The sequence below is a fragment of the Scaptodrosophila lebanonensis genome, unplaced genomic scaffold (genome assembly GCF_003285725.1).
Source record: "Scaptodrosophila lebanonensis strain 11010-0011.00,11010-0021.00 unplaced genomic scaffold, SlebRS2 tig00000024-arrow-pilon, whole genome shotgun sequence".
Lineage (NCBI taxonomy): Eukaryota > Metazoa > Arthropoda > Insecta > Diptera > Drosophilidae > Scaptodrosophila > Scaptodrosophila lebanonensis.
Genome location: NW_022060538.1, coordinates 3,152,848 through 3,725,856, shown reverse-complemented (window position 1 = coordinate 3,725,856; position 573,009 = coordinate 3,152,848). Strand labels below are relative to the sequence as shown.

Sequence of the window (573,009 nt, the reverse complement as noted above, 5' to 3'; positions counted from 1 at the left end):
TAATTAAATTAATTTAGTTAATTAATTAAATTAAATTAATTAATTAATTAAATTAAATTAATTAATTAAATTAAATTAATTAATTAAATTAATTAAATTACTTTTTTGTGGGGTGGTACAGGGTATTTAAGAGTTGAGCCTGCTCGACTTTAGCATTCCTTTCTTGTTTGTATTGAAATTGCTATAAAACTTGATTTTATGTCACAATTAAGAAATGTTTTTGGAATGGTGTAATCATTGGAGACAATTAGATGATGTCAGAAATATAATTAATTAATTAAATTAATCTAATCAATAAACATTTAGGGTTTGTTAAAATATTAAATGTCTGCATCTATAACTTAATAAAACAAATAGAGTTCCCAATAGAGAAATGATTATTATCTCTGATAAATAACTTGACCAGATACACCAAATATATATATATATATATATATATATATATATATATATATATATATATATATATATATATATATATATATATATATATATATATATATATATATCTATCTATCTATATCTATATATATATATCTATCTATATATATATATAGATATATATATATATATATATATATATATATATATACTAATAATCACAATCAATATATAATAATAATCCAACCTCTACAATCCGGTCAGTCTGCAGTATTGAGACCCAAAACAGAATTAAAAGAAAACAATATTTACAACTATTTTCAATAAATAAATCATTACTTTCATTCAACAACTAAAAATAGGAGTTGTAATCAAAGCAGATATAACCTGGGGTCGTAAATATTTTAATTTCCATCTTAATCATCTCATCAACATCGATTTAATTTTGTTTATAGCGTTTACTTGTACTTCTCTTTTAATGGGAGAATAGACTGCTTAATAATTTTGAATCAAAATCAAATTTAATGGAACTTTTCTCAAAGTGTACGTGTATATGCAGGTAGTAATAAATTATACAGTTTATGGCAAGCCTTGCGTCCGAGCAATTCCCAATGATTTACGCAATACAATTTGAGGCCAGAGGCTCTCGAAAGCTGAACGAGGATGAGGACCGTGGTGTGCGCATTCGCTGCATTTATCGATAAACAACTTGAAATGCAATTGAAAATGAAATGCAAAAGGGAAGCAGTACGGGTGAGAGAGAATGGGAGAGAGGGAGTGGGAGTAGGAGTGGGAGAGTAGCGCGTTGCGGGAAGCGGGCAGCGGGCAAGGCAGCAGGAAGTACGAAGCATGAAGCACTCAGCAAGTGCCAGGCACCGGGCAGACGTTTATCCTGACGCTTATCGCAAGTACCGCAGGACTAAAAGGGCTGCACGGGGCTGACTTGCACGGCTGTCTGTACTTCGATGAAATTCATGGGATGGCACAGGATACCATCCCTTTCAGTCAGACAGTACAGGGTCTGCCATCCATCCATCTATCTGTGTGAATCGATATTGAAATCTGATTTTATGATTTCTTCTTTCTTATTTTTTACCCGGTCGACTTTGCATTATTACTGTCGCTCCCTCCTTTCTTCCTTCTATGTTCGCGTTGGGTCATTTTTAATAATAAATCCAGCGCAGGCTCGTATAACAATGGAAGAAGAAGAAAGGCACTATCTCTGCAATGTTTCATATTCCTGACCAAGTCAGCTCGGCATTCCAATTGTTTGTTTTCATTCTGTCTGCTTGTGTGCATATACTGTACATATGCACTTATGTATACATGTATGTGTGTGCTCTCAGTCTGACAATATTCAATATATGAAAAATTATTGCCTGTCTATGGTCAACATTGAAATTGATTTTCTATAGCCGCCATATACCCCTTCATTTATTCTGACTCCTAAGTGGCAATCCAAATATTTATCACCAAATTACACTACCCACCCCATTGAGTCTGTCAACGCGCCCAAGTTATTTGCGCCACGCCTCCACACCTTGGTCAATAGACATTAATATTTCATCACTAGTATAAACAAGGCATTTCATTAACTTTTAAATGTCACTGTTATGTTGCAGTTGCTTTTAACTTGTTGGTTGAATACCTTTTCATGCACACTATACATACACACATTTTTTAATTAATTGCTTGTAAATACTCGCCGTGTCTGCCCAACACCTTCCCTCATCCGGAATTGATCAACGAGCAGTCCTGTCCCAGACAGGTCCTTTGTGTAAAATTATGTGCATTTAAGCGCCATTTTTGCTGTAAGCGGCCATAAATGCACGATGTGGCGGAACAAAAATGCAATTCAGTCATTAAATGCTTTGACTAAAGAGCCTTTCATATTACGGACAGAAAAAAATGTACATAAAGCGACCTCGCGCCCACCGACAATTATATTAATTGAGTGCTCTATAAAAACTGAATATGTAATAATAATTATTATAATATTCATGACAAAATCGGCCAGCAATGCTTTTAACACACTAGAATTTATTATATCGAGTGCTGTACAAACGAGTATGTGCGAATGCCCTCGATAAAGTTTTTACCAATTAATTTTCATAATTGCTATGCATTGCCGACTTTACATCGCGCATATATAATTTTAATTAACTGCATTCGGTAAAGAGCGTGCGCTTAATGATGCTGCTGCGAGCCACAAAAAATATAGGGCTAGCTTTACGCTAATGGCAAAACGAAATCAGCGCTAACTGTCGAAAAAGCCACAAAGCCAGGTCTATACATTTTTGAGATCATTAACATTATTTCTGAAGCTATTACTTTTGTTTTAGTTTTAATGAAAAATAATTTTGTAAAAGCCTTAGCCCCAAGCCAAAAAACTAGACCAGCAATTCTGCTGGGTTGTGATAAAGAAAAAATGATTCTAATGTATTCTATTCTAATTTTTGAATTTATTAAAATTAACACCGTTTTCAATAACAGCTTACGAACATTGATTTAAGAGTAATCTTTGGGAGATAAATTAAAAAGTAATCCCTACTTTATAATCGTTTACCTATAGTATCTGATAGTCCTGGGTTCATGCGTGTTTGCAGAAAAATGTTTCTTCTATTCACGGACCCAGTCAAGTTTTGATACCAGACGAAACGAATATTCTATTTCATTTCTTATAATTGCTGGTTGATCTTCTACAAGTATGTACATTTTTAATTTAAAAAGGCAATCATTGACTTGTAACTAGGAGTAATACGAAAGTTAACATATTCAAAAACTAACTTAAAACAATAATTTGATCGCCTCCTTTTAGGTTCGATCTAAGCTAAGCCATAAACTATTCTTTAAATATTGTCTATATAGGACTCGCACCATTTGCCAGCAAGACAATCATGCTAATAAAAACTGTATAGTCGACCTCTTGCAAATTTCATTACATGCTTGAATTCGCAGTTAATAAATTCAGAACTTGACACTTTTCACACACACAGACGGACTGAGAGACAGGCGGACAGACAGATGGAGACAGACAAACTGAGACAGAGCCAGAACCAGAAGACCTCGAGATGTGGTGTGAAGCGACGTGTTAAAACTGTGCCACTTGGTCACAGTCGCGTGCTGTCAGACTTACATATTATGAAAATCATTTTTCATTGGCAACAAAAACGACATCCAGCACGCACACACACACTGAAGTAAACACATACACAAACACAAATACATACTTATGTATATACGCTTCCCTATATCTATACGCGAGCATAGTCAGCACGGCACGACATTCATCAGTCAGTTGGTTAACTCGAGGAGCGGCATTTAAGTGTTTGTTTGAGGTTTACGCGCAGTATGACCATAATCTGCCTCAGACAAGCACACACACACACAAACACATATATATATAAGCATATCCATATATATACCTAGAATAACGGCAGTTAACAGTAAAGGCGGAAGCAGCGGCAGTAGCAGACGACAACAGCACACACACACGCACACTCAGATACGCTTATAAATAAACAGGCAACAGAGACAGAGACGCAATGTCCTTGCGTAGTCTGATAAATGATGTTGCGACAATAATTAATTATATACACCATACAGCAGCAGCATTAAATGGGGCGTGAGGAGCACGAGGAGGAGCCGGAGGATGGAAGGAGCAGAGTGCGCGTGTAGTTTTCGCCGCAAGTATTTCATTTTATTTGCACGCCATTTTACAGCCGAGGCCGCAGACGTCAATGGCGGTGCCGACATTTCTTGTAGCAACCAACACAAGCACCACAAAAGCCGCTAAATGTCTCTACGATTTAGAAACTTTAATGCTTTAAAGCGCGATTTGTTAAACCGTCATCCATGTTGCCGTTGTTTTTGTTTCTCTTCCTGTTCCAATCATTCAACGTCAAAGCGAATCAGACATCAACTCCACACAGCTCTTCTCAACTGAACTGAACTCAACTCAACTGAACTGAACTGAGCTGAACTCGAATGCAATCGCACTCTCTTTCTGCATAGTTCAGAGGCCTGCGGGCGAGCAATTAAAATGCAATTTGAGTTATTTGTGCAATGTGGCGCCACACTCTCTATACTGCACACTCAATACTTTTTCAACTGCCACCCACAATGCCAGCGCTCTTTTTTTCCGCTATCCACGAAGTGTTGGTGTGTGTGCGTGTGTATGTGCATGATTTAGACATTTCAATTTGCATGTGTTAACATGCAATGCAAAAAGGATTCGATTCTTATCGCTAAACAACGCTCCAACTTATTCGCTTCGCTGGGGGCGACGCGACTTGACTTGGCCGCCTCCAACTTCGCAAACGATAAATGGCAGCTTGCTTCATAGAAAAAGTGCTTTGCAACATTGTTTCTCTTTTTTCCTTTTTTTCTTATATTTTTTTTGTCTTCATGCTCCTTTCACTTTGCCTGCAAGTTGAGGTTTATTAGTGCAGTGGCACGGCGTTGGCGCGCTTCGCATGCATTGTGTAGCTTAAGCCACCCATTCAAAAAAATACACCCAAACACAACTACAAAAACAATCGAAACAGTGGAGTAAATAGTAGTAATTACTGTCAACAAATTAGTTGAGTTATACACCCATAAGATTGTTCAAAAAAGCGGTTTATTTGAATTTATAAGGCGTTGCTTTAAATATCGATTACAAGTAAAGTACCAGTGGTTGGCTCAGGATTTAAATATTCATTTGGCTGTCTCGTAGACAGTAAAGATAGTAGAGTGTCTATATATGGACTAGAAGATGGAAATAACTAGAGCTGTCACACAACCATATTTTAGTACAACTTCTAAAATCGAACACTAACTTAAAAACCAACTGCTTTATTAGTTAATATTTTAAACAGCGATAGTGTAGCTTCCCAACAGTGAAGGAATCCATTAAATCACAAAATACACAAGCAACCAAATCTTTTCTCTTTATAATATTAGTATAGATTAGATGGACTTATTTATAATCTCAAGTATATAAGAAACAAATTTCGTTATTTTAAATGCCATCTGTCGAACTTGTTTTTGTCGCTATTGTATGATGAGACAATATTTGTATATCGTTTCATTTTAATCGGTTAGGGATTTAATTTAGCTTTTATAAAATGTTCAGTATCGGTCCGACCTCTTAAGATGTACATTTGAACTCCCACTGTAAAATACGACAAACTGCTTACCGCGCGTCGGCACACTACCATGCGCTTTATATGGAAATTTGAATATCCTGCGGTAATTTCCACCATTTTTAGTACTTTGTTGCCCTTTTGAACTGTCATTACTGCGGATTTTGCTGCATGCTTATGCAGGCATGTTCATACGAGTATGTGTGTTTGGTTTGATGACTGTGGGTGCTTATGCATGAGTTTGTGTGAATATTTGTATGTGCATGTGTGCGTGTGTGTATGGGTAACTTAGTTGGTTTGTATTTGCGTGTGGGCAAGTGACTGGCACTTGAAGCACCGCAGTACTGAACATTGGCTGGCACATCCTAGTGAGTGCTTAAGTGTGTAGCTTTTATGTGATGGGTTCTTAACTTTGACACACCATGGTTGTGTACAGTGAAGGTTTGGATCAGTGAAATAAATGAATAACTGATATACATTTTTTGGTCAATATATTCTTCCTTCGATATTCTATATGCGACATAAAAAGTTTATTTTGCTTTAAGAAGCTATAGAATCGTCCAAAACTTTTTTCTGCCTATAGCAAGAATTTGGTGAACTTGAATTTATAAACTCAATCCTAATACTTTCAAGTTTCTTTTCGTGTCAAAACCAAACTCTCCCTACTTTAGATACCGATCGTTATTTTTACAGGCTATTTCATTCAATTGTTAGAATAACGACTTGACTGAATAGTTAATTCTTCTTTTCTCATTATATTTTTAATTCAAATGCCTGCACGCATTAAGTCTCCACAAAAGAATATCTATAAATCATAAACCACCCACTACTATTTTAATTTCACTTGCATGAGAAGACATTGCATTATCTTTTCCCTATTTGAAATATTTACTGTAATATTTTTACTGTCAACAATTCATTTGCCTGCCACCAGAGTTACACTTCTTTGTATTTGTATTTTACGGCATTTTTGCATAAGCACTAAGAAAACAATCCTCGAAATCCAAAAATTCACAAGCATATGTAGTTCAGCCACCCGCAACATTTGCCAGACGTTCATAACTTGAATGATGGGTATTCGGCAGCAAATATACTCGTAGATATATGCATGTATGTGGATGTAAGTATACGAGTATGTGGAACGCGATGACACGTTTTTCTTGGCAGGGTATGGCCCAAAGCCACGCACACTTGCACATACAGATACAGATACAGATACACCCGTTTGGTCACACATACACGCACGCGTGCAATTAGAACGTTTTCTGCTGGCATTTTGCCGCAACTCGTTGATTGAGAAATTAGGCAAGTTTGGCTTTTAAACCCGACCCAACCCACTGACAAGAGTACGGCTTGGCACGAACGCCGGACTAGCAACGACTTATGTGGCATTAAAACGCTCAGAATCATGCTTCATTATGCCGTGGTCGCTGCCATTGCCATTGCCGTTGCAGATGAGGCATCCAATGCCCAGACGCAGACTGGAGGCCATTGCGTGTGGCAGTCGACTCATTTGCTCTTTTCAAGCCAGGCCCGTTGTCTGGACCCTCGACCAGCCTATTTCTCAAATGTATCTGCATGTGAACACATCTATATGTGTGTGTGTGCGTGTGTGTGTGTGTGTGGCTTTGTGCCTGTGCGTGACAGTTATACGTAGTTTGCGAAGTTTTGTTTGGCCGGCAGCCAGCAGCTATAACGTTACAACTTTGTTGCGAAAGCATAGCTGCTGTTGCTTTCCTTACTCCTCTTACTGCACTCAGAGAAACTGCGAATAGAATTTAGCAAACGAAATCGAAAAGAATAAGCGGGAACTTTTAGTATCCAAGACAATACTCGTACTCCTGCTATACGAGTATTTAAAGCTTGTCACTTATATTTAAAGATTTATTGGAATAATTAAGCTAAAATTTGAAGAAAAAAAACAATTTTGATAAGGATAAGCACCCTAATCCTACTTCTTATTTACTTCTTATTATTCAACAAAGAACGGTATTACTTTAAATTAAAACTGCACTTGAGAAGTTTTTAATTTTTGTATATATATTTACTCCCCATTTATTAAAAGCTCCTCACTATTCCTTAGTGTACTTACTGCCTCAGTTCGCAGCTCATTTTGCGTGTTCCTCGACTCCTAATTTCACGAGCTTGTGCTGGCCTTTGCCTGCCTGCCTTATAGCTCTCATCTCATTATAGCCAGGCTGTTTATGGTTAGGCCAGTCAATGGGCCAACAAACAACTAGAGCTTCAATTTCCCCACTAATCGACACTTTGACTAACAAATTTCATCGCTTTTTTCTTGTTCTTGTTGGAAGCTCAAGCGTCTTACGCAATTTTGGCACATTGATGAAGTTTTCTTTTTGGCTAAATGCTTGTGGTTTATGTGGAAAGTGCGTGCCTTGAATTAAAGTGGATATTGTGAGGGAAATTAGTGGAGGAAATTTGAGCTTGAAGTGCAGATATTGCTACTTCATAACTCATACTATATCGTATACAATACCAACACACATTGCTGCAGTCTGCTGTTTGTGTGTGTGTGTGCGTATGTTTGCCTCATTAACCTCAAAGCGAATGGGTTTCAATGCAGCAAACGCCACACAAAATTGACACGTTAAAGCGGCCATAAAATGCATGTGTAAACAAGACACAAACTCATGTCCAATTATGGCCAATAATACAGACACACCACCCACAAACAGACATGGGTCGTTACGCGCCCAAAGTTTTGACTCCGCTGCTCGCTTATTGCTTGTCCAGCAGTCATGGACATTCACACACACACACACAGACACTTATATCTATGTATATCCTACATACTTGTATATATCGCTGGAGAGGAGCGGCATGCTAAAAATAAATGAAGACATTAGCGACGCTCAAATGACATGTTATCGACTTTAGGTCAACAGCAACAACAAGAACAACAATGGCAGCTTTCGCAATTACTGTTATGCGCTGCTTTATAAAGCCGCACACACACACGCACGCACACATACCCACAAATAACTGAGCCGATTGTAGATCATAAACAAACAGCAATAAAGCGCACGACCTTTGGCGCGGCCGCAATATGACTTGGCTGGGGGATTGGCTGCCTTTGCCGGTTTTGCTGCCTTGCTGCCTTGCTGCTTTTTTAAGCGCTCATTTTAGCGCGCTTTAGATTTTTCAAATGATAGAGAAACATGCAAGCTTCCGGCGGAAGTGCAGGAGTAAGAGAGACAGAGCCAGGTCAGAAGTGAATGCTCGTCATATTCCCAAATAGACACACACAAAAGCCATTAACATACACGTACACATACCCGCCCATATGTTGGGTCATACATAGATGAGAATATACGGTATTTACAGTAGAAACTCTGCGAATAATCACTGTCCATATGAATAATTCAAACTTATTCGAATGTGCTGTCTCTTTGCATTACTAATTCTCAATTTACTTATTTTTCAGATCATCACCGTTTATGAAATTTATTGGTAAGACTAAATATTCGCAAATAACATATAAAATATTTAACAAAAAAACAACAGAAATTAGGGAGTTTAATTATAATTAATAAATAATAATTAAACGCAAAGTTTTTATATTTTTCCCTGAAACTTTTTTCCACTGTAACTTGTATTTGTGTGTTGTGGTGTTTCTTCCAATGTTTTTTATGCACACGATAAATTTTCATTTTGCCACACGGTTTTGCGCTTTTTTTTTACAATGATCCATTTGCTAGACGAACGCCTCACCCATGCCTGTACTTCCCAGCCAGTTCTCCTCCTCCTCCTCCAGCGCTGCCACACATATCGACAAGGCTCATCGGCAATCGCTTACATTCGCAGACATGCACATAAATATTTTAACAGCCGGCCGTTCGTGATAACAAAATGGCAGCAAACTTCACATGCCGTAAATTCTGCCATTTTGCAAATGAAAATTACCCTTTCGCTGTAGTTAAGTGCAAATATATGTAAAGTATATATATACTTGTATTATATATAGAGATTCGAGTATATATATACATATATGCATGCATAAGTGGAATTGCTTGTAAGTCAGAGATTTGGACGAGCCGAGGCACTTCATCATTGGCACACCGCTCGACCATCAACCTGCAACGGGCTGCCATCAATTAAAGGTCATTTACATGTCAATGCCGGGCAGACCACTACCCCAAACATGCAGCTAGCAATTTGTGCCATTCGAGTTGACTATTCCAGCCCCCTACTCCGCCCTCCACTGACTGCGTAATTGAAGCGTTTTGCCCAACGTCATTCTCCAGATGTTTATCGCCAACACACATGCGAAATGCGAAATCCAAATCCTTGCGACTTCCACCGAGCTTTGGTGCAAAATACTTTTGTTACCGAAATTGCATTTGTTACCCAAAAATACTTTGCAGTTTGTTATTTGAGCTCTCCCTCCGCCTTCGCCTCCGCCTCCGCCTCCGCCCCCGCTCTCCCTCCTTCGCTCTCCCGCTTTGTCTTTCTCTCGTTCTATAGTCGCTCTATAATTTGTAAAATTCCAACGAAATGCAAGTAAATGCGCCTGCAGTAGGACTTTATTTAACTTTTGTGGTGTGCGTTTTATTTAAAGTTGTAACTTCTGGCCTTTTTCCTCTTTTTTTGTGTTCTGGCTCAACATTTCAAATTAAGTCATTAAAAGGAAAAGGTGGCATGTTGTTGCGTTGAAATTGGTTGAAGTTGAAGAACTGTAATTGGCAGCAACTCATTTTTTCAGTAGCAGATGATGTTAATGCTCAACACTTGCACATTTTTGTAAAGCTGAGAAGTCGGAAAAGGGATTTAAGATCCCTTATTAATTTGCTGCCTTTTAAGTTGTCTAGCATTAATTACTTAGATTAAAATGTGTACAGGAGGAAAATAATATATAATAAGCTGTAGTTGAAAACATTATTAAAAAATATTCGCTTTAACTGAAAATGACTGAAATATGGGTAAATAATTAGATTATATGCCTCTGCAATAAGACTATATTTCATTATTATCTGCTTTCGTCTTAAGTATAAAGCTTCCCAAAATTGTATACAATTGTATGTATTACTCGTATTACTAACCAAACCAAAGGATTAAGATTACAGCTCTTTATCTGCTTCCTGGAGCAATATTATCAAGCCTATGTTTGGAGCAGAGGCGACTACAATATAAGCTTAAAGAAGAAGCGTAGATATACTATATACTATATAAGATACTATATCAAGGTGCCTATATTATTCATTCCTATTTAATTTCTTATAGCTATTCTCAAATTTAGTATTATTTATTTGTATTACCCCTTTAATTGTTAATTGTCTTCAAGAATTTCACGTTTCGTTCAAATATTTTTGTTTTATTTAATCGCTTTTTATTGCAAAACGCGAATGTATAACTATTTACAAGTATATTTCCCGCCAGTCACTCCATAGCTCTTCACAAATACATTTTAAGGCCAATAATGACGATGATGTGTATATTTTCTTCAGATTTTGTGCCTACACTTAAGATTTAATTTTGAACATAATTTTTAATTTTTAACAGTTAGTTATTATTATACCCTTTTACCATTTCTCTAACATTGTTGAACTGCATTGACAAACAGTCTATTGTCGCATCTTACACGCTATTTGATGCCAAAGCTTGTACATTTGCCAACAAGTCACGGAACTAAGACAATCTGCATAGCCTTTACAGATACATATGCATGAATGTGCTAATTTATTTATTACGCCTAAGGCGGTGCAAAAACCACAGCTCTCTGTCTGACTTGGCTTTCATACATGTGTCGGGGTCTGAAACTGTGTCTGGCCAATGGGAGGGTGCTCATAAAAAAAACAACTTGGCGCAATGAAAGTGCACAAATTTGGCATGGCATTAACGCCAAATGTCACAAGCATCCATACACACACACACCCATATGCACACACATACAAACATCTGTGCACATACAAAGGGAACAAACAGCGAAACGGCAAACAAACAAATGAGCTTTTTGTATCGCGCACGCGGCGGGGCGCGCTTCTCCAGCACTTTTGTTGCAGGCTGCCTGGCAGCCAGCCTGATTTGCATTCTGGCCATTGTTTGCTCACGACGCTAACGCTGAGGACGCTGACGACGCTAACGCTGAGGACGAGGACGAGGACGGCGACGACAACGGAGGCGGCAATTTATGTGTGTTGCATTGTTTATGACAGATTTATCGCGAGTTAATGACATGCACTGTGATTTATGAAGCGCACACAAATATGCCAGCCAACTGTCGCCGACGGACGATGGACGATGGACGGGACGTTGAACGACCGAGGAACGGATGACGGACGAGAAGCGGACAACTAAGTGACGGATATGAGCGTGGAGGTGGCCGTTAGGTGGCGCTAATGAGCTTTCTCATAAGCTCCAGTGCAAATGCAAAAGTTGGCATATACTTGTAAAATAAAACTACTTGAGAATTCCATTTAAACTTAATAATTTGACAACTTTGTCTTTTGTTGTTTACACTGTCACCATCGCCCCCTCTGCCTCCCTTCATGCAGCACCCCCTGCTGATGGTTGTTGGTCCACTTATTTGCCCATTTTCGTCGTTGCTTTCGTTGTTGCCAGAAAACAAATTTCCAACGATGACGGCTGACATTTATACAGACTTGTTTGTCATGACGTTGTCGCTTGTTGGTTGGTTGATTCTCCTCGTTCGCCCGCTCCCTCTTCTTTAACTATGAAAGTTACCGCTGCTGCTGCAGCTTTTGTTTGTCCTTCGTTCTGTTTGCTGTTATTTTTTGTTGTTGTCCTGCCGATGCCGCGCACTGTAATTTTTATAATGAGAAATTGTCAGCGCATAAAATGAAGTTCAGCCAAAGACAGCTGACGCTGATGGTTGGCCAAAACGACCAGCCCACAATACCCTTAGTGCTCAATACGCGTACAGAGACCACCCAACTACCCATTCGCCCATCCGCCCAGCCGCCCATCCACCCCCACCACCCAACCGCCCATTGTTGTTAATTTAAAGCTTTTGCAAATTTCCGTTAAGTCTGCGTCTGGGGCATCTGTCCATTGTGTTATTGTTGTTGTTGCTGCTGCTGCTGCCACTGGTGCCGCTGCTCTACATAATGAACGCGTTCAGAACTTTTCCTTCTTTTACAAACGGGCAAATATTTATGCACGATGTTGTTGATTACAAAAAAATAAGAAAAAAAAAAACCAACGAAAAAAGTTTTTTTTGCTTTTACTCACTTTTTTCTCCATATTGTGCCACGCCGTTATTTTCTTTTTGGTCCTCTTTTCCGTGCGTCCTCTTCATCTAGAGAGTGTTGCAAGTAGGTTAAAATAAAAATTTTCAAGGTTCAATGCTCAGCAAAAGAAATAAACTTGGCTTTTGTTCGAGCGCTGTGGCATAAGTATGTACCTTTCTACTTATGTACAAGTGTGTGTATGTATATATGTACATAGAATATATATGGGACACAAACTTTGCAGCTCCTTGACCTTACCTGCGAAACTTGTTTGCCATATAAAGTGGATGAAAAAGACAGCCAGACACATTGAGACGGAGCGAAAGAGAGATAGAGACCTACATTTTACCTTTGCGTGTGGCACATGCGAAATAATATCCATATATTTATGTATAGGTATACCTTTGTTTGAAAAATGGCACCACTTTTAGCAACGCTTTTACTTTCTTTAGGTCAGTCATATATTTCAATTAAAGCTGAACATGCAAAGCGTCAACTTGTAAATATATGCCGAAATATAAAGCAATACAAAGGAATTTGTTGCCGACATTAACTGTTTATTATATTTTATGTGAAACGACATGCGTGTGCTCATAAAAAGCAACAAAATGATTTATGCATGACAACATAATGTGCACCAAAAAAAAAGCAAACGAAATTCCAAAAATAGAAATTTAGAATTACGTATATGATAAAAAATTAGTTAGGTAAAGAGTTGACTTAAGTAACTTAAGTATCTTTGTATCAATAGATAATTAATAATATCTTAATTTTTACAACGTTTTAAATAACGGCACTCAAAACGAAAATTATTAATATAATTAATATAATATGTATTAATTATTGGAGTTGAAGTCTGCAAGTTGAATGCCTTTAGTCGTTATTTCAAATCGTTATTTTTCAATTTCTTTAGTTCAGTCCTTCGCAAGACTCTCACAGGAATAAAGTTATATTTTTATCAAATACATATTACGAATCACACATTTTGAAACTCCTTTTTAAACAATTTTAAACTAATTTTTAAAACAAATTCATACTTTATTCTTCCAAACAACTTTTAGTTTAGTTAGAAACGGTAGTTTTTATTCATTTCTACGGTTCTTACAATAAAATAATTTTCTATTTATTTCGATTTTCAATTTCGCACAAGAAATAATTGTTAACTAATTAACATATTATCTATACATACATACATAATCTATAAGGCGCTTAACAATTTGTTTACTAAATTCTTATTTAGCATAACTACGAGATGTTATTTTTTCAGTGTACTTTCATACATCAATATACATACATACACACACACACGTACATCGTGCTTATGCCAGTAAATTCTTAGGCGCAGAATTTTCTCAGGCAACTACAGGTTGCGGTTTATGCGTTCGACTAACTTCCTGGCATGGCTTCCAGCCGCAAAAGCAACAGCAACAGAAACAAGAACAACAGTAACTTTCTAACGAAGCCCACACAAAAGGTAATTAACACGCTGCTCAAACGCAAACTCAACGGCTATAACAGCGACAAAGGTAGTTCTTGCAACGCCACCAGATTACAGAAGAACAGCAGTACAATGATGATGATGATGATGATGATGTATTACAACAAGCAAAACAACTGGAACAATGCATAAATCAGCTTTGCTGGTTCAATGTGGCAACTGTGGTTGCAAGTTCATTAGAAAAGAGATCCAACCGCAAATATATTAATGTATCGGCAGCAACATGGTGACCAAAAGGGAACAACAATTCCAAGTAACATTTCTGTTATTCCTATGGCGCGACGCGTCGTCACGTTTAATGAGAAATCGAAGCAAAATAATAGTAAACAAACAACAACAACATAAAATATTGAAATTGTAATGAGAACAAGCAGAAGCTTAGAAAGTGCCACAAACAAGAGAACAAAAGCACAAAAGCCTCGACGCACAAAGCGTGTCATTTAACAATATTTTGCAATAGTTAAGGAGGCTTTTGTGTGGCAGTTTAATTTCGTTTAAAAGTTGGAAAAAAGCGCATACGGAAAAGCAACAACAACAACAATACTATGTGCACAACTGTTCCATACGAATATACTGTAGACACACAATATAAATATCGTTTGCTATTTTAAATTACCGGTTAATTGCTGTTAAGTTGTTTGGCTTTTATTTGTTATTGTTTTAAGAAATTCTCCAAAACAGATATTCTATTTTCAGTTTATATTCAAAGTGAATGCAAGGAAATAATAAATAATGCCTTTAAACTTACATAAAATGACAATAAAAGCATTGTCAACGGTGCTTGCTTTGTTGAACATTTTTCTAACCCATAAATACATGCATGTATTTGGACGGTAAAAGAGCTGGCAGGTGTCTATCACCGGAAATAGAAGGATCTATCATAAAAGCCAGTGTCGATTACTTTCTTTTCTAACTTCCAATGAGAGGAGGCGGTCTGAAGTAAGATTTCCTAAAACACATAGAAACTTAACACGATTCGTCTCTACTTTATTTACCATTATAAATTTATACATATGTATGTGCATACATAAAGGATCAATAAGCATAATGGTTTGTTAACATTTCATTTTCATTTCATCATCAAAACAAAACCAAACAGTAAAATTGCTTCGGAAAGTAGAATTAACGTTTAATAACTTTTTAAGCTAATACAAAATACTCAAATACAGAAAGTTTATTTCTGTATTAAAATTATAGCTGATATTAGTTAAGTTATATAATTCATTGTGCAACTAAGTATTTTATTGCTGATTCTAAAGGTCTATAAAATTATCTAAGCAGCTTGCATGACAAACCTTAGCTCTCTTTCCTGCCCTGATGGTTTTCTCTCCTTAATGTTAAATGTGATCTATAATACGAAGAAATGAAAGCATTTCTTAATTCAAAAACATAGGTTTTTATATGTTTACATAGGGATTACATGGATTAAAGCTTAATCCAACCTTGCTAAGTGTGCTCATAGAAAGTGAGATTATTACTGTTGAAATTCGTTTTAATTGATAAACGCCTTCGTCCCACTTAATAAGTGTATACTGTGCGCAGAAAACAATTCAACTATAGACTTCGCCCCAAATTACAACAAAGCATGCAATGAAGCTAGTGGGATGTATTCCACTTTTTTTTTTTGGCGGGGGAATGAAAGCATTAGGGGGTGGGGGTGCTACTGCTAACAGCACAATTGAAGTAATTACAATTTTGCACTTTATAAATATCCAAGCGGAAAAAATGCGGGATGTATGCGAATAGAGGGAGAGCTGTGAGATATGCGTTCATTTGAACATGTAAACAAAAGACGACTACGCGGTGGCGGTGGCAGTGGCAGTGGCAGCAAATGGCAATACAAAGCGGCGGCAGAAAGCAGAGCTTAAAACAGAGCACAAGTTGCATGAAAGCGGACAACAGGCAACAAATAACACACCACAACAAAAGCAACAATAACAACAACAATGCAGTACATAGAATGCAGCAGCAACCCAAATGCATATTCAAATAAATTAGCAACTAAACAAAAACAAAACATGTTGCCCAAAAACGGGAGAGGGCTGTGTTATTTGTGTATAAATAGCAAAGTGTACGCGCATTTCGCCTGAAATGTAATTATGTAAAAATGCAAGCAAGTGAGTGTGCCTGAGTGTGTGTGTGTGTGTGTTTGTGTGAGTGTTTTTGTATTTGTGTATAATATTCAAAAGATACACAAAAACATGAACGAAGGAAGGGAGAACTTGCGGTGAGTGTGTTGGCAAGCAGCAGATAACAGGCACCCAAGGATGCACTAAAGCATGGCAAATACGAGTATAACTCTCTTTCATTTCTTTTTTCTGTTATTTGTTCTGCAATGCAAATGGCTGAAATGTGAACGTCAATAGCCCCCTACTCCCTAATCCCTCCAACCAGACTCACACATTTACAAAACATTTACACATTACTCGGTTATTATTAAAAGAGTGGAGCAGGCAATAAAAATTATGCTACACATGCCTGCATACAGACTTTGCATTTATTAACGTCTATTGAGAGTTGTAGCTGCAGCTAAACAGCGCTCATTATGATGAACAGCTTGTGTGTTTGTGTGTGTACTTGTATATGTGTTCTGCTATTAAAATTAACATGCCCTGCTTTTGTTTTGCTGCAAAAAGAAGCCAAAATGTAGTCCGCTAGAAGGGGTGAAAAGGCATAAAAAGCAGCGGTCTCTGCCACTTCAGTGATTTTCAATATGAAAATGGCGAGCAGACAAACATACAGACAGACAGACAGACAGACAGACATATGCATCTACATATTACTAGAAACGCAGACAGTCATAAAAGGGGAATGCATGTGGATTGTGTGTTATGTGCAGCAGGTTGCATGCTTGGCTGAGCCTGCAGCAGAGACACAGGCCGAAACAGAGGCGGAGACTGAGGCAGCCACATAATGTGGCAACAAAGAGCCGCCGCTGTTGCTGCGGTTAGGATACTCGTATGCCTATGCAAATTAGAAGATACAAACATGTATGCAATGGTTAGCAATCTGCTATTATATCTGTGTATGTGATACACATAATGTGCAGAGTCAGGTAGTTATGAATATTTGAAATATACAGAGTGCGGAAAGAGCTTTTAAAATTAGATAAAACATATCTCATTCACACCATATTCTTGTATACATACAAGTAGATAGCATTATTTAAGAAAGTAAAGTAAAACAAAAGATACTAGATGGATAGACTAGATGGACTACAAATTGTCGCTTTTTTTTAATCTACTACTTCACTGACACCTTGGCAGAGTATTGCAAACACGAAATCAAATCATTTTTCAATTTCTTGAAAAATATAACTTTTCTGCTAAATGGCTGGAAGCACGCGATGCTTATAAGTTCAATAACAGTCAGACAGACGGACCTGGCTATATCCACTCGTCGTGTCATCCTCATTCAAAATGTACACTTTGTAGAGTCTGTGTGTTCCATACATTCGCATAAACTAGTATACCCTCTTACCCTTTGCGTACAGGGTATAAGAAATACATAAATTTTCAGGTACAGAATTCCAAAACGTTTGAAATATATGTACACGTATGAATGTATTGGATTGAATTCAAACATGAAACTCATTTCAATAGTTCTCGCCTTTGAACAATTTGCTATAAATGTTTGGCTTGGCAATGTAATTCGGATTTTTAGAATCCAACTACATAAAATGATAACTAGCAATTAAAAATGTTTGACCCAGCTTGCATCTGAAGTAGTGCACAAGTAAAATATGTAAATAAACAACACAAATACAGATTGCATATTCATATTTTCGTAGAAATTTTTAAATATTCATTTGTTGCCGAGTTACACATTTTGCGAATCAAATGCCAACAAAATATGGCAAAGAGCCATAAGCAAGCCAAGCTGCGTAGCCTGACCTTTGGTCAAAAGATCTACTCAATTTGATTACACATTTTCAAAATAAATTGTTGTACAGTGTGAATTGTTTACACGAAACGAGCATCACCATCGTTAAAAGTTAAACTATAATGTGTGAAGTCAAAGGCAGTATTAAAAGTAACATATTTTTGAGCCTTTACCTGTTTCATTGTTTTCAGAGAAACCTATCAGTTACTTGTAAGAAAATATAAAGCTAAGCATAACAATGCAGTATTTTCAGCTGTGAGCATAAATCTGATTATTGAAAAGCTGTAATCGGCCAGTTGAAAAAAAAAACAGAAATGAAAAACTTAATTCTATATTACAAACACATCTAACAACATTGTTGTTATTTACCTTCTCTCTTAAAATAAGCACAAGCTTTTAGATATGAATATAAAACTAAAATTCAAACAAACATTCACTCTAAAATAAATACATTTACATGAAGTTTGTGTTCAGCAGTTGGAAGCACAAATAAAACTCAAAATACAAGTAGCATAGAATTTTTGGCCTTAAATGGAAAGAGCTAAAGCAAAGTTGAAGCTTAATAAACAAAAGTTCTGTACTTTTGTTTGTGCTTCATTCAATTCTGGTTTATGGATACACTCCTGTAGTTTATCTATTCATTGATTTCCATCTTACGGAGAAGCAACGCAATTATTTTTCTTGCATAAATTGAAAATAGAAATCATAAATTTACATTTTGCAGTAATTCAAATGTTGTGCTATCTTATGGTTTTGTAACTTAATTGGCATTTGAGATACAAATTTGGTATTTCTGATTGAGTTGCAAGCAAAGTTTAAGGCAAAAATCGTCCATATTAGTATGTGCTCGAGTATTTGAAAGTCTCGGATAAGTGGGACGGCCATTAAGTCAAATATTTACTTGCTGGTCCTACAAACGTGTTTTTATTTACAAGTATTGCCGGGTGTGCGCTTCTGCACTTGCAAATTGTTTTTAATGTAGTACGTATGAATCGCAATGCAGCTAAGTAGCAGTGTGCTTAATTAAATTAGCACACACACGCACATACGAGTACACACACCTATCTACATACATGTGTATAAGGAAAGCAGTCCACACTTGACGCTCTCAACCCTTTTGCCTGTCGCGCTCATAAATACGGTACAATTTAAGTGGCTTACACACGCGTGTCATGCACTTCAGCAGGACCTGACAAACAGACATACATACATACATACATGCTCGTATATTCATAGACAGATACACAGCTTGTTTGCTACTTTTGCATATGTATGACATAATTAGTATTATAATAGCACAGACACTCATACATTCACACACAAACTCACACACACATGAGTTTTTATACATAATGGGCGTAACTTGCAGCCACTTCTCTCTCCGGTCTCACCTTCATCCTTGTGCTCAACCCCTGCACTGTCGCTAAAAGTTGTCAAGTTAAAAAGTCGCTGAAGAAATGACGACGAAGCTCATTTGAAATGTTAATCGTATGCGTCGCTTTCTATTCCATGCATATACTTTTTATACCCTTGCCAAGGGCGTCCTTCGTTCGTCTGTGATTTAAAACAAATAAAATGTCTAATGTTAATTTCTTAGGTGTCTTTAACACCTAAGTAGTAAGTCTCCTTAGTTTCAGGACGTTAATTAAAATCCTTTTCTCCCAATTGAAACAACAATCAATTTTAGCTCAATCAACATACCTCAATTGAAGTGCTTTCTCGAACTATATGCTCCACAAATATCTAAGTCTACCGCCTACTAAAACACCTGAATTTTAAGAAATTTGTCAGCTCACTATATACAACTTTAACGATCTTCCCACATTTCGTAAGAGTATAGCATATTCCTTAGACTAGAAGAGATTCATATTTCTCGCTTTTGAACTTGCCCCCTTTCGCAAATTTGCATATTTTTCACGCTTTTTCTATTTTTTATGTTTCTCTTTGCAGTAAATTACTTAAAAATACATTAAAAATGTACAACAAGCTACAGCATTTGTAGAAAGGAGAGGAAAGAACGCAAGGACTCTATTATTTTTTCCAGCTACGAGAAAAAGCACACAAAAAAGAAAGAAGAAAGGTGAGTTAACATAAACATTGCTGCGCCTTTCCTTATTAATATTAATTATGAATTCAAAGTGTTAACGTTCGGTGCGCATGTGTGCGCGCGCTCGGCAAATATTTATTATTAATTTAATAATACAATAATCATTTGTTACTGCGGTTGGTGGTTCAGTTGCATGGAATACTTAAACGAATTGCATTAACTTGAAAAAACCAGAATTGGGAAACATAGACGCGAAATGAAGCAGTAACCGCAATTATTTTTAATAAATCGACCAGCAAAAAAACAGAAAAAACTAAACTATGCAACATGAAAAATAAGCGCACAACGCTCTTTTATATTCAGCAACAACAAAATGACTGCGAATTCCCAAAGAGTTCATAAGTTTTATCAGTCACTGTCATGCACACAGACACAGTCACACAACCGATATATAAACCCTGCCAACATTTTAAAACGCAGCAGTAGCGCAGGCGTTTTTTATGCTATATAGTAGGACTATATAAATGAAAAAGAAACGGTTCTAAATGTTGGCAGGGTATGTTTTTTAGTCATGCGGGTGTTATGCGTTTGCTATTCTTTTTTTTTAACCCTACCATATGCAAAATGCATTGTGGCAGCCATTTTTTAAATGTCAACGAGAAAAGCGCAAAAAATAACACTTGTGGCAAGCGTAAGAAAAACACTTTCAAAACTTTGAAGTATGAGGCATGGCCGACAATAACAACAAAAAGGAAAAGTAGGAAAGCAAAATGTTGCATAAAAGTGCTCGCTAACAAACGAAACGCAGCAAGCTGCGGAAACTTGTAATATTTACATGCATTCATATATACATACCCGTACATACACAGAAACAAGCATACATCCATACATTCGTACAAACAATAGAGAGACAAGCATAAGTATCACAATCCACACAGCATTTGCGAGTTTTCATATCGTTCGCTGCGACCAGTCCCTGGCCCCCTGCAGTATGCAACACTTTGTGTGTGACTGTAAAATTCTGCCGTTTTCGCTTAGATTTTATTTTTGCTACTCCAGCATTTTCGTTTGCAAAAACGAAAGTCCGCCTCAACGTGGTCAAAATGTCACAAAGAGTTGATGAATTTAAATGAGTTTCTACAGAACCTCAAGAATGAAAGGAAATAAAGCATTCTTGATATATTGAAAACTTTTTGAAATCCAGTGATAGTTACGGAAAGAAGTGGAATATGAATAGTATGATAATAATAAGTTTAATGAAAATCTCAGGATTGATAATTTTATATCTCGAAGAAAAAAACCAATGTGAATCTGTCGTTAAAAGATAAAAAATATATTTTATTGTGTGTGTCCCCATCATCCAATGGCAAATGAAAAACATAACAATGTTGGCTAACCTACTTTTCGGACTTTAATATGATGAAGAATATTTTGGACATGCTAGTTAGATGAGTTTAAGCAAATAATCGACAATATCGAGTATATTGTCTGAAGAACTCAAGACTGCAATTATTGATAACCTTGATGTCCACCTTTTGATAAAATTATATGGATCAACGGCTAAATCCAGATTTGGTTCTACTGATTAGTTACTCAATAAGTTGAACCAATAATAATAGCCATCGTACAATTATAAATGAACACCTTAATTTATGTAAATTAAGTTTATTTTTGTTCTAAAACCAATTCTTATGCATATCCTTTTAATCCCATTTCAAATAGATCCAGTTTCGTATAAGGTTGTACAATAAGTGCATAAAGCAAAGTTCAAACATTCTCTTTGCTAGTGTTTCTCTGCAGCAACTATTTCTGTTAACAGAAAAATTGTATTTGTGTGTTATAGGGTTGTGGCTTAGAAAAACTTTTAAAAATAACTGCCTCTCGCATGTACACGTATACAAGTATTCTCGTGTACTATACAAATACACGTATATTGCCTTCACGTCCACGTGAATCTGTTCGGTTTAGTCTCACTTAATTGGTTTTTACGCACAGACACAGACACACACACGCACATGCACTCAAAGCCAAAGGGATGTGAAACATTTAAATTGCAAACTCTAGCGTCAGATACTTGATATATTTCAGTCTTTTTTTTGGCCAACTCAACTTGGTCGTCGCTTTGATGGCCGCAAATTAAGCTGAAGCGCGCCATTAGCACAAAATATAAAACCTGTACGGCAGACACTCAAATGCTCGTACGAACATTGCCATGGAAACGTTATTTAAATTGAATTTGAAGCCATTTTAAGCTACGTAACCAATTTGTGAACAATGTGATGTTGAAATGAAGACTGACAAATGCATTTATTTCATTTCATGTAAATTTATTGTATAAATAATTTATAATTGCAAAACAAACACAAATGGGCGGCCAAAATCCTCACGCTCGCACACATATAGAATAATTTTCCAATTCAAATGCACAATTAGTCTAATTGTGTGCGTACCCAATGAGCAGATGAGTAGGAAATTTACCCATAATGCATTGTAATTTATTGTTATTGTTTACGCTGCCAAAGTTGCATTTACTGTCGACAGACAGTGACGCGCGCGTTAGTTAAAACATACTAAAGGCCACGCCCAGTTCGCATATAACTATGCAAACATTTTACAAACAAGCGACAACAATTAAAATTAAAAATTTGTGAAATATTGGACGCGCAAATTATGTAAAAGAGCGCACACACATACAGGCACTCTATTGCACTCAAAACTAACACTCGCCACCCGCACAATCATGTGCATGTACATATAAAGAGATATAGCAATGCAAAGCTCATTAAATTTGAATTTGCATACGAAATAATTTCAACACCAATGAGGGAATCTAGATGACCAAAAAACACATATATAACACATATATATTCGTTCATGCGCACACGTGTACACTGGCGAGTATTTAATTACTATTTTCATTTATCAGCAAATATTCCTGTACATTTTGCGAAGGAAACATATACTTTCCCCAACCATTAACCAATAAATTCAAAGAGTATAGCAATTATTAATGAAGTATTATACAAGGTGTTTCTCAAAGAATCAAAATCAACAACATTTTAGGGTAATCGGACGAATAGAGCCCAAAAAATAACTCTGTGCCCAAAAATGTTGACTGAACAATGACAAAATATTGAGTGTTAAGCTCGGTAAATCCCATTAATCAAACAATTAATTTTTTTTTTTATTTACTATATACTCACCTATTTTATACGTTTGCATTCTATTCTCACTTAACTTGATTCGGAAATCAATTCGAGACACTTCTAGCCAAAGCTCAGCTCTTGTTACTGGATATGTCTGAATAATAGCTGCCTAATCAAGTGCTCGTCAGTGTATTTAATATACAGATTTAATATAATTCACAAAGTCGAATTAATCTAGTTGTTTGCAGTGGAGCATTGAGTATTGCTCTCCGATTCTGCATATGAAATGTTTCGCATTTGAAATATGTACCTACAATAATACATATGCAGTGCGGAGTGGGGGCATGTATATTTTGTTTATAACCAATTCATAGCATTTCCTGTATTTTACCACAAAATTATTTTAATTGGGTTCCATGTGTCGCCAGCAGCAGCCAGCGTGGCTGCCATGGCGGCATTTTTCTGGCATTTCCAGTGGCAGCTCGTGGTTGCAAATTAGGTGACAATGCTAACTGCTTATTGTTACACTTACAGTGAAGAGAACAACAAACAATTGGAATGTATATTTATAAATTATATAAGTATTATAAACTGAACACCTAATGATTTAATGCACATTGTTGCAGGTAATGGCAGGTGACATAAAACATGAAAACCATAACACGTATGATGGAATAAAAATTTTTCAGTATTATTCGAATTGGTTGCTGGCTATCTGTTCTTGTTGTTAGTCGACAAATCAACGTAAACGAGTTTTTGCATACCGATTAGCATTAAATATCGCAAAAGGTCTTCCAGGAGGACTGTTTGTCCAGAAAATCATCTCCTCCTACTTTAAATTTATTAGAAGATATTTCTTTATTAAATAAAATTGTAAGATGATCATGAATTTCAATATTATATTATTTTTTATATCTTTTTTCGAGCTGCATTTATATTTATATTATATTAGTCAGCACGGACGAATATTTTCTGAAGCTTATTCGGAAGAGAACAAATTTGTTGCTCGACAATCGTTGTGTCGGTATTCACGTGATTGGTTGAGACTTGTTGGTTCAGATTTTGAGGATGAAATTGTTAAGGAGTAAGGTTCCTGAAACGTATAATTATTGGGGACAAAAAGTGTGTTTTAAGACAATATTAGAGCAAGTTAACATCGTGTGAATAAGATGAAAAAAAGGAACAAAACTGAAAAGAGTTGTGACTTAATCCTATCATTAAATCCTTTGAATCTGATGCATTTTAAATTCTGGCATTGCAGCATTTGATCACATATTGGCATTTCAACAGTCGCCTTAAATTTTCTGTCGCTATGCACTTAATCAATGCACCCATGTCTGTCGTATTTATGGTTTCACACTCTACAGAACTCTGTGCTTGTATGTGGACGCTATTCAATTTGCAATTCGTGTGGTGCCCTCTGTCGTTCGTTCGGAAGCGGGCGAGCGTGCTTGTTTGAGTGCTGTTTGGTAACAAACGTCGAGCATGAAATGCACTTAACGAATTTCCGCATTTTTATGACAGCATTTCAACATTTCATTTGAAACGAAAGCCAAGAACAAAAAGCTCAGCCCGCACTTTACAGTGAGGCGTCAAAGCCCACTCCAAAGTCGGCCCGCATTTCGTTATTACTTCTTTTATTTACTTTCTTTTATTTGTACTTTGATTTAATGGCCATAAAAAAGTGTAAGCGCCAAAAGTAAACGCGCGTGCATAAAAATCACAACTCACGCTGTGAATTTTAATACCACTGTGCGTATACGTAACGCGCTTGATTTTGCTTCATTTTTTTGTTACAGTCAATGCTAGCGTAGCCATTTTGATTTTTCACGTTATTCTCTCAGCTTGGTGGCTTTAATTTTGTGCAATTGAAACATGGGATTGCGTTGCTTTCACTGCAGAGCCAACAATGCAAACAAGCGTAGTTCTGGTGAAGGCCCGAGTTGCGTTTGTGGTCCCCATCTAGCCAGAGCAGACAGGCCCATCGCCAATATTGGCGCTTTATGGCGCTCAAAAAAGTATGCAACGATGTTTGATTTATAACTCATAGGCGCATTTACATCACAAAGGTGCATGTGTGTGTGTGAGCGCGCGAATAAATATATGCGTGCGTATAAATAAATTGAAATGAAGTGCCAGCCACTTTTGCACAGTGCAGCGATTTTAATCTTTATTTATCGACATTGCTGCTGGCGGTCGTCTAGAGCCACAAACAACGCGCCGCGCGATGTTGACGTCCAGTGACCAAAATTTATGTTAAGCAGCCAATCATGATAAATGTTAATATCTATATAAATACAATGCGCACATTTCAACACATATTTTCAAGCCTGGTCTGGTGTCTCTATGTATCGATATTTAATGCTCAAAGAGAAATGATGATGAAAATTTGTGTTAAATAATAAATTCTGTATGAGCATATAAACTTAAATATGCATTGGCTAGTGATATGCCACACTTCCGCAACCAGGGCCAGAAAAAAATGTTCACCCATTGGCACCCAACTACGTTGGCCATTTTTTTCCCACTCGTATAGTACAGATTTTAACGATCGCTTATTTGTTTGTGTTAGTGTGCGCAAATAGCCGGAAGTGGTTGCTGTTTGCATGTATGATGGCTTACACATCCGCTACGCGCCCTCAACAAATATATACACATATGTCTGTATATATATACACGTACACGTATATGCGGTCGATTTTTATGCAAGTAAATTAATATTGCATGGCATTAAAAATAACGCATACGCCGCATTGCCCAAGGAAAGATATTAAACGAAATGTGCGTCGGTCTTTAGATTGTAAAAAACTACGTGCGCGAGTAAAAGCCAATGAAATGAACAACAAATTAACATAATGTTTCACATTTGACGAACGATTCAAATTATTATGATTATTATTTATTATTATTATTTACAGGCAAGTAAGTCTACTTCAAGTTTGGTTTCAAAAGCGAAAACAAATATTGTATGTTTAATTAGAAAATATACTGTGTGCTTTTAATTTAAAACAAATGTACTATTATTTCTGAATTTACAATTGAAGTTTATGAGAATCACTCAATATTTGTTCTGCTTATTTGCAATATTGGCTATTCTATCATTATTCTTTCTACAAAGCAATTAAATATTGACAGAAAATGGTGAAAGCTCAAAAGTACAATTAATGAATAGTTAGCTATACACTTAATATAGTGATTGAAAATAATAAAGTTTCTGTAAAATATGTCATACTCGTTATAGGATAGGGGTCTACCACTAAGTGATATTTCAATCAGCTTTGTTTACTACAAGTATTAACAAAATAAAGGCTTCTTGCAATTGCTGGCCAACTATGTTAAAGCCACTTAATTACAAAACTAGACGCAATTATTCGCTGTTTGAGGCGTTTACCCTGCTTCAAGGCTGGCTAAAATTGTATCAAAACTAGATGTCGATATCGAAGCCCAGCCACAATTCTCAACAACAACAACAATAGTTAAAACAACGACCACAAGAAAGTCGTGCGCATTTATAAACAACAAGCGCAAAATGTGAACAATTAGAGCCATAAATGGCAACAGAGCCATTTTCAGCCCAAAGGGGCTGCCACGAAGAAGTTACAACTGCGACTAAGCAGTGGAAACAAACCCAGACCTCAGACTTAAACTCAAACGAAAACCATTTAAGGCCAAATGCAGGCTGGGTGCAGAACTAAAACAGAACGCACAAAACTTTAAACGTGACTCACATTTCAACCAAAGGCCGAGCCAGAGACTGAGACAGAGGAAGCAGAAGCAGCAGTTGCTACAAAGGGCCGAAATAAACTGCATACAATAAAACAAAGCGCAAATTATGAGGGCCGTCGACAGACAACAGCAACAACAACAGCCACATAATTCAAGCAGACACAAGCAGAGGTAGTTGGGCAGTAAGGCAGGGATGGAAGCAACGCGACAACAAAACAAACAGAACAAAAATCAAGAAAGCATAAAAATATACGCAACACGAAGGAAGGAACGAACGAACGAACGTGCAAACGAGTGAGAAGAGTAAGAGGAATGGGATCGGGGCAGACACGAAAAAAAAATTAAGTAGTTGTAGAACCTGTCCCTGAAGATTGAAGACAGCGCTAAGCTATGGCCGGGCTTCAGTCGGAGCTGAGTTCGTCAGAAGCGCTAAAGGCAGCAGCAACCAGCGTCTTTGGTAATTGAAGTGTACGCGCGTGCGTCCCTTGACAATCAGGCCAACAGCAACAGAAAACCCACACGCACCTTCTGGGCGGTCGGGGGGAGTGGGAGGAGCGGGAGGAGCGACCGGAGCAGGGGAGTAGATGTGGATGTAGATGGAGCAGAGGGTGGGCAGAGCAGTGTAGGGAGTTGTCATTTTGCTGTATTATTTACAATATGAGTTGCTGGTTTCTAGTGGCTACACTTGTATAATAAAATGTTGTATAAATGGGCTCCGAAGCGTGCAATAGCGACATTTTCATTTACGATGCCCCTGGCTAGTTGCTCCACATCGGAGCGAAGAGCTGGTCGAGAAGGTAGCGGCGACAGCGGAGAGCGGAGTGGAGAGTGTGCGGTCTATTATTTTATTTCTATTTCGCTGCGCCCTGTGGCCGCTTGTTTATTTATGTAAGTGAGTCTAAGGAAATGTGTGTGTGTGTGTGTGTGTGTGTGTGTGTGTGTGTGTGTGTGTGTGTGTGTGTGTGTGTGTGTGTGTGTGTGTGTGTGTGTGTGTGTGTGTGTGTGTGTGTGTGTGTGTGTGTGTGTGTGTGTGTGTGTATTCTTTAATATGAATTAAATAAGAAAGTTGACAGAGCAAAAATATAGATAGAAAATATATATACATAAATAAATAGATAGATATACATATACGCAGGTTGTAGACCGGGCGGTACGGCTGTTAGGCATTGCTTCGCCCGGATGAACAGCCCGCCTATATGGTGCTCCTCTCACGCTCCAGCTTTCTGAGCTTGCCCATTATTGAAGCAGCAAAGCTTGCACTCGCCGCCCAAGCGTCCTCGTTAGCGAGCATGTTCGCCACAAAATTCGTCGCCGAGGGAGGGGTTCCAGTAGTCGCCTCCCATCTCAGTCTTTCCGCTTCAAAACGAGGGCATTCGAAGGCTGCGTGGTTAGCATCTTCAATTACTCCTCGGCAGGCGGGACACTCCGCACTGGAGTCGTGCCCGAATCTCTGGAGGTAACTTCTGTGTGTGTGTGTGTGTGTGTGTGTGTGTGTGTGTGTGTGTGTGTGTGTGTGTGTGTGTGTGTGTGTGTGCATGTGTGTAAGTTGTAGATACATTTTGCTGCTTAGGTAGGATATTCAAGAGTTCATAAGCAGGTCTGAATGCCTACTTCAGTCCAACGACTTAATGCCATGTGAGAGTGCAGAAAAGTGCGACAGAATGAACTAAAGGAAGTTACTTGACTAGGAACGGAATTACATGAGGAAGGTTGGGACATGGCAGGTGGGAGATGAGAACGATACAGAAATGTTTAACAAGTGACAGCAACATAAGGAAAGGAAATTGGATGAGGAGCGATTTAATAACCATTAAATGCGTAACTGAAAGAAGATATCCACATAAGTTGATGAGGGAAATGCTTAGGTTGGGGAAGATTTGCATCGGAAACTCTCGGCAATATACACATATCCTTAAATGATATTAAATTCTGTGCAAGGTATCTTTAATATAAATAGTTCTTTCAGCTGAGTATCAATGTTATACGACACAATTTTGATTTTGCCATTAAGTATTCGTTAAACTCCATTATTACTTATCTAAATGAAACACATCTTTGATTAAAAATTTAATAGGAATGCCCATTAAGGCAAGATTAGTTATTTAACTGAAATCTAAATCAAGCATACCCATTTACACATGGAGGAACAGGAGGCGTTAATTAGATAATTTTGTAATTTGATCACATTTCTCCTTCGGCTTTTCTTGCTTATAAAATGCTTTCTATAATTTTTATATATTTTCCTCCTATAAATAAATAAATAAAAACTGTTTGCAGAAAAATTTGATAACGCTCCTAGCATTCAATACTAAACAAATTAACATTGATAGTTTGCTCATTTTTATTTATTCATTTCATTTATTTCATGGCACATAAGCATTCAAATACTCTCTACATTTATGTACAGTCTCATTCGATAATTTGTAAACTAATTACATATATTAATTATAGTAGTTACTTCTGAGCAGTATTCTTTCCTATTAATTGCATCCAAGAGTAACTTATAAACATAGCTAGTCTACATTTTGTACATTTAAATTAGCCTTAGTAAATGAATGTATACATTAACTTAAGTTGGTATCTCTCTATAATTGAGCTTGAAGAAAGCAAACAAAAGAATTGTTTTGCACTTGTAATTCGTTTCCACGCAATTATTCACACAGATAGGATGGACACCTAAAACCTGCTTACACACAGCACTATAGATATTTGTAAGCTTACCTTACAACGTATTTATTTGCTTTTTATTTATTGTTTATGTTAAATCAACAAATAGAAACAGAAATCAAGGGTAATACGCCAATGTACAAGTATATATTTTTTATAAAGTTATTTATTTAAAAAAAAAAAAATCATAAGCGATCAGGTTTACAATCAGCACAACTTTTTAAATTTCACGTTGAATTTTCGTCTTCTTAACATTTTGTTTATATTTTCCCTAGGAAGAGAGTAAATAAAAATATTTCCTAAATGAATGAGTTTTCAAAGGTAAAGCAACTTAAAGAAAAGTTCTAGAGCCAATAGATTTTTTTTATATTAACAAGTTCAGCAAAGTTTGCTAAGAAAATTAGAGTAGATTCTCTTCAAAAGTTTGATAAATTGAAACAGCTTGTCAACTTTAATCAAACCACCGCCCAGGTCATCAATATAAATGCTATTCAACGTTGAGCCCCCTCGGCAGTGAGTGCAAAACAATTTATGTTAAAAGTGTGTGTGTGTCTTAACAAGACGGAGCACTGAGCAAGCAACTCCAACTGGTTCAGGAAGTGCGTCATGTGGCACGTAGCTAAATGCGCAGAGGCACGAGCTGACCAGGCGACCAAGCGACCGCAGAGTATCTGTTTGAGTGCCTTTGGTTAGCAGCAAGGTAAACAGACACCAAGTGGTCTTTGCTCATGGCCAACCGCGTGTGGACGCGTGCGACACGTCACTAACAGCAACAGCAACAAAAACAACAAAAACAACAAAAACAACAACAACAACTACAACAGCAGCAACTGCAAACTCTTCAGCAATGCCTAACGATGACTGACGACGTACTGTTTGTATATACAACTACAGTATACCTAAGTATATATAGCATAACAATATAAGCCCATTAAACTTGAATGCGTCACGCATGCTTCGCTTTGGCGGGTCTCATTTGGCTGCATGATTCCACACTTCAGATGCTCAACAAGTTTTTCGCTAGAAAGAACAACAACGGCAGCAACTTCATTTCTTTTGGACATTATGCAAAAGATAGGTATTCGAAGGAGAAGCGGCAGATGAAGATGGAGAGAAAGAGAAAGAAAGAGGGTGAATGAATAAAAAGTTTGCCAAGTTGGCAAAACTTATAGACGACAACATGATTAACAGACAAATGACATTACGGCAAGCTGCATGTGGACAAAGCCTTTCACTTTACTTTCGCAAAAGTACAATGAGCTGGTAGGATGGGTGGCCGGGTGGCCGAGAAGAGCCCAAGAGTTTGCTTCCAGCAGCTCATGCCAGCCTTTCTATTCGAGCAGCAGACAATGCTTCGGCATTCAGCGCCCTGCGAAATGTGCGCGCCATACGCAAATCAGGTCTTAACCCCTTTTTCTTTTTCTCTTTCTTTTACTGCCGCTGTTCCATCCGCTTGCCCCGCTAAGCTGCTTCCTTCAGTTTCAGCTTCAGCTGCCTGCCAGCCAGCCTGCCTGCAACTTGAACTCTGCTCAGAACTGCTGCTGCTACTGCTGCCTCTGCTTTCAACAAGTTTCTTTTGTGCTGCTAAAGAATAATGAGCGCATGAGTATCTCATGGATTTGTCGCTGGCTTTGAAGTTGATGCTGTCTCTGGCTTTGCACAACTCATTAGTTTGGCGACTTCAAGAGTCCATATTTATATACTCGTGTATATATATACCGACATATTTGCATAGCATCAGTTTTCATTATCAATTAGTAGTACAGCAAAAAATATTAATAATTGTATATATGTATAGAAAGAATGTTTAAGCTTTAATATTGCACTAAAACAAGAAACCCACACTTGAGCATGTCTGCCTCACTTTTTACACTACATCTTCGCTGCCTTTGCACTTCAACACCTCGACTCTGCCGCAGGGCTAAACCAACAGCACCCGAGCATCCAACGCCTTGCAACACCAAAGGCACGCGCATCACGCATTGCAACATAAGCAGCTTCGAGTTATTTTTAGTACACTTTTGCTTGCCTCTTCTAATAGTCGACGCCTCCCGTCGTCCCAGCGTCCCAACCACCTCTTCCTGGAGCCTGACTGCGCCAAGATAAGTAAAATTATCTGCAGAAATAATAAGGCACCTCTCTACTTTTGCCTTTTGCAATAAATAATTAAAGCAGATTTAATGTCTTCGTGTTTGCCTTTTTCTGCCTGTTAGCCTCGCATAATTAGCTGGCATTTATTTCACTTGGCTCAACAATCTCAAGTGTGCGCTTCATAGGAAATGCCTTACAACATTCTAAGTGAAAATGATAAAGCAATTGCCTGCGTTCTTGTTGCTGCACGTAGATTGCTGAAAAATCAAAGTCAAATTGATTGTTAATTTGTTTTAATGCTGACGCACCTTCATTTAAGAGCCCCAACTGCTTCATTATACTTCATTAAGGGCGTTAACAACAGCAAAGCAGCTCGCTGATTAAATTGAAAGCATCAGCAACAAATTAGTTATTTCAATAGGGCCAATAGCTCTACAACAGTTCAAGTACGGCAGAAAAGTGCTGTAATAAAAATAACAGCTTCTTTTTTAAATTATAAGTGGTTGCGGGATATTAAAAAGTCGTGGTTTTGATTGAACAGCGCTTAAAAATGTGAGAAAGAAGGGAATTCTAGGGACGAGCGAGCTGAACTATTTTTTAATTTAAAAAAATATCCAATTTCTATTATTTATCTACTACAGTAGTGCTGAAACAACACTCCTATTTTTGCAAATCATAATTTTCAATATACATATATACTTGTATAACTAGCTTGCCCGTCTTTGCCAGGCTCAGTATTTTTGCTTACAATTAAAAAGTTTATTTACAATATGGTATTGTTCTTCCGACACTCTCTAAAGTTTCTAAAGGAACTGCCAATAGCAAATTGTATATTTTTGAAAAATAAAAATTATAATATTTAGGAATTAAATTGTCAAATTTCTGAAAAATTAAATAAAAATATTGTGGGCGCCCTCCTCTGCGATTCTCATACCAAGTACCTAAGTGCTGGCAATTCGAGAATTAAATTATGGAATTTCTGAACAATTAAATAATACATTTGTGGAAAATCTGATAATTAAATAAAAATAGTAGCGAAAAGAAAAACATTAATTTAAATACATTAAACATTACAATACTTAAAGTGTTTATTTAAAACATATTTTGTATTAAAATTTCAAATTATTTTCTACACTATACCTGAAGTTTTCGCACTTGAGCGTGATTAAGTTTGTTTGTCTGTTTGTTGTTGTTCATGCTATAATCTGAATGGTTTGCTGTTTTATGTGCAATTATGGGAGCAGTACTTAGTTAAGGAGACAATGAAATAAATGAATGACCAGGTAGACAAAGAAGTAAGCAGATTGCAAACTGCTTTTATGGCTGCCCATTCGTCAGCTATTAAGTCAATTAATTTGATAAGCAACCATTTAAACTATCCACCTATCCATCCGTCCATTCAACTTGGAGCATAGAGGGAATCTTTTCGTTTAGATTTTGCTCATCTCTGATTGCCAGTCAAGCTCTTTTTGTCAGAGTTCGGGCACTAAATGCTCGCCTGTTTGACTTGGCTGCAACACTCGCATCAACATTTCATAATCTGCTGGAACTTTAAGAGCAGCCAAGCGCTGCCAATGTGTAGACCGAGAGCAACAGTATTGAGCAATAACTTGGTCCATTTGCCAATATATGCCAATATTGAGTTGTGTGTATGTGTTTGTTTGTGGGTGTGTGGGTGGCAAAACTTTGGGCATGACGTTCAAATTGCAAAAATGTTCACTATCAATGGTAACGCTTGCAATCCACTTCAGAGGCAAGCAGCTGTTTACACAAGACTTCAAATGCTTCAAATGCCTGTGGCTGCTCTGGCTGTTTCGTCAATATATTGGCGAGCTCGTAAGCTGTGGTATATAAACATGTCCCAGCTGTCTGCTGAGCAGGACGAACCAGGAACATAACGTCGCACCCCCCTCCTCGGCGTCTATTTCTTCAACAGACAGCATTTTGGGCCATGTGTTTCCCGACTTGTATATTGCGGTGGTTGTAAAATGCGTTTGGCGCCATAAACATTTGGACGAACCTACACACATCTACTCACATGCACTTGAGAAAGTTTTGGGCCATCGAAATCACACTCCCAAACTCACAGATATACTCGAATAGAACATACAAATGGTAGGAAGGAAAAAAGAAAACAACATTTGCGACGAAATAAGAAACGAAACCACAGCAAGGCAAAGAAAACTTGGCAAAAGTACAAACTCGCAACGCCACTCAATACACATACGATACATATGAGTACAGTACGCGCACCCACTGATGCACCCACACATGGGTTGTATAACGAGTTCCTCAAATTTTAGCGACACTCCAAGGAACGAACTAGCAAAATGTAACAATATTTTAATTGGATTGTAAAGCATATTTATTTTTAGCTCATTTACTTAGACGCAAATTCTGCCTACAGAATATAGATTTCTTATTTTCATTAACAGATTTCGGCTTAAAAAGTAATAGCTTTATGAACTATACTGAAATATTTAAGTACCTTCATGACTAAATGATTGTACTTGTGAATCACTTAGTGTTTAGATTCTATTCATATTTTTTCAAGATTAAAACATTAGATACTACAGTATGTTGCTGATTAAGGATATTTTATAAAAATTAAGAACACATTGAATTTTATTAAAGGATGGAACTAAATAACTTTTTCTTGTTTTAACTCATAAATAATCATAAAAGGAGGCCAATATATTGCTATGCTATTGATTCGCAATGAATAATAACTTACATATGTGAAGTATAGAAAAAGATGTTGAATAGCAACTTCTTCAGAAATTCTATTACTTCTCGGATGAATTTAATTTGAAACTTTCAAGCAACATAATTTAAGATCTGATACGAACAATGTCATATAGTAGCATCATTTATTTGTTTATAAAAAGTGTCTAAATCAATTTACAAAACGAAGGTGTACATTGTAACAAAATACATAATTATTTGTTATTAGTTTTCAAAAAATCTGGCTTGAAAATGAACAACCGTTTAAAATTCCACTTGAATCAACTTAAACTTGATTTCAGTTTAATTTTTAACTTATAACCAGTTTATTACATATTTATTAATATAATTGGTTATAAGTATCTTTGAAGAGTTTTCTCACAGGGTTTATTAACAATGCAGCCCTCGTATAGAGCCAAACGACTGCCTTGTTGTGGCAATGAGAAGTGGAAATGTTGCGGGGGGATTAGTTGGATGTTGGGGAATAGTGTCAGCTTCCCCATCGTAAGTTTCGCACAATGCCGCACTTCAGCATGTATGTAAGAACTTTCTGAAGCGTTTGTAAGTTTTTAATAAGAAATTGTTAAACAACTTGTAGATTTTTCAATTTTTTTGTTTGTTTTCTTTCCCTCAGCGCTATTTTGTTCTGTTGCTCTGGGCGTGTCTCTTGCCAAGCTCGTCTTGTGTGTGTGTGTGTGCGTATATGTTGTTCACCCAGCAATTTTCTCTTGTAATTAGTCAAGTTGATTGATGAATGCGTGGACGTCGAAATCGCAAAATAAACAGACGCATGAAAAAACTGTAGTCTGCTTTTTTGCGATCTGTTTTGTGAAATAAATTAAATTTTTGCGCCGCTGACATTTGAAACGTATGCACGATACCAACAACAATAGCAGCAGCAGCAGCAGCAACAACAACTACAACAGCATTAATGGGCACAATGGAAAAAAATGTCAACGCGCCATTAAAATGCTAAAAAACACTTTGTTTAATCCAACTGTCAGCCATTAAGAAATTTCAGCGTTTAATAGCGTGGCAGGCAAGTTCTTATTGTTGTTGTTGCTGTTGTTGTGGGCGCTGCTGTTTTTGTTGTTTTCTGCTGCTGCAGTAATAAAGCGCACCACAGGTATGCGAAAGCCAATTTTCCAAAGCGCGCTGCGGGTGGTGCGACTATTAAATAGCAAGCGCGCAAACAAACACACCTAGGCATATGTACACACATACCTATGTCTATATCTACCGTGCATATCTATGTGTGCGTGTGGGTGTACAAATACTTACATTGGAGCACTTTGTATGCGCACGGGGCAATAAAAATCCCGCCGTGACTCTGAAACACCAACGCAGGCACCTGGCAAGCCACCTCCGTCGCAGCCGACGTAAACGTCTACGTCTACGTCACCATCTCCGTCACCGTCTCGGTCTCCGTCACCTTCACCGTCGTCAGCACCTCATGCCTGTGGTTGTAATTTAGTGTGCCTAATGAATTTAGTAGCGTTACATACCGGAAGAAAGCACGTGAGTGCAAAAATGCGCACTCAGCCGGAATGTGTGTGAATGTGTGAAAAATCTGCGCTCTGCTTTGGCGGCAGCAACGATGGCGACAACAAGGAGGCGGCCGAATATGCTGCCAAGTTGGCAAAAGGAGTAATAAGGGTCTGTAGCTGAAGCTGGAGAAACTTCGTTAACCTTTATTAACGATACAGCGCTATGTGTTGTGTAATTAAAACTGACAAGCGTTTCGCCGTGTTAGCGAGCAGGCAGTCAAATTTACTCGTCTATGGATATGTGTGTACACAGAGAGAATATTAGAGCTTCTTTGATCCTTTTTTATTGGGTGTGTAAATGAGGTTTTTGTTTTCTTTGAAAGCTCAACCTTTTACTTAATCGCCATCTTCTGCTCCTACAATCAGAATCAGTCTGACAATGACGAGTCGCCTAGGCTATTTGTTTAAAAACAATTTAAATGGGTCAACAAATAATCTCTTTACACAACTCCTTAGATTTCAAAATTATTCGTTGTTATGTACAAAAATTATTTCAATTGTTATATGACCAGAATTTGTTGTTATTTCTTAATGATTTACTTGTACTATACTTAATAATACAAATTATTTTAAGTTCATTAAAACACAATTTGATACATTTTTTGACCGAACTACATTTTTGAGAAAGCACTACTATTATTTTGAGCACAGCTGCACGTGTATACAGAATTCACCAGTTTTTCTCTCAGTGCATGCATGTAGCACCTTTAACCCTCTGTATGACTTAATAATTTCATGCGCGTGTGTGCCATTTAAAATTAACAATTACTTTTAATTGGCAGCCAGGCTTAAAATTAGTTCAGTCAGAAATAGACGTTAAAGGGTAACGTTCGCCTGCTTCAGTTAATTGCCAGCCATCGTCTGCCAAACGCCATACACGTACACACACACACACACATACACATATACGCATAAATATCTTGCCGCCTCTCATTGTGCCACATTTCAGTCAACACTTCAAGCTTCATTGGCGACCAATGTTGTGTCAAGTCAAATGGGCAAGAGTTTTCTGATTATATTGCGACATTTTCTTTGCGCCTCACCACCTCGCACCACCTCGCACCACCTCGCACCACCGCGCACCACCAGTCCACCAGAGCACATCAAAGTTGTCAACAGCATTGCGCTTAGATTAGATTGCTGCATAAACAAACGCGAGGATATCAATGGTTGGCTGCCCAAGTTCCGCGTATCCTGCGCATCCTGTCCCGGCCGAGACTAACGTCTAACGTAGTTGCCTCGTTTGATATTTAGACGAGCAGCGTAGCGCGCAAAAGCGAAAAGTAATTTTCTTAAGTGAATATAAATGTTTAAAATCTTTGCCCAATAACAACAACGACAACAACTGGATGGGCTCTTTGCCAGACCAGCAACCAAAACAACAACAACAACAACAACAACATTGAAATTTAAAAAGCAAAGCAGCCAAGGCTGGCGCTCAGTCAACAGCAAATATACTTAAAGTTTTATGCGAAATTTCAAGTTAGCAACATAAATAGGTGACTTGTTGGCCAACTCGCCCAACCTGCCCGTTCCCATTAAATATAAACGGTGCAAGTTTTTCCAAAAAGGTGTTAAGATTTGAGCACAAGATTTGGCACAGTTCGTCGCGTATTGATTGAGGGGTTGCTGAAAGCTGAACTTGTGGCTGGCTCAAAGCAAAGAGTGGGAGGGGAACTTTAACGACTTCTGTTTAATCCTATAACACTAATCTTAATTTATTTACAACAACCTCCAAGACCTCCAACTGTGATTCAAGCTGTATTTAAATAAATTTAAAGAAAAAATCCCTATTCTCTGACCATTTATGGAAGAGCTTTTATCAGTAAGTTAAAAATAACTTACTAACTGACTTATACATCTTATCTACTATTAAAGGCTATTCCTTTCTTATTTTGACATTCAACAACTTAATTCTTAGGGCTTGTACAACGATCTTTCCATAAATTGAGAGTTGAGAGTATGTTGTTTAATATGTAACAGTTTTTACAACAGCATTTGCTATTGTTAAATTTATAATAATATAATTTTTTTCATATTTGATGAGTTTGTATAAATGAACCAAATATATGAAAAGCGCTTAATAAATTAATCATTTCAATCCCTCATCGCCATAATTAGTCGCTCGTTTTTGAAAAACAATCACTACTGCAATGATTAATAATATTCTTACCAAAATAAAAACTGTTTAAAATTCAAATTACCACTCAATTATGTAGAATAGGAAATGAGCGGAACAATTGGCTTGTTGTCAATTATTAACTACTTCTAATGGAATTGGCGCAGCTTTTCATCTTTATGCTAACTAATTGTTATTAATATACTTTAAAAATTATCATTCGGGTACATGCATACATTTTCACTTTAAAATAAACGCTTTAAACAAAAACTATGCCCCCAACTGTAAAAGTATCCACTCTTAAACAACAGATTATCTGCAGTTAGGAATTGTGAGCAACAATGGCATGAGGGTCAGCTGTGAAAACACGAATTTACACAAATATGTGTCACAAGTGAAATGCTTGTTAAAATTGCAGAGAATTGTAGAACATGTGAATGAATGTGACGGTAATTTAATATAAACATTGCCAAGGCTGTCCTTTTGACACAATTGGACGCCTGTGGCAGCTGTTCAAAGCGCAAATGAAATTTTCTCGCTAATTAATAGCAAACCAAAAGTCAATTTTTGGCCCCCGGCCTTGCGTAAAGTCACCAATTTGGAAATCAAATTACAGTGCATAATTAAATTGTGCTGTCAAAATTTTGTGAAAAGCGCCTGTCAAAAGCAATATTTATGTGGGCCGCTCCAGTTAGATGGCCGACGTAGGTTTGGGGGCTCGCCAGGGCTGCACCGAATGCTGAATGGCTCGGCTTGTTGCAGCAACTGCCGCCAAGTAGAAGAAGAGGGAGCGCAAAGTTTTAATTGAATTCCTTTGAAAATGCCTCGTAATGGGCACAATCTAATTGTCAGCACAGACCTTACAACGGCGACTAGTTACAGAATATTGTTAAAGCTTTAAATGCTGTCTGCCGCTTGTTGCTTGCTGCTTGTTGCCTGTCGCTTGCTGCCACTGCCACATTATGCAGCCTGCGCTCAAGTGCTTGACAAATTCATTAAATGCACAAAGCGCGTAAAGTGCTGTTAAAATACACACACACACACACACACACACACACACTCACTCACTCACTCACACACACGCACAAACACACACACTCAACTACACAGAAGCACGCGTTCACAAAAACGTTGCAAGCAGGAACATTTTATATGTGCGAGCTCTGACCGTAATTACGCCCCACAGAGCAGGTACGGAAGCAGACAGGGGGCGGGCGCAATGTGGATTCTGGACTCTGAAAATGCAACATTGCTTTTGTGGCAGCTTACATGGACAAGCACGCACTACTCTCACTCTCTCTCTCTCTCTCTCTCTCTCACTCTCTCTCTCTATCTCTCTCTCTCTTCACACACACACACTGTCACACGTGCAAGCCTTATTTATACATGAGTTGTCGCCACTAGGTGTCGCTTTTGGGGGACAGGACGTGCTCGCCCGTAATGTTGGCCGTGTTTGCTTCGTTTTCGCGTATTTTTCAGTGCCTTTTTGTTTTCAAGGCGTAATCAAAAGCGCCCAGGCCGCCAAAATCAGTGACAAATGGCAGTTTTTCCCCCAACTTTCCCGCCCCAACCGCGGCCTGCACCCAGCATTTCGTGTAATATGCAAACAAATTGAAAATCTCCTCAACACTGTCACACACGGCGAATGCGTGTTAATTAAAAAGCCCGCTCGCGTATGTCTGCCGCGTCGTAATTTTTGGGTGTCGTTTAATTAACCGTCATTCATAAAATTTTGACACACACACATTTTAAAATGGTCATAAATGTGCTAATTAAATGGTCTTGTTTGCATTTTCTGCCTGTGCGCTGTTATTAGCTTTTTTGCGAGCGTGTCAAAAGTTATCGCCGAAAATATTAATTAACTTTACATTACGGTCCTTCATCATAATGGCCCATAATTAGGCAGCCAAAAGCACCAAAAAGGCATACTTTTTTACGCTCAGCCAAAACTTTGCTCATTACATTTGTCATTCAGCCGTTAATAATTATCTTTGATCTTACTTTATTAAGTGCCTGTAAATGGACGAAAAAAAACCGGTATCCATTAAACCAAACCATAAGAGTGTCGCTAAAGTATTAACAAAGTTGGACCTGTTAACAAAACTTATAAATAAAATAGGAAATGTAATGAAAAAATTATGAAATTAATCAATATTATTAAAATAAAACTTCTAAAAAACTTCTTAAATATATAGACCGAAAATAAGCGGCACACTTTTTAACTGTTTACGAGATAAATAAATAAATAAATGCGTTGATCCATAATAGAGCAAAGAAAAATGAATTATTTAAGGATATTAATATGGTTACCACACAGACACTCCTTGGTGTAATATTTATAAAATACATTAAAGCGAATTTTTTTTTAAATCTGAATAAAAGAAAATTACAGATTTTTGACACATACTCCGTCGTATTCGCGGCCCGTTGTGGACACCGCATTCGCTTTAATTTTGCACGTCATTGTAAAAATGACAAATGATAATTAAGACAACGTTGGCCGCACAAGAGCCAGATATTTAATTAAAGTTTATAAAAATGAAAATGCAGGAGTTATTAATTTAAAGCGCGGGAAAATGACAACACAAGGCAGCAGCAACAGTAGCAGCAGTAGCAGCAGCGTAAGGTTCAGTTATTGTTTAGCAGCTTAGCTGCTAAGCGCATTTATCACTGCCTTGTCTGCTCCTGTTGTCGCATTACTTACGCGCTGCTGTACGAGTGGTGTGTGTGTGTATATGTGAACATTTGCATTTCCTGCTGTGGCTGTCGTTACTCTTTTGTTGGACACATGCAGGTCGCATTACATCGGGGTGTGTGTATGTGTGTGTGTGTGTATGGATATGCGGAAAAAACAAGAGATAAATCAAGCAGGCAAAAGTTGTTTTGCGGCGGCGGCATCTTCTTGGCAAAGATTCGTTTCATTTTTTTTTTTGTAGGCGACGCCTGTTGGTATGCAACATATTTTTCAAATCCGCCTTTCCCTCTTTCATTGCAGGCCAACACCACAAAGGAGTCGACAAGAGTCCATTCAAGATGTTAGCCAAAGTAGCCGCACCCACGCTGCTGCGGCTGCTGCTTCAGCTGATCTGCCTGCATATGAGCATCGCCGCCTTTGGACGGGACGAATGCAATGAGCTGAACGGCAACTCGTTCTGTCTCTGTTCCCGTTCGATGTCGGAATACGAGATCTATTGTCCGCCGAACACATACAATCCAAAATTCAAGCTGACCATACGCTCCGGCTCAAATGTGCAGATCGAGTGCAATCTGACAGACGCCTCGGAATACAAATCGCTGCCCAAGCTGAGCATCGGCCAGATCGATGGAGTGCAGATCCAACGCTGTCCACTGCCTGGTTACACGCCCATTGCCGGCATACTCGATCATCTAGGCATTGAGAGTCCCAAGATGTTGATATTCGAGAGCAATAATCTGGGCGTGAATCTAACTCGCAAACACTTGGATCGCTTGCACAATCTGAAGCGTCTGCGTTTCACCTCCCGTCGGTTGACTTACATACCCTTCGACTTTCTCAGCGACTTGCGCAATCTCAGTTGGCTGGACCTACGATCCAATATTGTGGAGCTGCCGGCACATTTGTTTGATAATCTGACAAGCCTGGAATTTCTCGAGCTGGGCAGCAACAACTTGCAGCAATTGCCGCACGGCTTGTTCCGGAATTTGCACAAACTTCAGCATTTGAATCTGTGGAGCAATCAGTTGCGCAATCTAACTCGGCACGACTTTGAGGGCGCCGCTTCGGTCCTGGATGTGGATCTTAGTGCCAACGGCATTGAGCATTTGCCAAGGGATGTCTTTGCACAGTTCACTGAACTGAATGTGATCAATTTAAGCGCTAATCGCTTCCACTCGCTGCCCGAGGGCCTTTTCGAGCACAACAAAAAGCTGAAGCAGGTGCGTTTGCTCAACAATCGCGTCTCGATGCCAACGCTGCCGCCACGTCTCTTCGCAAATCTTCCCGAGCTTCACACTCTGTCGCTGCGCTCCGATCTCGAAACTCTGCCGGCCGATTTATTGGATCATTCCACACAGCTTGTGAATTTATCGCTGACCAACAACTATCTGAACATGCTGCCAGCCGGACTATTCAAGCACCAGGTCAACATGCTCAGCCTCAATTTGCGTCGCAATAGGCTCACTCATCTCCCCGACATGCTGTTCGATCATACGGAAAACCTGGTGGATTTGAATTTGGCCGACAATCTGCTAACAGAGATAAGCAAGTGAGTATCCAAATCTTAGTCTTATGAATCAGTATTCAATGAGACCTTCAGAAAATAGTGTGTATATCATTAAGTATACAAGTAGTATTCAAAAAGTAGCCCACTAGTATTCCTTATATTAAAGAGGGGGGTGGATATGCATAGGATGTAGTATTTCAGAAAAGGGCTCAATATACTAACTGGGCTTTTCAAAAAAATGAGCAAATCAATGTGAAAATCAGAAGAGCTGGGAACTTTTGTGCCTTTGAGCTTTGGAAAAACGTGTATTATCGCTGATTGCATTGCAGTTTGAGCATTTTTTTTTATCTTCCCACTGTTTAATCTAAAAGTAGCCCAATACCAAAAGTTATTCACGAGAACGATGTATCAGAAATTCATTTCATGAAGACTAGGTCGAGAAATAAACATTCCAGAAAATAATCTTACGATTGTAAACCGGCATATTTATAGCGCATCTACTTTTTTCGCAGGGATCTGTTTGGCAAACTGACGCGATTGGAACGATTGACGCTGAACAACAATCAACTGAAAATAGTTCATCCAGAGGCTTTCGCAGCCACCACACAGCTACGCTTCATCAATCTGGAGAACAACATGATCGATCTGATGGGCGGCGACATGCAATCGGAGACAGCCACTCCCTTCTCACATCTGGAGCAATTGGAAGTTCTCAACCTGCGCAATAACTCCATCATGTTCATCTATAACGACTGGAAATACAATCTGCTCAGTCTTCAGGAACTGGATCTCGCCTACAACAAACTGAGCCTGCTTGACTACACAGACCTGCAGTTCCTCTCCCGTCGTGATGTCTCAATCAACATCACTCACAATCAGCTCCACAGCATCAACTTCTTCGCCAATCTGGATGTCTCACCCACGAATACTGTAGTGAGTGTGGACCTCAATGATAACCCCCTCTCCTGTGACTGCGGTCTGATGAGATTCGTGCAGTTCATACGCCGCGATATTAATCCGGACTACAGGAATCAGATTGACTTGCAGACCGAGCAACTGAAGTGTGCCGGACCCAGCGCGCTAGCCGACCGTTTCGTAGGGGACGTGGATCCACGAGAGCTGCTTTGTCCATTCGATCAGTCGGTGGATCCGCGCGAACGTCGCTGTCCCCTAGGCTGTGACTGCATGGTCCGAACCTTTGACAAGGCGCTCATTGTCAACTGTTCCTTTGGCAATCTGTCTGCGATGCCTCAGTTGCCAGAGTTGCCACCAAGTCTACACATCATGGAGCTGTATCTGGAGAACAACAGCTTGCAGCAGCTGCCTGCCGGCAACAAGTCGGGCTATGCGAATGTCACCCATCTTTATCTGGCCGGCAACAGTCTAAGCGAAGTGGAAGTCCACCAACTGCCTTCACATCTGCGTAAGCTCGACCTGCGTAACAATCGCCTCCGTTCACTCAACTCTGGAGTGCTCGAGTTCCTCAATCGCACCATGACCAAAAAGTCGCTTTATCTGTCCAACAATCCATGGGTTTGCAACTGTACGGCGAAGGAACTGTTGATCTTCACACAGAACAACTACGACCGGATTGCCGATCGCAGCGACATGCTGTGCGTGGACGCGGAACAACCCACACCCATGGAGGATCTGTCGGTGAACGACATATGCTCCGAGTCCCAGAGAGTGGTCTATGCATTGATTATTGTTGTCGCACTGACCGCCTTTCTGGTCAGTCTCACAGCCGCCTTCTACTACAAATACGAGCTAGAGATCAAGATCTGGCTCTACGCGCACAATCTATGCATGTGGTTTGTCACCGAGGAAGAGGTGGACAAGAACAAGAAGTTCGACGCCTTTATTTCGTTCTCGCAGAAAGACTACAGCTTTGTCGAGAACCATCTGGTTCCGCAGCTGGAGCACGGTCCCATCAAATTCCAGCTGTGCGTGCACGATCGTGACTGGAAGGTCGGCTGTTTCATACCCGAGAACATTGTGCGCTCCGTATCGGACTCGCGACGCACCATCATCGTGCTCTCCCACAACTTCATCCAGTCGGAGTGGGCCAAGTTGGAGTTCCGCGCCGCACATCGCTCGGCGCTGAACGAGGGTCGCTCTCGCGTCATTGTCATTATCTACTCAGACATTGGGGATGTGGAGAAACTGGATGACGAGCTAAAGGCCTATCTGAAGATGAACACCTATTTGAAGTGGGGCGATCCTCTGTTCTGGGACAAGCTGCGCTATGCCATGCCACATCGTGCGCCTTACAGAAATGGCGTCCTAGCCAAGTCAAAGCTAATGGGCTCCACGGATGACAGTCTGCAGCTGACCAAGTCTTCGCCAGGAACGCCACCGCTGACAACGCCGCCGGCAGAGGCAACCAAAAATCCACTGGTGGCTCAACTAAACGGTGGCACCGCCCACACAGCCATCATGATTGCCAATGGTAGGAACGCTCTGACGAATCTATATGCCCCCAACGGCAGGACGCATGGAAATGGGCATATCAATGGTGCCTTCATCATAAACACAAATGCCAGACAGAGCGATGTATAGGACTGGGAGAAGGCGGAACTATATCAGTTCGAGCCAGACGATCTGCAGTTGTTCCGTTAAAAGCCGCAGCCAACTGCCAGCCCCTCGCCCCGCAAAATCCCGCTGAGAACACCAACAAGATTGCGAGAAAGAATACCAGAGCGTGCTTCGGGATATACGACCAATTCCAAATTCCACTTTCGAATGTAGAAGCTGATTTGGAGAGTGTAAATAATCTAGAGAAGAGAGCAATTCACCACCAACTGATGATATTTCAAGTTAAATGTTCAAATTTCATTTGCATCAGTTTTAATTCTCGAATAGTTTTTAAAACTCCAAACTTCCCGGCCCCATCCCTCCCTCTAACTAGTAAAGAAAAGCATTCGCCCAATTTGGAAACACAATTTTAAATATTCAATATTTCATGTGGCCTTTGTTGACATAAATGAAAAGAAAAAACACGTTGATAACAACATTTAAACTAGTTTTAGCGCATTACTCGGTTCGTTTATAAGCAACTATCCTTAGTCCTAATTAGGCGCTTAGCTTAGCTATAAGTAAGGCATTCATCTGTAAATCAGTTTCCGCTATTTTTCTCCTTTTTTTTTTGTAAATGTATTCATTTGTATTGTACATTGAAGACAAGCAGCTGCACGCAAGGCAAGCGAGAGCTTAGTTAGACTGAGTTGTTGGTCACACTGCACAGCAAACAATTTGATAGTGTCGTCCGAAATTTATTTGGAAACTCTGCAACACCTTAAGAACATCCGTAGTTTTAAGTAACTTTGACACGAATCTCGAGTTTATGTTTTGAACAAATAGAGCTTTATTTCCTTATATTTATTTTACTTATTGCTTTGGTCCACAAACCATAATTATACGCAATTACATAGCGGCATAAAAGTTATGCCGAGTACTCAATGTATTCGTGAACAAAACAAAATGCCTTCTTCGTATGTATGTATGTATGCTAGAAATAAACAAAGCTAAGAAAATATGTATATGTACCATATATATATACACAACTATTATATACCATGCCACATGCCACTACATACCCCAGAAGAATAGATGTAAAGAACAACAAAACAAAATTATGCAACAACAAAAAAAACAGCAATGAAATGAAAACAAAAACCACTTTCTGTCATCTTAAATATCATAAATTTCAAAATATCTTACATGTAGTTCCCATAGGCATTCATTAAGACGCTATAAATAGAATTCATATGCATACATAAATACCCAACATCAACATCTCAACATTATACATCATTATGAAATGTATGTCCTTTATTTTTAATTATACAATACGATCAACATAATTAGCATAAAAGTATCGTGTAAGTAGATATATCATGTCTCTTAAATGTATTGCCTAAGGTACCTACGTAAATATGCAGACACACCACTCATTTACTTATACATACACACATAACTGTAATTGTATATGAAAAGTGCATAATTATACAAAATAAATAAAATATATTTTAAAATTAGCTAAGCTGCCTGGACTTTATTTGCCAACTGAATGTTCCACACAATTTTCGCGCTGCTATAATCTTCTGGTACTGAATTGAAACATCATGCCAAAGAAGAAGATGTCTGTTACCATGCCCGTTTATCCAGAAATGTGATTTCTTAGCGATTATGATCATTTTATTTAAAAACGGTGCACCACCAAAAGAAAAGCATCGTACAACCTGGTATGCCTGAACAGAAATCGGCAGAAAGCTGACTGGTTTTCATGAAGCTCCCACAAACATGCCACGGATATTTCCAAACAATTTTATATTGCACATAATTTGTTGCATACCACACAGGAGGTAAGTAAAAAACATTTTCGCAACAATGTAAGCAGACTTTTGGGGATAAGCAAAAAACTGTGCCACTTGCTTCTAATTTCTGTTCGCCTGGTATGCCATTTTAACTAAACATCTTTTTGTATGAAAAAGTGCCACAACGGTATGTAAAAAATTCATCCGGTTGCGACGTGATTTTAAATGCCTAAAAAACAAACTCATTCTTTCCCAGCCTACTACTTCAATATACCTTGTGCCAAAAGGGTAAGAGGAACACATGCAGCACGACAAGACGAGTTGATATAGAAATGTTCGTCTTTTCGTATAAACGCAAGCTCGAATAACCAAAATTGTAATCCATATACTTCTTAGTTTGTTTAATTTTGGATACACCCCCCAATCATCCGCCTTTTAGTGATTTTCCACAACTTCCGCAATTCTTGGAATTTCAACTCAATTTAGTACTTTTATTACATTTTTGAAATCTATTTTTAAAATGTTGCTGTTGTTATTTGGGAGTGGATACAAGGTATTTAACTCGTCCTTTGCCTTCCTTTCTTGTTTAAAATAAAAAGCAGGTACCAACCATTTCAATATACAATTTGTTTTATTAGTTCTTAAACAAATGAATTATAATTATTATGGTTATAGTATAAACAACTCAAAAATTATGAACAATGAAAAAAAAAATAAAAAATTAAGTACATTTTTCAAAGAGTCATGTCTCTCAAATAATACAAATCGTCGCCGTTTAGGAACAAAAGAGAAAAATTTATAATTAGTTGTTAAGTTTGAAAATCACATACATGGAAAGCAATTAGTTCGCTTGTTAAAAGATCTTTCTTACATAAAGCAGGCCGCGTTCACATATATCACCCAACAATACTATCTTTCCATCCAAATGACCAAATGCCGTTGATGAACGCGCGCCAAATTTCAAAGAAATTGTCTTGTGCAATTCTTTGGATTATACGGGTATATATTATTAAGCTATAGCTATAAGGTTTGCAGGTATATAAAATATACATTTATGTAGCTCCATTAATTAGTTTTGTCTGTATGTTCGTTTGTATAGTATAACCTACGCGGCATATGGTACAATAAGCATCAGCATCAGCATCATTATTATCAAAACAACATCAATTTTCATTTTGTAGCTCTCCTCCTCGCGTTTTAGTAGTAGTTATTCCTCACAATCAGTTCCATTTCTTTGGTGTTCAACATACTTATTTAAACTTTGGGTTTTCGACTTTTGTCTTTTGTTTGCGTCTTTTGCATAAAAATCAGTTCTCACGCCAATAATACTCACAGACGAATCGAAAATGGTGACGCCTATATCTCTAAAGTAGCATATCATCGTCGCTCTCAGTGAACTCCCCATTGGGCTCGAGCAGCAGATTAGCCTCCTCATTCGATTGTACCTGCAAACGAGACAAAAAGGATAATTCCAGCATCAGTTCAGCATCCCAGCAAGCACCGCTCAGCATTCTTCAAGAAAAAACGGCGCGTGTGCAAACAAAAAATGTTCGTGTTAACAAGTACCCTTGAATATCTTACAGCGGAGCCGCTGCGTCTGAAGAGGCGACGCACCCGCTGCCGACGCGCCGGCGAGAAGGCGAACAGACCCAAGCACACCACACAGGCCGTCACGGACAGTATGGCGGCCAGAATGGCTGAAAATGGCAGCATTGATTAAAGCAATTGCGGGCAATGGCTACCATTGGCTTTTCAGCAAGAACTTACTGCCCACCGATCCCTTTGGCCCCACTGTAGCAGCTGGAGTTGTTGCTTGCGTTGTCGTTGTTATTGTTGATGCAGCTGGTGCTCCTCCTGTTGGTGGCACGCTCGGTGTTGCTGTTGTTGCCGCTGACTGCGAACCATCCGCATCGGCCAGCACTGGCACGTCCAGGCCCAGAAAATTGCAAATGCTTGCAGTGCGCTGCTCAAAGAGCAAATTGCATTGCTTGCCCTGAAAGGGATCAGAAGTTTAAGAATTTTGAAAGAGAAAAAAGGAAACAGGAGAACATCTACACAGTTGCTTATAATTAGAAACTTTCTTCATTAAGTGCAAGGCAAATAGATAAATAAATTGATATACAAAAACACATAAATTCCCACAGCGAAATACTTTTCAGCCGCCGGCAACAAAAGACAGCAAATTGTGCCACGCACACACGCATACACACACACATCGCATATACACTTAAATATACAGAAAAGTTAGTGCTGCGTACAACACTTACGCCCTATAGACCATTTCCGGCGCGACAACCAACTAGCAACAACAGGAGCAGCTACAACATGCAACGAAAATGGAGCAACGTGAATGTGCGCATAATTTAAAAAGTTTTGCGGTAGCAGAAGCGGAGTCGAAGGCGGAGGCAGAAGCAGAGGCAGCAACAGCAGCGGTATCGGCGGCTGAAGCTGCAAGTGGCAACTGCAAGTGGCAGAAACGCGCACGAGCGCATAAAACTTTGAAGCCACCATCGGCGACCACTCTCAACCTGCTAGTTGGAACGATTCGTGCTGCCCTGCTATCAGAAGGATGGGGGATGGCAGGAGAGTAGACGACACATTAAAAAGTTTGCAGCCATTTAAAATCCCATTTCATTGAATCGCTAATTTTCCGACGCCGTCGTCATCGTTGTTTTTCCCGCACAGCTAACCCAAAAATTGTCGTCGTCATGTTTAGTCTTTTTCCGCTTTGCAATTCAAAAAAAAAAACCCAAGCCGTGATGTTTTCCCCATTTTCCTCTTTTCTGTTATTGTGCAGTGAACTGCCGCATGTTGAATAAGTAGTCGAGCATGTCGCAAAGGATGTTGCACGTTGATAGTGAATAAGTGATAGTCTGTGTAACTCAGCGAGGTCAGCAACATGAAGATACTGAGAGTTGAAATGCATTTAAAATAGATAAGCAATTACAAAAATGTCACAACATTTTGAAACTGTGTTATTATTTTTACAGCCTGCACTCGACGACGTAGACTATATGTATGGAATATTTTTAATCAGCTTGACGAGACATGTGTTGCCGAGAGATTGAATAAATAATATCAAATAATAACAAGACTGAACTGCTAATGTAAGTTCTATACGGGTATGTTTAATAAAGGTTGTTCTAAAAATCAAAAACATAAACTAATAGTTTTTTAGAGAAATGTCCTGTTTTTGTCACAATTAAAATAATAATTACAATCGAATCTTTATAAGGTATTGCCCAAATTAATGTTTCGTTCTTCGAAAGATACGAACATACTTGTACATATATAAATATAATCATTTAAGAAATAAATTCTTACAAATTTTCAACACTTCAATTGCAATTTGATTTTATTTGATCTACAAAACATCGACTCTCAATGGAGAAATATTAATTCTCACTAAAAACTGCTACGAAAAGTGCGATTAAATAAAGATTATAAATATAATTGTGAGATCTCAATAATATTTGTTGTCTTAGACTTGCCAGTAGGCGAATGCATTTGTAGGTTGAGTTGTAAACACAACTAATGATTTATCAGTACGAATGGACAGCAAAGGATTTAAAGCGGCACCAAACTCGTTTTAATTATTTTGATGCATTTTGGGGGTTAATAACACCACCATAATTATCCACACAAATAGCTACGCATATGCTTTCCGCCTCCGTGCATACCCCACACCTGCTGGGAATACAAGTGCAATGGCCGACATAGGCTGCAGGCATTTAACAAATTAAGCGTAAAAATGTGTCAACCAGCAATCGAAAATGTTCAAAAAGGAGAGGCACGATTTAATTAATCCTGTGTGTGGTGGGACATGCAATTAATGGAAGTCAAATATACGAAAGCTAACTCCGCCCACTTCACCCACACTACACTTGCATATGCGTCTACCAGCAAGCAGACGACTGTGGCAGAGGCAGTTCATGACTGCCTCAACCATCGCCCGTCACCATCTGCGTGCCACACCTTCTACACCGGCGCCTCTGCTGGGCTCTGGCAGCTCCATTTCGGCTTGTTTATTGTAGGAGGTAAATAGCTAGCAGCTATTTGTCAACTGGTTTAAATTTGGGTCAATTGGTTTGCGCCACATAGAAATATGCGCAAGTAAGTAGGCAACAGTTTTGCGTGTGCCTGCGTGTTTTTCTGTGTGTGTGTGTGTACGTGAGGGACCCCAGGGCTTGTGCCATTAGTTGTTTGCGTTGGGCAAACGCATTGCCCGCCTCTCGCTCGGCTGATTGCAGCCGCCCGTCATTATAATCGTCGGTTTCCTTCTGTAAATCGCCTAAAATTCAATCACATGGTGACGATGGGACGACGGAACGAGCGGGAAGGGGGAAGGGGGAAGTGGCTTTGGTTTTGGGGCAACTACAAAAAATTTGTTAGCCTACAAAATGGTTGAGCAAATATTTTCAAAAGCTTCCAGACTAGTGCCAATTTGTGCGTAATGGAGTACAATGCTTGCTATGCTGTGTGTGCACCTCAGGGCTCTAATTGCAACAATTTCGAAATATTGCGCTAATAAATTTGCCACAGCAACATTTTAGTTAACGGCACAAATTGGCGCTACTAATTGGTAAATGCTGTTACTGCTGTTAACGATTTCAGCTCAAAGTCAGAGTCAGTCATACACTCAAATAACCAATAACATTTACAACAACAATTGTTTAATAATAATAAAAATATACTTTAAAAACTAAAACTCAACATCTACTCTCGCCAGAGAGTTACACCCGACCTAGTTAGCTCAATAAAGCGATAACTGAGCTTCACATCATATCGACTTTAATTCGCATAAAATATGTTTAAGTTTTTGATTTATAATAATTTGTTTCTCAATTTTATTACTAAGCGAATTATTATTATTATTACTTGTCGAAAGCCGCCATTGCTTTGCTCGACCATAGTTCAATAATTCGCGCAATAAATGAATGGGAAAGTAAAATTGTAAAAAAAAGCTTGTCGTATTTTGTATTTTATTTAATTTTCTATAATTGTGTAAGTGATATGAAATTACTTAAAGGGTATACGAAAGCGCATATTTTCTCTTTCAAAACTGTTGATATTTTCAAGCCGCATAAGCTAACCGCATTCGAACAGTTAAAAAAAATTTTTTTAAAAAAAATGTATTGTTTATTTATTTATTAATGACATTTTTGACAAACAAAGCAATAATAAAGAGAAATCCCCTCCATCTCAATAGGTCAAGAAGGCTTCCGATGAACGTTTTATGTTACAAGCCAACAACTTTTATTATTTGTTAGCTCATTTATTGTATTAGTACATATAGCACTTATTTTTTATAACTTTACCAATAATGTGTCAGAAATATAGCTGGTCAACATGTTTTCCTAGCTCTACTTCAAACTATATTTCAGATTTGTGGAAGTGTCACTGGCTGAAGTAAAGTGTCCTATTTGTAGAAAAACTGGGGGTTTAAATAAAGGGAAGGGCCGCATCAGTAATAGTCATAACATGTGTTTTGGCATGCCTCACATGCTTTTCGGAGATAATTGCAAACGGATGTCTGATCCTTACCTTAGCTTGTAATATGAAGCAACAGCAGCGCTAACCCATCTCTGAACTCTCTCTGGCCCAAAATGCATGCTAATGGCATGCTAATGATATGGGGCGAGTCGAACAATGGGCAACCGAAATAGATGCAGATGTTGCTGCTGAGCTAAGCAGTTGGAAAAACTGTCTAATTGTCCGAATTGAAGACGAGATATGCAAGACCAAGCAACATAAATTAGACTACAAATTGCGCAACTCTGGTTGCTATTACGACCACAAAACAACTTATAACAAAAGGCAGTGTGATACTTTGGCGATCTAACTGAATAAAATGATGACTGAGAACATTCAACAATTAATTTTAATGTATTGAAATTGAAGGGAACTACCGAAAATGCTTAAAGATGTTGTCTTTAAACGCAAAACGCACAAATTGTATATCAATTACTAACGACAGAAATTCTACCATTACGGACATTTTATTTTAAATTGGTAATACGCATTAATTTGTTCAAATAGTGCCAACTTATTTATTTTAAATAAACGATTCTTTTATGCAGTTAAAAAAGTTTTCATAAGTAGTAACAGTATTTTATTTTGTACATATTACATTGTTCTCACTGACTGACACATTGATTCATTTATTCAATATGGGAAAGCAAGGCAACAAGATTAGAGGAACACTCTGTAGCATGGCATCGGCATCGGAAGTCAATACTCCAATTTATTTATTTATTTAATGTTTTAACAAACTCAGTCTTAAACGTACTTAGTAGTTAGTTGTCAGCCGTTAAGACAGGGTTCAGTCATAAAAAGAGCGCGAATCTAAATCGTCTACACCATTCCTACATTACAATCCTAATACGTTAAGTAATATTACTTGGAAAAATTGTTAAAATAAACAACCTGCTTTTAAAATCCAATAACACAGTTATTTAAGCTTTTTTGGTGAAAATCTTACACAAAAAGGAGGAAAATTGAGTGCAAAATGGATTTGCATATTCAGTTTCTGAATCTATGATGGCAGCAAAGCCAATTAGCATATCCCTATTTATTAAATTTACATAAAATTACTTTATGCTAAGCAGAAAAATAATGTAAAATTACGATTACATTCAGATTATTAACCATCTATGCATCTAATTTCCACTGTTCCATCACTAAATAGCAGTCATACATACATATTAACATTTACTTTTAGAATAAATACCAGAAGCAAGCAAAATAAAATCGTATTAGGAATTACAATTTTATAATGAAATTAAAACGCCTAAATGGATTTTATGTGTATTTACTGCAAACTTGTTATGCTTTTTCAAAAGCAGCAAAGCATAACTTTGTTAGATTAAAACTACCAAAATATCATACTGTGCGAAACTAGTTTAATTAATTGAACAGATATGGAAAATGTTCAGTGCAGCCACAAAATGCACTTAACCGCAGGACAGGCAAGACAAAGACTGATAATTAAATTTACATGGCAGGGATCCAATGAATAAGTAGCAGCTGCTAAGGTCACATGTGCATGACAATTATTTACTAATAACAACAAGAACAGCAGCAAGGAGTAACAGGGAGGACAAATGATATGAATAATTTTCAGGCCAAGCCAATGGCGAATGGTGTCAAGGGTGTCAGTTGCAAGGCAACGATACAAAAGCGGAGAGAAATTGCAAAAAAGAAGATGCTGAGATCTCTGATCTAAAGCAAAGGTCACCCAGAGGGCAACTACAAAGCATGTAGCAGCAACAACAAGTCAGGCACCTGCATTTTTAGGTCGATTGTTAAAACAACAAAGGCTTAAGCCAAAACACACACACTCACACCCACACAAACAGTAATGCAAAAAACAAAAGAAAGGCTACGCAAAAGGAGAGCAACTATGCGAAAACAACGAACAGACAGACAAAACATGCGGACAGGTGGACGGAGTTGAAAGGCAAGTTGCATAAAAGAAACGGGGCACAAAGCACCTGAAAGCCACAAGCCAGGCAACATTTTTGCTAAGTAACGCAGCCCAGTGAGCCCAGCTCAGCAAAAAGTGTTGAGCATAGGAAACACAAAAAAAGGGTAAGAAACTTGGCGAAGCAACAATAAAGTGAAACACCAACAACAACTAGAGCAGCACAAGAGGAGCAGCAACAGCAGCAGCAGGCAAAGCGGATTGCCAAGTGGTAAGCATAACAAAGGACACCTGTTTTGTGCCCGAGAGCCGAATGGGTTGCCTTTTTGCAAACACGCACACACACAAATATTCCTTACATTTTTACTTTGAGCAAGGCCTGAGGCGGGAATTTGTAAAAGAAACCCACACACAAATACAAAAGTAACGTGAAATTCAAAATACATGCAAAGAAATCAACAAAATTATGCAAAATTCTTGGAAAAGCAGTTCCTCTTTAGCTACAAACCGACTATTGTCGCGTTAGTCGTGCGACTTATTTGCAACTTCTGGTTCAATGAAAAATGCCGCACAAATGTATGCTACATTTTTAGGCAATCGTAACTAATTTTGAGAGCACACATACACATCGCAAAGTTTGCCTCTTCATTTTTTTGGATGAACGAGGGAGCCCGAAAAGTATTTCAAAGAAGAATTTCAAGTTCATATTAAAACTGATTTTAATTTTAAAACAATTTAAATCATCATTAAAGCTGATTTTAATTTTAAAACAATTTAAATCATCATTAAAGCTGATTATAATTCAAAAACAATTTAAAGCATCATTAAAGCTGATTATAATTCAAAAACAATTTAAAGCATCATTAAAGCTGATTTTAAATCAAAAACAATTGTAAATACTTATTTAAAAAAAATAAACCGAAGTTGCATTTAAGAACTAGCGATCTACTTTGTAAAAAATTTTTCTTCAATTAATAAATAAGGTACGCTTTCCTAAAGTGTGCTTTAAGGGAGTTTAATCAAATTAAGCTAAACGAAAAACAAAGCTTTCTTAAATAATTCGAAACTGTGGGAAATTAAAGCCTACATTTTCAGGATTATATTGTCGACTATTTGTATTTCAATGTACATAGCTTTTCTTTCATTTTGAAATTTAGAAATGCATCTGTCTGATTGATTAGGGAACGTTGCTTGACTGCTAGGCTGAAGCAATATGTATGGAAACACCTCAATGAATTTAATCTATTTAAAAACTTCAATAAAGAAGCTGGCCATTTGTTACGATAATTATAATGATCATGCCTGCGGGATAAGACAAAGATGTGTGTATATTAACAATGCTTATTCGTAGACTGTACACAAGAACAATTGCGTACATATACAACAATTGGAGCGTATCTTATCTGTCAGTGTCTGTCGAATACAAAGCTATGAAAGCAATTATTTTATGTAAAATAAACTTTTGCTTCATACTTGGACAGTTTCTAAACTTAAAGCAGCCTTAATAATAGGTAATTAAATAATAGTCAGATACATCGTCTACGACTTGAAAAGAAAAAGGATTATCTGTTGGCAATAGTCAGGCTAATTCCAATTTCATTCATTTCATTTCTATTCAACGCGCAAAACTACTTTTGCAACACAGGAATTATTAAAAGCCAACTCGTCGAATATTACAAACTTTTCACTAAGTTCTTTTAGGCCAAAAACAATAACAATTGGTTCTTTTTTTTACAAAAACAAACCGGTTTTAGTTGTCATTTTTGAACAACTGGCAGGTATTGTATGAAAATGTTTTGTCAGTCCGGCTCTTATAAAAATTGTTTTTTTTATCTAGCCTTGCATTGACACTCTAACTGCCAAAGAAAATCCGCATATCGATATTATAATCTTAATAATAACAATCTTAATTCTTCATTATCAGAACATAGGGAATGAAACTATACTTACACCAGAGACCTTGCTGACATTCTCCGTTCTATTGCTGCAAATCAAACGTATGTGGACGTCCATTTGGCCTGCAAGGAGATAAGGAGTTCGAGTTAAAGCGGATATTATTGTTAGAAAAGTTTCGACCAAACAAGCAATTTAATTAGTTAAAATGAGCCGACATTCAAAATGAACTTAACCCTAATAAAAAATTATGCTAAAGCCCAGCCATGACCGCCACAACAACACCAACAGCAGCAATAACAACAATGAGAGCCAGTGGCAGCAACAACCACAAACAAAACAAAGCGGCGGCATTTTATTTTAATTGCCTGGCAGACAACAAAGGATAAGCAGAAGCAGCAATAGCACGGGTAAGCGCATCATTCCACTAAATCCTTATCAAATTTCGAATGTTTGGAACGACAGACAGGCAGGCAGACAGAGATGGGAGTACCAACCAGCAGCACATGCCAAAGTTATCGCATAAAAGCCAAAAATAATTATCACTAGAGCACAACAAAAGCCTCGACTACCCACCAGACAACGGGGGAACAGAACCAAGACCAAACAGAATGGGAAGGTAGACAGCCGCTAGCTGTTCAAATGCGCAGTGACAGCTTTGTGACTGTCTGTTCAGACCATGTATAGAATAGTATATATACTTGTACAACTTGCGAACACACATTCATAACTACATACGAGCATGTGCCCACCCGGCAAAGACAGTCATTTTGTTCAAACGTCCACTATAGCCAGGTATTTGCATACCAAATAGGCACTGTTTGCCAAACTTGGTAACCAAATTATCCCAAGCACGAGAAAGGACACGTTTAGTTTTTTCTGATGCACCCCCTGCACTCGCCTTCCTTTATTTAATTGCAAAGAATTATTTATTATTTTCCAATTATGCAACTTGTTTTGTTTTTTTTTTGTGGCTACAGGCTATTTAAGAGTTGACCGCACTCGACTCGAGCATTCCTTTCCTGCTTAACAAATCATTTCTGTGACTGATTTAACTGAAACTATAGAATATCTGATAGTATGAGCTCTTTGAGCAGCTTCTTAAAATAATAAGCTATCTATGTACATGGTATATGGTTTGCAATTAACTTACTGCCAAGCTATGTCCGGTTCAAAATTTCTCGTTATATATAAGAACGAACGAACAGACGGATATAGACATCGATTAGTTTCGTCATGCTGGCTATGTATGTTATGAACCAATAATATAACCTGAACCAATACTCTGCCTGCTACGTACACTTGGTGTTTTGGATTCTCTAGTATACCCTTCAGGTATAATGATGTTCTTTCTATTGATGGATGGATGGTTTTTTTTATGTAGTCGGGATTAAATTTGTTTACTGCATTAAGTTAAATATGAAAAATATGAAAATCGTAAATTCCAGCCATGTATTGCAAATCAAATCAACGTTTAATGTAACTTATTCTCATCAGTACCTGCCATAAAAATCTAATTAAAAAACCAGCCACATGCTTCTCTCAGTACAAAATGGATAAATAAACTTGAAAGCCATTGGAAAACTAATCCGTTGTCTTTGGCGTTTGTCGGGTGGGTATGAGTGTGTGCATGTGTGCCTCAAGTCGCACAGCCAAACACAATCTGCACGGCAACAACTTTGCTGACTCGAATTTAGGCACTTTTAGTCGTCTGCCCATCGCAGGCTGTCCGTCTGACATTTGTTGTTGCTGCTTCGAGTATTATTGTTGCTGCGGCTGCTCTGGCAAACATTTTCATTGCACGCTCGGTTGCTGTCACTGTGCATATTAAAATTGTCTGATTGCCGCCGTAACCCCTTTTCAAGCCTCTTGACCTTTATATGAATAGTTTCCAGATCACACAATAAAGGCAGAAATGTGTTTCACGACAAACGCAAATATTCGGCATTAAACCAGTTTTTAAATAATTGTATTTGTTGTCTGCCGTCTGCCACGTGGGGCAAGTTTTGTCTCACTTGCCTGTCATAATTAATGCATCAGCATCTGTTTTATTACAGCGTTTTATTGTCTACCCGCACATCAAAGTCAAGCGATAAGTGCAAAGGGTTTAGTGAGACAAGTCCTATTCAGTTTAGTTTCGTCTAGAAAACATAAGGCTTTGGCCCAAATAAAGTTTTTCACTTTAACCACTTTACCCACACATTGTCAGCTTGTCCGCTTCTGCACGCGCTATTAAATATTCATGGGCTTTGAATGCAACACAAGAGGAAAAATAAGTGGCAAGCAAGTACAGCTAGATTATTTTACTGCATTATCTGGTAGACATTTTTCGCTGTTTTTCTGTCTGCTGCCTTTTTATAAGCTTGCCACACTACTATACATACCTAAGAAGTATTCTGATTGCTTGCAACAAAAGGGCATTGCATTTAAAATGTGTCCAAGGTCTGACTAGGCTTACGATGTAATTTCAATCTTATTAATGGTATTCAATTCGCTAAAGCAATACAGATAGTTTTTTGTGGAGTCACGGAAACATACACGTATTTAATTCTAAACAATCTGTAAGTCTCCCTGAGAAGATCGAAAAGGACCTAGTCGTACCCAAAGTTTGTGACGTCTACAATGACAAGGCTTCGAACCCGCAAAAATCTCTAAGCATCTCTGAGTATTGAAGCAAAAAAAGATAGTAAGACTTGCCGAAAGATTTATATAAATAATACTAAATAAAATAAGATTAAGCTCCTACTTTAATTTATAATTGTAATTATTTATAAATTTAATTTAAGTTGTTCCAAATAATAAGAATAATCAATTTATATATTCCGAGATAATATATATGGGGAGGATATTCAGAAAATTTTATTATTTTGAAGCTTATTGGCCAACCAATCGCACATAATATTTCGAGGGTACAACATATTCGCTTCGCCGAAAACGAACAATTCTTTCATTTTTTCTTATATTTTAAAGAGTTTTTGCATTTTTCAGCAACAAAAAGCACGCTGCAGACATAAAAGAATGTTAGTTAAAAGCAAAGCAACAAAATGGGTGCAAAAAAAAATCAACAACAACGAGACGCAGGCTTAAAAACGCAAACAAAAATGTCGCAGTGACAACGCCAGCACCTAAAAGTATGCAGCAAAAAATCGCAGCAACAAAAATGGTGCGATAATATGCAGCAGGAGCAGGAAGGCGTCGACGGCTAGGCGGGGGCACGAAACGCGAACAAGTGCAGATAAGAAATACAAGCGCATTGGGCTATGCGCCAATTCTAATGCGATTCTCTATTTAAAAAACGCTGTCGACACAGAAAAAAATATCTTCTACAATGGCCGGATATGCGCGTGTTACACCACGGGAAACGGAAGCGACAAACGACAAGGGGATAGGGAATAAAAACAAGAGCACGGATATGGAAATTGAATTAGGCAACGGCCAAGTGCTTGCTACTCACCCTCCGTGCCGCAGCCAGGCGCCTCATGTGAAAAGAAAATGTTAACCGAATCCTGTGAGTAGTCCGTAAGTGCCTTGCGATGCTGACCACATATGTTGATCGTTAGTTTTGTGCTGTTGTATACAATCTGTTTGAAGAAATCAGTAAATTCAAGTTGGTCCGATAAATATAAGTATAACCAAAATATTATGAAATATTAGATGATAACTATTTTTATTGTTTGGCCGGCTCGAGGTCAGAGTAAGAAAAACCAATTTATTTAATTTTCTTTTCTTTTTCCGATATATTTCGGTTACGCCACGGTAACCGTCTTCAGGGCAACTACAAAACATATAACATAATTAACATATTAAAACTATAACACAAGAATTTTTATATAATTACTTATTTAAGCAAGTCTGCTCTGTTTGACTTGGAGTTACTAACTAACAGGTGTCTGTAAATATGCGCGCAATTTTCGGTGTCTGCTTTGTAGTTAATTCTGTATTTGTTAGGTGTGTTGATAATGTGTAGCGTTTCGAGAGTGAATCGCTTACTGTAGTGTCGTTCTTGTTGCAGTACTTTCGTTTCTTCAAAGTTGGGGGTGTGTCCAGTCTCTATGCAGTGGGTTGTTAGAGCAGTTTTTTGTGTCAATGTTTGATGCCTTAGTTTGTAGTCTGACTTGTGTTGTGATATCCGTGTTTTTAGTTTCGACTTAGTGGTTCCAATGTAAAATCTCCTACATGGGTTGTCGCTGTCTCCGTCACATGGAATTTTATAGACTACGTTATTCAGGTCCATTTCTGCAATTTTTGCCTTAGTCCTATTAAAAATGTTCCTAAGTGTATTCTCCGGTCTGTGCGCAATTTGTATATCCTCTTTTTGATAGCAGTCTGACTGGGTGAAGCGTTCTGAGAACCCAGATACGTATGTCAGAGATTTGTAGATTTTTGGTGCTCTTGGTTCTTTTTTCTTTGGGTTCTTATGGTTCTTGATTAGGGAATACGTCAATTTGATAGGGAAGTCGTTTTGTGTCAGTATCCGTTTAATTTCTTCCTCTATTTGTTTATGGTAAAATTTGTCACTTGTCTCGAACATCCGTCTTATACAGTTCTTGGCTGTATTTATTATCATATTTTTCGGATGTTTCGAGTGATAGTTAATCAGCCTACCCGATGCCGTCGGTTTCTGGTACCATTTTGTTTTTAGCGTATTCCCACATCTATTTATAGTCAAATCCAAATAATTAAGTTTCTCGTCATTTTCTGTCTCTAATGTAAATTGGATGTCTTTGTGGTATATGTTGAGGGCGTCTAATGTCTTTTGCACCTGTTCCTTGTCAATAATTGCGAACAAGTCGTCAACATATTTGGTCAGGAGTCTTGGTCTATGGATCAATTTCGATGTTGTGTTTTCCAGAAGCTCCTCCATGACTATGTCCGCTATTACAGGGGACGCCGGGGATCCCATCGGTAGTCCCTTAAGTTGTATATACATTCTGTCCGTATACTTAAAATACCTTGTTTCACGGATGCAGAAATGTACGATGTCCATAAACATTCTCTTTGGGATTTTAGTGAAGCTTTCTATCCTGGTCCAGTTTTTACTGATGACATCCATCGCTAAGTCGATTGGGATGCTCGGGAACAGAGACACCACGTCGAACGAAACTAAAATCTCATCGTCTACTATATAAGTGTTGTTGACCTTGTCTTTAAACTCTGAGGAATTTTTAACGTTATATGGTGAGGTATTGGTCAGGTTCTTTAATATCCCAGCGATGTATCTACTAAGTTCGTGACAAGGGGAACCGACTGACGAACAAATCGGTCTCAGGGGTGTTCCTTTTTTGTGTATTTTCGGTAGTCCATAGATCCTGGGTGGGACACCTGTTAGTTAGTAACTCCAAGTCAAACAGAGCAGACTTGCTTAAATAAGTAATTATATAAAAATTCTTGTGTTATAGTTTTAATATGTTAATTATGTTATATGTTTTGTAGTTGCCCTGAAGACGGTTACCGTGGCGTAACCGAAATATATCGGAAAAAGAAAAGAAAATTAAATAAATTGGTTTTTCTTACTCTGACCTCGAGCCGGCCAAACAATAAAAATAACTATGAGGAAGGTCACCAAAATACTCAACAATATTCAAACGGAAGGCACGCCGTATGCAGCAACCAGTAAAATGGAATATGCAAAAATAAAGAACAACTACAAAAACTCCAAACACGTAATTAACAAATATCAGCAAATATCCAAAAAATTAGTTAAGTTACAGTCTAGTATAAAATTTTTATTACAATGCCGAAAGTACAAACTTGTCCCCAACTTCATAAACAATACCACAAACTGCACCAATATATTTAAAAATAATTCAAACTCACTCATTCCCACAAACATAAGCCAAAGATTAGAAAAGCATAGCCATATATTTCACATGAAAATTCTTAGTATATTGATCGCACATAAACATAATATTATTGACGAGAAGAGGAAACAATTACAAAAAACAAAAACAACCATAGAGGAAATAATGAGAGCGGACGATACAAAAGCATTTTTTGAGAGTGAAGAGAGCATAATGAACAAACTGACAACAACTCTCAAAGAACGACAACTACGAAAACTGGAGAACCTAAGAAACGATCGTAACGAACGGCACACAGACAACAACAAATAACAGGCAGAGTGGTTTGCAAACCAATCACACACAACATTCCCACCAAACATCACAGCATTACTTGCTATGGGTCCAAAGTACGCTTTACCAACTGACCGAAAAAGCTTTCCGCTCTTTAAATGCATAGCGGACGGAGAGGAGTTGGTACAAACAATAAAAAACAAAGAGAACCAAGAAACAGCTCGCATAAAACTCTCTTTACTAATAAAGAACATGATGACAAACAACCGAACTAACACAAGAGATCGCGCAATATTAGACACAGTGGAACAAACCAAAAAATTTCTGAAAACTAATGACAACATTTTAATATTAACTTCGGACAAAGGAAATAAGACGGTAGCCATGGACAAGGAGGAATATAATATCAAAATGACGGATATACTAGGAGACGCAAACACATACAGAACACTCAGACAAGACCCCACGCTTAGGCTACAGAATAAAAACAACAACTTCGTTGACAAACTACTCCAATTGAACATAATCACAAAGACTGAAAGGAATAAATTAGTTACAAGCACTGCACTACCACCCAGGATCTATGGACTACCGAAAATACACAAAAAAGGAACACCCCTGAGACCGATTTGTTCGTCAGTCGGTTCCCCTTGTCACGAACTTAGTAGATACATCGCTGGGATATTAAAGAACCTGACCAATACCTCACCATATAACGTTAAAAATTCCTCAGAGTTTAAAGACAAGGTCAACAACACTTATATAGTAGACGATGAGATTTTAGTTTCGTTCGACGTGGTGTCTCTGTTCCCGAGCATCCCAATCGACTTAGCGATGGATGTCATCAGTAAAAACTGGACCAGGATAGAAAGCTTCACTAAAATCCCAAAGAGAATGTTTATGGACATCGTACAGTTCTGCATCCGTGAAACAAGGTATTTTAAGTATACGGACAGAATGTATATACAACTTAAGGGACTACCGATGGGATCCCCGGCGTCCCCTGTAATAGCGGACATAGTCATGGAGGAGCTTCTGGAAAACACAACATCGAAATTGATCCATAGACCAAGACTCCTGACCAAATATGTTGACGACTTGTTCGCAATTATTGACAAGGAACAGGTGCAAAAGACATTAGACGCCCTCAACATATACCACAAAGACATCCAATTTACATTAGAGACAGAAAATGACGAGAAACTTAATTATTTGGATTTGACTATAAATAGATGTGGGAATACGCTAAAAACAAAATGGTACCAGAAACCGACGGCATCGGGTAGGCTGATTAACTATCACTCGAAACATCCGAAAAATATGATAATAAATACAGCCAAGAACTGTATAAGACGGATGTTCGAGACAAGTGACAAATTTTACCATAAACAAATAGAGGAAGAAATTAAACGGATACTGACACAAAACGACTTCCCTATCAAATTGACGTATTCCCTAATCAAGAACCATAAGAACCCAAAGAAAAAAGAACCAAGAGCACCAAAAATCTACAAATCTCTGACATACGTATCTGGGTTCTCAGAACGCTTCACCCAGTCAGACTGCTATCAAAAAGAGGATATACAAATTGCGCACAGACCGGAGAATACACTTAGGAACATTTTTAATAGGACTAAGGCAAAAATTGCAGAAATGGACCTGAATAACGTAGTCTATAAAATTCCATGTGACGGAGACAGCGACAACCCATGTAGGAGATTTTACATTGGAACCACTAAGTCGAAACTAAAAACACGGATATCACAACACAAGTCAGACTACAAACTAAGGCATCAAACATTGACACAAAAAACTGCTCTAACAACCCACTGCATAGAGACTGGACACACCCCCAACTTTGAAGAAACGAAAGTACTGCAACAAGAACGACACTACAGTAAGCGATTCACTCTCGAAACGCTACACATTATCAACACACCTAACAAATACAGAATTAACTACAAAGCAGACACCGAAAATTGCGCGCATATTTACAGACACCTGTTAGTTAGTAACTCCAAGTCAAACAGAGCAGACTTGCTTAAATAAGTAATTATATAAAAATTCTTGTGTTATAGTTTTAATATGTTAATTATGTTATATGTTTTGTAGTTGCCCTGAAGACGGTTACCGTGGCGTAACCGAAATATATCGGAAAAAGAAAAGAAAATTAAATAAATTGGTTTTTCTTACTCTGACCTCGAGCCGGCCAAACAATAAAAATAACTATGAGGAAGGTCACCAAAATACAACAACATTAGATGATAACGTTAAACATTTAAGCTCTTATGTACATTGAATAAATACTTAATTATTTCAATTTGAACAAGAAAGGAATGCTAAAGTCGAGCAGGCTCAAATCTCAAATACCCTGTACCACCCCACAAAAAAGAAATTAACTAAATTAATTTAGTTAATTAATTAAATTAATTTAGTTAATTAATTAACTAAATTAATTTAATTAATTAACTAAATTATATATAAAATATTCCATGCATGCATACATACATTTACATCAGAATCGTGCCTTATGCGTGTTTGTGTACTTGTACATATGTATGTATGTGTGCATTGAGCCTGGTTATATGGCTATAACTTTTTCTCTGATCAACCTATAATGAAACTTGGTATACGGATATATAATTACTAACTGGATGTGTCTACCAAATTTTAGTTTAAAATTCCAAGAATTACGGGAGTTATAGAAAATCGTTAATAGGGGGGGAGTGGGGGGTGGATCAGAAAAAATGAACAAACTCGTCCTTTCTCGGGCTCAGGAGAATCTGCATACCAAGTTTTGTTATTCTAGCTCTTATACTTTCGGAGATCCTTGCGTTCATACAGACAGACAGACGGACAGACAGACGGACATGGCTTTACCGATTCGGCTTGTCCTGCTGATCAAGAATATATATACTTTGTGGGGTCTACAAAGCCTCCTTCTGTGTGTTCCATGTGCACTCGCACAAAACTAATATACCTTTGTACCCTTTTTTTTCCAAATTCTACACCACGCTCCAAACAGACCAAAAATCGATTGTTGAATGCTCAAAAGTAATAAAAACTTGTTGAATCAATTAAAACTGGAATAATTATGTTTCTAGATTTTTTAGAACTCTGCAAGAGCTGCAGCAGAAATATTGAAATTACTCTAAAATGTACATGAAATGTACAAGAGTATATTAGGTTTGCGTGAGCTGAAAAATGTAACAGGCAGAAGGAGGCGTGGCAGACCCCACAAAGACGAGTCGATTTAGCCCTGTCTATCTGTCTGTCCGTCTGTCCGTCCGTGTGATCACCTAGATCTCAGAGGCTATAAGAGCTAGAGACACCAAATTTTGCACAAAGATGCCTTATGTGTGTACGCTATACGAGTTTGTTATATTTTTTTGATTCCCCCCCCCCCCCCTTCCGCCCTATGGGGGTTTTCCCGATTTTCCATTCGTATAATCGCCACCAAATTTTAGTCCAAGATGCCTTTCTCTAACTCCGGTAATTCTTGGAATTTCGAACTTAAACTTGACAAATACCTTCAGTTAGTTATAATGTGTCCGTACGCCAAGTTTTACCATGATAGACCGATTTAACAAGAAGTTATAGCCAATGTGCAATTATACACCATTTACGTGAGTTCGAATACCGAGAAAGGTAAAATGGATAAAAAAAATTTTTTTTTTGTTTATTTTTTTTTTATTTTTTTTTTTTTTTTCTATAATTATTGTAAACATATGTACAGAGTATTTCCAAGTCCGACTTTAGCTTTTTTACTTGTTTATCTTAATGATAGCGATAAAACAACATAATCATTCGTTTGGAGAAATATTTAAACACCCGTTGTCGGGTTTTTTAGATTTTCCACATATGTATATGCGTTTAGTCTAATTTAAAATCGAAGCTCACCTCAATTTTGCCATCGTTGGTAAAGTCTGCTCGCTTCAAGTTATACTTCATTTTCACCTCGTCCTGCACAATGTCGCAGCTGTCCGCGTTGAAAATGCACTCGTGTGGCGGGCAAATGACGCTCGTCTCCCAATCGAATCCATATTGGCAGTCTCCTATGGAGCGCAGCACCGGTTTGCCCTGTAGGTGGGCAAAAAGGAAAGAGTTCATGGCAGGAACGAGGTTAACAATCATTGCGGCATAAAATCAATTTGCTCGGCACTGGTCGCTACTCTGAACACTTCATGCCCCACCCTTTCCGTCTGCTCATGAACGCTAATGAATTTTGTGGCACGTAAACGTAAACCGCAACAAACTGCAACAACTGAATGGCAGCAGCACAAACAGCAACAATTTGCAATGACTGCAATGCCACAGCAGGCGGCGCAACAATGTCATGCCACAAGAGATGGCCATACACGTATATATGTAAATATAGTATATACATACATATGCATGGTGCTCTCTGGCATCGGGCCAAGAAGAAGTTGTGCTGCTGTCAATACAAATTGCCGACTAAATGTCAACCAAGTGGCCAAGTGTGCCCGCTCGCTGGCAATCTTTTATTAATGCGCTTAAGCATGGATCAATGTACCGGAAGAGGAGGCGGCAGCAGAGGCGGACGGGAGGACAAGTGTTTGCATTTTACTTACGCGACCCGCCCGCATATTGCAGCTGAACTCAATGCGCGTCGACAGATTCATGCTCTTGTCCTCGGGACACGGATCGCCATTCATGTAGAGAAGTTCGGCTCTTTTGCGATTACTGGCGGTCAGTGCGACCAGGGGGAAGCCCAGGCTCTGTAAAGACAAAGAGTGCAAAAATTATACACTAATCAAAATTTTGCATTTCAAATCCTTTTAATAATAAGTAAAAGCTATACTTTACACGTTATTCAATTTTATGAATATTTTAATTTAACATTATTTGAATTTAGATTTAATCCTAATTGTAATGTTCAATTATAGCCAGGACAACTAAGTGCTTCAGGCAGATTTACAGAATTATTATTGAGATTACTATCAAGAATAAAAGAAAACGATTGGGAGAATAATAAAAAATTAGATTTTTAGATTTCATCATAAAGCAAACATTCGGTTTTATTCAAAAATGTAGGTCACGCCAGGACGACTTTTCTATACTCAATACTCCTGTAATTTTAATTCGCTTACCAATTGAAACAACAAACAAGAGAGAACGCTACAGTCGAGCAAGCCCGACAGTGTAATACCCTGTACCCAGGTAAACTTCCGTCACTGAGTTATATGCGCCCATAGCAGCAGCAAAAAGAGGAAGAAGAAGAGCGAACTTGCTGCTGCAGTTTGGGGGGGTTGTACTGGCGAGGATTTGTTTTGCTAATAACTTCTTCTTAGAACTGACCGAATTGAATAAAATTTTGAACAACAGTAGACAATTATATATAAATTATGTGTGTAAAGTTTGGTTTAGGTAGCATTTGAAATGTGGACGCTATTGACGAAATTCTGTAGCGGGGGAAGGGGGGGAAAATTAAAAAAAAAAACATAAACTCGTCCTTACTCGGACCTAGGAGAATCTGGATGCCAACTTTGGTTATTCTAGCTTTTATAGTTTCTGAGATCCTCGCGTTCATCCAGACGGACGGACAGACGGACGGACAGACGGACGGACATGTCTAGATCGATTTCTCTCGTCATGCTGATCAAGAATATATATACTTTATGGGGTCGGAGATGCTTCCTTCTATATGTTACATACTTTGCACAAACCTAATATACCCTTTTTACCCTACGGGTACAGGGTATAAAAATTCCACAACACAGTAGGCATGATGTATATATAGCTGTTTCGGAATATACATATATTTTCTTTATCATCAAACCTCCTCGAGTCAGAAATATCAACTTAAAACTGATTTAGACACACATATAGCTCACATCTATGGGGGAATGCTTGTGCCAGCAATCTGGTTATTATTTAACGAACCCAATTATAAACTCTAAGAACCCTCACTGGAGCTCTTTGATATATTTGCAACGAATGCATTTACAGCAACATTATAACAGTTTAACACTTTATAACTTAAATATTTGATTTTATGTCGCCTACAACCAATAACAAACCTTTTATATACAAAATGCCATTCTTCTTAAATGTTTCTATAAAGTTTAAAACAAGCTTATTTTAAATTCTGCGTGAATCAAACGCACCAAACTTGTAAAACCTTCCCTGCTGACCCTACACCAACAAGATTATTATTGAAAGGATCTCAAATACAATTTGAATGAAAAAAGTTTCGCATAGTTTTAATTTATATGCACAATTCCCGTTTGCTTTTTTCCAGTGTGCATATGTATTCGTAGATATATATTGTATATATACATTTATAGTGAAAGTTATGAGTGCGGGGCCACAAGCACGCAAGTACAAAATGTTTTACTCAATGACTGTGATTGCAACGAATAACTAGAAAACTCTGCCTGGCTGTGAGTTACGCATGTATGTACACATACATACATACATGTATGTATAGAGAACTTTGTTGAGTGTGTGTGTTGTTGTTGCCGCACAGTCAAACGGCCAACAACGACACAACAAACAACAACCGTTTGAGTGGCCAACATATCGATGATGATAACTGGTAGACAGAGCGGCCAGGCAGCGAGCTCTTCAAATACTCAGACGTTATGCCATTCAGCCGACAATCCAGTAACCCAGCAACCAATACGGCACAAACGATGTTTTAATGGTGGCCAAGACAACCGACAACAAAGCCAAGGCATCAAAAGTGCTTCGAACAACAGACAGAAAGATACAAATATTGTTTACGAGGAGATTCCATGAAAATGTTCGTCCCATTTACGCGAAAGTTAAAAAAGCCGGAGCTTTAGTATTCGATAATCTTTTATCCTGCCACTTGGCATTTGTCTAATTTAAAGCGTTTTCACACAAACTCATCCATTGTTAGGAAGATTTCTCTAGAAGTTGGGTTGGTTTCCATATTAATTAATAAACATTTTCTCTTAAAAGAAAGCTACTTTTCAGATGCGCCTGTTTAAGTTTTAATACTTTTTAAAATATGGTACTATCGCTATATACATTTTAGTGTATTAGTATTTACTTGACGACTTGTTCACATAAATTTCTATTAGTTCAATCCCACACGCCAAATCGTATCCAAACTTATTGTCGCCTGTGCTTGTGGCTGCAGTTTCCGGCAGTCCACAGCACGGCTTGCCATCGTCCTTTCAATGCAACCGCTGCTATTGGCAGCCAAGCTTAAAGACAGTGGGGCAGCCAACTAGCCAGCCAGCCAGCCAGCGAACCAGCCAGAGAGCCAGTCAGCCATCCAGCTATCGAGCGACGTGAGCTTAATCCCCAAAAAGCATCGCGTTGGACAGCGACAGTGCAGCAAGTGCAACAGTCGTTGGCCTCCAAGATTTATGCCCGGGTCAGCGACAACATCAGGATCAGCATCGGCATCGGCATCAGGATGAGCATGAGAATAAGGGTAGGGGGAGGGGGAGGGCCAACACTGCACATGTTGTCGTCTCATCTTAAACGTATTAGTAACAAGCTTCGACTGCTCATTTCGCATGCAGCTCATGCAATGTTTTAGCAGTTTGTTCCGTTATTTATGGCCAAGCTGTCCGCTTGCTGGCACATTTCTTTAATCAATGTTGAATATATGTTTGTACGTATCGCAGTCCGAAAGTGCATTGAAACTTCAAATCTCGGCTAATTCGGCATTAGCAAAGAACTGACCAAACTGTTGACCTTCAACGCATTGCGCGCTCATTAGCAAAATGCTGTTAGGTGGGGGCCTGTGGGTTGTTGGGTGGTTTGTTGGTGGCACTGTGGCGCCAGCTTAACGGTTTAGCCAAATGCTCCGGCAAGTTACTAAAAACTTGCTGTGCTAAATTTATTGAAAAACTTTCTTATCGCATTTGAACAAGCTGAAAAAATATATGTATGATTGTACATAAGTATAAGTATATGTGTACGAGTATGTATCCCTTTGTTAGTGTGTTTCTTAATGCTGCTGCTAATGTTTTTTTTAGGTTCTGTAAACTTTTCTCTTAAGGCAGTTGAGGAAAGCAAAAAAAAAAAATAAACACTAAATAGAAACGGCAGAAGAGCGGAAAACAAAAAGTAACTTAATTGTTTGCAGATACAAATAAATAAGTAGGGCAACAACAAAAAACGCAGGAAAGTAAAATAAAACAGAGCTAACAACGTAAAAGCCAAAAGAAAAAACTGTATTTGTTGTAGAAGAGCTGTAAAAGCACGAGCTCGAGCAAATAAAGTGAATCTTAAGATGCAGCAGAATAGTATAAGGATTAAGCGCTAATTGGAAACCCTACACGCAAACAGATTTCCTTTTATCAAAGGGCAGAAGAAACTTAAACTTAATAGCATTGCAATCGAAAACATTCAGTTGTCATTTGAACTTTTTCTCGTAAGTATTGTGAAGGGAAATTTAAATAGCAGCGCCACAATAAGAAAATATATTAATTAACACATTACTTTGCATACTCATACGTTAACTTAAATATTAAAAAGTGAATGAGTCTGTAACATGAGAAATCAATTATTATATACATTTTAGTTTTAAAGAAAGAAGATGTTGCCTTGCAGGCAAACCACTTCATTCTTTCCAAACTGTAATGCTTGACCAACTGCTCAGCTCAGACGGTCACTGATACCTTAAATCAAAGCTTCTCATGTTGTACGAGTATTTGTATAAAAAGTTTTTAGAAAGAAAACAAAAAGCGAAAGCTTAAGTTCAAAAGCAATAAAGATTTGTGCAAGTTCAGCGTTTGGCTTGGGAGAGTTTAACTCTGCAAAGGACAGATAGGCCAGCGATGGCTACACTTTACTCTTGAGCATCAAATGTCCTGCGGCGACATTCACAACACGAGTCCTACGAATTGAAGAGTGCTGAAGGGCAGGACAATCGGCAGTTTGAAACAGTTCGGCAGACAGATGAGTATACACTGAACAACTTCTGCTTGGATGTTGCGCCCGGCATCTGATAAAACAGACGCTCAGGAATGCGTACAGCAACAAAGGCAACAAACGACATTAACTAGGATAATAATAAGCACAATGGCGCATATAACTACTCTCCCCACATAATGGGCTGTACAGAGGTTTGGAAAAGATGCCACACAATAGAGCGGGGAACAGACAAGTGGGGGGTTTGCCATTGAGCAGTCACTCAAAGGAATTGCTGTTTACACAGCAATTTTATCAATTTCATTATTAATATATATGTTCCACATCCTGCCCGGCAGCTGACAGACAGGCAGCAGGAAGGCAGGCATTTCCAAATAATTTCATTCTGTTATTCTGCTTGTGCAGGCATAGACTCCGTTGCTTCAATTAAAGGGGCGCAAATGTGTCGCACATTAACACGACGCGAATTGGCATGCCAAGCACACGGTACACGGCACCCGGCACATGCCAGAATCATGAGGCATCATGCCACTCCACATTTTCAGCTGCACAAGTCAAACGGTGCAGGCAACCATCCAGCGAGGCATGACAATGAGCAGCAACGAATTTTGACACTGCCACTAGTCACACGATAATCAAAAATCAAACGTGCCAAGCCGAAAAGTCGCGTCGTATTGCCGTGTCAGGCCATTCAAGTGGCAGCTAAAGAAATTCTACAAGACGCTGCATTCGGAAATCGCAAAAGGATGTGCAGCGACAGCATAAGCAGAAACTTCCAGCTGCTGAAGTTCAAGCGACAGCATATTAAAATATACGCAAAACGACTTCGGCGTGCAAATCAAACAAACAAAATGCCAAGTTTCTGCGCAACCAGGGAGTGGGAATATGGCAATGGCATTTCTAGGAGTGGGATGGGCGTTCGACAACTGTCAATGAGAGAGTAGGCGGATAGACGAGAGCTCCAAGTATACGACAATAGGGTACAGTGACGCGGAAACAAAATCCATGAATTGTTCAATTGCAGAAAAGACAGAGTTTAAATAATTCATCTCAGCAGCTCAACTAAACACAAACATTTTTCTCCCAAACATACAACTAAGGAACCATTAACGAAAGCTTACACATAACAAAAGATAAATTATTTCTTGTAAACTGAAATAGTGCAGGAAAAGAATCCATGGAAAATGAATCCATATCAATAATATAAAAAATCGCACAGTTTTTATCCTGCAGCAAACCTCCCAATTTTGACAAAAATATTACACATTTCTCAAGCACTGGAAAAATGAAGCCACTGTTCGGCTTAGCAGCGCCGCGATTGCCAACACCAGTAGCTAGCAGCTAGCACATTTCCGTTTCCGCACACGAAATGCGCACAAGACTGAACAATTTCAAAATGCAAAACGTGGTACAAATGTCAACAGGAGTTCGCTGTCTGTGTTGCATGTGTATCTGCATCTGTTTGTGTGACTCTGCCGTGGAAATAAAGCAAAAATAAATTTTATAAAAATATAAAACGCATGCTACGGCCGCGGTATTTTCAGGCTAGCGGCATGCAAACAACGCCAATGGCACTTTCCTCACGGTCGGTCACCCATGCCCCATGCCCAACCACCCATTCACCAGGCTCTACATACGATGCCGCGGCACTTGCAACCACCTACAGCCCCCCACAATTCGGAAATGTTTTGCACAGCACGTCGTAGTCAACACATACTCGATTCACACACACACACACACACACACACACACAACCGAATGCCTGGCATGAGGGCTGGCCGCTAAAAGCTGCTTTTAGCCACCGCCATTTTGCCATATCCTTCCGTTCCGTTTCGTTACGTCGCGTCGCATCGCATCGCATCGCGCTGCGTTACGTTAGTTGGGGTTACGACATTACGTTAGACGACACATGGATATAAATATATTTCTCTCGCATGCGGCTGGTACCCCTGCACTTGCTGGTACCGCCTCCCCAAGCCCGCACGTACGTGCTTATTTTTATCAACTTCAACAATGTTTCGCTCAAGGGAAATTTGTGCAGAATGTGATAAAATTGCCGGCGAGGCAGCAAAACAATGCACGGCTGACATATGGCTAAAGATTTGCCTATATAGCATAGTTGCAGTGCCGCTTTCGTGAATTGGGTTGCTTACGTTGGCATTATAATTCATATGACTATTCTTGCCTTCCACTTAACGTGAAGGCGAAAATAAATTTTGAATGTTAACAGAAGACCACGAGGGGGGAAATTGAAAAAATTTTGTCTCGAACGGAAAATCAAAGCAGCCCCAGAATAAGAAATAATAATAATAAGAAACACACGATAGACAAGCAATGGCTTATAGATTAATGTTTTTAATTTGTTATTAGACATATCATTAAAAACTGTTTTGAAGAAGCATTGTAAAAACTCTTATTGAAATACAGATGCTTTAAATCTGAATGTTTGGATTCAATGCCATGTGACCATAATATTATTAATTATAATTATTAATATTCATGATTATTAACAAATGAAAAACACATGGAAAATTGAAATACATTTGGAATTTAAAATATAAGTTATATATTTCTCTCGTCATGATGATCGGAGTCGGAGATGCTTCTATTTGCCTAACAAACTAACCTAAAAGAAAAAAATGTTTCGTTTTTAATCTGATGTGGAAATATCTCTTTGGTCCGATCGAGCTTAAACAAAAACATTTACTTAATCTCAATTAGAAACATTTCGTTTCCGTTATGTTGCTTTCGTCTGCTGGTTGCCAGTCAAAAAAAAAAAAAAAAAAAAAAAAAAACAGGAATGCCATATCAAGCAAATTTCATAGCATACTTTTGAGGGCTTAAGTATTTAGACACTGTGCCAGCAGCCTTAAACCCATAAAAACACACACTGAAAGAGAGAATGCGCCTGGGTAAGGGCGTGGTAGAAATTTTTGTCGTTTAGCAACTCTCAACTGCCTGCCGACTGAACAAGTCGGCTTTTCAACTGTCAACAGCAGTCAAGCTGTCGAGCAGAGAAAGCAACAACAGCAGGGGGTGCATAATGAAGTAACAAAATCTACTGACCAGCCAGCACGACAAATTGTGAACGTGAGTGGGGTTTGGCAATTAGAATCCAGCATATTTAATGCATGAATTAGTAGAGGCCACAATGTTGAGCATTTGACACGAGGGGCAACTGGCGATATTAAAGCATTTATAGCCGACAACGCGAAAACCGACCGTAATGGTCAAGTTGGGGCGGCGAAAATGGCGCAAATTACGTGAACTCACACACACACGCACATACACAGCGACTAGCTCACATGGACATCCACCTCTAAGCACTTAAGCCTTGTTGGACGTTCGAGCATAAGCCGCTTTCTTTTTAGGCCACTACATACTATTATCCCGTTCCCCCCCATCTCCCCAGAACTACGAGTATACTTACACGCTCCTCCTCGGGCGCACCGGACGCAGTCACTTTGGCCATGCATGCGCTCGAGCCTCCAGCGCAGCCTAATTGGTATTTCGGCACTAATGGACGGCACACATTTAGAAAGAACTGTGGAATAGCAGAAAAGACAAAAGGCATGAAATTAGTAAGGAGACAGAAGCGACAAAATGCCAAGCAGATCGCGTCTGGGGAAATCAGCGTGCTCTCCAATCTCTACAAACCAAATTACACTTGAAAAATTAAATAAGCTTTCAAGTTACTGGATTTCTCAATATTAAAGAAGCCAAATCATATAAATATACTTAGCATTTATTATAAAGGAATTATTTCTTATAAGAATGAAAATAATGAGGAACTTCTCCTGTCTGAAAAGAACCTTATAATAGTTCTCATTAATAGCTCTCATAGCAGAAATATAATGATGGAAATTGAAAGCATACATTTCTTTCCTTTTATTCTATAACTCTGTAATCTGATATTTTGATTTGAATAGATTACGTTTCTGAGATCTAAGTATCTAATTAATATTATGGAATTCCAATTTTAAAATTGAATATTACATTTCTTTAATACATGTACATTTACTTTTTTTTAATCCATTGAAAAACTATTGCAAGCAGAAGAAGCAACCAAGTATATAAGTAGCTGCACTTTGTTTATAATTTTTTTAAGTGTACTTACCTTAGTATCCTTGGACAGCTTTTCGGTCATATTTTCAGGAACTACAGCTTCATAGTTCATGCTGGCACTAATCAAAGGCGTCAAATCGACATTCTCCATACCGCCACTTCCAGTGCCATCTGCCGTATTCTGCACAAAGACCGGGACACTGCATGTAATCTGCTTATGGCAGGCGTAGGGTGTCTGATATTGAATTAACAACTGGCAATTGGAGTCCTCAATTATTTTCACAGCATCTACACCGCCTTTGTCCTTGGTGGCATTGTTCGCACAGACAAATTCAATTTTCGTAGTCCAGGGCGTAGTGCCTGACGATATGCGACAATTGGCGCCGCCCTCGTACAGCAAATAGGGCGAGCCGCTCTGATTGAAACGCAAATTCGAATTGACGTTGCCCAAGCTGGTGGTCTGAGCGTTTTGTTCGAAGCAGGCGCCTGTAAAAAACGAAGCAATCAAACAAGCGCATGAGTGTGTATGTTTGAATTTTTGTTCAACACAAAAAACAAGAAGCGGGCTAAGTGATGTCAGACAAAAAAAAAAGAGAGAGTCAAAGCCAAAGCAAAAATCTAGCCACCACGCCTGCAGTTGCAGTCCGGTTGGTCGACTGTGCTAATGGCTGCCAAACAAAAGCGCCTTTTGTGGCCCAACTGGCGCCCAAGCTCGGACAAGGAGCGCGCATTGTGCGTCAGATGCTGCCAAATGGAGCACTTGTCGACGTTCATCAAGGCAGAAATTAATTGGTGTTTCAGCCATGCACAGGTTTATCCTAGATGCCCCCAACAGGTGCAGGATTTGTTCACGTTTGTGTCGATCAACATGCAACATCCACTTGCATGAGAACCTAATTTCCCATTACGACAACTGAAGTATGTTCAGTCAGCGTTCAGTACACAGAAGGTAGCATCAGATAAGTCAGTACCTATTTCCATTTTCAAACTATGTAGTTATCAATTAGTTCAGATGTCCTAGAATGGCAATTCTTTAGCAGCTTTTATTCTTATTCAATTCTTATGCAAGCCTTTCAGACTACAAATCTCATATCAAAAGTTATTCAGCTATAAACGTATGTGTTGCAGAACGGGAAATAATCGTTGATCAAATTTGAAAAAACTAATCAAAAATCGCGTAATCATGCAGACTGACACAGTATTTAATTGATTTGAAAAAATGACAAAAATAAAAAAAAATTGAAACAATGAAAGCTGTGTGAATTTTAAAATATTCAAAAACTAATTGATAGTCTCCTTTTATTAAAATCAAAAAATATATAAAAATGTAAAATGAAAAAAACATTTTAAAATATGTAAATTGGTTTTTAAACGATTCGGTTTTTATTATTCAATATTTTCTGAGGCTCTTTACTTTTAACACATTTTTGTATACCCTGAAGAGTCGTATGAAATCGTGCTGAGTTATGTTTCAACAAAAAGAACATTTTCGAAGTAAGCTAAGTTGAAATAATTTAACTTTTAAGCTCATTTGTAAATAAAAAACACTAGTTAGTAATGGATTTTATAAATTCGTATTATAGTTTCAAATGCAAATACTACTTACGTCTAGATTAAAAATAATTGAAAACATTTCGATTAATACTTGACTCACATTTTTTTAAAAATTTCTTCATTTATAAGTAACCTTGGTTTTTTAGATTCGTTTCAATGTATTTTAATTAGTCATCCACATTCAAATTAGGGAAATGATGAATAACTCTATAAAATCCCTACCTTCAAATTAGTTTCAGAAGCAACCGAACATTCCATTTCTCGATCAGCAATTGAATTTTATATTTAAAATACCTGTGCTGGAGCCCAAATGCTTTATCCATAAGCTCGCCCAGCACACAATCAATTGGATGCCTGATTTTGATTGAGTATCCTATAGGAGACAGCATGGCGATTGTGATTTGACTAGAATATGGTAATTTCCCACACCCTAATGCGCCCTCTCTGACTTGTCTCTTTTCGTACTTTATTGCACATGCCAGACAGCATCAGACAACAACAAACAAGCATTCATTTCGTTCGCTTTTTGATATGCGTCAGCTCGCACAGGACGCACAGGTTAACATCACTGTGGCAGGACCAAGCCAAAAAATGAGGACAAAAATAACGACATAGAATCCCAGCCAGCTAACGAGAAAACGACTACAAAACGAAAAAGGCGAATTGAAGTGGCTTTTCAAATCGAAAAGAAATCGACTGTCCACTAAATTGATAAATGACGTTGTATAGAGCTGCGTGACAATATATTCTATGCTGCAGTCTGAATCTACATACATATAGTGTGTATAAATACTCTTTTGTATATATAATGTATATATGTTTTACTATGTCTGCAGTTCTTCTTTGAAAAGTTTATAGTAACTTTTCTGACTGTTCAAGTTAAGCCTGTTTTGCTATTAAAATTCAGATGTTACGATCGAATAGACGAATAGGACGCCATGATTTGAAACAAACAATACATTGATTGATATCTTTTCGCATTTGCATCGGTTTTGTGTTTATGCTTAGTGCACAGTACAAAAGTCCCAAGAATTACTTAAGGTTTGGAAAATCGCTTATACCTATGGATCAGGGGTAAAGGAGAGAATTCTAGATTTAAAAAATGGAAATTTAGAGGTCATGATTTTTTTTTTTTTTTTTTTTTTTTTTTTTTTTTTTTTTTTACATATATACAATTTATTAAACTAGTTTTCTACTACCAATATGGCAGCTTAAGCTAGTTGAAAGTTAGGGAATACAAAAGTTGTCTATAGTAAGCATCTATAGGACGCACTTATATCTATGTACATATATACAATATTTACAATGTTTTACATTAGAAATGAAATTATATTTTATGATATATATTATATATTTTATACAAGGGATCTTGTGGGGAGATCCTTTGGATGGCACTTCTTCAATCTTCTCTTCTTAGGTTTGGACAGGAGCCGCCTCGCTAGTGCGTTGGGGTGACTGCCGAGTCGCTTCTCGTAATTGCTTGCGTGCATTTGAATGACATCGCCAACCTTGGGGACACATAAGTCTCTTTCGATGTCCCTAGTGCGCATATACCAGGGAGCGTTGCATATTTTTCTGAGTATTTTAGCTTGCGCAACTCTTATTTTATTTAGGTTCGATGCAGCGGCAATGCCATAAATTGGTAGCGCATACTTCCATATTGGACTTAATATGGACTTATATACTGTCACCTTACTGTGCAGAGACAGCTTGTTGCAGGGTGCAAGCAGCCATGCCATCTTTCCGGCTTTTGCCATGACCGATCGCTTGACCATTGTTGTATGCTTGCTGAAGTTGAGCCTTCTGTCCAGAATGACACCAAGATATTTGTGCGAATTTGTATGACTGAGCGTGGACCCCAACATTGTGATATCTCCGCATGACGACGGCCTTGTTGTAAATGTGACATTCGCACACTTGCTGGCGTTGATACCAATGTTCCAATTCAGAGCCCACTTCTCGAAACTACTTACATACTGCTGTAAGGCTTCCGAAGCTACATCGATATCTCTGCTTCTGGTAAGCACCGCAGTGTCGTCTGCGTAAGTAGCTATTAGTGCGTCATCCTCGTATACTCCAAGGATCTCTTGCGGTGCAGGCATATCAGCAGTAAATAATGTATACAGGGTAGGACCCAGAACACTGCCTTGGGGCACTCCTGCACAAATTGAGCGCCTCGTGGATTTCACTCCATCAACAGCAACTCTGAAGCTTCTGTCCCTTAGAAAGCTTTCGATGAGTTGAAACAATTGAGGAGTTAGTATGCCTTTCAATTTGCAGAGGAGACCATCATGCCACACTCTATCAAAAGCTTGTTTAATATCCATAAACACAGCCACTGAGTACATCTTTTGCTCCATGGCTTCCAGGGCGAAGTTGACCACACGGTGGAGCTGTTCCGGTGTTCCGTGACTTCTTCGAAATCCAAATTGCCATTTTGGAATTCTGCGCGTCACGGCTTCGAGCTGGAGAATCCGGTCCAGAATCACGCGTTCCATCATCTTCCCGAGGGCAGGTAGCAGACTAATCGGCCTATATCCATCTACTTCAGTATGCTGTTTCTCTGGCTTTGGAATCATCGTAATTAGCGCCATTTTCCAGCAGTTTGGAAAGTGCCTCAGCCTGAGTATGTTATTCATGAGCAAAACAATATACAGCAGAGCCCTTGTGGGGAGCAGTTTCAGCGTCCTGTTGTCTAAAAGGTCTTCTCCAGGCGCTTTTTTGACCTTTAGATTTTTTATCTGCTGTACCACTTCTTGCAGTGTAACTGGGCTTGCAGGCAAGGCCATTTGGAATGGCATCTCCAGCCTAAGCTCGACTACCCTTCGCCTATCTGCTGATGTAAAGTCAAAAGGCTTAAATCTTTCCTCTAGGCTGTTTGCAAAGATTTCAGCTTTCTGCTGACTGGAATAGCTCCATCCACCTGAAGGATCCTTAATTGGAGTCTTAGGGATGACCAGCCTCTTGAATCGCCTCGTAAGCTTCCAGAGCGAGTAATTAAATGATGCATCTGGACCAGCACTTTCCAATATGTCATCAATTCTGCCTTGTCTGATTTTAGCAAGCTCTTTTTGCAGTCGATTGGACAGTCTTTTGTAGATTTGATGAATGCGAGTATCTCCAGTTCTTGCATATTCTTTCCTGACTCTTCTTTTCAGGCTTAAGAGCGCAGCAGCCGTTGGTGGTAGACTAGCTTGACTATGTTGGGTTGGCAAGCGTAAAGTTTTCGGTGCAGCAGAAGACGCAGCCAGTGAAATGTTCTTCATGAGGATTGATATCGCGTCTTCGATATCCTCTGGGCTGTTAATTTCGACGTTCAGGTTAATTCTTCTTTCGAGATCGGCTTTAAAAACATCAATACGGGAGCCAGGTGGTAGAATATATTCCCTCTTGGGATTATATTGCGGTGCATGATGTAGCGTCGCTACTACTGGAAGGTGATCCGATGCGAGCTCATATTTTGTTTCAACGGTGAGTCTGTTTAGGGCAATCCTGTTGACAATAAAGAAGTCTAGTGCAGAGGGGTTAAGCCGTGTGTTGTAAGAGTAGAAAGTTGGCTCTCCAGTAGCAAGAACTTGGCAAGTAGTACTAGCTATGGCCTCTTGCAAACACCTTCCTCGCCTGCAAGATCTGGAATTACCCCACCATTGGTGTTTTGCATTAAAATCACCGCCTACAATAAACTTATCTCCTAAGGTTGCAAGCAATAGATCAAAGTCGGCCCTGCACCAAGCTTCATTGGGAGGAAGATATAGGGAGGAGACTTTGATGCTTCCACCATTCGTCGGTATAGTTACGCTGGCCGCTTGGATGCTTGTTTTTAGAATTGGCTCATTCTGTGAATGAGCGATACTTGATCTAATGATGACTGCAGAACCACTTTTAGCGGTGCCACTGGGATGATTAGCGTAGTACTGGTCGTATCCTGGCAAATATGCGTTCAAGCCAGGACGCATATGCGTTTCGGTTATTAACATGATATCGATCGAGTTTGAACTTAGGAAAAGCCTGAGTTCATCATTGTTTTTGACCAGGCCCCGTGCGTTCCATAATCCGATTTTTAACAGCGGATTTAACATTTGGATATTAGTTTTTGTACCAAGTCACGGAAGGCTCTATTGGAATCCATATTTTCCTGAATGAGCTTATACATTTGATCCATTCTTGCGTTTAGATCAAAAATCGCCTTTTCCAGCATACTAAATTTATTGTTTAGATGCCAATCTTCAGCGGAAATGTGTGCCCGGGGCGAGTTTTGGTTTGTTGGCGCGATGGTACGCTTTCCTTCAATTGGCCTTGCTGCATCAGCGTAAGAGAAGCCACTCTTAACAGCAGAGCTTGAGATGAACTGTACTTTATTGCCTTGGTTGTTTGGGTAACTCCTATTGCTACCGATGACTAGACCATCTCTCGGCAACCTCACAGCTGGCTTAAGTTTTTTGGCTAGATCAATTCTTACCTTGCAGCCTCTGAAGCTCGACATGTGGTCTTCGCCGCAATTAGCGCATATAAATTCCCCATTATCATTCAGGTTACATGATTTTGAGCCAGTATCATGGTCCCCCGAGCATTTACCGCAAACCGGCTTTTTAAGGCAATAGTTCCTCGTGTGCCCGAAATCTTGGCATCTGAAGCATTGTACCAGCTCTTTACTCTGTTTGGCCTTTGATATTGTAACCCTGTGTCTACCAATTTGAGTTATTTTTAGTGCCTCAGCAACGTTGGGTGCGTTCTGGAGGTTAACGTAAAACATATTTTGTCTTGTTTTGACATTATTTATGTCCTCACCATCCTCCTCATTAATTTGAATGTTACGCCAGTCCGGTTTTCTGGGGCAATATATATTCAAAACTGTAAAGCCCTTGTCGGTAAAGGTGCGCTCTATTAATTGCCTGGGTACATTGGGATGAATATCTCTGAGCACCAATCTGCAGGGTTTGTTCTCCTTCAACTGGTGGTGCCAGAATTGACAATTTTGATTGGACAATAATTTGATTATTGCACGAAACGCATTCGAATTCTTCGTATAAATACGCGAGATCCCAGATTTCGATGTGCGTATGTCGTAATCGTCAGGGGAGACAGCAGAATTGAGCGCCACCTCCAGCTTATCCAATTTGTTAACTTGTGGCACACATATAGCAGGAGGCTTAGGAATACTACTTCCCTGCTGGAAACGGCTGGCTTCATTTTGCTGGCTCGATGGATCTTCGGAATCTGGCTCTTCCATTTCCATAATGGAATCAGCTTCTTCCGAAAGGGCTGCAAATCTATTATTTTGAAGCGCTGCCGGAGAGGAGGACGCAGTTCGTTGTCCCTGGGTTGTATTGACAGGAGTTGGCTTATTTTTTTGAGCCGATTTTAGTGACTCGACGGCTCCTTTCCGCTTCCTATTAATACCGGGTACTGACATTTGAAACGAGCAAAATTTGTCCAGAGTTGGATTTGCAACTAAGTTTGTGATTGAAGCCGGTGTACTCACAACGGCGGGTGTGGAGCACAAACTGCCATTTGATGTCGCTACTGTAGTATACATTGATTGAGAGTTCACCACAGAGAACGTTAGGGTACTTGTAGTCGATGTACAAGTGGTTGAGGCAATCCAGTTACTGGTTGAGCTTGACGGCTTTAAGTATGGTTTTCCCATTGACATATGCAAGTCCTTGGTTATTTTTGCTCTCAGCTCCGAAGGTGATTTACCAGAAATTTTTCTCATCTCCACGTACTTCGGCAGCTTATTGACTACTTCCTCAGCTGCTCCGAGAGCGGCCGAGTCTTCATCAGCATTCATTTACGTGAGATAAGATGACTTGCAAAAACAAGCAAAGAAGAAAAATTCTGGGCTGTCTCTGCTTCGATGACGTGTATACGTCAGCAGAGCAGCCCCATACAGCAGATTAATTGTTGATTGGAATCCAAGAAAATAAGGATACTAAACGATTGCCAAAAAGCCAAGGTGAAACTAGGTTTCCGGGTGATTTTTTTTTTTTTTTTTTTTTTTTAACGCACTATACGCGAAATAATTGAAAAAGAGGAATTTACTACAATTTTTCACGGAGCGCACAATAAAAAGTCGACTAGTCACTTTGACAGCTACCAGGGTTGAGAGGTCATGATAGAAAAAAAAAATTTTTATTTTATTTATTTAGAATTTATTGAACTAGTGTTCTGGCAGCTAAAGCTATTTGCAACTTAATATGGAATACAAATATTGTCCATAGTATGCATCTATAGGACACACTTACATACAACTATATATACAATGTATGTAGATACATAGAAAATTTGAAAACACAATTAAGGGTTGGTCCGACCCAGATAGAAAAACATTTCCTTGGAAAATATGTGGCATACTTTTCAGCGAAATTTTCACTTCAAAATCCAAAAATTCCCAACCAGTTAAGGCAAGTTTAAGGTGGTGTTCTAGTCCAGAAGCAGCATTAAGCATACTTACCTGGCGTAGAGGTTAACCGTGATCACGAAGGCGGTTCCTCCGGAGTGAGGCTTGGCCATTGCACATTCGGCTGAGTTGACCTCTGCGATTATTCCTAATGTGAATAACTCGTGCGTGTAATTTTTGGTAGCCGGGAATGGCGTACGCGCCGTCCCGACATTTTAAATACATTTCAAAACTCAAGTTTAACAAGGTTAATTTGATTTTCCGAATGCAGTTGATAAGGCATTGTTTGGTTTTCAAAATCACTTCCTTATGTAATGTAACATTCTACATCTGTATAAATAACGATGGTTAAACGAACTATTATAAGTCAGCCTAAATCCAAAAGCCTGAAATTGTGTAAATTGTTAGAACCTCATGTGAAAAGTGACTGTCAAGCCACCTTTGTTTCTCTGCGTCAAGTGCATATCACTTCCGTGTAGAGGTTAGGTAATAAAACCGATGGGCAGAGATTACTGTGCACCCAACATGAAGTGGTTAGACCAAAATTTAATTTCACTGCAATCCTTGCTGTCTGTAGCCTGCAGGCAAAATACTTTTGCGGTCAGGATGGCGCAAAAACAATAAATTGTATACATTTCAAGCTGGGGTGAAATACAAATCGTTCAACGCACACATAAAATCAAAGGAAGGACTAAATAAAATAAAAAAGATGAGTAACTTGACTTTGCGGCGTTGATAGGACAAAAAGTATATATAGGGCGGCAAGAAAAATTCTGGTAAATTGAATTTCAATAAGAAAACAGCAAAAAATATAAAAATATATATATGTATAACAAAAAAAGGACAGACCACTCAGAAGCTCAGAGGCCAGCATAAAACGAGAAAAACAAATATAAACGATTTAGTAGCAGAAAAATAAAAAGCAGAACAGCACATCCCCAACCCGGCACATCCTGTCATTGGCAAAATAGCTGCCGGCAAGTGTGCGGACCAAGCATCCGAGCAGGCGGCGTCTAAATTGAATCTGCCCGGTCTAAGAAAAACAAAAAAGTGCAACACATAAAAAGGAGTAAAATACAAAATGTGGAAATACAGAAACAAAATTGAAAATTATAAACATTGGAGTGTAGCACTTGCTCGGCTATAGATAAACACAGACACAAGACCGAAGCTACACTGACGGCCAGAGAATATGGTAACAAAGATTTATAATACAACACGCTCTCATGAACTTTAATTAAAAAATTACATTTGCGATTTTGCACTCGAATATGTCTACCTAATCTATATCTACCTATACCTAACGCTCTCATTAATTACTCAAACAAAAACCAAACAGCTCATACTACAATAGCTCTTTATGGTATATCAAAAGAAAATGGATAAGTCTTTAATAAGAAATAGTTCTTATCGTAAAAAAGTATATAGAAGAAGGAAACTATCTTCAAATTAAAAGATTGTTATATTTCTCAACACAAAAAGTTAAATTCAAAATTAGAGTTCTACTCCACTTCACCTTTCAATTCATGAAGATAGACAAAACTGAAGACAGTTCTAAGCAAACGCATGATCAGTATTTCAGCACAGAACAGGACAGGCAAATAATTTAGTTATTCTTTCTACCCCATGTTAAAATTTCATTAAAAGTTTCAATGTGTTTAGGGACAAACCGTTTTTATTCGCAAGGAAAATAAAGGAGCAACTCAACTTAGGCGTTAAATGGCTCAACTCTTTGATAAATGCAGTCATATGTAAATTTCGAATAGTTTATGGTGTTTTCAGCAGTACGGGCTAGCTGTTATTGTTAAGCAAAAATTGCAGAGCTAACCATTAATTATGAACCCCAGTGTAGACACAGCTGACCGAATCGAAGCGACCAGACAGACCAACTAGCAGACAGGAACAAGAAATAGCAAAAGTTGCAAACCTATTAAAAGTGCCGACAGGCTTAATGCCAGTTGCATGTGTATGTGTATGTGTACGTGTGTGTGTGTGTGTGTGTATGCTTGTGTGTGACAGTTTAATAGCACCGAACTGCTCCACTATATCTTTTTTTTGTGCATCGGGCAATTTAACAAAACACATTTGACTGCGCCTCCGGCTTATTGGTTTATCTTACGCCCTGTTGCACAAAATGAAGTATGTGGGTTGAAAACTTCTGCTTCCTTCAACACGAGGTGTTGCTGCAGACAACGCTCGCAGCGAGTTCAGGGAGGTAGGACGGGGTCAAACAAATTGATGGGGAAACGCTTTAAAATGATGAGCTGCCAAATGGGTGTGGAAGCATAAAATGCGTTGCAATTTGCTTGCCCGGCCACAAAAGGCCGTGCCTGAAAATTGATATTGACAAAAAAATAACAATACATATAACACAGACCAAACTGAGACAACAAAGCAGATTGCCAGCGAGGATAGAAGGAGGGAGAGATGCGATGGGAAGTGGGACGGACGTTAGCAAGAAAACTTGCAAACACAAAAAAGTATATTGACATTGATATGATTGATACAGCATGCGTCAATATTTTGCATTGAAGCATAAAAAACAAAATAACGATGACAGATATGCCATGAGCGTGTGTATGCGCAGCAAACAGTGGAGCTTCAATAAAAAGAAGTGTTTGAAAGATATATACAAGTATGTATATGCAATCTCCTTAATACTCCTTAACGACATTAATGAAAGACGACAGGGTTCTACCAGGAACAAAAAAACAAACTGCTAATGCTTAGGGTTTAGGGGGATATGAACACAAGGTTCGGTTATTATAGCTCTTGTACTTTCTGAGATCCGGCAAATAGGAATCGAAAATATATGGGGTTCCTCATATCTCTATACTCTGCGAGTCAAAACCAAATACAGAATATTAAAATGTCAAACTTCACATAAATTATTTTAATTTATAAATAGAATTAAATTTATAAATCATCTACTTAATTAAATGGGAATTAAAATCGAAGAAAACCTAGGGGTTTGTGTAGCGTGAAATTTCAGTGGAAACTCTCTACAGTTTTGAAAGAAACCACCAGTAATATCGAATAATAACAACATTTGCAACTCCTTAAAGTATAAATATTCTTGATCAGCATTTACAGCCAAGTCGTTTTTGCCTTGTCTGTTTGCCAATCTATAAAAAATTACACTTTTTGGGTTTAAAAATGCAAAAGAAGGGGCATTCTTAGCCCATAAATTTACATCCATTTGCACATCTACGATTATGTACCAAGTATTTCGTTTTGGTTCAGGCAAAATTCTTGAGGCAGATTTAACAATTCAGCCCTACTATTCAAAGATAGTTAACATTAAATAGAACAATCGATACAATGGATAGTGCCATCGTGGATAGCTCTATTGTAAATAGGAACCAATTCGATGCATATTTAATATACGAATTACTGTTTCAATTACGGAAACTTAGCTATAAATTTCATTAAACACAAATTCCTCTTTTTTAAAATTTTATTACGCAGCTTAAGAAACAGTTCAAAAAGAAGCGGCTACATGTAGAATGAAATACACCTCAATATAAGTTTTTCTATAAGTTTTTGAGTTACAAACAAAACTAGCAGTCGGATTCGCTCAAATTTCGACCCTTCTCTCCCATATTATTTTATACATGCACGGTTCTTACATTTTGCAAGAACATATACAAACTGACATTGTTTAATGTTTTGCACTCATTTTGTTGTACTGGTCAAGAATATAATATGTAGTGTAGATAGTTTTCCAAGCCTCCTGCTGGGTGTTACATACATTCGGAATATAACAATTTCATAAAAAACTAATTTGGTATAGAGATGTTTTCCTGTATAAACGCCTCCCCAAAATGTAGGCAACAATTGCACACTCACATGTACGCATTTGTATGCGAATAACTCAAACAGAGATCCCAATGCCATAAATAAATACAAATGCAGAATGAAAACACACACGCGCGCAGATAAAATGACACAACGACGTGTGTGGCATAAGCAATTAACAACATTTTATCGTGGCACTCACAACGCGTGGGCGGGTAGGAATAACTCAACGGCAGGGCGTGGCACTGCCTAGCCAAAAGGGGGTAAGGTCTGAGGGATCCTGCTGTACAGTGAAATGCTGAAAAATATTGAATAAAATAAAACAAAAAAAAACCAACTGCAGGGCCAAAACAATAACTAGAACGACGAGCGCGTGATTTCAATGACCACGTCCAACCAAAAACTATGTATTGTACAAAGGCTCTACAGGCATCAGCAACAGTACAGTGTAGCAACAACAAAAACAACGACCGCAATATGGCGGCTGCCAGTGTCAGCTGGGCGCCAGATAACAAAGTTGCATTAGAAAGGAATGCGAATGTGAACGCGAGTATATAAGGCTCGTGTGTGTGTGTGCACTGAGAAAAATAATCATCACCATCCACTATATATCTCCTTGTTGCAAAATGTATTTTACAAAAGCCATATTTTAGTGGGAAAAGAGAGCTTTTCTAACGAAATGTTTCATTTTAATTATGAACACTTTTAAGCCTAATTGATTAGAATTTTATTTGAAACAATGGAGTAAAATCACCACAGAATCAGCTATAAAACTGATACATAACATGCAAAGTGGACTGAAAACTATAATATCCCAATTGAGCTGTCGCATAAAAGTATAACAATTAATCACACACGTAAAATAATGCTTATTTAAGTTTAAATTAATGCAGCAAGAAAGCGGCTACCCTTGCACTACGTTCGCTTATTTTTTTGAAACTTATCCATTTAGAAGAGAAATTTACATTGCCATGGAATTAGTTGAAATGTTTTTTTAGTGTTCGATTTTTCGAGTGTGTGGCCGGGTAGGTACGTGTTTACAGAAACGCGTTGTGTAGTGCGAGTTCGTTGTGCATGCTATTTGCCTAACAAATGAAATTTTCGTGTAGGCGCTATTTGCGAGTGCAGCAGGAAGCATCACGGAGTAATAGCCGCAGCAGAAGCTGCCGCCGCCGCTATAACTATAGCTATAGTCGGTAGAGCCGCGCAATAGCCGCCATGTCAGTGCCAAAAGTGCGCTTATTTATTTGCTGAGGCACAGCGGCGGTCGCCTTTTTTATTGTTGTTGTTGTTGTTGTTATCGCTAGCGAGTAACGAGCCAAAGCACGCCAACAGATATCCGCCTGCAGTCAACTATGAATGCCTGCCGAGCTGTTATCTGGTGTGTGGGAGTTCCAGCACATATGTACATACAAACATATATGTATGTGAGCGTGTTTGTGCTTGCGAGTACCCTTACCAAAACTTAAATTGATATTCAAAGGACAGTTAAAAATATACCGCAAATTGCATGTACGGTGGCTGGCTCTAGGGATGTCGATGTACATCGCTGCATCCAAATAAACATAAAATCGATGAAGCGCCGATTAATCAGATGTAACCATATATGTATGCTTGCAAATGCACTTTTCAGCTTGCAAATGCACTTTTCAGCTAACATAACATATAGTCATATACTATATACATATAGTATTTTACAGTATGTATGTATGATACACTATTTCAGCCAGAGAGATTTTGTTGGTTTTAACTACTTGCTGGCGCTAGCTTTAAAACTGTTTTTAAAACTAGTTTACCAGGCGTTCTTAAATATTTTATGTTATAACCATACATCGATGCATCGTACGTACATATATCGTGAACATAAAAAGTTTGAAAATAATGATTATCGTACATTTAAAACAACATCAACAACAATGGTAGAGTTGAACGGAATTTAAAAATACCACAAACTGGCAGAGCAAGTGTTAAGGGGAATACGATTCTTATGTGTTTCAGTTTCTAGCAATTTTGAAATTGCTATAAATTATTTATGCACGTACGGATACTTGCTTGCCTTGAAATCATCTAACAATCAAAAATAGTAGTAATCATCCCTGTATTTTTTAAACCGACCCACACACGCATAGACACAGAACATATCCGCACTTATAGTGAGTGTTATTCGCAATAAATGGCACACACATGAGTGCATTAATGTAAAACGGACAAAACAACATTAGGCTCGTTACTCGAGCTCAAGCATCCGCTTGAATGTCCCAAGCTTTAATTCTAGTGGCTGTTGCTATGCTGATTATTGGCTTACGCGTAGTTCGAGCGTAAAGACTATAAAAATCATGTATGCCACCATGCATGCGGTCCGCATGCGATTCGGAGGGTTGTCCCCAGCATACATATGAGTACATTTTATTGAGACTGTGTGTGAGTTGAAGGAGACGATTTATAACAGTGCTTTATCATTCTTAAAGTGCCGCAACAAACAATCCTGTTTTGGGCTTTAAGCAAAATATGAGCCATGAGGCAAAATTTTAATTAAATTTTTTCTACCGTGCAACTTGCAACATGCATCGCAGCGTCGTGGCAACTAGCACACGGCGACAGCTGCTGCAACACTTAAAATCTTCATTAATATTTCAACCAACAAATGACCGACTTACCGTTATTCGCCAGGCAAGGCTTACCGGCGCTGGCGCACACAGCAAACGTGTAATTCTTGTCATCCTTGCTCAGTATGTGAGGCGCCACACTGCTTAACGGACTCAAATCCAGACTATGTGGAGGAGACAAAATATGAGTGACGCATAGACTAACAGAAATTGTAGTATATATAAACTTACAGCTCATTTCCACGTATGATGCCAGTGCAGGGTTTCAGATCATTACAGGCCAACGGTGTTACAAAATTAAACTGATAGTGGCAGTCCGCCATGCCCGCAAACTCTGGATGTGCATTCTGAAAGAAAAATAAACAAACAAATACCTTGCGTTATTCATTTATAAATTATGATTCAAGCCTTAAATAATATACCCATTTTGTTTATTTGCTTTCCCTTACAAGTTTCATAAACATTTCACATTTCATTTGAAAATGCTCAATCACAAGTAAACATTCTAACGCATTCTTATATTTTAAATTGTAAAATTCTTAGTTTACCAGATCATGTTAGCAATAAAGTAAAAATAAAAATGTTTTATTTAAAATGAACAATTGCTGCTGTCACTTCTAAGTCCACTAAGCACCAATTCGTCAAATTATTTATATACAATTATTTTTTCAATTTAACACAGACCTCCACCGAATGTCTCTTATAATTCAAGAAGCTGATTAAATCTTATTTGTTGGAAATTTACGAGCTGAACCCGCTCGACTCTAGCATCCTTTTTTTGTTTATAAATGTTGTACGTATCTTAGGGGGATATATATAACAAAGCGGATCTAATCTACCTTAATACATGTAAATCAGCGAAAAATTACTAACTTTTAGAGTCCCGCATCGCGCGGGATCTACTGAACACCACCGACGAGCCAGAGTTGTCCACTCTCACCCATGTCAAACTCCTGTTCAGTCCGTTGTGTGGCATAACCGCTACATTAATAATTTATTAAGTATAATAAGCGTCAAAACTAATCGTCGTATGTTCAGTAGCACTCACAAAAATATTTGGGGCCTGCCTATTATTCAATGATGAGGAAAAATTTTATACGGAATACTCCTATACTGGATTAATCCAGCTACGCTACATTTGCAAAAATCTGTAAATTGTGCCGCATAATAATAAATAAAATCACGACTTTCGAGTTAATCAGAAAAATCGTTAAATTGTAGAGTAAATGCCCGCATGTTCAACGCACCTTCACATCCTTATCGCAGTAGAAGAAAACAACACTCGAATAGTTGGCACTTGGGTTGCTGGCACAGCGCGTGGTGGACTCGTGACGAAGCAGCAGTTGACCGTTCTCAATTGTGGGCTTCGGCTGCACAGTGCCGTAATTGGTAAAGCTAGAATGGGGGTATATGGGTATTAAACTATTAATAACTAGGTTCACATTTGGTTTGAAACACATGACTCACCGCTCTTTAATGTTCTCAATTTTGGGTGAGTAACGACAAATGCTGCTGCCTACGGGGCACATGGAATTCTCGCCATACAATACGGGTTTGCACACATTGATTACAAAGAAGGTTCCCTGGCGATCGCTTGTTCTGTAGATGAGACGTTAAATAAAAGCTTTTCTTGATTTCATTGATATTTTTGGATCCTCACCTGTAGTTCATGTCGCTTAGTGGCAGCAGATCGAAGGTGTGACCCGTTTGTTGGTCGTGCACACTGCAACTATTGGACTGAACGGCGTCAGGTATACGCAAACAGGCCAGAGGGGTCTCATAGTTAATGTAAAAGGAGCAAGCCTCCTGACTCTGCAAGTAAATTCAATCGTTAGATAGATTTTCGCATTTAAAATTAGGCCGTAAATGTACACACGTAGGGCGTAATGTACAGCTGTGTGGCATCCAGGGTGTAGTCACAACTTAGAGTTACATGCAGCTGGTAATTGGGTTGGTCGTTCGTTCCGTTCTCACATTTAACGCCACTTAAATACTTCAAGAACATCTTCCCATTACGATAATGTAGCTCATGCTGGCGTCCTGGGAAATATAGGATGATACAAAATTAGAGAAAGAATGTGCTTATATGTATATCCAATTTTTTACTTACCTAGGACATATTCCTTGCCCTGCCTCCTTAGGCAGGCGGCTGCATTGCTTTCATTGTTGCAGTTACGTGTTAAATTGCCACAGACATTAAACTCAAAAATATCGTTGCTTACGCTGCTAATCACATGTCCCAACTCCGAGTGCAAGCCACTAAAATTAAAAATCTCGCCATAGATGGGTTCCTTCAGCGAACATTCGCTCGTCGAGAACTCCTGAAAAATTAGCAAAAAATTCAAATCTTACAGCTCCATTTAACAGTCACTTAACAGCAGTACGAACAGCGATGCCTTTGTCACTGTTATCTATTTGTTATTGCAAGCAATTTATGGCCAACAATTAAGTACTCATTTACAATACGAGTGTATGCGTGAATATTTGTGAATATATATGAATGTGTGTATATTCATAGCAATGTGTGAGGGTATATCCATACCAAATGGCGCATTACACACAATATTGGTAGGGGCAACAAGTGCAGGGGCTTGTTGGCCCCACTGTTAAAGCCCAGCTGTAAACAAGCAACACGATTCGCCGTTACCCTCCAGTATTGGGTAGTTAGCCAAAGATAGATAATTCACTAGTTTCTTGGAACTATTTTTCTATATATGTATTTGACATACATATGTACATATCTAGCTTAAAGTAGGCAATTATGTCGCTTGTGTTTACTTCGGCTGAAAGTAAATTCCTTTCTTTTTGCCATCAGTCAGTCGATAAGTTTTGTAAAATAAGATGAATATACATATGTATATTTCTTAAATGTAACTAATTACTTTGGTACCTAAATTCGCATATCCAGCTGCCAGAATGCAAACAGGTACAATAAACCACATGCACATTTTGTTTATTTTTATACCCTGTACCCGTAGGGTAAAAAGGGTATATTAGGTTTGTGCAAAGTATGTAACATACAGAAGGAAGCATCTCCGACCCCATAAAGTATATATATTCTTGATCAGCATGACGAGAGAAATCGATCTAGACATGTCCGTCCGTCTGTCCGTCTGGATGAACGCGAGGATCTCAGAAACTATAAAAGCTAGAATAACCAAAGTTGGCATCCAGATTCTCCTAGGTCCGAGTAAGGACGAGTTTATTATTTTTTTTTTAATTTTCCCCCCCTTCCCCCGCTACAGAATTTCGTCAATAGCGTCCACATTTCAAATACTACCTAAACCAAACTTTGCACACATAATTTTTAAATAATTATCTACTATTGTTTAAAATTTTATTGAATTCTGTCAATTCTAAGAAAAGTTATTAGCGAAACAAATTCTCGCCAGTACAACCCCCCCCAAACTGCAGCAACAAGTTCGCTCTTCTTCTTCCTCTTTTTGCTGCTGCTTTGGGCGCATATAACTCAGTGACGGAAGTTTACCTGGGTACAGGGTATTACACTGTCGGGCTTGCTCGACTGTAGCTTGTTTTATGCTTTACATTTTTAATTAGCTTTTGTGTAACTAACGAATTTACTAGCGAAAAAAAGGCTACCGTACGAACTGAAAGGTAACCTCCACATACATACATAACAAAAACAAACAACTCACCCCAATCCCCTACACAACGGTTTAACGGGTACTTACCAGTTGATCGGAATCTGAAGTCACAAATGCAAGCGGAATGACAAGTAGAACAACAAGCGCTGTTATTTTGGCGCTTATATTACGCATTTTGCAGTTGATATACACACGAATTGGCGTTTGATAGATGATACTAATAATGCATACGATAGTTATTTGTTATACTATTTATAACATCAAACTCAACACTATTTCCAATAAACAGCACTAGACAAAGGAATTGTTGTTTATTTTAATGCGGTTCACCGCGCACTGAACGCTGGCTGATTTTGGCTTATCAATGAGCTCGTTAACTCTGTTTATTTAGACAGCAAAGTCTTATTTTATTCTTATTGCCGCTTCGATTTTTCAAACCGTTCGGCCTTATCTAACACCGCGTCTAAGCACAAAGCACGATAACTCACAATCTTAACGACACACACAACCACTAATGACTCATTTAAGGAAACAATGAAGGAGTTTAATTACAATGCACTTTAAGATTTACTTCGCTCAATGAAATTGGTCAAAATACTGCCGCGGTCGTCACTAACGTCTTGCTATTGTGTGGGTGCAAAACATAGCAAAAGCAACAGAACGAAAACATGCGGCATTGCTAAATAGTGGCAGCACTGTTAGGGAAGCCCTGGTTGCCGCAACAGCTGTTTTGCGTCTCACTTAATTGTTGATGCCGGTGGTAGGCGTTTTTTATATTTATATTGAAAATCAACCGAAATCGAGGTAGAAATGTCAGCCAACATTGCTGCTGCAGCTGCAGCCGCACAGGAAGTGGACCCCGTGCTTAAAAAGGCCGTAAAGCTGCTGCATTCCAGCAATCCGACGTCTGCAGCGGAACTGCGACTCCTCCTGGACGAGGCGCTAAAGCTGCGCTTTGGACCAGAGAAGCTTATATCGAACAACTTGACCCAACGAATGATGGAGGATGAGACCAACTTTCCGGGACGTGCGACCACACCACAGCCTCAGCAACCGATATTGGGTAGCGACGAGATTATCAATCTGACCAACTCACCGGACAAACCGCCCTCAGACTCGCCCGACACTATAATGGACTCAGATGATGGCATGAGTGGTGCCGGAGTAGCCATCACTGGAGTAGTCAACACCGGCGATACGGGCGACTTTGGCGATTTGAATTGTTGTGTCTGCGGTGAAATAGTGTTCACTGCCAACAACCGACTCATAGAGTGTTCCAAGTGCGGAGCACTTTATCACCAGGATTGCCACAAGCCGCCCATTACCAATGAAGAGGCTGCCGACGATCAAGAGCACAACTGGCAGTGCGACACGTGCTGCGACAAGCCTACAACGAGCAAGGCGGCACTGACATGTTCAGCCCCCACGGTCATCATTCCCGACGAGCCGATGCCCCTTGTCAGCAAATCTAAATCATCGGTGGCTTCATCACGTTCATCTAACTCTTCCAATTCCTCATCCCCCTTCTATAAGCCAGAGGCGGGCAGCTCAACGAATGCAAGCAGTAGTAGCAGCAGTAAGCATGGACATAAGACCTCGTCCTCCTCATCCTCATCAAAGTCGCACAAGGAGGAACGTGTCGGAAAATCAGTGGCGCCAGCTTTGAGTGTTATTAGTGTGCCTGAAAAACATACCAGCTCATCCTCTCGACGCACTTCTTCCACCAGCAACAAAACGAGCTCCGCCAAAACAAGCTCCTCCACATCCAAGCACCACGAGAGCAGCAGCAAACGCAGATCGAAGCAGTAACACGCGTTAAAATTTTATAAATAAACGAAATTAATTGTATGAAAAACTTTATTTTATTAACTTAAAGAAAGTAAATAAGTAGAAATGTAAAAATAAACGATTTGGTCCTTGGCAATGGAATCCAACCAACCGTATATGTGTATATAATGGAAAGGCAAGGAATGTGCCTAATGTTTGTACTTGCGTACTGTGACGGCAGGCGTTCGAGGACTGCGTCCTGATGATGACGATGCAGAAGTGCCAGTCTCCCCATCTACCTTTCGTAAATTTACCCGGGTGACGGGCGTATCGCCTTCATTGGAAGCAGCTGCATGTTTAGGCGTTCTAGCGTCACCAGAGCCTCCTCCAATGCTTCCACTACTCCCCTGGCTTTTGGCAGTTGTTGTGGGGGGTACTTTCTTCTTACGCTTCACATTAACAATCACATTTGCGTCCATGCTGACGTCTAACTCAAAATTAAATTCGTAGGTTTTGTTTGAGCGAGGATTTGGCGTCAGATCATCGTTGACCACAGTTTTACCAGGCCTGCCGCGAACCGAAACTGATGGGCTAAAATTAATTTTGGCATTTAGCCCATTGGCTGTGCCTGGAGTCTGCCGCTTGTCTGACAGTGCGCTTGAAGTCGGTTTGGGGGTGGAGGGTCCATTGGTTCTAGAACGCTTCTGTGTGGGACTGCGCTGACTAGGCGATGCCACCGATGCCCGTTTTCTGGGCGAAGGTGACGAAACACCTGGAGAAACTGCGGGCAGGCGTTTTCTCGGCGATGGCGATGCAATATGTACCGCTTGTCGCTTTCTGGGCGAAGTCGGTGAAGGCTTCATGCGTTCTACTTTGATCGCTGGTCTGCGCGTAGGAGAAATCTTTTTTTGTTTCGCGCGTATAGCAGGGGATGGTTTTGCGGGCTTTTTACGTGGTTCAGGTTCAAACATGTTATCGCCGTCATCATCCTCATCGCTGGCTTCAATCACTTCTTCGACCGAGGAATCAGCCGTCAAGGCTGCAGCTTTGGAGCGCCCACCCTTAGAAGCTGCTGCTCCTTTGCTCTTTTCTGGCGAACTGTTGTTATTGCTGCTCGTCGGCTTTAGCTTGAACTCTAGATCACCAGCATTCGATATCTTCATTTGCTTTAGAGCATTCAAAAAGATATTGCGACACTTTCCATAATCTGGCGCCTCATTGTGCGCCAATTTTGAAACATACTTCAAATAATCAGCAATAGCTGCAGGTACGCCTTTCGGGAAGAGAGATTTCAGTACAGAGCTTACATCGAGCATAAAAGATTCCTTAGCTTTTTGCACCTTGGTCGGCACCGCAAGTAATTTCTCCTTAACCCACGGCAGCTCCACGCCCAACCATTCGATGAGATTGTAACCTAAAATTTCTAGATCCGCACGCCGAGTAGCAACACCCATATGAGCGTCGCGTGATGTGTACTCGATTGTGCCATTGTGCATTTTCTTTGGATCTGGTTTGAATTCGCCCGTAACATAATGCGACGCCAGCCCGAAGTCTACCAAATAGGCCTGCGCACCACCTCCTTTTCCTGTACCCAATAGAATATTAGCCGCCTTGAGGTCTGCATGTACATATCCAGTGCTATGCATAAACTCATACACGTCTAGCATCTGTATAGCCAGTCGATAGACAGTACCCTCGGGTAGGCGTTTTCCGTTCTCTACATAGAATTTTGATATATCGCTGCCGTAGCGCGGCATAACAATGAAGCGGTGCTTTATACCATTAATATCCGCCGAACCGTTAGCTAGTATATATGGCATGCCCAGTGATTTTAGGCCATGCTTCTGCTTGAACTCTTTTATGTCATCCAGCTTCGCATTGCGCAAGTAAAAATGCATTTCGACAAAAAGCGGCCCATTACCATGTGGCTCCTGAAAAATCAAAGCCGTAAGTTCAAATCTCCATCTGTAAAGCCAACCTTTAACTCACACATTTAACAACTGCGTCGTAGTTCTTCTCACCCACTCGACACGCAGCATATATTTCGCCGAAGCCACCAATGCCTATCGAAGCGCCAATACGCCACTGTCCTTTGATCAGATCGGTTAGAACTGTGCCTTCCTTAAGCTTTTCTGGCATGGCATAAAGCTTGCTTTTCTTGCCGGCGGCCTTTTTAGCCGGCACTGCGGCAGCGCCTGGCGCCTTTGTCTTGACAGCACGCGGCATTTTTTATTTATTTCAATTTCATATATATTTGTTCAATTCTTGGCTGTTTAAATTCCGACGAGAATGAAAAGCAAATGCCGCCTAGGAGATAAGTCGCGCGCACATTCCCTTACAAAAAATACATACACACACACACGCTAACAATTAGCCAGTCACACGAAACGTAGCGTCGAACAATGTTGCCACACGACCGGACTAAATATGGGCCAAATAGCTTGCAATTTAATTATATCAATTGAAACCGTATTGTAGCGTATAGATCCAAACTTATTACACCGTTACCCCCAGGGAACGAAAACCAATGCCTTGAGTACATATAATTCGCGCAAATTAAGTTAGTCCTATGTGTACATTGTTGATGTACGGCAACATCATACAAGAATGCAACTCTGGCTCTGTGTGTTGATGGCGTCTTTTTTCGGACATTCATTCGCATAAAATTTTGACTACTGTGCAGACGCGTTCAATACGTGAAGAAGAAAATTCATAAAATTAGCACAGATATAATTTCGATTTACTTGTAACGCGCATTCCACGCATATTTAACGTCTCATTCGCGCTTTGTGCATTTAATAACCACGCATTCTACAAAAGAAAAATCGATTTGATAAAATGGTAATTACAACAATACGAGAAAGTGCCAGCCACAGCAGCGGCCTTAGTTACTTGACAGTTTGTGTTTTAATGCGCGTGCCTCACACAGAGCATCACTATAAAATATTAACACGACGACGACAAGCATAGCGCGAAAATTTAAATCCGCTAAATGCTTATTGTAGCATTTAAGGGATATACTCCAGTCCGTGTGTGTTTCTTTTTGGCACGGCGGTAAAGTGTTCAGCTTTAACCTCACAATATTGCTGGTTTCGTTTTGCCGCCACCATTTTTGTTTTTTTGACTTCTACGCTGTACTCTTCTAATTCTGTGTTCAACTTATATATTTATTTTGTACGGCAGGCTGGAGGCAAAGCAGGCAAAGATTCTGGCAAGGCAAAAGCAAAGGCTGTATCGCGTTCAGCTCGCGCGGGTCTTCAGGTGAGTGTTTTACAGTTAGTCTGTACATTTTGGCGCCTTTTTTAGTCGCTCGCATACAGGGTGCTGCTGTACACAAATACATACATACACAGACACGAATGTTTGTTGTGAACGTTTCGTGCGCGCGCTGCAATGTTTTGTATGTATGTATGCGTGTATCGGCTTTTAAAGAACGCCTTAGGGGTAGCAAAACATAAACACAAGTGTTGATTGCGGAACTTTTGGTTATTTTTTTGTGCGTACGCACTTTTCTTTGCAAACAGTTCCCCGTTGGTCGTATCCATCGCCATCTGAAGAGTCGTACCACATCCCATGGTCGTGTCGGTGCCACTGCAGCTGTGTACTCTGCAGCCATTTTGGAATACCTGACCGCCGAGGTAAGCGCAACTTACAGAGATTTTCCCGCCCAATTTCCCGCTACTTTATGGCTCTTCCTCTATTCACATTGCTTGTGTTTGCATGAGCTAGTTTAGTGTGTGTGGCAATTTGTGCTAAAAATGCTAGATACTGAAGTAGACCATTCTTTCATCGTTTTATTTTCCAGGTTCTGGAATTGGCAGGCAATGCATCGAAAGACTTGAAAGTCAAGCGTATCACACCCCGTCATTTGCAGCTCGCCATTCGCGGTGACGAGGAACTGGACAGTCTAATTAAGGCAACTATTGCTGGCGGTGGCGTCATTCCGCACATACACAAGTCTCTCATTGGCAAGAAAGAAGACACTGTGCAGGATCCGCAGCGAAAGGGCAATGCCATTATTTCGCAGGCTTATTAAATAATTAATTACCAACTATTTTTGACATTTTCGAAAACGTTGCATTATAACAATTAGGCGTGAAGCAGAATTCATTGATCTAAGCATCCGCCCCGATCCCCACTCTGCCCACAAACACACGCATTCACCATACATTAAAAAACTAAACGTTACAAGGAAGCATACATATAAACTTAATTGTCAGTGAGAAATCGTTTTACACTTATGCAAAAGAGAAGAAAACAAATCTTAATTTAGAGCAAAATAAATTACACAAATAAATTTAATAAAAATAAAAACAAACAACTATTTATTATTGTACAAAATTTATTGAAGCAATCATTAAAATGTAATTTACATCATTAAGCAGAAAATATTGTAAAGATTGATTATACAAATTGGAGTATTGTTCGAAAGTTATGACGACGGCTCTCGAAATCTCCGCTTAGCCCAAAAGGTGAGGGACAGCGTTCTGCACATCATCACAGCGTTCCTTCAGTACCTCTTCCTTCAGCTCCAGACAGGCACCCCACTCCACGAGTGTGATGCGGTGATCCTTGTTCGCATCGCACGACTCTAGGAAGGGCGCAATGCAGTGCTCCAGACTGACTAATGGCGCCCGAATGGGGAACAACTCGTGGCGTGAGACCGAACGGTCGGTATCACCATCTAAATCGCACCATTTCCAGACAGCAGCGTTGGCCCAGCGACGCGTATTGTCAGTCTCGGCCTCCAGTTCCATTTGCATATAATGTTCGGTGAGCTCGTCGCGCTCGGCCAGATCGCGCATCACGTTAAACAACCAGTCGCGCATGCGGCGTGGGAAGTCCTTCATGTCCTCTTCGGGACAATCGCGCGCCTCGTGGCAGGTGCCGTAGTAATCAATGTGTAAATGGGTGTTGTCCGGATCGCGGCAACCGGCAGCCTTGGTGTCGCACAGACAACGCTGCTGGTAGACTGCACAATCGGACGGCCAGGTCTCGTTCTTGTTGGTGCATACATGGCGGCGTACGTCCGACTCTTCTGGGCACTCGGGAATGCAGACACACTCGGGCTTGTCATCGGCCATCTGGCAAACGCGACCAGCTCCGCAGTGCATGCGATCGCACGGATCGACTTCAATGACTGGGTTGTTCAGCTGATTCTGCTGGTTTTCAGCCACTTCGGCCAATTTGCTAATCAGCTCATTCTCACGTTCCACATCCTTAGCCTGTATTGAAATGTAATAATTTTGTATTGTTATTGCAAACATTTTCATGGCATACATTTTAATTATCAATTCAATTTGATATCAATAATAAGCATCAATTGAAATATTCCATTATATTTGTTGTTTATTAGTTCTTATATTTGGATATTTATATGTTAAGAGATCTTAAGGGGATGTTTAAACTTTAAAAGCAAGTGAACGTTATCTGAAGCTTGTAAATTTTTGTCAACCAACATCAAAGTTTGCTTTCATTTTACCTGGTTCTTCTCCTCCAGCAAACGCAAGAACTCCTCGTCGTCCTCATCAAAATTGGCTATATCCTCGAGGCCAAATATGTCATCAGACGTGTCGTCGGCACGTACTTGGGACAGTGCCAGCAGCCCCAAGCAGAGCAGCAGCCAAAGGGAACGCATTGCTAAACTGAAAGTAGTAGATCATTTTCAAATTGTAATACCGCCTAATCTACACGGAAAATGGGTCGCCAAAGTTCGTGCTCTCGTTTTCGTAACCGATTAGACATGGCCTTCAGTCGTTCATAAAATCATTCTGGTAATTTCGGTTCTTATCATCCAAAACGGGCTTGTGTTTGTTTTCCTTCAGGTATATTCGTATTGGCATACGAAGCAGCTGTCGTCTGTAACTGTACTCCTTCAGACTAGCGTACAGTTACAAACGAGTAACGGTCGACGCTGTAACCAACCCCTAATGGACAGCATTAGCGCCTTGCTGCCACCCAGACAATCGAAGACGCATAAATTACGGATGTAATCGAGTTCAAAAGGTCACACAACATTTTCCAACGTAACTCCAAAGCGAAACTACGCAAAAATTCATGGAAATTCATGGCAAGCAAACAAAGTCGCCTCAATGTCTCAATCAGGAAAAGAAAGAGGGAATCAGAATCACTACACAAATGTGTAGTTTTAATTAAATGGGGTGAGCTGCCTTGGTGTTGAATAGAAAGCGCTGTGGCTTTTCCAATGTGGCTGGAAAAATGCCACCAAATATATAATTGAGGCTGCAGTTTTGTTCTTCTAACACATTTGCGGGCAATTTGTTTCCCTAAACTTCTTAATATTTGTTTTCTTAACCATTAATGCCTAAAAAACATTTGAAAATATAAATCTTTTGAAAAATAAGTATAGAGTATTTTTTATTGTTAAATAATTTAGGCAGTTAGGCGAATCAAATTATGTGTGTAGAAATTATGAAGAATTTTTCATTGCTAAAGCAAAAAGCGAACTTTTTGCAGGTCAATTGTTTTGAAAATAAATATAATCTTTAGCATTATTCACAATTGTTCATTTTGCCAACAAGTTTCAAACTAAATTATTTAGATTTAAATCCAAAAAGAACTTTCCGTGGTTTATATCGAAAAAGATTCTAATAGGTAGAGTAAAATTTATAAAGTCAGAAGAAACTTATGAGGTTATTTGAGAAAAGAGGGCCTGTCCGACTCTTAAATGCCCTGATTTCAAGAATATCCTGTAAAATAAACTCTGTATGTAGTATGAGAACTATTTGAAGGCATCAGGTTATACTTAGGCCCCAAATTTTTAAAAGATATCCGCATAAACAACAATCGTTTAATGTTTCTATAAGATGAGGCTTGCCATGCCCTAAACTAGTTTAAAAGCGCTGGAAAACCCTCTCTAATAAAGCATATTTCGTTCGAATTTCGAATAATATTTACATACATACATCATCGGAATTTTTGAGTTCAGCGAATGTTTTTTCTTTTTTTTTTGGCTCACCACAAATTGGCGGCATGTCGAACACATGGCATATGTTTTGCAGATCAAAGCTATTTTGCCTCAGTATAGGAATTATTATACAGACGGGTAGAAGTATATACAATACATATATGTGTATGTAGTTGTCGTTCTATTCCTGATTAGAAGTGACCTTAATGCTGCCATACATATGTACAAGTGTAGTTTCATAAGTCCATATACTCCTATCAAAATGTCGCCACATTCCGGCGCCTTTACACATATAGTATAAGATCACATCCAAACGCGCACCATGCAGCGACAAATGTGGCTTATCGCTGACTCCCAGCTTATCAGGGTCTTCCGTTTTGGGGCCTGTATTGGCGACAGCGTCTTGAGATTTGCTCAATCGTTGGGCAAATGAGACATATGTATGTATGTACAATTATTATTTTGGAACGAGCACAGATTTTTTACAAACATACATACACATGCATATACTTCTGTATATAATAGATAGATATGTATACTATATGATGTATGCATATATAGTTTGCCTTTCTTGTGCACTTAATATGTGAGCATTGCAACAATTTCCAGGAACGCGCAAAGGCATTTCGCTGCGATGCGATGCTGCTGTATGTAGATTTAAGTATACGAGTATGTACATATCTATGTTTGTCTGTGTTGAGTGTGCGATTTGTTATAGCTGCACTTTAATTACATGAATGTATCTACTATACATGCACAAAAAACCGACTAAGAATGACGTGATGCGGCGCATATAGACGCAGATATTGTGGAATATGCTAGCAGAATATTTGTGGGGAACTGCACTCAATTGGATATGGGGATCGCTCGAGATACATACATACATATTATAAGTATAAACAATGTACAGTAATATAGAGAACGAAAACACTGAGAGAAATGTGGAGAAGTTTTGAAAAAGTGTAAGCCAAGGTAATAGTGGAGGGGTAATAGTGAAGAGATTGGTCACGATAGAGTCGACGGCTAAAGACATGTGTAAAATATCATCAAATTATTCACTAGACTCTTTACAACTTCTTTATAACCTTGGCTGAAAATCCTTGCTGGAAAACAATAATTGGATACTTTTAAAACTACGTATCAGATCACAATCACTTTCGGGTTATTGCACCAAGAGAAGACACATTTTGGTGATGAAAACTGACTATTTTAATAAACAAGTGTTAGTTAGACCAGATTTATTAATAACGCACTATTTTATCTTTAAATTCCTATAGGAAATTCGAGAAATTGTCTAAATTAATTGACGTTGTGCGAAATAATTGAGTTCAATTAACTTGAAATTGGGCTTTTTAAATTGATTTATACTCGTTATGGATAGAACACATATAGACAGATCCTTAGCACTTTGTTGTTATTGAACACTGATTCGTAATAATACTCACTATAAAATTTAATTTCCTGTTCTATTTAATTTTTAAAATCGTATTAGACTAATGTGTAAACGCGGCGACTGCTGACGAGCGACTATATGTCAGACTGTGCGCTTCTCAACGATTTTGGATCGTTTGTGGATGGGCCTCCGATCTCAGATATGTTTGGTCGCCAACATGTTGGCTGCCCCCAAAACATTGCAACATGTTCGATTGGGAGGGCTTACATGGAGAAAAGCGGCGAGTAAATAAAAAACATTTGTGTTTAGGTTTTCAATTAATTCACTTTTATTGGCTTGCTTTAATTTTTTTAAATATACATATATTTGAACATAACATGCATATAGGAAGAGAATTGACTTACCACATACGGTCTTCAGAGAGGTTCTTCTAGTTTCTTCGTCTTTGATTCAGCCTTGTTTTTTAATTATTGTGAAAAAGAGATATTTGAATATTTTAATAATTGGAGCGTATCAGCGTATCAGTATCAGCAATTTAAAGAAGCATTGACCCTGCGAACTTACCTTAAGACCCAGCTTTAAATTGAAATAATTTCATTACACATAAACACATAAAATGAAATGAAAATTGGACGATAATGCACCCTAACTAAAATCATTGCAAATGTAAGGCTGGTTGTATTTTTCTTTTGCTATTTTTAAAGAAAACGTTAGACTTCGACCTTTCCCAACCTCAGACCCATTTCATCTTTGTAGCAAATAATAATAATGGTGGACGTACTTGGTGGATTCTTTGTTCGTCTAGTTATGGTTTCAGATATTTGCTTCAAAGATAGTATGTTTAAGCCTACAGGGGACGATACTGATATATGTATGTAGTACGTATATTTAGAGCTTCATAAAATTAACTAGATTCATGGCTCATAATTAAAATTATATATTTATATAAAATAAATGTTATGTTACCACTACTTAGAATTTTTCCATATTTAGAGACTTACATCGTAACTTGGTCCTGGTGGAATAGTTTAATAAAATGTTTAGATACGTATGTAGCATTATTGTTTTGCTCAGTTTTTATTTATTTAAAATAAATGTAGTGCTTTGAATAACATAAGTAGATTGTAAATAGTAATTTCGTTATGTAGAATAAGCTTAAATAGGCTGGCAATTTAGGGGCTAAGCTTTGCTCTTACATTATCCATACATATGCGATAAAAGTAAGTTTTAAGATTTTGGTATGTGCTAGAACTTAAGGATGTCTACAAAGCAAATCATTTCTGTACAATCTAAGCCTAAGAGTTTATGTCATGGCTGCTAATTGTATTGTATTTTATAATGATCATATACACTCAATATCTTTTTTCGTTTTTCAATCACACTCCAAGCAGTTGCGCATGCGCTGGTTAGAGCTTTATTCAAAATGTATTCTATATGAACATATAATATATTGTTTTCATTATTTTTTCATGTATTTATGAATTAGTCCATTATTTTTTTTACATTCGATTTGTGGTAATCAAAATTGAAATCTGCATTGAGTTATTATTAATTGGTATTAGACCTAGTTGATTATTTAAATTCGTGACTATCTTATATATTCCTTTGCTGTTTATTTTATTATATTGGAAAATCTTTACTATTATAGAAATAATTAGGTAGAGAATTATTACAAGGATCAAATATTATTCCATGTTGATAGCATTGAAACCCTATCTTGAGTAAGACTTTTACAATGTGAGCTCACAAAGCTAACAAAAATTGCGAAAGGCTTCATTGTAATAAAAAAAAGCAACTGAAATAGTTTATTGAAACATGCTTATAATATACATAAAATAATAATAGTGGTGCTCTTTAATTCCTGCGACCATTAATTCATTTTACTTCCTCTTAATAGACTATTATTTAAACAGATATTTCGTCTGTGTGAGCTCACTTAAGTATTACAAAATACGTTGGTATTCATATCTGTTACATCGAATTTATCTTTTGTTTATAAAATTGACGCTTATTTGGTTTTGTGTGACACCCACCCTTGCGATGCCCGCCAGCTCGAATCTTGGCTCATGGACGTATTTAAGATTTCTAACGCCGACAACAGCAACATTTCATGTGAAATGCAATAAAAGGCATTTATTACTCAGCACTTGACCAATAAGCTTATTAAGCCATAATGCTATACGGCATATATATAATTCTTAATTCATTTTACGAAGTAATAATACTCTTTAATTATACAAAAATACATTAATTACTTGAGCTTTCGTGTATCGCAAAAGTGGGAGCTGAGTTACATTTTCACAAAGGATAGAGAACGCTAGATGTTGTCTTAAAGAAATTCCAATAACCTGTTGTTAAAAAATAAATTAAAACACCTTTTCGCTTCTTCGCTCTCAGAGTTGTGCGAAGTATAGTTTATAAAACGTTTGTATATAGTATGTACTCGTGGGCTATTTGTGTATAATGTATGTATGTATACTAAATAGATATTTTCATAAAATGTACTGATACCTTAGGCTTATAATTAAAAATCGTATATAGACGTGGCTTAGATATCCATATATATATTTATATATATAAAGAGAGAGGGAGAGAGACAATGCGGTATATGTCCTGTTTTAAGTTACTAAGCTTATAACGAGCCTATAATTTTTTTTGTTTAGCTTTTGTGTAGCACAAAATGCACGTGTGTATGTATCTAAATTAAAGAGAATTTTAAATATTAGTATTTTAAACTGGCATATATTTAGATCAGACATACTTAAGGAATTTAATAGAGACTGAGACAAGGACGTTTATTATCGGTTGGTTTTTTGCTGAGTAGTGTTGGATAAATGCTTATGGCGGAAAGCAGCACGAATAGTAATTCAAACTTACCCAAAGTTATCGTCGATATTTGCTATTAGCGCTAGCTCCAGTGGCCACCGAACCATTGGAGACATTCTTGGGCACAGGTCCCGAGGGAGCTGCAGTGCCATTTGGTGGGACTGCAGAACTGTAAGGTCCGTAACCGGGGGTAGGAGGTTGCGCATTGTCTATTGGTTAAGGGGAAGAACAAATTAAAAAATTGCTTTAGAGACCACATAGTACGTTCATACGAAGCTCTCAAATGATAAGTTTTGACATTCGAATGGGCTACATTTATGTCAAATAATATTCGAGGTATTTAAAAAATATGCAAATCATATTTGTACAAAAATATTTTATAAATATTGATATTTGATTCAATATTTGCTCCAAAGCTGGAGGAAAAAGTTTGTTGACTGAATTTGTGTATAACAGAAATTATTGGAAAACAAATGAAGAATATGATGTCAAATATCTTATCTTACTTTTACGGCGTTTAGCTTCATTGAACGGCTGCATGAAAGAAATATAGATGAAAAGTTCGATGTCAAAGCGCGGATTGTAGGCTTCGTATAAACATAGCTGGATTCAAACTTACAGTAGTTATTGGCCGGCGGTGCAACGGGGTACGGATTCATGCGATTTGTATTCATGTTGTTATGTTTAGTCGGTCCTCCGCCATAGTTTTGTTGATAGCCACTGCCGAAATTAGGTGGTTGTTGTTGTTGTTGCGGTGGTGGTGCCTGATTAGCCGGTATGGCGCCATTGGGTTGCGCACCAGAAACAGGTGCAGCCGCACCTGGTGGCATGTTCCAATTTCCTGAAGGTGGTGGTCCGTTGCGATAATGATCTGCTGGTGGTACACCTGCCGGCGGCGGTTGTACAGGCGGCGGACCCCACTGATTGGCATTCCACTGAGCACCCGGTGGTGGTGGTGGCGCATTCCAGCCATTCTGTGGTGGCGGATATGCGTTCCAGGCATTCATTGGTGGCGGCCCCTGTGGGTAATACTGTTGCATTGGGGGTGGTGGGCCCCAGTAGCTATAGTTTGGCGGCGGCGCACTCATAGGCGGAGGCGGTGGCCCCTGATAGGGTTGGATTGGTTGTGAAGGTGCTGGCGGACGATAGCCGGGCGCAGACTTTTTGTTATTCGGAGGCGCTTGTAGTTGCTTTGTACCACCATTTGCAACCACACCATGTCCCGACTTGTCATTCTTTTCGATATTGTAAATAGATTTTTTGACATCTACCAGCACATACTTAATGCAGTGCTCTCTTTTTACTGCAAAAGGACATAAGAAAAAAATACTGCATTTAGAACACCAAATTTGAAACCGTAGTACTCAACACCTACATATGGCTTTGTCTACAGCATCGTAATCATCGAACTCGACGAAGGCAAATCCTCTGCGTTTCCCAGTGGTTCGGTCTACGAGCAGCTTCACGGAGATAACACGGCCGAATTGTGCGAAATACTCATTCAGGCATTCCTCGTCATGATTGTCTTTTAGTCCGCCGACAAAAAGCTTCTTTACGGAAATATTTGTTTCACGTGCCTCACGCTCTGGTCGAGGCAGCGCCCTCTTCGCTTCTACGGCTCTATTTACAAAAAGACAACACACTCTTTTACCAAACACAATTCATATAAGAAGGTCCACTTTACTTACTTTCCGTCTATAATATGAGGTCGATTTTCTTGAGCTTTGTCAACCATTGCCGACTTTGTGTATGTAATAAAGCCGAAGCCACGCGAACGCTTTGTAGCAGAGTCCCGCATCACCACAACATCAACGACTTTTCCCCATTGTCCATAGTACACCTTGAGGTTCTCCTCTGTAGTGTAAGGGGCCAGTCCGCCGATAAATAGCTTACGTAAGTGCTCCAATTCACAAATGTCCTGTTTATAAGGGATGACGCATTGCATGCATTGTGGGTTGGGGTATGTAAAAAAAAATGGCATACATAATTTTCATTGAAACTCACATCAGTGTCCGGTATCTCGATTACCTCGCTAGTATCGTCTGCAATAACCTCTTCTTTAATGCGCATGGGGTTCGCCATGTCTATTATTTTTTCTCTTAGCTGCAACTAAATTAATAAACCAAGAATTTGATTGACTTCAATCGAACTTCAATCCGGAAAAGAATATTCATGTAAAAGAAGAAAAATCTATATTTGACATTCGCTGGAATACGAACACCATTTTGATTGTCATTCACCACGAAGTTACGTAGCAGTCAGCTTGTGCGCGCGACTTCAGCACTTAGTGCTGCCAATTACGCAGGCTATAGTGTTTGTTTTGGTTTAGTTTATGTACATTGGTTTAGTTGATGTACACAACGCTTATATAAACAAATATAAGTGCGGTTCATGGTGTTTAAGTGCTTAATGCAATCCATTGGGGTAAGTAATTTAGTATTTGGTTGTTGGCCGCCCAATGGGTGAACTTACCAAACATTCCGATATGTAGAATATAACAGTGAAAAGACTTGCAATATTCTCGTTATAATGCCGTTATATTTGTTTTTTACTTAAACTACACACGCGCTTAATACAATCTGCAACTTAGGTGGTAAATAATTTAAAGCTCTATTAAAATTATCAACGCATAATTGCTAACATGTATTTATCAGCGTTGGCGTCTGTGCTGGCGTTGGCAGCGCGCTGTTGTTGTTATTGTTATTGCCGACGATGCCATTGCTACCATTATGCCGCCGCTTTTCGTGGCCATCAATGTCAATATAATTAACATCCGCATTGCGCATATTATTTACGACGACCTGCCGATGCGTGTTCTCCTTTTGCAGCATTGGCGACGCATGCAGGCCCGATCCATTGTAGTAGCCACTGGCTTGCCCGGCTGTCTGTAGATTCGTGAGTATAGTCGCCGGGTTGCTCGCACTCCCCACAGCCGTCCCATAACTCGATTGTCCCATAATACTGCTCATAAAACCATTGGCCACGACAAAGTTCCTGCAAATTGATTATATCGTAGGTACATCAAAAGATATCCCAATTCAAATGTGCTCCGTGGGCAGGGGCTAGGTACGGCTAGTGCCAGTGCCTGTCTAATTGGGTTTGTGTGCGCGTAAATGTCGTAAAATTAATTTCGTGTTAATTTTATGTGAGTACATCAATTAAACTTGTGACATTTCCTTGAATTACTTCCGTTGCAAAAGGCCCTTTCAGGGGTGTCTATTTTTATAGCTCATACCCTTCCTCCACTCCATTTTGGTCACTCACCTGTAGTGCTGATCAATTTGCGCCTTCTCTATACGTTTGTCCTTCGCACGGCGGTTTTGAAACCAGATTTTGATTTGTGTCTCGGTCAGCCTCAAGGTCTCAGCTAGTTCAAAGCGCCGGCTCCGAGAGATATATTCGTTGCGATGGAACTCTACCTCCAATCGCAGCGTTTGCTCGGTGCTGAAAGTGGTGCGTTGGCGACGCTGACGTCCCTCCTTCCGACGACGACGGGCCACTAAAATATTTAAAGCAATTGGATAGATTTAAGATCAAAATGAAATAAAAAAATTTAAAATAAGAAAGGAATGCGAAAGTCGGGCAGGCTCAACTCTTAAATACCCTGTACCACCCCACAAAAAAGAAATTAATTAATTAAATTAATTTAATTAAAGTAATTAATTTATTAATTAAATAAATTAAATATAAAATATTCCATACATGCATGCATACATTTACATCAGAATCTATGCGTGTTTGTGTACTTGTACATATGTATGTATGTATGTGTGCATTGAGCCTGGTTATATGGCTATAACTTTCTTTCTGCATCGGGAAAAATGAACAAACTCGTCCTTTCTCGGGCTCAGGAGAATCTGTATACCAAGTTAGGTTATTCTAGCTTTTATAGTTTCTGAGATCCTTGCGTTCATACAGAAAGACAGACCCTTTGGGTACAGGGTATAAAAATTAAAAATACGGTGGAACGTTTTTAGTGGTGAAATGGATTGATTGCTGGTATTTGCAATTTCAAATCACGAACTCTTACATTCACGAAATAAATGTAATCTGCCTTACTAATTGTTGTTAAAAAAAGAACAAGCTAATACTTTCGTATTTTACTTTTAATAATGTTGATGTCCTTTAGTTACTTAAGAAACGATCTGTTTTTTTCAAATTCATTGTGATTTTTTTTTTGCAATAAGATATTTTTGTTCTCAAATATCGTTGAAATTATTATCAAGTTTTTAATCCTTGTCAACTATTAAAATGTTTGTTTTATTATTTTTTTACTCGCGAAGCTTTAGAAAGTTAAGGTAATATGCAATATTATATTTCGATCAGAACGGACATTTTCAATGAAAACTTTGCATTACAAAGAAAATCTTGCATTAAGTTGCGGTAACAAATGCCCAGAAAATATTCATGAATTAACATAATCCCAAGCCTTCTGATATGTGTAACTTAATGTCTCCATCCACCTTATCTTGTTTTCTATTTTAATTTCAATTGACGTTGATTATTATGGAACTCGCACCACTCTAATCCCTTTTTCTGCAATCATAGTTCTGTTGCATCAATCAACAATTCATCTGCCATAATGGAGATGTTAGAGCGAAATTAATCTCGCATTAACAAGCTATTAGGGACCATCAAGCTATGCACCCAACCCCCTCTACCAAAACACCCACATAAACCATTCCGAGCGAGCTCGCGTGCCGGCAAGTTAAACAAATAATTAACCGCCTTCCACCCATTTCGTACGGCAATGTTTGCGTTTTCGCAGCACATTAAAATGCATTTTACACGTGTTTTTTGCAGCTCGCTTTTTACCGTGCCCACCATTTACCAACCCCCAACACCCTCCGGCCCACACTCGGACAATCTGTACTGATCCGGGAAACTTTGAACAATGCCAGCAGCTGCTGTCTTTCGTTTTTTTATTTTGAGGCGCTATTCTTGATGTTCTTGTTCTTGTAGCATTTATCATTGTTTGTTTGCATTTGTAGTGTCGCTTCACTCAGTGTTCAAGGCTCAACCAACCGCGAATTATGCTGCACGGCCTCCACTCCATCCACACCCCTGCCAACCCTACATGTCTGCGGTCCGCTCCTTAGCGGTTAATTGATGTGTGCCAATCCTGGCGCGACCAAAGCTAGAAGGTGCCGTCGGCATATGTAGAATATGAAATGATTTGTGGTGGTTCCGTAATCCCTCTTCTTAACCCTCGTTGGACTGACTCCGGACTGTCTTAAGCTTCGCTTTTGCTTTTCGAAATCACGTGTGTAATCCGATAGGGTTAAGTATCCAAGTGTTCTTTGAACAAGCCCAAGTGTCCGCCAAAGTTGTTTGTGTTGTTTTGGTTGTCGTTGTGAGTGTTGGATGTGTGTTTTTTAGGTTTCCTGTTAAGCTCAATTACAATGTTCACGTTTTTTTTCTTTGCACTAATGATCTTTACAATGGCTTTTTTTTTTGGTCAAGTGCCTTTCTTTTAGGCGTGCAAGCTAGTTTAACAAATTGTTGAAAAGGTTTTATTTACTTTCGTTTGCTTTTAAAAGTTTCCACCTTTACTAATTGGGAAACAGTGCTATGATATCATGGCGAGTAAAAAGTATCTAGTTTAATGAAAAGTTTGGTTGAAAACTTAAATTTCCAGTTCGGCAGAAAACAAATATTTTTCACTCCTTTCACCTATTGGAGCTATGGAGGTATAATATTGTTGTAGCCTGGATAAGACTTGAAAGCCTTCGAGTCCCAAAGATATTATTGTACATGATACATACTACACATATTTCATCTCTAGATTTTGTAATACATATTTAAATGGATATTTAATATTTCATAGGCCGATTAACAGCAGTCTACATACAAGTAGTACATACAAAAGAAAATATTGTCTTCTATATAATTGTGGAAAGTCGTACCATAATACCGTGAGAGGGTGAACTAGCATTTTAGAAACCCCAACCCTTTTAAGCATATTAGAAAGTTTTTGTCAACTCTTTATTTAAAAGGCACAAGAGTATATTAGGTTGTAGCAGGCAGAAGGAGTGGCAGACCCCACAAAATATATACTTGTATATTATTAATCAGCATGATAAGACGGATGGATCTAATGAATAATCTCCCATCAGTTGTAAGAGTATTCCTCCTACGCCAATGTAATGAACATATAAAATAGTTTTTATATTTATGGAAAATTAGAGCTCCGTAAGCAAGTTGCTATCTAAAACTTCTCGACATGTTGGACAATGTGTTACTAACTAACTAACCTTTTTACGCCACCAGGGAGTGTTTGAACACGCAAAGTGATTTTAAATCGAACCGAAAAACTTTAGACATATTAGACATTGCTGAACTACTTGTTTCTACTGTGTTATCTTTAGAGTTGATTGAATGCTGGCTTTAAAAGCTGTATGCATATGTTGAGCCCCCATTTCAGCATTCAGTTAAAATACACCTTCTATTCTCAGTACCCCCTGTCCTCTCCCTAATTATGGACGGACCGCAACCACCTTTAAGCGAAATTACCACAAGTAAATGCAAAATTTTTACGGCTGAATGCATTTTAATTTTTTTTCGCAAACGCAAAAAATCCTTTGCGCCCCTGCTTCTTATTGTTTTCCTCTGCTTCGCTTTTTGTTGCTCTTTAAGTATTTTTTCTTCAGTGATTTTACATAATCCGGCCGTGTGCAATGATATTCTATAGCTTGGCTGTTTTTCTGCAGCCATTCAAATTTTTTCTGCGCTTGCTGCTCTTTTTTGTAGTTCCTGCGGAACTAATTTCTGTTCGGTATAGGTTTCTGCACCTGTTTGCGCAGGCGTGTGAAACTCTGGCCACTTCCTTTAAGTAGTATACAAGTAGTATTAATCATGAACACCTTAACTTTGCACTTTCAGTGAGAAGAACAATGCTGGCAGCATTGTGCTTCAGCTGCCCCCGTTGTCTGCTTCTAAGGCGGGGCGGGGCGCGTCTGCCTGGCACTCCGTTGCCGAGAGGACTGGCAGACCAGACGGCTGAAGAAATTGTGGTAAGCTGGCTAGCACCTTTAACCAAAAACGGTAATCATAATCCGGCTGACTTGCCACAGATACCACCAGAGCCCACAACATGCTGCATGTCAGGATGCGCGAATTGCGTCTGGCTGGACTACGCACAAACACTGTCCAAGATTCTGGACAATAACGACGAGCGTGCTCGGGAAATTGTGCTCAGCAGGATAACAGATCCAAACCTTAAAATGTTTCTAAGCTTGGAGCTGAGAAATCTGAAGCTAATGCGTGAGACTGCGGCTGCAGCCGAGGAGCCAAAAGCACCAAATTAGTACAAAATGCTGGACTCTAATTTAAATTTTAGTTTAAATTCTATGTAGATAGATTTTATTGCTTATGTAGCACAAACCGATCAGACCTCTAATACAAATTAAAAGTTCAACATGGTTCATACAAATAAGGAAACTACGTCTATAATTAAAAAACTTCGAAGGATTAAAGAAGTATCAGGGAGGTGGGGGGCTTACCTAAACCTTGCTTTAAAACTTGCTGGTTTATTCGGTTTTTTTTTTATTATTAAAATTAAGACTAACACTTCGAATATATAGGGAAGAGGATTATTATGCTATTAGGCTGAACTTGATATTAGGATCAATTGTTAAATTTAACGAAGACATGCATCTATACTTTGCAATTAAATTTACAATTCTATTTGTTTATTCGTAAGTTCTTAATTCATAGAATTTGATTAATCAGTCTTTTAATAATTACTTTTGCCAATCTACTTGTATTTTAAATGTCGATCCATTCATGTTGAATCATAGATTCTTCAAAAAAGCCGCTCCCTCTTTTCCCCTTATTACGCTGTCTACAGGAAAGATATCGGTTAAAATTCTGTAAGTTTGCCTTTTGGGTATAAACGCAAGATATGAGACTATCGGATGCGGCTTTATTGACCAGTTTCGTCTTAATAGAAATAGAAATGATTGATTAAGCATGGATGACTGAATTATGACACTCTATTAGAATATCATAATCTGATTAGTGGACAGGTAATTATGGACAGCTCTCCATGTATTTCACGTCATACTTTTGTGTTGCGGACCTAATCAAGTTCCCAGTTGATGGTTTCTCGGCCACCGTCATTAGTGTGTCATACTTGTTGGGGTTTTTCACTGAACGCTTTTAATAAAATCCAAAAATTAAAACTGTGCACAATTTCAAACATCATTTTGATGGAATTATCTTTTCCAGTTCGTTATCAGTACAGTTGGCAAAAAATTGACTTTATATGGTTAAGATAAGTGCCAAATCATATCACATATTTTTCAGAGGTGCATGATAAGATAAATTAGATAGATAGATGTGTTAAATTTCGGAAAATTTTACAGTGATTTCGTATCACTATTAATTTAAAGAAAAAAAAAAAAAATACGCCCTATTTTTTAAAAATATATAGTCTGATTGAATTCAGAAACGGAAAATTGTTTACAAGTCTGTGCAAACTTAAAGGACTAGTATATACGAATAGTAATTCGTTGTAGAATTCGTCCCCTTACTGATATCAAGCACCATTTTATAGTATATATGTACATATATAGAGATGCATTCAATATATTTTCTAAGGGTATAGCTTTTTCGCTCCTCATTTCACACTTACAAAATGCCGAAAATCCTGCACTGAAATGTGGGTCCCCCGGGAAGCCGGCGAAGGGCAGAGTCGGTATTGCAGCGGCACTCGGAGTTGAGGCTGTTATTTGGGTCGTTGAGCTGACGAAACTGTGCTTGTGGATATCCGTTGAAGGCGTTGCATATATATCATAGCTGGGGAAGCCGACTATGGAGACGCGTTCGTCACTGATCGAAATATCGGGCGAGGACACACTGCCACCGTCACTCTGGTAGGGCGTATCACAGGTGGGCGGTTTGTGGGTCCCCACATCGATGTCAACATTTTCACTGTTACGCGTCTCAAGATGCCCGTAGAGGCGTTCGAAGAACTGGCGCGGCGACGAGGGGCGTTGGGGCGTAGGCACGATCGTGGTTGTTGGGGACTTGGCAACAGGGCCTATTTGTGTTAGGCATTGCGCGGATTGTTGTTGTTGCTGTTGCTGTTGTTGCAAGTGCAGCATTTTGTGAACTAAGCCGCGAGCACTTGGATGAACCGTTATTTATGCTTGAGCTGAGACTAATAACTGGACTAATCACTTGTGTAATCGACGAGCAACTAAAATTTGCGTTACTTCCGATGCAGCCCAAAAGCGGCTGACAGTTTTCTGTTGGTCAAGCAGCGCTACCTTATCCTGCAGTAGCAGCAAAAAAAAACTATGTTCAAATTATGCGCCACATTAAATTAACAGCCAAAGCGCTTAAAAAATGTGATGAGAAAAAAACACTGGGCGCCACACCTGCAGGAAACTCTTAGCTTGCCGTTGATTGGTTGTCGCTGCAAAGCAACCCTTAAACAACTCGTTTGGGGTGCGAAGGATACTATAAAAATAAGCACCGCCCCTTTGAAATGCTAACAACTGTTGCCTACACCATCATACCAGAGCTTCTGTACCGCAGTTGTGTAGCAGGCAGAACTCAAGCGACTGCACTAACTAAGCAGCTGATGTAAAAGCTCAAAAACAATAATATTGGCCTTCTTCCGAGGAAGTGGCAGCATTGGCATTGCATGGCCAATTGGGGACCAGTTAAAAACGCGATGGTCCCCAGGTAAGACGCGTCACCTGATTGTGCGGCTTCGAAACTCAGTGTGAGGGTTTGCAAATCGTTATGAGCGCGTGCGTTCGCATTTATATACATATGCGTGTGTGTGCGAACTGTGAAAGTAAAAATTAAAATAAATTAAATTAGCAACAAACACAATAACCAAACCCAAACCAGCCGCTGAACCGCACCAAAGTGTGCGCTATTTTGTTGCCCTGTGAGTGTATGTGTGTGTGTGTTAGCCTATAGTGAGAAATTCCAAGAACAAACTGCTCCAAAGATGTCAAACAATCAGCGTAGAGTGCGTACCATTGATTACGTCGCACTACAAGGCAGACGACTGCCGCCATCGTCGCCAACATCGCCGCCGCTATCTATAAATCAGCAACAAGAAGACCCCACAACAGCTCCGGTGACGACGACAGTAACAGCAGAAGCAGCAGCAGCAGCAGCAAAACCAACAACAACAAACACGCAGCTGCCTGTGCTGTGTCGCGAGCTTAGTGTAGACGATGATGTTGCAAGGTTTGTTTAAATATTTAATGATAAAATAATTATAAATTCATCAAGCAATCTCAACAACACAGCAGCCGGCATTGTGAAATGTTCAAAAAGGGTTTCTTCAAAACCACCACCCCCATCATGGTTTAAAAGCAGCCATTGATAAGTTAGTGTGTTAGTGTTGGTGTTTTAGTTCCACCGTGTGTTTGTAGTTGTATCTGTGTGTGTGGTGTGTGTTTATAAGTGAGAGCACTAATGCCTTGGCTGCTTTCCTCTCGCGCATTTCACAATTTTATTGTAAAAACGTAAACAACGTGTTTTTAATTTATTTCTTTTTGTTGCATTGGCGTTTTCCCTTTTTGGTCGTTTGCTTTCGTGCCCAACGAACCCGGCTCCCATTTGCTCCCCCCTTTACGAAATTGCAAGGCAGCAGCAAAAATTGAAAAACGTTACCTGAAATTTAACACTTTCGGGCACAACAGAAAAAATGGCAATCAAGAAATTAAAGCACAGATAGTTACACACATACATACATACGCTGCAGCGCAATTATGTTCCTACATATGTTTCCATACATATCTACACAAGTTTGTCTGTATACAGTGGTACACGACCCATTGGCTGCAGCTTAAAATTGTGATGAAATCCGCAAGTCAATCATTCAATCAAAATTGTGCTGAAGCCTAAGTGAAGTGTATCAATCAGTCAATCATTCCACCAGTCTATAAGTCAATCACTTGCCAACTCGAACAGCCAATCAAAATGGTGATGAAATCCGTCAGAGTATCTGTACATCATGCCATCAGTCCACAAATCTATTTAACAATCAATTCTAATTCAATCGCACCATTTTTCTATTCGTTTTTCAATACATTGATCAATCAGTCAATCATTTTATGAATCTCTTAGTATACTAATTTAGTAATACATACGCTGTCAATAAATTACTAAATGAACCTGCCTATCTATCATGCACTATAATATTCATTTTTTGTGCTATCTAGGTACAACGAATCCGATCTCTATTATAAATTATATGTTTTAGCTTTAATATATTTCACAGATATCAAGTAACTAGCCGATGTATTTTTGTCAAAAACTGAGCTTAAATCCAAGTCGTTACTTTCCGTTTCTGTGCGCTTAGCATTGATCGTTCACTAAAATCCTTAAGTATAAAAAAAGGAGAGAGCTCTGACATGTTAACATGTAATTGAAATCCTGTAGCTTTTCTCTTATGTGAAAAAATTTGTTAACAGCTTTATTTGTGAATTGTAATCGTCTGTCACATGAATGGCCACAATGGGATTATGTTGAAAGCTCAGTGAAATGAGATCGAACCTACTGTACGTATTTGATGTGTCTGTGTAGAGTCGTTCAACATTTATCATAGCGTTTTCAGTTTACTTTTTTGTTATTTTGGCTGCGCGCGTTCCTTTCAAGATATGGCTGATAACGCCGACTTTTGCCTGATAAGACATAAGGTATACTCACACCCGTACACACATGGCTAATATACTTACATATGGATGTATGTATGTAGGTATACCGTTCATTTGTGACTTTTGGCATTGATTCGCATGGTGTGCTTATTCATGCATTTCCTCTTTTTGCTTTTGCGTGTATCTAAAAATTTTCCGAATTGTGTGTTGCGTGAGGCATGTTTCCATAGAAATTTTCGCACGGCTAATTCAAATATTCGCATGAAACTGTGCTCGGATATAATCGTAAATTTTAGTGCTTTGACAGTTTTAGTCAGTCTCGTCAGTATCGCCACCTGCCCACCACCCATTGAATCTTAAGTGAAATTAATTTGCTTGATTTGTTCTTCTTTTCTGTTGTCGCCATCGTCGTCGTTGTTTTTTCAGTCTCAGTCGCGTTGTCATCGCATTCTGGGGCTTTTTGATACCAGTTTGTTATGGATCGCGGGGCCAATGGCGGGAGCTATTGAAATGCCTCTTCAAGTTAAAACGCGTTTAATACGTGCGCTCGTACATTCCGTTTTGTAACCTCTTTCGTTATTCGTTATACATGCGGCAACAACGTCAACGTCAACATCAACATGAACGCCAACGAAAGCACCGACAACAAATTTTGTTTTGAAATCAAATTCGCTTTCTTCTCAAATTTCCAGCTACGCGACTAACTGCTACTTTACTCACAGCTTTTCACGTTGTCAAAGAACCAAATGAATGAAATTCCTTCCCGAAGGTCTTGGGTTGTCACAAACAGACAGACAAAGTGAGGCCATGCGGCATCGGTGTGGCCGCTCACGTAGACCTCACTCGCAAGTGTGAAAGATTGAGTTTGCCGCATTTCTCTGCTGCTCAAGAGCTTGTAAACAAGCGCCGAAACTACGCTGAACAATCAAACTTTAAATTCGACCTTTACGAATGAAACTAAGTTTAAAATAAAATTAAATGCAGTACCTTAAAAGTTTGCAACGAGCTATTGTTATTTGGGTATTTTTTTGTGCACACGAAGAGCCACTTTTTTGAATGACTCAGCAAAAAGGCTCAAATTACAAATCAACAGAAGGGGCGTAGAACTTTAGCTACAAGTATAAAAGTTGAAAAGTAAATGTAGTGATTTAATTACTTACTTGAAAATGTCTGTTCAGCTGAAGCCCTAATGCCTGAGATAGAAAGTTTTGGTCAAGCGATATTTTGACTTTAATTTTTAATTTATTTCTACTGGATATTTATATTGCTATCCATAATTTAAAAATTTCAGTGCATCCTTTTCCACAATATTCTATCTGACGCAAATAAGCTCCTTAGGTGCTTATACAAGCCTGTCAATGGCTGCTGAAATTTTAGTGCAATGAAATATTCATTCAATATTCAATGTGAGGGCGCATTATTTGCCAAAGATTATTTATCGATTCGATTAACATCCGGGTAAAATTTGATCAGACTATTTTTGGTTCTATTGTATGAACATACATATATTATATCGGCCAATTCAATTGAGATTTTCATTTAAGTAAAAGATTGCCTGCTCAAGTAAATAATAAATACAGTTTATTGAAAAGTATTTTTCAAGCATAATGGTTGATTCTAAATGTATAGTATTACAAATAATATTTTTGAAGTTTTAAAATAGTAAATAGTCGCTAATAATAAACGTTTCGTCGAAGAAGAAGATATACTAGATCATGAATCAGATTAAGTTGAAGATATCAAATTAAAGTGCATAATGAAATCATATTGATGTGGACCCAAAGGCACTGTTTGTTCTGTAAGTCAGTCAATAAATGGATAGATAATTATAATGTTAATACAGAAATATAGAAAAATTGATTTATTTGCGTTTCTTTATCAACTTGATGTTAGGTCGATTGATAGATTTCATATAAAGGAAGCAGGGAAAGCGGAAGCTGTAAATACTCGCTCATCGATTTTTTTAACCGCACACTTTTTGGCTAATCAGGCAGGGACCCAATAATTGATAAGCAGCGGAATGTCAGGCGGCCAAATAATCGCAAATACATATGTATATACATATATACATTTATAGCCAAATATATTTCCGCGTGTGTTTGTCCACTAACACATGCAAATAAAGCGCAAACACACGCTTATTAATGCCAACTATATAGAAATTCTCATTGGGGTACGTACTATACTCGTACATATATTTCCATCCATCGCGCCGTAGACATTAAACAGAGAATTATGATTTTTTAAAAATACGAACTCAGATGTTTACAAACACATCGGAATGTGAACAAGTGCGTACGGATGTATATAATTGTATAAATAGTTGAAATTTAAGAATGTTTTTCTTCGACTAGTTTGTCGGAACTGAATATGAAACATACGTTTTTTTGTAAATTATTTGGATAGATAAATGACTTATTAGCTTTCGGTAAATTGAAAATCATGGCATACTCGTGCTTCTGAATATAAATAATCATGTTCAAATGATTAATAATTCATTGTTCTTAAAAGGGCGTGCAAGAGCTCTTTCGCTATTTGTCTGAAAGACAAAACATATGACAAAACCCTTTACATCAAAACCGAAATGTTTGCTGAGTTCTGTCGAATATCATAAAAGAATCGAGTACCATTTAATGTTTTTAAATTTCCACTGCTCCTAAATGCATTTGAAAACCAAACGTATTGATTTGCATATTATGTGATTTATTTTATTGCAATTGCAATTTCAATTGCAAACATTTAATGGAACCTTCAAAAGGTTTATTTATTGGTGACGTTTATAGAATATAGAACAATTACTCAAACGCCCTATTAATAAATCTTGTGTGCGTCAATATCACATTTTCGTACTTCTGCAGGGCTTTGCATAGCCACATTCAAACTGTTTGCTACTCTACCTTAGGAATACAAGTATTTCCCACGTCAACAAGTCGCAGTAATCCTCGCATTTCTTCACTATAGTATTATGATTCATACGGCATGTGCACGTGAGCTGTTTTTTGCGGCACTTTGTTCCTAAAGTGGTTGAGTAGCAATATTTACTTTAGTGCTTTGCATTTAGCGCCACTTCTTATTTATCGTCTTCCGCTATAAAATTATCTATTACCTCTCTTCAGCGTTGTTTGCATTTCTCCAAAACTAAAGATAAAAACAACGAGTTAAGCAAATGTGTTGAAAATTGCATACACTAAGATGGAAAAATGGTGAAAAGATGATCGAAGTGATGCTAGAGCAATATAAATAGATCTATTCAGATAAGGGATAAGCCAGCATAAGAAATTTTAAATAACATATTTTGAATGAATTAGTGTTAGAGATCGACAGTGCCTTTAGTGTGCTTTGGCACAAACAGACATCTAATTAAATATTTCAAATTTAAAATATTTAACGCTCGTTTTTTAAAAATATGAATTAATAATAACTATTGAATAACTAGAAGGCAGCATTATAAATGTTGCGTTGCAAAGATTGCTATTGAAAAGATTCGGTATTACATTTGGAATCAAGGTCATTGTAAACCAAACTTCTATTCCAATTATATTGCTTAATAACATAAATTAACTAAAAATGCGTATACGCTTCGTTGGCCATAAACTTTTATTAGTTATAAATATCCCTCTGCCCACTAGGCTTAACTTATGTACGTGTGATAAACGGACCACCACGTTGTGGTGTTTTTGCAGCATCCGCACATATATACATACATTTGAGTAGTATATACACCTGCATATACTGGCAGTTGCTTAGCGGTATTACTTGTATTAATATCAGCGACACACATAATAAAATGTAATATTTTAAATGAACTGTTGCTGTAATTATAGTAGAGAGCACAAACAGCAGAAAACGAGAGAGAAGGTTACCGTCAAGCAGGCATGACTGTAAAATACCCTGCACGTGGAAAAACACTTCCACCGCTGCGTGACTGTATGTGCATCAGAAGAAGAAGAATGGAACTGCTTAAATTAAATAGGACAGATTACATACCAAGATTACATTGTATTTCTCTGGTCACGCAGTTGAAAAATATATTTAGTTATGGAGTCGGATATGCTTCCATTTGACGGTTACATTTAAAACATTTGTACAAACATAATAATACATTGGATTTACCCGTCGGCTGCAGGGTATGAAAAGCAATGAATCGTTAACATTAACGTTAACATCATTACGTTCCACAAAAACGCCACAGCCGGCGATGAAACGTTTCTCTGCTCTGCGCCACCCACTGTAAGTGGGATCTGTGCGCTCACCATACGCCGCTCTCTGTTTGCTCTCTTGCTCTCTCCTGGAGCACGCAATTGTGTGTGCGTGTGGGGGACAATTTGTTGGCATTTTTTGCGCTCCACTCAACAATTAGTTGGTCGCGCTTGGCTGTGCGCTGCAGTCGACTGTTGTCGGCATTTCGACATCGTGTTTATAGTATATATAGTATAGGTATCGGCTGACTATATAGTATTCGCAGTTCAGTTGCCCGCTACTGCTAGGGGTACACTTTTCTTGTCATATTTTTGTTGAAGTGCTAATAAATTGAATAGCAGTCACCGCGTTTCGATTCGCACGACAATAGCCGCGTCAAGTGTTTGGAGCTCTGGCTTGAATTCCATTTCGCGTTCAATCGCGTCTGTTTGCATTACGAAATTATGAAAGTGGGGAGCGATTTAGAAGCCTTTGAACCTTGGGTAGCTATCCAACAATAGCCCAACTAAGTCAATAGATAAAGAAATAAATTCAAAATTAATAGCCAGTGTCCGTGTCCGACTCATCGCTCGTTCGCTTGCGCGCCTCCCGTCTAAAGTTCTACATTATTATAATTATTTGTCTGCTGTTGCCGATGCCGCTTCTTCTTCTTGCTCGTCATTTCGTATTATTTATTGTCGCAGTCTCAACGTGCAACATGTGGGGCTCTCTGGGCGTGTGTTTTCCTTCTATTTATTTGTACTTAAAATGTGCATAAATTTTGCCAGTGTTACACGCATTTATAATGTAAATTGTATCAGTGAAATATGTATCTCGTGTTTTTTAAAGTGCATATACGTATGTGACGATTTGAAATCGTAAAACCCCTTGCTGGCGCATAAAGTACAGTTCAATTATCAGCAGCAAGCAATAGAATTTTATCGTTCAGTTACTGTGCCGCGCTCAACAGTTTTAAAGCCATAGTTCAACTGTGATGCTTGGACCGTCTGTTTTCTAAAAACAGATAAAAAATTGCTAAAATTCAATACAACAGAATGCGACGCAAAAAGTAAGTTTATTATGGATTAACCCATTAATTAGCAAATAAATAATTCGGTAATTTAGGTACCAATTCAAAATGGTTTCATAAAAGGCCTCATAAAATAATAGATAATGTTATTAATCCATATTATACGTATCCATATGGCCTCAACTACAATTCTATTTAGACCGTATTGTTGAGTATCGAGAGTAGGGGCTGGTTTTCATAGCTAGAGCGCTATTGCCCATTTTAACATTTTGTGGATTTCAATACGTTTGCTGAAATTACGATTTTTCAAAATTTAATATGAAATATCCACTCTCAAAAAATATATATATAGTAACTGCATGACAATATATCTGATGAATAGGAAATAATTTTTGATGCTGTTTCTAATTAATAAACAATAATAATTAAGTTGATATCGCTTTTATCATGAATATTGATTCAGGAATTCATTTCAAACTTACTTAAAATGCAGTCTAATATTTAATCTTCTCTTATTATATCTTCTGTGAATGTTTATATCTTATCTTCTTACATAAATCGCACTTATGGGTGGAGGGCTATCCAACCTCTTAGGACTTTGTATATGAGAAATCCAAGTGTTAGTTGGTTGAAATTCCAATAGAGTCTGATGAAATAGCTGATGAACACAAAATTTAATGGGCGGGGGTGTAGTGTTGGTCGGCACACGCGTCAATCACATTACAGTTGTCAATTATTATTTTATTTAGTATCATAATGCCGTGATCTGCAGCTGTATAAATCAAATCTGGGCAGAAATTAAAGCATAATTATAGGCGTGACAGCCGGCTGTCTGAGGCAAATAGGCGAAACGAGATAAGATAGGATAGCACCATGAGTTAAAGGGCCGTTATCGGCTGCACGCCCACCGCCAGTCCACCTGCCCGCCCACCACCTGCACCGACGGGCATTAGAGTGAGTTTTTTTATTGTTTGCATAGCTTATCGGCGATTAATGAAACAATTAGGGCAGACCCATGGACTATCACGTTCGAATGCATGCTGTCTGCTGACCGAAATGAATAGATATAGAGCCATATAAAAACGATGCATATTATTTTTACTTGCAGAGTGGAGTTTCGCGTCAAGCAGACGCCCTCGCGACCCGTGCAGATGTCCAATTATCGCACTGCAGCAGTTGATGAGGACATTGATACGCTGCACCCGGACGATGAGTTGGCCGCACACTATGAGGAGCTTGGCACAACGCCCCCTCGTACACGACTCAAGATCAAGAATCGCGACTGGAATCGTTCGCAGAAGGCCCACGGATCGGCCGCTGTATCTGTGTAAGTATCATTATAGATTTATAACTAGGAACAGAAACCAAAGCTCCAAAAGATATCGTCGAATTCAAAGGCAAAACAAATGCCTCTGTTGGTTTGATAATGTAACAAGTGATTAGATTTCAACTCAGTCCAACCCCAACAATGTTATCTGTATCTATGTAAGCTTACAAAAGTAAGATATAGTTAATATCAAAGTATTTTGTGAGGGTTTTTCAAAAAGATTGAGAGGTGTATAAGTAGTGATATCTTTTCCAACGATCTTTCAAAGTCCTCGAATTACGTGTTTATTGAGATCGAATTTACGTCCGTAGCCTTGTTAGAGAGCAGGAATAAGTCGAGCAAGTACAGTAGATTCAGCAGCAATTCGACATTTTTTTGGGCTTGCGACAGTTACTTATTGATATAGTGATTGGTGGCCAAGCATAGAACCAATTGGGCCCACACCCTTCTCGCACTTAAGCTAGTGTTAATTGGCGTTTCGTACGACACGCTCCAGCCTCTGTTACTTTGCGAATTTTAGTTTGGCAATAGGCGAGAAAAATTTACTCGACAACCACATCTACCGGTTCCCTTTTTATTGACCCCGCCAAAAGTTAAACAAGTTAATAAAATAGAATAAACAAAAATGGAAAAAAATCGTAGATTCATGATGCAGTCCTAAAACAATGCTGTAAGAGTGGTCATAAAAAAATGTCAAACTGTCTTATGGCCAAAGGTGCAAGGCGATTTACAATAAAATAATAATAAATAAAACGTATGTACATTGAGGATTCGTCTGTATTGCTTAAGATCCCTTTACAATTGGCCTAAGACAGTTAAACTCGTCGTGAGGACTCCGAAGCACTAACCGAATGTAATTGCAAAATTGCAGTAACAAATTCAAAGAATTACGGGATTTATGGAGAATGGTTTGAGTCTATATAAGAGTCGAGCCCACTCTATTATAAGTAGAATTCCTTTCTTGCTTTAAACCTGGCTTTGGTTTACTGTTTTGACATTTTGTTTGTCGTTTCAATTGCAGGGAGTGGGTTTTCGCTATGGTTATGTATGTAGAATCTAATGCTTCGCCTTTTATAGCTCAACGGATGTGGGAGGCACTGGAGCAGGTGGTAGTGGCACGTCCAAGAAGGGCATGTCGCGTATGGCGCGCTCTCGGGTGCTCCGGCGGAACACCATGGACTGTGCACTGCTCAACGAGATGTTTGTGAACGACGAAAGCAAGCGGACGGACAAACGACTGCAGTCCCTATTGCGCGACTCGGAGCGCGAGTTGAAGAACTCGTTGGCCGGCGGTGTGGTGGTACAACCTCGAGTTTCCAGCTTTCATGAGGGTGCACATCCGCTGGAGTCGCTCGACAAGATAATGCCGCTCAATTCGGAAGTTCCAGAGTTGACAGCGTCTACAACGCCGCTACGCCTTGCCTCCAAAGTAGTGGAGAGTTGCAGTCGCTATCGCTGTGTCTCCTCCCGACCCATTGGCTGTCGTTCCTCGGCGCCACCACAAGCTTTTACCCCACAGCTTCCGATACGCGGCGATGGCAAACAGACGCCGGGTCTGACGAAGCGACGCGACTTTCATGAGACATTTGCCAATCTTATAAAACTGGGCAGTGTCGATAGGCAGGACGCTAAGCTATCGCAGGAGGAGCACACCTGGCAGACGGAGCTAAAGGATCTCATTTGGCTGGAGCTGCAGGCCTGGCAAGCGGATCGCACGGTCGAGCAGCAGGACAAGTATTTGTTCGAGGCGCGGCAGGGCGTCTCCGATTTGCTCACACAGATCATAAGCTACAAATTCAAACCGCGCTACCGGCGCGAGCTTAGTCAACTAAGTCTGGACAGCGGCATACACTCGGAGGCCAGTTCCAATGCTAGTTGTAAGTAAAGAACATCTCTAGTCTGACCAGATTTACTAATTTTTTGATCGCTTGCAGCTCCTCTGCCCACCAAAATTTGTCAGGGCTGCATGTCTCTCTACTGCAAGGATTGCATGGAACAACAGGAGTTTGCCTTACGTGAAGTTGAGGATCTGCTGACGCGCCTAGAAGCTGTTGAGGCTTTGTATCCCTCCTCACAGGCGATGGGTTCGCTGCATCCCATATACAAATCGCAAAGCTTCGTGGGTCGCATAAAGTCCATGTGCTTGTGGTATAACATAACTAAGCAGAACAAATTGAAGCTCAGCATTCTGGGCAAGATACTGGCACGGTAATTGAAAAAATGCACTCCGTTGGAAAGGACTCTTATATTTGATTTTGTCCACAGCCTTCAGGGGGAGAAGTTCTCATGGCCAGTGCAAACGTCCTACATAGGTACGGATAGTGGCAATTCGTCTGCATCGGGCGTGGAGAATGAGGATCTTATGGCCAGCTCAATTGACTCTGCGAAGCCTCCCAGTGTAGTGAGTAATGGACAACGTAAGGCCTCGGGTGCTACGCCCTGCCCTAGCGTGCGTTTTCTCCTGAACGATGCGACCCACCAGCCGGGCGAGTCGTCCAGCAGCAACGAGTGAGTAAATTAAAATCATAATTATTTAACCTGATACATAATCTGCCCACAATATTCGAAGATCTACCTCGACCGAGATAAGTCAGATGTCTAATGACTGTCCGCACTCGCATCTGCGGAAGGGTTCCATGCATGACATCAACATTTTCAGTGTGGAACCGCTAGGAACCTTCGGCAATGACTGCAATGGCGAGCAGTCGTCAGCGCTGTACCGAAAGTTCATTGAGAATGTGTTGAAGTCAAGAGGCTTGGCGAAGTCTTTGGCATTCCTGCACAAGCTTCACAATGTGGTGCTGTATAAGGCGCATATAGCACTGGAGAAACCGGGCACTGAAGACTTCGACTTTGATTTGGAGGCACTGGAGAAAGATGTGCCGCGCCTAGATCCAGAAATAAGTCACGAGCAGGTGGTCGAGCTACGCACTTATGGCTACTGGAGCGAGGAGGCGCAATCAATAAATTTGCCCTCGTACATTCCGACTTTTGTGTTCCTGAGCGGCATTCCCTTACAGTTCATGCATGAGTTCCTGCGCATGCGCCTCGAAACGCGACCCGTCAAGCCGAATCCCTTGAGTCTCGAGCAGCTCATGAAGGAGTTGCGCGAGGGTCTGACACTGGCCCTGACCCATCGTGAGCGCTACCAGCGACACATCACCACAGCACTGGTGGAGAACGAGACAGAGTTGGGCAACTACATCAGCATACTGAATCACTATGACGCCACAGTGCGCAAGGTGTTTGAACTGTATCTGGACTACATTGATCAGCTGGTGCTGGTGGCCGTGCCAGAGACAAATCAAAAGTCGGTGCTAGAGAAGGAGTGGATGTTCACCAAGCTCATCAGCCCCATGATCAAAGGCATGCACACGTTGGCTTCCCAAAAGTTTTGCTGCATTATTAGCAAGCTGTTGCGCAACATCTCATCGCGTCTGGTGCAGCGCTCTACTGAGCTGGATCAGCAGATAGCTGTGACAGCGAAAAACAACGATTCCGAGGAGCTTAAGTGGCAGCTGCTCACCATTTGTCGAGAGACGCAGTCGCTGCTTACCGTGGAGCGGGAGCGTTCCATCAAGGTGCTCTTCTTTGCCAAAACCTTTTGCCGTGATGTCGAGACTACAGATTTCCATCGTGAGCACTACGAACACGATGTGGCTAATCATCAGCATGATTTCATCTGCTCAGACGTGAAGGCAGCCTTCAAGCTGCTTCAGCAGGATGTGCTTGAGGTGCGCAACAAGCTGACAGAGATAATTGAAGGTGTGCAGGAGCGCTGCTGTATGGAGAACATGCGCGACTTGGACGAGCAGGATCGTCTGGCGGTGTTATCGCGTACTCGCGAAATTCTACACCAAGGCTACAAATTTGGCTTCGAGTACCATAAGGATGTGATACGATTATTCGAGCAGCGAATCATGGACCATAAAGACAGCTCGTATACGGTAGATCTGGCGCTAGGCATCATTGCATACGCCAAGATGTGGATGCGCTTTGTAATGGAGCGTTGTGAACGCGGACGCGGCATGCGACCGCGTTGGGCCTCTCAGGGCCTCGAGTTTCTTATTCTCGCCTGCGATCTTCAGATCACACAGCATTTGGACGATCGTTCCGTAAGTGAAAGCCACAAAGCTAGATCAAATCAAAGCTGTTGAATTTCAAACTAGCTAGTAATGTAAATTAAAAACTATTGTCCAAATTCTTCATATCTGGGTCTCTATAGTATATTTTGAAAGCAGCAGCATAGATGGATCTTGGATTAGATTTGATTTAATCAATGCATTTTTCCCAATCTTACAGTTCGAGGAACTGAAACAGCAAATGGATCGGTGTATTTCGCACGTGATTGGTATTACGTCGGAGCCGGAGAAAATGGCGCGGAAGAAGGCCTCGCCACGGACGCGAAAAACCTCGTCGCCAGCCACTAGTCGCTCACGCACACCCACACGCACGCCCATGTCGGCTGGTGTGATTGTCAATCCGAACACGCCACCGCTGCAATCACCACAGTACAACAAACTTCTGCATCCGCAGTTCAGTCTGAAGGAGGAGATGCTTCAACAATCCGGGAGCTATGGTCCTACAGACACCCCCGACTATGTGGAGGCGCCGCACAGCAATGGCAGCAATGGCGAGCTACGGCTGGTAGTGCCGCAGACTCCAACGTCGTCGGCGTCTAGTACGAAGAGCAGCACGCCAGCCACAGCGGGATATGAGGAGTCAACACCATTGGCGTTGCGTCAGGAGCGCGTACGGGACGCTGTCAATCGACTGGACATGGATCTGGAGGAGCGCAGACGCGAGCGACGACTTATCGGTCAGGTGAAGGTGAATGCCTGTGATAAGGTGCAAATTCGAGCTCGCAGCGTACACTTCCGCTGGCATCGCGGCATCAAGATTGGTCAGGGGCGCTTCGGTAAGGTCTACACAGCTGTAAACAACAACACGGGCGAGCTAATGGCCATGAAGGAGATCGCCATACAGCCGGGAGAGACGCGTGCGCTCAAGAATGTGGCCGAGGAGCTGAAGATTCTCGAGGGCATTAAGCACAAGAATCTGGTACGCTACTACGGAATAGAGGTGCATCGCGAGGAGCTGCTTATCTTCATGGAGCTCTGCTCTGAGGGCACTCTCGAGTCACTGGTGGAGCTGACTGGAGTGGGCTTGCCCGAGGGACTGTCCCGCCGTTTCACCGCGCAATTACTTTCCGGTGTGGCCGAGCTACACAAGCACGGCATCGTGCATCGCGACATCAAGACTGCAAACATCTTTCTGGTCGATGGCAGCAACAGTTTAAAATTGGGCGATTTTGGTTCGGCTGTAAAGATTCAGGCACACACCACAGTCCCAGGCGAACTGCAGGGCTACGTGGGTACCCAGGCGTACATGGCGCCCGAAATGTTTACGAAAACGAATAGCGATGGTCATGGTCGAGCAGCCGATATCTGGTCGGTGGGCTGTGTTGTCGTTGAAATGGCCTCAGGCAAGGTGAGCTGATTAGACTCGAAACAATAACTGGTTTATTAATTGTGCTTATCTTTACAGCGGCCGTGGGCACAGTTTGATTCTAATTTTCAAATTATGTTCAAAGTCGGCATGGGTGAGAAGCCCCAGGCACCGGAGAGCCTTTCGCAGGAGGGTCACGACTTTGTCGATCATTGTCTGCAGCATGATCCCAAAATGCGTCTCACGGCCATCGAGCTGCTGGAGCAAAACTTTTGCAAGGTGAGTCGAGAACAAGGCGAGCAAATATTTTAAATATAATAAAAGATTCCATTCAATTATGGAACTTAAGCAATTATGTTATTGGAATGAGAATAAACGAAGTAAAGTTAATAGCTCTTTATTATAATGTAGAGGAAAAGCTGCTATATAAATTAAATTATTGAATTCCACTGGTATCCACAATAACAATAAACAAATTTTAAAAAGTAATATGGAATGCTTAAGCTTGTAGGTAGTTTTCAAAAATCGGTGTTCGAAAAGAAATGTGATTTTTGACACTTACATAATACATATAAGACAATAAAGCCGGATTCAAACCAAAATTACTACCTACTATGATGAAACTTGGCAAACGATCACATAATCACTAAGTGGAAGTTTTGCAAAAATTTGTTTTAAATTCCAAGAGAAAGGGAGTTATGAAATGTCACTAATAGTGGGAGGGAAGAGAAACAGTTTGAAATACACTTGTACTTCCTACGCATACAACTATCGTCTTCGAGTTCTAGGTGATTGTCGAAACGAAGTTTGGGAAAATCCCATATAGAAGGAGATTGTGGGAAAGGGTGACTCAAAACAAGTAAAAAAGCTAAAGTCGGGTGTTCCGACTTTGAAATACTCTGTACATATGCTTACAATAATTATAGAAAATAAAAAAAATTAAGAAAATAAAAAAATTTTTGATCCATTTTACCTTTCTCGGTATTCGAACTCACGTAAATGGTGTATAATTGCACATTTACTTAGCAATTGCGTCTGTGTGAGTGTATGTATGCCTATGCACATCTATTCGTGTCTGTATAAAAATGTTAGCAGTCAACCAAACAGCAACATCAACAGCCGCGGGCAGCGCTTGAGCAACGCTGCAGCAGCAAATATATTTATGGCTATAACTTCTCTGTAAATCGGTCTATCATGCTAAAACTTGGCGTTCGGACACATAACAACTAACTGAAGGTATTTGCTAAGGTTAAGTTCGAAATTCCAAGAATTACGGGAGTTAGAGAAAATCGCGATTTGCATGGGAGAGGGGGGAGGGAGGGGAATTTCAAAATACACATTTTCTGCGTATTCACACAAGGCATCTGGGACTAAAATTGTGTGTTCCTAGGTCTTATAGTCTCCGAGATATAGGCGATTATACGAATGGAAAATCGGGAAAACCCCCATAGGGGGGAAGTGGGGGGAAAATAAAAAAAAAAAACAAACTCGTATAGCGTACACACATAAGGCATTGGTGTCTCTAGCTCTTATAGTCTCTGAGATCTAGGTGATCATACGGACGGACGGACAGACAGACAGACAGGGCTAGAATATATATACTTTGTGGGGTCTGCCACGCCTCCTTCTGCCTGTTACATTTTTTAGCTCGCGCAAACCTAATATACTCTTGTACATTTCATGTACAGAGTATAAAAATATAATAAACTTGAACAGTCTACACACATAAGGCATATGGCAAAGGTGTGCATTTGGTGTCTCTAGCTCTTATAGTCTCTGGGATCTAAGTGTTCATACGGACAGACAGACAGGGTTAAATGGACTGGTCTTGTCATGCTTGTTACATTTTTCACTTGTCCCAAATCTGCCATACTGTGCTGCCCTTCCGGTTCAGAGGATAAAAAGGAAACTAACGCCGTATTAATAAATTATTATTAGACTCTTAATGTTAACTTCATGTTAAAACTGTGCGAAACGGTTAATTGCTTAATTACTCTGCGCACATATTTTATTTTTCATTTTGCAATTAAAGCACCTTTTTACGAATAAGAAACATAGGATAGTATAGGTATTTCTTATATCCCATCTGGTGTTCAATAGATCCCAAATTATAACAATATTCCTGAAATTCTAATAATGGAAATGCTTCCTTCTTTACAGTACGGGCGAGATGAAGAGTGCGTCAGCGAACAGTTGCAGGTTCAGGCCCAGATGCGAGGCTCCTTTCGACGCAATGCGGCTCAAAGCTAACAAATGCCACTCGAAGAGCCCGTTGATGTTAACATATATGGGCTCATGTGTGCGTTGTAGAGCTGCAAAAAGAATCGATTCAAAATCGATCTAATCGATGTTTACAATCTTTGCTAAAAGTCGTTTTGTTTTTGGAAAATCAACTAATCGTATAAAGTCAAATGCATACTTGAATTGGCATATCATTACGTGAATGTGACGCTGATAATGTATGATCTCACCGAAAATGACTATAAAAATTAATGATGTTCACTTAACGATTAATCGATTTTATTTTCGAAAGAAGTACATCGATTATTTTGCAGCTCCACTACGAAGTACTATATGAGAGATGCCTATATTATATACTTAGGCAGCGTGTAGTTTTAATGTCGGACAATAAATAAACCACGTATATAAATTTAAATAATTTATGCACTTTTCATTTTATTTTCCACCTTGTTCAATTTGATCCATTTAAAATGATTCCGATTTTTGAACTCTTTAAGGGTAGATGGGATAAGCAGTTGAAATCGTTGGTACAGGCACTGTGGGTGCTGCCGTCGGGGGACCAAAAATGGTTGTCTCACCAGGTGCGGCACCTGAACCAGTAGCTGTTGGTGGCTGTGGGGGTGCTGTCGCAATGGTCGGTGCTTGGGCCTTGGCCAGTGGCGAGCACAAGAGGAAGCCGATGCACAGGCTAATTAGCAAAAAGAGGACTGAAACGATTTCCTCTTACACTATAATCACTTTTTGGCACTTTTTTTCAGAACCCATACTTACATTTCATGTTTACTGCTTGAATTGCGTTGGAAAACTATTAGCTAAGCTGCTTAACCGTTCGCCTTTTATAGTTGACGAGTTTCGATGCGTCGCAGTCCGTTTGGGTTGAAATTTAATTAAATTTGAAATTATAATCAAATGTGGCTGATTAGTTTTGCGCTGGCATTCCAAGTAATGCGTTTTATCAATTGGATTATGATAAAACCTTACTATGCGCAAGGCATCAGCAAATTTTCGCTCGTGCGGAGGTGATTACTCATTTTGTATTTAAGCCATCGCATGTTCTGGAAACAAGCAGGCCGACACAATATTTTATAGGTCAAGACTTCTTTATTCTTCTAAAGACAGCCATTAATCAATTTAGTAAAAGTTCGATAGCCACCAAATTGCTGTTTATTTATCAAAACAATTGGTATTGTCGCCCAGTTATTTGGGACTAACAAAGAAATAAAAATCTATTAGCTAGCTATTATTCCTATTCCTGTATAACGTCTTTGAAATAATTCGAATATGTTATTAAATATTTAGTTTGATTTAATTCTGGATCTCAACAATTAATTTGGTGAAACATAAACAACTCAATAGGTTTGACTAACTTTAGGAGACCACAAGAGCCATTAAGCATCTATACATTTATACGTCGATTATTTTATTAATTATAATTTTATTAAATCCCCAACTTGGTCATTACACTTTTAAGCTTTCAGTTGACAAACCAAACTTTAAGTTCCAATGCTCAACCATATGTCAGAGTTTATCAAAATTTAAGTATATTATTTTAATGGTTATTGAGAGATTGCCGCTTCTAAATGCAACAAGAAAACTTTTGAGTAGGATTTAAAGGGTCGATCGGCACGAAGATGTTAAATAATGAATTTCCTGTAGTTTTGAGTATAACTTTAAGGATAGTAAATAATTAAACAAACATCTAAATGATTATTTCCATTAATACTTATGAAGCGTTGGCCTATCACTGTTTTTCTTTCTTTTTTTTAATCCATTCCATTCGGAAGTCATTATGCTGGATAGTAACAGAACAGAGTGCCAATAGATTTTGGTGCCGATGGGTCAACAGCTTTTCTACATATACGTATTATTAAAATCTGGCTAGTTCTGTTTACCTGAAAGAGATAGCCAGCTTTTCTTCGCTTGCAACCTTCACAATCATGGAATATTTTTTTCCTTTTTAACTGCATTTATTTTGGTGATTATTTGCTTGATTATAAACTTCACATATATGGATTGAACAACAGTAAACATTTAAAAAAAATCAAACTTAACGGTAAACAACAACCTAGTAATAATTCACAGTCACTAAGATAAGTATCTTCATAATCAGTAAGTTAGTGACTTGGACATTGACTCAACAGTTTAAACAGATTAACATATACATAGATAGATAGATAGATAGTTAAATATTGTATACATATATAGCAACAATGAACACAGCAACTCTGATTAATTTAAGTTAAATTTTTCATAATGCATAACAAGCAGTTTTTCTTCATAACATTTTTAATTTTCACATATAGTTTTTCTAATGTACTAGTTTTTTTCCGTTTGTGTATAACATGCGATATATGTATGTATGCATAATAATATTTTGCATTTTTTATTATTAAATTTTGTTACATTTACTACGCACAAAGTTTTCTCTAACAATTTTGCCATTGAACAAACGTAGGTAGGTACATATTCATATATGAATGCATGTATGTATATAGTTTTTCTTGTTCTGAAATCTATAATTTTCGTATATAAATTTATTGATATGTATTGTTACTTTTCAAGTCTATATGCGTTAAATGATTTCCTTTGCAACATAGCGACATTGTACATCATGTATAGTATATATAGGTGTATATATATATATATATTCGTCCAAAAAGCATTTGGTATACTTCTTCTATTTGTAACAGAAACACCAAAATTGTTGCCAATATTTCAATTTCTAACATTTATAATTCTATGTTGTTTTTTATATATTTGTAAATCTCTGTAAGCAGCTACTACACACAAATAACGCGCATTAAATAATTTGTCAACAGCTATGTTTTTAGTTGTTGAAACAAGCAACGGAACAACAATAACAAAGCATTGGAAAACAGTTTTTGGGATTATTGATAACATTGATAAGCTGTGTATGTTGGTAACAGAAAAGTATTGCATATTTTCGCGCTGAGGCAAAAGCACAGTGCACACAGTGCTTGTAAAACTGTTCGAGTTAAATTCAATTAGGTAGCCTTTAAAAAGATTATTGCATATTTTTTTTGCTTAACTCAATAAACGCATACATTTATAATATATTTTTTTAACATCACTAATGTTTACGGTTAAAATTGCTCTAAAACATTTAATTGACTAGAGTGTGTGTTTTTATAATTTGTTTTCATTATACGAGTATAGACGTCCAGCAAATGATTTTTTTTTTGTTTCTCCATAACTTAATGAGTTTGCTTTATGATTGACATATAGGTGTGTACTTTTGGATTTATAGTAGCCCCAACGGTGGATAACATGAATATTAACTAATACATACAATTATCTTTCATTACAAGTGGACGCTAGTTAACTACAGAGTTACATTTAGTTTATATTTTATGGTTCATAAAGGTTGTTGCTAAGGTACTTTTGCTGATATGTATGTTCGTTATGTGTATACGTTACGTATACGTGATTTTATGTCAATTAATTCTCCAGCAGGTCGCGCATAATATCTAGAGAGTCCTGGAGGGACTTGGCATAGCGTGAGGCGCTTGTGTCTTCACAAGAGTAGAAAGCCGACACACAGAAAACGATCTGATCCGGGTGAGGATTATAGGAACAACCGTAGCCGCGTGGTGTGACGGGCCCATAGCCCATAAAGCTGTCCGTACTGCATGCCACCTACGATGAAGGAAGTGTAAAAAGCATTAGCCTGGCTACGACAAAGCCGCGAGGGAAACACTAGAAAACTGGCTTACGTTTGAAGCGTTTTTGTGCGTTCTGTGCGCTGGTGCTAGGCTATATAAGAATATATGTAGTTATTTGTGTTGCATAGATATGGAAAGGTGCAATGTGGCAAATGGTAAGTGCCAAGGTGACGGCAAGTGCTAAGTGGCCAGTGCAGAGTGGGGCAGAGAGACACAAGCAAATAATTGGTGGTACCTGACTAGTGGATAACAAGAAACACTGTGAAATCTTGTACGATTCATCGTTGAAGAGCTCATGCATTTCGCCCGTAACCTCGATGCTGGCTTCGCGCAGACCCAACAGTGGTATATCAATACCATGGCCCAGAATATTTTGAACCATGACCTCGGTTTGTCGCGCCACTGCGCAGCGAAAGAGCTCACGTAGATGTTCTTTCTGTTAAAATAAAGCAAATAGGTCAATAATTAAGGTAAAGGACATACAGTAGATTTTTAGCTTGTATTGCATTTATTTTATTTCATAACCACATGTTGAATGTTAAATTAAATAAAAAGTGGTCATAAGAAATGACGACCCAGACAATTTTATTCTGACCTGTTACCCTAGAACAGGTTAGAAAGTATATACTCACGCTATAAATGCTGAATTTGACTTTGCGCCCATCATCCTCATCTTCGCGATCGCTCTCCAGGGGCACATTGGGTCCTTCACCCTGGCACATGGCCTTGGCCCATTCCAAGGCCTCAGTGCTGGCAGCTCGTATGCAATCGACGCGACCCTACAAATAAATTATAAAATCACAACCAAAAAATGTTTAAATAAACAAGGGTTGCTTACTTGCAGGAAGCGTCTTGTGGAAGCACTCTCGTAAGTGGCAACCAGATGACCATAGAGTCTAGTGTGTACAGAAAGAGGATTAAGTAATAAATAAATAATCAGATATCGGCGTCTCCACTTACTTGTAGTAGGCCAGCTGCAGCGATAGCTGAATGTACACATCTGGACTGACCTGACAGGACTTGATGAAGTTTTTCCCATAGCCCATGTAACGATAGACATAAAAGTCGAGATCGTCAATAGCCCTGTAAATGAAAAGTGAACACAAATCATGAAGTTATGAAGCTGGATTGTGTGTTGTACAAAACACTCCATTCCGACTTATTGCTCGCTCATTTAATCATGTATATTGCTCGTTGCCAGGGAAACGCAAAGTATTTAATGAAGTTTATTTGTATCCTTCTCAAAAGCAATAACAGAGCTGCTAGATATTTACAAAGGAAAAACTCTGTATTTGATTTTGAGTACTTGAAAATTCTTACAATTTGTGTTAAATTATTTGCCTGTCGCATTATAAACGTAGAATGGGCGTTTTTCATTTCATTTTCATTAATTTGCCTCAAAGTCTATCTTTAATTTACGCCTTAAATTACAACTAAAATTGAATTCGCCTTCGCTAAAATTAAATAACTTCTATATACACGTTTAATAAATACTATATATATACTATATATATATACTATATATATATACTATACATATAAGTATATTGCATTTTTACTATTTATACTTTTTATTGAACTGCCGAGTCCTTTTCTTCCTTTTTGAGATTCGGTAGAAGTATTTTATAATTTTTTAGTCGGTTTGAATTGAACAAAGAAATAACTCAAATATTCAATGAAATAGTATTACAAACGTTAATTCCCTTTCCTTCAATAAGCCACACTACTTAATCGGAAAGAAAAAAGTTTGATTGCTTATGAAATAAGAGAACTGTAATGGACTTATTTTGTATATATTTATGGGTTACCTATCCACCGATCTGGATGCCTGTGCAAAGCGTTGCTGCACCTCAAAGCCCACATGCCATTCAAGACGTTCCGGTGGCGGCAAATGATGCTGCGGCAGGCCATTATCTTCGGTCTTATTATCCACAATGTGCTTGTAAATCTTCTCGAGCAGCTGCACCACAGCGATTCCCTCAGATGTTGAGTGTTCGTAGCACAGTCCCCAAGTCCCATCGGTGCAGATGATGAGCTGTGCCGTTTAAACACGATTAATGGGACGGACTATGTGAAGCCATGACAGGATCATGGCCACTCACCTGCATTGTTTTGTCGAACCAACGATTGCCGGAATTGTACTCGCTTCCGCCTCCATGTATCATTTCGTGAGCCATGTTCGTCTCGTCGCGTTCGCCAGCCATGTGGACTGAGGGGGTGGCGCCGCTAAAGCCGCGAGCATTGAAGTTGAGAGCCAGCGGCTCATCCAGACACAATACCACAAGCGCCGTTTCGATCAGCTCCAGATTGCGCTGATTGCGCTCATCGGAGGCGGCGAGAGCGGCACGATCTTGTGCCCAGCGTGTCCTTGGCTCGGCAGTGAGCAGACCAACAGGTGCCGGCTTGGCGGGCAGGCAAGGGGCATCGCTTAACACGTAAAGGATTTGCGAGGCAATTTCACTTTCCGAGAGCTTGCCACGATCGTTGGCCTGCAGGACCACGCAATACATTTGGTTGCGGCAGATCACGACCACATGATGATCCTGTTCAGGTAGGTGTTGCCGCTGTGGCAAGAACTGAGAATCGCGCTCCACGCCTGGGCGACGACAGGAGCCCAATAGACGATAGTACTGGGCCATGCATAGCGGCTGATTCTTCTCGCGTGAAGCGGCTCGCTCCAAAGGCAGCTGCCCGCTGTCCAGCATCTCTTTGTGCGCCAATATGCCATCGAGGAGGCGCGCCGCAAAGTGGGCCACATCGTGCACGGTCTTGAAGCGGTGTGGGGGAAGCACCATGCCAGGATTCGAGTTAATGGGCAAGGGTATACGCACATTCATGTACATATCGTTGAGCCAATAGTAGTAGGCCTGAATGGGAAAAATTACATGAAAATTGCATTACAAGCGTTATTTGTGGCTCTAGCGTTTTGTTGTTGTGCCAGAGTTGTTTTTGTTGCCGCGATTTCCGTTCCTTGTAGAACACAAACTCAATTAGCCGCGAGCCTTGAAAGTGCTATGGGTGTGGTCTTTGTGTTTTCTTCGAAATAATACGCACGTTGGCTTCTCTCTTTTTTTCGGGGGTTCATTAACAAAACGATTTTTATCAGCAACACCCGCCCAACATTCCCAACATTGCCGATAAGGCAGCGATCTTTGATCGATAAGGTGACAGATCTAATGTTGTGACAAGTGCACTATAAATAATGGCAGCGCGACATCGCTAAGAGCAGTACCACAGTTTCATCTACACCAAACGGATACCTGAGGACCGCACTGGAATAGCCAGCTACCTGATAAAAGATGAAAGGTAAGCAGACAGACACTGAAGCAAAGATCAACAATTATTTTCTTCAATGCGAACCCATTCCCGCCAATTCATTGCAGTGTTCGCTGCTCTAACCCTGCTCAGCCTGGCGGCTATGTCGCAGGCCTACATCAAGTACCAGCTACAGTGTACTCGCGACGAGGTGGGCATACGTTGGCCCAGTTATCACAGCCACTCCGAGTACTATGTGTGCGAGGGCGTCTATGGCAACCTGATGACGGTTCACTGTAGCCCCGGCGAGGTATTCACCTTTGTACTGCAACAGTGCGCTCCACCATCTCTGTATGTGCCTGCCCCACCACTTGACATGCTGCCCGCCGCAGCTGCTATCACCATGGAGAACGTTGAGGATGAGCCTGAAACCGGCTTTGGTCTTCTGGAAGAACTTGATGCGGGAAAGAAGGAACCTTCCCTCACATCATTAAATCACCACAACCACCAACTATCGAGACCTCTGACTCCAACTCAGCAGCAAATGGTCGACAGCGTGGAAGAGGAGCAACCCGAGGCTGAAAGCCAGGAGATTCCAGAGATATTTGCGGCACCAGAGCAATATCCCACACCCCCAACACCACCCACAGAGCCACCAACACCACCACTATTGTCAGAGCCTGTTATGAGGCCACCAGGTCCATCTGCGCCTAATGCTCCCGTGGCTCCACCAAAGGCACAAGCGGCTAAGAAGAATCCTACACCTCCCAAGGCTGGCAAGGCACCAACCCCAACAGCCAAGAAACCAGCACCACCAAGCAAGGTGGCTAAGAAGCCAGCACCACCCAGCAAGGTGGCTAAGAAGCCAGCACCACCCAGCAAGGTGGCCAAGAAGCCCGCGGCATAAACAAACCACATATTCGTACACACAAATGAGTTCAAATCGCCAGATATAGATCGGACAGTAACATATAAAGAGAAGTAGTATTCAAACAAGCGGAATTTCATGACCAAAAAACTCTAAATAACAGTCAATAAATAAACTATGTGCAATTGGCAATGACGTTGCAAATTATTTTTGGAAATTTTTAGACAGGCTTCAACGAAAATCATCCAAATATACATATGTACATATAGTATGTATATTTATAAGGAGATACCAACACGACCGTGACACCAACTGCTATCGGGCGATGTGTATCTAGAAACTGCCAAAATGAAAAATTGAATGCAACTGGTATTTGATTTTGTGACAAGAAGCTCGCACAGCTGCGTGCTTTTTTCAACAATGTACAATATGTTATGATACATCGATTTTTTTTAAAAAGCCACACACAAACAACATTAGTTGTTCACATTAGGCTTTCATCCGAAAAACATGGGAAACGTTGATACCTGTAGAAAGGCTTTTATCGCATCCTAGTTGAAATGTGAAGAACCTCAATACTTGGATACTTTTTAAGTGGGTGTACGATTTGTCTTCAATTGGTAATAAAGTCGCCTTTTTATCGTACGTATTGCATCGAATCCATATTAGATTTGATAAAATTGCTTAAGACTTTTTCATATACACTCATCTCTTAAATACTATGTGGCTAACTAGAGGTTGGGTGGGCATTAAGCGATTCCTCACCACGAAGAATACAATTGGAACTAACTAACCTAAGTAAATCGAACGAAAAGAATTACGCTGAAAATAACTGATGTTGTGATATCAAAAGCGTCGGACAAGTCTGGCCGCATACGAACGGAGTTCCAGTCAAAATAAATATAAACTAATCAGTAACTAGCTGTCTCCCAGCGTAACAATCTCAACAACTATTTGACAAAGATGAATGAGATTTAGCGCGTATACGAGGTCGGGCTGAAAAGTGATCCCTTTAGCCAAAAATACATTTTTTTTTTTAAACATCAAAGTTCTGCCTATAACGTTCCATTTACTTTTTAATAACTTGTAATAATATTTTAACATTTATACTTTCCACTCATATTCGATGGATTGCCACAGAAGAAAAATCTCGGTAAATAGTAAATAGTTCTTTCCACTCTATTTATCACACTTATTTCTGTCGAGTTCTGAGTCTCAGTTCTCCTAAATAAAAAAAAGGTCTTCAGTATTTTATAATTGACATAAAGAGTTCCCAATTTCATGTGAATTTTATTTGTAAATATTACTTTTTAATGATTCCACTGTGTGAAATCTTTGCTCATATGCAAACGGAAATTGGGAGGTCCAAATAATTATAAAATACTTCGTGTTTATTTTTGAAGCTCCCCGCGATGTTTATAGGAATGGGTGTTTTTGCAATGTTGCTCTAAGTTGCGAATACCCATATGATTTGTTTTAAAGAACATAGCTGTTTGGTCACAAAAAAAACCTTGCTTTGAGTGACAGCCGAAACATCCCGATAATTCTGATGTGCATCGCTATCTTGAGTTACGTTGACACCGACAATGAATTACTGTAGTTTTTTAAATTTTGTCCATCGTTGATATGATTTTTCCTTCAATTATGCTTCAAGCATGCGAGTAGTTGATTAATCGCCATTAACCTCATGGCAATAAATAGGCTTACCCCTAACTACCCTTGTCAGTGTCCGACACGTCGATTAAGTGTTCAATTGAAGAGAAAAGCTAATTTTTGCAACATGAAAGTTGGTAAGTGGTAGCGCAGATTCAGGATAACAAACGCAGGATACCATTTATTTTCCTGATTTGCAGCACTTCTTGTCCTCGCTGCGTTGGTGAGCGCCAGCAGCGCACAGACCTGTAGTCCGCCCGTCTACGAAGAAAACTTTACGCCCAATTGCAATAACGACCATAGAATCCGGCTGCCAAACTATTTGGATTCCACATCCTACTATTCTTGCGCCAACGGCTCCCCGGTCTCGATCAAATGCGAAACAGCCACTCCCTATTTCAGCTACGTATATCAGAGGTGTACTACCTGTGCCCAATATATACCAGCTGTTACGTGCTCAGGACTTACTATCAATGTCACGTGCTTTGCCATTAGTAGTTCCACTACAGGAGTAACAACAACAACAACAACCACCATTGCTCCTGACATCGGTCCGGACACTGCTCCCACCGCCGATCCAGACATTGCTCCTACCCCTCCCACTGAAACTGCTTCCAGCACTTCAGCCACAACTGCCGCTCCCATTCCTGGCATACCAACTGCACCCACTTCCAATGATTTCCCAACGCCGGCAACGTCAGCTCCCACCGTGCCCACGGCCCCTGTAGATGGCCCACCAACTGCCTGATAAACATAAGAGTGGAATAGGAGGCCGTGTCTCAGTCATGAATATGTACCGAGAATTTAATATTTTAATAAAACCAATAGAGCATTATTATATGTACGATTGCACGGAAATTAACAAGCTAAGTATACCACATTCGAGCAATCTGAATCTTCAAAGGCAAGAATACGACCTATAACAGATTATCCTGGCCACCAACTCCCAAAAGGCCAACAAACTACAAATCTGCACCTCCAAGCGAAGCAGTTAAGAAGCCCTAAACTCAAAGAGAACTTACTTGAAATTTAATGAATCCCTCATGTATTTGAACAAGAGTTTTCATGACCGAAATTCTCTAATAATAGTCGGCAATGACGTTGCCAACTGTTTCAGAATAATGCTCTGTAAAAAATATGAAGGGTAATACTTATGGGTATGCAGATACAGCTATACAGATAGGGGCCTGCCAGCGCCTTCTTCACAAATATGCACAAAACATTGAATATCCTTGATTAACAACCGATAAACAACCGATTTTCAAGTATGAGATATTTTTATTTAATTTGGTTCTGTACAATTTCTTGAACTGAGGTTTTCAACACTGGTCTACTCAAGTCAATCGGTTCACAAATGACAAAGTTATTCAATATCTACATACCGACATAAAAGATGGCGCACCCAGTACATACATATATGTTTGTAAGGAATGATTATAGACCTGGGGTATATTTATAAGTTTTGAACCATCAAAGCTAATTTACTTGTAAGCAATGCTAACCACATAAGCTTCTAAATTTCCATGAAGTTGGTTAAAGATGTCTTATAGCTTCCACAGGCACAGTTTTTCAAAACATATTTTATTTAAGATTGAGAGAGAGTAAGAGACAATGAGAGAGCTTTAAAGTTATACGCAATTTTTACAAACCTACTGATAATCCTATACAATTTGGCAATGCCAGCCTGGTTGGACCAGTTCGAAAATTAAACATAGTCACCCTAGATTTTACTGATTATACCAAACAAATGGTTTTAAATACCAGACTAGATGCATTGTCGGATTCTACAAGACCATGCTTATAATGCGTGGACGAGTCAATCAGTCAGAGAAACTAAAATGAGGAAACTTTTGGTATCCCAATTAAGAGTTGAAGATTAAAGTCACATGAAGTACATGCTCCTAGAAAACAAGCAGTCCGTCCACGGACTCCACGGACGCCTCCGAAGGCAATTTTTGTTCTTCAAAAGAGTGATTTTATACACCATACCCCATCTATCGCTATAAATACATAAATGGTTTAAAAAAGCCACTCAAAAAGAGACTTTCTTTAAAGTAAATGGACAATTTCAGTATCTTACTTGTAGACAATTACTTGGAGTCTTCAGACAAGAATATATATAAGATTACTACAATCTTTATTGAAAGTATGACCAGTAGTGAAAATTAGGAAAGAAGAAACACAAAACTTCATTTAGGGTAAAACAGAATTGGAATTCTAAGGCGTAGGTCAGTACCAATGACAAGTAATTTGTCATTCACCAAACTCTATTGCATAATTTAGATCCAAAATATTCCAATATTGCAATATTACATGTTAGCTGGGAAGAGAAGCTATGCATTACTGCGAGGGAACTAAGTGACAATATTATCAGGAAATACATATATTATGTCGATAATATAAACGATAATTTGCTGCTACTGAACAGTCGCTAGCTATTGACCTATAAGGGACGGTAGAGGCTCTTCGATACCTCAATTATTCAATATTGACACCTTTTTTATTTGGACCTTCAATAATGTTACAAGCAAAACAAAAAAAAAGAATAATTAAACGAGCTGATTACAAATAATTGATTAGCTGAAGTCCCCGGCATTGCCATAAATAGGCTAGTCGCTTACTACGCTGGGCAGTCTTAAAAACGGCGAGTTATCATAAGGTTTAACAAAGGAAAAGCGAGCTAGTAACATGAAAACTGGTAAGAAGTTCAGTTCTGCTCTGTTAAGGATAAAATGCACTGGATACCATTATTTTGTCCTCCTTCTTGTGTAGCACTGCTAGTCCTTGCAGCGCTTGTAGGCGCCAGCTGGGCACAGACTTGTGATACGCCTGTCTATGAAGAGACCCTGGAGCCCCAGTGCAGTAACGGGAGGAGAGTCCAGCTGCCCAACTATTTGGACGCCACAACTTTCTATTCTTGCGCCAGCGGTTCCCCGGTACTACAAAAATGTCCCGCTGCCACTCCCTATTTCACCTACGTATATCAAGGCTGTACTACCTGTGCCCAATATATACCAGCTGTTGAGTGCTCAGGTCTGACCATCAATGTCGAATGTTATCCCATTGATACTCCTGCTCCGGAACCAACCGCTGCTCCTACTGCGACACCCACCGGTGCACCCACAGCGGCTCCCACCACTGCACCAACTGACGCTCCCACCGCTGTACCAACCGATGCTCCCACCGCTGCCCCAACCGATGCGCCCACCACTGCTTCCAATGTTCCAACGCCAAATGGTCCGGTGACCTCCGTTCCAGAGCCACCCACTCCAGTTCCCACGGCTCCAGTATTACCGACTGGCCCACCTAGCATCCCATAAAAGATGGCATCAATTAACAATATAATTGAGATTTCGCTGAAATGATCTATTTCAATAAATGACATTGAGCAATCTTTTAAAGCATAGCAGATCAAAATTTTTTATTCAAATACCTCGATATTGCCTTTCCATTCCCCCTAAGAGACACATACTCCCAACAGCTATAAAAAGTGAACCACCATCTGCTACTCACCCAAGTATCTGGCTAGATATAGATCGCGAAGTAAATTAATAAAAAAAGAGGAGATAGTGTTAATAAATAACATATGTAAATGCAATCAGCAACGTCGTTGTATATACACTTCTCCGAAAACCGTCCAAATATATGAATATACATTCATAAACCGTGACACTGCGCTATCGGGCCATATGTATCAAGAAACTGTCAGAGTGAAAAATTGAATGCAACTGGTATTTGATTTTGTAGCAAGCACATTAATTTTGTAGGCAAATATGCCGTTTAAAGTTATTTCGCTGGGAATCACACTTACTTGGCTCTTTCTTCTCCAAATAACGTAAGCGATTCTTTTAAAATTCCTGTCTTTTAAATCGTATTTACAATGTACTTCAATTCTTTTATACTTCGTCTTCTTCTGATTTGCTTCAATCACCAGTTTTATTGGTAAGGCTAAGTTATTCCAGTTCGCCTTCATAGGGAACCCTTCTCTTTCTGCGCTTCAAAATTGTTGATCGTGTGTATATTTGCTAAGTATATTGGGGGATAACCTCAGAGTAATACCTATAGCTATGACAGTAAAAAGTACTTGACAATTTATTGAGTTCTCCTCGAAGCAGGGATATGTACACTCAAAAGTTAAGCATTATAGTATTTTAACTTTAGCTCTAACACCTACTTTATAAGCTGCAGTGAAAACAATACCATTGTTAGAAAAAGGCATTAAAGTCATTTGTAGTATATACTTGTAAGTATTGAAGCGAACCCGGAACCCTTAGCAGAGCATCAACTTGCCAAAGTTTTCAATGAAATTCATCGTAAATTTGTGTTTCTCGTTATCTTGAGCTGCGTTGACGCTGACACTTTCTGTAGATTACTCGTGTTACACGTCTACGACTTCTTTAATTTTTGCCATTGATGATATGATTTGGCCTTTAATTATGCGACTAGTGGGGAAACAAGAATTAATCTCGCAGTGGGCTGATAAAAAATGTAAAACAAATGCTTCAGTGGTGCCTCACGACCATAAATAGGCTTTCGTTGTGCCTTTACAGAGCAGTTTTGGAAGCGTAAAGCCAGCGTAAAGTTCAAAGGAAAGGAAAAAGGCGAACAACAATATGAAAAGTGGTAAGAAGAAGTGCGGTGGCAGGTCACAATATAAAGGATATCCTTATATTATTCTTCTTTTTTGCAGCGCTGCTTATATTCGCAGCGCTGGTAAGCGCTACCAGCGCCCAAATCATCGGCGGTTGTACTGCTCCTAACTACACTGAGACCTTGGAGCCTACCTGCATCAACGGCCAAAAAATCAAATTGCCAAATTATGAGGATGTTACCACCTACTATTCGTGCATTAACCAAACGGCGGTTCTGACATCGTGCCCAGCTGCAACTCCCTACTTCACATATGTATTACAAGACTGCTACTCCTGCGCAGAATATATACCAGCCGATGAGTGCTCGGGCTTGAAGATTACTGTCAACTGCACCGCTATAGAAACCACAACCAGTACCACGACTACTACAACCACAGCCAAGCCTACGACAGTCACGACGACAACAGCTGCAGGCAACACCACAGCTACAACCACAAGCACCACCACCACTACAACCACGGTAGCGGCGCCAACAGCGCCAACTCCGGGAGGTTCAACAGTATCAGTACCCCCACCGCCCTCACCGAACCCACCAGGTGTAATCGAACCAAGCACACCATTACCCACAGCTCCAACATCTGCAGGGGGCCCTCCCTCCGTGTAAAACAGAATGTCGATGTCTATACAAATGTACACCTAACATGATTTTGTGTGAATAAACAACATAGAGCAATATTTTGATAGACGCCAAAACGCGAATTCTCACCCAATTATCTTCAGCCTCGCGCTTATCCAGCAAATACAGATGCAGTCTCGATCCCAGAGCCTGCGGCGCCGCAAATTGTTTGATCAGGCCTTTGGTGCGTTCAAGTTGGGCTGCCGTTGTGATGGGCTCCAGAGCTCGGATATAGTCGGCCATGGTCTGTTCTAGCGGTGGGACAGGTACTTTGGGTAGTGTCTGAAAAATGAGAGCGAGAAGGAAACAATTTAGGTTCAACAACCCTTTCTTTAAGCGCATTTTCTCTCATTTGTATGCACAACATTAATGCAAAAGAAACGGCCGTGGCGATGGCAAGACGACGTCTATATGCCCTGGGGACAGGAATGTCAAATCATACAAAAAGTAAAACTAATAGAAAAGGGGAGAAACTAAAGTCGGATGTTCCGACTTTAAAATACTCTGTACATAGTAATAATAATAGAAATTTAGAAAAAGAATTCGATTCGATTTAGAATTCCAAAAATTATGGAAAATTACTAATTGCAAGGGAGCGGGGAAGGAGAAAAATTTTGAAATATACTTAAGCTGCGTATTCATTGAAGGCATTTGGGAGTAAAATTTTGTGTCCGTAGGTCTTAAAATCTCTGAGATCTAGTTGCTCATACGTACAGACAGGGCTAGATCGTCTCGTCTTGTCAGGATTATCAAGAATATAATTACTTTATGGGGTCTGCCACGCCTTCTTCTATCTGTTACATTTTTCACTTTCCGCAAGCCTAATATACTCTTGAACATTTCGTCGTCTTTTATATTCCATTCCCCCCTCTCCTTGGCATTGTCTAGTTTTTATGACGCGTATTGCTTCAAATCGATTGGCCTTCCAACTTCTTCATCTCAAAAAAACAAATAAATGTGAAAACAAGAATGGAAAGCTACAGCTAAGCAGGCCCAACTGTTCAACACACAAAGAAAAAAAAACTTACATAAAAACACAAAAAACAGTTAAATAAGTTATCGCCAACAGGAATATATTAATATTTCCACAACTCTAAAAAAAACTTTAAATAAGTTTTAATGGTAATTAGAATAAACAAACTACAGCGATTCTGGCAATGTGTAATAAAGTATTAAGTAATTATTAATTAATAATTACTAACCACGTGCTATGGAACAACGGATTCAAGCTGCATGAAAGCTAAATATTTTGAAATATTTTGGTATACAAACGATTGTTTTCTTCAAATTAGATTAGCTTTCTTCTGCTGTCATTTCCTTCGGCTTAGTAACACTGCTCTTAATGGACTGCCAAGAAAAACTATACTCCTGGCAATTTTAAATGCTGCTAAGAAGTAACACAATTCCGCACTTAACAAACAATTGTATAAATTTAAAAGTGTCAAAATGTCATTGACTGCAGCACAGTTTTGTTTTTTTTTTTTTGGATTTTTTGCTCAGGAACCAACGCGAAATTTACTTTGTCCTTTGGCAGTCCTGGGGATAACAGCTAGTCAGGTTGCCCAGAATCTGTTCAGTTGTAATGTCTAACTCTATTTCGTTTAGGGGTTGTTGCTGTGCTTTTACAGGTAAGGATGAGAGTTTGTGGTGTTTGGAGGGGGAGAACAGTCTGTGTGTAAGTCTGTCAGAGTTTCCCCGCATTTCTGGGTTGGTTTTGGGTCTGGTTGGGTTGGGTTGGGTTTGGTTCTGGCCCTTGGGGGGACGCTGTTGCTATACAAAAGCGCTCGTTATTTGCATTTGTAATTATAACAAACAGGATTTGTGTTGCTTTCACACACACACGCACACACACACACACATCATGCTCGTACACATTTGTTTGTGTGTATTTGTGTTTGCCAATGACTTATTGCAGTAGCAAGTCTGTCGAGCTCTTGTGTAAATATTTGTGCTGCCTGCAAAGAAATTCAAATTGATTATTCAATTTAACTTACGTCAGGAAATCCAAATTCGTCTACGGACTCTGCAGTGGAAAGCCATTTCTTGGGTATTGACAGAATAGAGTCTTTCCATCCTAAAAATATATAGAAGGCGGAGACACATTAAACAATTGTTGATTTAGCTCTCTATTTTATCAAACTACAATTATACATGTTGACTAACTTCCACTTTATAATTGTTAACATAATCGCTTCGCCTTAAATTAACAATATTAATCACTGTCACAAAGCTAAGGTGCTTCGTACTGTTACTAAGAAACGCTGTCAAAGTCAAAAGGTATGAGTAACGAATGGGCGTATAACCGTTATCAAGAGAAACAAAACCAATAAAATCCGAAATGTAATGCTACGTATTCTGTTAAGAAAGTATTGATTTCTTTCTTGAATTGCTTAGACAAAAAATGTTTATTTAAAAACACGCATACACATTCGTTTGCCACGCTTTCGAAATCTAACCATAAATCCATGGAATGGGCTAATTAATGATTTGGTAAGTCTATTGATTTGAAAGAGTTCCAAGACTGATAACAGATAACCAATGAATATACTTAATACAATTAGGACTACAACGTTAAAAGGGGTGCCTAAAATAGACTTTGTTCTACCAATGATTCTACAAATTATATATACTTGATATAGTAAGACGATTCAAATGAGACTTGAGATTGCATAAAAGAACGAATTTTGATTTTTGTACCGGTCGTACCTATGGCAGCTATATAATATAGCGCCATAGCGATTTTGACGGGACCTAATTATTATAGTGGTTCACTATAAATAACTCATAAACTTAGTTGCGATATTTAAAAAAAAAAATTTCCAGTGGCAGCTATATCATAAGATTCATCGAATTTGATGATATTTTAGAGTGTAAATAAATAGTATTGGTTACGACATCTTAGGAAACAAAAAAGTTTTGGTAATATAATTTATCGTTCTTATGACAGCTATAAGACAAATATATACATAGCTTATATATGATTTGTAGTAAACGTACTCTGCGTTTGGATAAGACAAGTCTACATATGTATAAAGTTTTGTGGCTCCAGCTGTTATAATATAAAAGTTAGCTTGTCATAGCGTGGAGTCTTCTGCCTGTTACACAAATATGGCGTTTAGACTTTCTAATATACCCATTCACTCTTCTGCAATAGGGTATACAAACGGTGAATTACATTCTTTTTATAGAAGTCTGAAGCGAGCGACAACTTGCTTGCTTTTAGTATTTTATTGGACTGATAAGACAAAGAAGTTACTAGATTTGACCAAGGAACTTGATTGATTTTGCCAAACAACATTAACATTGCGTTAATCAATCATGCAGAACTTTGAAAAATAAGTATATATGCATATGGCTGGGTCTGTTAAAGTAAATTTTAAATTATAGATACCAGCAGTGAACCCTTCAACCTTCAACGTCGTATTTAACATTTTTGCTTTAAAATGGAAAATAAAACCTTGTTAAAACAAAAAGAACACAATGAACGCTTCGCTTCTTATCCCCCAAACAACTCAACCCTAAACATCTCGCATCGCACCCAAAAGCATCATCAGTTTCTCATCTTATGGCTTTGAATGTCTGCCTGACCTTTCGCTCAAATGCAATCTACTTGTATTAAATTTTTGTTTTTACTACAGGACATTGATAGAAGAAATCTATATATATGTACGAATATATATATGTGTATATACTTATTTATTTATATGGAGTAATTCGTGCAACTTTGTCATTGCTGTAATTCGAGTGTATAAGCACTTCCGGTTGCCATGAGTAGCAGCAATTTCCGGTTTTCGTTTCAAGTGGACTTGCGTCTAAGCGCTATTGTTGACTGACTGGGGGGCATTTGACTAAGCCCTGTGCAATTTTCAGACAAATCAATTTGTCTTCTCATAAAATATTATTTACTCGTATTTTGTCATGATGGCGACCACGTTTACATTTAAGCATACACGTGGACAAAAATATAGTGAATTATTTACCAACAAATATCTATTGAAATGATCCAAACTATTAATAAACAAAATATCTCGTGCTTAAGAAGTTGCTCGCTATTCGATGTACGAGTATGTAGATGCAAGCTTTATTTTATCCGTGTCCGGCTAATGTGTGAAGACCGAAAATATCAGCTATCAATATAAAAGAGCTGTCATAGAAAAGATATGATTTTAAAATAATTGCTGTAACAAAAACTTGTTTATTACTAATCCATTGGGAAAATTGTAGTTATATTTACTGCATTTACATTAGTCGTCGTCGTCGTGAATGGTGATTATGGCTAAGCAAAGGCAAAAAAGGTTTAAAAACTATAACATAGTACGGAAATTATAGGATATGGCCCGTGCCCATGAAGGAATACTGGTAAATCAAATACCTCCATCAAGTCTGAGGTGTTCATTAGAAACTGTAATATTGTAAATTTCTGAAATAAAAATATTAGTCACTTAAATAATATATGCCAGCACGACGAGCTTAATAGAAATCCTTCTCTCTTCTACTTATCGACTCTTTCGTGTACACAATGCAAAACACCTGTTGATTTAGCTGAAGTCATATTTGTTTCTAAAATTCAACATTTTTCGATATTTCTCTGGGTGTATATGTACGACTATGTATCTGGCCCTTGAGAGCGACCACTCGAGTGCTTTTATGTGTTGCCTGCTTTCAACCGTTCTCTAAATAAAATAAAATCTTATCTAACTTGAACAATACTAAGCACATGCATAATTTGATTAATAAAAATGGTTTTGTCCTTTATGACAATCATGGCGCAACCCTCAATGCAATGATGTCAAATTTAATGCAATTTATTATCCTTTTTTCATTATCTCGCTAAAGATGCCCCCACCAGCCACCAGCCCACCAGCCACTGACAAAATGTAGCAACTACCCAGCCGCACGCATTGTGGGTGCCGCTAACGGAGGTAATCACACAATGAAGTCACGTGGCAGCAATTTGAGCGTCCGCTCCTTTGTTAAGCTGCGCCTTGTTGTCTTTTCATGAGGCGTGCAACAACAGTAACCACAAACCCTAACCAGTTGGCTGCCTCAGTGTCTACTTGCCGCATGCCACGCTGCCCTGTTAGTGACGCTACAAACTTTACCAATGTCTGCCTATTCAGTGGACCATTGGCGGAGTAGGGGGACTTGACGCGTTGGCAGTTTGCAGCAAATTATAATAAATTGTATTAGGAAATGTGCATAACGTCGCAGAGCAGCAACAAAAAAAGAAGAGAAAAGAATTAAGTAATTAAGCCGGCGGTTGCGGTTCGGTAAGGTTGGTTGGCTGGCTAATATTTCATAGCAATCGCTCTGGCCCTGTTGCAGAAAATTTATGATGTTCACTTAATAACGCAATTATCAATTTAGAAAAAAGTTGTGATATTTATGACAAACTTTCTTTTGTTTTATATGCATATATTTATAAACATTTTTTGTTACTGGGACAGGTCCTTGTCTTTGATGCTGTTTTGGGTCTGACGGCAACCACTTGAAACACTTTAATGCATAAATTCCAATTAGAAAGCTTCGTAGCTGCACCACAAAATGAAAAAAACATTTTTGCAACATAAAGTGCCAAGGGGCCCAATTTAAGTGCGCGTGTGTGTAGCTTAATGAAAATGAATTGCCGCGACATGGGACTCATATGCCGTTGGCGAAATTGTAACTCTAGACCGCTTTGCACATGAAATTACCTGTCCAACGTGGCCAATTGGGGCATGTGGGGGCGGTCTGTATGTGCCCCAAGCAGGGGACACATATCAGCTAGAACGGAGGGCCGAAACCCGAGGGAAGTTGTGCAAGTAATCAAAAATAAATAACTAACAGGCAGAAGTATCCCTAAGACAACATTGGAGAAGCTCTGACCAATGGCAAAACGACATCTTGCAATTTTTATCTAGTTTATCATTTTCGAAAGGCCGATTACACATGTAAAACCGGAAACTTAAATATATGTAAACATTATATCTGACGACTTTTCTAATATATGTGGCACTATTCTATATGTAAATTGCAGCCTATTAGTGAGAAAGCTGCTGACTGTTTTGGAACAGTTGTTATGTATGGTATGTATGTATGATCCAGCCCTGATCGCCTATCTGTGAAATGGAGAAATCCTTTGAAAATTTTTAAATTTTTAATTTAGAGTACACGTAAAGGTTACACCAATTTTGATTTAAAAACTTCCTATTTACTATTGCTAAGTAGCTCTTTTTGTTTTAAGAAAAACACATTTTTTAAAGTAGAAAATGTCGAACTACGAATTCTTTAAAGTTCAGGTCTAAAGTGTTTTCATTTCTTTGAAAAACCACTCCTTAAGGGTAATGTAGATATCTAGAGAAACACTGTAATAGCAGTTAACACATCAAGAGAGAGTATTATCTTTCTATTTGCTACTGAAACTTTAGAAAATATTTAAAAGCTGCTGTTCGTGATTCTGAAGATAAAGCAACATTTACGAATATGCTGGAGTTATCTGCATCTGACAGATAACAGTTTCTAAAATTTGACAGTAAAAGAGCACCACTTCTAACTAAGCTTCTCCAAAGTTTTCAAAATTAGATTAATATTATATTAATATTATACTGATAGAAAAAATGCATTTTAAAATACAAGCCGCAGGTGTATTATTTCGTCAAAATCGTATTGAATTAATTTCCTTAAATGTGATTTCATTATGCCCAATCGACATTAAAATAAGATATTTAATATTGAAATAAGCTTAGCCGTAAGTGAGACAAGAAATCTTTCTTTCTCTCTCGAGTATAAAAATAACCTGCTCCAAAAGTTCTCGAGCAACCCTTGCCGGGGTGTTGCGTTTCGCTTTCTCGACACTTGTTAGTGTTGCCGACATGTTGCAATTTTAAACCTTTCATGCTCGTGGCTCCAGCCCACCACGCGACATTTTGGGGCGTGTTGGCGTGTGTTTGACAGCTTCCCATTACGCTTACTTTGCAGAGGTGGACTTGTGACTTGGCATATAGCTTGTACAGAGCAATATAATATTAAATTTCATTTCACATTGCAACTTTCTGCCCACAGTACGAGATACGCACACCCAATTAGTACACATTGCGAGGCCACTAAAAGAAAAACCATGCATCATTTTCAATTCAATACAATTTTCCAACTGATTGATTGATTGATGGCATGAATTTTGGCGCAAGCTGGCAGGCAGCTAATCAAATATTCATGCGCCATTACAGACATGCAGACAGGGCGCATTTCCGCTTCCGTTTTCCCTCTCTGCCTGTCTGCCTTTCTGTCTGCTCGCCCTTTGATTGGTGCCATGGATGAAGCTGTTCTCTTACTTTACTCGTACATTTGATGCTGATCTGTCAACTTCAATTTGTGCATCACTGACAACTTTGCGTCCATTCGAGATTGGTTTTTCATTTACGAGTACATTACGGTACGTTTTAGTTGTTACTCTCGTATGCTGCCTAATTCGATTTGCAGTTATGGTACAGGCCCGATGCATTAGCACATTATGATTAGGACTAAGAATAAAGAAATGTAAACACACATGCTTATATAAATGTGCTGATACAATTCACGCCTTAATGCCAATGCACGCTGTCATTGCCAACACGCCCCCAATTTCAAATAGGGCAATAAAATGCGTCAATAAACCAACGGGCTCATTATTAAGCTACAAAAATCACGCTCAAAATCGTCCCGTCCCCACAAAGAGCAATACGAATATGCCTAGAGACGACAGGGAACTGCTGTCGTCTGTCAAGGCACGCGATAAAAATGTAATCCCAATGAAAAATAATGTTTCTGCTGGCATGATTCCAATTTAGCTACAGTCGACCTCTCCGGCCCCAAATGCCAGGCGAAAGGGAGATAGACAGGGGGAAATGGGGAAGGCCAGAAGCTCATTAGAAGGCCTCGGCAAATAGGCGATGAAAATTCTCGTTACTGCAACCGAAGCAAATGAAGGAGAAGAATTTAAAAAGGCAAAACAAATCCGAGTCTGCGAGTTATTGTGGTATGCGAACTCACACCCACCTCTGTCTCCGCCTCTGCTTCCGCCCAGTCCGCCAGTCCTATACAACCAATAGCCACCCTTCATACCATCCTCTGAAGCAGCCCAGGCGACACGTTGCGACTACATAAAACACCAGCTAGACACGCGTTTCAAGCCCAACCGCAGCAGCTGGGCCAGAAGCAGAAGCAGGAGCATCTGGTCCTGCGACTGGTACCGTCGTGTTGGGGTCGTGACATTGTCGACTGAATGAAAGAAAGAATGAATGAGTTTTCCTATGGTCCTTTTGTTCACGTTCTTCACTAGTAAAGGGCTTCAATTTTATGTATTTCGGAATATGTATGGCACTGAGGGTGACTCTGGACTACAGTAGTCGGCACAGCATGGTTTTTCGCATTAAAGTGCAGTATATCAGGACTATTCGATTTATTGTATATTTTCATGTTCCAGATAATTCCACAAGATGTGAACCATCTATTTGCATTTAAATATTGAGATTGATTAAATTTAAAAGGATCTATGAAAAATATTTATTTTGTTCCATTATTTTTTAAATACAGAAGGGAAAATTCGTGGCATTGAATTGATTGCTTCCTATTTATTAACTCTAAGACAGTAACGAATATAATTAAATTATTATTTTTAAGAAGGGTTTATTTACAATCAACAAAATACATAATATATAGGAAACAAAGAAAAATAGCAATATGTGTATAGTATTTAACAATTAACGTTTGGATTTTTGATTGATGTGTAGGATTTTTATGGTACAAAAAAATCAGAATTGCCCATGGTGGTGCTGCTGCTCTTGTTAACTGCCGCACGCACACGCGTACGCACGCAGGAATTGAGCCGTAAATCCTTTACGGTCTTAGCGCTGCTGTTTTTACGTTGTTGCTTCAATACAACATTTTAGAGTTTTCTGGGGCTTTTCGGGCCGGCTTTTGTCTGTAATGCGAACAACAAGGACGACGAAACAACTGCCTTTATATTTTTGGGGCTGCGCTTTGTTTTTGCCACAACTCCTTGGCCAAAGCGGTGCATGGCACGCAATTGTGCCTTTTTTCGCATTTCAGCTTAGCCTTGCTTTTTGTGAATTCTTCGAATGCCGAAATGACGTGTCACAAAAGCGTAGCATACTTTTGTGCTGCGAACTCAAATTAACTGTCGCATTGAAGCATTGAAAACCGTTGTAATTGTGCGAATTGAGACAAGCGGAAAGCGTAAATTGCTTACGTATTGTTCCAAAATTTTACGTTTAACGAGTTGGCCAAACAAATGCGGCTGTGGAGCTGCGCTCATTGAGGCACACGTGCCCTTACTTATTGACTTTGTTACTTGTTTGCGGTTTTATTTCTTAGAAAACATTCTACACACACTCATACAAAAATATAGCAAACTAATAGCTGGCAGATATACTCGTCTATCCAAATCGATGCTCTTACATACATATTTACCTTCGTGCTTGCTTGTGGTGTGGGCCCCCACAATAATAAAGTTTTCTGTCTACACAGCCTCGTGCGTGTTGCTCGGTCGTGACGTGCGGCAAAGTTGCTAATGGAAATTGCAAACTCAACACACACACTTACTTGTATATGTATGTGTATTGAAAGCCACAATTCTACAGCCCCAACAAGTCCATGTCCAAATTTCTGGCCTCAGGCTACGCACACAATTTTCTCCTTCCACCTGCCTGCAACGCCCCTGGAAACTTTGATGAGCAGCAACCACCACCATAGTCGGCAGCAGACACCGCAGCAAACTAACTGCAAAACTTTCCTGTGCTTTCAGTTTGCAGTTAAACATAAAATGTAGCTTGATTTTCCTCGGGAGAACTTTTCTATCCCAAGTTGCATAGAATTTGTATTTACTGCCGACAGCCACTCAACTTGCATTAGTTAATTAATGGCAAAAATTGCCTATCGGTGACAGTATTGCAATAATATATCTAAAAAGTAGAATCTTTTTAAAAATGCTAACGAATAAATGGTATAGATTTTATCTATTATTCTATTATTCTTCAGTGGCATTTATTTTCAATCGAATTCACATTTCGCCGCATTTTTCAAGTTCTCTTCGGGTGGAAGTTTTGTTCTAGAAACGCTTTCCATTGAGTTTTTGATTTTGATTCATGCCTTTATGTCCTTTGGAACGAGAATTCCATTCAATGTGAATTTGCTTTTAGAACATCAATAATTAAAGTCAAATGAAAATAGTTGTATTATCAGGTATACAAATAATTTAAATCCACATAGGAAATGGTAGTCTTGGAATGTCTCCCTTAATGCATTTTACCACATAAGTGATACAGTGATGAGGTAAGTTCGATTTTAATTCTGGTTCGAATCACTGCTCTATCCTGATATAGCGATTGCAGCTTTCCCAATAAAAGTCATATGTATTTTTTCCATGGTTAACAATTATATTTCAATAGTATTTGTTTGTATGTGTGGTATGTATGTATGTATGTTTGTCGCTCTGTAATTATGCTTTATTGTAAAAGCTTTAATTATTTTTGTAGCCTTGCACATATCGTTACCATATATCCATATACATAAGGCATAAGCATACTCGTACATACATTTATGTATGTATATTATGTTTGTTTGCTATTCGTACAATTTATAATTCATAACATTGCCTTTTGCACTAAACTCTGTTTAAAATTGTTGTTTGCTTGCCAGTGTATGTGTGTGTGATTTTTTTGAAGGCTTTTAATATTCTGTTAATTATGCAAATGGAAAATAATTGCATATGTCAATGGCAAATGCTTACATATCTGTTTGATTGTTCAACATAATATTTGTGTTGTCTGTCAAGTTTGGGATGCAAAGAAATTAATACGATCTAGCTATAAAGTATTTTAACTGCTTTCTATTCGATATGTATATGATTTCAATATGTTTGTATTTAAGATAGATACAGAAACATAATATGGCATAGAAAATAGTTGGGTAGTCTTTCAAATTGAACAGCAACATTACAGAACTGGGTAATTAAATAGGAGTTTAAATTTTGTTTCAAATATTAATTTAAAACTGGATTTTAATATTAATTATTTGATTTTTAGTTTTAACACAAACGCCTATAACATTAGCAGAAACGATTATTTCCGATTATTTTCATTTAGTAATTTATTGTGTGTACTTTAAAAACATGTATCAATAGTCAAGTTTTAAACTAAGTTTTCCTGCCTATATACAAAAATGAACTTAGGCGGCATTTATTTAGGGCATTCATTTGTTTATAAACATGTTTTCTAGTACGTATGTATTTAAAATTAGTTTTGCTAAACGCCGTTTCACACACAACACTTAGAAAACTTCAGTGGCATCTATGTATATCGAAACGTTTTCACAATATCAATGTATGTATTACATATGTACTTGTATATAATGCACTGTCGAGTTTTCAGTGCGGTGTCTATAAACAGAAACAACTTCTTTTGTTTTTGTTAAATTTACATATATACTTTTTAATTCAAAATTAATATAATTTAATGCACACTTTTTAGATATAATTTATATATATGCTATTGAACATTCAACACGTTTACCATGTGAAGTTACATTTTGTAAATGAATTTGTGTCGCCAAAAGTCAGATTTTAGTTAATTACAGTATTAATGTTAATTTTGTTCATTATTTATACTTCGCAACACCTATGAGAGCTTAATTTTGTCGTCATTTCGCAGCTTCGTACGATATTACACATTGCCGGCACTACTATAGCTACATACTCTTTAAGCTACATACACCCTCGACCTTTTGCGACTGCTCCAAAACCGTACAGTCAGTTCTGAAATATACAACGAACTTTACACTGCCGTACGACTTCTGTAGACCTGCCGGGTCGGGTCAACTATCTACTACATTAGGTATGTATATATAAATGAATAGCATTTCTACACATATACTTATTTAACCCGTTTTGGAAGATTTATCATGCATATGTACATATGTACATAGATACATATGTCTCTGAAAGTTTGTTATGTTAATAGTGCCTGTTATAAAGGCTTTGCTGGAAAGAAGCTGTAAGGCTCAAACAGCTTTCAATAACTGCTCAGGATAGCTGGTGATAGTACAAGTAGTTGGTATGGGTCAATTAAACAAATGCAGTTGCTATACATTGAAGCTATGATATTTACAAGCAATTCAATGTAAGATATGCTATCGGTTTGTACTGATTTTAATTTAGTTACTTGTTATGTATAGTTTTTGTTGAAATTTTTTACACATTATGAAATTGAAATTTGGTTTGCAAAGAAGAGTGCTGCATACCTTACAACGACTTGCTTAATATTGTTTGTTATTTATTTCCCATGCTCCCGATACGCTGTGTACATGTGAGAATTCTGTTGTTCTTTTATAAACAGTGCTTTTACCAATTTTAAGTCCATCTATAATAATATTCTGATGAAGACTTAGGTTAAATAAACATTAAACTCTTCATACACAATGAAATAGGCTTAGAGTGAGAAAGAGAGAGAGATAAAATAGTAGAATAATAATAGGAGAGAATCAAGAAACTCATTTTTAAAAACTGATATCAATTCACAAGTAATCGATGAACACCATTAATACTTTCTAGCATAAGCACTTTTCAAAATGTTCTTGGATCAGAGATAATTTCACCTACTCTTCCACACAGTTACACAACATATCGGGAACTTGGTAATTGTTATAAGCATGCATGTATATGTTTTTGTTTTTTACTATTTAAAGTATTGCTTTTGAATAGATTTCAATACATTTACAAACATTTATTTTTTCATATATTAACTATTTAATATTATATCCTTTTTTACGTTTTATATGTTACATATATTATATCTTTCTTTAGTTGTATATACTATTTTTTTTTTTAATCGTTTTGTATATATGTTTGTATATATAGTTGGTTTTTGTTACACTTCAACTCCGTTCGTCGTTTTAATTGATACTTTTGATGGGAGATTTTTTCATGAGTTTTATTCATTATGCTTTTCTTTTATTACTAGAGTTATTTATACATTTCCTTGTATAGTATGTATATAGGTAGAGGAGCTATATTTCGTTTCATTAATATTTCATTGTGTATTGCATTAAGAAATTAAATCCATTGAAAACATAAAGATAAATTAATTAATTAATGTTTCAGATTTATGGAAATTTTTTTGTTTAGGGGCTTCGAAGTGTGCAACTAAATGAGTAATTTTAGTTTTCAGTTAAAAAAATAATATAGTGTTTTCTTACCTTTTTCAAAAATACATATAATTCAATAGAATATTTATAAGCTATTGAGGATTTTTCAACTATAAATCAGTTAATTTTAAATCAGTGCATTCGCTAAAAGTATGTTTGCTTCTATATAAAACTGTTTCCTGTTTGGGTTTTAGTTTTGTAGAACTATGCAATTGCTTATGTATTACATAAGATACTTTATATACCCTCCTGTATATATGTATGTATAGTAGCATTGATAGTTATTTGAAAATGGCCGTTTCACTGATATGTTTACGGATATAACATGTTCAAGTTCCAATATAATTTAAGTCGAGTAATACCCTTTAAAAATATATAGTACATACTAAATATTTTTGTGTACATACATTTACATATAATTGCATTACAAATATGTAGATGATGACAACTATGTTTATGCATAATTGTAGGTATGTATATAAAAATTCAGTTACTTATCGATAGGTCTACACACTCGTAAATAAATGTATAGTTTTTTCTTTTTTTTTTTGAATCAGGCTAAAAGGTGTATAATATATTCGTAAGTGCAGTAAACTGCCTTAGAAGGTTGGTGCAATTGAAACGAATTGAACTTGTTTCAGTTAATCAAAAATACGATATAAATAGTATGTATGTATGTATGTTGTATGATTTACACACTCTTATGCATGTATTAGTTAATTAGCTACTAGCTTATGTACTCAGTTATACTTATACAAGGTACACATATCCATGCTATGCTGTCGTCGAGCTGCTATGGTGGCCGCCCGATCTCGGGCAACCTCTATGCTCATAGAGCCAACAAGCAAATTATAATTGATTGGTAGGTAAATATGAAATTTCTAATATGTTCAAGTTGTTGCTTCCACTTTGTATATATGTATATATAGATATTTGTTTTAATATATATGTATATATGTATATGTACACACATAATAAAAATGTAACATTATGCACATTAGTTGTGGCCTAAAAATATGTTATCGATATGACAACTTTTGTAGTTGTGTGTAGACTAAATATAGCAATAATTAATATCACTTTTGGTAATTTTAACAGGCGAGCCATTGATGGACTCTGATATGTATCGTTACCTTGGTTGTGTCTTATGTTAAGAACAGGTCGGTTGCATTCAACAAGCCGACAAAACTAAAAATTGCAAACATTTTCAAACTCATATGGCACAGCTGGTCGGGCGTCACTCGCAACGCTCACAAGTCCGCCACAATGGCACCCGAATTTTGGGGGGTTTTCGATTTGTGCAACTTGTGATATGTCTGCGATATTGATGCCACTGCTTGTGAAGCGGCGGCACTTGTGGCGCAGTGGCGTCCGCTCAGCTATGCCGCTTACATTTCTAAATTTCTTGTATAAGTTGTATGCTGATTTATGTACATATGCAGGCTGAAGAGTTCATGAATGGATCACTTTCTATATAGATTTTGATAATCCCTTTTAGCAATAGGAAAGATTTGGTGTAGGTAAAATTTATTAGAAAAGTTCCTATCGAACATGTCATCCTTTTGCTTTAAATGTAAAAACAATATTCTCCTCAATACTGAATTAGAGATGAAATTAGTCGGTATTCCAGAGTCCGTAAATTAAGAAATCAACAGTATAACCCATGCTAGCTAAAAATAGTGTTTTCTTTTGGATTCTTCCATTGATTTGAAATGGACACATTTTTTCTATAAACAAATCTTCATTTTTGTAATAAATATTTAAAAGTATAAAAGTATCTTCTACTTTTCAAATATATGAGCACAATGTTTTCGTATTTAATTTCTAAATGAGGCGGATATTTTTACAGGAACGTGTTCAATACGGCATAATAAATATCAGTATATTTATATTATTCTGAAGATTTCAACAAACTTGAAATGTAAATTCAAAGCATATTTTTGCCAAAACTAAAGTTCCTTAGAAAAAATGTTGCCGTTTTAGGACCCACTAATGTTTAGATTCATACAACATTTTGTTAAAACTACTAAATTTGAAGGTCAGGTCATTTATTTTGAAAAGTAAATCTCAAACGATTAAGCAATTAATAATTCAGATTTACTGATAATAAGATTTAGAGTACTTTCTTGGTCACATGAACAATAATGTGAATAAAATTTGAATGAAATTGTGTGAATCAACAGCTTTAATCAGGTTTGTTGAAAATATCCTTTTTGAAAATTGAGTGCACGAGTAAAACACCTTTTCTTTCCATAGTGTGATCAATGAGCCACTCAGTAAGGCAGACCCTACATATGTACATATACGTGCATACATAATAAAGACCTAACTATAAATATGCTTTGGTTTCTCTAGCTTTACTGTGGCGAACCACATTACGTTGATAGACGAGATGAAAACGGCTGCTTGCGTACTGAGTATAGGGCATAGGCGATCTGTACCGTTCGATCGGTTCAGTCGCGCTATATAGCACTAGGCATTAACTTATATAGTATGTATGGCTAAATGTATACGATTATGTATAGTTCAACTGGTGTATGATACAAATAACTCGTGCGGTGTATTGCATTAGCTAGCTGTTGCTTAAAATATTTGCAATTTGTTCATAAATGTATATCATACATATATGTACTATGTATATACCTTTGTATGTATGTTATGTTATGCTTGTTATAGTGTACGTACCACTTGCCTATGTAATAGAGTCGTATGCATATTAGCATTGCATAATGTATATAAATATGAATTTGTGTGTGTGTGTGTGTGTGTGTGTGTATCTGAGTGTCAATGTGTCTCGCACGATAACAAAAAATCAAGAAAGTTCTAACGAAATGTACAAACAATGCGCTCGAGAATGTACAAACAAACATAAATTAATGCTAGTTTTGTGTAAGACAATAGTTTAAAATCCTTGTCTAAAGGGATTCGCCGGTCCGGCGGGTGCTCTGCTGCCGCCACTTTGTTGCTGGAAAGGATTTGCGACCCGTTGCTGTGGCTGTGCCTGTGCCTGCTGTGCATAGCTGCCGCCTTGTTCCTGGTAGCCCGGCTGATAGCCCTGCTGTTGATATCCCTGTTGCTGGGCCTGATAGCTCTGGTCCTGCTGATAGCCTTGCTGCTGCTGATAGTCGTATTGCTGTTCGTCCAGATTGGTCTCCTGATCCTGCTGGTACTTTTGGCCGTACTCCAGATGGTTCTTGAATTCGCCATCGACAGGCTTTTGATCGTGCATGACGTACGTCTGGTACTCCTTGTTTGGCGGATCCTGCATCAAGATATTCGCCTCGTTCTCGAACGGCTTGAAGTCGTAGATGTTGCGCAGCTTGCGCAGCACCGGCACATAGGCCAGATTTGAGAAAGCAATCAGGAAGTTGAGCGCTGTGAAGCCAATGGCCTCCACCACGCCACCCGCAATGATGGGCCCCACAGCGTAGGCGATCGAGTAGGATATATCCGCAATGGCGTAGATGCTGCCGTAGACGGACACGTAGCGCACGTCCACCAGGTAGCCCAGTGTGGGCAGCAGGGCAGTGTCGATGAGCGCAATGCCAAAGCATATGACGCAGATGGGCAGCATCAGCATTTTGTAGCCGCTACAGAACGGTATGATGAAGCAGGAGAAGCCCTCTAGAGCCAAGCCGCCGGCGGCCATCAGCCACTGATGCTGTGGATATTTGCGCGCCATTTTCACCGTTATGACCACGCCCAGAACATGCGGAAAGAAGGCGGGCAGCCATACCATACCAATTTTCCAATTTTCTGTGGTCATTGTATCTTCCATCCACAACGAGATTGTGGGCTCCAGGAAGGCCAGCGCCACATTAGACATTGTCAGGGCGCCGGCACAAACGGCAATATACGGATCCATAAGCAGACGCCAAATGGGTATGGCCTGATCCGAAACCTCTTTGCTCTGTTTGATTTGGTCCTTGACCGGTTTCATGACCAGCAACAGCATCAGGCCATCGAGCAGACAAACCACTGCCAATATGAGGAAGGGCACCTCCTTGCCAGCAAACTGATAAAGCGCACCTCCAAAAGGGGGTGCCACCAGGCAGCCGAAGCTGATGAAGGCCAGCGCTATGCCCAATGCCTGCGAGCGTTCGTTCTCCTCCGTAAAACGATCCGCTATCATGGCCAGACCCGAGGTATCGGCGAACGCAGAGCCCGCACCCTGAAGCGAGCGGGCAAAAAAGAGGACGCTGTAGCTGCTGCCGCAAGCGAAGACTGCCGTGGAGAAGAACATAATGGTTAGGCCAATCATCATGGGTAAGTCGTAGCCAATTTTGTCGATAAGTCCGCCCGAAAACGGATTCACCATCAGCTGCACAATGGCCTTCGAGGCGAACAGTATGCCTGTGGCTGAGTCCTGCCCGTGATGGTCATGATGTACGGGTATGATTTGGCCGGTGCGATTGTCGCGCAATGGTGGAGGTGTCGGTCCATCATCGAAGCTGCCAATCTCACGCAGATAGTCGGGTATAATCGGCACTATAACCATATACAGCATGTTGTCCAGCAACAATGCTATCGAGACAATTACCAGGATCAGGCGTCTCTGATTCACCGGCTCCTGTATTTTCTCCCATAAGATCTCCTTCACCTCGCGCAGCTCCAGATTGATCAAAGGTATTTGAAATGAGGCCATTGTGGTTGTTGCTATTTAACTTGGAATCGTTCAAATTTTCTTTCACGCTTCTCGTGCTCCGCTTCCTTTACCTTTTCGTGTTTTCTTCTCCTCGCTAGCAATGTGCTGCTCCTTTCTTGTCACTCCTGCTTGCTTTTGTACTCAATGTTTCGGGGCAATTTGCCTCAGCTTCTTGGTCTGACTGACTGACTGACTGACTGACTGAGCCGTTAACAGACAGTTTTAATATCCTTCGCTTTTGCGCTTCGCTCGCTCGCCAATTTCATGTCTGCCGGATATTGTGCAGCGCTTGCTACAATGTGGTCGCTTCCGTTTCCGTTCCGTTAATTGTTGTTGCTGCTGTTGCTACGGGTACTGCCTCTGCTCACAATGCCCGAGTTCAACATCAATTTGCTCGCTTTGAGGTGGTTTGTCGTTACGTGTGGTTAACTGTATTTGTGGTTCTTGCTGCTGCTGCTGCTGTTCTTCCTGTTCTTATGTGGCTTTACATGTTTTCGTGTTGTTGGTGTGCAAGTTGGCATCCCAGTGGACAACCTTTAACGACACAGAAACAAGATTTCGTTAGTCTTTTGTTTTGATGCCCTTTCGTTCATTACATAAAAATTTGTTTGTCGTTTAGTACTTTGGTAGAAGGCAACAATTAAGTACAGTTCTTTCTTTCTTTTTCATTCATATATTTTTATTTCTAGTATTTTGCTCGCTTTTATGATTGAAATGTTGTTTCTGTGTAGCAAAAGGATGTCTGCTGGTGAACAAAAAATTGTATTGTTAATTAATTAGTGGACATATTTTTCATAATTTCGAGTTCACTTCTTATCGTTTGCTTTTACTGCACTATGTTACATTCAAGCTAAGTACATTTTTCGTTGCACTAGTGACACACATTTCAATCATAAACCAAATACTAAAATTCATGTAATTAATTCATCAAATATGCATATGAATATATAGTATAAATGTATACGAGTATATTGTAATTACAATAATGTTTCGTGGGCACTTTAATCGGCTTTCGGCCCAAGGGCCATCAGCTTCAGCCCTTAAATGTGCATTAGTTATAATTAAATAAATAAAGGAACCACGTGCAGGCCCTCGTCAGTCGCCTCGTGCACGCACGACCCGTTCTCGGGGCTCAGGTCACGGACCACGGGGCACTCATCAAAAAACCTGCGCGACGCTGTAATTATAATCATTGCTTTTCCTCTGCCGGCCCAATACAAAGGGCCACATTTGCACGAAAAATTGGAAGTGCCACTTCAACGGCACGCAAACAGCACAACCTGGACTCGGGAACAATCAACCACCCACGCCTACCACTGGAATCATGGCTGTTGCCCTGCAGCGAAGGTACAAAAATTGATGTGGCGAAACTTTAAATAATATGTTGCTAAGCACATGGCCAGACATACTGACAGCATAATAAATACATTTCATTTGCTGGTTGAAGCTTTTACAGTAGACACACCTAGTTGGTGACCCTTACAAAGAAATGGATTAACAATATTATTTAAATGGTCTTCCGGCCGATCGCAACAAAAATAAGCAAGCATATATTTCCTATATGTGTAGAGTAGTGTTTGGAATATTGTCAGCAAATATATATTTGATTATTATTTGATTTTGTTTACAATTTTTTGAAAACTGATAAACGGATAATAAACTGAGTTTCATTAATATGAATATTAAACAAAGTAGCTCAATATTCTATTAGATATTTAGCGAGAAAGTAAATATTCAAATTATGTTTTAATTATTATTATTTGTTTTCAGAAGTTAAAAAATACATATTCTGAGAAATTCTCAAGTAGAGAGCAAAATAGTAGATTTTGTATTTAAATTTTAAATTATAATGATGCGCATTATATGTAAAAAGTGAATTAACAGTTCTCAAGCAACATTTGAACACTACAGCTATGCATTCAAAATTTTGTTTGCAGACATAAAATAATAAAAACATAAAAAAATGGATTATCCAATATTATAGCTGTCCTCTAATCAATACTAATGCCACCCCAAGGCTCATCGATCTTGAATTTTCATGATGCCCCAACTTCACGGCCTAGCCATAAAGACAGTACGTGTGCAGGGCATTAATATGTTTCTATGTCTGACTCCATTCCAATTCTGTGGGGGTTCGGCATATTCGAGTCGGAGACGCAACAAAAACATTTCGTTTTATCATTAAATTTTCATGACCATGTCGTACTCTCATCTAAATGCATAGATCCTGCGGAGGAGGGGGGCTGTACATACAAAAGGCGGGTAGGTCCGCAAGCGGTAACAACATCCGCACACTCGCACACCCTCACACACAAACCCACATCCCCACAGACGTGGGCCACCCCCGGACTCATGAGTCAATTACGTGTGTTATTTTATGCAAGGCGGTTGCCAGCAACGACTTTAATTTTTAGATATTTTTTGTTTTGTTGCCTTTCAGGTGAGGAGCAGTCGCAACACTTGACCTAGGGGTGGTTGCCAAAGTCCCTTTTATCTACGCGGTGGTTGCTACTCGAGAGTCAAGTGCAGAAACGTGTGCCTACCTGAAATTCGAATGTTTAATAAGGCCAAGGCAGCACAATACAAAAACGACAAATTTAATGCAATACAAGTAATAATAACAAACACATCGAGCGAAATTTTTACACATACTCATATATGTTGAACAAATGTTCAGTTCGTTTATTTTTACGCTTTTGTAATTTTATTGATTTTTCCGGCTGACAACTGACGAATTTCCCAGAGGCTGAAATGCACCGTAAAAAGGAGATGAGTGGTGCTCGGCTTGTTTCTTTAAGCTGCCTGTGGATTTCTGTTCAGCTACCTAGCACAAACATTTGCTTTGGCTTTCGAAAACATTTGCTCAACATTAAATTCATCGAGAATGTGCCACACAGTTTTGGCTCTGGCTCTGGCTTTGGCTCTGGCTCGTCGCTTTTGTCGTTCTTTGTTCATTATCCTTGGGCGCTTTATTTGGTTTCCTTTTCATATTTGCGCCCTCTGTGGCAACCCCAACGGGCAGCAACATGAAACTGGCCTTGTTAGAGCGCCCACTTGCAATTAACAAGGTACTCCAGGCAGCGCGCAGATCGGAGTAGATGGGGCACCATCTTTTGTGTGTATACATTATGCATAAGACTGTGAGGGGGTGCAAACTATACGCATGAGTTTGGTTTATTAAAATTATACATTGAAATAAATACTTGTTTCATGTTACATTTATAATTCAATGCATTGGGTTCAAGTTCAACCGAGCGCAACAAAACCCAGCCAAGCTTCAGCTTTTCAACTGCAGTTAACCGGAAACGGGTGGCGACAATTTGTTTGTGTTCTGACAGGTCTTATGAAAACCGTGGTGGCATTCATCCACAGGTGAACGCTGCCAACTGGACAGATATTTATAATAATCAATGTCAAAATGTATTTCTTGTCAACTTTTCAAGCTAACAGCCCAACTCGATCATATTCAGCTTTCTTGTATGAAAAGGCTTACAGCGTAGAAAATAGCACTCACAAAACATAAAGAACAAAACGTTATTAGTTTAGATAACTTGTATTTCACTTTTTTTTAATGTTAAATGAAATTTAAATTCTGCATTATTATATTTTATTAAAGTTTAAACGTACAACTTACTTCTAATTTTACAGAATTGCTTAAAAAAGCCAGACTTCGAATATTCAGCATGAAAAATCTGCTCCAAGTTTAGAAAGATATAATAGGCCGAACGGACTTAGGGTGCATCAGAAAGCAATTAGCTTCTATAGCAACTTCACTGGTGTGTTTGTACATATATTACAATATTTATATAAATAATATATTAAATTTTTTATTCCCACCTAAAATAATGAAAATGCTGAACACTGATTGAAAACCTTTCCAACATTAAGAAATCGCTTGTGACTTCTATGGTGGCAAGAACAAATACCGAAAAATATTGAAAACATAATAATTTATATTAAAGGATAAATGCGGATCACAACAAAAACTATCCCAATCATTTGAAACAAAATAAACTTTGGAGAGAGAGAGAGAGAGAGAGAGAGAGAGAGAGAGAGAGTCGTTGAAGCTAAATGGCCATCAAAACATCACAACAATTTCTCCAACAACTACTTTTTCATAATTTCACTTTAGAAGTTGTGCAAGGCTTTACATGAATCGTTCACATAGTCCATTATTATATCACTAGTATAGCCCTTGTAAAATAAGGTGAAATAAAATTACTATGTGGCCTTAATTGAATTGCTTTAAAAGAAAACAGAAGATAGCCATCTCTACCTTAAGCACTTGCCACTATTTCTACTTGAAACACGAACTGAATTTGAAAACATTTTGAAATTTTATTTCATTTGCTCGGCTTAGTCAAAGGTAACGTCTTGATTAAAATCTTGGAAAACGCATTTTGTTAAATAACTTTGAAGGATTCTTCTTTGAATACACGACATGTGCTTCATGATAACATCAGCTTCAAGTCAAGATACTGTGTATTTCGCATAAATTTCCTATAAATTCTGTTGAAATTTAATCTCATGCAGAGTGCACGAGACAAAATGTTCGTGCTTATCGTGCAAATGAAATTTTGTGCCTGCAATTGGAGCCCCTTGGCAACTGGAGCAGCTGAGCCAAGACGTAGAGTACGTATTTTCCCTTTGACAGGACTCTGGTGGCCTGAATTTATGTTTTCTCATATGTGGCAGCAGAAGCAGACGCCAAAGTTCACCTTGAAAGGCAAGGCGCTGTGGTTGTGGCTGTTGCGATGGGAACGGGCGCAGCAGTTGCCAAAATGATGACTGCCTCCTGGTCGCCACATTTTTCACGACAAAGCAGCAACAGCAACAGCAACAACAACAAGGGCAACAACTACAGCAAACAGCTCTGTCATAATGTTTATTCAGTATGGGCGCGACCCCCTTGAAAGGGGCAGGGACGAAATTACATTTATTCGTTGTCGTTGTCTGTGCGCGGCTTTTTGGGGCGTGACGCGCCGTCTGACGAGGTAATCAGCGTAAAATAAAATTTCATTTTCATGAAGGGTAAAGCATTACCTGAGCCCCAGAGTTTGCTTTTGCTTTTTGCTGTTTGCTGTTTGCATTTTCAATGAGACAGCAATGACTAAGGGAATGAAAATGGGATTGGGTTTGCGTTAGCAACGGCAGTGAAATTGTAGCCAAAGTTGATGGAAAAGTTCGTCCTGCAGAAGGTTTCCATTTGCACAAGTTGGTGCGCTTTTTGGCCGGACAAAGCCAAGTAAGTAAATCATAAAAAAATTCTAAATATAAGAGAACAACAATTTCTTAATACATATTTATGAGTTTTGTGAGTGCGCATGTGTGTGCGGACATTTCAGCAGAGCCATGTGAAATAAACAGCAAATAAAATATATCATAATGTTTATGGTAAGCCGCATTTTTCACACTCAGCGCCCCGGCACTTGACAAAAGGCATGGAAAATCCTTACAAGTGTGTAGGCAAACCAACCCCCCCGCCGTACGGCTTGTAAAATTGTCCGCAAGTGTTGTAAGCTGCTTTGCTCAAGTGTGCGCATCGCTTCCAAAGGGGTGGTGGCTCACATGGCCTAGAGAATGGCTAGGATAGGGGATAGGGGTTGGGCTGCTGCTTGGCCTTGTCTATTTGCTGCACAAGCTCTGGCAATTATCATCCTGTGTGGGTCTGTGTTCATTGAAGCATGCGCATATTTGTGGTGCGCAGTGTAGCAACTATATTACGAAACTATTAATGTATTGCCTAATTGCATGCCCACGTCTACATTGATAGATGGTGCGAAGGCGATTTATGCGCTCAATTTGTTGAACAGAGTGTTGCAATAAATTAATTTTGAAAGCTTACAGCTTCTCCTAAAGCATTTCAATGTCTTGTGAGCTTTCATACCCTTGTTCACAATTTAGTTCCATTAAGATAATATAGCTAGTGAGTGGGGAATGTAGTCTTGTGTTTTTTGGATAATAGTTAATAAAAACGAAGTGAGGATTTTAGTAAGCTATGTATGGCGATAGCAAAAACACCAAGAAATATCGAATATTTATAGTTGTTCAACCTTCAGGTTCTACTAAATCGTAGGCCCAGCACAATGTGTAGTTAATTCCTTAAGCTCATTGTATATGAATATATGCATATTATTTAGGCAGTAATGACTAATATTTTAATATTATCAGATCTGAGATGCAAGCTTACGCCAGACTCACTGCAGAAGTGTCTCTTTGTAAAATAATTAATAATATTAATATTTGTAAAATTAAATAAATAGTGGATTTCATGAATAATATTAATATTAAATAAACATGTTAAAAGGCTAAAAATAAATGAATGACTTTTTAAGATATATTTTTAAAGTTCATAAATAATGGTTGGTCTTGGCTCACTGAAAAACTGAGTTTTATTTTTGAGCAACAATTATTCCATAACTTTTATTTTTTGCTCAAAAATAATGATTAAACGTTGAGTTGCTAAGTATAACCTAATTTAAATCATAATATTGTGAGAGAATTAATAAGAAGTAAGAAATATTTCATTATTATTATAATAAAACTTATAATCACTGCAGTCCCCGTAGATAACACTGAAGAATTTACTATAAGACTTTTTTAAAACTTAAAAGTAGTGTGTGCAGGCTAATTAAGTGCATGTGCTTTCATTTGTTGCAAGTACCGACATGGCACTGCTCAGAAGGGCGTCCAAACACGTGGAGGCACTTGAGAAGCATTGTTCTATGTTGCACCAAGCGCGACAAGCTACCCCTACCTACTAAGCACCACCAACTCTCCAGCTCAGCCACTTGGCCCATTGTTTGGCTCACTTGATCGATTAACATGCGAACTGTTTGCGCCCTTAGTGCTTTAGGCCTTAACCCTCTTTTGTCTGCCATGCCAAAGGAAGCGACAACGTCGACGACATCGACGACAAAGACGGCGATGATGTGACGTTTGTGTTTCAAGTTTAATTGTCATTGTGATTGCTGTTGTTGTTGCTTTGCAGACATGTGTCTTGCAATGCATACGATTATTGGCTTGGGTTCGGGTCTATCGATTTCACACTAAAACTGGGTTAGCTTAATTGCTAGACTAGCATGAGGGCGACCGCAACCTTGCCGAGAAAGCCAGCTTGGGTGGCACGGTAGCTTTTCAACTTTAATTGCCAAAGTTTTAATATGTCTACAACGGAAAAACAAATTTGAAACAAAATACGCCAGCAATTTCAAAAGGCAAATAACGCGCGTGGCTGTCACGCGAATTTTAAAAGCTCTGCTCCAGGCCCATACAATTTTAAATCCTCCAAAACATTAGTGATACCCAAAACGTGTCCGTGCACACTGATGCCTAACGCGTTGCTTTTGTTGTTCGCGTTACTTGTGCCATTGTTTTTGTTGTTGTTTTGCGTTTTAGCCCAAAATGGTTTTTATCAATTCCCAATGGATGCGCCAGCACTTAGCGGCGAGAACATTAGAGCCGAGCTAAAAAAAAGGCAGCTAACCCTCGGGCCATGTGCTTGATAAGCAGCATTATTCTGTCTTCTTCTTCTTATTCGTGAGCTCTCTGGACTTTTTGTTGTATAATCGTAAAATACAAGTACATACATAGAGACACAAGTACATAATAGTAAATGTGTCCATTTACTCGTACATACCTACATAGATTCAACGTTGACGCAATTTGCCAGCAGCGCTAACTTAACGCCCACATTTTGTCTTTATGATACAGAACAGGGGCGTACAGTGAGTATAAATCAAAACATTAACTGGGCGTGTCCGAGTGCCTATATAACAGGCGCCTAATGTTCTCATGTGCAATGTGCGTGAGTGTTTGTGTAACAAGCGTAATTCACACACACACACACAAACACACACGTGTGCAGTTTTTCGCACCCCTTCTAATACTGACACTCAGAAAATATTTGTTACTTCAGGAAAGGAAACTTTGTTGGAGGAAACTTCAACTATAAGTTCATAAATATTTACACTGCAAATTAGTAACGATCGCATTAAGAAAATTACAAAAGATAAATTAAACATAAATAACATTTTTCAATATTGAATAAGAACAAAATCTATGTTGATATGGCTAACTCGTAAAAGTGTAAAGTATTGAAGTTTCCACGGCAGTGGGGCATTCGGAATATCATTTAATAATTGCGATATAGTTAAGGAAGAGTAAAATAGCTTAGACTACCTTCTTTATTGCCCCGATTTTAGAGATTCACTCAAACTTGTCCAGGGAAACTCTTCTTAAAAGATCTCACAGATATACCAAAAACGCAGATTATGGAAATAGCAAAGAATATTGCTAACACGGAGCAATTGAAAATTGACCTTTGAATAAAAAACCAAACGCAATTTAGGCATCACAAGTGGCCAACACGTTAACATAAATAAATAAATTGCTCCCAAAATTTACAAATAAAACCAAAGTCACAACATGCTTGATTTTTAACAAAAAAGGAAGTAATTACTGTAAGTCCCTAGAATCCCTAGAATCCGAAGAATGATGGCTAGAAGTAATGCCTAATCAATGTACTTATGTAGACCAAGCGCTGACCTAGAATTTCTTTGACTATTTCAATTTTTTATATGACAAACTATTTGCCACTATCAACAATAGGGTTTTATAAAGGTCATTATTATTTGTGGTTAAAAGTAAGCCAATCACAAGATTTCATTCTCGGTCCTGCTTTCTCAAAATAGTCTACTGGTTGCTTTGAAAGCTGAAGTAAATTCTTTTTCCAAGTGTAACATGGTGTCGGGTTTTTTCTTTCATTTTTGTTGGGCTTATGTTACAAATTGATTTGCACATAAATTACATACGACCTGCAACATTTATTACTTTCTTCTTGGGATTGCTTTCAATAATAAATTACGTTTTTGCTTTGCTGGACCTCAAGCGCAATATCCTATGTTGAACATAATTTAGTAACTGTGAGAATAGTGTGCATTTTAGGTCTGGGTTTTGGTCCTGGTCCCGGTCCCCAAAGTAAATTTGATTGATATTGTTGATGCCAGCCAAATTGCTAATTTTAAATGCCTAGTCCTTTGTCTCTATCTCTGGACACTTTTATGGGCATGCTGCATAGTAGTTGTTGCAAAATGCTAACATTTGTGGCGCTGCAAATGCGCGGCAATCAACAACACCATCAGATGCCACCCGCCCCCTATAAAGCATGTGCCCCCTTACCCGGCAACGACTTTTGATGTTGCTGCCAGACACAGACATTCGTCCCTTTTTGCTGATGGCTCAATATGCCCAAAAGAGCGAACGAACGACGAAGGAACGGTCTTCCCCTTCTTTGGATGGGAGTGGAAATGGGAGTGGAAATGGGAGTGGGATTTTTTATCAGTACAGCATCAAGACAAATGCGTTACTTGTTTCTCGTTTAGCTTATTACGAGCTACCTTCCGGCCTCCACTTCGAACACACCGACCCTCCGCACTCGTCAGCGTGTCCGTGTTTCTGCCCGTGACCGGGCTAGGCAGCTTATGCCCGGCTGGGGGAATGCTGCCACCCCTCGAGCGATGATGGTGCGTCTCCCTTTTTGTTTTGACATGAAACCGCTATGAACACATCGACACACAGCGTTACAAACGCGTCTACAACGCAAACAATATAATGACGACACCAGTGGAGGCTGTTGTTGTATTGCTGTTGTTGTTGTTGTTGCTGTTGTTTCTGTTTGCATGTGAAATTTATATTTATTGCCTTCATTATGCAGCAGCCACAGCCGCAGTTGCTTTCGCAGCAGCAACAGCAAAGAAAATGTACCCGGACAGGTTGAATTGAACGCGAAGTTCAACTAACGAAAATGCCTTCACCAACTAGGCAAGTCGATAATTTTAATGATTTAATGGCAAAACACACAAATTTAATTAGACATGAAATCTAATAACACGAATCTGTCTCTGCCGGTTTCTTGGCCTGGCAACCAACTTCTTTCGTTTGCTGCTGTTTTATGGTCTGCCAGACCATAAAAAGCGCCCAGGGCTCCAGGCCATGGCGACTCCAATTCTCTTATACTTACTTGTAATTGTACATATAGTATGTACATAGCTTTATAAAATTGCGCCAATTAGACACCAATTGTTGGTTTAGCAAAACAATGCGGCAATAAATCAAATAATAGTTGTTTCACTTATTTTACAATTTAATTGCTTGTTTGTTCACGGCACGAAATGTGTGTTTTTTAGATTCTTTTCTGGGTTATCAATTCATTTTTTTCAATTTATTCTCAGGTGGGTGTCAAGTTCTTTTTTTGTTTTTGTTTTTTTGTTCGTTTGATTATGTGATTGTACAGAACAAATTTGGCAATTAGTCAGTGTTCTGTGAAGTTCTTGTTGGCGATAAAAATGTCATCAAATTGAATTATTCTGCGCTTGTGTGTGTATTCTTGGAAATCAGCAAACATACATACTCGGAAAACAAAAGCAAAACTACGCAGTTATCATTCCCCATTGACAGTGATGAATCAGTTTGGAATTGAAATTGGATTCTAAACTTACATACTATGTGGTAGAACTAGAAGTTGCGACTTACTTTCTGCCATAGTGTATATTGAATTCGGGCGAAGCAGAAGAATGTGGTCGATATACATAAGTAAAGGTAGCAGTGCAGTGAAAAGTACCCGAATTGCTTTAGAAACAAAGTTATTTCCGGGTACTCTGATAATGTGAATTATCTAAAAGAAACTGCGTCTGTTCTGAATCAGCATTTAATGAATAGAACTATTTACTTGCAATATTTACAGATCTCGGCTACAAGTTTCCAGAAAAGTGTAACAGAAGGCTTTTTGTTCGAAATTTTAACACAGCTATCTTAACCAAATTTATCATTCACATGATAAAAATGCTAAAATAACAAAAGCTCAGATATACTAACAATTTATAAAATAACAGAAAACCAACCACAGTAAAAAACAAAAATTTTGCATTTAGCATTTAATATAAAAAATTCGTAAATTTGTTTAACCAAAGGGTCTCTAAAATGTATGCACAATTGCAACGCTGAAACCTGTTTTAAAATATTTGTTCTGTCATGTCAATGAGTTGTTAATAATGTTTATTTACTCCATTTTATTTTAAAAAAGTGCAGTTTTATTTTGCAAAATGTACGAGTATTCTAGAATAACTTTGCTGGCAAATATATTTATTCCTTCCCCTTGTTAGCACAAACAGTCCTAGCCTAGCCTACATTTTAGCCAAAACCTATAGTGTTGAAAAATTGAAGGATACGAACGATAGCTTAAACGTAAGCTTTTTTATTTGCATTTTGACTTTCGGATATTACCTGAAACAAACAAACATTATGTGTTATAGCACAACAGTTGAAAGTTATGCGACAATTCCAGCCAATGATAGGAACATACTTATCCAAATAAAATGATAACCAAATGATTATTTTTTTTTTTTTACATATAAATTTATAATCTTAGGGAGATTTCCAAATATCTCAAATGCTTCTCTTGTGCCTAAAAATGTGCTTTGGAACAGCAAATTCCAATATCATTACGTATCGGCTATATGTTCTAGGATAAAAATAGGATTTTCAAAAATCTTAGCAGGCAGAACTACATTTTTAAACGCTTTCTTTCAGTATATACAAAAATAATTTTGTAAGTATCTATGTTTAAAAAAGGCAAATTTCCAAAAATTACGGGTCTTAAAACCTTTGCTTTGAGTGTCCTAGAAAATGTTTCTATGTGCTACTAAGTTTTCAATAAAATGAAAATAAAAGCTCGATAATAAGTATTTCAAACGTTCATCTTTATAAAGGTAGATTATGTTTCCAAATACATAAAAATTCTCGTAAGCCGAGTTAGACCAATTTTCGAAAAATATACATCTAACTAATTAACAGTTTTGATGTATTCTGACAAAGCTTGCTAAATTACAAATTGATTAAAATGTAGAAAAAATTATAAATAATTACTTTACTGAGTTTGTCAATTATTCAACATCCATTGCTACTGTCATTTATCCGCCTTTATATAAATAACAATCAATAAAAATTTACCAAGGAACATCTGTGAATATTTTATATAAGAACCCAATTCTATAAAACAGCATAATTTTACAAATTTAATTCCTTCTACTATTTATTTAGGGTGTACTTTTTTCAAGATTTCAAAAGCTTCGTGTACTCGAATTACATAACAAGCGCGCACATGTGGTTGCCTATCGGACGTTAGGCGACCAACTGTTTCATTCCATTTCGTTCCACTGAAAAACTCCACACTCAACATCACAGTCGTTACAAACAGACTTACATACATACAATATTACATACACACAGTCCTACATACATACGAGTGCAGAGCAGAGTTGAATTTAACATTTGCTGGCTCATAAATAGAACGTGTGTCTACCCTGTGAAGTGTAGCAAATGTTGCCCTTTATATGGAAGTGTATTTGTCTGCATGTGTGTGTGTGTGTATGTGTTTGGCAAAGGACAACACACTTGCATCTTTTGTGTAGTGGCGCGTTTTTTTGTTTAATTTTAATTATATGCATATTCCGAGCGCACTCGCCATCGCTTGTCTTGACAAGCGCAGCGTTCGTGTCCGGGTTATGTAAGCACTTGAGGCAAGGCAGCAACCTCGTCGTCACTCACTCATTAAAATGGTAACAGCAACAACAAAAAGTTAAGGATGTCTAACTAACCTGTATCGCTAGGTGTGATATTGCTGAGGCGATGTGTTAGAAAACCGCGCAAATTGGAGACGACTCGCTGCGGCGAGTTGGGCCCGCTGCCGATGGAGAAGCTACGTAGTTTGGAGAACAGTGCGGCAGATTCTGCGCCACTGCCACTGCCACCCGCGGCACTGTTGTTGCTCTCGTTGGACGCCACGTTCGTTCGATACGTTCAGCTGGGCGCTGGGACTTGTGTTTTCTGATTTTCGCTGGAGAAGCGCGCGCGAGTTTTGCTGGCAACGGTTTTCACGACGGACTTACGCCTCCTGCTCCTTGTTTGATTTTTCACACACTTTCCACTGCAGTTTGCCTTTACCTTTGCCTTTTCTTTTTGTTGGTGTTGCGGGTTATATAAAACTAAGAATTATTTAGCGCTTTGGTCCGAGGAAACCGTTAACGTATACACGCTCATAAGGACGCAGGCACACGCACGCAACACACACACATACACACTACACTGCCACGGTTCGCACTCGTTGTGAAAATATCTAGAAACAACTTTTTTATTGAATTCAACTTATTTTTGCAGCGAACAAAAAATTCCTTTTCTTTTTGATAAATTTTGTTAATGACTATATTTGTTGTTGTTGTTGTTATTATTATTACTGAATTTCCACTGCTGTGTGTGTGAGACCAGACAACGACGACAACGGCAATCAGCAGCGTGCGTTGTTTCGTCCGGGCAGGAGCAAAGGTAACTTCTGTCTGTCAGAGCAACGGCTACGGCTACGGCAACGACAACGGCTGCGGCCACGGCAGCTGCGCTCTTGTATACCGTTATTTTGTCGGTATTCAGCCTGGAATTCTAGAGCAGCAACGGCCTGCCACCCACCGCCAACCTTTCCAAAGGACACGACGACACACAAATATAAATCGTTATGAGTACCAGAGTCGTGGGGGAGCGCATGCGCCAATTCAAGTGTGTGGGCTGCGAGACGGCAGTCCAACCAATTGGCTCGCCTGCCGTTTTTCCCATGCACATTACGCTCGCCCGGTTGAGCACATTTGAATATATTTCTATTCGCTTTGAACTTAGCTGGCTGCTACTAGCTTTTTCAGCTTTTTCTATTGTGCCTCTGCATTTGTTTTCGGCGCACATTACACGAAAATCAATTTCTTTGTGCTTTTGCTTTTCCTCACCTGCCTGTCTGTGTGTATTTTTTTCTTCTATTTTTTGTTGCATGCTTTTTGGCGCTTATATAAGGCGTCCAAATACATATCATGTTTACTTATTCTTTATTACTCTGCTACCTTTTTTCTTTAGTTTGCATAATGTAATTGTTTTACAGGCCCGCTCTCTCAAACACACAAAAATATATATACCTACAGATGTACATATAATATATATGTATAGGGGGAGTGAGTGAACCTGGCTGCTAGTGCCATCAACGAAATGGCACGGCCATTTTATTAATTTCTGAAATACAAACAACAACAGGAGCAATTTCTCTCACGGCATTGTTCAAATTGTGCTACAAATGGCTCTGATTAATATCTGCTGACACTTAAAGTGCCGCCCATCCTGCAGTATCCTTCAACCTCACTCCACACGTGTTGTTCGCAACTTTTCGTCCTTTTGTCTGCGTGAGTGGCCAGCCAAAAAAGGAAGTGGGGAATATAGCAAACTGCACTAGCAACTGTCACACAATTTGCCAATTTCTTTGTCATTTATCACACAACGGGCGTTTTTTCTTTTTGTAATTTATCAAGATTTAACTTGTGGGCTTGAGGTCAAATGTTACGCATTACATGCGGGTTGTTAAAGCTCTTGTATCATGATTTGCCACCAACTTTGTGGCAAGTGGCAAAAGCTGAGCAAAAAGGTGTGCAAAAATTACTTTCCCCCTCGACAAGAAGAACAAGTAAAAAATAAGGAAAATGTGTAAATTTTTCACTCAAAAGTTCCAAGCTTTGAGGAGAGTTTGACACTTTTGTCTTAGTCCTTCTCGCAATACTTTTATTCGCTCTTTTCTGCAATTTATTCACAAACTTTACGGCCAGCTCATTTAAAGTTGAAAAAATTACGCTCCGAGGGGCAATTTGACGTTGTTGATTTTCGGTGTTCCTTCAAAGGGTTCCTTCCGCATTATTTAGTTGTATACCCACTGAAATGAAGAGAATTGGGAATGATCTTACTTTTAATTTATGTATAAGTCACAAAGTAGTCGTCCGAAGCCCCAAGCCTTAAATGTATCTGACAGCAAATCAGTCACATCCCCAAGGTATTTAAGCTTCAATTCTAAGTATCATCTCTATTCTAATATCCGATTCCAGCTAAGTTAACAAATCTGCCCCTCTTTTCAGTTGGCTTTTAATTATTCAGGTAATATGATTAGCAAGTTTATATCGAATTCATTAGAAAGTTTATTTTATGTTAATAATAACAAAATTATGATATGGATTCAATTTCCGGTTGCCATTTCGTCAAATGATGATTCTGTTTGAGAGTAAGAAGCAAGTACCTGTTGAAGATGATAATTTGAATTACGTATCGAATACTTTTATAATTCAGCTATCATGCTTTGATTTCAACAATTTTAATTGAAGTTCTGACAGCTTTTTTATGCCCATCTCTCTATATTGTCTATATGCCTGTTTTTAAAATGTTTCTAAAGTGGTCTGCAAGGGCCATTTCATTTCATTTGCTAACATTAATCGATTAACCTAAAAATTGTAAACATGGACAGTAATTAGAGCATTCAACAAAACGCCTCGCCCCCACTACGAGTAGAAGTCATATCAAGGTCAGGTAAGCAGCGGTTAGTTTTCATATTTTCCTTGGCTATAGAAAAATTTGACAATTTGTATAAAAGCGAATGCAAAGTTATATAAACTTTCCAGTACAGTTCTGCAAGCTAAGCTTTAAGAAGGTCCTCGAGAAACTTAAACTGGAAACTACATTTGAAACTTGAAAAGTAAATAATTGGAACCTGAGCCCGCAATCAAGGCGCACATTTTTAAAAAGCCAGCCACGTTAAAGCAATTACGTGTGTAAAATTTTGCTAAAACTATTTCCCAAGCGCTTCTACGTCTATTTTTGTTTCATGCTTTTTTCTCATTTTGTAATCTTTTCGTAGAGTGAAAAACTTATAATTCAGCAATGCGGCCAGAAACGATGACGACGAAGCCAACGATCGATAAGAGTAGCGCCGAAAAATGCCTGCTGAACGTAAATCAAGGTGTGCCCCAGCGGGTGTGCGGGTGTGTGGGTGAATGAGTGTGCGTGTCGCGTGCAGCATTGTGTGTTGGCAGGTTTGGGCTATATGTGTGTGGATGTGAGTGTGAATGTGGGTGTGGGTGTGAATTTGGAATGGGGAGCTGCCAAAGTCGAGCTGCGGTTGTTTGTGTGGCAGTTTAAATATAAAACACATAGCCGCACTCTACATGCCGATATATACTTATTTATATACTCGCGAATATAGCAAACCAAAATAAGTATATAGCCCAGTCGTCGGGCTAACGTACTTTCCGTTACCTAAAGTGGTTGAAAACAAGGTTATTTGGCAAGTAGTAAGAAACCAGCGACGTTACTAAAACAAAAGCCAGAGAATAATGTCTAGAAGGCACGCAATGCTTCCTCAGCAAAAAAAAAAGAAGAAAAACAAACGAAGAGCTAGGCATTGGATGCTATGAGAGACCCGCAATAGACCAAACAAACTTTTAATCACGCATACATAGATACAAGTAAGTATACACACACACATGTATGTTTGTGCGGGGAATAATACAAATTAACGTATTTTGATGGGTCACAGTCTATTTTTAAAATAAATTCTTCAGTTCATTTGCCCTCACGTCCCTTGGGGCATAATTCAATGCTAATTTACCACTAATTGTTTGGCCATAGACGCTTTCGCAAAACATCCTCATTTGTCATCGTCATTGTTTCATGCCATCGATAAATTCGCGCAACTAAATGTTTCGAGAAAATAAATTGTAATTTGACACTAAAGGTGACTAAAAGTCAAGCATGCCGTTGCCAATAGCAATGGCGTGGAAGTACTTGAGCACTGACAATAAAACTGTCAAAAGTGCGACTCGAAACTGAGACTATAAAGGCCTCTTGAAAGAACATGACCCCTCTTACAGGACGAAGTAATCGCAGGGGTTGTGAAAGCGCAGCTAAATGAACAAGCAACTTCAAAGGTCTCCTGCTAATTACACTGCCAAAAAATGTAAGGCTAGGCAAGGCAGTGAAGCATGCACGGCTACAAAATTCCCTCCAACGTCAAAGTTGTGAGAGGAAAATATCGATACAAAAATCTTCCCTGCAGTAAAGCGCATAACTTATTTATATTTTCTGCAAATGCACTTCCTGTTGGTTTCGATCATCCAGTTCCAGATTTAATATGATTTGTAGAATTTAGATTCCATCTTTAAATTCCGCTCATTTGAGATTTAATTTCGAAACATGTTTTTAAAACCGTGTATACACTACTTCGGAATATTAATATGGCTCATATTGTGAATGTGCTTTAGTTCGTAAGACTTGAAAAATCGTTCAACATTTATTTTCAATTATTTCACATTGTTATCTTAGTTAGATTAATATCTTGGCGAGTTTTGTTAAAAACGGGAAAGAATAAATGCTTTAAAATAACCAAAATGTCTATTGAACTCATTATTTTCTAAAATACTGTTAGTTTTCTTAACCTTTTATTCAATAGGGTAGAGAAAACCATTCAGAAATATGAGAAAATCTCTCGTCAACTAAAAATCTTTTTTATTTTATATTGGGAACGTTAGTTCGAAATTTCGTTTTCTCATCTGATCATGACAGAAGTTTATTAAATGAAATGAAATGTTATTTAAGCTATTCGATAAAAAACCATTATTTTAATAAAAATATACATATTTGCTATTAGGGGCCATCTTCTATTTAAGTAATTTTGGCATAGTTTTTGCAATGCGGGTGTAGCCTCTTCCTCGTCAGTTCAAATTGTATTATTTTTATTTGGAAAGGAGGAACGGCCACGTTAAATAGAATGGAAATAAATTGCATTCATTAAGAAAGTAGGAGTTATATTTTAGCTGACTATTGTCGGCTGGTTTTACAAACCTTAATAAGTCGACAGACTCTTTTCAAGCAATTAATGTTTAAGGGTAATATTCTGCCAGACAACCAGAGCAGCCCAAAACCATAAGATATACTATGTGCTCGTATAATTCTAATTTACATGCCTCGATGTTTATTTTCAATTATAAATTTACTTGTGGCAGGCAACAACCAACAGCAACAACAATAACAACAACATCTGAAATACATAATGATAAGAAACGTGTACGCCTTTTGGCAATTAGATGTCGAGGCAGGAACGGCATCTGCCAGAATGTAAGCGAACCGTAAAATGGTAAACAGCCACCAACAACAACCAGAATAACAACAATGCGATTACCAACACCACCACCACCACCAACACCAGCGGCAGCAGCAGCAGCAACAACAACAACTACAACCACCAGCACCACCAGCACCACCAACACATAAAGAAGAAGGAACAACTCTTGTAATATTTTTTGTATCAAGCTGTGCGGAATGTCTGTGCCTGGCCCGTGTTTATGTTTACACTTGCAAAGGTGCGACGTTACTGCTACCACCAAGTGGTGGCTCCACTCCCCTTCCTAAGATTGCCACCACCACCTCGTTATGCGTACAATTTATTGATTTTATGCTATGCATGTAAAATTGTTGTTATGCACATACGAGTATGTGTGTGTGTTGGTTTTTGAAAATTTATCTACTTTCGGGTGGGGGAGGGGGCTGGAAATAAGAACCAACCGTACATCTTTAAACTCCACATCAAGCATACGCCACATTGGCCTAATTGGATTGCTTCGGCCACACTCTGACACGGACGCGGACATGGACGAATGGCGCTAGTGCGCTTAAATTATATTTTCCATAAAATATTTTCAATGCCCGTGTCAGATCCTTTGTTTGTACAAACAAACACACGCACACACACAGGAAAGTAGTCTACTGATATTGACAGTTGGATAGACAGCGCGTCGCTGCCGTCGATGGCGCTGCCAAGATTTCTGGCTCTGCTCTGAGGCCCCCAAGGGCGCAACATTTGACAAAAGCAGCATTGGCTGTGGCAGCATCAGCAATTGTGGCTGCTGTCAAGCTGTGCTGCAACTAAATGTGGTAAGCCAGAGTTGACTTTGCGCCAGGGCTCAATAGGGCTCTCTTTTCTGTCCATGACTTCAAATAAATAAAAAACAAAGCTTCAAATTGACTGGAGAGCAGCGCTTCATGGAACTCAGGGATCCGAGGGTGATGCAATCATTGGAGAGCTCGTTTGATGTTTGTGCATCCAGCGGACAAAAGTAAAATAAAACATATAAATAATATTTATTTGGTTTTTTTTCAAAATTTATTAAAAAGGCCAACATGATGAAACAGATGAGACATTTTTTTTTATAGTTTCAACGTATTGGTAAGAAGGCATTGATTTAAACTAGAGCTGTTAAGCTAATAAATTATTATCAGGAATCATTACCAGACTGTTTATGTGTAATTGAGAAAATAATTTCAGCGGAATAAGCTTCCGTAAGTAATTGGATTTGTATCTTAAATGAAAAGCTTATCAAGAACTGCATTGAAAGAAATGCTATCAAACAAGAATTTGTAATATCCATTACCTGTGCGATAAAACTCACTTACTTCACCTGTTGGTCGTTTTTGTTGTTGTCAAAAGAAGCTTACCACGATATAGCGTTTACTTCATCGCTTTTGCACACCTTGATTGACAACCTTGAATTTAACTTTTCTATGAAACCATCTTTTCAACAGACCGTGATATAAGATGTTTTCGAAGGCGGAAATTTGAGCTTTTGAATAGAACACTTCGGTAAATAAGGAAATATGAGTAACAGAGAAACATTAAAAATAGAAAGTAACAGCTACAATTTGCTTAATGCTTAAGTCAAACACTTATACGAGTAAGTATATAATCAAACAAATACAGCAAACTTTGCCAAAAAAGGAAATTTACGTCACGCGTTTATAAAACTGAAAGTATTATTTATTCAACAAAACCGCACATTATTCAATATTTGCTCACCTAGAGTGACTCGTCATTCGCAAGTCAAACGAAATGAGAGCAATTTTGTTGACTACTCTTGAACAAACTAATAATAATAAATTCACTTTCCTGGCATTGCATGGCCAAGCGATTTGTATATTCCTCTAATCTTTTCTCAGTAATCAGCTTGTCCTTCAGCTTCAGTGTTCAATGTACTCGTATTTGCTACTCCCACAAATATTTTGAATATCTAAGCATTGCAAATATTTCTGCTGATACATCTACTTACCTGGGTACCTCCTGTATTACGAGAATGGCCCTGGCTGCCATCGTTATCGCAAAGGGTAACGGTACTAGTAACGGTAATGTGAGCCACTCGTTAGCGTCGACATAAACGCTACAAAGGTGAAGTAAGCGAGGCAGCAATTTGAGTTGAAAAATTGAATTTCATTTCGCGTAGGAGTGCTGTGTTCGTTTGTGCGTGTAGTGGTGTGTGTGTGTGTGTCTATATCTGCCTTTGGGTGTGACTGTGTGTGGGTTTGCGCGCTCAATATACGATTAGTTTCGCTTTATTAAAGCGAACAGTTGAAGCCTGTTTTAAAGAAACATCTACAATATACTTGTAGTAGAAATGTTAGCCGACGTTCAGAAATATTACAACTTATACATATGCTTATATTTAACGGTTTGGCCGATTTGCCTTTGAATCCAAATGGTTCTTTTACAATTCTACAATTCTAACACAAATTAATATGCACTAAAAAGTAAATAAATAATTACGTATTCTTCTACAATAATGTAGGTAAAATTATTGTTATACCCTGCACCCGTTCGGTAAAAAGGGTATATTAGGTTTGTGCAAAGTATGTAAAATGCAGAAGGAAGCATCTCCGACCCCATAAAGTATGTATATTCTGAATCAGCATGACGAGAGAAATCGATCTAGACATGTCCGTCCGTTAGGATCTCTGAAACTATAAAAGCTGGAATAACCAAAGTTGGCATCTAGATTCTCCTAGGTCCGAGAAAGGACGAGTTTATTTTATTTTTGGAATTTGTTGCCATGTGGCCGGCATGGTTAAATTGGTGTGTAAAATAAAGTCTATGGTCGAATCTTTCAACCACGCTTTTGTGCGGACAATACCGAACTACCAATCTATTTCCAGTAGAATTTTCATCATACTATTAATGAGTTTTGTTTCAAACGGACAGATAACTACGCCTTCCTGTACCTATTACATATTTTTGGCACTTACACATTCCAGTATACCCTTCAACAATAACAATAAGTATTTCGCATGGAAGAGATTTTAATACACACATTCTGTTAGTTTAACTGGAATTTTTTTTCGTGTTTAAAAACCACATTTATGTAGTTACATAAGTAAAGATCGGTAAATCCAGCAGAAACGAGTAATCTGGACATATACATTGGACTAAAGCTTCATTCGTGATTCGCTGATGATTTTCAATTATTCTACAATATTGATCAGTTATGTTGATGAGTGACTAAACGCTTGCATTTCTTGCATTGTTTCGCGCATCTCTTACACGCTCTGGCTGGGCTTGCACTTCTTGACGCATTTCTTCTCACAGCCTCTTGACGGGATTTATTTGAATTGCTTCTCTTTAACTTCTTTTGTGCTGAAGGACCACAACTACTTGATCTTTTAGATTCGCTTTTCACACTTACGGAATGACTTCTTTTAACAGGCGCACGGGTGCTTCTACATGCCGGGTAGCCTTGGCTTGGTTCTTGTTTGACAACCACCGAGCAAGCTCTACCACTTCTTGCCTGGCTACATTTTGAAGTCAATCCTTTTGGGCCAGCTTGCATGCTATCCGAGATCTTAATTCGAAATTCTTTCTTTGCGCAGAAGTCAGCTGAGGGGCTGGGGAAGCGTGATGATTTCACGTTACGAGCCGTATATATACTTTTGGAACGCTGTCTTTCCTTTGTTCGAAGAGAACTTTGCTGGCATGGTGGATCACTTTTATGATCCACACATTTACTGGCGGAACGCTTTCCAACCGCAGCGCAATCTTTTTTTGGCCTTGCACAACCGCCAACGTTCCGGTTTGGCTTTTTGGCGGTCTTCTTTTGTTGACACCTTTGGCGATTCGTGTTCTTAGTTCTTTTCTTCTTTTCGGAACACAATTTATTTAAAGGACGCGATAAAGTCCTTCCTCTACGTTTCGGCTGATCCATACATTTACTGGCGGAACGCTTTTGAACCGCAGCACAATTCATTGCTGACGGGCACGCAGAACTTTTTGAAGGACTATTACAGGAGGAGCGTGACGAATTCCTTTCACAGCCTATACTTCTGCTTGCTGTACCAATTTTTTTCCTGCGACAAGGGTCTGTTGAAAAACGTGAAAAGCTTTTAAGAAAACTAATTTTTTTTTGTCCAGTACTAATTTTTTTTTTTTTTCTTTTTGCCGTGCGAAATAAATTTCTTTTAGTCTTACCCGAGGAACAATTTTTTGGCTTTGCACAACCCCTACCAAAAGAACGTTTTCCAGTCCTTGAACGATCGCCTCTGTTTGCTTTTTTGATGGTCTTCTTTTGTCGACATGTTTTCCCTGGAGGGGTTGACGAAGGCCTCTTTGGGGACGGTTCTGTAGACGTTTGGCGATCCGTGTTTTTAGTTGTTTTCTTCTTTTCGGAACACAGTTCATTTGAAGATCGCGATAAACTCCGTCCTGTTTGTGTCGCATTAGATGAACATTCTCCGTTTTTTGACTGATTTCCGCCATTATGATTTTTTTCGCTTTCGATCTGCTGTGTACTTTCCGAACGGGTTATATCAATGGTTGCAATAATGTGCTGAGGCTCCTGACTTTTCGCTCTCGGTTTCCTTCTTATGCGGACCGTGCCTACGGATTTAATCGTGCATTTGAAAAACGTATGACAGTTCTGTGATATACACCTACCGGTATTTGCATCGACGACAAAATCTGACAATTTGGTCTCTTGCAATGAATAAAGGTTGTCCTTGTCCTTGACCAAAAACGACCAATGTACACCGTCGCGAAGAACTCCGGCCATATGCGGCCTTACACATGCCAGAGGTATACCTAGTGCCCTGGCAATCGCCCGTGAAATTTCGGAAGCAGTCAAAGGCCTGTTACACTTCTTCAGCACTTCGCGTACTAAGCTGCCATCCTCGAAACGTTTCAGCATCGTGCCAAATAAACAAACAAAACAATATACTAATTTAAAAAACGAACAAAAAACAAAAGTTATATGTTTTAGGGAGTCAAGAAACGAATTGTAAATGAACTGAACTATAACAAGTCAAATTTTAAGAACAAAAAACCCGATTTCAGGTCAAGATCAGTAAATGAATTTGTTGTCACTTAAAGTAAAAAAATAATGTTTCGGGGATGATTTTGAAGTAACAGCATCCTGTTCAGGAATAGAATTTTCAGGTATTTGGACAAAATAAGGTATCTTTAAGGTCATTATCAGAACTTGACCAAATTAAAATGGAACCATTCGAAGGCACCAGCTTTCAAATGGAAAAAATAATTAAAATCGGTTAAAAATCAATCAAAAATACAGTTGAATTGAGAACGTCCCAATATTATGAGCTTAGATAATATAAGCTCGTGATAGACATATTATATAACTATCCTTAGCCCAACCACATATCGAACTAAGCAACAAGTAGTGTGAGATTTCATAATTTAATTCTGGTTTATAGATGTTTATTGTTGTCAATTTAAAAAATGAGACGAATTTTTAGAGATGTGTTAAAAACTACATCCTTCATAGATCAATCGAAATTAGAAACAGAACAATGCTCACACTTAGTAAGATTGCATAGATATAGGCTTAGTTGCTGATAAACGAGCTATAAGGTACATACATACATACATATATATATAAGGCACTATGTATGCATATAATATTTGAGCTAATTGGCTTATGGAAGTCATTAAAAGGTAAAATAAATAGCCAAAAGCACATGATTCAGAGCCTGGAGAGCAGTTCTGTGCTGTTTGTTTGTGCTTTGAGTATTTGCATAATGGCAGACAATCGGTAAACTTGAGCAACCTAATCACAATGGCTTAATGCATAAAATGCGAGTATCAACGAGATCCTGCCAACCCATGTTGCGGCAATAAAATATAATGGAATTTGCGCAAACAGAATTATAACAATAAAATTAAAATTAAGACGATTTGCCCAAAAGAGCAGAATGTAAGGCAACGACAAGAAGAGCTAGGGAGCAAGCCGAGGCACCAAAGCCAACAAAGTGCGGCAGCCATTGGGCTAGTCTATATATATATATATGCGTGCGTGTGTGTGTGAGCAAGAGAGCGCGAGTTGAGGCAAAAATCAAACAAGACAAAGCAGCAAAGGAAGTGGAAATGTCAGTTTGAGAAGCAGGCAGGCGCAAAACGGAACAATAAATATCTATTGAGAAATTCCGGCGCAAAGCGGCCTGGGTGAGTGTGTATATGTATGTGTAGTGAGTGTGTGTGTGTGTGTGTGTGTGTGTGTGTGTGTGTGTGTGTGTGTGTGTGTGTGTGTGTGTGTGTGTGTGTGTGTGTGTTTGATGTGTTGCACGAGTGGTGGAATTTTTAATGTCGCACCGCAGGAGCAAGCTCAATCAAAATGGCTGCCGAAAGTGTTGAAATGTAAGCTAGTGTGAGCGCGAGGGGACACACACACGCATACATACATACACATGCACAAAACTATAGCAATGGCAGACATCAAAGAGGCAGGACCCAGGAGCAAGCGGAGCTAGCATCACAAGGGACACATACATATGTATGTATGTATGTATGTACATATACATATGTAGGTGTGGGCTTAGATTACCAATGTGGAAGCGATCAATAAATTTTCGTATGTCTTTTCTATTTGGTGCGAAGAAAAACATCGCAATGGGAACACCAACGCCAACGCAAACGCAAAAGCAATAGGAAAAGTTTGCAAATTAATTGCAGCTGTCAAAGCCACCCACGCACACTCATACACACATACAAAAAAAAAAAAAAAAACAACAACACAGCATTGCATGTGATGTTGTTGTTGCTGCTGCTTTTCACAACAAATGTCAACGGGACAAACAATTCATGACACAAAAAGTGTGAAACCTACAAGCCGAGTGCATGTTGCGCTGCAGGTGTGTGGGTGTGTGTGTGTGTGTGTGTGTGTGTGCGTGCGGCGCTGTTATGTCAAATCGAAAAATGCAACTTTTGACATTTCGATGACCTTACTTAAGCTACCACAACCCACACATATACAGACACAGACACACACCATTTGACTGCACAAGTTTGAATGTTTTAACAAACCCCCCCCCCAACTACCTTTTTATGTATAACCTATATATGCATATACACATACATACATACATACATTTCATACATACATACATAAATACATACAAACGTGTAATATTTTGTTTCCAAATTGTAGCGTGTTTCATTGCCATTTTGTATCGCACTACCGCCCGCGTACCTACACACATAAATATATAGTACATACATATGTATGTATGTATGTACATACTAAGAAACAAAGCACACATTTGAAGCTTTCGTTTTATTTCATTTTATCTTCTTGCTGGTAGCAACTTTCTCGTTTCAGCCACGGCGTCTGCCTGTCATTTCATTCAAACATGGCTGCGTGGGTGTGGCCTTGTCACCAATACTGCCAAAATTCATACTCATCATACACATACTCTCCTGCCATACAAATGTACATTCGCAAAAGTTGTTTTCAAATGCGCTCAGTAGGCGGAGCTGACTTGGCTAATTGTTGGTAGCGACCGAAATGAATTCGTTTCCAGGCATAGGACACGCAACAGCTTTCCAGTCCAGCTCTTCGCTCACCAACACACACATCTGTGACTTCCAACGGTTCATCATCAACTGCTCAGCTGTTTGTTGAGCGACTGGAACTAAGGGGCAACTGTGGTGAAAGCTTCAACCGAAAAATTTCTGCTCGCTCAATAAATGCAGTCGGCATTGCATATTAATTGTTGCAACATACAGTTACGCATACGTACTTATGATGAATTAAAAATTTACCGTTGAAAGAATCAAAACATTGAAATCAACAAAGGCTCAACCTAAACAAAAACCATTTTAATTAAAAGCATCATTAAAATGCCGTCTCCGTTGCGAATGTCAAAGCATCAAGCAACGCTGAAAACTATGGAAATTTCATTATGTACAAAGAATAGCGGTTTCTTCATACTCATAATTTTTATGGTTGAACAAATCACAAAGCCTTTTCAATTATGATATTAGTAACAGATATTTTTCAACAAATCCACATTAAAATGTAATGAAAATCTTATACAAGTATTCTAAAACGAACTCTGGAAAACATAAAAAGGGCTCCTACACGTTTATCTAATTAACTAATTCCATAAATACAGCATAAAAGCCAATGTTTTTTTATTAAGTCAATCTAATTGTTAAAAGTCTGAGACAACTTTATTAGCAACATTAAAAATGAAACGATTAAATAAGTTTTTTCGCGAATGTAAAAAAAAGATACAACTTTTCGTTAAAAAAATGTGCATATATGTAAGTAGCTTACTAAGTTAGAGCCTTTGCAGAATAGGGACTTAAAATTGTTTCGTCCGTTGTTATGATTGACGGAAAATCCCAGGAGCCATATTATATAGCTATGAGCTAAAAATGAGTAAAAATTAATAAAAAAAAAATGATAGTTTAATGCAATTGGATTAAAAGGTGCTCCCATGATTCTCATATTAAAATAAAGATATTTGGTATTTGTTTTGAGTTTAGTTTAGACACTTTTAGTGTCTTGCAAATTATTCTCCAATTGTAAATCTCCCTTAAGCCTTATTGACTGTAGTTGGTACTCTATATAATTTAAGCCGTTGGCGCGAGGCAGTGCCACAAACTTGCACCACAAGTTTTAATATCCACCTTTTGGGCAGCATGAATACAATGACAGCTTTAAACCACCAGCCTATACAGCTGACAGATTATTCCTTATCAATAGTAAAGTTCCATTACTGAACAATTTGGAAATTGGAACTTTAGAACATTTTCAAAACAAGCAGTTTTGTAAGAATAAATTGTTCTCCATTTTCCGATAGGTCTAAATCGCCCAATAATCCCTTTCAATTAAGCTCAAGCACTCTAACAGATTGTGCGAAATTAATACTTTTAAAAGGGATTCGACATTTTGACAATCATTTTGACAAACATTTTGACAAACATTTTGATGCTGTCACTTCAATAGCATTCAATTTGGACGATTATCGATTCCATGTGCACTCAAAGAAAACTATTGTCCTATTCTCTTTATTGTTCTAATATGTATTTGGTTTTTAAATAAAATATTAACATGGTAAATTTAACTAAGAACTTATTTCTATTTTAATAATATTAAAAACAAAGTATGCTTGGTATGCTGAAAAATATTAAAGATGATTTAAAGATGATTAATCGAAATTGAAACGTGCACACTTTATATTCTTATATTTATTAAACCACATTTTGGTTAAAAATCGATGGTAAAAATATTTTATTCGGTGTATAAATATTTAAATGTGCGAGTGAATGCGAGTTTATTGTTTTTAATTTTTTTGAGTGTAGGCGAAGTACGTCAGACCTTAAATAATTCAAACTAAATATAAAAAGCAAACAAATCTCAACACTTGATACGAAGAGCGAATAATGGAAAAATGAATTAAACCTGCACATGTGTTGGGTCAGGTTTGTGTCTTTGTTTTTGAAAACATTGCAAATTTTTTACAATTGCTCAATTATTCATTTAGTAGCTTATCAGTATTCAGGGCTCGACATTTGGGTAATGGTAAAATAACGACTATGATGTCAGCAGCGTATTTTAGCATTGAATTCTGTGGCATCTGCGCATCGTCGCTGATGGCCGCCGTGAACTTTGACCTATGCCAAAGAGATGGCGACGAGTGCTTCCGCTAGATTATGTTGTAGGCATAATAAATATAAGCCTGCAGGTGCTTCAAGTCTGGGGCCACATTGGAGGCGTTTGTGTAGACGTCACTCAACGTTTCTGCTTTGAATTTATTTATCAGCTTAATGTAAGGTCGTTTCGATTTGCTTTTGGTTCGCCGTTAGCTCTTTCTGTCCGTTTTCCAACATGTCGTCTGCCTGTCTGTCGGGAGATTTATCATTTTTGCGACATGTCAATTTGTCATTTGTCTGACTGACAGCCGTACCTTTGGCACATACGAGTAGGTATATACATAAATAGAATGTTATATTTGTGTGTTTTTTATCAGGCAAATCAACGCCGCTATCAATCAAAAGCGGCGACAGCGACAGACCTTTAACGAGTTACCCATTCTAATTAAAATTTGCAAATGGTCCAAAATGTCACTCATTTATTATAATTACGAAAATAAAAAGGGTCTGACCGTACTATTTCAATGATTATATTTTTTACAAAGCTAACTAAAATTTCGATGCCAAAAACCAAAAGCAACCAACTAATTCAAATAAAGAGACTAGTCGCTAAAAGTACTTCAGCGACATGACAATTTTTTAACTCTGTACCTAAAACATAAATGCAGAAGGAGACATGAGAGGAGATACCACAAAATATATAATCGTATATGTTTGATCAGCATGCCAAGCTGAATCGATTTAGCCCTATCTGTTTGCCTGCCTGTCCTTCTGCCAGTCTGTCCGTATGAACACCTACATCACAGAGACTATAAGATCTAGGGACACCACATAAGGTTTTAGTGTTTTACTGGTGTCCTTTTTAAAGTAGACTATTATAGTATAAATTACATAAATAATTCAAGAATGACTGAACATTTTGTGCAAGTCAGAGATTGATATTTTAAAATTATTCTCAGGGTCCATTGGGCATTCAAAAGACTAACATTTTGCAAATGAAAATGTATAATTCTTTGTCATTCAATATGACGCACTCGAGAATAACAACTGTGCACATCTTTATTTGGTACTCAGTCTCAGTCATCTTATCGATCATTAGCTGAGCGCTAATGACGTATACGTGATATTCTCATAGGCCCGCATGCCCTAGCAGTGCTTTGTCGCAAGCGAAAACAATTGTTAATACGATCATTGATTGGTTTTTGAATGCTGTTGGAGTTCACTTTAAGCATCAAGCACGCTTCAACATTTAAGCGCATATTTATTTTCTACTACAATACAATAAAAATTACGTTTGAAAGAGGCCGAAAACGAGAAAAAAATTAGTTCAATGTCGCAGCGCCAACAGCTGCAAGTTTTTGTACTTTTTTCTTTGTATTGCGGGCCATACAATATTTTATGTTGCCGTTTGTTTTATTTGCACAACTAGACACAAAATGTTGAAGAAATCATAAACACATAATCGTAATCGTCGTGTAATTGCGCCCAAGTGTGGTTGCTATTGGTGGTGTTGACGCCGCTTCATATACACAATAACTGAACAATACAATACAATACAATTTTGTAGCATATTTCGAGCGCACCAACTTAACCCAGAAAGACAAACAAATGAGCAGAGCACGGCAATACTTAGCATTTGATTTCGATGCTGCCAGCTGATAAAAGAAAAATAATTAAAACCCACGCACAGGCTTTAGTAATTAAAATAACAAAACTTGCTGCTATTTGTCTTACCAAATTTGTGATTGGTGGTCAGTACGAGCTCACAAGTATATTGCCTTTGTTTTTAATGCTCATTGTCGGCAGCAGCAGCCGCAGCAATACTGACTGGCTGACTCTTTTTATCTAAACAACTGATAAGCTACGCACAGTGGTCCGTGTCACAATAATCGGTAACAAAAGCCAACTTTAAAGCAGGCATGTGGAGAGACTTACTTTGTTTTACTTTCCAGTTAAGGCTTAGCTTTGAAAATTTGGAAAATCATAATCCAATCTTTTTGGAATCATAGATAAACAAGTTTAGGTTTATCTATAAACTTAAGAATATATTTAAAAGAATATACTTCCCCACAGCCCAATGGCTACAATTTAAAGCGACATTTCCATGCTTGAAAAATTCATAAACAGGGATGAAGAATTTTTAAAATATTAAAGAATAATGGGAATACACAAACGTTAAATCTAGTAATTAGTAGAGATTTATTCAACATTTTGCTTTCGGTTGCTGTTCTTAAAATTCAATTATATGTAAGAAGAGTTCTGTCGAATCTATCTATTTAATATCAGTGTGAAATGCCTTTTCAGTTTAATCTTCAAGTCCAATAAAAATTACAATTCTTTATTATCCCAGCAGCTGATTGATTTACTATCGGATGAAAAGTAAATCCTATAGTGCAATATGAAGAATTTTTTGAACATCCTGAGCTCAACATAATGTGAGTTAATTGCTTAAGTTTATCCTATCTTTTTTGAAAATGTCACTCTCTTTTTTAAGGTTTAAAAACTATTGCTTCTTCGACTTTATCCAGGTATGTACAAATTTGATTCAAATTCGCAAGGATCGTAAGAGAGCTAGCAAAGCTATGGTATCAAGATAAATTGTACTTGTTTCAAAACTCATTCTTATTTCAATCAATAAAGTTATTTCTCTTAAGCATGAATATGACATCCTATTTATATTTATTTGCCGCCACTTTCCTTGAAGCAAGCCACTGTCTAATGACAAATGTATGGGCGCACTCTCAAGGCCGCTGCTGCTGCAACAGTTTTTAAACTTTCTTTTGGCCAAGTGACAACATGTAATGCCTAATTTGAGCAGCAGCAGCCGTCTCCTCCACGGCGCAACTCAAAGACCTTATAAAACGTTAAAACAAACACGGTTAACATTTATGATGCCGTTCATTGATGAGCACCTCAAGGGCCCTTGCCTTGTCTAACAACTTCAATTCACACACACGGACAAATGGACAAGAGACTGACGGACAAACAGCCAGACAGCAGACACTGGGAATAAATGTCAGACACATTTACTTGTTATTCACTTTACGGCCCGCAATGATTTCTAACAAAATTTATTGAAGTACTTTTCACTTTTAATGTGTGTGCACACCAATGTTGGTTAGTTGTTGATGCCTTTACTTTGATATTTATGACTTTTACTTATGAAAAATGTTGAATTGAAATAAAGTAAAACACAAATACGAGTACGGGCTCTGTTAAGCCCCCAAATTGGAGCAGTAGTCGCTCCGAGCGCCGGTGCGAGTGCAAATGCGAGTGCGAGTGCGAGTGCGTGTGCGTGCCCTCTTGCCAGCCGTGAAGATTGAATGAATATGCTGGCAATGTACAAAATAAGTTGATTGATTGTGGTAGCGGTAGCAGCGGCATCGCCATCATCAACTTTGATTGGCAATCGAAGGTGTTAGATAACCGTACAAGCAAGCGCAACACCAACACACACACACATAGTACCTAATTTTCATTTATCAGACATATGTATGTATCATAGGTATTTATATATGTCTGAATGCCTGTAAGGGCCCGAATGTGATATCACATATCTCTGTGTGCCTTTGTGTTGTTGTTGCTTGTTTGTGGTGTGTGCGATATGAAAATACAGTCAATGCCATCCACATAACTAGCTCATGGGAAATTATCCGGCTGGTTGCCTGGCAGTTTTGTTTTAATTAAAAGTTCAGCATAATTGGCATTCCTAATTGATTGCGCACACACATTGACAGGCGTGAGTTATGAAATTAATGCCTGCTAAGTAAATACTTATCTTGCCTACTTATGTTCAATAGCAAAGCTGTACTTTGAACACTTATTTTTTATAAAAAGAAAACACCATACCATTATTTAGTAAACCCACCATTGTTTAATCAATTTTAATTTTTAAAATCAAAATTCTCCATATATCTACATATAATAAATATAGACAAAGGCCTAATTAAACCAAGCATATGAGCACCCTGAACCATCATACTTATTCAACAATTAGAAACTGCAAGGCAAAAATTTAAAATGTTTGTGCCAACTTCAATATTGAAGGTCTCCCATATGAATATATTTTATGAAAACAATTGAAAAAGTTTACCGAATCGTTTGGCAACATTGTTAATTAAAAGTTTTAGGAAGTAACGGTATATCTGTAGATAAACTTGTATGGGACTAATCATGACATACATATGCAAACACGGAGAACTGGAAAAGTATAAAAAGGAATAAATAATATGATTTACGTACATACATGTAACAGAGGCATATTTATATACATATATGGATATATTTATCAAACCACTGATATATGTACATATGTTATGAATCCCTAGATCCCCTATTATATTATTTGTAGCTCTTTAAATCAGATAAAAATTCAATAGGGAAACCAGATATATAGTATACTTCTCCTTCTTCTGACTTCGTAAGTATTCCTGAGTCTGTCACAAGCTATTATGCCTCGCTAGCAATAGTAATGATTCTAACTACGATTCAGTCACTGACTCTGTCTCTTGAAGAAAAATTAATAGTTTCATTATTGATAAGGAACTATTTTAATTAACTCAAGCCGAACGCCTCGCAGCCAGCGCTATACCATCTAAGTTAGTTTAGTTTTGTAAACTTCGCTATCTCTTATAATAATAATTTTAATTAGCTCATGTAGACGTCAATTTTTTAATAAAATTAATCCTTCCAGATTGACTCAATCGTTATGCAGAAGAAAATATATAAAACAGCTAAGCAGGTATCTTTACCATTATTTTTTTTAGAATACATTTTTAAGTATCCACAGTTTAGAGGGCATATTTATGATCCATTAACCTTCCTCTAACATGATTCAAATATCTTTCTTTATAATTTAACCATATAGAGAGTAATGGCTTAATATTTTCTCACTTGCTAAGTTATGTCAGTCTTTTGATTATTAAAATTGACTGAGCCATTTATTTATGTGGCTCTGAAAACAAAAGTTTGCTGATAAGTTTCGAATTTTGAATTTGCCAATACAGCTCCACTGAATCACTCTCTCGTAATTCTCTTTCTGTGCACAATTTATCATCATTTTATCAGTTTATCATTAGGTGATGTAAGAGGAGCAGAAAGTTCTGGCATGTAGTTAGTTAATTAATTATTATGTATTTAGCTGTAACACAACGACCAACTTCGTAAACCACCACAGCCCCAAATCTGTACATCAAATCAAATCAAATCAAATCAAATCCAAAGGTCTGCTAAACTAAATGACAAACAAGGAAGCCGTTCGCTTCTCCTTAGCACAAAATAATTCATAATAGTAATAAAAGTCAAGGCAAAGTTGTTACGCTTTTCTATGCAGGACATAGGTTAAAAGGTCAGCCACTGCACTGTTTATTTGGTGTAAGGTTCAATCCACTTCCATTCCTCCCATACAACGCAGAGCTGGAGATTCTCCATGAAGGCATAGTTATCGGGACACTGCACATAGTCGGCCTTCTCCTTGCCCTCATAGCACACCCAGTAGTGAGTTGGATCGGATATGTCACGGAATTTACGGTCATGATCGGTAACAATGGCGCAGTTGGGCTCGGCATAGATATCCTGGCCATTATAGGCGGAGGCGTAGGCCAAGAAAAGTCCCAAAAACAGGCAACAGGCAAGAGTGGCTGTGGGGATTAAAAGAAAGAAAATTAATCACAGAAATTTTAAAGAGATAAATTAATAGTTAATGAGGCTGTCTAGAGTTTATCAAAAATGATTTAAAGCACTTTAGTTTTATGACAATGCTAATACTTTTTTCACAATTTTCAATTGTCTCTTTACAGAATGATTTTATAGTTGTCATTGTCATTTAAACAATGAACTATCCGATCTGACAGAATTTAATACTGAATTCGGATTATAAAAATGATCAAGTAGCAGTTAGTATATTTTTTTTGGCAATCGTTACTCAAAATAGGATATTTTTGATGGTGTGTTGCTAGTACTTAGTAGTACTTAGACCCTATTTGCTCACCTTTATGCATTTTGATTGTGCACTGAGTGAAATGCTACACTTTTCGGTAAAACAGCAGCATATTTATAGTGTTGCGAAAGTGGATGCCCGGGCATCTGCGAAGGCTTATCAGCACAAGGTGCATGTTAGTAGGAAATGGCGCACAAGTAAAAGCACTTAGAACTATTGAAATAGCGCTAATTTTGGACACGCGTCGATAGGCAGCCATTTTGTGTTAACAATATGCGTGCGAGCTGTTTGGGGTTTGTGCAACCGGCCAGCCGCATCAGACATAATAAGTTTATTAGCTTAAAGCGTATCGCCTTAAACGATAATAGGCTTTGACGAAATGTCCAACGAAACAAAGAAAGCACCCGCAGCAACAATCACACATACTTAAAACTTCATCATCGCCGCCAATGTTGTCAAACGCTTGGCGGCATAGTCCCCTCCGCTCGATTGGCAACACCTGTCCCCCTTTGTTGGCAATGCTGCCACAGCTTCGTCTTCAACGCGGAAACTGTAATTACACTTTAAGCATTTTGTAAGCGATTTTAGTTTTCGTTTCTTTTTAGCCTTTTTGGTCGGCTTTAAAGTTTTGCTATTAAGTGTTTTGTGGTTGTGTTTCGTGATGATTTTTTGCATCCACACTTGCCTATTTATGTTGGTCAAGTAGCTGGCGAACAAAAAATAAAACGCTCTCGGCAGCAGTCGCCGAAACAAACCAAAAAAAAGTTAATATGAATGCAAAATAAAATACATATTTAACAAACACAAAATGGAAAATAAAAACAAATAGGAAAAACAGAAATTCAAACATCCCTTACAGAAAAAATCAACGTCTGCTGTTATTGGTGTTTCGCAATTTAAATGAATTTACATTAAAAGTATTAATGCTGTTCGTATCCATTTTTGCGAATAGTAGCAAATGAAGTGAAGCTCGACAAGCTGTCAATCAATATTTATTGTCAACAATGCGGGTCTATCAATAAAATGTAATACATAGCAACAACAGACGCATTACACTGTTGATATTGAAGCATGATGATAAATTGAACCGAACTTTATCTCTGGGTTCCCTCACTTACAACTTGATAAGAGCTCTCAACTGTTTCTATGCATATAGTAGTACATTAAAAATAGCAATAATTAAAGTAAGTTAAAGAGAAGAAGAGTTCGACGTGTCTTGGAAGGGTCGTAAAAATGTAAGTACAATTTTCATTTAATAGTGTTGTTCATATGACATTGGCATCTCTCAGATACCGCCACGCCGACAGTAAATACTTAAATTGTTTGAGCATTATTCAGCTTTGCATATTATTGAAAAAAAAAAGGAAATGTTATATTATATAAATGTTATACTTGTATTATGTAAATTAACATAAGCAATCAAGATGTTGGAGAAATTGGCGCTTTGCATCCCGATAAGTCAATATATCTGTTTCGCGTGGCTTACAGGTAATAGTAGCAATGATAAATGATAAAGTATATATTTGCCCGTTTAAATATATACTTATAATATATAATATTATAATAAAAGCGGGAGAGTAGTAATGAAAGGTACAACTCTACTATTAATGCTTTCTAAGCACTATTTGGTAAAATAAATTTTAAAAATAACATAAGCTTTACTACATTTTTTTTATTTAAAATATTCAGAATTGCAGAAGCTCTTTACAAGTATGTAATAGATATAATTTAAGGGAATTCAAATCGAATTTTCGTACATTTTCAAAGTCCATCTTCAATGCAATTAATTTGCAAAGTAAATTCTAAATATATCTCTATATAAATTCTTATCGCTTTCTTCCTTCCATTTTGCGTAGTGCTTGTTATCAGAAACCTTGTATTCTGATTTTTGATAAAAATCAACGCAGCGGATGCGCGTGCATTGCGCAATTGGGCCGGCAATTTTGACTTTTTTGTGAGTATGGCCAGGAGTATAAAAGTGCCAGCCTCCCACTGTGAACCGCACATTTTCTATTTGTGTTTAGATAGAAACTTTCTCATTACAATCATGAAAGCTGGTGGGTATATGAAAGTTTAACTACTATAATATATCTCCATTCTCAAAAACTTTCTTATTATTTTCAGTATTTGCCCTGTGCGCCATCTTGGCTACCATCATTGTCACAGTGAACGCTGATGCCGGTCGTTCTGCCTGCCGAGACCCATCGGAAATCGGACAGACCTATCCACATCACTTCGATCCGGCCAAGTATTGGCTTTGCCAGACAGAGGGCGTTCCTGCCACAGAGATCGATTGCCCCGATGGTCTGGCCTACATGCACTTGTTGAAGGAATGCATCCCATGGGCCAGCTACATCTGGAAGCAACCCGAATTGCCACCCACTGTGGCCTAAGGCGCTGACATTATGAACACTAAACCAATAAATGTATGCCACCCAATTCTGATAACTGCAATTAAATTGAAAGCTTATTTCGCATATGGTTAGTATCTAGAAAAGAATCGAGAGGGTTCATATAAGAGCTTGGCTACAGCTCACTGACTGAGTGAATATTTTAAAATCAAGCCAAGAATGGTTTATATGGGAGACATATAGAACGACCGAAATTTCAACCTGCTTTAATGTATCGAAAACATTTTTCACCATTAGTTTATGAGTATTGCAAATGACACTAGCTGTCTCGGATTTCTTAGCCATGACTTTATCTCAGCATTTTAATGCCAACGGCCACGATTAGGCAATTGAATTTGCTTACGTTTATGGCTTATATGCAGTTTAGATGCTACTTGATGGGTATGGATGTGATCGGGAATATAATATTAAAGATATTGAAGAACTTAGAAAACTCCCAGGCCCACACTACCATTTTCAAGTGAAACGTACTTTGAGTAATGGTTATGGAAATGTAAAAAATGTCAAGTCCTTTTCTATATTCAGATCACAACATTAATTAGCTATAAGATCCAAGGAACTTGCACTGAGGCTTAAAATAAATTAAAGCCCATTATTTACCATCAACTGTTCTTTAACTGCCCAACAGTTGAGCCAGCAGTAGACAATACCTTCTTAAATAGGTCTGACAACATTTTTGATGTAATGAACTGGCGCAACTGAAAGAGAGCAGAAGGGTTTCTTGGCTTAAGCTAAGTCCTTACAAACATTTGTCTCCAAATCTATGCACCCTTTAGTTAGAGCCTACCTTTTGAGAGGTATTCACATCTCAAAGATGCCTGTAATGCCACCCACTACGCCGGCTTGAAATTTATTCAAATAACTGCAATTTTGTTAAAGACTCATTTGGCAAAGATGTAGTTACCGAATGATTTGTGTAGCGGACACGCGACGTATGCGTAATGGGCGTTAAGCAGACGCAGCACCCGCTGCGCATTTAATTACACAACTTTGCCAATTGGTGCGAACTTCACTTTTAAAGAGCGGCAAGTGGCAAAAGAGTAGGCAACTTGACTTTCAGGTCTGTCTTCTTTATCATGGCACAACAAAGAAAAGAAGTCAAACAAAAACTTCGTCCATCCGGCAAACAAACCGCAAAAGCTCAAGCCCCCAGAGCACTTGACATACGAATGTTTGGCAGATGCGCGTTGCTGTTGGCGGCGCAGTCGACGCGCATGCGTCGCAGCTTTGAACAACCGCTGCTACTACACTTGTTGTTATTGCTGGTTGTTGTTGTTATTTTTTTCGTTGTTGCTTATAACGACGATGACTGTGATGATGATGACGAAGAGGCAGCCAATGATTCGCGTTTGAGAGTGCATTTGAAGTTACATAAAGTAACAAAAAACAAAATCGAAAAAACATGCCGCCGCCGCTCATTGTTTTGCTTTGTAGTTGGAGTGTTAGAGTGGAGAAGCTTTGGTTTTTTGGCTTTGACTCTGCTTTTGTTGTATCGCTGTTGTTGCTGTTTTTACTTTTGTTATGATCTTGTGTTCAACTTGGCTTGGAAGCTACTCGCGTTGTGTATAAAAGTGCATGTGGCAGGCTCGCCACAGTGTAGTTTACATTCGTCTATCGGCACATCACATAATAACATCAACAGTGCATTGCATATAATACAACAATTGGCAGTTTAAACGGTTAGTGTGACCCCGCAGGATATCAAGTGAAATCTTTCAGTGTTTTGTTTTGGCTTAACAAGGCTTTTGCAAAAAAAAAAAAAAAAAAAAAAAAAAAAGAAATATGCATCTTACATACGAGTACATTATGTGTACATTTAAGTGGAATAAGTGCTTTAAATAATTGTTTAAATTTCATATTTTAAATGGATTGAGGATGTCAAATAACGTGCTTTAAATGTATAGTTTCTTGATCCTGAAAGTGGGGTAACTGATAAGGATTTATTTCATGCCGCAGAAGCTAACAAATAAGTTGTATTAAAAAATCACAATTTTGTGAAAAACTTCCTGATTATTTTCTTTTAATATAATCTAATTTGTCTTCTATAAGTGGGGGAAATAACTGTTTACACAATCCAGCGTATTTATAAATCCCGGGACTGCTCCAAATAAACGTTATTTAAGCAATGAGTTTAAATTCGATAGCTCCTGCAGTTAATAACCCTAATTATGACTATTAACAACACCTTGTTTTTAAAGTTGTGCGATGTGGGATTAAAGTATTCATTAAATTAAAGCTTACTTATTTATGTACATTGTTAGATACTTAAAGAACTTACATTTTACCCTTTTCAAAACAAACTCAACACCTCAATTAGTTTTATACAACAAGCATAACGAATTAAATTTCATTAAGATGACAAAATCTTGTAAACTACAGGTCAAAACAGATACCACTTAAGCTCGAAAAATAATTAAGTTTTGGCAATAAAGAAAAGACAACAAACTTGTGTCGAAAAAGGCAAAAACAGAAAAAAGAGTGAAAAATGGCACAAGACCAAAAGTGATTTACCCGCACGAATGCTTGCAAAATATGTGAGGAAAATCCAACAACAACAAAAACACAACAATAAGCAGGTAAAACAGTTAAGGAAAATTGTCGTCACTCAACGCACACATTGGACTGTGAAAGATTTAATAGAAGGCACCATGGAAGCTTCTTTTCACTTTTCTTCTATAAATTATCGCTTATCATGGCCGATAAGTTAGATGGAGAAACGGGAGGGGTATATTAATGGTCATATAATACAAAACGATTCGAAATAAATATAAAATAAAACATACAATTTTCAAATAAATCTCAAAGTTCTTGTGCTGCAGATCATTAAAGCCAATCCAGATTTTGTTGATATTTTGAACACTGATTCTACTTTACTTATATTTGTATCTAACGGAATATAAAGACATCTAGAAATGAAGAACTGACGACACCCGAGATGTAAAGTTACATTATAAAAACAAAAAGACATATTGAAAATAATTTAATATAAACTACTTCGCAAGAAACGAAACGTGTAAGCGTATTTCCTTACTTGCCGAAATGCATTCAATTTAAATCCAATAACATTTAGGATCGAGACAAAAACGAAATTTAGAGCTCAGACACGAATAATTCAAATAAACAAAATTTAATTAATTTTATGCGAAGTAAAAAAAGAAATTATTAAATTACCAAAAGAGATCATTCCATGAAATATATGACACAGAAAATGTTGCTCACTCGATTTCTATAAATTAATAGAAGCTCACAGTTAGTATACAATACTATTATTATAACAGCAATATTTAAGGCTTAAGAGATCTGATACTGAACTAAAATAATTAGAATATTATTTACTAGATATACTATATTAGGGAAATGAAATGAATGTTTACAGGTAGTTCGGTCATCATGAATTTATATTTGGTTCGTGTATAACATCTTCTAGTGGTACACAGACTATTTACTTCCGGCCAGCTTGTCCATTTGCCAATTTTAGAGCAGCCATATTGATAATATACCCACTGTGCAAGGGAATAAAAAGGCTAAAGATATTTGCGGCACTCTTTTGCCTAGACAGTTGGCAATTTTTCACTGTCCTGTCCCCGCACTTACTGCCGCAGGGTAATGGGCTCGACTGCGAATTTTGCAATGTCATAAAAATCTATAGCTGTGGCTGCACGCCCACACCATGAGACCCTTAACTGGCGGCTTCCATCGAGCATAGGATTTGTTCGGCTTGTGTGGTGTTTGCTTTTTATTCAATTGTGGCAAAAAGTTTCACTTTATTTGCTTGAAGAATTTGCAAAAGGCTGTTTTTGGATGGGTGCTTAGCTTTTGTATTTTATGCATGAGCATGAGCAACTTGCTCGATAAGTGAAACGAATGCTTCGCTGACTGACTGACAGTCGTCAGCGCGTGTCTTCATCATTCTTCTTGAAACTTTACACTTTTCGCGATACGCTTTCCTTTGGCTCTGCCAATTATATACAAGTATGTATTTCAACAGCGGCAGTCAAATTTGGAATAGAAGCTGCAAAATTGACGTTGATTTGAAGTTCATGCATGGGGCCAATCGTCACGGTAGGTCGGTTGGTCAGTTCTTGGCATTGGCAGCGCACAACTGTAAATGAATGGGGCTAAGACCTGGGCTGGCAAGATTGATGAGCGTTTGGTGGCACAGTGAGTCTGCGAGCGACCGACTGACTGAAGGTTGCAACAGCGGTCCGAGCCCGTCGGCCAGACACCTAACGGTAGCCATTGCGCATTTCTCGGTCATAGTCATAGCCACAGGCACGAGCCAATGTGAAGAAAGATAAAATGCGTACCAAATATGAAGGAAAAAAAGAATTACGTAACTTAAGCGTAACTTATTTAGTCGACACAGAAATTCATTTTCTTCAACGGCTTTAGCTTCGGCTGCCTCTGCAGTTCGCATTACTTTGTGCTCTCATTTCGACAAACTTTTCTTCACCCATTTTGCAGTGTTGCAGGCTAATTTGCATTTGAAATCAAGCGTGCGTCAGGCAGCGAGACAGCCAGCCAGCCACACAGCCACACAGCCAGGCCATTCAAGATGATTTCGTCCGCAGGCAGTATACGAGTGGTAAGTGGAGTGGCGCGTGCCATTGACCGGCACAGAAAACTTCACGTAATTTCCTCGTTTTTATTCATACGCTTGCAGCTTTTTGGTGTTATCGCCGTCGTCGTCGTTTTGGCGCACGATGCCGCTGCCGTGAAGCGTGAGGCCCCCCTGAGCAACAGCTATTTACCGCCACCGTCTGGGCCTCGAGCACCAGCCTCAAAGTACGGAGCACCACCGCCAAACTCTTATCTGCCACCCGCTTCTGGACCAGCGCCATCGTTTAACTCGCATCCCGGCTCAAGCTATGCTGCGCCTAGTGCTCCTTCAGGTGGACCCTATGCCGCACCGGCTGCAAGACCATCGAATTCTTATGGACCGCCACCACAAAGAAAGCAGCCTCCACGTCGGCCCTCATCTAGCTATGGCCCTCCAAAATCGGTTTCAACGAAATACGGTCCTCCACCTAAGTCGCCGTCGTCGAGCTATGGTCCGCCAAAATCATCGCCACCTTCTCAGAGCTATGGAGCTCCTGCGCCACCCTCCTCTAAATATGGACCCCCCAAGTCTTCACCTTCGTCCAGCTATGGAGCTCCCGCACCACCATCTTCCAACTATGGTCCTCCGAAGTCATCGCCACCTTCGTCTAGCTATGGAGCTCCCGCACCACCATCTTCCAACTACGGTCCGCCGAAGTCATCGCCACCTTCTTCAAGCTATGGAGCTCCTGCACCACCATCTTCCAACTACGGTCCGCCGAAGTCATCGCCACCTTCTTCAAGCTATGGAGCTCCAGCACCGCCATCTTCAAACTATGGTCCCCCGAAGTCATCGCCACCTTCTTCAAGCTATGGAGCTCCCGCACCGCCATCTTCCAATTACGGTCCCCCGAAGTCATCTCCAACTTCTTTTAGCTATGGAGCCCCCGCACCACCATCTTCCAACTATGGGCCACCAAAATCAGCGCCACCGTCGCAGAGTTATGGAGCGCCTGCTCCGCCATCATCCAACTATGGACCTCCGAAATCGGCACCACCGTCTCAGAGCTACGGAGCACCCGCACCACCTTCATCGAGCTATGGTGCACCAAAATCTGCCCCACCATCTCAGAGCTATGGAGCTCCCGCACCACCAAAATCCAGCTATGGTCCCCCAAAGTCTGCCCCACCATCTCAGAGCTATGGAGCCCCTGCACCACCCTCATCCAGCTACGGGCCTCCAAAGTCCGCACCTCCTTCTCAAAGTTATGGGGCACCTGCACCTCCTTCATCCAGCTACGGCGCACCGGCTCAGGCACCATCTAACTCCTACCTGCCTCCCAAAAGCTCTAGCCGCCCCTCCAAGCCATCTTCATCATACGGGACACCTAGCGCTAACAGCTTTGTGCCATTACCTTCAGCCCCATCAACAAACTACGGAGCACCTTCAAAAACGCAAACTCTAGGCAGCAGCGGTTACACTTCTGGACCAGCCGCCTCGTTTGATTCACCGCCATCACCATCTTATGGTGCTCCAGCATCATCTTCTAGCTCTGGTGGTGGTTTCTCTTCATCATTCGAGCCATCCTCCAGTTACGGCGCACCCAGTGCACCACAACCTTCGTCGTCATATGGTGCACCTTCGTCCTCATATTCTGCGCCTAACTCCAACAGTGGCGGACCCTATGCATCAGCACCATCCAGTTCATACTCGGCGCCTTCCAGCTCTTACTCAGCGCCTAGCTCCAGTTCAAGCAGCGGTGGTTCTTACGCTTCAGCTCCATCTAGCTCTTATAGTGCGCCTAGCCCAAGCGCAAGCAAGGGCGGACCATATGCGTCGGCGCCTTCGAGTTCATATTCAGCACCCAGCTCCGATGCCAGCAGTGGTGGTCCTTATCCTTCAGCACCCTCTAGCTCTTACGGCGCTCCAAGCCCAAGCGACGACGGACCATATCCTTCAGCGCCATCCAGCTCATACTCAGCTCCAAGTTCAAGTTCAAGCAGCGGTGGTCCTTATCCTTCAGCGCCATCCAGCTCATACTCAGCTCCTAGTTCAAGCTCAAGCAGCGGTGGTCCTTATCCTTCAGCGCCATCCAGTTCATACTCAGCTCCTAGTTCAAGCTCAAGCAGCGGTGGTCCTTATCCTTCAGCACCGTCCAGTTCTTATGGAGCTCCCAGCCCTAATTCAAACAGCGGTGGACCATACCCTTCAGCGCCATCCAGCTCGTATTCTGCTCCAACATTTAACAGTGGTCCCTACTCGTCTGCACCGTCTGCGCCCCATTCCGCTCCGGCACCATCGTCATCGTACGGAGCTCCCGATCTAGGTTCCTCTGGTGGCAGCTATGACAGCTTTTCCTCCGGCCCAGAATCTTCGTACAGCTCCAGCAGTTCGTTTGCGCCATCGTCATCTTCTTCCAGCAGCGCGGGCTATTCCTCAGGTCCTTCTTCATCCTATAATGCACCAGCACCAGCCCCACCATCAAGCTCTTACGGCGCTCCTTCTTCGGACTTTGGTTCCTCCAGTGGAGGTTTCCCTACTGGTTATTCGTCCAGCTATAGTGCATCACCTTCGAATGATGCCACCAGCGCAGGTGGTTACCCCAGTGCTCCATCTTCCTCCTATGGAGCACCTGCTGAAGACTCTGGCTACAATTATCCCGCCCCCAACCAAGTGCCCGACACCATACAGCAAGGCTATAGCGCTGATGGCGGCTACAGCTACAAGAAGAAATAAACGATCGCGGTGCAGCCAAGTGCCTTAGAATACTCTTAAGAGGTGCACGGTATTCGGTGCCCTTTTCATGTCATTGCTATCACAAACTATGCGCCGCCATTTTGTTTTAATGCCTTAACTGTATGTATTTTCAGCAGATAAATTATTCTAATCTTGAACAACTTTGTGCATCCTTATCGCTTCCTTTACTCTATGTACTTGTATGTATGTATATCCATTTAGCTGTAATTTGATTAGTCTTAAAATGTTTTGTGTAATAAATGATAAAGAAAATGAGTTCGATTGCTTTTGCATTCCCTAGTAAGTAGTCGGCCGGCCCCTTCACATCCGTGACATTCATTCTCGTATACCTATACATACATACATACTTGTATGTACGAGTGCTGTGTACTTGTACGCGTACTTCTAATTGGAATGGAAAACAAGCGGCCAACATTTGTGGCCATACCAAATGACAGTTGAAGGTTCAGAATGCAACCAGCATTGGCAATTTTTGCCATGCTATGCTAATTTTTTGAAAATACCGGATATACAGCTGCCACAACAGACAACAGAAACAACGGCAACAATAACAACAATACCAACAACAACAGATATGGACAATAGCAGCAACAACACAATTAGAGGGCAATTCTTTTGCGACCGAAGTTATGAGCTTATGATGGACGCTTGCACTTGTCTAAGTGCGAGTATCTTGCAGCTACATTTTACAATTTGTATCTAATTAAATTTAGAGCTTAATTACATCTAATTAAAAGCGACAGCAGTTCGGCTGATGTTGGTGTTGTTGTTGTTGTAGATGCCACTGCAATGACAACAACTTCTGCAATTTAACAATCTAATTTACTTCTAAGTAATATAAAGTAACTGTCACAATACTTCACATAATTGTAAGTGCTCGGTAAGTGCCCACAAGGCTGCGGATCGTCTTGGGCTTGTGTGTGAATATGGCCGGGCCAAGTCATTGTGCGGCATCAGTTGCTCTTTAGCTTCGTCTGCTGGTGCTCCCGCTGCGGCTTCCTCGGCACATAACCTGAATTTTTATTATGAGAAATTTCCGCTTGCGATAATACAATTCTATTGTTTTAAACTGTCATTACGATGCTTTGTTTGCTTGCTGCTTCGGCTTCAGCTTCAGCTTTAGCGCCCAGTACGTGTAATGTTTGTCTATATTACACAAGCTAATTTATTTTTTATATTTTTACATCTTTAGTTGTAAAGCAAGCAGAAATATATTAGCCAAATAAATATACGAGTATAGGAAAAAAACATAAGCAACAACAAGTCTGTCGAAACCAAAAAACTGTTGCAATTACTATACTGCAGCGATACAACTTGGGCAATAAGACTCTCAGCCCACTCCATTTATAAGATGCAGTCCAAACTAAACAGCTCTCTGTTTACCAATGCCAAGCCACATTAATGCGTTACTTGTTAAAGGGTAGTCAGCATTTTGTGGTCAGCATAACAAAATAAACCAAAGGAAATTGATATCCACACCAGCAGTCTTCTGTTTTGACAGTTATGCACTGTATCAGTCTCGTTGCTAATCTAACAAGGAATACAACTTAAATATTGTAGTCTCGAAACTAAACAGATGATAATTAGAGGTATCAAAGCTACAGTCGGAGCTAGACACGACCAAGTCACGAAGTAGAACGACATTGCTTAGGCCTTCACATTATTCAAAATGCAAGACAATGGTGTCCAACATAGAATTATAGGATATTATTATTGTATATTCTTATAGGATATTATACTTTGACATTTGACAAGCAAGCTGCATATCAACAGAACCCAATTAGAATTTTATTCTTAACTGTGGATTTCTACTAGAATCGATTAATAAATTATAATCAATTTTTAAAAGCTTCATTAAAAATAAATAATTAATTAAAACTTTTAACTTCAACCAAAAAGTGCTTACAGCCAATTCAAGGGCACTCTCTGGATGGTTTGCTTCATGTTGTCTAGGTTCTTGGGTCAGAACTTTCTTTTCTGAAAAGAGTGGTGCTCCTCTAGAGCTGTGCTTTGAACAGCATTCCAGTCTTTTGGACAAATAAATAACCACAGGCCATTTGCATCAACAAAGAAACCATTTTAATATATATTTTTTATTTATTAAATACGTTTTTGTTCTCGTTTTGCTATGCTTTAAACATTGATATGTACTTTTGGTTTGTTTAATTTTGTTTTTTCTGCATAGAATATATATATATATATTGTATATCGTTTCTTTAGGTTTCCGTTTTTGTTTAGATTTTGGTTAAAGTAATTCCACTAAAAATTACCTAAAAACATTCAAAACGCGTCAATTTATATGCCAAGTGTGACAAAGAGTAGGTAACAATAAACGAATTGCAGAATTGCGATGAACAACAAAATGTTAATTCAAGTAACTCAACACGCTTAAACAATTAATTAGTAGTTTTTTCTTTTCATTAGATAACATACTCGTATTTGGTGGTTTTGTTGATTTAAATGTAATAAGGATTATTGCTTACATACAAACAATAACAATTTCAAAGAGAAGTCGAAATAATTTCTTACAAATAAGAAATGGGGAATGTAATTGAAATCCTTAGCGGAAAACACACACACATTTATTTAAATAATTAACGACAAACATCAAGAACATATATAGTATATGTATGCATTTGGACTCTATATGTTAATGTTAAAAAAATGTTAACCCCAATACAAGAAACATATGAGGCCTAATCAAAAAGCAGTCAACATTTATTACACATTTAAACATGTAGTTATATTAATTCCTCGTGTATATCATTTACGTTAGTTGGTTGTATTTAACAGTTTAGTTAGTTAGTTATTTAATTAGTTATGCATTGAACGGGACAAAACTTTAACAATCGAGCCAATGTATTATTTTAAGAAGTAAACTAAAATCAGAACGAACATTTCCCAGGGAATGATCAATTGGAATTCTTTTAATAATAATGTGTATAATTGAGTTAAAATTTCAATTCGAAAAATCGTTTTTATTATTTGTTTGTTTGGATTAGGCAGCGCGGGTGTAGAATATCGCCAATATTTGTATATTGCTGGTCAGATCTTCAGCATTTTGGATATGAGATCTGCTTTGGTATAACTCTCTAAATTCAGTGTGGCCAGTTTAGGTTGCCCTTTTGCTATTTTTATTTATTTGTGTACATATGTATAACTGTGTATATAGTATTTATATATACGCTTTAGGTACTACGACGCAACATTTATATGCATTATATATATATTGTTTTATATACTTACATACTCCTGTGTTTGTTTGTTTGTTTTTGCTCTTTGAGAGCAGCTAATCTTTTTGTCTATATAACGCTTGATATGCTTTTGAAACTTACACGACTAGGTTCATTTTTTCTCGCAAAATGTACATGTATGTAGATATTATCGTATTGTTTTTTTTTTTTTTTTTTTTTTTTTTTGTATGAATAGATATGTATGTATATAAACTCTTGTATGGCATAACTTACAAACAACAATAAAATGATATGTATTCATCAATGCTTTGCCATTAGAATGCTTTGTTAATTTATATTTTTAAGGTAGTTTTGATATGCTGTTTGTTGTCTACAATAGCGATAGTTTGTATGGAAGGACACATGATTCACATTATAGTATGTATATGAATGTCTCTATTGTTGTAGTAAATAAGTATGATCATGCGTTTTGTATACATACATACTTATACTACAAGTATATGTATGACCCAATCGTGCGCCGCAAATTATCTGCAATCACACTCACCTAAGCACTTTTGTTGACAATTCAATTTACACAATTTCTTGGCAACAAATAAACGCTGCACGGTGGTCAGTGGGCCACACTTTTCGCTATAAGTTAGTATATAGGTTTTCCTTGTTTTTCTTTCATTATTTTACATGCGGCAGCTGTGCGCGTAACTTTTCTACGATTTCGTTTGTTCATTGTAGACTTTATAGTTAGATACGTATTCGTATTTGAATGCATTAATAATCATTGTGATACTCGTAGTCGTATTGCAAATGCATTTGATATGTTTTCAGTTGCTTTCAGTTTAACTTTTGTATAACATTGATATGTATGTCGATTTTGTAGTTTCGTATTCGGTTTTTTTTTTGTTCTATATAACATTTATACAATAACACATTAATATTTTCAATTGCATTCACTAGATGGCATAAATAGCTGCACAAACTATCTCAGAAGTTTTCATTATGCGTATCAATTAATAATAAATTCTATTAGTATTACAAACAAAGTAATCGATAGTTGAGGGAATTAATTACAAAACGTTTAATTAAATCATAACACAATAAACAGGGCATATCAAAGCATTTTTTTCACCAATTTTGTTAGGTAGGATATGGAAAAAAATGAATTGTGAAGAAGACCAAAAGGGATATGCCCAAACATTTTTTCATACGAACTTTAAAGGCAAAAATAATCATTTTAAAAACATCTAAATTAATGCCTCATGCATGTACGATATATGGTAATACTTTTTTGTTTTATATATGTATAGTTTATGTTTCAAATTTTCTTACATTTAAGCCAAGTAAAAAAGAAACCTTTCAGTATACTCGATTTGCGCAATTAATTATACCATCTAGTCAAAATTAACGCACTTCTACTCAAGCGAACTCAATTTCATCTAAGACCGCAAACACAATATATTTAAATTAGCTGTTGATTAGGAAAATTGCTTGAAGCTTATAGATAACTTTAAACAAGATATTGGCTAAATAAATTTAATTAGACACTCACTTTTAACTTTCTGCACTGTTTACCTGAGCACTTATGTGTTTTCAACAGACGTTGTTTAAGATCAATATTTTTAGTTCATCATGCCTGAAGAGCGCAACTCAAATGAAGAACTTACAACTTAGAGAGAGGTCGACAAACTTTCATTCCCAATGCAGCGCTTAGAAGGCGGTGTTGTCCTGCACTGCTGCTGGCATTGTGGCCATGCTACCTTGACCCATCTGTCCACCCCCACCGCCCGCTTTTCCCGTGGCACTGCTCAGCATTTTCTGCACCTGCGCCTGCGCCGTCTGCTCATTCATGCGTCGGGCTTCCGCCACGGGCAAGTCATCGTCTGACTCCAGCGCCGGATTAATGCGCCCATTGCGCTCGTCTTTGCCTGCCATGGTGGCGGCGCCATAGGAGCGAGCCAGCGGACCAGCCATAACCGACAATTGCTCACCAGATTCGGAGGGCTCACCCACTCTTTGTACATCCTCAGGTATGTTGACAACACAACGGAAATAATCATAACTGGGCGGCAGTTTGCCGGACTCGAACATCATTCTGTGGCAGATGAGAAGTTAAATTATCTTTTCGTTAATATTCTTTAGAGCTATACTCACTTGGACCACCAGGAGACGAAAACCAATGTGACTAAGCTTATTATCATGGCCATGGTGCGGAAGGGGAACAATTGTGTCTGCGTCTCCACATCATACCCCGGATAGTGGATGAGGGCGGGTAGGCCAAGAAGGGCCTCTCCACCGGACAAACGTATAACCAGAGCAATAATATAGGCAGCCAAACTGCCATAGGTATTGCAGTGCTTCTTGAAGTGTACAACCATCAGCAATTGTGGAAACAAAATGACGTAGACCAAATCCGAGCACATGGACCTGAAAACACCATTTGCACTTAGACCAACCGTCAATCAAAAGTAATTATGCATTAATACGCACCACAGTCCATAGATGGAGGGTATGGTCAGAGCCATAATGGTGGCCAGTATGCCAACGACAATTATGGCAACGCGCATTACCCAAATGATTTCCATTTCGGAAGCCTTCTGACGGAAAATCAATTTGTACACATTGCGTGCAAACATCGAGGCAGCCGACAGCACCGAAGAGTCGGCGGAGGACATGACGGCAGCAGAGACGGCGCCCAGTCCAAAGAAAGAGACGAAATCGGGCGTCAGATATTGCAAAACCATTGGCAGAATCATGCTGGTCTCATCCACAGTGAGCGGGTAGGGTCCCTTGTAGTCCGTCTCATTCCAAGCTGTCGAGAAGAAGTGACAGTAGTTAAGAGTCAAACATCAATTGTACCAAAGTTCCACTGTTACTCACGTGTAGCCTTGGCAATGGCACCAATGAGTACCGGTGGTATGGCCATCAGAATGCAGCCTGCTGCTGCCACATAGGACAGCAGCTGTGCCCGACCCGCTGTCTTACTGGAGAGCACTCGCTGGAAGTAAACCTGCCAGGGAATGCCGCCAAAGACCAGCAGCAGACCATAGTCTATATAAAACCATCGTTGCTTCGGCTCCACATGCCCAATCCAGTCCACATCCATATCACTTAGACTTCGCACGTGATCGTTACTCCAAGCAAATGGTATACACATCCACAGTCCAATGAAAATGCAGAAGAGCTGTATCACATCTGTATAGGCCACCGCGTACAGACCCCCAAATAGTGTGTAGAAAATGGCAATGCACGACGATAGAATGACGGAGGTGCGATGGTCCATGTCTATAATGACCGACAATGTGGCACCCAATGCAGCCAGAATGCCGGCCGCCCAGAACACCTCCCCGCAGAGTGCAGGCAAAAAGAGCAGTCCTCCCATACGTTCCCCAAATGAGTCCTGCAGCGGATCCAACATGGTGATATAGCCTTGCTTGCGCATAGGATTGGCAAAGAATATGCCACCTAGAAAGAAGGCATTTACATTTAATTTCATTACAACTTTTAAAACTGATCCTAAAGAACCTGACATCATTTTAAAGGTACCACTTTTCGCTATCATTTTTGGAAAGTCGTCTTTATACTTGTAAGTACCCAACTATTTAAACTACTTTAGAGATATTTACATATAACAGTTACGACAAAACTTAACTGATTTCATTCTGTTATAGCTTAATATATTCATAGGTACTATATATTAGCCACCCTACACCTGAAAATTAAAAATTAAATTAAAATGTCTTACGACTAAAAACAACAAGAGAGTCCCTTAAACTACTTATATATATCTTTTACCAGCTAATAGGTTCCTTTGCCAATTTGAAAGCAGAGTCGTTAAATAAAAAACTTATATACAACTTGTCTAACAAGTTCTCCCAATTCCTAGTAGGGGTACGGTAATTCATAAAAATTGAAATTGAAAATAAATTTTATTAATGTTTATATTGGAGCTGATTTCAGCTTAAATTAAAAGGTCAGCAATTTGTTTCTTATAAATCTAATTAAGTAAAAAGAGCATATGTAGCTATCAATATTAAATCACTGTGGAATGCGAACAAATAAAGTACTTACCGAAAACCAAACTCAAGGCGTAGCCAAAGGGCGCCTGACACCAAACCAGACCCGATGTGTAAATGGCTTCAGCAGTACCGTTAATGTAGCCGCCACCCACCCACGTAGCTATTTTGGGGAACGGATAAAAGCAACAAATTAGACAAGTTTTATGATATGTACTATGCACGGGAACTGCAATTACCCGTCATGGTGAATATGCCCACGAATAGACCAATCGAACGCCCCGCCAACATGACCTCTTCCTCGGAATCATTGCCCGCTTGCTTTTTCCGACCTGCCCAGATGCCAACAACCAGAATGAGCACGTAGAAGAGCACAATGCTCACAACGCCAGCGATGTTAATCATTTTGAAGATGTGTGTATACTCGTATGTGCGCGCGAATGTTTGTGTGACCTTAGCCTTGCTAGCTGAGCTGCCCTTGATTATGAAGTTGCGTCGCTAGTATACAGTTTTCAGCTTAATACTACCTTAGTAGGCTCAGTTACTGCGGCTTGATATGCCTATGTTTTTGCTTCGACCCTCAATGGCGCAACTTAGGCTGAAATTTAAAGTGCAAATGCAATAAAATGTTAAAAGGTAGCATAATTGAAAAATATAAAATATATAGCATGCTTTTAGGAGTTGCCTCTTATTGCAATGCCACTGGCTTTTGACATTCTAAGTATTTTGTGCTTGTTTTTCAATTAAGTGCCTGGCTTTGACACGCAGCATGAAATATTAAGCAATTACATCGCTGCCAACTGACCTTTGCGCAAGGATAGTGCGCAAGGATAACACTCCGGTGGGTGGTCGAGAGCCTCAAGTGCGCATTCAATTTGCACGGCGCAGCTCAGTACGGCGATCTAGTTTTTATAGTGCAACTACGTTATTCGGTGTTAAATTATTAAAAATACTATTATACTATATATTAAAAATATGTAGAGTTTTACTTCATTTAAAACAATTCAAAATATTATGCATTTTCAACTCAGAAGTTCATCGCTTCAGCATCTTCGCCAACCCATCTTAACCAAATATAATACGCAGACTTCTTTCTTAAAAAACATAAAAAAAAAACATAAATAATTTTCATTTACTACATTGCTATTTTTGTGATATGAACCCCTCAAATGAAGCTAACTGGCAAGTGGTGTAATATAATGTGTTACACGAGGGATGAAAAGATTTATATACAGATTACTTTTTAACTTCATTGCAAATTAACGAATTCTTATTTATTCTCAAATTATGCAGAAAGTTGATTTCAAGATTAATGCAATTTGACAAATATTTTAGCTCACCGAAAATGAAGAAAATAAGCTACAACAAGTTTCTTAATTTATTTTTCTTTTAAATACTTAATTCCAACGAATTCTATTTAGCTAGGATTTTGTATAAGAATTTTTTTTTTTTTTATGATGTTATTGTTATTTATTGTTAATTACTTCCTAGCGCAACAAGTAGAGTTACTTATATGTTATAGCACTAGTCACATAAAGAGTTTTACATATGTACTAAACTAGTTAGTTTATAATAAGATTATAATAAAATTTGAGACAGAGAATTAAAATAAGTTTAATAAAATTTATATTTTTCTTAAAACTAAATTACATTGTAAAATGATTGTATATGTCATGCTTGTTATCGTGACAGTTTATTAATGCTAATTTTGAAGATATTTTTTTAGATTACTTCGAAATTGAGTAGCGTTTCTGATGTTTTTTATGTGTGTTGGTAGTCCATTCCAAATGCGAACAGCATATATGAAAAATTGTCTGTCGGATAAAAGAAGCCTGTGGCGCTGACATACTAAGTTATGAGTTCTTAGAGATGTGGAAAATTTAATTCTTTGATACAGGTATGCTGGTTCCTTAGTATTTATCAATTTTTGTAGACATAATAAAACTCGAAAGTTTATCCAAGACATGATACTTAAGTTCAAAAGTTGGTATGCATAGCTGGTGACATGATCAGAGCGTCTTAGACCGAAAACATAACGAGCGACACTATTGTAAGCGACTTTTAGTTTTCGGAATGAAATTGCGTCACAATTTGCATATACCTCAACACCATAAGATAGCATTGGAAGTATGAATGTTTTCGCTATCATCATTCGCAGATTTACAGGTAGGAATTGCTGAGTCAAGTTCAGAAGTCTTAACGCACCATAAACCTTACCAACAGCCTTATTTATATGATTGTTCCATGTCAAGCTCCTGTTGAAGCAGAAGCCTAAGTTATTAGCTTGATCGACATATTCAATCGGAGTGTCTCCAATCACAAGGGAGTTGAAGTTTGAAGTGTTTAGTTGGTTTTTATAGATTACTAGGCATTTAGATTTAGTGGGATTGAGTTTTAACCCATTGTTTTTAGCCCAGTCAGAGATTTTACCTAGTTCACCATTACTAACACTTATACACTCATTTAATTTAGTAACAGGACGACTAACATACATTTGAACATCATCAGCATACAGGTGGACTTTACTGTTAGACAAGACATAAGGGAGGTCATTCACGTACAAGGTGAACAATAGTGGACCAAGAACAGATCCCTGTGGAACACCGCGACTAACAGGTAACAACGAAGAATGATCAGACGATATTACAACAGCTTGACGCCTATTGGACAAATAAGAATGTATAAAAGTTGTTGCCGTTTTTGAGAAGTAATACATTCTATTAAGTTTAGTGCACATTATTTCATGATTAACACAATCAAATGCCTTACTGAAGTCGAGTAAGCTTAAAAAAGTAACACAGCCAGTATCCATTTGACTGCGAATATCCTCAACCACATTTAGGACAGCTGTGGTACAACTTCTGTGCTTTCTGAAACCAGATTGGTCATCGCATAAGAGAAGGTTTTTGTTTAGAAAGTCACTAATCTGGTTTGCTATTAGATTCTCGAAAACTTTTGAGAGATAAGGAAGAATAGCAATAGGACGGTATTCATTGTTAGTCTTAGAAATAGGACAGATTTTTGACATTTTCCACTTATCAGGAAAGCAGGAAGTCATAATTGATGTGTTAAAAATGTGTGTAATATGTGCTAAAACTTTAGGTAAAATCATTTTGATGAATTTTGGGTGTAGGTCATCAAATCCGACCGCGTTTGACTTAACTTTAAGAACTGATTCTAGGACATCACATTGACTGACACAACGAAAGCTAAAACTACTATCACAGGTTACATTAGGTACAGCGTTTACATATGTATTATGCGTAATGACAGGTACTTCAATTTGTACAAATTTATTATTTAATTCATTCACGTCAACATCGGAGGGAAGAAATGATTTCGTTTTACCAATACCCATTCTACGAAGCTTATTCCACGTCTGATTGCTTGAAATCGCATTGCTAAATTGTGAAGTATGATAAGCTCGTTTGGCAGCATTTATCAAGCAAGATGCTTGCTTTCTGAGGTATTTGAACTTAGAATAGTGATATTCAGATTTATATCTTTTCCACTTTTCATATGCATCATTACGTTTTTTAATGGCAAGTCTAATTGTGTCATTAAACCAAGGTTCTTGTGTGGGTCTAACGATTTTCGTTCGTAGTGGTACGAATTTGTGGTAGAGGTAGCTTATTTTGTGTTCGAATTGTTGCAGTTGAGAATCGACCGTGGGTAACCGGTAAATATCGTCCCAATCAAGTAAAGAAAATTCGTCATTTAGCTGTGCAATGTCAATATTCTTAAAATCTCTATAATCTATTTTATGGTCAGTTTTATCAATAAAAGTGTCAAGTGTCAAGAAGATAAGGTCATGTTTAGAGAACACAGGTACAGAAAGTTGGTCGTATAGTAAGATTTTCTTTAAATTATTAATAAAAAAAAGGTCAAGTAATGTGTTAGAGGTTTGTGAGAAATGTGTTGGTTGTGTTGCATTAACAATTTTCATGCCTAATGCCTCTATATCATCAACTAGACGAGCGTCACACAGAGCATTGGAATTGAAATCACCCGTTAGAATTACGTCTTCATAGTTCATTGAGATGTCAGAAAATATACTGATCAGATCAGTGTAGTTTGTGTTGCGGTGAGGTCGATAAATGCAGCCAATTAAGATGTTTCGGCAGTTTTTTAGGTGATATAGTGAGATAAAAAGGTATTCAATTGCACACCCCTCAGGTTGTTTGCATATAATTCTGGCTTTGATTTTCTTACTTACATATATTGCAACTCCGCCCGCATGGCCTGCACGATCAGATCGGAAAACATTAAATCCATCACAATTAATCAACGAACTACACATGTCAGACATAAACCAAGTTTCAGACACACATATAACATCAACCTTGGAATTTACAAACATATTCCTAAATTCTTCTATCTTGTTCGTTAGGCTTTGCGCATTGATATGACAAATATGTAAGCCTGGCTTTCGGTTGCAAAGAACTTTTAGCATTGTATGGCTGCTCGCATCTAAACTACTATTACTAATTTGCATATTTAAGTATTTGAAGTCGTTTCAGAAACGCACTCGAAGTATACGATGTAAAATATAAATAGAAAGAATAGATTAATTTAAAACAAGCATGACAGTTACTACTACAAATAACAATGTTAAAATTAAAGCATAACAGAAGTTTCTTAAGTGCGAAAGTTACTATTGCTAAGGTGTTCCCCTAAAGCTCCAACGCCGTCCGTCTCAGCCGATGGCACGGCAAGGGGGGTTAAAGCTTTTATGCAGTTATTCTGCAGTGCCAAGAGCGTTTGCATGCCATCAACACGAACAACTGTATCGCAAGTAGGTGTTTTAACATGCACTAATGCGCGGCGAGTAAATACTGATAAGAGCAACTTCTGTCTCTTCATTTTCATTGCCTCTTTAAAAATATCATAATTTCGTTTGCTTAGTTGCTCATTTATGTAAATTGGGGTTGGCGAGTCAAAACCTAGGAGCAGCAAGTTTAGTTGTTGTTGAGTTTCTCGCCGGTATGTGCCAATTGCCCGCAAAAGTGAAGTTTTATCGCGCATATGTTCGAGTCTAATTATTATCACCGGATCAACAATGGAATTATTGGTCCTGCTTTGCTTGACCCGATAGATTTCTTTCAACTTGGGTGCCGGAGTTACTCCTAAGGCGAAGCAGAGAGAGTTGAAAATCGCCTTAAGATTTTCATTTTCTACATACGGGACACCGTGGAAACGCAAGTTATTTGCTATATCTGCGTTTTCCTGCTTAGAAAGCTGATATTCTAATCTGGATTTCAGGTCACCCACCTGTACACGCAAGTCGCAAGCGGCATTGGCGGCATCGAGCTGCGCAGCGAGCTTCGTCTCAAGCACACCCACCCGCTCCCTCAACAAGGACAGCTCTTCAACCTAGCGTTCAATGTTATTCACACGCTCATGTAGCTGCTTCAGTTCATCAGCCATGCGATCGAACCGCTCCAGCACCACGTTGAGGATGCGCTGCTCAGTATCTCCCATATGAGTGGTGAAGAGGCTGGCCTGCTCTTCAAAACGCAAATTCATCATTGCCATTATCTTCGATGAAACAGCTTCCGACTGGCGGCCCTCCTTAAGGTCAGTGCTGGTGTTTTCACGTGCACGTTTGTTGGGTTGCGGTGCCATGTTGTTTAGTGTAGTTCGAAATTCGATTTCTCGGTTTGTATTTTATTGAGTGATTCGTTGAACGCTGATGCGAGAGTATTTGTGAGGGTATGACTCAGTGTTTCAGTGTTGGTATTGTTCTATTTGTATGTAAAATTTTGCGCGCTTGAAAAATGCTTTCGTGCGAATATTCTTATTATTGTTATTATTATTAATGCCTTTAATTAAATTTTACACGAACAGTTTCAAGTTTCACTGTAACTTCACTAAGGGCGTAAAATGTCCCATAGAACTTAACAAATTAAAGATTTGATCGGAGCGATAAAAAACACGTCTGTTTGCAAGCAAGATTAGTGTAGTGTAATGCAAATAAATTAAGAAATAACTTAGTATCTAAAACAATTATGTTAGAAAATATACAAATTTATATAAAATAAAGTTTAAGAAAACTTTATAGTCAATATGAATGGCTTATTTCTCACCAATTGTAAAAAAAAATATAAAAATCTGAAAAGGTCTTTACAGGAAGCAGATAAGTCGGCTTCCGGAACTAGTTCTAGCCGGCACATCTATAAACTGCTGTAAAGTGCACAATTGGCCTTGTATATTCCTGTGCCCTTGTTGAATAGCTCGCAATTAACTTGCATTAAAAAAACATCGAAATTAAAACAACAAACCCCCGCAGCAGACTATCAGCGGGGGTCATAAAATATTGCAAGTATGGGCTGTCCAGGCGCGCTTTCAACAGCGGCACCATTATGTCTGCTGCGATTCTAATTAAATGCCTCCATCCCTCCCCTGCTGTATGCGTAATACTATATAGGACGTAATTTATGGCTTTATAATTTGCAGACCACTGGCAATGGGAGCTAAAAGCAAGCAACGAGTTCTTATATAATGACAACGTGTCTGCAAAATCGATCGAAACGCACAAGTTTAATAAAGACGTTTGGGTTTCTAGACATGAACAATATTTATGCATCAGCGTTGAGGGGAACTACGTCATGGGCTAATGTGTGTGTATGTGTGTGTGTGTGTGTGTGCGTGCAACCATAACATACAGACAACACAATAGCAGCTGCTCTCCACAGCGGCTTCATTCACAAAAATTGGCAAATTTAATTGCATAGACTAACAACAAAGCTTCAAGAGCAGGGCCCAAAAAAGACGATGGTGTTTGGAAATTTGCGCTCCTCGATAGCGGCGCTTCTAGTGCGCATGTCTGAGCGCATTTGTGTCTAACTCACCTTTCGATTTCGATATGTAACGCCAAGTTCAAAGCAGACGTTAACTTGTGCGCCAACTTTGAGCGTAATGGCGCGTCGCGTCCCGTCGTCGTTTGGATTTAATGGCAAATGCGCGCCCAATCAAATGCGCCCTAACTTATGCAACATTTTCGACAAATGTGCGCTACTTCGCTTTGCTTTATTTTAGTTTTGTTTCTTTCCTAGCACATCACAGACAGATGATGGTATTACAACAACAATTAATAACAATTCGTGATAACAACAAACTCTAGACGCAGTCGAATCCAAACGCTTAATCAAGGAAACGAACGATTTTTCTTTTGCTATTTTGTATATAGGAATCAAAAAGTCTTATGCATTTACATATATAGGTATATGCGTGTAGGAATACTTGAAAGTTGCGGGCGGCGGCGGCGGGGGGAGGGAGCTTAGCACACAAAAAGTGCAGCACAGCAGTCGCCCCAACGCAAGGATGTCTTTTGAGACGGACTGTTACGCGTTTTAAAGTGTAACCCGCACATGTGCTCCGGCTATTGAGAAAACAAGAGGCGGCCGCATTCAAATGTTGCTTCTATTTCCCTCTTTTATTTATAATTTATTTAATGTTCAATTATTTTGCAATTAATCATTTAAAAATTGCCTCGCGAATTGCCTTTGGTTTATTTAATGTATGTTGTTTGTTGCCGCGCTCAAGGCTCTGCTTAACTTTTCTTTAGTGTGGTCGCGCATTTACTGCCGCAGTACGTGGTTATGGGTACGCTATTGACGACGACTACAAAGACGACGACGTCGACGAACACACAGGTGCCCGTGTCTGTGTCTGTGTCCGTGGCCGTTCCCTTGCCGCAGCTCGCTTTGATTGTGTTTGATTTTCCATAAAATTAAACGTCAAGGTGGGCTCTCATATAGCGTCGTCGGTCAAAACAAATTCAATTTAATTGATTTTCTTTTTCAATTTAATTAATATTGGAAATGAACTGTGTTTATTTCATACAAATAAAACGCTTTTCGACGCACACGACATTAATAACTAGCCTATATATTGGTAAACTAAAAACGAGACGACACACGCTCGAGCGTTCCGCAGAGCTGACGCTTAGAGTGGCAAAATTATAACTGACTTGGAAGTTCAAGTGCTGGAGCCTTAACAGCGACATCGTCTGCGCCAGCACCAGTGGCAGCATCGGCGTCGGCGTCGCATTCATTTTCTGTATGTGTGCAGGAATTTTAAATACGTTCCAACCTAAAGTGCGCCTGGAAACTGTGCGCAGGGGTTGTTCTTTCCATGGGGTAGTTATCAGGCGGCTTATCAACACCATGCGCAGGGGTAAGGCATGCGCTGGGGTGTGTGTTGAAAAGCTTGCTGCTGCACTTAGTAACCGAATTTCTCGTTTAAATGTGTGATGCCGTCGCCGCTTTGATTGGTCGGTGGCACCCACTTGGCGTATTTGTCGTCGTCCTCATGCTCGGCCAGTTCGCCCAGCTCCATATCCACGTCAGGTCGCTGTTTAATACGTTGACGTGCACGTTGGCGTCGCTTCTTTTGCTGTGCGACCTCTTCACTTTGCGCGCAGGTGTTGGCTGCGGCAGCATCCACCGAAGGAGCATCCAATGGTGTATCATCCAAAATCGGTTCCTGCTCAGTGTCAGGTGAAGCCACTACATTGACAGGGGCTACCGCATCCGTTACTATATCAACATTAGCTGTTACTGTTTCTGTCAAAGCCGTTGGCTCACTTGACTTTTTCGCCACGGGTTTCGCAGCGACTTCCGACACATCCTCCTCTTTTTCCTCCTCTTTTTTCTTATTTTCATCCGTCTCATCCTCATTTTTATCCTCATTCTCGTCCTCCTCATCCTCCTCCTCTTCCTCAACTTCCTCCTCGTCGGAGGCAAATGCTTTTGTTGAAGCTTTAGTGCGCGTGCTCGGCAACGCTTTGATAACTTTAAACTTGCTGAACTGGTTGCGTTTGCCTATCATGGGCAGTTGTTTCTTATTAGCTAGACTGCCCTGTGCCTTGCTGTCTGTTTCCATGCCGGTGACTTGAAAGGGCATAGCCGTGGGCTTGGCTATTTTGATAAGACGCTGCAGCTTTAGCTGTTCGGCTTTAATGCGCTGCTGTGTCACCTAAAAGAAGACAGAAAATATATTATAAAAAGCGCTTCCATGATTTGTTTAGAAATATAATTAACAATCTATATAATAATATAATCTATAAGAAAATCGATTTAAATATTTAAATTAAGTATTAGAAACACTGCTTTAATGATATTAGTACCTATTACAAAAGCTTTTTAGGTATTAACTCATAACTTGTGTTACTTACACGTAATCTTTTGATTTCTGTTTTATCTAATTTCTCCACATCTTCGCTTAACGTATCCATAAAATTATCTAAATCATCGCTAGCATTTTGTTGCTTGGCTGCCAAGGCTTTGAGTCGCTTCTGATTTTCCTGATAGTTAGTAATTTCCACCTCGACTTCTCGCAGTTCAATATTTAATTCAGCTTCTTTCTTTATCTAAAAAATAGAGAAAAAGAAACGAATGTTAAATTTAGTGTATAAGAAATATAAAACAAATTATGTGACATACCAAATCATCATAGGTAAGGGTCACGCTTGTTCCCGCATCAACTTTTCGTTGCTTTTTGCGAGCCACATCGCCCGTACGATCCAAGAATTCATCTTCATCGTCGGAGTCCTCTGGTTTGACAATTTTGCGTTTTTGTGATTCCTGATTCGCCTGCCGCAGCACGCCATGCCGATCTAGAGTGCGACACGCCTCTAAGGCGCACTGCACCACACAATCTTTTTTCCGCCCTTTATGCGTCACTTCTACAACAATTGGCCGACCATTCGAGTCGTCCAGCGGCAGCTCCACGCGACAGACAAACGAACCTTGCGCCAACTCATCGCATTTATATTCTAAATATAAACCCTCTCGTTCAAAAAAGCCGCGCAGAGTCCGCTTGGGATCATCGAAGAAGAGCTCTTCGTTATTGGTGCTCGCATAAGGATTGTGAGTGAGATCTGTTTCCTCGTCGGCATCCTCACCCATACCCCAACTGACGCCTTCGTTTCGCTCGCGCTCCTCTGCCTCCAGCGCTTTGCGTTGCTTCTCCTCTGCGGCAGCTACCGCCTGTTGCTCACGTTGCTCCCGCAACTCTGTGACTGTTAGCTCTGACTCTGGCTCTTCGTCCTCGCTGGGACCCTGGAGAATGTAGGCACGTGTACTGGCGCCTAGCTTGAGCATGTGACCAACACGAATTCGTATGAAAACACGCGGCGGCAAACGTTGTTTGTTCAGAAATGTGCCATGTGTGCTGCCCAAATCGTAGACATACCAACCTTCGGGCTGTTCTGATTTGTGACTCGCTTCGTCTCCATTCTCCTCCTGCTCGGTATCATCATGAGACGATGGTGGTGGTTTGTACTGCAGTACTGCGTGAAATCGTGAGATTGTGGGATGCGCCATTTCTATGTCGTTGTCGGGCAGACGGCCAAATGTCCAAGTGGCTTGCTGCTGCAGATCCTTGACCTCTTCAATGATTTGTCCTGATTTCAGCACCTCAAACTTATAACTTTGATGGGCGGCTGGCGGTGCAGACCATTTCGGAATTTTGTATGGACAAGCAGCACTCGGTGTTGCTGCTGCTGGTGTAAACTTTTCGTCAGTATTTAGCTTTTCTGGCCTTTCTGCTACAGCTGCGTCACTCTTGGCCAGAGGTGCAGGCAAGACCGGCACTTTAAAATCCTCCATTAATAAACGAATACATGAACAGTAAACAATCGCAAGCGGTCTAAGATTAACAGCTGATGTGTGCAGTGCTGCCCATATCGCAAGAATAATTTAAGACGACAATGCTACCAAGTTGGCTGCTTACTGCAGCGCTCGAGAGCGCGTAGTTTCGTTTTTATTAGTAATTGCATTTAGTTAGTTTTTTATATACAATTAAATAATTATTTAGAATTTATTTTAATTATTGTGCCTAGCCATGGCGTTTTCGCAGTCTTTTGACTTTGGTGACACCACATTTATGAATTTAGAAAATGAATTGAATCGCGCCAGCAGTGACAGAACCAGTCAGAAAATCAGCAATAAGCAAGCAATAACCGGAAGCGGCTTAGAAATTATACAAGAATCGCCACCAAACAAGAGCTTTAGGTCCCAGCGTGTTAATCGCACTCAGACCACAAGAAAAAACTTTCGACGCAGCAAGTCAGACTCTAAATTCGAAGTGCCTGCGGCTCCGCCGAAAACGGGAAATGCAAGTGAAAATTACTCCGAGTTCTTTAAGGATGAATTCTCTTACCTGGAAGTGTCAGCCAAGCAGGCTAGTAAGAAGTCGGAATCAATGGTACGCATATCACAAATCATGACCGATTTCGATGATGCAGCTCTTGAGGACACGTCAGCGGAAAATGCCTTCTCAGTTTTCGAGGCACAAATCTGCACCGAGGATGTTCTGGAAGCAGAGTCGACGGAAAGCAACTTTAATGCCAGTAACAGGAAAAGTCCCATCATAAGTCGGTCAACAATAAAAGCAGAAGAATTTAATGATCTTGATGAAAGCTGCTTTATATGCCCGGCAAGAGATACCCGTGCATCTCAACAATTGCAGCAGGATCTGTTACGCAGTCGCTGCGAGATGGCGTTGGTCACAGAGGATAGACCAAAGCAAACGCAAAACCTAAGCAGCATGTCACCAAACCAGTTGCAAATATCTCCCACTTGTCCCATACCGACTAAAGAGACTCAACCAACCACAGAAACATCAACACCAACTTTAGATCCCAAAGATCTGGAAGCTCTGAAACACATATCGGCTTGGAATCTACCCCATAGCGTGCTCAGTGAGTACAACAAGAAAGGCGTGATCAAAATGTTCGACTGGCAGGTAGAATGCTTAAGTAAACCCAAAGTGCTCTTCGAGCACTGCAATCTTGTGTACTCGGCGCCTACATCAGCTGGCAAAACACTAGTCAGTGAGATTTTGCTGCTCAAGACGGTACTTGAGCGGGGAAAGAAGGTGCTGCTCATATTACCCTTCATATCAGTGGTGCGCGAGAAAATGTTTTATCTGCAGGATCTTCTAACGCCTGCTGGTTATCGCGTGGAGGGCTTCTTTGGCGGCTACACACCACCAGGGGGATTTGAAAGCATACATGTGGCCATCTGCACTATCGAGAAGGCAAATTCGATAGTTAACAAATTACTCGAGCAAGGAAAGCTCGATGAGATTGGTACTGTGGTCGTGGATGAAGTGCATCTTATATCAGATCCCGGTCGTGGCTACATACTGGAGCTTTTGCTTGCCAAAGTTATGTACATGTCCCGCAAGCATGCGCTGGAAATCCAAATCATAACCATGTCTGCCACTCTGGCAAATGTTAAGCTACTGCAGCGCTGGCTGGACGCTGAACTCTACATTACCGACTTCCGACCCGTTGCGTTGCAGGAAATGATCAAAGTGGGAAATAAGATCTATGACAATCAGCTGCAATTTCTACGGGATATAACCGAGACTTCTCGCTTACCACCACTTGGCAATGATTCAGACCATGTAGCGCAGCTATGCATAGAAACGTTGCTAGAGGGCTGCTCCGTTATTGTGTTCTGTCCATCGAAGGACTGGTGTGAGAATTTGGCTGTACAGCTGGCCACTGCTATGCATGCTCTCATCAAATCGGGTAGCGAAGTTGGCCAGAAACTGAGGGCACAACTCAACACCGAGTCAATACAGGATGTGAAGCAGCAGTTAAAGGATATACCAACAGGTAAGGAAGCGACAAGCTTTTAACACTCTTGCGGAACTCATTATTTTCCATTTTAGGTCTCGATGCGGTCATGGGTAAAGCTGTAACCTACGCTTGCGCCTTCCATCATGCTGGCCTTACCACTGAGGAGCGTGACATTGTGGAGGCCAGTTTCAAGTCAGGCGCTTTAAAGGTCATTGTGGCCACAAGCACATTGAGCTCTGGTAATAAAAATAACACATAGTAAAATTTCTATAAAACAATTTAAGATTATTCTCCAAGTTTTGTTGTTGGTTACCATAAAAGACTGTCTAGTTAGTAGTGAGGGTGTTTTTATATCAGGCTATGGTATATAACTGTATGTAAAACATACAGTTCAATCAGGATATGTACTTCTAAACGGAGCTTTGACCAACAGCTCCAAACTCTGACTGAAATGTTCTTAAGTCTCATGTTTCTATCGACTCTACAAGATATTTTCTTTAACTGGAAAAAATACCCATGGAACCCATGGTCTTACACAAATTAAACATTGATTACAATTTAATTAAGAAAAGTTTGGAAATATATATATCTTGTATCGGAGTCTTATTTTACGTCGATTTTTTTAAAATTTATTTATATTCCTTATATTTCCATGATAACAGGCGTTAATTTACCGGCGCGTCGGGTGCTTATCCGTTCACCTCTGTTTGGCGGCAAGCAGATGAGCTCGCTTACCTATCGTCAAATGATTGGTCGCGCTGGTCGTACTGGCAAGGATACGTTAGGGGAGTCCATACTCATATGCACGGACAACAATGCCCGCATTGGACGAGAGTTAATCACAGCAGACTTAAAACCCATCAGCTCTTGCCTGGAGCTGGATAGTAGCGTAAGTAACCTACTAAATGGTTTTGTTTTTTTGTTAAACATATTATCTTGTAGACACACTTAAAACGCGCTCTGTTGGAAGTCATTTCATCTGGTGTAGCTAGCAGCATCCAGGATATCAATACTTTTGTCAACTGCACTTTGCTTAGCGCTCAAAAGGCATTGGCCGAGTCCGCTGATGAAGAGGAAACGGACTACATTAGCGATGCGCTTGATTTTCTAGTGGAATACGAATTTGTGCGCTTGCAAACCGATGAGGAAACTGAAACGCAGCGCTATGTGGCCACACGATTGGGTTGTGCCTGCCTAGCTTCATCTATGCCGCCCACCGATGGCCTCATACTCTTTGCGGAGCTGCAAAAGGCACGCCGTTGCTTTGTCTTGGAATCGGAACTGCATGCAGTTTACCTCGTTACGCCCTATTCCGTTTGCTATCAACTGCAGGACTTGGATTGGCTGCTCTACTTGGACATGTGGGAGAAATTGAGTCCGGCCATGAAAAAAGTAGGCGAGTTGGTGGGTATTAAGGAGCAATTCTTGGTCCGCGCTATGCGGAATCGAGCAAACCTGGACTACAAACTCATGCAAATTCACAAGCGGTAAGCAATTAAAATTAAATAACTAATTAAATTTTAGATAAATTATTATATTTCTTGGATATATTAATTACTTATATTACATTAAAGCTTCTACACAGCTTTGGCACTTCAAGAGCTGGTCAACGAGACGCCTATCAATGTGGTTGGACACAAATTTAAGTGCGCGCGTGGCATGCTACAAAGCCTTCAACAGATGGCTTCCACCTTTGCGGGCATTGTGACTGCCTTCTGTAATTCCCTTCAATGGTCAACACTCTCTCTGGTCGTATCGCAATTCAAGGAGCGCCTGTACTTTGGCATTCATCGCGATTTAATCGACTTAATGCGCCTTCCCGATCTATCCCATAAACGAGCGCGGGCGCTTTTTGATGCAGGCATCACCAGCCTCGTGGAATTGGCCCACGCCGATGTATTGAACGTTGAAAAGGTACTCTTCAATTCGTTAAGCTTCGATTCGGCGAAGCAGCTCGAAAATGAGGATGCCTTTGAGGCAGCCCAACGAAATGCGGCAAGAAACTTTTTTATAACCGGCAAAGCTGGCATGACCGTAGGCGAAGCAGCTCGGCTGATGATAACGCAGGCCCGACAATTTGTGCAATATGAGATCGGTGTAGACAACATTAAGTGGACGCAACAGGATCAGGGGGCGAAAGGAGCCACGGACAGCGGCATGGAAGTTGAACTGCATATGTCGCTGGAAGAGGAAAAGAAACAGCGAGTATCGAATGAGAATCGTCAAAAACGTACAACGCCGCTGAAAGACGAGACCCCACGTCATGTATCACCGCCAAAGCTGAGAAAATTAGAACAGCCCATTTCTGACTCTAAATTATTAACTAATGCTGTGGAAAAAAGACAACAAAGGGGCAGCAAGATAACCCAAAATACTGTGGTAAGCTCTGTGGAAATCCTCCCTAGAGATATGGCAGTGAATAAAAATGACCAAAAAAAGGACCTTGACAAGACACAAACTACTAAAAAATCAAATGACAATATTAACTCAAATACGCGAGGAAAATCTGTAAAAGAAAAAGAGGAAACTAACGAAAAATTGAAAATAAATACTAGATCGGAGAAGAAGATAACTGGTGATAGCTCACAATATTCAACAACTAGCAATGGGAAAAAGACTGAAAACCTACAATATAAATCCCAAGTGCAGCCAAACTACACAAAAAATAATGAAACCCCATCTAATCCAAAGGTAAAAATACATTGTATAAAATTCCTCCAATAGGTACAACATTATTCTTATATTCATTACAGGAACCTGTAGTAACGACCACGACCGCGACACTAAAAGTGGATCCAGCCGTTTTAGAAACAAACCCCATCATTCCAGAAGTAAACACCCAATCAGCTCGCCCTAAGCCAACCCCATCAGTGGCTTCAGAGAAGGCCAGTACAAGTGTCGCCGTTCGCAAGGAGCTCTTGATGAAGGAAATCGCCGAACGTCGTCGCATCGCTCTAATGAAAATGAACAAGAAACGCGCGGAGTTGGATAATGTGCGGCAAGGCTTGCCAAAGGACACGCCCATTAAGACACAATCTGTATCGAACAAAGAGAATGCCGATAGTAACAATATGACCAAATCCTTTAAGACTCCCATAACCAATCCAAAACCGGTTACACCAAAAAGTGCTGGAGAAGGCACTAAAGCCAATGGCACTTCCAATCAATTGCCGCGCCGCAGTCCACGAAATCATCAATCCACCAAGAAGGAAGCAGAGAACGACACCAGAAGAAAAACTGACACTGCTGTAGAACAAGATCTTTTTATGGAGGAGGACTCCTTTATGTTAAACACAGGCTTGACGGCAGCACTCACCGCAGCAGAGAGCAAAGCACGTGCCAAAGCATCCACCGATGCGTCAACAATTTCAAATAGCGATGCCAATACGGATGCCGATGAAATACCCAGCTCTCAGCCTAAGGATGATCTACAATCATCGTCGAAGAGTGTTTTCCATGCCCAAACTCCGCATGCATCCCGTCTGATGCGCTCCTATCAGCTTCGCACCCAAAGGCTACAGAGTCCAATACAAACCAATAAAAGTCCTCCAGTCCCTGCGCCAGTTACCAATGAGCCAGAACAGCACAGTTCCTCGATAGAGATGTCAGACATGTCGCTCGAAAATTCGTTAATCAAACACCCACTGCAGCTTAATGCTTCCCATATCCTAAGCTGCTCTAAAGTCGATGACAGCGCATCCAGTTTTAGAAGTATAGACGTCATAGACATATGTGGCAATCAGAAACTGTTCCATGAGGCGTTAAAGGAGCTGCACAGGGCTCAGCGTTTGGGTATGAGCGTGGGTTTGCAACACCAGGCTGGGAAAAGTAAACCCATCATTGGAGCCAATCTCCTGCTCAATCAAATGGCAGCAGCGGCTCAGCGTGAAGCGGCCGCAGGTACTAAGATATTATTCCAAGTAGATGACAACAGTTTTATAGCTTGCCTGTCATTTTGTGTTGCCGACAATGTCGTCTACTACATGGACATGCAGCAGGATGAGATCGTAAGTAGCGAGCTAAAAGTGCAGCAGCTATGTAGGCTCCTCACATGCCCCGACCTTACATTGATTATACATGATGGCAAGGAACAACTGAAAACGTTGCGTCATGCACTACCACAGCTGCAGAATATAAACGTGAAAATGGAGGATCCCAAGGTGGGAAACTGGCTGCTGCAGCCGGACAAAACTCTTAGCTTTCAGAATATGGTGAGTGCTTCCAAAAATGAACATAATAACTACTTTATGAACTATCCCACTTTTTAGACTCAACAATTTGCACCCGAATGCACGGCGCTCGCGCAACTTTGTGGCAGCGGACGTGGCTATAGCAGCTACGGTCTAGATGCCTCCAACGCCATACTGCCGAAGGTGCGTGCTTCTATCGAGGCCTGTGTTAGCGTGCATATATTGAAAGGACAAGTTGAGAATCTGGAGCGTATAGGCACTGGGCAGCTGCTTAAGTTCTTCAGAGGTATAACAAATACCCATTCCCGTACAGTTTTGAATTCTCAGCAATTAACTCATCCGCAGAACTTGAAATGCCACTACAAGTATCACTCTGTCAAATGGAATGCTTGGGTTTTCCGGCCAAGGAGCATCGACTGCAACGCCTCTTTCAACAAATGCTAAATACCATGAAGAAACTGGAGGCGAAAATATACGAACTGCATGGCTCGCGTTTCAATCTTGGGTCCACGCAGGCCGTTGCCAAGGTTCTCGGCCTGCACCGTAAAACCAATGGACGCGTGAGCACATCCCGTCAAATTTTGGAAAAACTAGACTCGCCCATATCGCAACTGATTCTTAATTATCGTAAATTGGCCGTCACGTTGTCGAAGAACATGCAACCGCTGCTCAAGTGTTGCGAATCAAATCGAATTCACGGTCAGAGCATCACCTACACAGCCACTGGTCGCATTTCCATGTCGGAACCAAATCTGCAAAATGTAGCCAAGGATTTTGATGTGGAAGTAGGAGGTGAAAAGATTAAGATATCGTGTCGTAGTGCTTTTGCGCCAATGAACGAGAAACGCTGCCTGCTCTCGGCAGATTTCTGTCAATTGGAGATGCGTATATTGGCCCACTTATCCCAAGATGCTGCTTTGTTAAGTGTAATGAAGTCGCCGCAGGATTTGTTTTCTGCCATAGCGGCACATTGGAATAAAATACCCGAGTCTGAAGTTTCTGAGCAGCTGCGCAATGGCACAAAACAAATCTGCTATGGCATTGTCTACGGCATGGGAATGCGCAGCTTGGCGGAGTCCTTGAAATGCACGGAACAGGAGGCACAAATGATATCCGAACAATTTCATGTAGCCTATGCAGGCATTAGGTGGGTGGGTTACCTCCAACTTAAAGAACTGTAATAAAGTGAATTTGTTTTTAGGGCCTACACCGTCAAGGTGGTGAAATTTGCGCGAAACAATGGATATGTAGAGACCATTACTGGTCGACGACGCTATTTGGATCACATAAACAGCGGTGAACCGCATTTAAAAAGTAAGTTAAAACGTGCTTCCCATTTAATATACCAGTGGGCCGTGGGAAGATCATAAGATGCCTCGGTGTATTCGCATTTGATTGAGGAATTCCTGTAAAATTTGGAGTCGTGCCGAAGTGCTCCATCCTCATCCATACGAACGAAATGTTTAGCATCAATCCTTCTGCCTTCCTAGGTTATACTTGGGCTGTAGTCATTAGGATACGGCTAAGGACTAACTCCTGTTCGTGCTAGATAGTGCCACAAATCGTCTGAGAATTTAATAGATTTGCAACGACTGGGCGATTTATTGCGTATCTGTTTTCCAGACCCAAAATAAATATTATTGAGCCCCGTAGAGTATATTTGAAATAAATATTAAATTTACAATTATTTACCCCAACCTCGAATATACAAATGGAATTTGTCCATCATGCTTAATAGTTAAACGTAAGCCAACTAAATTTAGTGCCCCGAGTTCTTTTAAAGCCAGCTGATATGAAATTACGTCGACATGCTTATCAGGAACTAATACACTTTGATGTGTTTGCCATGCCTCTCTCTGAGGTGGCATTCGCGATATAGTACGAGTATATGCATATGTAATTTATTTGTGTTGTGAATCAAATCCAAACATACCGACAGCAAATCGATATGAATTCAAACGCAAACGAAGGAAATTGCTCGTTTGTAACTTTTCGTAGTGGTAGCTCACGTACACTTGCTACTAAATGGAAGAGTTGTGCCGGTGGGAGGTAAAATATTGATTATAGCGATTGACCTTTGACGTCATTGGCGTGCTTTAAATATTACCAATTGTAACTAACCACACTTAATGTCCTTCCCTACAGGTCAAGCTGAACGTCAGGCCATCAACTCCACCGTACAGGGCTCTGCAGCAGATATAGCCAAAAGCGCCATTTTACGGATGGAGAAGAACATAGAACGCTACCGTGAGAAACTGGGCTTGGAGAAGAACGCAGTTAATTTGGTGTTACATCTGCACGACGAGCTCATTTTCGAAGTGCCAACAGATAAGGCTAAAAAGATAGCCAAGGTTTTGCGACTGACAATGGAAAATTGCGTAAAACTGAATGTACCGCTGAAAGTGAAGTTGAAAATCGGTCGCAGCTGGGGCGAACTTGAGGAAGTCAAAGTATGAGCTTAGGTTTAGTTAGTTTATTAGCTAGGTTATCAAAATATTTCTTTTACAAGTTTTAAATTTTGTATGTTCCATTGTATTGTGTTTTTTACTGTTTTTGTTTCTGCTCCCATTCGGTCCAGGAACCCGGATAAGCCTTAGCGCTAAAATTTGTTTTATACAGAAAATAAATACATATAGATTGTTATGTACACAGCTCAACTTACTTGGCAAACCCTATGGTCTTGGCCGTATTGGCGGCGCGCGCTGCACGTCCTCCTGCCTTGCACGAGAAAATTATTTTTGCATCTGGAGCTGGCTTGCTGCGGCCAAAATTGGTCTTGAACTGCGCATCTGACAATTTCAGTGCGTCTTCCAGCTCTGGCACTGAAACGCCGCGCAGGTGCAAAACACATATGTAAATAAATTTTTGCTGAATAATGCTTAGCCGGCAAATTCTGTTCACTTTTACTTACATGGTATGTTTATGCTGCCTGGTAATTCGCCGGTCTCGGCCAATTCCGACTTGTTGCGCACATCAATCAAATACTTATCTGGGTGGTTGGGTATATCCTTGACTTCTTCGTATGTGGCCATTATTTTTAAGTTATTAAAGAAACTTTATTACCAAACTTTTACTTATAATATTAAAAACAAGTGACCTGCCAGCTAGCTTCTCTGTTTAATACTAGCATCACACAAAAAAGTTAATACATACATACATATACTCATGTATATTGGCAGCTTTAGCGAGCTTTTTAAGTTAGGTATGCGGCCCATAAACGATACTAAATGAGTAATATAAGCGAAACGAGTAAATACAAAGCTCTTTTTACAAACGAATGCAATATGAAACAAAGTTAAGTAATATTATCGACTTCAATATAACATTGAATCTTATTGCGGAATTGTTTGGATTTGGTGTTCGTCGAACAGCTGTTCGCAGCTGAAAGTGAAAGCCAAATTGCCAAAAGAAGTTCAAGGCAGTTCTTAAAGATAGTGGTCTCGCTCTAGACTTGATTAAATTTAACAGGAAAAGCTGGCTCGGCAATGTTTAATAAAACTGTATTTGGTAATAGGTCGAGGTTGTTAAATTTGAGGCACTAATAGATTATACTTTGGCCCATATGTTAAGTAAACTGCTGATTGAACTAACTAACTCTGTTGATATCGCTGTTCAGATTGTGATTTTCAAGAAAAGTATATGAAATTAAGACAAACTGATTCCCTTATCGATTAAAATAGACCAAAACCTGAAAAGAAATATACTTGTTTTCTGGTATGTAGTCGCCAAAAGTTGTCCTTAGGTATAATAGATTTATTCCTTATCTTCTGTAGGATCAATTGTTATATTTCTCATCTAACATAGTAAAAGCATAATTTAAAAAAAAAATTGAGCTTAACTTTAAATAAATAGGTTTTTACATTCAAATATTAATTATGTAGATACAGAATGTTTTAAAAATTGTATACTCACATTCTTCTTCGCATAAACAATTTAGCAACGCCTCATGAAATTAATTTTCTTTTCTAATATACTAATATTCTTTAATCTGATGAATGGTGATAGAAATATATACATATGTACATATGCAGCTATCCATATCTCCTTTTAGGCTACAAAATACGTGACTGTGGCCGATTAATGATAAACTTGAACGTGGCCAATAAGAACAATACAGTCAGAGTTCTACTTATTGTGAATGCCATTGTCAGAAGTGATTGTAGCCACACAGTTAAAAATTTTCCATTTTATTTGAAATTTTATACAGTTTATAAATCAATTTTCATTTCACATTTCATAGTATTCAAGATTGGACTAAATTATATAAAATAGTAGAAGCAAAGGCAATCTTTTGCATTAACAAACAACGTTTTAATTGCACATCTCTTTCATTTGTTGTGTATAGAGCATTTGTTTTTAAATAATAGAATAAAGCAAAATAAATATAAATTTGCCCATTATCGTGGGCATTTTTAAATACATACATATATCAAATTGCACAACTTGTGGCATGCATTGTGCATAGTTTTGTTTTTATTTAACTTAATTATTGTATACGTTTTTACTTCATTCACTTTCAAATCATCGGGCAACAGTTGCCTTTAATTCCTAACAATTCTTTTTTTTTACTTTTGTCTTACATCAACAACGACATTCATTGGGTGTCTAGGCGGCGCATATACAGTCCAGTGTTTATAATTCCACTATGTTTTCGTTAAATATAGGTAGCTTTCTTTTATACAATTTAAAATTGATTGGTATCCAAAAATATGTTTTGTGTAAATTCCGTGAATTTCTTTGCGTGTTGATACTTTATATTACAATGCTTTCGATGCTCCAAACTGGTTGTATCGTATGACGAACAAAATAACAGAAGTTAGTTGCGTTGAATTACAATTAAACAAAAGAACAGAGCACAACAGATTGTTTTGTGAAGACCCTAAAGGTTTGAGTGTCAGTGTCTGTACTGTCTGTCTGTCTTATACAGTGATCTATATACGGAATCAGAACATATGTATGTGTGGTTTTGCTCAGCAACGCTTTGACGGTGGTACTAAATGTTCGGGCAGCACAGTAGGCAGCTCACAGCCATCCAGTTTGACATTGATTAAGTGCAATGCCAGCGCGAATTCGTCGGAATCGAGAAAACCATCACCATCGACATCGGAGAGTTTCCAGATTTTGCTAAGCACCGAGTTCGGCAGTTTCGATTTGATGAGCTCCTGTTTGGCAGCTGCAGGGAATTTGGATAAGATTATTATTATGGCCATATGTTTTTTATTTTTTGGTATTCTGTACTCACTTGCGCCCGATATTTTGCCATCGATCGGATGCAGTCCATTGAAGATAATATCTGTTTGGGGTTTCTCCTTATTGCATATCCAATCGTGCTCACCATAACCAGCATCGATGCCCTCGCCCTTCATGTATCCGAATGGTGAGACGTGGTCGTCGATGACACCCTCGAAGGCACCACCTGCAAATAAAAAATGCATGAAAATCAAATTGGGCTTATTTTGCATTAGTATATTTAGGTCGATAAATCTATATTAATTAAGCGATGTAATCCAAGTCGTACGGTGCGTCGCCGTGCACGAAAACCATTCAATTAGGCGCAATTAAAAACCTTCAGATCGTTTAGACTCCAATTGAAAGACGCGCCGCTATCATAGTCGTCGTCATTCTAGTCATTGTCGTCTGATATCGTATATCGTGACCGCCATACTGCAGTCAGTCGCTTAAGTATGTACTTTTGTCTAGCTACTTTGCAACAAACAATACTGGCGCTTTGTGGCCGTCCCATATGGGCACGCCAATTGAAATTGACGTCGCAACTGTGCGTTGCATGTGCAGGTTCCTTCTTTTTTTCACTTGGCCACTTTTCAACGCATGCTAAATTTATTTGCGGCCGTTTTTGTCTCATAAAAACCAATGGAAGACGTCCGCCTGTACGCTTGTCCTTCTGTCTGTCCCGCCTTTTTCGCTGGCGCTGTCTTGGGCGCCTAAAAATACTGATGATGATTCGCTTACATCAATGGACTCTGCCTCGAGTTCTGGAACCTGGGCGGTTTCGCTTTCAATGGGCGCAATGGGATTGTCTGTACTGTCACTCTCTGATTGAACAGTATCTATTGGCTCTGGGACGACCTCAACAGTTGTGATTTCCCCTTCGGGCTCAACTTTTCCTATACTACTAGTACAACTGCCGAACAGATTATGCAGCCAGCGATCGAAACGCGCCGAAAGGGGCGCGGTTTCTTGCTCTGTGCTGACAACAAGAATTTGGTCATCATCAGCTGCGGGGGCAGCAGCCTCTTCTGAGATATGAGGTTACGGGTATATGCAAAAAGAGAAAAAGAATTTCACATGGTTTTGAGGAGCAGTTGTGGAGGCTGTGAAGAATTTTCGGGTGCGATCGTGACTAAGCAAACTTAAATGGTTGGCACATTTGACGCAAACATGGAAATCAACTGAAAATTAGTGTGTCATTGTCAAAAAATAAGGAAAAAGAAGCGACGAACCGAACCAGAAGCAAAAAACCGTCATTGTCGTTGCGTTTGTTTACTTACTTTTGCGAGAGTGTGTAGAAACTTTTTTTTAGCGACATATTGCTAAACATGTGATACAGTTTCAAATGTGATCATCACTCGCACAGTATGTTGTCGGTATGCAGATAAAACAAACTAAGAACAAATTTAAAACAAAAAATTAAAACAAAGCTACATGTTAGAATCTCAGGCAAGTGGAGCTGGAGTTGCTGGCGAAAAGTCTATGCGGTTAGACACGTTTTGTGACGACGTGATCTGCAAGATTTCTGTTTTGTCACATAACAACATTTTGACAGTTGATATGCAAGGTTAGATAAAGTTTATCTAACTTGCTTAGAGTTATATTCTAAAGTAATTGGGGTTCACTTATAAAAAATATACTTGGGATCCACGACAGTTGTCCATTATTCTCGAGCAGGATAGCATTTATAATTTCTTTAAATTTGAGCTAACTGTATTCGCATTCGCATTTGGAAAACAATTTTTCAGGTCAAGTTTAGTTGGCTGCTTGTAGTTTGTTTTAATCAGAAATGTGGGATTGTTACCTCAATTAAAAAAAAAAATGTAATTACGAATAAAACCTAAAATTTAACAATATCCAAAATAATTAGCATTAGATTGAATCGTAGCTATAAGACAATGTGTCGCTTACCAAAAAAAAAATCTTAAACAAAACCGAGCAATGAGATAAGTTTCATTTGAAGAATTATGCAGTCTGAACAAAAGTGTATTACGTTGATAATCGTACCCATTTCCAGGCGTGCCGTACGCATACTCTAAGCGCGCACTATATTGAATGCACTTTGCATGCCAGAATGTCAATTACCCAAAAAGTCGAAACAAAACAACGGAAATATGCAGTACCACAAAAATCAAGAAGAGAGAAACAAAACAGTGGCAACAACAACAACTATAACAATAGCAACAATAAAAGCAAATCAACGTCATTCATTTGGCTTCGACATGTACACACACACACGAAGAAACACAGAAAATTAGCGTCGCCGAGTTCTTGACTTTGATTCTTCGCTTTATCAGCGCATTCTTTGGTGATTTCTTTTGGTTTGTCTTACGAGTCGCCTTGCGGCTAATTTTAAACGCCCCTCCGGAAGGTTCATTCACATGCAAGTGTATTTAAATTAGTGCAGTCGATCCCTTTTTTGTTGCTGCTCAAATATAGGGCTATCAAATGAAATACAGAGAGTCGTATGTTCAATAAACAGTAAGCAGGGTAAAAGAAATTTGTTCCCCCAACCATGACAACATTATAAGGCATGACGCATTCCAGCAGTGTTCCTGGCATTGGCAAACAATCGCATGACATCAGTTTAAAAATCGAATAAACGTCGTCAGTCAACACACAAACATACAAGTACACCGAATATTTGCGGATATATGTATGTACATATTGTATGTACGATTATATATGGGAAAAGCTTTTAAGTTTGAAATCCAGTTCTTTAACAGAACTGTGTGGTGTTGCAGGGATTTATGTCGAAGGTCACCACTTTTGTGTGTGAAATGGTCTAAATAGTTTAATTAAAAAGCCCACTCAAATGGGTAACAAAAAATTTTAGCAAACAAACAAACAAAAAAACCACACAATCATTTAAATCTAATACTTTTTTCGAGCACTAATGGGCAGCAGACAATGGCAGAATTTGAATTTGAAAAGTAAATGCTTTCTTCCTGCGTTTAGCTTGAGTTGATTTTAAAATGCCTTCTCAGACAAGCGCCAACAAGTGCATTCCAGATATATGTATGTACATATATGCTATATAGAGATATATGTGTATAGGATGAAGCCACTTAATACCCATTCCCACTAAATGCGGCCACACGCCCCAAGTCAGTCCCAAGTATTTTGCAAATTGATACGCGGCCACAGGTTGCGCGCCATTTCTGATTACACACCAGTGATCAAATGAACAAGTACACCAGTGGTTCACAATTTACAATTTACAAGTTTGCTAATAACGTATTGAATTTTGAATAAAAATCCACATTTGGCTGATACTCCACACACAAGCTGATCCCTTTCTGACACTAAATATATCCATAACAGGGAAAGTACTATATGTATATTCTCAGATATTTCGCACAATATTGTTGGTCAGTTTTGTTGAATATTTCTTTTAAACCAATATGACTGTTAAATGTTCCTATGGTAGCTTTGTGTATGGTGCATCGATTTTGATAAAAACCTTTAAATACCAAATTTTCTTAGGAAATCTATATAAACAAAAAAGTTATCAAAGTTATTCCACGGCAGTTGTTTAAAACAATGACAATAAACTTGATCTGTGTATGGATAAGATGAACCTACGGGTATATTACAAGATTGGTATTCCTATCTATTATAGTTCAGCAGTTCTTACATGTCTTTATCGATTCGTCTCGACATGCTGATCATATATGTACCTATAAAATAAGGTCTTCCACTACCTTCCTTCAATTGGCATTTAGAATTTCTAGTTTACCCGTTTACCGATCGTGATACATTAATACTCAAATATATTTTGCCGGGCATTGGAAGAAGAGAACAATTAATTTGTAAAATGATAATGTTATTTCCTAAGTTTAAATAATTTAATCGATTGCTTAATTTCCCCAAACCCATTCACATGATCAGTGCTGTAGCAGAACTAGGCATCAAAACTGTCTATATAATATACATCTGGCTAGCCGATGGTGGGAGCGGGCCGCTTGTTGCTCGGCTCATGTCATATGCAAATTTTACTCACACTCTTGGCAACGACGACGACAACGATGATATCGTCGCTACGACAATGAATGGGCTGGACACTGCCTCGTCGACAATGTCAGCGCCCGAGGAGAGAGACACACAAACGCCCAATACTAGAGGCACATATACATACATACATAGGTGCTCTGGTCTGCTCTGGTTTGCGTTTATAATTTATACATACATACATGAATACTAAATATTATGCAATTTTTAAACAAATAAATCGTGCATATGATTGAACTCACTTTTTTGTGGCTTTGTGGTTCATTTTTTATTTTATATTTAATTAGAGCCCTTGTTGTAAATCTGGCGTCCAATTTTATGAGGATGTATATATTTTTATGTGCCACACACCACCTATTGAGTAATCATTATTTTTAATACGATGTGTATGTGGAGAGGGAGAGTGTGACAGCTTTGTTCTAGACAGCATTAATCATGCGTTAATAAACAGTCACATCCACAGACGCCTTCAAATTTGTATAATTACATTTCCTTTTCAATCCAAACGTGGCAATTTCAAATGCCTCCAACAATGGAATTTATTCGTTTGTTTTTTATTTTTGTAATTACATTTTGTTTATTCTGAGCTCATGTTTGATTTGATAACGCACATCACAGACACAGGCACAATCACACAAACAGAACGGGTCTGTATGTTTTGCTGTTAGAAATTAGCACAAGAACGTCGTCGCTAATCAGTGGGCGATACTACAATGTATGAGGATGTGTAGCATACACAGTGCTGGCCAAATAAACTAGAGCACCTACCAACATATCCAGAAAATTCGTAATGTCAACAAGTTAGCGAAAGACGAAGGTTGACAGTTTTCACCATTTTAATTCTATTTGATATTTAATTCAAGCTTTTAATTTAAATGAGCTTAAACAGAAAAACAATATACTTTTCAGTGAAGGATGTAATATGCACTTAGAATCACTTTTAGTTTTCTCTTTAATTTTAAGCATTTTATTCGGAAGTACAAGTATTTAACTTTTGGAAAAGAATATTTAGAAAAGAAGTTTGTTGTAATTTTGTTTACATTAAATGCATTTAAAGATTAGTTTCACAGCTAATTCAAAAACTATGATCATATAAATCAGAGAGAAGAACTATATGTGATTGGCAAATCAATTCTATGGTTTATCTATTTAAAATGAAATATCAATCAAATATTTTCCACAGCCACTATATATACATACTTACAGTTAAATGTAAAATATACAATATTTAGTTTACATAGCGATTTCTTCGCCCTGGAAACAATAAATACTAACTGACATTGCACGTCCGGCTTAGTGGCGGCTTCGAAGTGCGGCTGAAGGTAACTTTTATCTATCATATAACATAGACGCACGCCAGATACATTATCTACGCTTGGCAACATGATAAGCTTTGCCGTTGTCACTACAGCAGAACATTAAGCAGAACACACTCACATAACCATGTTTTAATAATAAGGTCTAAAGTCAATGAAATGAGTGCTCCACGCAACTGGAAAACGCGTTGGGGACTAGCACAAACACTTCAATATAAACAATTCATTAGGTGAAACACAACAGCAGGTGCTACCAGCACTAACGTGCCTAAAACAAATGAAGCAAAGTGGAACTGGAGCAACAACACCCAGAGGCCTTGAACCCATTCACGCGCCGGGCAAAAGTGGAATCGATGTGGCCAGACAACAAAGTAGGTAAACAGTCAACACAAAAAGCCGTGCACCTAGAGAGTGTAGAATGCGCTCAGCAATAGACTGTAGACGAGCTTGTCAGACTTCGAAATACCCTCAGTCAATCAATTTTGTAGATACGAAGAGGATTTGGGAATTTCAATTTATGAAATGATAATAAAACAGCGGAAAACAATATTCCTCCAATAGAATATATTTATTTCACGATATTACACGCGATCTCAAACTTTCTGCAATAATAAAAATTGGGATCCTTACACCAATTCAAAACCCACCGCTTTAGTTGTGGTTTTTTTTAAGTGGCTTACTTTTTTTAAATAATGTTAAATTATATTAAATTACAACTGATGTTCGGTGTTTCGTTTTCGCGAAATAATTGGGTGTTCTTCAAATCCCCTTGCGGTTTCCCTTTTCACTCACTTATAAAAGCAGTGTATAAAAAGTGCAGAGGTCAGTTAGCTAACCAGTCAAACAACTGTGTAAAGTAGAGAAGAGCCTCAGCGTTAATTGCATATAAAGTAATCGTATTTTGAGTACAAAAGTACGAGGCGCCATTCCCCACATGCATGGGGCTTTTTGTTTAGCTTAATATTTAATCTGTGAATGTTTGCTCACTTTGCTCGGGTGTTGATTAATTTCTCGGTCCATGTTTCACTTGACTATTCATTATTGCTGAGCATACGCTCCGTCACTTTCCGTTGACCGCTTAGCTATGTCCATTGTCCGTGGTATTAGTGGAACTTTTTAATGCGTGCCCGTCATGCTCGCTTGCATTTGTCTGGGCAGCCGTAGCCGTAGCCCCTCGCCCCCATGACTAGTATGCAGTTAGAAGGCATCCACTCTTTTACCAACTCTTTACATTAGCGCCAGTGCGCTGAAGTGTAAAATATTTATCATGTATAACTGTACCCATCGTTATGTTTAGCCAACTTTGTATGCTCGCTAATAACTGAATGTGAGAGATGACTCATACTCGGCACTTTTAACTCAATTACACACAAATATGGCGGATACTTAATGGGGAGCGATTGTCAGGCGTCGTCGAAGCTATTGACGTATACCCCCTACTTACATCATAGCTCCCATATCAATTTTTGGTGTTGATAGCATGAGCGAATGTTATTACCATGACGAAACGGAAACCTTGATAAGGCCAAATATATAAATACAACTAGCATATAACTCACACACACAGTGAGGGTCAGCCCTAGTAGAAATTTACAGAAAAGTTGACAATCGATTCATTGTAAAGAAGCTCAATTGAAAACGCCAAATAACGATTAATAGACATATTTTCGCTCTCTAAAAATAAACCTGTTATCTATTTATATTCATATTCACCAAATATATGTGGTTAATCGGGAAATAACAAACATTTCTTCATTTCAGCAGAAGACGAATACAAAAACTAAGTACAGTATTAATCGGTATATAGAAGAGATTACATAAAAAAAGATTCACCATAAAGGGACGGCCTGAAATAGAATGGAAATACGAAATACCCTAGACTATCATCAAATGCCCTTAAACCATTTAATACGATTTAATAAGATCTGGCTTTGAAAGGCAATAAATCATAAATATGAACCTTTTCTCAAATTTTTATTTAAAGCTTAAGGTGGCTTCATGACAAATTATACTATTTTCCTTATTGAGAATTCAGGGATACATTTAGTCAAATAAAATACTGCCGCAGTATCGGTCCGACAATATTAGGCTAGACAATATGACAATATGTTGCATCACCGATTCCGAGCGTTTTATGGTAACGCCTTATCATCGGTCTTAGAAACTGTTTTCTTAGATATGCCGGCAAGTCTGCTGGCTGTTTACTTTGTCTCATGTTTATTTTGGTTGTGTGAATTATATTTACTTTGCCAAAAAGTGCGTTTAAAGCAACGGCCCGTGGAAATGTGCTGAGACTCGCACTAGCCGGCAACACTCGGGATATTTTTTATTCTATTTTCCTTATCAGCGCAAATTCTTATCTGTTTGTTTATGTGCTATGGCTGTGGCTATGTACGTACTCGTATATAGCCCTGTATATGCTAAGCATTGCATAATACTTAAAGAGGAAGCTGTCAATGTTTGTGAAGACCAAACTAAATAGAAAGCACTTGTGCATATTGGTTTTTTCTGTGGAAGCTAAGTAGTGTTATGAGTCAACTGCACTTGAACACTAGAGAACACATAAACGTAGCCTTGAATGTGAATTAAATTAAAATAAGTATAAGTATTTGCAACAAGTTCCCGAATTTGGGCGCTCCTTTCGCTGGCAAAACTTTCCAAAGAATGCCTTTTCCTCAAGCAGCTTAGTTTAGCTTTGAAAACATTGCTACATGCGCTGTTACACAGTTAAATTGTATTTGTATCTATTAGATACATTTGGCTATGGCATGACTCTCACTCCCGCTCTCTTTGCCGCACGATCTGTGTGCACAGTCTGCTTGAAAACTGGTTTTTCACAGTTTCGCATATTTCGCTAACTGGGTCAACTTGCGCTACTGTTTTCAGCATTTGCGCGTGCACGCAATTTCATTGCAATGAGCAAATGAGGCAAAAGGAAAATTGTGCCCAATATGGATAGGACGACATGGACGAGTAGTGCTGAAAGTGTATCTCCAGTAAATGCTGATTACATTCCTTTCATGCCAATATTTGCACTCACAAATATTAGGCGAGTGCCGCACCCATGACTTATCGGCATTTCTTTGAATCAGCACAACTATTAATTATAAATAAAATGTCTACTAAAGCTACAAGTGGGGGCATGTGGGTGCTTAGTGCTTGGGTGCAGCGTGCCGGAGCACAGCGAATTGATGATGATGCGTGCCAATAGTGGCAGGAGATGACAAAGTAACCAAGTGGTCAAGTGCACTGTGCACTTGCTTTGCGAACACTCTCTTTTTTACCTTCAATGTCTTAATGGAGCACATTGGTGGCAGGGGCGTAAAAGCACATAGAAATGGAAAAAGTTAAAGAAGGTAACAGCTATGCTGGACACTCAAAATATCTTGTTTCGCACTCACCCTTCACAACCGCCTCGGAAACGAGCATCGATTCCTCCTGCGGTATCATTTCCATCAGCCGTGCAATATCCTTTGCCAACATATTGTCCACAATGTCCAGCAGATGTGGTTTCAGCGAATGAAACTTGGTGAAGTCCTGGTGCTGTAGCACCTCTTGCATTTTTTTGATATCCGGGAAATCGCCTGGCGATATTGAATGTTCGCGCTGAATGCGATCGTACACCTGACCAAGATTCTTAATCAGGTCCTTCTTTTTGCTGTCTTTGCCGAATACAGAGGGCATGTCTTTGCGTAATTCAGCAATTATGAACGCATGCACCTTGGCCAGGCGTGCACGCTTGATCAGATCGTTGAGTTTGCGCAACGCGGCGTTGCGTGGCAGTGATTGCAGATCGCGGAACAGATCTTGCTCCTCATCCTCAAAGAGTCGACGATTGGCGTCGAAGCGCAGAGGCTGATCCCAGAACGAGCCGATATAGACGCGTGCCACCTCCGGCGTTTGCAGAACTTTTCCCAAGGACCACATGAGAGCACCATAGACGCGCATCAGCTGCTGATGATCAATCATGTCGGCCTTATTAAGAATAATGCGGATCTTGTCATCATGACCCTTAAGCGCCTCAATCGACCGTCGGAACTCATCGGATATGTCCAATTTGTGGGCATCGAAAAGCAGTATGATGCGGTCAACGCGCTCTGCAAACCATTCAAGCACGCCGGTGAAGTCGTAGCCACGATCAATGCGCTGCTTCTCGCCCGACAATATACCGGGTGTGTCCACAATTGAGATAGCCTGCAGCACAGGAGACCCAACGCTGGAGCACTGGAAGCGATTCAGAAACGCATTGCCGTACTTAGAGAGTGGGCGGAATTGTTTTTTCGGATCCACGACCAGCGCATTACCGGGAATGACGCCCTCCTTTTCATCATACATTACGGCAATAAAACGATCTGTCGTCGGTTCTGGACCAATGCGAATGCCCGGAAAATCGCGTTCCAGCAAATAACGTATGAACGTCGTTTTGCCTGTCGAATACTGACCAACCAGCAGTATCATGGGTTTGGCATCGAAGTCCGGATCTTCCAGCTTTGGCGAGTGAAAGTCATGGAACTGATAGTGTTCCTCCAGTGGCAACAATTTGCTTCTATATATTTTCTTCAGCTCGCCAATTACATTTTCGACAACCTCCTGGTGGTTCTTCTCGCGCTTCAAAAAACTGAACATTTTTTACACACACAATATAAAAACACAACTATTAATACAAAATTAGTAACACTTGTGGGGCAGGCTGTTGCTGTTTTGGTGCAGTAGAGGGATGAGGTATGCGTGTGCGTTTGTGTGTATGACGCGGCGGCAACGGTTTTGAATATATGCTACGTGTATACGTGTAATAAAATTTCGGAATTCGCGTATATATGTATAATGTACACTCGATTTTAGCGCTTAATTTACGCGCACGTATATTTTTGGAAATCCGCTTTTGGACCTAAAAGCCAGACCAAGGCTGCCAACAAACTAGAACTAAAACATCGACAATCGGACTTGCTCGATATCGATGACTCATATCGCGATGACTCAATATGGCGGCGCCCATATGTGAGCTCAAGCTTGCCAGACCGTGGCATCGACGGAATTGGCAGCACTTTAGTGCGGCCATACTATAAGCGCGAAATAAAGCGCGGCTAATATGATATGTTTTAGATTATAAAGTCTTGGGCTTACCCATCGCCGTAATCATTGGAACGCGCCATGGCTTCAAAACTTAATTAGCTAATGAAATTAAAGCAGTAAAATGCATTCACTTGGAATTTGTAAGTTTTGTTTTTTTGTTAATTATTTAAAAACTTTTATTCAAAGGCATGCTAAATTAAATTCATAAATGCGTTCAATAATACTTTCTGTTCAAGGCTAGTCTTTTGCTCAGTAATAGCTTTGCTCGTTGTAGAGTGGATTAAAGTTATTAGGCAGTATATAAATATCTTCCGGACGTCCATTAAATAGGAACGGTCTTTTTAGGGAGGTCAGCTTCGAATCCTGTTGTGGGGCGGGCACAGCGGTGAGACCGAACCCATGCTGCGGCGGCATATAACCACCTGTAGACGTGGGTCTGTATGGATTGCTGGGCGTAGGTGGACGCATACCTAGACCGCCAGATAGACTGCTAGATGCAAAGGGTGCCAAATCAGTGGGCGCGCCATTCATTTGATAAATTCCAGACGGTTTGCCATTGGCCAAGAAATTTACTGGCAAGTTAAAAACAGAACCAAAGGGTGAGAACGTGGGCATAGGCTGGTAAGTAAGCAACGGCGAGAAGCTGCTGCCAAATGGACCCGGCGCCATGTTTGGCACAAACATGTACGGCGTGGGCGGCAGACGAACATAATAGATGGGAGAGTTGCGCTGAAAGCCGGCGCCTGGTGCTGCTCCTGCTGCTGCTGGACGTCGCCCACTGGCCGCAGCTCGTGACATGACCATATCATCCAAATCGTTGTTACTGCTCTGGTAGGTGGGATAGAACATATCGGGTGCTATATATAGTGGAAAGGGTATAAACACCGGCTGGGCATAGCCGATGAACGGCAACATCTTGGGCATGGGCATGACTGGCGGTGGCGGTGGAGGAGATCCACTCTCATAGGGGTTGACTGCAGCTGCGGCATAAGGATTCCAGGCATAGTTTGAGGACGCAGGCAAGCGCGATTCCTGCATCTGATAGGGATCTGAAAGCGTATCCTCCTCCCCACCCAGCCCTTTGAGTTCCTGATGGTCCGGTAAAGATTCAGGATCGTGTACATATTGCTGCTGTGCCACGTGATGAGGATGAGGCACTTGTTGTTGCTGTTGCGTTGAAGCCTTTCCAGCAACACTCGCCAATTGTTGGTGCTGTTGTTGTTGCTGCACCTGCTTCTTCACCAGCTGCGATAAATTTGGATTCGCGGCCACCATACTCTGGACACACATCAGCAGAGCCAACACAATGTGTACAAAAGAGCCAGACCAAGAGATGCCCGTCGCTGCCATCGCTGCCATCTGTAACTGTAAAGAGTACGTCGCGAATTATAATGATGCCGCTTTTACGATTTTATCTGCTCAGGCTGATCTTTAACTAATCAACCATTAGCTGCCAGCCGATTATGCTAACTACGCAACAAGTGCCAACAATGCGCATGCGCGCACCCATAATGCCGCAACGGTTTTTCACACGCCAAACGGAAAAGCTGGCAGAACGTTAGATCATTATGCCGCGCATCTGCTCTTTGCCACTACTTTCTCAACTAATTTGGAGGCAAATACTAGCACTGGTGCACCACGTTGTAAAATACAAATTAGGTTAAAAATCAAAAGATAGATTTCATTCGCTTATATGGTAAAATACATTTAATTTTTTTTTTTTTTTTTTTACTTTAGCTGCAGAGCGTTATGCTGACGCCCAAATTCCTAGGCTTTTAAATAACACAAATATTAATATTTAAACATTGACAAAAACCTGATGTGTAGCTTCTATTGTAACTATAGTATGGGTAGTAGTTTTCCGATTTATTTAAAATTCCAAAGACCAAATTTGGTTGCGTTAGCTTTAACAAGAAAGAAATAATTGCATAATCTGCCGGAGTATAGAATGTAAGAATAGCTTTAAAACTTTAAAGACTTGCTTCGAAGAATTGATTTTATAGTAAGGATTTGTATTTCTTTAAAAATTAAAAAGATTATGTATAGATGTTGAATTTGATTTAATAGTTGCTTCACTTGATTTTAAATACGTGTGTGTTAACTGTGCAGAGTAAATAGCAACCGAATAAAATTAAATTCCAATACAACAAGCATAAAATGTTATAGCTACTTCGAACAAAAAATAAATCTATAAAGTTCTCTCTAAAAAAATGGTTCATCGAATTAGATACAATCTTCTTTCTGCATCTATAAATTCATCAATCTAATTGACATTTTCCTTTTCGAAAAAATAATACATTCTCTAGCAAAACTAACTAATTAAAAATTAAAACAAACTTTTTTCCATTTTTACTTAATTATCAAAAGATTCTGCATATATCAGGCGATTTTGGGAAAATTGATTTCTGCATTTATTTCAGTCAATAATAATATTTGACTATAATATAAAATCCAATTTTTAAGATATTTTGTATACACATTCTTAATATTCATTCGAGTGTTCTCGGGGTTAATAATTCGTACATTTTAATGTTTTTAATGACGAACGAAAGTGGATCTAATTTCGCTCACTAATTTCTCCATTTATTTCAATCAATAATAATATTTAGCTATAAAATAAAACCCAATTTTTACAAAATTTTGTACAACACGATCTTAATATTTATTCGAGTGATCTCAAGGTTAATAATTCGCACATTTTTATGTTTTTATCGACGAACGAAAGTGGATCTATATAAATTTTTCTACACATATTTTTTTCACAGGTTTTTCTAAAAATTCGAATTGGTAGTTATTGTTTTTTTTAATGTTGCAGACTGAATATAAATATTTTGCTATCCGTGCAAGACTAAGTTGCCAATTCAAAAAAAGTTTTTAAAAATCAACTACGTTTATAAATCTACTTTTGGAATAAGTATCTTATATTGTCTTTTTTATCGTGAGTTAATTCTTTTCGCTTTACACATGCCTGATTGTATACAACTACTGAAAATTTATAGAAAGCAGTATATATTTGATATATCTAGAGTCTAAATTAGTCTCCGCGTTCTTTAATGGGGGCACAAGCTAGACTATTTTTATGTGTTCATCATTTACGAGTTAGAAAAAAAATACAATAGTCCACTTTTAATAAATGTGTGAGATATTGTCTTTACACTATATTTGCAGACTTTTCAGTCCTGGTGTTCATTCTATTCATTTGCAAAATGTTTGAATAGAGAAGTGCTGCTCAACTCAATCCCGAATTACAATTGCAATTTACACTTAACGCACTAATAGGCGCTTACACTTTTCAGTCTTCACTCTGAACCAATTGCTCGTTGCTCGGCACGCGCGTAGTTAACCAGAATAATGAATTGAAGGCCACTCTTCACTGCAGACGCGTTCAAACGAAAATGAGTCTGAGCGCGCTAAGAAGTTGAGCTTTATATTGGCCAAGAAGCGCTTCCAGCGCTGCCGGCGCAGCCAGCACTGGCGCGCATGCGCAAAATAGTAGAGCCAATAGAACAGCGAATGGTAGATGCCAAGCCGGAATGGGAGAATTGAGAAAGAGTTGCAACATCCCATCACAAAGAGTTGCAAAACAATTTCTTATTGTTGGGCGAGATTTGAGGAGCAATTTTTTGCTTCTATATCAAACAGCGCACAAGTGATAAATCGGCTAATTGCTCGCTTTAATTGCCACACAATGTCAATGGCCCTCAGCCAGAAGTGGCAATTTCATTCAGTGCAACATGCGACATGCAATTTCTGCATTTTGCCATACAGGAGGCATCATTTTAATGACGTGCATAGTTGGAATAACGAGCGCAATGCAACACCCGCGATTATGCATTTTAATTTTTACGACACAAGCGCCGCAGAGGGGCTTCCAGAGGGGCTCATTAGTCAATGATATGAAGGAACGGGCGAGCGTTCTGCTAAGTAAACTAGACAAAGCACTTTCTCCGGCTCAGGCCCCTCGGAAGGGGATGGACTGGAGGAGTGGGGAGGGGGGATTGTCAGGGCGCAGTGACGAGCAGCTGTTAGATAATTGGACATAATTGTGCGATTGCATCTACATACATATTTAGTGGGTATCTTTATTGCGGGTATAACTATTAAGTAATGCAGATCATAGCTGGCTGCATATTTAAGCCAAGCTGCTTGCTGCCAGCAAGGGCATTAAGCCGGACTTTGTGCCCAGCAGATGTCGTGCCGACAACGACTGCGTCCTACACTTAATAGCGACAGTAGCTCTGATCAACAATGAGACGTCAATGGGCCTCAGTTTGGTCCAGGAAACAGGGGAGCCCGACTAGCTTCCTACAAGCACCATGGGGCAAGATTTGATAACAAGCTGTTGCTTACTCATCTAAGTCTAGTCTGTTCAACGTAGAGTTCCTCAAGCATCTGCCAAGCTCCTTCCTCAGTCTAAAGTTCATACAAATTTACATATGCGGGTGATTTTAAGGTGGAAGTTATTCGTCGACTGGTGTTGGGCTTTAAAATATGGACTTCAAAGTCAAAATATTTAGTTATTTACAAGATTATGTTGAATATGGGGCAAGATTTGATAACAAGCTGTTGCTTACTCATCTAAGTCCTATGTCCTAAGTCATACCTCAGTCTATGCTGTTTAACGTACAGTTCCTAAAGCATCTGCCAAGCTCCTTCCTCAGTTTAAAGTTCATACAAATTTACATATGCAGGTGATTTTAAGGTGGAAGTTATTCGTCGACTGGGGTTGGGCTTTAAAATATGGACTTCAAGGTTAAAATATTTAGTTATTTACAAGAATTTGTTTAATATAACTAATCTTCAATCAAAAAATAATAATTATGTAACGTAATATTTTGATAATGCTACCACATAATTGTTAAACTTTTGTATCGATATACTTGTATGTACAATATTCGTTTATTTAATGGAATAGCATATCTCTAAGTTCTTAGTCTTACGCTAGACAATATACACAGCGAAAACATTTGTATTTCTATTAAAAACTACATCACGAAAAAGAAAGTGGCAACGGTAGCAACTAATTTGTAATGTTGTATTTATGGAAATAGAGAAATAACATTTTATAGTTATGTGTATACCCTATCCATAAATGAGACCTTTCATATCTTACTATGCATAAATATTCACTAACCGCCTAACAAGTTGTGTATAAGATAGGGAGTATTCTATAAATGTATTTAACTTAATTTAAAAAGGACAAGTTTTTCTTTTTTATACACTATAAATGAGCTGGAATTTTGCTAATTTTAGCAAGCATATACTTTCAAGGGCAACAAAGAGCAATTTACGGAAATACTAGCTCAATTCTAACATCCGAAATGACAGACAGTTTCACATATTATTGTTAAACTTTTATGAAAAACACAAACCTTTCCCAAGCTGTTGAAAACTAATAAGCAGTTGTTAACTATTTCATAAACAAGCAGTGTTAAGCAGTGGCTGTGCATTGCTGCCAAATTTCATTTCAAATAGTGTTCCTTTTAAAAAATATATATTTTAAATAAACTCAACTATTTTTACATTGCATTTTTTGTTCACCAAGACCAGGGTGTATACAATTCGGTTCCGATTATTCATAAACTTCACATTCTATTCTAAAGATTCTGTTTGCAAAACATCAAATAACAAAAACCTGTTGGGCCTTTGATCATGAAAACACTCAGAGAGCAGCATAAAAAAGATAATATCTGTCCATACGAAATAAAGAAACGGGAGTCTGAGCTCAACTTAAGAAACGCTGATTTGAAACACATTTGGTCTGTTTGAAGTACGCATACGCCGCAGCAAGGTTAAAGGACATTATAATGCATAATCAAAACTCTTTGTTTATTTATAATTGAATTTAATAGTTGAAAATAAATTTGTTAGTGCAGAAGTGTAGATTTGCTCCACAGTTTCCTGGCATATTTATGTTGATTTTATGGACAAACAGACCGACAGATATGGCGCCGCTCTTGGCAGCTGACATCGCTTCCAAACTAATCACAACTAAAAATGGCATTATGTAAGAAAGTTTGTGAATTTGTCAATTGCAAAGGCGGCCGACTGCCTGCCGGGCCTAATAAAATTTATGCAAAGCAAGATTAAACCAATAATAAATTACTCAGCTAATTAAGCGAGTGGCCCCTCCATCCGAGTACACGATCGGATACCTACACAGATACTTGTACTAACGTGTATCGAAATATGCGACAGACGCGGCAACAGCCACGCAGTAGCTGCAAGATGCAAAAGATACATGCGGCAGATTGCAGAATGTGGCAACAAGTCCGACGACAACAACGGCAACTGCAACAATAATGAACGGGTGGTGTTATAATAAAGCCAAGCCGGCGGGCCAAGCCTGGTGCCAACTGTCAAACAAAGCGACGGACGCCAATGGAGGAGCAGAGGAGCAGCCTCCAAAGCTCGGCCTGCGCCTGCGTGGCTCAGCGTAATTAGCCTTGGAATGTCCTTGTGCACGTGACTGGCACTATCCAGGCCTTTTCTGATTGTCTGTTTACAGTGGCCGAACGCTAAATATAAACCAAGCTGCGCCTGCGCGTGCCTTCTGATCATCAACCTCGGCCACTTTCCTAACGATCCCGCAGACAGCCAAACTTCTCTATGAAGAATTTATAATAAAGCCGATTTAGTACATCTTTGCAGCGTTATTTTGTTCGAATCATCAAATATACTAGAACTGCAAAATATGTGAAATTTATATTTGATTCGTAGTTTTCATTCAAGTGGCGATATATGATCATATTCCAATACTCTCCAAAAGAAACCGATTGCTATTCCGGCTCTCTTCCTATTTGTGAAATTTTCGTTTTCCGAATTCGCATTTTTTTGAAGTGAAACTTCTTACGTCAGGGTTTTGGCGGCTCGAACTACAACCTTTTCTGTAACACAAGCAGACTGATGCAAAAACAAAATACACGTAGTGCGTGTGTTGTTGATAGTTTTTCCATAGAATTTACTCATAACTCTACCGGTGATTTTTGTTGCAGATGCTGTTGTTGTGCTTCCGATTAAAAATTAAAATAATCACGCAATCGTAAGCAGTTGATTTGCTTTCTCCTGATTTATGACTACCTAGTAGTTTATGATTTTGAATAGATTTTTTTGTCCAGTTTCGGTGATTTTTAAAGCCGAAATACGTTTCCCAAGTACACCAATAGCATGGTAATAGGCGCACATAAATGAACAGCAAGTAGACCTGCTGGCGAAATTGAAATTATGAATATAAACAAAAATCAGCTGTGGTATGATGATGCGAGCATGAATCTAACAGTAAAATATGAAATGTAAACAAACTTGGTGCTCTCCTATTGGTCATTCATTTTGCTGTAAAAATGTATTTGCCTGGGCTGCAAAATAGTCGATGTTGTCTGACGATCTTTTTCGATTTTTTTCCCAAAAATAAAATCGATTAATCGTAAAGCCGAAAAAAATTAATTTTTATTGTCGTTTTCGATAAGGTTAGCTACAATTTCAAGTAATAGTTTGCAAATTTGGGTATGCAATTGATTTTATATGATTAATCGACTCTCTAAAAACGAATCGATGTTTCACATCGATTAAATCGATTCGAGCCACGAAGTTAATCAACTTCGAAACAATTGCTTTCCCCAAAACTAGCGTCTATTTTAAAATGGCAATCTTCTTCAAATCTTGTTTCTCAACCGTTTCATTCCACAAATACATATTTTCATTAATATATGTATTATATGAATTCTAAAAAAAATTCAGAATGAAAGAATTTTCATTCATAGAAGCTCACTTGCCTGCAAAATGTTCAGAATTTTAGAATTTAAAAAAATCTCTCCCAACATGAACTCACCTTTCTTAAAATTTAAAACATTACCAGTTGTAATGGTCTTTCGGAAGCTAAAGAACAAGCAATTACTATTTTATCTTCATGAACCTAGACATAGTATTCAAATATCCTACAGTTGGATTTACATATTTCCATCTAGTTACTTTTTAATTTGTTGATAATATTTTGATAGTAATAATATTTGTATGTACATCTGAGATGCTTCGCAAATGACTTTAAAAAAACGAGGGAGGAGCTTTTTTTTCTAACACTGAAGTATGTATATTTATTAATTAAGTAATCCAAAAATAAGAAGGTCTAATCAAAGCGACTGACTGCATTTCGTTATTACTTGTTTGGACTGTACAAGGCGTTAGGAGTCGTTGTCATCTGTGGAACGTAAACAACTACAAAGGTTCATTAACACCGGGCAGCTCGGCATGTGCTGATGACAGTTTTTGCATTGTTTTTGTTGCTGTTGCTGGCATTATTGTACTTATTGTTGTTGTTGTGATTGTAAGTAATCAGCTTTCATATTGAATCATCGAAGGAACGCTACGTTGGCCATCCAAGACGCACGAGCCATGCCTCATCTAAAGTAAACCACTTTTGTTTTTTACATCGAACTCATCTCGCTGCTCAAACAGCAGAAGATCAAGCCAAGAACAACAAAGTAGGTCAGCAGAAGCACGATCGAAATAAAGTGCCCAAATCTCGAGGAACCTTTTCTGGTTTCGGGGGGATGGTAGCGCCTAATAATTTATTCGGCAAATAGATATTCCATGAACAAACAGAAGGGCCCCAGCTCTTAAGCCGGGACACTCGAGCTGCCGCAACACGTAGCGTCCGGCTACTTTCTTTAACGGCAGATCTGGCCTAGAGTGGCGCAGCAAGCACTTCTATATTTATATGAGTATTGACGTACTCCCATTAAGTAGGTTTGTATTGACACAGTTATTAAGAATTGTTTTAAACAAACAACGAATCGGCGAACTCATTCTTGTTCTTGTCTGGAGCTTAGACAACCCATTGAACCACCAGAACTATGTAGGACGAGGTGGCCGAGTGGTTAAGGCGTTGGACTGCTAATCCAATGTGCTCTGCACGCGTGGGTTCGAATCCCATCCTCGTCGCATCTGACTATTTTTACCACCACCAACTTTATGTAACTGTTTTACGCATATTTTTAAAAAATACCTACGAATCTGTGCAATAGCTAATTGTCTACATAAAAGCTTTTATTTAAACACCACTACTATTATATACACAAGATTGCTTTATTGCTTCAAGTTTTCAATACACAATTATTTGCAAATTACTAATATTTATTTTATAATTCATTCTGTTTATTGCCAATTTATTTAATAATAGTAGTTTATAATATTTGCATTGATTTCCTTATCACCTCCCCTACAAAAAAATATATCGACGAGGATGGGATTCGAACCCACGCGTGCAGAGCACATTGGATTAGCAGTCCAACGCCTTAACCACTCGGCCACCTCGTCTTCCTACCTAGCGGTGCTACAATTGCTTCTAGTTAGCGGAAACAGAAAAGCACCTTCTTACCGACACTAAGCAGTATATTTACTTTGCAAAATTCTTCTTGTGACAAAAATGATAGAGTGCTTAAATAAATGAGTTATTATTTATTTATTAGCTCTGATGCAATTACAAAACTATACAGCCATACAAAAGAAGTCTGTTTGGAAAATATCTTCTCTCTTTTAATTTCCCTCTATAAGCCCAAATGCATTAAATCAAGAATTATTGTTTGCAGTATTTTATTTCTAAACAATAAAATGTACTTATCAGCATTAAGCAAACATTAGTACCATCTCATACTATGTGTTTATTGGTCAATAATATTCTGTTCAATGTCAACATATTATGCATTAATAATAAAGAGCCGATTATAAACACATAACAATTAACTTTTTATTTCAAAAATGTCCAAATACAGTCGACTCTCGTTAATTCAAACCTGCGATAATTCGAACGTATCTATAATTGAAATTGAAATTGAACGAAAAAATCATTGCTATATAACAAAACGACGCGTTAATTCGAACTCATCGAATAATTGAACAACACTTAATAATTCGTTTTATTTATTTATTTTCTGTCACAAATTCGTAATATTTTAGGAGTTTCTCTAGTTTTGAATTAACGAGAGTCGACTGTATATGATTTCCATAAAGATCCATTTTCACGTTTCGGTGTCATTTTTAATTTCCAGGAAATAATTATTTTGTGCCAGTCCATCATCAATTAATTCATAATAATTCTTATCAACATTTTTAGTTAAATAAAACGACTGCTTTCGTAACTGAATGGTTTCGCGTCGATAACGCAGAGCATGGTGCATTTACTGTTGGTTGTGTTATTAGCTACGTCGTGTTGGGATACTATGCCATCCTTTTTCCACCTATTGCATTGCCGTAAGTATTAACAACCACTTGTGCTGCTGTTGCCTCGCACACTGTCTATAATCACCACAGCATGCCCGCTGAGAAATCCGCGCTGTGAGTAGTGAATTTGTCGTCAAGGCCGCAAATGACGAGGTGGCCGAGAGGTTAAGGCGTTGGACTGCTAATCCAATGTGCTCTGCACGCGTGGGTTCGAATCCCATCCTCGTCGAGCAGTATTTTTGCTTTTTTATAATATTTTTTGTTAATGCCCAAACGCATGATAACGCCCATGAAGTGAATAATTCCCATGCTTACCAAATAATATCATTTTTTCGGACATAAAATGCACATGTACAACAATGAAATAAAAGAGTATATAGATCATTAAACCGGCATCCAGTTCGCTTTTAAACGCTAGATAGCTATCTCATTTCAATTGAAATTAAACTTTTATTGCCCTTCGTATGATACTAGTGGCTGGCTGCAGAGCCAGGCCAGCCAGCTATATAAACCAAATGAAAATAGATACATTGATAACAAGTTAAGTGTGGCTGCCGCCGGTACGCTGGTCCGCAGGTCTGCTGGTCCGGCTGCTGTGGCATCCGTTGGAGATGATGGCTGTTTGATCGCTGCTGGTGTTGGTAATAGGCTGCCCACGGGCATCGGCACGCTCGTTACTCTCTGATACGTGTGGGGGAGCAATTGCCGGCTGCTGGGAGCCGGATGGATTCACGAGAATTTAAGTTTATTGACATTGACCGTGAAAGCCGTGTGTGTAGGGCTTAAGAGCCTCTCCGCTGTTGCCAAGGCTGTCAAGGTCAGAGGCAGACGTCGTCGACGTCGTGTGAATTGCAAAAAATCTAAAATAATAGCAATAATATTCGCCAGCTTCAAGCGGCCGTAGGCGCAACGTTTAAGGCAGCCACACACACATCCCCACAGTTAAGAGCCAATTGAAATAATAGTTAATGGTTGCAAACAATAAAAAGCAAAGGAGCAATTAACGCAATTTCATTTCATTTGATTTCTTTTTCAGTCATTTGCGACGACTAATTAATGCATTTAATACATTGGCTTTTATAAAATAGACTCGCCAACTATTTATATACTTGTACTCGCATACGAGTACTACATTTTCCATTCCGCTGATGTTTCGGGTGGTTTTCTTTTTTATTGCCAACTGGTTTGCAATTAATACATAATATAAATGTCTTCATCACTAATTGCGAACAGACAAAGAATTTGTGGCAAACGATGCGACGTGAGGGAAGTTGCTCTAATTAACCAAAATTGGAAAGCGTATGGATTTGGAGAAGAGCGTATCTGGATTATTTATTAATTAGAAAATCAATAATAGCAATCTTGTGAAAAGGATATGTTGATTTCTGTGTCTTATCTATCTTAAGATACTATTTTCCCAAACGTCGCTTCTACTTATTAACGGTGGCATACAAGGGCGTACGCAGGGGGGGCCTACAAAAATGTTGCCATATAAAGTAACCCCGTTCATTATTATGACGCACTATTTCGCCTTAAAATGAAACTGACTTGGATTTATTGAATTTTTTCATTGATCATATGCATACATTATTTTTTAAGTGCATCGTACACTATTTAATCAATAGTTTCATTTTTTGACACACACACACCCAAAGGATTAACAAATTTCTGCCATCACAGGCACCAACCAAGGTTATACGAGTATCTGCTTTTATGTTTACAAATATACAGTGAAAACTCTCTTGGCTGGACACTTACTTGTACGGTCAGCCAATTTTTGTCCGCCTAAGCGAAGTATCCGCTTAAGGGGATACTTAAATACTTTATACCACGATCGAATGTTTTAGAAAAAGCGTCCACCGAAGAGAGTGTGCGGATAGAAGAGGTGTCCAATAAGGGAGTTTTCACTGTACTCGTATAACCAAATTTGAGTGCCGCGAACATTTTATTAACAACAAAGAATATTGACCAAATTCTTCTATAGCTTTGTAGAATCCTATCATTTTTCTTCATTATCTTTTATTGCTATGTTTTCATATCCATTTCGTTTTTGTTAGGTCTAATAACGTCTCTGTAATTTATAGACGCTTTTGTATGCTTAAGTTTTATTTATTTTATTTACAATATATTGATTTTCTTTTTTTACATCGACAGCTTTTTTGTCGAACTTATAAATATATACATATCTTTTAATTTTGTGGGTATTGAATGATTAAATCAATGAAAATCTGTATGTACTATTTTCTAAAGTTTTTTTCTTCTAACTATTTACTTTGTACAGAAGGTTTTTATGTTTTAAATAAATATTGACTAACTAACCACTAATTGTCCCACGTTTGGAAATCGAATCGATCAATCATAATAATAAATAATAAAACTTATCTTTAAGAATTGAAAAAGTCCACGCCGTTTTTCTCTTAAATGATCTTAAAACTAAGTGAAATGCCTTTACAGTATTAATTTAAAATTATAAATTGACTCTGAAATGTGAGCTTTAAGGCATATTTTTAGCATTTCGTTATAGTATTGTTGCAACTAGGAATATGTTGGCACTTGATTCGTTCTTTTTAAAAACAACCGCAGGGGATTCCCACAAACGCAATAGAGGTTCTACTTGGCTTGCGCTATTTGCATATACATTTATTTTTTATGTACATACATACATATAGTGTGTGTGTATGTATATCTACCTGCACTCAAAGCGTGAAGAGCTCCATTTGGAGGAGCTCTTCAGTTCGTTCGATTCGTTATGACTCAATAGACACAATTCGCGACCCACTGCCAATCACCCTACATCTTTGAAAATTAGGGCACGCTTCAGCGCCTATCGACCGCCCATTTAACCTTTTCCTGTGGTCAGTTAGCACTTTCACAAAAAATAATATGAACGAAAGAAATTACATGTACGAGTGGGTACTACGAGCTTACTATACTTACCCAGCTCTGCTACGACAATGAGCCGATGAGTAAATATTGAATTTGCGGCTTTAGCGCTGCCGTTGCTCTTGCTGCTGTTATTGGTGTTGCCGTTGCCGTTGCCTCTTTTCCTTTCGTTACATTTTCTTTCGTGTGATCTACAAATATTTTACTTTCGATGAAAGTCGTAATTGGCATTGGCAAGCGCGGAGCAGCGTCTGCGACTGACCCCAATTGAGATTTACACAGAAACTGCAGCGAATGCAGCGAATCGAACCAGAGTGGACCACAGCGTCCAAACAAAGCGTCAGGTTGAGATTTTTAGCATTGCATAAGTGGCTAATCATCGAGTCTGCGAAAGTCCCGCGATATGAAATGGCAAATCGGCATGCCAAGTGCCCAAAACAAAGGCAGAGACACGCATGAGCATGCGCACGAGCACGCGCATGCGCACACTCGATGATTCAGTCGGGCTTAGTTCAGTTTCAGGCGAATGGGTTTAACGAACCCTCCCGATGACAAATTCGATTAAATTGCAGAATTTGTCGACAATAAAACGTTAGCTATAATTAAGCCTTGCAAAGAGGGGCTTACTCGAGTAAGTGACGCGGACGCGGACGCGCTAACTGTGGGTGTTCCAGCTTATCATTGGCCGGCCATCTAAGTGAGCGCGCGCCTCGCCTCGCCTTGGCTAATTAAAACGTTAGCCATGTAAATGGCCAACGAGACTGCCTGAGACTATTGCTTAAAAACCTTTAATTCAGAAGCTCAACACGCAAGCGCCAACTCTTAAACTCAACTTCAGCGTCAGCTTCAGTTATGGTGTAAGCTCCAAGTCCAACTTGAAGTCTCTGTCTCCACTGTCTTGCTTGTCATTCATTCATTCATTCATTCTGAGCCAGAAAGCCAGGCCAACATATCGCAGGCCAGACAGTCAACGAGCCAATGTACGGGGCGCTGCTCTTCGTTGATGGCTAACAGCCACAACGACAACAACAACAATGAAAACCACAGCAGACTTGGCAACTGGCAGTCGCCTGACGCCGTACGCCATCTATCTATATTGCTTCCGTCAGTATTAAACATATTACTCTTAATAATTCAAAACTTAATTCACACACAGATAAAGATACAGCTACAGATACACGAAGCTTACATACACTGCAAGAAAGAGGTGCCTAATTTAATTCGTCCAATACCTATTTCTTTAGAATACTATTACAAAAACGAATAGAACGTTAAAGTCGTGCCAGCAGATCGTCAGAGTTCTTCGAATTACAAAAACGCTTTCAGAAACTGAAAAATAGAGACTTTCCAATGAAGAAGCAATTTAATAATGAACTGATAAATCATTTAACTGGATCATAGACGAAGCTATTAATCAGATATATGCCCAACACAAAACGTATTGGTAGCAGTTCTTGTATCTCTCGGCATAGTTGTTTTCCTCTAGAATTCTATATAGCTTTGATTATCAAACTGAAATTTGATTCCAAAATACCTAAATAAACTTATCCCAACTTTTTCTTCTTCTTCTTTCTAAATAAAATATCTTTACTCTAATATTATAGAAACTATTATAAAGGACAAAACTAAGAATTCTATAAGTGTCTACTCATTTCTCATTCCATCATTTAGGCAGTTACGATACCGTTCAAGCTTTTGGTTAACTAGGAAACTAATACAAGTATTTTGCTGAATTTTTATCTTTTCGTTAATATTGGAATTATACAAACATGTTGATGGCTCTAGTTGTTTGATCAAATCAGCTACTTCTTTCCCTTGGTGCCTTCTCAGCGGTCTTGGCAAGATGCTAGTGGAAAAAACCCTGTAATGAAGAGTCTTGATAGAACCGACATGTCACGCAAGGAAAAACGATTCAAAGGAGGATGGCAACAGATTGGCGATGGAGCATCATCAGAGATGATGACCTCGGGGTTCTCTAAGCACAGTTCTAAGGATTGCTAATGATGTAAAGTTTATAGATCGTTTTCCAAAATTCTTTTAAAGATATGAAGATGATGACCTCGGGGTTCTCTAAGCACAGTTCTAAGAAATCCTAGAGATGTACAATTTATAGATCGTTTTCCAAAATTCTTTTAAAGATATGAAGATGATCACCTCGCGGTTCTCTAAGCACAGTTCTAAGGATTGCTAATCATGTAAAATTTATAAAAAGTTTTCTAAAATTCTTTTAAAGATATGAAGATGATGACCTTGGGGTTCTCTAAGGGCAGTTCTAAGAATTGCTAATGATGTAAAATTTATAGAACTTTTCTAAAATTCTTTTAAAGATATGAAGATGATGACCTCGGGGTTTTCTAACCACAGTTCTAAGGATTGCTAATGATGTAAAATTTATAAAACGTTTTCTAAAATTCTTTTAAAGATATGAAGATGATGACCTCGGGGTTTTCTAACCACAGTTCTAAAGATTGCTAATGATGTACAATTTATAGAACTTTTCTAAAATTCTTTTAAAGATATGAAGATGATGAACTCGGGGTTCTCTCTCTGCTAATGATGTAAAACTTATAAAACGTTTTCTAAAATTCTTTTAAAGATATGAAGATTGAAGGGTAGGGATAAATTTGTTTTCTTAGATTGAGATGTATTATGTTAGAGTGTAGTATGACTTTTTCTCCCAGTGTAGGCATATATCTTGATGAACATTTACAGCTTGTTCGTGATTTGTGCGACTCTGCGTTTGGCCGTCCACCTCTCCACCGGTCCACCTGTCCATTCGTCCATTCGTTGTACGAGTATTTGTTCTCTAATTGTCAACAATTATGCCAACATGCTTGTTTCTATAACAGATGCGTGCTGTTTTACTCTGAAAGATGCCCAACTAGTGGGACAGACACACAAGCAAGAATTACACACTTCAACACACACTTTTTGTGGGACTTGGAGGAGGGGGGTCGGGGCCATAGGCCTCTAATAGCTTCTCGGCTAATTAATATTTGAAGGTGTTTTGATTGCTGGGCAATTGAGTCGTTTGCTGGTTATGTCATTTGTTTGTCCCTGCAAGCAAATAGGTGCCTAGCCTCACTGGATTTTACAGAAATTAACGCGTACTGCGAACTAGACATTTAAGGTCGGGGTTGGTGAAAGATCGGAGCGTGCGTCGTGTGGGAAAGTGACCAACAATGGCCGCAATAATGGAGAGAGATTATGTAAACAAACATCTTGAAAGTGTTACAGCATGAAAGCGGCATGTAACCAAATTAGTTGTCTCTACTTGCTTTAATTAGCAGCAATTATACGGCTAGGAATGACATAAAATTAGCATTAAGCATACGACCTGTTGCAGCAATTAGCCAAAATAAAAGCTATGCACAAGGGAAGTGATTGTACATCAAATGTCATAATGCAAAAAGCGGAAAAGCCTTAATGCTAGACATTATTGATAATACTAAGAAATAGCGAGTGTCTTATAAAGCTGCTACTTTAGGAAACAAATTGAAGAAACAAATTTTAGATCAGTATTCATTAATTTGTAGCGAAGTGCCAACAGTTTTCAATTCTTAAAGCACAGCTAGGCTTTTATTTCTTTTAGCATACGATTAGCAAATACTCAGATGAAGTCTAGCTATTGGTTGTTTATTGTTCATTCATATTGACATCTGACAAGTATTTTGTAGACCTGAAAAAAATCGTTTAAAACCATTATAACTAGGCTGAATTAATTTTTTAAGCCCTCCATTTGATGCTAATTAGATATTATTGTAATTTGATTAGATTTCTCCTTCTTAGGCTTTTCTAGCTTATAAGATGCTTTTTATAAATTTTCCTCCTATGTCGACAATCAATGGTTGTTGACATAAATAAATAAATAAAATGTGCCAATTGTGCAAAACTCTGAGAATATAAACACACCAGATTTAAATATCGAAGAATACAACTAATTGTTGCATTTTGACAAACCAGAAATTGGAATAAATATATATTTTGAAGCCAAGATGTTCATTCACATTACAGTTATAGCTTTCTATAAAATATTTATTAACTATTTTAAAATTGTTGTTAAGAAAAAGGTCCTCTCGTTTCTATAAAAACATTATAACTTTTGGACATGAAAATAACATGGACTTGTGTTTCAATATTTCGTTGCTTGAAGTAATGTTTAGATACTGGTATGTAGTATTAATAAACCTTTTTTCAACATTTTAAAGTATACATTTTATTGATTGTTATAACCATATTAGTCACAAGAATATATTTTCATTCGTCCGTTTATAAGTTAAGAATAATTTAAGCAAGAAATACACCTAGCTCTAGCTTAACACGACCTCTTTTAAATTTAAAAATGTACTGCCTTTTCTCTTTTAACACGCTGAAAACCTCGTTCGTACACGATAGAAAAGAAGACCATTCCAGTTAATAAGAGACTTGAAAACAATACTTTTACTTTATAGAGTGTACTACAAAAATACGTTAAAAGCCAATAAACAATCGCAAACCCTTTTTCAGGCAGGAGGACGACCCAAGCAATACAAATGTGTAGCACGAAAACGGCTTATAATTATATTAAATGCCAATGGCAATTTTATATAAAGCAGCATTCTTAATGTTAATGATAAGTATTCAACATTTGGAGTAACTTTTTGTTAATTTTGGAAATGTTTAGACCTTAAAAAGAGCGGAAATTTAAACAAGAAAAAATATTGTTTTGTGCATTTGTTAAAATCCAAGAACGTAACCCCATATTTTATATGAAGTCAGACTATTTTTAACACGATTTCGCTTAACACGAGGCTTTCTAGCATTAAAAGAACCCCTTACGGATTGTCCAGCACTGCTTGGAAACTGCTTTAATTTGCACTGCAAATAACTGTACACCATAATCATATATTCGGATGCCCCGATTTGGAAACTTTAAAAATAAGCACTAAATGGAAGTAATTGCCAAATTTGATTGATAAATATAACTTTAAATTATAATTATAGCACACGAATATGTATGTAGTAGAAGTAATATAATTATGAATTGAGCTATTAAGCTGCTATTAATCAAGCGCTTTAGCTGCAAGCAGCTTAGATCGTCCTGCAGATTAATTTTACAAATAGGGTCGTTGATACGATACATCATAGTATATAGCTTTTTTATAGATTAAAGTTTTTACACTTTTCAAACTAAATCACATAATATAGCCAAAAGTAGTATTTACACAGATCTTATAGGGAGTGTGTCAATCTACCTGTAAAAGCCTTATCTAACCTCGTCCCGATCTGAAAGGTCAGGGGTCAACACTTGCACTTAAGCTTTCCCTTTTGGATTCGTGCAGTAGGTCAAAGCTCAGGCACTCTCAGAGGTCAGTCAACGGAGCAACGAAAATGGTCAACACTTTGTTTAAACATTGGCCCTCCAGATATTTTCAGGCACACGCAATGGCATTTAAAGAAATAGTTAATAATTTTCATGGAGCCCACGGCAAGAAGGCGCCAATTAAATTACGCAAAGCCCTTAAAGCGGTACACGCACAACAGCAGATACAGATTGCTGGATGGATGACTGGATGGATAGTCCAACTCGATGGCGTGCGCTGGCCTGTCAATAAATTCTCATGGCAGCTTCGTGTTACCACAGCCAGTTTGGTGGCCGAGGGCGAGGCCCACCCTCCGTTGTTGTCGTAGGTTCATTTGTAACTAATTTGTGCACAAATCGCAAAAACAAAAGGCCGTGAAGCTGCTGGGGACAGCCTCACAGGGCAGTCTGTATTCTTAGTTAGGTGTAATTTAATCGAGTAGCGCTCGCTACAAAGCTGACGGGCAGATGATATTGAATTTCCTGCATTGCCGTTCGATCGCTCGGTCTGACACTTTCCAACAAGTGCAGACCTGTCAGCTATTGGAATGAATCAATTCGGTTGACAAGGCAGAGAGCCCACTGTCCGGGTCTGGTGGGGGGACTGTGGATTTGTCAAGCAGATGGCAGGTAAGACTAAGAGTAAAACCCACAAAGTGCAAAAGCAAACTGTAACAGTAAGTAAGTAACAATAAAGTGGCAAATTTATGCACTCCAGCTCCACTCAGCGTCACTCGTCATCAAGATCATTGGCAGCAACTTGGCTACCTGGTCAGAGTCTCAGAGCCTCGGACCCCGCAACACAATAAAACTTATGGCACACACACACTTACATAGAGAGAGATTGGCACGCCAACAGGCCGGCACACTGTTCATGACGTCGACAGTAGCAGCGGCAGCGGCAACGGCAGCGACGCAACTGAGACCGGCCAAATGATTTTTGTTTTAAGAAAAACAAATTACCGTCCGCAGATCATTTATTTGCCGCTCTTCGTGGCGTACACACCTCGGCGCGTCGGTAAAGCAGTGCAGGAGTCGAAAACGTTTTGTGAACAAAATATAAAACAAACTATAATAATAACTACTAAGCTTACAAGTGAAAAGCGACTTTCAAAAAATATAAAACATACGAGAATTAATCAAATAAACAAACAATTTTATATTTTACGAATTAAAGATAAAACAAATTATGAGATTACGCCAAACAAACGAAGCTATTTAAATTAATAAATTAAGCAAACAAAAGCACAACTCATCTGTAACTGAAGGACTATACAGCTCTCATGTAATTGATTGCCCATCAAATAATTATCATAATCAACAGCTATAAAAGCGAACTTGCTCGGCTGCAGCTGCATTTAAGCGTCATTTAATGTGAGTTTAACTTAAAGACTGCATAAAAATAGCCAGTTATTATTTGCCAGCCATAACAATATGCAAAAATATAATTAATGGATATAATGGATGGCACAAGTTCGTTGTCTAAGTCTTTCGTTCTTGAGAAAACAATTGCAACATTATCTATACACTATAGCAACAGCATATTTAATTATATAAAGTATGTGTAATACGCAGAGGAGGGTTGTTAAGTAGTCTTGAGAGAATCGTTCTTTTCTACAGGCAGCCTTTTCAGAAACAGCCTCTGTATAAACGGGGGTACACAGTTTTCCAACGGTCTTATGAATTATTGGATTCGTTTTTAAGAAACCACTAGAAGAAATGTGTTGGATACTTTAGTACCATATTTTATTTCTATTAAATTATTATAGGAACTGTTGATTCCACTCTATTTTAAAGGGAAACCCACAGAGGAAAAACATTGCTCCCAAAGAAGTTATTTAATATTATTTAATTTTGCATTGAATATTTATATATTTGTATGCATTTGTATTGTATTGTATAACTAATACTGTTTTTACACGGTAGATTGGTTCCAGAAAAAGTCGTGTAAACAAAAAAAAAAATATTTTGAATCGTTCCAAATGTAACCATACATACAATTTTTAATTTTCAAAACCTGTTAAATCAAAAGCGTGTAAATACAGAATAAGGTGTATTTAATTTTCACCTAACGAAATTTTAATTTCGTACACACCATTAAATCATTTTTGAATGTTATAGTGTTATTAATACCTTTACATTTTTGGCTTTAATGCTAATCTCTAATATTACATAATATTAAATCTGGATGGGACCTTTCAAAGGTGAATTCAGATGATCCCAACCGATACGCTCTTTTTTTTTCTTTCAACTCAAATATTAAAATTTCCAATTCGATTGGGGACCGTAATTAAACAGACATTGCTTCTCACATGGACAACTACATGTTGGACTTTCCTGTGTACAAACTATATATATATATATCTAAAAATATACACACCTATTCAGGGACTAAATTAAGAAGAAACATATGCTCTGTTTGACTTCTCATTTCACATCCATGGAATGAAGCACTCTTATTTAAATATAATACAGTTGTGAAAACGGTATCCCACATCTAGTAGCATACCTAATTCTGTTTTTACACGGTCTTTCTTTACACGATTTTGATACAACAAAATTTTCATATATATTTCTTTAGAGATAAGGAACCAATCACCTATTTTTGCTTATGATCAATGTCTTTTTTTACACGGTTGTTTCTGGAACATTCTACCGTGTAAAAACAGAATTAGGTGTATTTAACTTAAGAGTTTTCACTCGCCTGTTTATGAATTCCAACCTAAAGATGAGTTAGTTGTATTTGTGACTAATTATTGGCAACGAACAAGGAGGCGACCTTGAGTGGCAAACAGAACACGCATTCAAGAGAGAACGAAAGAACAAAGCTCGGATTATTTTGCCGGCAACTGGTGGACAACTCATTAAATAGTTGTGTTGGTTGGTTAGCGGCCTGGGAAGATTTCGATTGAGTTAGTTGGCGGGGCTCATTAGTGACTCTTTAGAATACAAAAATATGTAAATTAGAGCGCCGGAACGTCACTAGAATAAGTTGTTTAATGAACAAGTAGGCAGTTAATATTTCGTTTAGTATTTTCGCTGGAGAGTTGAATGGCTTTTGGCACGTGCGTTCGATTCGACACACTTTGCAGCTCACTCGATATATCAAATCATTTCATCCTATACTTAATTAAATGGAAAACAGATTAATCGCAGTCTCCTCTAGTGCCACACAAAGTCAATGAGCTTTGAGGTGATCTGCTCATTTTTCATGATGGCACATTTATTCGTTTGCAATCCGACACTACCACATAGTGGCTAAAAACAATCTCTTGTCATTTATCTTATGGCCAGACGATCCCGCTGCCATCAAGATTGCGTTCAAGGCGAGGTTAAAGGGGTTCCGAGGGCGTTTCTGCAATCGCCAGACATAGACACATTAAAGTAATAGAACCTATCAAATATATATTTGGCTAGTGCTTAGAATATGTACGAACTTTTTTTTGAATAAAAAATTTGCATAGCAGGGCGAAGAAGAAGAGGCTTGTGTCTGTCTAGACCCGCCCCGTCGGTTCAGCCCCTCGGCCACCAAACATATTATTAGGCTTGTCGTTTTTAAATCGAAATCGTTTAGGCTGCTGTTTTTAATCAATTTCGTTTTGCACGCTCATCAATCACTGAAGCGTTGAAATATTGCGCCGCCAGATGGCGCTTGCCGCGCTCATTAGCTTAATTGCTCGGTCAACGTCAACGTCGACGCTGCGTCGACATCAGCAGCGCGCGGCAGCAGCGTTGGCGCATTGAGCGCTTTGATTAGCGCACATTAAATACGTTTATTTAAATCGAATAGCAAATAAAAAGTGTTTAAAAAAAACGCGTTTGTTTTCGTTTTTCCAACTGTCCCCATGAACGTGAGAAACTGCACAGAATCGAGCAGATTTGTTCAGATACGAGGCGACGTTAACGTAAGATATTTCACGCTTTGATGGGCGCAAACGATTTATTTATTTTGTAATGTATGTATTAAATTATACGCATATGACTGGCAGAAAAGCAATGTATTTGTTGAGGTTTGTTTGCCCCTTTTTGGACAGACTGTCCGACAGGCCGGCCCATCAATCAAACTTTGAAGCATTGAAGCAATTCAAGCGCATTTAAAACGATTTCAAAGGTGGGCGTTGGTCGCGAACTTTTATGGACATGGACATGTCGATTGACACTTTCGTTCTTCGCAGCTTTATTGACAATTATTTGCTTTTTATATACATACATATTGTATATGTATTTGTGAATTTCTGACCCTATCTCTTTTCTTTATTACTCTCTTTACAGCATGCCTGCGCCGGCACAACTGATTTTTAGCTGGCTGCTAGTACTCATGGTGCTTGCCACGCCCCGTTTTACAGCCACCTACTCATACAACATACCCATGCCCACACTGAGCAGCATCGTGGACATGACAGCGGCCTCCAGCGCCAAGCCCCTACTGGTCAACAAGCTGCTGGTGCAAAGTCCGCCGTTGGACAACATCTATAAGGATTATGTGGTCACATCGAAGCCTTTGAATCTGAGACGCTACAAGAACGGCAGCAAAACGAAGAAAACGAAGAAGGATTCGAAAATCTACTACATACCCGTCCCACCACTGCCCTATCGCTATATACCAGGCATTGGCTACGACTACCAGCCCATGAAAATAAAGCCCATTATGCAGGAAACCATGCCCACCGCGACAACGCCAGCAACAACAACGGCACCGATCCCAGCTAAACTGAACCCTGCGCTGGCCAGTCATGGTGGCCAGCATCAGAACAGCCTGGAGAGCCAGGTCTTCCGGGTGCAGCACCACAGCAACAACTACTATTTCAATGGCCGCCCCTTCCGACTGCAGGTGGCACATGCGGGGCGTAGACACGCCCTCACACCACTTAATCTTAAGTCTAAATTGTATTACAATAAAAATATTATTTATTAATAATTATAGTTAGCACAGATCACTGAACGGTTTGATTAATTTAGTGGTTGTTTGCGATAGCGGGAAAGGCGAGTCGTGTCGCCTTGAGGTGTGGGCGGACAAGCTGATAATTTGTCAAACTTCACAAGTACGAGCATGTCACGAATTTATTATTTATTATTTCAATTAAAACCAATGGGAATTCTATACCTAAATATAGATGTCTACTGCAAATGATCACTTAATTTGCTTTTTCAGCGTACTGGCTGCAGATTATTTACATGTCTGCCCGTAGCTTTATTGAAGTGGGAAACTTTTGAAATATAGATAACCGGATTTGAAAAGGGAAGTTCACAAAAGTGCCTTTATACACTATTTAAATGGTTTTAAATTAATTCTTCTATCTATTTAAAAATGTTATTTTTTTGTAACAATTTTTTGTAGTTTTTTATGGGAGTGGGTACAGGATATTAATGCTTTCAGCCCATTCAGCCCACTTTCTTGTTAATCCTTCCTTTCCTGTTCATCTTTGATTTATATTGTTACTTATTTTGGTTTTTATTTCGAGGAAAAATCAAGTTTTAAACAAATTTCCATATGCCACGAACTCTTAAATTGCTCAAAATAGTAATTATAAATATTTAAGTGAATTAAATGGGTTAAGAGCTTTGCAAGTGAAAGTTCTCTTCAGAAGATTCTCAACCAGTCATGACAGTTAAGTGCCATTCAAGTGTTGGCTCAATGATATCATCCATTGAGTATGTTATGTTCTGCCTTCTTGAAATTATTCAAAATATTTGTAATTAATATTAATATATTAATTTTTCAAATAATAAATGAAAAGTTTTCATCATAACATTCCCAAGAGTCTGTCAGAAAGCATGAGAGGTAGAATAACCAAGCTTGGTATCCAGATTCTCCCCTCAGACCGGGAAAGTATAAATTTCTGTGTTTCCATAATAACTATATTAATAATAATATTATTAATTTTCCACAACTTCCGTAATTCTTTGAATGTTTTGCCCCAGCTATTCCTTTTCTGCCATGATGTTAAGTTTAATTTTGATAGGTCGATTGTTAAATTACCGAAAACTTTAATTAAAATAAATAATATTTGTTGTGGGTGGGTATAGGATATTTAAGAATTAGGCCCCCTCGACCTTAACATTCCATTCTTGTTGTAATAATTAATTAATAACTAATTCAAATTATTAAATTATTTAAATTTGATTCATAAATTTACAAGATTATTCACAGCAACATTCCCTTAGAAAGAAACACAAGTAATGTGTGTTTACAATCTTTATTCTTAATCATAAGCAAATAAACGAACAATTCCTTCCAATAATCTTCGATTATAAATTAGAATACACTACAAATATGAGCAACGAAACAAAATATAATATTTACAACTTAAAACTTTAAACCTCAAAAATATGCATAATTAGTTAACAGACGAAGTTGAAGATTTAAATGATTCCAAAGTTTAAGTGTCTGTCAAGCAAAACATCGTCTTTAACATTTTCGTGTTCCTTTTGGTCTAATCTTTGACCAAATTAGTCAACTTCATTATTGTGGAATGACATTCGGTAGCAATTCGGTAACAGCTATAGACTGTTATTAATTTTCACCTTTCCGCGATTGTGTAAAACATGTGTGTTTAGATATTCGTAACTCGTGAGTAGACCATTTAGTAAAAGTAATTACTGTCACCGCTGTCTTTCAATCCAAAACTAGCGCCACAAGCCACTAAATCATCATCAAGCTCAGCTGGGCAATTACATTATACAATAAATAACAACGTGTTGACATCTAAGAGGGTTTATTTCGCAAAACATCAGTTAAGTATTAATTATGGGCAGCATTAATAGACAGCCGTGGGTAGAGTGCGGAAGAAACCGAAATTGGGGTAATTAGAAAAAAAAAATTTATGCAAATTTATTGCGCCCCAAAACCTGGAGGTTCATTAGATGAGTGGCGCTTTCACCCGACAACGAGTCGAGCAGTGAAATAGAAATATAAAAACTAAAACAATATTCGTGTAAATAAGAAGTGCGTGAGAAAAGTGTTGGCCATCAAGAATTTATTTGAACAGGCAAATTCTTCTGCCATAGCAGCAACAAATGTGTGCCATTGAGGAAGCCAATGGGGGCATTGGTATGGGTATAGGCATGGGTATAGGCATGAGTATGGGCGTGGGCGTTGCCACAACAGGGCGCCTAGCAGCCATGGCTAACAAACTTATCGAATAAATTGCCCCAAACGACGCGATGTTCCATTAAATGGCATTACTTGTAAAATTACACAAATCGGAGCAAGCTGCCAAGCTTTTGTTCACTTTTATACTGTATTGTTAAAATTGGAATTTACACACAACCGTACATATGCATATATATTTTGATATTCAAACACAATGAGCGACTCCAAGTATCCCACTTCGCATGTGCGGAACGTTCAGCTGAATGTGGATCCGTCGGAGAGGCCCAAGGAGCCCCCAACCTGTCCACCACCCTACGAAAAGCGCAGCACGGAGTCGGAGCATTCCGAGGAGTGTTGCGTGGACCTCGAGAATGTGACTGTCAAGTTTCGCATTTCCGAAACGCAAGTTGTGGCCCAGGTCTACCCTAACAACATGACCATTGCCGAGGTCAAGCAGGACATCTCGCGCAAGTTCGAGGTGGACCCCGAACTAATTATATTGAAGCAGAAGCAGCAACTCCTTTGCGATGCCTTGGCCATTAACTCTTGCCAAACTGATCAATTCGGCATACACGAGTTCGAGATGGGCCTCCGAATCGTCGGCGATAGCTCTAGCAGTATTGGCTCCTTGCCTAAATTGGATTTGAACGTGTACTATGAGTAAGTTGAGGGGCGTCCCCAGGGTTCTGTGTGTGTGAGTGTACTTTTGAAAAATAAACATTAACATTTATTTAAAATTTATTTAAAAAAAAATGATTGTTCGACTTGGCACATGTATATTTAATCTTTTTAATTGCTCTTTAACTCCCAATTGACGTGGCTTGAAATTTTTTGCACTTGAAAAATTCAACGAACTCGCATAAAGTGGATTTCGGAGCGACGCTACGTTGACTTTTTGTGATGTATATCTTTCAGTTTAAATCACTACACTACTCTCAAATCACTCTATCAAATAGCTGGCGTACACACAATATGACCTAAAAAGAGTTTGTGTATGAAAAACTTTTTGAATATGAATATGTGTTCCTCCATTAATTACAGAAGTTTACTTTTTAAACTGTTTAATAAACAAATTAATTGTCTTCATTCAAAATATTAATTCGCAGAAATATAAACTCTAATCTGTATACCAAAGCGTCCGCACACAAAAAAAAAGCAAGATAGAACGCTACAGTCGAGCAAGCCCGGCAGTAGAATACCCTGTACTCTCCACAAAAAAGGCAATTTAAAAAAAATTGATTTTTAAATTTAACTAATTACTTAAATTAAATATAAAATATTCAACACATGCATACATACATAAGTGTTTATGTACAATTTCAATAGAATAAATTTACTTCAGAATCGTGTCTCTGCGTGTTTATACATGCATGCAGCACAAAGTTAAACCAAAGCAGCAACAACAACAACAGCTGCGGGCAGAGCTGCAGGGAGAGCTGCAGGGAGAGCATGGGCGAGTTTATTTATGGCTATCACTTCTTCAGAATTGACCAATCATGGTGAAATTTAACACATAATCACTAACTGAATGTAATAACAAAATTTTAATTCCAAATTCCAAAAATTACGGGAGTTATGGGAAAAACACGAATTGCGGGGGAGTGGGTGGGTGCATCTAAAGAAACCTCAAACTCGTACTTTCTCGATCTTAGGAGAATCTGGATAGCAAGTTTGGTTGTTCTAGCTCTTATACTTTCTGAGATCCTTGCGTTCATACGGACGGACGAACAACTCGTCTTGTCATCCTGATCAATAATATAGTATATATACTTTGGGTGGTGTGCCACACACTTTGGGTACAGGGTATCAAAACCATGGGCTTTTGGCTTTGGAGTGAAATGTTATTCCAAGTGCTTGACTTCAGTTTATATAATCCTAAATATATTCTGAGATTCTTTGCATTCTTGCAACGTATATTTCTTATCATTTTAGTAAATTTCGCTTGCCCGATTTCATTACCGTGCACATACCAGGCGAGAATACCGAGGATGGGCAGCCGAAGAACGTTGTGGTGGAAATTGAAAACAAGGCAATTATCAAGCCATTTCTCTGCGGCTACAGAGACAAAATAAGCGGCAAGGAGTACTTGGATGCGTTTACACAAACGGGCCCGTACTTCGATAAGTGGAAGTATAGACGTTATAGAACACGTGACACGCAGACATGGGATAAGAAAGAGAAAACTTTGGTAAGATCTGTAATTCCTATTATATACTGTTTATATTGTAATGTCCACCTCATAGAATACGGCCCATGAGCAAGCCTCGCAATGCTTTCTTGACGGCATTAATATGCGGTACCTGTCCTCGGCTACGGACTTTGTCATCGTACCGGGCAAGTATCAGACATATGCCCAAAAGGAACGCGCTGAGCGTAAGCTTGAGAAGATTCTGCTGATACAGCGCAACTGGCGCCGCTGGATATTGTGGAAATACATACACATACGCGCCAAGGAGTACCGGTAGGTTGAAGGATGCAGCACCAGAATGGGCTGAAACCAAAAATATTTCTCCTCCCAACACAGGCGTTTGGTCCATAATCGCGAGGAGGAGGAGCAACGCTATAAGGAGTGCGTGGAACAGCGAGTGGAGCGACAGCAGCTCATAAAGCAATTCCCACGCACTAAGGATGACTTTGATTTGCTGTATGCTGAGGTGGGGCGCTGGAAGCGCGCAGAACTGCAGCGGATAACGAGGCTATATGAAGGTCCGGCCCGCATATCGGAGGTAAACATATTGCTGGACAAGGAAATACAGCTGCTTAATGGCGTCGAACGGCAACGACGTCTCGTTTACAATGCTATGGAGGATTTTCGCAAGGAGCAATTGCTGAAAAAATTAGGAAAGCCAATCGAATGGATTGGTTATAAGGACTGCAAGATACATTTGGATTTGCTTCGAACTCAGCGCGTGCGGTTTCTCACGGAAGTCTTTAAGGATTTGAACAAGCCGCTGGCCAAGGATAAACGTCTGGAGCTAATACGAAGTGTAATGGAATTGCTTGCTGAGGAGACATGCTTTCCAAGTTTTCCGGAGGTAAACGAAACCATTAACTTTACCTGATAAAATAAAGTTTAGAGTTTATAAATAACTTCTTATACTAGACTAAAAGTTGAACTGGAACGAAGATTTATTCTAGTCTAATCTGTTATGCTCTATCTAGTCGGTAGCTGTCTTTTGGCTCCTTGTAGATCCTGGAGATCCATTAAAACATATTTTATTTCAATTCCCGCAGCTTTTCGATCTTTTTGAGCGCGAGAAGAATCTGTTGCTGTACACCAAGTCTAGTGACACGGAGATACTGCGCAAACGACAAAATATTCTCTTCTTCGATCTGATCAAGTTTCAGAAAAAGGAGCCGGAAAAACGTGAGAATGTCCCCGTTGAGCTGAACATATTTAACATGTTATTATGATTTCCAATGCAGGTACACCATCGCGCATGTGCATGGTATGCAAGAAGGTAAAGCCTTACGCGCAGTTCGCTATTCGGACGCGGCAGAGTCACGTAGATACGTGCAAGCATTGCTACTACTTGAAGGTAAGTCCCGCTGCTCTATTCTTTAAACTTGGACTGCCAGCCAGTCACATAATTATATTCTAAAAGCTGGTGGCAACGGAGAACACTGTCTACCAATCCATACTACGTTGCATTCAACGTGACGAGCGCAAGCGGAAATGTGCCACATCATTTGCTTTTGTCCTGCAACCGGATGATGTGCGTCATATTATAGACAAGATCTGGCACGGCCACTCGATACTGAGCAAATGCGAGGACATTAGCGAGTTGCGGTAAGTCTTCAGCACTTAACCATTATAGTTTTATACATTATGTACAAATATAACAGATTGCCTCGCTGGCTGAAAAGCGACGAATGGTCTCCATGGAACTGTGTCTGCCTGACCGAAAAGGAGACGCGGGATCATTACAAAATTGTTGACCTCGAGAAGGTATACGATCCAAAGCTAATACTCGAGGTCGGCAATCGTCACATGTTAGCACGTAGCTCCTTCCATACTTTGGCAGCCGTGGCCACCGAATTCCAGGAGACCGGTCAGTGGTGGAAAGTGGGCATGAATAAGCAGCGAACAAGCGACCTAAATGCGGTTTAACATTTCTTCCGTCAAGTTTTATTAAATCAGTATAATTTTAATGAATATCTGCATCTTACGCCTGCCTGATCACGAGTTCCGTATGTTCGCCAGCCAGTTGTAAAGATGTGTTTCAATCCGCTAATAAAGGCAAACCCATTATTTAAATACAAATACTTCAAAATCTATTTAATCTTTCGTACCCTTATGGGTGGTTGACATTCTCCGGCTCAACTGCAGCAGATTCTGCCTCATTGCGAGCAACACGAAGTTTCTGGATATGCGCGAGTATCATTTCTCTCTTGAAACTCATTTCGTTGACCCAGGCTGTTAGTTTCAGAATCATAGCATCTACTTCGTTAATGGTAGCAAACCCTATATGACTTAAGCTCACAGGCTCTGTGCCGACGTCGGTAAGCAATATGCGTAAAGGTATCTCCGATTCGATAATGCGATGAGCTTCAATGATTTTCTCGGCTACAAACACGTTGACGACCACTGGGCTAGAATACATCATCTCCACAAGATGAAAAAAAATGTCCGAGTCTATGCCTTCTGGGATAGATACGCAATTGTTGGGATTGTTCTCCAACTCACGCTGTACGAAGGTGAAAAAAAAATTGCTATCCATTTTCCGCACCAATACACAGACGCTTACCTTAAACAGATTACTATAAAAGCACAACATCTCCCTAGGAACGGTTCTGGGGAAATCTGCATGAACATTTTGAGACTCCAATGGATAATCTTCAATAAAAGACATCTCAAAAGTTTCTACCACATTAGCGCCAGCCATTGCTAAAATTATTTGCTCTACTAAAATGCCTTCTTTGACAACGGAACTTGAATAAGTTTGACAGAAAACGACATGCGAGTTCGATTAACACAAGGAAAATATCGAGAACAATATAACCGATTAAGAAAAGAAAATATTTAAATTGCGTGCATTCATTTTTTAGATTTTAAACACGAACAACGTTCGGTCTGTTCGCTGTTTGTTTTACCAGTTCGACATTTAATAGTTTACGATACATGCATGCACCTAAAAGGGGGTTTCAAATGAATCTTAATTAATGTATGATTAATTAATCGCCACCTTCTCTGCCTATCTAAATGAACTATTTGCTTAATGTTTTATTGGGTGCTGTATTATATGGGTGCTAAAAAAAAAGCAATGCACTTCTTTTTATAAACAAAGAATGTCTGTTTTTACATTTTGTGTAATTCAGTATCTACGTAAAAATTATATTATATTAATCAAAAACTGTTTAATTTGATACAATTTTACAAAGATAATTATAAAACAATTAAAACTGAAATTATTTGCTACTAACAACGGTTTTAAATTTAGCTTCCAAATACTGGACTCGCTTTAGTAGTTTGTCACTGGTACTGAACTCATTATAAGGTATAGCAATAACCTTATAGCCGCTTTTCTCTAGTAGATCGAACATTAGATTCGTTAAGCCGCTGCCCGACCGATGCGTCCCATGGCATATATCATGAAAGTCAATCACCATCAGGGCCACTCTAAAATTAATCGATTAGTTTGTTGTAATGTCTAGGTAATAAGATTCTACCTAATTGCGTTAGGGTTTTCCTTATCCAAGGGCAGTGGATTTCTCTTTTCATCGAAGTAGCACAGCGCATCTATAAGTTAAATTTCATATAAATCTGAGTGTATTTTGTGAAAGTTTACTCTCTTACCTATAAGAAACCCCATTTTACTGTCCACTGAGCTCTGCAAGTGGTTGCTAGCTGGTAGCAGACTCTTAAGAGCATCCAGCATGCCATTCACTAGGATTTGTTTTGATTTCGTATGTGCCATAGGCACATCATAGGCAGGACTATCGGCAGGAAGTAGCGCGCCTTTGTAATCTGTAAGAAACAGCCGGGCATAGCTGTTTAGATTTAATAGCCTCATTTTTAACGTTGGTGTTAGGCCGGGTTTGTCCTGTTTTAACTTTTCCACGAACTCCGAGCTGAAATTAACAAAAAAAATCAATCAAGATACTTTGCTGAAGTAAGGGAGGAGTATACCAACCTTAATACCGTATTCAACTGACTGTTATCTAAAATTCCAAGCAGCGAAAGCGACCAGACATAATTAAGCCAATCTCCATTTTTTGTGAAATCCTCGCGGACAATAGATTTTACTAATTTGTTTCGCACATCCTCTAAATGTGTGCTTTTAAAGTTTAAAAGGGCTGCTGTAAGAAAGTAAGCGCCGAGATCCTGCGGTCGACAAATTTCAGCGTTCTTCAGCAACCATTGCGTCAATGCTTCCAAAATATCTGCAATGAGGGTTATGAATAAAAAGCGGGTTGGTAATATAATGCTACCCACCTAAGTCACGGTAACGTAATATGCCTAGACTTGTGAGGATGGAGCCCACAACAGCCGATTTCTCCGTGTTCTTTGGCAAAGCCACTTGAACATCCGCGCACACCTTTGCGCCCAGAACTGAATCCTGGAAGTTAAGCGTTGCCATGGCGTACAGGATATCCCCTGCCTGTTTTAGGTCAAGCTGATCGGAGGCGCTGCTTATGTTAAAGGCTAACGACCGTAACAGGGGAGTGCTACGACGCTTTCGTTGCGCCAGTGCGCTCATCACCTTCACCATTTGCGGCAGACTAATGCTGGCAATCAGTTTAGCAGCTTCATCGTCCCCAGCGACACCAAGCACAGTGTTTAGATCGTCTGTACGAAATCCCGAGATACGTTTTAAGTCGCCATTGTTGTTAGCGTTATGGTTAGCCGCAGCAGTTTCGCCCGCATTTTTACCGTTCTTGGGCACTGTACGACCCAGCATACGGCATATGCGCAGGAACCTCGAATCATTCTCGAACTCTGAGATCTTCACACGATTTATTGTGCTCCATTCAGCCAGGATTGAGACTATCTGCAGGGCTTGCTTACGTGACAAACTACCATTGTTTTCCGTGATCGATAACAGCCCGTTCACCGTTTTTGCATTCACAATACGTTCATCTAAGCTGTTAGCGGCAGTGGCACTCTTCTTCCCGATGTCTGATGTCTTCACACTCAGGTCATCCTGATTTTTCAGCGATTCAAATACTGCGGCAACCATTTGGCCTGCAACGGTTTCAATTTAGCTATAATAAAGCCACTCTTCAAGTCACAATCTTACCTTTTGGTTTCTTAATGTTCGTCTCAGCAGCCGGCGAACGAGTTTCCGGTACATCTGCGCCCTGACCGTTGGTGGCCGCCGTTGCCAATGCAGCGCTCGCCGCACGTGCATTGCTGCTGTAGGCGGCCCGTCGGTATAACTGTGTAACCAAACATCCGGCAAAACGCTGTAGTCCCAACATTTTCAGTTATGTTCCCACTGATTTCCTGGTCTCGCTGGAGACTAATCTTCACGCTGTAAGACCGAAAAGTTTACATAACCTTTTTGTTTACATTTTTTGCATGCATTAAGTATCAGTTAACGTAGTAACATCGCACTCTGCCAGCTTTAAAGTTGATGTTTGTAAATACGAGCTATGTTTTATGTGAAATCACTTGTATTTCCTTTAATGAAATAATAATTTAATAAACCTTTCCTATTGGAATCCACAGATGACGGCAGCGGCAGCTGATTCTAGTGCTGCGAAACGCGACACCCCGACTGCAGCACTGGCCTTTTACAGCACTGTAGTTCCAGTGGCAGCCAGTTGTTAGCCAAAAAGATAGTGTGGTAACACTGTGGGGACGGACAGCTCACCAAAAAAGTCTTGCTGCCGTGGTTTAACAAAATTTTCTTTTTATATATTTTCGTTTCAATTTTATGCTTATTATTTCTCAATCCGAGTGCAAGGTGCACGCAATCGTGACGGCAAAAAAGGTGTATAATTTCCATGTGACTCTTTAATCGGAGAAAAGTTACAAATACAACAATAAACTGGTTGTATGCGCTTCCTGCCTGCGATTTGGCAAGCTTGTGTGAAAAATTCCAAAGCAGCAAAAGTGAATTTAACATTAAATTGCAACAAAAGCAGCCAAAATGGTTGATAAATTTATCAGCATGTGGAAGGTGCGCGAATTGGCGGACAAAGTGTAAGTTTTACCAGTGAAAATAAATGCATAATATGTATATAATATGAAAATATTGAATGAATCTAACACTACATACATATGTGTCAAGTGGCATGGCACTCCCACGCCCGTCGCACCTATCGACACAAACTCGTGCTGTCGGCCGCAGCCCCCTGTGACCCACTGATAGACGCACAGGTGCTGCTGTTGCAGGTCCATCTCTACCTGAAAGTAAAATGGTTTTGGTTTTTTCCTTATTTATGGAACAACGATTAACGTTGACACGCTTTGTATTTTTTTTGCTTTTGTTACTACTGCTTTTGTGACTTTCAAGGTTGTTCGTTTATTATGTTTTATCAGGTCTTATAGATACATACGAATGTACAAGTGTACAACAAATGTACTTGCATACATTTAAATATATTTGTTTGTGTGTACGTGTGTCATTTCAAGCGCCAACTAGGAGGCATGCCGCACATACCACTACACGGACACATGTCTGTATTTACTTACTATATATAATAAGTTTGCTTGTATATGCGCTTTTTATCACGAAAACATTTTGTTTGTTTAGCGTTTCTCGAATACACTTATTACATATATACATGTATACACGTATGTCGGTATATATGAAAATATGTACATATATACATATGTATTTTCCTCACCTGAGCCCACATTAGCTGCTTCTATTTGCCACCTTCCAATGAAACGTCGTTTTCATTAAAAATGAATTATAATACCACCGAACGCATTGCCATATTGTTAGTTCTATGTATTGAAGAGAGTCTATATATGTATGTATGTACATATTTCCCCTTCACATAACTACACAAACATACATACGAGTACATAAGTAGTTGTGTATGTTTGCTTGCTTATATGGTAATGGGAAATCCAATTTTTGGAGTACTAAAACGGAATTCATTTCCGTCCCTGCTTGCCTTTTAAAACAAATTTCTCTCCAACATTTTAGTCAATCTTGTAATTGAAAAAGCTTATGCAAACCTATAGTTTACATTTCACGCTTATCTAAAAACTGATAAGATGTGCGCAACTTGCTAAAAGTAGCACGTTTGGCTGTCAATCAAGCCGAAACAAACGCATAATGTTGAAAAGTTTTTAGGCCTCGTTGACACGTTGCACAATTTATCGTTTTTTAAACTGTTGCTAATCTGTTGAACAAAAAACTGCCCACAGCACCAATGTCGTCATGAACTACACAGAAATCGAGGGTAAGGTGCGCGAGGCAACCAATGACGATCCCTGGGGTCCAACGGGACCCCTAATGCAAGAACTGGCGCATGCAACCTTTTCGTATGAAACGTTTCCCGAGGTCATGTCGATGCTGTGGAAACGCATGCTGCAGGACAATAAAACCAATTGGCGACGCACTTACAAGGTAAGTGAAGCGGGTTTTACTATATTAAAATGCTTTTATAATAGGATTAAAGATGTAAGACAAGAAAAATTGCAATCTAATTTTTAAAAATGATTATCAGTTTCTATTAAACCTCCAATTAAGTAGCTTTCAAAAGATCATTCCTAATTGACAATATTATACCAGAGTATATTTTTTTGGTGTCGTAATGTACATAAACATTTGAAGTGATAGATATCTACAATCTAGCCAACTATCTAAGTAAACTATTACAATTTCTTATCTACAGAGCCTATTGCTATTAAATTATCTGGTGCGCAATGGTTCTGAGCGTGTAGTGACGTCATCGCGTGAGCATATTTACGATTTGCGCTCGCTGGAGAATTACACTTTCACCGATGAGGGAGGCAAGGATCAGGGCGTTAATGTTAGACATAAGGTACGAGAGCTTATAGACTTTATACAGGACGATGATCGTTTGCGTGAGGAGCGAAAAAAGGCCAAAAAGAATAAAGACAAGTACATTGGCATGAGTAGTGATGCCACGGGTATGCGAAGCGGTGGCTTTGGTGGATACAGCGGCTACAGTGGTGGTGGAGGCGGGGGCAGTGGTTATAATGATGCCGATTGGCGTGCTAATCGTGGCGATAATTGGTGTAAGTAAACAGTTAAATAATGTTTATTTATATTACATACTATATTAAACATTTCTGAACATCTTTTACAGATTCGGATAAGAGCGCTGCCGATCGCTATGAAGACGAGGATACTCACTACGATGGCGAACGTGAGGGAAGCGATAGTGATTCACCTAGTCCCAGGTATAAATGTAAAATAAACAATAAAATAATAATAATAACCACACATAAAACTAAACTCTGATACAACTTATATAATGCGGATATTAGGTTGACGTTTAATAGTCCATTTACTTTTTTTATACGTCAGACAACTAATTTGTTTTTTTGTTGTATATTAATAGACGCAACTATCGCTATAATGATCGTGCCAGTCCTGCGGAAGTAGCGAGTGAAACGAAAACCCATAACCTCAATATGAACATACGCTCCAAGGCAGTCACCTCGCCGGTCTCCAAACAACCAACTGCTGGAGGTACTGGCAAGCAATCGCAACAGCAATCTTCAGCGGGTTCAAAGAAAATAGATTTGGGCGCTGCGGCCAATTTTGGAAAGATACCCGTCAGTGCCGCTGGCATTCATTCACCCACGCATCGAGATTCGCCCACTAGTGCTGATCTAATGGGCGGCAGCTCTCCAAACAACAATAGCAACAATAACAACAGCAGCAACAAAAGCAATAACAATGATCTGTTGGATGATTTATTCAAAACCTGTTCACCAACACATGGAGAGCAGACGTTGAACAGTGCTGCTGTCATTGTGGACGATGAAGATTTTAATCCAAGGGCGGATACTGCGCCTGCTCAGGAATTTGGTGATTTTGCAACGGCTTTTGGGAGTGGAGCGACATCTGCCAGCGAAGCTCCCTCGACTGGCATTCTATCATCCCCAAGCAACGATGAATTTGCGGATTTTTCTGCATTTCAAGGCTCAACAACGCTGTCGACAGTCGCTGGCGGTTCTGGGCTGGACGGCCAACTATTGGCCACAGCTACGCCAGCAAATGATGCTTTTGATTTGTTCAGTGCGACGACGGCGACGGGAACAGGGGCGGGTGGAGCGACGTCACCTCTTGCTGCAACCACAGCCACGGATTTGTTGGCCGGCCTAGGCGATCTATCCATTCACCAAAGCATGCCCATGGGTGAGTAACATACTTGTAATCCCACATGTAAATTCCATATGCTTAACAAAAGTCGAAGGACACTTGTAGATCTCAAACAAATAGGATTTATGTAGGGCTTGATTTTAGTTAATGTAGTGCCAATCGATTAATGGGTGTCCAAGTGAAAAATTTGATGCATGAAAATGCGCCCTGACTATCACCCACTTTCCTTCTCTATTTGTGTTAATCTTCCGCTAATTTACGATAACGGCAACAAATTCCAATCGGACGCACACGTTCTCTTTCTCTTCTCTCTCCTCCATGTTCTTCGCAGCAGCTCCCGAAACAGAATCGGGGCCAGCGGAACCAGATATGGCAGTTGCCTTGCCGTTGCCAGAGCCAGTGCGTCAAGCACTGAACACGGCCATTTCACAACTACGCGCTATTTCCTTCATCAATTGTACCGCGGATGCCAATTCAATCGGAAATATATTGCGAAAACTGCAATTGTCTAATGCACTGCCAGGCTTTACAACGCCAGAGCAGATCGTGGGATTGGATCGAGCACTTGTAGATTGGAACGTATTGGCCAGCAATGAATATGCCGCATTACTTGAGGAGATCTGCAGATTGATCAACGCCCAATGGCCGGATACGAAGGATGATGCAATTGCTGTGAATCTCTTTAAGCTCGATTATAGTTTTGGTTACACTTTGACTGCCTTTGAAGCCCTACAGCGGGAGCTAGCAAGGGTGCCCAGTACAACTTCCTCAATCCTTACTTCACTGCTCGAAGATGAACAACTGTTGGCTGTTAGTTTGCTCCACATTGCCATAGAACGAAGCACTTTAAAACAAAATGCTGCATGTCCCAATTATGAGCTGGATAAGCACGATGCCCAGGTGGAACTATATTTTCAATTGCTGATCGCTTTGCCCAGTTTTGTGGGGAATCGTATGGGTCGCCAGATGCCTCAAATTTTTGCGCCTGCCCATTACGGGCAGCTGTTAATGCGGCAATGGCTCAAATCCTTGCACTTCATGCTACAGTGCGACAATCCCACAACATACTTCGATCTGCAGGCACACAGTTTGCTCTTGTCCCGATTTGTGACACATTTCTATGCAGATGGAGAAAATACGTGTACCTTGGAGTGCTTGCTGAAGCTGCTAGAGGGCTACGCATGGTCTCCAAGAGCACGCGATGCAGTGCAGCGCATTATGAGGGAAGTAGACCCGGCTGTTTGTTTCCGTTTAGCACAATGTGCACTAAATCAACAGCTAAATCTCTATGTGCTGATCGGACCCACAGCTATAGAAGATGCACATTGGAATCATTGTTTCCTACAGAAATTGCCACTCCAACGTATTCCTATCTTCAATGGAGCACTTCTAGCACTTATGCGGTACTTTCAAATAGCAGCGAAGCCGGTGCAGTTGAATAAACTTTTCACTCAACTTCTGGGAATTTGGTCTAAACGCTCGACGTTGCAAAAATTGAGCAGTGAAGAGCATTTAGCCATCAGCAAGGTGCTCCTCTTGTGTGGATGCTGTTTGTATGGAGGGCAGGAAAAAGCTCTGGAGCCCCCACAGAAGATTCAGCTGCACGACGGCCTCATGCATCATTTGGAGTCGCCGGATGCAGTGCAGCGGCACGTGGGCATAAAGACAGTCGAGCTATTGTACAATTGCATGGGGCACGCGGACGCCAAAGACGAGGATAGTCTGCGATTTGACTACTCGGCTATGGAGCAAACACCACACTGGCACATCTTTAACGAGCTCGATGAGTTGGCAAAATTTAAGATAGGAAAAAAGGCAATGCTGGAGCAGCCACCAACTGAGGATCAAGTAAAGCAGTGGCAGCTGAACATGGAACATTTAATGGGCGAGAGGGAACAGGTTTCAACAGCAAGTAAACCCGCTGCAAAGCCAGCGGAGAGGCCAGTGGATAAAATTAACATGCAGCTGGACTCAGACGACGATGAGCCAATGTCTGATCAAAGAGCGGATGTTGATGATGAGGATGATCTGCCAGCCTATGATATGTCCAATGATATCAGCACTACGCTGGAGCACCGGCCCAAATTCCTACTAGATCTTTTGGAACTGCTGCGTACCAAAGTGGAAAACTATCAGATATTCGAAGGCGCTTTAAGTGCGGCGGAGCAACTAATACGCACTCAACTGTCGCAGCATGACGTCAAAGTGGCGTTGGAGCTGCTGCCCGTTTTCCTAAGCCTGGACATGCAATTCTATTTCGAGAATTTCGAGCGCACTAAATTCCAGTGCTGTGTGGCCATTTGTGTGGCCCAACCGGCCGCTTGTGCCGAACAAATCTGTCGCGAATTCCACACAGACAACACAAAACATAATGCCCATGAACGGATACTCATGCTCCAGGTACTGGCAGCGACTGCCAAAGAGTTGGCAGACATAAAAACCGCAGAACCTGAAAATGTGGCAACGGAAGCTATGGACATTATGCCGCCGGCTGCGAAACTACCGCGTAAATTTCAGTTTTCCGATGCCGACGATGCGCCCTCGGTGCGTTTGGCCGCTGCCCAGTGCATTATAAGAGAACGACTGCGTGCCAAAACCAAACGCTATGCCAGCAAAGCCAAAACAGAGTCGACGGGAAAGCCGAATCGCTTCCACTCTGTGGCAGGGACTTTCTTTTTCGGGCTCGTGCGCGGTCAACGTACGCGCCAAATGGCTTATATTAAGTACGAGAACATCTGCCACGACATTGACACGCTCCTCTTGGTGAATCTTCTACACGATTTGGCCGTCTTCATCATGTGCGCGCAGAACTGTCCGATCTTGCCTCTCATGGCGAATGAGGTCTTCGATCTTTGCATATTTGTAAGATACAACAAGGAGGCCCGGGTGAGGGCAGCTACATTGCAACTACTGGGCATTACACTGGTTACCTTGCCAGCCTCTGTGCTGGTGGCACACTTTCCCGAGCAGCTAAACGAACTGCAACATTGGATGGAAGATTGCATCAAGTCGCCGCTAGTGGGTGGGGAAACATCCGATGAATGCCGCGAACTGGCCGAACAAATTGTAGGCACATGCTACCAACTGTTCCATACGGCTGTGCAGCAGCAGACTGCAGCTGAGTCTTAAGGAGCTTTATGTCTAAGATCAGAATCAGAACAATTCTATAGCGTTTAGTTTAGTTTTGCGCAATTGTGCGCATTGGCTTGTCAATATCAATATTAAATATCGGGACAAAAAACATGATTTGAACAATTCAAATACATACATACATACTGTACAAGTATATTATAGAACTAAAAATTGTATCAATTTTTGCACATATTTGTGAAATATATACATATGTACATATATATATGTAGCTTTTGTCTGTACTTTAAAACAAAGCTTGTACAATTCTAACAGCATTAAAAAAATAGTTTTAATATCGCAGGTATTAACAACATTTAATTTGTATACAACAATTTGTTTCTTTTATCTTTATTTTTTCTACTGCATACGTATTTATTGCAAACACACGATTCGGATATTATTTTTATAAAACAACAATTTAAACATTTTACTGCGATATCACTAATTTTAATCGGTTTTAAAAGCGTTTCTTAATATACCAGGCATTGTGCCTCAACCGCGGACCCACTAGGTAAAAACAACATCTAATACATATTACAACAAGAACAACATATTTAAACAATATTGTAGATTTAGTTGCGTATTTGCAGTTTATGGCTCGTTTTCTTTTTATCAACGCTTCTGCCGACCGCTTTGCGCTCACATATCAACTCGAAAGCATTATCATCCAGAATAATGAAGCACCATCCATCAATCGCTTAGTAATTAGTATCAGCATTTTTCCAAATTGGACTGTGTAATGGAATTTTTGCGAACCTTTTTGTCCGTCCTCCCACTTCAAATGGAGGCTTTTCAAATGTTTTTTCTTTAAAGATAACAAAAACATGATTTGATCTCTGAATAGCAATTGGCAATCAAGACTGGTGAGAAAAGCATACTGCACAATTTGTTAATAAAAACGAATGAATTATATCGCTAATTCATGCTCTGTGAGTTGTGAAAGGTTTACTTAACTTTCACAGCAGAAAGATTATAACAGCACATTAAAGAATTGTTTGCCTTAAGGGGGGCATTAAAGGAAAACTATTTAATTTAAAATTGAAATTGCGGCCTTTAAGGTTCTACTACACAGTCCAATAATTAGGAGCACATGCACTCTCGCACAGCACACACTTGCTTTTTTGAAAATCCCAATTCATTAACTATTTGTTCAAATATCATTTGCGATTGTTTCGCTCACACAATACCTATATCTGGTCACTCTCTTTACAGACAACATGTTGCCGCCCATTGCCGCCGTCACGGGCAATACTCTTCTCCAGCCCATTGCATTATCCAATAGCGGCAACAACAACAACAATGGCAGCAATACAAATGGCGCTGCATCCAACGATACAGCAACACAAGCCACAAATGTGGGCGCCACTTGGTCGGGCAATCTGAAGGCGGGAAATTTAAACATAGATCTGGATAATTTGCTGATCAGCAAAACGGGCAAATCAAATGCGCCCGCACCCTCGATGAATGCGCTGAAAACTCAAAGTCCTGCCAAAACACCCCTTAGTGTGCAAACCACTGGCGTTGGTCTGGGGGGTGCCTCCAGCGGCGGCTTCTCGCCAATGATAAGCCCGGGTGCAAATATTTTTGGCACACAAAGCATTCCACAGAAACAGACTCAGGCTCAGCCGGCAGCATTTGCTAATTTTAGTGCAATGAACGCGTTCCAGCAACAACAACAACCGCAGCATCACAGCAGCAGCAATAATAATAATAACAACTCATCAGCGTTTGATTTATTTCAATGATATTTGGTAGCCTAATTCTATTCTTTCCATTCTCTATATACACAAATAGCTTCCACGTACCCCTATACCGATCCCCTTAAGCAAACATTTCCACATATAGAACGTTGTATTTTGTAACAAACGTATGTAAATTGAATTTGTTGCTAAATTTATGTACCTATTGTTAAACAATATAAACAATTCCATTATTATTATCTATTAAAAACTGTCTATTTGCACGCGCTATTTAATTTAATTTCTTGCAATTTCCGCAAACGCGAACGAAACGAATTCCATATATCCGTCCTATTGTTGTCCTCCCGGAATTTAAAAGCGTGTCTTTAAAAGTTGTCATAAATTATAGTAGAAGAAAAAACAAAAAATGGTTGTACTAAACGATATTTTTTAGCACAACAGTTGGACGGACGGCTGAACGAGCGACTTTTGAGGGCTCACACCGAAATTGTTAAAAAGCAAATTAATCATAATGAGAAACAGTAATTAGCAATAGTTAAAATATTACATGTATGTGTATATAAAAAAGTGTGTAAAAATAAAACGATAAACTTTATATGTCACGTCTGACTTTTTATTGTTACAGTTAAGGTCTGTTGAAATAAAGTTGCGGGGATATTGAATACAGAATATTGTCAAGCCAAACAGCAAAATGTGTTCACGGCTTATAGTACTATAAAAATGCATAAAAGTAGTATTAGTGATCTGGTCAGACTATGAAATGGAATTTCGATCAGTATGGGCCAAGCCTTTTCGGACCTTTATCTAGACATTTCTCCGAATCCGTTTACCAAGCAAGGTAAGCTTTTAATTATTGAAAATTATTAATGTTTGGGCATAGACAGAACACTAAGTCTAAGTCATAGCCTAGGCTTACATGATCGTAAAAATTCTATGAAGTGTGTTTCATAGTCTGCAAAAGATACCTAAAGGTATTTTAATCTAAAACTATGTAGGGTGGCTTCACATTGGCTGTGACTATTACGCCTCGATGGCTCCCTTATTCTTCTTCTTTTTCTTCTTCTTTTTAGGCTCACCATCAGCATCACCGTTCTTGGCCTCAGCTTCGATTTCTACTTTTCCATTGCTTTTTCCATTAGTTTCCGCCTGAACAACGGAATCATCCGCATTTCGCTTCTTTTTCTTCTTTTTTTTCTCGGATTTGGCCACTTCTGCCACTTCCTGGTCTACAGCTTCCATGGCCTCTTTCATGACCTCAATATTTTTGCGTGGCACATCGCCAGATTCGTAGAATTTCAAACGATCTTCCACCTGTTGCTTTAACGTTTCGCCAAACACGCTTGTCGGCTGTTCAAGGAAGCAATCGATACGTGATGCAATCGAACACTTGTTGGCCAGGAAACGGGAAATGCGTCCTTTGTTTTTAAGGCCGGCACGACCAATAAACGATGAGTGATAGATAAGACCGTATTTGGGCGTGTTGGATCGCGTCTTGAGTGCACGGAAAAGCGCCTTTTCCGCACCCAGAATCTGTACTGTGGATGCAGGATACTTGGCCAAATTGGTCAGGCTGCCCGCATGTGAAATGAGGCGAGCTCCTACCTGGTCGCCAATCAGTGACTGCAGATTCGGTGCTACAAGGTTCATTTTGTTGTGCAGATACGTAGCCAATTTCTTACGATATTCCGATAGATTTACAACGCGTGTAGCAAATAATTCAATGTTTATCAGATCCACAATGGATATATCCATGCCCATAGACATTTTTCCTGCGTCGATAATGGCTTGCGCTTTAGCAGAGTCCATAACAATTTGCTCTAGCTCTTCAAGTTTATCCTGGGTCAGTGTCTTACGGTCTTTTATGAATTTGGCAGTTTTGGCAAACATATAATTGTCTGGTACAATTTTGGCCAATTCTGGGAAGTGGTAGGAGTACCACTCACGTATACGCATCGAAAAGGTGTTCACGTCCTTATCGAGCTGATCCAGCAGCGCAATCGACTGAATTATCATGTTGTCCGAACGATGCACATTAAACTTTACTTTAGCACGCGAGTAGCTGTGGCCCAAGGCCAGCTGTGCAATGCCCGCTGACTGATCCGTAAAGCCTGTAAAAGCAAAAATTTATATAAGTTCTTTCAGATGACAACATTTATTACTTACCCTTGACCAATTTCGCGAAATGATAGCGTACACCGCGCAAAATTTCGGGTACAACACCAAAATGGCTGCACTGTACACCAATTGCCTCACTAATAGCAGCACCCAGCTTAGAATCACCCAAGCCCAAGGTACACTTCTTTTTCTTAAGCTTTGCAAAGAAATCGTCGAGGAAATTAATCAAATCCTGCGGCACAATGCCCTCGGATATGGCATTTACATTCTCCAACGCGGCGACGGCCGTCTTAAAGGGCGAAAAGCCAGCCAACTTCACAATCGAATTGAACTTGGCTATGTCGGTGACCGAGGATTCGACCTGTGGCAGGAACATGGAAACTTCCTCAAACTCCTTTACGGAGAACAAGGCATAGCCAGCTGCATGCTCATACAGCACATACAGATTCGACTGCAATTACAAAATAAACAGAATGATCAGTTCTACACATGCTTTCAACAGTAGTCTCAGATATCTGGGTGTCTGGCACTTAGGTTAGTTGTAATTATACAGCTGCTTTCACGAATTTAATAATTCTTAAACACATGTATATCAACTGTCAACGCATAATTACCATATTTATGATGAAAATATGCCGTTCTTTTCACAAATATTAAATTATTTTTCACACAAGCTGTTGGACTCCACGTGCTACAAAAACGCAGTGTTATCGATAGGTCCGATATCTCTCCCAGTGTGTGCACACGAACTGCGAGAATTTATTGTTCTTTTTTGACATTAGTTTGAGCCGTTAGAGGTTGCACTCCTCGCAGACGTGAAAGATTTATTTTTTTCTTCATCTGAAATATATCTTATTTTGGACTAGTCTAGCATGGCTGATTCCACAATTCCGCAAAAATTAACCAACATGCTGAACGAAGCTGAGCAAAGCAAGCTTATTTACAAGTGGATCACCGACCTGTGCAACACCGAATTGCGGTATGAGGCGCTGCGGGAATTGTCGACACGTCGAGATTATCCCGATTTGGGAATAATGCTATGGCATACATTTGGTGCTGTTGCTGCGCTGCTGCAGGAAATAACATCTTCCTACGCTACGCTGTTGGCCAAAACCCTCAATTGGATGGAATCCAATCGCGTTTGTTTCGCTATGACTTTATTGCAAACCATCGCTGGCCATCCTGAGACGCGTATTCCATTTTTGCGCGCTGAGATTTTGATGTATTTGCTGCCGATGCTGAATTCCACTGTGCGCACCCTGCCCGTGGAATATGTTCGCCTTTCGGTGCTTGGTGTTATTGGTGATCTTGTTAAAACCTCGTGTAACGAAGTAATCATATTTCTGCTGGGACCAGGCGGCCTTATGCCGCCTCTATTTACTTTCCTAGAGCTTGGTTCGGAAATGACAAAAGCTATAACGGCGTACATTTTGCGTCGCATTCTAGACCATGACATCGGCCTGAGCTATTTTACCAACAATAAATCATTTTGCTTTCACTTGATCTACACTCTGGCCAAGGTGGTGCATCAGCTTACCCTTGAGCCTGAGCCACGCATCTTGAAAAGCGTCATTGGAATCTACAAACGTTTGACAAACGATAAACACGCTCAAATGCTACTCCAGGAACATCTACCAGAGCAGTTACGTAATGATTACTTTTGTCATGAGTATACGGTTGGTTTTGAAGAAGTCCAGGAAGAGTTGCGCGATCTTAATCGGCGCATAAGCGTGGCCACTGTAAATGTTCCCAAATTCGAAGACTCGACAACTGGTCAGGATGGAGACTGTAGTTGTAAGTGTATGCGATAAATTCAATTGCTGCTATTTATACAAATACTTTCTTTTTAAGCGTCTTCGTCTGGTGCATCGGCTTTTTCAGTCTAAATCACATTTTCAAATACTCCCGCACACAAATCGAAATCAGGTGGCAGCAAGTGCTTTTTCCAGCAGGCTGGCAACGTACATACTATTGCTGTCATACTCCCACCCACATAACCGATCCGTCCAAGTGTGCGAGCAAGAGACCACACAGGTGTGCGTGCAGTATTTTTCTTAGTATTTTGAAATGGTGGTGTTTTTTGGTGCAACACGGAGGCGATTTTATTTTTATTTGTAACAATTATTTGCGTTTATATTCACAACAAACACAGTTTGTAATACATTTTGTACACAAGAAGCGTCACATCAGAGACGTTTTATTCGATTCCTTATAACGAACGCTTTCGTTACGGCTACAGTAAACAGTAAACAAATAAAACCTCGTCGTTCAGTCGAACAAAAACTAGATTAGAGTTGCCTACAAAGTTTCTTGCTTCTTAAGAATTGAATTTTGTAAAATACATTCTAATAAAACACGTCAGGGGCGCTGAAAATACAAAATATATTAGGCAGGGACGTGTGAAATTCGGCCAATACAACGCAAATTTTGACACGGCCGCGAGTGAAAGGTGTCAAAAGAAGCAACAACAACAGATACTGCATGGCAATGGAATTTTTGTTGTAAGTAATTGTGGTCGCATACGAATGTATGTAGTGTTGTCCACATAGAAATGTTTGTATGTAGTCCGAGTTGCAATTTAAAACAACAGATACGCAAGAATTGCAAAGAACAAAGAACGCTACCCTTTGTTCGTGCATGTCTGCCCCCACTTCATAGGTGGATGTGGAGAGAGGCCGCACTTTTGATGGGGTTGTTGTGGCGTGCCAGCACTTATTGTTTTTACATACGTCTCCCCTTTAGCGGTTCGCGTTCCAGCCGCACTTTCAAGCCCAAAAAGAACATACCAGAGGGTACCCATCAATATGATCTCATGAAACATGCAGCAGCCACCTTAGGCTCTGGAAATTTGCGAAATGCCGTTGCACTGCCCGATGGCGAGGATCTCAATGAATGGGTTGCCGTCAACAGTACGTATAAAACCGGTTGATTGTAATTGGAGCTTCCAGTCTAACTGTTGCGTTTTTTGTTTTTGATTTGTTTTGTTTTATAGCCGTGGACTTTTTTAATCAGATTAACATGCTGTACGGCACCATTACGGAGTTTTGCACGGAGGAGAGCTGCAGCATTATGTCGGCCGGTCCGAAGTACGAATATCATTGGGCCGACGGTTTAACCGTCAAGAAGCCCATTAAATGCAGTGCACCCAAGTATATTGACTATCTAATGACTTGGGTACAGGATCAGCTTGATGATGAAACGCTGTTTCCATCCAAAATCGGTGTACCGTTTCCAAAGAGTTTCCTCGCCTCCGCCAAGACCATACTAAAACGTCTATTTCGCGTATATGCTCACATCTATCATCAGCATTTCTCCGAGGTAGTCACGCTGGGCGAGGAGGCCCATTTAAATACGTCCTTTAAACACTTCATATTCTTTGTGCAAGAGTTCAATTTGATTGAACGCCGCGAGCTGGCGCCGCTTCAGGAACTCATCGATAAGTTGACGGCAAAGGATGAAAGGCAGATATAGGAATCACTGCAAGTGGTGGCGAGTTGCGAGGACAGTGGTGGCGGTGGCAACGGCTTCAGCGATGGTGGTGGTGGTTGCAGTAGCAACGGCGGCAGTTTGCAATTAGACTTGTGATGAAACTTTTAGGCATTGCCCGTCATCGACTGGCCTTGACTTAGGGTTTAATCGCATTTTGGCGATTTGATGGACTCTCGTGTATTACGCTTTAGTTAGTTACCGCATTTCCTATTCTCGTTTATAGCTTTTAAGTTTTGTTCAGTGCGTATGTGCTTTACTTTTCTGCTGTCGTTTCCCTATCCCCACAGTGGTTATAGGCAGGGCGCCGTTAGCTGCAAACAACAAAATTATATTAAAAATATTAACGATAACGACATAAACACTGAGGAGCAACTACTATATTTTTATATGTGACACGTAACCTTAAGAGATATATAGCCTTTATATATATAAATATGTTTATGTATAAATGGAAATAACACTGGCAGCTCATGTGCACGTTACGACTACTAACGACTCTTGCTGCTTCAAACAAATTCTGTATGTTCACAAAAGCTAGCTTGTTTATTTGTTTATGTTCTTGTATGATCTATGTAGTACGTATTTATTACTTTTGTCTCTATGGCAGAAGAAAAAAACAACAACTATCTGTGTCGTCAGCGGGCGTATTATTTAACGGATTAAACCTATGTGTGTGTTGTAATCCAAAACGTAAATCCCCAGGAATGTGAAACGGCAACGTCGACGGCCCAATAAATGATAATAATTGTAGACTTGATAAACATTTTTGATACGTTTTATACTAATAAAGAAAAACTGAATTATATTAACTGGCTGCGTTTTATTTTCTGCCCCCCATTTTTATATCGTCCTTTGACTCTATTTATCAGCAAAGGCGAAACATTCCACGCACATACACGATAACGTTATAAATGTTTTCAAGAACTACGCAGAAAATTGCAGCTCAAATTGAAGCTCACTAGTCTGCCAATTTCAATTATATCTGAAGATACTGATTAGATCTTTTGTTGAAATAGTATTTAAAGGCTGCTTAACGAAATTAAGCTAAAACTACGCATAAACTATGCGTCCGTTTAAAGGCTAAACGGTTGAGAATCCATCGGATTGCCTGCCAAGAAAAATCATTTCGTGTTCACTTGTGAAAAGAAATCAGAAATTAATTCAGAACTGATCCACTGAAAAATGTTTGGACTTTATTTTTTATGTACTTGTATATCAATAACAATATTTTTTTCACTAATTTTTATACAAGTATGTTAGCATCATTGTCAAATTGTGTCGTTCAGGGTAATCGAGAAGCTTAAATATTGCACAATTTTTGATAACGCGTTACACATGGTAAATATAGATACAGTGGGTTTCAAAGAACTGGTATTTACATTAACAAAAGCTTCTATAATTTTAATTGAAATAAGAGGTACAAAATTTTTTACAATTTCACATATAGTCCGACAGTCTACATCTTAGGAAGCCAAGAAGCTGTCTTATCATTATTTAATAAATACTAAAGAGCAATTACTTTTATCCTTTATCCCATATTAGTTTTTACTAAAATATACATTTCAGAGAGAGAATTTGAGAGTCATCAATAGCCTGCTAACTTTTAGGTATTTTACATTCAACGTCATTTTAAAAACTGCTTAATGTCTGAGGATCTTAATACAGTATTCACTGATTGATTGGTTCTAAATAACTACGCATGTTGTCTAGTGCATTCACATACGTAGTATATTCAGCTAATCGCTGGCTTATCATGCAAGGCGATGACACATTAACACAAATTTACTTGAGTATGCTCTTATATTTACTTTGTTCCACATAGAATTCAGTATTGGCTTCGACCAGCTGCTTCCATTTCAGTGAAAGATCTTTGTATGATATTCCCGACCCTCCCAGATCTTTTGGAATATTGGCGCACTCTACGGTTGTAGTACCCCGACGTACATGAACGCGTGATCGTATCTTTGGTGTCATAAATATGCGAAAAGTATTCAGAAATATATTGACATGTCGAGGTGCATTTATGAATTCTAGCAGCTTTGGCTGGCATGGATACGCTGTCCAGCTCTCCACGGAGCGTTTGATTAGTATGGGATTCAGTTGCAGAGCATGTCCCAATTGAACGCCGTCCATGTCGAGTATGGCCACAATTCCGCGTGCACAATTCTCGGGCTCAAACTTCAACAGTAGGTCTAAAATCATTTTGCTGGTCTGGGAATAGAAGCGGAAGTGAAATAATATTCAATATTGATACGATTCAGCATCTCACCTTGAAGACATTGTTCTGAGTGTGTCGCTTGGGATCGTGCGCAGCCGTGCGTATAATGACCACTTTGCGTTGCTGTTTGTCCACACCGTCGACGGGCAGGAAGACACCCAGTTGGAGCAGCTCCTGAATTTCAGGCAGGAAGGGATCGCGATTGGCAAACCATTCTGTCCGTTCAGCGCGCATCTGATAGAAACACTTTATTTTCTTCTTGGTACGCTCCACATCAAACTTGCAGGTGCGCAAAAAGAAATACACATTGTCGTACTCTGTGCTGGCATTAATGTAGGGATTAGCGTCCAACCACTGCAACAACTCCTGAACCTGTGCCTGAACCGTCTCGGGCTCATTGTCCACTGAAGATATTTGACGTCGATTGCTATTATTGCGAGACCGCATAATTGTAGCCTCTTCTCTTGACTACTGTTGCCAGCGCACTAAGCTGTTGACGTCGGTACTCACGAAACTGCACTCGTAAACACTAAAGCTTTTAATTGCGCGCAAATTGCTAGCTTTTCGCTTTTTTTGTTTGGGGTGATTTGTCTGGTTGATGTTGATTAGGCATTTTTCGTCTGATATTGAATGGTCAGCGGTTGCTATATTTGCATTCATTTATACAGATTCTCATTCATGTTCAGCTTAATTTTCCTCAACTGGAACTTGAAAAGTACGTTGCATCTGGAATCGGGGCATCTCACAAATATATACGATCAGTAAAAGATCGTACTTTCCTCCCAAAGCGTATTTACACAGAAAGATAAATGGCCTTATCGATAGTTGTGTATTTGCGGTCTACAACGATCGTTTTTTGCAACTATCGATAGTATTGAGCAGCATTTTTGCAAAAAATTAGGAGAGCGATATATTGTGTTTGAAGAAGAAATATAGTTTTCTAATTCAGACCCAAACCCAAAAAATAAGGACATGTTGCACACAGCTGCATGGAAAACGGCCTATTAAATATTTTTGCCTGTCACTCACGAATTTTACTTGGCTAGGAGTGCCTTTAAAATAATGTCTAAAAATTACTTTGCATCGAAAAAGATTTTCATATCATAAATATTAGGATCTGTTCTAATAAAACATAATTACAACTTTTAGAAAACTCATGCAGGTGATAGATATCATCGTGACAGCTTAAACTATAATCATTATGTTGTCGGCACCAAATAAAAATTTTAAAATATGCCGTATGCGTTTTATTTTACAAGTATTGATGGTTATATTTAAATTATCGATTCCATATCGATAACGTGTTGGCTTCGACTTCCAGTGTCAAGATATCGAATAACTTCTAATTGCCCTATTGCTGATACAGTTATTGCTAATGAGTAAGTAATAAAAAAATGTGGGTTTGTGATAATCATATATGTTTAGTATATTTTTATGATAGTATTATAGTGCTTTTCAAAGAACTGATGGAAGTGCCAACTCCATTCAAATGCTTCGCTTCGATAGTTGGTATATTTGCTATCTAGGTGCACTGCATGCTATCGATGTATCGAAAACTCACCGTCAACAATTCATTAATACCACTGGTTCAGTTGTTCATGAGTCGTAGGTCTTTGTAAACGCGAGATGCGGGTGGATATTTAATGACGAGCTTTGTTATGGTGTATATTAGTCAAAAAATATTCAAAGAAATTAATGAATAAAGTGTATAAACATATGCAAATCCCGTGTGCAATAACAAATTGCTAATTCAATCGCATTCAAGAGGTAAATAGTGTTCGGTTTAATTAAATTTGTTGTGGAGTGCTATGAAGTGTTAGTTTAGTTTGGCCCGCGCCGAGCAAGAAAAAAAGCAAAAGGCATGAAAGGCAGAGCACAAAATAAAAGTGCATCTATTTAACGTGCTAATTTTACTTTCGAATGCTAATGGTATAATGTAATAATGTGCATAATTATAGCGAATCAATAAAGTGATTTCTTTGGCGTTCGCCGTTTTGTTGTTATTCTGCTATTATTGTTGTTGTTGTTATGACAAAGCCCTTGAAGTGTTGCAGGCAAAAAGTATAAACGAAACGCAAAAACAAGACAAGTTGCTGTCTCTGCTTCTTTCGCTGCCGCTGTGGCGTCAGTTCAAATCGCAACAGCAGCCAAAAACGGAAAAACAAAGCGCAAAACGCGAACGACGTTCTTTTCTTATTAGTTTTATTGGTTTTTGATGTGCGGGGGCGGTGGCGCGTATGATAAAATCATATAAAATGCAAAATATGTACAAATAAACACAATTAAATGCCTTTAATTTAGCATTATAGAATTGTACTTTATTTTTGTTTCTCTCTGTTTATATAGACCGCTTTTTATTGCTATAAATTGTTATTGTGTTTGGTTGTTTTTCTGTAACAGCAGATTTTTGTTCATTTTTTATAATTTTGTTATTTTGGTTTGTCTTGAGAAACGTCTACGCGTCGTGTTTCTGGTTGGGAATGCGTCGCTGTCCAATTGGACTCCCGCTGTGCTGACGTCGTCACTGCAGCATTTTTTAATGTTAATTACAAACAAACCCACTTCCAGGAAACAGAACAGTCGATTGCGTTTTGTAGCAATTGAAAAATAGTTAATTGAAATTAATGTAAACTGCAACTAATGTTAAACATATCCAAAGGTTTAATACAAAATCGGCAAAATTAATTTCCGTCGCATAAAAATCTTCACGTCAAAACTGGATTATAACAAATCCGTTGATATTGGCACGCAGCAGGAAAACAATTCGGGGGTAAACAACAAAATGGTCAAACGGTAAGTAACGCTATATATATGTACATATATAAATTCACGTATACATATGTACATACCTATGTATGTATTGTAAATCCTTCCTTTGTATCAGTCACTCAACTGGGCTAACTGCGGTTCAACAACCCATTTGCTTAGTAATTAGCGCCCTATATGGTATCATATATTCGTCGTAGATAATTGCTTTAATTCAATTTGGTTTTGCGTTGCAGTCATCGACCGTTGTATAGCCCCCCTTGTTCTATCCTGAAAGGTCTGATCGGGTGGGTCTATTGAACTTGTGCCTCACACGTTTTGACGTTTTTTAGACTGATAAACATTTTGCCATTTCACAGTACAAAATTTATAGCGCAGTTTATTATTTTGTGCACCGTTGTTAATTGTTCAAATACGAATATGTACATACTATACATACATATGTACTATATATGTTCGTGTGAGTGTCGAGAACATTTCCAAACTGCGTCGCAATGTGCAGCACTTTTTTATCTTCTTTTTCGTGTTGTTGTTTTATTCTATTTCTGTGCGCATTTTGTAACAACAGTTTTTCCTATTTTCCCCCCGGTGTTATTTTTAGTGTGCGTTTTCATTTTCATCGCCCGCCATCCTCCCTCAACGCCACATCCGCACATATGCGTGAAAATCACCCCTTGGCGCTTGCAGTGGGCAACAACAAGAACAAGGAGAAAAACAGTCGTTCTCCGCTCGCTTTTGTCACTGACTCGAATAAATTTTTTTGTATTCGAAAAATGTTAAAAAAAAAAAAAGGAAAACATAGCACAGCAGCAACATAGAACGAGCGATCCTGACTCTTAAAAATCCTGTACCCAATCAAAAACAATTTCTTAATAATACGTAATTACATTTTTTAAACTAAAAATATTTATTTATACAACTGATAACACTTACGTTATTAAATTACGGCTTAGTGCATGTGCTTTTAGTTTTCAGCAAGATCACCTGCTGGCAGGCTAACCTTTACAGTATCTCATACAATTGAACTTTCCAGAATGCTTTGTATGTAAACACTTACATAATGTATATAACTGCCAAATTTTATAAAAAATTTTGAGAATTGGGTTATGAATTAACATTGGCAGTGGGCAAGTGCGGGGTACATACGAAAAAACACAAACTTTTCTTGCTTAGGGCTTGAATACCAATTTCAGTTATTACATTTATATACTTTCTGTGTTTCTTTTGTTCTATTTTATCATAATAATCAAGAATATATTTACTTTGTGGGACCGGACACGCCTCCTTCAATATGTTTCGTACATTCGCACTAAAGTAGTGTACCCTACTATTCTCTTCGTACAGGGTATAAAAAGCAAAATGTAAACGCATGCGCGCTGACGTCATGACAACAAAAGCAGCAACGATAACAACTTTTCTATGTTGGAAAAGGGGGAGGGTGTAGTTGAATGCAATCTGATTTTTCTTACATTCATTTATGCTTTTGCATTTGTTGCTGTGTCTACTCTATCAAGTCGCTGAATCAAAATACTTGCAAAGAGCAACAGCATTGTGAACAACACCACAAACATAAATAACTGCATGTGTCGCTGCATGCTCTCAGAAAGAAGTGGGCGCGCTCTCCGCACTCTCTTGCTAGATATGCGCTCTGCTATGCAGGCAGCTTGTTTTAATTTTAGACTTTGCTTTACCTTTGCTTCTAACAATTTTCTTTTTATTTTCCATTACTTTGCTGTCGCGTCGTTTTTCGTGTTCTTTTACTGCCTCCCAGCAAAGCAACAACGTCGCAACATGTTCTTGGTGCGTTTTACAGTTTTTTGTACCCTGGACCCGCAGCGTAAAAAGTGTATATTAAATTTGAGCTAATGTATGTTACAAGCATAACTAACTTCTATCTAATACATGTACATATGTAAATATATTCCTAATCAGTATGACAAAAAATATGCACATACATATGTACATATGTGTGTCCATCCGCCTATGTCAAAAGCGGCTGAGTCTATCTTGACCAAACTCGCTATAACACCACAAATAACACAGCGGCAAAATCATTGTAGGTACAGGGTATTTCAATGTCGGGCTTGCTTGAATGTAACATTCCCTCTTTTATATTGTGTGTGTGTGTGTGTGCAGAGCGCCCCCACCAAGAAATCACAGCATCAGCAACAACAAAAACAACAGCCAGAACGTGCCGCGCGCTGCATTTTCTCTGCAACGCCGCATTCGTCTATATTTGTCACGCCGTTTGCCTGGTGTTGTTGTTACCTGCTTTATAGGCATATTAAAAGTTGCTTGTTCTTGTCTCCCTTTTGTTTTGACCACGCATAGATCGCGGCTGTTGCTGGTTCTGTTGCCTGGCTGCTGCTTCATTTACCGATATTTATCAGCCGCGATAAGAAGGCTATTTGCCTCTCCCTTCACTCTTTCATAAATCGGCACACACACACACACGCTCTCAACCACTCGTTCACTTCCTGCTGCATGTTTACCTGACGCGACCTGTTCGGTGTTTGTTGTCTCGGACTTTTCTGATCAACGGCTGACTATGGATACATACAGACATACGCATGTAAGTATGCATGTGAATATGACGTATGTATAGTATGTATGCATGTACGAGTATATATGTATATGTGCCCGCCCATTGCTTTACAAATCTTCAACCTTCATGCATATGCATTTACATACATACGTACATGTGTATGTGCCTACGTTTATTTGGCTTTCTGCTCCTCGTTCTTGCTGTTCCTGCTGTTGCTGTCGTTGCTGTTGCTGGAGATCTCTGCCTGCGCTGCCTGTTTTGTGTTTATTAAATTTTATCCATATATACGCAGTTGTTGGCTGCTTGAAAAATGTTTTTGTCTGCACGCCATTATCCATTCTACGTAATGGATGTGCGTGTGTGCGTGCATTTGTGTTGGTGGGTAAGTGTTGTTGCTATGGATAAGCTGCCTGCTAACTGCAAGCCTACATCTATGCCTCTGCTTCAACCTCTGTCGGTACTGTTCTGTTGTCTGCTCTTCGTTCTTTTGGGCGATTAAAATTAAAATTAAATTTTATTGTTGCCGTTGTGGCTGCTGTCTGGACTGCCATGACTGCCTGCCATTGAGCATTGCTTTGTTTTATGACTTCCTTGTTGTCATTTCATTTGTTGCTAGCCTGTTGCATACCGCTAAGCAATAACACCACCAACAACGCACACACTGATGCATAAATATGCAAGTGTGTAATAATTTGTAAAGTGAGCATTTTATTTACATGCGAGTGCGACGGCAAACAAACAAATATAATTAACTGTTATTATTCATGCTCATGATTCATGTACCACTTTCAGCCTGCTCTTAACTCTAGCGGTGCGGGAGTCGGGGTGTGAATTTGGCGTTTTGTTACAAAACGCTGGACAAAGCCGCCGAGTCATAACACCATGTGTAACTAGAGTTTTTACAGAATGTACATACATATGTACATACATACATATGTATACAAAATTATTTATTTGTGTGTATGGCTGTAGAAAGGTACATATTTTTTTTACACACACAGATGTTCATTCATATAGTAATTTTTAAATCCAACACAACACACTGAAGAGGTAAGAAGGAGAAGTGAAACTTTAAGGATTGCCTGCCTACATACTACACATATACATATACATATGTATGTACATATGTTTTGTGCGCACGTGAAAGCAGGCTGTAGAATACACGCTAACGTGCTAAGTTGTTTCATAAGTATAAATATATGAAAGTATGAATGTATATAACTGTCCAATCCTAGATTTTTGGATACCATGTCAAGTGATATTTCGATAAACTTCCTAGGGGGCTACTGTTACATACATATATGCATTTTAAAGGAAATCAAACGGCAGAGTTGTTCTTTTCCATACAAGCTGTTTGGTTCGGTAATAAATCCCATGGTTCGCGTATCATTAATGTTTAGATACATAAATTATTGTCATAGCTTAAGTTTTCCACGAATAATTAGGTAGTTTCCCCTACTAAGTGATTGCTACTAAGCATTTCTATGATACTGGCTTTAAGGGTGGTACAGATTCCGTTTGGTCTGTGGCAGTTTTTGCGTGCTAGACTTGACATTAAATGCACTTTTTTCAGCTGATAAGAGATGGCAGACATCGCAGCAGTCGCTATTTTTATGAATAACACTAGAAGTAGCTGCAACAACTGAGTAACTCACACACACTCACATGACGACTTAAACAAATTTAATCAAATGAGCAAATACACGTGACCTGATTCCGACGCTGTAAGCACACACAGATACACGGATGTACATATGTACATATATACCTTAATTTTGATATGTATGTGTCTTGATTTACGCATCTTATACATATGTATGCATATACTTGTATGTACATGCTTATCTTCATGTGTATGGGTGTGTATTTACATATATGTATATAAGCACAAATTTATGGTATGTTATGTATGATAAGCAGCGCTCTGTTTAGAAATGTCAACAGTATTTAAAAAATAATAAACTCGTCAAATCAAGAGCAAGAAAAAGAACCACAAAAGCTTTTAAATAAATAAACAAATTTTCGTACTAATCACAAGCAAAGACTCAAATTAAATTAAATGACAGTAGCAGAGAAGCAACAGTAACAGTAACAAGAACCGTAACAAGAACAACGATAACAGGGAGGAGGAGCACACAAAGGCGCACTGTCCGTTGCAGTATTTGGCGGTATCAACAACCTCATCAAATTGCTGCCACAATGATGATTATGATGAAGCTGAGAATGCCCTTCCCTCCCTACCCTACCCTACCCTATCGAAATCTGTCCTCCTTTTCGCTGTCGCCCTGTTGGTGCTACGAATGTGAATACATATGTATGTACATACTTGTATGTATAAAGTTTATATTGGCTGACCAAATTGCTGCTCAGTCCGTCGTTTATTCTCAATTTGTATGCAGCTGTTGTACAGCGAAAGCTCTCAAAAACGGATCTCTACTTATTAATAAAGTGTTATTTCCTCTATAAAAATAATTAAATTGACATTTTTAAAAAAAAGATTAACTATTTTTGGTTTTTGTTAAGATAACTAACAAAGCAAAGATAAAAATATGTTGGATTCAGATATACTTTGGTATATTTAATCAGCATGTATCCCATGTTTGTTTGTTCTATTTTTCATCACGTATCTTATCTCCTAAATTGTCTCTACTCCGGTCAAATTATATTCTATATCACATTAAGAAATATTACTGGGCTCCCCAAATATTTCCAATTCAAAAATAATATCTATTGAAAACAGATCTGCTACCTTTTACATACTCGTATATGAAAGAACTTGGATTCATATACCTAGATAGATTCATATCTGCATGCTCTATTTGACCGACTATATGAAAAAGCTTTTAATTACTGCAATTACTGAAATTTCTACAATTCTAAAGGTGCTAGAAATTCCTTTTCTTTCATACGAGTAAGTATACATATATTCAGCTTTACGCATTTTAGTGTTCCACCTATTATTTAGAGTTCTCACTGTAATTGTTGCTGACCGTCTCGTACAGTTCAAAGTTCATCGCGTCCAAAGCGCTATCTCCGCAAATCTTTATCAATGCTTGTTGTTGCTGTTATTATTATTATCGTTGTTGTTGGCTCTTGGGCTTGTTGAGCATGTACGCGTTGGCTTCCTTGCGTGCATTGGCATTTGAACCCAAAAGCCAAAGAAGAAAAGGCACAAAAATATCTAAAAAGTTTGCCGAAATGCCAAACGTTGCCTGCCGCACTGAAACTTTGTGATTAGAGAGATTTCTTGCAGCCCCCCTCTGCAGGTTTGACCCACTTAAGGCGAGCTATCGTGCTTCAGGCTCGATGCAGCTCTCTTTGCCCCTTTCCCCCCCCCCCCCCCCCCCCCCCCATAGTAATGGCAAATCGCAAAAGTGCTAAATGAGTCAAAGTGAAAGTTCCATTTTTCTCGCTTGCTCGCTGCATTGGAACTTTAATAATTTACAACGACTTATGACAATTTTTCAAGACAATTTGCATTTTCCATATAATTTGTAAGTCGTGTGTAAAATGTTGTTGCTTTTGCTGCTGTTGTATGTGTGTCGTTGTTTGTGTGAAAAATTAAAGTGAAAAGCTCGAATTTGGGACTTTTGAATTTTTGCTTATGATATCGACTTTTGATTTTGAATTTCTAGCTTGTCTATGATCAAGTAACTCCGCAGAAAGACTCTTTATGATATGGGGCCTCAGTAACGCCGTTCTTCCCTCTTGCCAGTCCGCAGCCATTTGGCTGCCATTGGTGCTCAGCAACAACAAAATAAAAAGAACAGGACATGCAGGATATGCGCGTCGCTGAGTTTGCGCTGCAGCTGCATGAAAAACTTGTACATCCTGCGCCGTCAACGGAGTGACAAAAGCGCGCTGAAAAAGTGCCAACATTGTCACACGCACGCATACAACGAAAGGCACCATGCAACAACAACAGCAGCTTCAGTTAAAAAAATTTACAAAACTAGCAGTACATGGAAATAATATTTTATTAGCATGAACGACTTATGTGTACCCTTTAAATGATATTTTGAAGTTCTTAAACTGATGTGTCCATACCTGCTTTATTGTCTATCCGAATACTACAATTTGAAGCTTAATTCAAGATTATATTTTCGATTAAATATGTTGGGAGGGGCATGGGAAATACAGATCATTATTGATTGCATACAATGGTATTGGAAATTACTGAGCTGTGAGCAGCCGAACAAGTTCATATTTAGTTACTGAAGCAAATATATTAGAATATCTCAATCGATTTTGTAGCAAATTGTTGATGGCAATAAAGTGCCTCATTGAAAAGAGTTTTAAAAAACACCACATTATAATATTATGTATATTTATAAGAAAAAGAATACGAATTTTATTATTTTTTATTCAATACTTGTATAAATTGCCGAAATCTTTTCTTAAACTAAAAACTACTCAACAATAAAATCTATACACTAGATCATACCTTCATAGGATAGGAAATTCTCCCACCTATACCTTTTTTTTCCTAGGGTATACAAAAAGGAACGCTGTTGTCATTAATATGTCGGCGTAGACCACAGCGTTGGAAACTGAAGGCTGCACGGGTAAGGGATAGGCCAGGCTAACTATATGGCGTTGCTAGGCACTGCCTGGTTGGTTGACTGAATGACTGACTGGCTGGTTGACAGGTTGACGGACGGTCCCAAAGCTTTGTGGGCTTAGACGACGCGGCCATACCGAGCTGGCTTTTGTATATGATTTGACCTTAATTCCCTTGCATACTGCTGCTTGCACTTTAAAAGCGCAGAACCGCTTCCATGTCCCTACGCTCACATCCAAGTCCCCACTATTCTTGCTACAGCTGGTTTTTTTTGCTTGTCCTTTAAGCGTTTCGAACTTTGTTTTGAGCACTTCCGGTTTGCTTGTAGTGTGAGCCATGCCCATGCACTTTTTATTCTCCTTGCTCTTGTTGCAGAATTTCTTGAAGTGCTGTTGCTCAGCATCTTTTGTCTCGGCGGGGGAGTGTGGGGATATGGGGTCTGGGATCTGCCAGACAAGCGAAGAGGCTGCCTTACTGAACGAGCGAACGAACGAATGAATGAATGAGCGAGTGAATGAGTGAGGAAGCGGATGTGTTGTATGTTGTATGTGTTATTCCTGCTGGTTGGTCAGGTCATTGGTCTTTAATCCTGGGACTTGCCTTGTCTTGCTTAGCAACATTACTGCCAACATTACTGTCTAAGCTCAACGCTCAAGTTCTTTGCAATAAATTTCTCAAACAATATTTTTTCTTCTCAATTTTCATTGCAGGTAAGTAAAATAAAATGGCAACAACAAAAATAAAAAAACAACACACCTGGCAAAACTTTGGGAAGTTGAAAACTTTCGCTTGGTTCGTTCGCTACTTCAAAGCAGAGCTTAGGCAAACAGACCACTTGACTTTGGCATACACACACACGCACACACACACAATATATATATACAGCATATTCATAGCAACAGATTGGAGCTCTGGCCACTGAAGCATTCGCCGGTTGCGCCTCCGGTTTTGCCTTTCTTGGTACTCAATGCTCTGCTGAGGTTCGTTTTTCATTTTGGTTTTTTTTTTTTTTATTTGCGGCTTTGTGAACTCATTTAAAATAATTACATAGTACTGTCCAATGTCTTTCTTAAGTCTCGTTTATTTTTTGCAAGTTTTTAATTTTTAAACAATTAATTTCCCACACACACACACACGTACACATAAATGGGAAATTCCTTAGCTAACATAGTTCGTAATCTTGTTGTCTATAAATATGTATGTATATTCATGCTAGTCTCGTTAGCGGCTCGGAGGCGGCGTGGGATGTTGCCTTAATGGAAACTGTTGCGGAGTAACGGGAAGAAGGCAACTGCCATAAGCTTGGCACGAAGTCCGATTCGTGTAGGGTGCGGAACTTGCAGGCAACTGCAAAAACTACAACAATTGGCCTCGTTTGTGGTGTGGCCTTAGCTAGGCTCAGAAAGCATGACTAAAGAGCACTCTAAATCTTTAATTTAATCAATAATATCAATGATGCTTTAAATATTAATTGCATAATAGTTAAACAGTCTCCAGGCGAGAAAATACTGAGGCCCACAAGAAATTAACTAAATATTTATTCTGGGGTATAAAATGACGGAATGAAATGGTAAAAAAAAAACGCTTAAAATTGAATAAAGACTTCAGATTAATATTCAGGAAAGAAAATAAGAAAATGCCAAAACTGATTACATAAGATCTAATGCTCAATTGCAACAATTTCCACAACAACAATTTCGACTTATTTTTATACGCTGTACCTGAAAGCTACAATAGCATATTAGAGAAGAGAAAAATTTAACAGTCAAAGGAAACATGGCAGACCCTATAAAGTATATTCTATATTTAGTTTAAATTAGGCGCTTCGCTTGAGTGCTTCGTAGGAGAATGCGTATTTATTGCATATAAATAAATCAGATGTTTCTTAATGTTATTGCAGTTAGGTAGTGCTAGGTATTCTTAGTGACCAGGTGTTGGGGTGCGGACTAGGCCCATGAACTGCAGAGTTGTATTGTGTTATTAAAATCTATTACACTCACTGTTATCGATTGTAATGGGGGGTTCTCTCCAATCCACTTACATACTGCCTGTCGACAATCCGTTAACTTTTTAACTTGCAACGCGTATCTGCGTTCATTTATACGAGTCTGCTGGCTGTGCCCATTTGGTGACCCAATTAAACTGTTTACTTGCATAATTTCCACGTTAGTTAGTTAGTTAGTAAGTGGGCCTCGCTGCACACAAATGAATCTACACATATACAAGTACGTATGTACACATATAGGTGCAAGTGTGTGTGTGTGTGTGGTTAATGCGCGTAATTTTTCGCGCAGTCTTTTCAAATAGCAAATAGCTTTGGTATGGGCTGGAAGCTTGATTTGCAAACTGCAGGCACACACACACACATTCGCAGATACTGCAACTCTGTATTGTTGTGGCATTTATTGGGTGTTATTGTTAATGGAGCTTGTGGTTGTTGCTATTGCTGTTGACCCACATTTTTGCCAATATGTTGCGTAGTTGTTGTTGGAGAGCGGCAGCGAGACGGAGACATGAGCAGCTGGAAAAAGGTATGAGTATCATTATTACTATTTTGCATTACTTGTTATTGCAGCTGTTATTGTTGTTGTTCCTGCTGCTGCCGTCGTGGCGAATAACCACAATCAGTGCGCTTTTATTGACACGAATCTGGAGTAGATACAGGCGCACATAGGATACCATCGTTATACATACTTGTTGTCGCCACAACATCTTCCATAAATTGTTGATGCCATGCCATAGTCTGTGTATACTACTTATATATCATAGTTTGTTGTTTACTGATTTATGCTCAGCTGCTCTGGCATACATAAATTTTGCCTACTTTGCATAAACGTGCCCCTCGAATGTTGTGGCTTTGGACTAAACTCTAAACTGATTTGTAGATAAAGCGGCAGACAGATGGACGCAATGATAGGCAACGGGTAGTCAGTCAGTCAGTCAACCAGGCCGACATGACAACTATGGCAACAAGATCCAAACAGTAACAAGAACAATAGCAATGAAAAGCACTTTAATATATTGTGATTTGCATAATTTATGCCAAACAAAAATGTTTGTCATTTGTCGTTTAGCGTGAAAATGCTTTCAATTCGCATAGATTTGGAACTGGAATATTCCTGGGCATATTGCATATTCAGCTGCAACTGATTTCAAATTCAAATGTCTGTTTGATCTTACATATTCAAATTACTATAGTTATGCCTTAAAAGAGTCAACAATAAAAGAAGCTTCATATCAAAATAAGGAATGCTGCCAAAAATATGAATTGACGCATCACAATAAATATAGCTAGCAGTTTTATTTTACTTTGGTCCTCAATTTATGAACATTACAATAATAAATAAAAAACAAGAAAGGAATGCTAAAGTCGAGCAGGCTCAACTCTTAAATACCCTGTACCACCCCACAAAAAAGTAATTAAATTAAATGAATTAAATGAATTGATTAATTTAATTTAATTAATTAACTAAATTAATTTAATTAATTAACTAAATTAAATATAAAATATTCATGCATGCATAGATACATTTACATTTACATCAGAATCGTGCCTTATGCGTGTTTGTGTACTTGTACATATGTATGTATGTGTGCATTGGGCCTGGTTATATGGCTATAACTTTCTTTCCGATCATTCTATCATAATGAAATTTGGTATACGGATATATAATCACTAACCGAATGTGACTACCAAATTTTAGTTCAAAATTATTCTTATTATTCAAAATTACGGGAGTTATAGAAAATCGTTAATAGGGGGGGAGTGGGGGGGTGGATCAGAAAAAATGAACAAACTCGTCCTTTCTCGGTCTCAGGAGATCTGTATACCAAGTTTGGTTATTCTAGCTCTTATACTTTCGGAGATCCTTGCGTTCATACAGACAGACAGACGGACAGACAGACGGACAGACGGACATGGCTATATCGACTCGGCTTGTCATGCTGATCAAGAATATATATACTTTGTGGGGTCTACCAAGCCTCCTTCTGTGTGTTCCATGTGCCCTCGCACAAAACTAATATACCCTTGTACCCTTTGGGTACAGGGTATAATAAAAGCAGTTAATCAATGAGGTTTGTAAATCAATAAAAGGAGTGCTTAGGAACCCAATGAGATACGGTCAATTGTACAAGAAGTTATCTCTGTCAAAAATGACATATAAAGTATATAGGTGTGGGGTAAGATATATTGAATCTATCAGATACGACTCAATGCGACTTACTGTACCTAATGTTCCTATGGCTGCGTATTCCCCGAATATAAGGTCATGCATTTAAAATAGTATATATTGATTCTTGAACTAAACTCTTTGGACACCTTAATTTTTGATTTAGTTAACCCCAAATTATAGATCTTTGTACATAATGAAGTCTGTCAGAAAGTGATTCCAATGCGAGATATTTATATCATCTACGTACATATGTATATGTATTTATGTAGGAGTTGTATTTAAGCAATTTATTACTTTGACTAAGTCATTGGAAATCTACTTTTATCTTAGATGGGGAAAAGGACATTATAACTCAAATAATTTTTGGGGTTTTGTTTTATCTTAGAAACTTTATTATAAATTCAAAATGTATTTGCATAAACATTAAAATTAGACAATTAAAAATTGACCAACAAATTTAAAGCGCCAAACCAAATCCCATAATCCCATCCCACAAACAGTTGTAAAGTTCACTTGGGACATTGAACCTCAATATAAATGGGGCCCTGCAAGCACAACACCTACTAACATTTGCCTTTAGACTGTTGATAAAGGCGTATTTGCAGCTTATCATCAACCAAATAAACTTGTGTAAATGTTTGACTGATTCAAGTGCGAGCAGTGCCCCCAGTTGGAGTTTAACATTTTTATTGCAGTCTTGAGCAGCACCTATTCGATTTTGTTGCTGCTAAAGCTGTAAATATACACATTTAGAAAATCTGCAATTATAAATGCCATTGTTCCACATAACAAAGACTATGCTATAAACTTGATATGAGTCAGATTAATGATCACACACTATAGACCAGTCTAATAGGCACCACATTCAAACAAAAACACACACATCACCACTTCAATGGCAAAAACTTAGCAGACACTAAATATGAAATGGCCGTAAATTTATGGCAATTAACTAACAAATTGTTGGGGCAGATCAGTGATTAAAACATAAAAATGCTTTTATTCAACGAAATTAAACACACACAAACAAACAAAAGTGTGTTGAGCAAAGTCTAATTATTTTAACTAATAGCCAAACATGATAAAAAAAAAAAACAACAAAAAATTGTACATTCGCGGCAATTTGTGAGTCGTGAAAATATATTATTTATAAAAACCATAATGCCAAGCACATGTTGAAAGAGGATGTGGTGGCGAGGTCTGGGGCATGGCACTACCACTGGCATTCGTTTTTCTAATGAAGCTTAGCGAAAGATCAGGAACAATAGGTGGAGGAGGGGGAGAAGGGGTCGCATATTTTCACTTCACTTTGAGGTATGCGCATGTGCAACCGATTAAATCATCGCCAGTGTCGTGGCACTTGAAACAAAAACTAGGAGCTGCTTGGCCCGACGCTAAATGTGATGCACACTTTAAGAAAAAAAAACTAATTAACAATCAATACATACAAATAAAGGAATTGAATTTAAAAAAAAAAACTGGAAAATATTGCAAATATGTTTAAATATATTTAATTTTTTATGCACTTATTTTGTATATAATATTTTAAAATTAGTGTGCATCTAATTAAATAATTGTTCAGACATATAATTTTACTCTAGCTAGTTCATTGCTAGGTGATTGGGTCGATCTAGAATGGGGTAGCTTTTGGAAATGGAGATAAGGAGCTAATCAACCCTTTAAAGTTCTGGAATCTTTGTCTGTAGAAGGACGAAAGAGATATAACCCCCTGTGCAATTTATACAGTTTTCTACGAGAATTGAAATGCTGGTTATAGGAAATATGTGGTCAGCTAGCGTTCCTGCTCTGGGAACTCATGTCTCAAATATGTATTTAATTTTAAAAGCAAAAACTCATGTTTTGAAAATTTCTAAGCTATAAAATATTCCAAATTCCCATATTTTCATTCCTTACAGTAGAGTCTTTCTCTCCAATTAATGGTATTGCTTTAAATTTCGAGAGCCTTTCAATTTAAAGACCTTGCTCAAGAATATATACATATGTACTTAACTGTTTCTAGGCACCCAACTGACTGAATGCTTCTATCTTGACGTTTGTATCTTTTCTTTATGAAAGGCTATAGCTCGGCTATATGGGTAGCTTTTCGGCTAGTTGAGCTGATGTGACTATTAGCCGATTTGAGCCATTTCTTTTAGTTGTAGTGTACGGATATTCTCGGCTATTTCATTCTTTGTTTGTTTTTTTTTTCGAGTGCATCTTCTCGACTCTCGTTTGTATGCGTCATACGGAAACTGGTTCGATGGCTCTCGAGTCTCTGTCGTCGATGAGGCAACATAGCAATGTCGCTGACCAGTTTTCAAAGCGGCCACTGTTCGTTCAGCTGCAGTTGCAATTGTTATAGTATCTGTTGTCGTTGTTGTTGTTGTTGCTCTTGTTGTGGTAGTTGTCTTTGTTGTGGCTTAAGCTTTCAGGTGTGCCGCCGCTGCCGCTGCTGCTGCCGCCGCCATCGCATGCGAAAGCATGAAAGTGATGCGCCATTGCATTTGCCGCCGCTTGGCCTTTGTCTTCATCGCTGCTGCACTGATTATGGCAATTGTAGCAGCAACAACAACAAAAACAATAAAAAAAAGAACAACAACAACAATGGCAAAAACAATGAGCAAAAAATGCAATTCGACGCAATAGGCAAACGCAAGCAAAAGTAATGAAAAGAAATGCAACTTGTCGCTGCTTTTTCTCATTGATGTTGCTCTGAGACTGACTTGACTGTGCGGCTAGGGTGGTGTCGCGGGCTGCGAGGAATGGTTGGGTTTTTGGTCTTGGGGTTCAGTGTCTGATTATTGACGACGTCAATGTTTGCTTGCCTTATAAGCGACAACGACAGCGCTTTGAGTGGTGTTGTTGACATGACTTCAGGCCGGGACCAATCCAGCAGCTATATATACGCAGCACGCCTATACTATATGTTTTATAGCTGCCACAAATCTCCAGCGTCAAGGTGTATGTGTGCACTTCAATTGTCAATGCTGCTGCTGTTGCTGGCTATTGGATTTTGCTACTTGTTGTCATGTCTCGTGGCCGATCAACGACCATAAGCGGCGATGACAGCAGCAGCATTTGCATTTAAAATGCTTGGGAAATTGATTTTTTTTATATTTCTGTCTTAAAGGGTGCTCCTTTAGAGCTAAAATAGAGCTTTCAACTTAAATACAACAAGGAAATCATATTTCTGCTTAAGGTATTTGAAGATAACGCTTGATTCGTTCAATTATGTTGACAGAGACTGACTTATTCAGATTTGTAATTAATTTTATTAATCTGAGATGATTGAATTTAATATCATTTGACAAATTGCGTTTTTTAAACGCTATTTTAAGTCAACAAATAGTCAACCATTAGGATAACTGGAAATGCAAATGACCCTTTAGATCTATTGTTGTGTTTTTGTAATAATATTAAAAGCAAATCAAGAGAGAACGCTATAATCAACTGTAAGTGGGCAGTAAGACCGACAGTAAAATACCCTGTACTCAAACAAATTTTTATCAGAGTTATGTATATGCAGCAGAAGCAAAAAGAAGAAGAACAACAAACCCCTTTCTGCAAGCTTTTAGGCGTAGTACTGAAGTGAAATGGTTTCGCTAATAGTTATTCTTATAATTAACCAATATGCATAAAAATGGACACAAAAATATACAATTATATATTTGTTCTATAGCGTATGGAGGTAAATAATGTACAAATTGTGCCTGGGAATAAGGCGAGTCTACATACCAAGTTAGTTCAATATGGGCTCAATCGTTTCCGAAATCGAGGCGTTCAGCCAAACAGGCGGACTGACATGTTTTGATCGAGCTATATCGTGGTGGTGACACAGAATATATATACTTTATGGAATCGGAAATGCTTCCTTCAGCCTGTTACACACTATGCACGAACCTAATACATATATATAATAATAATAATGAATTATCTGCATACGTTGTCACTTCGAGCATTCATTGAACAAATGTCAATATCCATCAGTTTGTGTTGTAATTGTTATTGACGAGGGCTTGTGGGGGCGTGGCATATGCTGCGGTTTGCACATTTTGTTGTGTGTAGCGCGCTAATTTGATTTGTGATTTAATGTCAGCCAATTCAATTGATAGAGCACAAAAAGAAAGAATTGACGCTTAAGCTATTTTGTGTTGAGCTTTTTTTATTACCCTTGTGGCTTTTGCGGTTTCCTGATAAGTGCCAGACGGAAATTCGCGTTAATAACTTGGGCAAGTCTTGTGATAAGTGTCATTAATTTGTTATAAAGTACAAAAAAAAGTTCAAGATTATAAATATTGGTTAATTATTTGCCATGAGTATGGGTATGAGCAATGTGCTTTAAAGTTTGTCAAGTGGGTTGAACTATGATAACATCAATAATTATTAATATTACTGCTATATGTATTCTATTAATAAGTTGAACTACTTATATACATTTATTTTTAATATGTATCGTTTTTGTTTAAGCATATTTTGTTTATGTTAATTCGGAGGAGCATGATTGATAAAAAGTTAGTTTTCCAACCAATTCTAAATAGTATTGCAATAAGTTGATCGAAGCACTTAATGTTAATTTAAACTCGTAAAACAAACGAAATAAAATCTGAACAAAGGTGCCATAAAGTAGACAAATTTTGAGGTTAGCTCTTTTTTTTTAATTTTTTCTCCATCTAAGTTGAAATTCCTGTTAAAATTTACCAAACCCTTATTATATTAATACGTTGTAAATAGGCGACTATACCTATTTGCATTTCTATATTGTTTAAGCTTGATCCAATATGAAAAGTGAATCGTATTTAGAATTTGTTTACATTTCTAGTTTATTTACATTAAAAATTTTTTGATTTGTTTTCAAATTGCCGACAAATTTGATCTTGTGAAAGCCTCCAAATATGCAAAGCCAACGGCATTATGCATATCAATTGGCTCTCGGTTCGATGAAAGCCCAATAAGCCGCTTACAGAAAACTTCTGTTTTCTATTGTATTGCTTTCAACTTTTGTGTAAAATTATGTGCAATTATCCAAAACCGGTTGGCAACGAAAATGTGTTAAGGTTGTCGATGTCATGCTTATGTATCGATAAAACACTGTTAAAAAATCGTACTTGTCACACTTTTGGTAAAACCCATCAATAAAATAAAGTTTGTTCAATGGGCCGGAAACGGCGCTTATCAAACGATCGCAACATGAAAAGGTATAGCTTATAAGCTTTTTCCGTTTCTTTAGTTTTTATCGCATTAGCGGAAATTGAAGGCGTCCAAAATGCTTAACGTGCCCATAAACAAAAGCTACCCAGACATGCCATATTTAAAAACTATTTAGTGTACATACACATATGTATGTATACTTTTTGTTTACATATATTTACTTTATGTATAAATATATATATGCTGTATATTCAACACATTTTTAAGCTATAGCGGCAATATCCATTTAAAATTGAGCGGAAAAGCTCGGTAGGTGGTAAACAAAAATTTTTATGAAATATTTTTTTAAAAGTTTTTCTCCCTTAGATCTTGAATTTAGAAACAATTTTATGGTATTGATTAAAGAAGCTTTTTCTTTTTGCAAAACCCGGGAATACAAATTTGTTTTACTAAAGAAAAACAACAGCTTGACCCTCCCTGGATCTATGAGAATCTGAATGTTTCCTTGCTAATAATATGATTAGAATAATTTAAAGACCCGATGTCAGGCAGATCCTCACAATTGCTATCTTTTCTTCTCCACCATTTATCTATTTCTTTGAATGGCAATATAACGCTTTTAAACACCCGGCCATGCTTCTTCGAGCACTTGGTCGGAACACGGATCGAGAGACAGATTCCTCAAACTTACATATCTCGCAATGCTAATCAACAATGTGTTACAGATTTTGTTACATACATTGTGCGCTTTTCTACATAGTTAAGCATACCCTTTTCACCTTTAGTAATGCGAGGTACTTGCACATATCAATCAACACACATTTTACCAAAAGTTTCATAAATACCGTTAGCATTTATATGCAATGACAAACATACTTTCCACACACACACACATAGACAGCCGTAGCCATTGTAACGCTCTAAACACAATCAACAAATTCTTTTCATTTCGTAAATCATTGGGAACAACCTTGAGGCGCTAACAAAAAACTAGAACGGAACTAAAGCTTAAGAAAACGTTTGTTTGTTGTTGCTGTTGCGTTTTGTTGCATTAGTAAATTAAAATAACAACAGCAGAAGGAAAATGGAAATCTAAAAAGTCCAAAAAAAAGCAACAAAATGTTAAGTGAGAAATGAATATGCTAAACAAGGGGAAGGTGGCAGTGTGTGGTCGTGTGGGTGTATGGTGTTTGTGGCGTCTATATTATTGTTGTTGCAGTTGAGTCCGCTACTTCAAAAACAAATTTCCTGAGAATTAAATTTTATGGCACGCCCAGACCACTTAACCGTCTAACTGTCGGCCGCATTACGAGCCCCACCATTTGACATTTGCACTTGACGGCGACGTTTTGGGGCAACGTCAACTATTTTGGCATTACTTAGGCACTACGTTTCTTTTTATAAAAGCGCGGGGAGTCGGAGAGCTCAGCTGACCTGACCCCAAACATGGGCATTGGCCGGAGTAGCTTTGAAACAAAATCTTTTATGTTACTAGAGTCGCTCTCCCTACCTTTTGCTCGCTCTCTCAATTTCACTCTCTCTGTCTTTCTCTATTCCTCCCTCCCTCTCGTTGTGTGTACTGTCGCTACTGACTGTTGAAATTGCTTTAGAAAATGGTGACATGTTTGTTTGTTTTTTTTTTTTTTTTCAAATACGAGTACTTGCTTGTTGACGTTTATGGGCGACCAAAAACAACCAGCCTGAACCCGAACCCAAGCCCGATCCCTGCTTTTGAAGAAGCAGGCGGCGCAATGTTACCAAATACGTAATGATAGCCACAACAACAACAATAACAGCGAAAGGGATGCACCGTAAGAGAGAGAGGGAAAAAGAAAAATGAGAGGAGGAGGTCTTTGGGTCGGCTTCCTAACCCGTGCAGCAGTGACATAATCGGCCCAGTTGCCTGGCAACAACTGTTTTGAATGTAACTGAGGATATTTATGTTGTTGCGTGGCAAAGCTAACATGTGGGTTTGTGCAAAACAAGAAAGTATTAAAAACCAATATTGGTCTTCAAATATTGCATTAAAAATCGCGTCCTATTTTTTCACTTCTACCAAATATCTGATGGCAATATTTGAATGTAAATGTAAATTAGGTTAAATCAATTTGTATCGCAAATAAATAATAACCTCAATAAATATTATTATTTGAATGTTTGATAAAACGGACGAATAAAAGTAAAGAGCAAATCTATAATTAAATAACAAGAGCATAATATTGATGGTGAATTAAATTTAATATGAAGTAAAGAGATTTAAAATGTACCATTTTTTGGCTCTATAAGTTAGAGTTTCGTTTAAGTGAATATAGAAATATTGATTTAAGTTGATATCACAAGAAAAACTATTTACTAAGTCTAAAAGTTATCATATTTTGGCTACATACTTGTAAGTCGCTTAGATAGTTTTTGCGAAAAGAGGAATACAAATAGATATAACAAGACTCCGTTCTTGTATGATGGCAAGATGTGTCAATGACTTCAATTATACATATATTGTTGATCTTAATTAACGAATTTCAAAACATGGCCTAAACTCCCTCCCTAGAAGTATGAATAGTTTTTTTTGTATATTTTAATTATAAAACTTTTGCTTCAAAATGGAACAATGTGTTTATATTAAGTACTTTTAACATGACCAAGTTATGTGTTAGCTTCTGGTATATCTGCTATACAGTCTTACCTATACATATGTACATATATACATATAGCATGTACTCTTATGTATGTGTAAATAGTATGAACAGATTTATGGTTTTGTAAGTGCAGCTGCTGCCGTTACTGGTGCTCTGGCACGACCTTTGACATTTGCGTGGCATAGCGGCAAAGATTGGCCGCATTTGGTTTGATTGACATATTTTTTAGGGCTTTTGTATCTGCGCATGTACTATTGTTCGCATCTATCTATATTCATGGACGTATGAACGTAGAGAAGGGGAGTTGTTCAACTGTTTTGGCGTGGCTTTGTTTTGTCATTTTGGAGAAATGTCAATGAACTGAGGGGAATGATGCGGGCGGTTGACTTTTCCCAGTTCGATGTTTCGAAGTTGCTGTCCTGGCCATATCTTTGCTATTCGCTTGCGACGCATTTGGTTTTATGTTTGCGGCACTTTATGGCTTCATTTCAATTTTGCATTAATTGGCGCACGATTCGTGAATTGTATGGCGGTACTTGTTGTTGTTGTTGCTAGCATATTAAATGCAATTCATATTTCGCTCGTTGCATATTTATGGCTTTCGTTGGCCAAAGTTGTATGTTTTTGTTGTTGTTTTTTCGTTGTTTTTGTTTGAAGCTTTTTGTTATTGTTGGTGCTGCGGGCAATCAACAGCTGGCTCATGGTTGAGTGACGCGCTCTGGACGGCTGGCTGGCTCCCTTTCTGTTTTGGCTGGTTTGGCTATGCAGATTGTTGCCGCAATTTTCAATGCGCATAATCAACAACAACAACAAAGTATTGCTACGTGACGAATTACGTGCAAAATTGTAAATACAGCAACAAAAACAATAACAACTTGTCCTTTGTGCTTCTGCTGCGACTTCGACTGCAGCTGCCTTTTGATATATGTATGTATGTACATATGTATAGCCAAGCGAGTCAGTCACAGGCCACTTGCCAAAGGCATTTCTAATGTATTTTCATAGGTACATATGTAGATACTCGTATGTCTGCCAGTCGCCGCCTCCGTCTATCTCAGGTTCAAGTATACGCCTAATTCAACTTCAGAATTTGCTTCAGCTTTTGTGTCTGCCCCACCGTCTGTCTCGTCACGTACACAACTTTTATTTTGTTTTCATACGAGTTCTTTTTATTGGCAACTCGCACGCATGCGCGCCTCGCATACACACGAGCATAATTTTTAATCAAGCCAAACCGAGCCGGCTCCGCCATTCGCAATTTTGGCCAAGTCTGTCAGGTCCAAGAATGTTGCGCCTTCTTCCAACTGGGATGCATTGCGCCGCCGGCGGCTTCGGACGGGACGACTGCAACGAAATGCGCTGCGAATGCCCTGCGGTCAAGTGGTGAGCGGACGTTCATTTCACTGGACTCTACAATGTTAGTGCTGTACGGTTTTAGCTTTTGCTACAGTCATCCTAAGCTATGATGAATACCTCCAACAATTCAACTTTACATTTTATTATTTTATTGCTTTGTATTTATTAGAGAATGCTTCATTTGTTACAAATTTTGTTTAAAGTCCGTTTTATATCCTTTTCTCAAATTTTAAGTGTTATATTCCTGAAGAAGATAGAGACTTGTTAGCCATTATTATACCCTGTACCCGTAGGGTAAAAAGGGTATATTAGGTTTGTGCAAAGTATGTAACATACAGAAGGAAGCATCTCCGACCCCATAAAATATATATATTCTTGATCAGCATGACGAGAGAAATCGATCTAGACATGTCCGTCCGTCTGGATGAACGCGAGGATCTCAGAAACTATAAAAGCTAGAATAACCAAAGTTGGCATCCAGATTCTCCTAGGTCCGAGTAAGGACGAGTTGATTTTATTTTTTGGAATTTTCCCCCCCTTCCCCCGCTACAGAATAGCGTCCACATTTCAAATGCTACCTAAACCAAACTTTGCACACATAATTTATATATAATTGTCTACTGTTCAATTTTATTCAATTTGTTCAATTCTAAGAAAAGTTATTAGCGAAACAAATTCTCGCCAGTACAACCTCCCCAAACTGCAGCAACAAGTTCGCTCGTCTTCTTCCTCTTTTTGCTGCTGCTATGGGCGCATATAACTCAGTGACGGAAGTTTACCTGGGTACAGGGTATTACACTGTCGGGCTTGCTCGACTGTAGCGTTCTCTCTTGTTCAGTTATGGTTGAGATCTACAGACCTCTACCAGAGTATTGGTAGAGAGGTAGAGTAGGCGTGTTGCCTGAGCGGCAAACCAATTTCCAGCGTTGAGCATTTCCTGTCGTGCCATGTTGTCGTGTCGTATCGTTCTATAGACATCGTCATCGTCATCATCGCCGCCACAATTAAAGTGTGTAAACATTGAGTTTAGACATTTGGCCATAAATCTTGGGGCGCACGCTGCCAAAAATAGCCCCAACTGATGGCTTCTTTTACCTCTGTCTAAACTCATTGAAAAAGCCGCCCATACAATAATACTTAAGACCGGCAAGAGGGGAAAATTGAAATAGGTATTGGGCTCGTCTATGATTGATCTGTACATTTTGCAGATAGCTGACTCTGAAAGCTGAAATTCTTGATAGAAATAGAGACGCCGGCTCGAGAAACAAGAACCAGCCTATATGTATGTGGGTCAATAGTCTTTTACGCTTCACTGCGCAGTCATTCACTCAATCACTCGATCATTGCTGGCGCTCTTGCAGTGAAACTCAACGCAACTCTATTGATAATGATTGGGGCCCGACCGATCAACTTACTGCCGAGCTGACTGACTGCTTGACTGCCCTGCCTGCCCGATAACGCCGCAGCTGCGCTGGCAACAATTTTCTTTAACATTTCCAATACCTACAGCGTGGAAATATGTAGAAATAGAAATATAACTTGCTGTTCTCAATTCACAATGCCACGTCAATTTACGTCCAATTTCATAGATGGTATTTTATTGGTCTCTTACTTGTGCTTTGGGGGTTTCTTTATTTGACGGCCATAAATTCTTCAGTTGCATTACACACACATACGAGTAAATGAACACAAAGTAGCTGTCAATGGCATGTGGCGCGCATTAATGTGGAATGGGGTGGCACGATCGACCAGAAATAAAATACATACAAGTCAGACCTTGAATAAGAGATGCCCTGCGTTCACTTCTGCAACCGGAAACAGAACTGTATTGACTGCAAGGAATGATTTCGGAATCAATGTACTACATTCCACCAATGTTGACAGATTAGCAGAATTATTAGAATGTACATTTTGGAAAAGAAATTAACTGTGGAGGGTAATTCCTGGGCCAGTTGTTGCATTTACAATCTAAAATTCAATTGTTATTTTGTAGATTTGGAGATTAAAGTTTGATTCCGCAGACGATGGAATTACTCAGCAGTTGGAGAAAGTTAAGAACAAGTGTTATTGCAAGGAATGATTTTGGAATCAATGTTCTCCATCAGTGTTGACAGATTTGCAGAATTATTGTCCTTAATTGTTAGAATGTACATTTTGGAAAAGAAATTAACTATGGAGATGAATTCCTGGGCCAGTTGCTGCATTTACAATCTAAAATTCAATTGGAATTTTTTGGATTGTTAAAATTAGGGTTTAAGGGTGTAATTCCACGGACGATGGAATTACTCAAACGTGGTTCCCTTTTTGCTAAGCAGTTGGAGAATGTTAAGAAGAAGGGTTATAAGCGGATACAAGTTTAGGCAATAAAAAAGGCTTACAAGTAAAGTTGTGAGAAGACTTCTTTTTGATTTGATTATAGGCGGCGGCAAATCAAATATCTTTTCATGTTGAATGTTGAATTCCTGATATGTAATCGTATTTCTGCTTCAGAAAGATATTTCCAAGAACTCTCTTATATTTCGCATATGTAAGAGTATAAGCTGCACATGCTTGGTTACTGCTGTTGCCATCACCAATACTTATTGTCAAAAGAATGAAGCTTAAGTAGCTGCCTGCTAGCCAAGTTGACTACCATTTTATTTATTGTTATTAAATGCGCGAGCATTTCTTCGTTTTGTTTTGATGCTTGTTGTTTCGTTTCCTCTATCTTTGTTTTGGCTTGCGACGAAAAGCGAAATGCGCAAAAAATAAAACATCAACACTTGTGTGACATTATGTCATAACGATTTTAGTCACGCAGATAACACAGAAATTTCATAATTTTAACAGCTAGAGAGCGCAACGGTTGTAGCCCCCTTCTACTCTGCCTCAATATTTAACCGTCGCGCTTTTATTATTTTTAATTGATTTGTTTCGCTCTATGCATAAATTTTGCTTTAAATTATGTCATAAAGAAATGTTTTACCCAAATATGTACATATAGCCAACAATTTTAAATTTCCGTTTGCTCATTAGGCGGACGGTCGTACCAAGTGTACACTGTTATTAAAAGCTGTGGGTAGAAGCTGGCACACCCACACCCACCAACACCTCCATCTCCTGGCCAAGAGGCCAGTCAGCAAGAAACAAACTGAATTCGAATTCGTTGTTTGGCCTGGGCTGGAATAGAATTCTGCTGTGTTGTGGTTTGCTGCTTTTACACTTTTTTTTGTGTGTTCTTACTAATGAGTTTAATAACCTGAAGCTATTTATTTTTAACACAAAGTATTTCAATTTCAAATGAACGATAGTACTCCATAGTGGTGGGTGTTACAAATGGGGATAAGTTAACCAAAAAAAAAATATATATATATATAGCTTGTTTGCAAATGATAAACTACATTCTAGTCTTATCTGCTTTTAATTAGTGCTTATTCTTAACCAGCTTAAATGTCATATTGTTTTTGGTGTGTCGGTTTATAATCCACATGCTATAGGTACGTATTTAACCACTTCTTCCATCAATTCTTAGGTAATGTTTATTGATAGATTAATTTTTAATCAAGAATCTGTTGCTTATGTTTTAAGTGGTAAGAAAGACCTGCATAAAAAAGATTTTTGAGCTTAAAATGGGTCGCCATATGCTTTCTGGAAAATAACAAATAGTTAAGCGACCCAACAAGCTTCACTTTCATCTTAGATGTAGATGTTGAGGCATTAAGATTTCGAGGTAGGTCAGGAGATCTGTATTTTTTTTTGACAACCTATTGCTATTCCATTTTACACATGGGTATAAATTGTTTAAGGATGAATTCTAAATCCATTCATTTAATAATTCATTTGCAGTGCCAAACTACTTGTATATATGTTATGACATGACCACCTTTTCATATACTTGAATATCTGAAATATCAGCTCTTAAGCAAACACCGATTTTTAAATTAGGAGCTTTAAAATGATTGTACTACCATTCGAGTAATCAGCAGACGTGCAGTTAGCGGAACTCAAAAACTTTGGAGTCCCATAACTTACTTGTGAGTTAAACGCCCCTTTGCATGTGAGCATGCACCCATGACCTCTGTCAAGCCCGTCCTCCCCCTACTTGGTGCAATGGAGTGTAATCGCAAAAAGTCATATTTTATTATTGTTATTACCACCCGACTGTCTAAGCTTGTCATTAATTGCGTAATCAGGCAGCGTGTCGGTTTGGCACGGATCCGTCGGCCTGTTAGTGGCTGCCAAGTATTTATTTATTAAAACTGCTCATCGCAATAATGCGATGGCGTTAGTCATAAAAGAAAAGAAATTTGCATATTCATGCTTTGGTCTGACATTCAAATGACAAATGGCGGCGCATGCATTGAAGTCGTTCATTTGTATTGCCTCGACTTTAATTCATGAACATTTCAATTTCTTCGTAGGTAGCACTAGTCAACCAGCCATTAGTTCGATTTGGCCTGACTACTGTAGTAACTTTAATTTCCGGCATTCAGCCAGCCATCAAGCCAGCCAGCCAGCCAGCAAAGTAACATGAAAATGTGTCAGTTTTTCATTTTTACTTTTGTTGTGGCACACAAAATGTAGACAATGAGACATTTGGAAGTTGTAACGACGACGCAAATAGCAAAAGCAGCTAAAAAGACTGAAGGAAAAGCGTTTCACAAAGCCAGTCAGTTAGGAGGGTGGCAAGATAATAGTTAATAGTTAGGTGCGGAGCGAGATGGAAGGAGGGTAGGATGGTAGCAGCGGGCCAGACAGTCAGCCCACTAACCACTCGACAAATGAAAAGCGAAACTATTAGCACAGCAACAAAACATACATAGTCGCGCTTTATAGTGGCTTTATTTTTAGCCAAAAACAAACAAAAAAGCAGGCGATATTAGCTACAAAAAAGAAACAAGCGAAAATTGTCAGAGCTTGTAGTTGAGGCTTAAGGATTACACGCTACAGAAAAGATGGTGCATAAAATTGTAAATGAACAAAGGAAAAACATTTAGTGCTGGAATATTTGAAGTAGGTGTAATGATTCGGTTGACCTAACAGAGCATCAGTTCTTCGTTAATTAGAAACTTTGACCCCCGAGGATGACTAAAGTAGAAAATAAACTACAACAAACTACACGACATTAAGTAGGCGGGTTTAAATATAATTGATGATCTATTTTTTTATACTTATCTATGTACTATGTATTTGATAATAACTCGGGAAACTTGGTAGATAAAAATAAAACAGATTAGTTGTGGTTGTTGGAAAGTTCAAACGAACTCAATATGCATGCCTAACTATATTCTGTGTAGAAACTAGAATGCATATTTGCGTATCTAAAGGATACAAGCATGAAGTTGAAATGCCAGAGCTCAGGCCATTCTTTAGTAAGTACACATGCATATTTTAAATATCAGCAATTTATTCACTTTTTTCCTTCTTAGCACTCAACTTTCATTATATAATAAAGAAATACCATATTTAAGTGTGGTGCTATTTGCTGAGCAGACAATATTATCACATGTGTACATACTATATGTTTTTATTAAAGACAATTTTTGCCTATCCAACATTTTTTTTATCAATGGAGCTAAATGGTGAAGCCAAAGATTTTGGGGAAATCCCCAACCAAAATGTAATTAGGTTCTTTGAATTACTAAGTAAACAATGAATAATTGTTTTTTTTTTTTAAATTTATGCGTATGTATATTTTTATTAAAGACGCCAACATTTTCTTAATCAATGGAGTCAAATGCTGAAGAATGATTATTATTATTATTTATTAAATTTTTTTATACTGTCTGCGTGTATATTAATGCTCGTCTAGATTTATGTCGATTTGGAAACTAAACAAAAAGAAACCACAAACTCTAGAGACAGCAAAATATTGACTTACTTGTATATTTATGTTTAAGGCAAACATCAATAAATTGGCTAATTATGTAATATTATAACTTATACATAAAGTATGTACTGTGTAGATTTTGCTGTCAATACTCCCTATAGGGCTCATGGTTCCTACATTAGGTGCGATTTTAAAAGACGGAAGAAGTGGAAGTTCAAATAAAAACTGAAGGAGGGTGCATTGTTTATGTTGAATAGCTTGCAACATGTTTAAGTGTACAAATTGTTGTTTGTAAATTTTAAAAAATAACTATCCATATACTGGTAGTTTATAGCTTTGATGACGAGGCCGCTTTTCTGTGTAGTATGGTCATGGCTAGCAATGGACCCAAAGCGTCTGGTAATGGCTTACTGTGGCATATTGTGGTAGTTGGCCCTACGTGTTGCTGTGCGGCTGCGTTTTGTGTGATTATTTTAAGCCTGCTAAAATGGTGCTGTTGTTGTTGCTGTTGGGAGCATTGCTGGAGAGATTTGTGCGGAATTGTTTGCAGAAAATAAAAATGTCGACATAGCCTTACACATGCGAGTACGAGTAGTTGGAAACGTGCCTTTGCATAGACAAAGCGTATCGGTGGCAGCAACCAAGAGGAGCAGCGGATATGGTAGAAGATGTCGCTGGCCCTAAGACAACAAAAACAACGAAACAACGAGAACTACTACTTTACAACAATAGCAGCAACAGTCAGCTGCTTTGTTGTTAAAGATAAACAAATGTTATGTTTTTGCTTATTGCTTTCGTGTTGCTCTTGCCATGAGTTGCAAAACAACAAAACTCAAACTAAAAATGAAATTTTTTGCTGGTTATATAACTAAGCAAAAAAAAGCAAACAGAGAATGTTGTTGTTAGTTAAAGAAAAGTTGTTAGAAATTGACATGAGCGGGTCAGCCAGTATGCATGTATACACTTACATACATATGTATGCCATTTGCATAAATTGAATTAGTAAGTTACCGCTAACACAACAAAGAGGCGTGAGCAGCTGCTCTCCCAAATGGGGGGGCGTGTCATCGTTGCACAGCATGCCGGGGCAAGGCAAGGCAAAGGAACAGCCGCCTGTGCTTAAAACTTGAGCTGAAGTTGAATGACGGCTCCAAATGAAGTTCGTGGCAGCTTGCTGTTGTCAGCTGCTGCAAAACAAAGGCCAGACACAAAACATATACATACATACGAATACTATAGACAGCCAAAGGCAGCGAGTATCTATAGCCGTTGCTGTGGATGTCGCTGTATCTGTATCTCTGCCCGTATCTTGTATCTGCACTCTCACGCACCACACTTGAGAATGTCTGCGATTTTGAGCAGCCCACACCTCAAGTTTGCAATGCTTGTTTGTCGCTCTTTTCTCATTTTATTTTATTTATTTATTTTTTGCGTTGTTTATGGTTCGTATTATTTCTTTATAACTGGCATTCATTATTTTTCTTGTGCATACTTTATGTTCTGCATTTGGTTGCTGCTGTTGTTTTCAATTTATGCTCAAATTTCGTGGCGCAAACCAGTTCTGCCCCGTGTTCTGTGTTTATACAAGTACCTGTGCTTGTGTCTTTATGTACGTATGTATTTATGTATGTAAGTGCGTGTTTCTTTTTGGCTCTTCAGAAATTTCATTCTTAAAAAGCAAACAGCTGTAGGGAGCTGTGGCAAAAGCCGCAGATAACTTAACTAGACAGGTGAGCACATGCACAGATACAAATGCAGATACATTTTGCATGCATGCTTGCATATATAGTATACATATAAATACATATCCACCCGGCAAAGGTATATGAGAACGAATTTGTTTTGTAAGAAGATTTTGCAGAAAAACATCAGAAGAAGAAAAAAATTAATTATCTGCTTGTGACGGCTCGATAACGATTTATTTACCTTCAAGAGTTTCTTGTTTTATTTAGATGTTGTATACCTTCTTTAACCAAGTCTATTATACTATTAATTATAATAGGTTATAATAAAGATTGTAATGCATTTATTACAATGTTCCCAAAAGCTGGAACATGTCCGTCTGACTGAATAAACGCCTGAACCATAAAGACTCGATTCTGTAGAAATATACACAACATTTCATCGAAACAGTTTTCTTTTTATGTAAAACTCATTTGTTTAAACAAATTTGTTTTTGAAAAAATTCTTAACGTAACTGAAGCTGCTTCTTGTCCTTCGAAGTCAGCCAAAATTATATATATATAATATAATTAAAATATATTTGTCATAACTTAAGCATTTAATTGGCTAGGTTTTACGTCAATCCAATGTTTTTACGATGTATAAATGGGCTGTTTCATAAATCGACCACCGAAACAGCTCTAAAACCGTCCATTAAAATGATCACCATAAATTCTCTCTCAACTAATTATTGGAGAGTTATTAATTTAAAATGAAAATTCTGACTCTTATATATCTGACGTTCTAAAGATCGAATTTCTTATTTCACTCTCAATTGGAACATCCCTAAAAGAGCTTAGCAAACAACATATTTAGGCAAAAAAAACAAAAGTTTCTTGGGCATCCGTTTAATCGCCGGATCGGGTCGGATGTATCGACAAATGTTTGCTTGAAACGGATGTCTTTGCTGGGTGGGCTAACACACACACACCCACACATGAATCTACACTTACCGCTAAGGCATGAATATGAATGGCATGTCGAGTGCTGTCGACACCACAGACGAACGGACTGACGGATGGGATAGGACAGGCAGACGGCCGCATTTTGGCCATAAAATTTGTAACGAAACACCTGCAGCCACCTGCAAGTGTCGTCTGTCTTGCATATGTGTGTGTGTATGTGTATGTGTTGCTTTTGTCCCTTTGCCCATCCGCCCTTTGCTGCGGTGCTGTTTATTGTTTAATCTTTCATTGCACTTAGCTTGTTTGGGTTTGCATTTATTTGATGACAACGTCGTTGTCTTCTTCGGCGTCGTCGTGCCGGTTGCAGATTTCAGCAGACAGTTGACAAGCATAAAAATCAGCTCGAATTTCAGAGCTGCGCAAACAGAAACACTCCATAAACATTTGTAAAGAGACTCTATGCATGAGGTCTCGCTCTCCCCTTCTCTGAATTTCGTCTCTCTTTTTAAATTATATTTTGCATGTCAAATAAGCCGTTGTAACCGTCCGTTTGTTGTTGTTGTTATTTGTTTGTCGACAGTTTGTCGACAGTTGTCACACTGTTGTTGTTGTTGTTGTTGTGTATGTTGCTTTTACTGTGACATGCACGCTCTAAGATTTATGAAAGTCGTTTTTTGTTGGTCTAAAATCGTGGAAACTAGACCAAAAGTTACTTACAAGCGGCGGTATAGTTTAACATTTTACCTTAACCTGGAAGACAGAGTGGAAAGGCATTGCTAGTTTAAATAATAACAACAAACGTTTTTCGAAGGTATTTCTGTAAAGCTTCTAACAAAGATAGCAAAACAAGTTAGCTGCAAATGCTTCGAAATTACATATAATTTATTCCATTAACCCTGGTTTCTGTATCTTCTCTCGATTTCATGTACCTGGAGGTCTTTTTTATTTCCATCAGAGCTTCGAGCAGAGCGGCTGATCAGAATATTGTTTCTGGCTGTTTTTTTTTTCTCCCCTAAATTTTCCTTTCCTTAAATATTATTACTAGATTATAAAACATGGGTGCGATAGAACCGTGAAATAGTATTCCTAGATATGTGTTAGGTGGCGAGTTCCCTTATTTCTCTCATATCTTGAATGCAGAAAATTGCTTGACTTAATGGTTAATTAAACGACAATTTAGCCTACTATCTGAAGTGGTGGCTTGTTTAAAATGATGAGCATTTTTGAAAGAGACATTAAGGGCTCTTTAATTTTCTGTTGTTTATTCGTTCTTTAGAGTCCAGAGTGTGGCTGAAATGTCATTACACAGTTTCTTTTACACACTTAGCCAATGACGTTTTTAAATTCTGCTTCTTGTTGGCATGATGAGTTCATAGTGTGTTGACTGTTTACTTTCTTGAATGCAATTAAATGTCAACGCCAACGCTAAAAGCTTTTAAAAGGCCACCATATCGTGCTCGTTAGAGCCCGCATTGTTGCGGCTAATCAAATGAATGCATTTTTATTATAAAATGTAATATGTAATAATGGAATTAATTTGCATACGCTCCCTGACATTAAAGGCCGTGGCGGCCGGCAACAACACGCACAACTACCAACTACACAATTTTCTATCAGGCCATGGCTCATGGGCCATTACACCTGCCCTGATTTTAGTTGGGTCGCGGTTCCTGCCATGGGGTCTGCGTGCTCCACTTGGCCACGAAGCACCGATCCAAATCGACTGCACTTTTGCATGCAATGGCCGCCTGCCCTTTGCGCTGAAAATTTATTGTAATGCGATTGTCGGGTCGGTCTGGCGGTCTGGCGGTCTGGCGATGGAGCTACACCTAAAGCTAGAGTTGAGCATTTAAAAAACTCGGTTCTGAAAATCGATGCCAAGTTCTCGGAGGCTCAAACGTTGTCATGCAATGTTGGAGTACCATAACAAGTCAACGTTTTGTATGTGTGTGTGCTAAATAATAAAGTACGTTTACTCACGCGTATAGTAGCGGCTTATACATATAGCCGCTATTTATGAACATAACGTTCTCAAAATACCAACACACACATAAACGTACATACGTGCATGCATCCAAAATTGATTTCCCCAAACAACGCCAGAAAAATGAATACAGTCGAAATTCTTCATAACGGTTGCTTAGTGTAAAGCTCTAGTTTATAGATAACTTATATTTTGTATAGGTGAATGTATGTATGTATTATGTATTAATACATATATAGTGCGGATCTTTGGGATGAACTTTTCACAGCCTTTACCTTATAGTTAGTGAAGAGAAATATTGGTTCAGACAACCTGACAGAGTACAAGAAAAAGTCTTAGTTGAAAATCAATTGTTTGTTTACCTTTTTATATCAATTGTACCCGCAATTCTGTAGGGAATTTTATGTAATGGAAATAAATTTTTAAATCACTTAAAAGACTTAAACGTATTTGACGAAATCAATATCAATTATCTTTGGTTCTTACTAATCAAGCTTGACTGAAAAAAACCGCTCAAAAACATCGATTATAATCAGTATGTATAATGTTAAAACGTCATATTTCTATAATTTTTGGCCTGGCTATACAGATGGAATAAAATGTAAAAAAAACTACTTTTCGTTCTTAACAATATCGCGTATTTGTCAGATTGTAAAGCTCTACACGAAAAGTAATCAATTTGTTCACATTTGAAAACTCATCAGTTTAACAATATTTGCCCCTTTTTTGGGGCAATTTGCTGTCGGAAAGTTTGACTATACGTTGCAGCCCCCACATGCTCGTGGTCGTCGAAAACACGGTAGTGCCGGCACAGAACGGCGGCGATATCTAAGAGAGCGCACGCCGCGGCATATCTCATAGATATAGATACGTCGTGCCCTCGTATGTGTGTGACTATAACTCTTTTTTATGGCTGATGGCATACAATTTTGGTTAACCATACAAACAGGGCTAGCATGCCGCATATTTGCTTAGTTTCGAAATTGAAATGTATGCAAATAGTTGAATGGATATACCACATTTATGTCTCTTTCTGTCTCTCTCTCGGTTTTTGAAGGTGTGTGTGTCGCTGGATTGTCGGTCTGTGAAAATCGATAAATTCTTGGGCGATATAAACAGCTGATTGCATGTTGAACAATCCAACAATGTGCTGTTGCCAATGCTATTTGGGATTGCATGTTGTGTGCGCTTGTATGTGTGTGTGTGTTGTCAATATCCATGGCACGCAAGCCGCCCCCAGAGTTTATGGTTTGGGGCCCCCAAAGCGTTTGGCAACATCAACAGCAACAAAAAAAAAACACCATTTGCTTGCCTTTTGCTTTGGATATGCAGCGAGATTTTGATTTCGTAAACACTCCAACGAAAAATGTATTTTAGTTTAAAATAATTAAGATTTATGTTGTTGGCATGTTGCGTTTAATTAAGGCATCAAATGTATGTATGTGCGTTGCAAGTGCCCTCTTTAGGGGTTTATGGGATTTAGATTGCAGATGCGAGTAACATCAGCTCTTCGATGCGGGCTCAATTTAAAATCGTTACCAGCGCAAGTGTGTGTGCCTTCTTGTATAAATATTTACCCTCAAATCATGCAACAAAGTAATACTAACAAATATTTGGAAGGGCGGACTTATAAATGTACAAAATTATTAACTTCTTCTATGTTGTGGATAGTTTTTCTTTTTATATTACAGTTTAATATCTTTGGAGTTCTGGCAATACAATTATTTGGATGGTTTAATGTTTAAATAACTTTAATTGTCTTTTTTAATTTGTTTTATTCTAGTGTTAAATCTTAAATTCAATAACAATTGCGTTCATATTCTTGAAAATAAATAGTTAATATGTAACTATGCAAAAGTATTTGAAAGGAATTGAGATCACTCCACTGACAATTCATCAGTACACAATTTAGATGTATTTATGAAAAGAAATCGATAGCAGGAAATATATTCTTCTTAATTGAAGGAGCACAATTCAAAAGCATTGATTTGCAATCTCCAACTTTCAATCAGCCCTCGAAGAAGTGCGTACATATCTCTGATCTTTGCGGCTGACAATGCTTTTGTCTTTTGTTGATCGAATTGAGCGCGTTTTGTTTGTTGCTGCCACTTCAAGTTTGTTTGTTAAATAAATTTAATTTAGTCAGCAGTGGTGGCCGCACACGTTGGCACTTTTCTCATAGCCTTCCCCTCGTTTTTTTTTCTTTCTTTCTTAATGAAGAACACACACTGGGCTGGGCCTGAGAGAGACTTGAGGCAGTCACCCAATTGCCCGTCATTTGCTTATTAATAATAATGCCGCTGAATCAATTTAACCCAGTTTATTGTTGCTGCTGGCACGTATGTATCTTTACAGTACGGACCTGCGGTTTAGTTCCCCATATTCACGGTTCACTCTGATGCTTATTAATTGTATGCCTCAGTCAGCAATGTGTGGCTCAATGCCCAGTAGTTCCCATCCGCCACAGCCTCGACTCGTAGTTGTCTGACACTTGGCATATGAAGTCGAAGCCGACCGCATTAGCATAGCGCTGCTTGCAACACAGCCGGCTGTATAATATGTGTGACAATTAGATGCAAAATGTGCGCCACTTGCATTTTTGCCAACTCCGCGAAACCTAAGCTAAAGTAAGAGGGCTTTGATGCAAGAATTACCAAAACCTAAACCAAGCTGAAATTCGTTTAATAGAGTCTCTTTTCTGGAGAATTAACGTGGGAATTATGGACAATGTCTATTAGATTTTATTCTTCATGCAGGTTTAGAAAATTGTATAGTTTCACAATTAAAAAGCTATTATAATAAGAAGAATAAATAATGGCAATCATGCAAGCCAATTCAATTAAAATTACAATAACAATTGTTATCATTTCCTTTAAATGTGTATAATTTATCCGTCACTCTGCTGCTTAACAGCGTCAGCGCTAACAGCTGTCTGTTAACATAGTGGCCTTAACATAGCGCCTTTCCATTTGATTTAGTGCTGGCATTACTGGTGTCCCCTCACTGTAACGACTGCCACGCGGTAGACGTCACTCTACAGCTCCCCATACATATTGACAAGACTCTGCACATACGAATACAGAACTGTGCGCTAATTTCTAGCCTGCATACAGACTTATAGCAGGGAAAATGAACAGACGAGTAGGCAACTGGCGAGTCACAGCCACAGTGGTCGAAATTCGATTTTAAGCCCAAACAAAATAAATCAATAGTCCACAATCATGATGATTAATCAAGCTACGTCTACGCTAAGCTGGGTCTTAAAACAAAACTATATTTTTCCATGGTCATGGAAAGAACAGCAAACAACAATTTAATAAATTGTTTGCGTACTATCTTATCTCTTATTAGTAATCATTGTTTAGCTATTTTGAAGTTAGTTATGACAGCAACATTCTCAATATGCAATTTGGTTACCATATCTTAAGAATTAAAAATAAATTATTGTACAATCATGGCGTTTGTTTGACAATTACATGATATAGGGATCTGATATATATGTGTCCATCAAAATAAACTATCGAGATTGAAATAAAGAGACCGACATACGGACAGACACGGATGGATGGCCAGACAGACAGGCGCGATTTGGATTCGTCTCATTACGCTGATGTACATACGAGTTTGTATGTATGTGTCTAAACCGCGTGTTCTTCCATTCTTTTTTCTGGGCGTTACAAACTTACGAGCCCTAACCACTATTAATTGGTACGGCAAGGTTTTTTTCGACAGTGCAACTTTCAATGACTCATATTTATTTGTAGGCGATGATTGCCCAAACATATTTATACTTTTTAAAAAGGTCATTGAATTACCTTTAATTTCATATCAAAACATGCACAAGTTTCATATCAACAAAATGAAAAAACTCAATTTAAATAAAACAACTTTCATACTACACGAAATATTTTGACCATTATTAATTGGTACGGCAACATTATTTTTCTTAAAAAAACGGTGAAAAATGTAAAATGTAAACAAAAACTGGACAAGTAACGGTAAATAGAATATTGTGATGAAGGAAAAGTAAAAACATATGACATTTAGTTGTAGTTTTAGTTTTATTCCCTGATTTATGAGCACGATGGCACGTGGCAAGCCAGTTTGTGAGGAAGTTCGAGCTAAAATTCTAAAAAAATTAAATTTGGGCAACAGCTATGGTGAAATATCGAAAAGTCTTATGCTTTCTAAGTCTACAGTTCAAAATATAGTGAAAAGCTACAGAAAGAATGGCAATATACACTGTAATACAGCGAACAGAGGTCGAGTCTCAAAAGTTACTTCGCGTGACAAAAGAAGTTTGTCGAGTATAATAAAGGAAAATCGGCGAAGTACTGTGAGAGATATATCGGCAAAATGGTCTGCAAAAATTGGGAAAACAGTGAAACGAGAATGGACTCGACAGCAAATGAAAAGAATTGGATATGGCTTCTATAAGGTATGATTGCGGTTCCTGCTTAGCATAACAGATAATTTTTTCTGTACAATTAATATATGTTGGTGTTTTTAGGCCAAAGAAAAACCATTGCTCACAGCTTTGCAGATGAAAAAACGATTGCTATGGGCAAGACAAAGGCAGAATTGGGAACAGAGGCGTTGGCATTCTATAATTTTTAGCGATGAATCCAAATTTGATGTGTGTGTCGGTGATGCTCGAAAACGAGTAATACGAAAACGTACGGAGGCATATCACAAAGATTGTCTTAAACGTACAGTCAAGTTTCCAACGAGCACAATGGTGTGGGGATGCATGTCAGCCAAAGGTGTGGGACAACTTTACTTTATAGATGGAACTGTAAATGCAGAAAAATACAAGTGTATCCTTCAAAGTAATCTCCTTCCATCAATACCAAAGCTTTCTGAGTGTGGGGAATATACCTTTCAACAGGATGGTGCATCACCACACACCGCAAAAACAACCAAAAATTGGCTTCAAGAAAATGGAATTGATGTCTTAGATTGGCCGTCATCAAGCCCAGATCTAAGCCCAATAGAAAACTTGTGGGCAATCATCAAAAGAAAGCTGAGGAATGACCCACAGCGTACTCTGTCAGGACTAAAATCAAAAATTCAGGAAATTTGGGATTCCATAACTCCAGAAGAATGCCTAAAATTAGTAAATACCATGCAGAAGAGAATTCAGGGTGTTATTAAAAATAAAGGAGATGTTACTCAGTTTTAATGAATATATAATGTTGCCGTACCAATTAATAATGGTCAAAATATTTCGTGTAGTATGAAAGTTGTTTTATTTAAATTGAGTTTTTTCATTTTGTTGATATGAAACTTGTGCATGTTTTGATATGAAATTAAAGGTAATTCAATGACCTTTTTAAAAAGTATAAATATGTTTGGGCAATCATCGCCTACAAATAAATATGAGTCATTGAAAGTTGCACTGTCGAAAAAAACCGTGCCGTACCAATTAATAGTGGTTAGGGCTCGTACACAACGAAAACAATATACAAATGTATGTAAATATTCCTACACTTTTCAGTGTACGTTCTACAAAGTATAATTAGTACAAATAGAATAATTATTTTACGCTGATACGAGTTTTGTCATTTTGTTGTAACAACAGCAATATATCGAGTTATGCACGTTGCGAGAGTTCTTGTAGAAATCATTAAAATATTTGAAGGTTTTGCTAAACAGAGCAATTCTTGCATATGGATTTTAAATGATTTTTACACGTGAGGGCTAATTAAATAAAAGCAAACAAGCGGCGTCGTTACTATTTCCGATTCCGGCTACATTAAGCAATTAGTCTTGCAAAAATTGTTTCGTTTAACGTCAAACGATTTTCTGCGTCACGATTCCTTGCACATTTAATTTTTCTTTAGTTGCTGTTTATCTCAGTTCTTATATACAGTGAAAACTGTCTTGGCCGGACACTAACGGTCGGCCAATATTTGTCCGCCCAAGGGGATACTTAAATACTTTATACACCGATCGAATGTTTTTAGAAAAAGTGTCCGCCGAAGAGAGTGTCCGGATAAAAGGGGCGTCCATTAAAGGAGTTTTCACTGTATATAGTATATGTTTATAAAGATTTATAATCTCAGGGAAAATTGGCTCAAGGTTTACCAAGATATTTGTAGGTTCTTCCATCTTCCCCATTTAATTGTTTAATCTGATATATATTTGGTTTTTTTTTTTTTTACTGCCAACCCACAGTGGTGCATGCCATTTTACCTTGCACGCGCAGCTGTGCCCCTTTTGCCCCTCCAAAAGTATAGGCCTAGGCCACCATACGCAAGAGCCACCCTTTTGTGCGCACAAATTCTGTCTGCGCTGCACAATTTCGAGTGGCGTCTGCCCCTCTGCGCCCCTCTGCCAACCAAATGGCAAAGCCGCGCCACACAAAAAGGGGAGCAAGTTTAAATGCAACGAGCAAAAATCAATGCACCCCAAAACAGGGGGTGGTTGCTTAGGATAGGCAGGGGGCAGGGTGCGTGGGGCGCTGGCATCAGTTGGCCCAGCTGCCACATTAAAAAATCCATTTGCCAAGTGTGTTGTTGCTGTTGTTGTATTGCTGGGGGAGGGGGAGTTGGTTACTGGCTGGTTGGCTTGTTTGTTGGCTGCTTGATGTGTGGGCGTTGCTGTACCGGCGCCGCTTTGCTTTATTAGATTGCTGTAAATAATTTTATGACTAGCGCCCAAAAAATCTCTTGGATGTAATAAAAAAATAGGATGTCATCACACCCCCATTAGGTAGCACCCACTTGGCTGAATTTAATGAGCCTTGGCAGCAGCAACTGATCTTCGTAATTGAAATTCTCAAGCAATTTCGCACTAATATGCGTCGCTTATTTTTATTTGCCCTTCTTCATTTATAATTACTAATGCATGTTTGTATGTGTGTGCGCCAAGCAGAGAAAGGGCGGCCATAGTCGTCACTTGGGTGGTGCTGGTGGTAATACGATGCGTGCGAGCAACTATTCTTATGAATGAATTCCTATGACTTCTTCATTTTCTAAAGACCCCCCGTCTCTGGAATGTATACTCTGCACTTAAAATTGTGAGGGTGTATGAGTAGTGCGATTGTGCATGTAACACACACAGAAGTAAACAGAGCAGATCCCATTTTATGGTATCCAATGTCAAATAGTGACAGACAGCAAGTCAAGCATCAGCTCAAGATCAAGTTTGTTTTAGATACACTCTCAAATATAACGTTAAAAACCGATCCGCAGAAGACTTTGTATTAAGTTGATTAGAAATGGATTAATTGAATATTTTCTTTAAATATAAAGATCCTGGCAGTTAAGGCTAAACTTGTTGCAAGTTAACATACTATAATAATAATAATAAGATGTATAATAATATAGGGACTAGAGTTACCTGTAGAATCGTTTATTTTGCGGTTATTATAGAGAGTATACTACTGCTTATACGAGTAATAGATTCAATAGATTTCAAAATATCTTGAAAAAGTTTATATCCAAATAAATACCTCTTCAATATTAGATATAGAATCTTATAAAAATATAGATAGATATACTGCTTAATCGTATATTCAATAGATTTCGAAAAATCTGTTGAAAATGTTCTGCTATTTGATACCTTTTATATCCAAATAAACACCTCTTCAATTCTAGATATAGAATCTAATAACAATATAGAACAAATGGTAGCAATGCATCGTAAAAATAAGATCTTCGAATTTGTGTGTTTTTTCGCAACGCTAAATTATTTGGAAAGAGTATTTAATCATCGCCTAGTACTCCTTTCCTCGCCTCGAACTCCAACGTCAAATTTAAATGGCAAAGACAAAAGAGATAGATAGATAGCGAGAGAGGGAGCGGGAAAGGAATAGAAAAGAAAAGCCCAAGTACAATTGCAGTCCGGTGCATGACAGACATTGCGTCGTCATCATCATCGTCGTAATCTTTATATATATCTTTAGATAGTACGAGTATGTGTTTCCTCATTTGAAATTCTAGTGTGCAAAAGGGAGGGCGCGGGGCGGCGTGCAAGAAATACTGAAGTTGAAGAAATGAGCATTTTCCTTTGGCATCTACTCGTACTTTGGAAATTGTTATTGTTGTTAGTTGCTTTTGTTAGTTTGTTTAGTTTGCTTTGCTGTGAAGTTTATGCTGCGAAAAAAGATGTTTTTATTGTTTTATTTTTACCGTTTGCATAACAATGAAGCCGGCACTATTATAAAGTAGATTGTTGTAAAAACGCGAACCAATGCCGCGGTCATGAAAACTTTATGCGCCAACATGTGCAAATTCATGAATTACTTCATGTATAAAACCCGAAATGAAAATCGTTTTTTGAATGCGAACATACTTTTTTGTACATACTAAATGTATGCATATTTAGACAAATACCTAATTTTTTTGTTGGTCTTTTCTTTCTCCTATTTGTAGCACCGACGGCACAGAATCTCCCATACTGGCTGAAGACGGTGGCGATGGGCATGATAAGCCGCGGATGCGCTATGGTGAACTTGTTATACTTGGGTAAGTAGTGCTTATCGCATTGGTTATGTAGTGAGTTTTGTATTTTAAAGGAACTCAAAATGTTTGTTTTCCTAATTAACATTTGAATACATGTATTTAACCAGTTGAGATTATAATAAATTTTAACATTATTTTTATTTTATTTATTTATTTATGAAATGTTCCTATGCGATGTGAAATCGACATATGAACAGTAAGAACAACATCATAAATGAAAAAATTATTGATAAGTTTATTTAACCAATTTAATGATTGTCCACGATTAAATAAACACACTCTGCTAATAAAAACAAGATAGAACGCTACAGTCGAGCAAGCCCGACAGTAAAATAGCCTGTACTCTCCACAAAAAAGAAAAATTAAAAAAAAAAAAAAAATTTTTTAAAATTAAATTATTAAAAAAATGAATTAATTAATTAATTAAAATAATTAATTAAATTAAATTAGAATACATGTTTATGTTCAGTTTAAACAGCATACATTTACATCACGTAGCTATGCGTGTTTATATGCGTGTATGTATGCAGCACAAAGTTGAACCAAAGCAGCAACAACAACAACAGCTGCGGGCAGCGCTGCCGACAGAGGCAGCGCATGAGCAGCGATTTTACTTATGGCTATAACTTTCTTCAGAATTGACCTATCATGATGAAATTTGCCACACGGACACATTAGTACTAACTGGATGTACCTACCAAAATTGATTTTTTCCGAGAATTACGGAAGTTATAAGAAAGAACACGAATTGCGGGGGAGTGGGGGGGTGTATTAGAAAAAATAAACAAACTCGTTCTGCCTAGGGCTTATAGGAACCTTGATACCAATTTTGGTTATCCTAGCTCTTGTACTTACTGAGATCCTTGCGCTCATACAGACAGACGGACAGACAGACAGACGGACATGGCTATATCGACTCGTCTTCTCATCCTGATCACGCCTCCTTCTGTGTGTTACATACATGCGCAGAAAACTAGTATAGCCTTTCACCCTTTGGGTACAGGCTATTAAAAAAAAAAAAAATAAGAACAAGCTATTGTTCCGTGAACTTAAGCTAAGTTACATAACTATATAATTATTGCTGGAAATTACCTAATAAAGTATTTACAGTATTTTACAACAATTATGATAATAAAATAACATGTATTTTTTAATTTTATTTTTTATTTTAATATCGACTAGTTGTTTATGCTTTGATTTTTTTAAGAATGTGATAAGATGAAAAATGTTATCCTTATCAGGGTATCGAAGGCAGAGGTGGGAGAGTATTTTCTATGCAGAGAGCCCAGGCTTGGAAATGAAGCGAGGTGGGGTTGATAGTGGGTTGTTGGAGGTTGTCCTTATAAAGTTTATTCGTTTATTTATATGTTTGCATTCAAAGCCCATGAAACAGGTCAAAATGGAATATTTTACTCACTTCTAAATAGTCCTATGTAATTAAAATCAATCAAAATAAATACAAAATTGAATCAATGAAATGTTTTTCAATTTCAAACTGAAGATGAACACAATTCCTAATACCAACTCTTTTGGTTTGGGAATGTCTTGACTTTGTGACCGTAGGATTATGCTCGTTGAATGCACGTTGGCACCGTTCTATGCTCTGTTACTACTCCAGGCACAGGCACATACGCCAACACTTCTCTCAAAATGTTCGTCATTAGTTACTGTGACGTCAGCACGCATTTCGTGCTATCGGAGGCGCATTGATGACGATGTCGATGGTGACGACGACGACGACTAGACAATAAATGGCAAAAACACAAAATGTTAGTGTCGTGCTGCCACCGTCGCAGTCGTTGTAACCTCTTAGTGCCATAAATTAGATTCACGCAGCAGCCGCCACTAAGACACTGCCGCTGTTGCTGCCTGCCACTGGACGTGGTACGCTTGAGATTGATGGCTTGGCTTGGCTTGGCTTGACCGACAACTGCGGCGGCAAGTCGGCTTGTAAATCTTTATGTTTGACCATCGGTCCGTCCGTCCGTCAAATGCTTGACATCGCGCTGATTACCTGACGCGCCCGCCTCGACCAACTGACTCATGAATCGGACGGGCAGTTTTGAAATGCTTGAGTCATTAGCTTAACGTTCTGTAAGTTGTGATCGGACTGCAGTTTTTGTTGTTGTTGTTGTTGTTACATGGCATTTGTTATCTTAACACTTTTTAATTGCCTACAAGCCGAACTCGACAAAAGGCCAGGGAGAGTTTAAAAAAGGTTGACAGCTTTGTGCTTGCACGAATTTCGTCGCGCCTAAGCCTTGGCATTTGTTTGTGTAATTGCTGCCACGCTTGGCCGCTTGTCCAGACTAGGGACTCAGACACACTCACACACACTCACACACACTCACACACACAATCCGGGCGACGTCTGGCTAAAAAATCAATTTTTCATTTTCTATGCTCTTTTTTTTTTGAGTTGTCCGCCATGGCGGGTGTTTGTTGGTTGTCTGCTTGCTTTTGTACTTGTTGAACGTTAGCGGGGCTTGGGAATAGAAGCCCAGTTCCAGTCCTAGCTTAAGTGTTGACGCAATCAGACACACCAACAACAACAACACCATAGACTGGAGCAACAGGCTAAAACATGTGATGCTCGCCTCCTGAATGTTGCCCACCATTTTATGGCTTCCGATGCAATTACGTATTTTACTCTAGTATGTGCGTATTTGAACCCCCAAGATCCTAGCCGGCGACATTACTCAGTGATATATGATAGACCTGCACAACAACAACAACAGGAACAGCAACAACAACAACAATGGCTACAATAGCCGAAGCCCCAAACCTGTACACATTTTAATTAATGACCCGCCTTAATGCGAACGTCAACGTCGTCAACGTGCTTGTTGTTGCTGTAATTGTTGTCCCTCTGAGCCAACTTTTAATTGTTGTCATAAAAATTAACTACGATTTTTTCTTTAAGGCGTTAAATATCATTAAGAAACTACCTTAAATGCGCTCATTAATACATCAAAAAGCATAAAACTCACAAAAATGTCTCGCAACCATGTCAACATCCTCAGACCGAGTCCGGGGCTGAGACTGAGACTGGGGTCGTGGCCAAGTCGCCTTAATTCTTCATCTCTTGACTTTTTTTTTATTTCTTTTCATTTCACTTTGATTTTGAACTGCTCCGCATTTCTAAGAATATTTACACCCTAAGCATTGACTATTTCTTCTTCGTGTTTACAGCCTTAAACCATTATTCGTATTATTTTTTTATCGCGCTGCTGCCGTTGCTGCTATTGCTATTGACAACTGATTTCAATTTTATCCCCGAGACCAAAAAGTTTGTTCATAAAATAAAATAGAATGAGAAATTCAGAAGCGAAATGTTTGCTGAGATCAAAACAGGGGCTGTTTAATGGGCTGATTAGTCCCTTTCTCCACGCAAGAGTTTACTTCAAGCCGAACAAAAACTGATATGTGGAAGGCTTTTAAGTTGGGAATCTTTTAAAATGCTATACATTCTAACTACTTTCTGCAACAAAAACAAGAGAGAACGCTACAGTCGAGCAAGCCCGACAGTGTAATACCCTGTACCCAGGTAAACTTCCGTCACTGAGTTATATGCGCCCATAGCAGCAGCAAAAAGAGGAAGAAGAAGAGCGAACTTGTTGCTGCAGTTTGGGGAGGTTGTACTGGCGAGAATTTGTTTGGCTAATAACTTTTCTTAGAATTGACCGAATTAAATAAAATTTTGAACAACAGTAGACAATATATAAATATATAATATATATATATATAAATTATGTGTGCAAAGTTTGGTTTAGGTAGCATTTGAAATGTGGACGCTATTGACGAAATTCTGTAGCGGTGAAAGGGGGGGGGGGGGGGGGGGGGGGGAAATTCCAAAAAAAACAAATAAACTCGTCCTTTCTCGGACCTAGGAGAAACTGGATGCCAACTTTGGTTATTCTAGCTTTTATAGTTTCTGAGATCCTCGCGTTCATCCAGACGGACAGACGGACGGACGGACGGACATGTCTAGATCGATTTCTCTCGTCATGCTGATTCAGAATATATATACTTTATGGGGTCGGAGATGCTTCCTTCTGCATGTTACATACTTTGCACAAACCTAATATACCCTTTTTACCCTACGGGTACAGGGTATAAATATGTTAAGACGAAGAAAACCTATTTTGTGTGCTTTTTATCTTCAATAAAGCTTAAACCTGTCAGCTAATCTTCTCAGGCTGTCGCTATTTTGAAAAAAACTAAACCCAATAGTCGTAATTAACACCGACATCCTGCTACCAAATCATTATTAAATCTAAGTATTCACAATACGGGATTAAAACTGATTCAACTAGTAGTGAGTAACATCCACGTCCAACCAGCAAATCATTATAATATCTAAAATGGAATGTACAAACATCTATTATCCTGAAATAGGCGGCAGTGCAATATTTATTAACATTGTTAAATAAATGCAGGTTATAAACCAAGTCTGATGGAATAGCTCCAAAAATTGTTAGCTCTTATATGGAACTACTTGAGATTGGTACTGAGTTCCGAACTCAAAAAGACCGTAATTCGTTAGAAACTTTATATTTGTTTTTCCCTGTATCATCTGTGTATACTGAGTCTGAGAGTCTGGCGCCCTCCTCTAGTGATTTTAATTCACAAAACTTCGAATGCCTTGAAGATGAAAAATGCCACCCGCTTAGCGATTTCAGCTCGCACTAAAAATTCTTTTGATTTTATAAGATATTTATTCAAAAGATTGGTTGAATATTTTCTTCTTCTTCTTTTTTACATTGGTACGTTGTCTAGAAATGCGTAATAACAAGTTTCTTGAGAATTTAAAAACTACGCCATACTCGTATTACTTACAAGGAGAAGTAAATATCGATTCTCTGGCTAAGAAAATATTGACTTGCAAACAAAATCCAAGACTCAGCAAAGATCATTAGTAGAAGTTCAGTTTCAAATCCCTTCTATATCCACCTAAATAAAATATATTGCTTTAATGGCTGTAGTGCGTGTCGTTTAGCTAATCTCAGGGCAATGTGTTTGCGATCGGCATGTGTTTTAAAGTCTTGTCACCTCTAGGCCGTTTTATGACAAAAAGATGAAAGCCAACGGCTAGTTGGGCATGGATGCAAAAAAAATGTGTCTATTTAATGAAATCGAATTAGTTGCTAATGCCACACTAAATGTACACATGTGTGGACCTTTAGTTTGTTGTTTGTGATTCCATTGCTAATGTAGTCAAATTGAATGCGCAATGCTTCGAGTTATTGCCACTCGTTATCTGCCCGGGGCCCCACGCCCGGGTCTAGGTCTGGGACACTGGGGCGCTAATTGTGTAAGCATATTACCGCCGACTCAGCAGAACTCGACCTAGAAATTGAAATATTGAAGCAGGCACGGTTGTGTAATGCCCCTGCTTATCATAAATCAACACCCAATTTTATTCCATGACAAAGAAGCTAATGCTGAAATACCCCAATTACTCGTTACAGCTACAATGGGTACTTGCCACAGGGCGATCGCGGTCGACGACGTTCCAAATTTGTGCTGCACAAACGCACGGAGCCGAGCGGCGTAAAACGCTCCAAACACTACATCGTACAATCGCCACAGACTTCGAAGGCCATTTTGGATGCCAACCAACACTCGATATCGTATACCCTGTCGCGCAATCAGGCGGTCATTGTGGAGTATAAGGAGGACACGGAAACCGATATGTTTCAGGTGAGTAAAAAGCTCCAAAAGGAGTGCCCCTATGAAATCAAAGATGGACCTCGACGGACTTAAGTGCGACCATAAATTAACACAAAGGTTTAAATAAAGAGTCCTCCGAGTCTGAAGGAATATAACTAATATTTGTTAGTTTGTATACAAAACTAAAAGTTTGTTATTTAGTTTCGAGCTTTAAAAGACCGTAATTTGTTAGAAACTTTTTATTTGGCATTGATTGCATGATCGTCTTTTTCTATATCACCTTACGCCTGAAATATTTAGAATTTCAAATAAGTCGAATAGTTCCATAAGAAGTAAAGTCTCAAATTGTAGTTAGCGCGATAGATCGATACTTATAAAGTGTTGAGCGCTCGAAATTCCGGATTCATGTCCTCGTAAAGGACGAACATTTATTCAAAAACTGCTCCGTTTAGTCGGTCCCTAGTACTTAACAATGCCTGCACTGTACAAAACTGTTGAGATGAAATGAAGCTCACTTTTCTCAGTTTAAAGCATAATTCTATAAGCCCTCCGGCCTAGTTCTGTCAATATTATATTTATAACGTGACATTGATTAGTGGTTTGCTATTTGTTTATTCAACCGACTACTAATTTCGTGCTGACAGCAATGATTTTCCATGGTTATGGGCCTGTTGGGCACGGCTACGGGGCTTATCTCTCTGCCCATATTCAAATGAATTCTTTTCTATTCTATCATAATTTTAGTGAAATGTCGATTTGATATATAACCCCGCGGAATGAATTAACACGAAAAAGGTGGCATATTAGAATATATGGAACTTGAATGAGCAAAAGTAATTTAATAATCATCACTGTTCAAATAATTTATGATTGTTTATCATAATATATAAGAAATACGTCATTTATTGATAAATGGAGTAATTTTGGTATTAAGAACAGTTTATCGCGATGTTGATGAAGTAATAATACAATGAATGCACTAAGATTCTAAGTTAACTAATGGGCTAACATTTAGATTGGTTCGTGGACTCATATAAGTTGTACGCTCCCAAAATAATTAGCGAAACTTTTAAATAGGCAAACTTTTCCAACGGAACTTATTAAAATTAAAACAAACTATTTTTTCAAGAAAATCGTAGGGATTTGTAAGCATACCATCAGAGTTTTCTATAGGTTTTCTATTTTTTTTTAGATCCTCATCAGAATTGTCAGATATGTACAAATATAGGGAGGTTAATAAATAAGGTAAAAATATATTGTTAGTGAAAAGGGAGTTTACTAATATTTTCATAATTAATCAATTATTTGCCGTAAATTCGAATTTTTTTTAAGTCTTTAAGAAAACACTAGTTTGAAGCCCCATATTCACGAGCATTTCAACATTTCACTATCCCGCTAAGTGTTGGAAAACTCCGGATATTGCAAATGCATGCAGGTGCTGCCAACTTGTGTTTTTTTTTTAGACATAAGATGCCAAACCTTATATTGAATTACAAATTGGGGCTAAATTTAGAGGCAAGTTTCGTCATTCCTACTCGCAATCTCTTCGAGGGCCTAGCTTCCCAACAGACAGACGCCTTGGCGTGCTTCTCAACAATAGAACATATTTGGGGACTACCCTTTTAGGCTATTTTTAAATGTCTTCAATTTGTGTTGTCGAGCAATAAATAAACACAAGTGACATTATCATTAATTTTAATTGAATTTACTGTGGCACCTTTTATTTCTTTATGTATGTAGGTACATAAAACCTTTATCATGATTATTAGGCCCATGAAAACTTATTAAGTACCTTTAATGCCCCTATACTTTGTACGAAGATGCGGCAAGACAGCTAATTAGCTTGACTAGTCACAAACTCCAGCCCAGCCTACTGTTGACGTTTGACCGGAGTGCGTCACATTATGGCCGGCTTTTGGCTCAATTTAGACACCTGACTAGAGCTCGTATATCTTTTGTTTGCTTTGTCATTTATGGTTTGGCGCATCGAAAGGTCAAATGTGTGTGTTTGCAGTTCATTTTGTTGCCTTTCGACTTGGCGTTCCGACAGACAGTCCGATATCTAATATTTATATTGATTACGACTCTATCGCACACACTATATAAAAGTATACACACATATCGAATACATACATATGTATATAATGGGTGTCCTTCCAACGGACTTGAAGTGCTGGGGTTTGTTGCCATGTCAGCGTTTGGCACGCGTTATAATAATATCGGATGATTGCGCACATATTCATATGTATTTGTATTTTGATAAATAACTCGAACGACGAGCGCATTATATTTGTGTCACACGCTGCTCGATTTTAGTCAGCGATGCACAACATCATTAATCACCCATCTATAGATACTATACTATACATATATCATTGCATTTGCAGGTCGGTCGCTCCTCAGAGTCACCCATTGATTTCGTGGTAATGGACACCCTGCCCGGCGATAAGAAAGATGCAAAAGTTATGCAAAGTACAATTTCACGTTTCGCCTGTCGCATTTTGGTCAACCGATGTGATTCCGCGAAGGCGAGAATATTTGCTGCCGGTTTCGATTCGAGCAGAAACATATTTTTGGGCGTAAGTATTCACATTCCCATTCGAATTAGAGAGTTGTAGAGAGACCAACAATTGACAATTTGCAGGAAAAGGCCACCAAATGGCAGGACAATGTGGAAATTGACGGCCTAACCACAAATGGCGTGTTGATTATGCATCCAAAGGGCTCGTTCTGTGGCGGCAATGCCAAATGCGGTCTCTGGCGTGAATGCTCCGTGGGCGGTGATGTGTTCAGTTTGCGCGAATCGCGTTCAGCACAGCAAAAGGGCCAGCCGGTGAGTACAAATACAAATACGCGTATATGTCTGGTCTAAAACCTATGCTTATTCACATTCTCAACAGATCTACGACGAGTCCAACATCTTGCAAGACGGCACACTCATTGATCTCTGCGGTGCAACGCTGCTCTGGCGTTCAGCCGAGGGCTTACAACATTCACCGGTAATTAAATAGATAACTACAGATAACCCACTATGATCCATATATGTAATACCAAATCGTAGAATTATAGAATAGAATAGATAAGGCTTTTTTAGATATTGTCCGCAATTGCAAAGAGAACATACCGGGTGTATATGTTAATCGAGGCAGAAAAAAAATCTTATGATCATCTTAACTTCCATCGTAAATGGAGAGCTCTTGAGCCACAAACTTACATATTTAAAAACAGAATATGGTTCTGCATAAATATGCTTGAGTTTCAATTAAATTTCAGAATAGAGGGATCCATATTCCAGCACAGTTTATCAATAATAAATTATGATTGTCATATACTGGCCTCCAAAATAAGAGCAAGCACGGATTGATCTTTAAAAACGAGAGAAACAGAGACAGAGAGAGATCTTAAATAAACATAAAAGACAAGTCTTGCTAAATTTTCCAGCGTCCGAACTATCGAGATTGCACTGTATTTATTGGAACCGATTTTTATAGCTTCAAAACGATTGAAATGCATACATTTTGTAATGCTCTGGTTATTGATGCACAGACATTGAACTTTATACGTTAACGAGCTTAGTTATATGTAGAGTTTATAGGTGGAGAGCCTCCCCGCGTTCTTCAGAACACAAGAAATATAACAGTAGACATAATCATGTAGTAAAATGAATGCTAATGCGTTTTCCTTTCTCTTTTTTGTTTTCAAACAGACTAAACACGATTTGGAGAAGCTTATCGATGCCATTAACGCTGGTCGTCCACAGTGCCCGGTGGGCCTCAATACGCTGGTCATACCGCGTAAAGTAAATATCGGAGATCAAGTGAATCAGCCTTATGTGTACTTAAACTGCGGCCATGTGCAAGGTAATGCCGATCCCTCAATCCCTCAAACCCCCCAACCAATATTTTAGCTAAACTAATGCCTCTTCTCTGTTGTTGTTGTGCAGGTCATCATGACTGGGGTCAGGATGAGAACACTGGCGCTCGCCGTTGTCCCATGTGCCTAGAGCTTGGCCCCGTTGTGACGCTGTGCATGGGTCTGGAACCGGCCTTCTATGTGGATGTGGGCGCTCCGACGTTTGCATTTAATCCGTGTGGACACATGGCGACTGAGAAAACTGTCAAGTAAGGCCTTAACTGCAAGTAACAATCACTGCAACTGGAATCAGACTAATGATATATCCACTCTTATGGTTTCAGATACTGGGCTAATGTTGAGATTCCGCACGGTACCAACGGCTTTCAGGCTGTTTGTCCATTCTGTGCGACGCCGTTGGATGGCGCGACTGGCTATATTAAATTAATTTTCCAGGATAATTTAGATTAAATATGATATATAAAGATACACACATACAAATACAAAACACATACACATACATACGTGCGATTACGTGCATATAGTTGTAGTAATTGGATCGATCGAAGCTGAGAAGCTGGCAGGAGCTGAGAAGCAGGCATTAATACAACTAGGCTTTATTTATTATCATTAATTATGTATGCACGTAATTTTATATATACATATGTATGTATGTACGTATGTAATTGCAAAGTTTGCGCTGCATTCTAAACCGATTACGGATTACAGATTATATAAGCATATTATTATTTAAGCCCAATTATTTACAACAAAAGCAAACGATAATCCACAAGTAAATGTACTTCACTTATTGATTGATTGATAAATGAATGCAACATATATGCCACAAAAAGAAAAGAAACAGCCGATGCAGCCGGATGTTATAGTTTATTCCCCCTATATAGTCTGTTGTATAAATTATTTCAAGCAAACGAAATGAATTTGAAAAGCGCCACGTAAATCGCAAATGCTATATGTAGGAGTTACGAAGCAAGTAAAAGCAACAAAAAATGTGTAAAAATTATGTAAAAACAAAAGCAAAACAAACATACATAAGATTAAACCGTAATTATAAAGTTTCATTATTATATCAATGCAGTAACGACCACAAATTATTTTAAATGTGTTTGCGCCGCCAGCCTATCAATCAGAACAGAACACAACACAACATAAATGTACTCGTACTTTTCACCAAATCTAGAGCTTACACAAACAATTAATTGTAAACATTTACAATACACATGCGTGCAAAAGTTAAACATTGTACAGTTTTCAACAAAAAAGTAATGAAAAACACTTTTTGAAGCGAACGCATTTATATCGACATATGTAATATGGCAGGCTATCAAGCATTTGGTCAGATAAATCCCTACCTATCCTGCACTACAATCCATCAATAACAATGGCAAGGAGATACAGGACAACACATTTCTGTTCCCTGCAGTGGACACAGAAAGCGAATGTTTAAGCTTCACAGCACCAGAATCTTCTTCACACAGCCAGAGCGCGTTCGTATCATAAATTTATTCATTTTCTGCCCAAAACGCATTCTTATATGTTAGTTAATATTACGATTCTTATTTGTATAACGTATTCTTATTTTTTAAGCATAGACACTTTGTGTGTTCATAATAAAAATGTTGCGCCGCAAATGTTAAATATTTCAACATTGCAAACAAACAAACAAAAGATGGTAAAAATCAATTGTAAAATAAAAATCTCTAGCTATACACATACTGAAAAACAAAACATGAGTATATTTTGATTAAAGCGCGCATTGAATAAAACCAGCAAGCACTTTTATTATCCACTCTGCCATCAAACTGGAATCTACAATTGTATTCGATCTCGGCACGCAAAGAAAACGATATATATTTTAACTCAAAACCAAATTCTTGGAGTGTGAGCATTATTCTTCAGCGTGGACATCTCTACCGCTAGAAATGGTATGTTAGTGGATTTTGTTGGTTGCACGTTTTTGAATTAGTGGGCCTTAATAATGTCACAGTTTAAGATTTAAAAGAAAACTCTGAGCTCTTGTTCCTACTGAAGGCTCCAAATATTGGCCGAGTTGCTGTGATTTTATAGTCAAACTTATGGGTTCGCATTCGCAGATCTGTTAGCACGTTGCAAAATCTTGGCCGAGTTACTGTGATTCCATAGCCACAGTTATTCATATGGGCTCAATATTTGGTTTAAGGGTTCGCATTCACAGATCTTTTAACAGGTTGCAAAATATTGTCGGTAAATGTAAGAATTTTGAGATATAACGAATGGTTATTCCAACATTTCAAATGGAAATGGCTTAAAATTATAGGTCAGGTTCACTAATATTCCTTTTTAACGGCATGCAGGGTTTGTAGAGTGTTCATTACAGCCCCTCGTAAACGTTTCAAGTGGATAGCTACAGCTCAAGGACTAAATTAGCTCCAAAATGGTCCGAAACTCTCATTTTTTTTAAAATCCATCAATTGAACAACTCTGTTAAAAGTTTAACATAAAATGTTATTTGTCTGTTAATCAAAATTGCAACGGTTCAAAGCTTCACTGAAATTGGCTGTTAAATGGTGCAAAGCTTCACTAGAATTGGTTGGTATATTTCTTCCCTCAACCCAATATTATTTGAAATGTATTTATTATGTCGGGACGGCGCGTACGCCATTCCCGGCTACCAAAAATTACACGCACGAGTTATTCACATTAGGAATAATCGCAGAGGTCAACTCAACCGAATGTGCAATGGCCAAGCCTCACTCCGGAGGAACCGCCTTCGTGATCACGGTTAACCTCTACGCCAGGTAAGTATGCTTAACTCCGCTTTTGGCTTCTCACACCATCCAAGGGCTGTGCGAACTGGTTGTGAATTATAGTGCACAACTATGAAAATGTATCCCAAAAGTATGCAATACAATTTGTTGACACTTATACTTGTACCGCGATGAAGAAATCAATTAAAACAACCCCCATATTTTATGAAAACAGTTTTCATATTTATTTTTTTGAATCTTTTCATGTGTGTATGTAGTTTTGAAACAAAAATTTATTGTTGTGGCTGTCATATTGCATTGATCTAAAGAATAATAAAAGTGCATCAAATTTTTGCTTAAATTGTAACCAACTTATTGTCTTCTTGCCATATACAATTTATTGTCATTGTTCTTCTTGAAATTAATTTCTATTAATTAATTAATTTTGGAGTAGTACCGATTTATATTCTTTTGAAGCTGCTTATTGACATCAATGTTTCAATTTTCTACCGCATAGGTATTTTTGCCTCTTTCGCAAATTTGATATTCCCGTTTTTGGGTGTTTGTTGTTCATGTTCGTTTATAATATTTGTATGATGTTTATTAATTTAAAAAATGGAATAGTTTCATCATGCATAGGTACCTATTAATTAAATTGAAATTTCAATGTAAGTTTATTCATATTTTTGTTCGTGCAAAGATCTTATTATTTGATTATGTTATTATGTCGTATGTATGTACTATAAGTTTTTCGAAATGATTGAAAATTCACAGTTAATGAAAGTATTTTGCTCGTATTGTTTTCGTTTTTGCAGAGAAATGTTAATGTTGCTATCTAAGTACGTAAGAGTTGTGTAAGTTTATAATCGACATGGAAATTTGTATTTATTATAATTTGTTGGAATATTCATTTATTTGTTAAATACAAGTATATAAATACATACATACATCATTTGGGAATTCATATAATTTGATATTCGCTGAAAGTACACAAAATATGACTCTTTATTTTCATCATCATGATAGACATCATCATCATCATCATCTACATTTGTCGTTTTCATTTATTTGTAAGTACAACACTAATATTTATAAACCGCTTATTCGTTTTGCTTTTTGTTTCGTTTTGGACTCTTGTGCGCTTAGCTGCAAAATTATTTATACAAAAACGTACTTGTACTCGTACTTGTCTTACAAACTCTTTTAAGCCCCAAAACCTATATCTGTGTATACAAAAATTTATCAAAATTGCTAAGTGGAAAAATAACGGATATAAAAAGAAGTTTGATTCGATTTTTAATTGCAAAACAGAAGAAGCTAATGCATTTAGTACAAATATAACAAAAACTTAACAGATTCTCTTCAGCTATAATCGTAGTTAGGTTTAAGAAATACATAATCATCATATCATTCATTCCATTCGGTTTGAAATGAAATACATATATAATTTGTTTTTTTTTTTTTTTTTTGTTTTATCGCTTAAGTGCAAATATATATCGTAGTACTATATATCATACTTTATGTTCATATCAAACCCAAGCCCAAATAGTGCATAGAACTATCAAAAAGTTATGTTTTATTGTTCGTTAATTTTTAATACATATACATATTACTTAATGACATGCAATACGTTTCAGATTTTCGATTTATATTTGTTTTTACAGACATATAGTATAGTATTCTAAACATTATGCAAATAGTTTATTTATGTTTACATATCGTGTTCTTATTGTCTTTAAAATTACTTCATTATTGTTGTAAAATTCATTTCATTATATTACAAATAAGCAATTAGGGAATTATTCGCGAAATGTGAGCAAAAAGCAATGGATATTCGATCCATTTCTCAGACTATATCGCGGGTGAGTGAAACAAACAATCAACATTTCGATAACTTCTCTTTCGAACAACACCAATTATGCAAATATTATGGAAAAATTTACGAGAAAAACATGAAAAATTGTGTAACAAAAAGTTTAACTATATTCGGAATGGGGATGCGACCCCAAACAATTAATATGTATATATATGTTTATTATTTATTGTTGCAAGGAGCACCACAGTAGACAGTAGCAATAAAAATTATCCTTTTTTATTTTTAAATTTTTCTACATACATTTGTTCAAAATCGTTTTATTGTTCTTCACTTATCTCAGTTGAATATAATTGTTGAGGGAGTGGAGTGACATTTGCGAGAGGCGAAACGTTTTCCTCATTTCAAGTTGTTTAAGCATTGTATTTATAATAATTATGTTAATATTTCTTTACAAGTAACACAACCGAGACCTATTAGCTATGCGGGAGAACTTTCAAAATAAATAAATTCTTTCAATAGGCATTAAAATTTTATCAATTAAGTGGGAGCGAATCGTTCGCATTTTAATCATTTCAAGTAGTTTTATAAAACTTTAAGCGAAATTGTTAAGCTCTGTTGCACTAAAATAATTCAACAATTTCAAGGAGTTTAATAAAATTAATAACCCTTTTTTAAACAAAAACCTTAATATGAATGTAAATTAATTCAGACGCAATAAAGCCAATGAAAGCCAAGCAAAATATGTAAATTGTTGTAATTATGAATATATTGGCTTTGGTAATTTGGATTGGTGAAATATATTGTTAAACAAAATCTTCAAAAAAAAGAAAGAATTGAATTTAAAAGCTCCTTAAAAAATGTTCGCCTTTTGAAGCTACGAATTTTTGGAAATTGTGGTTGCTGTTATATCAGAACTTTTGGAAATAAATCCTTGGAAATATTGATAAAGAAAATCTTTGAAAACTAGAAAGAAATATGTAACGCTATTGGCTTTAAATATGTTGGAATTCTCAAGCTAAGAAACTAATATACTTTCCTTTGGTTTTAAAATATTGTACCGGAAACACTCATAAATATAGTGGTGGGAAATGAATCCTTATGTATATTGATAAATAAAAGCTTCGAGAACAATAAAGCATTAATTGAAATTAAAAAAGAAAAGGTCGATAATATGCTATGTTTGTATTGGTTTCAAAAACTGCTAAACATTTTATTGAAGCTGCGGATAAATAATTTTCTGATGCTAAGTAGCTTCATTACTTCATATTCTACCGATAACACTCAGAGATATAGTGGAATACTGATTTCCCTAAAAGAAAACGAAATGAACCTGATTTAGAACTCTTGACCAAAGACTTCTGATGCTAAGAAACTACAATACTTTTGCTTTTGAGAGTATTGTACCGATAATACTTTTATACCCGAATTCGAGGGAACAACAAACGCTTAAAAGTTTCGCCTCTCTCCACAGTTTCTGTCGGGTTCTGTGAAATCACCGTACTTCCCTCGTACATTTATGTCTGTTATTGTCATAAATTGTATTGTCCTTAACACTAGGCTTATCGTACAATATTTTCGAGCGTCAGTATTGGGCTCAGCAAACTATTTTGCGCACTTCTTCATCTTTCGATCATTATTGTCATCGTGTCGCATTATTATTGTCGGCGTACATTTTACATAGAACCGCTTTACAGCTACACTATAATTTATTGTCTGTATTCAGATGAATTGTAAGTAGTGGTAGTATGTAATTGCTAGAAAATCTACAATTTTTTACCGTTACCGAAGTCGTAGATGTACATTGTATGTATGTAGTATATGTATATGTAAGTTTAATGCAAGTATACAAGTAAAAAAGTAGAATTCCATACGCGTACAGGTAAATATACAAAAAGGTTTCGACGCCACCAAAAATCTGAACCACGCAAGCAACTCTCAACTGGCTGGCCCCGGCGAGCCGCCAACTCTCACACACGCACACACAATGTCAACTGTTTGTTGTTGTACACCTTAAAAATAACTATCAAGATATGTCTTTCAGATGATATTAGCCTGGTTGTGAATGTTCTGTTCGCTAGCCCGGAATTTGCAACAGGCCCAGCAGCGGGGATATGCGATTCGTTTGATATGAGATTATACATTCGCTCCGAAAAAATCTCGAAATACGTTCTGTATGTATGTTTGTGAAGGGAGTGTGTCTGTATATTTGGCGTGTAGGATATGCAGAATGTGTTATAGGATATGATTTGAGTCCCTTGCTAGTTCCTGTTGCAAACTTCAGGCATTTATCTGAGCGCGTCCTCAACACTCTGGACACTATCAGGCAAGCAAGCGGCTTGCAAGACCCCGACGTGTCGCAACCAGGCTAAGAACTGTTGAAATCGCGTAGACCACCAAGTGTCTGCTGCTCCAGTGTTGGCCCCCAGTGGCGGAGGCACCCGAGTTAACAACATTTATCTTCCAGCCCAGATTGTTGTGTGTGAAGCACTGCATCGGTAGAAAGACAGAAACATTGTCAACCTGAAACTTAAACGCTGTCAAGAGTTGTGCTAATTACCTGATAGTACAACAAATCGGGGGCATCCATGGGTACTGTCCAATTCAGATAGCCCGGCTCTCCCTCCTCGCAGTGCAGTTCCAGCGTCAGCTTGTAATCCTCAAAGGTTTCGCTCTCCGCCGAACGATCAATGCCGCGATGTTGCCATTCGCAGTATCGACCAGCTAAAAAAAATTATAGTTATTTTATAATAGGGGAAACCCCAATTAGACTTAGATGGTCTTCAAAAATATTATCAAATGTCTAATATCTAATAATCTACATATAATAATAAATAATGTTTGCGTCTGCAGAAAATTGATTGTTAAGGCTTAAGATAAACGTATTCTTTTTAAACAAACTTGTACAGATGCGTCGGTCTCTATGTATAATCCAATCCAATCCAATCCAATCCTTCATACAAATACGATCCGGATCTATAGTTATATTTTTTAAAATCTTTATTTATTCATCAAAAGCTATTTTATTCCCTTCAGAAGCTATATCCTCCGAGTGTAATGCATTTTATATAGAGCCGCTTTCTCCAAAAATTATTAAAAAATTAAAAAATTATTTTCTGGATGTCCTAAATCGTTTCAAAGAGATGTCCCTTAAGTGGTCTGTCGAGAAATTTCTTAACTAGCCAGAAGTCTTCAGGCGAAAAAGTGTTAAGTGGGAGATTGATTGCTACGAGACACAACAAATTTCTGTAAATGCTCTTGACTGTTCCATTACAAAAGTCAACAGTCTCAAAAATGATATTTTAATGTAACTTTAAATATTGCTCTTATCGCATTGTTTTTAGTTGATATTCTTTGTAGATTTTAGGACATATTTTCGTGTTATAATTGTACACGGTAGTACTATATATACTTGTTTTTCAAAGGGCAATTGCTCCTATCTTGATATCATATTGGCACCAACCATAGCTTGCCCAGCCAATAACGCCTGCAAAAGTGTTATCCGTTTTATCTTCCTCTAAATTAATGTTAACTTTTAGTTACCAGCGACCAATGTATTTTGAAAATTTCTCCCTTTTGCATGCAAATCCTTACATTTTTATAACTATCTAATTGTCATACTCATTTAAGGGTTTTTGTCATTCTCGTTTAAGCTATAAGATCCAATTACTACAGATTCCAATAAACATAAACATTGCAACTCTAATTATTTCTAACAAATTATAAATATCAGAAAACGTATATGGATGTGAGTGATTCGAAAAAATTGATGTTTGATAAAGAATAAAGCAAATTTGTAGTTTTCCTTAGAAAATGCATTCAAATACCTTTGCGATTTATATTTTTTGTAGGATATAGCAAACAATTACCTGCTGTCGGTATAGAATCGCCATCATCATCGAATTCCACACCTGCATATGCTTTCTGTTTGCGCGCATCCAGGCCCATTTTTTGGCCCAAGCCGCCTTCCGGCGAATCGGTTATATAGAACGGGTGGAATCTGTTATGATGACATTTTCGGGTTTGATTTCTAGAGTGACAATTTAATAGATTGTAGACGACGAGTTTACCTTGCTGGCTGCGCTGGATCGCTGCCACCCTCGATAGTGAACTCATATGTCTTGCCACGCTCCACCGTTATCTCGGGTATTAGCAAATCGTTCAGATACCAGGCAATACCCCAGGAGGGAACGCCTGTAATGGGCGTATAGCCCCGCTTGCCACCAGTGGGTCCAATAACAGCGCGGAATTTGGTCACTCCCTCGATTTTGCGCGTTGGCCAGGGCTTGGGACCGCTCTCGTCCTTCACGTCGTACAAGGAGCTCTTGCAGGCGTGATCGTTCTGTGAATAAGGGATAGTCCTGCTGAGCACAACTGTACTTTTATGAAAGCTGTGCTTTACTTACGCGTGTCGAAAAATTGATGCGTATGTCATCCGGATTGTGATCGCTGGAGGTATGGGAATGGGCGTTGGCCTCTTTGCGACTATTCAGCGGTCCAATGGCTGCTATAATCGAGACCTCTCGATCGGTCGGTATGGCTGCATCGTAAATGGGCTCATTGGTTTGGAGAAGTCGCTTGTAGCGTATACTGGTAACTCCATTTTTACGATCGCCGCTCACTGAGGAGTTAAACAATTAGAAGATTAAGAGATGGTGTCGATTTTTAAGTAACAAAGGGTTCCTGATAATAAGGTTGAGAATTCTCATCCTAAAAAAGTATTCTAGTATAATTTAAAATCAGATCTCGATCTAAGTTGCATTTTTATTAGTTTTCTTAGATTTTTTCGACAACCCGCTCAGTTGTTGCCACAAATGTTCTTCTTCTTTTTAAATGCAAAGAAAACAGTTCCTCAGAATAAAAGTGTCGACATTTTAGGGAGTGCTTCAATTTCAATTTTCAATTAGTCTATTAGGGGTAATAGGAAAGAGTGCTACATACCCACTACCACATCATTGCGTCCGCCAATGCGTTCGTCAGGACACACGCCACGTTGTCCATCACACTGCGACAGATCCGAGATGAAGTAATCCTCGGCACGGAAGACGCGCGCAGTCGTGTCGTAGAAGGCCACCACCACATCGGATTGAGCCATTTGAGCGCGTCCATTGGCGCCCGACAGACCAAAGGCCATGTACTGATCCTCGCTGATGCGGCCGAAGAGCTCGATCTGCAAATACTCGCCCTGGAGCTCCCACTTCACCTGAAGCTTGTTCGGCAGGACTTCGCGGCAGTTGCTGTAGACTGGCCGTGGCGTCGTCGTGGTCTGTAATGGTGGACAAAGGCGAGAAGGACGTGTGTCAGACGGTATGTGAAGTGGTGGTTCTGGGCATGCAGGTTGCTCTATGGGTTCTAAAACTAATACTCACGGGTGTATACCACCATGAAGGCTAATAATGCGGCGCGCATAAGTTAAAGAGATATACAATTATGAGTTATATGAGAATGGGTCTGTTTTCTCTGTAATTTCACAAATGTATGGGTGTGCATGTGTCTGCGTGTGCTAATGTCTGGGGAGAGTGTCTACGACTTTGAACCTTGAGCCTTCAGTGTGGGCGCACTTACCGTTATTTTCGTTTGACCCAACGCCGGGGGCACATCCAAGTCCTTGGGTATGAAGACGTGCCCAAAATTATGTCTGTACTCAACACACCAGACGGACAGCCAATCAATGTTGTAGACGGTCAAGGTACCGGGTAGTTGTATCTCGATATCTTCACCCTGATAGCCGCGTAATGGTTCCAGCGAGCCGATTTCATTAGGGACCTGCGAAGATATTCAGATACTACTATAACATCTGAAGCTATCACTTCACCTTCATATAGCCACTAACCTTAATACCCATAATGTTGGGTTCACTGCCGTTGCCAACCCAGAAGTATGCATCCGGTCCAGCGCCATCGTAGTGCAAATTGGGGCTACGGGAAAACCGACCACAGGTTATTATTTCAACGAAGATAATTATGTGTGACGGGCTGACTTACATGTAAAATGTTTTGGCATCCAAGACACTGATGTTGCTGGAGCGCAGACCATGAGCCAGACGTTTAAATTCGGGCAGTACTCGTGGCTTCGGCACATCTAGGCCCGCAGGTATGAACACTTCCCCAAAATCGACCTAAAAGTAGAATTGAAATTGAACACGATTTGACTGAGCGAAGAAGTGTGTGGTTGATTCTATATTGCTCTCCTTATTCTTTATGGGGCTTAATTTGCGATTAGTGGTTCGAAATAAAAATAAAAGTCGAACTTTTTATTTACATCATTATTGAAATTAGTTTCCTTTGTAACTAAGTACAGGGTGCGCCATCTTTTATGTCGGTATGCAAACATTGAATATCCTTGAAAATAAACAACCGATTTTCAAGTATGAGATATTTTTATTTAATTTGGTTCTGTACAATTTCTTGAACTGAGGTTTTCAATACTGCTCTACTCAAGTCAGTCGGTTCACTAATGACAAAGTTATTCAATATCTACATACCGATATAAAAGATGGCGCACCCTGTATTATCTTTCAACTAACGGTCGATAAAAAAGTCCAATGACTACTTTAATTCTTGTTATAATAAAGATGAGGACTAGAAAATGTGCAGTTCTGTTTCAATTCCAAATGTCCTGCAGAGTCAATACTTTAGTCTTCTACTTTCTGGAGAAAAGCGTATGCTAACAATAATATATTCTTTTCAATCATTTTCTAAGCCAAATTTATGTATATACTTTTCAATATCATAATATTATAATCGTGATGACAACAAATATTAGAATTTCTGCATTGCAAATAATAATCAAATTAAATTTAAATAATTAAGTATATTATAAAAACTACATACATACAAGTATATGGGAACTTATATGGGCAACCGATTTTAGTAATTCTCCAACCTACTATACGGCAATATAAAAACGCTGATAGACTAAATTTTCTTAAGATATATATATGCTATATATAAAACAACAGAGTTTTTGGAGCAAAACTTGATTTTTGCATCGGTTGTTTCTATGGCAGCAATTTGTGATATAATGATTAAAATAACTTATAAGTCGGAAATTTAACCAAGATATCTGAATAATCAAGTGATTTCATACAGCGAACAGACAAATCTGTCTATATTGATTCGTCTCGTCTTACTGATCATAGATAAACTAGTATGTAGCTTTAATATGGGGCTTGTCACGCCATATACGAGTATGCCCTTTTCTCCTCTTGTTATGTGCATATTTTTGAAAGTACTTTAATTTTAATCTTACTGATAATATAAGTACTCGTAGGAACCTTTAATATGGAGTTTGCCATGAGTATGCCCTTTTCTCCTCTTGTTATTTGCATATTTTTCGAAAGTACTTCAATGTTGGATTCAAGTCTATTATTAAGTCTTACTATATAGCTGATAATGCAGACTGTTAGCAGTTCCAATCACATTCAATTAATCGGCCTTGCATGCCAACAGGCCTCAGACGACATGCTTTTTACAAAATATGCACACATTTTGTTGTTGTTTTTGTTGTTGTTGTTGTTGTATACGAAAAAGTACATAGAGTTGTAATTGTATGGGTGTGTGTTTGTGTGTAGCCTCCAAAAAATGACGATGCGCGCGCAGAAACTCCACAAACACAAGCACTTACACACACACACACACACACACACACACATGCATACATCTATAAAATGCTAGACATCCCCAATGTGGGTGACTGTGTGTGTGTGGGTGTGTGGCAGTCAGCCCCCAAGAACTTTTTTGGCTGTCAGTCAATGGAAGGAGCCAACAGAGAGCGCGCGTAACACTCACACATTGCCAACAGTTGTCTCTCAATGCGGCTCTGTCTGTGTGTGTGTGTGTGTGTTTTTGTGTGTCTTATAACAGTAACAGTAACAAGGAGGGCACCCTGTATTTTGGCGCTCATACTTAATGTTGTTTTTGCTTTGTTGGTTTGTGCATAAGAGAGCCCTTGCGACTCTCTCTCTCTCTGCCGCCCACTCCCCAATACCTCCCACCAATTGCTGCTCCAGTCTGCGTTTCTTTATGTGTGTGTGTATGTGGGTGTGTGTACGTAGGTAGGTGTGGGTGGGTGGGTGTGGGCGTGTGTGTTGGTGTCTGTATTTATATGCAACCACTTGAGTTAATCAAAAATGTCTGCTGTAATTTATTTTACTACGGACGCCATCTTTTATTTGGTCATGCAGCGCTCTCGCTCGCACGCGCTGCTAAACTCCTTGTTGTTGCTGCTGCTGCTCGAAGTTTTGCAACAATTTCTATTTGCTCTCGTTTCTATTTTTCCCGTTTTTCGTATTTAAATGCACATTTTAGCAAAAGTAATTTACTACTCAGTCCGTTCGTCTGTACTTATGTTTGTATTTATGTAAGTCTGTGTGCGATAGTGTGGGTTGGCGTGTGTGTGTGCATGTGTGTGTTTGTGTTTGTAGTGGTGGAGGCAGAGAAAAGCATAATTTGTGTATGCTCTGAAAACGGGCGCGGCTTTTGAATGTGTAAAAAAGTCTGGCAACAAAAAAATATTATTATAATTAAAAATTCGCGAAAAGTTTTTCCGGCACTTCCGGTTGCCAATTGGTGGCCCACAAGCATTATCTATGACCCACATTAACGATGCGGCAAAAACAAAAATCGATTGAAACATTTCCCATTTTTCTTTTTTCTTCAATTTTGTTCTTGTTGTTTTCTTCTGTTTTGGTCGTTGCTCTCTAAACCTTTGCCGTTAAATTTCAAATTAGACGAGAAATGTAATTACAAAGCGGCTGGAATTATTTTTTAATATAAATCTATGATGAGAAGCGACGAAGGGCGCACACGGCATGTGACCAAGAAAGTGGAATCAAGTTGAAGTAGAAGAAGACTTACCGTAAAACGTCTGCACCACACTGACAGCCATCGAATGTCCTTAATCCTTTTGCCCATGGGTAAACGCAGTATGATGTCCGTATTGTTGTGCGCCTGCAGAATGGGTGGATCGCTGTGGGTGGCAAAGAAAAGTGCAGAGTAGAAGAGATGAGCACAAGCAGAGGGCGTCCCGAGTTTAATTTTGTGGTCATGCGATTGCAGAGCAATAAAAATGGACTTCATCCAAGATGAAATGCGTTAGTCTAGCAATACTACCAACTACGCAATACCCTCTACTATTTCTAAAAAATTGCTTTTGACTGCAGGGTAAGTGTAAGGTGCCTTTTACAGATCATTAGCTTCATAGATGATAATTATAATTCTTGAGTGTGTTTATTTCAATACTACCATATAATCTTAATAATTGGAAAGATCTTAAATAAAGAATAAAGATTTTTGTGTTTGTTTTAAAGTATGAATTTGTCATTTCTTCTTATAATAGTTTGTCAGTCATATGTATATTTAAACGCTATACTTATTAAAAACTCTACATACTGCATTCCTTTTATAACTTTTATTTAAATTTGATTATATAACTACTCGTACATCATTAAAATGCTATTTAAGCCTAAATCGTTTAAAGCACATATTTGTTGGCTTCGTTAACAGAACTTTCTCTCATATAATAATTCGAGTTCTTGGTCAGCTCGAATAACAGCCATGTATGAATACACATAACTTAGATGATTATCGATAAGGCTATACTTCAAGATCTGCTGCATTTCAAAAAACATTAACTTTATTTTTTAGGAAAACTGCGATAAGAATTTTATAACAATTTCGTTGCGTTGAAATTGAAGTCAAATATTTCTTATAAAATTTTAAGCCTTTTTCTAAGCGTGTACATCATCACTATTCACCTATAGTTTATAATTGAAGCCAACTAATACAACATTTATGGTAGTCGTATATTAATATTATTATAGAAGAGTTTGGATTTAGGAAAACAAAAAAGAAAGTCGCTTTTCATTTACGATTTACTTAAAAAATGACTCATTTCTTTTGTATGCTTTCGATGTTGTGGGCCGAGTTTCTGCTACAAATGTTCCATTTAATATTAAATGCCACTTAATAACATAAGACTAATATACTTCTCGAGTGTACAGAGTATTCTTAAAGCAAGCAACTAAGTATATACAAGTATGTATGTATAGTCCACTTCGGCAAACTCGCTAAGCAGCGCTTATTAAAAAATTCTCAGGCTGCCGTTTGATGAAGAAAGCCAAGTAGTTTGGAAAAATGAGTGCTTTGGCATTTTCAATATTTAGTTTCGATGTCGTTGCCATTAACATTTAAGCGTGACCAAACACAGAGTATCATTATAATTGCAAAATTAAATCGAGCTTTTTTCGTTTTGCTCGCGCTTTTATTCAGTTTTTGCTTGCTGGTTATGCGCATTATTCATGAAGCTGGCGCTCTGATGAAGATTTATTGCTAATGCAACGATGGGACGCAATGCACACATCGCTGCACGCACACACACACTCACACATAAGACCACCTATGTATACATACATACTCCTATGTACAAAAAATATATACGCATATGAAAATGCCTGAAATTGTAATTTTTTACACCATGACAGAATGAATTACGTTACGAAGTTTACGTTAATTAGTGTGGGACCATTTGTAAGCGTTTGCTCAAAAAATGTTGTAAGCTTATATAATTGAATGCATTTCCAGTGCAATAATAGGCCGTTAATGCTGGATAGTTGTAATGCAATATAAGGCATTAATTGATTTCCGAGGCCTGGCGCAGATACCAAATAGCTCGAAATAGTGCTTGACAGTTACAATATTCATTACTTTTTCCATTTAGTGTTGGTGAAAGAGAATTACTTACATAAATTAACTGCGCTAGTGTGAGCGATACTCAAAAGGATAATGCCGAGACACTTCTCTAAATTCAAACTAAAGGTATGGATTCAATTGAGAAAGAGAAAAGAGTTGGCTAAGCTTTTAGAAGAAATTCATAATTCATCTCAATTCATCTCAATTCATCTCTACGCTTTTGACTGTATGATTCCATCATTATTTAAATATTATATCAGCCTATTTTAGGTCTCTAAGGTACATCACACCATATACAACATATCGAATTTATAGCAGCTGAAACTTTTTGAAAAATGGTATAAGACTTAAAGCATTGCTTTTCTATCAAAAATCGTTGTTTTTCTTCTCGAAAACAAATTAACAAACCCTTTAAATTTGCATCTAATTTCCTTAACTTGAATGCACAATTCGATTCATTGAGTAAGTCCGTTGTAGTTACATACAGACTAAAGCATTCACCACTTATTATTAATTACTCCAGAGGCCTTGAACGCATCAAAGCGAGAGCTACCAACTAATCTCAGGTTCTACCATATTTAGGCAAAAGTAATCAAATGAAGCTGTAATTTCAAGGAAGCTTGAGGCGATTAAGTGACGTAAATGCTAAACAAATGAAAATATGTTGTAAAATAATTTAGATTTTGGGCATGTGTTTTAAAATTTCGATGTAGCCTTGAACTTTTGGGCAATAAAAAAATCTGTGGTTACCTCAACAATAAGCTTTTGAGCAGTTGTGAGTGTCCCGATGGTAGTTACTGGCTCAAGACCATTGGGACTACCAGATATTGAAGCTGTACAATAATTGTGTAGCACAGAGCCCATTGACTATGCAATTGTATACATTTTAAGAGAATTCAAAAACAATCGAAGAATCGAATAGAACTACAAGACTAAAAATTAAATTAAAATTAAATTCCACCCAAATTCGTCAAATGTGATTGAGTTATGCTAGTTTACTGAAAACTTATAAGCATTCTATTATCAGGTGTGATTTTCTGCTACAGCAATGTGCTTTGCACTTTATTTTTTCTAGCTTATTTGAGAAATAAGACAAATTTCTATATAAGCTTTTATTTAGTTAGTGAGAGCTTTCATTTGGATTTATCTGTATAAATTTTAGTGAAAAGAGTACATGGAGAATGTTCTACAAAATAATAATCATGCCCTTTAATGATAAATAAATATGTATAATAACAAAACTTTCTATAGTTTGTATCCGATAATAATTGAGAAAAATTGCTTTCGTTATAAGTTAAAGCTTCGTTTTTAAAGGTGTTCTGTATTCTGTATAGGATTCTTTTTCGCGACTTTGTATTTTTCCAATTCTGCTGCCAAATAAGTAAAATGAAAGGAAAACAATGCCACCTTTTAAAGCTCTACAATAATGCAAGCAGCCTAACAGTTAAAATCCTTACAGAAGATACTTAGCAATAATGACATAGGTACCCCAAAGGGATACACACAACTCCACAAGAAAAATTTGAATATACCCTATGCGCACGAATTGGAGAAAGAGATTCTTAAATTGTTTGGCAAATCATTTCATTGGCAACAATCTGCACAAGATCATAGCTCGCTACTAAACTCTATTGCTTTGAAACATTTGCTTCTCCATCAAAATGATTTTAATTGCAAAACTTGATACTCCTTAGAAATGCGCATACTGGTATTTCAAGTATTTCACGGTTATGAGAAGCGTGTCGGTCACGTCCCCTGCCATCAGCTTTACAATGCAACGCATTGGCCATATTATTAATAATGAACTGTCTGTCTGTGGAAGAAGAGCCCAAGAGGGTTGTCTCCATGGAAAATCAGTCAACATAGGCATATCATACAGCAATAATCAGTTGGCTACGGGTCCATATTGGCAGAGTTCCGTGCTTGGCAGGCGATGGATGGATGGATTCATGAATGCTGCAGACAACCACTAAGGGTTGAGAGGGTGTGTTTTGGTTTGGTTTTCTTTTTTTCTTCTATTTTGTTTGTAACGCACAAGAAGGCATCTTGAAATGAGACTAATACACATGTGTTAAAGCCAAGGATGTGAGTATGGGTGTGTGTGTGTGTGGCCTTTGTTGTGAATGTGGCACAAGTGTCAGTCATGCTCTAACAAGTGTCGGCAGCCACGACAACCAGCCGAGGCTCAATCGACATTAGACACGGCTGAGCACTTAATTTTCACCCTTGAAATGACGTTGACAGCGAACCCTTGGCGAGATTTTCGCTTAGCCTGCAACAGTTGCAGTCACTGGGCCATGATTGCTGGCCCGCTCGTAATGAGCCAAAACAAATTGAATAGTTCTGTGTCAACAGCCGCGAACCGCAGAGCAAAAATGTATCTGTTAGATACACCACACACACACAGACACATACATAAATATTCTTATAATCATTTGGAGCTGTCACTCGACGTTGAATCTCTTGCTCTGTGCGGCCAAACGTCTCCGGGGCATTTGATGTACTTTCATCGAATTTTGTTTGCTTTTGACTTCTGTTTTCGTATCGCAAATATTTTACTTTATTTGATTTGATGGCAGAGTCTTCTGGGGTGGTTGTGCCCCCCCTGCCCTTGCCCCCAACGCTGCTCGACATTCATTGATGCACTCAACAAACTCATCGATTTTATTTTACTTTATTTTATTTGATGTGATTTACTACCAGTTTCAAACACATAAGCTTCTTCGTACTTTTGCCCAATTAGTTTGAAAGCACATTGTGTGTGGGAGTGTTTGTTTGTATGTGTGTGTGTGTGTGTGTGTGTGTGTGTATAGGCTTGATCTATATTTGTTCCTCCGTTCATCTCCCTGTCTTTTTGATGCTCAGTGTGTCTCTGAATCGCCACTCAGCTATATACATACATAAATGCATAGCTCTGACTGCAGACACAGTTCACTGTGTCATTGTGGTTATTGGCTAAACATTTCAAAGAATTTAACTTGCAATACTTGTTGCACACAATCAGACGCCCGCTCACTCTCACACAAGCCTTGCTTTCTTTTTTTCTTTTTTTTCTATTTTTGCTAAATTTGCTCTCTGTGCATGAATTTTACATTTGCTTAGTCAACATAAATTGCACAACAATGGAGCCAGACAATAAAATACGCAAGACTGGCATGGCACAGAGCGCACAATAAAACAGAAAACAGCATGGAAAGAAGGGGAGGAAAGCGCGGCAACCCCAAAAACTGTTTTAAAATTATTATGAATATTTAATTTTTGGTGACAGCTCAGCGGGAGGCATACGCCAGTGGCAGATGAGTCAACAGACCGGGCAACGACTACTCAATTAAAATTTGTACATGCTCATATCAGCATCATTATACAGAGTGCATTGCGAGGGCGTGTGGTTGGGCATTAAGCAAAGAGCCCAAAACCATTGCCTACTTCTCTGCGCGCGCCGCAAAACGACAGCAACAGGCACAACCACTTGAGGGCGACAGAAAATTCTTTGGGCTTTGCACTAAGGATGGGTGCGTGAAAGCCTCACCAAACACCAGAATCAAACAAAGAAATAAATGGTTGCAAGAATATATATATATATACATTTATCAACTAAATTGACATACACAAGCAGATGGTAAAAAAGTAAAAAAAACTTTTTTATAAAATGTATTTAAAACTATTTGTTTATTAAGATAAAAAATGTCCAACCTACGAATAGATATGCACATTTTTGTGTATTAAATATATATTATTTTCAATAAATATTATAAATTAAAGCAGTTTTAAATATTAACATTTTACCAAGTAATATAATGTACTATAGTTTTTTCTTTGCTCAAAAAGTTCAAAACATTTTGTATTTTAGAAGCCTTCACAAACAGAATTAAATATTTTTTTTAACCGATTTTAATAAATTTTGGTGTAGCGAAATTTAGAAATTTCAAAATGTGGTTTTAAATTTTTCTTGGCAATAAAATTCAGAACTCACTTCAGAAAGAAAAAGTAGTAAAATGCACTGATTTAACAACTCTTTTTATACATGATTTATGTCATACCCCAATGGCTTAAAAACTCTCATTCTACAAGTTTTTTGTTATACCAGTATCAAATTAGGAAAATATTTTCATTTAAAATATATCAATATTGTAATTATAAAGAAGAAAAAATGGAAATAAACATTTTAGAAGTAAGTATTAAAATAATTAATCAATAGACATAAGAAAGCACTTTACTCATATATTTGAAGCGACATTAAATCCAACAAATTAAAGTTTTTGATCGATATAATTCTGAATGAAGATATTAGCTTCATGTTTCGCAGATACAAATCATTTAAAGGAAGAGCATTTTTGTGGAAATATTCTTGCTGTTTGCTAATCCCTATTTTGACAGATGAAATCGTGTCGGATGGCTATCTGCATTCAGTATTGAAAACTTCTTGCTGCTCTAATTAAGTTAAAGGATGTTGCTGGGCGACATTGTCGCGCTACCACCCTTTCTACTAAGGCCCACCCTTAGGCCAACCAAAACAGAACACCAGTGTAGCAAGCAAAACAGTTTTTTGTCTTGTGGTGTTGTCAACGTTGATTAACACAATGACTGATGGCTTCGGGGTGTTGTTGAGCGGGCCAGGATGCTTTCAGGTTGGGCCTTTGAAATTCTGTACGCATTCATGGAGCACAGTTTACAACATTTTATTGTCAACAAAACTAAAACTTCATTTTGTTACTTTGCACGCGCTCGGCGCTGCATGCGCGATATTTTTAATGAAATTTGCATAAATCAGCATTAAGCAATGACTGTGGGTGGGGTGGGGGGGGGGGTTGGTTGAGCCCTTCGTCCAGCCCAGTGGCGATGCAAATGAGCAGCGCGCAACCAACTGCGTGCCATGGCAACGGCGTTAATCATGACTAGGCTGCCACTGTCACTGCTGCTTTCATTCTTTTAAAAAAATTCTAATTTAATTACTTATGCTCGGTGCATCCATTGTTAAACACGATGTCGCACACACAGACACATATATATATACTCGTCCACACACTCTGAGCACAATAAAGTGAGCGTGAACACAAAAAGAAATGAGCAGCAGCCCTTTAGTTTACATAATTAAAGTCGATTGGCGCCCGCCCAAAGAGCTTAGGCAGACATCGGCAGAGACAGTGTCACTCGATATTGAAATCAACATCACAGTAACCTGGAAATCATGCAAGTTGACTCGGCAAAGTGCAAGGAGGTTGAGGATGAGAGAGGAAGCCGCTCGAAACAATATGTTGCCTACTTTCAGGCGAGGCTTGCATACAAAACAAATTTAAAAGAGTGCTTTCTTTATTTTAATATTCTAATAAGAAGAAAAGCACTGAGTAATTTAAACTAAAAAGGTTCGTGCATAAAGAAACTAAAAAGTACTTTAAATTCAGATTCTGCTTTGTATTGTCTTTTTTTTATAAAATTTATATATACGAAATTTTATTATTATTATTTTTTTATTTTTTTTTAGTATAGTATATAACCTATCTAACAGCTTAATATAGTTCTACAAGTATGTTGGTTCCGCTAAACAAAAAAAAAAAAACAAAAAAAAACTACTTAGTAATGACAATTTTAGTTTTAATTGTAATGACAAATTTTTTAAATTTTATTTAATTGACAAATAACTGTCAATGTTAAACATAAAGAAAAGAAATAAGAAACTAGGTATACATTCAAATATGGAAAGAAAAACATAAAAAATAAAAATTTAAATTAAGTATAATTACAAACGATTTAAAGAGATTCAGACCGGATCAGGAAATTAAGTAAGCAAGATTTAATCGAACTAACCGAACTCTCATGGCCAAAGAGATGACTCAAATTATTGTAGTTGCTACACAGAACCCGAAACGGACTGTGCTAAGCATAGTTGCTTTTACAGCGATTTAGGCTTATGGGAACAAAAAATCTTGAAGGTCTTTGTGGTACCGTAAAGTTAATTTGGCTAACAAGCACCGAAGACTCGATGTCCCCGGTAATTAATTTATGTATAAAAACAACACCTAATAAAATCCGGCGGTTAGCAAGTGATGGAAGACCTAACAATTGTAGCCTGTGAAAATATGATGGTAGAGGGTCAGTTCTACTAATGTAAATGATTATTGTGGTATGTAGACGCAGACTGGAGGTCTGTTGGCTACCATTTGAAAACAAACATAGTTTTTAAAACAAAATAGCCTTTAAAGTTGAACTATTTTCCGAATTCTAAACTTCCTAAGCAGTTTTCGAATTATGACAAATGAGTGGCAACAAAGCTTAAAGCCGAGCATGTAAACATTTTAATTGAACTTGAAAATATGCAATTTTTAGAACATCTTTAGCTCCTCAATACTGTTGGCAAATGCTATCCATTATTCCCATACTAATTCTTTGTTCATTTATTCTGTTTAATTATAGTATTACAATAGTGCTCTTCTGTATTATGAAGAATATAAATTGTACATTTATTAACAACTACAGCATATGTGAGCAACTTTAAGAAAGACGGGAGCGTTTTGAAAATATATTGGTTCAAAAATGTGTTTTTTTGGCTTTAAGCAGTGGCTCTGCAATACCGCCTGCTACAACATAATAAATTCTTTATATATTTATTTTAGTTTTTGCTGTATTTTGAAACTTAAGAACAATAAAAATGAATGTTCATTTACAATATCAAATATACTGATTTTGGAAGAAGAAAAGAAGAAGAATTTAAAATATCTGCAATGAAAACAATGCACACACTGACTAGCTTTCTAATAACGATTATGAAGTACACATTTATTTAATGCAATTCTTATGAATAGAGCCTTTACAAGTAGAAGTACAGAATTTTTAATTCTCGCCCTTTAGCTTGAAAAGTTCATAAACGAGTACGATATAAATTAAGTAATTATTATTATTAAACTGAAATGTAAACGAATTACAGTTCAAACCTACATCATTAAAATATTTGTAATTCAATTTGATATAAATTAGGCAGCCAAATGGCGGTTTATCAATTTTCGCACAGCAGTTCGTTATCGTAAAGATTAGACACACATACTCGTACATATGTTTGTAATCAATGAGCGCACCACACTCGCGCACAATTTGCTTTTCCCAAATGCATGCAATGACCAAATGGCGCCACATTATGCAACGATCAATGTGTAGATACGGATACCCATACCCATATCCCTACCCCCACCCCTACCGCAACTCCTTCCCATTGGACTGGCAAGGTGCACAACGTCCGGTGCTGGGATGGGATGGAATGGGATGTCCTGGCAGTGGGTTGGGTAATGTGTCTGAAAGCGTAAAAGCGTGCAATCGTTCCGGCGTTCCGCTGTGAAAGCACAAACCCCCAACCAGCCGAACCACCTCCCGCACACCCACACCCCCACCCATTCCTCATCCCCATCCTCTAACTGACAATCCACCACGTTGTGGGCTATGCCTTTTGGGTATGTTGCTTGCCTGCTTCGCTTTATTCTTTCTCTCTTTTATTTTTGGCGCGCTGGGTGCGACGGCGTTTTACATTGAACTAATAAAGCACGGCACGTGGCATCAACAATGAAACGCATTAAAGTCGATTACAATATGAAGTTGTGCAGAGCGCTGGTGCAGGGAGCGGGCGAGGTGGGGATTGGAGCAAAATACACTCTGCAGCCTTTCATTGATAACGACAGCAGCGGGGGGAGGGCAGCAGTTGCCAAGCAGGCGCACAGGAAAGCGATTTTGAAGCTGAGGCGCAACTTAAAGCATATTCAAATACATATACTCGTATATACAATGTACATACAGATAAGTAGTATATAGTACATACATATACATACTATACAGTACGAGTATAAAGCCGCATCAGGGCTAAATACAAGAAAAAATGTGCTTGCTTTTTTTGCACTTAAACACTTTTCATGTCGCTGGCATCAAATGCCATGCCGAGCACGCTGTTTAGGTTCCTTTCTCACAATATTTTCTCTTTTCCTTTTTCTATAAGCGCGGCGTGCATTTGGCGTTCTCAACATATTTGGTCGACAGTTCAAATGTCGATGAGTTTGGGTGCTTCGACTCGAAGGTCAAAGGTTAGCTTAATATTTAAACATTGCCAGGCTAAAATAACATGAATGTGGTTTTTGTGACGAGGAATTTGTTTTCGTTTGATGGCACAAAAGATGTGTTAACAGCTTAGTGTCGACATATCTACATGAATTGTAACGAAGGGGCCTTATACCCAAACAAATGGGCTCAACGAGCCTCAACTCCACATTTGTAGAATTGCGAGTACTTTCAGGAATATTTACTTACACATATGTATGGAGTTTTATTAAACAGAAAATTATTTTTGGTTGGAAAAAAAGATTATCAAATACGATGCCTTGTTAAATCACAGACTCTTTCGGTTAAAAATTAAGGAAACATTTCAAGAAACAATTTTTTACAGTTTTTATTAAAAATGGTGGGAACTAATATACAGCAATTCCAAAAGATCAAAGTAATACTGATTTGATTTCATTTGAAACTCGGTAAGTCAAAGGAAAATATATTTGAAATTGCTTTTTTTAAGGGGCTCCTAATCTAAACGAATGGGTTTGTGTTTGTAGAATTGCGAGTACTATGAGGAATATTTAAGCATGCCAGTGGTACTTACATATATGGAATTATATTAATTAGAAAACTATAACTGGTTTGATTTAGAAAACTGTGGCAGGAATCATGATTGAAGGATTATCATATATGATTGCTTGTTAAACCACAGACTCTTCTGATTAAAAATTTAGTAACATTCCGGAAACAGTTTACAGTTTTTATTAAATATTGTGTGAAGTAAACATAATTATAATGCAATTTCAAAATATATCAAAGTAATACTGATTTGATTTGAAACTTGTACCTCAACACTTGGCGAAACAAAGGAATATATTTTGAATACAACCTTTCTTAATCAAACTACAAAATTTAATTAAAATTAAATTAAATCAATGAACTAAACCTAAATGAAATACTTTTTAATACAATTAGATATTCATAAAAACTGAAAGAAATATACTTAATACAAGTAGAGTATTTTGTATGCATGAAAGGTTTTTATAAAATGTTTCGAGCACGTCTAAAACAAACTATCTACAAAAACCGCAGGTAAACATTTAAGCTGAAAAGTCTTTCCAAAGTTTCTGAATTGTTGAAATATTTTCTCCTGCGCGTCGAAGTAATTTGAAATAAACTAAACTACACTGTTGGAGCTGCATAGTTAAGTCCCAAGCAATTGCTCTAAACATCTACTTATTAGCAGATGTAAGTAGAATGCAGGTTTTCACGGACATTTCGAAATGCCAGCAATGAGGATGCACTTCCCCTTCCCAGGCACTTGTACTTGCGCTTGGCATTGGGACGGGCATTAGAAACAAATGCGCGGCTTAATGAAATATTAGCAGTTAACGATGTCAAATTGTGCAAGAAGCTGGGCCGGATTGGACCAAGAGCAGAGATAAGCAGAGAGGCGGTACTTGGGAACGGATGGATAGATGGGTGGCTCAGCGCAGCTTAGCGTACACAAGTGCAGCTTAAGCAGCATGTGTATGGGTGTGTGTGTGTGGCTGAAGGAAGCAACTGAGTAGTTGGCAAGGTAAGAGCCGAGCAGCTTAACCTTGGGGTGATGGAAAACCCAAAGTAAATAGTTACAACGCGGCGTGCATACAATGCCAACTACATGAGCACTTGGCGGGAAGGAGCAGCAGGGAGATGGTTCGGGAAGAGAGAGAATTAAAGCGGCTGGCTTTGGTCTTTTATTGTTTGTTGTTGTTATTGTTGCTGTTGCTGCTACTGCCGCGCTCCACATATGACCGCAAATCTAACATAAGAAGAAATAAATGAGTTCTTCACATTAGAAGGCAACGAAGCGACAAGCGACCAACGCTACCAACAACAATAACAACAACCACAACAAGAAGCACAACAACCACAGAAAGCTGAGGAAAATCTCTCGAAAAAAGTATTCGAGAGGCAAAAGGGAATGAGTGCCGAGAATGAGCGCAAATGGCAGCCAAGATGAAAAATGTTTTTTAATTTTTGAAAGTGGTTTCATTGTCAACCGTGCGTAACGTAAAATCTACAAGGATACAAGGCGCAAACACACAATTTCACACTCGCGCATATACACATACACACACACACACACACACACACACATACATACATCGACCCGGCGTTGTAAGCAAAGGAAATGGCACGATTCGCTTGAGTAGCCAGTAGCCCCCCAAAAAAAATCGTAGATTCTCAATGCATTAATAAAAGCGATGGCATAATATACTCACATGCCCATGTACTCCTCCGGATAGGGTATGATGTAGCCATCCGGGCTGGGTCGTGCCGTCTTGCCCACCCAAAAGAAGGCATCCGGTCCGGTCCCATCATAGGCGAATGACTTCACGAACAGCGTTGACTCGTCCACGGCATAGATGGAACCCTGTTGGGAGGGGGGGGGGGAAAGGCAAAATGTAAACTATGTGATTTAATAGTTCCTCGTCCCTTCCGCTCACCTTGATGCCGTGCGCGAAATTTGAGAACTGTCCGATGTAGCGACCGTAGTAGGGCTCCGGCGGGGCACGCCCTGCGGCTGCAATGCAATAAGAGAAGTAAAACAAAATTAGAAACATGAAATGAGAATGAGAACAAGAACAAGAACAAGAACGAGTACGAGAAAGGGGTTTGTCTTTAGTGCACTTCCTAGTTAGTCTCTTCACTTTGATGTGCCCGAAAAAAGTTTCGACAAGTAACTCTGCCAAAACTAACTGACGAGCTGCAGTGCTGCCAAAGACATGGTCTTCACAGACCCATCCAAGCCCACACCCAGGCTCCTATTCACAGAGCAGCATTTACAGCCTCTCACAATCATAATCCTGCTGCTCAAGAAATTTGCTATGCAAAAACAAAAGTTGCAGCTGCTCCAACAGCTGCCAGTTACTGCTTCTTCTGCTGCTGACTGCAGCTTTACAAATTAATCCGCTCAACAACTTTTCACAGAACAAAGTCAGACAAAAACAAAAAAATTATACACTAAATGTGAAAGAAAGAAGAAAACTTGGTGCTTCGCTAACACCTTTGAGCTCCAGCAGCGGCAAAAGCTTATAAATTTTACTGCAGAATAGTTGTTTCTACACATGCTTCGTATAATCCTTTAAACATTAAATGTTGTATCTGCATAAATATAAAAATACATATTTACAGATTTCAATCGAAAATTCTAAATAAACAAATGATTTGTTGTAAAACTGAATTAATCTTTATCATATACTCAGTTATCATATGAAAAATCTTTGCAGTTGTAAATTAATAAATGGATGGTTGAAAGCTTTGATTACTATATAATATTTTTAATTATATTTTATCTTTTATTATTTAAGTATTTTAATTTTAATTTGTTTTCTTCCATCTTTTATTGCTATATTTTTTCATCTCCACTCCTTTTTTAATAGGTCTAATAACGTATCTAACTACTCTCTGCTGTGAATCGGAGCCTAGCTGGCCGATGGGCAAAAAAAATTCTTGTAGGCTTTTTTATTTCTTTAGTTTTATTTAGTTTAAGTTCTCTATTGCATTGATTTTTATATATATTTTTTAAATTTTTTTTTACATCGTCTGCATTGTTTGTCGATGAAATAAATAAATAAATAAAATATAGTAACTAGTCCTGCTTTTAGTTTAAATTAGTTTAAATTTAATTTTCAGGTTTGTCAAAAAAATAATACTTTGCCAGTGTCCTCATTCTGGGGTTACTTTTACAATTAACTGATTAATATTGTTGCTAAAACGAATTTAATAAAAATTCCAATTACTATTTAGTACCAGATTGGATAATTGATAAGTAGCTTGAAGTCAAAGAATTTAAGAGTACGCTAGAAGGTAGAGGAACAAAAAAGTGTTTTTTTTTTTTCGATCATTTATCATCTAATAAAAGCCTTTAAGTCCCCTGAATCCACTCCTATAAAAACAAAAAAATTCTTATTAATTAAAATAATTTTTTTCAAATTTTAACTTTAATTTATAAGACACAAATTTAACAAGAGAGAACGCTACAGTCGAACAAGCCCGACAGTGTAATACCCTGTACCCAGGTAAACTTCCGTCACTGAGTTATATGCGCCCATAGCAGCAGCAAAAAGAGGAAGAAGAAGAGCGAACTTGTTGCTGCAGTTTGGGGAGGTTGTACTGGCGAGAATTTGTTTCGCTAATAACTTTTCTTAGAATTGACCGAATTGAATGAAATTTAAAACAACAGTAGACAATTATATATAAATTATGTGTGCAAAGTTTGGTTGGTAGCATTTGAAATGTGGGCGCAATTGACGAAATTCTGTAGCGGGGGAAGGGGGGGAAAATTCCAAAAACTAAAATAAACTCGTCCCTTCTCGGACCTAGGAGAATCTGGATGCCAACTTTGGTTATTCTAGCTTTTATAGTTTCTGAGATCCTCGCGTTCATCCAGACGGACGGACAGACGGACAGACGGACGGACGGACGGACATGTCTAGATCGATTTCTCTCGTCATGCTGATTCAGAATATATATACTTTATGGGGTCGGAGATGCTTCCTTCTGCATGTTACATACTTTGCACAAACCTAATACCCTTTTTACCCTACGGGTACAGGGTATAAAAATGTAAAAATTCCAAAAATTGCGGGAACTATGAAAAATCACAAACACGACCACACTGTCGAGCGGGGTGTATCACAAGAAAGAAAAAAACAATCTTGATTTGGAACCTGGATACCAAGTTTGGACATTCTTACTGAGGCCCTTGCGATCATGCAGACAGACTCGACTCGACTTGTCATGCTGATCCAGAATATATATATGTGTATTTAGTATACTTGTAGTCTGCCAAGCCACCTCCTGCCTGTTACATGTTTAATTTTCAAAAACCAAATAATCTCTTCTACCTTTCGAGTAGCAGTAGGATTCCAGAGTATCTGTTAGAAATTAATTTAGGCCAACAAAATAGGTCATTTGGTAAGCAAAGTATGCCGTTAATGGTCATAAACAGTATGATGATCATAACTGCGACTCACAATGCTCTTGGCAGCCGTTTTCATTTCTGTTTGCAATCTCTTTACAAGTCCTTCGGGAGTTGTGTTTGTTGGTGCTCCCCTGCTGGGACTATGGCATGAAATTGATTGAAAACCATGAAATTCAATGAAATTCAATGCTAAGCAAAAAGTGGTGGATAAATGCGGACTACATACGCATTCACACATACATATGTATATCAATTTCTGGAGAGTTTTGAAACACCGTTAGGCTTGAATTGAGACAAAGCTAGACGAAGCACTGTGCGGTTTGATTTAATTAATATTGTCAGAAGATTTCACAAAATCAATCGAAACCAAAATGTGCTACCTGCGCAATTATAATTTACTGGTATATTACTTTGGCTAAATACATACAAATATTATACGGGAGTACATACGAGTCACATACTTATAAGTATATACGAGTGTTTTGTGGGGTAGTTAGGCATTTTCTGCTGCTGTTGTTGCTGCTGCTGGGGTATTCCCCGAAATGTCTCAATTGAGCTGACGGCAGCCAAGGCAACGGCACGCTCCTCGTAATATGCATTAAATCTACTAATGCGTGCATTAATCTCTGAAGACTTGGGCCAACGCAAATATGGAGCACGTGTCTTCATGAAAATATACGTGCTCGAGGATATTTGAACAAAGTGACGACGAGCACGTTGGCGATGCTGCTGTTGTTGTTGTTGTCGTTATTGTTGTTGTTGTTAACGTTGCTGCCCCATGACAGCACCAACACAATAAACAAGATACAACATGTATAATGCTGGATATGGCCACGAGAAAACCGGCAGACGGTTTGTCGTTGTGGTTATACCCTTCACAAAAGGATATTAAGCGGCTCACAAAGTAATACGCAGGCGAATGAAATGTTTTGAATTTCTTTCTTTCTTTATCTGCCATTCTAGAGATCTTAGATCAACTTTCCCAGTCTAACAAATGTACTTCATAGCTTACGACATATTCTATCAATATTATATATATATATATATATATATATATACCTATGTAAAAGGGATCATTTGTAAGGTATTGGAACGAATGTTTTGAATAACGCCCTCAAATTGGTCCATTTTATACATATGAACAATAATAAATAGGCTTAGAGTTAATGGAGCTCTTAATTACAATTCATAGCTTGGATTAATTATAGTTTTTCAGACTGATCGATAATGCCAAAATAACATCATCTGTTTCCCATAAAATAAATGTAAATTTTTTAGTGTTGCTAAAATATTTGTACATATTTTATTAAAATCTTCCGATTTTTTGTATTGATAATTAATTTCTACAGTTATATACACCGATCTATTACCTTTCTTGTATTTCTTTTTTTTATTTTTCATTTCAAATTTTTTTTATTTTTTTTCTGCGGTTCTAAAATTTTGTATTTTTTGAACAAAATATTCCTAAGAAGAAATTTGATATTGCTGATATATTTGTGTAATATTAATAAAAATATCTTTGTTTTTGGACTTAAAATGCATTTCTTGAGCTTCATTTCCAAACTTGAGACTGCTCAAGAACTTGATTAGTAATTCGATAAAGAAAGATAAATAAATGCGATCCACTACTAATTAACTAATTTTATTGTATGTTTTTATAGGTCACACATAATTCGTGGGCTTCATTCCAAACTGTATTTACTGCCAATTCTCAAAAGCAAGAGTTGTACTTAATGTAAGGTAATACTCGTATATATCTTCGATTAGAGTATTCAAATGTCCAAGTCCTTCTGCAATACAACTACTACTGTCAATAGCGAGTGTCGCATTGGTTTGCTATTTTTGTTGTTGTCATTGTTAATAATAATGCTGTGGGGCTGGGTGGGTGCGGGCGGCACTTTGTTCAAATAATCGTCAAGGAACGTCTATGCCCATGTACTCGTATGTATCTTTCTAGTTGGCTGCCTGATGAGCTGACAGACTGGTCTAGTCTGGTCGCCTGCCGATAGATATTTCGTCGTTGAGTATGATAAGATTTTGCTACAGCAGATAAATTTGACTTGGGCGACAGCAATGATGATGAGGACAAGGCTGTCAAGCGCCTTTATTTTTTTTTTTTTTGAAACAGTTGTTAAGCAAACAGAGCAAACAATTTCCTGCGTAAGCCGAAAAAAGTGTTGCCACAAAAGCTGACTTTCTCAATTCTCTCTCTCTCTCTCTCTCTCTCTCTCTCTGCTTTTAGTAAATTTTAAAGAGGGATTGGAATAAAGAAGCTTGAATTTTTAAAATCTTTCAGATGAAGTGCAGTTCCTGGTTACCAAAGAGTCTGCTCAAGAGTACCGATAGTGATGAAAAAAGGGGTCGAGTAGGGGAAGAAGGACGGGCAGATGTTAATCGCATTTAAGCGCTGCCCAAATCCGCGTGCAGACAGCATAAGCTCTCAAATAAATCGACGGGTTGTCATGGTTATATGCCTCTGCAGACAACAGCGGAAACAATCGCCAGGCTTCAGTCCAAAATCTCCATGGCAAAGGGGTTGCTTATCACTCACTTTGTAGCAGAGGCGGCAAGTCTTGGTTGCAAGTGCAGCCTCAAACACAATTTACGGGCTGATAATAAAATGTACAGGAGCGAAGAGGGTGGAAGGTGGCTGACGACTGACTGACTGACTGAGAGACTAACTGACGAGCGTAACCACAGACAACGGTTAACAACTACCGAAGGATGCGAGCGCAGCATTTATGGCTGATTATCCGTTACCTATTCGAGCATAGTTGGCATAACCATTGTAACCAAATCGTAATGGATGGACAAATGATTGACTTTCATTGTGCTCTGCAAATATTTACAGCGCAAATAACCAAATCCTTGTATACTGAGTACATAAAATCAAATTTTTATTTCGTACGTTATTTTGCACCATCTATGGTCGTTCATCTTCAAAAGGGTTTGTCAAGGTCCCGATTTTTCATATCCTTCAACCAACCTTCCTAAAACCAAATTTCTTGCAACTGTATGATATAAAACAGCGAATTCAATGATGCACCTTCCAAATTATTTAATTGTGTTATAATGATGAAACAAAATGTTTTTGGTTTTCTTTCCTTACAGACTAATTAGGAAGCTCTTGGAGATCTTCCACTCTTTTTTCCTCAGATAAATCACCGGTTCGATTGACAATTCACTGATACAAGCGAAATAAAATCCAAACGGCTTCACTTCGATGACGACCATAGGCAAAAACGTACAAGAATCGGACAATGGAACGTGAGAACTCTAAAGGAACAATCCAGGCTAGCACAATTTGAAGGAGAAATGGACCTGGCGACGGACCACCCTTCAGGAATTACTCCCATAACAACATCCCATGGGACACAGCTAGACAGACTGCCAGAAATAGAGTTCAATGGAAAAGCGCTTGTAGAGGCCCTAAGCTCCCAATTGGAGTAAAAAGGAATTATAAAAAAAAATCAGTAATAAAATATTATTATTTAAAAATAAATTATAACTTTACATATCCTTGCTCTTTTATTATTTAATTTCTTTTATTTTCATTAATATTTTTTGTATATGCTCGTTTGTTCTTCAAAATAAAAGCTTAAATTTACTTTTATATGAACTTTTAACCCGATTATAAAATGTTCAATATTATGTTTTTGTTCTGATAACAAAATTATATTAGAAAGAATATATATATACTTGAAAAGCTTTTATAATCCAAAGATAATATGTAGATTATTAGAAAGGGATAACATCTTTCGTAATATGCTGAGGATTTATTCTTGAAACACACATATTTCTAATATTAATAGCCGTCGCACAGTGGGGCCTTCGGACTTTTTTCGTTGCAAAAATCATATCTTCTGAACGGCTGAATCAATTTTCGTCATTCAAATTTTGTTTGAAAGAAAAATTCTTATTCTTTGAAACAAGTCATAGCGCATTGTGCTGTGATTTCTAGGAGCTGCGCAATGTGTGCTCAAAGTTGGATTTTGTTGCCAGTGCAATATTTGCCTAATCAAACTAATAAAAAACATTTAATGATACAATTATTTTCATTATGTTATATTTTTAGTTTTTAACAAATTAAAAATTGAACAAAAAATTGTTTAAGTATTACAAATTTTTTTTTAATTTAAAAATATTGAAATATTTTTTTACATAAAAAAAAATTAAAATAAAGTATTTTGTTAATATTTTATGATTACATTAATTTTTATTATAAAGTACTGACAGCTGCAATTATTTACATTAATATGTTTTCTTTAAAATAGTCGTCTACATTCGAAGGAATATCTAATAATTTCACCATGTCCGAAGAATAATTACTAACTAATTCTTTTTGAGACCTCACATGTCTAAGGGATGAAACCAGTGGATCTGAAGAGGCTGACAACATATTGAAGAGATCCTCGTTTTGCCTTATTCGTGACGTCTTGCATGTGTTCAAATATCTGAATTTTTTATAGTCCTTGTTCCTCGACTCTTGGGCTTCCTCTGACATTTCTCCAATTGGTCATGAAGTGTTACTTGCACTGACTGTTCCGTCACAATTGTGGGCTGAGGTACTGCCTCTTTCTTAGCCGATCCTATTTGTTTGTACCCAGGAAGAACATCAACATTATGCCGAATTAGGGAATGTCGCAATATTAAATATTTTTCCTTTGACAATCCCAAATCCATAAAAAATGCCAAAGCCTCATCGGCACTGAACTGATTTGGCAGTAAGTTTGGCGGAGTAGGAATGCTTTCCTTGATGCTTTTAAGTCGCACTGGGCTTGCGTCAGCAACCGCTTTTGTGATTTGCGATTTTATTTTTTCCTGATCCTTGGTGTATTTCGTGGACAGCGCCTCCGACAAGTGATCCGTAGCTATGGCTTCTGTGACATCGACAAGCTTTCTTTTTCTTGTAAAATCCGAGCATTCTTCAATGGATTTCGTTGGTCTTCCTCTGGCTCGTCCAGTTGATGTAGAGGGTACATCGTCCATTGATGTATCCAAGTACGTAGTCGTTGATAGCCAGATTTCATATTTTAAATCAAATTTCTGCTTGCTATATCCTACGCTTATCCATTTCTGTTTGATTTTAGAATAAATTAATTTAAGCTTATTTCTCAACATTTTTTGCTGATCTGCACTTTCCAGAGCATCATACAGCTCTTTCAAAAGAGCTTCTTCAAATTCCTTCTCATCATTGGAATTCCTAAATAGATCAAATAATGTTGCATTTTGCACAGCCATGTTAAAGAAAAATCACTTTTAAGGTATTTTATATTGAAAAATACTATTCACTGCTAGTTAGACACAACTGATTGCTGAAATTCGACTATTACGCTGCACCAAAAATATTGGCAATATATACCATTTCTAAACGCATACCTAAAAACCTCTTTTTGCCTGTTCAAATGCTTTAAAGCAAATAAATTACAATTCATGAAAGGGTCAAAAAGATTGCAAGACCTTCACCTGATATTGTAAATTACACTACCTGTAATAAATGTTATGCATAATTTTGGTTGCACAATAATAAATGTGGATCAAATAGGACCGCTTAGGTATATTTTTGTATCCATAATGCTAAATACAATGTTCCTAATAGCCGTTACAGCGAATCTACCTACAATGCATTCTTCTTCTTATACCCGCGGCAGCACCTTTTTCGCTAATTTTTTCCGAAGTTGCGGCACTCTTTTTGCTCTGGTGCACACCGGCGGATCCGGGCGGATGAAAGTTTTATTGCGTTAGGTAAAAGAATATTTAAGGAACATATTTTGAAAATATGGGCGAGGTACTTTTGGGTACTTTTTTTTTATTTTCCATCAAAGTTGAAAAACACCCTAAAAATAGGTAGTTTAAAAAATAACGTTTTCTAGATAACTACAAATACGAAAGACATAGTTTTTATTAAATAATGCATAAAATTAATTCATCTAGCAATACAAATCAAAACATCAATGATTCGTTTCATAACTTAGCTAATATTATACCTGAAAGATGAAGTATTTGCATCAAATTGAATTAATTGTTGCGAGCTTAAAAAAGGGTCGACTTTGAGTGCACATATGTCCTAAACTATAATTCCGATTTTTTTGAAAGTAAGATTTTCGTAATCTTTGCAAAGAAAAACTATTAGACACGTTTATTCATTACTCCCAAAGCGTTCATGAAAATTTTGATTTTCGCAAGCTGTTTCGGCCTAAGGCCCCACTGTGCGTCGTCCTCCCAAAAATTACACAACTTGCACATGCGCGGACGCACAAATATTTACGTATAGCTCTAATTTCTCTAAATGGTTAAGAAACTCTAAAACCATTTGTATTCTAACTACAATTTTGAAATGTATTAATTACGTCGGGACGGCGCGTACGCCATTCCCGGCTACCAAAAATTACACGCACGAGTTATTCACATTAGGAATAATCGCAGAGGTCAACTCAGCCGAATGTGCAATGGCCAAGCCTCACTCCGGAGGAACCGCCTTCGTGATCACGGTTAACCTCTACGCCAGGTAAGTATGCTTAACTTCGCTTTTGGACTATCACGCCATGCTAGATCTGTGCAAACTGGTTGTGAATTATAGGCGAAAGGCTCGAAAAAAAAACATATCCCAAAAGTATGCTACATTCTCTACTGAAAAGACTTCCTTTCTACCGAAGGTCCTGTCTACCTGCGATTGAAACGAGAAAGGTAACACAGCCCTATTTTAAAATCGTGCTCTCCGCCTCTTCTTAGGCAAATGTTGTCTCTTAATCCTCATATTTATTTTATTTATTTACTTTACGCGACATCAAAGGAACAAATGATAATTAAATTCGCACTAATCTGCCCGTAATTTATTTTATCACATGCCCATCTACGACTTTGACGTCGTCATCATCATCATCATCAGATTCGGCAGCAGCAGCATCCGCATCAGCATAAGGGGCAACCTTATTTTGGGGTTCACTTTCACGTTCCGGCTTCCAACTTCACGCACAACGCACGAAATTCCAAATCAAATTTTCATTTACTTGCCAAATAGACTCTACTCTCTTCCTGAGCTCAGCCGAGCAGGTTGGCTGTCCCACCGTCCAGGCACGTTGGCGGGTTCATTGGTTGGCTGGTCGCTTGGTACACAACAACAACAACAACAACAAGAACAACAACAACCCGTCGACATCACATCATTAAAGCAAGAAAATATTCCTCCCCCAGGAATGTTGTCTATGCTATAGGGTGTTGTTGCTGTTGTGTCTGAGTCTGTCAGTGTGTCTGTATTACTCATTGAGTGTGTGTGTGTGTGTGTGGATGGCAAATCGAATAAAATTTAGCTGACTCAATAAAAATCAAAAAGCGTTAATGCTAACGATATGACTTTAACCTGAAACCGAGTAAATTGTTGCTTGTGCCAAAGCCGAAAAAAGGGGAGAAAATTTGTGCGGCTAGGCTGAAAGGAGGGGAGTGTTGAGCAAAGAGCAGTATTTGGAGGCAGGATATGGCAACTGGAAGCAATATTGCAGCGTAATCTGACAGCGACAATTTAGTTGAACTCGATTCCTATTTCTGGCATGGCACGCGCTCTTTAAGAATGGACACATTCATGACAAGGAAGTGAAAACGCTTAATAAATGATGATAAATAAATAAGGAAAGGCGCGAAAATGGAATCACTGTAGAGAAGGACAGGACAGAGGAGCTTAACAAATGGACGAGATGGGTATGCAGACTCGCAGCAGCCCTTATGATAAATGAATGTTCTATCCCTAACAGGCACAATGGACATTTGTTTAAATTATTTTTGGCACTGCTGGTTCTACAATAAGGTATAGCTTCTATTGCCTTAACCTGAGTATGTTGTTCATTGGAAAAAAAGTTCGCGAACATCAGTGGATATATAGTAGTTTATCAACATTTGTTCCACCCCTAGTAAATATATTCAACATAGCAATTAATTTATTAGAAAAAGTTTAAGTTAGGCAAAATCCTATAAAGATCAGTCTTCTTGGATTTTGGAATTATTTTATTGTTCAACACATAATATAATCCCTTATTCAATTCGATTTGCCTTTGAATCTTTTGTACATTTCGGAACAAAATTCAGACAACAAATGTTGACAAAATTCTACATTGAGCCCCGAAATTTAGGACCAGGAACTAATACGAAGTAGGGACGAATGCTTCAACCATGTACTGCTCCCTGAGCTCAACGAAACCGGTGCTAATTGTCGGCACCATGGCCATCGAATATATAGTCTTTAGCTCCCATTTCCCCGTGGAGGGTACGCAGGGGAAAAGCCTGAAATCTGTAATGCACTGCGGCGGTAATGCTTCGAATGTGGCAACAGTACTTCGGGTGCTGGACGTCCCTGTCGAGTTCTTCGGCATGCTGAGCAAGGGCGCGATCTGTAATGTGGTGATGCAGAATATGAAAAGGCGCGATATAAGTACGATCAACTGTCCCAAGACAGATGATGACCCGCCATTCTCTACTATTTTAGTTGCCCAGGACACGGGAGCCCGTGCCGTTATAAACTGTGGGGCAGAATTGGAATATGTGTCGGTTAAGGACTTCCAAAGACTTGACCTAAGTCAGTACGGATGGGTGCATTTTGAGGCGCGAAACTTTTATGATACTGTACAACTAATGCGTGTCGTTCTGGACTTCAACAACGGTCGAGAGGAAGAGGAAAAGGTATTGTCTTTTTTTAACTATTTGTTATAGCGGACTCAAAAGTAATAGTTCTTTAGTAGTCATCAGTCAAAATCTTTAACAAGTCTTGGGCATCCCTCAACTAACTGGGTTAGTTCGTTTTCTAGTGTTACTTTATGACTTGCTAAAACTTTCAGCAAAGTGTGTTAAACTTTAACATTAGAAACGATCTCTGTTAAAAAAAATTTAGTGATTCTGATTCGATAAGTAGTTTACAAAAGTATTCGACTCAATTCATTAATCGCTTCGGAGCATTCCGGTACCATCTACAAATATTCCATTCAATACTGAAAGTGTTCGTTCTTTTTTAATAGTTTCCTTTTAGGTTTATAGGTGAAATCCCTAAAAATGTTATTGAGATGAACTTGCAGTGAAAGTATTTATTTTTCATTCATTTACGATTAGGTTACTCTATCCCTGGGCTTCACTTCTATTGAGTTCGATCCATTTTTCCAAACAAATCTTGATATTGGCGACATGTGCGATTATTTAGTGTATACCCAGGAACTGGCTCTCCAACATGGCTGGCAGACACCCCGCGAAGCCTGTTTTGAAATAGAAAAGGCGTTGCGTCTTCGTCGTGATCTGAATTTACACAGGCCGGCCATCGTTTGTCCTTGGGGCAGCGAAGGGGCCGGTTGCCTGGATGCAAGCAGAGTCTATGCAGAAGTACCTAACTATCCCCCCAAGAAAATTGTTGATACCGTGGGCGCTAGTGACTGCTTCGAGGCCGCTTTCATATTCGCCATATACAGGCGGCAATCGTCCTTAGCCAAGGCTGTGGAGTTTGCCAAACGCGTGGAAGGCCATAAGCTTTCTATGTATGGCTTTGATCATATTGTCAATATGAACTTTACGGATGTTACGCCGCTAACTGTTGACGTCGAAGCATCCAGTGACGGTAGCTCTCAGGATGGCGACCTCACAGAGGAGCAAAGAATATGTCGCAAGTACTTAAATCGAACGATCAAGCACAAAGAGCAGGACATGTTGAAAAGAATGAAGATGAAAGCTCAAGCCGAAGCCGAGGACATAGCCGAAGCAAAAGCGGAGAGGGAGATGATGAATTCCATGTTTAATAGGGGCGAGGAGATCATTGTTCAAGAAATTATCATACCTCCTCCTATATTTGAACCGGTTGAGCGTCTAGCCTTTGATTCGATTAGTCAAGTAAATGATGCCGATCAAAATGTGGACCACGATTCGGATGCCCTATGAAAAGCATAATCCTCCAAACATCTTAGAGATGCTGTCGTAATTACTTTATAAAAGCACCACACCCACAATTCGGGTTATCTAAATTTTGACTGTCAACAATTATTTTACGAAACTACCAGCGGTCTTGCTAGTCCTATAGGGGGGAACATCTTGTTTTTGTTGTTAACAGCCCATTCAGGAATAGCTCTATTAATTTAAAAGTGTATCGGAAAGAGGGGAAATGAAATTTTTTCTATTTACCAAATATTATTAATAACAAAAGAATTTTAAAGTAAAGAGATATTATATGTAAAGATGTAATAAAATCATTTTCTCTCCCGGTTCTTATCAGACTCTTGTCTTAAAATATCATGTTCGATATCTCAGATCTCGAAAACTAAACAAGAATGGAGTGCTAGAGTCGAGCACTTTTAAATAAATAAGTACAGTGATAACGTATTGGGTATAATAATGAAAAAAGCCTTGCTAGGCTAGGCTAATTTTTTACTTTTGTCATCCACATCGGTTGGCTCTTAGAAAAGTTATTAGAGAAACCATTTTACTTCGGTGGTTTATCTTCTTTTAGGTTCTGTTGTGAGCGAATATAACTCAGAGTCAGAATTTTGTTTGGACATGGGGTATTTCATTATCGTGCTTGCTCATCTGTTGTATTCCGTCTCTTGTTCAAGAAATACAAGAGTTAAGGCAAGTCACTAATAGCGGAAGAGATGGAGGTTTCTTCAGGAAAAACCATGCTGCATAGACCTTAGAAAAATAAAACTAAGTACTATGTTCAGAGAGTCTATCTTTCAAATTTTCGAAGATGGTTGCGTTCATACAGACCGGCAGACTTCATTATATCGTTTACAGACGTACATATATACATATGTACAAGTAGATATCCATATATATCCGTCTGGTTGATACACACTTTCGCCATATACTTGTTTACCCTTTTATGCTTTGATCAAGAAATACTATTTCTATGATATGTCATCATTCATTTCGGCGGCGCCACAAGTGCCTCATTTTGGCACAAAGCTGCTGCACCAACAGTCCCAAAACTTTGCCCAATTCTCACCCACTATCTCGCTCTCTCAGGCACTTACTTTATCTGAGTCAATGCTGAGGTAACACTCGAGGGAGATTTGTAAGCGACACGCTGTGGCTTAAGTAGGAAGGAGGCGTAACCGCTCGGTTGGAAATCAACGAAACTCGCATTTATTTCAATTTTATGATTTCGTGGTGCCCGAAAGTCTAGCCACAAACGAAATGAATCTCAAATATGTACACAAAGTTTCAATGTGGCACATATGTACATATTGGTGTATATATGTATCTATGTATGAATGTGTGTGAAGTAGAAAATGTGTAAATCCAGCGCAGAGATTAGAAAATTTTGCTCGCATGCCGGCAACATCAGTGAGAAATGTTTGTGGGCTGGCTGAGGGCAGGGGCGTGCCGCATTAACACCCACACAAGAAGTCATCCTCACACACACACACAGAAACACACACACACACAAACAGCTCGCTCACATTGAGAGCTTTGGTGGTGGTTTCATATGCAACCACAGAGTCGTGGAGCTTCGCAGTGTTGTGCGCGTATTTGTGTATATTTAATGCTGTAGTCTGCCTTTTTGGGCAGCAGCAGGAACAGGAGCAGCAGTAACAACAACAACAACAACAGCACGGACATGGTCATGGATCTGGCGCCTTCTTGTTCAGCGCTCAGCTCTCAGCGTACGCTTGAGCTAATTTAATCGCTGCAAATTGCTTGACAATCTGCGCGGCATTAGAGCTACACACGTGAAATGCGATAGGGCAGCCCGAATTCGAGGGGGGAAACGGGCACAGCGGGGGAGAGGTGCTAAGTGGCTGCTGCGAATTAGATTACATTTTTGCCGGCATTGGCGCTACGCGCATAAGGCAGTTCAGCATAGTTTCGCCACCTTTCTCCTCCCCCTTTCTCATGCCACAAATATCGTACATTTGTGATGCTCGCAGAGTCGCAAATTAGCGGACTGCAAATACGCGATAAGCCTGTCAACAGCGGCAACAAATGATTGTCCAAATATCCAAATCCCAAGCAATGACAATTCAAACTTTGACGGGAAATGATGTAAGAGAGCACAATCTTGCATAACCACAGCAATTGCCGCTGCGGCCGTTGCTGTTACGTCTTAACGTGGCCCAAATGCAACGCCCACCGCCAACGCAGGCAAACACAATTGAAACTCAATGAACCATGCCCATAACCATGCCCATCAAAGCGCTCACATCCATAATGGAACGCAAAGTTACCCAAAATTGTTGGCAAAAGTGGAAGCAACGATTGATTGGCTGTCAACAAATGCGACTATTGGTCTTTTATTTTTGTAACATTACGTTACACTATTTGTAATATTTATTGCAAGCGTAGCTACGGTCGCTTAATCACATTAGCAATACTATAGATTTTGAACAATTAAATGATCAGACTCGCAATTAATTCGCAAAAAAATGTAACGAGTTACACAAGCACATCGGTATATTTCTAGCCAGGCCTCCTACATTAATCAAGCTTTTAATCTACGTCCACTAAAATTTCAAACAATTAACTAAGTTGATGTCAGTGCTTTCGTTAAAATTTAAAAAGTTGAATATCATGTGGTCATAGGATATTTTATTTCGAAAGGCCATATGTCTATCAATGGGAACTATTCTTCATTCCTTATATTACTAGATTCCTTTGCAAAAATCAACTGGAGGGTTCTGTCCATACTTTCCTTACTCTCCCTAGAAATTTTAATCAAATGGGGAGGCTTATACTTTCAATGGCAATTCAAACAACCATTAAGAGGTGGGTATATCGCTGGAAGGAGTGTGTTGATTTAGAAGAAGACTTTGCTCAAAAAAACAATAAAAAATATGTTTAATTTTAGTTTGTTGTATCATAATAATTCTAATAAATTTTGTATCTATCATTACATTCCATTTACATTCAATGTATCGCTTAAAACATAGACTCATTTAGACTTGCAAGAAAAAGGGGATTGTCGGTTACCATTTTAGGCTTCTTATTTCGAAATACTTTATTTTACTTCAATTAATTCATTATTAACGTTCTTATGTACAGACAAATACACATACTGTATATGTCTGTACTATATGGACAATTTTTTTTTTGTTATCGGTATACACATTAACACCAATTGGCCCGGCCAACTGGCAAACTTGTTTGGCTCACTATTTAACATTTTCAGCACGCATTTCAAAACTGCAAAAAAGTCAACTGGAGAACTGGAATTGCACACGTAACCCAGCAACGTCATCGGCATTGGCACGCATTTCTGATAAGCAGAGAGGCGTACTTTCATTTTTTTCCAAGCCCATATATGTATATGCATATTTTTTTGGAGTCGTCGTCAAGTTGAACGACTAGGGAATTGAGCTCGAGCCCATGCAACCGCTGTATGAGAGAGATCTGTGGTTAAAGCTGCGACTGCGCTTGTGCATTTCGTTTTGTTTAGTATAGTATTATGATGTTGTTGTTGTTGTTATTGGTATTGTTGTCGCTTTTAGCGCGCCACAAATATATGTATTACGTAATCTTCTCAGCCTCAGTCATCGCCGTCGAGTCACTTCTGTTTGCGCAGCTCATTCGCCAACTTGCCTGTCCGCCCCACCAGCCGGCGCGTCGGCCCCTGCTCGTCAACCATTAATGTGTAAATTTTGGGCCAGCGGCCTATGTGGGAACCGTAAGCCGAGTGGTGTACAAAAGATACAAAAGCATTGGCAGTAGTTTGTCGGTAGTTGGCGTTCGCCATCAACCGGTTTCCACATTACACCAATTCCATTCGCTTTTTTCGGCAGTACTTCTTGCTATTTATCTAGTTGGTTGTAAATATGTACATAAATACATACATACATACACACATATTGGTCGACACTTCTACGCACCAGAGCATATGTATGTATGTAAATTGGAGTGATTTAGTTTTTTATGTTTTGCAGTTCATTGGCCTTTTGTTCTTCTCTTTTTTTGCCTAATGTAAAATTATGGCCCGTAAACAACATTTCCTGCCACACTGCTAAACAAATTTATTAACATGCATGTCTCAAATGAAAAAGAGAAAGGTTTCTTATAAACATTTCAATTGTGAAAGGTTTCACAAGGACGTGAGAAATGCCTAAGACACAAAATTAAATACGTTTTCTAAAACTGCACAAATATAAGCCTCGCAACCTAAACCACCAGGTTTAAATCTCACATTTTGAATATCAGATCCTGCCAGATCCTGTTTACCAAAATTCTATGGTAAAACAAAAAATAAAATTGTTGTCCGTCTACCTTCATGAAAAACCAACTGCAATCAAGAAACCATCTACTAGGTTGTCGAGAAGGAGCCACATTTAAAATACATACAGAATTCATTTATATTTAGTTAGTCAAGTTGGATATAAATAAAGCTCGATAAAAGTGCTTCAACTATCAGCATCGCAAAAAAAAAAACAAACAAAACAAATCGAATTTCCATGACCAGACGGAATAAAATGGAATCATTTTTAACGGATGTTGACTGAATATAAAAAATGTGTGTTGTGTATAAGCCAGGACTAAAAGCCAGACAAGTTTTGAGATGCCATTACCAAGTAGCAACCATTAGCCAATATTGGTCAATAGAAAAGGCGAATAACAAGGCCAAGACACACACTGGACCCCACACATCAATAATAATGACCGGAAACTTAGAAACCCTGATTGGGAGTTTATAATGCATCCAACTCATAGTCATATTAGTTTTTCTCCCATTAGAAAAGTCATTCGGTGGAGCATTGGAAAAATGGATTGGCCTAGTTTTGCGGAGGCAAATAGCAGAGGTTTTATAAGCGGGAAATTCTAAAGTTATCATCAAAATAGCAACAAGTCAAGTAAACAAAGCGAAGCATAGCTGATCAGATTTAAAATTAACCTATAAATTATACAAATACTATATACCGTCAGATATAAAAATAGAAAAGATTCTGTAATTAATAATAATCTTACGGATTTTTTTTCTTGAAGTAAGAAAGTAACAACTTTTTAAGCAAAGGAACGTCTCGATTAGCCGCAAACTTAATAGGCATTACTTTCATTGACTTGGCCACCAATTTTAAGCCACGCTGATGCCGAATTAGATTCCCAAAATAATGGTGCGTGTGTGTATTTTTATATCTGCCTCTTTGATTATCATGAATATAAATATTATGCCTGCCCAATTGCGTGACAACGGCCGGTTCATTGAACCAAACAATGACTCTTCATTCTCTGTTTTGCTGGCTCGGCTAATTATGGTAATTAGCGCGTCGTGTTATGTTTTTCAGTCTTAAACGATATGCAAAACAATCTGTGGCCTTTGATTTAGAAGCCAAATCCACAGACATACATACATATCTCATCCATGAAAAACAAATAAAACATTGAAGCAGAGAAATGCCATCAACTAATTTTTGACACACATGAATGCAAATTAGTTTTATATTGTATTTTTTGACGCTACTGCGAAGTGGTTGACTGAGCACAAAGCAAGTTGTGGACATTATTTCAGCATTTCACGGTGTGGTAAACCGCGTGTGTATGTGTCTCCAGATCAACAAGGCTCATTAATATTAATTGTCGGTAATTTTGAATTGCTTTCGCCGACGTTTTCGAATTGTGACGCTAATCAAAAGCATCTTTGCGCGCTGAAAATCACAAATCTCCGAGATTTCACATGTTTAAGTGTAATTTTAATTAGTCGAAACTCTCCCAGCGCTGTTAGGGGCCAATTAATTAAATGCTGAGCAAAAGACAAGAAAAACTCACACAGTGAGTTATATGTACAGTGTGTTGGCTTTTAAAATAATGATGCAGTAAGTTTTGTCAAACGTGCTTACTATTTTTTTGAGTTCATAGACGGTGCTTAACTTAATTATCCCCTGACCCGAAGTGTGAAATGGTATTCAAGAAAGGTGAAACGCCAAACCACCGCTTAGAACTACAAGTAGTAATCTTATTTGTAAACTAGTTGATAAATAACAACGTAGTGATAACTAATAGCTGACAAGTATTACAGGGTATCGTAGTGCAGCCATCGCCTTACATGTTTTTCCACATGAGTCATATTTATTTAAAGCCACATTTGAAGATATTTGTGTAGCAATATTTTGCCATTGAAATGACTTGACAGCTCCATGAAGGGGGAAATCATTAAAAGTACATCATATACTTTGGTATGAGTATGAAGTAATATATATAATTATACAAATATAGTGGAATTGAATAGAGCCCGCTGGCATTCAAGTATTCAATGTAGTATGCTTTCAAAAAGCGGCTTCATTGAGGCCATTGGTAAGTGCTTCTTTCCATATTGCTAAGCAATAATTGATATATTGTGCACATGTCTGAATTATACTCAAGATATGCCAATTTGAAGAGTGTGCTCAAATTATTTTGATGTTCAATAAGTTGGCGTTTCCCACATTTGGCAGATAGTCTAGTATGTAGAAAACACAGCGATTCCTCATCTATATTTTGTGTAGCTTTGGAATATAATGCAAATTAATCTATGAGTGATAGGTACGATATCAATTGAACATTTACATAAAAAGGAAATATTATATTTATATACTTCAATAATGAACTAAAAGCTTTCTACCAAATTTATATTGGCTTTTTACTTGTATTTAAATTTGTTATATGCTCTGGTGTAAAATCTCAAAAAGTACTGCATCGATTAAGCTCGCCATAGCCAAGCGCAACGGCTTGAATTCTGTTTATTTCGATTTGAATAGTAATAATACATGAGATGAGGTCTCTGGAAATGTTATGGATAAAATTTTCCAATTTGTTTCAGATTTTAGCTGCTATAAAAACTCCATAATTTTAGTGAAATTGCAAGTAATATATTTACGTTTATGGAGTTGAGCTACAAATAATATAATAATATGAAAATTTTCTATACTTCAATAATGAACTAAAAGCTTTCTATAACGTAAGTTTTCAAATTATTTTGAGCCTGATGTAAATTAAAATTAATTTTTCCACACATTTTTTTCAAGTTCTATTATTTTCTCAGCATTCTTCTTCAAGTTTTTCTTTACAAATCCTGGTAAACTTAAGGCACTATCAAGGGTGGGGGGCAGGGGGGAGCTACAAAAAATTTTGCCATAAGTCGACCACACGTTCATTATTAACACGCAATATATCGCATTAAAATAGAAATGAGTTGGATTTGTTGAAGTTTTTTCATTGATCATATGCATAAGTAATTTTTTAAATGCATCGTGCATTATTTAAATAAAATTTTAATTTTTTGGCCCCCTCTTTGGTAAAAGCTGCCTACGCCCTTGGGCACTATATCGTGTAAATTCATTTAAAGATAAGCAATATTGTAATATTATCATACAAATATGAAATCTGAAATACGCAATAATATAGAATAGTGCTATGAGTCTAAACACAAAACTGGCGACCAGTATGAAAACATTTTAAGAGATCAGACTCTACAATGAAGGGACAATGAGATTGGGACAATTAATCAGACAGATAATATACCTACATATGTGTCTGAGTATGTGACAATATTGTAATCGAACTGGAAATATTGGAAATTGAAATTAATGTGTTTCATCAAAATCAGTCTGTATAAAAATTAATCCTAGTTTGCCCAAATGAGAAGCCCAAAAACTAAATGTATTAGTCCCCCAAGAACCGCACGAGATTATACGACACAGCTTTAAGCATTTCAGTTGTTATCAGAGAGAGAGAGAGTTACCACAGCGAGGTAAAATAATAATGCATTGCATTTCTGAACTACTATAGTATAATGTGTTTACTCCTGCAAAAATTAGATTTCTAATTACTTATCAGTAAATGTAACTTTTCCTTTCAACTTGTTTCGCTTTCGAACCAAAGTAAAACTGTTCATTGAACTATTTTGAAATTACACACTTTTACATACACGACATATGTATACTATATATGTACTATATATACCCACTATGAGAGCGTAGACTACTCACCTTGACACACGAGGCAATTAAGCAGCATTGCAACAGCAGCAACAACAACGAACTGCGTCCATGTGATGATTAATCCTTGCGTTCTTGTACTTCTTGTCATTGTTGTTGTTGGTGCTGCTGCAGTTTGTCCCTGACGACGCGTTTTTATCCTTATTGGCGGCTCTTTTTTCCACATTTTTATTTGCGCGCAAAAAAATAAAATTAAAAATTAAATGAAATCAAAGTAAATGTCCCCAGGTCTTGCAATAGACATGCAAGACACTGTTTTTTTTTTGTTTTTTTTTTTTACTGCTACTGGTGTTTTACGGCGCTTGCGTAGGTTATGGTTTTGGGCAGGTGTAGAGGGCTCACGATTTTTAGGTGGGCTTCAGCTTCAGTTCCCTTGTGCTGCTGACTCTGGTGGGCTTTTCATTAATTTATTTGATTTTCTTTTGTGAATGTAACTATTTGCTCAAATATTTAAACTGCGTGACATTTAATATTGCAGTGCATTGAGGGTTTTTGTTTGATATTTCGTATAAGCCTTAAACTCTTTACTTCGTGTAGCGATATTTTTGTAAGAATTTTATGAATTTTATAATATTATTTCATAAACACAATTATTTTATTTCAATTTTCGAGCTTACAAATTTCTTTAAGAAATCTACTAAATTATTGCACAATTTTCACATGAATTTATTGGATTTTATACTTTAAGTAATGGTTTCTATATTGATTTATTTAGTTTTATGATAAATTATATGAAAAAGAAACAAAAAGTTATTGTTTGGGCCAGGCCCATTTCGATTGATTTCGTTTGGAACGCACTTATTTCTTTTTTGTTTTATTTTATTCTTCCGGTAAATATGAACTTTTAACTTTCAACAATGTTGGGTTTAATTGATTTATTGCAACTGTATATTTATGCTGTGCATAATATTTATTATATTTTTTGTCAGCGCCAAATGTAAGATGTGTGTATGTGTGCTTGTGCGTGTGTGGAAATAAAGAAACGGAAAAAGCGTATCGCGCGCCGCGATTCGTAAACGCGCGTCAGGGCAAATCAAGTTTCAGTCTCGGACTGACGGGGGCGGCCACACATACATTCCAATAGGAAAACGGCCGTTGTGGTATTTTTTGGTGCGTTATTTCATTTGGTATTTTCATGCACTGAGCGAAAAGGCTGTGCGCATGTTCCGTTCAACGAAATGATTCAGTCGAAGATGATGATGCAGACGCTGCGGTAAAATAAAAATAAAACTATATTAAATAATTTTAACATTTAAATATGACTTATTGTGTAAAGAGGCATTATAAATGCCCTCAAACGTGTTGCAATGTGCAACTTTTAAGCTTCGTCAAAGCGACTTATTAAAACCACAAAAGCTAACGGACAGGCACTGCAAATATTTTTAAAGGATGCAAGGCAACGCAAGGCAGTCTTTCCGTGTATATGTGGGTGCAAGAGAGTTTTCATGCCAGCACTGTTTGTCATACACTCTACCGAAAGGGTACCCTAGAATGTTAATGGCAATCGACAAAAACTATCAGACTCCCGAGTCATGAGATCACAAGCAAGCAATTATAATGCAATACGAAAATACTAAACTCAAACGTTAGTTGTCTTCAAGTTTTAGTACCATTGGTCAAAAGAAATGTGTGCAAATGTTGATTACATTTACAAATACATACTCCAATTAGGTATAGAGTATACATACTGTGATGTAACTTGCATGCTTGTTTTTATTTATTTCTTGTCCAACTTTAAACATTTGCATTGTGGTCAAATCTTTTCGCTTATGGCAGCCACAAAGTAATCTTTTTGTGTCGTTTTTGCTTTTGCTGCTGTGGTTGCTCTTGTGTGTTTTTCGTTAAATGTGAATGTGCACATTATTTTACCGTATACATAAATCATGCACTGTCAAAAAACTTGCGAATAAAAAATTATACATGTATTAATATGCTGCAGCTATTGAAAGCATCTTCGATAAATCCACTCAAAACTACTATATTTGACGAAAGGATCAGCCATGAAGCTCATCTCAAAGACTTTGGCTTGTCTTAAAAACTAATAAAAACTTGGAATAAGCTACCGAAATGTGAGCTTTGTTTAAATTAACTTTATTAATTATCTACATTTTCTTTATCAGTGTACATCTATGAGCCTACAAAAAGAGTTTGTTGCTTAACAATGATTTAGTTGACCTCATTATCGCTTTAGTTCTTCTAGCAAACAAGAAAAAGGAATTGACCAAGAACATTCCTTTTTTTTTTTTGCTTTGCTAGCCCACAGTTTGAAATAGAAAAGTCATTTAAGAGAAATGAAAAGCAGCGCAGCATTTTCATGAGCCAAAAGCCAAAAAATGTGCTATGTCTGGGCAGGCCGATAACAGTGCGAAAGCATAAAGACCTGCAACGGAATTCAACTGATAAAAACCAGCAACACCAACAGCTAAATGCACGCCAGAGCCTTTTGACAGGCCACACAATCATAGATACAAACATACATCTACACACACTTGCAAACACAAATAAAACGAAAGCTGCAAAGGCTCTGCTGACAGCACATCCGGCAAAATAAAGCGACCAAAAATTTTACTACGAACAAAAATTGGGCGCGTAAATGCGAGCTGCCTGGCTTTCCAAGCAACCGAAAACAGGGTGCTGAACGGCATCCCAATGGAAAGACGACATACAGCGCCTGCGCACACCAATACAGTCGCACAAATAGTACATAAAATAAACATACATACCGACACAAAAAGCCCCAAATAAAGTAACAAAATCTTGAAGTGGGCGTACCACTTCAAACTCCCCGATCCAGATGAAGCTTGGATGCGTTGGCATTTGATTGTAAATCGGATGAAGCAATTTTGTGTCAATCGTCAATGGCTTAGTAATAGAATAGAATAAGTGCATTATTCAGACAACGTATTAAAATAATTCATTGCTGTTTGATGGGTGTAAAATAAAAATGATTTAAGCTGATGTGAGCCGACAGTTGCAGCCTTGGAAAGAATTTTAAATTACCCGCGGAAACAGTTTCACATCAACTAGCTGGCGTTCACAGCGCTGCCACTTCTCGAGAAATTCAACAGCTTTTGCATTACTTAAGGACGTGATAGCAAAGTATGTGCCGGCGCTGCCACTCTTAACCAATTTTTTCCTTTAAGTTGTCGATATAAATATCGATACATTCCCAGTTATACTGCTCTACACTAGATGCGAACGTAGTTGTAATCTGCAGCATTTGCAAATTTATTGTAAAAAAACACAAAATTAACTGTTCTCACGTACATAAAAAGTGTAAAAAACAATGAACTAATGTAAAGACTTAGTGCAAGTACCTCTCTAAGCGTGTTCCACGCGTTGGAACTATATTTTTTTCGTTTCTTCATTTTGTGTGTGTGGTGCTTGTGTGTGTGCGGCGCGGCCAAAGCCAAGCGAGTAAGTAGTCACTGTCAACGCAACAACAACACTAGCAACGCCTCAGTGCAGGAGAAAAAAATAAAACAAAATAGAACTAAATCGAGTTGGTTAAAACAAAAAGCAAACGTAGCAAGCTTTGACAGTTCACTTCGTGGAATTTAACAAATAGTTATGCAAAATTCAAGCAAACGTTTTCTTTTCTCTTTTAATTATAGAAAAAATTACCGTGAAATTTTAGCAGTACTTTTCTTTTCTATATTTTGTACGTACGTGCTGTGCTCGTCGTCCGTCTTTCTCAGATGTTGATGTGCGTAAAAATTCGCGTTGTTTAATAAGTTGTATGCCAACATTTTTAAATCGCTAAACAACAAAAAAAAAAACAAAAAAAATACAAAAAAAAACAAAAATATACAAAAATAATTAACAAAATCGGTAAAATATCGCAAACGTTGTACGTTATTTGGTGGACCTCCCCTTTTAAGTTTAGAATTCACAACTTGCAAAATTCCAAACAACTAAATAAACAGCGAAAAAAAAACAAAGGGAAAAACACGCACCGCACATCTAAGGCAGTGGCTGGGTCTGAAAAGCAAAAGAGGAGCAATACGCACGGACAGTTGGGTAAAGAGAATCGACAAGCGCAATTGTGCTTCACGCATTAGAGCAAACGAGCGCGAAGACGCCACGCCACCAACAACAACAACATCAGCAGCTACATCAAAAACAGCAACTGCAGCATAAACAGGAGCAAAGGCACCAACAACAACAAATAAGTCGACGAGATCGGGAGCCACAGCTAGAGAAAAGCCAGAAGCGGTAAGTTTTGATAAACAATTCTATATTACAAAATATATACATTGAACGCCTTTGTTTTTGTTTGTTTAAAATTTGGCATTTTACGCATTGGGTCGTTCACTAAGAAATTCCATTCCCATTGGAAATCCAATAGATTGTGCTTGCTTATCGGTCTGCCGTTCTTCATATTTTCAATAAGATCTCTGCGCTCTTATTTACAAACCAGTTGGAATTCACTGCCATCAATGGTTTTTGGGCTGTGCACCCACACAGATGCGCAACTGGTTTTGTTTACAAACAAAAGCAAGTGCTCCATTCCCATAAACAAGTTTTCTCTAAAATTCACTGTCTGCGCAAAAAGAGCAAAGAATAATTTACTGCGAAACTGGTTTTTCACTTGCATTGAAATGAGGGGCTTACACTATCAAGTGCAGCTTGCCCCAACCCGACAATATCCACTTGTGCCACTTTCAGGCTTTCTTTCGCCCCTGCCAATTGGGAGGCAACTTGTTCAAACGCCAAATGTGGGACAACAGACGATGCTGCGGTGAAAAATTATACTTCCACAAACTGGTTACAGTTTGAGATCAAGGTGGAACCCACTTGTCTGAGACGTAGCACCTACGCATTTCTTTGTTCCACTGGCGTTTGTTTGATACATACTAAATGTACATATGTGCTACATTTTTTCATTCAGCGACTGCCCTCAAAGCAATATGACTAATGAGCAAGTCAGCAACACCTCGCCACCTGTTGTGTGTCATCAATTGTCACGCAACTACAACTACACAATGTTCTCCAAGTACAGTTGAGCTTCCTTGTATTAATACATACATATTTATGTAAAAGAAAAGACAGTGGCCAACATTAATCTGTTTAATGAAGACAAATCAAGAGAGCCTGCAAAAGGAATAATAATTTATTCAACGGCATTTGAATCAGAGACCAATATTTGGCTACCTGGCAGAACAAAAGGTACTTATTAAAAAAATAATGATACAGTTTTGTAACTTATATACTATATTTTTATTGTGGAAAATGAAAAAACATAAACTTTAGATGTATCGTCATAAAGATAAAAACAAAAAGCTATATTCCTTCTTCACCCTGTGTCTACACAATAAAACTAAATTTTGTGCTAGATTTTGCTTTGTTATAGAAATTATTCTCATGTCGTTAAGTATCTTTCTGAGAACTCCTAAAGAAATTTCCATAGGTTTGCGAAAATAAGCTTGAAAGGACAGAAATGAGAATAAAACTCTTGGCGCATTATCTTAACTGCTAAATCGTATGTCATAGGTCGTTTTTATACCCTGTATCCAAAATGTAAAATGGGATACTGGTTTATATTAAGTTTTTCATGGACATGTCCACCTGTACCTCGAGCTGTAGTTTTTGTAGATTGCCTGATAGGCGTGCGCAGTTTTCAGTCCATTGGCATTGCAATAAAATGTTGGTCATCTTCTTCAGTGGGAACGGAATTTCTACGCCCCAAATGTGTGACATCATGCCAATTTATGGGCTAAATTAGTAATAAAATTTCTCAAGTGCTGCTGAGCAATCGCGTTCGCACCGTCAATCTTTAAGCACTCTCACACTTATTTTAAAGCACTTTAAACTTAGCACGTATGTACTCTTTAAGAATACAAAATACTACATACATACAAATATACTCGTACTTATGTAAATGTGATTTGTTTTATAACAAAAGAAAAAAATTGAGAAATCGTTTAAAAAATCAATTGCATTTTTGCATGCATGCTTTTTGCTTTCGGTTGTTTTATGGAACACATCATCATTGGCATTTCATACCCATACATATTCACACACAGAGACAAAAAACACATTTGTATAAACAATCCAGACATGAAGCATGGTTTTTATTTAAAACAAGAACAAGTATTAATTTCATCTCATTTCCTTCCATTTCCATCTTACTAACATGAAAATTTGTACATTTGTTCTGTTCCCCCCGACGCATTGCAACTCGACGCGGCTCCCCGCCTACGAATGAATTTGTGGCCACAACAACAACAATACGTAAACGCGTGTGTGTTTGTGTTCGTGTGTGTTTGTTTGTTTGTTTTTGTTTATTGTTAAGATCCTTCGAAGGTCCTCCTATGTTCCTACAACCGGGAGGGGGTGGGAAGGGAACAAGGCCACAGTCAACACACCAGCAAAATATCAGTCACAGTCACCAGCAGCTCCATCAGACGCCGCATCATCATCACCAGCAAACGCAGCAGAACCGCAACTCCCACATACCGCAGGATCAGCAGCAACAGCAGGTGCAGGTGCAACAACAAGGACAGCAGCTATCGGTGTTTGTGCCGCAGCAAAACGTGGCCTCGGCTCACAGTAATCACCACCCCCTCTCACACGCACAGCAACAACAACAAAAGCAGCAGCAGCAGCAGCAACAACAACATCAGCAGGTCCAGCAGCAACAGACACAGTTGCATCACAGTCGCGACCAGCAACACCATCAACTGCAGCAGCAACAGTCACATCATCAGCCCGTAATCTTCGTCAGTCAGCCGCCGCCGTCTGCTCACTACGGTGGCCAGGGCCAGCATGCATCAGGTGGCGGCGGCGGCATAAACAGTAATGCGAGCGGTATACAGTTCACTGGGAGTGGCGCAGGCGGCTTACAGCAAGTCAACAGCAGTACCGCCCTTGGTCATGGAAATGCTAATACTGGACTGGTACGCGCTCTCAACAACACTGGCTTGCAGCATTTTACGCCTTCAGCTGGCCTGATTGCGACCGCAGGGAGCAATGCGGGTGGAGCGGGCCCCACAGCCGCCTTCATGACCACTACCTACATACCTTTTAGCCACCACGGCTCGTTGCTGGGCGCACCAACGGTGGGCTTTTCGCCCAGCGGCAATGGTGCAGCAGCAGCATCAGCCGGATTCTTTGCGACTTCGCCGCAACAGAAACAAATCGCAGTTGCACAGCAGCATGCTGTCAATATGCAAGCGGCGGCCTCTAGTGGTGCCGCCACTTCAGGTGCACCTGCGCAGGCCATAGCCTATTACCATTCGGCACCACCACCGGCCACATCCACCAACAATCCCAGCAATATGTCGCACCGTGCTAGCATGCGAGCGCCACGAGCAGCGACCCCTCAACAAACGAATTATTTTGCCTATGCGGTTCCCACGGTGCCAACGCCACGTGCTACACTGATGAATCCGGCGGCCACCGCCACTGTGACGCCCATTATGAACCCTCGCAGCGCTGCACTTAATGGTACTGCCGCCTTTCATATGCCACCCACATTCTGTCCAAGCATTCCACTCGGAGCATCGACGGGTTTGGCCGCCACGCCGATGATGGCGCCTGCGGGCATGACACCGCAACAGGCCGGTGCCCCCGCAGGGGCCTTGCATACCTATGCAACGCATTTACAAGCGGCTGGCGCCTCTGCTGTAGGCGGCGCCTTTTCTGCCACATCGCTACAGCCGCTCACTGCGCCTGGTCAGTCAATTAGTGGGAAGGCTAAGGAGCGTAAGCATGCTATTCCTATAATACATCCGGACACCATGGAGGTGCTTGATACCAAATCATCGGTGTTTCTGAAAAAAGATTTATCGACAGCTACGCTGACGGCCGGAGTTCCAGGGGGGGATCAAAGCGCACCACTGGGACCGACGGATAGCAACATAACCATGTGCTTGTATCAATCACCCTTGGGCATGGATACCTCTTCGGCCGCATCGCTGCTTAACGCAGTCATGGTGGATCATCAAATGCAAACAGAGAAGTCGCAGCCAGCTGTTCAGAATGCAACAGGAGATTCGATAGGCATTCCTCTTGTCTTTGGTGAGTTGGACAATGAGAGCACGGAAGCCACACCTACATCGCCGTTACCCACATCATCCAATGAGGATCAGATTAGTGTGATTGTCAAAGACATCTTAGCAAAGTCGGGAAAAACTGAGGATCACCTTAGCTTTTGGCAGTACAGTGATGGTGAGTCTTTACATCTTTAACCAGACCAGAGTCTATGGTTGAATGCATTTATGCTCTAGAAATAAATAAAAGAATGTCAACATCTTGCATTATCACCAAACAATTTCCATTTGTATATCCAATCTTTAATATGCTTCTCCTTCCAGTTGACAATGCGGCTGAGAACCAGCACACGCTACCAACATTTGAACATTTGGAAACAACTCTGTCGCAAATTTCACCGACAGGCATTGGTCCAGAGCCTGTGCTCTTCAAGGAGCCGCAAATGTCCAAGAAACAGCGCCCCAAATCGGCAAATAAACAAAGTAACAGAGCAGCAATCCTTGAAAACAATAACAAATGAATGTAATTCAAAAATTTGACAATTTACAGGCACAGCAACGCCCACATCCATAGCAAATGCAGTTGCTGAGGCTGCCGCCAGTGGCGGCACGGGCATAACCATATTGGCCAGAACGCACCAGTTGCCTCAGCAACAAACGCAGCAACAGCGAGCGCAAAGAGCAACAAAATCGATTACTGCAGCACCTGTGAGCATGGAAGACTCGAAGTTGTGCACAAGTCCAGCAAAGAGTGCCAAGCAATTGCAGTCACCAAAAAAGCAACAACAATCGAGCACATCAAGCTCAGGCGCATCTTCATCGGCGGCCTCGACGCCCACGCATCCAGCTTCGAATCAACAAAAACAGCAACTAAAACAGGCCGGCAATGCAGCCTCCACACAAAACCCGCGCATTTCGCCAGCAGTTGCCCTTCTTGCAGGCACATTTAACCCCCAGCAAGGGCAGAACACCAGTATTAATAAGAAATCGCAGCGCAAGGCACGCAAGGAGAACAAGAAACAAAAATCTGTTGCTCCTGCAGGAGCAACAGCGGCAGTCACAAATAATGCGGCACCTTTAACTACAATGGCAGCAAGTAGCGGCAACAACAATAATTTGCTGAGCAACAAAAACAACAGCAACTTGGATAATGCAGCCAAATTGAATGCGCTTACATCCACAACATTTGCTACCACAACTAAAACAACAGCAGCTGTGGAGTCTGCATCGAGCAGCACGATAATGCCGTCAGAGAAGACGGCACAGCTAACGACTGATAAGCTTAGTGCAACTAGTAATAATTCCTCTAGCTTAAGTTCTAATCTAAGAGACAATGCAAAATTGACGCAGGATCATCAACAGCAGAAACAAAAGGTCGAGCAAAGCTCGAACAAAATTGGTGGGAAGACGCAGCAAGCAGCACCAGAAACTCAACTCAAATGTAAGCATAAAAATCTCCAAAAATCCTTAAATTCGTTTTTCAATAACCAAACAACGATAAAAAGCTCTGATACAGTGGTCCGTTTATTTAGAAATTATCTACAAAAGCTTTCAAATTTTCAAAATAGTAGGAATTCATTAATAACTTTTGGGTTAACAAAAAAGCAGGCAACGAAAACTAGCAAAATAAAATCTTTTTTGTAGACATTTTCTTCTATTCAAAATTTTCATGTTTTTTTTTGCAGTTAAACAAAGTTAGCACTTAAAATTAAACACTTATTTCGCCTTTCATTCATTGCATTTAATAATAGGGTTTGTTTGAAATTTTGTATTAGGCCATGGACAGATTTACTAATTGATGTTAGTAAGGGAGTTCATCAATTCAAAGTTAAAGATACGATGATAAGATTGTCAATTTTGGCCGCGCACTAATTCTGTTTCAATTTGTTCCCATATTTCCTAGTTGAAGCCAAAACAGACAATGCCCAATTGTCCACTTCGTCGCATACGGCCTCAACAGAGTCGCTCACTTCAAAACAGGATCCACACATGGCTACCGAAGATATTATGGCCAAGTTCTTGGCACAGCCCGAAGCACAACAACTGCAATTTCTCAACAGTTCCAGCTCTGTATGTGAAGATGAAGAGTTAATGAGCGTAAGTGCCGTAAAGCCCGACGGAGCCGACGAATGTAACAATTCCGCTACTGCTATTAATGAACTGAAATTTGGAGACTTTAATGAAGATAAACTGAACGATACTGGTTTCATATGCAGCTCCACTTGGTCTAGCTCCATAAAAGCGCTTGATCCCGTCGCCTCAGATTCCAGTGTGGCGATATCGCCCACGGCCTCCATCAGCAGCAGCATGAGCTGCATAAGCAGTACCAATGTGACTCCATCCCTAAAGACAACAAAAAGCATGGACAATGTTGACTGTGCGGCAAAGGTTAAGGGCAACCTGTCGGCAACTGTGCGTACTAGCAGCTCCAGCTGTGGCAGCAAGAAATCATCGCCAGTGCATCAAATTAAAAAGGGCGGCGATGGCGAAAAGAAGGGAAATAGTCCAAAATCTTCAACATCAGCGAACACATCACAGACATCAATTACGGCAGCAGCAGCCAAAAATAATGGAAAAATATTTAAATACAGCATTGAGGAGTTGCGTGAGCTCTCCAAGCTAAGCGATTCGCGCAAGCCGCCCATGGTGTACTGCCAGAAGGGGGATTGCATTGCACAGCTCTTTGTCTCACGTCAGCAGCAGCAGCATCATCATGCACATAATCCTCACGTGCCACAATATCAGCACATGAGCTTCAGTGAATCCATTGACTATGTCTCTGGGAAACGTGCTGGCCGACATGGACATGGACCCAATAAGAAACACCATGATCATCAGCAAATGGGCGTCAGCATTAATAGTTCGGGTGGCTCTGGCGGCGGCGGTGGAATGTCAAATCAACGACACATGGATATAATACGCGTCCAGCTATCACTAAAGGAGGAGATTAAGTTGTCTGAGTGCGAGAATGCTTGGCAGCCAGAAACCTTACGTCGCATGTCAATGGCAAATGCCTCAGATGAAGATGATGATATGGAGACTGTGGTTAAAAAGGTGCGCGGTATACTCAACAAATTAACACCGGATAACTTTGATGTGCTGTTGAAGGAAATGTTCAGCATTAAAATGAACACTGAAGCCAAGATGACAAATGTAAGTCGAGACTTGAAGAAAATATTTTCAGATATTTTTAAGGGATAAACTAGAAGAAAATAATTAATTTCTACTAAAACGAATTCTTCTTCTCTGTATCAACAGGTCATGTTGTTAATTTTCGAAAAAACTATCAGCGAACCTAACTTTGCGCCGACCTATGCACGTTTCTGCAAAGTTCTGTTTCATGAGATCAAGGCTGAGAACAAGTCGCTGTTCACCAGCTCGTTGATCACGCGCATACAACACGAGTTCGAGTCAAATGTAAACGATGCCAATGCGAAGGCCAAGAAATTACAGCCAACGGTGGATCGCATGAACGAGTGCACGGATCCGAATAAAAAGGCAGAACTGCGCGCTGAAATGGAGGATCTGGAATACCAGTTCCGACGTCGTGCCTGGGGCACAGTGCGTTTCATAGGCGAGCTCTTTAAGTTGCAAACGCTGACCAGCGATCGTGTACTGCACTGCATCGAGTCGCTGCTAGAGCATGGATGCGAGGAAAAGCTCGAATACATGTGCAAGTTGCTGACCACCGTAGGTCATCTGCTAGAGGGCAATCTGCCGGACCAGTATCAAAATTCGGTGCGTATTGAGAAGATCTTTCGTCGCATACAGGATATTGTGAACAGATCGCGCGGCAACTCGCATCGCCAGCCGGCAGTTAAGATCAGCAGTCGCGTGCGCTTCATGATGCAGGACGTCTTGGATTTGCGCGCACGCAACTGGGATCAGCCGGTGACGCATGGTGGACGCCAGCGCTTTAATACAAATGCGAGCATCTCAAAGCATGAGGAAAAACAACATGGGCGCAATTCGGGCAACATAGGAGGAGGTGGTGGAGGAGGGAGCAGCGGCGGCGGTGGCGTTAGCGGCTCGCATCACCAACAGCAACACCAGAAACATCACCAGATGAATCGTAGCCATCAGGAAGGAGGCCAACACAGTCATGATAATAGCAACTACTTCATGCAGAAGATGCCAAAATTGCAGCAACAGGACAACCAAAGTCTTAGTATTGATCCTACCAAACTGCGTTTCAGCAGCGGCGACGAATCTACAGCTGGCATGCCAAAGCTCGGCAACTCTTCCAACTATCAATGGCGCAACATTAGCAATCGACCAGTGAGTGCGAACGCCGGAGCCGTCGTGGGAACACCCAATCTGCTTAAACGCATGCCTTCTACACAGACGCCAGCGCCGAATCATCATAATCTAAACTACTCTTCATATACGCAGCCACTGCAGTCATCGCTGCCTTCACATGGCATCAGCAAATCCAATGCAAATACCAGCAACATTAATCCGTCAACCTCTTCAACATCCACACATGATGCAAGCGGCGGCAGCAATTTCAGCAGTCTACAGTGTCAGGAGATGATTACGCGTTTGGTTGAAGAAGCGCTGAACACGCGCGACTGGAAGCCAGAAGTGTTGCAACTTTGGCGCAGCTGCCACATAAAAAATCAGGCCGCCGTCTTACACTATCTTCTCATGGATTATATACATCGTGGGACGGTGAAACGTGCCCAGCGTCTGGCCTGTGCCAATGTCTTTTGTTATTTGATGCGCCAGAAAGCCTTTGACAAGACTACATTTTCGCAAGTCTATGCACGCTTCGCCGAAGAGTTTCCCGATCTGTTGGTGGATGTTCCCAATGGCTGGGGATATGTTTTTGAGTTTCTTGGCCCGCTTATGCACGAGCGCCTTCTAGATTTTTCGGACATTTGGCAATGCCGATGGAGAGAGGACAGCTACTTCACAGATCGCTTCGTGCGGGCTTTTCTTAACTATTTTGTTCAAGATTTTGGTGCCATTTACACACGAGACTTATGGCACAAGGATTACAAGCTCGATCCACTGGTGTTCTGGGACGATGTGCAGCAATATCGCGAATTTCTGCATTCAAACAATTTTGGCTTTCTGGAACAGAACACTAAACAGCAACACCAGCAGAAGCAGCAATTGCACACCAGCCAACAACAACAGGCCCGTGGTAAGCTGCAGCGTAACCCAGCCGAGCATGTGGAGCGCATTGGCTCTTTGCTAACAACATCCAATGATTGCAACATGGCCATTGATTACATTAATACAAATGTACATATTACCACGGATTTCGTGCGGCTACTAACGAAATTCCTTTGCTGTGATTATGCGCTAACTGTGATGACTAACAACAACAACAATAATAACAAGAGCAGCAACAATAACAACAAAAAGTCGACAGGGGCCCAGCTGAATTTGCAAAACTTTCGACAGAAATGCACACCTCTTTTGCGCCTTTGTCTCGATGCCCAGGAGACCCATGAAATAGCCTGTATTGACGAGACAGTGGATGCGTTGCAGCAGCACTTCATGGCCGAAATGGAGGATGAGATGGCTGCGGGTGACACGATATGCACAACATTTAACGCGCTCTACGAAAGTGATGTCATACCCAAAGAATCATTTGACAAATGGTACAAGCTAGAAATTGAGCATTCGTCCACCTACCGGCGGCCCTTCATCGACAAGTTGCGTGTATTTATCGAGGAACTGTAGGAAAATATCACTAAATTTGGACATCATCAACAGTTACGACAAGAAAAATAGGCACAAACAGATAACTAGACCCACATCAGCATCAGGACAACGAAGCAAAACTCGAGCACAGCACGTGGCTAAGAATTTGACATAGCTTTTTGTATTGTTTAAGCAGACGTCGACGTTTGCTTAAATATATAGTAAAGTCAAAATTCTCGTCAGAATCTGGCGCCGGGATCCATGCACACTCACTCTTCTTCACCACAGATGTAAGCGTGGTCGCAACATGGTGGAGAGCATTATATACAAAATTATATTTGTAAAGCAGCGGCTGCCGCTAAGCTATTTCAACATTAAGCCTAAGCCATTCACCGTGCTTGCTGAACCACAATTTCTTTTAATTGAACTGATCAAGAACCATATTATCCCAATTGTGTTTTTAAAGAGCTGACACGCAGATCCGATTTATAATTACTATAATGCTAATAGAACACATAACATTCAATGCTAACGCAATTTGTAACATTTCACAACAAAAATCCCGAGAACATGAAATATTTTCATTTATGTAATTGTGCAAAACACGTTCCTTATCACCAGAAAAACACAACAAACACAAAAACGGAAAACCTTTTCGATGACTTGGTCATGTGTAAAATAAACATAAACACAATAACCCCAAAAAATTAAAAATACAAGAAAATTCTTTGCAAATAATAGGAAAAGAAAAGCTACGGCAGCATAAACAAGCGAAAAATCTCAGAAGCAAACATTTTGAATATCGAAAACCTACAAAGATAACAAAAAATAGTAAAACGTATAAAAATAATATGTCAAGACATACAAAAATTATGAAATAAGAATTATGGTGAACTTCAGTATTGCGTTAAAGATATTTTATGTTTAAAACACAAAAGTAATGAAAAAAAGAGGTAATAGGCGAAACTTATAATTTTTTCGTAGGGTTTCTTACATACAGGAATTATTATTTACCTTTCAGTACAAAGCTATATGAATTTGAATTTTATGTTTTTTTCTTTTATTTGTTTCGCTATCTTTTCATTTCTCATACATTAAATCATGGCTGTATTAATTTTAATCTATTTCTACTTTAATGGCAAAACGAATCCCAGTTTAAGCAGTGACGCGTAACCCCAACTAAAAAGTTTCCTTACAACAAATAAAAAATCTCTATTACAGAAATAAATAATAGAATTCGAGGCTAAGGCTCAAAATTTCACATCTAAGCAAAATTAGTATTAAAAATTAAATCAATATTTATATAAACATATATATATATATATATATATATATATTTAACATAAATAGGCAAACGGCACTTGTAAAATATGAGTAAAGGCAACGTAAAAGGCATGTACGGATAAAATGTAAAGTTTTAGTACACAAGCATTAAAAATTATCCAAAGATAAAAGTTAAAATTAAATTTTAATTTAAAACACAAAAATTAGTATTGCTGTGGAAAGCAACAACAGCGAACCACAAAAAATTAGTTATACAAACGAAAGAAAATACATTATATTAAAAATATTTATACAATTTCTAACAAAAGACAAATCTATAAGAGAACCTATAGCTATTTAAACCAAATTTAACACACACACACACACACAAAATTATAAATATATGAAAATAATAAAACAAATAAAAACGCAAGCATACACAAAATAAATCAAAAACAAAACAAAAAACAATTAAAAACAAAAACCAGAGGAGCTCTAAGCCGCCTTTAATTATTTATGTAGTTATTTTTGTAAAAATGCAAACAAATCTTATAACAAAAAAATTTAAAAAATTTTATATAAAAAGCAGGGCGAGCAACCGCAGTAGGAGGAAAAAGTTGTAGACCCTTTGATGTAATTCTAGGTTTATCCAATTTTTAATTTGTACACTAAAAGTGACAAAACCGAACACAACAACAAACTAACAAAATTTGAAAATATAAAAAAAAGCAGCAAAAATTAATTTGTGACGGAAAACAGAAAACATAAACATTTAAGTTATTAAGCTACAAAAACAAAATAAATAACTGGTTAACACAAGGAGAAATAATTAAAACGCTTCTGCACTAAAAAGCAAAAAGTTTAAAGCCAAGCTGAGAGACTTTTAAGGCTGGCCGAGCTGACCTTCATGTTGCTAAGGCTTTCCCAGACCTTTGGGCACTTTAGGCAATTTCGTAGCAACTTTCACAAGCATTTGAAATGTATGTGCGTGTTTAAAACTAAATCTAAGTTGGTATTCACTTAAACATAAACTGCATGCATATGCATTTTTAGCCCAGAAGCAAGTAAAGGGTTAAAGTAAGTCTAAAACCAATTCAAATGATAATACAATACAAAAAATAAAAAACAATGTAAGCAAATTTTAAAGCATTACAACCAACCATAAAAGACATGTAAGCCAAGTGTTACACAAGCATATTTAAAATTATATTTAAAAAGGAAAATACAAAAAAAAATCAATAATAAGAATAATAATATAAAACAACAGACGGAAAGACAGGAAAATAGGCAGGAGAAAGGAAGAATAAAACTGAAATTATAAACGGCAAAAAGTAATAAAAAAGCAAAGTAAACCCAAATAGCGTTTCATTGTGGGGCATGAATAAAAGGCCTGAAGCTGACGGAGGCCTAAGCATTTGACATTTTAAAGCATGTGGCAATCAACATCTACTTACATACACACATTCACACAAACACAATCAAACATAGCGCATAAGCAACACGGTGATGGCAACACACACAAGTTTCACTTGCTTAGCATAACTGCTGGTCTGGGTTAAGGATAACGCTTTAAGGCTTTGTGATGTACGCAACCGTAAGCAACAAACAGTTATACACGTCCGAATAAGTTAAGCCTATTCATTAGCACAAACACTAAATATATATCCCTCAAATTTATATCTATATAGCTTGATCTGATCCGTAAGAATGGAGCGCCGTGGACGCATACCGGTGGCCAAGTTTCGCACACAGGAGGCCAAGACGCGCAGTCGCAGCCGTGTCCGTGAGCCAGACTACAATGAGCAGGACCCCGAACACGATATGTTCACCCTTCTGGAGGATAACATAGCGCTGAAGGAAGAGAACAAGGCGCTCAAGTTGGAAATCGAAGCGCGTGAGTACTAGACTAGAGGATAGTATTGGACCTAAGCAAGAGTGTTTACAAATCTTTTCATAATTAAAAAATTAGTATTCCAAGTGAATGTGAATACGATGACTTCCTTTTATATTTTGATAATGGAGCAAAAACACTATCCACAAAGATCAATATACTATACTTTCCCTTGAATGCCATCTTCCACTTCTTCGGGTTCAAGGGTTAATGGAAATTAAAAAAAGTAATTGGAAGACAAGCGTGTAAGGGGAATGACCCATGAATTCTGTATCTGGAGCCTCCGAAAATTCTCCTTCGTTGTTACATCAGTTGATGTGTGAAACATTGGATGGATTAGCCCTCTCTGGCAGTTGACTTTCCCCAAAAACGTATGGGAAACAAATGACTGTGTGCCACTTAGAATTTTCGATTCTACGATTTTCATGGTTTTCCGGGGAAACAGGCTATGCTTTGCTTAATAATGATTCGTACGCGAACAGTTTTCGGTTATTTTAACTCGTACTCGAAGGCCTAACATCCAATATTTGTCGCCTGTTACGGTCATGTAGTGTTGAAGATATGCTGGTCACATGTCGAGCAAGCATTATCAACAACAAATTGTGCGCATATCTTATTTTTTGGTATTCAAGTCACAAGTAGTTTTGTAATTTGGAGAAATGGAAAGAATAGCTCATCTGTAATTGACACTTTGATGGCACTGATTGTAATATTTTTAAGCGGGCTTAAATATGGTCCGGTCTATTTAATATCAAAATTTTCGTAAAATATGTTTAACTCGGATTTGTATATGGGGAAAAGAGCTGATTTGCAAAGTAAACACAATAAACGAAATAATAAATACAATCCAATTTAATTATCTCGATTGCAATCCGACTAACCATGAATGAAATATTACGTAGGAAGCCTCCCAAACATAAAACAAGATAGAACGCTACAGTCGAGCAAGCCCGACAGTAAAATAGCCTGTACTCTCCACCAAAAAAAAAAAATTAAAAAAAAAAATTTTTTAAAAAATTAAATTATTAAAAAAAATGAATGAATTAATTAATTAATTAAATTAAATGAGAATACATGTTTATGTTCAGTTTTAACAGCATACATTTACATCACGTAGCTATGCGTGTTTATATGCGTGTATGTATGCAGCACAAAGTTGAACCAAAGCAGCAACAACAACAACAGCTGCAGGCAGCGCTGCCGACAGAGGCAGCGCATGAGCAGCGATTTTACTTATGGCTATAACTTTCTTCAGAATTGACCTATCATGATGAAATTTGGCATACGGACACATTAGTACTAACTGGATGTACCTACCAAAATTAATTTCAAAATTCCGAGAATTACGGAAGTTATAAGAAAAAACACGAATTGCGGGGGAGTGGGGGGGTGCATCGAAAAAAAACTCAAACTCGTACTTTCTCGGTCTTAGGAGAATACGGAAACCAAGTTTGGTTATTCTAGCTCTTATACTTTCTGAGATCCTTGCGTTCATACGGACAGACAGACGGACGGACGGACAAGGCTATATCGACTCGGCTTCTCATCCTGATCAATAATATATATACTTTGTGGGGTCTGCCACGCCTCCTTCTGTGTGTTACATACATGCGCACAAAACTAGTATAGCCTTTCACCCTTTGGGTACAGGCTATAAAAATTAAAAAACCAGACTACAAATAATGCGTAATCTACCTTCAGAGAAAGCCGCAGTAGCTGAGCAGCACACACAACACGATAAGCTGGTAAGTCAACTGGAGGCGCTGCAACAACGTCAGACTGGATTTGAGACGCAAATCAAGGAGCTGCATGCCAAGCACACAAAAATGAGCAACGAACGCAACGCGCTCGACAAGTTGCACAAAATGAAGGTCGATCAAATACACAAGTAAGCAGCGAGAGTTAATACTTGTCTGAGTCTCAGTCCCAGTATAAGCTCTCCATTTGCCCCCCGATAGTCTCACCAGTGAGTTGGAACACATGCGAGAGAAGCAACAGCAGAGCCCAAATGCCGCACCGGCGAACTTGTTGATTGGTTCCGTCGAACTGAAGCGAAATTTACTGAAGATATTGCAACAAGGCGGCAGCAGCTCTACTGGCAACAACGAAATGGACAGTCTCATCGATGTGGATGAGACGAATGCGAGTGTACACATAACCGGTGCCCTTGTCGAGCGATTGGTTGATGAATTTCTGACACTCAAGAATGCCACCAATGCAGTGGAGCTGCAACTATACGAAGCAAATGAGAAAATAGCCGAACTGCTGGAACAGGTAAGAATGGAAGAGAGCGTAGAGGAGCGATGAAATGCTTAAGATTCTATTTCAATGCAGCAAAATCATTTGGATGAGGAAAACGAAACGCTACGAACAGAGAATACCAATTTAACCAAAGTGGCCAAGTTGCTGACGGAGAACATGAAGGAGAGTGTGGAAACAAGCCAAAAGTAAGTCCATCAGTAAGTAACACATTCACCTTTACCTTTCCTCATCTATTTCAAAAATTCAAAAAATTTTGAAACTAGTAATTCTGCATTCGGTTTTAAAAAAATGCAATATTTGTTCTTGAATTATCTTTTAATACATATTTTAGTGTGAGTATTTGTTATCTATTAGTATAGAACATTCTTATTTTATAAAATAAAATTGTATATATGAATTGTGTTCTTAAAGTTTCTCAAACAAACAAGTTACAGAAGCCGATGCTTTCATATTTGCGAAGGCTGCTTTATATTTGAATTTCTAACTGTGAATCCTTTTAAATAAAACTTTCATTCATTCTAATGCTTCATATATGACATACGAGTATAGTAGAAGCTAGAATAAGTTCAGTTAAAAGCTAATGTTTATAGATGAAGTTTACTATGTATATAATGTTCCAATTATATGTCACTGGTAGTCAGATACTAATTGTAATCAGTATAGCATAAAATTAAGTAACAACAAAATCCGTTTACTTTCTGGATTACTCTACGCGTGGTTTTCTATGTTTGTATTCCCAATATGCAGAATGGAAGCGGCGCTCATCAAGCTCAAGCAACGCAACGATGAGTTGACGGCGAAGACCCGCGATCTGACCGATGGACATGCTCAAGGCACCCCCTCGCCCACCAGCCTGCAAGCTAACGCAGAGTTCGAGGAGATCAAGGAGCAGGTGCAGCAGCAAACGCGCGAGCAAAACGAGCGCATTGTGGAAATGGTGCGTATTAGATATGTTTGGTGCTGATGGATTTGGATGGGATGGCCCTTTAACTCTTCTCTACTCTACTCTACTCACACTTATAATCACTTTTTTGTCTATTGATTAGCAAGCACGCAGCGTGTTTGATCTTTTCAAACCGTTCTCCAGTATGTTTAAAAAGTAACTGAACAGCAACAACAACATTACACACATATATTACTTCCTGCACACACCCAACTACTTAAATATTTCACCCATGTATTGAATGTACAGCCTACTGGTTGTTGTTGTTGTTTTAGAGATGGTGCTGGTTATGTCCTTGAAAACGTAAGCATTTCGCTTGCCAAAATGCTCAAAAGCCTGCTTATGCCTACTGCCTCTAGCTTATGGTCTCTGTGCGATAATTAACTTTAGTCATTTGCCAAACTGAAAACTAATGTTTGTTCTACTAATTTTCCAATCCCCCATTTCCAACGAAAACCCCGAAACACCCACCCGATGCTCGCATCCTGCCACCCTCCGCTCTTCTTGTTCTTGTTCGTTTCTCCTTGTACTGTAGCAAACTCTTATGGATGCGGCTATTGCCAAAAGTACTAACGATGAACTAAAAAAATTACAAGTTAAGTTGGAAATAGTCGAGGAGCAGCTGCGGCAAGCGAATGCCCGTGCCGAGCACGCTGAGCAGGAGTTGGCGCGTTACCAGCAGGAGCAGCAGCAACCGCCAGTGCCAGCCACACCAGCGCTGCCGCCGCCGCCACCTCCGCCACCACCGCCAATGCCTCTCACATTGTTGTACACCACACAGACTGCTGCGGTGGCGCATACGACGGCGACGACCGCGTCTGGTGCTGACGGCACTGCCACCTTCAGCGACCACATTGCCTCACATGGCTTGCACAGAAGTGGCGCTGATAAGATTATTGATAATGTCAAGCAACAGGTACAGGCCCAAGCAGCAACAGGTACGTGTCCCACTCTCCAACACGCAAACACACCCCACCCCCTACCACACACACACACACACACAGTCAGACCCACCGAAAATATTCAGTGCCTACTTTTGGGGGCCACCCTAATGGCAGCCACAAAATCTGCGCATTTGCATAATCAATTTGGCCAACATTCGTGTCCTGCTGTCTGCCAAAATTGCGACCACATTGTAAAGAAATGTATGCGTGTGTCTGTTTGTTTGTTGTCGCATTCCATTCCAATGTCAGCACAACAACAACAGCAATGATCGTTTTGACCCCGTCCGCCACTTTCTCTCTCACTTTTGTCTGACATTCTTGGCCCAGTTCTGAATTGATTTTACTTTTTAATTTAAACGTATTCGCTGTCCTCTTCCCCTGCTTGTGTGTGGAGCGCCAAAAATTTTATAACCATTTACACATGAATGTATATATTCATATGTACATACAAGTATGTATGTATATAATACACCAGCTATTATTTGAGTGCTAATTTTGTTAGAAATTTTATTAAAAAGTCGCAAGCGAATGGAATTTAATTAAATTTCATGTTTGTTCGATGGTATGAGTTTGTTAAAGGTGCGTACACAGTGGGCTAAACTTATTTTAAACTTCCACAAAAAGTCATTGAAAATCTTTTTTTAACACAAAATAAATTAAATAAATAAGAAATTATCAAGATGAGGCAAAGCAGCAACAACAGCTACGGGCAAAGCTTGAGCAGAAATTACAGTTTTGGTTAAAGCTGTCAGGGTATACGAATGTAGGTACATCTATTGCCTCATTGAATCTGGGCTCTATTCCAATTGATATTCGTAGTCATTCAGCTTTCCTGTTTCCAAAGTTTCCAACTGTTTATTGAATGGGCGTGGAGGCTTGAGAATATTGCTGGCTTGAACCCATTTGCGGACATCATATTGTCACTTGGGAGTTGTAATTATCCAATATTGGGTCGATTTATAAACCAATGAGGTCTGCAAACCAGAAATAGAAATATGAGAGTTCGCTTACTACCTACTAGCAGTGTCAGCCTTCAACATGGCATTTCAGATATCGTCCGCACTGACATGGCACTGAACTAATCCCTGAAGAAGAGTGGCAAGTGGCGTCGTTGCAACTGCCACATGTGCCTCAATCCTCAGTCCCCCTAACTGTGCCGTCATCGTCATTCAACTTGTTGCTGTCAATTCACAGTCACGCCCCCTCATCGACGATCTTCGCAGTCGACACGTCTGCAACTGCAATTGATTCCCGCCACGTATTGTCTCTTAACGGCTCTTCAGTGCAACACATGCCACGGAAAGAGGCAACAATCCCTCTGCAATCGTCCCGTTGAAGGCTTCAATGCCAACAGCAGAAACTTCTTAATTAAGTTTGTGTCGGGCTTTTTGAAAGTAGGAGGGGAGAACAGGCTCTGTACTGGCTGGTTGTGGGCTGATAGAATGGGCTGATAGAATGGCATAGGTACGGTGTAAGTACCACACTGAAAACCTAATTAGCGTCAGCCTTTTGCGTGTGGTGGGACCATCCGCTGTTTTTGTTTTGTGCCATTATTTCATAATACATTTTACGCTCAACGCTCGTCTTTCAATGGAGCAGTACCACACGCACACACAGTCGAACGCAAACTGCGGATAAAATCCACCCGGCAAACATATATGGGCACGAATTCGATTTTAAACGCCTTATTTATGATTGTTGGGAAACCCGAAGGCAAAGCCTTACCTAAACTAAAGGCAACATTTAGGAGAAATCGGACGATTGTGAACAAATGTACGTTTTCATCACAGTCATCCATTTAAATAACAACAAGCTAAAAAGTATCTTTATCTGCGTTGAAGCTGTAAAAGCGTTACTGTGTCTTACAACTTTTCTAATTAGAATATTAATATTTAATATCAAAATGATTTCTACTCATGCTATGTGCTTGTAATACAATAATAGCTTCTAATTTGTCAATAGATTAGTCACATCCGCACAGCAGAATTAAGGAAAATATTTATTTCCTATTATTTGTTTAATTCATTCGTTTTCTGTCCATTTTTTTTATGTTCCCCTAACTCTAAGGGACTCAAATGAGGACCTCCATAGGGAGCAGAAAATAATAAGTTATGTCTTATTAATTGAATGTGTCTTAAATAAATTATTCCAACTTTAAAATTTTACGCACATACTCGATGAATTCCCATATCAACTTAACAAGGTTGAAATCTCTCTAATATATGTACCATATCCTCAACAAATATTAATAAGAATTTGGTCAACAACGACTAGTCTACTAGAATTAACATCCCTCGACTGATGCCATGATTCAGTAAATCACCTCGCCTTGGAGCTTCACAATCTAATTGGATTAAATTGGTCCTTGCAATCGAAAATTTGGCTTCAATTTAGTAAACTAGTTGAACCGTTCTTATGTCGAGATCGTACTTGCTTGCATTTGCCGGATGGCAAACTATATACCAGATGAATGGATGTATATGGTTTTGGGTTTGTGTGTGCGTTTTCATTGTTGCACTTGAGGGCTATCTTAGCCATTTAATTTCCGTTATTATTGCGTTGAAACAATTGTAAGTAAAATCAATTTCTTTTTGTTTTCTTTATTGATTTTCGTTTTCGGAGAGAAGATGTTTTGCACCCACGCATACATGCATGCATACATACACGTTAGGTGTGCTAATGTTTGTTCTACATTGCAATTGCAGAGGAAGTTGAAGGCTGTGGAAATTCTGAGGCAACCATGTGCTGCTGTGAGGTCAAGTTGTATTGTTATTGTCGATTGATGAAGGACAGCCACTTAATTGTGTCTAAGGGCGTGTGTGTGTATTTACAATTTTGAAGCAATCATAGGAGGAGATGCGGCATTGTATAACTGTATATTGATAGGATCCTGGCACTCAGACAAAAGCATACATACATAAATACAGATCTCTGTACGAGTATATATATAAATATAGAGTGCTCATGGGAAGGTAAACAAAATGAAATCAACTGGTTGTAGAATACTCGTATGTGCTCAGCAATCTGGCCAACACATTATTGATATATGTTGCCTGCATGAGTGTGTATATATGTAAGTATGTGTTTGTTGACGAATCTGTGGCAGATATGCGAGTAAGTAAGTGTGTGTGTGTGTGTGTTCGGCATGGCAAGTACAATATACTGAAAATACCTTTGGCAAATAAATTTATAAATAAATATAAAATATCGATCCAGAGCAAATGATTAAATTGTAGTTGCCTTTGTTGAACGCACAGTACACACACATATGTACACATACGCACGCACTTCGACACACACAATTATATATACATACATACATATATAAGTTTTGCTCTATGCCCGTATGCCAGTTATATACTCGTACTATGTGCCACGAACTATGTGTATGTGCCGCAAACATAAGGTATGGCAAACAGGAACTATAAAGGCAGCGGAAATCATAAAAGCCACCACACCTACACACTCGCGCACACACACACACACTCACACACACACAGAGCTACATATATGAAGAGACTTGCAGGTAATCAGGCATGTAAGAGCTTGGACTTACCCCAAGAACTGAGACATTTCTTTGCAGCAGCAGCAGCAAACACAACAACAGACATACTCGTGTCTGCAGTTGCTGAGTCGCTTGCTCACAGTAACACAACACCTACTCAATTACACAAAAAAGTCTCGCACTAAGCACATCCGTTTCCGTTATCTACTTTTTGGCGCGCGCCATCAGCATCAGAGACCGAACAACGCGGCGTATGCGTAACGAGCAGACATTCAAATCAATCAACGCAATCAGACACAACACGCTCACACACACACAACACACAGCTACTTTTGATACTCACTTCGTTTGGCCATGCGAAGCCGAAAAAATGCCACGCGTATTTATTAACTGGCTCGACTCCAGGTGAATCGAATCGAATTGAAGCGGATTCAAGCGATGTCTGCAAAAACGCGCGCGCACCTCTTGAAGCACATGAAGCGTTTGAGCTGGCGACGCGACATGCAGCAGCTTAATAGCAACAACAGCCGCTCGTAGTCGTAGGTCGGTCCGTCCCGACGTCGTCATCGCCATCGCTATCGTCGTCGGCATCGGCGTCGGCGTCGTGTTGGAAGGCGCAAAAACAAATGAAGCGAAACGAACGAATGTACTTCTGACAATATAGTAGTCGGTGGCTTGGCCAGAAGCATATGTTTTTGTATGAGTGTAGACTGTATATGAGTGTATAAGTGTGTGTGCACCTACATTACAACAACAACAAGAACATGAGCAACAAGCATAACGGCAGGCAACTTCATCATCATCAGCAGCAGCATTGTTGCTGGCATCCTCATCATCACCATCATTGTCATGGCAAAGGCTTGAACCCATCAATCTACCAGCCAGGCCAGGCAACCAACCAGCCAGTGAGCTAACTTTTAGAGCTGCCCATTGTTTAGTCCAGTCTGCAACTCTTGCCAGCAACGCCAGCCCAATTTTGTGCAGTGTTAGAAAAGAAATTGAGTTTGACAAAAATTTACAAACGACGAACTTTCTTCCATCACAGCTTTAAATGCTCTTTAAAGCTGAAGTCACATGTAGATATGGAAGATACCTCCTACAACCAATTTTGTGCAACGTAACATCTTTAATTATATATATATTTCGACAAAGTTGATACTGAGTAGACATATTTATATAGCATATTGCTTTTAGCTAAAATAGTTACTTAATTATTTCAATTTTCTGATTGTGGATAATAAGAGTAAAGTGTGTTTACAGTCGATGCCACATGGGATGATTTTGTATACTTTGCCATACTTAGCCACATAGATTGAATCGAATTTTGATAAAGAAGATATATTTGCTTCAAATATTTAGGACGCAAAACTAACTTTTCAAAGCCTCATTATGAGTAACTATATCAGTTATCTCAAAAACTAAAAGCCATATTAACAGTTTAAGTGGAAAATAATAACAAATTTGAACAATTTGAAATTTTGTTCAATGGCAGGGTCACTTCTCGAGCGGTTAATATCTGAGGGGAGGCGAACAGGGACAAACCTAAAAAAATCAGCTACTTCTGCATTTGCTAGAAAAGCTACCAGCAACTTAAGCCTCGTAAATTCCTCTGATATACTTGTATACCAGTAGCTTCATAAATTTGATAAGCTTGGTTTGGTACTTTGGCAGCTAATGTGCTCCACTTTTCCAAGCGTATCGCAATAGTCACATACAAATGTCAATATCCTTTCGGCAGCATGTTGACACTACATATACTCGTACACACACGCGTGCCAAGCATTTCCGGTTCAATCTGATACCTGCTGTTGCTGCCCACGCTGCGTATGCGTAACGTTGAAAACTTGAATTTGATTTAAGCTCGGTGCGTGCGCTTCATCGAGGGATGGGGGTGGGGGTGGCAGGCAAAGGACTGGGTAGAGTAGAGCTGAGCTGAGGGGCAGCAGCAGCCTTTAGTTGGCTTCATGCAACAGCCATGGCAACATGCCATAGCGCCGAGGCTTTGAAAAGAGCACAAGCGAGTGAGTGTTGGCGCTTGCTCTGACTCGCTTGTTGCTGTTTGCTTCTTAGTCCTTGGTCCTTGGGCTTTAAACAGCAGACAGAGCGTTCTGCTAGCGTTCACATTTGTTATGTGTGTGTGTGTTTGTGTGGTGTACCTACATATACATTTTTTACGCATTTTCGCGCTTGCTTACTTAGCTTTATGTTACACCAGCTATAGCCAGCTCCCGCCCCCGCCCCCCATGCCTTCGTAAGTAGTATCAAATTCGACGACGACGCAATTTATTATTTTTACGAGTAGAAGTGGTGACACCCGCAACGCCTCAAGACTGCCTCACAACCGCCTCAAGACCACCTCAAGACCCTTGGGCGGACTATTGTTTGTTTTTGCTGTTGTCGCGCATGATTTTTACTTCTGCAGCTTCTGCTGTCGTTCTTCTCGCTGTCGTGCTATGGCTTATTATTATTATTTGTGCGTTTTATATTTCCGTGTTTTATTGCGCCACTTTTCCTTCTCACACATACTCGTACATACAAACATTTTCATTGACTTAGTCCAACAAGTCGTATGCGCAACGTCTTCAACTTGGCGCCTTCATTTGTCGCCGCTGACAGTTGTTGAATGCTGGAGAGCTTAACTCACGCCTTCATACCACACTTATTGTGTACGTGTGTGTGTGTATGTCCTTTGCTCTGCTCGTGATTTATTTCGATTTGCCGCTATTTCTCACCCGCACCCACCCACTCCTTCACTGTTGAATGGATTTTAAAGTAAAAGGCTTACTTGCTTGTCTCTTTGTCAGTGCCCGTCGCCTTAAAGGTATGTATTCTGATAGTTGCGTGTATTTTATCCAAATATTTCTTCTAACAACTAATCGCATGTGCTTAACTATAATGCCAATAACACCAATTATCTTATTTGCAGCAAGTCCGGAGTGAAGCGTATTAAAACGTCTTTTCTTGCAGGTCTTGACGCTCTAGTGCGCGAATTCAAGTCCGGCCGTGTTACGCTACGTCGCAATCGCCGGAAGACCAGCACCAACGAAGCACTGCAAGAGATGTTCCAAGTTCTGGAGATAAGTGAGAAGCAGAATCGTAACTCTAAGATATGCGTAAATCTGCACATTTAGTTGTAATGAGCGCACATCCTGAGTTCATGCTCGCTTTATCCTTCTTTATCCTGCTACTCGTTCCTCTCTAACGTGGTCTCAAAACTCAACAAACATTCCTTGCATTTAACAACAATACACAGCCAAACTATAATTAACACCCAACAACTTTGTATTATCGTGTGCCCTCCAGGAAGTAACGAAACAAACCCAAACAAGCCACCAAAAGTCATTTATTGTCGAATTATTTTACTAAAAAAATATTTAACTTCATGCCATACTTTTCATCTGCCACTCTTTTACTTTTTGAACAAATTTTCTTGTATATGTATTTATGTGTAAAGTGTTCATTTTAACAATTATTGTGCGTTTATCTCTTGAAGAAGCCCAACGAAATATTTTGCAATAAACACTATTTTTACCTATTTAACCAAAATTCTCCGTTGTTTTATTTACAATTCCCACTAAGACCAGCTAGAATTTAAGACACATTGAAGGCATTCTCTACTACAACACTCCAGTGTCGTGGAATAATATCGACACAATATATCAAACATCACAAAGGGTCAAATGTTGCAAAAAATAATAAATAATAATATCTATTATTATTTACGAACCGGCCAGTTATGGCCCAATTCATAGATGGAAGTGGTATGAGACGAATATAGACTCACACAAAAAAGTAAGAAGAAGGCTATTCGCACTGACATCTAGTTACATTAATTAGGATACAAAATCTTTGTTTCCAAATCTTTGGGGTAGATTTTATAGTCATGGGTTCATCATGCAAAAAAGTGAATTATAGATTGTAATTCAAAACCCAAAACGGACGTGATTGGACGTGATTAATGGAATATACATTCTAATCGGGCCAATAATCAGCAATTGAAGAAACAAAGCACCAAGGACAGTCCTAAGGATTACTGAAGATGGGCACCTTATAAGCAAATGGCTGTTAGTTTATGAAACAATATTTAATATTCCAAAAAAGGAGAAAAAGTTTGGTAGAGTGTTTTTGACCAACGTTTAATAAATACATCTATAACATTGTTAATAGCTGAATATCGAAGCACAGGTTTGAAAAAAAGTACTCAACAAAACTGAAAAAATCTATCAAAAAACAAGAGAGATTCTATAGCAAGCCCGACAGTGAAGTACCTTGTACCCAGAAAAAATTTAAAATTGATTCTCTTATAAGTTTTCTTAAAATTTACCGATTGGGGTGAATATTGCAACAACGGTTTATATAGCTGTGGAATTATCAACAGTATTGTCGAAATAAGAATATTCTTATATGCTATGGGGTCAGAAATTCTTCCTTCTCCCTTTTACATACTTTTCAAAAACCTAACCGAGAAGTAAATAGAGAAATAATAAAGGCCCTTTTAAATATAAAGAGTGAAAGTTAAGTTTGTGCTTAAATTGTACTTTATTATTGCTTAATCTTTGGCCGATGCATAGATCGCAAAATACACATAGTTGTAAAATACAGTAATACAGTATGAAAATTAAAAACATTTATTGTAAACTTTATAACTTACTTTAGACTACACCAATAGATTCACATTAAAGTATACAAATTGTTTAAAAATATACGTATTGCGTTTTTGAATTGATTTTTAAACTAATGATAAGTTCAACAACAAATCGTTTAAGAACAATTCGTAATCCATGGCTATACACATGTGTTATTTTATAAAATATGTAAATAATTTTAGATGTATATAAAAAATTGACTACCTTGTTGTAAATATTAAAAGTTATGGTTTTTAATGCATTCATTTTTAATTGACTTGCAATACATAGTTCTGTGCTTGCTGTAAACGGATGGTTGCAGAAATCGTTGACTTTTTATTGCTCATTTATTGTTATTGCTATAAAAAAGTTGTGGCACTTGTTTGCATAAGAGACGTGAGTTTTTTAAATTGTTGGGCTTGTTTGCGATCATTTTTATGCGTATTGCAGTTTTGCAGTAATTGTGCGTACACTTTAATGCTATATGTCTACTAGTAATAGTATAAAATTAAATAAGAATATACATATGTGTAATACTTGTGGAAGACAAGCAGATCGTGTTCATACTATATAGTTTATGTTTCTAGTGCTCTAGGATTAAGCTTTGTTCGTAAACAAATTACACATCTTAAACATAAAACTTGCAACTAAACGAAAATGATGACATGTTCAACATAATATCATTTTAACGTAACTAAACATTTAACATAAATAAACGGTTTCAGTTTTAGGCCACTGTGATTCTTAAGACACTTTTTGTTTGTTAATTTCTTATTCATTGCTATTTGGTAGCGGTCATTTGAGGTGCTGATTTGTTATTGTTATTATTCTTATTGTGTTCGATTTTGCTCTTTCGGTGTAAGTAGTATTATTAATGTAGTAACAAATATATTTGGCACTCGATTCTTGCTCGTTGACAACTTTCAGCATACATACGAGTATGCATGCATATGGCGCGCAGCACTGGAACCAGACGAATCGCAAATCGCTGTCTATGGAATGTGTTTGCTATTACGCGATGGCTTCGGGGGCGGCGTTGGAGGACGCGGCTTGTTGCTATCCAGTCCACTAATCAAAGTTAAGTTCGTCACTTCTGTGTACTCATAACTTTTATTTATAATACTGGTGGTTTTTGTCATGGTCGATGCCGAGCTAATGTTGCTTATGTTGCTGCTGTTGCTCATGTTGCTCAATTGACTGAGCATTGCATATCCGGCCGGGTTCCAGTCCAGACTGTGCGAGAAACTTGAAAAATCCGTGGAGTCACGTGTCTTGGCAGGCAGTGGCGGCGGTCGTATGTCCTCTTCTGATGTCGAATCTGTGGTTTCTGTGGACCAGTTAAGAAGAAGTTGCAGCACAGTTTTAAAAACAAACTCTTATGGGAAACTTTTATAATATCGTTAGATCAAATCAGGATTGTTGCCAGAATTTTTATATATTTCCATCAATTTACAAAACTCCTTCATCTACCTCAAACAAATATCATGTTTGTAACTCAAAAACATCCTGTTATATTCGGTGGACAAGTTAAGAAGAAGTTGCAGCACAGTTTTTTTTTAAATACTAGCATTTCATCAAACAAACTTTTATTGGAAACTTTGGTAATATCATTAGCGGGATTGTTGGCAGAATTTTGAAATATTTCCATAATTTTCCAATCCTCCTTTTCCAAAATCCTTCATTTACCTCAATAAAATCCTGTTATATTCGGTGGACAAGTTAAGAAGAAGTTGCAGCACAGTTTTAAAACAAATTCTTATTGGAAACTTTGGTAATATCATTGGATCAAATCAGGATTGTTGGCAGAATTTTTAAATATTTCTATCATTTTCCAAAACTCCTTTATCTACCTTAAACAAAAATCATATAATACTCTGTGGACAAGTTTCAGCACAGTTTTTTAAATTTTATCAGCTCATTAAACCAATTCGTTTTGGAAACTTTGGTAATATCGTTGGATCAATCAGGATTGTTGGCGGAATTTTTAAATATTTCCATAATTTTCCAAAACTGCTTTATCTCCTTCTGTTCTTCATTATATCCATTCCATTTAGGGACGACACTTGAAGTCTAATATAAATATGTATAATCAATTTTACAAATTCATCACATTGCTGCGATTTCGCGTAATAACCTTTTTATAAGAATCATCTGTAGTTGACGGAATGTAAAAACATTGAAAAATGGGTTCGAAAATATTTATTCTAAATACGTTTTCAATCAGTTTCCTAACTGTACCTTTGGAAAATGCACTGCAATAAAATACTCAAATATAGACTGTTAGAGAGGGTCTCTCCTTCCATTACTAGACCCATAACCTCTCAAAACTTGATAGAACATTTCATAAGCAACAATATAATACCCAAATATTAAGCTGGTGACTTACCAACTGAATTACGATTACTGCTCTCGGACAGAGATCGTGAGTCGGTGAAGTTTTTCATGCTCGCTGTGGGCGTGGCTATGCTGGCGGGTCGAGATAAACGACGTTCCTTTTCTTTTTCGGAACGTAGAGGCCTTTTTGGTGTGAGCTATATAACAAGAAATCAAGTTTATTCACAAATATCAACAAATATCTATCGGTAATAGCATTTACCTCCTCGGTTAGGACACGCGGGTCTGGTGTTTTTGGTCCACTTAGCGAGGTATTCGAGGCGCTCACTATGGAGTTGATAGATGAGCTTATTTCCTTTTCGGGCGTCGATGTTATGGTTGTCAACGGTGGAGTATACCACTGACTATTGGCCACTGGCAAGCTCAGCGTGTCCCGATCCAACTGTGTGGTGTGGGGTGCGACAAGTTATTAGCAATAGCTTGAGAATTTGCAAGCAAGTGGAGTTGTTACCTTTTTCATTGACCGCCGTTTGGTCGGTGTTTTGTCCTTGTTCTTGTTGCCCTTCGTGCTCGGCGTGTGCCCCAAACTGGGTCTGTGGACGACAGTTGCAGGTATTTACAAGGCAAGCAACATAAATGCGAAAAAGCAAATAAAATGAAAGGCAAATCAAAATAAAGTTAAATTTAAAACGAAACGTTTAATTAGAATAACAAACTAAAACCCGCACAAAATATTGAGTGAAGATTCAATTATTAGTCAAAATTCACGCTAAAGCAATGTTAATTGAAAACTCACCTTGGATTGAAGCTCAAATTGGCAAATGTAGATTTGATAGAGCTGGTTTGGGGGCGTGGCAAAAATGTTGACTTCGAGAGGCCGCTACTGCAAATTTAAAAAGGAATCGATCAAATTACAACTGGATACCAGAAAGTAATCTCTTTACTTACTCTGAAGATCCCATGCTGGTTTCCGACAGGCGATTACTGCTGCCATCAAACAGGGCCGGGTGGAAGGAGTTATTTCGTCGCATTACCACGGAATCGCGATCGAGCTTTAAATCGCAAGACTTGCGACCGTATTTGGATTCAACCTTTTGCTGCATTTCCGAAAAACGCGACTCCATGTGCTCCTGCAGATCCTTAAGGCTTTCGGGCACACGTTGTCTGTGCAGCAAAATTGCTGCAAAAATAACACCAATTAGTATTTTTTATTTAAGGGACACAATTCACGCACCAATTTCCAGCAGCGGTACTTGCGAGGCAATCAAATCTTTCAACTCTTCGATGAGGTCCCTGTCCTCAGCACGCTCCTCCAGATACTCGGGCGTTAGGAAGGCCTCCTCGTACTTCGTGAAGCCGCCCATCACAGCCGGATCGACAATGCCATTGATTTTCATTGTCAATGGATTAATGCCCAACTTCTCATCGCTCTTGTACTGTATGATTAAGTCGCGTAAGTCCTTGTTAGCGGTCTTCATTGTCTCGACAGCTAACTCCAAGGGCGAGATCTTGAAAGTTTCCGTGTGGACGACTGGAAACCAGCGCAAAATGCCCGGCAACGGAAACCGTGTCACCAGTACTGTACGCTCAAGCCACAGAGAACGCACATCATCCATGCCGCGACCACTACTGCTGTCTCGATACGGTCTCGAGAAACGGAACTTTTGCACATTGTTCGAAGTGAAGTACTTGACAATCTCATTGGAGATGATTTTCTCGTTGAACTTGGCGAACGCATCGTCCATGATGGGGTCCACTTTGTTCACCTGAATGTACTGAGAATCGCTATTGGTGATATCTTCGCCAGGCGCCTCGAGCGTCTGCATTAGCTCGGCCTGCGGATGTTGCGCGAGAATGCGTGTGCAGAAATCAGGATGACGCTCGTACTCCTTGCCGCGAAAGATGTACACTTTGTTTTGAAGCAGACGCGGAAATCCACGACCGTAGAAGCACACACGGAAATACTCCGATGTGTGGCGCAGCTCCTTGAGTATCTTCTCGTAAAATTCTGCCATGGTCTTCAGCAGCTTTGCCAGTTTAATATAGTCGTAGATCTCGTTCTCATACTGTTCCGTCAGCACCTTGCACATGTCTATGGCGCACTCCCATTGCTTGCCTTTATCAAAGTAATCAATGACATCAAAGTACAGTGCCTCCTTCAGTTCGCGATGCGTGCGGCAATGGCGGTGGCGATCAGTTTGCAGCTGCGGCGTCAGTTCTGTATCGTTCCAGAGCAACAGTTCGGTGTGCAGCTTGAGGGTGAAGGCCGCCTCGGTATAGTTTTCAAATTCCATGTGCAGGGCACACAGTTTGTATACATAACGTATGTACATCTCCTTGAGGTTTACCTCCGAGTAGAACTGCAGCAGCGAGAAAGTGCAGGCCATGCGATTCTCCTTGCTCTCGTCCTGTATAAGGTAGCGGTACTCCAAAAGCTTGTCCATCTGCTTCGTCACCATATGCACGAACTTGGTGCCCTCAATGTTGAGCGAGGCATGAGCTTCGCAACGCTCCAGCATGATTTTCTCAAACAGCTGCTTGTAATCCGTATCGCCTTTGCCTGGAAGAATAAGGAAGAAGGTTGATTCATCATAATTAGTATAGTACTTGTATATTGAAATTGTAAAGAGCATATTTATAAAGTTTATTTTCATGCCTGGGATTATCGACCAAGAAGGTTAGTGTCTAATGCTGTTAATAAACTAGTGCTAGAGGTATTTAACTTGTCTCTGTTGTCGATTACCTATTGACTTAAACGATGTCTACTAAAAACTCTCTGTCAGTCAATAAATAAATAGACACCATGTCTTATTTTTTCCCTCCAAAACCAGGTCAGTTCACGCATTTCAATATCAGTCCTATTCGATATTCTATTACAGGCATGACCATCAAGACGCTGATGGAGTTGAACGCTAGTTGAACTATTGAAATAGAAGAAAGAAACAACGAATCCGATCGAACTAACTACAGACACTCCTTGGAGTATTATATTTCTTAGTTAAAAAGTGGACAATTAAGTTCCAAATGAATGAATTTTGGACCCGAAACCTCTTTAAATGCTTTGCAAAGAGACAAGATTTAATTCCAAGATGAACTTTTGTTTTCGTTTTAATTTTAAATACTTTAACGAAGAACCTTAGAAATAGGCTTAGGCTTACCCATTCCGATTAGCATGTCTAGTTTCTCAATCATTGCCGTTTTGAATTCAGCAAAGTTGCCCTTGTAGTGAGCATTGTTGCGCTTGGTATCGCCATAACTCTCAACCTCAAGTCGTGAGCTGTAATACTCGCATTGCATCATGTCGAAGAATATCGGTATGGTTTCGCAGCGAAGCTCACGTTCAGGTATCATGCTCATTTCCAGAATAGGTTCGACCAAATGCGGCACAAACTTGGGCTTGTGCTCGCCCAACTGGAACCACATATTGCGTATCTCTTTGGCCGTGTCCTTCCGGATATCACGGTAGCGTGCGAACACAATCTGCCGCTTGTTGTCATTGAAGTCGTTCAGCTGCAGAGGCGACTGCACCAGAAACGCAATGGAACACTGGAAGAAGTTCGACCAGATTTGCTCCTCAAACGAGTCCAGAAAGTGATCTGTGATGACGATGCTCAGTTGTTGAAGAGCGCCCAAAATGACCGTGTTCTGATGCATAATCATGTCCATCCAGTCGCGCGGAAAAACGGCCTTCTGGTCCGGCGTCACTAGATCCTTGAAGACCAGCAATATTTCGACGACGAAGTCCTGCAGCTGGGAACGATTCCGCAGATCCTTCACAAAATACTCGTAGTGCGCCTCATCCATGCGCTGCAAAATGCCGAGCATAATGGCAAAAAAGCTGCCCACCAGACCTGTATCGCGGTCGAGCGCATGCGCAGCCTTCATAACAGTGCGCAACAGAATTATCATAATATCTCGGATGTCATTGTGCGTTGGCCCCACATCCGAGCGATAGAGCAGCTTCAGTATGTTGTTCATAATGTTGATGCACTCGGCAATCTGGCATTAATAGATGAAACATTATTAGTTGGGGGAAATAATCGTGGAAATCAAACATAAGTTATTGCGGAAGAACTTTAATTTTAGGCGTCTTCGAACGCGATTGGGGGTCTTCAATATTCAATATTTACCTAATTAAGTGTAAATTAGTTTAAATCACATATGTAGCTGTAGTTATGGGTCACATAAATAATTTATCAAACAAACATTGCAATAAAAAAGCTGCAACAACTGAACTTATCGCTAACTTAGCATAGAAAGTGTCAAGCATTTGCGTTCTGCTTCAACACTGAAACGTGATGGACGTTAAAGCTAAGATATATATATATATATATGGAAAACCATTGAGCTTAGAAAGTGTGCACAAACACCGGCAATTGCAGAATGGCGAGTAAGTAGCTTAAAATTGTATAACATATGGACATATTGCAATAGGCATTTACTATATGGTGCTATAAACTACAAGCCTGATCTTTGTGTTTGATTTTGTTGGTCTTGGTTGATATGATATTTTGTTACCTTTTTATTGGCAGAGGTCTCACGTGTATGCAGTTGGGATTTTAATTGTCCGAGCACTTTGGCGGCTTTGGAAAGATTCTTTTCTTGCTGCCAGATATCGGTTTTCGAGTCGCCCTATTTGTATATAACACAATTGTGATTGTAACAAAAACAAAAACAAAAAAAACAACAATAACGCACACCGGACACAGTGGGCATATGTGGGTATTTAATTGCTGCTTTATTTTAGAGGTACATATGTATTTATAAAGATAACATGGAGTAAACACATTTAGTTGCAATGATATACGAGTATTAAAGAATTGTAAACGAATTTACATAAGTATCGTAGTGTGTATGAGTGCTAATCAACAGCCCAAAAGTAGTACGAAACAATAGAAAGTGTAACATTGGGTGTACATTCACGTGATATTATAGAGTGTTGCGCGACTGGCAAGACAAAGAAATGTTTGATCGTATATTGTATGTAGAGAGAGGCATGGTCATTATTAATTAATTATACCCTTTTATTATTTGTACGTGAGTTGTGTTGGGTGTATGCTATGTGGTGTACGTGTGTGTGTGGATGGGTGAATGATTGGTGCTTTTAATGGATTGCCAGATGGATTTTATAAACATTTCGCTTAATGACGATGGGTGAATTATACGTGCCACGCAGCTAAACAAATCTCTAAATATATTCTTTGGTGGTTTATGGATAAACACTTACACAAATTTACATGAGAGTCTGCTGCTAAGAAATGCCTGACTTAACATATAAATCAGAATATTTAGCTAAACATTTGTGGGGATGTGTTGCTACGACTACTTTAAATAGTGCTTACAGGCTAAGACAATGTCTTAATCAACATATAGAAAAATATCGAATTTAAATTAAGACACGGACACAAGACAAAGACATAAAATACAATTTTGTTGTGCACATGCCAAAGAAAAAATGTTCAAACACAAATGCAAATCACATTCACAAGTAATGTGAAAACATGCTTAAAACTAACTAAGAATTGCTTGCAAAAGCTACAAAATATTAACTTAAGTCATATCAGATGCAAACGATGCAAAATTAATAACATGTCACATGTCAAGTTTTATTCGAATTCGCGAACTTTAGAAACTTTGTTTCAAACTTTGTAGCTGACAAGGAGTTCGAAGAACACCCAAAGCCGTTCCCTAAGTTTAAAGCTCGGCTGATCCAACTCTCTTTATTCGAGAAATATTGTTCAAATAGAATTTGAAACTACTTCAATTATTTTTGAAATAAAGCCTAATTATCTGCATTAAAAAAAAACACCGATTCAGAGCAAAGCTCTTGATACTCCCCAAATTAGCGTCGAATCCTCATGAAACAGCTTTAACTTTTAAACTTTTTTTTTTTTAAAAACACACAGTACTGTTGCGAATTCAATATATTACTTCTGTTTTATATTAATAATTATTAAAATATTCAAAATTTTCACATTTATGAACCTTGAAGTATGCTTTAAAAAAGTTTATATATGTATAAAACCCTCATAATTGCTATCTGTTTGAACGCTGTGGTTTGTTAAAAAATGATAGAGGTACATAGTAGAATGTACACATTGATTGTTAAATGTACTGTTATTCGTTTTAACATAAAGCTGATTGATTTCAATTAGTTACTGTTACTGACTGACTTGACTTGAACATGTGTATATACTTGTATGTGTGGGTTTGAATGTTTTAATTTTGCGTCTTGTCAATGCATAAGAAGATCGCATCAAGCACAAATTGAACAATGCATCATATTATAAACAAAATGCAATTTTAAAATAAAATGAAAAATTAGTTGGAGACACGCGATTGGTTTGCAGCATCCAGCACTTACCTCCTCTTTGCTCTCGAGATGATCTTTAATGTGCTTGCAAAATACAGGCAATAGTATGGCGCGACATTTGGGCAGGCTGAACAATTTAGTTTCCACAAAGTCTCTGATGCATCCCATCTTGGACTGAAGCAGACGACGTGGCGGAAACTTTTCCAATATTTCTATAATGGCAACGCTGTGGAAGAATGCAAAGAATATGTTAAAATGTTTATTATATATTGAGTTGATCTCTGGAGATACGTACCTCAAACGTACTGGATCGAACACCTGCATCAAATCTGTCGCAATTATGTGCAAATTTTTCAGCAGCATGCCCTCGGATTTTAAGAGATCTGTCGGACAGCCAATCATATCGATGAACAATTTTAGCAACGCGTGGAGACGCGTGGCAAAGTCGTCGGGTTCGAGATTACAATTCATCTCGTAGAGCTGACGCGAGCGGATGATAAACTTCATTATATAGTGTAAGCAGCGTGTGATCTTAAACAACCGATCCACTTCACCGCTCTCCTCGTAATCGCCGCCATCCACGGACTTTTCGCGCGGCTTAATAGCATCTCGAATGTTTTGCTGCAGAACGTCGATAAGCTTCCTGCAAATACCATTATAACATGTGATCTCTATGTATTAGCAGATTAATTAGAAGGACTTACGCATAGGCTAAAGTTGCCGAAAAGTTCTCATTTATATACACATCCAGCACGGTAAGGAAGTGTTGATAATTGGAGGTGACAGTCTCTATCAGGTATATAATGCTCATGAAAACCAACTGGTCATACTTTTCGGGATCATCGTTCTCCACCAGTATGTTGAACAACGCGTCCAGTATATCTTGCAGAAATTTCACGACCTCCTCGCCAGGCACAGAGGATAAAGCTTGCAGCGATTGCTCAAGTTTATCCTTGTGGCCAGACCAGTTAAGTAGACCCAACAAACTCTCTAAAATACAAAAAGAAAATCAGTTAGTTTTGTTTTGTTCCACAGCCGTTAAAAGAGTAAATATAATTTTTGTACATACCGCTTTGGGTTAGCTTGGTGCTGCAGAGGTTCACATCGATGGTCAGCTGATCTTTGGGCAGCAGAGACAGACCAGTAGTAGAGGGTTTCGTGCCCTGCAATTCGGCTGTCGTAGCTGGCAGGTCCATGTAGCTGGCCGCCGTCTTATCGTACTTCTTGTGATCGACTTTGTACACGGCCAGGACATGCTGACCCTGTGGTATAGTTGTGCCATTGGCCTGCATGAGACGCACATAAGCCAGACCGAAGGGTTTTTCCGCTCGATCTTTCTGTTCATTCGAGCTGCGATGTTTGAGCATGAAGCGCAAGTGGCATTGCTTGAAGTCCCAAATGGAAACATGAATTTTAAAGATCTCCTGCCACTTGGGCTTGTCGTCGTGGTAGTACACCACGGACTTGTACTCGTCGATAGGCGCATGTCCAGCTCCTATACTCATAACGCCTGAGACCAGCTGACCCTGTTCATTCGCCACGCACACCGTCACCTCCACATTCTTCTCCGACTTCTTCGCAATGCGTGCGAATTCGCCACAACATATGGTCAAATATAAGTCGTTTCGTACATCGCCCGGCAGTATGACTTCGGGAAAACCCATTTTACGCGCCACTGGCACATTGGGATGCACCAGACGTGGGAAGTCCTCTTTAATCTGTTTGATGTCACCACGCAGCACCTCAATGGTTACGGCCATTTTGGAGTCGATCTTGCCAATGTCCTTGTTGGCAATTAGCTTGCGGAGGGTGCCATCCAAGGTGTCCTTTTCGCACATAATGAAGGGTAAATCCAAGTTGCCACGAAAGTCCTCCGGTTTGTTTAGTATCGGTGTTAGATCCTTAAAGGCCACACCAAAAGGTCGCCGCATAATGTACTCCCCGGTGGTGCCAGATGAACTGCTCGAGCTGACCGACAGCTGCGAGGGCTTCCGACTGGCCGCCGTGAGGACATTGTTCGCAATGCTTCTGCTTGTTCGCCGGGATTCGCTAGTATCCTTCATCTCCATCGAGCCAATGCGTATAGCATAACAGACTAGATAGATTTTGGAGATGCTCAGATCATTACGACTGAGATCGGTGAATAGCACGCGGTTGTTGTCAAACTGATCGATATCTCGTGCAATGCCGGTGTGCGACCACTTGACCACATAGTTCTCCGTAATGGGCTTGTGTTTCTCACCATCGAAGAGTGTAAACAGCAGATCGGAGTCATCTTGAAACTTGCACACAAACGCATTCACATGCAGCAGAATGTTGTGCGAGAATTTGTTGTGGGCACGCGTTGTGCCGCGTGAGTGACTCACGCGCTATATAGATAGGGAAAATAGGAAGGAATAAAAATAATAATTCGCAGTGCAACCTTTATCATTTCTACTTACATTGGCTTTATCTATCCGTCCAACAGCCTGAACGTGCTGTTCGTAGAGCTCTGTGGTGGCAATGGCATTTGTGTCTAATATATCACCGCTCTCGTCACGCACGACCATGTCTAGGCCGAGCAACTTGTTGCCCGTATCTATTTGTTCTGTGGCCTGTAACTTCAATCTACGCATCTCATCCACGGGAAAATTGCCAGAAATGAGTAGCGCACGATTATTGTGCAGCTCATTCATTTTTCTCCGTATCTTTTGAAAGTTCTCATCTGTTCTCTGCAGGGGAAAAAGTAAATGTAAGAAACAGATGAAGAAATTATGTTTAAAAGTGTAACACTTGTCTTAGATTTGGAATATGAATCCAAGGGGGAAACTGAGCGAATTTGAGTAGCTATACGATTGGTTTCATATAATATATTGGACTGTAACGAGACTTATGTCTTCTCTTCTTCTCTGTTGAAATCTGAATATCAATAGCACAGTTATTTTAAATTTTGGAGATCCCGTATGGCTGTAATCTTTTTGAATACATATTGATCGTTATGGTATTTTATACATTCGGACGGACGGAACGGTATATATAATATTTAATGACGAGAGAAAAAAAGAATGAAAATTTGTTCAATTAATTTCGTATCCAATATATGAAGGAACGTTTCTCGCTTATACTATAAGTCCTAAAATTTAGTTTTGGATTTTAATCATATACTCGTAGATTCATCAAATTTGTTGAAAAACAGTTGTGAGTGTTATATGTTTTTGAAAAAAAAAATAATAATAATGAAACAAGAAAAATTAAACTTTTTATTTATACTATAAACTAAAGAGTGCAATCAACGGCTTAACGCTTCCAATTACAATTAGAATTGCAAATTTAAAGGATGTTTTAATAAAACTGACACCCAAAGTGCCGGTCAAGGTCGGTCTACTTACCAGAAACAAACGCTTCGCTATAGTGCCCCATTCCAGCAGTACTTTTGTGATCTCTTCTACAATATCCGTCCGCTTAATGTAATATTCGCCATTCACGATGTTATACTCGCACAAGTGTATGTAGGTTTTGGGAAAAATGCCGCGTGTTTCCTTTGCTCTGCAAACCGAAATGAGATAAAAAAGTGGGGGAATGGTATAGTTCATTAAATTTTCTGTTCAAAATGTGCGCTGCATATGGCAATACAAGTACCAACTACAACAGCAACCAAAGAAGCAACAAAACAAATTGCCAGTGCGTGCTATACATATGTAGGCATATATAGACGTACATACATACATACATATGTGTGTATATACCCATAATAATATGTACAATATATATGACACAATTCATCGTCGTTGGCATTTCTGATGAATTACTCAATGCTGTTGTTGGTGCCGTTTCCATTGTTACTCGGAGCTCTTGTTGGCAGAGGAAGTGAGCGCCAAGTGTGACACTCGCAAATGAAATGGAATGCTTTAATTTGGTTCAATTCAGGGCTTGACATGCGGGGTGGCCCCTTTTAATTGCCTAAGCATTCATTGAATGAAGAGCCTATTCCTAACTCCCCCCATGCCGACTCCTGCCAATTGCTAAGAGAAGCGGCAGCAACATTGATAAAAGTCTTTAGCATTGACTTTAACTATTGACTCTTCTTCAGAGGGAATGACAAATCGTTCCATTGAACTTCAGGTACGCGCCAATTAATGGCCTTCAATTTAATAATAGTAGCTGACTGAACTGACCGCATCAATTGATTTTGATAAACAATCCACAGAATTCGGTTTCGATTGGGAAATCGTGAGAAAATGCACAATTAAAATTGATATTTCTTTATAAACACAACACACACCAAACAAAATAAACAGCCCGACAATTTTTTCTTTCTTTCTTTATTGTTTTTGTGGGCCGAAGAGGTTATCAGCGTAAAATTGCTTTTGAAATGGCCTACCCCGCTCCCCTCCCCAACCATTTTTATCGCTTAAAGTAAGAACTCTTTATGACAAATGGGAAATGGAAGTGCGATAATTAGATGCTAATAGGATTTTATAATGACGCCAACGGAATGAACGACGCAATCGGCTATTTATTGGATTATTTCTCGAATTCTCATTTACTTGGAAGTTATAAAAATAGATATACTTATTTGATAAATATTCCAATAAAAAAGTAATTGCATTTTTAATGGCGTCACTAAGTGAACCCTACTGCCAAGCATAGATAAAAAAGTGTATGCAGAAGTAGTGTTTAATACAGCTTATATTATCTCTGTCTCTAAATTCCATTCGTGGAATTAGCTATTATAAGTTTAAAATTAATAAATTCAAAACAAATATACCTATAATAGTTTGAAAAGGTCATGACCGCTAGATCTGTTCATACGACTCTGAATTTCAAAGGTATAGGAGCTAGAGACAGGAAATTGGTTATATCGTCTCCTTAATTTATGGATATGAAGAATGTATTAATATAACTTAAAAATGTGGCAAATCCATAAGATTCCACAACGACCTATCGTTTCCGTAAGCCTGGTATTCTTCTTCAAATTTTGCAATTATATTTATTCGTCAGATTTGTTGGGTTTTGAAAAGAATTTTGTAAAAGTACGGTTATGTAAGGTAAAGGTCCGTGAAGGACAAATGATGTCAATAATGAAATACAGAGTTCCATTATAAAATAAAGTCTCCTTTATTCAATCCCTCGACTAAGATTAAACTAGCTAGGGAATTGCTTAATTAACGAATTAATGCGAGATCAGGGATGCATTCGACAGGGTTACCAAAGCTGATGTATAGGTTCCCCTGCTATTACACCTTTTCCCGTTAATTGTTTGGGATTAGTTTCTGCTCCATATTTTTCGAACTTTTACAATGTCACATAACCTTCTTCCGATCAATACATAAAAACACATTTGTTTTATTGAATTGTCACTGTACCTTGTACTATACTGTATCGTATAGATTTTGCTTTGTGGCGCTTTGTTGTTTTTAGTGGTCTATGTACCCGTATTTGTGCTTCATGTGCACTTTACTGCGGCTTCTGCCACTGCGGTTGCTTCTTGAGAGGCGGCATGGCATGAGCATGCATTGCTCTTGTCTGGGTCTGGGTTATGGGTCAGCAAAAATATGGAAGAGGTCAGCGTGACGGAAAGCAAGAAAACCAACCAGCGAGCCAGCCAGCAAATCAGTCCAACAGTCCGGCATTTAATCTTGTTTTTGTGTGTTCTATGGCTACCATCTTTGGGTTTCGTCCAATTACGATAAGCAGCGACTCGAGTGCGTGTCCAAGTGCGGACAAGACAAGAAGACGAGCGCAAGATAAAAACCCGCAGAAGAACCCAGAAGTGAAAAGGGTCATGTCATAAATATTTTAAATGGCATATGAAAAGTAATTCGTTTGTTTTGAGTTTCCCATTGGAATGTCCGCACACATGTTGTTATTCCAGAGGATGAAAGGGTTGTGCATTTCTTTCTTGGGCAACAACTTGGCACAGTTTCAATGAAGATATTAAGTAAACAACAGGCGCCAAAATGCAGCATAGTTGGGTGCAGAGCCACCTGATTTATGTCTATTTGTGCTCTTTCTACAGCATTTCCGCATTTCCGTCGAGAAAAGTTGTTTGCTTAAGCAAATGGAGCCAGTCGCCAGACAGTCGAAAGATTGATAAACATGGCCAAAAAAGGGGGGAAAAAGAATAGCATTTGAATATTCATAGGAAAATTTCATTACAGTGAAAGCAGCAGCATTTTACAAATGTGTTGAAAGTAGCAGTAGCTTCCACAAGCCACTTTTTCCCAAGACCTAACAAGTTATGCAAAAACTACACGACCAAAAAGAAAACGTATCATCGCTCTCCCATCGGAAGGTATGTAAGCCCTTACTGCGCTAATGCTTTACAGAGAAATAAATGATGATCCGTAACATTTATCAATCTGAAGCTTAGCTTTTATATATTTTTCCTCCTGCTGCATACAATAGTGGTCATTTTTCACAACGAGTGCCACTTGTCTCTTTTTAAAAAAGTGTGTATTTCTGCGCAATTCCAAATTAAAACCACTTATGATTAAGATGACTTAGTTTTAGGTAACTTTTTGTTGTTGCCTCCTAATTAAAAACTAGCATGCAGGCAACATCAATCTCTTTTACAATCGGATGCAAGTTAAAAGAACGACAATTCTATAATTGTACCATCGGAACGTAGTCTGAATGTAGGGCGCGGAATAGCCAGCGATAGGAAAGACGATTTTGGCGGTCTAAATTCCTACAAAGCAGTAAATACTATGAGGACGGTGTTCAACAGGACTTAATGTGCAGCCAATACAATGCAATTTACAAGACTCAAAATAAGATACTCAGACCAACAAACAAACACTATATCGATCCGATTGTACAAGGAACTTGTAATATTTTCAGTAGTCCTATTAAAAATGTTTAAATGTTTCAGCCAACTAAATTTCTAGCTCCCTTATCCCAAATTCACTTTAGAAAACTTAGAATTAGTAGTAATAAACAAATAACATTATCGTATTATATGAAGTTAGAAATGTCATCTGTTCACCTTTAAAACGCCATTTCATTCAACATTTATATAAAAATAATTTTGTCAAAAAAATATAGAAGTAACTCACAAAATAATGCACTTATGGATTAATAATAATAAGAAAACTGAAAATTTCTAACTCCAAATGGGGAAACGGGCTCCATAAGGAATCTGATTTTTTCATCAGAATTTACTCGAATATGAATACAAAGAAAACTATTTATATTTTTAAACAGTTTCACATCAACTAAATTTGTAGTTAGTTAGAATAAATCACAGTTCTTTAGAAAACTTTTAAAGTGATACGAATCCGCTCTATACATAGCAAGGTGCATAGATCATGATATTTCTTAAAATTATTAAACACATACTATTATATTTTGTATTTGTATTATGAAAGAAAATGAACTGAAACACTTCATCGTTTAAAAGCATATAAATATAAATGTAATAGGTTTACTCACTTTTGTTTATAGCCGTAGTACCAGTGCGTGGTCTCCTTGAGTATTATGACTGCATCGCCCACATCCAAACTGAGGCGATGTGGTTTCGTCTCCTGATCAAAGTGGCTTTTGGCTGCAAAATAGAAAACAAATGGAACTCTTTAAAAACCATGACACATTATTTGTTGGGCTGGGCTACCTGTCCGACCGCAAACACAAACTAACTACAACTGAGCTGAGCTGCAAATTTAGCAATCAATGCTAATCATGTGCAGCCCGGCTAAGTTCGTGTGGCATAAGGCCACTAGGGGTTATCAATTAGCGAAATGCTGCCATGGGGGAACATCTAAAATAAAAAATGGGGTGCCGTCGCAAGCAACACGTATTTGATATGGTCGGAGTCGGACAAGCGGATGAGATGTTTGGCACTGATATTTTGTTCCGCTCCATAAAACGTGAGTGTGGCTTAATGGGTGATGAGAACTGATTTGTACATATAGGTGGGAAATGGGCCCGGATGCTAGGGCGGGTGTACGACTTCCACATCACTAAACGCTTTACTATGTTCTGTTATCAGCACTCAAGTCAAAGGAACTACAACGCAATGACGCATTTACATAACTCAAAATAACTCCAAGACGAAGAACAGAGGAGCCAGATAACGAAGATGCAGCGCAAGGCAGTGCCATGAATAAATTAAATGCACAATATAATTTATCAACAGCTTGCCACAGATGCGTTGTCGTCGTCGTCGCCGCCAAACACTTCCTCAGACCGATAATACAGTTATGATATAAAGAAACATACTATATACAAGTAGTACATAGTACGAATGCATGTATTTGTGAAGCCCAAACGCCAGTGCAAGCATGCAACAGCTGTAGGCAGCGTTGCGCGATTTGTAAGCGCTTGAGACACATACTCGTACATATGTACACACTCGTATGCACATACATACATACATATGTACATACATCCAAAAGTAACAAAAACAAAGCAAACCAAGAGCCGCGTGGCACGCCCCGGGTGGTGCTAGCGTTGCTGCGGCGTCAGTGTCCGCGTCGGTGGCGGCGTCGGTGGCAGTTTCTGCGTCAGCAGCCGCAGCAGCGTCTGCGCAACAGCTACGGTCCAATGACCGATGTGGATGGGGCTGATGAAAAGCATAACAAGCGAGAACGACCTCCACAGCGCATAAATGACGACGGCGGCAACAATAACAATAAACACACTCACTTAAACATCACAACAATTTGCAAAGAGGTATGTACACACACACACAAACAAACATACACTCTTTGTACATACAATGTACGCGTATCTATGTGTTTGCTTGCAAGCTTGTGAACAAATTTGGTCCGGCGGTCAATTGTGTGGAAAGTTAAGCGCGACGAAGCAGTGGGTCAATTGCAAAAATCAGTCGAGCATATCACCAGCCAGTCCAAAAGTTGTAAATAATATACTTGTATATACATATGTACCTCCTACACTAGATGCCATAATTAATTAAACAAACCTACAAATTAGTACGTAAAACAACTATTGAACACTGTTTCCGGAAAGTCCCTAAGCCGTGTAAGGGAACGGCAGCCTAATCCAATAGCTTAAGAAAGTAGAAATACCAGGAAATTGCATTCAAAACATTCCCATTTGATGGATGCACTTCCCGAAACGATATTCAATTACTTCGGATCCAGTTTCTTACCAATAAAAAGAGCAGTCGCATCAGTCTTCACTTAATCAGCATTGATAAAAATTAAACCATACTTTCAAGATAAGAAAGAGATATTAAGCCGAATGGGCTTAATCTAATGTATAGGATAAGAAACCTATTGAAGAGTGAAGCTACGAGTATCTATGCACCGATTTTAATAGTACGGGAAATCAAAGCAAGAAAATTGTTCAACTCAACTGCCGTACACAAAACGAAATTTAAGAATCATTAATAATGTATATGTATCGTCGTGATATTACGACATTCGATTGACACTCTTTATGACTGATAATGTATGCTATATAGAATATTCGCCAGACTCTTATGTAGTTTTGAATTTGTGAAACGTTTTTGAGATAAAAGTTATTCAGAAGCAAAATCAAGCTTGATTCATGCAACAGTTGTATAAAAGTGGGGGAAGAACGTCTAATATGATGCTAAAGGAAAATACTGACTACGGTTACTTATCTTTATTATAAATAAAATATTTTGTTATAATGTATTATATTTTCTTAAAATATAGCTTAAAGGAAAAAGAAACAAAATGCAACTTTCTAAAGTGAAAAAATGCTTTCCTGAATCTTAAAATAATGAAATACTGAAAATATTAATGAACTTATTTATGCTTTACTGAATCTATAAAAACTTAAAATATTAATAACTATATATGCTGTGATGAATCTCAAAAAAATTAAAATATTAATCATTATACATATATGCTTTTCATAGCAGATTTGAACATTCGGATTACACATTTATTTACACTTTTATTTAAAAAAAAACATTTCAATAAGTAATTCATTTTAAACAAAGAACAAAACATTTGAACTAAATTACTATTTAATTTGAATTGCATTCAGTAGACATACTGGTATGTCAACATACTTTGGCTAATGTAAGTGTAAGCCCTTGCGCGCAATTCATATTTTTTAAGGTGCCGTGTTGAACAAAATTAGCATGAGGAAATCATTCAAATATTCAAGCCCATTTACTATGCCTATATACTAAATACTATATACATATGTAGTATATTGCACAATCGACTCCACACGTGCAACTGCAAGTGCAGGAGCAGCAAGAAAATAAGTGAAAACTTATTCATTACATTATTTATAGCAAATTCCATTCGATGTTTTGCGCACTTAAGCGAAAGTCTTAGCAAAACGCCAACTAACTGGCTAATCAGCACATGAGTCATGCCAATGTCGCAGCTCCCAACGACGATGACAATGACGATGATGACGATGACGACGACGACGAAGTAGACGACGATACTGACAGGTTTAATGTTGACTTTGAGTAGCGCCTGTGCTCCAGGCAGAAACCACACCTTGCGGCTACAAACACACTTACTCCTACACACAAATGCATTTATGTATATAGCCACATGCTATATACATATATACATATTTATAGGTATACGCAGTGGTCAGGCATAATCAAAACTTCATTAAATTGAACTCATTCCCTTGCCTATCAGTTCAAGATAGGCAGATAAGTTGCCCAACCCTTTCTTCATGTGCATTATAAAGTTTGGCGTGTAACTGGTTGACTACCGGAAACAATGGCTAATGAAATGGGCTCGAGCTATAAATAAATGTAGTGGAGAAAACGGGTGAGGGAGAGACGCCAAAGTCATGGCTCAATGGCATGAGAAAAAGGGTATAAAAGTCAACAATGACAAAAGGGAAAAAATTGGAAGCAAACGCGTCAACAACACAAATGCAGTTCAGGTAGTCCACAGGTAGCTGGACAGATCAGGCAGAGAGCTAGACACAACAACAACAACAACGACGACAGCCACAACAATGCCAGCTTTTGCAATGCCATGCAATGTGTTGACAAATTAACCAATTGAGGCAAGAAATTTGTAGCTACGTGTGGCTCTAAGAGCCAGTTTTAGTAATTAGAAGTACTTTAACTTAATTATACGATTCCATTATACTTAGTTGGCAGTATTTAAGATTAGCGTTTAACCGCAAGCAATTCTGCTGACATCAGCCTTTTTAGACATTTTGACAACAAAGTTGCAAGAAAATGATTAAGTACTTTGTTTTAAAACCAGAGGCGTGTTAAATAAAAAAATTAAAATACTGCTCTTTTTATTTTGTTCTTCTTAAGTATCTAGGCATGTATATAAAGAGGTTTATTTACAGACTCAAAGCTTTGTATATACAAATATTTATACACTTTCGTTTATTGTCAATTCAGAAAATATTTCAAATTCTACTCAAGTGGCTAAAAAGACTTGCTTAAACATTTAACAACTTCGTTTTTGTTTTGGAAATTAGAATACGTTAACATTTCATCATATGACGATGTTCAGCACCAAATATAATTTTAAAGGATCTGTTTGATTGAATTATATATACTTGTAGATAAGTATATACAATTAAATATATTAAATTAAATAGCCTCATAGACAAATAGAACTGTTTTAGCCATTTTTTTAAATTACTTTAAGATAAGGACTGATTTTAGCAGCAATTCTCAAGATCTTCTATTGAATGCTCAGAAGAACTAGTTCCGCGAATTAACTAAATTGCGCACCTCTAATGCTTTGGTGTAGGAGTGTGATGGGTGATTATGTCTTTCTTTTGCTGACAGCAGCGGATGCAGCTGCGGTAGCTGAATACTAAATCCCCCTCCGGCCCCTCTGCCCAATTAATAGGTCCCCAATAAGCGACTTTAGGCGAAGCACGTGCGCTGCGTGTGCGCTACAAAGTGCATAAAAGTCTGGCTGTTCAATGTTGCCCACAAAGAAGATAAAACCAGCTGAAAACGACAACAATAACAACAACAATTTGCAATAACAAAATCCAACTGTAAAGAAAATGTATAGTTGAATACAAAATATGAGGAAAATGAAATGAACAAAAAAAAACAAGAGAGAACGCTACAGTCGAGCAAGCCCGACAGTGTAATACCCTGTACCCAGGTAAACTTGCGTCACTGAGTTATATGCGCCCATAGCAGCAGCAAAAAGAGGAAGAAGAAGAGCGAACTTGTTGCTGCAGTTTGTGGGGGTTGTACTGGCGAGAATTTGTTTTGTTTTCTTAGAATTGACCGAATTGAATAAAATTGTATACAACAGTAGACAATTATATATAAATTATGTGTGCAAAGTTTGGTTTAGGTAGCATTTGAAATGTGGGCGCAATTGACGAAATTCTGTAGCGGGGGAAGGGGGGGAAAATTCCAAAAAATAAAATAAACTCGTCCTTACTTGGACCTAGGACAATCTGGATGCCAACTTTGGTTATTCTAGCTTTTATAGTTTCTGAGATCCTCGCGTTCATCCAGACGGACGGACAGGCGGACGGACATGTCTAGATCGATTTCTCTCGTCATGCTGATCAAGAATATATATACTTTATGGGGTCGGAGATGCTTCCTTCTGTATGTTACATACTTTGCACAGACCTAATATACCCTTTTTACCCTACGGGTACAGGGTATAACAACAACAGCTACAATGTTGGTTCGTCATCAAGCGACGTCGACGGCCATATAATCGTGACTGTCCAACGAGCGCTGCGGCAGCGATCTCGACTGCGCAGTCGACTGACTGGCTCATTTCGAATTTCAGGTTTAAATAGCGCCGTTTTATATACAGACTTACTAATACTTCAAACATACATACATACATATACATACGTACAAACTATGGCAGTTTTGTTCAGACAAATAAACGTACATACATATGTATGTGTTTGTGTGTGTGTGTGTTTTATTTGCTCGCTTCTGTTTGTGGCGCATCTAAGCTCGTTTGCTTTGCTTTTTGGGCTTTTGTTCTAAGGCTAAGCTAAAGTCTAGCTATATAGCTTAGATAAACTAAGCATTAGAGAGATACACACATGAGTGGATGGATACAGATACATACACGCTTATGCACATGGTTGTACAATAAGCAAGTTTCGAGGGTCAATTATAATGGTTCTCAACAGTTAAAACATTTCGTTGGCAATTAATAACAGCACACACAAAATGTCTATCTGTGTTACATACACATACTTGTACATATGTACATATGTGTAAATTATCTATACATACTATGTATATGCTTTTAAAATTCTATAGCAATCGCTGGCTAAATAACTTTTAATGGGTGTGCTCAAATAACAGTCTTTTGTTCCCCTTTGTATCTGTTTTTGAAATTCCTCTTCTATTTTTTTGCATAATTGCCATTAAACATGCCCAAGATTCTTCAACCACAAGTACAAAACGTGTTGCGCATTTTTACGGCCCTGGCTAAAAGATATAAAATAAAGCACAATGCAGACCTTATTTGTAGATAATATTTTATGGCATAACGAAGTATTCATAAGATACCAGAGAACATAAGGCAGTAGTTGACAGTTACAGCAAATGGCGCCGCGCTCGTAAAACCCAAACAAGTACAAAGAAAAAAGAATTACCTAAAAATTAGACACAGCGGGTAGAAACAATGTTGATAATTCCATGATGACTTGTCATCATAAAAGTAGAAATATGGATATAAAAACACAAACTTGACCTATTTTACAGGCGAGCGAAGAAAACCCGAAAATAAATCAGAACTGTTCTAGGTAGCAACGCATTTGTAGTGAATGGCATAACCAAACTGGAAATTAAACAAAGACTAGATGAGATTTAAATAAAACACCAGTTATAATATTTCTAGCTTGACCAAACTAACCCGCAATCGTACAAAAGGGGTGGAGCCAAAGAATATCAAAGCAAGCTTACATTTCATGGGTTGACTTTAAGTTTTGTTTCGTCTACTGAAAGAATAATACAGACTTTCCTATCCTGATGTTGCAGATAACCACTTTAGTAAAGCTAGTTCTCATACTTCTCCAACTCTTTTACTCCAGTGCACCCTCTTACTGATTGATCCCCGATCAATGGAAAACATTTACATATTTAATTATAATTGTAAATATATAAAAATATTCTTTTTCAATTTGAATTTTAAGCCTAAAATGCCATGATTATTTTTAATATTTAAATAAATTGTGCTAGGACCTTTAAAAGTCATTAAGGATGGAATAGAAAAGCCTTTCAAGCTTGAATTAAATGAATAAATGAAGATTGAGAAGCTCAGTAATGTTATTATATTCGATATAATGTATATATACTCGACTTCTACGGGTAACAGAAATCAGACATCACCTCAATTGATGATCTAAGAATCATATTATCCAAACATATTTGTACTTACATTAACTGAATAAGTAAACAATATCTATGTATTAATAGATTTGATAGCTGAAAAAACTTTGCCGTGTTGCTGATACTTGGATGGACCCAGAACGAGAATTCATCGTGGTAAATTGAAGCCAAACATCAAGTAAAGCCTTTGTACATCATTGTAAGAAAATGTAGAAGCTCGCTAACTGAAACCAGTTTTCAGCGCCACGACCAAGGCACGCATGACGCATTCGCCCGCCTCGAAAGCGCGGCATGACACATCCAATGATCCAACGGACGGCATCTACTGCTGCTGCTGCCACCCACCGATGAACGAACCGAGAGTCATGGTTGCCAACTTTCTAGATATATTTACTTTTACATTGGCAACCAATTGATTTGGCTCATGGAGCGCTAACGAAAGGAGCCACGCTTAAGCCAATTTATGCTTAATTAAGCAATTTTAGCATAGAAACGTCATCCCAAGATCTCATGAGCGATTACCCGATGCACAAGGGCCCCAGACGGCAATCTTTGACATTGGCAATCTTCAATGTGCAATAAAAACATCAGCCTCCAGTGGGGGCATAAAATTACCAGCATTGAGGTCGTACGTCCACCCTCAAGCAAATGATGTTGTTGACAACAATGGCCACGATTGAATTTCAATTTACAAAAAGCTTTTGATTCCAAATTGGAAAGCTGAGATTTCTGTTCATAGTGGGTGAATGCAATGGCCGGGAGGAGGAGGAGGGGGATGGAGAAGGCAAAAATTGCTTTTAGTAGTTTGCGCAAGTTCTCTGAAGGGCTGACAGACAGTGGTTGTTGTTCTTATTGCTGTTGATATGCATATGTATAGTAATTCTAAGCTAGCGAACAAACAAACTGCACTGTGAAAAATATATTGCACTAATTTGTTGAAGGAAGTAAAGATGTGTAAAAAACTTCTTTAAACCTTTGATATAAGAGCTCGAAATTTAGTTAAGTTGTTTTATAATATTTATGTTATATTCTTTTGTCAAATTTGTACATTGTTCGATTTAATATTTCGCCATTAAATTCGACTTACTTTATTTGTTAAACTATATTCCAAACTTATAACCTCCTCGTATGGTTTGGAGGCTAAAACTTAGGTACTTAAGCTACAGCCAGTTTTGCAAATAATTTGAACACAAATTTGTGTTATTTTGTTAATAGGCTTTGAAAAGTGACTTCCAAAGTTGATTGACACATTAGAAAACTACATTTAAGTATGAAATTTCTATTGGTTTTAATTGAAGATGAATTTTGTTCATGAATGTTAAATTTTACAAGCTTTTGTATCCTTTTTTTGCCTGTCTTATGCCTCTATTGGAATACAAATATACCTAGTTAGACTACAATTTCTGACAGCGGCAAACGGGTTAACTGAATCCGGGTCTTTAAACTTTTAAAACAGTTAGTTTTGCCACCAAAAGAAGCTACTAAAAATATAATAATAACTTCACTAAATCTGACAGTTTGGTAATTGGTACAATCCTTGCCATTCCCCACTTTAGGCCTGTTTCCTTTCTCTTAGCAGGGGACGAAAACTACATATATAATTTTTCAAAGTGTATGCGACGAGCTGTAAAATGTCGGCTAATGCTTTTTACTGTGGGGGTGGCTTGCTGCTTGTCTGCTGTTAGATTTTACGATATAAAAACAAGCGTTTATGAACATTTCACAAAATCGGACAATACGCACTTAAACATACATACATTTGTATGTACGTGTGAGTACATAAACAGTACACATGTAGTGCTTACATACAAGGTTTATTTATCTTTCAAATTAGAGAGTGGCAGGAGGCCATAATTTGCCGGCATTCTTGGGCAATTTTCGGATTTGTAGCTGTTGCTGAAATCTACATAGCCATGTGTGGAGCTATCGTGGGTGAGTAAATAGATGGCTTGTTTATGGCCCAATACGTGGAGCTGATAAGCGTTTCGGCTATTTTATGGCTGACACACGCTCGCCGTTAGTTTTTCCTCTTTCTGTCATGCTTGGCCAGAATCAGGCTAAAAATTTGGTCGTTTGTTCGTTCGGTATAGGTTTCACCGAACAAAATGGAAAGCTTTTCCAATTATGCAAATTAAAAAGTATTTCATGCGCCACAAAAAATAACGAGCATGAACATTTTAATTGAATGAGAGGAAAAAACCCCCAGCTGTGCCAACAACTCCAATTCACTTTTCAATGCACACACAGCCTCATTAAGTTTTGCCTCTGCTTTGTAGTTGTTGTTTGCGTTTCCTTACAAATTTAGAAGTAAGAAGAACACACGGATGCGTGTATGCAAAGAAAGCGGCCCCAAGTCAAAAACTGAACAGAAAAGTGTAAACAGCGCGAGCGGCAGGGCAGTTGGCAAAAGGGGAGGGGCTGCCAAGTACGGAGAGGGGTGGGGGAATCGGAGGCTAGCTGCAGGTGCAACAGCTGGAAAAAAACTAGAGCCAATGAACAGTCGAGTACTGCGGCGTCGGCAGCCCGCAGGGCAAAAGTTGACAGCAACTACACAAATCATTAAATATACACACGAATACGAATTCTTGCACACATGCGAAGAGAAGTGTGTATGTGTGTGCGTAGACAGCCCCTAGTGTGGCTTCTTATGTGCTGCGGTATGGGCTGAATTTTAACTCCTGCAGCGCTTTAAGAGGAAAGATACCTGAAAACTTTTATAACTTCTTTAGCAACATTAGACATAGTAATAGCAGTAGTAAATAGTAATGAAAAACTTCGAAAAAGTGCTGGTCTGATCCACAAATAATTATATTTCATATTTATTTGTTGTTTTCTATATCTTTATTAACAAACAAGAGAGGGATGGTTGATTCGAGTGGGCTCAGAAAAAAAAACAAAACTTGATCTGCCTAGGGCTGTGGGGAACCCGAATACCAAGATTGGTTATTCTAGCTCTTTTGTTTGCTAAAATTATTGCGCTCCTACAGACAGACGGACGCTGGACATGACTATATCGACTCGTCTTGTCATACTGATCAAGAATATATATATTTTTAGGCCTGTCACGCCTACTTCTATATGTCATACACATTCGCACTAAACTAGTACACCCTTTAGCCTTTAGGTAAAGAGGAAAAAAAAACCCTATTACAAACAGAGAATTAGACCTATTTATATTAATGTATTTGTTGAACCTGCTAACAATGAAACGTTACTACACTGATATAAGCAAGCAATTTCCCTATAGCGAGTAATGATTTCCCCTTTTCCATTTACAGTGTTTACATTATTTAAACACCTTCGGACATAGGTATAATGTATGTAAGTACTTGTCGCTGTAACAACAAGTTTGTAAAATCTTGTGGTTTGTGGGACACATGTATTACTTTTTATCGTATTTCGAAATACATTGCACGTAGCTGGCGAGCATTCTTCCCATTTTATTTATGTTTTTTCTATTTGCCGAAACGTTTGTATGTTGCTTAAACGTTATAGATCGCAGTCGGTAAGGCTAAGAAAAAGGTAAATAAAAAGTGAACAAAAAATGCGCGATTTCGATAAGAAAAATATGTAACTATAAAAACTGATAAAAACCGTCAAGGGGCTCTTTTGGAAAATGGCTGCATTTTGTCGCTGCCCAAGGGGATTTTTTTTTATTTTGGTAATCTTGATAGGCAGAAGTTGGAAGAGAAGCACTCGCATTGTGGTGTTTGTTTGTTTGTTTGGAAGCAACAACAACAAAAACTGTCATTGAAACATCAATGCCGTTTGTAATCTAATTTCGTATCTAAATATTAGGTATTCGCTGCAAAAAGATTAAATATATTTGCGCCACTTTTCTGCCGACTGTCGCTGCCACACCCACCCGCGTGCCATGCGAAGCGACAAGCGTAAAATACGAATATAATTCAATAGTTAGTACAAGCAGAGAGTAACGCAAACATGTGTAAATAACAAGCGAGCAACAATAATGTGAAAATATGGAGTGCCTGAGCTGAGTGCCCCAATACCCTATACCATATTGTATATCAGCTTGAATGAAATGGTCGTTTGGAGGCAAATGAAATAGAGTTGGCTTTATTTGTCTGCGTGAGCCCTAAAATTTTGTAAACTAAAAATGCGTCTACCACCAAATGCGAAATTAAACAATGGATTTTCTTTAAATTATTTTGAAAGAATTAGAACAATCTAGAATTTTTATTTACAAATATAGTGAACTGAATTTAATCTTTAATCTAATTTATACCATTTTGTACGATTTCCTTATCTTACAAGATCTTCAAAATATATTAATTTAGAACATTTAGGTGTAAAATTTGCCACACCTTAAAATTATAAAATATTCTGCAAAGCAAGCGTTATTTTATTTATAAATAAATTTATTTAAAATAAATAAAATATTTTCATAGCGCTTGAATAGATTTGATAAACATGTTGAAAATCTTTACAATTTTTGAGCTTTTTAGAGAAATTGTAATCAGCCAAAGTTGAAGAGTACATTTAAAAGTTGCATTTGGTTGCCTTAGAAACATTCTTTTCAAAAAGGCGTTTCAAAATATTTTCTTTTTTAACTTATTGCGATCGAAGAGAGGGTGTGCTATAGAAGACACGCCCGGTTCGTTTAAATGTTACGTTCATTTGAGCGAATTCGTGGTGGTGTGAAATAAATTCAAATGGGCAGATAGGGGTGTGTATGTGTGTGTGTTGTACGTATGTCCATGTGTACGTTTACCTGTGCTATCTCTATTGAACATTATTTTGAATGGAGCGCAAAAAGAGCAGCACGAAAATGTGCCGACAATAAAAAATTCACACGTTTATGTACATACTATACATCTATATGTATGTATGTATGTGTCTATATACTTGCATGTGTATGAACATTTGGACAATGGACAGACTGACTGGCAAACAGACAGAAATAAGCAGGTCGGGAGTGCATTAGCTATTTCATGGTCATTGCCAATGAATAGAGGATTTGACGTGTGAATGCACACCACATAGAACATGCAGCTATAAAAAATAGATACAATCCGATGCGATGCGATGTTTGGCAGCATTAAATGTGCAAAGGCCTCAGTCGACGTCGCAGCGTCTCTGCCGCTGCTGCTGTGGCAAGTGAGTGCACACAGTGGCCGCCGGCAACGGTCAAGCAGCACTCTGGAAAAACAAGTTTTTCGTTTTCATGGGCAAACTTCCATAAAAACTGTGTTGAAAAGAACGTATTTTCAAAGATGAAGAGGCTGGAAAAACAGGATGATGCTTGGCATTAAAGAAAAACGAAATTAATGTGCTGCTTGAAAAGGAACCCAGAAAAACAAAATGCATCTCACTATGAGAATGTGTGTGTACGTGTCTGTGAGGGAGAAGAAACAGGAAAATGTTGACATAGCGACCACATGGCCAGAGCCTCACAACCATGACAGGGAGATGATGAGAGTGCAAGCGAGAAGGTGCAACAAGTTAACGTAATGCAGGCACAGACACAGCAGGGGAACAAATGTGCGCGCAACAGCAACAACAATAATAACAACAACAATCAAAGTAAGCACACTTGAGAGCAAGCAAGGTAACGCAGGGAACTGAGCACAACTTGCGGGTGAGAATTTTTAAGCAGCACTCGTGCTTATTGTTGTTGTTGCGCTCTGCATGTAGGCGGCTACAGTTCTGGGAACATAAGCAACACTTTATACATCAGTATACATGTGTATTTGATTTTATGTATGCATCTACGACTGTTTGTTTTCAGCAATGATTTTGTTGAAATATTCATGAATTGGCGCAATTTGTTTAATTAAACACTTTTACGTGCGTATGTATACAACACGCCCGCGCATTCCATCTTCGAATAACAAAATTCACTGGAGATACTGTTGCTCGCGTTGCGGCTTATTCTTTTACACACTACCCGCCAACAAAAATAAATAAATGTTTCTACACTCACCAATGCCAAATGCCTGCTTAGCATTGCAATCGCTCCACACCGTCATTTTTGTTGTTTTCCTTAACTTTTACCACGCATTCACATACATACACAAACAGATACCGCTACATACATAGATAGGCGGATAGAGTACACTTTCGTTTGCAAATTAAAAAGAAAAGAAAACGACACGCGAAATATGAAATCAGATACAATTAAGTTAAGCAACACGTAGTTGAATTTCGTTTTTTATATTGCCACCGAAAACATTGGCATTCAGCTTTTTTTGATTACTTAATTTCTATGTTTTTTTTTCTATAACAACACACGTTAAAAACATAAAACAATAACATCAACTATTGCACAAGTGCATGAATTTTTTACTCTTTCCATTTAAATTCTATTGCACTTTACGTGTTGTTGTTGTTTCACTTGTGATCCCGTTTTGGGAGTTGGCCGCTGCCGCCACTCGGCATTTAATCTTTGCTCACGCTCCCGCACACACACGCGAGCATTTTGCACTGCGTATAGTTTGCTTACAATTAATTAATTAAATAAAATCAAGCGTGTGCATCACATACACGACCCGCTCTTTTCAACTGTTGCTCGGCTACTGAATTGAGATGATTGTGAATGGAAGGCTGGAGTCAAAACACCGACAGTGTGGCCACTTCATATGGAGCATGCTGCCACACTAATTCAAAAAGAAGTTGCAAAGCAGTCTGGCAGCCATTTCTGGGTTTAAAAATTATATCTGCCGTTTTGATAACTTGTAACTTTTTCAGAACTCCAATATCTAATATGTTTGGGTTAGATATAATATAAGCAATTAAAAGGAAAAACAGGTTATTCTTTAACGCTGCTGATTAATGATCTGTTACCAACAGTATTAACGGACAGTTAAGAAGGGAACACCCATTCCTTTTATACAATTGAAACACCATATAAATAAAATTAAATTGTACATTTTTAATAAAATTAAATAATCAATGTCTGCATTTAAATTGTGCGATTCTCGTACCAAGTACCTAACCGCTGGCAAATCGAGAATTAATTTGTGAAATATTGAAAAAATTACAATTTTTTTGATTTAAATTGTGAAATTTCTGAAAAATAAATACAAATATTGTGGGCGCCATTCTATGCGATTCTCATACGAAGTACCTAAGCGCTGGCAAATCGAGAATTAATTTGTGATATTTTGAAAAAAAAATTAAAAAACTTGTGTCTAAATTTCAGCTTCCTAGCTTTCACCGTTTGAGCTGTGCGTTGATTGCCAATCAGTCAAGTAGGACAAACTGTTTTATATATAGAGATTATGTACAAGTTCTGCTCCAGCGCGCATTATAATTAAGTGAAACATTTAATAAATACAACGATTTTATTTAAGTGCCTAGTGTTGGTAAATGGTAAATGAATTGAATTAGAAAATACAAACAATGGACAAATATAGTAAAACTTGAATTGGAATTGACATAATCAGCAAATGCGATAAAGCATCTTGCGTTGCATTCTGTGCTGCAGTTCGCCGCGACGAATCATCGTATGAATGACTTTCATTACAGTGCGCTCCTCGTACTTTTGTCGCAAGAAATCCTAAGATTGCACATTGGTGAGAAAACGATATTAGATTATGGCGTATGAAGTGCTCACCTGCAGGATGTTCTGCTCCGACACCTGAGAGCCGATGGCAAAACGACGCTTCAGTTGCTTCTCAATACGGTTAAGTGTTTCCTGATCCTCCTCGGTGGTGAAACCTTCAGCTCCAGCCAGACTGCCAGTCATGGCTGCATCCAGAGTAGACACCTGAAACAGACGCAGCGCCTCGTTGACATGCTCATCGGTGGCAAAGGGCAGCAAACGCATTTTGGCCAACGACTCGGATATGCGAATCACAGCCTCGAGCTGACGCACAGTAATCGGAATGCTTAAGCGTTTGTCAGCCGCCTTTTCCTGTTGTCCGGCGCCAGTGCGCATCAAAACATAACGGCTCTTCAGTTTCTCACCGGCAGCTTCACTGAGTCGAGGCCCACAGTGGGTGCGACAATAATGTATGTATTTCTTGAACATGGACAACGAAATCTCGCCCTCTGCCGGCTCTGAAGGTGCCGACTTGTTGGAACTAAGATGCACATTGATAATATGCTTGGCCATCGTTATGTCGCGTGCCTCATCGTGCACGTCCTTGACGATGAATATCATGTCGAAACGCGACAGAATGGTGGGCATAAAATCGATATTATCCTCGCCCTTAGTGTCATCCCAACGACCGAATATGGAGTTCGCCGCTGCCAAAACTGAGCAGCGGGAATTTAAAGTCGTAGTTATACCAGCCTTGGCAATGGATATGGTTTGTTGTTCCATGGCCTCGTGTATGGCAACACGATCATCCTCACGCATTTTATCGAACTCATCAATGCACACAACGCCTCCATCGGCCAGGACCATGGCGCCACCTTCCATGACGAAATTACGCTGCAAAGACGTATTCATTATAAACAAAGCTCCTGATTATGCCGGGTTTACGTATATTCTATACAACCCTTTACTTAAATTAGCTCCACTTACTGTATGCGGATCCTTCATTACCGATGCTGTTAAGCCGGCCGCGCTGGAACCCTTTCCAGAGGTGTAAACGCCAATTGGGGCGACCCTCTCCACAAATTTCAGCAGCTGGGATTTCGCAGTACCGGGATCACCCAAGAGCAGGACATTAATGTCACCACGGCGGCATAGGCCATCGGGCAAACGCTTTCGTGAACCTCCAAATAGCATGCATGTAATGGCCTTTTTAATGTCATTGGAGCCAAAGATGCTGGGCGCCAATGATTGCGACAAGCGCTCATATATGTCACCAGAGGCAGCCATGCGGCGAAAAGCTTCCTCTTCATCAGATGTAATATTACTATAGCGTGAAATGGCACCAGCGCCTTCTGTATCCACAGTTATACCCACTACACGCATGTAGGGCGCGCGCACACCAACCACGGCTTTTTCACGCCCGTCATGGCGGGATGGCTTGCCTACCTTGCGAATAGAATAAATGCCTTGGATGAGGACGCGATTTCCGGGCACAACACGTTCGCAAAGCGAGCGATCGCAGAAGAGCTGCAGATGCCGAGGAATCTCGCCCTGTGGCACAAAATCAGGCAATTCCTGCAGCTTAAGCGTTTGAAAGTCAACACATTTGCACTTGTCCGGCATTATGAAAAACGGATCGAGGGGGCACTTAGGGCGTCCCGCTTGCTCCGCTGTGCACTTCCGCGGCAAGGCATATCCCTCCAGGCCAGGATTAACTTTCAGATTCGGAATCACTGTGCTGCACGATCGACACATAATGGACATGCGAGTGGCCTTAGCGCGAATGCCGGATGCAGCCACAATTATACCGGCAATTTTTACCAGACGCGATACGCTGTCCGACTTCAGTTCACGAATATTTGTTGGATTGGCGCTGGAAGAGAGTAGAATTTGGATATCATGCATGTGCTCCTCGTGTTCGGGACGAGGTGCAGTTATTTCATCGGCCACCTCTCGCGCAGCTTCTTCAAAGATTTGCAAGTGCTCCGTGGGCTGCTTATTTAGCTTATCCGCCAGTGTCTCGTCAAAGCCGACCACATCCTCCATTTCGACTTCCAGAAAGTAACGCCCATTAAGGTAATTGCGCTTTAGGGTATCGCTGCAAATGAACGCAAATAATATAGCCGATTTCACCAAATTAAATTAAATGTTTTTACCGGTATTTATAGAAGAAATTGTCTTCATTGAAAGTGCGCAGGAACTCCTTGTACTTTTTCTTTACGGCCTGCAAACTGATTTGGGCCCCATCCTGCTGCTGATCACCTCCAAAATTATCAGAAAAGAATACACCAGCTTCATCAAATCCCTCCATTGTTATGGTTTTTAAACGCAGACACCAGAAACTGAACTTCCTTAACAAGAGAATTTTAGTGCGTTCGCTGAATGAATGCACGCCACAAAACCGCCTTTGCGCGCGCAAATTAGAGCTACAACATATGTTTGAATATCGATACCACATAAATTACGTTAATCGATGATTGGTGGCTTGGTTAAGATAACAGCGCGTTGGCTGACATCACATCTAACAAGCAATACATTCAGGGCTGGCGGATTACGTGAACTTTCTGTCATGGTAAAAACAATCCAGAATCATCAGCCAGAAGTTAGACTATGTATATAAATATAAAAATGAAGTACGTATTGTAGTTGAATTAGATAAAATATTTGGATATCGTTTCAGCGTAAACTCCAATTTTTACGTATGTATGTAATTTAATGGAACCTATTTGTAAATGATGCCGAATTTATTTAAGAAAACAGTTCCCAATGATCGCAAACCGTGGATTTGGATCTAGATTTAATCGGGTCGCTGAGCCACCTTCCTTTTTGTGGTCTCAGAATGCCAACCCATTGTGTTTAATGAACAAAATAATTGCAGGACTAAAATAACTAAAGGCATCGATTAGTTCCGTAGTTCAATAAAATGACCTCGTAAATGGAACTAGTTCGGTCGAGACTCTAATACACATGTATGCATGTTTGTACTTATATATTTTACATTTGCTACGCGCCATTTTTGCGGACTTAGTTATTTTACAGGAAACGTGAAATTGCAGTGTATATTAAATTTTTTCATTGTTCGCAGTCATTCTTTAAGTATACACACAGTATATGTAGTTGGTGCTTCAAAGTACAGTGAAATATTGTGAAATTCTTGTGACGGCAACGAACAAAGGAGCCTGACGATTAAGTGAATTTATGTTTATATTAACTGACCACCGCTGTCATTAGCAAGCAATCAAAATGTTTGGCGGAACTAAACCCACCTTCGGAGCTGGTGCAAGCAACACAGGATTTGGCACCTTTAGCAACACACCAACAACATTTGGGCAGTCTGCGTTTGGGAAGCCAGCCACGCCTGCCTTTGGTGCAGCACCAGCATTTGGAGCACAACCCGCCCAACCTTCAATGTTTGGCACGACCGCGACAGCCACTCAGCCGGCCGGTGGACTTTTTGGAAACCCAACTACAAGCGGTGCCTTTGGCAGCAATACAACAACGGCAGCTCCCACTACATTTGGAGGTTAGAGTCGAATTTGACTGCAGAAGATTGTGATATAAAGCTCATAATGTTGTTTAATTCGTTTTAGCCGGATTTTCGCAACCACAGCAAAATTCGAACATTTTTGGAGCTGCACAAAATACAACAAATACCTCGCTCTTTGGTCAGGCAGCCGCACCCGCATTATTTGGCGCAGCCAAACCTACAGGATTGGGTTTACCCGCCTTTGGGCAGACAGCAGCAGCGCAGCCACCGCAGTCTTTATTTGGTCAACCGCCAGCATCGACGAGCACCTCAGGATTTGGCACTTTCGGCCAGGCAGCACCTACGACAACAAATGTATTTGGAAGCGGCACAGCTTCGGCATTCGGGCAACCTCAATCTGCTGTGGGCGCCTCAACTGTAAATTCAGGCTCGTCGTTGGTCAAGTATCAACCTACGATTGGCACAGATACTCTAATGAAGGGGGGCCAACCTAACAATGTCAATACAAAGCAACACTGCATAACGGCCATGAAGGAGTACGAGCAGAAATCGTTGGAGGAACTGCGCATGGAGGATTATTTGAGCGGACGCAAGGGGCCGCAGGGGGGTGCGGCTCCAGGCGGCTTTGGCTCCTTTGGCGCGACTGCAGCAGCACAGCCAGCGAGCAGTGGCTTATTTGGTGCTTCCGCCCAACCCAGTACCGGGCTGTTTGGCCAAACTGCTTGCACCGAGAATAAAAGTCTTTTTGGAGCATCAACTTTTGCCCAACCGGCCGGGGCCAGTGCTTTTGGAGCACCAGCACAGCAGAACACCTTTATGCAGAAGCCTTTTGGTGCCACGACTACAACAGGCTTTGGTGCGCCCACCGCTGATAACTCGAATCCCTTCGGCGCGAAACCGGCTTTTGGACAGTCCACAGGACTATTTGGGCAGGCACCCGCAACAAGTGCGGCCCCGGCGTTTGGGCAGACTAACACAGGATTCGGGGGGTTCGGCAGCACAGCAGGCACACAACAAAACACACTATTTGGTGCCACAAATCCAACTGATCCAAATAAACCAGCATTCGGTATTGGCTCGGCTGCACCAGCGACAAGCACAGGATTTGGTGGATTCGGAGCTACAGCAACCAGCACAGCTGGTGGTGGTCTATTTGGCGCTAAGCCAGCCACTAGTTTTGCTACGCCCGCCTTTGGCACTACATCAACTGCTAATACTGGCTTCGGAAACTTCTCCATGAATAACGCCGCTCCTGGAGGTGGTGGCTTGTTCAATTCAAACCTTAATAAGCCAGCTACCTCCGGTTTTGGAGGCTTTGGTACCCAGCAACCTGCACAACCGCTTAATTTCAATGCAGGTAACACGGGTGGCTCACTGTTTGGAAATGCGAACAAACCAGGTGGGCTCTTTGGTGGCACTGGCACCTTGGGTGCGGGAACCGCAACTGGAGGTGGATTGTTTGGTAGCAGCACCGGTGGGTTTGGAACTGGCAACACTTTGGGCAATGCCTTTGGAACAATTGGTGGCAACACCGCACTCTCTGGCTTAGCTAGCGCACAAATGCAACAGCAGGCAACGGTTCCAATTCATAAGCAAATATTGGCGAAGGTTACTTCACCATATGGAGACACACCCATCTTTAAGGATTTAAGACGCGACGATACAGATGCAATTCGTGCTACAAATCCTGCTGCGCAACAAGCGGTTCTGGACCTCAACACAAATCAGTTTAAAATCGATACTAAAAGTACTTCGAATGTTGTTAAAATCAAATCGCTGGGAAACTCATTACACCGCAAGTCGCTGTTCGATGGCCTGGAAGAATTTGATGGCAGTGTGGAGGGTTTTAATCTGAAACCCAATGTGAAACGTCTAATTATTAAACCCAAACCTAAGATAACTCCAGGGGCAGTTGATAGCGTAATCAGCAGCAATAGCAACAACAACACTCCAATCGCATCGCGATCAAAGCCAAACACTCCATCCAAAGATTCCTTCAATTCGGTCATACCCGTGGAACCGGTCAATTCATCTCCCGGTACTGGTTCGCAGCAAATTGCTAACAAGGAAAATGACTCCAGCCGTCGCGAATCCTGGCTGCAGGTGCGTCAACACAATTTGCAGGTTGGCCTTGACAATGCATCACCATTAAACAGCACGCTAACAGAATTGGTTCCACGCAAACCCATTGAGACGTATAGACCGTCAGCAGTAACAAGGGTGTCCGTGTCCACAATACCAGAAAATCCCTTTGAGGATCAAAGCAGTGTCATTGCACGCCTTGATACGGCAAGCTTCTCCACCGAACAGGCCAATGAGAGCTTATTCTCGAACCGTTCCTATGGCCAGGAGGAACGACTGGCCATCGAACCCACCGATGCTGAATGCGAGCCACATCCAACGGGCATCATATTGCGACGTGTAGGCTATTACACAATACCATCATTAGAGGAGCTCAAGTCCTTCTTGGCTGAGGATGGGTCTTGTGTGGTACCCAATTTCACTATAGGACGCGAAGGCTACGGCAATGTTTACTTCGGGAAGGAGATGGATGTGTCCGGCATTAATCTAGATGAAATCGGTAAGTATACATTGTGTGAATTAAAGCAAGTACATACTTCTCTAAACCCAATATCATTCAATTTTTTAGTTCATTTTCGCAACAAGGAGATTATTATTTACCCGGATGATGATAATAAACCACCATTTGGCAGTGGCCTGAATCGCGAGGCTCAGGTCACTTTGGACCAAGTATGGCCGCTCGACAAAACCAAACATGAGCCCATCAAAGATTCCCAACGTCTCATCGAAATGAACTGGGAGGGAAAGTTGCGACGCGTGTGCGATAAGAACGAAACGGACTTCATTGAATATCGGCCTGAGACGGGAAGTTGGGTGTTCCGTGTGAAGCATTTCTCAAAATATGGATTGGATGGTGAAGATATCGAAGACGGCGAGGTGCCTACTGATCCCAAAAAGGCAAAGATGTCCGCACAGACCGGTGCCATTGCTCCGCCTGGCGATAAGATGACTCTGAGTTCGCTGCGACAGGCACAAAAAATTTCGGAGGAAGCAGCCCGTGCCATGGATCCCAAAACATTGGGTGCTGGTATTGCATCCTCTTTTCGGCCCATGGACGATTCAGCTGAATTTATGCTAATGAATAAGACACGTATGTGATATCGTCCAAATATTTATTCTATTTCTGTAGTAACTTGCTTAACCCAAATACACAGAGTTCTTTCAAGGCAATGGATATGGAGACTCTTCATTGTTTGCAATGCCACGCTCTGCAACAAGCCCCACCGCTGCTTTGGCCAAAGAGGTGGATGGCAATGAGCCACACAAAATGCAACTTATGAAATCATCTCTCTTCTTTGGAGATATTGGCAGGGAAGAAGACACGGGTGAGAGTTACATTTACAGTTTACTCTTATATCATATATACTATTAAGAGATTTTATTATTGTTTCCAGAGTCTACAGCTTTTCCAACTACTTTTCGAAACCAGGATTATTATCAACACGATGCACCAATGTGGGAAGACGGAGTTGCCTCAGATTCTTCGAGTCAATTCGATTTTGGACGCAATTCGCCACCCCTTCCGGTTTCATCTTCTGCTTCAGTTGCCAGCATCCTACGTGAAGTAGAATCAGAAGAGGTAGTTACCAAGATCCTCTTATTTGGCAGAGACTTGTTGCAAATGTCACAAATGACAATGACCCTTTTACACTTAATTAAATGCTCAAGAAATTAAACGTTTCTACTTGAAAATTTATTTAATAGATCATTTTAAATTTACAGAGCTCATCGATTGCTGACGAAAGCATCTGCCAGGAAACTGCGAAGCGCGAAGTAGATACCAGCAAACCATTTACATTCATACTGAAACCTAATTTGGCGCCTGTTAAAATAATCGCCTCGATGGTACCTTTGAAACGTTCGCTCGTGTATGCTATGCGCCATAATTGGATAGCCGACTTGGGATTCACATTGGGTCATAGTTTCAAGCTTAGCTTTGGAACAGGCTCTGCACTGATTGTGCCAAATACCTACAATAATTTACGAAGCGCCAAAGAGTGTAAGTGACCGTCGAATGATACATACGTGTCCAATTTAACCAAACCTATTATTCCAACCACAGCAAACGATTTATGTGTGCCAGGCTCTCTCATCTGTCAGCCTCGCGGCAACAACGACTTCTCGCCTACAATACTGCAAGTAGTGCAACTCAATACTGGCAACTCTTATAACAATTTTAAGCCGAGCATTGTGCCCCACCTGGAAGTTGAATTGCGCTATTGTATATCCAATGAAGTGGAGGGCAGCGAGTGCCCCTGGCTGCAGTCAGATGCGGGCACTGACCTCATTGCAAAGCATCTGGACGAGGCCATAAAATTAAAGAATGCCGGAGAGATGGAAACTTATGCCGTTTCAGTTTGGTTACTCCTATATGCTTTGTGGGGTGCTCAAGAAGAGCTGTCTGGGTATGAATCGAGCTCACATTATGTGGTCATGTGTCGACGTAATCTGATGTCCGAGTGGCTGGAGAACACACTGGCAACCAAGGATATGTATTCGAAGAAAACAACTAGTAATAGCTATCTGGCCAACATGTTGGATCTTTTATACTGTCACCGCGTCACCGAAGCCTGTGACTTGGCCTTCAACTATGACGATGGCTTTTTGGCTTTAACATTATCACAGCTGTCTTCTGGTCCAGTGGTGCGTCTTCTACTCGAGGAGCAGTTGCACGCGTGGCAAAAAAGCAAATCGGACAAATATATCACCATTGAACGCCTAAAGATGTTTATGCTGGCGGCTGGAGTTCCCTTGATGCACTCATCACATGGGCCCATTAACATGCTTGAGGACAGCAACTGGATTACAGTGCTGGCACTGCAATTATGGTATTTCACGGCACCCACTTCGTCTATAACTGATGCTTTAATTGAATACGACAAGGCTTTCAATGCCGACGAGTGCTATGCCAACCCACCAACGCCCGCTTACGAAGGATTGTCGAATACCAGCAGTAATCCTGTCTACGATCTGCGTTATCATTTACTGCAATTGTACTCGCACCGCTTGCATCCGCTTGAGAGCTTACTTAATCCCATAACACACACACGGGATCATATGGACTTCCGGCTAAGGTAAGTGGCGTACAAAAGAACCCAAAACGAGCTTAGCAGGGGAAACTACAAACAATTCTATGTATTTATTTTATATGCTTATAAATGTAATTTTGTGACTTGTTCCCATGAAGGAAATTGAACAATTTTAAGTGTTTATAATAATAAATAAATAAACTTAAATTTCAGTTGGCTACTCCTCCAAACACTAGAGGCTCTGGGCTACAATCATTGTGGTAGCTGGAGTGAGGCGCAGCTGCATGTGGACTTCGCCAATCAGCTGGAAAGTGATGGCCTCTGGGAATGGTCAACTTTTGTGCTCTTACACATCAAGGAACAAAACCAGCGGGAAAGCGCTGTGAAGAACATGCTGCAGCGACATGTGAGCGTCTCGGAAGAGATAGCCCTTACCGAGCAAGAGAACTTCGTGATACATCGTCTGGGAGTGCCGGAGCATTGGGTGAACTTTGCGAAGGCCTTGCAAGCCGGCTACAGTGGCCAACGTCACCTGCAGGCAAAATATCTGTTGAGAGCAAAAGAATGGGCTATGGCGCATGAAATTATTTATCTGCATATTGCTCCCGACGCCATAATCAACAGTAAGCCTAAAGTTGCCAACTTGGTCTTCCTGATTTATTACAATGTTATATTTTGACTTATTTGTAGATGACACGGATTATTTGCACGATTTGCTCACTCAATTTGAATGCACAGATGAGGGCTCCATTGTCAAGGTGCCTAATTGGGCCAATGAGGGTCAGATATTTCTGGACTTTATTGATATAAGTGCTAAGGTAATTTTGCGTTTATCACCTTCATGGTGCTTTATTTTTTAATCCGCTTCTTTCGTTATAGTTCGAACAAATCCGCAGCATGAATAACGTGGAGGACATACAAGCTCGCTGGGAAGGTCTTAAGCCGCAACTGAGCGATCTCTGTTCGCGCATAAATGCGCTACCCTGTCCTACGACCAAGCACCGCCTTTGCCAGAGCGAAATTTCTCAGAGCTTGAGTTGTTTGGTGCATGGCATGTGCATTGTCAATCCCGAACTAGACCCCTGTTTCATTATGAAAATGGCACTGGAACGTTTACCATTGCCGCAGGAATTCGCGACCAAAGACTTGGACACTCTGCTCGACAAGTATATGGACAAACTGAACCATGAAACAACATTGAATGAGATTGATGGCAGCATACGAATGATAGAAGCTTAGGGCATTAATAAATAGAATTTAGGCCAAAAAACAGATAAAAATTCAATTTCGAAGTTTACTTTAGTATTCAAAAACAAACTAATAATTGTTAGGTATAGAGAGGATAATTTAGAATAGGGCATCCATTCGTCACAAAGACAAAATTAGCACCTAAACAGTGAAACTAATTATTATATTTGTTAAATTGTTTTGAGCCAATATTATAATAATTTACTACGTGTTTATTTCAAATTGTTTTAGTCAGAATAAAATTTATATCTTGTTTATTATACCGATTACTTATGTACAATTATATAAATAAAAATTATAAAATTAAAACAACATGTTTCGTTGCCTTCAAGCTGATGCTCAAGCTCTGCTGCAAGTTTGGGTCAACTCTGTACTGCAACATGCTCACACACAGGCACACAACTACGCATAGATTACATAAATAATTAAAGCTATTAAAAGCTTTGAAGAACACGGTGTTGATTGGAAGCCGATAACGCAAGTACATATTTACGATCAGTTTCGTTTAAGACATTGACAACGACACAACCCAGAAGCTTTTAGCGTATTCATACATACAAACATACATACATCATATAGTATGTACATACATACATATGTATGAAAATAATAAAGATTCTTGTATTGTTTAAATGTAATTAAGCGTATTCAATACCGAAATTTGTCTCCCGGCAATGTCAAGCTCCTGGTGTGGACGTGACTTTCAGAAGCGTGAGTTTGCCAAGCACTCGCCCACTATTTGTTACGACAAGCCAAACGCGGCAGTTGTTTCCAAGGAGGAGTATGACGTATGGTGATAAATTTAAATTGTAAACATTATTAACTTCTTCGTTGTGTAGGACAAGCGCTACAAGGCGCTCTGCGGCGATGTGATCCAAACGCTCATTGTGCCCAAGCGAGAAGCACGTACTTGGTCGATGCAGCAGGGCGATCTGTGTCGGGTCACAGTGCATGAAGGCTCCCAAGTGGGCGACATGAACTTTTGGAACTTGGACAATACCAATGAGCGTTTCTATTCGGGCAAAACACGGCAACTACACGCCGCCCACCTAAGAGTGTACGATCGGCTGTGGAGCTGCTTACCCTATCTTAGACCCATGGCTACATTTGTTTTTGACACACTTGCCACTTATGGAATCGATGAGGATGGTGGAGCTCTACACGACGTGATTGGCACGCGTTGCGATGATTACACGTACAAACTGATAACGGGAAAGGAACGTGTGGGCAGTTGCCACAGTTCTTTGGTTAAGGCGGTGGTGGAGGAGCGTGGAATGTGTGAGCAGGATGTGCACGATGTGTGGAACATTTTCATGTGCACTGGTATAACGAGGGTAAGGAGACTTAGAACTGAAGTGGTTGCTTTCGTATAATAGAGAAGTGCTTTGCAGGACACCGATCAGTACTTCTGCAAGCCAAGTCCGGCCAGAAAAGGTGACTTCATTGAATTCATAGCGGATATGAATTTGTTGGTAGCCTTGAGTGCTTGTCCTCAAGGCGATGTGTCAATACCAGTGGGTCATGAGGTGCCTGATGAAGTGTGCCATCCTTTAAAGGTCGAGGTCTTTCGTCAAAAGTTGTAAATTCCTTATATATGTACATTTGTTTTTAAAATGGTTTTCCTTATGTACATACATGTATGTATATTTTTATACACATAAAATAGATAATTGAATATTTGAGTTCCAATAAATTTTAAATCATGGTGACCTTAAAACTGTAACTGAAAACGCATCGATACATCTTATTAAACTATCGTTATATCGACCTCATATCGATGACATATGTATAACATATATTGTAATGCAAACTACTACTACTACTAATTAATGCGTTTATAATGAGCAATATTAGCGGCGAAGACAATCATGAGAAGCTGCGCAACTATATACTCAATCCGGACATATCCATCCATGATCCGCTGCCAGATGTGCTACCGCGCCAATTCGATGAAATGCGCCTGTTGCATATTCCAAAATGTCCAGCAAGCACAAAATTGATTCCGCGCCGGGATTTTTATACCGGTAAAATACTCGAGTTCATTGAAGTAGATTTGGAGGATGTGGGCGCCAATGCAAACAATTCCATGTCTATGAGGCGTGAGCCCGGCCTATTGGAAGAAGTGACACGCGGCTCACACATGAACTTTCCATTTTGGCCGGGCGGCTTTGATGAACAGCCGCACGAGATAACTAATCTCGATATAGCGAACATTGACATTGGCGATAAGCTCCTAACCGTTCCACCAGGATTTCCATGCGGCCATGACTTCTCGGCGGAAGCAGGAAAACCTGAGGTGCTGAAGACGTATGGGCCAGTTGACAATGTGGATCTTTTGCAAAATCTAGAGCAGGATATGGATGTAAAGGAGTGGTTGCAAATGGCGGGTGGCGAAAAAGATGCAACAGCAGTGGCCGACCCAGAGCGCCACTTACGTTTTCCTGTCGAATTTCTGGATGTTGAAGATCAGATTATGAAGGAAGATCTCAAGCCAGTTTTAAATATATCCACCACAACGAAAACATTTAGTAGCGACTGGGCCGAAATGGTGGATATCAGTCAACCTATGCCAGATTTTAAGAAGAAAATACCGTGTCCGGCGATGGAATTTCCCTTCGAGCTAGACGTCTTTCAGAAGCAGGCCATACTCAAGCTGGAACAGCGTCAGTACGTGTTTGTGGCCGCTCACACATCAGCAGGCAAGACAGTAGTGGCCGAATATGCTATAGCACTGTCTAAGCGAGATCTTACACGCACCATTTACACATCGCCCATTAAGGCGCTGTCAAATCAAAAGTATCGAGATTTTCGGAAAACGTTCAAGGATGTGGGTCTTATAACTGGCGATTTACAGATTGAACCCACCGCATCGTGTCTGATTATGACCACTGAGATTCTGAGATCCATGCTCTATTGCGGCAGCGATATAACCAGAGATCTGGAGTATGTTATCTTCGACGAGGTGCACTATATAAACAATCCGGAACGTGGGTACAACAAATTCCTTTATACGGATAAACTTACGAACAACTTTTTTAAGGTGGACACGTCTGGGAGGAGGTCATTATTCTGCTACCGGATCATGTTAACATTATTATGCTGAGCGCTACAGTGCCCAACACCATGGAGTTGGCCGACTGGGTCGGTAGCACCAAAAAGCGCAAAGTCTATGTGATTAGCACACTAAAGCGACCGGTGCCGCTGATGCACTACCTTTACACTGGCGCGGGCGGTAAAAGTCGCGATGACATTTTCCTGCTGGTCGATGCACAGGGCAAATATTTGCAAGGAAATTATGATAAGGCGGTGGAGCGTAAAAAGGAAATGCAAAGTAAATCCAAGGGCGGCTCTGCCGGCAATGGACCAAAGAATTACGTAAGCGCTAAGCAAGATCAATACACGTGGATTGGTTTGATTGATTTCCTTAAGCGGAACAACAAAATGCCAGTTGTCGCATTTACACTCTCTCGGAATCGATGTGATCAAAATGTAGCTGCCTTGCAGTCTGTTGATCTCAATACGGCGGTCGAGAAGGGTGCTGTACAGAAATTCTTTCTGCAATGTTTGGCCAAGCTGAAGCCACCAGATCGTACTATACCCCAGGTCATGGTTCTTAAGGACGCCCTGGAGCGGGGCATTGGTGTGCATCATAGTGGCATACTGCCAATACTCAAGGAAATTGTTGAAATGCTTTTTCAGAACGGTCTGGTCAAATTGCTTTTTGCCACAGAGACCTTTGCCATGGGCGTGAACATGCCAGCTCGTACAGTTGTCTTCGATTCGCATAGAAAATTCGATGGTGTGGAGGTACGTAATCTGAAGCCCGGCGAATATATACAGATGGCAGGTCGCGCTGGGCGTCGTGGTCATGATGAGAACGGTACAGTCATTCTGCTTTGCAAAGCCAATGTGCCACCTTCTATGGAATTGCGTCCTATGATACTAGGCCTGCCAGAGAAGTTGCAATCGCAATTCATTTTGCGCTATGCCGTAATATTGACTTGCCTGCGCATCGAGAGCATTAGAGTGGAGGATATCATGCAGTTTAGCTTCAAGGAGTTCAATCAAAAGTTGCAGTTGCCCACGCAACAGAAGCAGTTGAGATTGGCTGAAGATAAATTCGCCATGCTGCCTCCACTAGGCGAGCATTTGCAACCACTTGTATTTTTCCACGACAAGGCGATAGAGTATTGGCGAGGAAAGGATCGTGTTATGGTCGGTTAAAGTCGTTTCGTGTTCTAAATAGCAACTTTAATATCTACCCTCTGTATTCTCCCTTAGAAATTCCTGTTAAGTCAAGCAAGAATCCAAAAGGAGCTCAAAGTTGGACGCATCATTGTGATTACCCAAGGCAAGCACTACAATAAGTTGGCCATCTTGTTAAATGTGAAATCAGTGCTGGGCAAGGACACCGTATACAAAATCCTAGTTTTGGACCATCAATTTAAGGCCAAAGAAAATGATAGATTCGATCGTGGCGAACTCTACTACAAGATACTCTCACTGACTCCGGAGCACAAATTCTTCCACCCGGAGGGCATTGGTGGCCATACAGTTTTGGACATTAAAGCTGCGGATATAGTGCATATAACAAAGAACGCTATTAAGGTAGACGCTGATATCATAATACGCAACTGGGAACAACGACAGTTGGAGCGTTTTAAGGATGCACCACCGGGTGCCACTGTAGTGAAGGCTGTAACTGAGTTGCATCAGTTGAACGAAGCGTACATTGCTAATCCGGAAAGCTTAAAGTATATTGATGTGTCCAAGGAGTTGATTGTAAATGCAGATACGGAATTAACCATAATAAGTCAGTTCGAGCATCTGGCACGCCAGCTGAACGAAGTGCTTCCTCATACCAATATTGCCGGCTTTGAGCAGGAATTCGCCAAAGTCTACGAGAGACGTGTACTTGAGATTCACATTGAAGAGCTTAAGTTTAAGAACTCTGCCAAGAATCTTTCACTGTATCCGGACTATTGCAACAAACTAAACGTGTTACGCGCCTTAAAATACATCAATGAACAAGACGAGGTGACGCTCAAGGGCAAAGTAGCCTGTGAGATGGGACAGAATGAACTGCTCATCACCGAGTTAATACTCTGCAATATGTTCAATGATTTGGAGCCGGCAGAAATTGCTGCGCTGCTATCAGGCTTAGTATTCCAAGCAAAAATTCAAGGTGAGCCGGTCATACCGGAACCTCTAAAGGAATGTGTGGCTGCTTTCGAGCAAATCAATGATACTATCTTGGCCGAGGAGCAACGTCAACAGGCGGCTTTTGAAATCGAAAATCGGCTTAATTTTGGTCTGCTGGAAGTCGTCTATGAGTGGGCCCGCAATAAGGTAGGTCTATCGGATGAGTTACTTCTTAGTTTCTTACTTTCGTATTCTTAGCCCTTTGCTGAAATTATGAAGTTAACCGAAGTGCAGGAAGGCATCATTGTGCGTTGCATACAGCAGCTGGATGAAACTTTGCGTGATGTAAAGACCGCAGCGATACGTATTGGCAATCCCGGTCTGCAATCAAAAATGGAGGAAGCGTCTGCCGCGATTAAACGTGATATTGTGTTCACTGCAAGTCTATATACAGAACTGTAAAAAGAAAATCTGGCTGGCAAATAAACAACATTGGTGGTTTCTTAAAACTACAAACTGATGCATGTGCCACAATTACAATTCCGATCGATACTTATAAAAATGTAAAATTATAGTTTTCTCTGTTAACTTTATGTCGGCTTCATCGCGATTCTGGCTTAAACTTTGGCGGAACCATCATGCCAGTCATGTGCTTTTGTTTCTTAGTTTTTTTCGATTTACTTGCACCTGATTGAAAATCGTGCCAGCTGTTGACTCGATTTTGTCGAGATTCCTCAAAGTTTTGCTGCCATTCGCGATCCGCTTTAACGCGCTCCTCCTCCTCGATTTCAGATTCACGCTTCCGTTTGCGCTCCTCTTGGTCCCGTTGATCAAGTTTTTGGCGGCGTCTCTCCATATCCGCAAACAGCTTCATGACCATCACATAAATGGCATGTTTGTATTTTGTAGGATCATCCTCGGGTATGGGTTCGGTGGGTCTACCTTCTTTTTTTAACTTTTTACGTTTTTCTGCAATCTAAACGATAAGCAAAATGTTTTAGGCTTTTATAGACAGAGTCATTGAACTACGCATTACCATATGATCTGTCCGACCCTTGGCCTCTTCGTATACATCCAAGCACTTTTTTCTTGCCAAATCATTCTCCAATATTTTCCAGGCACGCGCTACTATGTCAAAGGCCATTTGCGCACGCTCCTTGTTGTCATGATTCTTGTCGGGATGAACCAGAATGGACAATGTGCGATATCGTTTTTTTATGTCGGCCACCTCACTTTCTGGTTCTATTTGCAGGACCTCGAACGGGTTGAGGTTGAAGTACGTGGAACCTGGACGAAGTAAACGATCAATTTGTTGAGTAGGAGTTAGTACTGAATCGCGTTTTTCAATTTCTTTCACCTGCGAATATAGTCATAATGTCGTTTATTTATCTGTATAACAAATTTAATGGGTTTATGATTGTCAGGGGAAGGCAGGCAGGCTTTCTTGGTGCGCCACCAGTTGGCACTGCTGTCACATAACTTACTTCGGAGTAAAATACATCGAAAGATTCCTTGGAAGTGCTTGGCTGGTCTTTTGACGAAGCAGAGGACATTTTCTGTTATTGTTTTTCACTTATTAAAACAAATTTTTTTTTTTTTTTTTTTTTTTTTTTTTTTTTTTTTTTTTGGGTTTAAGTTACCACGATGCCCTTGGGTATTGTGGAATTATTTGGCCGCCCACTTATTGGTGAAGTGGAAATTGCCACACTAGATAAATGTAGGATGTTGCTTGAAATTACAGTTTGACTTTTGTGTCATTTATGAAGTTTACTATTGCGTTATATTCTTGAACCGCCTCATGCTTAAAGAAAGAGTGCAGATTGTTATATTTGGTTAGCGATGGGACGCGTTGTCGATTTGTATTATGTTTTGGACATTCAAATATGATGTGTGATGCGCTATCGGGAACGCCGCAGCTGTTACATTTGTTATCGTCGATAACATGCATTTTTGAAAGAGTGACTTTATCGAATGTGTATCCACTAAGCAGTCTATTAATTAGTTTTGTATTGTTTGCGTTAAAATTGCAGCTCTTATTTTGGAACCACGGTTTTCCAAGCGTGGTCGGAAAAAGTGCGCAGTATGCTCTGTTTTTCTCTGCCACGAATCTGGCGTACTCTAGTTCCCATTCGTCATGGATTAGACTGTACATGGTACGCACTGCATCCTTTAAGCTCCATTTTAGCACCATGAAGGTGCCGTCTGTTGTTGCTCTTTTGGCTGCCGTGTCCACCGCGGAATTTTGGGGAATACCCACATGTCCCGGTATGAAATGTAACTCTACAGCTAAAACACTGGAACAGTTATTAATTTTTCTTTTAATGTTGTTTGCTATGGAATTGTTAAGCGAATGATTTATTAGTGTTTGCACGCTGCCTCGGCTGTCCGTTAAAATTGCCACATGGGAAATTCTCAACCAGATTGCATGATCAACTGCCTTTTCAATTGCAATAAGCTCTGAGGAGAGAGACGAGAGGATTTTGTTTGTATAGAAACTATCTACAAACCCTGATTCTTCCTGCAAAAAAGCAGAGCTTGAGTGGCTGGAGGTGACCGATCCGTCGGTAAAATATAGCTTAAAGCCTCTGCTTCTCAGACTGGAGGCTTTCTCATTAAAAATCAGGCGCATGGTTGAATTATCCATGGACTGCTTGTTTCTTGCTGAGCCCTTCAAAAAATCCGTGTCTCCTTTCATTTTTGCGCATTTGAGAGGTATTAGAGGAATCTCTTCAATGTGGTCTAGTATGTTAGCAAACCTCCTGTAAACCCTCGCATAACTAGTGTTTATCGTGCTGGTGGATGACAGCAAATCGCAGACTGGTAAATTGAAAGCAAATGCTTTTGCCAATTCTTTGGCTGTGAGGAATAAAATCCTGAAATCCGGTGGCATCTCTGCTGCCATGTGGTAGATGATTTGAATGGGGGTACATTTTATTAGTCCTAACGCTTTTCTCAGGTGCATATTGGTATGGCTTTTGACCTTAGCTAGGGCTGTCTTGGATAGGCTGCTAAAAGAGGAGCACGCGTATTCCAGCCTGCTCCTGACGAAAGCCTTGTGCAACAAGATTCCTTGCCTAGGACTGACACCGTATTGACAGCCGCTAAAGAGCCTGATGAACGCACATGATTTATTGGCCTCTGAGATAGCCTGACTAATATGGGTGCATGCCGAGTTATTTGCTGTTATGTTCCTGCCTAAATAGCTGATTTGTGCAACTTCCTTAATGTGGAAACCTTGGCTTACCAAATTTAGTTGTCTTCTGCGTGAGCTGAAGTGAATGACTTTGGATTTGGCTGGATTAAAAGATAAGTTGAGCCTGCTGCATTCTCTTTCAAATTTTTCTATTCTTTCACTTAGCGTTAAAACGGCTAAATCAAACTTCTTGTGAAAACAGATCAGAAAGAAATCATCTGCATATTGAAAAAGCAGACAGTTCGAATTGTTTATGGTGTGTAACTTGGCTGTGTAAATGTTGAAAAGAGTGGGACTTAAGCAGCTACCTTGGCAAACTCCTCTATTTATTTCAGCTTTGCTCGACCCCTTTACCAGATATCTGCGTCGGAGGAAATCAGTTATCCACCTTACCTGGTGTGGATCAAACTCCACGGCACGAAGCTGGTGGTCTAAGGTTTCAATATCCACACAGTCAAAAGCCTTTTTTAGATCTAGACATGCTGCCACAACTTGGAAACCCTCAGTCTTAAGGTATTGGATCTTGTTAATTAGATCGTTTATGCATAGAGCTGTCGATCTTCCTTTCCTGAAAGCATATGATCTTTCCGGTAGCAGGTCGCGACTGGCAATATGTTCGTCGAATTTCATTTTGATTAGACCCTCTACTGTTTTTAACAGAACACTAAGCAGGCAGATTGGTCTGTGGTTACAAACGAGGTCAGAGTTTGAGCCCTTTTTTGGTACCGGCACCAGCCTGATCTGTCTCCAGGATTCTGGGAAGACTCCAGCCCGCCAAATGTCGTTTATCATATTAAAAAGTTGATTCTTCTTAGGGTTCGGTAATGTCTGCAGCATCCTATACGAGATGCCATCGAGCCCACATGCCGAATCTGGATTTCTCGCATTCAACACTGACATAAAATCCTCAAAGTTAAACAAAATGGGGACCCCTTCCTGGACCAATGATGTCGCCATACGTGGACAACTGAATGTTGTGGTTGGCGTGTTCTTTACTATCATAAGGAACTCCTCGTCCTCTGCTTTTGACCAGGTGTTAGCTGTCCTTTTCATTCTTTTATAAAGTTTTAAATGTCTTGTTCCATTCCACAGTGTGGGAGCTGTCGTCATTTCGTCAATATACTGCCTAAAATTAGCTCTGCGACAGTTTTTTATTTGGTTTTGCAGCTTTGCTTCTGCTACCATGAGTAGCTCCGCATCTTCCAGCTTTTTGGTGAAATAGAACTTTTTCCTGCAGGCATTTCTAAGGCGAAACAGCTTGTCAACTTCCTCGTTCCACCATCTCTTGGGTACATATTTGTTTTTGCTTGATACCGTAATTGTATTGGTTTTTGTGATAAGGCGAACATTGCCATTGAGTGAATCCAGGTTTGAAAAGTCACTATTAGCGAAAACTCTCGCAATCCTATTATGAAGTACCTTTTTGTGACTTGTATTCGCGCAGAATTGGACCAAGTCTATTAAGACTGGAAAATGGTTGCTGTTTGTTAGTTTGCTGCTTTGAGCCTGCCATCTATATTGAATACTACTCGTATTGCAGAAAGTCAGATCCAGCACCGAGCTTTGACCTGGGCAACGAGAAAACGTAGGGGAGCTGTCGTTCATACATACAAAGCCCGAGTTAGCTGCCGCCCGTTCCAAGCCATGTCCTTTGCCGTCGCTACTGGAGCTGCCCCATGTTGTGGATTTGGCATTAAAATCCCCACATATTAGTGAAGCAATGCTCAATGATGCCGCATACTCGAAAATTTCTTTTGCCCCCTTTTTCAGGATAGACACTGATAATGAGGGGGCCGCATAGATACCGTAAAGGCACAAATTTCTCTTTAGATTTAGGGTCTGAATGCCCATACATTCCATGTCGTTTTTAATCTTTAGGATTTTGAATTTGATTCCCCTTCTTATGTACATCCCTACTCCACCGTATCCGTCTTCCCTTGGCTTTCCATAAAAGTTAAAGTCAGGAATTCCACACTCTGAATTGTCTTTCACCCATATTTCCGACAGAATGGCGATGTCTATGTTGTTGTTTAGGAGGAACATGTGAAGAATTTGTTTGTTGTTGTTGAAAGTCAGGCTTTGGATGTTGAATTGGAGGATTCTCATATTGTTGCTGTGCTTGTCAAGGCCGAGGCGATGCAAATTTGATTTGCATCTAGCTCCGCATTAGCAGCATTTATGAGATCCCTGATTTCCTCCCAGAACTGTAGAGATGGGCCCGCTCCGCTATTTGGGTCCGTTATGAAGTTAGATATTTTCTTTTCCACTATATTAAGTTTTTCTTGGGCTAAAGACACTTTGGTGGTACCAACTTCAAGCACCTCCGCTCTGTGAGCGGTATCTGCCAAGTTATGACTAGTTGTATTGCCGTATCTGGACGGCTTGGGCTTGGATGTTTCCCCGAGAGCTCTGCCTGGAAGCCTAGCTACCCTGGCATATGGTGCAATGGGATGCACCTCCTTCGCCACTTCGTGGCTGCTGTACTCGCGCTTTCCTGAGCTATTATTTAGCCTTCTTAAAAAAGGGAATTCTGACTGATCTCTTAGATCAGGCACCGTCCTCTTAAAGAGAGACGGATGAGTCTTCTTAATTTCTGCTCGGGACATATTCTCCAAGGCCATACACTTTTGAATAGCGAATTCCTTTTGTCTGGCTGCACAATGGGGTGATGTTGCCATATGGCCTTCTTTGCAATTGGCACAAGCAATATCAGTGCAAATGTCCTTTCTCTCATGTTCTTTTCCGCACTTATAGCACCGTGCACTCCCCTTGCAGTGCTTGGCCATATGGCCAAAACGTAAGCAACGGAAGCATTGTTTGAAGTGTATAAACGGTTGTACCGCCACCTTTGTATATAGAAATTTTATTTCTTTTGGCACCTGGTGTCCCTTAAACCAGATCTTTACTCTGGAGGTAGGGACCAAGTCCCCTGTGTCCCTTGATTTTTTGAAAATTCTCTCCACCTGCATTATGGGAATGTCCGCCGACAGGAGTTCCATCATGTGGTCGGTTGACATATACGTGGGAATGTTAAAAATAATCCCAGCCTTTCTAGTGAAATGCTTAAAAATGTTGGCCTCGAAGCCGTGAACAGCGAGAGCTTCCAATGAGGCCAGGTCATTGGCGCTTTGCGCCGACACACAAGTGACCTTACACCTGCCATGCCCTATCCTGCTTACTTCTTCTATGCCACTGATTTTTAGCGAAGAGAGCAGCTCGATTAACTCGAATTGGTTAATCGCTTTGCGTACTCCCATTTCGCTAGCCTTGTCCACATAAACAATAAAAGGACCCTTGTGGTCCCCGTCATACTGCATGGCAACCACAATTTCCTTGTCGACCACACTTTTGCTTCCCGCATTTATTTCATCAGAAGTGGTAGAAATCTTGGAATTTTTCGACTTACATGAAAGTCCGTCCTTGTCAACTTTTACGTCATTTACCGCAGTTGCCTGTTTACCAACACTTGTATTTGGCGCGCTTTTGGTTGGGCCGCATTTGGCTGGCGCGTCGTTCTTTCCCTCTTTAGTTCTGCGAACTGATGGTGCTTCTTCCTTTTTGGGCACCTCGTTAGGGTTGGCGCGGCGACTGGTGGTCCCAAAAGCCCCGGTGGTGCATACTTGTCCTATCGGACGACCAGCTTTACTCCTGCCTGCCATAAAGCCTCGAAGTGCACGTTTCTGCACGAATGCTGCGTTTCTGTTGAAATCGAATCCTTTAATTAGTTTAAAAGTTGCAAATCAATAAGTAATGTGCTGTAGCACATTAAAACCGAAAAAAGTTGCTGATAAATTCAAATTCCACGAACTGCCCGTTAGCAGAAAAACGAAAAAACTTGAACACTGATACCCGACCGCGATGTTGTCTCCTCAGAAACCTAAAAGCAACTGAACAAATTTTTTTAAAATCCTGTTTTTAACTCAACAATGTCTGTACATAGCAGTGCTGTCGAATGCTTCCACCCCTCCACAGTGTTGGTAAACATGTCAAATACATAAGTTGCGATGATAGCGCGACCGAAATGAATTTTAAGACATTCCAACCTTAATATTAGTCATGGATGAATAAAATGGTATTTTGTACTTTCTATACGTAAGTAGTAAAAACATATTTTTACTAGAAATAATTTTTTTAAAATTACGGAAATATCGTCTGCAATGAGTTCTGTCTTGGTCGTGATTGTGATATCTTCCATCTCTAATACGTAAGTTAGGTCGTCCGCAAAATGTTGATAAATTATTTTAGATTATTAATTAAAGCTCCCAACGCTATTCATCACAGCAAGCGTTTGCTTAATTTATCTTCGACTCAACACAAAAAGATGTCTTATAACAATATCGGCTATACCGACATCGTTTGGATGGACCTGGAAATGACAGGCCTCGATATAACTAAAGACAAAATACTTGAGGTATCCTGCATAATAACGGATAAGGACCTCAACATCTTGTCTGAAGGACCTTGCTTTGCGATAAATCATCCGGATGAAGTATACCAAAACATGAACGAGTGGTGTATGAAACATCATTTTGAATCTGGCTTGGTGGATAGATGTAAGAAGTCTGATGTTGTCCCAGATCAGGCTGAGAACTTAATTTTGTCCTATCTTAAGCAGCATGTGCCGGCACATAAAAGTCCACTAGCTGGGAATTCAGTTTATATGGACAGAATGTTTCTACGCCAAAATATGCCGGCTGTGGACGAGTATTTGCACTATCGCATTATAGATGTTTCAACTGTGAAGGAACTGGCTAGAAGATGGAATAATGATGTGTTAGAAAACGCACCCAAAAAAAAGTTCGCTCACCGCAGCTTAGATGATATCAAAGAGAGCATAGCAGAATTAAAGTACTACAAAGGAAGCTTTTTTAAATGATATTCAGCTAGAGGCTGTAAAAATGACCCACAAATGGGATTACTAATAAAAACGCCCAGATTATAGTGAAGTATAAAAACATTGTTTAATATTACGTAGCTAGGTGTGAAATATTAGAGAACCACTCTAATTAGTTCGAATGTGCAAGCAAATGCAAAACTCTATAATTAGACATAAAAATACAAAAGCAATAAAAATCTCGAATTCCTAGTAGACCCCATTAATGTGGGCAGCAGGCAAACTGTTTGGGTGTGGATCCTGTCGTCTTCTTGAAGATCTCGAGTTATTAACAACATTGCTGTCACTGCCAGTAACCTTTTCGGCTTCAATACGTCCAGATAGGAAGCTGGCTACGTGTTCCTGTAATAAGTTCATGTTTAAAGTATTATTTTCAGTGACATAGAAAGGAGAAGCTGAGCTTACCAAATAGCTATTTGTTATCACTTGAAGATTAGCATAGAAAGCAAGCATGCGCTTGAAGAGAGATTCAGCTTCTTCTTTCGACAGATTTTTAACCTTGTCCAAACGGGATATGGTAATAATGCGGTTGTTAAAGTAAATAATATGGTGCACCACCTCGGTAGTAGTATGGGCCAGAGTTCTATTTGGGAGTCCACAGGTTTATTTCATTTACATTCTGCTGCAATTATTTAACAAACCTTGGAATTCTAGCTGCAACACTTGCGCTAAAGTTGACTAAGTGTACAACACGTCTGGCAGATTCACGAGTCAGGAGTACAATCAACTGTTCCAGAGTCTCAGGTCTGGCCTGATTTTCGGGCTCATCTGCACTCAAATAAGACCAGAGCTCCTTGGCCTTTTGCATTGCTAATTTCGGGTCTGTGGCAATCTGTGGCGTTAAAGGATACAATAAAATTTATAAAGCCCCCGGAAAGATCCGCCTTCAATCTAACTTACCAGTTCTGCGGCATACAGGAGCACATGAATGGCTTCTCTGCTTTGCTTCTTCAGCGCACGCGCCTCGGCCAAGGTTCTTTGCGTGAGACGACGCTTCAGTTTGCGGGAGAAGCGTTGACCGTGGTGAATTGCCTTAATGGCCCCCTTCTCATTCTTGGCTGCGGCCGCCGCCTCGCTATCATCGTCATTTGGCGCTACAGAACGGATACATTTAAGTTTGAAAAATTCCAGGATTTAAATGTATAACGCAAACAAAAAATGTTTTTTTCTTCAATTGTTTTTTGAGTAAAAACACCGACTTTGAGCTTAAGAGTCGTACGTGTACTTATCTCGTGACTTTCTTTAATAAGCAAGCACAACAACACAATCAAATAAATTCATATTGCAGTGATAACCTCTTACTAAGGCAAAGCAATCACGGAATTAAAAAAAAAAAACTTATATGCTGATGTCGCAACGGACGTGAGTGTAGACACATATGTATGTATATGTTTGTATATATTACATAAATATGTATGTATAACTAGTCTCAAGGTTGGCTATCAGCTTACAACTCACCGTCTGTCTGATCCTGATCCGTGTGTATGGGCACCAAATATTTGTCCACAAACTTATCACCGGCTGTGAATGCTCCATCAATGCGCTCGGCTGCATACGTTGTCAATGGACTATCTAAAACTGCAACTCCAATCTGTTTTACAGAGTCGGCGCGTTTCAGAACAGGTTTCACAAGATGATCCGACATATATTCCTTGGTATTCCAATACATCTTCAAGCATAAAATGATGGCCTAATAACGTCACATTTCTCCACTGCATTGCTCAGTGGCACAAATATTGCTTACCATTTCGGGTGGCAAATAGACCAGAGGTATGCGTTGCTCCAAAATGTCAAGACTTTTGCACATAACATTGTCCAGACGCTTCAGGGGCATTTCAAAGAGTCTAACAGCCGGCTGCACGGTCTCACAGGCAGCAAAAATTGTAGCCTCCACATTCTCGAAATACCAGCTAAATAGGCGATTGTTTTTTTTCACTTTGTCATACAAATGCTCAACACGCTTCACACTACTCTCAACCAACGGTATGGAGCCAATTCTATCGATGGCTTCCAAATGAAATTTACTGCCGGCAGTAGCAGTTGCTTTTGGAAGTTGAAACAAAAATTACATTACAACACTAACGATTGTATTTTAAAATTCACTACTAACCCATTTTATTTTCAAAATATCAGCAGAAATTATTATTATAAAATAAAATCAACCGCTCTTGTCGCCTGCTAATAAGCTACTGAGTCAGATGCAGTTCTGTGCCTCTGAAATATAGTCAAAACGATGTTTGAAATCGTACTAAGCCCTCAACCGGCATGCAGCAATTCAAAGCATTCGAATCATGCAAAACGAAATAAAAATATTGACCTTTACCACGATTGATAAGGACGCGCGCTACGCGTAACTGTGTGCACCTTAGACAGCTTTTCGCTTTATCAGCAGCATGGGATGACATGGTGTTCTATAGAAAGTTGTGCGAGGTCCAAAGGGCATTTGAATTCGAATTGTAGAAATTTAGGAACTCCATACAAAGTGAATCATTACACTTTTTATGATCAAGTGAGGCAATTGCACAATTTTTTTTATTGTATGTACATACATATTTGATTACTTTGAGTACATTCACCTAGAGATTGGTAAAAATCTTTCCCTCGCTATATGTGGGGGCGATCAGGTTGACGAATCCATTGCAATTGAGCTATCTGCAGTCTGGCCAGTGTTGCCTTTATTAGATCTGCCATGCCTCTTTATTGTTTGTGTTCTGCAGTTTGAACTTCAACATTGTTGCTAAGGCATGGCTCCATGTAATCAGCCAGACATTTTAATTACAACACATAGAACCATTTAGCATTTAATAGTGTAATTATAATCAGAAAATGTCTGCGTTTTGTCTGAATCTGATGGAACTGACTTTTGAGCTCTGAGAAGGGGGCCGTTGCACTTAAATGTTAATTCATAGGAATTTTAAACTAGCAGCAAAAGCCGCGCTATTCGATGGACACTCGATTGCGGATAGCTGCACAATATTCAGTGCTCTAAAGCACATACTTTAATTTTATCGGTAATGGCACATCACTTTTAGTAATTTGTTTGTTGCGTGTTTTTAGTGTATTGTCAATGTCAATTAAATTGAGCCTCAATTAATTGTTTAGTGTTTGTGGCATTAAATATGTTTAGTTTATAACAAATACGAAATATTATTGTACAATGAGCATCGTTATATTGAGATTAGTAGCTCTTTTAGGGTGCTTAAGCCCAGGTTTGTACTGCGTGTAGTGTGCGTGCCACACCCAAGACACCAAGGAAAGGCTCAAAGTGATTCATTACTTAAATGTTAATTATTTTTATTAACAGCATTAACACAATTCAACCAGCTGGAACAGCGCAATTGCATTATTCCCAAAATACTGCAAGGATCATGGTTCTCCTGGGAAGTCGGCTTGCCTACCCAAACCATAATCGACGCAACTTCTATGTCGACTCGAGGATACTGTATTAACTATCAGCGCCACCACGGTGACGAGTACTCCTTTGTGTTCAAAGAGCGCTCTGTGGACTGCTACCATTGTGTTCGAACAATAATACGCACACTAAACATCTTTGATAAGTTTGAGGGTCCATGCGTCAGTCTTCCTCCTGGTCAGCAACCCACGGTCGAAAACGTGTGCAAAGGTATCAAAGACGATCAACAATTGATCACATTGTTCAATGAGAACTTCGTGCCAATCAATTGCCGTTCATCCCTTGAGGGTGTGTGGCATTTTACATATCAAGTGAGTAAAGAGAATAAAACGTTGGACTTAATTAAAATGTTTAATTAATGGTTATGTGTATAGAATCGATTCCGCTTCACGGGTGTGTGCAATAAGCCGGATGCGCGCATACAGTCTTGTCAAACTGCTGGTACACAGTTTCTTATACAGAATCAAAAGTTCAATATAACTTATCAAAAATGTGAGGGAATGGAGGGCACCTTCAGCGGGAATGTAGAGTTCAGTTGTCTGGGTGATTGGTTTGTTGGCAAGAATCACTACTTTGCCGTGGCCAATACCAAGGAATCGCGTAAGGATGAGAAGTACCGCTGCTTTCTAAAGAATCGAGATGACGATTTGTACATTGGTGTATCTATAACGGCCGAATGTAATACGCTCAAGACGCCTGAAGCCTCACCGGAACGTCTCAAGCTTACACCTGTAAAAGCGGAGTATGTGGAACCAGGCTGTACTTTGCCTCAAAACTTTTCCGGAGAATGGGTTAATACAGCCAACATTGATGCTGATGTTTCGATAAGTGAAACACACATCAATGAGACGTATTATCCTGACAGGGCCCGTTACCGCAAGACTATTTATGTTTGCCGCGAGCGACGTGGAAATCGAGTTATGATGGCTCGTCTTACTGTCGATGGTTGTCAGAAAGATTATGTGTGCTTCGATTTCATGCCTAGGCATCACAACATTATACGCTACCGCAAAGGCTTAGCTGTAATTAAGGACGACTTTAGCACTGTATGCTCTTGGGTACAATTTCCCAATTCAGAAGCATGGAAGTACGACTTGTTCTTGGCCAGAAATCCAGTCCCCGTACGATGTCCAGTGGCTGGAAAGTTTAACTTTACACAAAAAGGTGAACATCCATTTAGAACCAGGTGAGTACAACTCAGTTTCACAATTTACGTCACGTCGAAATCTCAACCATCAAATCAATTTCAGAATTCTTGGGGGTGTAACATTGAGTCCACGTCCCGATATCCATTGCAAGCAAAATATATCCGACATGTCAGTGTGTGATACGGATCAGAAGGAGCTAGCCATAGATGAGAACTACTGTTTGTCTGTGGATCATTTGGGACGTCCTGTTGATATCTACAGTGATCCTGATTACCGCATGAAATGTATTGGCTTCTGGAAGGAGAACCTAAAGTCTTACCTTATTACTTACGATGATTTGGATCCACTTTCTAAGTACCGCTGTTGGGTATATCAACGTGCCGACTTAAATCGCGTGCTTATGTCCCAGGCAGTTGGTGCTTTCTGTAAGATCAATCAAGATGTGACGTCATGGAATCATTCTGAAGGCGCTGCAGTCGCCATAGATGCAATTGAGTACGAACGTGAGCGTGACGACTGTCCAATGTACTTTGACGATGGCTTAAATCCTTGGAAACCATCGGATGCTTCAAATATTGTTTTTGATTGGGATTTCTACAAAGCAGGCGCGTCAAAATTAATCTCAGCCATAAGTGTGCAAATAGCATGCTCCGTTGCAGTCGCTTTTGTGCTAGCCAAGTATTTAGTCGCTCACTAAGATAATGTTCAAAGTAATTTTTAGCAATTTTAACAAACCGATACAAGTTTTACATTCCATCCAACAAAATATTATGTGTCTTAACCGAATAGTGTCTTATCAAAACTAGTTTATAAGACAAACCTCAATGTGAGTACATTTTAAGACAAATTTTATTTTATTCCGTCCACAAACGAATCTCAAACATGTTGTATAAACGATTTTTAAAGTTTAATAAATAAAATATGTAAAGAAAACTTAAACATCCTAATGTACGTATAACTCAACTGTTGCGCCAAGCGCCGATTGCTAAAGCGATTGTTTTGGATAAATCGATACCTATGTAACTGTCCCAATTTTCAGTGCTGTGAAATATTTGACAAAACGAAGTAGTCGGCTGAGGGAAACGGAAAAAGTGGAATTTCTGTTTTTGACAAATATTTGCACATTTAACTATAAATCATGTCGATGTCACTGATCTTGCGTGGTGCTACAAGATGCAATGGTGCGTATATTGTTATCCAACCGAAATTTGCACTTAATGGCAAAGAACAGCGTTTATTAGCTGTAAACTTGGCCAAATCGGCGCGCCTCAAGCCCGTGAAGGCTTACTCCACAATTGTAGCCGGTGCGCAACGTCAAGCTTTGGCAAAGCCTCTACTTCTAGTCAAAAATATTGCGGTATATATCTATATATATAAAACAGTTTGTCCTGACTGACTGACTGATTGGCTGATTGACTGATTGGTGATCAACGCACAGCTCAAACGGTAAAGGCTAGGAAATTTGGACTCAAGTATCCTTTCGAAGTCTAGGTCCCCACTAAGAAGGGATTTTGGAAAACTCGAGCTCCAAAGGGGGGAAAACAGGCTCCAACGTTTGTATGAAAAATCTACAGTTTTCATTTGATTAACTTTAAACTTAGTTTGTATACTCTCAAAACAATTCCAAGAAAAACTGTATACTTGGTTTTTTGATATTTTTGTTGGGGCCTAAAATATGGGAGTTTTCCTGTAAAAAAAATGTTGGGGCAAAAAAGCAAACCGCGTCAACAGCCCACAGCCCACACGGCATTTTTCAACCGATCGACTTAAAACTTAGTTTCTAAAATCAATTAAAGAATACAAACAAAACTGCATACTCGGATTTTCGAAATTTGTGTTGGAGCTTGAATTATTGGGGTTTTCTTGGGGCACAAAAGGACACCGCGTCAACAGCCCACAGCCCAAACGGTAAGAGCTAGAAAGCTGAAATTTGGGCTCAAGTATCCTACCAGGGTGTAGATGCGCACTAAGAAGTCTAGGTCCCCACTAAGAAGGGATTTTGGAAAATTCGAGCTCCAAAGGGGGAGAGGTAGCTCCAAAGTTTGTTTGAAAAATCCGCATTTTTCAAGCGATCGACTTAAAACTTAGTTTCTAAAATCAATTAAAGAATACAAACAAAACTGCATACTCGGATTTTCGAAATTTGTGTTGGAGCTTGAATTATTGGGATTTTAATATTTATTCACTATTTCAAATGAAAAGTTTGTGTTATAAATTTAGTCCGATCGATTTAAAATTTGGATAATGTAATCTACGTAACTAAATCTACAACTTTGCATTCAAGGATTTTCAAAATATGCATTTTACAAAAGCAGGCAGAACAAACAATACAAAATATCAAACAGTTGGGGACAACTAAGTATACATACACACACACACACATACATACATACAAGCAGCTGTTCGTGTAGTGCGTGGTTGAAGTAGCCAAAGCAAAATGTGAGACACTCATGTGTGAATGTTCATTTGTACACATGTATGTACATGCATACATACATATGTACAAAAGTACATTCGTCTTGCACTGACAGGGCAAGAAATGTTAATTAATTAAAAATTATTAACATTATAACATAAACATTTTGATGTTATTTTTTCTTTGTTTAGTACATTTGGCATAAGGGGTTTTTAGGACAACGGACTACAAGGGCGTACGCAGGTTGGGCAGGGGGGACATTGCTCCACCTAGAAAGAATTTCGCAATATGAATTACACCAGCACCATATGTATTACATACGTACATACATATGTACATACGTCTGTATGTATATTATGTACATATGTACATCAATAAGTATGTATGTACGTTCATACATTCCTATATACATACGTACATATATAGGTTTGTAGTGGGCCATCGAACACTGTTGTTTAATTGTAATAAATAGTGTTCTATGGTTTCAAATCAAAATTTTTAAAACAACAACAACAACAAGTTATTGGCTCGCAAATCTTATTTCGTTTTGATCATTTACGGCTGTTAATTTCATGCCAAAAGTTTATAGTTACCGTACACATACAAATGCATTTGTATGTATGTATGTGTACAGTGAACAATCGAATACAGTATTATAATCAATAACTCCCAAACGATGTTTTTCGATGTATTTGTATTCGACATGTATTACGATATATCAACACAAGTATCGATATTTTCGATATATCGCATTTAATTTTATTATTGGGGTTTTAATTTTTATTCACTTTTTCGAATGGTCAAATGTGTTATAAATTTTGTCCGATCGATTTTAAATTTGGGTAATGTAATCAACATAACTATATCAACAAATTGGCATTCAACGATTAAAATATAGCAATATGTTTTTTACTTGCCATATATCAAATAGTGGGGGACATCACATACACACACTCACACATACATACAACAAGCAACAGTTCGTGTCTATGTGTGCCCATGCATACATACATATGTACTATACAAGCATATGTATGTATGTATGCCTGTATATGTATGTATCATGTGCATACAAAACAACAACAACAACTTCAAGTTCTTGGCTCGCACATCTTTCGTTTTGACCATTTAATGTTAATTGCAAAGGCAAAACGCCAAAAGTTTACAGTTACCGTCGCTAGGCAACGACTGCGTAAGCGATAGTAAAGCAGAAACCGAATAACGGAGCTACGCATATTTTGCTTCGCATTGCGGGCAGATGTATGTATGTATTTACATGATTTGTTCTTAGTGATCTCTATAAATAATTCGATTTTATTATTTAAATATTCTGCTTATTGCATTCAAACTTCGATATTTTGATGGTATCGGTGCCAGTGGTTTTTGATCGTGGCTCATCGCTGCACGGCATTGACACGAATGCCGTGTTTCATATTCCCAGTTTGTACGTGGCCGTATTGACTCAATATGACACGAAAAGACTCAAATGTGAATTTAAATTTGGACTCAAGTATCCTTTCATAGTATCCATCATAGTGTAGGAGCACACTAAGAAAGGCTTTTGGAAAATTCTAGCTCCAAAAGGGGGGAAACGAGCTTTAAAAAATATTAGTTATAGTGGTCATGTTCGTTTAACGAAATAGTTTGGCAAGAACAAAAATGTAACGGACTATTGAACAATTTTCTGTCAAGAACAGAAAATGTTCATTTAAATACCTTAAATGCCTTCCTACTGACTAACTGGTAGGTTATGCACACACAAAATAAATACAAATGGAAACATTATATTGAGCCAGGTTAAGACGGGCAATACCTGCTAGTAGCTAATATAAATGTGGTATTTGGTAATGATTTTAATTTAGATTGATGGTTTTCCAGCCCATTGTTACGCGCAACATTTCGGTGAGCGCGCCAAGGATGGCTTCATTATTAATTTAATTTGTATAATATAACAAATAAACAAAAAATAAATAAATTATTTCGACAGATTTATTGCCTTTCCAAGGCTGGGGTACGATCGATATTAAATAATTGTGTACCTCATTCGCTACTGGGTCCATGACAGCTAATTTAATTATTACATGTTTGCTTGCACTCTACCACGCTGTTCGTTTAGGCGCTCTCTCTCTCTCTAGTTTTTGCTCTCGCCAGCTCATGTTGTTGGGATTGGAGCAACAAAGCTTATCTCTCAGTTGGTACTGAGCATTTGCTGTTGTTGGTTGTGGACGTTGGCGTCTACGACGTGCGCCGTGGGCTAGAAAAGAAATTAACACAAAATAAACAAAAACTATTTTTAGGCTGTGAAATCGAAAATTGCAGTGCATAATTTTAAGACTGCACCACTAAAACACGATTTCATAATTAGGACAATGCCGCCAGTCGACTGCAAATCACATCGCGGCACCAAAATATCGGTCATCCTATTGGGCAGCGCCCTCTGCTTTGTTATGATGGCATATTTTGTGTTTGGGGACAGCAACGATGAGCAGGGCTTGCGGAATCTACGCATGATATCCATTGTAGGTGGCGATGGCGCGCACAAAAGCAACAACATATACTACAAGTATATAGCTACATTTTCAATGGTTTATTTTTTCAGCTGTTTCGTCATGGAGCCAGGAATCCGACCGAGTTCTATCCGAATGATCCCCATGTGGCGCACGATTGGCAGGCTGGTCCAGGCGCACTCACGCTAGTGAAATTCATTTCTAATTAATGTAACTTTTAAGCAACGTTTCTTGACCTTACAGAAGGGTTCACTGCAGGCCTACAATCTGGGAAAGAATATGCGCATGCGCTACTATCGGCTACTGCCCTCCAATAGCATCTACACACAACAGCAGATTCATGTGCTCAGCTCGGCCGCGGAGTGGTGTGGTACGTGAAGATTGCGATAAAGCTACGCTGTCTAATCTGTCGGCTGTTATCTTTAGATGAGCGCACAGAGCGTGTTGGCCGGCTTCATGCCACCGCTAGAGAACAATAATGTATTGCCCATACCTTGGCAGCCGGTAGCGATAAATACGTTGGCCCGCAGCGACGACATTGTAGGTATCAACTATTTAAAGCTGACAATGTATTAAATGCGATATTGTTATATGGTTATAGCTGCTTGCCCAGAAGAAGCCTTGTCTGAAGTATGACACCATATTGCAAAAGCTGTACAAGAATCCGCCCAAAGATCTGCAGAGATTGAACGAGGAAAACAAGGAGTTGTACAAGTTGCTCACAAAAAACACCGGAAAGGTGAGCCCCAAAGTCAATACTATAATCCTTATGTATAATCTCAAACTTTCATAGAACATTTCAACAGTGCTCGATGTTGAGATGCTCTACAACACACTGAAGACCGAAGAGGAGGCCAATCTAGTGCTTCCAGATTGGACAGAAAATATCTGTCCAGAGTCCATGAAACCGCTAGCAGAGCGCAGCTACACACTTCACCGAAACGAATCTCATGAAGCGGATCAAAGGTGGTGCGTTTCTCACCGACGTAGTCAAGAAAATGCAGAACAGCGTCGAAAGAATTTAAATCCGGACCGCAAGATATTTTTATACGCTGGCCATGACGTGACAATGGTCAATGTTATGAACTCACTAAACATATTGGATCAGACGGCAAACTTGCCAGATTATGCCGCTGCTCTAGCCTTTGAACTGCATCACAGCAAATCCTTCAGCGATGATGATTTCGAGGTTAAACTCGTGTACTACTACAACAGCGAGGACAAGTTTCCCAAAGAGTTGATCATACCCAATTGCGATGCACCCTGCTCCCTAACGCAATTCGCCAAATCGCTGAATGCTTTGCTGCTGGACAACTACGATGAGACGTGTGAGAATCCGACGCCAGATTGCAAGGCATAGGGCGCTCTTTGTTTCTGACTGTGAAATATTCAAAAATGTAGGTGTTATTGTTGGAACTGTGCTAGTAAAAGGTTTTAAATACATACATCATACGACACTTTTTCGGCTTTAAATATTCAAAATTAAAAACTAGCTCCCTTATCTTCGGCGTAAAGAAAGTAGATTGGCACCTTTACGGCATCGCTGACATGAACGATCTCCGTGTGGCTGATTAAACGAATGGCTGCTAGCCCATAAAAGAGCATAGGTAAGCCTACAAAGAGATCGCTATTGTAGAGTGCTGGCTGATCATAAAACTGCTCCTAACACACCCAGATTGATCACCTTCAGAAATCGAAAGAACTTGTCCTCGAGCGAGAGATCAGCCACAGCGCGCTTGCTGCAGTGGTACTTCATATAGGGATAACAGCCTGTGCGCAAAATATGGTAGTTGGTGCCACTCTCTAAGGTCCAATTGAAGTGTGACATGCCGTGCTGATCATTCTTCACGTCTTTGAACTAAATTGGAAGTGCAAAAATTAAATTAACATAAAAAATGGCTGCATATCGGAGCGTAGTACCTTTACAAAATATGATGTCCAGGGTGGCTCCTGGCACTGCTTTAGGTAGGCAGTCAGGACCTCAGAGGCGCGTGGCTTTAGTAGAACGCGGGTAAGTTTCATTTTAAATAAATATTTTACTACAATTGCATCACAGCGCGCAGCAGTGCTCCAATTTGCTTTACCAGCCAGTGTTGCCCCAAAACTAAAGATAACATTACATTTTACAGCACTGCGTTTGAATTGCAATTCTCGTTGTTAACCAACACATGCAAAATTCAAAGGCGCTCTTACAGTAATTCGAATAAAGTACTGAAGAAATTGGAAAAATCTACTACTCACGTGAAGACGGAATACTTTGAGCCTCTGCCGTTGTATAACGAACCCATTTTGCAATACAATTCAGGATCCCCGGAACGTTTGGCACTTGAGAGAGAGCTGCAAGTGATACTTAATCATGTGGAGATTGTTCCAATAGTTGTTAATGGCGATGAAATTCGCTCCACCTTCGATAAGACACAGGTGCTTCCTTTCAATATAGAGAAGCCGATTGCTCGATATGGTCATGCTCATACTCAACTTATTGAGCATGCCATCGAAAAGTCCGTTGAGGCGCAAAAAGCTTGGGACTCAACTAGCTTGGGTCAGCGTATGGAAATATGGAAAGAAGCAGCCGATTTGATTGCCACAAAATATCGTTGCAAAATAATGGCGGCAACAATGCTGGGCCAAGGGAAAACAGTAAGGCAGGCAGAAGTGGATGTTGCCGAATTAGTTGACTTTATGCGCCTAAATGCATTGTTTCTGCGAGAATTAATGAACTATAAGCCCATAAATAATTGCCCCGCCGCACATCGAAATTATATGAGACTACGGGGATTTAGTGGTTTTGTGGCTGCCATTAGCCCCTTTAATTATACCTCGATTGCCGGCCATTTGGCCTATACACCCGCCCTCATGGGTAATGCGGTGTTATGGAAACCGAGTGACTCGGCTATACTATCTAATTGGTATGTCTTCGAGGCTCTCCGAGCAGCTGGAGTACCCGACGGGGTTGTGAATTTCGTGCCAGCCGAGGAAACATTGTTCGCTAAGGTTTGTACACGTAGCTCGAAGTTGGCTGGCATCAACTTCACTGGCACTGCGGGTGTTTTGAAGGTATTGTGGCAACTTGTGGCCAACAACATTAACGCCTATGAGAACTATCCTCGTCTGGTGGGGGAGTGTGGGGGCAAGAATTTCCATTTTGTGCACCGATCGGCAGATATTAAAACGGTTGTAGCTACCACAATACGTTCTGCCTTCGAATATGCAGGTCAAAAGTGTAGCTCCTGTTCAATGCTTTATGTTCCTGAATCCCTGTGGGAATCGAAGATTAAAGCTGCCTTGCTGAAAATCACAAGTCGTCTCTTTGTGAGCGATGCCACCTATACTGACTGCTTTTACTCCGCGGTGATCAACAAACGGGCCTTCCAACGCATTTGCATGTACCTTCACTATATTGAGAACGATGAGAACTGTCGGGTTCTGATTGGGGGTACAAGCTCTCAGAAGCGTGGCTACTATGTGGATCCCACTATTGTCCAAGTTACCAACCTGAACGATCGAATATGCAAGGAGGAACTGCTAGGCCCTATTCTGTGTGTGTATGTCTACAAGGACAATGAGCTTGCGGAGGTTATGCAAACTGTGGCCAAGATAAATCAGGGACTGACAGGCTCCGTATTTGCGAGCGATAGTCAGTTTATAGAAGAAGCTTGTGAGGCTTTCAGACTCAATGTGGGAAATTTAAATATCAATGATAAGTGCTCTGGCGCCATGGTTGGACAGCAACCTTTTGGCGGCGGCCAAAAGACAGGAACCAATGATAAGATGGGCAATCCACATCATTTGCTGCGTTGGACCTCACCGCAGGCGATTAAAGAGTCTTTTGTGCCACATGTAAATATATACTATCCTCATATGGAAATTAGCGACGCTGTTATGAGGGTAACCCAGATAGACGATGTGCCTGCTGCTGATGTGAATAAAAATTCGGATAAGAGTGTTGTTGGATAACTATCGAAATGATCAGCTTTAAGAAAATATAGTATGTCAGTTTCAAACAAATACCTGAAAATAAAACACTTCGATTCTACCTAAAAACTCTTGTTTAGTTTGCATCCGGGCAAATGATTCCCATATATTTGTGTAACAACATGAAATGTTTGGTTGGTCCGGCCCCCAGCGCGCAAGTCCAATAACATTATTTTGCCTATTGCTAATTATTTCAATTCAGACAAACGCAACTGTGCCCAGCAATATGGATTCAGCAAAGAAGCGGCCAGTGAGTTTGCCCGTCAAGCAGGTCGCCACATGGAGGAGAGGGCCTGAGAGTAAATTGAACGTCCGACGACTGTACGATGCCTATAAGCAGCGACTGAAACTGCAGGACGATCGGGATGATCACGCCAAAGGTGTGCGTTCGGCAGCCGGCTCTGCCAGAAACACCAACCACGCCCACAAGGAACAGAGGTTGAAGGTTGTAAAGCTCATGATATCTCCCACAAGATACGATGCAACGGACGAGCGCCAAAACGAAGACAACAACAATATGAGCCCAAAAAAGACCACGGATGTAGAGGATGAGCAGAACGATCGAGAAAAACCGGATGTGAAGCATCCAGTCGTCAGTGGTATGATGATATTAAAGGTGGATATGCCGACACCGAACCCTGACCCAAAGCCCATTCAGATGCCTCTCGGACTTTCCCAGCTGATTCACCTCTATGATGAATATACCAAGTCCTGGCGCCAACCTTCAGGGGAGCTCAAGCCGATGCCTGTATACGAGGAAGCATCTAATGCCGAGCCCATCATCACGGAATCTGCTCCAAATGCGTTACATAAGCTTTTCAATGTGTTACAGCATCTGGAGTTGGACCCGGATGCGCTTAAAATCAACAGGCCACCCCAACCAAGTAACAATCGCGAGAGTGCAGGACCTTCCGATAGAAACGAGGCACCCCATCGGGACGACTTTAATGTACTCTTGCACAGGCTGGAACCGAAGCTCTCCTCGAATATATTTAAGCGGGTGACCGACGAAATAGGTGCCATACGAAGCCACATCAAGGCGGGTGGCCTCTACGATGAGTACAAAAAAAGGCTCTGCCAGATACTGAGGGATCAGAAAAACACACGCAATATCAAATCCGACGATTCCGGCATAACCAGCGAAAGTGATATGCCCATCGATAGCGAGAATTCGAGGAAGACAAATAGCGTAAACGACTGCTGGTGTGACGCCTCAAAACCAGCCAAGTTTGCAACCGAGAAAGCGCACGCCGTGGCCAGATTGTTCGCCAAGGATAAAATGCTAAGGAAAAACAAACCAGTCAGCAATGTGAAAGGAAAGCCACAGAACGGCTATGCGAAAGCATTGGATGCATTCGCTTTCTGCGGAGCGGATGCTTGCAAGGGCAACGGTGGCCAAAAACCATATTATCTGCCCAACTCGAAGAACCGCCAGCTGGTGTGGAACGAAGTGCCTTTGTTGAAAAAGGGCGATAGTTCTAGTAACAGCTCTAGATTGAACGCTGTTAATACTACGGATGGCTCGACATTTGTAGGGCCTGTAGCTGGACCGACCGCTGATGGCGGTACATCTGGATTTGGTCTCAAGTTTAAATCTAAAACTGGTGAACGACCTACCTTCAGCAATCTTCCCAGCAAGCCCTATTCCGGCCTAGATCCAGCACATATTAGAACAGCCATTCATAACTTTAGGAACACCTCCTTCTTCAGCCTGTACGATGAGTACCAAAAGCAAATTGATAACCTACACAAGGTACTGAAGTCAAAGCAAAACTGGTGGAACGAGGCACAAAACTGGACAAGCAATGGTGGAGCTATTCCTGCGGAAGTTTTTCCAGCCGATACTGAAGCAAGCTCCGAGCATAACCACATTCCATCTTCCCTAGCCCAGCTGGAAGAAGGTGTTGGTATAAGCAACAATAATCACATGGTCTTCCCGGATGTACTCACTCAGGCCTTGGCCTCGTCAATGAATGTACTGAGTCCTGGTCCCATCACTGGGTCTGGCGGCGTACTCGAAAACATGGCTACGCAATTGAATCTGTCTCCAGTCGAATTGGCCCAGCGAATCGCGAATGTTGGGCAAACGGGCGACACCCGAATCCTGCGAAATGAAATGTTGGCTCCAAATGCAGGACCAGCACCTAACTCCATGCCGCAATCAGGTAAGTGGTGAACCAAGCACCGGTTTATAACCTACGCTCATGAAGTTTGTTAAAAAGCCAGCTCGACCAGCGCTGCTCGAATGCCGGCGGTAAGCCCAATGCCCGCCATAAATGTTCCAGTAAAGCTAGCCGAGAATGCGATCGACACAACACAGTCCTCAAACTTGGCCCCCATACTAGACAAGATACTGCAACGACTTCAGACCATGCAGCAGGCCAAACTGGAGGAGACAACAGAAGACGCAGTCGCAGTGGCTCCTACAACAGATAAACCGCTGCCTTGCTGCTTTGCTGATCCCACGGATGGTGAGTAGATTGTGTGGCTCGGGCTCGGAGTTTATTATTTAGTTTTCGTCAATAAGTATGTACCTAGGTACTGCTACTAAGCTCTGGTGACCTCAACTGAAACAATTTAACCGATTGCAGGAGCACCGTGTGATCTAATTGGCTCCTGGGAGTCCCTGCTGCTGGGGGTGCGCATCAACATCAAGGACACCAGAGAGAAAGCTGAAGATGATTACAAGCCGACCTGCGCTCAGCCCAAATATCGTCGCTTCAGTGCTGGGCGATTCTCTCGCCAATGTGTCAAGATCAACAGCAGCCAAATTCGGGAGCTATCGGAAGCCAAGGCCGTTGATAATGCCGTCTCCTTGAATATAAGCATACAGGAGACGGTGCCGCCTCGTGCCCATGATATCATTGAGAATGTCACCGAGTGGTCATTCACAGGACATACGCTGAGCGCGCTTGGCGGACCGTTGTCACTCTCTTGTCGCAAAATCGACTCCAATCTGATTGGCACCTTTGTCGGCTATTGTCGCACGTGCGGCTGTGTGGACACCATTTTCGGGTCATGGACATTTTGCACACCCTCTCATGACTGTCAGGACATCACAACGTCAATCTTCGAACGACGCGACATGCTGCGTCGATACAACATGGACAGCAAACGAAAGGATCGCTTCAAGGAACAGCTTTACAAGAAGAGTAAATTTGCAAAGGCAGAGAAAGATCGCTTACTTGCGGAGCAGAAAAAAATGAGTCGGAAAGGATAAGTTTTAGGCATATTTCCATCTATTCATCCATCCTAATGCAGTGGATGGTTCAGCTTGGGTTCAGTTTATTTTAATTTCATTTATTTTGATGTATTTATGTATGTATGTATATATATTTATATATGTATATATATTTGAAATGGTTTATAAAGCTTGACGTTCCTGGTTATTAATGAAGGACATGGCATAGCCAACGGAACGTCTGACGCAATGTTCGTCCATAATGTTGCCGGATTTGCAGCGTCTTAGTTGCTCGGAAACATAGTCGATGATCCGTGTTCGTATTTGCTCGTTGGTGTTATGCAGGCGTTCCATGCGCTTCTCCACTTTGTGAATTAGCCAATTGGATTCGGGATAGCCGGTCACATCCTGGGGCCAGGCGTCGGAAGAACTGTCCAACCATTTCGGGCTCCTATCTAGGTCATCCATGGTGTAGTCCTGTGATTGCTTCCAGGTGCCGGCCTCGGCAAGGGCCAAGGAACAAGCGAGTAATACGATGAGTGCGAAGCGCATGTTGATGTTATTTTGAAGCTATATTCTTTACTGTTGTCTGCCTAATATTTCCTATAGCCTTTTATACGCTCGGCACGTGAGCTTATCAACACGAATCTTCAATCTTGCTGAATCTGCTTACAGGTTGTTGCACTCTAAATAGTTTTATTTTTTCCTCTAACGTGTATATAAACTCATAATACAAAGTAATTCAGTCTCTTATCTATCAATCGATTGTTGCAATTGTAATCACATTATGATGCAAAAATGACTGAGTAATCAAAAAAATCGGATTTGTCAGTCAATGGGGTCGCCGTGTTGGTCGTGTGCAACCACTATAATAATTAATATTAAATCTTTTTCGGTGTCGCATCCTTAATTCACGTTTATTCTACCACGTTACATGACATTCAAATCTAGGCGTTAACCGCACTGTTGCGGAACTGCCAACTTAGTCGAGCTTTTGGTTGTTTTTTATTTTATTTTTGGTATTTTTTGGTTAGTTTTCACAAGTTGAGTAATTTTGGTTCTGTAATGATGTCTCCCAAACAATCGTTTATCTCGCGCAATTTGATTGCAATTGTGATGGTCCCAAGTTTAATTGGAATTCACATGGGCTGGAGTTACATGCAAAATAACCGCAAGCTAGTTACTGCCGATGAGCAAATCGATTTGCCAGTAGTTACGGTAAGAGAAGTCCTCAAAAGTCATGGGGCTCTGTTAAGCGTTCGTTATTTCACAGCTTGCCAAATACCTGTGGGGAAAACTAACAAGCCCAGAAAGCGAGAGGACGAACAGTCCTAAGTGACACTAAAACCACTCAATGTAGAAGGAAAGATATGGGCTGTAAATAGAATTACGTACATATGTATATGTATTTTATAATCTACGACACGGAATAAAAACTAATTTTTGACATGAACGAACGAATTAAAAATTGTATATTGCCTAAGGATCCTATTGCGTTAGCGAAGAGTTCACGGTGAGATTATCAAGCTGGGCGTTAAAAAGCACATCGCTGATTAATTTCTCAGCAATGATGCGCTGCGTGTGATTGATGGCGCGTAATTTGCTGGCCACATTTACGCCAATAGCGTCATATTCGTCCTCATGGCGGTGCGTTGCGCCCGGCGCCGCAGTTGTGTAAGCCGCTGTCGTTGATTGCCCAAAAATGGGTTGGTAGTGCTCGCGAGCAATTTGAATAGTCGGCACCGGCTGGGCATGACCGTTCGCCTGGTGTTGCAGGTGGTGCATTTGCTGTTGGTGTTGTTCGAGTGAGTTGACGGCCTGCAAAGTTGCGTAAGTAGTTTACTATTTGTGTTACTGCAAGTAATTCGAGTGCCCGACTCACCTGCTGTATCTCGCGTTGTGAATTGGAGTCCAGCGATGTTATTTCCAGAACCTTGACTGCATGTCCCTGTGCGGCTGCCGCAGCAATAGATGTTTGTGCTGCCTGTGCCTGTGCCACCAACTGTTGATGGGCCTGCGCTGCTGCTTCATGATGTTGTTGCTCTTCGTTTTTGACAAGCGTCACACAGTCTGCTGGCGTCACTGAAATGGTACTTAATGTAGCACCCTGACTACTGACAACTACGTTGGTAGCTGGCTCCGACTCTACATCATCTGCTGTGTTCGTCACTATTGATTCAATGTGCTGCTGTGACTGCGGTGTGTGATGCGATTCCTCCTCGTATTCCATTGAGTCCTCATCGTCGAAATTTATCTGCAGTTCCCGCTTCGGCGGCTTCATATCGCTGGGATGTCGCTTGGGCTTGTGTCCGGCTATGAAGAGCAGCTTGTCGTAGTACCACAGCCGCGTCTCATAGTCGCTCTTATTACTCGATTTGCGATACTCGCGCCGGAACGCCGAGCGCAACGAGTTGATTTTTCTCACTACCATAGCGCGATCGGGATGGGGCTCGACTTCTTTCAGTTTTTCAACCAACCTGTCATAGCTTTTATTACGCGCTCCGTGGTTGCTGTAATCCTGATGCTTCGGCTGCCATAAACACTCTTCCTCCTGGACAAAAAATGCTGTACTCAAGCAATGCATTTAAATATGAAATACGTTTCACTTTACCTGGTATTGATCAATGAACTCTGATAACCAATGCCGCGAATACGATCGCAGGTCATTCAAATTGGCCATATTCATATTTCTGCCTAATTCTTTTTCTTATTTAACTCCAATTCTAAAATGTTTTGTTTAAGTGCGTCTTACGCGAAGTTGGCTGCAAATGCACAATTATACTCAGTATCGATAGTTTGCGAAGTATTTTTAACAATCGCATTCTAGTAAGGTGGCAACTTTGTAATGAACGTAATATATGTTTTTGTCTCAAATGCTCTTTGCTTTTCGGTATGGTAGGAGGTTACGGGCGAAATGTGGATACATAAGTAGTTGTTGTTGAATAAAATAACGCTAAATAAATGTGCGTTTAAATTTCAATTTGAATTTGTGACAGTGTGGTTGTGATTGCGAACCTCGACGGAACTGTTTTGAGGTTTTTTTTTCTCGCCAGTCTCGATTTAAAATAAAACGCAAAAGTCCAAACCATAATAAAAGGTGCGTTCCGAAGGCAAAAATAGAATTATAACTAATATATTATTGTCTATGATCGCTTAATTATATAATGTAGTGCAGTATGGCTCAATGTGCAATACAAAACAAAATCTGTGAAAAAAATAACCCATGCCGAGTGTAAACGAAATCAAAACAACAAAAAGGAAACAACGATAAATCTTACGATATAGTGTATTTACATATATGTATATGTATGTACGTTTATGTAGCTGTGGCGCAACAAAAAGAGCAAAGAACCAAAGGGTTGATTTTGATAAGCCACAGCAACAGCTGTTGTTGTGGGGCGCAGTGCAAGAATGGCCCACTAGAATTCAGGTGACAACGACACCTTGAATTTCCTCATATTTACATCAGAGTTGTTCATTTTCTTGACAAGTGTATAGATTCGTAAACAAAGTAACGATTGGCTATGCAGGTGGATGTTGTTTTACTTCGGACGGGTACAAAGTCCATGTGAAAACGACTTCATTGTGTTGTTTGTGTTCTTGCGTTGTTATTGTGTCGCTTGGTCCCCGCACACACCAACCCACAATCAAAAACAAGCCGTTTGAGTTAGTTTAAAAATAGATACACTCACTCACTTAGGGGTACTGGACGCAACAAGCAACTCGTTAGAATACACATGCACACATACATATGTAAATACTATATGTATGTATATGCATAGAAAATTTTCCGTTTTTGTTGATTACCTCGCCTGAGTGCAAAATAAGGAGCAGTTGTTTTTGTATTTGCCTTTTTAAAAATGCATTGCCTAACGAACTTGTTTACATTCGTTGTACCGGCTACGTTGGGGTCAGCTTTCAGCCGCATAAAGTGCTCTCCATATAAGCGGTTGTTTACTTGCTTGCTAATTATTAACAGTTAAGATCTTTCTGATATGCAGTTTCAAGGCCAATATGCCTCAGTTCTATCTTAATTTCATAACAAACAGAAGGTAGTGAAATCGCCAACGCGTGCTATAAACTACATGTATATATGTATGTCTGTATATATGTATGTTCCACGCATGATAATTATTTTGGAGGTGTGTGCCAGTAGCAAACACATACAAATACAAACGTAGACGACACAGGCCTGATAATTCGTTTTTGTGTTTAATACTGACTTGTGCTGATCTCATTAGCACCAGTTGGGTTTTCAGGTTTCTTAAGCTATACATAGCTTTATTGGCATCTTGTGGTTGTTTTCTTGGCATATTTTGGTTGAACTACGTTATCAATAAAATAGGCTAATGTACATATGTCCACACAAAGGTCTATAGTTATCAGATTATCAGGTTCTGACAAGGATTGAATTGATTTCAACATATTAAGGTATACTTATAAACATACATTGCATATTTTTTGAGTGCATGTCAAGCAGTTACGAAATAGCCGTGGCAAGACCTACATAGTTCTAGAAAAATTTCTCTCGCTTTATTCCATTTGCATATGTATGCATGTATGTAGTTACGTCTGCGAGGTTTGCTTATCGCAGTCTAATTAAAACTATTCTCACCCCACGTTATCACTATACCAGGGCACAGAGACATCATACATACATACATACATAGACTACATTATCCATACAATATATTTGGACTATGTTATTGTTACAATCGCTTGGGTTGTGGCTAAAAGCCTTATATGTGCTATATCAAATGAAATCCAAATCTTACGATAAGCTGAACATGACGAGGACTGAAATGGTTGATATTTGAAAAAATAAATACATACATACATCATTGGTCCCTTTCTAGCCTGCCATGAGCCGCCTTTTGGAGAAACCCAACATTGCTGTGTCCATAACGTCAACGGGTAGTCAATTATCAAGTACAGTGGGCATCGCGTCAAGTAATAGCACGACGGCAACAGAGCCAGGAAAAGAAACGTCCACGGTGGAGGACGAGGATGAGCGAAACGCACTTACGTCAGAGGCAGCCGTTCAAATGACGAGTAGCGCCAAAACCACAGTGGGTATGTATGTTTGTTGCTGCATACGTATGTACATAGAGTTTACACATGTGTTTGTGTCTAAATATTCGAAATTTTCATTACAGTCCGAGACAAAATCGACGAGGTGCTGATCAGCTTAATAGCAGGTGCAGCAGCGGGAGCCTTAGCCAAGACCACAATCGCTCCGCTGGATCGTACAAAAATCAACTTTCAAATACGCAAGGATGTGCCATTTTCCTTTCGAGCGTCTCTCCACTACCTAAAAAACACCTATTCTAATGAGGGTGTCTTAGCTCTTTGGCGTGGAAACTCGGCGACTATGGCACGCATTGTGCCTTATGCAGCGATACAGTTCACTTCTCATGAGCAATGGCGACGGATTCTGCAAGTGGATCGAGACGGCACGGAGTAAGTGAATTGGGAACGAAAATTGCTCAACCATTTATTATTGTATTATGTCTTATAGCACAAAAGTTCGACGCTTTGTGGCTGGATCGCTGGCAGGTATTACGTCTCAGTCCCTTACTTATCCTCTAGACCTGGCACGTGCACGAATGGCTGTCACAGACAAGTATACGGGCTACCGAACTTTGCGCCAGGTGTTCGCAAAGATTTGGGTTGACGAGGGGCCTCGTACGCTATATCGTGGCTATTGGGCCACAGTATTGGGTGTGATACCATATGCAGGCACTTCTTTCTTTACCTACGAAACGCTCAAACGAGAATATCACGGTACGGTTTGTCATAATAACAGTTGCTTCATTTATGTTTTGTATCCATGCTCTTAGAAATGGTCGGTAATACGAAACCAAATACTCTAGTCTCGTTGGCTTTTGGTGCTGCGGCAGGAGCTGCTGGTCAAACCGCGAGCTATCCTTTAGATATTGTGCGTCGTCGCATGCAAACGATCCGAGTTAATACTATGGCCAATGAGCGATGCCCCACCATACTTGAAACGCTCATGAAAATATACCGGTACGTATCGCTCGATATAAAACAACATATGTACATACATATCTTCATCTATAAAAAATATAATTGTAATTTGACCGAATATTATTACAGTGAGGAAGGCATTAAGAACGGCTTCTACAAAGGTCTAAGCATGAATTGGATTAAAGGTCCTATTGCCGTGGGTATTAGCTTCTCCACATATGATCTGATTAAAGAGCTGCTTAGAGAACTATTTCACCTGAAACGGGGGCGGCTGGATCGCTAGCGATACCCTTTTACCAATTTCCTAACACAAGCACACCAAAAACGCACTGACTTATTTTTCTTTCATAAGACTCGGATGGCATAAGTGCGAAAACTTTGTTTTAGATTTATTAGATTTGTATTCTGAGTTATAGTAGTGGGAAAAACATACCAACGCTTAAATTTGTTATTAACAGAAATTGATTAATTATGTGTTCTAAGTTTAAAGTTTAGCGAATATATAAACAATAAAATTGTACAAAGTTTGTTCATTTGATTTTCTGTTATTTTTTCTTTTTATTAATTGCTAAACAACTATATATAGATCGGACAATAATACATTTTATACACTTTACATATTAATTAAGTCGTTCAAGGCTTTAACAATTTATAAGCTTATAAGTTTTAAATAGCACCATACTATGAAAGCTTAATAAACTGTGTACATTTGAAAAATGCGGTTTATGGATTTTGTCTAGGTGGCAACATAGTGACTTACTACACTGGTATAAATCGATTAGAAGGGTAGATATAAAAAGTCATCGATATCTTTATCCCTAGTCGTGCTGGGAAAAGTCTGGTGCGTAGAAACAAATAAAATTTTTGTTCGCGAAAAAATTAACCGGAATTCGGGACATTGTAATTACTGCGCTGCATTCTGTTCGTACTTTCGATTTGTATTCGAAATAAATGTTTAATTAGTTCGCAAATGTTGGTGCTGCGGCGGCCTGAAACCTAACCCAACAACAGTGAGCGAGACAAGCGTAAAGGTGAGCGTAAATATATACATATGTACGTATGTTCATATATTATTATGTATAATTCGTACATAATACAATTGACCAAAAGCTATGCTTAGATATGAAAAACACTGCCTGTGCACAATTAATTCACTATTGATTTTGCTGTTGCTAATGGCACCGTGTGGGCGGTTGGCTTGCGCTACTGCACTCTTGTTGCGTACAACAGGTGAACTCTGTTGACGTTAAAGCGATGCAGTGTTGCCATGCATAAACATATACATATGTAATTGTATTTTCCTTGACTATGGAATAATTAAATTGCATTCGAATACATGTCAATTGGCTTGCACAAATTTTCGTATATACTTATTTCTATATGTTTGAATGCATGTTAGTAAATGATAAGTATTTGTTTTGCGTCACTCGAAAATCATCTGGGTGCTCTTAACATAACACTGTTATGTATATTAACAGTCGCTGTTATTTATCCCAGTACTCGCTTTGTTGGCTCGTTCTTTCAATTTCTGATTTATTTCTCACATTTGATTCAGCCCAAGCGGTTCTTGTATGTTCGTGCGGCAAGTCGTGTGTATGAGAGAGCACGAGAAGCAATACACATTTACATGTGCATAGTTTCGTGTAAATAATTTTGTTAACTTACAAAAACATATAGTTTATAGTAATATATTTTGATAAAATAAACCACGTTCCGATTAAGATTCGGTAGTTCTTCGCCGTTTGCAGAAAGAGAGAAATTAAGTGTAGTGGACTCCGAAATTGTGTGTGTGCGTATTGGTGTGATTTATAAATAAAACAGCAAATACATAACAAAAAATTAAAAGTAAGAAGAAGTCCAACAGCAACAAATGTCGGTAGTCAGCGAGTAAAAAAAAACCTGCACGCGTTTGTATTTGCGCTATTCTTTTCTTGTGTGTTTGTTTGTTAGCGTGGTGGGGCCTGCCGCCGCATCGACAGACGGTCATCAATACATTCATACCCAGCTATATACATACTCGTACACACTTGCTTACATGTTTATACCTCTGGGGCTGCTTGTATCAAAGGTAAATATAAATGAGCAATACCAACAAGTACATTTGTGAAACTTTCCTTGCGTGGGTGCCCCTACATAATATTCGATGCACTTGCACGCTTTTGTGCAGGACTACTCTATATGTATGTATATATGTGTGTGTGGACAACTTTTGTTGGCAACTTACAGAGTTAGTTCTGCTTTAAAGTAATTCATATTTGTATTCCTAATACTTGAACACATAGATATGTATATATGTATGTATCTTATTGACTGCAAAAGGTAGCTTTACTTACATATGTATGTACATACCTACATACATATTATGTATGAGTATGTTTTTGAATTGGCTGTGCACACACATCTGGATGGACATACAAAATCATGTGTTTCCACTTGGGTCTTTTGCTGTTGTTGTGTTGTCGTCTTTCATTGTAGATTCCTGGAAAAATCATAAAAACAAAAGCAAAAGAATTTCGACTGCAATAGCATGAACAGGAACAACAACACGATCATCACTCTCCCTCGCGTACACATGCATACATACATGCAAGCTTGCATATGTATGCATGCATGAATGTATGTATACATTCTCACACATGTATTTTACTTCTGTGCCCTGATCGAAGAACTACTCTTTATCGCGCTACATTCTCTCCGTGCTGCGTTTACGCGGTCTTGGCGGGCTGGTTCACCTTCTTCCCAAGTCAGAAAAATTAATGGTTTTGTAGGACGTTGTCACCTTGTCCATCTGTGCCTAGAGATATAATGTATCAGTCCGGTTTTGGGATATGTACATATGCGTGTACATGTATTCTTTGCCGTTCGTACGCTATAAATATGTATGTGTGTATAGTGTGTGTATGTGCATTATCAATGCATGATAGTAGAAATACAGTTATTACACTGAAAAGCGATTGTACTGCTTGTGGGGCACCTTGTTATCAAAGCGCCCAAATGGATCAGTACAAACGCGGTCGACTGCGCATTGAAGCTCTAAAGTGTAGTGCCGAGTGCAGCGTTGGTGGCCAATAAATGTTAAAACAACAAAATAAAAAAGCAGTGGCAGCAAAATTACTCAACCAAGGGAAAGGTTAACAATTGAATTTTCCAGTAAGGATATTGTTTTATAAGGATTGCAGCAGAATATATAGATGTATGTATGTACATACATACATATGTATGTACATACATATTAGTATTTTGTAAACACCGGCCTGCACATTTTGCATTTCTATTTAGGAGAGAAGCTAAGGCAAGCTTACTTTTAAGTTAACTTTACTTGAGAAAGAATATTAAAACTGTTAGAATTATGCTCATAATTTTTCTACTTTAGTTTTGCTTAACGCAAATATTTTTTCTGGGCTTTAACGGTTTCTAGTTAATTGAGCACAATCTTTTTATAATTTTATATCTGTGCAGCCAACTGTCTCCCAACCCTCTAAGGTATTTTCTATAATCATACATATGTATATACATACATATCTATATACAATGTACATGTGTAAAAAATGTACTGTGTACTAATGTATTTATTTGTTTGTTTATATTTATTTTATTGCATTCCCGCTAATGTAGATAACTTTTCAAGATTTCTTGGCGTATACATACATATATATTTGTTTATACATACATACATATACCTATCTAAACTTTTGCGGTACTTTTTGAAAAAGTGAAAATTTATAGCTGTATACTTATACATACATACACACGTAGGTATATGAAGATACATATGTATATGTACATAAATGAGTGTATCAGGCGAATTTAGTACATACGCCTATTTATGAATTTGCTATATTGAGGCGAACTGTTGACCATTATGTATCCGTTTTTGTTTCTTTATAAAACATAATATTCCTACGCTTCTAAAATGGTATAATTCATATGCACATCTGGTTCAGACACTAGCTGCGACCACTCGATAAATAGCTCTAATCTGGCCATTTCCCTTGGCAATTTTATTTGCTGTTCATGTTAATCATAAGCTAAAAATGCAATTTGGCATTTTGTTGTTTAGTATACAGACAGACTGCTCAGCTTTGTGTGGGAAGTTGCCGCGAGTGTATGGCTCTCTTATGGATATTACTGATTCCTACACAAACAGAGTATCACGCTTGTATATTATGTATGGTATGTATGTATACATACACGTACCTATGTATGTAATTTTAAAATTGTATAAATGGGAATTTACAGCGTGTGCTCTATTCTTTGAATACAAATGAAATAATATTTTTGTGCAAAAGGAAATAAGGGCTATACCCATCGAGTTTTATCAAATTTGCATCAAAATTTTGTTATTGCTATACAAAGTACTTCACTTGATACGAGCATTAAGGAAGGATTTTATAATTAGACAAATTGGTGATGCTTTCACATAATTGGAATGAACCAATCAGAGACCAAACGCTTTGTATTTTAATTTTCGTAGAATTATTCAACGACGTCAATGCAAAACATGTCTTCATGACGTCTTCATACTCTTGGCCGTAAGAGGCGTTACGTTTGAAAACGTAAAGCTAAAAAATAAGAAACTAGATGTTGCGCTTTGTGCTGTCCATGTTATTATTTATTTTGTTTCGTTTGTTTACTTTGTCTGACAACGCTGACCCTCTTTCCGCCTCTCTCTCCCTCGCCATATACCGACCAACAATTCTGGCACGTTTTTAACCCATTAACGTCACAACGCCCGGTGCTGAAACTCTTTTATAAATGCCGTTGATTGTGGTGGAGTGCCTATCCCAAAACGACCCTCCGGTTGACATTCATATTTTTTGTTTGCAAAATCGAGTGTTTCATTTCATAATATAGTATCAGAGCGAATAAATAGTCTTATTTATCCCACCCTACTATATACCAGAATTGCTCTTGCAGTACGGGTTTAATATTGGAATGGTTTGGACTTTTTTTTACAAAATACTTCGTCATACTATCGGCTATCGCATTTTCCTATTACTATTATTTGCTAAGTTTTATTATCAATATATGTGTTTACATTTTGTGGTTGTGGTCTGTGCGAACCATTCAATTTTGCTGAATACAAAAATAAAATTTGCCCTATTTAGATTGACCAAAACCCCCATATGTATTTAATGACCCTTTTGTTTGATAAATTTGTATGTATATACCGCGCATATGAATTAGTTTTTTCAGTTTGTTGCTCGACTTAATAATAGATTGTGTTGTTGTTTGCTCGAAACTAATTATTCCATGTGAAATCTGTTTGCGGAAAGTTGTACCTTATTTGCATAGTTTTAGCATTAGCTCGTTCACAGAAATAGTTTAGTTTTCCTAACCACAATATAAACTACGCAAGTTCAACGATTTATATCAAGTCTAGTAACAGGTTAATTTCAGAAACCAAATATTTATGATTGCAGTAGAGATGGGTATGGGCAGAATTTTTTCGGAAGAGATACATATTTAACTTTAAAAACCAGCACGAACGCTCACGACTTAAATTTAGCGGTACATATAATCATCCCATTAAGTAATCGTCAATTTTTATACTCTGTACATCAAATGTACAAGAGTATATTAGGTTTGCGGGAGGTGAATAATGTAACAGGAGAAGGAGGCGTGGCAGACCCCACAAAGTATATGTATATTCTTGATCAGTATGGCAAGACGAGTCGATCTGTATGATCGCTTAGATCTCAGAGACTAAGAGCTAGAGACACCAAATTTTTCACAAAGATGCCTTATGTGTGTACTCTATACGAGTTTGTTTTCTTTCTTTGATTTTCCCCCACTTTCCCCCTATGGGGGTTTCTCTGTAACGTCATTCGTATAATCGTCTATACCTCAGAGACTATAAGACCTAAAATTGACATTAAATTTGAAGTCCAAGATGCCTTATGTGAATACCCGCAGCTGTTGTTGATGTTGCTTTGGTTGACTGCAAACATGCTCACACAGACACGAATAGACATGCACACTCACAGATCGAATACCGAAAGAGGTAAAATGGATCAAATTTTTTTTTAAATTTTCTTAATTTTTTAATTTTTCTTATTATTCTAAACATATGTACGGAGTATTTCAAAGTCGGGACACCCGACTTAAGCTTCTCTACTTGTTATATCTATCTATTATATATAGTTTTAGATGTGCTTTTTGAAAAGAAAGTGAGTTTTTTCGTGCTATTCTGGTTTTTTTCTTGATTGCCCCTCGTGTTTTACGTGCCTTTTGGACACGATTTGGGATTGTAACAAGTGCCAGGATTGAAAACATGATATCTGCTGTGATGTTGTATACTATTTTATAGACTATGGCTATATACATATATTACATATATTCGCAAACGTTTGCATCTAACAGATAAGAAGGGTAGTTAGCTCACGCGTGTCTTAAATTCAAGTACATACATGCAATATCCTTATTCCAATTCCGTTTTATGTGACGATATATTGTGATAAAATATCAAATAGGTCTTTACATTGTTTCAATTATTTATTGTGAACTAACCTGCGAACATCTAACTAGTATTAGAATTTACGTTTGGCTATCAAAGTCCGAAGTCAACTCGAGCGACTCAAATCTATCTACTCAGATTAAATTTATGGCAATTCCATAAGAAAAAAATAAACAAACACAGTGTCGTTGGCGAATGGCGTCTGCTTCGATGTTATACGAGAGGTACGAGTACACAGGTACGACTTCGCATAGTTTGGTGTTGCATTGCACTTAAAAACTGTTGCACACAACTCAAGGTTACGTGTTGTGGGAACCATTTCTTCCGAAAACTACCAAGTTATTTCGCTCAGGCTAAGGTCGTTTTATCATTTGAGTAACCTAAGGGTATATAGTCCATAATGACTTTTATATATGCTTTATTATAATGGTTTGTTTTCACTTCCCGAGATTTTTTGCAACTACAAAACTATAATACATTTACAGTAACTTTTGTTAGCTTTTCAGTAGTTTTCTACATACATGCACAAGTTCATTTAACCGTGCTCCATAAAAAAGTGCAACCTTCTTCAGACTTTTTGGCCTGACTTTGCATATTAGGCAGCTAATTATAAAATTCTGAAACCTTGAACTACTGAGCTAAACAATGAAAATGAAGAACAAATAATCGAGTGTAGAAGCCTGCTTAGAGAAATCAACATACTACTTGGGAAGCAAGTCAAGCAAAGGAACAGACAGACAGGCAGAGAGAAGAAATGACTAACGATCACAGTTACCTGCGGTTGCACTTGCCTGGCCACATCTTCGTGATGGTGATGCTTACTGAAACGTACATCCGATTGGTGGCTCCAGAGTATATTCTAGTTTTCTTCTTATGTTATAGCTGTTTCTTGTTTGTTGTGTATCTGTGTGTCAGTCATCAGATCTTTATCTAATGTTGTTGCCGTTGTAGGCTCTTCTTTTTGTTTTCTTTTGGGCCAGCGTGCCCGGTTTCCCGCTCTAACCAGCCGCTTAAATTTGTTCTTCGCATTTAGTCTGTTCTCTCCCTCTTGTTGATTTTTTCCGGGGAACTACGAAAATTAGCGTATCGACCACTAAAGTAAACATGGTGCGTCTTTGTTTATTTTACGGTCACGTTTTAGTATTTACCTCCAAAGCAACGTAGTCTCTGGGACAATGTCGCAGTTCCTGCATGTAGAAGAGGAGCGGAGCTAAGTCTAAGCCTCTAGCCTTCATGCAATGCATAAATTCTGTAACACAAGTGTACGGTGAATTGAATTCTCCTGATTAAAGCTTGCTATTCACTATTATAATCATTTTCCATAAAATAATAAACGAATATGATCTTATACTATTAAGTGTATTTCATTAAAGTGTAAGCTTATAGAGAATGGCGACAGAAGGGCAGGTTTCTCGTGGGTTTACACATTGAGCTGCCGCCTAATACAATAAACACAGATATTGGCGTCTCCTACGGATTTGGTTCGGCGGCTGTCTCACTAGTTTTCTCCGTGGTCTATTATGATGTAAACTTAAAATAATTACAATTATTAGATGGCGACAAAAGAAACGGTTGAAAAGTCATCGAGTAGTAATATTCGGAATGTGAAATGAAACAAGTTTTCACACTAACCATTAAAAATAATTCTTATGTGGCTGCCATGCTACGAGTACCAAGCAATATCTGCTCATAAGGAAAATATTTCAACTTTCCGAAATGGTTCATGGTTTTGCAAGTGTTGTAGGCGCTTATGAAATGATAATTAAAGAAGTGAAAAGGGCAAAACTTGAAATAACTGCGTGGGGGGAGAGTGATTTAGATTAAAGTCTTTGAGGACAAATATAAGGAAAGAGGGATTAAGAGCATTGAGAAACAATAATTTTTTTTTTTTAATAACCGAAGTTGGAAAGCGTTCTTTTCGTAACTCCTCCCATTCTTCCGATTCATTATTTACTGAATATCTCCATTCATTGGCAATTTAATTCGAATAATACATAACATGTATGAATGTGCATTAAATATAAAACATTTCATTAATGCTTTGTGATTAACCGATATATGTGATTAAAATTATTTCTCATTACATCATTTTCATACTGAATTTGTTGTCTGCTTCCATTGGTCCCTAGGAATGTGAACTAACTTGAGTTACCGTAGCTAGAGTATCACTTACAATATTTCTTAAACTAAATACATAATTAAACATATGCCTATGTATTTTATTTATAGTTTTTCAAACCGTAATCTTGTTGATTAATTCATACTAAATATTGCGTGCGTTCATTTTATGGATGGCTCATTTGCTTTTGGATACTTGCCGAAGAAAGGCCAAGACATAAACTCATTACCGCGTTCCAAGCACAGGCCACCGAATACATTGTAACATGCTTTAAAAAAACCGCCAATACCACAATAAACAAACATCAAAATCGCGATTCATTTGACTAAGCCTTACCATCATTGCCCTGATCGTCATCTACATACGCTAGCGCTCGCACTCCCGCTCACATCCATTCACCCAGCATCCACAACAAACCCAATCAATATGAGTTTGTGGAAACGCATTTCGAGCCATGCCGATTGTGAGCAACGCATGGCAGCTTACTACGATGAGAAAGGGCTGCTCGACTTGCGTCTGTCTCTGGCGCCCTGGATTGAAGACAGAATAATGTGAGTAGAGTGGGAATGTTACAGAAACTTCAGGCTTTATAACACTATGCAATGAAAATGTGAACCAAATTTTTATCGTACGTAAAGAAACTTTATGCATTTGTCAATTTGCATCAATAAAGCAAGAATATGTAATAGCTGTTAACTTTTTTATTTAGTCTGGAGACTTCTATTTATAATTTGTTGTACGGTGTAGTTAACATCTAGCGCCAAGTTTACGAACTCGCATGCTGATGTTGACTTCAGATGAACTCATTAGGCATGCAAAACAACGTCGCGTCTGATGCCGTATTAATGGCTGAATCAGTTATGTAAATGAAATGCCAATGAAATTATATGTGTATATGTAGAAATTACACAGGTTAAATATTCCTTATAATTTCTTCCCGTTGTCTTGTTCGTAGGTCAGAGCAGCTAACACCGAGCTCCACCGATCAGTACGAGCGTATCGCTTTAAAGTTCAACGAAGATCTTCAACAGAAATTACTGTCGACTCGCACGTCCAGTGACCAAACCCTTAAGTATCGCATAGTTGAGCTCTGCGCGCTTATCCAACGAACGCCCGCCGTTGAATTGTACACTTACCTACGTAGCGGTCTGCAAAAGGAGCTGCAGTTAGCCGCTGAGAAGACCGTAGTTTCTACGGGTTGCCAATCATCGATGCCGCTAAATCCGTACATGAACATGAACAACACAGCGGCCGGCCTGGCCATGGGCAGTGCATACATGGACACCAGTGAGGGATTGGGTGCTGTTGTCGCCCCTGGTGTAGTGGCACCCGGTGTTGTGGGACCCGGTGTAAGTGAGGTTATGCACAATGGCAGCGTCACACCTATGCCGGTCAGACCCAAAATTGAACTGTACAACGTTACCGTTGAAATACAGCGCTCTTTTAACGATTTCATGCAATGCGTTAAGGCGCTAAACATGCTATCCCAAAGCTATCATTATGTACTGAATCAACATAACAATCCCGATGCAGAGGCTACGTTTAAGCGCTGCATCGAGGAGAAGGGCAACATAGTGGCTCTGCTACGACGATCTTTTATGTGCTATGAGTTTCTGCAGGATCTGGTCATTACAGAACTGAAGAATTGGCGACGACAACAGGCGCTGGCCGGCAATGGTGCGCCTTTTAATGAAACAACGCTAGATGAAATACAACGTTGCTTTGAGCAGCTGGAAGTGTTCGTCACTCAGCTTCTTTCCGCCGTTAAAGAAACAATTGCCGTGCGCCTGATGAATGCCGAAGATATTGAATTAACTCAATTGCTAGAGCAGATTCAGTGTGCGCAGAAAAATCTCGTCTGTTCGGCCTTTATCGTTGATAAACAACCACCGCAAGTTATGAAAACGAACACCAGATTTGCAGCCTCAGTTCGCTGGTTGCTGGGCTCGCAATTGGGCCTACATATGAATCCACCTACAGTCGAGTGCATCATCATGTCGGGTAGGAATATAATTTTGTACTTACTTCAGTTGATTTTAAAATAAGTTGTTCTTGATTGTTACAGAGTTACAGGCACAACGCTTTGTTTCCAAACGGACACATGAAGGCTCCAATTGCAATTTGGGTGGGCAATCCTCGGGCGAAATCCAAAACTGTGCCAGTGCTATGGAGTATCAACAGAATACACACGTTTTTTCTGCCGGCTTTAGAAACATGCAGTTAAAGAAAATAAAACGCGCTGAGAAGAAAGGCACGGAAAGCGTCATGGATGAAAAGTTCGCTTTGTGCTTTTTTGCAACAACAACTGTCAACGATTATCAGATACACGTGTGGACATTATCACTGCCTGTGGTGGTAATTGTGCACGGCAACCAAGAGCCACAGTCTTGGGCCACTATCACGTGGGACAATGCCTTTGCGGACATTGTACGGGATCCCTTTGTGGTGACAGATCGAGTCACTTGGGCCCAACTTTCCATCGCTTTAAACACCAAATTCGGATCAACAACACAGCGCGCCCTGACTGGCGAGAATTTGGATTTTCTCTGTGAGTGCCACTGCGTTACTTGCATAGCCTATTCTAAAAATTGTTACTATATCTTGATATATACTTCATTAGATGAAAAATTGCAGCGCGATAACGTGGCGGGCGAATATATATCTTGGAACCAGTTTTGTAAGGAGCCGCTTCCGGATCGCAATTTTACATTTTGGGACTGGTTCTTTGCCATCATGAAATTAACTAAAGATCATTTACTCAGCATGTGGAAGGCCGGCCGCATTACAGGCTTTATTAATAGAGCTAAGGCTCAAAATGATCTCATGCAAGCTACCACCGGCATAGGCACATTTCTTGTACGCTTTTCCGACAGTGAATTGGGTAAGTCTGATGGTTTGTCTCACTGATTAAAGAGAAATTCACCGATAATTAATTTTTAAGGTGGCGTGACCATAGCCTACGTTAACCAGTATGGTACAGTGACCATGGTATCGCCCTGGATTGCTCGCGATTTGCAAATAATTAACTTGGCAGATCGTATACGTGACTTGGATGCGCTGCGTTGTTTACATCCTACAGATGTTAATGTTCAGCCGTTGGATCGCGATTCTGCCTTCGGCGAATTCTACACAACCCGCGATGGTATATACAGTGTTAAGTCATTAGCGCTCTTTTTTCAAAAAATAGTTGCTTTGGTTTAGTTTCAATATTCACGTATGGCACTATACAGCATTAGTAAGCATCGGTAGAAAGAAATTTCTTTTATTATATTTAAAGATTAGTGGATTTTCAAAAATATAATTCACCTTTGCTTGAAGGAATTATTCATTTAGGATTATTGTTCCCTTCTCTTGCCTCTGGATTGGCATTAGTTTGTTTAGAATATTCAATTTAAATCTTCATTATTTTATTTAAGATCTGTCTCCTAGGTTTGACAATTATTAAATTTTTATAACTTTCTTAAGTTTGTAATCATACTTCTTGTCATGATTTTGCGGCGTGATTTGAACCGAGTACCCTCGAGGAACGAAATCACATTGTGGGGTTAAGCTATGTCAGGCCTTAGAACATTCAATTGAACTAATTTAAAAAGTATGGAACTTTGAAGTGGGTTATAATTGACCTAGGCCGAGCATACAGGGTGCGCCATCTTTTATGTCGGCATGCAAACACTGAATAGCCTTGTCATTAGTGAACCGATTGACTTGAGTAGACCAGTGTTGAAAACCTCAGTTCAAGAAATTGTACAGAACCAAATTAAATACAAATATGTCATACTTGAAAATCGGTTGTTTATTTTCAAAGATATTCAACGCCCACACACCGACATAAAAGATGGCGCACCCTGTATTTTGGGCGCTGTGCCTGCTTTTGTTGACATCTTGTAATGTTTATATTTTTTACTTTTTCAGAGGAAAAACCTCGGAGCGATGGCTACGTACGTACCAGCGTGCACGTGCGTACTGGCGATGACACTGGCTCCATCAGTGGTACACCCCACCATCCCATGCAGTCGCCACATCAGGACAGCATGTCGATGCCAAAGTAAGTTTTTCACGGCCGTACACCCGCATTATATTTTGTCAATTAACTAAATTTTACCTAGCACTTCAGCACATTTGCTACAAGTAACCCCCTAGTACATTCGCAGTCGCTGAAGTCTATTTTCTGTTGTTTATTTTGCTAGAATTATTATTTTTATTGAAATTGAAAGGATCCCCGAGTTTAATTAGATTGCAATACTTTGAACTTTGTTAAAGCCTAGTGCTCATACCTACAACTTTTGTTTCCACTGACTAATCCCAACTAATGAATATCCGATACTAATATGTGTTGCTTCGCAATAGTTTAAATATGTATTTGAGCTAACTCTTTCTATTACAAGAACTTATTCTATTTGTATTTTTTATATTTTTACTTTTACGTCTTGTTTAAACCGCGTATTGTCGTCAGCCTCTCACCGATTGGGGGAGTCGTGTGGCCAACCACGGATGATTCTGATTCAGATGATAGCTTGGTGGCTGAAACTATCGAGAGTATTGTCATGAATACCCCGCTAGATCATCCACTAGTGTGTCAGATCAGTAATACGATATTCAATGTGTGCAAAGAGCGGGAACGGGTGATGGACACTGACCAGATACAGTACGCTGATCATTACGGAGAAAATGCCTGTACATCACCTTTCAATCAGACGGTTCTAAATCAATAAAGGAGAGGGAGAATTTTCTTGAGTGTGTTGTGCTGCTTTTCTGAGGTACAACACCTATCCTATCATTAATGTGTATATATCGTAGTACGGATTTAACAAATTCGATGTGATCTGTGGGTGCACTATTAACTCTTCACATGTCAATACTCGTTATATACTCGTATTCGTACTCGTATGTGTTGCAAACATACCCATTACATAAGATGTCCAGCAGATCTAACATCATTCGAAGCTTTCATTTTTGTACGCCCAAATCAATGGTCATATTCATTGCACCCAACGCCACAGCATCACATCACCCGCCTCTCTCCACCCGCCACTCGTCACTCGCCAAACGCCATCCATTAGATGAAATATTTCTAACTAATTTTCAAAGCCCTCTAGGGTCGTAACGCACAGGGAACACAAGCGGACATTCGCTTTAAATTTTATTTAAATTTTTGTCTTGTCTTTCTCTTTGTCACATTTGGTACTTCAAAGTATTGCCTTCTTCTTGAACTTCTCGGCAGCAAAATTACGTATATCTTGAAAAACATATTGATGCTAACACATTGTATTTCTATTTTTGATTCTTTACAATTGTCACAGCTTACAGAATAGCACCATCATGCACCTGTAAATGCTTGTAGGCTGGCTTACTAAGAAAGAACGACGCAGACCTTTAAACGAATATATTGTTAACGCAGGGGCTAATTTCAAACAAAACTATAAAATACTTTTACCGTGTATTGCATGCATTTATAATTCGTGTTAATTGTTGTTACATATTTGCGTAATTACATAAATTGATATGTGCATGTGCACTTCTTTAAATGAGCGGGGTTTTACAATTTGGAACGATTTAAAACGATTGCAGTACGGACTGGAGAATACTTCAGGGGAACACATAATACATTATATAGTACATCACAATACAAGAACTCATTGTAAAGAGAGACCACCGAACTTTGCAGTAAAAAAGCTTACTAGATATTATATACTATATATTTGTAAAATTGCACACATCAATCCGTTTTTGCTTCTCTTCCCACCTCTTTCATCGCTGTAATTTATGCCCGCATGTTAATAACTTCAACCTTATTTACATCATATTCACATATTTACGGCATAAGATTTTGTTTATTTATCCACAATTACGATTATTTTTTCTCTCTTTTATTTTCGCCTTTTTAGTGGTGATTTTGGAATGACGGATTTTGATTCAATTTCGAACTTTGACGTATACAAAATTTAAAAGAAATGAAATATATATATATATATATATATAAATATATATATGTATATATAAATAAATATATAATAAATAAATATTAATGTATTCATAAATAAATATGTTACAATGATACACAAACACAACACGTCGGACGTCCAATGTGCAGATGATAAACGCCTTCAAGTTACGACGCTACCCTGATCTTTGTGAATTTATTTTTGCATCATCTTACTTTGTTTGCATAGTTTAAATTTATTAATTGATGTTGGAATTTGTTCTTCTGGCATGTTCTGCGGTATGTATTCAACTAGAATTTTAATTTCTGTTGTTTCTGTTTTCGATATGAACTATATATTTCTGGTTGTGACTACCGAGTTAATGTTAAAGATGTTTTAATTAGTCTTAAAAATAAGAACAATAAAGTTAAATAGTATTTACATACAAATACGCAACGTACAAACGAATTTATTCATATACATACACGTACATACATACGTACAAACAAACATACATGTATAATGTATTTTTAATGTGAACAACTATTGAGAGTGCTTATATAGATATGGTTATTAAACGGTTTTCAATGCCCAACGACTTGATTGATAGCTGAAATTGACAAGAGACGGTTAAAAAGATGAGTTAAAACTGACTGCTATATAAATATATACATAGGTAATGGAATTACTACGAATTTACGCGTTGATCAATGTGTTTTATGCTAGCATTCACTTGTAACTTATTCGCTTTGAAAAATGTTGTTAATATTATCGTATTACAGGGTCTGATATTTGTGTATTTATATGTGGTAGATAAACAAATTTATGAGAACATATACATACGTATACATATTATTGTTATGTAATTGTACTAAAGATTTGTTTCCGTTCTTCCCCCCTACAGCATATTTGTGCAATGCCATACACTATCCAACAACCACAACATCAACAACAACAACAATGCATGCAACATCTTGCAACATCTGAACACAACACTCCCACAGTTAGGACATAATTCCTATCTTTGATTTATTTGTTGTGTATGAAAGATCGGCATGTGTCCGTGTGTGTGCGCCTTGAAATTGATTTTAACTATGATAGCATTATAATGCCGATTCAGTTGTGCGTGATGGTTGAATATCAAAATTTGTTTTTTATGTTTAATTAAATACTTTGATTTACATTTCTTAGATTCTTTAAGTTAAAATGTTATATAATAATGTTACATTTAGTAAATTAGAACTTATTCAAACGACCAGCATATACAATTTGCTAAAAACAAATTCTAAGTTTCGATTTATATATGTAGTAGTATTTCTTTCTGTAAAAACCCTTTCATTGGCTTCCATGTAAACATAATTATGTTTTATTCATTTGAATTAGGAAAAAGCTTAAATTGCATTAGAAATGCTCCTTTTTCGTTTTTTTTTTTTAGTCATTATAACGATAAACGTGAGCTGTCAAAGAAAGATATTTTTTGTATTGCCTAACTATTAAAATATACACAAACTTTAAGAGTTTAAAATTAGATTAAGGTAAACGAGTTAATTAAACGACGAACTATTTTTTGTGTATTGAAACGTTCAAAAACGAGTTCTGTTCGACGAAACTAAATTTGATGTGTACGTGTAAAACATAAAGTGAACATACAAGTTTAAATGTTAAAATGTTATTTCCACGCACACATTCCTTTACATCTGACATACATATGTAAAGCTCCGTGCAGAAACTGATTATTGATTATCCACACTGATTAAATTAAATGGAGTGTTTTAAATGTAATTTTATTCTCATATCGCAACTAAAGGTTTAAATTCAATGGAGATAGATGTTGAAAACGAACTAAACATACATATTCTTGTCAAAATGGCCAATAAAGATTTATTTTAAAACCTATGCAACTGTAATTTTGTGATTTTATTAATCGGGAAGCTATTTAAAAACGCTCGTGAACTGCCGGCCGATGAGATCGTATTGTTGCGCGGCAACGCGATCTGGCTACACCAAATGGCGACAATGTAGCTGTCGGGTAAATATACATGTGGCAACTCTAACATGGCCACGCCACAGAGCTTTCTGTGATGGCATACCAGAGAGTAGAGCTGCAAAATAATCGATGTTGGCAGCATCGATCTTTTACGATTAATCGCTATTTTTTCAAAAATAAAATAGGTTAATCGTTAAGGAAGAAAAATTAAATTTTATTTTTAATGAGATCAATTTTATTAATTTAGCCATTGGTTTTTGTTTGTAAACAGCAACTGGTAACAATAAACAATAAACGGTTTTAAAGCGGCGTGTCTGTCAGAGGATGCATCCCGCCTTACTGAACATGCGTTCAGACGCAGTGGAGCATGCTGGAATGCACAAATACTTAAATTTTTAAAGTATTGCATCTCATGCATATGTGTCTGAAATTTGCAAAAATATAATTAGCAGTTAAGTTTTTATGTAGATACCACAAGTATTACCTTCCAGTATTCCAATGGTGGTGTGCCCTGCAACTCGTGAGGTTTTTCTAAGAATTGTCTCACTAATATTATACCATCTGCTTGCGGGGTTCTTGATTGTTTTTGTGCTATTTTGTCCTGCACAAATGCATAAATTTGCGATGTTTTAGTGCTTGGATAATCAGGATGTGTTGGTGGCTCTTCGATGTCGGGAGTCGGATTTCCGTATGAACTACAAGCTGCAATTTCATTTTTCAAAAAACCTGCTGCGTCGGCGGTGGAAGAATAACCGAACCCTTCTTTTTTAAATCTTGGGTCTAAAATCGTTGCAAGTTGAGTTACGTTTCGATTTTCAAAAGGTGCAAGGCGATGATTAACTCCATCTATCAAAGAGTTGTAGGTTTTTATTCCTTCCGCTGTCCTAAGTGCCAGTTTTGCATTGTGTAAGCAATGGTATAGATCAACTATAGTCGGAATTATTTCGGAAATTGTAACTGTGCTGCTCGAAGAGACCCGGGTGGTTGCAGTGTCAAAGGGCATAAACAAGCAAACTAAGTCCATTATATTTATGTCATCCGCAGTCAATGGATGAGGTGCTTTTAAAGTACTAAGAAGCACGGAAGAAATGTTACTGTTTAATTTTATAATTCTTTCCATCATCTTGAATGAGCTGTTCCATCTCGTGAGTACTTCCTGTATTAGGCTAAGGGGGTTTTCATCATTTTGGGCGGCTTTTAATTTTGCATATGCAATAGAACTGCTTTTAAAAAAGGTCACCTTTTCGCTTGCATCTTGATAATGTGCCTGTTATAAAATCTCGATCCAATACATCCTGAATTACAAGGTTTAGGCTATGTGCAAAGCATGGCAAATGCCTTTTCTTCAGAATTTCACAAACTTTTATCATATTTGCTGCATTGTCCGTAACAATAGTAGAAGTTTTATGTAAAATATTCCAATCCAATAGTACTGCACGCAAAGAGTCAGCTATGTTATTACTTGTGTGATCGGTATCAATATCAAGTTTGTTCGTTGATAAAACAGCTTCTCTTAATGCAAAGTAACTGTGACATAAAATTCATTCGCCCGCGATGGCCAACCATCCGTTGTCACGGTACAGTATTCTACGTTATTGAGGATCAGAACAAGTTTTTCTTTCATTTCGTTGTACATATTTTGTAGATTTCTCAAAGTTGTCCTACTGAGCAATATATACCTTGGATTAAGGTAATGAACGAAATCACGAAATCCACGATCTTCAACAATACGAAAGGGTTGCATATCGATGGCAATCATGCGGGTTAATGCTTTGTCAAGCTCCTTTTTATGCGCGGAATTGTTTTCATAATAATTGTTTGAACTGAAGAAAGTTCCCTTACACTTGCCACTTTTCTCCACGGACTCGTCAACTTCCTTGATATTATCTAAAAACAAAAATTAAATAGAAAATGTAAATAGTTGTACCGCTAAAGGGTTTACATACAACAAGAAAGGAATGCTAAAGTCGAGCAGGCTCAACTCTTAAATACCCTGTACCACCCCACAAAAAAGTAATTTAATTAATTAATTAATTAAATTAAATTAATTAACTAAATTAATTTAATTAATTAACTAAATATTAACTAATTAAATATAAAATATTCCATGCATGCATACATACATTTACATTTACATCAGAATCGTGCCTTATGCGTGTTTGTGTACTTGTACATATGTATGTATGTGTGCATTGGGCCTGGTTATATGGCTATAACTTTCTTTCCGATCATTTTATCATAATGAAACTTGGTATACGGATATATAATTACTAACCTAATGTGACTACCAAATTTTAGCTCAAAATTCCAAGAATTACGGGAGTTATAGAAAATCAGTAATAGGGGGGGAGTGGGGGGGCGGATCAGAAAAAATTAACAAACTCGTCCTTTCTCGGTCTCAGGAGAATCTGTATACCAAGTTTGGTTATTCTAGCTCTTATACTTTCGGAGATCCTTGCGTTCATACAGACAGACAGACAGACGGACAGACGGACAGACAGACGGACAGACGGACATGGCTATATCGACTCGGCTTGTCATGCTGATCAAGAATATATATACTTTGTGGGGTCTACCAAGCCTCCTTCTGTGTGTTCCATGTGCACTCGCACAAAACTAATATACCCTTGTACCCTTTGGGTACAGGGTATAAAAATATATCAATGTAAATAGTACACACACAATAATGCAATAATTAATTAAAACTAAGCTGCGTTTATGTGCACAGAAAACAAAAATCATGCGAAACAATCGTATTTATTTTGCACATATGTATATACAATAAGATAGAACGATACAGTCGAGCAAGCCCGACAGTAAAATAGCCTGTACTCTCCACAAAAAGGACAAATTAAAAAAAAAAAAAATTTAAAAAAAAATTTAATTATTAAAAAAATGAATGAATGAATTAATTAAATTAAATTAGAATACATGTTTATGTTCAGTTTAAACGGCATACATTTACATCACGTACCTATGCGTGTTTATATGCGTGTATGTATGCAGCACAAAGTTGAACCAAAGCAGCAACAACAACAACAGCTGCGGGCAGCGCTGCCGACAGAGCTGCAGGCAGCGCATGAGCAGCGATTTTACTTATGGCTATAACTTTCTTCAAAATTGACCTATCATGATGATTTGGCACACGGACACATTAGTACTAACTGGATGTACCTACCAAAATTGATTTCAAAATTCCGAGAATTACGGAAGTTATAAGAAAAAATACGAATTGCGGGGGAGTGGGGGGGGGGGGGGTGTATCAGAAAAAATAAACAAACTCGATCTGCCTAGGGCTTATAGGAACCTTGATACCAATTTTGGTTATCCTAGCTCTTGTACTTACTGAGATCCTTGCATACAGACAGACGGACAGATAGACAGACAGGCGGACATGGCTATATCGACTCGTCTTCTCATCCTGATCAAGAATATATATACTTTGTGGGGTCTGCCACGCCTCCTTCTGTGTGTTACATAGGCATACAGGCTATAAAAATGTGTGCAGCTTAGCACATAAAATATACGTGTACATACATACATATGTCACATGTCGGCGTGCCCCTCACTGCTTAACTAAATGAGGCATAAATTCTTATCTGATTTCAAAAATTTATCCATTTATCCGTTTCCCTCCTCTTCTCCAAGCCACCAACACACCAATCTAATCAAAAATATAAAAGAAAATGTAATGTATTGATTTATTCTCAACAAATAAAATCGATGCTTAACAAAAATGCTAAACATCGATTAAATCGATTCTGCATCGATTCATTTTGCAGCTCTACCAGAGAGAACAAGCAATGCGGACCTGCGTATTTGCATATATGCATTTTCTTTCCTCCATGGCTTCCTTATAGAAAAAGGTTATATAAAACGCATTTGTGCAATTGGCTCATTGTAACGGATTTCCTGGCTGCATTTAAAATATTCAAAATATATATTGTATTTAGTTATTAAATAGTAACTTAAAGATGAACACTCCAGCTAACAGGCTTAATACTTGGCTGTATCTACTACTACTTTAGTTATTACAAGTAATCTGAATAAACAAATACTTTTTTTTTTAAATTTAAACAAAAAGCACTGTGTTTTATTATTGCTAAATGAAAAATGTATTTGCACATTGTTTCGTCGCTTTGCATTAATCTCTAGTTCTACTCAGCTATCTCAATCAACTTTACGGTTATCCAAAATTATTTTGTGGAATTTTTTGATGTTTTCATCGGTAACCGCCTCTTTGGTGCGTCCACTGAGTGTATCGTCTTCGGTGCTCATTTCGCCCCGCTTAAATTTAGCAAACCACTTCTCAATGGTTGATTTTTCTAGTGCAAAGTCCGAATATTGTTTATCAAGCCAAGTCTTGGATTCAATAGTATTTTTTTTTCCAAAAAGCCATTCTTTATTTAGACACTTAATTCGTATTTAATCAATATTTTCAAACTATCAAAAGTTGCTTCACCTAAAATGCTATAACTTACAAACTAATAGTACGACAGTTGTCAAATTTATACACCGTTCTTTTGAAGATGATGGGTTAGCCTACAAACATTTCAGCCCACCTGTTAGGCATTACGGAAACAATACTGTTAAGAAGTAATTAGTGTCTTATGATGAAGTTGTAAGGCCCAACTGTTTTTTAAGCTAAGGGTAGAATGTTGTCTCGATAATTTTGCTGTAACATTCTCGCTTTTAAATTAAGCACAGAAAAGAGTATTTCCTATTTGTTGATTCTTCTGAATAATGATTACTATGTTATGACAGCCGTCATTTGGCTCTAGTTAGTAGTTAATTTATAATCTTCCGTGCTTGCCAATGCACAAATCCAACAAAACTTTTGCAAATTTTCAATTTCAGCGAATTTAATGACGTTATGCAGCGGAAATAAAATCGCGTCGTGCTTGCCTGGAGCTGTTTTTGTGCCAAGTCATTCAAGTTAATTTCTGTGTAGGAAATTCGAATTCAAATGTTTTTGCAGCCATTTCCTGGACATACTTACCTCCACGCTCCTTGCTTGCTTGTTTCGCTTTGTTTTTTTGTTGCTGTATGTAGCGGAAACATATGTCACGGCATTTCAGATTATCGCCAATAAAGTGGAGCTTGTCCAACTGAAACATTTTTGGCTTAAAGCTGCACTTGAATTTCGAGCTGGGCAATGCAAGTGGGTCGCACGAAGCGCTAGCGCTTAAATCGCATATTACCCTACTCGGCGTATACGCGATGCGCGTGCCATTTAATTTGATGGCGCACCCTTTAAGCACCAACAGTTAATTACGGCATTAAATTTTCATGTCGTATTAAATTCGAAGTGAACGCAACGAAGCGCAGTTGAAATAACTGCAATGCGGGCACTTCGTGCGCCTTTTGTCGCCTTTGCGCGCCTCATGGAAAAGAATGTAACGCTGCATCACTTATGCATAAGAACATTTTAACTTTTCGTTAGCCACTTTTGACTTGGGCACGTTTCGTGGGCTGCGACCAGGCTAGAGGCCAAGAGGTTGAAGTTCGGCACAAGAAGTGAAACGAGTGTTGCCGTTTGCCAGACTTGCCACAGCCAGAGCCAGAGCCTGTTTATCTTTGCGTGTGAATTTCGCCTTTTGGCAGCAGCGGCAAACTTGTCCTTTTTGTTGGGCCTGCCTCTGTTTTTTTCTTCTGTTGTTCGCAAGTACTAAAATCAAATCAGCGACAATGCCGCCACAATACCGTTAGTTGTTGCGCCTAGTTTCAGAGTTTCGTTGCATACATTAAGTGGTAAACTTTGAAAGATGTACGGGTATGAAACAGAAAGCTCAGAGTAGGGTAATACCTGCAGATGCCTGGTATTACCAAGCCACCACAGTCGATGCCCCAACCAAACATAATTTAATGAAATTCACGAAAAATGTCCATGTCCTCCAGCCCAAGAGCGCTTACATACGTTCCTGTACGTGCAGCTGTGCATTTTGGTCTTGTGCAAATGTTTTTAATAATTTATTGCATTTTGTTTGCTAAGCGCTTCAAAAGTTCCACAAGTTTTCAACATAAATTAAAAGATTAGATGCCGTTCTCCCCATGGGTAGACTACGATAAACGTTTCAAAGTTTAGGTAAAAACATACTACAAATACATAGTGTAGCACAGCTGCCATACGTTGATTTTCGGACAACAGCCTATAAATGAGACGTGTGAGGCTGACCAACAATTTAGTGTCGGTTAAACCTTTAGGCAGCAACACGCACTGAAATGCTTGAGGACGTAGCGCGTGCCTCTTTGCCATTGGCATCTATAAATCTTGCCTATTTTGCAATTTGTAAATCTCTCTGGCATCCTTTTCAATGCGGCTACGACAATAGCAGAAGGTAGAGCAGGGCATAAAAGAATCGAAATTCAAAAAGGTGTACAATGTGTCGACTCGTGCATCAAAATATAAAGAAATTACTTGTAAGTGCGGACTTAATTCAAAATCTGTACGATATTGTGAACTAAATGGGCTTAAAGTTGTCTGAAGTCATTATTTTATTAATTGTTTATCCGTACTTTGTACAACAGTAGACACCAAGAAGATTTGTAGATAATGAAATTGTTTAATAAGGGACAGAAAGCGAACCGGTGCACTATGGTCCAACAGCGGCATAAAATCGAAAAATTTCTGAAAATACTTTTGGGATATAAATACAATTTCAATAAATAGACACCCCAATTAGAACAAAACGTTTTTTTTTAGCTTTGTTGCAGCCCTGTTAATTTGGCACGCTCATGGACTTAGCTGATCGGTGACAGCCCTGGCATTTGAAAATTGGAGGAAACTTTTTGCCAACTTTCGCTTATCATGAAAGTAGTTCTATTTGTTTAAAAATAAAAGTATAAGTATGAAAAGCAAAGATCAAGGTATTTAGAATCAATATCTAAGCCATATCGTGACGTCATTGTATGTGTGTTCGTTTTATCCAGCATTTTGTGTGTGTCTATTTAGGAATGTATAACAAAAGTAATTGTGTTTTGTGGAGTTTTACTTTCGCAGAGCGCGTCAGAGCCTGGAGCCAACAATGTCAATGTCTTAACAAAAGTACACAGATTCATAATTATTAAGTCTCCTTTGCCCGTTTTTGCAGCATAACTCGTGTTTGGGCACGTAGAAATGATTGACATTTAGGGCACCAACATAGACTCAGAAAACGCATTTAGGCAGTATATATTGCAGAAAAGTAAACTGAAAGTCGTAGATGAACTTAATACTATGTTGATATCGGAAAATGTAAAAGCCTTCGCCAATTATATTAAAAACCACAAGCCGAGTTGTAATGAAACTCTATAGAAATTCAAAAAAACACGCGAATTGCTTTGCTTTTAACATGGTTGTAGAAGTTGATGGTCATTTTGAGTATTGATTAAAAACGCTACAGTCGAGCAATCCCGACAGTGAAATACCGTGTACCCAGACCAACTTCTGGCACTAAGTTATATGCGTCCTTAGCGGAGACAAAAGAAAGAAGAGCGAACTTGATGCTGCAGTTTGTTGGCATAGTATTGGACTGAAATTGTTTCGCTAATAACTTTTAGATGTTATTTAAAACAAAGCTAGATAGTTGTTAATAGAATCCGCGTGAAAAGTTTTGTTTATGTAGCTTTTGAAATGTGGACAGTATTGACAATATTCTGAATAGCAGGGAGAGGGGAGGGGGGAATATTAAAAAAATAAAATAAACTATTTTGTAAACTGAAATATATTGCACTGGAGGGAATTATAGGCCAATTCCTGTTTTGATACGGCAAAAAATACAAAAGTTAGTAAAAGTCGGCATATCGGTTATATGGCATCTATATGAATTAGTGGCCCAAACCAAACTTGGTATGTTGTCTTAGTGGGCCAAAATGGGGCAATTATCTTAATATTTCGAATTTTTGCCAAAAAATGTGGATTTGGAACCATAGTGCGGTGGACAAAAAATTTAGACCACAAAAATAGTAGACAAATGAAATGTTGCTGGCATAGTTATCGTCTGGTTCTTATATATGTTTGTATGTGTGTATCATTTGATTGCCACAAAAGGTCTTTCATGCTTCTTCCTGTCTGCTACGTACATTCGGCATTCTTAGTATTACACTATTCCACTCTTCGAGGTCAGGCTATGGAGGCTTAAAATATAGCATACTTTTCGGCTTGCATTTTATGAGATGGTTTATCGATGCCGAAATGGCCTTCAGTTCCTTCTTCGATTCGGTTTCAATCTTCTCAATCGTGTCAAAACAGTGGCCCCGAGTGATTTTTTTTTCAATTTATTAAATTAAAGTCAGTATGTGTATGTGTGTGTTGATCAATAAAAGTGTCAGTTCCTCTTCTTGTCTGTTGCGCGCATATTTTTAAATGAATTGTTTGTATAAATAAGAAATCGTGTTTTTTATTCTATTTGGATGGTATCGATAGATAAGTATATTTCTCATAGAAAATCTGACGATATGATTTTCATTCACTTTACTTTTGTATTTGATGCACGGTGCGGCGACGTGACTTGTATGTTTTTTCACACATTGTCCGACAGACTGTAGAAATGGCAAGGGACCTTCGACATTTGTTTTTAATTTGTAATGTGTTTTAAAAATGGATATTGGTACTAGTTATAGACGATTTTTTTTTAAGTCAACGAATGAGCCTTTATATAAATTCTTACAAAATGGATTAGGTTTTATTGGGTTCCGTGAATGAGCCAGCCACTAACATTTATGCAAGATTACACACATCCATGGCTAGTCGGCCATAGCACGCACGTGAAACTGATGTTTGAAAAACAGGGTTTGGCTTTATCGCATTTTTGGCGACACACTTACAAGAAAGTAATTTCGTTGTCGATTTCTCACTGATTTCACCAGACACCTTTAAGGCCATCAAATCGGATCCCACCCACCTTACAGCAGGGATCTGCTGCGCGGATAAAACACATTAAGCGCCATATCCTGTGCAAATTATTGTAATGGGGCTAACCAGCGCCGTCACACCCAGTAACTGTGCCCGAAAGTCGGAAGTTCCTGCCCAGTTCCAAGCACTTTGTTGTCAACAATTTCATATGCACGAATGCACCCATTAAACGATGTCACATACAACCGCCAAGCGAAAGACAAAGGCAACATTGTCAGCCATTGTCATTTGCTCGGTCTGTCTGCCTGCCTGTTGGGTTTATTCAACATGGACAAGCAAACAACCAAACAAATTAAAGTTTGTTGTTGTGGCTGGCCATGCATTAGATTTATGATACAACTTTAATGCAGGCAGCTTCTTCTGGCTAATGGGGGGATACGGTCAGGTGTGTGTGTAAAATTCCGTAATGTTGTTAATTAAGCAGACACAGGCAGCCTCGGTGTGGGTTCAGCTTCACGGACCTGCCTTTGCAACCTCGATGTGCAACTGTCACATCTGCAGTTGTTGTGGTGCCTTCCATTGTTACTACCGGAGAAAGGATTAAATTAAACTCCTAGACTCACATAACCACGATAACAAAACCCTCTTGACAAGTTCATGCTATTGAGAGAGGGCCGACTATTGCGAAGCTTTTGTTGTCGTCTTTTGTATCCCCCATATAGACGATATTTGAAACCTCAGACATACATATGCTTGCATATGCAGTTTATGCATAGATGGCCTCAACTATATTTTATATTTCCATAGTGATACAACAAATCCTTTTAGTTGATATCTTAATTATAAAGCTGTCATAGGAACCAAAAAGTATTGTCAGTGTCCACAAGAGACGACCTGTTAATTTTCAGACTAGATTGTTCTTTGTTAGTTGGCAGCTAAGCTGTATATCTTCAATATATCTGCTTGGTTATGCCGGAAATCGTTACCGAACGTCTTAAGTCATCAAACAAAAATGTGCTTAGTAAAAGGGGCAAAATATGTGTAATAGGCAGCGATATTCAATAATTTGCAGAAAGGCAACAGCCCTATTGTTTCGGCGGACAACGAGTGTATACGGAATTTTGGCTATACATTACGGATCCTTGGACTTTTTTTTTGAAATCCAAAAAAAGAAAATTCTGCTTAAACAATGTGACTATCGTTGAGTCAGTGGAGTATTTGGACGAATGGTGTAATACTCGTAAACAAACAATTTGAAAATAAATGGAAAGTGAATTTAAGTGCCTCAGTTAAAGGGCGTACATAAATATAAGAATACTAGTTTTTTGAAATTCTGGCACACAGTTATTGAAATACTAATTTAATTAAATTTTGATTTTTCAGATGAAGTGCCTCTTTGATTGTCTACGTATGCTTCGTGCAGGTTTTGTATTTTCCATTTTTTTTATCGAATTTATTATTGTCATACTACACTGTGCTTCCAGCTCATTGGGTAGCTGGGCACGTCTGCAAATCAATTTTGTTAAGTCCGCCGCTCAAGTTGCTTAAGCAAACGTCAGCCAGTCAGTTAGAATGCACAAATGTCCGAGCTACGAGCAGAGTCCGTGCAGCGAGAAAAATCAGACGACGCGTTGTCCAAATACTACGAGGGAGAGACTAAAAAAGCAATCGAACACAATGGTTTGTTGAGAAACGTTTCCACAAACAAAAACATAACACAATGTTTTAATAAGCAATAACTGACATCGTAAGTGTCTGGCTCAAGTACCGAGTACTGCACTTATGTGGACTTATACGAGTATACTCGTATGTATGTATGCACATATCCTCCATATATCCGCCGTTTTAACATGTCACTCGAAACTGCTTTTAGTGGGGACTCGGCGCAGGCTTCAAAGGACAAGGATTATCTTCAGTCTGTTGCTGTGCAGCAGTGGCTGCCAAATGCACTGATAAGTGCTCTTCATGATGTTCAAATTATATGGCGCAGTCGCATGTGTTCGAAGAGGACGCCATCAGGCCATCACCATTTTAAGCACATAATCAGACACACACGCACGTGTTCATTGTTGCACAGGCTATTAAGCACACTGGCATGGATATGCGAATGCATTTTTAATGCAGCGAGTGGAGCGGAAAAGGCTGCGAGTGTAAATAAAGCAAATGGGGGGTAAACACTTAAATATTTAGCTGTAAGTTCGTTCCAGTCCCATATGGCTAAGATACTTTGCGATAACTTTAAAGGAGGCTTGATATACATTTTTGTGATTTAACTTTTTACCTCAAATGAGAAAAGCAAACCGCAAACTTGTGGTTGCCAGCTTTCGCTTAAGCTTTTGCTGTTGCTTTGCCCCAAACTTAATTACAAGCCAATTAGCGCGAACAACTTTGCGACGCGGCAAAACTTTCCTTTCTGATCAGCCCTGCTCTGCCTGTGTCGTGTGCTGCCCTGCCTTGTCGGCATCTATAGAAGGCACTTTGATAAAGTCTCCAGCACTTTCTTTTTTTTTTTTTTTTTGAAAACTGTATTCTCTATATAGTAGGTATGTATGTGTCTAATGGGCCCATATTGATTGCCACTTGTCGGCACAGCCCCTGTCATGTGTAAGCGTAGCACATGGTGCTCATTTTCACGTAATTGTAAGTGTCTGCTGGCAGTGTTTCTGTTCTTCTGATCCTTCTGGGCTGCGGCGTGGTGGCGAAATTAAATCAGAGACAACCTCACTAATGTGGTTGGAAACAATAACGTGACTTGGGTGCCCAATTTAGGCAAATAATGTCATAAATTAACCTTGTCTCGGCCGCGCACTCGTGGCTAGCAGGACCAGCTGTTGATTAGGTGTGCAAATAGCAGCTTTGTGCATCATCGAGGGCAAGTCGCAGAGCTAAAGAGGACATTTTTAAGCAGCTTTGAGTGCTGGGCCTGCTGTAGGCCTTTTATTTAATTGCTAGTTTTATGTGCAAGCCACAAGTCGATGCCACTCCAGAGGGTCGCTTTGTATTTATTTGCTTAATTACCACAACTGGCACGTTGGGCCAACCCAGAAAGAGCTTGGCGTTCTGCCAAGCATACAAATGGGTCGCAGATATACTATATATACCAATTTATTTGGATATACCATACTATATGTATGTACAATACTATTCGTCTTTGCAATACAGCAATACTCGTACAATTGGACTTCATTTATGTCATCTTCATGCCAATCCGAACTCTTCGCTTTTTATGTCAACCGAGAACAAAGACCGTGCACTTAATCAAGCATTTTGGGTGCCCGTAAAAGTTTAAATCCAAGTCAACTTCGACCACGTACTCGTACGAGTACACCACAGCACTGAAACAAAGCAAACCCGCTGCAATTTGGTTGTACCAACAACTGAGGGCAAACCCAAGTGTACGAGCTTACGTATCTAGCCAGCAGTAAAAGGCGAATCAAGATGAAATAAAAAACAAAATCAAGCGAAGCATCCAAAGCATTTTGGATGTGCACTCAGAGCTCAAAAGCTACTGCAGCCTTGCGAAAGCGGCAGAATGTCATGAACTCTTTTATTCAGCTTCCACGTATGTTTAAAAAGATATTTGGTTTTTGTTCTGCATTCGCTTGTGGCCTGTTTGGCGCAGTGGTATCTCTCATATACATATATTTTTATTAGTCCCGAAGTGCAAAAAATCACAAGGGCATGTTCTAATAATACAAAAAGAGAAACAAAACGCTTTGGTTATCATATGCCACAAATAAGGAAATGTTTTAGTTTTCAATGGCACGTACTTTCTGACCAGAAGGGCTTTCTATTTGATTAAGAAAACAAATTGTTCCTTAAGATGTACTTATGTATGTAAAGAAGAGTATGATCTTTCAAGAGATTGCTGTCAACACGCCCAACGAAATTGAGGCCGAGTTGCCTGAAGTTGAAGTTTACACCCATTTTTTAAGACCATTGAGTATAATGAGTAACAACTTTCGGTACATTTTAGGAAAGTTGCGCAGAACTTACGAACAAAAGCCAGGATATGTTTCATAAGACTACAAACTTATTATTTTGTGTGAAAAAGATATCGGACACATAATGTCATTGTAAAACAAATGAAAACCTGTGGTCGACTGAAGGGAACTTGTTGGGAGATTTTGCGTCGGACTCCTGATTGGTTTCTGCATCCAGACATCAAGAGAGGACTTAGGGTTTACAAAGAAGAGGGAAACACCCACGGTAGAAGGAATACACGGATACTACGTCTACTCCAGTTTATTAGAAACTAGCGTCCCGACCCTGCTTCGCACGGGTATTTTACATAAATTATAAATTTTATAAATTTTATAACACACACACACACCCTCTTTTTCGCCATGAGTTACTAAAAAAGAGTAAAATTACAAACAATGTTTGGATAGTATTATTTCAATGATTTTTTGTTCTTTTTTATATGATAGGTCAACATACAGTTGACCATGAGTAAAACATTCCTTTCGTAGGTCGATCCCTACTAATTCGATTCAATTCGTTCATAATGGTTGCTACACTTAAATTGTCCTGCAATTCCTTATAAGCAGCCTCGTCCCATTGCACATGCTTGGAGGGCTTTAATTGCTCAAAAGTATGATTGGAATTCCGAATGGACTGATTTTTTCATATTAGGAACGGTGTCGATCGATTTGTAATTTTTTATTTGAATAATATTGCCCTAATGTTTAAAGTACTGTTTCGGGGATGATTTTGAACTAACTACATCCGGTTCAGGAGTTTGTTAGGTAATGTTCTTACACCTTGGGTTATATTATTGGCATTTTAGTAAGGACCCCTATCTTTTTTGAAAATATAATATAGTCTATGTTAACCGGGCATTGTGTAGCTTCCAAATAGTGAAAGAATCCTTTAGATCGGTCCATTAGTTTTTGAGCCTCTTCAAGCCAAATAAACACACAAACAAACAGTCAAATCTTTCCTCTTTATAATATTAGTAAATAAAACAATTTATGCGATGGGGACTTAATTGCAATTGGGGGAGAACGAAAAATGATATGTGTAGCCATTACATAAGTAAGTACATAAGCGAATACTTCTTTGCATGTGTGTGTATGCACATTTATATTAAGGAGGGCGGAGACTGTATTGTCTAGAGTTGAATGCTGGCAATAGCATGGAATTGATATCTCACAGTGTTCATGATTTTATTTGAAAGCCGCACATACGGTTGAAAATGTTCCTTCATTTGCATGTTGCTAAATAATTGATCAAATGAAAATGTTTATTTTTATGTTGCCTCTGGCTGCTGTAAGCGCTTGACATTTTGAGTGCCAGCAGCGCTTTACAAAAGCAACAGAACTCAACTTTACGGTCGACTAGAAAAGGGGAAAAATGCGGCTCGTGCTGTCTGCCTGTAATACAAAATTTATAAAACTGCAATTGACGTTGCCAGTAATGGCAGCAGCAACAACAGCAGCAGCGGCGGCACTTAAGTAGTAACAGTATATTATTTTGTGAATCGCATCTGTGTAGGTAGTCTTGTATGTCTACCCGTATGTGTACTTGGAAAGCCTGAAAATTTTAAGTAGTTGTGTCTGTCCCTAAAATATAAAACTGCTCTTCAAAATGTTTAAAAACATATAGTATATGTTCACATTGATATGTATCCACGAAAACTCCTTGACGAGGTGAAGACCTAGTGGCGAAAGTAATAAAAGAAATAAACATTGATTCTCTTGTTCTTATTCCTTCTTAATAGCTTAAAGGCGTTTGTGAAAAATTCAGATTTAAATCAAAGACATCTGTTTTATAAGACGAATATTCTTTATTTGTATTAAAGAGCAAATTAAATAGTACATAATGCAAAGAAGTTATAAATGACTTCCATAGGATATATTTAATATATTTAAGTTTCTTTCCTTAAACAAAAAAGACCACAGTACAGACGTATGAGAATCAACCATTGCAATGCAATTGCAATGGATATACAACTATTAAAAAAAAACAAATTTCAAAAAGCGAATTTGCTAACTTATCTTCATAAAAAAAAATTTTTATGGAAGCTATGGCAGATAATAAATAATAACTCTAATTTAAATCAAATTCATTGTAAAAGCACCAAATGAAATCTGAGTAAGTTTGCTTTGCAACAACTTCTTTTATTTAAGTTGTTGCAAAATCGGTCTATCGTTTCGCTGGCAAATACCAGATAATAATTTGTAACAATATATATATATATATATATATATATATATATATATATATATATATATATATATATATATATATATATATATATATATAATATATTCCCTGTACCCTCCACAAAAAAGGGAAAATAAAAAAAATTATTTAAAAACATTTCATTAATAAAATATTAAACAATTTCCATACCAAGTTTGGTCACTCTAGCTCTTGTACCTTCTGAGATCTTTGCGATCATACAGACAGACGGACGGACGGACATGGCTATATCGACTCGGCTTGTCACCCTGATCAATATATAGTTTGTGGGGTCTGCCACGCCTCCTTCTGTGTGTTACATACATTCGCACAAAACTAGTATACCCTTTCACCCTTTGGGTACAGGGTATACAAATATTTAGTGGATACAGAAATAAGAAGTCATATATTTTAATATATATATTGCATTCAAGCATACAAACAAACATGGCTATACGAGTATTTGTTTTGGTTTGCTGCCCATTTACATCCGCTCACATAGCCTTCCCTTGTTGCAATTAAAATTACTATCTGTACCCTCCGCATCCTCTCCATCATATATTTTACATTTGGTTTGCACACTAGAAAGGCATATTTTATTTTTCAATTTAATTTTAAAATTATTTCCTGGCCAATATGTTATTATATTTCGATATTTGAGCACTACTTGCTCTATTGCATGATGTATATATATGTAATAATCAATGCATCTGCTGAATGTTAGGAAAATCACCGACAACAAATTAATTTATGCGTGCAAGCATATGAAGTCAACGTAAATTTTCAGATAGACTTTAGAGGAGCAGTTTTCCAATTGGCAATCACTTTGTCCCCTTCAAGAGTCCAAACTTAATTAAAAGTGAAAAACATTCGATTTGCAATCAAACAGCACACACAACACTACCAAAGACATATCAATTATTAGCTTGCGACTTAAATTTAAATTTTCACTTGGCCAGCCAGGCAACTACCTTGATGCTGAACGGCGCGGCAGACAGCACATTCAGACATTCATATAGGAGTATATGTATGAATGGACAGAATCACAGTCACAGATACATATGTAAGTGTTTCAGTGAAATGAAAATATAAAATATGCATGCATTTGCTTCAGCCGGAGCATCCATGCCAGTGCGATTGACACTTGGGTATCCTGCATTGCGCCCAGATAAGTGTGATTCAGTATTCGTAAGTATGAGACCCGGCAGAGAAAAATTTTGTTTGGCGCAATTGCAAGTATGTATTCGTATTTGTCGTTAATTAAATTAATAGTTTTAACAAGAGAGAACGCTACAGTCGAGCAAGCCCGACAGTGTAATACCCTGTACCCAGGTAAACTGAGTTATATGCGCCCATAGCAGCAGCAAAAAGAGGAAGAAGAAGAGCGAACTTGTTGCTGCAGTTTTTGGGGGTTGTACTGGCGAGAATTTGTTTTGCTAATAACTTTTCTTAGAATTGACCGAATTGAATAAAACTTTGAAGAACAGTAGACAATTATATATAAATTATGTGTGCAAAGTTTGGTTTATGTAGCATTTGAAATGTGGACGCTATTAACGAAATTCTGTAGCGGGGGAAGGGGGGGGGGGAAATTCCAAAAAATAAAATAAACTCGTCCTTTCTCGGACCTAGGAGAATCTGGATGCCAACTTTGGTTATTCTAGCTTTTATAGTTTCTGAGATCCTTGCGTTCATCCAGACGGACGGACAGACGGACGGACATGTCTAGATCGATTTCTCTCGTCATGCTGATCAAGAATATATATACTTTATGGGGTCGGAGATGCTTCCTTCTGTATGTTACATACTTTGCACAAACCTAATATACCCTTTTTACCCTACGGGTACAGGGTATAAAAATGAAGAAATGAATCGGTGAATTAATGTTTCTCATCGATGAGTACCGAAGGGCGCTAAGAAAAGAAAGAAATACATATGTTCATAGCTACTAACACCAGATTTGTACTTTTAATTTTTGAAAAAAAAAAAAAAAAACAATTTAATTTTTTAAGCCTCACTTTTTTTTGGCGAATTAAATTTGATAAACCCCTAATTGCTGATACAATTCTTTGATAAGAAACAAGAGAGAACGCTACAGTCGAGCAAGCCCGACAGTGTAATACCCTGTACCCAGGTAAACTTCCGTCACTGAGTTATATGCGCCCATAGCAGCAGCAAAAAGAGGAAGAAGAAGAGCGAACTTGTTGCTGCAGTTTGTGGGGGTTGTACTGGCGAGAATTTGTTTCGCTAATAACTTTTCTTAGAATTGACAGAATTGAATAAAATTTTAAACAAAAGTAGATAATTACCGATAAATTATGTGTGCAAAGTTTGGTTGAGGTAGCATTTGAAATGTGGACGCTATTCACGAAATTCTGTAGCGGGGGAAGGGGGGAAAATTAAAAAAAAAAACATAAACTCGTCCTTACTCGGACCTAGGAGAATCTGGATGCCAACTTTGGTTATTCTAGCTTTTATAGTTTCTGAGATCCTCGCGTTCATCCAGACGGACAGACGGACAGACGGACGGACAGACGGACGGACATGTCTAGATCGATTTCTTTCGTCATGCTGATTCAGAATATATATACTTTATGGGGTCGGAGATGCTTCCTTCTGCATGTTACATACTTTGCACAAACCTAATATACCCTTTTTACCCTACGGGTACAGGGTATAAAAAGCTTGACTGTTAAGAAAGTCCAGAAACCATTTATCTGATTTGTTTGGCGCCACTCCTTTCCTCGATTCCGGTGTTAGCTTATGTTTAAGCTTAAGGAATACTAGCGGCATACCGATGTATGTATGTAATGTACCGGTGTCCTGGTACCCATTAGATGTTAACACTGGCTAGCTGGACTATCACGTTAAGAGTTATACGTCATTCAGTTATGATACTGAGTTGGAATAAAGTGCCACTACAATAAGGCGGTCAACTTTTTCAAAAGTCAATGCGGGACAATTTAAGGTGGTGTTAATTTCGCCGTGTCATATGTACATTTACATATGTATGTATATATTAAACACTTAAAATCAATAATCAATTTGTTTATGTTTCTTTATTTTTAAAATCATATTTTTCACACGAGTGAAACTTTTTGACCAGTACTGGATTTTTTTGCAAAGATAATTTATATGTTCATAAATATATCTTTTTTTTCAAATTTTATCGGTCATTTCTAAGTTACCGAAACAATTTTACTCTAGTACTACTCTAGTACAAACTGCAGCATCAAGTTTGCTTCTGCTAGGGACGCACAAGCTCATTGCCGGAAGTTAGTCTGGGTACAGGGTTTTTAATTTTGGTCTTGCTGAGCGTTCTCTATTGTTATTTATAATGTGATTAAATTGTCCGCAACTGCCAATATTATATTTGAAAAGAAATGTGACCACTTTTAGTGACGTTTGTCCACAAAGCAATTATCAATGAAAATAAAAACAGAGAAGGTACTGGATGATAGATAGGCAATTTTGCATTGGTATTCCTTTTTCTTTTAGATTATTAAACACCTCAATTCACCGCTGTTTCGTCAAACAGGAGATCTTTTCGGGCTTATCGATATCGGTGCTGTAGATAAAAGATGCAGTTGATAAAAACAATGGTTTTCTATCTCTTACTCTGTTATATTAATTATTTTATTGGTAAAGCGGGACATGCGGGACGCGTTTCAGGTTTTTTGGGATTATTTTATTCGATTTTCCCCATGCTTGAAAAGTAGAACCCTCTTTCAACTCTCCTTTCGAGTTTAAAGTGATCCCTAAATATGTCTGTATGCTTAGTAAGTGTATTTCTATCGACAGTGGGATTCAAGCCATGGATTCGACACAAGTTCAGTTCAACCCATAGGGCACAAAAATACACTCTCTTTTCGTATTTATAACATACAATAAAAGAAAAGCAGTATTTGAGTTCTTGTTTTGGAGGAGTGTAAGTACTTGTAGACGGACAAATCGACAATTCAATCGATGCTGTCAATAGGAAACTAAAAGTTTGCTATAATGTCCAAGTACCTATTGCCAATTGATATTTTGTCGTATGCCACAATATTTATAATATGGCTATTTCCTTTACACCTGCGACAGAAAATTTAAATTCATAGTGGGTTGAACAAGCTCAGTAACAGCCTTGAATATTTTAATTGGCCGCTTGAGCTTTCAAGATTCAACTGCATTGTCTGTAAATGTTTCCAAGTGATACTTACGTTCAAGTTACAAATATAAATACATTTGTAAATTATAAAACACTTGTGTAAGCCACCAAGCCTTCGAGCAGCTTCCGTTCAATAATAAATCTAGCGAGCAAGTAACAAACACTTATGGGAAGTTGAAAGTGTTACTGCTTTCGCCATTTACTGCAGCGAAAACAGTGCTTTATCTGTTTGGCCAGATGGCAAGGGCCTCTGTCTGAGCCTTCTGAAGCTGCTCACTCTTCCCTGTAGGAATATGGACTCGTAATTGTGGAATCTCCTGCACATAAAATAGAAATAAAGACACCAACTTAGATGTGCGCGTGTGCCAGTGAAAAGTTGAGCAAGTTTTTTATTGTGTCAGGTACTGGGCAGACGGCAGGGCTGACAGACGGCGGACTCACACTTGAAGTGGAAAATTTTGTGTAGCGCAAAAACTTTACTGCATTGCGTTGGCAGTGCAGCAAAAGTTTTGGTGCCAGTTGTAGCATAAAAAGCAAAAGTTTGCCGTCAAAGCGAAAGTTAAAGGCAGCAACTGCAGTCGTGGCATCAGCAACAACAAGATTTATTTATTTTTTTGACATTCACGTATAAATAGAATATTTATCTGAATGAAGAATATCTGTGTGGACTTTTTCGCCTGATAATTGACAGAAGCTTAAATATGAAAAAGGAAAATAGACAAGCACATGGTTCGGGATCTGGGGCTCATATATATAATATTGCTCTTTAGTAGACTGGTAGCTAATGCTTTTAGGAATTTCACAAATGGCACAAGGTATATAAAAGAAAACTAGATGGAGATCGATATGGAACGACAAGAAGAACATATCAAAATGGCAGAAAACTTTCTATTCCCCCAGCTTGCTGCACAACAATTTTGCACAATTGGCAATCGAAAATTGGAAAACTTTTCCCCATATTTGTTTTGGCTTCATTGACTTGACTGCCTTGACTCACACACAAATGTTTACACACGCACACACACTGATGATTTCTACCAAGCGCCCACACACAACAGCAAACATGTGGTACATTGCTTTAATATTAGCCTCCTGGCTTACCCAAAAACTAACCCAGGCGAAAAACTTTAGCTTTAAGTACGTGTCTATAGAGAAGCAGAATTATCGCGTATCTAGCGAGCTGCAACTTTATTTGTACTCGGGGAAAACAGAACTAAAAATTCCAGACCAATTACTCTTGAATTTAAGCCCAAATTGCACCAAATATTACACAAACTACTTTAAATAGTGGAAATCAAGAGTGAATTAAATTGAAATGTAAAATAGAGGCAGGAACTAGAGACTAATTCCCAAGTGGCTATTGGGCTGGAGTGTGGAATAAACCGAAAGTGTAGGCACTTGACATGTCTGCTCGCGGTGGGCTGTGGACGTGCTACGCTATTTAAAGGTTAAAAAGGGTTCGAGTGCTTAAATATTTAAAACTGAAGAATCGCAGAGGCTTATTAGCCTTTAAGCACGAGGGTGTTTCGTAATAAATAATGTTGTATTACCGACCAACATACAACCCGTAATTACATAGTTACGCTGCCGCCTCTTGCCCATTAGAGAGAGCTAAGCCAGGGAGTGGGTAATTTCTAAAATAACCTACACTTCTCGCGAATGCAATTAGTAGGCAAATAAACACTATTTTATGCTTGGAGTGAAGTTCCTTTGCTGCCAGCATGTTAATGCATGAAGAATTAATCGGTACACATGAGCTCCTGCTTCTGCCATTAGCTTCAATACCAATTTTCTAGCAGTATGCAAAACTACAATACCAACAACATGGTGCAGTTAAAAACATTAAATAGCATTGCGTTAATGACGCGTACCAGCTGTAACAACAATTAACCGCCAACGGCGCGTATACGTAACATGCTAGCTATTGCCAGAGAAAGTTTCACTTTTCAACGCCCATATTTTGCGTAATCGATTTTCAGGCAATTTTTTCAAACTTTAAATTGAACTTTTTCCACCACTCGCTGTTCCAGAGGTGGAGCTCTGCAGGCAGACCCACAAATGGGAGCATTGCCTAAAATGTTATGGCACTGCGGTGCCGTCAAATATTTTGGAATTTCGCTCTGCTGCTAATTGGTTTGTGATTACTTTTGGCAAATTGCACAAAAAATCGAGTGGCAGCTGGAGCCAACAGCCCGTGGAATGTTAAAGCTAGACAGCGCACGGGTAGGTGAGCAATATTGATTAAATACCAAGTGTGTATACGAATTGGTCTCCATATATGCCAGGCTTTCCTAGGCATACAGTGGCCAACATTAAAATTGTGTTTTTTTCTGAGCTGCCATAAATCCAGTCTTTCTTAGATAGCGACGAGAATAGAACGGCCCATCGTAAGTCTATACTATTAGCATATTTTTATTATAATACCTCTCTAACGGCCGAAATCTTTATAAAATACATGTTGCTGTTTTGTTGAAATTTTCTTTTGACGTACTTTATAAGTACTTGCAATCATTTCTTAATTGTAGAGTTCGTGAAATAAGGCCCACATTTTTGCTCATTAATTCTTTAATGCTGATGCTCCGAAGTAGAAAGGAAATATAGAATGAGTTTATTTGATTCAAAATAAATATGCTTTTTAATGCTTACTGACTGAAGGTACAGGTATTACGACAACACAAAATGGGGTTCATTTTTGTGAAAAATTATTATTATTGGCCAATAAGCAACTGTGCGGTATCACTGTGCATCTCTGATTTCCCCAAGCAGCTTGACTGCTCCAGCTTACACATTTATCGAATGAATGTGTCAATATGTTTGGTTTATTGTGCGCACTGGTTGGTTATGATTTAGGTAGGTGTCCAGAGACCGCATCGACACGACAGGACATTCAAATAGGCAGACGCATTTGAGGCGCTACAGGAAGCCAAATCGGATACATGCCCAACATTTTATTATTTATTGTTTTGCGCCAGATAGACGCTCACCGCCTTTGGTTGTGGCGCAGGCCGCAAGTGTGTATAAAAACAAAAAGACTTAGCACATAAATATTTATTTACTTTTGCACAAAAATGATAAAAAAAGAACATACGGAAAACATTTTCTCTGCTGCTGTCACAAAATGTTTGCAGCCCTGCGCATTTGCATTATAATCGCCACATACAGTATAAATCTAAACTCTATGCATATTTTATTTAAACGCATACATGAACATACTCGTATGCATATAAGTGGTTGAAGGGGTCGGGCGTTGGCAAAATCATTTTACTCAAATGAATTAAATTTCATGTTATAAATTCTAATGCTGGCCAAAGCTGCAATTATTTTTGATGCACACTCTATGTGATTGTGTTTGTGGATATGTGAAGCATGTGGCAGGATGACATTTGTGGTTCGGAGAAATTAAAATTAAATTCGTTTGTCATACTCAGGTCCGTTTGAGCTTTATGACATTTGTTTGACGCTTGAATTTAATTAGAAAAGCGTTGATTCGGTAGGTAGTCATAGGAATATCCCCTTTCCGAATAGGTTTTACATCTTAATTCTAGAGGAATATTTCTCTTTCACAACACAATGCGCCCTTTAAGTGGGAGTGTTTGAAAAATAAACTGAATGTCAACACAGGCCAGCGATTGGAGTACATCTTTCATAAATAGAATACAAAAAAACACAATAGAATGATGTAACGACACGTTTACACAATTTTGCCACATCTTTATTAAGTAAAACTTTAATTACCTAATCATTTTTGTAGTTGCAGGCAATCGCAATTAAACAAGTTGGCCTGAAATCATGACAACTAATTACATTAATTCCACAAATGCCAATTAATTAGGCCCAATTGACAGGAAACGCGTGAACGTGCAACGAATGACAATGTGTATGTGACTTCTTATTGGTGACAATATGAAATTTTGTAGAGCGACTTAAAGCCAGCAACGAACACGATTTATTTATCGTCTTTGTTGTAGCTGGAACTCTATTTTATTATAATTCTATTTGCAGACTTTTTTAATTTCATTAGTCGATGCTTCATGGCGTCCTCGGTTTGTAATTAAAATGCCACAAAGCGCCGCAGCCCTCGGTTCTCGCTTCTTGCTGCTCTGGTGCCAACTGTGTCTGCGCACAGAGCGCGCTGGACGCGCCCACGCATTTTCCTATTAAAAATTTCAATTGCGGCATAAAAACGCGCGTGCACAATATTAACTTGCCAGAAATGGAATAATTAAGCAGCTTCATTCATTTAATTTCCAGTTCAAAAGTTAAAATAAACATAACCATGCAGACACGCTCAAATACGTGTACATACAAGTACATACCGTACACACAAATAGCCATGTTGGCAGTCCGATAATTTAAGGTAGCATACTTTTTGGGGCGTGGATTTGAAAATACCTGCAAATTTAGGCCAGAGTTAATAGAGTTGCGGTTGCTTAGTGTGGTCGATTATGGTACAAGCTAGTAATTTCAAGCTGCAGCATAACTGAAACATCATAATTGTGTCAACAATGCGGACCATATGTGAACAGGCTGCCGTAGAACTTGTGGTCGAATTACAGAGAATGGGGATGAAAAGTACACGTAATACTACTTACTATCTTGCACAAGAGGCAGCAGCGGCAATTGCTCCGTGCTGTACACACATTTCGTGTTGTATGCATAAACATAAGCCTGCTGCCGTCCCAGAAGGTTTTTACCACTATCAAACAACAGACAAGGCCAACAATACGGCAACAGCCACAATAGAAGCAGCTGCAGCCTTTCCTCTAGCACTCCAAGGCATAATGCATGCAAACTTGTAATAATTTTTCGCTGCAAAATCTTTTTGCAAATTTGAAAATTTTACTACCAATAAATTTTATGTTTTTGCTGAAGCGCTGGAGGGATATGAAAGCACAAGTGGCAGCAGTAAAAACATTTCTGGTCGTTCGTAGATAATTAAGTTGAAGCTTTCTCTCGTTCCGTTCCCTGTTTACATTGCCATTGAAGAAAGGAGGCTCCTCGTGCTTCATACTTAAAAGGCCTTCAGCTGCAGCGTAAATTTAATTACGAAATACTGACGTTATTCAATGCTGAATTTATGCCCAGCTAGATTTTTTGCACTTAATCATATTTGAGTATCACACTGTTATTGTAAGCAATGTAAGATGAGTGTTGAAAATTAAAAGTGGTGCTAACAGAAAATGTTGAACTATTTTATACAAATTATCTGGTTAGCTGATTGCAACGCCTCGCTGACCAGCAATCGGAAGCTGGCCAGCAATTAAATGCGAACTTCAACACACATTGCGAAACTTCACAGTTTCGTCTATACGGGAACACGTATTCGTAAGTCGTAACGTGCCCATTATTCACTCTAGTTGCACACAGTGTCCTTTTGCCTGCTTTGTCACTTATTTGCAGTGTGTAATAGTGAGAACGCCAACAACTGCAGGAGCAGCAAAAGCAGCAATAACACGAACAACAACAGCACCAACAACAGAATGTACACCAGTTGGCACAACTCGAGTGTCCTTAGCACAAATGTGCAAAACGAACTTCACAGTCATGGTAAGACGAGCACACTTGAAGCGCACCGCAAGCATCCAAAATAACAGCAACATGACGAGGACGATGAGCCACTTCTCAGGCAGTCGTCGGAGCACCCGCTGCAGTCAGCAGAAGTGCAGGGCTGCTGCTGCTGCTTCTGCCATTGGCAACACATACTCACACACGCACAATTGGCGACTGCATTGGTGCTGTGTTACGCACCGAACGGGGCTGTGCGACTCCACGGATTTTGTGACGCTGATGCGGAAATTCAAAAAATAACAAAGTAGAAGGTAAACAAAAACACGTGCCGTCTGATATCCGCAGAGCGTTGTTGTAGCAGCTGTAGCGCATGGTCGGATAAACAAGCCGATGAGCGCACGGATAAAGAGAGCAGCGACAGTGCGGCATTCTCGTATACGCAATGCGCTCTTAACAGCAACAGCTCAGGCTCTCATTTCTGATTGTTACATTTCTCGAAAAGCTAAAAATTACTCTCTATGTGTAGGCCGCCCACAATCTTACTAAATATTGGACAGTAAGCTATTTCCATATTTATTTCAAATCATTGTTTGTAGATTGGCAGTTTAATTGCTTTCAAGTTTCAAGCTTTCAAGTTGTAATTAATTGTGGAAAATAAAAAATTCAATGCAATTACCTTGTTTTTGGTTGTTGTTGGAAAAAATCAGTCTATTAAAGACAAATTGTAGTCTTTAGAGCACAAGGCATTCTAGAGCTGTAAGGGCTCGCTGGCAGCATTTCATTGAAACGTAGTCGTGATTGGCGTGACAGATTGTTTTTTAGCTGCCATCTCTAACCCTCATTAACATGCCTATTTGTATTTGTGTGTATGGGTGTAAATGCTACAAAAATGGTTTCAAAGTGTTCATTGAAAACTTATTGAAGTGGAAAGGTAGCAACGATATAAATAACAATTTTAAATATCAGAGTCTGTCCGCCAGGCAATGACAGGTCATCGTGTGTTTGCATCGGTATGTATGAGTATGTAAGTAAGTAGGTGTTTACGAGCTGCAAACATTCGCATAACAGTGGGTCGTTTTTATTTGGAATTCCAATGACTAGTAAGGTTTCTGAAAAGAGCAGTTTAAAGTTCAACTTTGCATGTCAAAGAAAATAAATAAATATTTGTCGACATTAAAATATTGGTACTAAAAATTGTTAACATTGTTTGTTAAGGGAGATTAAAATTGATCGATGCTCACACGTCGGATTGAATTAAAAACTAACTAAGAAACGTATTTTCTAGATTATTTATAAAAAATATAGTATGTGAAATGCTATGAATTTGAACAACCTCATGGTCTTGAGTTCAGAAACGAATTGTTGACAATGGGCCACTGTGGCACGGGCTTGTCTGTGGCTATCTGGCTCTTTTAAGAGTTTTGCTTTGTTTCCATTTGGAGCTCGTTGCCACAGCGGCAGGTAGCTAGCAGCGGCCATTTATCAGTTATTGTTTGTTTAGGCCTTATGGTGTGTGTGTGTGTGTTTGTATTTGTATTTGTGGGTCAGCCACGCTGTAAATAACACAGCGTGTATTAACCATATATTTTTGTGCAGAGTATTTATTTCCGTTGGCATTTTTCATGGCTTTCAATTTCAATTTGGCCAAATTGCAATTTAATTTTCCGATAATTACAATTTTGAAAACTGTTCACTGTGAAAACCATCTTCATTTAGTTATGTACATGTGCTTCAATTATATCTGTATAAGTAGGCACATTGTTGCTCTGCTTTCAGGCCAGTTGCGTGAGTTTAATGGGTCCAATTGAGCTACTTAGTTATACTATAGTTGTGTCCGACCAGCTTGAAATTGCTTATATTGTTTGCTGCCTGCAACTTGTGACTGTCTGATTAATTTACAATTTATAATCTTTGAGGGTCGAGCCTTAGGCCACCGTCTTTTAGCTCCTCGAATCCTTAAGCTAGCACATTCGGCAGATCTATTCGTAATAAAGAGTTCGCTGCACTGTGATTCTTAAAACCTATTGTGCTTTTGCTGTGAGCTCCTTGAAGCTAAAAAAAATGCAAATTATCTTCCTTCCTAGAGAGCTATAATTTTATTGATGTTAAAGGTGCAGCCGCACCTATGATGTGTTTTCGGACTGTTGGTTTACGAACATTCCACTATACTATTGGCTGTATTATTTCTATGTAGACAAGCATAAGCAAGGCACGCCCTTGCTCACATCCCGAATCCCGGGGATAACTGAAAAAAGAGGCTTTAAAGGAGAGAACAGGAGGCAAATATTATTATATTTTAATGATCAAACCCGGGAACGATTGTGCAAGGAATAAAGAGTCATTTTGTAGTATATTAAGAAGAATAGTTGGTCTGCAAGAAACTGGGATCTAAATGATCTAAGGAACATTTGTTTCGTTACTTAAAAATTTAATATATCGGTTTTCCCAATTGTGTAAGAAGCATAAACCTTAGCTGTGTTATATACAATTTCTTAAGTAAAGAGTCCGGGTTTAATCATTGGGCACATTTTTAGAATTTCTGAATTCTGATTATATATGTGGTCGTAAATTCATATTAACATATATTGCCTTACAAGCTAACTCAGCAGTTGGTTCAGTCTTACTCCATGCTTATTTATATTCTACTTGGTTGCAAAGCAGTTTAGTGGGGTTTGTACTATGGAGAAGCAAAAGGTTGCATTTTAAAATACTGGCATACGGGCTGTAATGGTCGCCTGCATTAAAATTAAATTAATGTTACTTTTATCGCAGCTCGGTGCTACAAAATTAGCACTTGCGATAAAAAGGGCTAATATTTGTCCCAAAGCTTCAGGCCCCTATCAGCTGTATTACTCTGAAAGCTTTAGTTAGTACAACTCTGGGTTTTGGTTGGAATGTAAAGCGCATCTAACTTTACGCACTTCAGTAGTTCCCTGGAATTAGGTGTTATAAAAGGCCTGATCTTGCTAAAACCGACCTCTTTTGTGCATTAACTTTTGGATGGCCAAGTTCTACAAAGTAGCCACGTCCGTCAGCTACGCCTAACACGTGTTTTGGGTGTTATTCACTGGCCCAAAAGGAAAACGGCGTGACACTCTCGAACCCAAAGATTTTGTCCACGTTAACCTGGACCTTCATCGAGTGTAAAACCGTGCGGCTGGAGACGATTTGAAGACCCCCCCAATCTTTCTGGCATTTTCCGCCTGTGGGCAACTGCCTATTAAGGGCGCTGCCAAGTAATCGGTGCGCATCCGTCACGAGATTTGCGACTAACCCCTTGTCGCTGCTGTATTGGGTGCAGCCGAATCAAATAACTTCGACATAAGGGTTATTTCCCGGCGGAATTCAAACCGCAGTCGTTGCTTACACTTGGACGAAACATTTGGTTCCAACCGGCAAAGTGAATTGCCGTATGCTACAAGTCCGTCTTCCAAAAAGGAGCGTGCGAACATGCGGGATATATCTTTTTGCTCTGGGTGTCGAAACGTCATTAGCCCAACCTGACCACCGCCGACTTCCCTCTGCCGTAGAAACCATTGCCGCCACCACCACCTCAGCGTTAACTACATAAAATGTGCTACTGCTCACAAAAAGAGCCTATATAGTGTCTAAGTTTGAAAATCACAGTTTCAAAATTGAAGAGAGTGTGTGTACAGTGCCTAGAAAGGGAAATGCCTTAAAACCCAATATAGTGCATATACTTATATGTACCAATAGGTACAGTTTTTTTAGCAGACATGTGCATTTAATTTTTTTTGCTATTGTTTTTTTCGTGCCCAAGATCAGTGCATAAAAGCTTAAACCGAAATAAGCTCTCGAAAAGGCATGTGTACAAATATATATCATAATAGCAAAAAAAAAAATGAACCCGAAAAAAAATATGCCTCGAGATAAATAAGACAAATTTAAATAAGCCCAAAATTAACCCATCCATATAATAACACACCATATAAATATGCATTTGCATATCAATGTATGTGCATTGAATTAATCTGTACATAAAACAACGACTACACCTCGCTGGAGGGCCCTTCATCGCTGGAGTCTGTACGTAAGTCTGTATTTATCATTGCTATTGCTTTTGTCTCTTATCTCGTTTGTAAGCCGAAGTTAAATTGATATAATGTGATACATGCATACATATCAATTTTAGTACAGAGCTTTTGCTCGACAGTTATCGCATGTCAATTTACTTTCGTCTTATACTAACTTTTTCTCTTATACTAATATGCCTTTGAGAGAACATATGACAATAACTTAAAATGCGGAGGTCAATGAACCCGCAAAGAATGCGCTGATCTGCAGCACAGACCTACCTCACTATCACTCATGTGAGCTTTTAGTTTAGTTTTGTTTTTTTCATTTAATTGCCTTTAAATAAACTGCTGCTGATTCGGGTAGCTAAATTTTGAATCGACGTTACTTTAACACATAAAGAATAACATGAGAATAAATAACATTAAGCGTATATGCACACACACTTTCTGATTTCACAATAAATTTTTTTTCAATTTTTTTAGACTATAAAATATTCAACCTATGTTCTTTGAATTATATATATAAATAACTACTTGGCTTAAATTTGTATTTTTTTTTACTCATACTAAATAAGTTTCTTCAATGAATTATACCTATTTTGTTTGCATTGTCATAAGAATTTATCCTGCTAATAGATTTATAATTTGTTTGCTCGACAATGTATATTTTTATAATTAATCATGCGTATTATTAAATTTTGTTTAAAATGAATTAGTAAAGTTTTATTTTCTGGGGACATGGTGACGTAAAACTAGCTAGAACATTTACTATAGGGGAACTCCATAAACAATACTCGCATTGGAGCTCCATGGTTGGGTGGGTATAGAACGCGAGCATCGACTTCCATCTCAAGATCTCGCAAAATAGCTAGACATATTTTCTGATGCAAGAAGCTATCACCTGTACCGTCAGTTTCCCTCTCCCATTTAATTGGCTTTTGATTTGCTTTAGTTGTTTTGTTGGAAGTAGGCCTTCCAAAATTTAGTTTCAGCAGGGACTCTATAATAATTTAATTTATGTACTTAGAGTCTTCAGGACACAGCAAACCCACCCCACCCCGAAAGAGCTAGGGTATCAAAGGGTCCCGACCTCCGCTGTGACACCGTCGGCTCACGCTATCTGGTTTTTGTTGTTCTTACATCTAGCCAGGATACTTCAATGAGTAGTATATTACATAAATTTTTGGCGCCCAACGTGGGGCAAAAACTAGATAGCGTTTTACAGCAATGATTAGTTTATTACATAAATTTTTGGCGCCCAACGTGGGGCTGCTACTGCTTGTGAATAACAAAAGTTATATACATTTAGACCACAACATGTGTGGCGGCTGCTGCATGTGAATAAATAAGGGTACGATGGATTAAGAACATTATTGAAGTGAAGTCCATTTATTCGCAGTAGTAACTCCTCCCAAATTTTTCGAAGCTGTATTTTGCAATATAGAGTTCATTATGACTGATGGCACGTATGTGTTACCTGGCACAACATAATGTTCTTTAAGAGTTGTGATTACGTTTCAATACTTCAGAATATACGTACTGGAACCTGGTATTTGAGTGCGATCGGATGCCTTGCCGACGTTTATTTTGTTGTGTATTGACTTAATCAAATTCGAGTTGTAAAATCCTAAACAGATAGAATAACATCGCTATCACACTGCTTCGGAGTTTTAGCTCGTTTTGTTTTCGATTGCTTTTTGATTTTGTCTAGATTTTGAGCATTTTGAGTTTTGAAATACTATCGTATACTTTCTGGAATCTTGCGTATTCAGCTAAGATTGGATACCCTGCCGATTGTCACTGTGAGAGCCTTTTCATTGATCAGGTATTCAAAAGTTTAGTAGATATTAAATTGCGTCACCTTCCTTTCGGATCGTAAGATAGATTGATAAATGGTTGTTAGTGTTTATCTGGTGATATTGGACTCCCTTTGTTTCTGGAATAGATGTATCATGCTGCTTCGGCATATCGCTACCGAGCAAGGGCGGTCAATTGAAAGGGTACATACATAGCACGTTTTATTTGTCTTTTTATAAATGCAATAGCCCATATAAAAAAAAAAAAAAAAACACACTACTTCTTGCACTTGAATAATGTCTAGTTGATTTTTGTTCTAGTTATTATGTCAACCAAAAATATCATATATCAGAAAAAAATATATTGAAAAGTATTATGCCTATTGAACATAGTCCCCAAAATGCGCAATCCTCAGCGGATACTGCCGCAAGGAATTGCAATATTTGTTGTCAGTTAATGACAAATACGCAGTCATGTTTTATTACAAACTGTAAACACATTTTTCACAAAACATGTCTTGAAAGTTGGCTAGAGTCTCACACTGAATGTCCCAATTGTTCCACTGTGCTAGAGGTCCAACAATTTAAATTGGTTATAGGAAATTGTTCTCCACAACCTAAGCAAGTAGATCCTATAGGCCCTGGTCCAAGTCGTCGTCCGGTCACTAGAAATTTGGCAAAAAGCATGAGAGATGCTCAAGGCCCGGACGAAGTTATTGATCCCCGTCCTCTGGACGTGAGCGATGCACCAGTGCCAGAATTAGATGCCAGTCAAGTTACAGTTGCAGCAGACCCTCCTCCACAGCGAATTGCAAACACTAGGAGAAGAGGTCGTCCCAATCGTGTCGGTCATGTACGTGAACAGCCAGTTAATTATTCTACTATACAAGCTATGATTGAACAAACTGTATCTAGAGTAATGTCCTCTTTGAATGTGAGCCCTGTTTCGAATGCTAATTCGTCACAAGTAACGACAGCCGCAAGATCGTCTAATAGTCGTACTTCAGTTCATCCCAGTAAAGTGGCAGAGGTAATACAGAAGTGGAATTTGCACTTTGATGGTTCTTCGGATGGTTTAGGGGTCGAAGAGTTTATTTATCGCGTAAAAGCGCTTACCGATGAAACTCTCGATAGCGATTTTACTGCATTGTGTAAACATATGCACATTCTGTTCGTAGGAAGAGCCAGGGATTGGTATTGGCGATACCACAAACAAGTGGATCACATTGCCTGGACAGATTTTTGCCTTTCATTACGACAGCAGTACAAAGAGTACCGATCAGAATTTGCAAGCAAAGAACAAATACGGTCTCGCAAACAGAAATCAGGTGAAACTTTTTCTAATTTTTATGAAGCTGTAATCGCATTGATTGATAAATCTTCGATAAGGTTTGAGGATGAAGAATTGATTGAAATTCTTAAAAATAATTTGCTCCCAGAAATCCGCCATAAGTTGCTGTATCAACCTATTCATTCCATAGGTCAGCTACGTAGACTTGTACAAATGCACGAGAATCTGGTGAGCGAACTCAGTTGTCGCGCGGAGGGAAGACAAAGAATAACTCCAGCTATACCGCGTCGTCAATGTTATGCAGTTGAGGAGATTGAAGTAGAAGAGCACACTGATCCTGACATCGATTTAAATATGGAAAATGAACTCGCCGCTATTCGCAATGTAAACATTACCTGTTGGAATTGCGATGGGCAAGGCCATGTATGGGAAAATTGCTTGGCAGAACGCCGAATATTCTGTTACGGATGTGGAGCTCTCAACGTTTATAAGCCACAGTGCCGAACTTGCAATCGTCGTCGTTCGGAAAACCGCCAGCAGGGTGCATCCAACAACAGCCGGATGCCCCCAACCAATTAACTGAAAATGTCAACAAGGACGCCACAGATTCTCTTGCTCCTGTACAAGTGATACAACGACCGCAAGGGGATAAGAATGTGTCAGTCGCCCCTCAAAGTTTTCGTCCATATCATGAGAGGCTGAGAAATTATTTAGAAGTCAGAAATAGAATCTTCAATGATATTAATCCTGTAATATCTAGAAATACACAACGGATCAAAAACTATTTCCATCAAATTAGGAAACAATGTAAAATGTTAGTCGCGTCTGTTATTAGTAACAAAAATGATATGCGTTGTTATGCGGAAGTGTCATTTTTGCAATTTACTGAGCACGGTCTGTTAGATACAGGTGCGAATGTAAGTTGTATTGGCTCGAGTTTAGCTTTGGAAAACTTTTCTATATTACCTGAGTTTAAAGCTATTAAATCACAGGTAAGAACTGCAGATGGTAAAGCTTATGACGTCATTGGCGTTTTGACCGTCATTATGACATATAAGGGTACTGCAAAATCAATTCAGCTGTACGTTATTCCTTCTATAAAGCAGAGATTGATTTTAGGCATTGACTTCTGGAAAATTTTTGCTTTGGCCCCTAATATTATCAGTTCGTTAGAATTTTCCACTCTCGAGAAAAATGATAATAGCACCGACCATACAATTACTGACTCGTCTTATTATCCACTTACCAGTATACAAAAGCAACAACTGGATGTGGTGAAAAAATTGTTTCCAAACTGTTCAGAAGGTTTGGGTCGCACTCGTTTAATTCAACACCATATTGATGTTGGTGATGCCCGTCCAGTGAAACAGCGTTTTTACCCTGTTAGCCCAGCAGTTGAGAAATTGTTATATGCAGAAATTGATCGAATGTTAGAATTGGATGTTATAGAGCCTTCTTCCAGCGCTTGGAGTTCGCCAATGCGGCTTGTATTAAAACCTAACAAGGTTCGTCTATGTTTGGATGCTAGGAAGTTAAATGATGCCACTAAAAAGGATGCTTATCCTCTACCAAGCATCGATGGTATTTTTGCTCGCTTGCCAAAAGCAAATATAATCTCTAAGCTCGACTTAAAAGATGCATATTGGCAAATTGAGCTTACGGACGATTCAAGGCCCTTGACAGCATTCACGGTTCCTGGTAGGCCTTTATACCAATTTAAAGTGATGCCTTTTGGCCTTTGTAATGCGCCGTCTACAATGTGTCGTCTAATGGATGATATCATTCCCCCTGATCTTCGTCATTGCGTTTTTGGTTATCTAGATGATGTTTGTATTGTTTCTGAAGACTTTTCTTCCCACCTTTCGGTGTTGGTTCGTCTTGCAGAACAATTTCGTAAAGCAAATTTAACTCTCAATATTGAGAAAAGTCAATTTTGCGTGAGTAATGTTAACTACTTAGGTTACGTTATCGGCAGCGGTGGTATCTGTACGGATCCCGCAAAAATTGAGTGTATTTTGAATTGGCCACCACCAAGAAATCTCAAGCAGGTTCGAGGATTCTTAGGCGTATGTGGCTGGTATCGTCGTTTTATTGCAAATTATGCAGACTTGACATGCCCCATCACCGAAATGTTGTCAAATAAAAAGAAGTTTGTCTGGACTGAAGAAGCACAGAAAGCCATGGATAACTTGAAAACCATTTTGACTACGGCTCCTGTGTTGCAAAATCCAGATTTCGCCAAGAAATTCTATCTTCATTGCGATGCAAGTAACTTCGGAATAGGCGCTGTGCTAGTGCAATTATCTTCCGAGGGTGATGAAATGCCAATTGCGTTTATGTCAAAAAAATTGAGTCGTGCACAACGCAATTATAGCGTTACCGAACGTGAATGTCTGGCTGTTATTTTAGCAATTGAAAAGTTTAGGTGCTACTTAGAACTTCAAGAATTCGAAGTAGTTACAGATCATTCCAGTCTTATGTGGCTAATGCGCCAACAAAATGCTTCTGGTAGATTGGCCCGCTGGATTTTCCGTTTACAACCATACAAGTTTACCATTTCACATAGAAAAGGGAAAGATCACGTAGTTCCTGACGCACTGTCTCGAATGTGTGAGGATGAGTTAGCGGAATTAACAGTAGGTCCTATCATTGATTTGGAATCAGATGCATTCTTTGATACAGATTATAAGGAATTGAAAGAAAAATTTACTCTGCAGCAATCCAAATTTCCTGACGTTAAAATTCTAAATCAGTTTATTTACATGAGAACTGAACATGCTACCGGAGTAGAGGAACAAGAACCAAATTCTTGGAAACTTTGGGTTCCAGAACGTTTAAGAGCCGATGTGCTTAAACAAGCTCATGACAGCGTAGTCTCTTCGCATTGTGGTATGCAAAAAACTATTGAAAAGCTTCGTAGAAATCTCTACTGGCCTGGTTTAGCGAGAGATGTACGCAATTACATTCGTAACTGTGACGCATGCAAGGAAAATAAAGCTCCTAATTGTATTCTTCGCCCACCTATGGGTGCGCAAACACCAACGTGTAGACCTTTTCAAAGGTTATACATTGACCTGCTTGGCCCATATCCACGTAGTAAAAGCGGTCATATTGGACTATTAATAGTTCTAGATCATTTTAGTAAATTTCATTGGTTACACCCGTTAAAGAAATTTACTTCGGCTGGGATACAAGAGTTCATGTTAAAGCAAATATTTCACTGTTTTGGAGTGCCCGAGACCATTGTAAGCGATAATGGAACGCAGTTCAAAGCAAACGATTTTAATGCGTTCTTGACAGAATTAGGCATAAAGCATGTTTATACAGCATTGTACTCTCCGCAAAGTAATGCTGCTGAACGAGTAAACCGTTCGCTGTTAGCCGCTATTCGCTCGTATCTGCAACAAGATCAAACCGAGTGGGATAAACACCTTACAGCCATTTCTTGCTCATTACGCTCTGCTTTACATCAATCCTTGGGATGCTCGCCATATAAAGCCTTGTTTGGATTGGATATGATAACACATGGTTCGGATTATCGCTTGTTAAAGGATTTATCGTTGCTAGCAGAGCCTGTTGTTCCACTAGATCGAAAAGATAATTTAGCATTGCTACGCAAAGATATTCAAGCAAATATTAAAAAGGCTTATGAACGTAATGCAGCTCAATATAATTTACGATCGAAGCCAGTTTCCTTTAAAGAAGGACAAGAAGTGTTCCGTAGAAACTTTGCCCTTAGCAAGTTTTCGAAAAATTTCAATGCGAAATTAGGACCACAGTTCATAAAGTGCAGAATAGGTAAAAAACTTGGAAATTGCTTCTACCAACTAGAAGATTTTCAAGGTCGGGATATTGGAACTTATCATGCAAAAGATATTCGAAGCTGATTCTCGCTAATCTTCCAATAAATATAGTCAGATTATCGTGTGGTGTAATGGTCGCCTGCATTAAAATTAAATTAATGTTACTTTTATCGCAGCTCGGTGCTACAAAATTAGCACTTGCGATAAAAAGGGCTAATATTTGTCCCAAAGCTTCAGGCCCCTATCAGCTGTATTACTCTGAAAGCTTTAGTTAGTACAACTCTGGGTTTTGGTTGGAATGTAAAGCGCATCTAACTTTACGCACTTCAGTAGTTCCCTGGAATTAGGTGTTATAAAAGGCCTGATCTTGCTAAAACCGACCTCTTTTGTGCATTAACTTTTGGATGGCCAAGTTCTACAAAGTAGCCACGTCCGTCAGCTACGCCTAACACGTGTTTTGGGTGTTATTCACTGGCCCAAAAGGAAAACGGCGTGACACTCTCGAACCCAAAGATTTTGTCCACGTTAACCTGGACCTTCATCGAGTGTAAAACCGTGCGGCTGGAGACGATTTGAAGACCCCCCCAATCTTTCTGGCATTTTCCGCCTGTGGGCAACTGCCTATTAAGGGCGCTGCCAAGTAATCGGTGCGCATCCGTCACGAGATTTGCGACTAACCCCTTGTCGCTGCTGTATTGGGTGCAGCCGAATCAAATAACTTCGACATAAGGGTTATTTCCCGGCGGAATTCAAACCGCAGTCGTTGCTTACACTTGGACGAAACATTTGGTTCCAACCGGCAAAGTGAATTGCCGTATGCTACAAGTCCGTCTTCCAAAAAGGAGCGTGCGAACATGCGGGATATATCTTTTTGCTCTGGGTGTCGAAACGTCATTAGCCCAACCTGACCACCGCCGACTTCCCTCTGCCGTAGAAACCATTGCCGCCACCACCACCTCAGCGTTAACTACATAAAATGTGCTACTGCTCACAAAAAGAGCCTATATAGTGTCTAAGTTTGAAAATCACAGTTTCAAAATTGAAGAGAGTGTGTGTACAGTGCCTAGAAAGGGAAATGCCTTAAAACCCAATATAGTGCATATACTTATATGTACCAATAGGTACAGTTTTTTTAGCAGACATGTGCATTTAATTTTTTTTGCTATTGTTTTTTTCGTGCCCAAGATCAGTGCATAAAAGCTTAAACCGAAATAAGCTCTCGAAAAGGCATGTGTACAAATATATATCATAATAGCAAAAAAAAAAATGAACCCGAAAAAAAATATGCCTCGAGATAAATAAGACAAATTTAAATAAGCCCAAAATTAACCCATCCATATAATAACACACCATATAAATATGCATTTGCATATCAATGTATGTGCATTGAATTAATCTGTACATAAAACAACGACTACACCTCGCTGGAGGGCCCTTCATCGCTGGAGTCTGTACGTAAGTCTGTATTTATCATTGCTATTGCTTTTGTCTCTTATCTCGTTTGTAAGCCGAAGTTAAATTGATATAATGTGATACATGCATACATATCAATTTTAGTACAGAGCTTTTGCTCGACAGTTATCGCATGTCAATTTACTTTCGTCTTATACTAACTTTTTCTCTTATACTAATATGCCTTTGAGAGAACATATGACAATAACTTAAAATGCGGAGGTCAATGAACCCGCAAAGAATGCGCTGATCTGCAGCACTGACCTACCTCACTATCACTCATGTGAGCTTTTAGTTTAGTTTTGTTTTTTTCATTTAATTGCCTTTAAATAAACTGCTGCTGATTCGGGTAGCTAAATTTTGAATCGACGTTACTTTAACACATAAAGAATAACATGAGAATAAATAACATTAAGCGTATATGCACACACACTTTCTGATTTCACAATAAATTTTTTTTCAATTTTTTTAGACTATAAAATATTCAACCTATGTTCTTTGAATTATATATATAAATAACTACTTGGCTTAAATTTGTATTTTTTTTTACTCATACTAAATAAGTTTCTTCAATGAATTATACCTATTTTGTTTGCATTGTCATAAGAATTTATCCTGCTAATAGATTTATAATTTGTTTGCTCGACAATGTATATTTTTATAATTAATCATGCGTATTATTAAATTTTGTTTAAAATGAATTAGTAAAGTTTTATTTTCTGGGGACATGGTGACGTAAAACTAGCTAGAACATTTACTATAGGGGAACTCCATAAACAATACTCGCATTGGAGCTCCATGGTTGGGTGGGTATAGAACGCGAGCATCGACTTCCATCTCAAGATCTCGCAAAATAGCTAGACATATTTTCTGATGCAAGAAGCTATCACCTGTACCGTCAGTTTCCCTCTCCCATTTAATTGGCTTTTGATTTGCTTTAGTTGTTTTGTTGGAAGTAGGCCTTCCAAAATTTAGTTTCAGCAGGGACTCTATAATAATTTAATTTATGTACTTAGAGTCTTCAGGACACAGCAAACCCACCCCACCCCGAAAGAGCTAGGGTATCAAAGGGTCCCGACCTCCGCTGTGACACCGTCGGCTCACGCTATCTGGTTTTTGTTGTTCTTACATCTAGCCAGGATACTTCAATGAGTAGTATATTACATAAATTTTTGGCGCCCAACGTGGGGCAAAAACTAGATAGCGTTTTACAGCAATGATTAGTTTATTACAGGGCAAGAACATGAAAAATGAATTGAATTCAGACTCCTTCAGTAAGACAACAGCAATAGCAACAATAACGAGTACAATAGCCTCTACGAAAATTCAGCACGGTTGCCGTCGGACAGGGTCAGGGAGGGGGGCAGAAAGTTTGTTGACCCTTCATGTGGAGCTCCAAAGTGGCACATGACAATTGCTGGTCGCCACATACACATCCCTCTATGCTACTCCTTGTGCTGTCCTGCCAGTGGGGCCCAGGTCCATATGCCAGTCTTGTTGTCTCGACACGTTGTGGATTGTGTGGCCCATTTTGCCGCCAGAGAGAACTATGTAAATGTTTAATGAATTGTTTTTGAGCAACTTTTCAGTTTGCTGCTACTCTCCGCATGCTATCCCCACCTAGTGCTTGCGCTTAATTTGAAGAATTTGTAGTGCCTGGAACAAGTTGGGGGCGCCGTAAAACGCATTGTTTCATTTTCCCTGAAAATTTGCTGAAACTTTGATAAAAGTGGAAGCAAACTTCTTAGCGAGCATCTCTTTGTGGCTGTGGTCTGCAAAAGTTGCACACTAATTAGGCGTTAAAAACATTTCAAAATAGTTTGCGTGCCTCCAGCTTGGCAAATATGATGAAGTGCTGCGCTAACTGCGCAACTGTCAGAAGGCTCAAGCGAATTAGCATGACATATCGCACATGCCAGGTCCTACAGCAATCAATTTCACACAGTCGGGCAAAACATTTTAATTTCCATTTACTGCAATGACCGGCTGGCCAAATTGTAGCGATTGCCATCAAATCCCTTGGCTGTGCATTTTCTCGGCAAATTTTTAGGCAGCTGCCAACTGTCAAGAGTGGGTTTGCAATGCATGCTATGTGAGTAGAGAGGGGGAAGAGGAAGGCCAAAACAAACACAAACTAACACACAAATAGACAGGCAGTCAGGTCGTGCCTCCGGTGACTGGGCATGACAAAGCTGGGAGAATTGCGACAGCAGCCGCTTGCCGGGCGCGCGCTTTCAAGTCAATTTGTTGTTCCTGCCGCCTAGCTCGGGGCTACGACAGTGTGTTTGCTACACTAAACAAATAACTCTGCTCGACAAAACACACACACACACACACACACAAATATATAGACGTGAGTGTAGAAGCATGTATTTATAACTGAGCTCTTTCACATCCTGCCTCAGATTTCGGATGCATCCATAAAGGCGGTCTTGAGTAATGAGCTGCCCCATTGTCGCCTTTTGTCGCCCAAAACCGGTGTCCCGCATGCGATTTTCTTTAGTGCAGCATCATTGCAAAGATACTATCTTCACAATTATCAAATTAGTTCAATTGAAATATTCCACACAGGTTGTAGAATGTAGTTTACGCAAAGAATACATATATAGAAGGGATTGCATTGCGTGAGGAGGCGCAAGGCAGCTGGCAATACCACTGATATGGTCGAAGGGTGAAGCCACTCTTTAAAAATTTAAGTATCAGAAAAGGCAGCCTGAACCTCGTGACAAACCGATTGGAAATAATCTGATACATAGATTGGCTGTACTTGCAGAATTTGTAATCAGTTTTGAAGGAAAGTTAACCAGAACGGGATTTACTGTTACGTCGACCGTAAAATACCCTCACATTAAAAAACATTTTTAGGATGTATAATATGCGTTGCGTTGCGACTGTAACATTATCTTATATAGTACTTGTTTTATCATTGGTTTTTCCAAATGGAGATATCACTTCAATAGATATAGACTAACGGTCTGAAATAGATATACGGACAATGCGATACGGTTGCATTCAAATAAATGATATCGCATTACATCGAGTACTGCACAAGCTTAATAAAATTGTTAGCAATGGCGGGGACACAAACACGCAAGCCAACGAGGTCATGTGTGCCGCTGTCGCTCCTTCATTGTGTGTGTTCGTGAGGCAACTGCAACAATGGCAACGATTCAGGTAAATAAACGCTTATTTGCACACTAATTGCACCTGTGACGTGCTTTGTTATTATAAAATTTTATATTTACCAAAGCCGGTGCTACGTCACGGGGTGCCTCGACCGCGGCGCAGGACACGCCGTTGATGCTGTTGTCTGCCTGCTTGCCTGCCTTCCTGCATGTCTCTCTGTCTACTGTTGTTGTGTCGCTTTCTCCGCCGTCTTGGTTGCTTTGTGCGCATTGTTTTTGTATTCAACATTTTCTCCATTTACACAATGTTTACTATTGTTGTGTCTTGTGCTTGTTAGCACTGAAAGGTTTTTCGGCTTCAGCACATTTTTTTGAGTCAACACGGCGTATGATTAACCATGTAGCGCACGTTGTCGGTGTGGTTAGTCGCATATTTTCAAGCTAAAATATGTGCAAGGCTAGTTTTTCAGCTGGCGCTGCTGCCATTTGCTTACATTTTTCGCCAACGAAAATACTGCGCTATATTAAGGCCACATGCGTATCCTTGACCCGGGCAGCTGTGAAAACGAATAAGTGCGTTATATTCTGTTTCTGCTGCCTCTGGGTTGGCAGCAAGTCATTAAAAAGCTTTTAGCCTGTACAGCACTAATGACATTAGAATATTTGTTAATAGGCAAAATGCCTCTGAATTTGAGGCCACAATTTATGGCGCTTTATTTTACTTTTGTCAATTAAATGTAGCTTCGTGCAGTTCAATTTCAGCAATCGTCACAATTATTGCGTGCTTCCATCTTTTAGTTCGAGTGACGCACAATAACTGTGTTTTAGGCATGCAATTATTTAATTAAGAAATGTACAAATGTCCGGCTTGAGTGCATTTAAAAATTAGCTACAACTCTGAAATAATTAATCATGTTAATACAAGTACGTTATTTTTGGTATATCTCATCAACTTCCTACCTTCGAACCTATACTGCACAGCACATGTCGCAGCTTCTCGGTTATCAAAACTACCATACATATTTCATGTATACCGCTTAGTGAGGATGCACCTACGATAAAAATATCAGCATTAAATGTTGCTGTTAATGATAAACTTGCTAAAGTTACTTCTAATCCATACCTTCTTGATAACTAGAGTAGCAGTGAAAATTCCTTACAGCTTCAAACATAAAACAAGAGAGAACGCTACAGTCGAGCAAGCCCGACAGTGTAATACCCTGTACCCAGGTAAACTTCCGTCACTGAGTTATATGCGCCCATAGCAGCAGCAAAAAGAGGAAGAAGAAGAGCGAACTTGTTGCTGCAGTTTGTGGGGGTTGTACTGTAGAGAATTTGTTTCGCTAATAACTTTTCTCAGAATTGACCGAATTGAATAAAATTTTGAACAACAGTAGACAATTATATATAAATTATGTGTGCAAAGTTTGGTATAAGTAGCATTTGAAATGTGGACGCTATTGACGAAATTCTGTAGCGGGGGAAGGGGGGGGAAAATTCAAAAAAAAAAAAATAAACTCGTCCTTTCTCGGACCTAGGGGAATCTGGATGCCAACTTTGGTTATTCTAGCTTTTATAGTTTCTGAGATCCTCGCGTTCATCCAGACGGACAGACGGATGGACGGACGGACATGTCTAGATCGATTTCTCTCGTCATGCTGATTCAGAATATATATACTTTATGGGGTCGGAGATGCTTCCTTCTGCATGTTACATACTTTGCACAAACCTAATATACCCTTTTTACCCTACGGGTACAGGGTATAAAAAGAAAAACTAATATAAAACCTATACAAAATTTTGATTCAAGATTATAGATATCTATGAACTGTTATTCATTCCGAAAGATGCACTTATGTTTATTCAATTTTGAAAATAGCAAGGTTAATTTATAAATTGAAATAAAATCTCTAAAAATGATCGAATGGCTTTAGAAAGTAGAAGTAATGGCATGGCAAGATATGTGATTAGTTCTTTTCGATTATGTTGCCGATCCTTGGCGGTAGATTAATTAGGCACAAAGTATTCAGCTCAATTTTGGACTTCTGAGTTTATGTTGAGGACGAATAGGCAATAATGTGAACATGAAACTCCAAGAATTTCGGGACACGTGGAATCCACTTAATAGCGGGGAATTTAAGACTTGTCCTTTCATTGAACCCGTAAGAATCTGTCAACCAATTCTATTTATTCTAGTTTTTATATTTTCTGAGATGGCTATATCGACTCGTCTCGTCATACTGATAAAGAATATATATACTTTTCCCTGCCTCCTTCTATGTGTTATAAATATTTGCACTTAACTAGGATGCCCTTTTACGCCGGTTGCAGGGCATGGCAATTGGATATTTATTGTCCTGTAATCTCATTGAAACTCTGCCACATGTATGCAATTTATACCATTCACGTATGTTCATCCATATAGCAAGCCATATTTTTATACCCTGTGCCTTCAGGGCAACAAGAGAGAACGCTACAGTCGAGCAAGCCCCAAGTGTAATACCCTGTACCCAGGTAAACTTCCGTCAGTTACATGCGCCCAAAAAGAGGAAGAAGAAGAGCGAACTAGTTGCTGCAGTTTGGGGGTGTTACGGGTACAGGGTATAAAAAGGGTATATTAGGTTTGTGCAAAATATGTAACATGCAGAAGGAAGCATCTCCGACCCCATAAAGTATAGATATTCTGAATCAGCATGACGAGAGAAATCGATCTAGACATGTCCATCCATCCGTCCGTCTGGATGAACGCGAGGATCTCAGAAACTATAAAAGCTAGAATAACCAAAGTTGGCATCCAGATTCTTCTAGGTCCGAGTAAGGACGAGTTTATTTATTTTTTTTAATTTTCCCCCTCTTCCCCCGCTGCAGAATTTCGTCAATAGCGTCCACAACCAAACTTCACATACTGCACACATCATATATATATAATTATCTACTGTTGTTTAAAATTTTATTCAATTCGGTCAATTCTAAGAAAAGTTATTAGCGAAACAAATTCTCTCCAGTGCAACCCCCCAAACTGCTGCAACAAGTTCGCTCTTCTTCTTCCTCTTTTTGCTGCTGCTATGGGCGCATATAACTAAGTGACGAAAGTTTACCTGGGTACAGGGTATTACACTGTCGGGCTTGCTCGACTATAGCGTTCTCTCTTGTTTGATTTTAGCTTAGGTCTAAGGATGTAAAAATATTGATTATATTAGCTTGTATATTTTCGTGGCCTTAAGGAACGCTATTGTTTGTTGGATGTTGGTAGGTGCTGTTATCTCTTTTGTTGATGGGTTAAGGTATTTGGATCTTTCTATTTGAAATTGGGCGCAATCAAGTAGGATGTGGTTTAGAGTAAGGGGAATTTTGCAGTGTGGACAGGTTGGTGGAGCAGTTTTGTTTAGTACGAAGTTGTGTGTCAGATTTGTGTGGCCTAGTCGGAGTCTCATGAATTTAATTGCATCTAGTCGGGGCGTGTTTTGATATGGAATGTTGTCGATTCTATTTTTGCTAGGATTAACCGTTTTGTAGTATGTAGAGGAGTTGTTCCAAATTTTATCGCTGTATATTGATAAATTGTCTTTAATGTGTTTACGTATGTCAGATACGTTTAGATTTCGCTCATAAATGAGAGGGTATTTAAAGTCATTTTTGGCCGTTTGGTCCGCTGTTTCATTACCAGCGATCTGGCAGTGTCCAGGGACCCAGACTAGATGTATTTTGTCGCCTTTCGTTGCTGTGATATTTCTGATTGTTTTGGCATAGAAATTTTGATTAGTGTCGTTTTGTATCGATTTGAGTGAGGAGATGGAGTCTGTGCATATAACAAATTTCCCTTTCTGTTTTGCTGCGATTTACAAGCTGCGGGTAAGGCAGCTATTTCGGCAGTAAAAATAGAGGAAAATTGGGGTAATTGTTTGTACATAATTATGTCGTTTGCCCTTGTGACACTGTATGATACTCCGGCCAGCGACTTGGAGCCATCGGAGTACAGGAATCTTCTGTACGCCATAGTTCCTCTGAGTTCACAGAACTTTTGTTGGTAGACTATTGCTGGAGTGTCGTTTTTAAGGTTCGAGTGAAGGGAAGTGTTTATTATTTTATTTTGAAATGACCATGGGGGTTTAGGCTCTTTCGGGGTTTTAAATGGTGATATTTCTATATGTAGTTCATTGCAATAATGTATCGTGTCTATTAAGGAAGAAGGTATTTTGGGTCACCTCTTAGCTTTTTTTATTTTTTGGTAAATACTCTCTGTTGGTGAGTTTTTGGCATTCATAATGGTCTTGTTTTTTTGTTTTGCATGAATAATTCTTGTTTCTATGGGTAGTATGTTAGTCTCATATAATATGTTGTTGATTGGAGTAGTGCGATATGCGCCTATTGCTAAACGCAATGCCGAGTGGTATATTGTTTTGAGGCTGTTGATGATAGATTTGGGTGCATTACCGTATAGGTGTAAGCCAAAGTCTATTTTTGAGAGGATGATTGAGTTAATTGCTTGAATCAGTGTTATAATGTGGTACTAGGTAAGCATTTTATAATGTTAAGTCTCTTTGACAGTTGCAATTTAAGATTTTCTATGTGCTGGTCCCATTTATAGTTCTTTGTGAATGTTAGCCCAAGTATTTTGATTGAGGTCTCGTTTAGCAAGGAGAATAAGTTGGATTGAAGTTGGAAGTTGCAATTCTTTTTACGACAGATGTGGAGGAGTTTGCATTTGGGTATGGAAAGTGATGCTCCAGAATAGTTGCACCATTGTAGTATGTCGCACAGAATGTTGTCGATATTAAGAGAGTGTTGTGTTCTGTGGATTTTTATAGCCTGTACCCAAAGGGTGAAAGGCTATACTAGTTTTGTGCGCATGTATGTAACACTATTCATGAAGTCCTCAGCTTCCCTTGGGTGAAGGACGAAGTTAAGAAAATCAGCAAGCGGTACATGCAGAGGCTACATGACCACCCCAACAACTTGGCGATGAACTTGCTGGACAACAGCGAACGGACCAGGAGGCTGCTCAGGACCCATCCTCTGGACCTCCCCAGGGACTAGCCGGATACTACAACTACACTCTAAATGAAATAATAAACTGAGAAGTTTATCTTTATCAAATTTAATGATTGTCCATGATGGACAGTTTTAAATAAAATAAAAAAAAAAAAAAATGTATGTAACACACAGAAGGAGGCGTGGCAGACCCCACAAAGTATATATATTCTTGATCAGGGTGAGAAGCCGAGTCGATATAGCCTTGTCCGTCCGTCCGTCTGACCGTCTGTCCGTCTGTCTGTCCGTATGAACGCAAGGATCTCAGAAAGTAAAAGAGCTAGAATAACCAAACTTGGTTTCCATATTCTCCTAAGACCGAGAAAGTACGAGTTTGAGTTTTTTTTCGATGCACCCCCCCACTCCCCCGCAATTCGTGTTTTTTCTTATAACTTCCGTAATTCTAGGAATTTTGAAATCAATTTTGGTAGGTACATCCAGTTAGTACTAATGTGTTCGTGTGCCAAATTACATCATGATAGGTCAATTGTGAAGAAAGTTATAGCCATAAGTAAAATCGCTGCTCATGCGCTGCCTGCAGCTCTGTCGGCAGCGCTGCCCGCAGCTGTTGTTGTTGTTGCTGCTTTGGTTCAACTTTGTGCTGCATACATACACGCATATAAACACGCATAGGTACGTGATGTAAATGTATGCTGTTAAAACTGAACATAAACATGTATTCTAATTTAATTTAATTAATTAATTCATTCATTCATTTTTTTAATAATTTAATTTTTTTTTTTATTTTTTTTTTTTTTAATTTTTCTTTTTTGTGGAGAGTACAGGCTATTTTACTGTCGGGCTTGCTCGACTGTAGCGTTCTATCTTGTTTTAATTATTGTGTAGTCATCTGCGTAAGCTGAAAAGTCTAGTGGTTTGTGTTTGGCTATTGTTTTATTTAGTTTGTTATTGCAGTATGACTGATAAAGGGGATCCTTGTGGAATTCCGTTTTCTAGTGGTTTTTGTGTAGAGTGAATTTGGTTAGCTTGAACTATTATTATACCCTGTACCCAAAGGGTACAAGGGTATATTAGTTTTGTGCGAGTGCACATGGAACACACAGAAGGAGGCTTGGTAGACCCCACAAAGTATATATATTCTTGATCAGCATGACAAGCCGAGTCGATATAGCCATGTCCGTCTGTCCGTCTGTCTGTCCGTCTGCCTGTCTGTATTTAATTTAATTTAATTTATAATTTAATAATTAAATTAAATTAATTAATTAATTAAATTACTTTTTTGTGGGGTGGTACAGGGTATTTAAGAGTTGAGCCTGCTCGACTTTAGCATTCCTTTCTTGTTTTTCTGTTGGAGAGAAAGTTAACTACATATTTTAAAACTTTTGGTCCTATTTTCCAGTTGATGAGTTCGTCGATGATGGTATGGATACCTATCTTGTCAAACGTCTTAGCAAAATCTAAAGATATTATAGACAGGCGTGATTTTGTTGAGAGGGATGATGTGATCTGGTGGTCTAACATTGCTAGAGCATCGAACACGGATTTCTCCTTTCGAAATCCCATTTGATGGGTGTCGAGTAGTTTGCTGTTCGTGGCTAACCACCATAGCCGGTTTGCAACTATTTTATCCAGTAGTTTTGCGATGCAAGATTTAAGCGATATTGGGCGATAGGAGGTAAATAGAGTTTTGTCTGTATTTGGTTTCTGTATAGGGATGATGGGTATCATTGGGTAACTAATGCGGTCTATGCCTGGTGTGTTTCCTTTAAGTTGGTTTAAAGCGGCTTTTAGTTCGAGGATAGTGATGTCCTTTTCCAGGTTCATAGTTGAAGGAGGTGGAATATATGGTAAGTTGGTGCTTACTTGTGCTTTGTGCTGTCGGAATAATGTGGAGAAGTTATTATCTGAGGCTGAAGTGGACCAGTAGTTACAAAGAGTGTTGGCTATATCGGCGTTGTTAAATATTGTTTGTGTTGGATCGTTACGGCTGACAAGGCAGTGAATGCTATGGCGTGTTGGACCAAATTTTAGCGATAGGATTGCTTCCACCATGGGACGTTTCTATTTCGGTGTTTTTGTGTTTGTGGGATAGTTTCGTTTGCACTTCGAAGAATGACTCTGACTATATTGGCTGTCTCTTTGTTAATTTGTTGAGCTGGTAATTTTTCGTGACAGTACTTGTCTGTGAGTTGTTGGAACAGGGGCCAGTTTGCTTTGTTTAGCTTGAATTTATATTTGGGCGAAATACTTGGTTCGTAGTCTTGGAAGAGTGAGAGGTAGATTGGAAAGTGGTCACTTCCTGCTAGGGAGTTGTCTGTGGTCCATTTTATGTGAAGTGCGAGGTAAGGTGTTGCTAGGGTCAGATCAATGTGTGTTAGCGTGTTATGTGTCGTAAAATGGGTAGGTGATCCATCATTGATGGTCGTTAGGGCTGCTGTGTTAATAAAACGAAATAATATGTTACCTCTGCGGTTGTTTTTATTCGATCCCCAGCTTCGATGCCAACTGTTAAAATCTCCTGTTATAATAAGTGGTTGTGGGAGGCTGTCATACATATTTCTAAGACTTGAGAGGCTGAATGGTTTATTTGGGGGTATGTAAGACGAGACTATGGTAAATTTGATTTTAGAGTGTATTGTTACTGCTACGTTGTCAAATTCTAGAGTATTTAAATTTGCTTGTTGTTGTTGTATGGAGTTGTGTACTAGTAGTGCCACTCCTCCATATCCGTTTGTGGCTGTGTTCTCGTGATATAATGAGTAATTGATTGGGATGGGTATGTTTTGAACAGTGTTCAAGTGGGTTTCTTGTAGGGATATTATTTTGGGACAGTGTGTTTTAATTAGAATTTGTAGGTGACTGTAGTTGTTTACATAACCGTTTAGGTTCCACTGGAGAATTTTTAGCATATTATAGTGTAAAGTTTATATATTTTTGATTAGAGGGGTTAGGAGTTGTTGATAAGGTTTTGGTTTTGTGCCTTGTTATGGTTGTATTGTGTTTGATTTGTGCTCTGTCTCAGTGATGTAGGTGTATTAGTTGAGGATGGTGAAGTGTTTTGTGGTCTTGCCGTTTGTATTACTGCTGGTTCTGCTACTATTTTCGAGTATAATGTGGTTTGGTGAGCATGTCGGTTGTGGTACGTTTTGAGTTCAGTTTTATGGTCGATTTTTTCAATTGTTTTGACAGTTGTAATTTCTTTCTGTTTGATAAAAGTGGGGCAAGATTTATCCATGGAGCTATGGTTATTTTGTGTGTCGTACTTGCAGCTGATGCAGAATTTATCTTTATTGCAAATTGCGTTTTCAGAGATGTGGTGTTCTTCTGAGCAGTTGGTGCATGCTGTGGGGCTTTTACAAGTGGTGGTGGGGTGTCCAAATTTAAGGCAATTGCGGCATCTGAGAGGCAGTGGCACGTATGGGCGTACATGTGCTCTCTCGTAACCGATCATAATATTTTCTGGAATTGTTAGCGATGCGAAAGTTATTATAATCAGACCTTTTTCCTTTAGTGTGTTATTTTTCTTTCTCATTATTTTGCGAACTTCTGTGACGTTTTGTGTTTTTAGTTCTTCCAGTATTATTTCTTCCTCAATATTGCGCAAGTCGTTTGAGTATATTACTCCATTGCAGAAGTTAAGGGTTTTATGCTCACTGACTATTACAGGGAAGTCCATAAAGGTGTTAAGTTTTAACAATTTTTGGGCTTGAGTGGCGTTTTTTGTTTTTATTAAAAGTGTGCCTGCTCTTGTTTTTTTACATGAGTTGGGCAGTCGCCCTGCTGCAATTCGGCGTGTGCACTGTTTCACTTGGTTGTTGTTATTGCTTGTTTGCTAATTGAGCTTATGCACAGTGTGTAATTGTTTTAATTAATTAATTAATTTAATTTAATTTAATTTAATTTAATTTAATTTAATTTAATTAATTAACTAAATTAAATATAAAATATTCCATACATTCATACATACATTTACATTTACTTCAGAATCGTGTCTATGCGTGTTTGTGTACTTGTACATATGTGTAGGGTTGGCAGCTCTTGAACCAGCAGATAATCATCGGACTATCGGGGTGGTCAGTCCAGGGTAGTCTAAGAAAGTATATCGTTTTAGGAGTAAGAGTTTGACTTCGGAAGCGAGCAGACGTTGTGAACAAGTTATGAATAAACTTTAATTTAATTTGATTTAATTTGCACATGAATAAATATTGTACTCAATTGATTAAAACGACGACGTGTGGTGTACTTATTATTGACGGAGTTTCTGGAGCAGATTTTTACTCACTCGTAGGGAACTCACTAAAGATCCCTACAATTTTGGGGGCTCGTCCGGGAAAGAACCACAAGTGAATGTGCAAATTATAAATTAACATTAAGAAATTGTACAAATGAAGCATTTAATGTGTGTGTACGTGTATGTATAAGTTGCCAACCACTAAGTTTTGCGCAACATTGTGAAATTATCACGAACGACGCAACGAAGATCAGACGAAAACAGATGCAGAGAATCAGCATTGCTAAACGCAGTAAAGAGGACGTAAAATGACGCCATTCGTTTTCGTCCAAAGTGTAGAACGAAGAAGTAGCTAACGACGAAGAGCTAAAATACGACGAGGCTACAGTACGACGCAAAGACGAAGGTACTGTAGCAAACAGTAGAAGCAGAGCAGAGAGAAATCACAACGACGACGAAAATAGAAGGCAAAGAAGACTTAATCGACGCTATTCGTTTTCGTGCAAGGCGAACGAAAGAATAGCGAACGTTAAGGAAAGGAGAAAACGACGGATCTACAGACCAAGAAAGGCGAAAACCGACATTATTCGTTTTCGTCCGCATTGCGAAAGTAGAGGAAATCAGCAAACAACGAAAGTAAAGAGTAAAGAAGATGTAAACGACGCTATTCGTTTTCGTGCAAGGCGAACGAAAGAATAGCGAACGTTAAGGAAAGGAGAAAACGACGGATCTACAGACCAAGAAAGGCGAAAACCGACATTATTCGTTTTCGCCCGCATTGCGAACATAGAGGAAAGCAACAGACGACGAACAATACCAGTGGCCATTCGCACGGCCACGTGCGGCTTGTATTCCCTGCGAACGACGTAAAGAAGACCAAGAAGAAAAAGCACCATCTGTTTGTGTGTATTCACATATGATGTCTGTATACGCAAGTATTGATCATATAGAAGAAATGCATGGTGTAGCAAATTAAGCAAGCGGACTCAACTTAAACTTTATTTAATGTAAATTTAATTCACAGACTTTAAAATAAGCTAATATTGTAATATGCAACGCGACGAAATTTTAAGCTTAACAGTGGCAGAGTTGAAGGAAAAATTGAAAGAGTTACAGTTGAAGCATTCAGGCGCTAAAGCAGTTTTACAGGAAAGACTATTGTCCTATTTTGGATTCGATCAAGACGAAAACGAGGAATCTATTTATGAAGAAACGATTAACATAACTGGGGACGAACAGACAGAAGACGCTCAAGTTTTAAATCCAGTAAACGAAGCAGCAGTGGATAGTTCGGTAAATATGGCGTTCACATTAAGAGACATCGAAGATTCCCTTTTAGCATTTACTGGCAATGGCTCTCCGGAAGTTGATGATTGGTTGCATGATTTTGAACTTAATGCTTTAACAGTGAATTGGAATGATTTACAAAAGTTTGTTTATGGCAGGACATTAGTAAAAGGTGCAGCGAAATTATTTTTGAGTAGTCAATCCGGTATTAATGATTGGAATTCTCTGAAGGAAGCACTAAAACGTGAATTTAGTGAAAAGTTAACAGCAAAGCAGCTCCATAAGTTATTGGAAAATAGGAAGAAGAGTCATAAGGAAAGCTTAATTGAATATTTCTATAGTATGTGTACTTTGGCAAGTCAATCCCAGTTAGATGAAGAAAGCATTATTGAATATATTATTGAAGGCATTCAAGATACCAAGCAAAACAAGAGCTGCTTATACCAAGCAAACAATTTCAAGGAGTTTCGTGAGCAACTTAAAATTTATGAAAAGATCAGTTCGAATCAAGGAAGTACACTAAAGACAAAATCAAAATTTGAGAATAGTTCGATTCAAATCAAGGACAATAGGCGTTGTTTCAAATGTGGAGGTAACAACCATATTGCAAAGGATTGCAAAGAAAATGCCGTCAAGTGTTTCAATTGCAATCAGCTAGGCCACAAGGCAAATCAATGCGAAGCAAAAGGTCCAAGAATGGAAAGGGAGAAGAAAATGTCGAATGTCCAGCAATTTTCTCAGACCAGTTTCAATCGGGCTTTTAAAAATGTTGCCATCGGTAATATAGAGATCACTGCATTGTTTGATTCTGGCAGCGATATTTGTACGATGAGCGAGAAAGTTTACAGAAAGATTTTCCCAGTTGCATTGAAAAATGATGTAAAAGAATTGATCGGAATAGGAGGCAAGAAAATCTATACATTGGGTTCGTTTAATGTGGTCACTAAGTTGGACGATGCTCCTTTGGAAATGTGTTTTCACATAGTCCGTGACGATGATACGCTGTACGAAGGTGTGATCGGAAGTGATGTTCTCGATTTTGTCAGTGCGAGCATAGGAAAAAAAGGAGTGTTCTTTCATTCGACAAGTGAAGGGTGCCAGGTTATGGAAGGAATCAGTTCATCGGAAAAAGCAATTAGCAGTAGTTTGGCAAAGGGAAGCCGTGACTTAGAGTTCACTCAACATAGTGATACTCAAGGGACCAGGCCTTCAGAATCAGCGAGTTCAATAAATGATTTGGAAAATGCGTTCCGTCAAATACTGTCTACCAATGTTATCGAAGAGTTTTCACGAGGAATAGAGCTGTCGCATTTGAACCGTGATATGAAGTCAAAAATAGGGAGATTGGTAGAAAATTATAGCCCAGTAAAACCAGAAAGAAGCCCTGTCGAAATGAAAATAATATTGTCAGATGAAGTACCAGTCCGTCAAAGACCTAGACGTTTACCTTTCGTAGACAATGAGAAAGTCGATAGGCAGATCAGGGATTGGTTAAAGGAGGGGATAATTCGACATAGTGTGTCCGAATACGCTTCCCCTGTGGTGCTTGTCGCCAAGAAGGATGGCTCAAAAAGACTTTGCTGCGATTATAGAAAACTTAATGAGAAGATAATTCGCGACAATTTTCCAATGGTGTTAATTGATGATGTTTTGCTCAAACTTCAAGAAGGACGTATTTTCACTACATTGGACTTGTCTAATGGTTTCTTTCATGTCCCGGTACATGAGGATTCTCGTAAATATACTTCTTTCGTCACACAAAGTGGACAATATGAATTTAATTACGTACCATTCGGGATTTCTAATTCACCCCCGGTCTTTATGAGGTATATATTTGCTGTTCTAAGACCATTGATAGACGACGGTACATTGATCCTATATATGGACGATATCATTATTCCATCAAAAGATGAGCAAGAAGGACTCAGAAAGTTAGAGAAGGTATTGTGCCTCGCAGAGATTTCAGGATTGCGCATTAAATGGGGAAAATCTCAGGTGTTACAGCGCAAGGTGAATTTTTTGGGCTACATAATAGAAAATTCAACAATAAGACCATCTAAAGAGAAGACTTCGGCAGTTGAAAGCTTTCCAATTCCGAGAGACCGGAAACAAGTTCAACGTTATTTGGGCCTCACATCTTATTTCCGTAGATTTGTTAAGGATTTTGCTGTCGTTGCCAGACCACTGACAAATCTGATGAAGAAGGATGTTTGTTTCAAAATGGGCGAGGAAGAGTTAGCAGCATTCAATCAGTTAAAAGTTTATTTATCCTGTTCCCCTGTTTTAAAACTGTTTGATCAGAAGGGCTATACAGAAGTTCATTGCGATGCAAGTATGTATGGGTATGGTGCCATACTCTTACAAAAGGACTCGGAGGACCAAAGTCTCCACCCGGTAGAATATATGAGTCGTAAGACAACCCCAGCTGAAGAAAAGTATCCTTCATACGAGCTTGAAGTACTCGCTATAGTGCAGGCTCTTAAGAAGTGGAGAGTTTATTTGCTTGGTAGAAAGATAAAGATCGTTACTGACTGTAATGCTTTTGCGTTAACGATGAAGAAGCAAGATGTTCCAGTGAAGGTATCTCGTTGGGCCATATTTCTGCAGGACTTCGATTATGAAATTGAGCATCGTTCAGGGACAAAAATGAAACACGTCGATGCATTGAGTAGAGTGCATTGTTTATTGTTGGCAGATTCACTAAGACACCGAATAAAGCAAGCTCAGCGTCAGGATGAGTGGATAGCAGCAATTTGTAAAGTGTTAGAGTCCGGTACTTACGACGACTTTTATTTGAAGTATGAAATCTTGCACAAGGACCCAGTTAAGGAATTGATTGTAATACCAACCAGGATGGAAAACGAAATCATAATGACAGCTCATCGTCAAGGGCATTTTGGTGTTAAAAGAACTACCGATTTAGTGCAGCGAGAATACTTTATTCCAGAGTTGTTAGGGAAAGTAGATAGGATTGTTAAGTCTTGTGTAGAGTGCATTGTGAGTGACGCGAAATTTGGAAAGAAAGAAGGGTTTTTGAATGTAATCGACAAATCTGATGAGCCTTTGCAAACATATCATATCGACCATATCGGACCGATGGAGTTGACTAGGAAACAATATAACCACGTTTTAGTAGTTGTCGACGCTTTTTCTAAATTTGTTTGGCTTTATCCAACAAAGAGTACAGGCGCCGATGAGGTGGTTGACAAGTTGCAGAAACAGGGCGAAGTATTTGGAAACCCAAAGCGCGTGATCACCGATAGAGGTACCGCATTTACTGCACACGTGTTTGAGGAATATTGTAAGGAACAGAGTATCCAACATTTGCTGATAGCGACAGGAGTGCCGCGTGGTAATGGACAGGTGGAGCGAATTAATAGGGTGGTCACTACTATGTTAACCAAACTTTGCGCAGAGGATCCGAAAGCCTGGTACAAGCATGTAGGTAGGGTACAATCGTTTATAAATTCCACCCCTCCGAGAAGTACTAAGATATCTCCATTTAAGATTCTGACAGGCATACAAATGAGAACCAAGTATGACAGTGATATAGAAAAGCTTGTAGAGGAAGAGTATATTTTGGAGTTGCAGCAGGAGAAAGAAGATATTCGCAAGACAGCTAAAGAGAACATAGCACAAATACAAGATGAAAATCGCAAGTTATTCAACAAGTCCCGAAAGCCAGAAAAAGAGTACCAAGTCAATGATATGGTCGCTATCAAGCGTACCCAATTTGGCGCCGGATTGAAGCTGAAGGGAAAATTCTTGGGTCCTTATGTTGTGACGCGTAAACTAAGACATGGCCGGTACATTGTTGAGAAAGTGGGCGATGGTGAAGGGCCATTAAAGACCAATACGCTGGCAGAGTATATGAAAATGTGGTCTCCATCATTCGGGTCGAATAATGAATCAGGACGGCCGAATGTAGGGTTGGCAGCTCTTGAACCAGCAGATAATCATCGGACTATCGGGGTGGTCAGTCCAGGGTAGTCTAAGAAAGTATATCGTTTTAGGAGTAAGAGTTTGACTTCGGAAGCGAGCAGACGTTGTGAACAAGTTATGAATAAACTTTAATTTAATTTGATTTAATTTGCACATGAATAAATATTGTACTCAATTGATTAAAACGACGACGTGTGGTGTACTTATTATTGACGGAGTTTCTGGAGCAGATTTTTACTCACTCGTAGGGAACTCACTAAAGATCCCTACATATGTATGTATGTGTGCATTGGGCCTGGTTATATGGCTATAACTTTGTTTCTGATAAACCTATCAAACTTGGTATACGGTATATATAATCCCTAACTGGATGTGTCTACCAAATTTTAGTTCAAAATTCTAAGAACTACGGGAGTTATAGAAAATCATGAATAGGGGGGAAGCGGGGGGTGTGCATCGGAAAAAATGAACAAACTCGTCCTTTCTCGGGCTCAGGAGAATCTGTATACCAAGTTTGGTTATTCTAGCTCTTATACTTTCTGAGATCCTTGCGTTCATACAGACAGACAGACGGACAGACGGACATGGCTATATCGACTCGTCTTCTCATCCTGATCAAGAATATATATACTTTGTGGGGTCTGCCACGCCTCCTTCTGTGTGTTACATACATGCGCACAAAACTAGTATAGCCTTTCACCTTTGGGTACAGGCTATAAAAATGTAATTAATTAAATTAAATATAAAATATTCCATACATGCATACGTACATTTACATCAGAATCGTGTCTATGCGTGTTTGTGTACTTGTACATATGTATGTGTGCATTACATAATTATGTGAAAGCAGCAACAAATACAGCTGCGGACAGAGCTTGGGCTTTCCTTTCCATTACCAAGCAAGCATAAATCAATACGAGTATTACATAAATCTGTTTTTGATTCGTTAATTTCCTTAATTTCTCCGTTTTCATTAAATATGTTATATTGCCTTGCATTACAAACAATATGACCATTGCATGATTTATTTCGAATTACAATTTTACAAAGCTGTCTGTCGATTCCATACAAGACCGACCACTGGGATTGGTTATATGGGAGCTATATGATGTATAAGTGCGAACTGGATAAAATTTGGTCAGCTGAAGTAGAACCTCCTTGAATGGATACAAACCAAATTTTCGTATAAGAAAAAAAACATTTAAGTACTACAAGCTCATCTTAAATCAGTCGGTTATATGGGTGCTATATGATAAAGTCGTCCGATCCTAAGCCTATGACAAAAGTTTCAATACGATAGGTCCACTGACCACTGTGAATTTATTCGAATTTGGGTAACCTATTTAGATTTCTGCTTGCAAGCTTGAATACTTCCAATATTAAAGTCCAACTAAAATGCGTCACTATTCTGGGATCAACGTGCGTCCAAATGCAATGCAAATGTCCGGCTGGGTGGCGAGAGTTTTCTGCTGCATCTCAAGTAGTTGAGGAACAACAAAATCAAAATGATGGAAGAGCAGAGCGCGCACATTTTAACTTCCTGTTGGACTTTAGCTTTTGTAATATACACTTTACTCGACGCTTGCCCAGCGCCGAACTCCCTCTCTGGCACGTAGCTGGCTTGCACAATTTTTTGCCAAGTTCAAATCAAAAAGGAATGCCGAGCGCATTGATGTTGAGTGTTGGGGCCAGTTGCGCCGTAAAAGTTTCAAGTTTTGCAAAAGTTTTATGCAAAAACCATTAAAGAATCACGTTGTTAAAGTCAAACGACAAATTTGCATTGGAATTATTGCTGTAGGTGCAAAAAAGCGACTGGCAAATTTAAAATACACTTTGTGCGCCGACATTGCTGACGGCCCTTCTTTAAACGATCAAATTAATAGTCAACGGAGTGATTCCCTTGCCAAACAGAAAAGGACTAAAGAGCTTTTCTATGTTCGTGTTCGTATATGTACTAGTCGTCTGTAGTTTAGTTTGTTTAATTATTATTTTCTGCTTGTGTTGAGCGAGAAAGGAAGGCGTACCGTTAAAATGGAATATTAAGGGCGTTGACAAAGGCTTACAGTCGAGGAAGCATATGCCTTTGCTTTACCTCACAAAACGCAGACACTACTAGTGAACGCAAACAGAAAATCATCTAGGAATAGTGAAAAGGCACTTTAAGACGTTAAATTGAAGATAAAATGGTTTCGAAACTATCAGTCCGAAAATCACTCCTTTAAGATATCGTTATATTCAGACTTTACAAAGTATATATATTTTCTATTACGATAACAAACATAGTTGATATAGCCATATCCGTCTTTGCATCTATCTGTATGAATATAACAGCA

At 38.9% G+C, this 573,009-nt stretch overlaps 52 protein-coding genes and 6 non-coding genes across 86 annotated transcripts in view; 29 read left to right on the top strand and 29 right to left on the bottom strand.

Annotated features, from left to right (window-relative positions):
* Positions 1-46,401, top strand: part of LOC115620613 (protein toll) — an 84,205-nt gene extending 37,804 nt beyond the window's left edge. For both annotated transcript variants that reach the window (XM_030513931.1, XM_030513930.1), the window contains 4 exons: positions 8,953-8,978; positions 20,046-20,175; positions 41,158-42,406; positions 42,877-46,401. In XM_030513931.1, coding sequence (XP_030369791.1) covers positions 41,196-42,406; positions 42,877-44,923 — 3,258 coding nt within the window. In that variant the 5' untranslated portion in view covers positions 8,953-8,978; positions 20,046-20,175; positions 41,158-41,195 and the 3' untranslated portion in view covers positions 44,924-46,401. The remainder of the gene's footprint in view (positions 1-8,952; positions 8,979-20,045; positions 20,176-41,157; positions 42,407-42,876) is intronic.
* Positions 46,402-47,389: 988 nt separating this feature from the next.
* LOC115621135 (cation-independent mannose-6-phosphate receptor) lies at positions 47,390-93,599 on the bottom strand. Its single transcript, XM_030514689.1, has 17 exons — positions 93,063-93,599; positions 91,481-91,691; positions 91,247-91,410; positions 91,031-91,182; positions 90,838-90,969; positions 90,618-90,765; positions 89,602-89,717; positions 89,422-89,534; positions 75,065-75,498; positions 74,378-74,491; positions 66,663-66,809; positions 65,971-66,150; positions 59,451-59,577; positions 56,054-56,121; positions 48,448-48,673; positions 48,247-48,377; positions 47,390-48,125 (listed from the first exon to the last, which is right to left on the bottom strand). The coding sequence occupies exons 1-17, from the start codon at positions 93,147-93,149 to the stop codon at positions 48,045-48,047; spliced, it is 2,631 nt and encodes an 876-aa protein (XP_030370549.1). The 5' UTR covers positions 93,150-93,599; the 3' UTR covers positions 47,390-48,044.
* LOC115622067 lies at positions 83,013-83,178 on the top strand. The gene has a single exon (XR_003995323.1). It is a non-coding gene; the product is annotated as a U1 spliceosomal RNA (small nuclear RNA).
* Positions 93,600-93,755: 156 nt separating the features above from the next.
* LOC115620484 (integrator complex subunit 12) lies at positions 93,756-94,918 on the top strand. The gene has a single exon (XM_030513716.1). It carries the CDS (start codon positions 93,786-93,788, stop codon positions 94,782-94,784), a length of 999 nt encoding a protein of 332 aa, XP_030369576.1. The 5' UTR covers positions 93,756-93,785; the 3' UTR covers positions 94,785-94,918.
* LOC115620483 (nucleosomal histone kinase 1) lies at positions 94,815-97,011 on the bottom strand. The gene is made up of 2 exons (XM_030513715.1): positions 96,732-97,011; positions 94,815-96,673 (listed from the first exon to the last, which is right to left on the bottom strand). The coding sequence occupies exons 1-2, from the start codon at positions 96,966-96,968 to the stop codon at positions 94,952-94,954; spliced, it is 1,959 nt and encodes a 652-aa protein (XP_030369575.1). The 5' UTR covers positions 96,969-97,011; the 3' UTR covers positions 94,815-94,951.
* A 412-nt stretch (positions 97,012-97,423) lies between these two features.
* Positions 97,424-99,070, top strand: LOC115621152 (histone H2A.v). Its single transcript, XM_030514710.1, has 4 exons — positions 97,424-97,583; positions 97,926-98,003; positions 98,267-98,380; positions 98,548-99,070. Exons 1-4 carry the CDS (start codon positions 97,581-97,583, stop codon positions 98,776-98,778), a joined length of 426 nt encoding a protein of 141 aa, XP_030370570.1. The 5' UTR covers positions 97,424-97,580; the 3' UTR covers positions 98,779-99,070.
* LOC115621151 (SPARC) lies at positions 99,067-103,209 on the bottom strand. The gene is made up of 3 exons (XM_030514709.1): positions 103,116-103,209; positions 100,225-100,387; positions 99,067-99,967 (listed from the first exon to the last, which is right to left on the bottom strand). Exons 2-3 carry the CDS (start codon positions 100,378-100,380, stop codon positions 99,203-99,205), a joined length of 921 nt encoding a protein of 306 aa, XP_030370569.1. The 5' UTR covers positions 100,381-100,387; positions 103,116-103,209; the 3' UTR covers positions 99,067-99,202.
* A 903-nt stretch (positions 103,210-104,112) lies between these two features.
* Positions 104,113-108,064, bottom strand: LOC115620549 (ribonucleoprotein RB97D). 4 transcript variants are annotated; one of them, XR_003995227.1, is made up of 7 exons: positions 107,894-108,064; positions 107,578-107,807; positions 107,265-107,509; positions 106,509-107,192; positions 105,941-106,098; positions 105,825-105,879; positions 104,113-105,761 (listed from the first exon to the last, which is right to left on the bottom strand). XR_003995227.1 is itself a non-coding variant. In XM_030513831.1 (6 exons), exons 1-5 carry the CDS (start codon positions 107,969-107,971, stop codon positions 105,947-105,949), a joined length of 1,389 nt encoding a protein of 462 aa, XP_030369691.1. In that variant the 5' UTR covers positions 107,972-108,063; the 3' UTR covers positions 104,113-105,761; positions 105,941-105,946. The 4 variants fall into 4 exon arrangements, 2 of the variants coding, with proteins under 2 accessions (XP_030369691.1, XP_030369692.1); XR_003995226.1 differs by having other exon boundaries at positions 105,825-106,098; XM_030513831.1 differs by lacking the exon at positions 105,825-105,879 and having other exon boundaries at positions 107,894-108,063.
* A 147-nt stretch (positions 108,065-108,211) lies between these two features.
* On the top strand, positions 108,212-113,329 carry LOC115621293 (oxidoreductase-like domain-containing protein 1). Its single transcript, XM_030514896.1, has 3 exons — positions 108,212-108,313; positions 112,772-112,902; positions 112,963-113,329. The coding sequence occupies exons 2-3, from the start codon at positions 112,783-112,785 to the stop codon at positions 113,194-113,196; spliced, it is 354 nt and encodes a 117-aa protein (XP_030370756.1). The 5' UTR covers positions 108,212-108,313; positions 112,772-112,782; the 3' UTR covers positions 113,197-113,329.
* On the bottom strand, positions 108,526-114,996 carry LOC115621935 (homeobox protein rough). The gene is made up of 3 exons (XM_030515782.1): positions 114,525-114,996; positions 109,154-109,388; positions 108,526-108,883 (listed from the first exon to the last, which is right to left on the bottom strand). Exons 1-3 carry the CDS (start codon positions 114,994-114,996, stop codon positions 108,526-108,528), a joined length of 1,065 nt encoding a protein of 354 aa, XP_030371642.1.
* A 639-nt stretch (positions 114,997-115,635) lies between these two features.
* LOC115621183 (mitogen-activated protein kinase kinase kinase 4) lies at positions 115,636-132,156 on the top strand. Of its 2 annotated transcripts, none has more exons than XM_030514757.1 (9): positions 115,636-116,101; positions 123,834-124,052; positions 125,130-125,929; positions 125,987-126,260; positions 126,318-126,560; positions 126,622-128,167; positions 128,355-129,542; positions 129,600-129,779; positions 131,661-132,156. In XM_030514757.1, the coding sequence occupies exons 1-9, from the start codon at positions 115,857-115,859 to the stop codon at positions 131,748-131,750; spliced, it is 4,785 nt and encodes a 1,594-aa protein (XP_030370617.1). In that variant the 5' UTR covers positions 115,636-115,856; the 3' UTR covers positions 131,751-132,156. The 2 variants fall into 2 exon arrangements, with proteins under 2 accessions (XP_030370617.1, XP_030370618.1); XM_030514758.1 differs by lacking the exon at positions 115,636-116,101 and adding an exon at positions 122,439-122,764.
* A 2,332-nt stretch (positions 132,157-134,488) lies between these two features.
* Positions 134,489-177,147, bottom strand: LOC115621934 (choline O-acetyltransferase; the record flags this gene model as incomplete). The annotated part of the gene is made up of 10 exons (XM_030515781.1): positions 134,489-135,398; positions 135,660-135,860; positions 136,057-136,203; positions 136,263-136,320; positions 136,385-136,507; positions 137,233-137,459; positions 137,527-138,291; positions 146,559-146,750; positions 148,463-148,542; positions 176,946-177,147. Coding segments are annotated over 10 exons (2,193 nt in total), but the record flags the coding sequence as incomplete, so codon positions are not given.
* Positions 161,772-177,559, bottom strand: LOC115621209 (vesicular acetylcholine transporter). Its single transcript, XM_030514791.1, has 2 exons — positions 176,946-177,559; positions 161,772-164,823 (listed from the first exon to the last, which is right to left on the bottom strand). Exon 2 carries the CDS (start codon positions 164,287-164,289, stop codon positions 162,547-162,549), a length of 1,743 nt encoding a protein of 580 aa, XP_030370651.1. The 5' UTR covers positions 164,290-164,823; positions 176,946-177,559; the 3' UTR covers positions 161,772-162,546.
* Positions 177,560-185,305: 7,746 nt separating this feature from the next.
* LOC115621371 (serine/arginine repetitive matrix protein 2-like) lies at positions 185,306-187,275 on the bottom strand. 2 transcript variants are annotated; one of them, XM_030514997.1, is made up of 3 exons: positions 186,941-187,275; positions 186,476-186,883; positions 185,306-186,367 (listed from the first exon to the last, which is right to left on the bottom strand). In XM_030514997.1, exons 1-3 carry the CDS (start codon positions 187,188-187,190, stop codon positions 185,493-185,495), a joined length of 1,533 nt encoding a protein of 510 aa, XP_030370857.1. In that variant the 5' UTR covers positions 187,191-187,275; the 3' UTR covers positions 185,306-185,492. The 2 variants fall into 2 exon arrangements, with proteins under 2 accessions (XP_030370857.1, XP_030370858.1); XM_030514998.1 differs by having other exon boundaries at positions 185,306-186,354.
* A 9,937-nt stretch (positions 187,276-197,212) lies between these two features.
* On the bottom strand, positions 197,213-197,714 carry LOC115621932. The gene is made up of 2 exons (XM_030515780.1): positions 197,663-197,714; positions 197,213-197,535 (listed from the first exon to the last, which is right to left on the bottom strand). The coding sequence occupies exons 1-2, from the start codon at positions 197,712-197,714 to the stop codon at positions 197,261-197,263; spliced, it is 327 nt and encodes a 108-aa protein (XP_030371640.1). The 3' UTR covers positions 197,213-197,260.
* Positions 197,715-199,820: 2,106 nt separating this feature from the next.
* Positions 199,821-200,227, top strand: LOC115621708. The gene is made up of 2 exons (XM_030515416.1): positions 199,821-199,891; positions 199,959-200,227. The coding sequence occupies exons 1-2, from the start codon at positions 199,882-199,884 to the stop codon at positions 200,225-200,227; spliced, it is 279 nt and encodes a 92-aa protein (XP_030371276.1). The 5' UTR covers positions 199,821-199,881.
* A 4,573-nt stretch (positions 200,228-204,800) lies between these two features.
* On the top strand, positions 204,801-207,521 carry LOC115621931 (extensin). The gene has a single exon (XM_030515779.1). It carries the CDS (start codon positions 204,801-204,803, stop codon positions 207,519-207,521), a length of 2,721 nt encoding a protein of 906 aa, XP_030371639.1.
* A 4,414-nt stretch (positions 207,522-211,935) lies between these two features.
* Positions 211,936-215,183, bottom strand: LOC115621190 (high-affinity choline transporter 1). Its single transcript, XM_030514766.1, has 6 exons — positions 214,986-215,183; positions 214,802-214,909; positions 213,611-214,195; positions 213,221-213,542; positions 212,885-213,157; positions 211,936-212,825 (listed from the first exon to the last, which is right to left on the bottom strand). The coding sequence occupies exons 1-6, from the start codon at positions 215,149-215,151 to the stop codon at positions 212,441-212,443; spliced, it is 1,839 nt and encodes a 612-aa protein (XP_030370626.1). The 5' UTR covers positions 215,152-215,183; the 3' UTR covers positions 211,936-212,440.
* Positions 215,184-222,949: 7,766 nt separating this feature from the next.
* On the bottom strand, positions 222,950-225,529 carry LOC115621924 (kanadaptin). The gene is made up of 4 exons (XM_030515768.1): positions 225,484-225,529; positions 224,193-225,427; positions 223,925-224,119; positions 222,950-223,725 (listed from the first exon to the last, which is right to left on the bottom strand). The coding sequence occupies exons 1-4, from the start codon at positions 225,527-225,529 to the stop codon at positions 222,970-222,972; spliced, it is 2,232 nt and encodes a 743-aa protein (XP_030371628.1). The 3' UTR covers positions 222,950-222,969.
* Positions 225,530-225,594: 65 nt separating this feature from the next.
* On the top strand, positions 225,595-234,178 carry LOC115621287 (DNA polymerase theta). Its single transcript, XM_030514890.1, has 10 exons — positions 225,595-227,377; positions 227,434-227,580; positions 228,004-228,230; positions 228,284-228,828; positions 228,916-230,032; positions 230,095-231,552; positions 231,610-231,817; positions 231,877-232,678; positions 232,733-232,845; positions 233,677-234,178. Exons 1-10 carry the CDS (start codon positions 225,595-225,597, stop codon positions 233,985-233,987), a joined length of 6,711 nt encoding a protein of 2,236 aa, XP_030370750.1. The 3' UTR covers positions 233,988-234,178.
* LOC115621288 (rhodanese domain-containing protein CG4456) lies at positions 233,990-234,635 on the bottom strand. Its single transcript, XM_030514891.1, has 3 exons — positions 234,443-234,635; positions 234,194-234,353; positions 233,990-234,130 (listed from the first exon to the last, which is right to left on the bottom strand). The coding sequence occupies exons 1-3, from the start codon at positions 234,561-234,563 to the stop codon at positions 234,076-234,078; spliced, it is 336 nt and encodes a 111-aa protein (XP_030370751.1). The 5' UTR covers positions 234,564-234,635; the 3' UTR covers positions 233,990-234,075.
* A 1,323-nt stretch (positions 234,636-235,958) lies between these two features.
* On the bottom strand, positions 235,959-247,322 carry LOC115621349 (EH domain-containing protein 1). Its single transcript, XM_030514971.1, has 4 exons — positions 247,212-247,322; positions 245,489-246,705; positions 236,774-236,947; positions 235,959-236,704 (listed from the first exon to the last, which is right to left on the bottom strand). Exons 1-4 carry the CDS (start codon positions 247,238-247,240, stop codon positions 236,502-236,504), a joined length of 1,623 nt encoding a protein of 540 aa, XP_030370831.1. The 5' UTR covers positions 247,241-247,322; the 3' UTR covers positions 235,959-236,501.
* A 56-nt stretch (positions 247,323-247,378) lies between these two features.
* LOC115621923 lies at positions 247,379-248,519 on the bottom strand. Its single transcript, XM_030515767.1, has one exon. It carries the CDS (start codon positions 248,517-248,519, stop codon positions 247,410-247,412), a length of 1,110 nt encoding a protein of 369 aa, XP_030371627.1. The 3' UTR covers positions 247,379-247,409.
* Positions 248,520-256,015: 7,496 nt separating this feature from the next.
* On the top strand, positions 256,016-256,097 carry Trnas-gcu. The gene has a single exon. It is a non-coding gene; the product is annotated as a tRNA-Ser (tRNA).
* Positions 256,098-256,390: 293 nt separating this feature from the next.
* On the bottom strand, positions 256,391-256,472 carry Trnas-gcu. Its single transcript has one exon. It is a non-coding gene; the product is annotated as a tRNA-Ser (tRNA).
* Positions 256,473-257,522: 1,050 nt separating this feature from the next.
* Trnas-gcu lies at positions 257,523-257,604 on the top strand. Its single transcript has one exon. It is a non-coding gene; the product is annotated as a tRNA-Ser (tRNA).
* A 12,307-nt stretch (positions 257,605-269,911) lies between these two features.
* LOC115621667 lies at positions 269,912-270,514 on the top strand. The gene has a single exon (XM_030515376.1). It carries the CDS (start codon positions 269,918-269,920, stop codon positions 270,512-270,514), a length of 597 nt encoding a protein of 198 aa, XP_030371236.1. The 5' UTR covers positions 269,912-269,917.
* Positions 270,515-272,868: 2,354 nt separating this feature from the next.
* LOC115621280 (IQ and ubiquitin-like domain-containing protein) lies at positions 272,869-276,958 on the top strand. Its single transcript, XM_030514882.1, has 8 exons — positions 272,869-273,352; positions 274,625-274,880; positions 274,936-275,153; positions 275,217-275,727; positions 275,927-276,059; positions 276,119-276,231; positions 276,298-276,482; positions 276,539-276,958. The coding sequence occupies exons 1-8, from the start codon at positions 272,907-272,909 to the stop codon at positions 276,801-276,803; spliced, it is 2,127 nt and encodes a 708-aa protein (XP_030370742.1). The 5' UTR covers positions 272,869-272,906; the 3' UTR covers positions 276,804-276,958.
* Positions 276,794-277,564, bottom strand: LOC115621281. The gene is made up of 3 exons (XM_030514883.1): positions 277,441-277,564; positions 276,986-277,380; positions 276,794-276,923 (listed from the first exon to the last, which is right to left on the bottom strand). Exons 1-2 carry the CDS (start codon positions 277,543-277,545, stop codon positions 276,988-276,990), a joined length of 498 nt encoding a protein of 165 aa, XP_030370743.1. The 5' UTR covers positions 277,546-277,564; the 3' UTR covers positions 276,794-276,923; positions 276,986-276,987.
* Positions 277,565-278,015: 451 nt separating this feature from the next.
* LOC115620905 (FAST kinase domain-containing protein 4) lies at positions 278,016-280,421 on the bottom strand. Of its 3 annotated transcripts, none has more exons than XM_030514395.1 (7): positions 280,349-280,421; positions 279,934-280,167; positions 279,129-279,878; positions 278,827-279,076; positions 278,490-278,764; positions 278,363-278,432; positions 278,102-278,312 (listed from the first exon to the last, which is right to left on the bottom strand). In XM_030514395.1, the coding sequence occupies exons 2-7, from the start codon at positions 280,112-280,114 to the stop codon at positions 278,102-278,104; spliced, it is 1,737 nt and encodes a 578-aa protein (XP_030370255.1). In that variant the 5' UTR covers positions 280,115-280,167; positions 280,349-280,421. The 3 variants fall into 3 exon arrangements, with proteins under 3 accessions (XP_030370258.1, XP_030370255.1, XP_030370256.1); XM_030514396.1 differs by having other exon boundaries at positions 280,344-280,360; XM_030514398.1 differs by lacking the exon at positions 280,349-280,421 and having other exon boundaries at positions 278,016-278,312; positions 279,934-280,114.
* Positions 280,422-280,478: 57 nt separating this feature from the next.
* On the top strand, positions 280,479-289,377 carry LOC115621862 (clathrin interactor 1). Of its 3 annotated transcripts, none has more exons than XM_030515681.1 (6): positions 280,479-280,841; positions 282,021-282,222; positions 282,491-282,857; positions 282,929-283,022; positions 283,184-283,986; positions 284,282-287,303. In XM_030515681.1, the coding sequence occupies exons 1-6, from the start codon at positions 280,789-280,791 to the stop codon at positions 287,077-287,079; spliced, it is 4,317 nt and encodes a 1,438-aa protein (XP_030371541.1). In that variant the 5' UTR covers positions 280,479-280,788; the 3' UTR covers positions 287,080-287,303. The 3 variants fall into 3 exon arrangements, with proteins under 3 accessions (XP_030371541.1, XP_030371542.1, XP_030371543.1); XM_030515682.1 differs by lacking the exon at positions 284,282-287,303 and adding an exon at positions 288,295-289,377 and having other exon boundaries at positions 280,490-280,841; XM_030515683.1 differs by lacking the exon at positions 284,282-287,303 and adding an exon at positions 287,547-287,593 and having other exon boundaries at positions 280,490-280,841.
* LOC115621863 (nucleolar protein 56) lies at positions 289,374-291,624 on the bottom strand. Its single transcript, XM_030515684.1, has 3 exons — positions 291,512-291,624; positions 290,946-291,348; positions 289,374-290,890 (listed from the first exon to the last, which is right to left on the bottom strand). Exons 1-3 carry the CDS (start codon positions 291,512-291,514, stop codon positions 289,803-289,805), a joined length of 1,494 nt encoding a protein of 497 aa, XP_030371544.1. The 5' UTR covers positions 291,515-291,624; the 3' UTR covers positions 289,374-289,802.
* A 129-nt stretch (positions 291,625-291,753) lies between these two features.
* LOC115620671 (MOB kinase activator-like 1) lies at positions 291,754-295,195 on the top strand. Of its 2 annotated transcripts, none has more exons than XR_003995231.1 (3): positions 291,754-292,691; positions 292,749-293,398; positions 293,640-293,779. XR_003995231.1 is itself a non-coding variant. In XM_030514031.1 (3 exons), exons 1-3 carry the CDS (start codon positions 293,379-293,381, stop codon positions 294,366-294,368), a joined length of 666 nt encoding a protein of 221 aa, XP_030369891.1. In that variant the 5' UTR covers positions 292,812-293,378; the 3' UTR covers positions 294,369-295,195. The 2 variants fall into 2 exon arrangements, 1 of the variants encoding a protein (XP_030369891.1); XM_030514031.1 differs by lacking the exon at positions 291,754-292,691 and adding an exon at positions 293,890-295,195 and having other exon boundaries at positions 292,812-293,398; positions 293,640-293,806.
* Positions 295,196-295,557: 362 nt separating this feature from the next.
* On the bottom strand, positions 295,558-297,358 carry LOC115621116 (retinol-binding protein pinta). The gene is made up of 2 exons (XM_030514660.1): positions 296,656-297,358; positions 295,558-296,597 (listed from the first exon to the last, which is right to left on the bottom strand). The coding sequence occupies exons 1-2, from the start codon at positions 297,049-297,051 to the stop codon at positions 296,169-296,171; spliced, it is 825 nt and encodes a 274-aa protein (XP_030370520.1). The 5' UTR covers positions 297,052-297,358; the 3' UTR covers positions 295,558-296,168.
* Positions 297,359-298,231: 873 nt separating this feature from the next.
* Positions 298,232-349,302, top strand: LOC115620586 (protein pellino). 2 transcript variants are annotated; one of them, XM_030513894.1, is made up of 10 exons: positions 298,232-298,371; positions 299,264-299,397; positions 338,590-338,682; positions 344,151-344,382; positions 346,740-346,931; positions 346,997-347,185; positions 347,253-347,351; positions 348,059-348,212; positions 348,296-348,473; positions 348,549-349,302. In XM_030513894.1, exons 2-10 carry the CDS (start codon positions 299,387-299,389, stop codon positions 348,673-348,675), a joined length of 1,275 nt encoding a protein of 424 aa, XP_030369754.1. In that variant the 5' UTR covers positions 298,232-298,371; positions 299,264-299,386; the 3' UTR covers positions 348,676-349,302. The 2 variants fall into 2 exon arrangements, with proteins under 2 accessions (XP_030369754.1, XP_030369753.1); XM_030513893.1 differs by having other exon boundaries at positions 298,283-298,371; positions 299,173-299,397.
* Positions 349,303-350,844: 1,542 nt separating this feature from the next.
* Positions 350,845-351,010, bottom strand: LOC115622053. Its single transcript, XR_003995309.1, has one exon. It is a non-coding gene; the product is annotated as a U1 spliceosomal RNA (small nuclear RNA).
* A 2,820-nt stretch (positions 351,011-353,830) lies between these two features.
* On the bottom strand, positions 353,831-395,129 carry LOC115620512 (protein Skeletor, isoforms B/C). Of its 2 annotated transcripts, XM_030513776.1 has the most exons (14): positions 394,359-395,129; positions 373,970-374,046; positions 373,745-373,896; positions 361,623-361,734; positions 358,749-358,882; positions 358,598-358,682; positions 358,330-358,530; positions 358,134-358,154; positions 357,706-358,030; positions 357,171-357,385; positions 356,835-357,106; positions 356,634-356,764; positions 355,325-355,488; positions 353,831-355,254 (listed from the first exon to the last, which is right to left on the bottom strand). In XM_030513776.1, exons 1-14 carry the CDS (start codon positions 394,531-394,533, stop codon positions 355,087-355,089), a joined length of 2,232 nt encoding a protein of 743 aa, XP_030369636.1. In that variant the 5' UTR covers positions 394,534-395,129; the 3' UTR covers positions 353,831-355,086. The 2 variants fall into 2 exon arrangements, with proteins under 2 accessions (XP_030369636.1, XP_030369637.1); XM_030513777.1 differs by lacking the exon at positions 358,134-358,154.
* On the bottom strand, positions 382,800-382,965 carry LOC115622064. Its single transcript, XR_003995321.1, has one exon. It is a non-coding gene; the product is annotated as a U1 spliceosomal RNA (small nuclear RNA).
* Positions 384,525-386,438, top strand: LOC115620513 (ketohexokinase-like). Its single transcript, XM_030513778.1, has 2 exons — positions 384,525-385,119; positions 385,543-386,438. The coding sequence occupies exons 1-2, from the start codon at positions 384,613-384,615 to the stop codon at positions 386,353-386,355; spliced, it is 1,320 nt and encodes a 439-aa protein (XP_030369638.1). The 5' UTR covers positions 384,525-384,612; the 3' UTR covers positions 386,356-386,438.
* A 2,438-nt stretch (positions 395,130-397,567) lies between the features above and the next one.
* Positions 397,568-422,370, top strand: LOC115621397 (shootin-1). Of its 4 annotated transcripts, none has more exons than XM_030515039.1 (9): positions 397,568-397,784; positions 397,982-398,582; positions 410,968-411,173; positions 412,872-413,058; positions 413,129-413,444; positions 413,505-413,617; positions 414,180-414,369; positions 414,911-415,313; positions 421,792-422,370. In XM_030515039.1, the coding sequence occupies exons 3-9, from the start codon at positions 410,987-410,989 to the stop codon at positions 421,953-421,955; spliced, it is 1,560 nt and encodes a 519-aa protein (XP_030370899.1). In that variant the 5' UTR covers positions 397,568-397,784; positions 397,982-398,582; positions 410,968-410,986; the 3' UTR covers positions 421,956-422,370. The 4 variants fall into 4 exon arrangements, 3 of the variants coding, with proteins under 3 accessions (XP_030370899.1, XP_030370901.1, XP_030370898.1); XR_003995262.1 differs by lacking the exon at positions 414,911-415,313 and adding an exon at positions 414,479-414,678 and having other exon boundaries at positions 397,575-397,784; positions 421,792-421,914; XM_030515041.1 differs by lacking the exon at positions 414,911-415,313 and having other exon boundaries at positions 397,578-397,784; positions 421,792-421,932.
* A 1,176-nt stretch (positions 422,371-423,546) lies between these two features.
* LOC115620464 (dedicator of cytokinesis protein 1) lies at positions 423,547-452,870 on the bottom strand. 2 transcript variants are annotated; one of them, XM_030513695.1, is made up of 17 exons: positions 452,298-452,870; positions 439,510-439,621; positions 435,465-435,621; positions 434,538-434,807; positions 433,166-434,465; positions 432,801-433,086; positions 432,392-432,739; positions 432,148-432,322; positions 430,302-430,415; positions 428,942-429,782; positions 427,018-428,343; positions 426,732-426,963; positions 426,580-426,666; positions 426,295-426,376; positions 426,046-426,225; positions 425,836-425,980; positions 423,547-424,776 (listed from the first exon to the last, which is right to left on the bottom strand). In XM_030513695.1, exons 1-17 carry the CDS (start codon positions 452,341-452,343, stop codon positions 424,442-424,444), a joined length of 6,036 nt encoding a protein of 2,011 aa, XP_030369555.1. In that variant the 5' UTR covers positions 452,344-452,870; the 3' UTR covers positions 423,547-424,441. The 2 variants fall into 2 exon arrangements, with proteins under 2 accessions (XP_030369555.1, XP_030369556.1); XM_030513696.1 differs by lacking the exon at positions 430,302-430,415.
* A 768-nt stretch (positions 452,871-453,638) lies between these two features.
* LOC115620888 (DNA replication licensing factor Mcm5) lies at positions 453,639-456,243 on the bottom strand. Its single transcript, XM_030514370.1, has 4 exons — positions 456,014-456,243; positions 454,845-455,955; positions 453,930-454,751; positions 453,639-453,872 (listed from the first exon to the last, which is right to left on the bottom strand). The coding sequence occupies exons 1-4, from the start codon at positions 456,166-456,168 to the stop codon at positions 453,756-453,758; spliced, it is 2,205 nt and encodes a 734-aa protein (XP_030370230.1). The 5' UTR covers positions 456,169-456,243; the 3' UTR covers positions 453,639-453,755.
* A 578-nt stretch (positions 456,244-456,821) lies between these two features.
* Positions 456,822-463,740, top strand: LOC115620200 (nuclear pore complex protein Nup98-Nup96). Its single transcript, XM_030513333.1, has 10 exons — positions 456,822-457,380; positions 457,448-459,925; positions 459,995-460,516; positions 460,581-460,751; positions 460,821-461,005; positions 461,149-461,425; positions 461,489-462,500; positions 462,669-463,078; positions 463,146-463,273; positions 463,335-463,740. Exons 1-10 carry the CDS (start codon positions 457,101-457,103, stop codon positions 463,692-463,694), a joined length of 5,823 nt encoding a protein of 1,940 aa, XP_030369193.1. The 5' UTR covers positions 456,822-457,100; the 3' UTR covers positions 463,695-463,740.
* Positions 463,741-464,259: 519 nt separating this feature from the next.
* On the top strand, positions 464,260-465,426 carry LOC115620201 (uncharacterized protein C11D3.03c). The gene is made up of 3 exons (XM_030513334.1): positions 464,260-464,491; positions 464,543-465,037; positions 465,095-465,426. Exons 1-3 carry the CDS (start codon positions 464,378-464,380, stop codon positions 465,284-465,286), a joined length of 801 nt encoding a protein of 266 aa, XP_030369194.1. The 5' UTR covers positions 464,260-464,377; the 3' UTR covers positions 465,287-465,426.
* Positions 465,427-465,543: 117 nt separating this feature from the next.
* Positions 465,544-469,414, top strand: LOC115621797 (helicase SKI2W). The gene is made up of 4 exons (XM_030515575.1): positions 465,544-466,690; positions 466,744-467,918; positions 467,985-469,052; positions 469,104-469,414. The coding sequence occupies exons 1-4, from the start codon at positions 465,544-465,546 to the stop codon at positions 469,305-469,307; spliced, it is 3,594 nt and encodes a 1,197-aa protein (XP_030371435.1). The 3' UTR covers positions 469,308-469,414.
* LOC115621798 (dnaJ homolog subfamily C member 8) lies at positions 469,329-475,525 on the bottom strand. The gene is made up of 3 exons (XM_030515576.1): positions 470,330-475,525; positions 469,882-470,202; positions 469,329-469,821 (listed from the first exon to the last, which is right to left on the bottom strand). Exons 1-3 carry the CDS (start codon positions 470,396-470,398, stop codon positions 469,447-469,449), a joined length of 765 nt encoding a protein of 254 aa, XP_030371436.1. The 5' UTR covers positions 470,399-475,525; the 3' UTR covers positions 469,329-469,446.
* Positions 475,526-476,125: 600 nt separating this feature from the next.
* LOC115620318 (probable oligoribonuclease) lies at positions 476,126-477,202 on the top strand. Of its 2 annotated transcripts, XM_030513512.1 has the most exons (3): positions 476,126-476,242; positions 476,320-476,591; positions 476,654-476,790. In XM_030513512.1, the coding sequence occupies exons 1-3, from the start codon at positions 476,196-476,198 to the stop codon at positions 476,668-476,670; spliced, it is 336 nt and encodes a 111-aa protein (XP_030369372.1). In that variant the 5' UTR covers positions 476,126-476,195; the 3' UTR covers positions 476,671-476,790. The 2 variants fall into 2 exon arrangements, with proteins under 2 accessions (XP_030369372.1, XP_030369371.1); XM_030513511.1 differs by having other exon boundaries at positions 476,320-477,202.
* LOC115620317 (lipid storage droplets surface-binding protein 1) lies at positions 476,975-479,124 on the bottom strand. 2 transcript variants are annotated; one of them, XM_030513509.1, is made up of 7 exons: positions 479,043-479,124; positions 478,677-478,975; positions 478,391-478,622; positions 477,833-478,026; positions 477,574-477,764; positions 477,338-477,515; positions 476,975-477,274 (listed from the first exon to the last, which is right to left on the bottom strand). In XM_030513509.1, the coding sequence occupies exons 1-7, from the start codon at positions 479,044-479,046 to the stop codon at positions 477,122-477,124; spliced, it is 1,251 nt and encodes a 416-aa protein (XP_030369369.1). In that variant the 5' UTR covers positions 479,047-479,124; the 3' UTR covers positions 476,975-477,121. The 2 variants fall into 2 exon arrangements, with proteins under 2 accessions (XP_030369369.1, XP_030369370.1); XM_030513510.1 differs by having other exon boundaries at positions 478,391-478,601.
* Positions 479,125-480,027: 903 nt separating this feature from the next.
* LOC115620692 lies at positions 480,028-482,431 on the top strand. The gene is made up of 4 exons (XM_030514062.1): positions 480,028-480,141; positions 480,237-480,655; positions 480,719-481,530; positions 481,595-482,431. The coding sequence occupies exons 1-4, from the start codon at positions 480,090-480,092 to the stop codon at positions 482,187-482,189; spliced, it is 1,878 nt and encodes a 625-aa protein (XP_030369922.1). The 5' UTR covers positions 480,028-480,089; the 3' UTR covers positions 482,190-482,431.
* A 3,461-nt stretch (positions 482,432-485,892) lies between these two features.
* On the top strand, positions 485,893-487,872 carry LOC115622044 (lysosomal acid phosphatase-like). The gene is made up of 6 exons (XM_030515916.1): positions 485,893-486,427; positions 486,508-486,599; positions 486,659-486,785; positions 486,842-486,955; positions 487,017-487,154; positions 487,209-487,872. The coding sequence occupies exons 1-6, from the start codon at positions 486,278-486,280 to the stop codon at positions 487,773-487,775; spliced, it is 1,188 nt and encodes a 395-aa protein (XP_030371776.1). The 5' UTR covers positions 485,893-486,277; the 3' UTR covers positions 487,776-487,872.
* LOC115622046 (uncharacterized protein C15orf61 homolog) lies at positions 487,432-488,269 on the bottom strand. The gene is made up of 3 exons (XM_030515918.1): positions 488,087-488,269; positions 487,862-488,028; positions 487,432-487,793 (listed from the first exon to the last, which is right to left on the bottom strand). The coding sequence occupies exons 1-2, from the start codon at positions 488,241-488,243 to the stop codon at positions 487,898-487,900; spliced, it is 288 nt and encodes a 95-aa protein (XP_030371778.1). The 5' UTR covers positions 488,244-488,269; the 3' UTR covers positions 487,432-487,793; positions 487,862-487,897.
* Positions 488,270-488,281: 12 nt separating this feature from the next.
* Positions 488,282-490,459, top strand: LOC115622043 (delta-1-pyrroline-5-carboxylate dehydrogenase, mitochondrial). Its single transcript, XM_030515915.1, has 2 exons — positions 488,282-488,426; positions 488,545-490,459. Exons 1-2 carry the CDS (start codon positions 488,311-488,313, stop codon positions 490,370-490,372), a joined length of 1,944 nt encoding a protein of 647 aa, XP_030371775.1. The 5' UTR covers positions 488,282-488,310; the 3' UTR covers positions 490,373-490,459.
* A 22-nt stretch (positions 490,460-490,481) lies between these two features.
* On the top strand, positions 490,482-493,767 carry LOC115622042. 4 transcript variants are annotated; one of them, XM_030515910.1, is made up of 3 exons: positions 490,482-492,555; positions 492,613-492,861; positions 492,982-493,767. In XM_030515910.1, exons 1-3 carry the CDS (start codon positions 490,518-490,520, stop codon positions 493,608-493,610), a joined length of 2,916 nt encoding a protein of 971 aa, XP_030371770.1. In that variant the 5' UTR covers positions 490,482-490,517; the 3' UTR covers positions 493,611-493,767. The 4 variants fall into 4 exon arrangements, with proteins under 4 accessions (XP_030371770.1, XP_030371771.1, XP_030371772.1 ...); XM_030515911.1 differs by having other exon boundaries at positions 492,918-493,047; XM_030515912.1 differs by lacking the exon at positions 492,982-493,767 and having other exon boundaries at positions 492,617-492,767.
* On the bottom strand, positions 493,665-494,154 carry LOC115622045. The gene has a single exon (XM_030515917.1). The coding sequence runs from the start codon at positions 494,121-494,123 to the stop codon at positions 493,755-493,757; it is 369 nt and encodes a 122-aa protein (XP_030371777.1). The 5' UTR covers positions 494,124-494,154; the 3' UTR covers positions 493,665-493,754.
* A 466-nt stretch (positions 494,155-494,620) lies between these two features.
* Positions 494,621-495,028, top strand: LOC115621230. Its single transcript, XM_030514819.1, has 2 exons — positions 494,621-494,789; positions 494,845-495,028. Exons 1-2 carry the CDS (start codon positions 494,637-494,639, stop codon positions 494,908-494,910), a joined length of 219 nt encoding a protein of 72 aa, XP_030370679.1. The 5' UTR covers positions 494,621-494,636; the 3' UTR covers positions 494,911-495,028.
* Positions 494,954-496,318, bottom strand: LOC115621229. The gene is made up of 3 exons (XM_030514818.1): positions 496,183-496,318; positions 495,454-496,122; positions 494,954-495,389 (listed from the first exon to the last, which is right to left on the bottom strand). Exons 1-3 carry the CDS (start codon positions 496,255-496,257, stop codon positions 495,060-495,062), a joined length of 1,074 nt encoding a protein of 357 aa, XP_030370678.1. The 5' UTR covers positions 496,258-496,318; the 3' UTR covers positions 494,954-495,059.
* Positions 496,319-496,474: 156 nt separating this feature from the next.
* LOC115621768 (mitochondrial coenzyme A transporter SLC25A42) lies at positions 496,475-500,107 on the top strand. Its single transcript, XM_030515507.1, has 6 exons — positions 496,475-496,668; positions 498,428-498,644; positions 498,728-499,031; positions 499,090-499,355; positions 499,412-499,598; positions 499,689-500,107. The coding sequence occupies exons 2-6, from the start codon at positions 498,434-498,436 to the stop codon at positions 499,840-499,842; spliced, it is 1,122 nt and encodes a 373-aa protein (XP_030371367.1). The 5' UTR covers positions 496,475-496,668; positions 498,428-498,433; the 3' UTR covers positions 499,843-500,107.
* A 294-nt stretch (positions 500,108-500,401) lies between these two features.
* On the top strand, positions 500,402-515,952 carry LOC115621766 (signal transducer and transcription activator). Of its 7 annotated transcripts, none has more exons than XM_030515500.1 (9): positions 500,402-500,590; positions 508,246-508,686; positions 509,091-510,136; positions 510,201-511,016; positions 511,077-511,277; positions 512,048-512,180; positions 512,589-512,892; positions 514,021-514,355; positions 514,961-515,952. In XM_030515500.1, the coding sequence occupies exons 2-7, from the start codon at positions 508,562-508,564 to the stop codon at positions 512,845-512,847; spliced, it is 2,580 nt and encodes an 859-aa protein (XP_030371360.1). In that variant the 5' UTR covers positions 500,402-500,590; positions 508,246-508,561; the 3' UTR covers positions 512,848-512,892; positions 514,021-514,355; positions 514,961-515,952. The 7 variants fall into 7 exon arrangements, with proteins under 7 accessions (XP_030371360.1, XP_030371364.1, XP_030371365.1 ...); XM_030515501.1 differs by lacking the exon at positions 500,402-500,590 and having other exon boundaries at positions 508,562-508,686; positions 510,201-510,683; positions 510,756-511,016; XM_030515504.1 differs by lacking the exon at positions 508,246-508,686 and having other exon boundaries at positions 500,403-500,590.
* Positions 515,953-573,009: the final 57,057 nt, after the last annotated feature.

Coding starts and splice junctions, on each gene's coding strand:
- LOC115621768 (XM_030515507.1), top strand. CDS start 498,434: ATGAGCCGCCTTTTGGAGAAACCCAACATTGCTGTGTCCATAACGTCA. Junction 498,645..498,727: donor TAGCGCCAAAACCACAGTGG/GTATGTATGTTT, acceptor TTTTCATTACAG/TCCGAGACAAAATCGACGAG. Junction 499,356..499,411: donor GCTCAAACGAGAATATCACG/GTACGGTTTGTC, acceptor CCATGCTCTTAG/AAATGGTCGGTAATACGAAA.
- LOC115621230 (XM_030514819.1), top strand. CDS start 494,637: ATGATGTCTCCCAAACAATCGTTTATCTCGCGCAATTTGATTGCAATT. Junction 494,790..494,844: donor TCGATTTGCCAGTAGTTACG/GTAAGAGAAGTC, acceptor GTTATTTCACAG/CTTGCCAAATACCTGTGGGG.
- LOC115621349 (XM_030514971.1), bottom strand. CDS start 247,240: ATGGCGCGTTCCAATGATTACGGCGATGG. Junction 246,706..247,211: donor TCCAATGATTACGGCGATGG/GTAAGCCCAAGA, acceptor AAAAATGTTCAG/TTTTTTGAAGCGCGAGAAGA. Junction 236,948..245,488: donor TTCCGAGGCGGTTGTGAAGG/GTGAGTGCGAAA, acceptor TTTTATTTGCAG/GTGGTGCCTTCGAGGGTGTC.
- LOC115621371 (XM_030514997.1), bottom strand. CDS start 187,190: ATGCTGAAACGTTTCGAGGATGGCAGCTTAGTACGCGAAGTGCTGAAG. Junction 186,884..186,940: donor TGTCGTCGATGCAAATACCG/GTAGGTGTATAT, acceptor TTAAATCCGTAG/GCACGGTCCGCATAAGAAGG. Junction 186,368..186,475: donor GCCAAAAAATTGTTCCTCGG/GTAAGACTAAAA, acceptor GTTTTTCAACAG/ACCCTTGTCGCAGGAAAAAA.
- LOC115621932 (XM_030515780.1), bottom strand. CDS start 197,714: ATGACAACTATAAAATCATTCTGTAAAGAGACAATTGAAAATTGTGAA. Junction 197,536..197,662: donor AATTGAAAATTGTGAAAAAA/GTATTAGCATTG, acceptor TAATCCCCACAG/CCACTCTTGCCTGTTGCCTG.
- LOC115622042 (XM_030515910.1), top strand. CDS start 490,518: ATGTTTGGTTGGTCCGGCCCCCAGCGCGCAAGTCCAATAACATTATTT. Junction 492,556..492,612: donor TAACTCCATGCCGCAATCAG/GTAAGTGGTGAA, acceptor TTTGTTAAAAAG/CCAGCTCGACCAGCGCTGCT. Junction 492,862..492,981: donor CTTTGCTGATCCCACGGATG/GTGAGTAGATTG, acceptor AACCGATTGCAG/GAGCACCGTGTGATCTAATT.
- LOC115621151 (XM_030514709.1), bottom strand. CDS start 100,380: ATGCGTTCCCTTTGGCTGCTGCTCTGCTTGGGGCTGCTGGCACTGTCC. Junction 99,968..100,224: donor TGCTGGAGGAGAAGAACCAG/GTAAAATGAAAG, acceptor ATTTCAATACAG/GCTAAGGATGTGGAACGTGA.
- LOC115620905 (XM_030514395.1), bottom strand. CDS start 280,114: ATGTTGGGACTACAGCGTTTTGCCGGATGTTTGGTTACACAGTTATAC. Junction 279,879..279,933: donor GAACATTAAGAAACCAAAAG/GTAAGATTGTGA, acceptor AAACCGTTGCAG/GCCAAATGGTTGCCGCAGTA. Junction 278,433..278,489: donor TAAAATGGGGTTTCTTATAG/GTAAGAGAGTAA, acceptor TTTAACTTATAG/ATGCGCTGTGCTACTTCGAT.
- LOC115620201 (XM_030513334.1), top strand. CDS start 464,378: ATGTCAAGCTCCTGGTGTGGACGTGACTTTCAGAAGCGTGAGTTTGCC. Junction 464,492..464,542: donor TTTCCAAGGAGGAGTATGAC/GTATGGTGATAA, acceptor TTCGTTGTGTAG/GACAAGCGCTACAAGGCGCT. Junction 465,038..465,094: donor TGTGCACTGGTATAACGAGG/GTAAGGAGACTT, acceptor AGTGCTTTGCAG/GACACCGATCAGTACTTCTG.
- LOC115621862 (XM_030515681.1), top strand. CDS start 280,789: ATGGTTGATAAATTTATCAGCATGTGGAAGGTGCGCGAATTGGCGGAC. Junction 282,858..282,928: donor TAATCGTGGCGATAATTGGT/GTAAGTAAACAG, acceptor CATCTTTTACAG/ATTCGGATAAGAGCGCTGCC. Junction 283,987..284,281: donor TCACCAAAGCATGCCCATGG/GTGAGTAACATA, acceptor TGTTCTTCGCAG/CAGCTCCCGAAACAGAATCG.
- LOC115621280 (XM_030514882.1), top strand. CDS start 272,907: ATGAGCGACTCCAAGTATCCCACTTCGCATGTGCGGAACGTTCAGCTG. Junction 276,232..276,297: donor AGCATTGCTACTACTTGAAG/GTAAGTCCCGCT, acceptor ATATTCTAAAAG/CTGGTGGCAACGGAGAACAC. Junction 276,483..276,538: donor GAGGACATTAGCGAGTTGCG/GTAAGTCTTCAG, acceptor CAAATATAACAG/ATTGCCTCGCTGGCTGAAAA.
- LOC115621229 (XM_030514818.1), bottom strand. CDS start 496,257: ATGAATATGGCCAATTTGAATGACCTGCGATCGTATTCGCGGCATTGG. Junction 496,123..496,182: donor AGTTCATTGATCAATACCAG/GTAAAGTGAAAC, acceptor TTTTTTGTCCAG/GAGGAAGAGTGTTTATGGCA. Junction 495,390..495,453: donor CACAACGCGAGATACAGCAG/GTGAGTCGGGCA, acceptor GCAACTTTGCAG/GCCGTCAACTCACTCGAACA.
- LOC115620483 (XM_030513715.1), bottom strand. CDS start 96,968: ATGCCGCGTGCTGTCAAGACAAAGGCGCCAGGCGCTGCCGCAGTGCCG. Junction 96,674..96,731: donor ACGACGCAGTTGTTAAATGT/GTGAGTTAAAGG, acceptor TTGATTTTTCAG/GAGCCACATGGTAATGGGCC.
- LOC115621281 (XM_030514883.1), bottom strand. CDS start 277,545: ATGTCTTTTATTGAAGATTATCCATTGGAGTCTCAAAATGTTCATGCA. Junction 277,381..277,440: donor TTTATAGTAATCTGTTTAAG/GTAAGCGTCTGT, acceptor ACCTTCGTACAG/CGTGAGTTGGAGAACAATCC.
- LOC115621667 (XM_030515376.1), top strand. CDS start 269,918: ATGGTGCTTGCCACGCCCCGTTTTACAGCCACCTACTCATACAACATA.
- LOC115621935 (XM_030515782.1), bottom strand. CDS start 114,996: ATGCTGCACTTGCAACAACAGCAACAGCAACAACAACAATCCGCGCAA. Junction 109,389..114,524: donor TGCAGGATTTTCGGCATTTT/GTAAGTGTGAAA, acceptor TAAATATTTTAG/TGGCCCGTCGTCGTCGGAAG. Junction 108,884..109,153: donor CAAATTGATCAGCACTACAG/GTGAGTGACCAA, acceptor ATCAATTTGCAG/GAACTTTGTCGTGGCCAATG.
- LOC115621766 (XM_030515500.1), top strand. CDS start 508,562: ATGAGTTTGTGGAAACGCATTTCGAGCCATGCCGATTGTGAGCAACGC. Junction 511,017..511,076: donor CTTTTCCGACAGTGAATTGG/GTAAGTCTGATG, acceptor TTAATTTTTAAG/GTGGCGTGACCATAGCCTAC. Junction 511,278..512,047: donor ATTCTACACAACCCGCGATG/GTATATACAGTG, acceptor TTACTTTTTCAG/AGGAAAAACCTCGGAGCGAT.
- LOC115621152 (XM_030514710.1), top strand. Junction 98,004..98,266: donor CAGCTCGCGCGGGTCTTCAG/GTGAGTGTTTTA, acceptor CTTTGCAAACAG/TTCCCCGTTGGTCGTATCCA. Junction 98,381..98,547: donor TGGAATACCTGACCGCCGAG/GTAAGCGCAACT, acceptor TTTATTTTCCAG/GTTCTGGAATTGGCAGGCAA.
- LOC115620586 (XM_030513894.1), top strand. Junction 338,683..344,150: donor GGTGAACTTGTTATACTTGG/GTAAGTAGTGCT, acceptor TACTCGTTACAG/CTACAATGGGTACTTGCCAC. Junction 346,932..346,996: donor GCAGAAACATATTTTTGGGC/GTAAGTATTCAC, acceptor GACAATTTGCAG/GAAAAGGCCACCAAATGGCA.
- LOC115621924 (XM_030515768.1), bottom strand. CDS start 225,529: ATGCAATTACTAATAAAAACGAAACTACGCGCTCTCGAGCGCTGCA. Junction 225,428..225,483: donor ACGCGCTCTCGAGCGCTGCA/GTAAGCAGCCAA, acceptor CGATATGGGCAG/CACTGCACACATCAGCTGTT. Junction 224,120..224,192: donor CCCTTACCTATGATGATTTG/GTATGTCACATA, acceptor TCTATTTTTTAG/ATAAAGAAAGAAGCTGAATT.
- LOC115620513 (XM_030513778.1), top strand. CDS start 384,613: ATGTACTGCTCCCTGAGCTCAACGAAACCGGTGCTAATTGTCGGCACC. Junction 385,120..385,542: donor GTCGAGAGGAAGAGGAAAAG/GTATTGTCTTTT, acceptor ATTTACGATTAG/GTTACTCTATCCCTGGGCTT.
- LOC115622044 (XM_030515916.1), top strand. CDS start 486,278: ATGCCGCCAGTCGACTGCAAATCACATCGCGGCACCAAAATATCGGTC. Junction 486,600..486,658: donor GCTGGTCCAGGCGCACTCAC/GCTAGTGAAATT, acceptor TTGACCTTACAG/AAGGGTTCACTGCAGGCCTA. Junction 486,956..487,016: donor TGGCCCGCAGCGACGACATT/GTAGGTATCAAC, acceptor ATATGGTTATAG/CTGCTTGCCCAGAAGAAGCC.
- LOC115621293 (XM_030514896.1), top strand. CDS start 112,783: ATGCTGGCAGCATTGTGCTTCAGCTGCCCCCGTTGTCTGCTTCTAAGG. Junction 112,903..112,962: donor AGACGGCTGAAGAAATTGTG/GTAAGCTGGCTA, acceptor GACTTGCCACAG/ATACCACCAGAGCCCACAAC.
- LOC115621135 (XM_030514689.1), bottom strand. CDS start 93,149: ATGCGTAATATAAGCGCCAAAATAACAGCGCTTGTTGTTCTACTTGTC. Junction 89,535..89,601: donor ATCATACGTGGAAATGAGCT/GTAAGTTTATAT, acceptor TCCTCCACATAG/TCTGGATTTGAGTCCGTTAA. Junction 66,810..74,377: donor GTGCGCCCGAGGAGGAGCGT/GTAAGTATACTC, acceptor TTGTCTTTACAG/AGCCTGGGCTTCCCCCTGGT.
- LOC115620671 (XM_030514031.1), top strand. CDS start 293,379: ATGGCAATGGAATTTTTGTT. Junction 293,399..293,639: donor ATGGCAATGGAATTTTTGTT/GTAAGTAATTGT, acceptor TCTCCCCTTTAG/CGGTTCGCGTTCCAGCCGCA. Junction 293,807..293,889: donor TGAATGGGTTGCCGTCAACA/GTACGTATAAAA, acceptor TTTGTTTTATAG/CCGTGGACTTTTTTAATCAG.
- LOC115621798 (XM_030515576.1), bottom strand. CDS start 470,398: ATGTCCTCTGCTTCGTCAAAAGACCAGCCAAGCACTTCCAAGGAATCT. Junction 470,203..470,329: donor TCGATGTATTTTACTCCGAA/GTAAGTTATGTG, acceptor CTATATTCGCAG/GTGAAAGAAATTGAAAAACG. Junction 469,822..469,881: donor AGGGTCGGACAGATCATATG/GTAATGCGTAGT, acceptor CTTATCGTTTAG/ATTGCAGAAAAACGTAAAAA.
- LOC115620464 (XM_030513695.1), bottom strand. CDS start 452,343: ATGACGGTGTGGAGCGATTGCAATGCTAAGCAGGCATTTGGCATTG. Junction 439,622..452,297: donor TAAGCAGGCATTTGGCATTG/GTGAGTGTAGAA, acceptor TCTATTTTGCAG/CCAAAAGCCACTTTGATCAG. Junction 428,344..428,941: donor AGACATGCTAATCGGAATGG/GTAAGCCTAAGC, acceptor TTATTCTTCCAG/GCAAAGGCGATACGGATTAC.
- LOC115621183 (XM_030514757.1), top strand. CDS start 115,857: ATGTCAAACAATCAGCGTAGAGTGCGTACCATTGATTACGTCGCACTA. Junction 126,261..126,317: donor CTGGGCAAGATACTGGCACG/GTAATTGAAAAA, acceptor TTTTGTCCACAG/CCTTCAGGGGGAGAAGTTCT. Junction 129,543..129,599: donor TTGAAATGGCCTCAGGCAAG/GTGAGCTGATTA, acceptor TTATCTTTACAG/CGGCCGTGGGCACAGTTTGA.
- LOC115620549 (XM_030513831.1), bottom strand. CDS start 107,971: ATGGCGAACCCCATGCGCATTAAAGAAGAGGTTATTGCAGACGATACT. Junction 107,510..107,577: donor CCTCATATTATAGACGGAAA/GTAAGTAAAGTG, acceptor TTTTGTAAATAG/AGCCGTAGAAGCGAAGAGGG. Junction 106,099..106,508: donor ACCGCCGGCCAATAACTACT/GTAAGTTTGAAT, acceptor CTTAACCAATAG/ACAATGCGCAACCTCCTACC.
- LOC115620512 (XM_030513776.1), bottom strand. CDS start 394,533: ATGTGGAAAAAAGAGCCGCCAATAAGGATAAAAACGCGTCGTCAGGGA. Junction 358,683..358,748: donor GATGCCAAAACATTTTACAT/GTAAGTCAGCCC, acceptor GTTTTCCCGTAG/CCCCAATTTGCACTACGATG. Junction 356,765..356,834: donor GATCCAGCGCAGCCAGCAAG/GTAAACTCGTCG, acceptor TCATCATAACAG/ATTCCACCCGTTCTATATAA.
- LOC115622046 (XM_030515918.1), bottom strand. CDS start 488,243: ATGTCACACTTCAATTGGACCTTAGAGAGTGGCACCAACTACCATATT. Junction 488,029..488,086: donor TCTGAAGGTGATCAATCTGG/GTGTGTTAGGAG, acceptor ATCTCTTTGTAG/GCTTACCTATGCTCTTTTAT.
- LOC115620692 (XM_030514062.1), top strand. CDS start 480,090: ATGAGCATCGTTATATTGAGATTAGTAGCTCTTTTAGGGTGCTTAAGC. Junction 480,142..480,236: donor TTTAGGGTGCTTAAGCCCAG/GTTTGTACTGCG, acceptor TTTTATTAACAG/CATTAACACAATTCAACCAG. Junction 480,656..480,718: donor TGTGGCATTTTACATATCAA/GTGAGTAAAGAG, acceptor TTATGTGTATAG/AATCGATTCCGCTTCACGGG.
- LOC115621397 (XM_030515038.1), top strand. CDS start 400,682: ATGTTCCTACAACCGGGAGGGGGTGGGAAGGGAACAAGGCCACAGTCA. Junction 402,845..402,911: donor CAAATCGGCAAATAAACAAA/GTAACAGAGCAG, acceptor GACAATTTACAG/GCACAGCAACGCCCACATCC. Junction 405,515..405,619: donor CTGAAGCCAAGATGACAAAT/GTAAGTCGAGAC, acceptor CTGTATCAACAG/GTCATGTTGTTAATTTTCGA.
- LOC115622045 (XM_030515917.1), bottom strand. CDS start 494,123: ATGCGCTTCGCACTCATCGTATTACTCGCTTGTTCCTTGGCCCTTGCC.
- LOC115621863 (XM_030515684.1), bottom strand. Junction 290,891..290,945: donor TTTCGCGAAATTGGTCAAGG/GTAAGTAATAAA, acceptor TTGCTTTTACAG/GCTTTACGGATCAGTCAGCG.
- LOC115621116 (XM_030514660.1), bottom strand. CDS start 297,051: ATGCGGTCTCGCAATAATAGCAATCGACGTCAAATATCTTCAGTGGAC. Junction 296,598..296,655: donor CTCAGAACAATGTCTTCAAG/GTGAGATGCTGA, acceptor TTCTATTCCCAG/ACCAGCAAAATGATTTTAGA.
- LOC115621288 (XM_030514891.1), bottom strand. CDS start 234,563: ATGGCCACATACGAAGAAGTCAAGGATATACCCAACCACCCAGATAAG. Junction 234,354..234,442: donor AGGCAGCATAAACATACCAT/GTAAGTAAAAGT, acceptor GCGGCGTTTCAG/TGCCAGAGCTGGAAGACGCA. Junction 234,131..234,193: donor AAGACCATAGGGTTTGCCAA/GTAAGTTGAGCT, acceptor AACAAATTTTAG/CGCTAAGGCTTATCCGGGTT.
- LOC115620888 (XM_030514370.1), bottom strand. CDS start 456,168: ATGGAGGGATTTGATGAAGCTGGTGTATTCTTTTCTGATAATTTTGGA. Junction 455,956..456,013: donor AATTTCTTCTATAAATACCG/GTAAAAACATTT, acceptor GTTCATTTGCAG/CGATACCCTAAAGCGCAATT. Junction 454,752..454,844: donor TAATGAAGGATCCGCATACA/GTAAGTGGAGCT, acceptor ACGTCTTTGCAG/CGTAATTTCGTCATGGAAGG.
- LOC115621287 (XM_030514890.1), top strand. CDS start 225,595: ATGGCGTTTTCGCAGTCTTTTGACTTTGGTGACACCACATTTATGAAT. Junction 228,829..228,915: donor CTCATGCAAATTCACAAGCG/GTAAGCAATTAA, acceptor ATTACATTAAAG/CTTCTACACAGCTTTGGCAC. Junction 231,818..231,876: donor GCTGCTTAAGTTCTTCAGAG/GTATAACAAATA, acceptor ACTCATCCGCAG/AACTTGAAATGCCACTACAA.
- LOC115620200 (XM_030513333.1), top strand. CDS start 457,101: ATGTTTGGCGGAACTAAACCCACCTTCGGAGCTGGTGCAAGCAACACA. Junction 460,517..460,580: donor TATGCTAATGAATAAGACAC/GTATGTGATATC, acceptor CCAAATACACAG/AGTTCTTTCAAGGCAATGGA. Junction 463,079..463,145: donor TCCCGACGCCATAATCAACA/GTAAGCCTAAAG, acceptor ACTTATTTGTAG/ATGACACGGATTATTTGCAC.
- LOC115620484 (XM_030513716.1), top strand. CDS start 93,786: ATGTCAGCCAACATTGCTGCTGCAGCTGCAGCCGCACAGGAAGTGGAC.
- LOC115621209 (XM_030514791.1), bottom strand. CDS start 164,289: ATGGCCTCATTTCAAATACCTTTGATCAATCTGGAGCTGCGCGAGGTG.
- LOC115620318 (XM_030513511.1), top strand. CDS start 476,196: ATGAGTTCTGTCTTGGTCGTGATTGTGATATCTTCCATCTCTAATAC. Junction 476,243..476,319: donor ATATCTTCCATCTCTAATAC/GTAAGTTAGGTC, acceptor TATTCATCACAG/CAAGCGTTTGCTTAATTTAT.
- LOC115621190 (XM_030514766.1), bottom strand. CDS start 215,151: ATGATTAACATCGCTGGCGTTGTGAGCATTGTGCTCTTCTACGTGCTC. Junction 214,196..214,801: donor CGCCTTGAGTTTGGTTTTCG/GTAAGTACTTTA, acceptor CCTTCTTTCTAG/GTGGCATATTCTTTGCCAAT. Junction 212,826..212,884: donor TTCGTCTCCTGGTGGTCCAA/GTGAGTATAGCT, acceptor CATCTGCCACAG/AATGATGTTCGAGTCCGGCA.
- LOC115621923 (XM_030515767.1), bottom strand. CDS start 248,519: ATGGCAGCGATGGCAGCGACGGGCATCTCTTGGTCTGGCTCTTTTGTA.
- LOC115622043 (XM_030515915.1), top strand. CDS start 488,311: ATGGCTGCATATCGGAGCGTAGTACCTTTACAAAATATGATGTCCAGG. Junction 488,427..488,544: donor GTGGCTTTAGTAGAACGCGG/GTAAGTTTCATT, acceptor TACATTTTACAG/CACTGCGTTTGAATTGCAAT.
- LOC115621931 (XM_030515779.1), top strand. CDS start 204,801: ATGATTTCGTCCGCAGGCAGTATACGAGTGGTAAGTGGAGTGGCGCGT.
- LOC115620317 (XM_030513509.1), bottom strand. Junction 478,027..478,390: donor GGATCAGGATCAGACAGACG/GTGAGTTGTAAG, acceptor TCCGTTCTGTAG/CGCCAAATGACGATGATAGC. Junction 477,765..477,832: donor TCCTGTATGCCGCAGAACTG/GTAAGTTAGATT, acceptor TTAACGCCACAG/ATTGCCACAGACCCGAAATT.
- LOC115621797 (XM_030515575.1), top strand. CDS start 465,544: ATGAGCAATATTAGCGGCGAAGACAATCATGAGAAGCTGCGCAACTAT. Junction 466,691..466,743: donor CTATATAAACAATCCGGAAC/GTGGGTACAACA, acceptor AACTTTTTTAAG/GTGGACACGTCTGGGAGGAG. Junction 467,919..467,984: donor GAGGAAAGGATCGTGTTATG/GTCGGTTAAAGT, acceptor ATTCTCCCTTAG/AAATTCCTGTTAAGTCAAGC.